At 42.4% G+C, this 564,165-nt stretch overlaps 17 protein-coding genes and 4 long non-coding RNA genes across 40 annotated transcripts; 12 read left to right on the top strand and 9 right to left on the bottom strand.

Annotated features, from left to right (window-relative positions):
• Nucleotides 1–81,493: 81,493 nt before the first annotated feature.
• cUnh8orf74 (chromosome Un C8orf74 homolog) lies at nt 81,494–84,068 on the bottom strand. Its single transcript, XM_079336432.1, has 5 exons — nt 83,959–84,068; nt 83,226–83,409; nt 82,323–82,546; nt 81,877–82,032; nt 81,494–81,788 (listed from the first exon to the last, which is right to left on the bottom strand). The coding sequence occupies exons 1-5, from the start codon at nt 84,034–84,036 to the stop codon at nt 81,603–81,605; spliced, it is 828 nt and encodes a 275-aa protein (XP_079192558.1). The 5' UTR covers nt 84,037–84,068; the 3' UTR covers nt 81,494–81,602.
• A 1,220-nt stretch (nt 84,069–85,288) lies between these two features.
• Nucleotides 85,289–100,828, top strand: rp1l1a (rp1 like 1a). 2 transcript variants are annotated; one of them, XM_079335849.1, is made up of 8 exons: nt 85,289–85,490; nt 90,792–91,053; nt 91,302–91,694; nt 91,813–92,077; nt 92,184–96,640; nt 96,827–97,798; nt 97,871–99,013; nt 99,980–100,828. In XM_079335849.1, exons 2-8 carry the CDS (start codon nt 90,811–90,813, stop codon nt 100,430–100,432), a joined length of 7,926 nt encoding a protein of 2,641 aa, XP_079191975.1. In that variant the 5' UTR covers nt 85,289–85,490; nt 90,792–90,810; the 3' UTR covers nt 100,433–100,828. The 2 variants fall into 2 exon arrangements, with proteins under 2 accessions (XP_079191975.1, XP_079191976.1); XM_079335850.1 differs by lacking the exon at nt 85,289–85,490 and adding an exon at nt 88,897–89,022.
• Nucleotides 100,829–105,528: 4,700 nt separating this feature from the next.
• Nucleotides 105,529–107,008, top strand: LOC306818504. Its single transcript, XR_013778264.1, has 3 exons — nt 105,529–105,713; nt 106,676–106,742; nt 106,923–107,008. It is a non-coding gene; the product is annotated as an uncharacterized lncRNA (long non-coding RNA).
• On the bottom strand, nt 105,732–114,736 carry gckr (glucokinase (hexokinase 4) regulator). Its single transcript, XM_079336119.1, has 18 exons — nt 114,669–114,736; nt 114,139–114,288; nt 113,821–113,889; nt 113,675–113,743; nt 113,407–113,480; nt 113,261–113,327; nt 111,860–111,913; nt 111,679–111,773; nt 111,471–111,576; nt 111,250–111,368; nt 109,454–109,552; nt 108,934–109,031; nt 108,686–108,762; nt 107,275–107,371; nt 106,911–107,179; nt 106,588–106,731; nt 106,256–106,390; nt 105,732–106,173 (listed from the first exon to the last, which is right to left on the bottom strand). Exons 1-18 carry the CDS (start codon nt 114,717–114,719, stop codon nt 106,051–106,053), a joined length of 1,896 nt encoding a protein of 631 aa, XP_079192245.1. The 5' UTR covers nt 114,720–114,736; the 3' UTR covers nt 105,732–106,050.
• Nucleotides 114,737–119,916: 5,180 nt separating this feature from the next.
• xkr6a (XK, Kell blood group complex subunit-related family, member 6a) lies at nt 119,917–132,308 on the top strand. Its single transcript, XM_079336112.1, has 4 exons — nt 119,917–121,118; nt 126,034–126,230; nt 126,936–127,353; nt 129,777–132,308. Exons 1-4 carry the CDS (start codon nt 120,532–120,534, stop codon nt 130,279–130,281), a joined length of 1,707 nt encoding a protein of 568 aa, XP_079192238.1. The 5' UTR covers nt 119,917–120,531; the 3' UTR covers nt 130,282–132,308.
• Nucleotides 132,309–139,177: 6,869 nt separating this feature from the next.
• clic5a (chloride intracellular channel 5a) lies at nt 139,178–159,825 on the top strand. Of its 4 annotated transcripts, none has more exons than XM_079335996.1 (7): nt 139,178–139,555; nt 150,773–151,274; nt 156,800–156,909; nt 157,711–157,836; nt 157,908–158,014; nt 159,192–159,370; nt 159,651–159,825. In XM_079335996.1, exons 2-7 carry the CDS (start codon nt 150,774–150,776, stop codon nt 159,813–159,815), a joined length of 1,188 nt encoding a protein of 395 aa, XP_079192122.1. In that variant the 5' UTR covers nt 139,178–139,555; nt 150,773; the 3' UTR covers nt 159,816–159,825. The 4 variants fall into 4 exon arrangements, with proteins under 4 accessions (XP_079192122.1, XP_079192120.1, XP_079192121.1 ...); XM_079335994.1 differs by lacking the exon at nt 139,178–139,555 and adding an exon at nt 147,803–147,913; XM_079335995.1 differs by lacking the exon at nt 139,178–139,555 and adding an exon at nt 147,825–147,913 and having other exon boundaries at nt 150,630–151,274.
• enpp4 (ectonucleotide pyrophosphatase/phosphodiesterase 4) lies at nt 144,672–147,282 on the bottom strand (the record flags this gene model as incomplete). The annotated part of the gene is made up of 5 exons (XM_079336539.1): nt 144,672–144,955; nt 145,987–146,154; nt 146,274–146,472; nt 146,773–146,877; nt 147,034–147,282. 5 exons carry the CDS (start codon nt 147,280–147,282, stop codon nt 144,672–144,674), a joined length of 1,005 nt encoding a protein of 334 aa, XP_079192665.1.
• Nucleotides 159,826–164,943: 5,118 nt separating the features above from the next.
• mgat5 (alpha-1,6-mannosylglycoprotein 6-beta-N-acetylglucosaminyltransferase) lies at nt 164,944–250,327 on the top strand. The gene is made up of 19 exons (XM_079336348.1): nt 164,944–165,136; nt 174,017–174,535; nt 179,133–179,297; nt 194,010–194,086; nt 195,641–195,730; nt 198,645–198,716; nt 202,138–202,302; nt 204,881–205,050; nt 207,502–207,636; nt 212,465–212,598; nt 220,056–220,189; nt 233,021–233,170; nt 239,641–239,787; nt 239,874–239,990; nt 240,781–240,855; nt 240,999–241,156; nt 242,018–246,538; nt 247,675–248,331; nt 250,252–250,327. Exons 2-17 carry the CDS (start codon nt 174,295–174,297, stop codon nt 242,214–242,216), a joined length of 2,229 nt encoding a protein of 742 aa, XP_079192474.1. The 5' UTR covers nt 164,944–165,136; nt 174,017–174,294; the 3' UTR covers nt 242,217–246,538; nt 247,675–248,331; nt 250,252–250,327.
• Nucleotides 249,040–250,236, bottom strand: LOC306818664. Its single transcript, XR_013778340.1, has 2 exons — nt 249,396–250,236; nt 249,040–249,126 (listed from the first exon to the last, which is right to left on the bottom strand). It is a non-coding gene; the product is annotated as an uncharacterized lncRNA (long non-coding RNA).
• LOC306818663 lies at nt 250,253–253,036 on the bottom strand. Its single transcript, XR_013778339.1, has 5 exons — nt 252,889–253,036; nt 252,114–252,184; nt 251,602–251,718; nt 250,602–251,274; nt 250,253–250,321 (listed from the first exon to the last, which is right to left on the bottom strand). It is a non-coding gene; the product is annotated as an uncharacterized lncRNA (long non-coding RNA).
• A 505-nt stretch (nt 253,037–253,541) lies between these two features.
• Nucleotides 253,542–254,469, bottom strand: LOC306819009. Its single transcript, XR_013778464.1, has 2 exons — nt 254,376–254,469; nt 253,542–253,756 (listed from the first exon to the last, which is right to left on the bottom strand). It is a non-coding gene; the product is annotated as an uncharacterized lncRNA (long non-coding RNA).
• Nucleotides 254,470–258,675: 4,206 nt separating this feature from the next.
• LOC306818493 (transmembrane protein 163a) lies at nt 258,676–283,561 on the bottom strand. Its single transcript, XM_079336108.1, has 9 exons — nt 283,443–283,561; nt 278,199–278,545; nt 276,413–276,532; nt 268,735–268,778; nt 268,555–268,646; nt 265,905–266,001; nt 261,358–261,469; nt 261,074–261,215; nt 258,676–260,355 (listed from the first exon to the last, which is right to left on the bottom strand). The coding sequence occupies exons 2-9, from the start codon at nt 278,401–278,403 to the stop codon at nt 260,295–260,297; spliced, it is 873 nt and encodes a 290-aa protein (XP_079192234.1). The 5' UTR covers nt 278,404–278,545; nt 283,443–283,561; the 3' UTR covers nt 258,676–260,294.
• On the top strand, nt 280,682–288,295 carry ccnt2b (cyclin T2b). Its single transcript, XM_079336107.1, has 9 exons — nt 280,682–280,944; nt 281,232–281,313; nt 281,441–281,569; nt 282,842–282,902; nt 283,007–283,069; nt 283,172–283,217; nt 284,990–285,153; nt 285,998–286,068; nt 286,158–288,295. Exons 1-9 carry the CDS (start codon nt 280,787–280,789, stop codon nt 287,211–287,213), a joined length of 1,830 nt encoding a protein of 609 aa, XP_079192233.1. The 5' UTR covers nt 280,682–280,786; the 3' UTR covers nt 287,214–288,295.
• zranb3 (zinc finger, RAN-binding domain containing 3) lies at nt 287,607–384,577 on the bottom strand. 5 transcript variants are annotated; one of them, XR_013778259.1, is made up of 24 exons: nt 384,295–384,577; nt 382,664–382,866; nt 372,609–372,627; nt 372,093–372,271; nt 369,272–369,503; nt 364,823–364,908; nt 363,258–363,429; nt 357,935–358,069; nt 353,420–353,539; nt 349,484–349,603; nt 348,360–348,539; nt 346,882–347,055; nt 345,809–346,241; nt 339,747–340,052; nt 331,147–331,289; nt 324,355–324,459; nt 321,395–321,537; nt 314,464–314,604; nt 309,378–309,536; nt 308,039–308,231; nt 305,028–305,159; nt 304,225–304,341; nt 288,798–288,874; nt 287,607–287,807 (listed from the first exon to the last, which is right to left on the bottom strand). XR_013778259.1 is itself a non-coding variant. In XM_079336106.1 (22 exons), the coding sequence occupies exons 2-22, from the start codon at nt 382,807–382,809 to the stop codon at nt 304,243–304,245; spliced, it is 3,417 nt and encodes a 1,138-aa protein (XP_079192232.1). In that variant the 5' UTR covers nt 382,810–382,866; nt 384,325–384,576; the 3' UTR covers nt 303,699–304,242. The 5 variants fall into 5 exon arrangements, 1 of the variants encoding a protein (XP_079192232.1); XR_013778260.1 differs by having other exon boundaries at nt 384,325–384,576; XR_013778261.1 differs by lacking the exon at nt 384,295–384,577 and adding an exon at nt 383,801–383,822.
• A 723-nt stretch (nt 384,578–385,300) lies between these two features.
• Nucleotides 385,301–427,861, top strand: LOC306818316 (R3H domain-containing protein 1-like). 7 transcript variants are annotated; one of them, XM_079335839.1, is made up of 27 exons: nt 385,301–385,451; nt 392,959–393,115; nt 398,630–398,816; nt 401,419–401,436; nt 401,888–401,977; nt 404,371–404,494; nt 405,467–405,545; nt 406,976–407,035; nt 407,443–407,583; nt 408,412–408,520; nt 408,700–408,795; nt 409,103–409,128; nt 409,403–409,456; nt 410,692–410,924; nt 412,281–412,550; nt 413,095–413,249; nt 414,361–414,489; nt 415,395–415,760; nt 415,971–416,109; nt 418,558–418,715; nt 418,898–419,031; nt 421,458–421,561; nt 423,805–423,986; nt 424,666–424,819; nt 425,217–425,314; nt 425,563–425,634; nt 426,614–426,750. In XM_079335839.1, the coding sequence occupies exons 3-27, from the start codon at nt 398,670–398,672 to the stop codon at nt 426,614–426,616; spliced, it is 3,141 nt and encodes a 1,046-aa protein (XP_079191965.1). In that variant the 5' UTR covers nt 385,301–385,451; nt 392,959–393,115; nt 398,630–398,669; the 3' UTR covers nt 426,617–426,750. The 7 variants fall into 7 exon arrangements, with proteins under 7 accessions (XP_079191965.1, XP_079191966.1, XP_079191960.1 ...); XM_079335834.1 differs by having other exon boundaries at nt 385,302–385,451; nt 425,563–425,647; nt 426,614–427,861; XM_079335835.1 differs by lacking the exon at nt 385,301–385,451 and adding an exon at nt 388,385–389,010 and having other exon boundaries at nt 425,563–425,647; nt 426,614–427,861.
• A 100-nt stretch (nt 427,862–427,961) lies between these two features.
• On the top strand, nt 427,962–434,512 carry rbm43 (RNA binding motif protein 43). Of its 2 annotated transcripts, XM_079335848.1 has the most exons (4): nt 427,962–428,329; nt 428,544–428,635; nt 429,972–430,066; nt 432,672–434,512. In XM_079335848.1, the coding sequence occupies exons 2-4, from the start codon at nt 428,596–428,598 to the stop codon at nt 433,821–433,823; spliced, it is 1,287 nt and encodes a 428-aa protein (XP_079191974.1). In that variant the 5' UTR covers nt 427,962–428,329; nt 428,544–428,595; the 3' UTR covers nt 433,824–434,512. The 2 variants fall into 2 exon arrangements, with proteins under 2 accessions (XP_079191974.1, XP_079191973.1); XM_079335847.1 differs by lacking the exon at nt 427,962–428,329 and having other exon boundaries at nt 428,378–428,635.
• Nucleotides 434,513–453,578: 19,066 nt separating this feature from the next.
• rnd3a (Rho family GTPase 3a) lies at nt 453,579–467,091 on the top strand. Its single transcript, XM_079336379.1, has 5 exons — nt 453,579–453,823; nt 454,008–454,095; nt 462,546–462,655; nt 463,854–463,988; nt 464,247–467,091. Exons 1-5 carry the CDS (start codon nt 453,674–453,676, stop codon nt 464,493–464,495), a joined length of 732 nt encoding a protein of 243 aa, XP_079192505.1. The 5' UTR covers nt 453,579–453,673; the 3' UTR covers nt 464,496–467,091.
• A 43,806-nt stretch (nt 467,092–510,897) lies between these two features.
• mmadhca (metabolism of cobalamin associated Da) lies at nt 510,898–514,819 on the top strand. Its single transcript, XM_079336377.1, has 8 exons — nt 510,898–511,104; nt 511,344–511,388; nt 511,927–512,068; nt 512,726–512,943; nt 513,021–513,126; nt 513,201–513,319; nt 513,406–513,492; nt 514,079–514,819. Exons 1-8 carry the CDS (start codon nt 511,072–511,074, stop codon nt 514,295–514,297), a joined length of 969 nt encoding a protein of 322 aa, XP_079192503.1. The 5' UTR covers nt 510,898–511,071; the 3' UTR covers nt 514,298–514,819.
• A 327-nt stretch (nt 514,820–515,146) lies between these two features.
• Nucleotides 515,147–528,876, bottom strand: lypd6 (LY6/PLAUR domain containing 6). Its single transcript, XM_079336378.1, has 5 exons — nt 528,802–528,876; nt 523,558–523,725; nt 516,330–516,428; nt 515,867–515,997; nt 515,147–515,777 (listed from the first exon to the last, which is right to left on the bottom strand). Exons 2-5 carry the CDS (start codon nt 523,676–523,678, stop codon nt 515,607–515,609), a joined length of 522 nt encoding a protein of 173 aa, XP_079192504.1. The 5' UTR covers nt 523,679–523,725; nt 528,802–528,876; the 3' UTR covers nt 515,147–515,606.
• A 1,847-nt stretch (nt 528,877–530,723) lies between these two features.
• pspc1 (paraspeckle component 1) lies at nt 530,724–538,584 on the top strand. Of its 4 annotated transcripts, XM_079335845.1 has the most exons (11): nt 530,725–531,252; nt 531,373–531,522; nt 531,629–531,780; nt 531,907–532,002; nt 532,100–532,296; nt 532,519–532,603; nt 533,126–533,231; nt 534,386–534,443; nt 537,166–537,302; nt 537,730–537,788; nt 537,819–538,584. In XM_079335845.1, the coding sequence occupies exons 1-11, from the start codon at nt 530,893–530,895 to the stop codon at nt 537,955–537,957; spliced, it is 1,539 nt and encodes a 512-aa protein (XP_079191971.1). In that variant the 5' UTR covers nt 530,725–530,892; the 3' UTR covers nt 537,958–538,584. The 4 variants fall into 4 exon arrangements, 3 of the variants coding, with proteins under 3 accessions (XP_079191970.1, XP_079191972.1, XP_079191971.1); XM_079335844.1 differs by having other exon boundaries at nt 530,724–531,252; nt 537,730–538,584; XM_079335846.1 differs by lacking the exons at nt 537,730–537,788; nt 537,819–538,584 and having other exon boundaries at nt 530,724–531,252; nt 534,386–534,493; nt 537,166–537,249.
• Nucleotides 538,585–544,291: 5,707 nt separating this feature from the next.
• LOC306819057 (rho GTPase-activating protein 20-like) lies at nt 544,292–560,875 on the top strand. Of its 2 annotated transcripts, XM_079336819.1 has the most exons (16): nt 544,292–544,627; nt 548,724–548,809; nt 553,365–553,538; nt 553,689–553,838; nt 554,391–554,432; nt 554,535–554,619; nt 554,748–554,825; nt 555,161–555,227; nt 555,438–555,626; nt 555,714–555,880; nt 556,449–556,613; nt 557,464–557,576; nt 557,654–557,846; nt 558,313–558,427; nt 558,620–559,440; nt 559,702–560,875. In XM_079336819.1, the coding sequence occupies exons 1-16, from the start codon at nt 544,571–544,573 to the stop codon at nt 560,488–560,490; spliced, it is 3,291 nt and encodes a 1,096-aa protein (XP_079192945.1). In that variant the 5' UTR covers nt 544,292–544,570; the 3' UTR covers nt 560,491–560,875. The 2 variants fall into 2 exon arrangements, with proteins under 2 accessions (XP_079192945.1, XP_079192946.1); XM_079336820.1 differs by lacking the exons at nt 544,292–544,627; nt 548,724–548,809 and adding an exon at nt 553,164–553,263.
• The last annotated feature ends 3,290 nt before the right edge of the window (nt 560,876–564,165 follow it).

The raw sequence follows: 564,165 nt of genomic DNA, 5'->3' as shown, positions 1-564,165 counted from the left end.
ACGACATTTGTGGACATTTTGGATAAAATGTCTCGACATTATTTTTTTTAAATTATTTTTGAGTGAATTACCTACAAAAGTATCAACGAATAAATCAAAAAATAATTCTGAGAACATTTGGAGCTTTTTCGTTTACTTTTCACAAACGCACCTGAAATCGGGTAAGTTGACCTTCAGCCGACAATTTGGAGAAATTTGTTTCCAAGTTGGACAATTGCACATTGATGTTGGAAACTTCGGCGCTTGCCCGACTTGGCAACTTCAAATTCAAAGTCATACTCATTGCGCACATCTTCTTCAAATGGGCTCTGGGACAGAAACGATGGACCTGAACAGGAAGTCAGACAAGGAAACGAAAAGAGCGTCCGGCCAATTTCAACACAAAACACATTGATACGGACTCGCAGTTGTATTCCTCATCGCTTCGTCACCATTACGTCAAACGGGTTAGTACCCCAACGCTAAGAAGACGCTTTACAATGCCGGCAACAACTAACCACTGCGAACCACCCCCATCCTGGAAAAAAGCTAATTCCAAACTGAAATCCAAATTGGGAATCCCTGCGTAAGTACCGCATATAGCCAGTGGCGATTCTAGAGTCTGTTGGGGTCCTTGGCAAAAATCCTTTGGGGGCCCCTCACTGTCATGTCTGCTAGTTTCCTGACCATCACTCGACGACGGATAATTCCTCCTCAGTTGGATTTGTTGACATTCACTGACCGACGTTGCTTTTCACAGCAACAATGCACGCAACTCGAAGCAGGGCAACAAGAGTGAGCGCAATCAGATGGGGCGCCCTGCGGGGGGTTACCGACTGTCATTGCAAAATGTGCACGTTTTGGGACGCTGCTTTGGTTGGAGTTTGTCAGTACTCAAGGGCCCCTCTACTGGCCTGGGGCCCCAGGCAGTTACCTCCCTTGCCTGGTGACAAGCAGCGTCTCTGATTGCAGCTGAAGAATTTCAAAAGTATTCGACTTATAGTATGTTAAATTACAATACTGACGGGGATTTTTGGGCCTAGTGGTTAGCTCGCCCACCCCATGTACAGAGACTAGAGTCCTCAAAGCAGGAAGTCCAGGTCCAGGTTTAAATCTGACCTGTGACACCCTTTGCTGGATCCCTCCACTATCTCTCCAGTTGATTTTCATTCTATCCACTGTCCAGTCTCTCTGATAAAGAAAACAGAATAGAAGAATCAGAATTGGGTTAGGAACTAGCTAATGAAATGCTCTTTGAGTGCTGTCGAGAGAGTAGGGACATTTTTGTTGAAACACCAATAAAAAGATCTTGAACCAAATAAAAAATAAAAAAGTTTGCAATGACCGTCCTTGGCGCGCACAACGCTAATGTAGCTGAAATATAAACGAGAGAAGTTAGATCCCTAACATTGTCCCACATCTGCAGAAGTCTACCTATTCACATTTGAAACCCCTCCCTGGCTGCAGCCTCCAGCTTTTATAGCCATGATGGATTTCCCATTTAGCTTGACCCTATATTCATTAAAAGAGGATTTAAGCCCGTTAGAAAGTGAGAGGAGAGGGGCCCCCTTGGGGACTGTGTTTGCTGTGCTAGGACCCCCCGCCTGCCACACACACTTTCTCTCTCTCTCTCTCTCTCACACACACACACTGGCTGCCCCCCGTGGCCTATAACTCTCTCTCAGACAGGGCTTGTTAGGTGTGGAGGGCTGGGGAGGAGGATCCAGGTTTTATTAGTGGCAGCAGCTGCACTCCTCACTGGCTCTATAAAAGGTAATTACTGCTGGTGGTAACAAGCTAATTGATTGCTAATTAGGTGAATCAGTTCTCTAAATGCTGTTCCATTTATTGACAGATGGCAGCAGTGTGTGTGTGTGTGTGTGTGTGTGTGTGTGAGAGTGTAGGCAGAAGAATGTTAGTAGTGAGGCGGATTTGCTGTGTGAATATCAGTTCATAAGGAGAATGTAAAGGTGCAGATGCACTCTCAGATCATTGGTCAGCGCAGGTCAAACCGTATTGGACGGCGCCATAGCAAAAACATGATTGATTTGGCGAGGGCTTGCTGTCGGGGAGGAAATGAGAGCTGAATGGGGGCGGCGCACGGTCTGTTGGCGCACTCTGGGGACAACAAGCCCCCCCCCCTCCCACCCCCTCCCCCCCTTATACACTTTCATATGGAAATGAGGGGCCACGGTGACACAGAAGGGGAGAGCGAGAGAGAGAGAGAGAGAGCAGAGGAGTGTATGCGAAGGAGAGAATGAAATGGGAGAGAGAGAGAGAGAAGAAGAGGGTCAGCTCATCAGCAGGCATGACAGCAGGAAAACAGACAGGAGGAGGGGGATGCTGCTTAGTGGAAGGTAAACAGAAAAGAAAAAGTACCCTGATGTTGGGGGGGAAACACTTGATATTTCTGCCGTTCTGCTAAAGCTAGATGGTCATAAAAATGCCTCCAATCTTTTGCAGTTTATATTTTAGATTGTACATTTTATAGACTGATTGACTGTCACTGTATTAGCCACGACAGCTCCTCATGCAGGCCCTGCTTCCTGTTCTTTAACATAGGGCCTCCTGCCTGTTATAACTAGAGCCTACAAAATCAGTGACATGTTAAAGCTTTCCAGTTAGAAGTCATATTTATTATATAATTCCTTAAATGTGTATTTTGTCTTGACATCATTGATCTTCGTGCGTTTGTCTGATTAAGTAACTGAAAAAAAATGCATGTTTTGACCTCTATTCTTAAAAAAAAAAAAAACTTGTATTCAGTGAATTATATTTTTATTATAATATATTTTAATATGAACATTTTAATGCTCTCAATATTTTATTATTAATAATTATTAATTAATTGTTTTTTTATATAAACTGTCATTAAATTTGAAATTATTTATAACACTGTTTATTATGTATGAATATGATTTGTTATTATTCAGATTCATGGATTTATTAAACATGCTGTTATTTTTAATAAAATGTATTTCAGAAAAAATAAAAAGTATTTTTTATTCAATTAAAAAAAGAATTATATAGATATTTAAATTGTATTATGAATAGCCGGTAATTGTCTGTTTAATTCATGTATTTTTCTTTTTCATTCACTCTACTTGACTTTGTCATTTTAATTTCAGAGTGGGTTTTATTCTCTTGAGAAACACTCTTGTGACTTTGTTGAACGCCATATTACTTATAAACTTTCACCTTTAACCCTCCTGTGACTGAAGACACATTACAATGCATTGGCAAGTCCAACAAAATGACCAATCAAGACTCTTTTGTCTCATGGCTTCTCGTGTTTGTTAGATGGGACAGCTGATGATTGAAATATAATGAGAGACATGCATCGAAAGGCAATTATGTAGCGAGGGCCGTTTATGGACAAGCGCTCTATACTGACTGAAATATCCAACAACCCAAGACTCAGCTTTGACACTGCAAAGCAGGTTCTAAAATGTGTCTCACATGCAGTGGTGTAGGTCAGGGTATATTGAGTATACATTTGGTAGATTCACTTCTACATCTCCTCTGATTCACACCATTAATTGATCAAGCAGGATGCTGTAATTCCTACGATGGTGAAGCGATGACCCTCACTACTCCGTCTCTAATTGGCTAACTAAACATTTATAGAGGAATCTTATGTCACTGTTATTAACAGAGTTAATCCTGTTTGTCCTCGGCTGGTTGGGATATTAAAATGTTATTTGGGGACAAATTAACAGCTAAATCTTGTTCCTGTAAGAAAGGGAACACAGCCGGCCGGTCGGCCTCTAGAGTTTCCTTTCTGATGGCATTTGACATGCCCGTTTTACACTGGCCCACTAGTGGGTCACAGTGGGTGGCAGGGCCAACCACGCCAGTTGTTCAGTGATTTACTGCTCCCTGGGTGAAAGGTTTATTGGGTTGCACTAGTTAGTACAGGGCTAAAATAAGGATATGAGGAAGGCTGGGGGGTCCCTTCAAATCCCCCTTGCACACATACAGTAAATAGACACACTCAGTGTACACTGCACTGTCTCATCCTGTTGGACTTTTATTCCCACCCTCTGTTTTTTTTTTTTTGTGCATAAAAGTGAACTTAAAGAATTTATACGAAACTTTCATGACAAATTTAGAAATTAATCACAGCAAACATTTGTATGTAAGTAAATACTGTAAGTTCATTATTTTGTCAATTATGACATCATCATATCTTGTGTTGCCATGAATCACTCAGAGTAGAGTAGTCAGTTAAACTTTTGGGGCTGTCTTACAAATAAATGTTGACTGGATGTTGCTTGGAGATGATAATAAAATTTGTTCCACTATAAAAAAAACAAACCCTCCAGTCAAATTTATTTTTTCATAGAATGAACTTGTATTTAAAGATTGTTTTGCCAACACAATGATCCTTCTTCATTCATGGCTGAACCACGATGTGAACTCGGGACCTTCAAGCCATGCAGCACCACCACTAACTTCCTTGACTACTTTAATATCCATGAAAATACATGCAGGTGCAGGACATGCAATGCACTGTAGAAAAGAAGGAAGGAAAAAAGTTATGCACACTGTCTAGCTCGTACTGGGCCAATGTATTTAACCATGCAGGGCAACGGTTCAACCGTCCCCAGGTCCTTAGATTAGGTCAACATTGGGAAATGGGAAATGTTGGGAAGAGAAAGTGGCGGATGACGTGCAGCAGAGGGCCCAGGTTGGATTCGAACCTACAACTGCTGCTATAGGGACTAAAGCCTCTGAATAAGGGGAGGCGTCAACAGCTAGGTTACCCAACTCCCCCTTAATTTAATTTAATCATTTTGTAGTAGAAAACCACATCAGCGAGGATGACATGAACTCCAAATATTGAGTTATCTCAACATTACAAGTCAATCTGACAATGGATTACAAGTTACCTTAACAAATTGTTTTTTTTAAGTGCATTATATTTGATTTGTAAATTGAGCTTGTTTTCATTACAGTGACACTGGCGATGCATGATGCTAACTTAAATCTGTAGTAAATGTTATTTTTTTTGTCTTGTATTAATTTGTTTTATTCTAATTATTATTTTACATTTCAAAAAGCATCATTTAAAAAGGACAGTTCAAACCAAAGGCACATAAATTTGCTTCCCTGCTGAGAGGATGAGCGTCGCTAGCTTAGCATAAAGGCTAGAAAAGTAGGAATGTAGCGAGAAAGTCTTTGACGACATATACTGTAAAATGGCAATTGATCCATATCTCAGGAATTACACATAAATTGCAACATAAAAAATTATGGAAGCCCAGAGAGGACATGCACGTTTTTGTTTTTTTTTCTCGCACATTTTCTCGAAATCTAAAATTGCTTATCGTGTTATCTAAATTAAATATCACTTTACGAATTATCATAGTAAATACTGCAGCGTTATCCTGATATGTGGAGGCCGACAAAGAAAACAACCATGAGTAAAGAGAGTCAAATAAAAAAAGAATGATGCATGTCCTCTTGGGGCTTCCGTAGAAAATGTTTGTGTTTTTGCTTTTGGTTGGTTGACTGAACTTTGCATTACTGCATTTTTTTTTTTTTTGCAAATTAGACATTTTTGACCTTGCTCTGATGTCTTCGTACCACCGGACAAGGCCGAACCCTCTCCCAACCCTCCTCTATCACATCCATTTCTTTTATCCCTTTCCTCCTGTCCCTTCTATTCCCGTCTATCTCATCCCTTCAGAGACCCCCGTGTGGAACATCACCGTCTAGACTCCGGGTGAAAGGAGAGGGCCGAGAGCGTTCGCTCTTCCTTTTGTCCGTTGCCCCCCTTGCAACCCCCAGCTCCATCCGTCTGCCCTCCACTGTGGGGGAACAATAGGGTGTCACTGCCTCTTCCTAAACATGTTGGGGTATTAAAATCACCCTCAATATGAGCCGCAGGGGTGTGAGAAGGGGGGGGGGGGGGGGCAAAGCCAGACCTGTCATGCCAACATACACATACACACATTATGACCTATAGGGGGGCTGTCCACAAACCATTTGTGTCAATCAGGGGGAGTTCAAAAGCCAGGAAATATTCCGTCACACATGCAGGCACACACACACACACACACACACACACACACACACACACAGAGGATACCTAAACTTGGCTGCACACAGAGTGTCAAAGATATGTCAGTCAAAACACATGGCAACCAGGGGCCTTTTCAGTGTGTGTGTGTGTGTGTGTGTGTGTGTGTGTGTGTGTGTGTGTGTGTGTGTGTGTGTGTGTGTTTGAGGGTCAAGTTCCTGTGAAAACACTGATTCCACCCAGGGACCCCCAACACGCCTGCCCCCCCCCCCCCCCCCCCCCCCCCCCCCCCCCCGCGACTTCTCCCACATATATCCCCAAAAGGGTCATTTGAGAACTTGCTTCGAAAAAAGGTTTACTCCGATTCAGTGTTGGGGGGGAGCTGTGGCTCAGTGGTCAAATCGGTTTTTCTCTCAACTGGAAGGTCAGGGGTTCGATCCCCAGTTCCTGCAGCCACACGTCCGACACCTGCTCTCACTGCTTTGTAAGTGGACAACTGACATTGAAAAAAAGGACCGACTGATTCTCTCCAACGATGTTATAAAGTTTGTGTTTGTGCATATTCGTAAAAAGAAGAAAACCTCCTCGTAATAAATCAAGATGTTAACCTACTTTTTGACCAGTCCTTGCAATCGCTGTTTTATGCTTCCCCTACCACTTCCTGATGCCGTCTCTAACCCTTGCAGGTCTCGGTTGCGTCGTGGCGCTCGGCACAAAAAAATGCCTGCACACAAAGACGCGCTCTCTCTCTCTCCGATGCGCATGCCTTTCTGCTTCTCGTTCTCCAAAGAGACACCCGCCCACCCCTCACACACACACACACACACACACACACACACACACACACACACACACACACACACACACACACACACACACACACACACACACACACACACACACACACACACACACACACACACACGCATGCAGGAGCGGTAATTTATTCATTCGCTCTCGAAGCCTCCTCTGCAGTGACCCGAGCAGACAATAAAGCATCTCCACAATGGAAATGTTAATTTCCTCATTATCGGCCCTCTTAATTATTTGTTGTGACAGATAATTGCATGCAGAGTGTTTGATATCAGCAATAACCTTCTGCCTGCATTGTCAAGGGGGCCTTGTCGCCTCTCCCGCCCCCGAGCATCACTTTTCATGGAGACAAAGAACGAGGAGCATGCACACATAACCTTTCCGAAGCTCTGTGCCTCCTCTCCCCTTGCCATAATAGGAATAAATATTATAGATTAATTAATCCAAGATGATTATAATTTAATCACTTTGCCTCCCGGGGTCACTGTATTATTATCCCACTTAGTGCGTGGCGTGTACACACACATACTTTAGACACGCAAATACAGAAAATCATGGCAATATTCCAAATCCTGTGTGATGTGTAGAGAGATGTGTTTTTTATTTTTACTGACTTATTAATTACTCGTAACATTGTTCTACAAGGCTCTGGGCATTATTTAGCAAACATACACGTTGACAGCTGCACAGTCGCATGACAATGAAATCACACCACGTGCTAAATCATCACGCTTTTACACTTGCAGAAAACTCCTCGTTGTCAACCAAAGGAGAGAGCAACGTGAGAGCTACATGAGAGTTACGTGACGTCAAAAAGACGAGTCCGGTGTGTTTCTTCTCTGCCATTGTTGGCGACAAAGATGATATCAGTAACCTCACTCCTTCTTGATTCTGATTGGCTGGTGAGAGACAAATGAAATTATTACAAAAACTCATGAGGAACTATTCTCCACTGGGGGATTTTTGGTGCCCAGAAAATTTAACGAAGTCAAAGATCAGAACTATGGAGAGAAAAATTTTGATACAAAAAAAGACAAATAAATTATAATCTGATTGGAGAGGCTATAGGGTTTCCTGATTTTTAATCTGCTCTCTTGGTTTAACTCCATTTCCCATGATGCCACTATAACGTTTAAAGTCCCTCCCTTCCTTTCCAACCGCTCATCCATTTTCTTGGTGCACGTTTAGCTTTCATCAAGCTCATTATTTGCCATTATTTTAAAAGCTGTCGAAGATATTATTTTTGTACATGGTCCCTGACAACTAAACCAATAAACTTAATTAAAAACAGCTATTTTTTTATTTTACAGGCGACTCACTAGACTGAACTTCAACTGTTTTGATCAGTGGTGTGTCCCTTTAAAACTTCGAGCGAAGATCCAACGCTCTTCATTATCATTTTAATTCTTCTCATTCAGAAACACAGAAGAGCCAAACCCTCTCCTCCGACATCCAATCTGGCTCTCCGCTAAGTGCATGTAGCACAGACTGAGCCTGCATGCATTTTAGAGCAGTGGACTTGGCAGAGTGATGCAACACTTATTCCAAGTTCTTTTTGGATGTCGGAAAAAAAAAACCTCCCTCAGTAAACAAATGTACAAAGCAGAAAACAGAAGCTGTTAGAAAACAGACTGAAGGGTGGCTCAAAGCTTTACTGTCATAGAAACGAGTTGCAAAAACACACATTTGGCCGACATAAGGAACTCCCCAGTCAAAACAGCAATTTCATGACTTGTCGAGTCTAATTTTCTGTGCACAAACTGTGGGGAAGAAAATGTATTCGGGAAAGAGATCAGGCCTGGAAAAGGAGACGAGTTTGCACAAGTATAGCACTTAGGTTTGTAAATGCAAAACTGCTGTTGTCTGCATTCTTTTGCCTTTTCACATCTGTCTGTGCCCTACAGTCTGTTATACAACACACACCTGGTTGGTAAACTTCTTATCTTTATGAATGAACTCTATAATGTACACCAAAAAAAATCATGTTAGGCCAACTGTGTGCATGTTTATAGGAGAATTTCATTGGATGGGTTGCTTTGGTTCCAGAAGTAAATTTCTCCATTCAAATCATCAATTGGAAGTGTAGAAAATCCTTACATCAAGAGGTTGGAAACATATATAGGAGAGGAGTAGGAGGACAGATGTTTAATTGAATAGACAGGAAGTATGTCTTGGCAATAAAAATGGCAGACCTGCTTTGCTCTAGACTGGGGGTGGAGTCCATGGGTGGAGATATCAGGGGAGGGGAGGGGATTTCTTACAAGAATCCGACATGTGATGTCACAAATTTAGAAAATCTCTGTGTGGTAAGACTTAAGTAGAACACAAACAAAGGACTGGATGGATTTTGTTTAAATTGTGTGGGTCTATAGGCACTCAGGTTAAGAAAAAAATGAATAAAAAATACTGTAAAAGTCAATTTTTCATAATATGTCCCCTTTAAGTAGTTTCCTTTAGAATATATTCATTTTCACTGTCAAGCTAGACAGGTCTGTTGACCTTGGATGGTTATAACATGATGTCTAATATTGTTTGCTTTTTTTTTTTTACTGTAATACGTTTTATCTCTTTATGTGTAGTAATTAGCGTTGTCAGCTTTATAGTTAAATGTTATCATTTAAGTCTAAAATGAATGTGTTCATTTTTTAAATCGCAATACATCTCATGCTGTTTTGTCCCTTCAGGTGCAATGTGGATACACCTCTGTCGTGTCTCCTGTAGTCACAGTCATCTTTGAACGTCTCATTGGTCTCTCACTTGGTCCTAGAAACGGGTTGTAAAGAACGTATCCACCTTGTAACCTCAAACATTTTTTTTTTCCATTGAGCTGTTTTTTTGACGCCACTTTTGGATCCGTGACAACTTCCTGTTCCGTGGTGAAGTTGAAAATGCATGTAGAACCAATAAAGTCAAACATATTGCATAGCTCAGTGGAATATAGACTTGTAACATTAACTTAATGAAACAGTATCCATCACTGCTCTTTAATAGACATTCATTGAAGTATTTGTTTCCTTATTTAATGCAGTAAATTGAGCCTTGCATACAGGTGCAACGTGCAAGGTGTAAATAAACACACACACACACACACACACACTGATTTGCCGCAGTCTAAAGTGATTTTAAAACGCTAACATTCTCCAGATGCCTTCCTTCTCTTTTTCTCCTTTTACCTTTACCACAGAAGTGCTGCTGCTGGTGTTCATCTCCACACACACACACACACACACACACACACACACACACACACACACACACATGCAGGCTGACAGCTTATCCTACCTCCCACATGTATGACAGGTGTCAGGCCCAGTGGGAGCATTTACAGCCCCTAAACCCTTGACATTTGACCCTTGACCTTCCTTACTCATTTAACCCTGAGACACCTGCGCCGGCCGACTGAGACTTTTTCACGGTAAAGTGGAACATTTCATCTTAATATGATCCGTGAGGCAAAGAAAAATACTTCCAGAAATGAAATTGTCAATCAAGCCACAAGACTTTGACTTCATACTTTCCACTAATCTCCTCTTAAAGAGTTCAACAAATGTGACCTGATATATATCAGCAAACGGAGCAGATGCAAAAAAGGACATATTCAAAATTATTATTTTAATTTTTTGCCATTTATATAATTTATTCTTCTTTGCATCTACACATATTGCTTATTACTAGACAATTAAAATGTGGCTTTTATTCTAAGGATTTGCTGATTAGCCGTTTAAATCTTGCGTCTTTGTAATCTGTGAACAGAAAAAAGAAAAACAAATTTCCACAGACAAAGTGAGGAAAAAGTACGAGCTGTGCTCATATTTGTTTTTTTGAAATCCCAGCGTGCCATAAGTATCTCTCCTGCTGAGCCGCTGACAGCGCTGTCAACCAAGGACTCAATCACAGAGGTCGGCGGTAACAGAGGCTGCAGGTACAGCTGCCTCGTTCAAAAGCTGGGAAGCGGATACTTCCCCGACAGTCTTCACCAAAAGGACGGTGTTGTGCTGTTCAGCATCATGCTGCCCGAGGTTTCTTGGTATAGTCACTGTCTCAGCCCTGTTCTGCCTCTCAGTACTTTTCCATTCAGACTGACTTCCTCTCACGGCTTTTATTTTGAAATTCCCCGGATGCTCTGTGCGCTTCCTTGTCTGACTTCCTGTCCGGGTTGTGACATTCTGCCTAGCCTGGCGTGTGTCTGCAGCGTACTCTATCGAAAAATAGACCTGCAGCGTAATTAAAACAGAGCTGCTGAGTGAACGAAAGGATTAACGAGAATGGCGGCTGACTACGGTGTAGTGCGTGGTGCTATAACGGGACGCGGCGCGCACGGAGTAGGCTTGCGTGTGAATGCGTCTTCACTCTACCTGTCAGCCACGCCCACCTGATCAGCTCACTCAGTGCACCTGCAGGTGATCAGTAATTAAGCCACTGCTTCAACTGCTGCTCTAAACGTTTTCATTGCCAGATCGTCATAGCGTTCATGCCCGTCTTTCCTTCTCCGTCAAAACCTCGAACATAACCTCCCTGACTGCGGCTGTTGCTTCAGCATTTCTTAGGTCTGTTTGCTGAGTTTGGATTACCAGTTTTGTCAGTTAAAAGTAAGTTTCTTTGTGTTCATATTTGATCTGAACGATCAGTGGACTGTTTTTCTGTGCGATCAGCGTGTGCAAACACCTGCATACCCTTAAACAACAACATTTAAATATCGTCACCTTGTTAAAAAAATTGCCAGTCATTTTTTTTTTTTTTTTTTTGCCTAAATCAACTCCTTATGATGCTGGCCACCTCTGGTAATTATTATTATTTTTGTATTTTTTTTATTTTGCCTAAGTCAAAAGACAATGTGACTTCGGAAAATAATACAAGTCACAGACACATGTTAAAAAAGTATTTTCTTTTTCTCATGTTACATAATGTCACCTGTTCGCCACGCGAGTGGCCGCACATTCAGTACTTGAATTTCCCTCTGGATCAATAAAGTATCTATCTATCTATCTATCTATCTATCCATCTATCCATCTATCCATCCATCCAGCTGAGTTTTTTGTGTTTCCTTTAAAACTTGAAAAAATTACTCAGGCGATTATTTGAACAAGGTGACGATATTTATATGTGAACACATTGTTATTGAGGAGTGAGAGACTCGGTTGATATTTATTTGAAGTTGTTAATTGAGCCATCTCCGAGGTATTGTTTATAAATGTCATGACAGTGGATAGATTAAAAAATCAGGGAGACAGAGAGAGAGAAAGAGAGAGAGAGAGTGGGGACTGACATGTGGAAAATAGCAACAGGTCGTTTTCAAACCCCGGCTGCATGTACAGTACCGCTAAGTTTGAGATTTTTTTTATTTTTTAGTCAAATTAATAAACCACTAAAAGGCCCAGAGTTGTTGTCGTTTTCCATCCTTGTGACTGCGTTCAGTTCAGTGGCTTAGCTACGGTGCGCCGAAAGGGACAAAACAGCACCTGATCAATGGAGTAAAAAGAAAAAACCTTTTTATTTTTTACTTGTATCGCATCACTATTAACACACAAACACTGACAGTCCTCATTTTGAAGTTAGTTCAATCATATCGCATGATATAGAGATTGCAGAGATCTCTCACTCTGCATGTAACACAGAGCTCCTTTTTTTGACATGTGACAGCAAATGTGTTTATGCAACGGAACAGACGATCCAAGGTCTTTATCAAGTAATCATACATTAACATGCGTACAGTAAATACGACCTTGTGAACATTAAAAAAAAAAAAAAAAAAACAGGCAGCGGCGTATTTTAATGAAAACATCTATCTCACACAGCTGCTCACTGTATGTAAAGAGGGACAATTACTGTATGTTTTCTATTTGATTGCAGAATGGGTAAAACTTAATTAAAATCACAATGATTAGCATATGCATTGTGTGTGTGTGTGTGTCATGGGGTATCACACACAGAGTAACTGCCCTACCCCCTACCCCTACTCGGGACTCCCCACTGTTTTGGCAGTGAAGTGATTTTAAAGAGGATAAACACCCCCTTTAACTCTCCCCTCATTTCCTCCTTTGCCTCCTTAAATTAATCTCCACACACACATGCGTATATGCACATGGCTGGCTGGAAGTCGACCCTTGACCCGGACAGATTTCACGGATTATCTCTCTCTTTTTTTTTTTTGTCAGAGCTTTGCCTTTCTGATCCACTACTTTGCCTTCATGTTTAAAAGATCCCCTCCCTCTTCTTCTTCTTCTTCTTCTTCTTCTTCTTCTCCCCTTATTTCTTTAGCTGGTAAAGCCGCTCAACCTTGATCTGGATTCCCAGGGTTTGTAACCAATACCACTGTTTCCCTAAGTCACACAAATGCTGTAGAAAGGGGGATTGAGAAGGGGGGAGAATGAGAGGTAGGAGGAGTTGGAAGAAGGAGTTGAAGGCAGACAGAGGTATAAATGTGTAAAGACATAGATATTAAGGAGGACCGGATAATGAATTATTTGAAAGATCTAAGTCTGCTTTGAGAAATATGAAAAAAGGGATAAGAGGAAAGGGAAATAAATAGAGATGGGAAGCTCCCTCATTGTATTCAGAGTGAGAGGAGAAACAAATGGAGAGAAAGAAACAAGGACAGAGGGAGAGAGGATGAAATGAGAAGAGCAATTCAGATGGGAGGGCGTGCAAGTTAAACGCAGCATTTTTCTCCCCCCCTTAACCTTTTGAAGTGAACAGATTGCTTCCAGGGCAAAAGGGAAAAGCCTTTTAGCCACCATATATTCATGTCCCCTGGTTAAACAGTGGACTTAAAGCAGAAGAAAAGAGATTAGCTGCACCCTCAGCATCTCATTACATCCTAAAGGAAGCCATTCAAGAGGGATTTAACATCTGTTTTGCACAATTTCCCTTTCACTGAAGAAAAGACGCACACACAAATCCTTGTTTTGTTGCCATCATAAAGCAATGAATAAAAACATTTAACTTCTTAGGGATATTTTAAGGACAGTTTAGCCACGACAGGCCGACAACAAAACACAACCTAGGGGAAATAAACAGCAGCAGTTTGAGTGGCAGAAAAGCTAATAGGAGCTTGTTACATGTCAATCAAATAAGAAACGGCATTCTGTCTGTCTTTGACCCTCCCCTCATACTGTGACTGACACTTTGATTGGACATGGCACCTACAATGTTACATCTAATAGGGACTTGTATCTTGTTCGTCACAGGAAAATAACCCATCTCTTCAGCTTTACAGCTGTCGGCTTACACAAAGACAGCAACATGTCCGATGTGTCCTTGGGCAAGACACTTTACCCCGAATTGCTCCCCGGAGGCTTTTCAACAGGCAAGGTAGGCAACTGCTTGGGTCCCCGACGGCAGACAAACTTTAAATCACAGCATTGCCTCAAAATGCACAAATTTTGCATTGACAGTCGGAAACCTCCCTAATGGGGCCCCACAAGACAGCGCTGACGCTCAATGCCCTGCTAATGCTGTGTGCGTTATTGCTGCGAAAATAATAATGGACGATGGCTGCAGGGTCCCCCAATGTATGTTTGCCTCAGGCCCCCAACAGATCCTAAATGCAATTTACTACTAAGGAGCTGGGAATGACGTCACACCTGAGTTGAGCGGGTTCCAGTTACAAAGGGACGTTCCAGTTGACACTTCCGACGTGGATCTTGGAATTGTCCCACTTCTCAGTTCAACTGGAACGCAGCATAAAGCTGACAAGCTAGCTAGCAGGAATTGTGTACCGTAAGATAACGCTACTTTGCTACCAAGTGTTACACTCTCAGTTTTCTCTGTTTATTTTCTAGCTGAACGATTTTTTGATTAACAGGATTCAGATTTTACGAAGTCTAAATCATGGTAATCAAAACATCTAATTCATGGTGATCAAAAAATCATTCATCACTCATGATTTTTTTTTTTACTTCCCATCCCATTTGTCAATCCCCTCTTCACACTATGTAAAGATGAATTAGTAGTTATTTTGTTCCAATGTTCACCCATCTCCCAGTAAAGGCAGTCTGTGCCTTAAAAGATTTAACAAATTCAGAAAAGGTGAATGTTTCTTTTTTGTGAGAGAAACATTTTTCAGTTATACTTTTTGGTATTATAACCTGCAGATAAAAAAACATGCATCTACAACATGCCAAACTTTAAGTGGACAAGTTTTTGATTGAAGAAAATCAAAAAAAGTAATGCGATCAAAAAGCTACAGACGTTTAGATGTTGGGAAAGTGTGTATGTATGTATGTAGAGGAGACAAAACAGATTGAAACACATCATCAAACTTCTAGCTGGTTCTAAAAAGAAGAGAATGTGTTCTTTGTTGCTTAATCCAAAGTGAACTCTATGTGCCAGTTAGAAGTGTGTGCGTCTGTGCACAGGCGTTTGTGTGCGTTTGAGTGGGTCAATGAACACTTGCAAAGTTCGCTGTGCTTTGACGAGAGGTTAGCAGAGCTAAAATAAACCTCAAGCGAACCGTTTGTCTGATTTTCCCATCAAAATAATGAAACATGATCAGGTTTCGCTGTGCTCTGCCAGGGAGCGTCCAGGGTCCACAACTGTCAAGGCAGACTTCAAAGACATGTGTCCCTGCTGCACTTTGCCTGGCCTGGCCCTGCTGACTGGCTGGCTGGCTGACATTCCTGGGTTGTATTTGCCGTTTTGTGTGTGTGTGTGTGTGTGTGTGTGTGTGTGTGTGTGGGTGTGGGTGTGTGTGTGTGTGGGTGTGCCCTGACATTCAGCTTGTAGCTCTCATAGCTAAATTACAACAGGTATTCAAAAATGGAAGTAAAAAGGAAGTCAGATGTATGCTGTATAAAGTACCCTGAAGATTTCCCCATTTTTACTAAAAACTGAGTTGATACATCAAAACGAGCAACTTTACCTCAACACGGCCGTCCTCATTAAGGCTAAACGGAAAACAAAATCAGACAACAGGTGGCATCTACTTTGCAGCAGGAGGAGAAGGAGGATTATTCAAAATGTGGGTTTGATTTTTCTGGAAAGTACCACTTTCCGCAGCACTGGTTAAAAGTTTAAGCTAGCAGTTGTCACAACAGTAGACTGGTTTGTTAACAGAAATGTCACTGAACATTTCTACCAACTCAGAATGTGGCAGCAGCTTGTCAAAACACGACAAAATGTATCTAGATGGTATTAGATGTGTCATGTTGCTACTTTTCACCAGCTGTTTGCGATCTAGGAACTTGGATTGTCCACTAGCTTCCCGACAAATTGCTTGGTTGGTCTCAACCATCTCTTTAAAAAAAAAAATGCTATTCGACACTGTATGACTAAAACACTGTTGCAAAAAAGGAGGCTGATCAATGAAGAATGACAAAGCAGAAAGATAATTCAGCTTTAGGCCAGCATTGCGGTGCTAATGTAATTGACAACTGTCATGGCCAAAGTGCCTTAACAACATTTGCTGTTGTTGGCAAGCAGCTGCTAACTGGCAGAAGTTGTGTACTGTATCAACGTTTCATAGCGAACTAGAAAACAGTTGATGAAAGCTGAAAGACTGAACCGCAACAGTAAAGCTGTATGATAGAATTAAAACATTTAGCAAAACTTAAAGCGTTTCTATTTCCTCAAGCTGTCATGGCAGAAGTTATACCTTCAATTCATGCAACTGTGAGGTAACATACGAACATAATTGTTAAAGGTTTAGTATATTAGAATATTTGAATCAGGAACATTGTACAATAAGAACATTAGTCTCAGAAGAAAAGACGTGTTTTGCAGCAGATTAAGCTAACTAGCTTATTTCCATCTGTTGTTCCTGGGTAGGGGTAGGGTTTAATGAAAAATAAATGGTGGCATGAACTGAGGTAAAAGTTACCATTAGATTACTGCAGACGACTAATGTCAACAAGGTGAAGGAATAAAAGTGAAAAATATGACGTCAATATATGAAATGGTAAATGGGCTTGAGCTTGTATACTGCTTTCTTTGTCTTTTGACTACTCAAAGCTCTGCCACACCCACCCATTTACAACCATTCACACACTGATGACAGAGGTTGCTATGTAAAGGGCCAATTAGAAGTAACTAATCCAATTCATGAACCGTGGATGAAGCAGTGGGACCCATTCAGGGTTAAGCGTCTTGCCCAAGGACACTCAGAACCCTCGACCTTCCGGTTGAGAGATGACGACTCTACCAACTAAGCCACAAACAAGCCCTATGTTGCATGTTTTAAAAAAGTGTAAGGTGACAATCTCCCAATCCTGCCAAACAAATCTAATGGTGTCACTCTGTTTAGTTTTAGCTTAAATGCCCCTCAGGCTTCATTTGCCAACTTTCCCATCTGAGATGAAAACACAATGTATTGTAGTAAAGTTTTCAGGATTTTCCATTTACATGTTTTTGTGTTTCAATAATACAAGGTGCAAAGAAGACATCGGAAGGAAAGACAGCCTAAGATCGACTGAAAAAACTATGAAAACAGACATAGGGCTGCTTCAAAAACATGTTGCACATCCGCTCTATTACAACATTCTGGCAAGGGAAAGAAAACATGTCCACCAAATGATTTAGATATGTTTGAACTGTCTCCATGTGGTGTATCCTTCTAACATGTGATGCTTCAAGAATCATTTGAACACAAAAGAGCTTAGACAGAGGAACAGGCACATACAAAACATACAGAGAAATAAATGATAGTTGGTGTGAGATTGGACTGACAGACTCAGCAGGATGTACTGAAGAGTATTCATTTGCAGTACTGGGTGGCCTGCGGCCTGTGGCATCACTACTGCCCCTTTCATTTGTAGATCCTGGAATGGCGTGGGTGGTTGTGTGTGCATCTCTTTATATCGTCTTGCACTTGTGTGTTGTGTATCGTGTTGGACTATGTGGAAAGCAGAATAAAAAGAGACCACTGTAATATAAGTTGATGCTGCAAAATGTATGCGCTGAGATTGTTCTGAAAATAAATGACAAAGATATAGGCCTGGAGCTTATTATCAGCTTCTTGTAATCACTGTCATACTTTTGAGACAAAGAGACAGAGCGACCAACCAACTGCATGACTGACACGAATACAAATAGCAGAAGACAAGATGTGTATTGAATGCAAGTGTGCTCTTTAAAGCCCTTCTCAAATCTGGTTGTGATATGAAGATGCATATCGCTTTACATTCTTTCGGCCATCAAATGCACAAGCCTGCAATCACTGCTGCGGGTTGCTGGCAGACCATCCAGGAATAGTGGAAAGAAAGATGGTAGGATGGTTCTGTGGTTAGAGAAATTGTCATTCAACCAGAGAATGAGAGTTTAAGCCCAATGTATTCAACTCAAACCCTGCTGAGATATCCTTGAGCAACACATCAAAACCAAAGAACAACAGTTTATGGAAAATGTTGAACTGCTATCTGCAATAACTTATTTCATAATTCAAATGGAGGTATTGATAATCCAATATTCTGTTACAACCTGAAATGTTACCTATACCTAAAGGCAGGGTCAGTAATTTTTGGAAACTAGCATGATTTTGAAGGTAGCGTTCCCTCAGTGCCCCATCTGCACCCACCCCCTCCCCTCTGAGCCCCCTCTAAAGCCACGCCCCCTCACATACATGCACGAGTGCCATTGGTCCAGAAGCAGACCTCAGCACATGCTTTTGAGTGTGGGCTTGTGCATGCATGGGGTAGAGAATGAGCAGGGAGGCGTGTGATTGGTTCAACAGATTGGTATTGGTATTGATATCTTTTTTTTTTTAACTATGTAGCATCAGCAAACAGCTGCTCAAAATGATGAAGACAGCAGAGGAGAAGATTACATTTTTTGTAATGGAAAAGCTGATAATTTAGCCCGCTAGCACAAGCTAATAGCCGATGTTTGGAATCTGCTTGTTCAACAGGAAGCAGGCCAACGCTGCGTCGACAGGTGAAAGCCAACCCAATGTCCACCCTTGTTTTGAAACAAGCTCTATCCGCTTGACGTGTCGGCACCCTATGATTCTTCGGTACACAGCATTCGCTGGTTTGAATGGCATCTGATTTTTTTGAATTGTAGCCACTCCCAAACTCACCTATGGGGTGTCATTGGTGATAACTCCCCACCCAAGAACGTCTCTAGTCAACCAGAACATACATAAAATACAGGCAGAGGACAGAACTCTGCAGACACTGTCACCACCACACATGTAAGCGGCCCATAAATTATCATTTAGCAACATTACTTTTTTCAAAGCTATATTTTATTTTTTAGGAAAAACTACTGACTCTATCTTTAAGCTAGGTATGTGAATTATAAGTCCACTCAACCATTTGTAGGCCTATGAGGGGATTTTAAAACATTTGCCTCATACATGAAAGGTCTAAGGTTAAAGAATGGTTTTAAAAGATGTGTAACTTAAGGCCATATAATATCGGTAAAGGGACATATTGTTACATCATACATTAAAAAACACTGTAAAATCTGCAGTCTGGCCATGATCCTGTTTCACAGCTCGTGGGAACCAGACAGTAACAGTCCCCCATGGAGGAGGACAGGGATCTTTTTGGGGCATTTTTGGAAAGTTGAGAGTAGACGATGAAGATTAGAGCAATGCTGAGTTCAACTTTTAGAGACCATAAAAAGTATACTGTACTGGTCAGGGTACAATGCATCATTCTTTTTTTTTTTGTTATGCTATTGAATGTACTTCAACTCCTGTTTAGGACAAATATAATAGACATACTGTATATGGCTATACTCTCTTGCTGAGAGTTCAAAGACAGTGAGATATATGCAGAGGTGCTTCTAGTGTCTGTTGGGGCCCTTGGCAAACATTCATTGGGGGCCCCTCGAGCCATCTGCCATTATTATTTTCACAGCAATAATGCACACAACACTTAAAAGGGCATTGAGAGTCAGTGCTGTCATATGGGGCCCCATAAGGGAGGTTTCCTACTGTCAATGCAAAATGTATACATTTTGAGGTAATGCTACTTGTGGGCCCCAAGTAGTTGCCTGTCTTGCCTGTTAAAAAACAGCGTGTCTGGATATATGATACATTTATTAGAAATATTTTTCCACTAAGTAAAACATGGCAGTTATTTAGCACACTGCCAGTGAAGTTAATAGTTTAGTAAATGTCCAGTTAGATGTTCGGCATCTCCCAAACTTGCAAGTGAAGTACCTTATATTATATATTTATGTGTTTTAAATGTTCTTGTCCTCAGGTTCTGCTCTTTGTTCCTTGTTTCCCTCCTGTCTGATGACCTGATGCGTCTCACCTGTGTCTTGTTAACTCCACCTCCCTTTTCTGTCAGGTCTGTTGGCTGAGTGTCCTTCTCCCCAGTGTCTCCTACTCTGCTGATTACTTGATGTGTCTCACCTGTGTCTTGTTAACTCCACCCCCTTTCAGTATATAAGTGTCAGTGTTTCTCCTCACTCATGGTCAGTTTGTCTTGTCTCTATGTAGCAGCATTACCAGCATTCTTCTGTTTAGTTTTCCTGATCTGACATTGTGTGTTTTCTGACCTTGATTTTCTGCCTGCCGTTCTTGTACTTCTGCCTGGATTAATGGACTACAGTGTACCGAACCCTCCATACAAATAAATGGATTGTGAAACTGCCTTTACCTCAGAGTCGTGCGTTTGGGTCTCCTCTGTTCGTAATGCTGTGCGTGATAAAATTGAGTACCGAAGCTGCTGCTGGTGTGAGTAGTATAGTGGTTAGTGCGCGCCCAATGTAAAGAGGCTCTAGCTCTCTAAGCAAGCATTCCTGGGTTCAATTCTGACCTGACTGTGGCTGCTTTCCTGCACATTATTCCCTACTCTCTCTTTCACTGATTTCTGAGGCAGTCCATTCTCTAAATAGATGCCAAAAAAGCCCAAAAATATACCACAAAAAGGAAAATGACTCCACCAATTTGACTAATTTAGGCCATAAACCTAGCTAGTTTTTTGGACTTAAAGTCACATATTATGCAAAAACACAATACAAATTTTAATACTAATGTGTGTCCCTCTATTTGTTTGTCTACAAACCCCCCAATTATGAGAAAAGTCCATCTTCTCCATCTCTTGTTTGCTCCACTTTTTAGGTAAATGTGTTTGACCACACAGGACATTGTAAAGTTTCCCTTCATGACATCACAAAGGGCAGTAACCCCTCCCCCAGGTGGGTGACACTCCCACGGCCAGGTGGGGTTTTTAAATAAACAAGCAGCTGATGGGCAAATGCAGCTTAAATTGTGTCACTATTTTAGACTACGTTACCTGACTGCCAACACAGCTCCATATTATGTATTTCACTGCGGTTCTGGTAAGTTACCATTAGGTCAGCCACAAGGGAAAGAACACGTTTGTTATGGTAAGTGTATTTAGTACACTGTCACGTCTGGGGATATGTTTTATTGACATGTTTTTCAGTGGGTGGATTTTTTGAATACCAGAAAAGGAAATAAACTCATCAAGTTTAGATGATAAAACTCATGTCACCATTGTGTCTCTTAATAAAAGCTTCAGTTGTACGTCTCTTTCCCTTTTCTCTTGGCTCTCTCTCTCATATACAGTATATTCACACACACACTGTCTAGCACAGAGTATGCTTCTGACCGCAAGAGCATCGAGATAAATAAAGCAATCTAAAGCTGGTCTCTGGGCTCAGTGCGGAGAGTTGTAGTGAGCGTGGAAGAATGCAGATGTCAACATCTCAAACAGGCCACAAATTGGCAGTTGTGACACTACTGAGGTTTCAACTGCCACAAGCCAACCCCCTGCACCCCCCCTCCTTTTACCTCCCTATCTTCTTCATCTCCCTCTTGGACCCCTCCCTGACTTGGTCCATTATGAGATTGAAAATAACAATATCAATAGCAATATCAATAGCTGCTGAAAACTTGCATTTTGCGGGCGTCTTGCTTAAAGTCGTCTGGATGATTGATGACTTTATAACACTTTATTATTTTAAGGGCAACATCATTTTTGATGTGATAAGGGGGTTTAACAAAGGCTTCGGGGCAGAGCTTCAGTCAGAAAAACAACTGCGGATCCCGTAACACAGATGACTCTGAGGTTCAAATGAGGCTACAACAGTGAAGTCTGTCAGCGGAGATGAGCAGCCCATCTCACTTTACTGTTTGCAACTGTCGTTAGTAAGAAAATATGCCCCTGGACAAATCCAGATGAAATTGGAACAACACTGCCATAGAGAAAAAAATGTTGGGGCAAAGAAAGGGGGGGATGAAAAAGGGAAGTGAAATGTCATGGGATGGAAAAAGACAGTGTGACCTGATTGGACACATTGCGTCAAACATGCTCGCGATCAGTGCAGCATGCTGAGGACTTTGATGATCTGGGCTTTGAGAGGCAGTGGAGACACAATAGAAGTGATGAAAAGTTAAAAAAAGAGGCTGTTGTGTGATACATTCATCTGGCCTATTTTAAATTCAGTCTTAATAACTGACAGAAATAAAAAACCCTGTTGTACTTTTCTGACATTGTGAATTGTGATGTCACCAATATGGAATTGCACATAAACTACTTACTACAAAAAAGACCCACATGTGTGTGTTACAAAACCCAAATTGAAATGTTTGCAGCCTGGCACATATCTTTTTTATTTTTGCTCTGAATAGTTCATGTCTTTATGGTACACATTGTATGGCAGTGGTAGAGCTACATTTTCTTGACCGGGCTGAGCGACTAAGGCAGGGGTAGCAGAAAGGTCAGTCCAGATACACACGGTGACAAGCATTATATACTCTTTTTTTTCGGCACTGATAATATCTAACTTATAATATAATCTTAAATACTTAACTCCTACATAAATAAATTTAGTGATTTTGAAAAAGTTACATAACATGGCAACATGTACATTTTCAAAGCTTAATTCTTTAATGGAACCAAAAGATGTATTTCTGAAAAATCAATTGTTGGTACCAGTGCTGCAGGCAGGATAAAATGTCATCGTACACACAAGAACATTTCCAGCACATACACACCTTTATCTTCTCAGAGTAACATTACCAAAACTCAAATTACCCAACCATTGTCCTGTTGTGTTTTATATCATAAAAAAAAATTACAGAGAAAAATGAATTAAAAGTACAGTAGGTATAGAACTTCAATCTTAGCCTGCAACATATTTAGTTCAACAAAGTCCATTTAAGTGGCCAACAATTCAAATGTATTTGCACGTGATGTTTGTGAGTGGACGCAACAAGACTGTACTAAAGAAAAATAGCAAAAGAGCAGTCAAGTCAACTTTATTTTTATAGCACATTTATAACAGCCAAGGCGGACCAAAGAGCTGTACATAATGTTTAGTAAAATACAATACATCCAAATATGAAATCATAATTTTTAAAAAAACGTAAAAGAAAATTTTGAAATACCGTAAGTTAAAATGCTAAACAATAGTAAAAGTTTTAGTGGCCAAATCAAGTAAATGGGTTTTTAAAAATGCAGATTTTTATATTAAAAGGAAAGAAAATAAATGAAAATGAATTTAACACACAATTTGCCATTTTAACAGTTTAACTTAACAGAAAAAAAACCATTATATGGCCTTAAAATGTATGCATCGTGTGAACAGGTGGCGGCGTCAGTACTAAGATAAGTAAATATTGTATGGAAATGCAAAGAAAGCCAATAACAAGCTCAGACACGGCCAAAATTGTTGGATTTGACGACGTCCTGTCTCTGGAAAAAGCAAAAAGCCAATCATAGTTGAAGATTTATGGGGTTGACCAATCAGATTTCAGATTGGGAGCATGGTCTCCCCTGGATCCACCCCTGCTGTATACGAGAGTTGAATAGTTTCCATGACTCATCAGATAAGATACTTTGAAGAATAAGCGTTGTAGTTAAATGCTAAATGACTAGCGTGCATTGTTGACCAAAAGTTTGGTTGAGACAGCATATTGAGTACGATGGCTGCCCACTGCCTGCTGTAAACAACGCACTTCTGAAACATGTGGGTGATGGCCATGAGATTACATCCTGTCTATCTTTAGTTTTGATCAAAAATGTGTTAGAAAATCAGCACAATTTACCTGATTAAAAGGTTAAAATCAATGATTTAAAAACCGTGGTATTTCATTTACACAACCAAAGACCCACAAATTACCAAAATAGTTTGTGCTTCTTCACCAGTGCAATCAGAAAACACACTGCTAGTTTAACAATGGAACCAGGAACCATAATGATGGAGAACTGCACTTAGCATTTTGAGTGCATTGGCAATTTCAGCTATCTTTGCTAAGCTAGAGGCTGACCTCTTCCCTTATGTGCAGTTTCTCTATGGAAATGCAAATTGGATCATTCTGGTTGGCACCGCTCCTCAACTCTTCCCGGAACTACTCGTGTCACTTAGTTCTTGCCATCGTGCCATCACACAACCCTTCCAAAAGATTAGCGTAGCTCCTGTTAAAGAACACTGCAGTGCTTACTGAACGTGTCGTTGGCTGAGGGATCAAGATGATTGCAACAGAACTGAGGGAGAGGTTTGCAATAAAGTTGACAATCTGGCAGCCAGCTGAAATTTATTGTTACATTTGTGGCTAATCACGCCATTTGGGGCTTTTGGAGCGGACAAAGCTGGCAACAACAATGGCATGTCCTAAAATGTTACGAGTTTAGTGGCAACAGGAGGACTGTTAACTGTGAAAATGAAAAGAGAAGTAGGAAAGCTTGGTGAATATGAATCTTCTGCTATTTTGCTTAACTTGGTTCTGTCACTTTCCACTTAACATGTGGCATTCCCCTGCCAAGCATGAGAGACGCTCAATTGAAACCAGGTGGCAGAGAGACAGAGAACAAGAAATAAAAACAGGAATGCATCACAGTTGGTCATTGTGGGAAAAAAAAAAAAAAAAAAAAGTTATCTAAGATGTATTTGGCAGGACACATCATTTGGAGTGAATCAACAAATATGTTTGGAGAGGAAAAAAAGACTGGTGTTACAGTTCTTTATGAGGTGAAATCAAGAAAATGAATGAAGGGGTCGAAACAGAAATGTCATTTTTATCATTTTACATAATTATTACTGTTATTACTCTCTAATTTATCACCTTTTCACCGGAGTTCAACAACTCAAATACGTTTGTATTTTAGAGTTATGACAGTACATTTACTTTAAAGTAAGCTAAATGTATAGCATAACCTTTTTTAGATAAACCCCATTTAATGTTAGAGGTAGATAATGGTACTTTGTGTGTAGGCATGAATAGTCTGGATTCACCCCTGCTCATTCAAGGTGTATTGTATAGTTTTGGTAGAGACGTGAAAGTTGGAGAAATCCAGATTCTGTGGTTCACATTCATAACTCCATACACAAATTATCCTCAGAGGAAAATGTGGCTCCTCAAACACAGTTTGAAGATAAAATGCTACGCGAGAACTTAAAGTAGAGGGTCCAAAACAGTGAAAGCGTGACTCTCCTGGTAGCCTTTTAGCGCCGAACAGTGTTCCGTGGAGCCATTTTTTCCTTTAAATGAAGTTTGTGTGTTCAGCTCAGAAAATATAGGAAAAAAAATGGTTTCACTTCTTCAACTTTCAAATTTCACTACCAAAGCTCAATAGTGCACCTTTAACGTGTTACTTTGGCCAGCGGCAGGACGACAGGTTCTAATGAGTGCTACAACTCAAGAATAAAAGCTCCTACATCTTTACCCAATCAATATAGTGACCTCAAGTAAACCAGCATTTTAATGTAAAGTCCATATACGTAGATGTAGACGTTGGGCGTCTGAACTAAACACAAGCTCATTGGTACCCTGGATTCACACATTTTAAAGTTCATATTTGAGTTAATTTTTTTTCCCTGGATTCACACATTTTAAATTTCATATTTGAGTTAATTTTTTTCCCCCGGATTCACACATTTTGAAATTTCATATTTGAGTTTAATTGTTTTCCAGTGGTGCTTTGCTGCTGAATGCAAATCAGAAAGGCTGACAGTCTCATAATGACACGGTAAAAGTTCATGCCGCGATTTTTCATCGGAAATCCTTAATCCATTGTTAATGTAAGTTTACAAGTCCTATGAAGTTGTGACGTATTTCTTTTTTTTATAATTCTTTATTTAGGATCATTGCATTTCCAACGCATTGTCATTGCAGGTTACATTCTTTCACAGTCTGATCCATTATTCTTTTTTTTTTTTTTTGTACATCGTATTGCAACATTAAACAGAACAAAACATGGGGTGTGATACAAGATTATAAAGAAGGGAGAAAGAGAAGAGGTAAAACCTAACCAAACAAAGAAGAACGGAAACACAGTTTAATAGGTTTCCACCTCCCTCCCCTCCCCCTCAAACAAGGGCCGGGCATCTCGGGGTAATATACATTTTCCACGAGTTGTGACGTATTTCAATGTGTTTACTTCCAGGAGTTGGTACACATCAGGGAAGCAGAGAAATACAACTTTCCCAACTCTTAACTATTGTAAGGAGTCATACTGTATTCATCACCTCAGTGAAGAACAGTTTAATATCATTATTTTTAGATTAAATCACATTGCTTCATTGCATGGCTGTAAAAAGCTTTCAGACAACTTATGTTAAATATTGCTGCTGAGGGACTCGGGGGGTCGCAGAACTCATCAAGTTTTAAATTCCTCTGGTGTTCGCTTAAATTAAAAGACATGTTCAGGTGGATATTTCTGTATGCAAGATGATATAACCTGCTGCATGACATTTTGTTATGAAAGGCATATGCAGGCATGGATACATATACATCAATCATAGCAAGGAAGACTTACTGTAAACTGTCTTATGCCGCCAGCCTGCCACTCGACACCGTGACAGTCAGACATGTTGGATAATAAAATAAAATGACTCGATTGCAGCCTGTGGTAAATCACTTCACTGTAAAATTAGAAATAGAAAAGCCTCTTGGGTAATGACGGACACTGGGTGATTTCATGGGTTCAAATGATGTTTGTGTCAGGCTTCTTTTTGGAGACTTAATACAAACCTGTCAGCATTAGCTACTTACCCTCAATTAATTAAATGTCTGAAATGATTGCCCTGTTGTTTACGGTGAGAAGGCAGACTCAGAGGGCTGAACAAACACCTAGCTGTGGGAGTGCCACCCACCTGGGGGAGGGGCTACTGCCCTTTGTGATGTCATAAAGCTAAATTCTTTCAACGGTTGTGTTAGAGCCCGAAACGTAACAACGTGAAAACTGGCTGATAATGTAACAAAATGCTGAGCCCAAAATGTAACAAATTTTAACATTTTGCCCAAAATGTAACATTTTTGCACAACAAGTTGTTACATTTTGGGCAAAAAGTTACTATTTTTTGGGCTAAACATTTCGTTAAATTATCAGCCAGTTATTACATTTTGGTTTTGTTTGGGTTTTTGGTTTTGTTTTTACATTTTTTTTATAACATTTCGGGGGTTGCTGTTCCATTTTGGCTAATTGTTAGATTTGGGGCTCTAACAAGCTGCTGTTGATTTCTGCCTGTTTCTTCTTGCCACACGATTACGGATTTAACTGGGTCCTTGTAATAAAGCAATAAGTGTCACATTCCCTGGTTTAGGGTTTAGTTGTTCCTGTTTCCTCATGTCTTGTGTTTTACTTTGTTCTTGTCCTCAGTTTCTGGTCTTGTGCTCTTTGTTCCTTGTTTCCCTCCTGTCTGATTACCTGATGTGTCTCACCTGTGTCTTGTTAACTCCACCCCCTGTTCAGTATATAAGTGTCTGTGTTTCCCCTCACTCCTTGCCAGTTCCTCTTCGTCGCAGCGTCCCAGCATTTTTCTGTATAGCCTTCTTGTTCTGACCTCGTGTGTTTTTTGCATTCTGATTTCTGCCTGCCGATTTTGTCTCCTTTTTTTTTGTCGTTTACCTGACCTCTCAAGTGTCTTGAGATAACACTTATGAACTGCTATACAGATAAATAAAGATAAAAGTGACAGCCACCTGGGGGAGGGGTTACTGCCCTTTGTGATGTCATAAAGGTAACTAAACAGCCGAAAAAAGTATTTTGTGTAATATGTTACCTTGAAAACAGCACACAAGTTCTAAACAATTTGTATTTTAAATTGCAAAGTAATGTTTTATTTTAATTTTAAACGAGCTATAAATGCAATTAAGTATTGACATTTTGAGACTGCTTTACTTACTTATATAGAAATCTCTTTGGTGCCTATATTTTTTAAAACACTCATGTTACTTAATCTGGTTCAACTGGCAGATATTTTAATATAACATATTGGACAGAAGCACAAATTACATGTCTCAACTGCAAACAGACACATGGCCACACATGCGTAACGTAAACTCTGAACAGTTGACTGATGACTAAATCAGTCTCAAAGTAGAGAGAACTTTATTTTTATATACAAGCAGGCATTAATTCTATCAATGTGCTCGGAGGAGTCTGACAAGCAGGGCTTTTACAAAAGAGATAGCTCGGCACGAACACACACATCAGGATTAACGAGGGAGACATGGGTTGGAGAGTGAGCGAGATGATGGTGTAATGTCAGAGACAGTCTGTCCCACATGGTTCTCATAACTGTGTGCATATGTGTGCACTGGAAGGGTATGACTTTAAATCATCAACATCTCCCAGAAAGGATAAAAGTTTGGGGGGTATAGAAGGAGCAAAAAGGGGTTGCCAGTGTCGTAGATATTTAGACGCTAACCCACATCCAATACTGCCAAATAGACACACACACACACACACACACCCAGCAGTCAAGTACATCTTGATCGCGCTGTCAGCGATCAGCTCCAGCACCCTCATCTCCTTGTTTGAGTCTATATTTCTCGCTCACCTTGTCCTACAGCACACACACATTTATTCCCAGAACATGCACACACACACATACACACACACACACACACACACACACACCTACACACACACACACACACAGCATGTATGTGAGGGTCACATGTTAAAGTGATCTGTCCTGCTGATGATCTGTCTGAATACATGGTGGATCAGAACGAACACACACGTCATTAATAAGGAGATAAACAGGAATGAAGTAAAGCTTAACATGGTGATGCTCGACATGGCTGACTGCCCTCTGGTTTTTCTTCATGTATGTAACTGATACTATTATATACCATTCAAGAAGCACTTATTAGATATTTTTTGATAGCAGTAGCTAGTAACTGCAACCATTAGCCCATCACATGCAGCAGCATCTGATTTATCTTCAGGTAGGAAACTTAACACCAAGTTCCTTTTTTAAAACGTGTACATAATGTATTGTTACTAAAGATTTTAGGATTTATTTATCCAGCACTTTTCCTTGCATGAACTCTGAAGCACTTTTCCACACAAAGAGGAGTGGGACTATTTGATTATATTTTTGATTTATTTATAATTGATCTATTTTATGAGGATGGACCGGCGTGCAGAGTGCACTCCTTTTAAACCACTCTTAAAACTGATAAATACAACTATTTGAGAAATGCCTTTAACCTTCTGGATGACATTTTATTGGACTCCCTTTTATTTTTAATTTTTTTATCTTTAAAATTAATTAAATAATCTTATACTTTTGATGAACTGAATTATAAATGTTTCAACAGGTATGAAGAAAAGTTTTACAAACGATTGACCCATGTGGTTTTTGTGGTTGTCCTGTTGGTTTTATTTTGACTTTAAACACTTTATTCATGTTTTATGTGTGTTGTAATTATTCATCATTTTAGCACTTATTCTTTTACTCTGTAGAAATATAATATATATATTATATATATTATTAAATATATATACTATATCAGGCCTTTTAACTCAATTCTGTGCACTTAGTAATAAGATCTTTAGTTTAGCTATCTATCAATATTTTATCTCTAACTTCTTTTTAGATCAATGACCGTCGTCTTAGCAGCGCTCCTCAGGTGTTTTTATCTGAGGTTCTGGGACGCAGGAGGATTTTACTAACGACAGAGCTCCGCCTGCCTCTCCTGCACAGTGCTCGAGTCACCTTTTTATCCAAACTGTAAGACTGTCTTGGAGGAATGAAAGTATGAAACACCTTGTGTGTCTTTTAAGGAGGTTTTTAACTATTTCTTAATACCAGCAGTTCAGGGTTAAGTGTCTTGCCCAAGGACACATTGGACATGGCAGGAACTGGGCAGGGGATTAAACCCTTCACCTTCTGATTGAGAGACAACAACTCTACCAAATGACATTGAACAGCCGCCATCTGTCTAGTCATATTAACTTAAATACAGTTTTTGAGATTGTTCCCCCATACTTGAAACATAGGTTGAAGTCGTTTTTTTCAACCATGCATAAACCCCGCCCCACAAGGGTGGCTGCTGTAGAAGACGTTGAACTCTGACCTTGCAGTGCACGAGAAATTTTTCCCAGCCAGTTAATTAGTAAGCTAACCTTTTTGCAGATGGGAGGAAATGTGTGTGCTCTTGTTCCAGGGAACCACACTCGCTTGGTGAGTACATTGAGCTCCATGTCAGTTTATGTTGACCTATTCCTGCTCTTGGCAAATTCCACCCCATAATGAAGTGAATAATCCTACCAAGGACAGATACATTCAAGTTAGCACACAGAAAGCGGTGCGCTTCTGAGGAAGCGGATCTGACAAAATGGCCTCTCTTTGCGTAGATAATGAGCCAAGGGCCTGACAGGTGGGCCGTGATTAGAGAGGAAGGTCCTGTGGCTGGCTTTAAGGTGGCGCACACACACACACACACACACACACACACACACACACACACACAGTTTGTCCCATACCAGTAAACACACTCATCAGAGCGGAGGCTGTCCTATGAGAGGGAGAGCATGTTTGACATCATTAATTGGCTTTTTCAGTGGAAGGAGTCAGGGAGATGAAAAGCTTTATCAAGCTGAAATAATTAATTTTGCCTTCGCCGCCCCAAATTCGCTGACACTTCACTTCTCTCAGAAAATGAAGTATGAAAGTAAAAAAAAAAAAAAAAAAGACTACTTTTTCGCTTCCTTCTCCCATTTCTTAATTCAATCCCTCTATTTGCTTTTTATTTTTCACTTCAGCTCGGGGAGACATATGAATGAAGCTAATGTAAGCTCTGAATGGAACACAATTAAAAAGGGAGATTTAATTAACTTGAACCTGTGTGACGGGGAAAGAGGTTAGCTTTATCTCATGCACTTACAAAGGCCATAGATTAGAGGGGCCAAAATATGTGCCCATTGCACCGTACATTTTAGTTTCAATTAATTCTGAATTACCGAGAAAATAAGAGGGGCTTAATAATAGACTATCAGACGCATTAAAACTTTAATCACTTTGCCTATCTGACATAACCCTGGTTGGATAATTAGTTTAATTAGGCTCTTTGAAAAGTGCCCACATGTTGAAGTTGAAGAAGTTGAAACTACACCTGATCTTGACAATGTAGCCAAGAAGTAAGTGAATTTAAAGAAGAACTAAAAGTTCAAAACAGCTAAAAGCTTTAAAACCAGTTAACTTGCTCTGAAGATGTCATTATCATAAAGTTGAAGTGGAGGTTGACTGTCCACCATTGGCTGTAGTTGATTTATTGGTGTGGCCACACCACAGATGTCAGCCCTGATGAAGACCTCTGTGGTCACTCTGTGAGTGGTGCCTCTTTAAACAACTTAGACATCATAATAAAACTTTTAAGTATTCCTTTACTCACTTTTACATGCCCCCTCCCAAGGCAAACAGGTTCTAGGTGATGGGTCAGACCAAAAGCAGTTCAATAACCCCTATGAAGAAAACAGCAAAAAGGATCATGGCGCCACCCGGCATGGCACAGCCGGGGCACCACCCTGGAGCCAGACCTGCGGTTGGGGCTTGTAGGAAAGCGCCTATTGTCCAGGCTTTTGCCCGTCAGGCTCAGCCTGTACGGATCATGCGGGCTCAGCCTCCTCCTGTGGACACACCACCTATAGAGAAGACCGTAGGGGTTGGATGCAATGTAGATCGACATGGAATGTCACCTCACTGGGCGGGGGGGGGGGGGGAGCCTGACCTGACCTGACCTGACCGGGAGGCTAGACATAGTCGGGATCACCTCAATGCACAGCTTGGGCTCTTCACTTCTCTGGAGTTGCCCGCGGTGAGAGGCGGCGGACTGGTGTGGGCTTGCTCATAGCCCCCCAGCTCAGCTCAGAAGCCATGTGTTGTAGTTTACCCTAGTGAACGAGAGGGTCGTGTCTCCACTCCTTCAGGCAGGGACAAGTCTCTGACTGTTGTCTCGGCCGACAGACCGAACAGCACTGCGGAGTACCCAGCCTTCTTGGAGTCCCTGGGAGGGGTGCAGGATAGTGCTTCGACTGGGGACTCCATTGTTCGACCTCCATTGTGGAAGCAGAGGCTGAGTCCTTAGAAGTGGACTCGTCCATCACCCAAGCCAAAGTCCAAACCAAGGTGGTTGGCGAGCTCCTCAGTGGTAAGGCACTGGGGGTGCATGAGATTAGCCCTGAAGTCTCTGGATATGCAGGGGCTGTCATGGTTGACACGTCTCTGTAACATCGCGTGGAGGTCGGGGACGCACTGTCTCTGGACGGGCTGACCAGGGTTGTGGTGCCTCTTTTCAAGAAGGGTGTGTTCCAACTACCAGGTAATCACACTCCTCAGCCTCCCTGGGAAAGTCTATTCCAGGATACTGGAGAGGAGGTTCCGGCTGTTAGTCGAACCTCGGATCCAAGAGGAGATATGCGGTTTTCGTCCTGGCCGCGGAACACTGGACCAGCTCTACACTCTCCATCGGGTGCTCGAGGGTTCATGGGAGTTCGCCCAACCAGTCCACATGTGCTTTGTGGATCTGGAGAAGGCGTTCGACCGTGTCCCCCGTGGCGTCCTGTGGGGTGTGCTCGAAGAGTATGGTGTTTGGGGCCCTTTGCTATGGGCAGTCCGGTCCCTGGATAACCGGAGCAAAACCCTGTCAAAACCGCTAATTAGCTCGATGAAAAGCTCGATAGACACTTTTCCAGTTTATACGGCCCTGGTCTAGCCAATGAACATCAAGTGGGTTGGAATCACCAATAATAATACTGAGACAGATACCCTGAATGGCCTTGGTCACTGGAAAAGCAAAGGAAGAAATCTGATAAGTTGAGTCAGCATTAGGTGTGGATTGGTTAGGATTAACTGATAAATCAAACAAGCAGGATCTTCATCCAGGACCTCAGGGTTTGTTTTGTTGTTGTTGTTTTTCTAAATTAAACCTGATCATGGTGTTCTTTCAATTCCTGACGGAGTGGCTTCTGTGACTCAAATCAAATCAGTCAAAGTCCTTTCAAAAGATTATCACGTTAGTCTTCATTTGCATAATGACGAAGGTCTGACAACAAAGGCCTAAGCAATATAAAACGTTTTTTGTGGCTTCTGCTTCCATACAGAATCGTTTGACATTCACCTGTTCGCCTATTTCTCCTCTTACCATCTGTCCCTTGTCACCTTTTTACCTTCTCTTTCCCTCTTTTTGGCAAACTCAACAAAAAAAAAACACTTGCATAACAACATAGCTGAGTGTGCTTTGGAATGCAGAATTAATTTTATTTAAAGGAGAAATTTTACATGACATTTTTATTTCACAAATTGGTATTTTTTATGTCCTGCTTTATGCATAAGTTGACATGTTGCAGCGAGCTGAAAATACATTGGCCTGTGAGTCAATTAAAATTGCACATTTGGATTTGACTTTGAACTGACATTTAAATTTAAATAAATTGGGATAAATTTTGTGTATAGCCATTCAGCTAAAAATTATCAAGGCATAATTTGTTGGTCAACATCCTCTAGGCCTTACCTGATTCTGCAGATAATGCTGCAGACAAATAAGCAGGGTGCAATGATTATGCACCCTGTGAGATTCTGGAAAATGAAGCACTATTTTGGTATCTGAAGACAAGCTGCTTCAATGTCTGAAGAGGTGACGTTTTGTTGGATTAAAAAAAAAAAATGGAAAGAAATGACAGAGATTGCTTTTTTTTCGTGAATGAATCTCTCAGAAAAACATTGATCTTAAAAAAACAGAACATTTTTAAAATCTCCCTTATCTTCTCTAATCTCTAAAAACAATAAAAATCATAAAGCGGACCCTCATAGTTCTCCAGGGCCCTTTGTGTATTTTCCCTCCAGAAGCAATTTGAAGAATATGAAGAGACTGAATAATAGAGTCAAATGTTGGCATACACACACACAGTGTTCTCCGATGTCTCTGGTGGGAGAACAGCGAGGGTTCTGCTTCACTTCCCATGTGGAGAAGCTACATATTAAACCAAATTCATGTGTGTTTACTGTGTGTGTGGGGGTGTGTGTGTGTGTGTGTGTGTGCGTGTGTGTCCCTCTCCTGTTCAGCACAATTTTAGGCTACTGCTTCGCCTCAGCAGCTCTCAGACACACACAATATTTCCCCTTCTCATTTGTCACATGCCTGCACTGTTATTGTGTTTGCTGCTATGCGGCCTCAGTCTCCCACATTGTGCAGGAAAAAAAAGAAAAAAAAGTGTATATATTCTTTGCAATAAAAAAAATGAATTATTGACACAGTTTTTTTTTGCTATAGCAAGTTCTGCACAAGCTAAGACACAATATATATGAACACATAATGAACATTTAGAGCACAGGTTGTCGGGGGTGAGGCAATAAAAGCAGCACTAGCAATGCAGCATAATGTGACAAACAACAATGAATTTAAATACACTGAGCTAAACCATTGTTTAATTGTATTTTGGCTGTTGATTTATTTAAATAAAGTATATAAGTTAATTGTTCTAAAACACAATTGGGATATATATGAAGTGCTTGTTTGATGTTTTTTCATTAGAGAACGCAAAGCTACTGCTCAATGTAATGACTCTGTATTTATTCATGCTCAGTATGTGTGCTGTGGTTTATTACTTTGAAACCACACAGCGGCATGCAGTGATTTTAATTAAGACTAATTGTTTTCTTTATAGCCACACAAGGAAAGCTAATTAAATACAATGCAGGCAACATTTCCCACAAGAGAGCAGACACAATTTGATTCACAGTGGGATTGTATGTTAAAGTTATGGTTCATCGTGCATTTAAGTTTTCTACAACTCCTGACTTAAGTGCCTGAATATACTTCACTTGCATTTGTGTAAGGATGGCATCTTAAAGGTCACATATTCTCCTCCTTTTCAAACCAGTTTAAATTAGTCTCAGAGTGCCACAAAACATGTCTGTGAAGTTTCTTACTATGAATCCACTCTGATCCTATTTTTGATCATCCGTCTATTCCCTCATCTAAACCGGCTGTTTCTGTGTCTGTAGCTTTCTGGAGGGAGGACGCTTGGGCTTTATTGTGCCATGCCCTGTTGTTTACAGAAGAAGAAGAAGGGAGACTCAGAAGGCAGAACAAACACCAAGCTTTGGGAGCGTCCTGGGGGAGGGGTTACTGCCCTTTGTGATGTCATAAAGGGATCATCTCAAACAGGGCTTGTCTGAGCACACATTTACTGAAAAGTAGAGCAGGCAAAAGGCGGAGAGGATCTACTTTTCTCTTAATTTGGGGGGGGAAGGGGTTCATCAAATTGAGGGAGCAGAAATTTTGCAAGGCATGCTTTTGCACCCTCATTTAAAAAAAAAAAAAAGAACAAAAGAGCCAAACAAATAAGGCTCCACTTTCTAATAAATGCCTTGAGAAAAGGAGACCGGAAAGCATAGATTAAAGGGGAGATCCTAGAAAAACCTGCAAAAACAAAGGTCAACAAGCCCGTGTACACAACAACAAAAAGGCTGATAAGAATCTGCACTTTTCGAGCTACTGGAAATGGTCAGCAAACGCACCAGAAGAAAGTCAAAAAAGCGGTGCATATACGAAAAGACACAAGACAGAACCTCTCGCTATCTTCGATGGTGAGACAATGAGTCAGGACAGAGTGATGCAACTCAAGGGAATATTTAAGCTTAACACACCTGGACCAAATCAGGGCCAATCAGTCACACACACACACACACACACACACATCTGACACTGTACTGAGATGATTAACTCCCCACACTCAGTATGTAAATGATACATTGTTTATTTTGACTCTTTCATTTTCTACCAATTCATTAAAATATCTTATTTTTGCACATTTAGACATTTTATCCAGAGGTATGACCGCACAAAAAAAAAAAAAATGTAGCTCCACGTGGAGCCTCTGGGGGGGGGATTAAATGCATTGTTGGTTCAACCTTGACAGGAACTGTTAAAGAGCGGGGAAAGAGGAGTCTCCAGTGGTCTGCAGAGAAGTCCTCAAACTTTGCAGATCTTGCCATCCCATTTGAATTGAAATGTGCTACAGTCCCATTTGCTCTGAAGCACACAAGGCTGCTTTGACTCGGTTTTCTATTCTTTTCATCTCTGAACTCGTTACTAAACTCCTCTTGACATATGCTCGACATTTGCTCCAGAAGGATTTGAATTTGCAAATGTGGAGATTATTGAGTCAGGGAAGCAGATTTTTTTTTTTTTAGAAGAAGAAATTGAGCCATAGCTCCTTCCCAAAAGTGGTAACGTCGAACTAAAAGAAAAATCATGCAGAACTGAAAGACTGAAAGCTCTATGCCATAGTTTTGCACATGTTTCAGATTCTCTTTGTAGTCGATGTAGTAGAGTGTTTAGACTCTGTATTCAAATGCAAATCATGTGGTTTCTACTGCATCGATTGCAGCTGGACGCAAACTGCTGACTTAAGCTCAACCTCTCAACACAAACTGAAATGTTGTTTTTTTATTTTTAATTATTCAGAAACTACAAAAGATAAAAGAACTAATTACTTTTATGTTTGGAAAACCCATTGTTTGGGTTCACCCTCCAGGATATCATTCGTCCTTGTCGCCGTGTTTGTGATTGATTTAGTCGCCGTTCTATAACATTTATTTTTCACATTAATCCAAGTGAGCTGGAACAAAATGAATGATTTAGCCGTAACAATCCAGATGGCAAATGTTAGAACAGCAAATGTTGGTGTGAATTTCCAACAACTGGAAGATGAAAACTTGTTTGCTTGCATGCGGACAGTTTCACAGACAAGAAGAGTTGATCATGCGGAAGCTACAACAGCTAGCCTGAGATTGGACTCATTGTTTAAGTACCGTATATTTCTATCCTCCCGTAATATATTTACTTTTCCATCTTGACCAAGAGAGTTAGATAAGAAGTTTGATACTTCTCACAACTGTACAAATGTGTCAAAGCTTTGTTCAAGAACTGGAAAGAAGAGAAAGAGAAACAGTGGAAACAGTTAGCTTTACTAGCTTCAGTAGTACAACTTTTTTTAAAGGCGTCAACCAGACATGATCATGATTTTATTTCCGTTGTTTATTTAAATTGTGGCTCAGTGGTAGAGTGGGTCGTCTCTTTACCGGTTGGTCGTGGGTTTAATCCTACGTCTGATGTGTCCTTTGGCAAGACACCTTTACCCCGAGTGGCTCCTGGTGCTTCATCGTCAGCGTATGAATGTGATTAGCTAATACTGATGGACACTTTGTGGGGTGGCAGTATCTCAGTCCGTAGGGACTTGGGTTGGGAACCCAAGAGTTGCCGGTTTAAATCCCAATGTGGCCCATAATATGGATGTTGGTCAGAGAGTAAAATCTGAATGTTCCTCTTGAATTAATAAAGTATATCAAATTCTAAAATTAAATGTGTGTTCTCAAAAACTAAAATTAGCCAGTGCTTTATTACGGTATCATTCAGAGTAAAAGGATGCATTAAGGTTTCCAGTTGCAAAAAATGGGCTCCATGGGTGACAGCTGCTAATTGAAAACGAAGAAATAATTACTGTCTTAAGAGTGATGAAGGAGGCACGGGGGACTGTGGGATATATGGGGCCTCCTCTGGGGAAGAGCAGTCTCAGTGAGAGTCTATGGGCCCCCTGGGAATTCTTTTGTCATCAAGTCAGCACCCAATGGTATCACCACACACGCACATACATGCACATTTTTCGTTTAATTTCACCAGCGGTTCCAACTTCCGAGCAAAAACTCGCCGACACATTTTGTGCACTGCTAATATATTCAGACTTTAGCTTACTGCTCAAATAATAATAACAAACCAACACAGACGCAGCAGTCCTGTGGGAGCAGGATATAATCCCAGCAGGTTTGGTTGCATGTGTATGTATAAGTGGCGATAACAAATGGTGATGGATTTGTTGCTCTGTGGTGTTGTCTGAGGAGCAGTTGGTGCTTCGACCGTCCTCGTCAGCAGATTTCAATTGGCATGGCACACCAACACGTATACCCTAATCTCCTTGCAGACCGGTATTTACATTTATTACCCTGCGATCGAAGCACCCAGCATGTTAAAGAGACACATACAGTCCTGCAACTCAAACCTTGTTCCTTGTACTCCTAAAAAAAAGACAACGCTGATCGTACTGTCTCGTAAAGCAAGTTCAAATGAGTCATATTTAATTACTTCTTTTTTTTTTATCAGCGATGTCCTAACTGTCTTCACTGTTAAAAGTTCTTTCTGGCGCAAATAAAAAACCTGGGCAAAGTAGAAGAAATGATTCTTTGAATTATTTTGAATTACTTCAAAGTAAAAAAAAACTTAACTAGACAACTCATTTTTGTCTATTTTAGCATTTATTGTAGGGATGGGACAGTGGATGGAGTCGAGAGAGAGAGAGAGCAAGAGAGAGAGTGGGGAACGACATGCAAGGAAAGCAGCCACAGGTCGGATTTGAACCCAGGCCATCCCCCCCTTGAGGACTCTGTACGTAAACGGACGTGCCCACTTTTCACTATATTCTTGAGCCCAAAATGTAACAGCATCCCGAAATGTTATAGACAATTTTTTTTTAACAAAATGTAATAACTGGTCGACAATGTAACAAAATGCTGAGACAAAAACGTAGTAACTTTTTGCCCTTTGCCTTTTGTTACAATGTGTTACATTGTAAAAAATGTAACAAATTGTTACATTATGTAACAAATGTAACAAGTTGTTACATGTTGTAGAAAGTTGTAACAAAATGTAATATGTTGTTACATTTTAGGTCACTTATTACATTGTGGATCAGGCAAAATATTTTTCTCCTAATAATCAAACAACCTGTCACATACATTTTTTTTGATATTACAGGAATTCTTTATTCAAGTTGTTTAAATAATTACAGATAATTTAAGTTTTTTGGCCTGTAAACACAAAATCATGTGCAGTTCTTGGTCATTAAAAGATGTGATTTCAGGTTGGTTGGATGCAGAAGTTTCGAGTTCATGCTCGGTGAGAAGATGAGAGGAGTCTGCTCGGCATGGGAATGTGTGTGATGAACAGAAGTATCATCCATGATCGGGTGAGGAGTGTATAATCTGCAGAAGAGCACGTTCTAGTGGTGTGTTCAGAGCACAGCAGTGCAGGCTCAGTGGGAGCAGACTGTTTCTCAGTCTGCTGTCTGTCGCTGCTTCACCCCGAGCAGCCGGCCTTTTCTCACACTCTTAACACACGCACACGCACACACACACACACACACAGAAACACAAACGTCTCTGTGAGCAGACTGTCTTTTCACAGCAACAACAAACACTCTACTCGTGACATGCCGCTACATGGGAGACGCCACAAATAGTTTGCCTGGTGCTGAAGAAAACATGTTTTGATTTGGGGGAAAGTTTCATGGCAGCGCTGTGCGATTGTGTGAGGTTTTAATATAAAAATACAACCTTAGCTGACTTAGGCAACTTTGTTTTAAAATATTAGAATGACAATAAAACATTTTTTTTTTAAAAGGCCTGCAGTTTTAATCTGTTGGAGACGCCATCTTCATTCGTCATTCGATGCAAAACGTAGCAGGAAGCTCCCGACCTCTTTAAAGAGTCGTTTAGTATCCATTACAACGTCATCAAACCTCATTGACCTCAGCCAGAGAGGCAGGGTCACTCTTCACAATAGCCCCCTCTTAACAATGTCTAACAATAGGACCAAATGGCCTGTCTGTTTGGATCCACAACAACAAGACCACCAGCATCCACCACCCGTCAGAGACGAGTCACTCCCTGTGTTCTGGATGATTTGTATGACACAGAATTCTATTTCGAGCTCCAAGTTTTTGCCACTCTATTTCATAGTCAAGTGTGTTGTACTGCTGTTTCTGACTATGTCGTTTTGGGGGCGTGAGTAAATAATTTTCTGCCTCATCTTTTAAGACCTATTGCACTTTCATGAGCATCACAACAGCTCGAGGGTCTTTGTGTTTAATAAAAATGAAGAGACAAAATGACATTTTTGTTGGGACTTTTTTTTTTTCAACATGAATTTCCACAGAAAGAAAGAAAGCTCTTGCCACTATAACTAAATGTTGCGAAGTGCTCATGATGGATTAATCGTAAAGTGTCTTGAGACAGCATCCGTTATGAATGTGCATGTGTGTATGTTGCCCATCAAAAATATGTTTTAGATTAATTCTATAGCTGTTAATATAAAGAATTATATTGAGCATAGATTTCCACAGAGGGACACACAAAGCCTTTTCTTTCCTCTGTATCCTTGCGGTGCAGCAGTCCAGGCCGGAGCCAATCTGTAGGTCTGCCGGACCCGAGGGACCCACCAGCCACCAGCTGACTGACCAAGCAGCCTGCTCAAAGGCGCAATTAGAGGGCCTTTGTTTCACCCGGAGTGTCCCTTTGTGTCGTGATGTTGCGTGGTGCCGGAGGGGAACGTCATCAGTCACTGACTGAATGGTCTCAGTGAAAGAAGAGATACACACACACACACATACAGGTTAGAGTTTTGAGTCCTTGTTCGAGCGAGAGATCTGACGGCACCCTGTGGTGCTTCAATAGGCTGCTCTTCTCTCCTTCTGTGTGAGTGGGTGCAAACGGCCAGTGGAAACGGACTCATCAATTGATTTTTGATGTCACTTTTTACTTCTGTAATTTCATAGATTTTCCTCAAACCTTAACAATTGAAAAATAATGAAGCACCAAAGCCACCCTAATCCCACCTGATCCTCCGTCACTGATGTGCTACAAGGATCTTAGAAGGTTCAATAATTTGTTCTGCTTCTCTTATGTGTACTATGTGCATTTCATCCTTATGTCGATATGACCCTTCACAATAAATGCGTCTGAATTCATATCAATAAATTAAAGCTGTGAGTCCCCCCCCCCCCCCCCAATGCTAACATTGCTAATTAAAAAGTGATTGATCGAATTTACGGTCAAAGCAGATCACAGTGTTTTGGTTACGGGAATGTACAAGTATGCGGCTGTCAGTGAAAACCTGAGGGAGCGAAATGAGAGAGCAAGACATCAGACATGGATTTGTAACAGGGAGACAGAGATAACAATATCTTTGTTTTAAAGGCTGGAGGAATTTAATTGAAGGAAAACTTGTTGAAACACTGTCACTTATTTGCTTGGCTTCAGCAACAAGTAATAGCAGTGTATCTTCGCGGAGGATTAAAAGATCACATTTTATGCTAAATACACTGAACCATGGTTTAAGTATGCTAATATGTCTCCAAGTCTGTCTGCTAACCCTCAAATTAAGAGAAAAGTTCATCCTCTCCATCTTATGTCTGCTTTGGTTTTTTTAAGAAAACGTGTGTTCAAACAGGCTGTTTTGAGATTTTCCCTTTATGACATCACAAAGGGCGGTCGCCCCTCACCCCAGGTGGGGGACACTCCCACAGCTAGGTGTTTGTTCTGCCCTCTGTGTCTACCTTCTCAAAGTAAACAACAGGGCATGGAGCGAGAAAACCAAAACCAAAAGAGCTCCTTCCAGACGAGGGGGCGTGGTCAGAAGCAGCTCGCTTTCATTTAAAGCTACAGACGCAGAAACAGCCTGTTCTGAGCAGCGCTGAAATAGAAGGATTCATAGGCATCATTAAATACAGGATTTTCAGGAAGAAACTTCACAGATATGTTTTAAGGGAGCTCAGAGACAAATTTGAGTGGATTTGGTGTAAAACATTTGGTGATCATTTTATTCATGTAGTAAAACTTTATCAGTAAGCCCAGACAGGCTAATGGTCAGACTGTCAGATTACAGTGATCCCTCCAGTCATGTACATCACATGTTACAGATGTCAGATCAGAGAAGTCATCAGAAGTCTGTGCCCAGCCTCCCTACCAATCCAAGCCCTTCCCCCTCTTAAAAATGGCAGGGGGGGGGGGTTCTTACACAGAGCCAGGCCTGGATTGTGACACGGTTGACAACGTTTGATTCCCCATCCCAGGAGTTCTGAAAGTGCTCCATTAGAGTTATTGCTGGTGGGGCGGCATGCCAGTGCTAGCAGCCTGTCCCTGTTACTCATAGACTCACCTGCTGGGTGTAATCTGTCCCGTTAAGTTTAAGCCAAGTTGAAATGTACACATACTTTGGAGGCTTTGCACCTCAAAAAGAGTGTTTCAAAAAACTCGATACTTTCATACATATGGAAAGTCTGACTGGACAGTTTTTTTTTTGTTTACTTGTCAACGACTATTTTAAACTGATTGAACACCAAGGGAGGATTATCCCACTTGATTAATAACCTCAAACTCACCTCCTTGTAAGGGAGTTATATTTTTCTTGTTTGAACAGTCAGTGCTGGATCATGATTGGTTAACAGATGGAAGAGATACCAAAGGGCTCTTAACTCAGGTGTCTTATCTTGTAATATACTGCTGTGTGGATTATGGCTAGACACATAACAGCATATCTGATGAAGACACACAAAACCTACATGTGAGTTAACAGAAAGCTAAATGAATTGATGCCAAAGCCAATTAAGTTATTTGCCAAGGCATGAATTTAATACCAAGCTTAGAATACAAGAGTGTTGGAAATCAGCTTGTGTCCTGATATTTTCCTTCTAGTTCTGTCCCTGATATCTTACTGAGGCTTGTTGTTTTCTCAGGATTAGAGCGCAGAAAATTGGAAAGAAGAAGAAGAGGGAGGACTGTGTGTGTGTGTGTGTGTGTGTGCTTGAAAGAAGGCAGGGGGTTGATTGTGGGGAAAAAAGAGAGATGGAGGGCAGGCGGGCAAGCAGGACAGTGACATTCACGCGTTACGACGTGGCGACACTGACAAGGTGTCTTCCCCGCCGCTCGGCCAAGCTGTTATCACAGTCGGCCCCCGTTTCCAGGTCGCAACCCTCAGCGGCACCGGCATTATTGGGTCGCGGCTTGGTGCCACAACACAACCCCGGTGTGGGCCGGCTGATGCCATTGTCCGACGGTGAAGCGTGGCTTTGAGATACCGAACACACACACGGGCGCACACACAGGCCCACTGATCCACCCTGGCAACCTCCCTAGCAACCATCTGTCCTGCTTTGCCATGCTCGGGTTTGGGCACAGCTAGCAATGGGCATGCCTTGACACGTCTGAGTTAATGGGACAAAACAGAGGCGCACAAGAGGACAAAGGACTCACAACTAAAAGAGTGTAGCCAACAGAGAGACACAGCAGAGACAGTAGAGGAAGAAGAGGAGAAGAACGAATGAACTAAAACTCTCCGAGGACAGAACTACTAAATTGCTGAAAGTGGCTCAACAGTTTAAAGTAAGATTTACAAGATTTTGGCCTTTTCTTTTATTGCTTTTAAGCTTTGCAAAAAAAAAACAAGAGCTCAACTAATTTTCAAGGTAACTAATAATGAAACAAATGTTTTTTTAGAGAAGAGAAATGGTCCAAAATAGAAAAGTGTTTCTTTCTTTTCTTTTTTTTCTTTATTTTAAAGATTTTTCTAATTCAACTGAAATTGGAGGACTTCCTGTTTGGATTCTTAAGATTTTTTGAAGATTTATTTTTTAAGGTGGTCAATATGGATACCGAATTTCATGCATGGAGGTGAAAAATCAATCTCTGGGGAGGCCATTTTGAAACATTCAAGGGGGCGCTGTTCAGCCTTTTTGTGAAGTTCATTTCAGGAACCACCAAAATATTTAAAAAAAATCCAAAACTGGTGCAAATGTTGGTCCACACATTCAGGCCCCCCAAAAAATTCTTTATAAAGTGGTAGAAGAATTTTACCCAATGGGCTAGCTTGTCAAAACCGTTACCAGCCATTAAAATTGCGCCCTTCAAACGAGTGACACGACAATACGACAAGAGTTGACAAAGACCTCTTGTTCGAATGCATGTGGTTTTTCTCAAGAAGCACAATGGGATCATTTGAATGAGCGTTGTGTTAACAGAACATTGGTCGACCCTGCGAGTTATGAAAAGAAATGAGTAATTCCGGATGTGGAACCTGTGACCGCCCTGATTTTGCCATTGAACTCACTTTTGTTGGAGCTTTGTCGTCGGGACACGTCGACTTGGGGCGGTTAAGAACGTTGACGCCCTTGAGGGTCATCCTCTTGATTGGTGAGGAGTTAAGAGATTGACAGTTTGCCATGAATGTGAGGTAGGTGGTGCGTTGGGAGTAGAAGCAGTTCAGGGCGGAGCTGGGTGTGACGCTATATTACAAGCAGATACATCTTCCGCTGTCGGACGCCGCAGCTTCGGCTGCCTTATCAGTGCTGCGGCAAAAGGCTCGGAAACTGTGAAAACAGTGACCTCACATCGTTCCCCGTCGCCTAAAGTCTTCTTTAACATGCAAAAACGCTGCCTTTGTCCTGCTGTACACACTGATCAATGCCCCGCCCCCTCTGGTGCCCGAAACACAGGGCCTATCCAAGAAGCAAAGGGGGAGCCTCAGACACCTCATGATGGAGCCTCTTTTGATTTCAACTGAATTTTCGCCCCATTCGTTGTTGTCCATCTTTCTCTGCCAGATGTGTCTACAGGCAAGCTTGAACAACATTTTTTTTTTTTTAAAGTGTGAGGATGCATGAAAGTGTAAATTAAAAGGAGGATAAGTAGACATACAACAGGACATTTCTGCAGAAATAAATGTGGATGATAAAGATGGTGTTGGCCTCCACACTTAGCATTGAACCATTTCCCCCCCTTTTTACACCATTCGCTATGAGTTATCGTGAGGAGATCAGAGACGTTACCAGTCCTCTGGTTTGTCCGGGCGGACGAGATCAAGCACTCCTCATTCTTCAAATTTCTTCCCATCTTTTCATGCTTCCTCTGAGACGTTTTTTTTTTTTTTTTTTTTTTTTTGGCGGAGAAGTCGGTTAAAATCAGAAGAAGCGATGAACTCGAGGATATAAAAGCGTGTAGCAGATGAAAATGAAAGGGAATTTTGTGCCATGCCAACCCTCTAATACCCTTCCACCCTCCCCTCCCTCCCCCCCTTTTTCCTCCTCGCTTTCTTTCACCATCTTGCATTTTCAAAGGGCCGAGAGGCCATAGGGAAAGTGAATGAACCATGACCACAGGCAGATGCTTCCCACATCTCTCTTGTGGTGCCCTTCCCACTTTACACCCTCCACTTCCCACAACTAACGTAACAATGCTGTTTTCCACTTGGGACACATACTTTTTGTTTTTATCTTGTTGCACCTTAATTTCATTTTAAACAGACACCAAATTAAAAACAAAAAAAGCATAATTCATCTCCTGTAACGATTAAACTGATATTTCTTTGTTGTCTGTTGCACTTTTGCCTTCCTCATACTTACTTTTTTCTTTTAATGCAAAACTTTATTGAAACTTACAGTGTTAATAAGGTATAATACATATTTGAGGAAATGCCATTTGTTAATTTCTCTCTATTCCCTCTGGGCACTCAGAAGCCAAATGAGCACAGATGGACCATTTTCTGTCTTTGGAACACTTCATTTGACTGATTTGGATTCAAAAGTATGATTTCACACTCTACATATCACACTTCATCAACTCTCACAAAGTCGTGTGCTAACCCATAAATATGGGTTTAAAGGCAGCGCACCTGCAACTTTCCGGGAAAAAGAATCCCTTTTTTTTTTTTTTGTTTTTTTTTTTGTTGGGGGGGAGCCATTAAAAGCAACACACGTAAAAACATGTCCTAGTGCATGCACTGACCACGAGAGTATATGTGCACACACACGTCTGTTTGTTTTCAAGTGTATTAACTTCATTTATCCTTACTGGTATTTACACACCAAGTTCTGATCACACTCTCTTCACAGTTCCCTCTGTTTCAGAGGAAGTGGGTGTTGCGCTCGTTCTGATTGGAATAAGTTACCTTTAAATCTTTGAGGGGTTTTTTTTCCATCATTTCACTTATTTGAAAATACTTTGTTTTCTTATCTTCAAAATGATTGTGTATGCTTCCAGTAACGTCACTGTTTGTTAATTTCTCCGTGTATGAACTGATCTGTTCTCCGTTGCATATATTACTTTTCTTTGCCTGTCGTGTGTTAGGTGCTGTCCTTATATTACGATGTTGTACTTGTGTCTTTCAAGATGTCTTCAGGGACCGCCGTGAAAGCAAAGTAATATACCTCAAGGCTTTATATAATGTATATGTGTAGTGTATGCAAACTTGGTGCCACTCTACATTAACTCCAGAACCTCCTCATCATGTGCAGCTATTTGCTCTTTTAGTGTCACGTGCAGAACTTGAGACGATCTCACCTGCCTTTGTCTCATCCCATTTCGACTTTTGTCACGCTCACCTCACTCGGCATACACGCCTGAATTAGTCTCCGGTCGATCCAGAATGTTTCTGCTCGAGTACTCGCCAGGTCAAACAAACGCTCCCAAACTGAAATCTCTGCCCTGGCTCCCTGTGGCTCACTGGATGAAGTACTCACCGACCCGTTCGCTGAGGTCCAACACCTCACACCGTGCTGTCTGTCCAACAGACACACTTAAAGACTCGTGGTGATGGTGCGTTTAAGGCCAGTTCTACTTACACTGCTGAATCCTTCAAAGAGCAGCTTGTTTAGACAGAACTATGGGTAATGCAAAGGACCCTGTTGTATCCCTTACTATTATTAATCTCCTTTTTTTTTATGCTTTTCTTTTTCAGTCCGCCTCTTTGCAGCCATTTTTGACGGCTTGAACGTGAATGAAAACTCACCAAAATTTCCAAGGTCATCAGGTCTGGCGAAAAATTTATATTTTAGTAGTTTCGTCAAACTTTTTTTTCGCAAAATGGCTCAGTGGCGCCCCCTTGTAATTTCCTTTTTCACAGGTTACCTATTTGAACGAACTCCTACATAAGCGTTTATATGTCTCGAGATAACACCTGTTATGAATTGACGCAATAAAAATAAAGATTGATTGATTGATTGATTAAAGTCTACCTATTATTCTAAATGTATTATCGTTCCTGGTCATAGCAGGATTTCATAATGTCAGTCAGTAAACATTCATTTTATATGTGACATAAGACATTTAAAAAATAATATTTTGAGGATAGAGTGTCAGATAGGCTGCAATGACATTTCTGCACAATGGATACTTACAGTATGTTAGCATCCTAATAATCAATATTTTTTTTCATTGATCAATTCATAACAGATGACTCTGTGTGTTCAGGTTGGGAAAGCCTGGTTTAATGTGCACGCACACCTCCACTGATGTATTTTCTATTCTGTTGACATTGGTTAGATTGCCTTAAATTTTAACTATGCATTAAAACGTAGGATTTTTTTCTCCTTATAGTATCACATGTTTTTGTGCTTAAGTGCAAAAGCTTGATTGATGTTGATTTCATGCAAAAACAATAAAGACACATTTTCATCAAAGCACTCTCCCTGGTGACTGATTTTCTTTTTCATTTATGACAAAATGAGAAACTCTTGTTCACTTTAGCAATATCTTTAAAGTTGATCTGTTTGGAAACGTTTTGATTTTCAACAATGTACACAAAAAAAGAAAAAAAAACAATAATGCACCATTTTTATGATTAATGAATTAAATGATTTAAAATGTTTTGGACACCTAAAGCACAGCCAAACATTTCTTGCTTCTGCAATAATTCACATATGCTTTGATGCAACACATAGCATCACTCTTACAATCAAGTTAGAGATTATTTTTTGTCATTGTGAGAAACACAATTTGCTGTCATGTACTTTACAGTAGCAATTGTGTTTCCCAAACTTTCTTGGCTGATGACTTCAAAACACTCTGGCAACCCTCGAGACTCAAAACACATATTAATTTAAAATTAAATTTCTCTGTTCAATTATCTTCTTCTTTTTTTTTGTACTACTGTGATGCAAGCACACACTCATTTTAGACGACATTACGTATGACATTGCGGGCGGAGGAAGAAAGTGTGTGTGCATGGAGGAGAGAAAGAGAGATTGGGAAAAGAAATCAGCATAATTGCCGAATTTCTATTTGGACAATAAAGTCCACGCTGAACTAGCTTAATCAATACAGAATGTTTTATTTCCATTGTTCAAAATTAAAATTTTCAAGCGACCGCCATTTGAATTCCATTGCACCAAAAGTTGATCCAATGGAAACTGATAAGTAATACAAGAAAATATGAACTTTACATTTCCAAGTGAGAGCCGCCATGTTCACGCGTCTCTTCGCCTTTCACGCAGATAATCAGAAACACTGTGGAATGCAGCGCGAGCACTTTTGGAGTTGAGATGGTAACACGCGGAAGTTTCTTCAATGGAAATCTCCTCCCAATGTGTGTGGTTGAACTCTGCTGAAGAGCTTGATTGATGTGGATGTAGTTTATTCTTATTTACTTTCAAGGTCTCTATCGTAAAGTGTGTCAATATTTTGTCAGCAGTACAACACTCCCTAAGAATAAGTTGCATTTGTTAAGTTTGTCCCTGTGTGTGTGTGTGTGTGTGTGTGTGTGTGTGAGTGCGTGTGTGTGTGTGTGTGTGTGTGTGTGTGTGTCGACCATGACCGCGTTTAAAAGCAGGGAATCCATCCAATCATTGGCAAGCAGCAGGGCAGTGAAGCGGCCCAAAATTCACGCTCCTGACTCTCAATAGGCTTTCAAGCGCCGAGCCAACAGCACTGCCTCATCAACCCTGTTCTGCCAAAAACAATGTTTGAGTGTTTGTCTGAAGAATTCCTATTCCAGGGCGCTGTTCGGAGTGAGGAGCACCGAGTGAGCTGATAAAAATATCAGCCTTCTGGCAAGCAAAGACTCAAATTACTCAAGATCCATTCAAGCAAAGCACGAAATGTTGTGTTTCATTTCAGAAATCAGGAAGTGTTCCTTTGACTTGTTTTTAAAGCGCCCAATCTTTTCCAGTTTAATTCCATTTACACGTACGCTTTGTTGATTTTGCATCAATGTGTCAAATGCTGTTTTGTGTCCTGCGTCATTTAAAGATCTTTATTTACATTTTCCATGAAAACTGGCTCTATAATACACCAACCAAGAAAGGACCAACCAGTTTTTTATTATTAGGAAATTATGGTGAATATTATATTGATCATCATCATTTGATACTTTCTTTATTGTCATTCAAATTTGAACTTTACAGGGCAGAATTCTTGCTCTGCTTCCTCGCTGTCTTTGTGTTTTTATCACGCTGAAAAGTCACCGGACTCTGTTCTTAACCTTATCTTTGTTATCTCAACAGGACCGACTAAATAAATAAAGGTTAAAGAAAAAAGAAATCTGTAAAACAAAACAACAAGAAAAAACATTCCATTTGTTGATGTTGGCAAAGTTGGCATTGTTGTTAAAGCTGATGAACAACAAAATGTTGGGTCATCAGATCACACAGCGTCCGCTGGAGACTGTAAAAGATTCGATTTCTATCCCATCAAAACCGAAACAGCCGATTCATCCGTATAGTCATCTTCTTATCTCATAATCCGACCTCTTAATTCTTCACTTTTAAGTCTCATTTTTGGATGTAGCATCACTCCAGTAGAGGAGCATTTGATCTCTCTGCGTACTTTATCCAGCAACTTGTGTGGTTAAAAAAGTTGCCAAAAAAATCTCTCTGTCATATCAATAAGTCCTTCAATCTACATTAAAACAACCTCGGTTGGCCAAATTGCAAAGTACAAGCAAAAAAATATTTTTTTTCGGTCACACTGGTTTAAATAAGTCGGACAGCTTTTATTTTTTAGCAAAGAAGAAAGGAACTCTTTGGCTTCAGCCACTCCTCACATGGAGGTCTGTGCTCAAAGACGTTCAAAATATAAATCAGGGAACTCTCTCTTGTAGTGGCCATAGAAACCATTGGAGTTAAGACTCTCAAGCACAACAATACACTCAGGCTAAAGCTGAAGGAAAACTATCTTTACTTTAGATCAGCAGACGAACTCCACAGGGAGCAGCAGACGAGACTCAAAGGACAAAGACGAATCGGCGCAGAAGGGAGGGAAGCCAGGACTAAATCCGAAGGTGACTGGGAGACAATGAGACGCAGCTGGAGGCGATCAGGGCAGAGTGGACGATCACACAGGCAGGAGGTGAGAGGTGCGCAAAAACAAAAATCAAACAGGAAATAGTCCACGGAGAAAATGAAAAGATAACTTCAGATGCAGAGCTGGACGTGACGCTTCTCTCAGATTGGATCCAAAGGAAAACCCAGGAGCACGGGGGAAAGTTCACGATATGGAAACGTTTCGATGCCAACAAAGTTTTTTTTTCTTTTTTTCCCAACCCCAACTAGGGCTGAGCGATATGACCAAAAATCACCATTTATTGACCATTTTACCTCAGATACGATTTATGAAAGATTATTTTATTTATAATTTTTTGCCCTCATTGTTCACTGACATGGTCTCTACTTTAAAATATGCTCAACTATTAAAACTGGGATCCTGTGAAAAGAGTGCATAGCTGAAGATCTATTTTGTGGTTATTTGTTGTATATTGTGAAATTGAAATCAATCCATGGCTTGTGATGAAAATGACACACGTCAGTTTTACAGTAGAAACTCACTTCTCTAAAACGGTAGAAAACAAATAACTTTACAATTTCTTGCAAGTAGTTTTCCAGCGGCGTTTACGTTTGATTTCTTTTTGTTTAAGTGAGGTAACCCGAACCCTAAACGACGGGCATCGCTTCCATAATCGTCATCGGCAAAGATTTCTTCAATCGGAGGTTCGATCATTTTCGATTAATTTCACAGTCCTTACCTGAAACGGCTTTTAAACGATCACTGACAATGAAAATGCTAAATCACACTTTTTGTTCTGATAAACAAATACAACATGTTGGAAAGGAAAAGGGAAAAACCCCACTATGCATTAACCATGTGTCATTTTTCCTGATCTGCAACCTTAGACACCAATATGAGACCCCCCCCCACACACACACACACACACACACACACACACACACACACACACACACACACAGAGTAATGCAAAGACATGATATGGTTTAATCCCTCCTCTAACAAAAAAAATAAAATAATCCATCCTCTACCAAATACTTCTTTAAATTGAAACTACTCTATTGCTGTGTGTATCAGCCTCAATATGTTTGGCATGTTATTGCTCCAGACAACTTCTCTGTTTGGAGATGGGGAGGATGTTCCCTCCTTTTCTCACTGACTAAAAGGATGTCCCGATAAAAGTGTAGCGAAGAAAGGAGGGGGGCTGGGTAGAGAGAGGTGATATGGTGGCATGGAGAAATTTCATTTCCTGTCTTGTACTCAGAAAATAGTATCAGCTGGGAAAGCCTGGCCGTGAGATGGGAGATTTTCCCTCAACACATTGATAACTATTCGTTCATTTCCTGACAACAACAGGAAAAAAAAAAAAAAACACGATTCTCCTCCGAAATGGAATGGGCTCAGTTTTCCCCCTCTTCTGGTTTTGTTCTGCTCAGGACGGGAGTCTATTTTCATCACCAACATGCCGCAGTCCTAATCACAGAATCAGTTATTATTATGGGGGGGGGGGGGAGCATTTGGCGCACCGGCTTGCATAGCTGAGAGGCGAAAAAGAAGGGGTCTGCGGTCAAATTCTCCCACTTTTGTGTCGCTTAGCTTCCCTCCGCCAGGTCGGATTTGCATTTTAATGGAAGGCTTTTATAGACTTCTCGGTGGCGTTCGTGGCACCACAAGTGGCATCATTAAGTGAACTAAGCCGGATTAAGGGAGATGCTGAGGTCAGATACCCATACGCCGTAACAGAACCGAAGCTTTCTCCTCCAGGATTAGACAGACACCGAGAGATGGCGGGAGAGGGGGGGGGAATGATGAGGGGTCTGGAGGGGAGAGTGGGAGGATTTATGCGGAGAGGAAAAGAGGAGAACAACTAGAGTGAGGAGGAGGAGGGGGGGGAGAGAAGTGGAAAAGAGGGAGTGGGAGAGAGACATAAGGGGAAAGAGGAGAGACATGCCGCAGCAAGGTGATGAATTGCTTGTAAAGAGGCTCCACTTCAGCTCGAGGGCCTCTCGGCGAGCCTGTTTTGGCTCCACTTTCAGTTTCACACAAAGTGACAATAAAAGAAAAAGAACCAACCTGGATGGGACAGTGTTTGCAAACAATCCAGCGTTCACAGAGAGGTGATTGGACCATTCAGCGAGTGCCAGGTAAACTGTCAGTCACAAAAACACGGTCTGGTTGTGTTCGAGTTTTCACCTATCTCTTCTTCCCTGACTTAAAACCACATGAAGGCCCTTTCCCCTCAACATAAATGCATCATCTTAAAAGCAATATTGACTTTGGTCATTCAGATGGTCCACCAATTAAAGGAATATTAAGCACAGCAGTCAAGCTAGTGTTTAGTGACCCAGGTTTGTGTTTTGTTTTCGGCTTTTTGGCCGATTCGTCCTGTAAATTCTGCGGCCACCAGTCGGAAGAGAAATCCCTCTGATTGGCTCTCAGCCGGCGAAGTCTCATCTCACTTTCTCGCGTCTTGCCGATGACAACGCCACTACCACTTTCATGTCTTCGGCCATGTTCTCGGGTCGATGTAATTCTCATGAGTTGTCATAAGTCTGCAGATGTTTTTTGTTTGTCTTGATCTTCTGGTTTCCTGCTCTCTCTCTCTCTCTCTGTGACTGCTGCCCCCTGCTGGTGTGGCCGTGATGCAATTTATCAGTAAGATGGATCACAATGCAGTTTGTAGAGTCTTTCTGGTAAACACATTCAATCGACAAACTTTTAGCTTAGCATGACTGGAAGTCTCGAAATGTTCTGCTGTCTTGTTTCCAATTAACCTTTCCATGGTTCAACCTTTGTATGGGAAGACATGGATCAATGCCCACAATGATAATCATCTGCAAAGCACCTATTACTGACTGGAAAAAGTGGCTTTGTGAATGCTGTGTAAATATTAACTTTGGCGTATTTGCCGGTCGGTCCACAGGTCTGATGCATGGCAGGTTGTGATATGAAGAGGAAGTTGGCGAAGCGTGCGTTGCGAAAGTGCCGTGAAAGTCAGAGCAGCAGGAAAAAAAACTGCAAGCGCCCCAAGTTTGTCCGCTTTGTGTTACTTCATGAGGTAGCCATAGTTTAAGAAACCACACAGTGTTGGAGTCAAGACCACATTAACCGAGACCAGAGTGCTCAGAGGACAAGACAAGACCAAGACCGAGGCAGGGCTAGACCGATACAAGACCAAGACATTTTAGAGACCATAAGTAGTAATAGGAAAAATCATCTCATGTGACGCTTCGACGTAGCACCAGGAAGGCTGTCACCGGTGGATACAAGTCAAATTATGAATTAATTGAACGTATTTGTTCTCCCCTCGAGAAAGCTGCGTTTTCCTTCCAATCACAGTAATGACATGGAAATATGGCCAATCAGTGGACCGGTCTTGATCGAGTCTGCGCAGTCTGAGACGAAGCTTTCCATTCCGAGACAAAACGTAGAACTTCAAGAAGTGGCCTCGAGACCAAGACCTAACTGGAGTATTACTGGACAACTCCAGAACCACACACAGCTACCAGCATTAGCTTTGAGTGAACAAATCCTTAAGATTGGAGATGTAAACTTAAACAAGCTTGTGATAAGCTTTAAGAGACCGGGACGTTTTTGTGGTTTGTTTGACGGTAAAAAATGGAACAAGATGGGGTTTTTTCAGGACTGCTTCTGGGGTTTGTTAGAGCCCCTATAGGCAAACATTAATTAGGGGGGGGCCTCACCAGCCATCGTCCTTTATTATTTTAACAGCAATAATGCCATGCGACACTTAGCTGGGCATTGAGAGTAAGTGCTGTTATATCGGGCCCCATTAGGGAGGTTTCCCACTGTCATTGCAAAATGTGTACATTTTTAGGCAATACTGTTGGGGGGGCCCCCTACGTGCCTGGGGCCCCAAGCAGTTGCCTAGTCTGCCTGTTGATTCAATTCGGAAAACATTTGAAAGGGCAAGATTGATAAGAAAGATAAAGGAGGTCCACAAGTGGGGCCAGTATTGATGAAGCTCCTAACAATAAGTTGGAAATGAAAAACATGAATTGCAGGTGAACTTCTGTTGCGCTAGCTTCCAGTTTCGATGTCGTTTTGAAAAACTATTCTGCAATTGTGATGTAACAAAGTAAGCGCTTCCAAGAGGTGCAGACGAGGAAATGCTGTTCCATCTGTGTCCAAAGTGACTTCAGATGTGTTGCCTCTGAATGTGTAATACGTATGCTTGTGTGTTGTATTCCTAATACAGCGTGTATGCAGAGATGAGCGGCCTGTCACTCAGCAGGCATCAGGCCGTGGAGGTCACACCCCGACAGTTGCAGGAAGAAGAGATTATACGTGTGCGTGTGTGTGTGTGTGTGTGTTTTATAGAAGCAGAGATTATGCATTGTGATATCAAACTGGGTTAACATGGCAGACTTTGTTTGCATACAGGGGTGCCACAGCCTCGCTGGTTTCAGCTTTAATCCTCACACATACTGAATCCTCACCGGCTGATTTGGCACTTTTTCAGAGTATTAGGCCACCAGGCGAGGAAGCTTTGTTTACCTGACAGACAAATCATCATGTCTGATAAAATCCCTACCACCCTCCATGTTTTCTACTTCTGCTGTTCTCCCACACACAATTATTCCTTCACTCCTGTCATGGTTTTGTTTCTGTATTTCATCTTGTTTTACTTTTCATTCTTTCCCTCGTGTTCTGTGTATGTATGATTCCTAGCCTTGTGTTTACTTTAGTCCTTAGTGTGTTTCCCTGTGTCCTCCTATGTTGTCTTTAAGCTTGTTTCCTGTTGCTTGTGTTTTCAGGTTCTCAGTTTGGTGTTTAACGTTTCCTAGTCTTGTTTTAAGTGTTTCCTGTTTTATTTGGTAATATCTTGTTTTAGTCTCTTCAGTGTCAGGTTTTACTTTGTACTTGTCCTCAGTTTTCTGGTCTTGTGCTCTTTGTTCCTTGTGTTTCCCTCCTGTCTGATTGTCCTCACCTGTCTGATTAGTCTCACCTGTGTCTGATTACCCCATGTCTATTTAGTCTGTGTTTTCCTCAGTCTCTCGTCGGTTCATTGTCTGTTGTACTTCAGTCTGTCATGAGTGTCTGTCTTGGCATTTTAATGTCGTTTTGTCTCCCTGCTTCCTTGGATTGACTTTGTTCTTCTCCTCATGGTTTTTTTTTGGTTTTCTGGATTTATTATTTGAGTCAGTTTTGGTTTTTGCCTTTTGTTTAATAAACCTTTTTCTTTTACCTGCGACTGGGTCCTCCTCCCCTGTTTTCGTACATCTGAGCGTGAAACTGCACCCTGAACTCTGAAGAGCTGTGCTTTTCAGACAAGTATTAGAATAGAGTTGCACAGCAGTGGGATTACACAGGGGCCTTTGGAAACTTGTAAGATGTATGTGCACGGTTTAATGGATTGGGAAGTATATTGGTATTAGAGTCCAAAACAATCAGATAAGATTGTGTTGATGGTTTTGTTACGAAACAGGTCAACAGAATGTGTCTTGGCTATATGTAACATGAAATAAGAAAATGATGCACTACAATGGAAAACATGGGAATATGACTTGACAGACGTTGGCGCTTGGACTCTTTGTGTTGGTCGATGTGTTTGGAGAACGACAGTTCTGAGCGTCGACAGAATAAATCCCCTCTGAGGAGTCCAGACCCTGGTGCTGGTTTAGCTCGATGAGACTGGATGGATGATGCAGATCAGGGGGGAACTAAGGCAGAGGAAAAAAAAACATTATTTAAAAAGGGAGCAGGACGATGATGTGCTGACAATGAGGAAGGGACGCCATGTAATTGATGACAGCTGATTATTCAATGACAGCCCCAGAAAATCAGTTGAAATTGTGTCATCTTCCTGACTGAACTTACAGTAGAGCTTCATTTTAGTGTAAACATTCCACATAGATAGATAGATACTTTATTGATCCCGAGGGAAATTCAAGGCATCCAGTAGCAGTATACAGACAGGCAGGACACTAGACATTAGTTACAATATATTTATAAAGACATTGTACACCGTGAAGTCGTCTTGGCTTCATTCTATAGTACTCTGAAAAACAATATGTGTGTATGAAGGAACAACTTACAGTAAAAAATAAATAAAGGCAAAATCCAGCAACCACCTAACTATCAACGTTTCGGTTCCCAAACTGACATTTTCTCTCGTTAAATGGATGGACGTTTTGTTTTTTTTACAATCTAAAAAAAAAAATACAAAGAAAAAAAAAAAGTTTGAAAACATAAGCGGACAAGACAAACACTCTGTCATATTTTAATATTCTGTGGTGGCCAATCAGAATTCAAGGGGGGCTTATGCCACCCTTTGGACACGCCTTTGGTCGTTGAATTTCTACAAATAACTGAAATGCCTGCTGCAAATGTTGCTTCCTTTGTCCACTTTTATACTCAGGCTTATTGCACACATTTTACATCGGTGTGCTGCAAAAAGAAACGGGCGTACAAATATCACTTCCTACCAGCCGTTCACAAAAACAATCCTGAAAATGCTTGTTGCAAAAATTAACTAAAAGAATTAAGAATAGATTAAAATCAATACAGAACACTTCCCTTCACAGTTCTTCTGATTAATGGTCTCTCCTGGAATGATAAATTAAAAATGAAAACTTTCTAAACACATTATGAACCCCCCCACACACTTTCTAACTCGTTTGGAAAGCTGCAGGCTTATATCCCATTATGCTCTTAATACGGCGATGTTTTTTACAAAACTCTTTGTGCTAATTGTGTGTTGCTTCAAAAAGCCATTTTCTCTTAGAGTGCACAAATCCATTATGGCGTCCTCCTTAGCCCGGATAATGGGGATTGAATTAATGCTGGGACTAAAAACATGTGGCCCGGGACTCCTAAAGATATGATTGATCATCTTATTGCAGGGTATTCAACCGGCTTGGTTTTGTTAATCGATGCAATTGCCTCCTCTGGAAGTAACAGCAGTTTGTTAACAAGCTCAAATCAAAAGGAAAAAAAGCATGTCAATGTTTCTCTCAATCCCTTTCTGGTTAGCATGCATTTTTATTTACACCAAAGTTAACCTTAAAAAAAAGACCCATATCTCTTCCATACTACAGTTAGCCATTAACACAAGTGGTGCATTTGACTTTGCGCAATTTAAACATGATCTCTAAATCCGTCAATGAAAGTCAGGAAAATGAAAATGAAGAAGACTCATCTGTCTCAGAATCAAAAAAAAAAAAAAAAAGGAAATGGTTGAAATAATGTTGGTTTGAGGGGCCCCAATGAATTTACCCTCGGGCCCCAACATACTCCAGAATCGCCCCTGGCTCAGCTGACACTGACGTTGCCCAGATTATTTTCCCCTCAAACATGCATGTGTTAATCAAATTTAAAATGAATGTATCTGCATGCATTCATTGAGAAAGATACATATCATGCTTGCATCAAGAGGATCAGGAGAATTCGCTCCTGATACGAAGCTGTTTAGTTCAGCTGGATAATCTATACAGATGAACACCGTTTATATGAAGTTTGAAGTGTTAATGCAGCCGAGAGAAGTAAAATGCTAATGTCATGCTACAAGCTAACTTCACTGCGGTCGGTTGATTTTGACACAACCGTTATGCTTCATCGATCTATTCTGCGGTTTTGACAAGCTAGCTTAGTAAGTTGTTTATTAACCTAATATTTGCAAGAGCACTGAAAAGCATGACTAGAAGCTGTAAGGCAGATTATTGATTGAGTTCCTGGCGTGATGACGTTTAACGTCTCCGACAACCACTGCACTCATTTAGCCACTTGTTAGCATACGCTGTTTTAAATTTGCGTAAAAGCTTTAAAATTCACAAGTGGGGGTCTTAGCTTTATCTCGTCTCACAAAATGTCAACAATTCTTAAGCTTGTGTTAACCGCAGACCTTATTTCATGCGTCGAACCACACATTTTTATTATGATTGTTTTGCGAGAATATGGTCCACTGCCTGTAAAACATTGAAAATATGTTAACCTTCTTTAGAAAAAGGGGTGAAAAATCATCCTACTGAATGAATGTATCACTCCAAGTGTATAGCTTCTTAGCTAAATCGATTTTAAAAGGAGAGCTTGTATTTTAGGAGACAAATGTGTATTGGGGTTTGACAGCAGCGCACGTCAGACCAGGAGCGGTGAGAGGTGTCTGCTAATCTGTTACAGGATGATACCGATAAACAGTGACGCCTCCCAGAGAGGCAGATGTTGTTAACCCAGATGGATACAGGGCAATCTGTGGCGACAAGAGAACGAGGGAGGGAGATAAGATAAACAGGGAGGAAGCTCGAATCAGTGAAAACATTAGCATTTTTTTTTCTCCTTCTGATTTCAACAGTATATTTAAATTTGCAAATGTGATCGTTTTTGGAGAATATTTTTGCCCGAACCACTCGGCTTTACTCCCGACACGTCCGAGCTACTCACCCCATCTCCAAGGCTAGGCTAACGGAAAAAGAAAAAAAAAACGTGTAAAGATGATATTCGAGAATAATAACGACTCAGAGTAAAGGACAGTTGTGTTTAGCTCTGCATCAAAGCAGAGACATCAGTTCACCTGCCCTCCGCTCCTCGAATCTCTCCTCTCACATTACGAGATTTGAATATCTCGTTATTTTGTCCTTTTCCTTCCCCCTCTCCTCTTTGGTTGCACCATCCTCCCTCTGTGTCCCGTCTCCGTCTCATTAGACCTTATCTGAGGCCTCCACATTCACTGTTGCTTTTTTATCTTGCTAATTATGTCACCACTCACCTTTGGAGGGAATAAGGGAAGCCCTATGGCATGCTGGGAAGACGATACATCCTCGGCGTTCTCTTGTCTCCTGCCCTCTTGACTTCAACACACACATCGGGTCTCTGCCTCTCCCGCACACACACACACACACACACACACACACACACACACACACACACACAGAAAGACAAGCAGAATTTCCCTACCCTCTATTCAATTCAGTCACCTTTTCAAAATCATGGGGGCCCTTTGAGTCAGGCCTCAGGCCCCCCCTAAGTCCCCAGAACAGCTCGGCGCAGAGATAAAACTCCCCAGACACTCGTCCATTATGAAGCAATGATAGGAGGCGCTGTCTGGAGAAATGCACCAAAAAAGAAAAGGCGCACATTTAGACACCAGGGCAGATGTTCGGATTCACACTCATAGGAGAAAAAAGGAAAACTTGCAGGCGCTTAAATGAATCCACACACTCCTCCCCTGCTTCCTTATCAACGTTTTATTTCCCCCTTTCCACTGCATGAGCCGCATTTTCTCTTTCATGCTCATAATCCTGCAAGTTTCCAACTGTTATTAAAGGAGGTTGTTAAATTATTGGTTTCTCATATCACCTCGGGAAATGGGATTGCACTTGTTTATTTACCATATGCATTTCTTGTAGACTTTGAAAGCAAAATTGTTGCAGTGATAAAACCTATGGCATTATAAAGAACTGGTTTCCCCGTCTGTGTTCGCTGTGTACAACAGGTGGAAGCTATAGCACAAAGTGAAGTCCATGATCGCACAGTGTAGCTCATGTTTTATGACACCTATGGGGAGTCATGCAAGCGTTGGTAGATGCAGGTTTGGAGAGACGTTCGGGTCCTTTGTGTTTCGCTGAAGTCAGTCCTTTCTCTTTGCGCCACGATATTTCAGAAGGAGTTGTAAACTTTCCACTCCACACCAATGTCTGAAAAATAATTCATTTAAAAATAATTAAATAATTATTATAATAATTAATTTTAAAGAAAAACGTAAGCGTGCTCCTGTATATGCATTACACAACGTGCACGAATCACCCTGCAGCAGCAGTTTCAACATTCAAAATAACTACTACAGAGAAATGGACAATCGTGCGGCTAACGTTGTGGTGCACTTTTTACACATCGTAAAGAGGCATCAGAATTCATTGAAGTCTGGTTCAGAACCAGTGTAAAATTCCTGACAGGGGCTTTAAACAGTCACGAGGGGAAGCAGTATACAGTATGTATAACTAAAGAGATTAACATGCATTAGGGAGAACAGGAATAAGAAGATGAAGGAGGACAACCCCAACTAAGTTAAGAAGAAACAACTTGAATTTTTCTGCTGAACTCGGAGGGTTTCACTTTTTTTTTTCACTGGGACAGAAGTCAATCCTGTCAGGGTCAAAATGCAGCAAATGGACCTTACCTATCTGCTCTCACCCTTGCCTATCTTCTCTCCCGATCCCTGTACACACACACACACACACACACACACACACACACACACACACACACACACACACACACAGCAGTGCGTACAATATGTGATTTTAATGAACCTAATCTCCAGGATCACCAGGTCTCTGAGCCGGGAAATTAACGAGAGCAGGTTAAACACACACACACACGGTAGGTTCAGTAAAACCGCTTTCAAATGATGTGTGTGTGTGCGTGTGTGTGTTTGTGTGTGTATAGGGGTGAAATTGGTTTTCTTCAGGATTAAAGGATTAAAAAGGCTGTTAGTTCCTCAAAGTACTCCAAATGCCCCCCCCTCCTCAGTATTCATTACAGCAGATACAAAAGGCAGAGAGGAGCTCATAATGGCGCCGACCTTCTAATCATTTCAAGCAGGGACGCTCTTGATCTCTCACACCACAGCACACACACACACACACACACACACACACACACACACACATCTACAAACACACACACTCTCTTTTATTATCATTAGCCACACTATTAGCATGAGATAACCGCTGTCTGAAAATCACAACAGGGGGAATGTTGATGTTATGAGGAGATTATTGAGGAAACTGTGGCTGAAAAAGGTTTTTTTTATTTATTTTTTTATTTGAAGACATTTTGTCTCCTGCTGCTTCCAGAGTCAACGCCACACACTCCTTCGTTAATGATTCCCTGATGCTAACAGGCCTGGTGTGAGCTCTGGTAGCACTGAATGTTGTTGAAGAAGATAATAAATCAATATCTGTGTGCCATCGCCGCCAGAGTGCCTCCTTCAAATACACCCCATGGAAAAACTGTCCCTTTAAACTAGCAGAAGGGGGGGGGGGTAATTGAAAGTGATTGAGAGCATTTCTCACCGTGCCCTTTTTTCACCCAGCGGGTGGCCACTTGTTCGCTGACAGCAATGGAGGGATTGGTTTACATTGGCTGCTGTGTGTGTGTGTGTGAGTGTGTGTGTGTGTTAAGCCAGGAGGCCTAACAAGGGTAAAATTGATGCTGTTTTAGGTACAGACTCTTTTATGATGGGCGCTGACATTCGGCTCCACAAATTATAGCTTTGGATGTGGAAAAGGTCAAAGCCGAGAACGTGCAATTGGAAGCCAAAAAAGAAAAAAAAGTAGGGAAAAAAAAATACAGGTTTAGAATTGAAAATATTAATTAAAAAAAAAAAATTTAAAAGGGAGATTTACTCAAACAGACAGCTAAAAGATTCATCTTGGACAATGCAAAATTCTTAGATAGAAGACAACTGGAGCAAATCAGGGTTTAGTGTCTTGCCCAAGGACACATCGGACATATTGCTGCAGGAGCTGGGGATCGAACCCATGACATTGCGGTTGCGGGACGATTAATTCCACCAATTATATGACTCGTCTTTTGAGTATGCAAATCCAATATAATACAAGATAAAACACTCAACAAAACAAGTTGGCTGGTTATAGAAAATGTTCAAATCTTCACCCATGTGACCGTGACGCCTGACGTTTCCAGTAACTATTCCACCGACCTGTGATCTCATACAAACTCACGTGATCAAACGTGACTTCAGTAGGAAAAAAAAAAAAAAAAAGAATTGGAGGAAATTAAGTCATCAACTGCGTGAGACGTTATTAAAGCTATCATGTTGTTGCTATAATCCCACAAGCTGGAGTTCTTCTTTTTTTCCCCATCATTTCACTTGGCTTGGGCACAGTTGTGTTTATGTTGGCAGCCATGTTTGTGAGCTGTTATCCGGTTGGTGACAGAATCAAAATTAGACTCAGAAATACTTCAGAAAATTACGCTTCCTAGTCTTCCAGCTCTCATTGGCTAATCCGTCAGACCTGCCTCTGAATCCTGAACAAACCAAAAAAAAAAACCTTTTGACACAACACACTTTTTAGGATTTTTTTTTTAACAAGTAAATGTTTTAGACAAACGTAATTTGAGGAGAAGGAAACGGGTAAACATTGGTAAAGACCCTATTGTACATGTTCTCTTCACTGTGCAGATCATCTTTCACCACTCAATGGTTTTATTGTCCAGTAAATGAAAACCCTAAACTCTACAGCAGGAGGAGGGAAGCTTTAACGTGCACATAATTTTTCTTCACTGTTGGCACACTGCAGTAATCAGAACCCTGACAAAAAAAAAAAAAAACCTGCTTCCTCCTGTATCTTTTTCCTACATTGCGGAAAAGAATCTGACAATATAAATGCTTCATCCGAAAGCTCCCTGACTCTGGTTTCTTACACAGCTCTTTTTTAATTCCCATCATCTTTTCAGGAACACACAAATATGTGTCATATCTATTGTCTGCATCCATAATGGCTGCTTGGAATTTTGATAGCCAAGGTTTTTTTTTTTTTTTTCCCCCCACTATCACTCATTTAACATTTTGTCATGATAAGAGCGCCAGCTAAACATAAACCGCATTCGCATTCGTCAGCGTTTCTCCAAGTCAGGTCCCAAGGTCTGTTTCATTGCTATTTTGCAAATAAGAGTTTTCCTTGACTTTTTTTTTTTTTTTTTTTTCCAACAGTGCCAGGGGTGATGCAACATAGGATAAAATCAAATATAAAAAGAAAATGTGCAGTTTGTGCCGAAATTCAGTTACTAATAGGAGCTTTTCCACCATCTTTTAAATGAATCCTCTTGGCCTGTTTCAGCGATTCTGATAATGCCATCATGGTCACGTCCGCTTTGACGTTACTGGAGATGTTATTGAGTTGCATCATGGGCCATGCAGATGCCAACATTTTAAAGATTGACCATTTCTGAAGATATTAGTCAGAGCTGGGCACATCTGTTAACCATCATGTATTTTTTTAAATTATTTTTGTATTGAGGATGTTAACATGAAAGTGATTATTGAAACCTTTCACTTCAGGTCAGTTCAGTTTACCTGAAAGTCCAAACCCTGGGCAGGAGATTACCGCCTTTCTCTGCTCTGTGCACTGTTATTGTGAGATGCTGCTTGACCTACATGAAGGTAGTTCAGAGCACGCAATGTAACTGTGATAGTACTGGTGTTACACTTTAAAAAATGACCAAGTGAACTGCCGACTTTAGGCTGAATGCATCTGTGGTTGTCGTGGTAACAACAGAAACTAAAAGCATCCGAATGAGTGTTGCTTTTTTAGTGTGTTTTATTGCAATGTCTCAAATACCAGTCATGTATTTTTTTTAAAGGAGCAGTAGGTAACTGTGACACCTAGTGTTGAAAATGGGTATCACAGTCCAAATTGAAACCATTGTATAGCGCTGTCTTCCCCCATCCCCTCCTCCTTTATAGATGATGTGCACACGAGTTGCTTCAACTGCAACTCGACATTGGTCTTGAAACCTCTTCTCCATTTTTACGTTGTGCTTTTGTGCCTTGTTCATAGCTAGCTTCTTTTAACGGTGCAACATGAAGCTGCTCATGGTGATAAACCGTTATAATGGTAATGTCTGCATACCATGATCATGGTGTGTGACAAAAGGCTGAAATTAGTGTATTCTTTTTTTTTTTTTTTTTTATCGCTTGCCATTTTGTCCCTTTTGGCACACAGTAGTATCTTTATTGATGGAAAGGCCAAACTTTGCCTTTGAATGGCCCGTTTAGTTAATTTAAAAAATATTTTTAAAAAAAGGTCTGCTAAATTTTCATCCACCTTGTGCAATCAAACAATTCACTTTAGCTGTTTTAATTTAATGAATAACCTGTTGCAAGTTTTTTTTTTTTCTGTGATTACATTCCTTTCATTTCAGTCAAACTACTGGAAGTTTCAAAATAAAATTCTAAATTCAAAAGACGAATTAAAGTTTCAGAAGTTTAAGATGGTATAAAAAAAAGCATGATAAGGATTTTTAAATTTCAAAATCAATTTAATATCACTTAAAATATAAAAGTGATTAATAACAATTAACTATTGATATTCAGCGATAGTTTTGATCATTTTGATAATTATAAAAAAAAATTCAAATCTTCCTCAATAATTACGTTTTTTAATTAATAACAAAAGCAGAATTAAAAAAAGAAGCTTTTAAAGTTTGTTTACTTGCACTTAGTTGCTTGATTGTGTTTTTGTAACAAAGAGAAACACACCAATGACAGAGGCGATGAGTTGCTGGATGTCTTCCATCGTTGGTTTTGTTTGTGTCGCGTTTTTCCCCTTTGTTGAATTTGTTAGCGGTGTAGCTTTTATCTAATAGCTGCTAGGATGTTATGTTATTATGTAGCTAACGCAGCTAACGCAGCTATCGGCTTACAAAATATGGTACAGTTAGCTGTGGAAAAGCAGAATCAGGCTTTAGCAAACCAAACTGTACTTACCCGAACCAAACCGATTGATAGAAACAGGCTTTAGTGTGTTCCCTCCCTCTTGTTATACTGCATTTGGGTCCAGTTCCCTGTTTGACAAAAAGATCTGCAGTGTTGTTGCAGCACCCACAGCACCCTCACTTCCCACAGCTACGATTAAAGGTGTGATATTGTTGTGCTATGATAATGATAGTGTTCACACATTATACACAACAATAATACGCGGGCATCTAAGGAAAAAAACAAAACATCATGGTGCTTTAAAAATGACTCTGAAAAGTGAATTTCTCCAACAAACTGAAAAGTCTGATGGTCTTACTACTCTTTCAGATAATACCTACACCCGTCTTTATTCTCACCATTGTGTTAGTCACCTCCATTTTCCTTCCTTCTTTCTTTCTTTCTGCCAAACTTGGCTTCATTAAAACACTAATGACTTCCATTAATGGACCCAGAGATCGATCCTTTGGGCCTCTGATGGACCCTCAGCTAATAAGGTGTGATTAGTGTTCGTTTTATTCACTGAACCTCTTAGCATGTTTGTATGCGTGATCTCTATTGATTTCCTGCTCGGCTTTAAGGTGCCCAGGTGGAGTTTCTCCGAGGATCTCTGCCTCTCATGCAGACTATTTTCGAATCACAGCAGCCTCAATGATGATTACAGCCGAGTGCAATCAAATGAAAAGTTCTAAACATTTTTACTGCACAAGGAAACGAGAACACAAAAAAATACTCCACCCCACACTCTCTTTTTCTGCATTTCTCGTTCTCAATCTTCCCATCTGTCTCTATGTTTTGCATTATCTCCACTAGGCCTGTGTGTGTTTTTGAAGGGTCGGGGGGGGAATGGTATCCCAGACCTCCATGGCTGAAGCATCCCAGAGGTTATAAGGATGTCGACACAGCAAATCACAGTTTGATGGCATTCCCATCTGCTCCCAGCTGACAGACACGTCATCCCTCAGTTTAAACAAGTTCACCGACAGTGTCTCTTATAACTACCAGGTTCATTTATACCTTTTCTATAAGGACCGATCGAAAGCTTTTACGATAACTGAATAAAGCTGGGATTTTTTTTTTTTTATATTGTGAAAATAGAAAAACAAACATGTATATGCGCCATGAAGCAGAAACGTTGGATTATGAACGGACAACATGGTTGTTTTTGTCTTGTTGTGTTCGGTCCCATCAGAAATATACAAAAATAAGTTCTCCCAGTTTTATCATGCATTTGTTTTTTTAATGTTTTAAACCATGTCTGTTCATATTCTGAATAAGAGGTGATGTAGGATGATGTCATAACTGCAGGAAGGTGTACATTTGTTGTAAGATTGTGTACTTCCTCATTTTATGTAAATACAAAACAAATTTCCTTTTGTGGAGACAATTAAGTAAATCTACATTTCCTCATTACGCTTTTGACATGCTTTGAGAATGCGTAGCTATTGGACCTATTTCATTAGATTATGGATGTGATACAGGAGGGGGCGTTGACCAAAGTTTAAGAGTCGGACCAAAATACATAATAGATTCTTCGTACTGTGTAAATTATATGTAATATGCACTTACTTGGTTAAAAGTTGGGTTTTATTTCTAAAGCAACATGCTTGTTTCAAAGCAAAGGGTAAAAGTTATCAGCAGCAATTTCATGTAAATTTACAGTAGACACTTTATTTTACAATGCTGGGATCCTTATTTTGTCGTGTTGTCATACACCAAAGAAAACGCAGTTTCTGTGCACGCCAACGTTCCCACTGTCTTTGTTTGATCTTATCTCTGCTCCTCTTGCAGACGGGCCTCTGAGGAGTTCCCTCTGAAGGCTGCCGATGATATTGTTCTCCGCGGTTTGCATCTGCCGGCTTGATAATCCAGGGAATTTTCGCCGTCAGAGGGGGATTCGCGAGGGCGCAAACACGCAACAACACACAAACTCGTGGACTGTGACGGCAGCCATTGTTCCTCCCAAACAATGTCTTCACTTTGATGTCTGTGATGCTTGGCCGGTCGAGGGAAGTTTTGTCAATCTGTGCTTTAGCACCCAATTCCCTCTCTCATCCCTCTGTTCTCCCCCCTTTTTAGCTTTTCCTGCAGAGAAACCAGTGTACTAAAATATGTGTCACTCTGCACGTTTGTTGTTTATGAACTTAAAAGGCGAATTTAAATAGATTCTTAAGCTTCATAAGTTGAATAATGGGCAGAATATTTAACCAAATTGAAAATAAAATAAACAAAAAATTAAAAAAAAAAAAAAAAGTATGAAGTTATTGTGAGTTACTGATTGTTTTTTTTTTAATTATAAAAAATGACTTTAAGCATGTTAAGACTCCAGCTTTATGAGCGGATAACGTCAAAACTTTTTTTTTTTTTTTTTTTTTTTAAAGTGATTTTTAGAGGAAAAGAAAAATTAGAAACACACAGCGAAAAAAATAAAAAAAACAAATGTAAAAATTCAGAAGGTGCAAAAACGAGGACGAGCTGAGGTTTATTTGACGTGCTGATATGATGGCTTCTGCTGTAATCAAACAGCTGTATGACATGGCATGTTGTGCGAGTGCAGTGTCAGTTTTTTTAAAAAAGCCACTAAAAAGGCCCTTCAAAGGCTTAAGCCTGAAAAGGAGGGAAGGCGAAGGGGGGGGCGGGGAGGTTTGTCATTGTCTTGCTGCTGGGGCAACATGCTGGTTTGAGCCATGATTGACAGGTTCAGTCCTCCAATGGGCTTTGGCACAAAAGGTGACACGCAGAAAGGAAATTGGCTTTTGTTCTTGCCTGTGCGCTACTTAACCTGTGTCTGATTTCTCATTTATTAAAGCTGAAACAAGACTGACCAAAAAAAGAAAAAAAATTATGCATTCTCAAAACAAATACCGACAGGTGTTTAAAGCATCTAATTTTCTCTGTTTTTACAGTTAATTTCAAGTTAATTCATCAAATTTCCACATTTTTGTTTTTTGGTTATTTTTACCGCAGACATTTTCTCGAGTCATGCTCCTGGAACTTGATACTGATACGACACGTCACTGTAATGTTTTTCTTACCTTTATCATTATTTAAATATTCATCCATGTTATAGATTACCCAGCATGTTTTTTTTGTTTTTAATTGCTCCTACATTTATTAAAATTATTTAGAGGTGACGGGAAATTCAGGGGAGAGCTCAAGATGAACCTCCAGGTTGCTGTGTATTCTTATCATATATGTGTTTTACATATACCCTCTTTATTAATCATTTGAATCTCTTTCATAGTCGAAATGAAAACAATGATCCTACCAGTGTTTTAGGTGACTAAAATGCAAATGTAACTTCTGTCCTCGTGAAGGATAGAAATCCCCTCCAGTCGGCCAGAGGTGAAGGCCTGAAGCACGACTCTGTTTGGCCTGGAGTAACACTAAGTCAGGACCTTTGCGCCCCCTTCTGGCGGTTTTAGGTGAAAGCTGACCAGAGGGTTTATTTCTGACGGACAGAAGGAGAAATGCAAAATCATTTTTCTGTCCTGTGTTTTTTTTTTTTTTTTTTGTAAGATGCTACTGGAGGCTTTGAATTTCGCTCATGATAAAACAATTATATCTATAGGGTTAGGGTGCACAACGAGACACAATATCATGTTTTCGACGCAACTGATTGATCAAATGGGAATTTCTTGGAACAATCCTAAAAGATTTTTCCCCATGAAGCTGAATTGAACCAAAAGCTGAAAGAAACCATGCAGAGTGAAAACAAACATCCGGCACAGCATCATAATCAGAAACAAATAAGCCATTTCCCTTTTGTCACCTATATGTACTCTGGATATAAACAAAGAAACAGACCCTCCACCCCTCTCTTATCCTCCCTCTCCCTCTCTCTGTCTTGACTCCACAACTTGTCACATTCATTTCCATGACAGATGCTGACTTTGCCTCTCCTCCTCTCTGCGCCTACATTCGCCATATTTCCCAATTTCTCCAATTTATCTTCCACATTTTTACCTCTTTTTTTGGGGGGGGGGGTATTTCACTCTTACATGCTTCTTCCTCCCCCCCTTCTCATCCCTCATTCTCGCCTTTCTGTTTTTCATTCTGCACATTTGCCTTCCTCTCTCGTCATCTCTGCTTTTATTCTTTTATTCTCAGTCCTTTCATTGCTTCTCCCCGTCCACGTTTGACCTCCACATCTCGTCACACTCCCCATTAAGTGTTCAGAAAGATGCTGACTTTGCATTCATTTTGCGTTGGAGCCGAGGGTGGGTCGGAATGGGATACGTTTATGAGACCGTACTACATATATGTGTGATGGAGAGGGAGGGAATTGTCACTATTAAAACAGGCTTTAACTGGTGGCAGTGATGAGGAGAGTTACAGTAGTGGGCTAAACTTTTATTGTGATTGATGGCTTCCTTTCAAGGCAACACTCTAGCATCATGATGGAAGAAGATGAAAGAGCGCAGAGGAGGAAAAGATAGCAGACCAAGAGAACAGAGAAGGGGGGGGAAACCAAAAGAAAGAGGAATTGGAACGAACACAGGAAGCCACTAATCAGATCAGGATAATGAGATAGAAAATATGGGGAAATGGTGACCCAAAAAAAGGGCATGAGATGAAGAAATGAGAGAAACAGTGTGAAAGGTTAACGCCTGAAAAAAAACCCCCCACATATAAGTAAAGATTGATAGACAAAAAGAAGAAGATCGTGGCCCTTTGGGGCCCTTCAAACCAGCGTTCATCACCTGTGTCCCGATGCTCCATTGTTTCCACTTCCATTGTTTTCACTCCCAGACTCATTGACACACTTTGTTTTCTCACCGAAATAAAACATGCAACACTTAGCAGAACAGTGAGAGGGAGTGCTGTCAGATTTGAGACAAGGGGGGTTTCCGACTGTCATTGCAAAATTTGCACATTTTAATCCACAGCTGTCGTTCAAAGTTGGAAAGCCCTGAAGGATCCCCCTGCTGGCCTGGGGCCCCCCAAAGAAGTCCCCTGCCTTGCCTACTGACCAGCAGCACTGAAAAAAGTATCCCAGCGTTTAAGCCCCGCCCCCTCCTTACCATCAACCTGTAGGCACCTGCTAGCTAGGGGCATCAAGATATCTGATAATCCTCGATAGACGAATCTGAGAGGAGCCTGCAAGCGAGAAAAGCTATGATCCACTGCTGCAACAAACATTTCTCACTGAACTGTAGTTTCAGGAAGTTCTGTTCTTCCATCAACGATTTCCCCCTGCAAGGTGCACAAGTAGTGAGTCGTTTTTTTTACTTTGGGAGATTTTTGGATCACGCTTTTGATTTTCATCCAGCTCCAGAGCTGAAACACAATTAAACTTCAGAATTTTTTTTTTCCCAATTTACCCATTTTCGTCCCACGTTACAATTAACTTTGAGTGCGTACTCATGCTGTCTTCTGGGTTCAGCTATCAGATTGTATTATAACTACTAACTATGATTCGGCCCTGACATTCATCCAAGCAGATTGCATTATTCTTAACCCAACACACACCACAGGAAAATATAGCTGGATAACATTTAGAACCATAAAAAAGCCTATGTGGTAATGTCACACACCACATGTACGGAGGCTGCAGTCCAAGGTTTGAGTCCAACCTTGGCCATTTGCTCATCCGCTCCACCTTCCCAACATTTCCTGTCTCTCTTCAGCTTTCCTTTCTAAGACTGGTCGAAAATATCTTAAAAAAAAAAAAAAAAAGACTTCGCTGTTTTTAGTCGAAACAGCTAATCAAGCCAAAAATCACAGCTCTTATCTTTGAGTGCGTACGCCTCTTAGTTTTTAATGAACCTGTTTTGATTGACTTCCTCACAAAATGTTCTGTTTAAAATGAGTTTCAGTTTTGCATTTCAAATGGATCCCTAACCTCTCGCTCGCTGCGCTCGCCAGGTTTTTCTCGTGGTCGGCGGATTGGCCTCGTGCTGGACAGGTCACATTGTTTGTGTTGTCGCCTTTCGCGCGCAGGAGGGTAAACAAATCCAGTTTTAATAAGGGCTTGTAGCTCCTAATCCTCAGCCACCAGCAGGTGAGGGGCTAACATATGGGGCGAGCCCCGCGAAGAACGGCGGCGGCAACGACACACACACACACACACACACACACACACACACACAGTCGCGAGCGTGCGCACACACAGCAGCTGTCGCTTGTTTTTCGAGGCAAGACCGTTCCAACGAGAACACCTTGGGTCTTGGGGAGCCACGCCAAGAGAGGGGAGGAAGGGAAAGGTAGGAAAGAGGGAGGAAGGGGAGGGAGAGATATCATCATGCAAATGACAGAAGGTGAAGACAGGCATGAAGGAAGTTGGGATTCTTTCTTTCCAAACTGTTTTTTTTTTTTTTTTTCTTGCAAACATCCCTGATATTTTTACTCCATTCTTATTGAGCATGAAAGGATGTAACAGCACAATATTTCCCTGTGTGGAACTTTTAGCTCGACTAATTTACCACTTTGCTGTTTTGTAAACATAATATGTTTGACTAGTGGGACTTGTTCATGGTTACTTTGCCCTTGTGTGCTTTATAGCGATAAAATGCTTTCAGCGAGGATAGAGGGAGGAAAAAAAAAAAATCAATTTCCCAACTGAGTGATTTGGTTACACACCACATACACACACAACTAAGCTCTGTGCTGTCTTTTTATAAGCCAACAAACTTGCTTTTTTTTTTTTCGTGTGGGTAATTCGATAGAGAGGTATTGATGAATCAAAAGCCTGTGGAGGTTTTATTAAAACACAACTGAGACTAAATGTTTCTGTCCTCTTCACCCTAACACAGGGCAACAAGGAGCCACTCAGTCTGGTCACTTTTTTTTTTTTTTTTTTTTCCTCCTTCCTGTTCATCCTTTCTCACACCGTCTGTCATGACTCTCCTTTCCTCCTCCTCTTTCAATTCTCTCCCCCCCATATTCTTAATTTCTTCCCATTTGGTTAACTCTCTCTCTCTCTCGATCTCCCCCTTCTCTTTTATCTGCCCCTCCCACCCCCCCTCTCCTCCCTCTCAACCCATTTCTGCTTCTTATGAGGTGTGAAAAATGATCGTCTGCAGGATGAAGTGGACAGAATTCGCCCGGCGTAATAGCCTGACAAAACGAATCGCGGCCTTCCTCGCCATCCATCACTGATCCGAGGCAAACCGCGGTTAAGATCTGTGAAGGTGCTGGCTTATTGATTGCTGGTTGTAGCTACAAAGTGTCTGATTCAGTGTTCGTGGCAGTGCGTGTTGGAGGAGGGGTTGGAGAGGGTGGTTGTTGGTGGGTGAAAGGGAACGCAGGGAGCGGTAGCACCATCAGAAAAAACCCTCCTCTGCTGATAGATTTTAAATGGTTAAAGTATTGATTTATGTCAGTCCAAGGCCTGGCCGAGCAGGCTGCAGCCATTTGTTGAAAGTATATTGCCGGACACCCAGTCCTGCTGGCCACCATCAGTCATTTTGACAAAATTGAAGAGGAAGGACGAAAGAGAGGTAGGAAAAGAAGAACAGAAAGAAATCATGATGTTTCTTCTACAGTATGTTAAATATCTCACATGGTCCTGCTCAAAACATAAGCTCAATTTTCCTACGTAGGATCAGAGGACGCCTCCCACCGACGAGCCACAAGGAGAAAGACATACCTTCTTTCAATAATTTTTTTTTCTTTAATAAAGCCTAGACATCCAACCTGAGACGAAACGATTTTCAGAGATGCTCGTGAAGCTCTTTTTTTATTTTTATTATTATTGAATATGACGACTACGACTTAGAGACAGGGGCGCTTCTAGCGTCTTATAGGACCCGAAGCAAACATTCATTGGGTGGCCCTCCAACTAGCGTCCATTATTGATTTCACTGCAAAAATGCACGCCACACTTAGCAAGGCGTTGAGAGTGAGTGCTGTCAGATGGGGCCACATTAGGGAGGTTTCCGACTGTCGTTGCAAAATTTGCACATTTTGAGGCAGTTGGTCTACTGTCCTGGGGGGGGCGCCAAGCAGTGTCCTGTCCTGCCTATTTGACAAGCAGCAAGGAAGGACGAAAGAGAGGTAGGTCTGAGAAAGTGTTTTCTTGGTTGACGCCGTCGAAGGGTGATTCTCCGGAAACATTTGTCAGAGTTCGTTTTTTTTTCACGTGCATGATGAAAATATGAATTGAAAGGACGCACAAAACCTTACAAAGAGAACCGTCGATTTATGGATGCATTCCTCATGAAAAGTGGATTGTTCGTGAGATAAAGGTAACAGCAGCTGAAATAACTAATATTAACCACGCTGAGCATCACTCAGACTCGTACAGGTCTGCAGACTGTGACTCCGCTCAATTTTCACAGGAAAGAAAATACCTGTGGTTGTACAAATAAGGGAATTTGAACATTATATAAAAAACTCTGCATCTGATGTTTTCACCTGGGTCACCCTAATTGACTCTGAGTGCAAGTTGTAAACTTTCACATCCTCTTCAATAGGATCAATAGGACTGATGCACCCACGCACACAAAAGGCGATCAAAGATAACAAACCCTCATCGTAACAACACAATATATGAATCAATTTAGGATTCTACTTCTTCCCAAATTGTAGGGATATAATCGACAACCCACCCCCAAGATTTTTTGAAAATGCTTTGTTGACTGGAGAGTATATTAAGTGAAATAGATGTTTGTTTTTTTAATTGAAATCATCGCTATGCTAATTCTCTTAGCAACAAGCTAACTAACTAAGAATCACATTTTCTCCATCTATGAGAAAATGCTTCAGTCACCGCTGCTTAGAATGAAAATCTCGTAAATGATTTTAAAGTACTAACTGGTGATTTTCAGTGCTTGCCCACAAACAACCTTCCTTGTTGTTTCACGTTTAGTTTGGCTTCTGGGCCTGGGGCCCATTCGGTTGTTTATAATGACCTACAAAGAGAGCGGACCATGAAAAGGTGATTATGGCTCTTAATTACTGTCTACAGAGGCAGCAAAAAGCAGGAAGGTAGCATTAATCTACATTAGAGACACTGGAGTGCATAATGCTTTTTCTGCTGATTCACCCTCGTTTAGAAGCACCGTGTTGTTACACTGATAAGCTTATAGTAGTGTTTAATTCAGGAGGGAGGTCTGCAATTAACCTCATGTGGTATCAGCCTCACAAATACAAATATTATGAGTACCACAGCGTGGAATATTACAGGTTTTGATGAGAAAACAAAAGCAACAGCGACATATTCGGACTCCAGTAGAATTACAAAGACACAAAGTTATCTCTACATTTTTCTGTTTGTTTCCCTCAACCTCCTCGGATAGTCCATCTTGTTTTTCCAAGAGGCATTTAGAACATCTATTCGATTCGATTCTGGAATCAGTTTGCTGCAGCACATCTGTGTCTCAGATGTATTTACAGCACAACAATAAGAGAGGTAACTGCGCTGTAGTTACAGTGAACAAAAGTCCATTCCAATTTTTCTAAACTCGGCAGTGTTCTGAACGTCTATTTCAGCCGTCACACACAATTGGTGCTGAAAATGCATTTTTGCAAAGTTTGGTTTCGAACACTGCAGTGTGCTAGAAATATTTCACTCTTAAGGAAAAGGTTGTTGTTGTTTTTTTTAAATTTCAAGAGCAGGTGGAGACTGCCACCCACGTGCCCTCCACATGTAATCTGCATACACACACTAGCACATGCACGAAAACACACTTGCAGCAGAGAGGAAGCTCCGGCCTGGTGGGAGGTCTGGCCCACCACATTCCACAGACAAGTGTCTAGCACCTGCTAGGCCTCAGTCAGCCTTTACTGGACAACAGATTAGGAGTGGTGGACACACTCCAAATCCGTTGACTTTACAGTCTGTGTGTTTGCACGAGTGCGAGTGTCTGTGTGTTGTGTGTCAGAAAGGGCTGGAAAGTGGGACACGAATCTGACTCCACATCCTGAGGGATTTTATTGTGCCACAAACTGAAAATATTTGCTCACACATTAAGTCAAATATCACATTTCAGTCAGTGTAATAGTGATTGAAATGAACAATAAAATCAAAAGGACAAGCATGGATTTTATATAAGTATAGATTGTAAATAAAGGACACACACACACACGTACTGGAGTACTCTCCAGCACTGTGCACACTAAACTGTATGTACAAAGAAATGCAAACATACCTTCAGCAGCCCATGTCTGACAGGTGCACATGTCAGTGGTTAGTTCAACCTGGATCAGAGCATTTGGTCTCGCTCTGTAGCTGCCAGGCCCCGAGGGTGTGTGTGTGCATGTGTGAGTGTGTGTGTGTGTGTAACCAAAGGACATGATGCTTAGTACCCAGACACTACCCATATTGTTTTCTTCAGTGAAGCTAAAAAAAGGGGAAGCTGATTTACAGAGCTGTCTGGCACTGGAGCATACGGATGCATGACTGCCTCAGCCTAATGGAGTTTTCAGCTTTGGATTTACACTTCTCGCTCTCTGCGAGGAGCGAAGCCGCACATAAGCACAAGCTGGCTGCTGCTTCACGTCTTTGTGGTAGCTGTGTTAGCGCCTTGGTTTGGGTGTTGTGACTGTTTGCTTCTCTGCGAACGCAGCCTTAATCTCCCTCATGCCGGGTTGTGAGTGGATCAGATGTTATGGTTCCCCAAATTTGAACTTAACTGGACTTTTTTGTTTTGTGTTGTTGGGACTGTCTTTTTTCCATCCATGATTTCCAAAAGTGAAATGCAGAATATATCCATTGTAAATGCATGTTTGAAATTCTATAATTTTTGCCTTAGGCTAGTGGTACTTTACTTCCTGTTTAGACACAAACCTACTTTTATTTTGATAAAAAAAAAATTAAATTCCAGTCCAGTCGAAGATTTCAATATTAACCTCAGAAGAAGTGACGAATTAAGGTTTGAAAAGTAAATGAAAACAGATAAAGAGAATATTTTTGATGTCATGAGCTGGATATATTTTTTTTAACTGAGCAGTCTGAGAGTTTTTTCTCTTTTTAAGCCATTTAAAAAGGGGCTGTGTTGTAAGTTTTTTTTTTTTTTTTTTTTTTTCAGCCTGTTTCAATATATTACAGAAAAGCTTAGTGCAAGATTAAGTCAGTATGCAGACAACACTGCAGGGTAGCACAAAGCATGTTTGCTGCAACACATTTCTATATAAACATGTTTTTTCATTTTAAATTTGGTATCTCAACAATGTTGTCCATTTAGACGGTGCGATTCATACTGTTTAAAAATCAATGCATTCTTGTTTTCGATTATATACAATTAGGCTCTTTCTCACCTATAGTATATCGTATATAAGTCCTGAGCTTCCTTGTGACAAAAAACAGACAGATTATGGACACATGAGTGTAAGGAAAACATAGTGAAGTGTATTTTACCTTCAAAGAAAGGGCCTGTTTGGGACACTTTGGAGCAAAGACAATAAAAAAAACAGTCTACAACCCCAAAATTATGAGGAAAGTCAATCCTATCCATCTTTTCTCTGCTCCATTTTTCAGAAAATGTGTGCTCAAACAGGCCGTTTAAACATGTTCCCTTCATGACATCACAAAGGGCAGTAGCCCCTCCCCCAGGTGGGTGACACTCCCACAGCTTGTTCTGCCCTCTGAGTCGGCCTTCTCACCGTAAACAATTGTGCAAGTAAGCCCAAGCCACATACCCGTCCGGGGGGGCGTGGTCAGACACCGCTCATTTACATATTTAAAGCTACAGACACAGAAACAGCCTGTTCTGAGCAGGGCTGAAATAGAAAGATAAAAAAGGCAAATAGATTGTGTTTTTTGACAAGAAACCTCACAGACAGAACTTATGGACCAATGAGACTTCTTTGGTCCAAACTTGTTAAAATATGTGGCCTTTAAAGGAACTGTCATTAAATTATTACCCAGAGAACCAGAGCTGATTATGCTGGGAATCCAACATGAGCGTGTTAACTGGACCTAAATCAGTTTTCTGTGTGTCGGATTGCTGGACTGCCATCAGGGCAGCACTGTGTAACTGCATGCAGCTGCCCACAAATACTGGCTCCAACATATGACCCATTTTCACAGCTCGCAGAGCATTTAGCCGCCAAACTATGTGAATGAATCCGTTCCTGGGCTTTTTGGAAGGACACACTCTCATGTGAATGTTACACAAATATCAGTCGGCTTGGTGTCAAGCTCTTCAATCAGTCGAACCTTTGAAATGACTGATTCCATCTCATTCCATGTTAGTCTGTATACTCACAGTGAAAACAGTAGATTTTTTTTGCTGCAAATAATTGTTGATTATGAACCTTTCTGGAAAAAAAAAATTTCTAATAACTTCTTCTGAATTGTCACTTTTTATTTTGCAATAGAGACTGTGTTTCAGAAACATTTAAATACTCATCACATGTTCAAATTAACAACTAGCAACAGGTATTTCTCTAAATGTACATTTTGATTTATTTTTTTTTACATTTTATAAAACAAAATTACAAAACTGAAAAAGCTTTTAGGATGTAACATATTTATAAAATGTGAAACAAAAGCACAGAGACGGGTTTGAGAATTTGTTTGAACTGCTAAAAGTGCTGTGCCACTTGTAAATTTCTCTTAATGCTTGTAAAAACGTTTCATGTTTTGTGTATTTGTTTTATAAAATGTGCTTTGTCCTTGATTAAAGTGTTTTGGTTTTGTAATTTTGTTTTAAAGAAAGCAAAACTGTTTTCTTAAAAAGTAAATCTGTGTTCGTAGCCTCTGGTTACTCATACTGTTTTACACTCTAATTTGGCTTTGCACTTCCAAGCCACCGTACATTTCTGCCAATTTTGATAGATACAACAAAGACAACCTGAAAACAGCAATCCAATGCGATGTTTGTAGTGAATGGATTATGTGGAAGTAAAAGATTAAACTTAAAAAAGGACAAAGACAGAGAAAATGGCCAACGTTTGTTATAAGCTAAAACCAGTTTTAGACTTTTTTCCCGCTGGATCAAAAAGAAATTCAGTAGCCCTAATCCTCTTCCGCAAGAAGGTTTATTTATGTCGAACTAAGACGGAAAAAAATGTTGAAAAATGCTTTTTGTAACAGGACCTGAGCTTCAAAAGCTCCTGAGTTTGTATAAGAGTAAAGGTTACGCAGCCTGTCTGAGAAGGGGAGGGGGGGGGAGTACTGGAGTACTTGCTGGATCTATTCAAGATCCAGCAAGCAAACCATGGGCACCGACTCGGATCCAGTTATCCTTTAATATTTCCTCATTTTTGGCGGGATTGTCAGGGGACATTGGAGCATGTAAAAAAAATAAGGGTGTAATAGCCCCCGTAGTTGAAGCTTTGGTCCGACATCGACTGTTACAGTAGCGGAGGCTAATGAAAGCTATCGAACCCTGAAAACATGATTTCCTTAATCTACTTACATTTCTTTAGATTCTATGGCATGGTAAGCCTATTAGGCCACAGAGCTGTGGCGAATCGTGCAATAAGTGTTGAAAAGTAACAGCGGAGGGGAAGACTTAAGGGGGAAAGAACAACTGTGGTGCGCATGTGTCTGAAGGCGACACCTTGTGTTACGAGCATGTAGTAATTATGCAACCTATGAGTAAAGAATAAATGATTTCTTCATTGCTGATATATAAAGCAATAAGCTTTGGTTTGTCTCTGGGGTTCTTTCTGCAGTATTTATTGAAGGGAGAAAAGAGACTAAAGGAGAGAGAAAAAGACAGAAGGATGAAGGTCTCTTCCTATAATTACAAAGATAGCACAGTTGCCTTCCGTCCCCAGTGGAGGCTCTGAGGCGTCGCTCCCTATCCCTTCATATTGTATAAAGACTGGTCTATCAGCCCGGGAACGGCATCATTGCTTGTAAATTAATTTGGGGTTCCTGTCAGTCGGGGCCTTCTCCTCTCTTATCTGGCAGTGTAATACGGGAAGCTGAGAGGCTGGGGAGATACTGTTGAGAGCGCTGGAGGAGAGGAGGTGAGGCGAGGGGAGGGAGACGGGTTGTAGGTGGGGGATGGAAGTGAGTATTAAAGAGGAGAAAGATAGATAAAAGAGAAGAGAGATGCAAGGACAAAACAAGAGAGGCGCGTGAGAGAAGCCAATGGGATCCCGCTGGATGTCATAAGCGGATTCAGGGAAGGGCCTGACTCAGTGATAAGTGAATACGGTTTGCCGTCCTATTTTCCACACAGGCTATTTGTCATCCAGGCTGGACTCTACGCCAAGAGGCCTTCACCTATCAGCACTATTTGTCCCTGTGTCACAGCCAGCAGATAAATCTTCCCCTTGTTTAAATCCACCCTCTATTACCAGAGGTCCAGCCCTCTTATGGCCATATGTGCTCGACACACACAGACATATACACACCTCTGACCCCTTCACTTGTTTCTAATTAACCCCTCACCCGCTGTATGTAGCCTCAATTCCCTAATGGCAATAAATAGGCCTGACTAAAATCCCATTAGTGGCTTGAGTCATGATGGCATATTAGTAGAGCATTGACTAAATGCTGTCATGGCACTGAGGCTCAGCTCATTCACTACAATTACATTTGTTACTCATTTGTATTAACTTCTAATTATACCAGAGTATTGAGACACTGGTTCTCAATGTCAAGACACAACAACAGAAGCAATTATTTAAAAAAATGCTATTGTTATTACAGCATTTATTTTTAATGAGTGTATCATACTTAATACTTAGGACTAGATATGCTAATACCAAGTAATTAACAGGTCTTTCCATAAAAAATGTCCAATTGCATTTGTGACATTAAAGCTCCAGTGAGGATTTTTTAGCAGTTATAAAACACAGATATCTATACAGATTTATACAGATATCTCTCTATGAGCTGCAAAAGCAAACAAGACCATCAGCATAAAGATAGACAATTATACACGTTTATTTTAAGGTCAACAACCCCCTTGCCAGGGGTAGGTATCCAATAGGGTATTTACCTGCATTTTACACTTTTTATGGCAAAAACTCTTCATAGACTCTTAACAGAAAGCAGGATGAGTAAAAAAAAAGGAAAAAAATGTAAACATTAAATATTCATCAATAAGTCAAGATCTGTAAAGAAATAAGGTGCCCCACTTGATCCACAGGGAGGCGCCAAAATCAACTCAAACGTAAAGTTCTTCATAGGAGCTTTAAAATATTGTACAAAAAAAATGTATTTTAAAGATACACTTCCTCAAATGTTTACGTGGAATATTAGAAAACCTTGAATTAATGAAAGGGAAGAAGAACCTTAAGAAACTGAACAAAAATATTATGTAAAATATTAAACTTTGTTTGATGTCAAAAAAACCCAAAAACAAATAAAAGGAACATTTACACGTACAGTGGCATAAAGTAAATGGCTTTAGGGTACATAATGTATTCACTTGTCAAATAAAAGAATAACAATACTCAATATTAAACTAAATACGTAAAATATGATCTATAATTGGAACGTGAATATGCTGCTTACAAATACAATAATTGTATTTTACAATATTCTACACTGAGTGGAGATACTTTTCTTTTATCCTTTTACATCACGTACAATATGGATTGCAGGACTTTGACTTGTTATGGAGGTTTTTAACTCCATAGTTTGGGTAATTTAAAATTTTGTCAATTTTAAAACGTATTTTCCTGAAACAGGCTTTCCCAACCCAGGGTTCCCAGCACAACATGGGATCTCATGGAATTTAAATGGGGTCACCTGAAATTTGTATTTATTGATCAATAAAGAATATATTGTATTTTCAGAAATATTAAACACAGGATTCTGTGGGCCAATGCCAAAACAATAAACGTCCATCTATCCTATCATCCATTGGGCAGAAATGTGAAGCCTTTCTTCTGTCCACAAAATGTGTATTGAAATCTTAATGTGGTCTAAAATGAATGTTTACTTGCAACTTAGTAGGAAACAGTAGAGCCATTACATGATACAAAACTTTGTTTCGGATGTTTGGGGTCGCCAGAGTTTCATAAAGTCAAAGCTGGGTCACACGCCAAAAAGGTTGGAAACCAGTAGGTGTAACACCCACAACAACAACAATGCCAAATTGTTCAATACATACAATTAAATACAGTAAAAAAAAAAAACTATGTTCCTCCGTATTTATTCTTACTTTCACAATAATGGATAAAATATGCAATTTTGAATAATTTTACATTTTTATTTGTGTTTGGAAGGCATCTCACGACCCCCACTTTGAGAACCACCGCTCTGATAAATTAGACATCGACACAACAACTACATCAAGCTCTGTCTGCTTTGTCCAAATATTTGCCCACTGTAGGCTATTTAATGCTAAGAAAACCAACACTATGATCTGCAAGATCAGAAAAGTATATGAATTGTAAAGACGAAGTAAAAGTTCACACTAAATGGTGTTTTGAATTGTATGGAATAATTCTATAGACTTTCCTTCATTGTGAAATTGTTAGTGTGAAGCCTGTGGTAATGACAAGGTGGTACGAGCAGGCTAATTACATCCATGTGTTTGTGTGCAAACAATAATTATTTATACTCTGCATTTCCACATGAAACAAAGAAGAGCTTCTTTTCTTTCATGTGGACAACCAAGACTGTCACAGCAGGAGAAAACCTCCTATTATTTCAAGCTCACGAGCAACAATGCAGCAAAACAAGCCTGGAATTTTGGTGTACACATATTTGGCAGACCTCCAACACGGCTACAACACCAGAGGCTATTTAAGCAAATGAACAATAAGACATGCATCATCCAGGGTGGCCTTCTTTGAACGGTTTGGAATGGAAAACACAACATGGTTCACATCCAAAAGCGTTCAAAAAGGAGGACAAAAGGATGGGCTATACATATTCAGAAGCCGTGTTGTATTTTTGGCTTTTTTTTCTTTTTTTTTTTACGCAACAACTTTTGCAGTCATCATTCAGAAGTTAATGTCAGCGCAGAAGATCAATTGACCTAATCTTTATGACTTTGAAAATGCTTTCAAAAATATATAGATCACCCTGGAAATGTCAGTGTCAGGTCTTTAAAAAAAAACAAAAAAACAGTAAAATCACAGCAAACCATTTTTTATCAGATTTATAGAAGTATAGATACACATGCAAACTGACTGTTTCTTTTTTTGTCATTTGTCATGCTGGTAATGCTGGGAACAGAGAGGCAAGTGGTCTGATTTTTTTTAGATTTCTTGTCATCTAGCACCCCCTAGTGGCCTCCTGTGAGCAAAGGCATGACAACGCTCACAATCCATTCACAAAAATCTTTATAAAAGGAGAGATTTCTTTTTTTGGGGGGGGGCTTTAGCCTTTATTTAAGAGAGGACAGTGGATAGGACTAAAGACGACAAATGCTGCTTCCTGTCCTCGCAGAATCTTATGACTCTCTCAGTTCCATTTTAAGGCCTTTAGTGATGCACATTGATTTGACCTGTGTTGCAAAGAACAGGATTATGGAGCCCCCTAGTGGCCAATGCTGCCAGCTGCAGTTTGACTTGCTGGATGTCACTGAGCAGGGAGGCCTCTTGAGTCAGACTCTGCAGCGTCTGCTCTTTTGTGGCCCTCACCGCTGTACGAATCAACGCCAAAACCCCCTAAAGGTGAAAGCAGACACAATGTTATTCAGATCATTTAAGTTACTCCTAAATGTTTTTACTCTTTCTAAGACTTCATGAGTCTTACCTGTTCATCCAAATCCTCATCCTCAGGAACGCTGACCTCCCCTAGGGAGACCCGTGACCCGTCTCGGAGCGCCCTCAGCTCCTCCACCTTCTGTTGTAACACTGAGGTAAGCTCAGCATGTCGACGCTGATGCTCCCACTCGTGCAGATCTGTTCCCTGAAGCACAAGCGAGCACACAAAACAGCAGAGGGTGCACTTTTAACTTTCTGAAAAAGACAACGCAGGAAAATGATTACAGTTAATTGCACCCCCACATATTGGTATTCTCAAGCCCCATCCAATAGACACCGTTACAACCAGGGCTCACATTTTAAACATGAACGCTGCATGGAAAGGAACTCATGCCTGGAATTTGCTTAAAGCTACCCACTGGCGTCACTGAGAAATTTGAATCCATTCAAATGTGCTCTAAGATTCCTTGTTGATGAGTGTAATGGTTTCATTACCTGTGTCAGAGCACATGGTGTTGGTGGCAACTGCACCTCCAAGTGTAGCTGAGTTATGGACATGCTTACTGCTCCACCCACCACCGCCTGGAGGAGCCTCTGACGGGTGACGCAGGTGTTTGTGAGGAAGTCGGCGAACTCGCGCCGCTGCACAGAGGTCGTGTTCAGCGAACACTCACACAGTGCAACTCCCAACAAGGACAGTAGGTCAGGTGTGTTGAGACCTAAAGGATGGAGGGTCAATTTAAAGGGGACATATTGTGAAAAATCCACTTCTACAGTGTTTTCGAATATTTATTTGTGTAACCTGAGTGTCTATGGATCCACAAAACTTGAAATAAATCCATCCAGTCCTTTGTTTGTGGTCTACATAAGTTGTAACAAACAGAGACAAATGCTCCGTTTTAAATTTTCTCAGTTTGTGACATCACAAGTTGTATTCTGGTAAAAAAAAACTCCTGTCCCCTCCCCTTGTATCTCCACCCATGGACTCCACCTCCAGCCTGTAGTAAAACGTTTGCACAGGTCTGCCATTTTTATTGTCTCTACAGAGGAACGATGTCTACTGATAAAACTCAGGGGGCAGGGTCATTGTATTTAAAGAGACACACACCAAAACGGAGCGTTCAGAGAGAGCTGGTTTATGCAGCGTCACAAACCTCCTCTGCTGCTTGATTTATGTTATATTTGGACCAAAGCACAGAACAGATGTTTCATTTAGAGCACAGAAGACTGATTGAAAAGGTAAAAAAGGGGGATGATATGTCCCCTTTAAAAATCACTGTCATGTCAGGCCTCTGCTGGACACCATGCTCCCTCTGATAGTCATTAAGCATGACCTCTAGGCAAATCTCTGCGTCACCATGCAAGGCCTCTGTATGTTATGATGCAGTAAGTTCTGACCTTCCAGCTTTGGAAAGATGTCTTTGGCCATCACAGCCGCTCGGATAACGTCAGGCCAGGGGAAGCCACAAGCGGCGGCGAACATGGTGACATCATACACAAACTCCTGATGAAAGCAGCGCCTCTCATCGCAGAATTCGGACCAAGAGAAGTGACAGCTGAGCCTCTGCAAACCCTCCTCTCTCTGTAACGGTCAGTCACACCGACACAAGAGCACACGTCATGAAGTTGCAATAGAATCAATATCATAATTACACATTAAAAAAACATATGCATGATATTTAAAAAATAAAGGAACCCATCGTGCAGTGAGGTCAATTTGTAAGTGTTATTAATGGATTACTTTTTAATAAAATAAACAACCTTTTTAAAGTGTAGGCTACACCATTATATTTTCTGCATATATTATGTGTAAATACAATGCATTGTTCATTCACTTACACTGCGATTTTAAAGTTATTTAAAAGTATCAAGTATACCTTAGCTGTGAAGTTTATAACTTTATCAGAATCTAACTATGTTGCCATATAAAGTCGAGCAATGTACATCATAAACTCAAGTACAAATAACCTAAAATTGTAGGCATTCTCAGGTATAGTATTTAAAAAGCCCACATTTTGTTTTGGTCGGCTCTGTTGGAATTTTCCTTTTAATGTATTGGATTATTTGTTCTCACTCTTATAAAGTACCTTTCCCTTTACATATAAATAACGATGTAATGGTTGTTTCCTACCTGCTGCCTCGATATCTTGGATATTTCACCCTCCGTAAGGGAATCCATGGCCCTCCTAGAGAAACATCTCGTTGCCATTGGAAACGGGTTTTGTTGTAGCGTGCGGCGCTGTCAACGCGATTACGTCACTCCGATGTCGCGTGTCAGTTTTCATGTTTTCATGGCGATTTCTTTTTCATAGTTTTTTGTTGTTGTTGTTGTTTGTTTATTTCAATGTGACTGTGATGAAACTCAGAGTAAACATTATAGCAGGGAACACTCGGGTTACATGTCTTTTTCGTGTAGACCTAATTAGGTTTATCTGTCCGGGTTCACAGATGGCTCAGGAAGGTAATCCTCTTTAACAATCCCACTCCTCCGCTTTATATTGTGACGGTGTGTCTCGAAGGTGATTTTAATCACAAGTTAAACCCTTGTTGTCTGCCTGCACTACATACACTCAAAACTGAACAATAACACCGATAGCCTACATCACTTCACTTATCTTTAATCAATATCACTCAGCAAACAGTAACCATGGTAACTAAGTACGGCTCCGTCACTGAGTGCGGGCGCACACACCAACACACGCTGACACGTACACGGACACACACGCGCACACACACACACGCGCGCGCACCAAACTTTTCCCTCTGCCAATGCTCCCAATCACGCTATTAAACACATCATCTTCCCCTTCTTATTCCGTAGCGCGACCAAGGGTGTAAGCTCTATTTGTTTTGATTTTCATACATTTATATCAACTCTCAGCGCACTTAGCATTTAGGGCGTTGGAGATGCGCTCCGCAGCATCCCGTTCTGAGCCAAACAGAGGCGGTCCATATCCGCCAGGTAACAACTTCAGGAGAAATTTCTTTGTTTGCTCCATACTCATGTGGGAGTTTTGTTTTTGTAAATATTTCTCGTAAATATTTTTTTTGTTTTGTTTTGGGTTTTTCCCTTTTTTTTGTAAATATTGTGCACTTATAAATAAAAAATAAATAAATACACCAATCACTTTTGGGGTGTTTAAGAGGAGAACCCTGCCACAGTTACCTTAAAGGCAAAGTGCATCGTATCAAACATTATACCCTTGCATACGTACAGTATGAAAAGTATAGGCTACAGAATGCAAACAAAACGAACTTACAATTAATTTAAACCTCTGTGAATTATCTCAACCTGGGAAACATAAAGTTCTAGATTAGGCTTTTTTCTTTTCTTTTTCTTTTTTTTGGGGGGGGGGGATATTTCAATAATGCATTGAGTAAATGATAAGAGGATGAATATATTAGCCACAAACGGAAATACAAAAGTGACGCATTAATTTGAAAGTCTAAATCAGGCTACTTCCGTATTTTAAGCCGCAGACTTCACTTCACGCACGTCATGTCTCCGATCTGAAACGTAGCAGCACGCGCAGTGCTCTTGCTGATGTCTCGGTCCTCTGCAGGTCTACAGGTGGTCTGACTTAAGCAACTCAATTTTCTTCTGATGATCTGATTGGAATTATAACCGGCCGATTATCTTTTATCCAGCATGGATCCATCTCGGTAAGACTGATCTTATTTGAAGTCCGAAACCTCATATTATTTATTTACCTGTAATGTTTATGTTTAGTATCACCTGTACAAACTGTATTGTAGAACTATGTGCATGTGCATATTCAAACAGTATGCCTCCCGTTGTAATTCACACACCAGTTTATGTGATGAGAGCCAGCTTATAGAGAGGATTTAGCAGGCAGGCACAAAGGGGAGTAAGTAGACCACTAGAATTAGGTGACACATAATAGGTCTTCTTCTTTTATTTTGAACAGAACAAATAATTCTTCAGCGCTGAAGGAAACGAAGTTCTATTTCATTTTTAGGGCAAGATACCTAAAAACCATCATTTGATATCACAAAGCCATTCTGAAAGCTGCTCCTTAAACCTACTGCAAGCCTCTGAAATGGTTTTAATAACTAAAATAAAGCACAGTGATTTATTCGCCCTGCTCTCACATTTTTCAGAAACCTGTTGTCTGATGCTCCTGTCAGCACAGGAAGTACTCATCCCTGACTAACTGAAATCTCTCAGGCCCCTCTGCCTCCAGTAAATCACACTCAGATTGATGTCATACAGAATTACATAAAGCTAAAGTATGCGCTCTTTTGCTTTTTAAGGATATGTAGATTCTGTGAATGTAATTGCATTTGTACATTTTGTGAATATAGCCCCTTGAAATGAATCATCTCATATTCACAGAACATACAAGTGACAGACACGAGTGCGTCGTATGAGATGTTGTCATAAGTGAGGTTTTTTTTTAAAAGATGTACAGTAGCATCACGGTGAGCGGAAAGCAGTTCAGAGCAGCATAAATGAAACAGTGATGTGAAGGAAGTCATTGTGTGGATTGTCCTTGATTTTCACAAATGCTCGACTTGTTTTGTATGAAAACAGTGTGTCCCTGAAGAGCAGAAAAGGCACAGTTGTGATAAAGAAAGTTTACAAGTGACAGTCAAATACAAGCGCTTCTTATGACAGAGAAGTCCATTTCCACAAGAGTTTACACTCATGTACTTTAAACCATTCTGACCATATCAACAAAGGAATATAAGCCAGGATCATGCAATATATTGCCAGTACATTTCAACTATCCATCAGATAGATAGATAGATAGATAGATAGATAGATAGATAGATAGATAGATAGATAGATAGATAGATAGATAGATAGATTAAGTTCCAAGCAGTGCATTCAACCTATACTATTAATATTCCAAGTTACATGAGACAAAACCTTTTGATTGAAAACAACCAAATGAAAAGCAGCTGAGCCAGTCTTTTCTGGTTTAAAACTGTGTATTATTTCAAGTCTGTTCACTTCAGTTGCACTGAGTTTCATTTTTCTCATCTGCCACCAAGGGGCAGTAATGACCTCAGCTGAGCTTAAACAAGACACATTTTCTGTATTTGAACAACTTCCAAACAGTATAGTTATGCGACTTTAAATGATGACCACTTATTGGTGGGGCTGCCAGTAGCAGATGTTATTTCAACTCTTCTGCAAAGTGTAGGTCCACAGGTTCGTCCTGAAAGCTTCTACCTCAACAGGGTCTTCCTTAGTTATGGGATAGAAGAGGAAGAGAGTGAGTGCCATCAGATGGTGACACCTGAGGGGGGGGGGGGGGGGGGGGTTTCTACTGTCGTTGCAAAAAAAAAAAAAAAGCTCATTTTGGGCTACTGCTTTGTAAGCCCTCAGGGGCCTCCGACCGTTCTGAGGCCCCAAGCAGTCGCCTGCCTGGCCTGTTGACAAGCAGCACTTCAGTTTCAAAAATGCTGTGTCATCTTACTTTGAGAAAGTGGCACAGAAAGAAAAGCAAAGATGAAGTGTAGAGTGTGTAGGGCCTTGGATAAACGATTGGTTGTTTATTTTATTTTTCAAACCCATAGCTAAGAATCTAGTCCTCATTTTTTCGTCACAAGACAATTTTTCAAGCCAAATAGACGGAAATTCAACCTTTTAAACATTTCAGTCCTTCAAACGCACAATAAGAATAAATCAACCGAACACCAGCTGTTTGTAGGAGCATTTCCACAGTGGCAGTCATGTGATCAAACAAATATGGAGGAAAATTGACGCCATCTGCTTGCTGTGATGGAAACAAAAAATGAATATGGGTGAAATCCTGGCTGGCTTAATACGCGTTTGCTTGCTCTTGAGTCGGATCAATCCAGTTTGGTATTTACAATTCAAGATCATAAATCAAGATCATGAATCCCTGCTGAAACACCAAGATTTTAAGTGTTAAGTCTGATCAAAGAGAATCCAACAAACTCTTCCTCCACTCCAAGACTGATTCTTTTGTTTGATGGATGGATCTTGGGGAAAAGGACAGTAGGAAACCTCCCTTAGGATTCACCATCTGATGGCACTCACTCTCTTCCTCTGCATCATTGCACTATCGACAAAATGTTGTCAATGAAGTCAACCATTGAAGATGAAGAATTATCGTTCTATAGGAGGGAGAAAAAAACAAAACGAGGAAGTGGAGTGATTGTCGGACCATTTGAGACATGATGGGGATGAAAGCTGGTTGGAGGGCCCCCAGGTTGATTTTTGCCGAGGGCCCCAAGAGAGACTCAAGAATTGCCACTCACTACAAAGTTGGGTTTTAACATTAAAATCAATATCACAAAAATAATTTTTTTTATCATATGTTGGGTCTTCATGGGGTCACATAAGTGAAAAAGCAGTGACAACAATGTGGTGAAAGTATTTCTAAAGTGGTCATGACTTTCCTCGCCACTCTTCTTACAAACCAGTTTGACTCAACATAGTTAATAAAACAGGTAGTTAGTGTTTTCTGTTGAGGAGGCAACCTGCTGTCACACAATCTGTCTTTAATTACAATCTTGTGCGCGCACGACTGTGTGTGTGTGTGTGTGCGCACGTCTGTGTGTGTGTGTGTGTATGTGTGAGTGAGAGAGAGAAAAGAGAGACCATAGAAAAATACATAGAAAAAAGTAGCATATTATAACAGATGGCTTTACACTGCATATAATGTCATTGTTTGGCCTAATTGTATTTATTTTGTGTGATTTTAATCCAGTAACCATCCATTTACACCTTCCTTTGCCCTCGCTCTTTTCACTCAAACTTCAAAACACCCGATTAGCAACATTAGCATGTGGCTCCAGGTCAGGTGTGTTGTGCATACGAACAACACTTGTCTTGCCACCATCTTGGCCTCACCATAGCAACCCCCTCCTCCCCCTTCCACACCCACAGGTTCTTAAGCAGGCTTTTAGTTCTATCCTTAGCCTCCCCGCCCCTCATGTCCTCTCCTCGCTCCTTATTTCCCCCTCTCTCAATCCACCCCCCCCCTCCCTTCCCCATGTGCCTGATTACTGACTGCCATTTTCCTCGAGGCTCCCATGTAGTGTGTGACTCAAGCTTCAGAGAACGGTGCTACACACTCGACAAGCATTTATACGTAAATTATTACTAACTCCTGGTCTGACTTTGAACGGTCAGACCCCATCCGGAATATTCCCTTCCAGCTTTTTTCAATCTCTTTGGACCATGTTTCCTGAATATGTGAGTAATGTACTTAATAGATGAGGTAAACTGGCATACAAGTGGAATTAACAGTTATAATAGATAGAAGTGTTTAGGGAAGGACAGAAGAAGTCTTATGATGGTCCATCTGTTGGCATTGCAATTGGTATTGATTGTTCTGCACCTTATGTGCCATCAGTGGTTTATAGATGAACTCATTGACAGTGTTATGCTGGAAAAGTTGAAGGTTCATGTTAAAAGTGGCTTCTCGTCAATAACTATTACGCTATTTTCTGAATCTATAAGTATATCATTGCTTGTTCGGCCCTTTTTTTTTTTGTGAAGCCTTTAACTGGAAAAGTTCCCAAATCGGTTGCCATTAAACTTAAAGGACGTGTATTGGGCTTATGATATGTCTTGGCATGTATTGTGTTTCTTGTCATCTATTGCCTCAAACTTGGGATGTAAACAGACTTATTTACAATGGTCTTAAAATAGCATTCTTGAAAGTGACCAACCTTAAACTGTGTGGTGTTCAGGGCTGTATTGGGGGAAATAACTCTGCCTCTAAATGTTTCCTTTATATAACAAGTCTTTTCTAGTGATTTGAAAAGAAAAGGCTTTGTGTCCTCTTTAACCAGCTACTTAAGCAGCCACGTCACTCAGTTCAGTTTATTTAAAGCCAGCCAGAATGAGCTTCAAGAACTATTTCTTTGCGCTACTTCGCCTTGGAAGGGCCATTTTAGGGAAACCATTTGATATTGTGTTATGAAACCTTTGGTTTAAAAAGAAAACTGCAAATTCTTCTTCAAATTGTATTAAATGGAGAGGTGAGAAGTTGTGAGGAGAGACAGAGCTAAAGGGATTAAAAGGCACAGCGTCACATTGGGAGAGTGTGCAGCTAACAGCAGTGATTTGGCCTCTAGTCTAGTCTGAGGGCTTAAAAGCCTTCTAAAAGCTTAGAACAACAACATTCGCCTTTGTATAACTTATTAAAAGTGTTTCGATTTAACAGGAATGATTCACTTTGTTGTTGTTTTGCTGCTGAGTCAGGCTAGTTTGGTCATTTTTATTGTTATGTTGTAGCAAAACAATCTCAAACCTAAATAAAAAACCTCAAAGTGTATCCTTGGAAGTGAATTTTGTGTTTTACAAAAAAAGAAAAATATGAATTGGGTATCTTTTAATACATGGGCTGTTTAGGCTTTGTTAGTCCTTCTTAAGTTCATGCTTGGCTGCTCCACTTAATACAGCCAACTGCTGTGTGTGAAATGTCCGGAGGGCACAAACCCTAAGTCTCAAAATCTCAAAAACTGTTGCCTCAAAAGCAACTAAAAAGTCTTCCGGTAAAACTCCCATCGATGTTTTTGGTATCACTTTGAGAGCAAAAACAAATATAAATATAAAGTCCTTTAAATATCAAGGACCTGAGAGATCATTTTATCCTGGAGTCTTCCATTTATAATTGTCAGATACCAATAAAACACCAATATCTGGAAATGTATTTGTGCAGAATGCTGCTCCTGCTGTTGCAGAGTGACATTTGTAACACCCTTGCGTGTAACGTAGTCTTGTTAGTGGATGTCCTGTCCTGAATCCTCAGTGAAACACCCTGATTAGGAGTGATGACCCTGGGAGTGTGATTAGCGAGTGCTTGGAAAGAAAAGCAAAAGGAAATTCGACCCATAAAAGAGATAATGAATTTGGGCTTTTTTGTTCATTTATTTGATGGCAAATGCATCATTCTTACACTGTGTCCCATACTATACACATTATTAATTCTGTGTTGCACTGTGTGTGTCCCACAGGTGTGTGTGAGGTTGCAGTATGCATTCGGTGCAGGAAGGGATGTGGGACCCCCAGCCCCCGTCTAAACATGCCTCGCCCTTCCCCCCACCACCACCACAACCCTCCTCCTACCTACACCGCCCCCATGTGATCACAGACACCCCGGCAAAGCGGATCACCTTTTACAAAAGCGGGGACAGCCAGTTTGGGGGCGTCAGGATGGCAGTGCACAAGCGGAGCTTCAAATGCTTTGATGCTCTGCTGGATGACCTTTCGCAAAAGGTCAGTCTTGACGGGGTCCATGAGTTGTGATGTAGACTTGTTTTAAGTTGAAAGCTAATGCAAAAGAATAAGCTCTTCTTCTGGCTACTTAATTTTACCGACTGAAAACATTCATCCTATAGGTGTATTAGAAGTTTGGATAGGTAATTTTCCTGTCATGAAATGTTATCAGGCAACACTATTGGTATGAATAAAGATACAGATATGTACTGTTAATAGTCTAAATGCATGCTTGTGTTCATTTCCAGGTACCCTTGCCATTTGGTGTGCGAACAGTTACAACTCCACGCGGCACTCACACTATCAAACACCTAGAGCAGCTCCAGGATGGGGGCTGCTACCTCTGCTCTGACCGACGCCAGGCTAAGCCGATCAATATGGAACTAGCCAGAAAAAATCCGGGTATCTGGTACAGTGATACCCGTAAGCCACATCGTCCAGAAACCTCATCCTCAACAGCAACCGCACATTTTCCTTACAGGCAGCGTCGGATCTTACTGGTTAAGAATAGCGAACCGGGGATAAGAAGGAGTGTGGTGTTGAGCAGGAGGTCAACGAGGAGCCTGAGGGCTTTTCTCGATGAGGTTTCAGAGGTGATGCAGTTTCATGTCCGAAAGCTCTACAATGCCGATGGACGCAGGGTTAGTAATGGATACACAATTAATGTATAATCATAATAATCCAGAGTCCGTTTTGTATTTTTGACAATGTTCATCGTTGCTAAACATCTGGACATTGTTTTTTTTTTTTTTTTTATAGATAGAGAACGTGCAAAGCCTGATGACTTGTTCTGGAGTGTTGGTGTGTGTTGGACGTGAAGCTTTCAGCCCAATGCTCGTCAACTTTATCAGGAAGAGCTCAGATGAAAGACTGCCTGGTTTGAACAGCAGGTCCCCCGGCCTTGGCCCCAGGACGCCTGGGAATGGGGCCCGATCTCCTGGTACTCAAGGAATAAGATCCCCACCTCATGGAGCTCAGTCCAGAGCCAGCGAGTACAGTGAAGTGCATGAAAGCAGGAAAAATGGTTAGTTTCACAAGCATGTATGCAGGCGTAGTTTTTAAAGTTTACAAAGACAATCTCCATTTGAAAACCTTGAAATTGATTTATTTATTTATTTTTGTCTTCTCAGTTAACTTTGGTCTGGAAACGAAAAAAAGCATCATCCACCCTCGTTCAGATTCTTCAAACCGCTCTGCACGTTTCTCCCTGTCTTCAGAGAAGTCATACGGCAATGGTGTTAGTGGGTACTCCCAGGCTAAACCAGCTATCATGAATGAAGACATTGAAAAGCGTGTTCTGGTCAATAAAGATGGCAGCCTCTCAGTGGAAATGAGAGTGCGATTTCGCCTACACAGTGATGAAACCCTCCAGTGGTCAACTCAAATAAAAAAATCCCCATCTCTGACCAATGATTGTTGCCCACAGAGCCAGGCCCAGCCTCATTACCTGCAGCAGGGTCAATCAGAAAGCTGCTCTGACCCTGATTCCACATCTTACGACCAAGAGGGTATGCATTGTTCCAGTCAAACTCTGCAGCATGCAACAAATGGAAATAGCTGCCCTTGCTGCTACCAGAAACTGGAACAGCAGTATGATTTCTGGGAAAACCCTGCACACAGCTGCAAGCCTCCTGTCCCTCCCCAGCATGCACACAGACATACTCACACTATGATGAGACATACACATTCTTCTAGCTCTTCCTCGTCATGTAATTCAAGGAGGGTTGTGCGCTGCCGAGCACGACTTTCCAACTGCTCAGGTTCAGAGCAAAAACAACTGGTCCAGGAGGAAATGTGTGTAACAGAGCAGGTTGAGCGCAGAGTAGAGGTTGAGCAGGATGGAGAAACCCATGTAGAGGTGTGCAGGGTAAGCCGATGCTCTAGCCGCAGTGAAGTGGTTGCCACAGATAGCAACCTACAACCATGTAGCGGAAAGTCCTTAGAGGAGGATGTCCTGATGGAGGTAGATGGGGAGCGTCCACTATCTGCAGTGAGCAGCTCGTCACATGTCTTGCAATTGCTGAAAGAGGACCAGGATGATGTCCAACCCACTGGGCATGAGGATGGGGAACAGAATAGAAGCCGGGGAGTATCTGCAGCCTCATCTTGTCACTGTGGAGAAGCCACAGTCGAGGAGATGGATCGAGCTCCCAGTTCCAAGTCCAAAATGAGCACAGCCTCTTGCAGATCCAGCAAAGCCAAGATCCAAAATTCAGAGGACGATGGAACTGCAGATGATGAATATGAAGACGTGAAGAGAGTTGGGAGTAGTTTGTCTTGTCAGTCACAGGCTTCCAGTGTATGTTCAAATTGTGGTGGATGCAAACAGGGGAGCAACTATGTCTCTCCGAAGCCTGCTACACCCCAATCCAACCGAGTTATTGCCAATAATGTCAGTGAAAATGATGGCTCAGACGTCTCAACACAATCCAACAAGACCAATCTCAGCAACAATGGGCGCATCTCTGCAATATCCAATATTCCAGAGGACAGAGCATCTAGTGCCATGTCCAGAATGTCCAATCCTGAGGCAGCAGGAAAAGAGGAAGAAAGGGCTTCAGGAGCTGGGTCAGCTGCAAGCCACAGGTCAGAAAGATCAGACAAGTCAAGTTGTAAAGGTAGCACTGGTGTTCCAGCAGAAGGGCATCGGAGCCCTAGTGCAAGATCTGCAAAATCCAGTAAGTCTCTGAAGTCAAATTGCAGCTGTACAGCTAAGTCATCAGATATCAGGACAAGAGAAGCAGCTGAGGGAGAGAATGCTGGAGAAAGAGCACTTAGCGCCTTGTCAGCCAAATCTTGTGTGTCTTTAGAGACCAGCGCTTCAGTCAAGGTAAGCCTTCAGGCTGCTTCGCCAACGAGTAATTCAGCTGTTGAAGAGGATGAAACCAACAATAGAACTTCAAGCGCCCTATCTGTTAAGACCAATGCTTCTGCCAATTCTGGCAAGGTATATAGAAATGATAGTGTCCTGTCTGCTAAATCAAATGTGTCAGTAAAGTCTGGCACATCTCATAGATCCAAATGCAGCCGCTGTTCAGGAGCAGTATCTAAGGCAGAGAGACCTGACAGTACGGTACAACAAAAAGAAGAAATGGAGGCTGAGGAGAGAGCAGGGAGTGCCATTTCAGCCAAGTCCCATCTGACTGCCAAATCTAACAAATCCCACAAGTCCAAAGCTTCTGAAAGGTCACATTCTCCCAGATCTGAAACTGGAGGAGATGAAGAAAAAAGGTCTGCAAGTCAAATGTCTGGCAAATCTGGGAAATCTAACATCTCAGTAAAGTCTTCAAAGTCTTACAAGTCCAACAATGATGCCAGGGAAATAGCAGCACCTCCAAAGGACGAAGAAGAGAAAGAAAATGAGTTGGTGGAGGAGGAATCACAGCATAGGTCAGAGAGCGCAATGACTGGAAAATTGGAAAATGATGAGAGGTCAGCCAGTGCAACATCCTTTAAATCTCATAAATCTAAGTGTAATGAGGATACAGGAAATGGTTCCGAAAAAGGGGATGATGAAAAAGATATGGACAGGGTAGCCAGTGCTTTGTCAGGGAAATCCCACACGTCTGCAAAGTCCTCCAAGTCAGGGTCTCTAAATCGAAATGAAGTCGAAGGTCCTTCTATACAGATCGATGAAAATGAGAGGCAAAATGAAACTGAAGAGCGGGTGGCTAGTGCTATGTCCGGTAGGTCAAAATCTTCAGTGAGGACCAGTAAATCTCACAAGTCAAATTCAAGCAAGAATCCAAAATTAGTGTCACCAAGTCTAAATGTGGTCACAATTCAAACACCAGAAAGGCCTGATGGAGAAGGAAATGAGACAATAGAAAGAGCGCAAAGTGTTGCATCTGCTAAATCTGTAAAATCCAGTGTTACATCATCTTCATTGCATAAGTCCTGCGCTGCCGATATTGCTGTTGTTGAAACTGTTGAAGCTGCTGAAGAGGAAAAAATTGTGATCCACTCGCCCAAACCTCCAGCTAAATCCCCTATCAGTACTCAGTCTTCTGCGCAGCAGTTGTTGCCTTGTCTGGAGACACGAGGGCCGAGTGCCTTGTCCGTTCATTCCAAGACTTCTGCTAAATCTGGCCGATCCAGATGTCGATGTGGTGCAGCATCAGCACTTGAAAAAGTAAAGAAAGAAAAAGATAATGAGGAGTTGAAAAGTGAAGATGCTTCTGAAGTGGATGGTAGCATACTGTCAACCAAAAGACAGAGGAGGGAATCGGGAGATACTGAGCAACCACTGAGTCAAAACTCAGGATCCGTCTCTCTTGGCTTACCAGAAGACACAGAAACAGCTGACTCAGACAGTGGCAAGTCCACTGTTTCTTTTCATGTTAACACTGAGAGTAAAGGCAGAGTGAAGACAACAACGCCTGCCAAAAACACAGAAAAGTCAGCCAATGTGGAAGAAAGAGAGTCCATCAGGTCTAGAAAATCCAATAGCAATCGCAATAAAAGCAGTACACCTCACAATACTCCAGCAGTAGATATACCCACCATTGAAACATCAAAAGGGTTTGAGGATAAAGATGAAGATGACCTTGAAAAAGGAAGTGTAAAGTCTGCTTCAACAGCCAAAGCTAGCAATGCAGATGTCCCTAACCATAGAACCTCAACTGCAATGACATCAGCAAGTGCTAAAGTTGTTGGCAAAACTAAAAGTAAAAATCAAGCAGCCAGTAGACCGGCTAGCAAGACTGAAGGGGAAGAAGATAACAAAGTTGCCAGTGTCCACTCCAAGAGTCAATGTTGTCTAATGCCAAGGTCGGCAGCTTCGACTCACTCAGGGTCAAAGGTAAAGGAATTAATTGAGAGGATAGACGCGAAAGCAGACCCAGTGGATGCCGTTAAAAGTCCAGAAGCCGAATCGACTGGTGGCGTCAAAAGAAAGCCTCAAAACAATGTCGCACCGATCAATTCCTCAAGCCCCTGTCCATTGCACAACTCCAGACAATGCAGCAAAGACGAAGATTGTAGTGAGTGCACTTTGTCTCACTCACTCTCAGCTGCTGACCTCTTAAAGGAAGTCATAGCTGCACGTCCACACAGTCGTCAGTCCAAGGCCAGCAAAACTAGTAAAAAGACAAGAAGCGAGAAATGTCAGAGAAGCAGGAACCAGAAGGATCATGTGGAGACTCCTGTTTTGACACCCTCTTGTTTGCCTAATGCCTCCCCGAACGAGGTTGTCAGTGAATGGCTGCGAAGCATTCCCACTGATAATACCATGCCCACACTTGGAGACGAGATGAATGAGGATGAGGATTTGCTCGAGAAGGCGATAGATGAGAAACTTGGAGAAGAGGAATCAAAGGAGGAGGAGAGTCCTGACGATGGGAAAGTGGAAACGGAGGAGAATGTAGAAGCAAAAGAGGACGAAGAAGAAAAAGAGGAGGAAGATGAATCTAATGCATTAGTGGAGAAGTGTTTGGATCAACCTCCAGGTGATAAAGTGGCAAATTTGTCTTCCCACACCCATCTATTATCGAGTGAAGAGTCTCTGCCAAAGAACTGGCATTCTTCAGCTGCAGTGATGAAAGTTCTTCTGAACTCTTCTCTTGGACGATGTCGGAGCATGCCAGAGGTACGCCAATGACTTAATATTAACAACTGTTAGTAGAAGTGCTTACAGGCCCTTAATTTGCCTTTCTTATAGGTTGGTTATGGACTGGTCAAACACAAATAATTATAGCTAAGGCTTAGTTTAGTAAAACATCTGAACAATTTTACAATTACATAACGTAATCTGCATCTCAACTGTCTTCTGTAGGTGTCACCAGTTTATGGTCGCCGTCTGAGCACATCAGCCAGGGGGCTCTTGGACTGTTTGGCCCAGCTTCAGCTCATTGAGCCTGCAGTGTGCCCTGAACACGACCGACAAAAGCACAACAACCAGCAATATCAGGACATCATGACAATCCTTCAATCTCTTTGGCTAGCTGAACCAGAAAATATCCAGACAAAGGACTCGGGTGGAGATCAGATCAGCCCACCAAGGTCTTCGTCCGGGGTTGGTATGAGCAGTGGTTCTGGCGGATCAGGGAAGGAGAATGGAAATCAGGGTGCAGATGAAGCAAATAAAATTGAAACTAAAGAGACAGAATCTTTACATGAAGATGAGGAAGTGGATAAGGTTGTAGATGTGGAAAATGAAGAAAGTGAGGAACCCAAGGAGGCTGAGGCAGAACCAGAGGAGACACCAACAGAGCAATTCAAGACAAGTATAGCAGAAGAACCAGTAACAAGTGAAGAGCAAAACGCAGTCCCTCCAAGTCCAGACAACACAAAAGCCAATGAGAATCCTTCATCATCAGAAAAGAGCTCCGCTAACAGCAGCTCTAAATCCCGCACTGATAATGAACAAGAGACACCGGAGGACTCCAGCTCAGGCACGCCCCCGACTCTCCTGAGGGCACCACTCGCTAAAAAACTATCCCAAGACCCTGATCCAGTGTGGATTCTACATCTTCTGAAAAAGCTGGAGAAACAGTTCATGAACCACTATATCACTGCAATGGCGGAGTTCAAAGTTCGTTGGGACCTTGACGACAGCCTCATCTTGGACACAATGATCTCTGAACTGAAGGACGAGGTGAGTCGACGCATCCAGAGCAGCATTGAGCGTGAGATGCAGAAGATCCAGAGTCGGGCTGGCAAAGGGGGAAGGTCGCCTAGGCCGCCAGCGGGTGGAAATCTCTCCAGGGAGTCCACCATGACAGAGAAAAGACGCCGAATGTTGAAGGTAATTGCACTGAAAATGTAAGTCATGAAACGGGTGTTTTTGGCCGATATGTAATGTTCGATTTATTTTTAGGTCATGAAGAACCAATCAGTGAAGACCGCTGACTCGCTCAGTGATGAAGAAAATACGGCTGACTTCAGTGACCAGCGAAGTGATGATGAGTACTGCCCCTGTGATGCTTGTGTCCGCAAGAAAATGGCTGCCCTCGCTCTTAAAACCAACCCAATGGCAGCTGAAGCACCGGTGATGATGGAGTTTGACCTCCTCAAGATACTGCAGCTTAAAAAAAGCCCATTTCCAGCACCTGCGGCTGTGCCACACGTTGAAGTGGTTGAAGAGGAGAAGGACGAGAGTAATTTAGAGGTAGTGGAGGAGGAAGAGGAGGAGGAAACCAAAGAAGATATCATCGCTGATGTTGTTTTAGAGGAGACAATACCAGAGGAAGATGAGGAAATGGAAGAGGAAGAAGATGGGGCTGAGGAGGAGGGAGAGGCTGAAAAGGAGGAAAATAGCGTCACTGAGGAGGTGCAGGAAGACGGGGAAACAAATGGTGAGGAAGCTAGGCAAGAGGAGAATTCAGAAAATGTTGATGAGGAGGAAGAGGAGGCCGAATGTCAGTGCCAGTCTGCAATAGATGAGGAGAGTGATAAAGAGGAGGGAGAGACGGAAGCAGAAGGGGAGGAGGAGGAAACTAGCAACAACACAGGTGAAGAGGAGACAGTAGATGATAATGAAAAAGCAGGGGAGGAAGACGGGGGCAGTGCAGGGGAGGAAGAGGAGACAGCAGGTAATGAGGAAGAGACCGAAGACGAGGAAGAGAAGGAGGACAGTGATAGAGAGACTGTTAAAGAGGAAACAGCAGGCGAAGAAGAGACCACTGAAAACGGCGAAGGTGAGGAGGAGGAAGGGGCCGAGGAGGAGGAGTGTGAGACGTCCGACTCTAAGCCTGAGGAAGAGGAAGGTGAAACAACTGGAAAGGAAAGTGAAGAAGAAGAGCCAGCTGGAGAATCAGAGGGTGGAAGTGATGCAAAAGGGGAATCAAAGCAGGAAGAAGAGATTGTGGACGAAAGCGGCAGTCCTTCAGGAGAGGCAGAGGATGAAGATGACGGGGAGGATGCTGGCACAGGAGAAGAGGAGTCACATGAAGAAGAAAATGAAGGCGAGAGTGGAGAGCAGGAAGTAGAGGCCTCAGAGGAAGAAAGAACATCCCCACAGGTAAATATTCTAAGGCTGATCATTCACTGGGATTTCATCACAGTTGGTATTTCAGCCTCATCGTACGCCTTTCGCCAGGTGTGAACAGGGGTGTTATGAGAGCTGATCTACTGCCTCGGAAATTTTGGTCATACAATTGCATTCTCTTGCACTGTGGGTGCAGAGCCCACAGTGTTTTTGCCTGATTGCGCTTTTGAAGAATGCCAATGTCTTCAACTTCAAACAGAAATATTTGCAGGATATAGATGTCAGATGGATTTTTTGTTATGATCTAGCTTGCTAGCTAGCTTTTGTTTGAACTTGCAGCTCTGCATGTCTTAAATCGCTTTAATTACTTGTATTTTTAATTCTTTACACATATATTATTCTCTCTCTATATATATACTCATATTAATGTGCTGTAACTATTAATGAATAACCACCAAAACCAATGTTTTCTTTCCGCGGCTTAGGCTTCATTACAGGGAAGTCAGGGAATTTTTCTTCATAGTCTTTTAAGCAACTCTCTATTTTTCTAAGCCATAGCTGAAATGAAATGTGCTCCATCATGAAACATCTTTCACTTCAGCTGGTCCATGTATGAATACTAGTTTGAGCACCAACTATTTTTAAACGCCGCTAAGTTCCTGAACATAAAAGCAGGGTTGAAGTCTGCGGCCTTATTGGTGGCCACTAATTCTAAGCCTATGGGAAAAGATAATCCGACTATCCAATTAGACAGACTGAATAAATGTTCTGTTTTGTTTAGCAGCAACACAGAGTGCATTAACATGTACCAGTTCGAAACTGGTGGATACTCTATTTTCTTTTTACCTATTTTAAAGGTCTCACCACGTACTCTTTACCACTTTCTTGCTAAGTAACTAGCATTTAGCTTTAACTGCTGATGCTAAGTCCCCCGAGAAGAAACCCATTTAGCTAACTATAACATCTCAGAGATAATTTACTATGTTGTTTAACCCTCAGGGTCAAGGGGTGACTGAGGGAGAGGAGGCTGACGCAGAAGATTCAGACACTGACGCCAAACGTCCAAGTGACACAAGTATGGACGATTCAGGACAGGATGGGGCAGGAGCCACCGCAGAAGAAGAGGAGAATGAGAGTGGAGGAGGCGGAGATGGAGAAGATGATGTAGAAGAGTTCAAGCCAGAGGAAGAAGAGGAGGGAGATGTGGATGGAAACAAAAAGGAGGACGGGGCTCTGCTCCAGCAGTTCACCAGGACCTCTGTGGAATCCCAGCCCGGTTCCTTGGAAGACATTGATACAGATACTCCGACAAACCACGTACACTCCATAGAAGTGCCCAAAATAGCTGTTGAAGTTTCTACTGGTGGCTCAGGCAACAGGAGGAGCCGCTCTCCTGCGAGAGTGAAACGCCGCCAACCCAAGATAAGCGATGTTGAACTGGGTGACATTTAAATGTCACAAAAACAAAACCTGTTTGAACAAAAACAAAGACTTAAACACTTTAAAGCACTTTATCATTCAAGATCGGGTTAAAGAGAGATCACATTTAATCACATGTAGAATATTGAATCTACCAACTTACCCTATTTTATTCTATAACTTATATTTATATTTATGCTATAAATATTTTGTAATGTTATGCTTGAATGATATATACATTTCTGCACTGTGTACGAATAAGGTATATTTTTAAAACCAAAAAACACCCATGGGTGTATGTTGTGAACTCAGTTTTATTTTCAGTCTACCACATGATTATGTATTGACTCATAGCCATGTATACAAAAGTATATTTTCAGATGTGATACATTTTGTTTCTGGAATAATTTAATTATTTTATTTTTTCCCCAGATATGGTGTCTTTGAGTCTGTGCTGTATTCTCAGGGGTTTGGACAGCCAGTACGTTTCTAATAGGTAATCTCCTAGGTGTTACTTAACAACCTGCTTAAAGCTATAGTTGGTAGAAATGACCCTGATTAAATCTACTCAAGCTCTATGATGTAACCTGATAACCTTACAGAAAAAAAAGTCACATTTATGGAAACGTTATTTGTCTGCTTGGTACTCATATCTGCTTGGTAAATATGAAGCTAACTGGTTATCTGAGTTTTTATCACAAAAACATTGGACCAGGGTGAAGTAGTCAATAGCAAAGGCAAAACTTCCAAAGAAAAAATACCCTCATAGTTATTAATATATTATATTTAATCTCAATGACATCTCCGATTGGTTTCTGAAGCCCATTGATCGTGGTCACCATATTGGTCGGTCAACCGAGCAACGGGCAAAGAGTTGGAGTTGAGGTGGCTGTCCATAAACTTTTTGGCAAATAGTTAAAACACACCCACCCGTTAATCAGGTTAGCCACGCCCCTTATTGTGCATTACTTTGGCTTTTGTATTATCAAAACTGATTTAAGAAAATGAAATGCGTGCAAACCTATAAAGGAATATGCTTTCAGACGGATTTCTTTTTTTTACCACGCTTTAAACCTTTTTATTTCCTGTAAAAAAATTAGTATTTTCTGGTGCGTTCTGTTTACCTTTGAACTCTAGTTCACCAGTTGTGAGTTGGCAACAATGCGCACAAGCAACATGGACGCCTCCAGGTGTACTTTGTTTTGTTAATGGAAATCTAGTAACAACACACTATGTGATAGTTTGCGCACGAAAATAACACAACAGTATGTCAACAGATAGAAGTTGCACGATACCTTTGGTGTGATTGTTTAACTACACAAAAATAAGACTAAATTGCTGATGAACACAGTCGTGTACAGCTTAGATGTGACTGTTGCTGCAAGTAGCTGCCATGTTGGATTTTAGCTCGAGCTACTTGAGGTTCTCTGAGAATTCCTGACGACGTATCAGAGCGTCAACTCCAAATTTTTCAACCTCCAAAATTAAATGGAACACACAATTAAAGTGAATGTTGAAGGGGCTCTTCCCCTAGTGGACACTTGAGGAACTTCGTGTTATTGCACATCCACATTGGCTTCACTTTTTTACACCTATTATTCCGATGTTTAGAGTAAAGCTAAACAAAGCTAGCTGCTTCACTCTGCCTCCAAAGTTTATGTTGCAGAAATAAGTGGCTTCATATCTAGCATGCAGACCTGATCCAATCTTTATTTCTAACTCCTGTCAAGACAGCAAATGATGCTTTCCTATTTTAAATTACTCTGGGAGAATATTCCAATCCAAAGTTATAAGGGGGTAATTCAAATAAGCTCTATTTTGCTGTTTTACGGTATACAGTTTGAAATATATTTAGATGTACGATGTCTTACTGTATGTTGACAGAATTCTGTTCACTTTCACTGTTCATACATTTCTGTTGTCTGTTAAATGTGCAAGCAAAATGTGACCCTGAGCGTAAAGATCCCTGAAGATATTGACAGTGAATGCTCGGAGGCAAAGTCCGAATTCAGAGGCTCTTTCTGGATGTGTGCGTCATGCTGTAGATTCAGGTGGGGTTTGCAGAGCCAGTCATATGGAACACCGGCATGAAGTTAGTTACAGATGCCTTCCATGGTATCCATGGTAACATGAGGGGTAGACTGACAGAAACAGAGGGGAGATCGTGTTTGAGAGGCTATGTTTGGTGTAATGACACCATCTCTCTCTGTAAGAGGCTCTCCAGCTGAATCAGGGAGCCTGTTGAAGACGCCAGTATGATCTTTAAAATGTGAAAAGACACTTTTTCAGACCAACAGGAACAGTCATCCATCATATAACCCAAATCCAGGCTTACTCTTGTCTGTTTTCTAAATGGCCAGTGTGATAAAGGCAGTGTGAATGATACATAACCTGTATTGGATATTGTTAAGCTCAACAAGAGCCCCCTGTTTGTGGTACCAACAGAGTGGTTTGTGTGTGTGCGTGTGCCTATGCTGCTATTGGTCTGTTCAGTCTGGGACATCACAAAGTGAACGTCATGTATCTGTAAGGAAATATATGTATGAATGTAATGATGTTGTCAATAAAATAAAAGGCACAGGATGGCGTTTTATTTGATCCTACATCTTAAGTGTTTGCTATCTGAAATATAGCTTGACTTGCTAATCTACTAATCCACCATGTGTCCTTTGAAAATCGCTTTTTGAATAGATTCAACAAACCAGAAACAGTGACGACACCAGGGGAATTCTCTTTATTGGTGCTTCCACACTCGAAAAAAAGCTCTCGATAAATTCGAGGTGAGCCTCAAGCGTGAACACTAACAGGCACATTTTCTCGAAGACTTCATCAGGAGTTTCTATCACCAGCCACTCTAGTATTTTTTTGAGCTGGTGCTAGAATGTAGCAGGATATTACCAGAAATGTTCATTTCGAGCAACAATTAGTGCACAACCATGGAACTAATTAAACTGCTATATTATTTTTTCTGTTTGCGGGTGTGATTTCCTGCAATCTTTTGTTGATTTTGTCAAAATGTACCTAAAGCACTGATTTGAAGTAAATACATATATACATTATAGTGTCATTTACCAGACTTGTAAGCATGCACACAAGATTGATATTGATCAATTCAAAAAACTCTTTAGTGAATAAGTTCAATTTACATACAATCTATTTTGAAACGTTTTTTTAAAATAAAAGGTTAAAAGAAACAGACCTATACAGAAGGTGTGAATAGAATATCTTGTAGTTACAACAACGTTAATGGAGAAGCAGAAATCACAAATCCAAAAAAAGCCAAAATGGACATCTTAAGCATCAAAAAAAGCATCAGAGTGAATAAGATAGCAAATATTTTGTATTAAATGGTTTTGCAGAGTGATTAGGCCTATTTGATGAAAAAAATACTGTTAAAAGTGGCAGATCTTACATTAGTAAGTGGTATATTTTGAAGCGCCACTTCAGACATGTTCATGGAGTATCAGAAAAATGAAATGCGACTGCTCTCTGATCCAGATTCGATGACGCTTCATCTTCTTTCGCTCCCTGCGCTCTGTGCCTCCCTGCTGTGTTTGGCTCTGCTCCAAAGGTATCCCAAAGCTGCTCAATTGCCCTCAAGATACACACACATGTCACGCTAATCCAGAACCTGTGTGTGTGTGTGTGTGTGTGTGTGTGTTGAGCTGCAGAAGGATTGAGGTTGATTTACATCACGCGGCCCAATGTGTTCTTCCAGATACAGTTACAGAACACGGGGAGCAGAAACATCAAACACCATATGTGTGGATTAAGTTTTCAAACTAAACCTGAAAAAGCTGGGAACGTTTTTTTTTTCTGCTTTCCATTTAAGTGTCAACAAAAAGATAATTTCATTACTCTATTTGTCAGATCATATTGGATAGAATGTATTCTAATGCTTTCTGTGGACCTATTTAAGACTTTTCTTTTCTTTAAAGCTTTAACTTTTACCTATAATGGGACACGCAGTACTAGTATTATTTAAACTGTGAATACATGACTCATCAGTAACCTTTTGGCTGTGATCCTGACACCTACCCTCCTGCAGCAGTGTGAGGCATTAATACGCTCAACGTTGTCTGTGATAGTCTTGTTTGCTTTTGTAGATCATAAAGCTGCATTAATTAATTAATCAATACCAGTGAATTTCATAACCACTTCAAAATCACCTCACAGCAGCTTTAAGGTAAAAACTGTTGCCTATAAAGAACACAATTCAAATATATTTTTTTAAATATTACAGCACCTCATAACCAAAGCAATTACTAAAACGTTTATCTATCTGTGATTCCACTGTAATGACTTCCCGAGAAAAAAACGTAAATGACTTCACGTAAGACTGAAATTCAGGCCAACTCGTTTCCTCCACAAAGAAAGAAGGGAAAAAAAAGTGTGCATTTCATTTAGAGCTCCATAAAATACTATAACTTCCAGTGTACAAATACCAGAAACAGCCATAACAAGCCTATCAGGTATCCATTATTTTCGGGATAACCCTGCTCAAGAAACTGAGTTGATCTGTTGAAACTGAAGAACATCACAAAATATTTTTTTTAGTTTAGTCGTAGTTTTTTGCCAATATTTTTTGAAGACAATTTCAGAATCCAAACTGCACTTTGAGCTCTTGCGTGCATCTTTTGATACGTCCGTCAGGGTTAGTCATGTATTCTTTAAAAAACTGTGTTTCATGCCTTTGTTATTTACACTCATTAGTGTGGCCTCATATTAGTGGTGGTTTTGTATGTGTTATATTTCAGAGTTTTGAGTTCCGTTTTATTTATTTACTGGTGTTGTTACTTTGTGTCCTCATGTCCGTCTCTGTTGTCTGTAATATTGTTTCCTGTTTTACTTGTGTGAATGATTCCTGGTGTTTACTTGTTTAGTCTTTAAGTGTTTCCAGTTTTATCTTGTAACGTCTTCTCCCCATGCTTCTCTGTTTTCTTACATCCTTTAGTTCCTTGTGTTCCATGTTTTACCTTGTAGTTCTCAGTATTGTCCGGTTTCCTGCCTCTCTCTGTTTCCCTCCTGTCTTGATGACCCTGATTGTCCTTACCTGTCTCATTAGTCTCACCTGTGTCTGATTACCCCTGTCTATTTAATCTCCGTGTTCATTGTCTTTTGGAGTCTCTTTAGTTGGTGTGGTTCGTCATGTGTTCCCTGCTTCCCTGGATTTGTGTTGTTTTTCTCCGCCTGCTCTTTTGGACGTTTTGGATTTATTAATTAAGCAAATTTTTGTTTTATCTTTTATTTAATAATTTTTAGTTTTTCTGCACATGGGTCCTCCTCCTTGTTTTCTGCCCGGCAGTCGTGACAGGTACAGTAACAAATGTGGAGTTTATCGGAAAAGCAACCTTGATGAAGTCGTTTCTATCTAATGTGTTTGCAATGTGTAAATGGAACTGCTTCATTTCTTCTTCTTATGTTGAGTTCTCGCATGAATCAGGAAGATTTGTTGCCGCTGGAAGCTGCAGAGAAAGATCTTTCTGAAACATTGTCTCAGGGTTGAACTTTTCTCTCACTGAATACAACCTTTAAAGTCGGTAAACAACATAAATGTTTGTCCCTGGCTTTAGCCTTAATTTTTTTTTTTTTTTTTTTTTAAACTATACATATGAAACTTGAGATAATAGAGTAGCTTTGTAGGGATTATATCACTTTAGATTTGACAGGCAAGTCTCCACAGCCTCCCTGACGATTGGCTGTTTCTCCAAATGACACTCTGCCTCCACAACGCTACAACCGGTTAGCAAACAGACCAGAGCAAGAGGCACCACCTACACAAAAAGGGAAAATAAACATCCAGCCAAGACGCAATAATTCTCCCATGACTTTATGTACCTTTCACTGCATCCTCACCTTGGTCCTGTTTCTGGCCGTGCGTGTGTGTGCGGTGACGTCAGAGGATTTCATGTCGATTGTGAGTTTGTCCACTTGGTAGAGGGACTTCAGAAGAGCTTCTTCACATTTGGACTCAGGATAACCAGACAGTTTCTAGAAGGAAAGAAAATGCAATTCATTCAAAATAAAGTGTACAGATGCATGTTTTAAAGGTTTATTTTGGGGGCTTTTTCTACCTTTATTTTTAAGAAGACAGGACAGTGGATAGAGCTGGAAAATGCTGAGAGAGAGAGTACAGGAAAGAAGCCGTAAAGTTTTGTTTTTTTTCTATTGAGTCATCAGTCATGTACCTGGAGTAACCGTGTGGCTCTACCATAGAGTTTGCTGTTGGTGACCTGCACGTCGATCATGTAATTCTGGTAAATCTTCCCCTTTAAGATGTGCGCTCCGGTGCTCATGGCGTTCAGCACCAGCTTAGTGGACAGCTCCCACTGCTGAGAGAAAGGTGGGATTGATTTTCTTTTCTTGTGCTTGTACATGAGCCAGACTGAGAGCAAACATGAAAACAGAAACTGTCATGGCAAACACTCTATCCAGTTTATTTCTATTTTTATAGCTGCAAAAATGATCTTTTCAGGAAGAGTGGAATTAATGTGCGTGTGTTCGTTGTCACCATGTGGAGCAGGCGTCCAGCAGCTGGTGATGATGGCCAAGTGATTTGAAGTGAGGATGAACACAACTTATCGATAACGTCCTGCAAAAGAAGGCAATGCAAACTGTGAGAGAGTCCACAGCTTGCCAAGCAAACAGACTGACAGAGTAAGACTTGTACTTGTTGTTCAGCAGCTGCAGCGTCTCCATCAGCCTGATGATAAACAGCACGGATGTTTGATGTCTTTTCTCTCACTCGCTGTGCCAGCTTTGCCACATCGCTGACGTTGTCTGCGGGGAGAAGAAGTCAAAGTCACATCCTGATGAGGTTTGGATGGCACTCAAGTGTGTGTGTGTGTGTGGGGGGGGGGGGGGGGTTGTCTCACCAGTGCATGTGTATAGAAGAAGAACTGTGTCCTGGTCATTGAGAGAGGGAAGAACTAGGTGCAAAAAATCCTCATGTGTAATGCAAAAGTCAGGGCCCTGCAGTAAAAAAATTTTTTTTAAAAATGGTTTTTTTTACAACATGTGGAGAAAATGTGTTTTTTACACTCTTATGATTCATGCCAGCACTAAAAGTAACAAAACAAATGACCGGTCATTTTGTATGATCTGAACTTATGATGATGCATTGGCCGAACTGTATTTGCATATGTGAAGTTACTTTGCACCTTAATAGCTCTATAGACCAAGTTAAGACCACCCGGCAGCATAATGGAAATACTGAAACAGATTAATTGTGGAATTGACATCACTGGGCAGGTAAAGTGGGATGTATTTCATTTTAATCCTGGACTGGGTCAAGCTACAACTCAGCAGAGGGGGATGTGTCATAACAGTACATGGTGCAAAATACGAGCTGGGCTTCATTTTAATTGGATTTACTGGATTTCAAGGTTTTTTTTAATACGCTGTAAGGCTTTGGACGGATGTTCAGACTTAGTAGAGACCCATAGACAAGCCAGAACAGAAATGAGCATGTTCAGAGTCAGCTGTAATGATAGCATGGCGACTGAAGAAATCCAGGGGAATGTTAAATCCCATGTAGAGTCTTAGCTTTTTCATAGTTTTAGGCCCATGAATAGTGCTTTGTGTCAGGATAGAGCTATTGTTCTCTATTGTCAATTGTTCAATTACACGATTGGCTCTTACATCGTGTTACAGAGACGCAAATTATTACTTGGATTTAAAGCTTGGTTATTTTTGTATTTAATTTTGACACTTTACTTTTTGTCAACTTTATTTTTTGTGTAATTTTAGTATACCTGAAATGTCGTTCATTCAACTCAATTCAATTAAAAAAAACTTTGGTAATGGTAGTACGATCTGCCGTGAGTTAATACTTTGGTGTTTCCCATTTTAAATTTTTTTTTTGTTTAAAAGTCCAAACTATCTTACTTGTAATGGACTTACTTGCCGATAAGTTACACAGTCCACGAGGGTTTGCATGCAATTTTCTAAGTGCTTTAAATTGAGTTTTTGTTTTCGACTCCCTAAGAATCAAGCTATGTCGCTAAATTGTTGTTAATGACAAGCAATACGTCAAACCACTCCTGCATAACACAGTACTCAGGGTGGGCCACCCCAGTTGAATATGTCTGACACACCCCTGTGCAGATGATACTTAACTATACGTCTTAATAAAGCCTACCAACACCAATTGGTGAAATGAAATAACAGTAAGGTAATTTACCAGCTTATTGTAAAGTGTCTTGAAATAGCATTTGTTAAATGTCAAATACCGATTGGCTGAATTGTGTTTAAAAAGATGGAAATGAATTGTTTCCCTTTACATACCAGTGCAGACAAGGATCCCTCATTGTTTTCCATCTCTCTGTATCCTCCGCTGATGAATCCTCGAACGTCTTCAAAGTCTGACACACGCCCACATATGGGCACACACACACAAAGATCACACATCAACACACAGAGTATTTATTAAGTACTGAATCTCTTGTGTGTAATTTAAAACAATTGTGATCACACTCAGCTGCAGATGAAATTTGTGCTAATGCTAACGAGCGCACCACACGCACTCCTCTCACCTGCTCCAAATGTGGGGTTACACTCGCTGGCGTCAATGAGGCCCAAAATAGCCACAGATCCCCACCCTAAATAACACACACGCCTGCCACGTCGCAAACTGAAACACACAATATAAACGGGTTTTTACCGGGAAAAAAACACATCTGACATTTGTATGATGTCTGCAATAGTGAAAGGATTGGCTCATACTGTATCTGTGTGGGCTGCCAGTTTAGTAGATTATAGTTCTACTGCTGTGGGGCTTTAGGAGCAGCTAATCCACCTTGACAAATGCCATTATCGTTGGTTTCAGTGGAGAGTTTGAGATGCATTTCCACTCGAAACACAATTTCTGCTGCTTTTCTGTCATTTCTTGTCATTTTTTTTTTTTTTTTTTGTCACATGTTTTTAAGAACAAAGGGACGTGGAAGCTGAAAAGCCAGGATACCGCTCGGAATCCAAATCCACTTTGAGAATATTTCTTTTGTTGACTTAAAAATCAAGGCTCATGGTGAAGGCATGTAAAACAGGATGTTCCACCTTTGTCCAGCTGCCTCCAACAAAGCAGTTATCTCCTCGTTCTGGGCGTAGGTGATATCCAGAGTTTGCTTGTATGCTTCCATGTGCTGCAGGATGCCCCTTAAGAAAAGAAACACACACAGAAAGGCACAAAACTGTCCATCAGTGTATTTTGTTTTGTTTGGTTAAACAAATCAGGTAATATTCACAACACAGAGAATAGACAAGCAATTCTCTCTTTTCTGCTTTGCCCTCTAGAGGTCAGCAGAGCACAATGAAAACACTCGCAGTATCTGCTCTATGACTTAAGTTCCCATGAGGTGTGTGTGTGTGTGTGTGTGTGTATTTCCTTTCAGTATTTTTGTGTGACTCCTCCTCTGTGTTCATTGGGTTTTTGGGTTTCTTTCTCCCCCTCAACCTACAAGAACCCTTCATCAACACTCACACAGTCTCTGGATCTTCTTCTGCCTCCCTCGAGTGGACGTATTTAACCTCGATCCAGTGAATGTGTGTTCGTGATCGAATGACGTTTGACCCCTAAGACAAGTCCAAGCTAGCTAACTTTTTTCCTCAAAAGAATAGTGAACTACCACTTATCTTGGTAAGCAAGCAGGGTGACGATTCACTGTTATTTCTCCGTTCGCCAGTAGCTGCGCTAATTTAGGAAAATTTAGGAAACGCTCCTATGGGTCGTATTACGTGACAGACGACCTCTATGGTCGTATAGGTTGGAGGACTTGTTGGATCCCTGCCATCCTACTTTTTTGGTACCAATCCAACACGGAAGGTTCCCTTTCTTCTTCTTTGTCTAACTTAATTAATTTCAGGCTGCACTGTGTTGGGTTGCGATGTCACACCACTACATAGCTGACGAAGACATCTCCATCTGGCTTGCACTCCACTTACCAAAAAAAAGGATACGATCAGCTGTGGAAATGCGAGCAAGTTCAGGGTTGTTGACATTTCTAAGTGCCCTGATCACTTGTAATGTGAAAAGCATGTTCAGCAGACTTTATAGGTGACTGTTGGAGTGAACCGTCTGCAGGCTCGTGGCTGTGTCAACACAAAGATGCACTTAAGAACTGCATGTCGTCCCTCCGGGTGCAGATTCTACGGGAAACTTCAGGTCAGGAGAGAGGAGCGTATTCCTTAAAGATGAATGTATCTTCTCTTGGGAAGTCTTGGAAAAGTCTTTTCTGAGACATTTTCTCTTAAGTTTTCCGCCGTTTCCATAAAAGGTGAATTGTACTTAAAGGTAGGGCAACATTTTGAGAAATACTTCCGAAGCATTCTCTTCTCCCGTCGTCAAATAAAAATACCTTCGCCCATCCCTTTGACCGTCAGACCTCCACACAAAATACAGCAACTGTGACGTGATGTGCAAAAACTGAAGTCCCAGTGAAAAAAAGGTGAATGGACTTCAGCTTGTAGAGCACTTTTCTTCGTCTTCTGACGACTCAAAGCACGTTTTGACTCTTCTTTTTGCTACTCGCCTCGATGATAATATTCACGTGACCGCAGGCGCTGCAGGGATCAAACCCTCAACCGTGCAGTTGATAGAAGACTGACTTTCTCACAACTATTCACACACAATCAATCCAGCTCAACCCTCAGGTTCCTCAGGACTGTTGGTAAGGATGGCCTGCCCAAACAACCAATCTCTCTCTCCATCACTCGCCACCAAGGAAGCGGCGAGAAGTTGAGGTTTAGTGTCTTGCGGCACGGACATGGCGAACTTGTGGCTGCAGGAGCTGAGGTCTGAAAGCAATCGAAGATGTTATAGCAGTAGATGTTCTGCTGAGTTTCAGCATGCTTACTTGTATGTTATGGGCGTCTTCGCGAAGGCGGCAGCATGAGCAGCAGACAGGACAACCTCCAGAAGGATTTTAGTCGAACTGCCTCCCTTCATCCTCGAAGAGCCACTGATGGCTTCTGGCTAAACACACACGCGGACACTTTTACACTAAAAGTCAGCAAAGAGTTCAAACAAAATGGCTCTCTTGACATGTACGAGTGTGTAACAAGACATTTTTATTACCCCAACTGCTGGATTGATGAGGAACGCCTTTCGACTTTTGGAAAGCTCCTGCATCCTTTGAACCACACTGCGAAAGGTGAACGTGCAGCCGGGCATGGGGTCGTCTCTAACAGGTTGTTATTTTTTGGATGTTAAAAAAACTGACAATTCATACCAAATAACCAAGCTCTTATTCCATAAGGAGTAACGTCTATTTGCACTGACTTACCTGGCCTGATGTGTGGGATTGAAGCCAACCAGTACTGGAGTGTAGACCTCAGGATGCTGCATGCAGAAGTCAAGCTGTCCTGCCACAAAAGGAGCCTACAAACAATTTGCATTGTCTTCATTAATATGTGAGTAGCCTGTCCAACACATGTTTAAGATTCTGACCAATTAGAGTGACTTACAGACAATCCACAAGAAATACCGATGAACAGGACATGCTTCTTTCCCTCACAGACCTGCAAGCGCCCCAAAAAAAAACATCAAACGGTCAAGAAGCTGGGTTAACCAAAACGCTCACACTGATTTGTACTCTTTATAAAAATGTTCACATACTGTAGACAGACACACATTCTACACCAATGGTTCTTAACTAGTCTAAGGACCAACCACTTAAGCCTAGTTTATACTTCTGCGTCACGTCAAAGCCGTAGCTATGCGTTCAACGTGGACCCCTACGCAGTGGTCCTACACGCACCTCCAAAAAATGACGCAAACCGTAAGGACTGTGATTGGTCTGCTCAGAACGTCATTTCCGGCAGTTACTTTTCCGGTCACAATGGAAATATTAAAAGGCGAAGAAAATCGGCCCGTTGACATTTGAAAGTAGAGAAAATGCATTTCTTCATCCAGGTTCCTCAGTTGGCTAACGAGTGTGTTAAATTCAGCCGTTTTCAGCCTCGATTGGTTCGTCGGAGAGACCACCTCCGCAAAGGTCTCCTTCGCCGCCACTGCCCCCTAGCAGCTTGGCTGTGAATTGCAGTGCAACGCGTTCTCTCGACGCAGAACTACGAATGCTCAACGACGGCCACTATGATTAATTTGATGAGAAACTGTACAACTTATGTAAAAGAACAGAGCACCAGGACCAAATCAATTGTGTTAAAAAGGTTCTTCAGTGGTTGGTGCGTGTGCCCCATGTACAAAGGCCAGTTCTTCAATTTGACCTGTGGTTCCTTTCCAACATGATCTCTCTCTCTCTCTCTCTCTCTCTCTCTCTCTCTCTCTCTCTCTCTCTCTCTCTCTCTCCCCAATTTCTGACCCAAAATGTGCAGATTTTGCATCGACAGACGAGAACCTCCCTAAGGGGGCCCCACCGATGACAACAACTCTATATGTGATGTTTGATCAGAGGTGCTGTTTGTCAACAGGCAAGGCAGGCAACAGAGGGTTGATTAACTTAAACTAAAGCAGTGTCCTAAAACATGCAAGTTTTGCAATGACAGTCGGAAACCTCACAAAGGGCGCCCCATCTGAAAGCACTCCCTCTCGTTGCCCTGCTTTGAGTTGCATGCATAATTGCTGTGAAAACCAAAGTTTGTGAGTAAAAGTCAACAAATCAAGAGGAATTATCAGACATGACGGTGATGAACGCTGGTTGGACCGGCCCCCATAGGATTTTTGCCTCGGGCCCCAACAGACTCTAGAATCGCCACTGTCCCATCTTTAAATAAAGGCCTAAAAATAAACCTTAAAAAAAGACTTCTTCTTCTCCCTTTTCCTTTGTTTCCCACGCACATGCTCCACCTGTCACTTTTAGGTCCTGAGCCGCCAGTTCAGAACCGCTGCTATATGCTATGTCAGACCTTTTTAAGAATGAGCATGCCCTGTTTGGGGTCATCTTCTGGAGCTTCTTGGGACGACAGCAGCGCTCTGATGAAACAAGAAAAAAGACTAAATGAACAGTAGGCTTCGTATAACAGCCTTGTTTGTGTCTGTTAGCTTGTCATACTTGTCTCCTCCTGCTATGATGTATGAATAGACGGAAGACTGGTTCAACTCCCTCAATGCTTTGTTGAAACCTGTCTAACAACAAACACACACAAGCAAAACAAAACAACAAGATGAATCTCTACATGAAGAAAATAAAACAAATCAGATTTGACAAAGAAATCTGATAAAGTGCCATTATCCTGGCATGGCCTTGCTCATCCTGACTTGCCCTATAACATTGTTATCTATTCTTGGGCTCACTCTGAGCATTTCAGGACAACGTTTACCGTAATGAGAAAAGCCAGTCGTCCAGAAGTCCCACAACCACTCAGTACAACGAGGCTGTCCTGAGGGTCCTTTTGGAGAAACAGAGGGCTTTAAATTGACAGATCTGCAGAGATATAGACTGACAGATAAATCTGAGAAAAGTTACCTTGAGTATGAGCTCCACCCTTTTAGCGACCTCCATTATTGTTTCCACCACTTGTTCACTTAAAAGCCTCTAAAAATAATCATATGATCAAATGGATTCATTGATATAAAGGGTAGCACTTTAAAATACAGTTCTACTGATGAGCATGTATTACTGGTGAATACATAATCATGAGTTAATGAATGACTAATGAAGAACTAAGGCACGCATTAATCAGTAACTATGTGATTTACAGAGAGAATTCTTAAGTGTTCCCTCATGAAGATTAGTCAAAGCTGGAGGCTGCCTGTTGTTTCTTAGTTATCTGTAGGCCTATACCTGGTAGGTGTCTTCTGAGTTCTCTTGAAAAATCTGGGTGTCACAGGCCTGTAACATCCTTACAATGCTATTGGCTGAAGCACTGTCGATGTCACGCGTCAGGGGATTGGATTTCTCTGACACAGGAAGTGAGGGCTCATAGTCGGGGAACTGAGGAACAGAAAAAACCTTTTAAAAACACTGCTTTTCTTTTTTTTTGTTTGAATCCGATAATACATTCTTAGGGTCAATACATTCATAAAAACAGAAACAGGGTGCTGGGTGATGTGTAATTGCAGCCACGACTCTGGACGACTTGACTGTTTAGGACAATTCTGGATGAACCCATAACACCTACTTTTAAAGCAGTTCTTGATGTTCCAACAACAGTTAAGCTAACAGCATCTACGTGTAGTGCAATAACTGCTCTATGCTAGCAGGCTGATTAGCCCCTGGCTGTACAGAATGGGAGCATTCAGTACTCAGATATTTGCTAAGCACATGCATTTTCCAACATAACAAACTAATCTACAGTACTTCCTTTAAGTTACCTCCCATGCATGCGTTGTAGCATGACTAAACGTCCAGTCTGTTCCTGCCATTCTGAGAGAGTCCTTTTCTGCAAACAACAGTTTGTCACAAGATTTTTTTTTCCTTGCAGACAGTTTCCTTTTCCTGGTTACGGGGATTTAAAATGATACTACAAACTGCTCCGCTCTATCTGGTGGGACAAAGTTCACTTAAAGACCTTTGAGACTGTGTAGAAAGAGGAAGTAGAGATTTTCAGCCAGTCTCTTTTTTTTTTTAATGGGAAGCAACAGAGACATAAATTGCAATTGCTTTTAGTGAAGACATAACTTCTTCAAAAGGACAAGTTAAGTCATCTATTATTTGAGAAAATACCTAAATCACAAAATGTAGCTACAGCAGCAAAATAATTTGAGACATGACGATCAAAGAGAAAAACTCAGCGTTAGACTGATCCAAAAACCTCCTCATTGATTTCAGGTTTAAAGAGTGATAACTCACAGTCAATTATGAAAAAGCTCCAACTGTGAATTCCTTTTCATCATTTTAAACAAGCTTTTCACACACTGTGTTAGGATACAGCTGACTCACAGCAGTGCTGGTACTTACACCCAGTAGTTTGTGGAGTCTGATACATTTCATCACGTTGTGTGGACTCCAACAAACTGGTTGCTGCAGATTGCCTCACTCCTCCAAACTCCCACTGGTGTCTCTCAAAACTGCTGTCTAATTGCTGTCAGTGACACAGCAGAAAGGATATTTTTCACATATTCCTCCAAAAACAAAGAAGCGACGACTATTTCTCCTCACTCTTATAATTGATGTCCCTTTTTTTTAACACTAAATGAGTTGTGTACTTTTACACTCCACTAAAAGGCCTGAGCATTTCTGTTGATTTTTTTGTAGTACTTGTTACTCGCTCACATTGATTATCAATTATATCAGAGTTGTGACAAACAGTTTGGCGTGACCTCTGACTCATTCCAACAACAAGGCTTAAAGCTGTGTAATAAATCAGCACCGTAGCAGGAACTCGTAAATGTCAAAACTGGATGCCTCAAAAGCAAAGAGGATGACAATGCTAAAGTATAAAGGTAATACCAGCCAATAATTTAACCATTATTGGCCAATATAAAATATGGACGTCATCTCAAAGACGTCACCCATGGTTTCAGAACCAGAGTTTTGAAGCCTAAGAATGGTGGTCGCCATATTGGTAATGTTGTCTCATACTCATTTTTGATCAACCCAACAGGCGAGGGGGCGGGTCTTTAACCTCCTGGACAGCAGCAACAACATGCCTACGTGTCAGTCCAATCAGTGAAGCCACTAAAAACTTAAAACTCTAAATGTTTATATAAGCGAAATGTATTATCATTTCCAAAAAATATCAGTGTACCATAATATAAGACAAAATTGATTTTAAAAAATGTAATTCATTCGACATCCCGTGTGTAGCATTTAAGCCATAAACTATTCAGACCAAGACTGCTTTGATTTTTTTTTTTTTGCTTATTTCTACTTTTGAAACAGATATTTTAACAGGTGTTCATGGGACTTTTAGTTGTTGCAACTTTATTGGAGCCCAATTGACTTATTAAAGGGATATACTGCTAATGCTATGGCTAACCTGTTAGCATATTTGCCAAAAGACAGACTTAGTAGTGTATTGCTTTGCGAGCACTGTACCAATCACAGAAGCAAACTCCCTTTGCCCAAATATTATTATGTTTTTTTTAATCAAACTTCAGATTAAACTAATTAGTTTAAAGGTCTTAATATTATCAAAAAAGTTTTGGTTCAACTTCATTGATTCTTTTTAAATACATCCCCATGTGAGTATATATATTTTTTGGCTTGAACATACATATCTCTCCATTTTTTTAAAGTACCACATCATTTTGAATGTAATGAATTACCAACATTCAGGGGAAGTGATTTGAAACTGTAATTTCTTCCTTTAGTTACGATAGGGTGCGAGCTACTCTGTAGGTCTCTTTATTCAGTTTTCTCACTAAACCCAAGAGTGATACTGGCTGAAACTGTTTCAGGTAGTCCGGTCTTGCCACCAGCAGACATGGAGGGTCAGATCTCATTTGGAGTCATGCTGTGTGCTTACAGATGCAAAACAGCAGCTTCAGAGAGCCGCGGAGCTGGGTGATTATTTTCTTTGGGTTTTAAGTGAAACTTTTCACATCACAATACTGATTAAAGCAGCACTGTGTTAGATCCTTCTTTTAAGATCCCCCCCCCCCTCCGCTTAACCATTGTCTGTGATGACTCAGAGGGGCTCAAGTTAAAAGACGTTTTATTCCCCTTATGACTAATCTGGTAGGGTGATCTTTGACGCACAAACAGAGCTGGCCGATAGTTGTCGTTTTTTTTTCAAGCGAAATGACAAATGAGGCATTTGATGGAGCAGTTGGTTCGTTCTTTGTACAGCTGTAGCTACTGACAGACGCTGCAGTGGCTCACCTGCAGTGTGCCCAGAAGGACAAACGTAATGCATTTATTTCAGATATTTAGTCATCACAATTAGCATGTTACCCTTATAAAGAAATGCTCTCTGCTTTTACAGAGAGGTCCCTCTTTTCGTGGTTGTCAAATTCACTGACAGCACACAGCTAATAGCATAAAAGTATATTTCTTGGACTGCCAAAAGCAATAAAACGGTAACACATCAATTTCCATTTGAAAAAGGAGTCACTGTGAGTCTGTGAGCTGAATAAAATGAACATGAAAAGACATGACAAGTCTGTGAAATCACATTTCTATAGCTCCTTAAAATTGGCTTCACTAGGTTTTGGAACACACGTTCATATATTCTGATGCCCTTAATGTTTATATTCTCTTATTAACATTTACAGCTCTTTAGCTGTTGCAGTCAGGATGTCACGTCTCAAAACCACAGAATAATTTGTAGCTAGGGGCTTGTTTAAATGTGATTGGCCACCCCTGGTTCAACCCCAAAATCTTTACCTATGATTGGCTTTCTGCCTGATCAGTTGCCGGATTTACGCTTTCTGTGTCGCAGAAGGTGGCAAGTCGCTGCCATTGCAAATCTTGCTATGACAGTAGAAAAAACCCCTAAGGGGGGCCCCATCTGACAGCAATTAATCTCAATTCCAGGTAGTTGTCTCGTGCATTATGGATTTAAAAGCAACATTTTGTCAAAGAAAGTCACAGAAGGAAAATAAAGAGAAATTATCTGTATGGCAATGAAAAAATGAAAGGTTGTTTGGTGGGGCCCCCCATCAAATTTTTTTTTTGCCCAGAGCCCCAATAAACTCTTGAATCGCCACTGCTACAGTGTCACCAAGATCAACACAAACAGGAAGTTCCTCCCAGTAGTTTTGAATATTTTTTATGTTCTAAATTATAGCACTATTACTATGTACACCACTGTTGGACTTTATTTGGGAGTTTGAAGTAGCCAGCTCCCTTCTGCGTTCACTTTATCTTCAACTGTGTCATCTCTTTTAGGAGGCCAAATGATTTACTTCCCCACGTTTTCAATTGTTGTGCTTCTGTTTGATGGAAGATTATTCTAAGATGCAGCTGGTTCTGTTAATTAACTGAAATGCCGCATTCGTCCAGCTCATTGGATGGCTTTTGTTATCATATCTTGCAGCGTTTTTTTTTTGTGAGTATTTTCATAAGTCCCTTGAAGCAATCGCACAAATCAAGGTGTTCTTCCCTTCACAGCCAAATTAAAACTCTCTTTTCATGGCATCCTGGTTCCCATCAACTCAGCGCAAGGTAAGTGTTTTGATCTATTGAGTTTTACTGCCAGTCCAGGAGCTGCTGCCGTCTTTTGTCCTGAAAAAGGACAACCCATCATAAGCCTCTGATCTTGAGTCCTCAGGCATTTCTGCTAATTCCTTTAGATAGACACTGCATGGAGGGTTGGTCTGTGGCTGTAACCTATGATGCATTTATGAGATTTAGTTTTAACTCTATAAGTGTCCTGTTTATATATTGTGCAGGGGCACTTCTATGGTCTGTCGGGGCCCTAGGCAAACATTCATTGGGGGCCCCCTTTATTATTTTCAAAACTCCGGTGTTTCTGTCACTAACACTCATTGTCTCGTGCGTACGCACAAACAGGCAGAGCTGCACACCCATCGACTCCCTCTCTCCCTGTCCTTCAGCTGCTGTTGTCATGACAACAGAGAGGCTAATCTCCAGTGGACAGAGAGAGAGAGAGAGAGAGAGAGAGAGAGAGAGAGAGAGAGAGAGAGAGAGAGAGAGAGAGAGAGAGAGAACAGAAACGTGCTCCTGAGAACGAGGAGCAAGAGTGTGCGCGCGCGTGTGTAAAGTGCTTGTGAAAGGGCAGGTGAGCAGGCACGTGTTTGTGTAGCCTGTGCGTCTTTACATTCCACCTCAGGTTTTACACACACAGCCTACTCACAACATCTCCAAAAGAGGAATCATTATTTATCTGTTTTTTCTCTCTTTCACTCCAACCCTTTTCAGACTTGCATATCAATCAATTTCCCTTCTTTCTCATCCTCCTGACCTTCATCATCCTCCGAAATCCCTTATCTAGCTGCCCTTTATGACTTCACTCTAACAGCCTTTAAATCTATAAATTTTTTCTTCCTTCTTTAAAACCATTTTTCCTTTATGTGCCTTCATCCCTCACGCTGCGTCCTTTTCTCCAACAATCCTTAAATCATCCAGTCAGTGCGTTCTTCTTTGTAACCTCTTCATCCTTTGAAACAGCCCTAGCGTGAGTCATTTTTTTTCTCCGTCTCTCTTTCTGTCACACGTACACACGCTCCTTTCATCCCTCCTCTAATTCCTTCATCCATCCCTCTATTATCGAGCTCTCGGCTTCCCAGCTCCCTTAGCTTCAACCCCTCTCTCACACGCTGTCCATCCCATTTTCTCACATTCTTCAATCCTAAATGCTTGCCTGGCATGGAGCATAAACACACACACACACACACACACACACACACACACAGTGTTTGTTATGGTTGATTAGGCTGGCAGAGCCACGGGTCAGTCCACACATGGGAAGGAGAGAGAGTGAAATGCACAGGAGAAGAAAATAATGATGAGTGGTGGAGAGATGAATCAGAAGTTGTACCTGTGATTCTTCACTTTTAGCAAGAGAAAATTGTTATTTTTTTTATTTTTTTTAATATAAAAACCTATCATCCATGGTTCAAGAGAGAATAGTGGGCTTTTGCACGAACAGTGCGCAAGAACGCGCGCGCGTCCGCGTGCAGATGTGAATTCGGGGTTGAAGTTGTTATCCAGTAGAGGGCGGAGTGAAAGAGAAAGTGAGGAGTGGGGGAAGCTGGAGCTGCAGAGGGCTGGAGCTGCGGAAAGGAGCGTTGCGGAGCGGAGCGGAGCGGACATGGGCAGGAGTGGATGCCAGGTGCATTCTGAGTATGGGCGGGTGAGAGGCAGAAGTCAGAGTCCCTCCGGTTGACTGAAGAGAAATGTGTTTTTGCAAACGTCGTTACTTGAGAGAATTGGATTTTTGTTCACCCACAGACAAACAATCAAACACTCAAACGTCTTAAGAGCAGCGGGATATGCATTACGTCATAGCCTCCCATCGCCCTAGATGACCGCGCGAACAGGACGGGATGATGCAGGGCTGTTGGACTAAACCCGCTGCTGCAGCCTCTCGAAAGCGCCCGGTGGCGGTCTCTCCTGCGCACGAGAAAGAAGGGGAGCCGCCGTCGCGCGGCCGCAGGCTCTGATGGCTCCTCGCGCCCCGGGCGGAAAAGAGACGCAGCAGTCGCCGCTGAGCGAAAGGGAAGGGGACAGCAGGTATCTGGGAAGTGACGTGGTATCCGCGCCCCACCAGCAAGCAAAACGGTGCGGTTGTCGTGCTTTTCGCAGGAGGGCAGGAGTGGGAAGGGGAACATGGCCGCGCAGTCGGACGGCGGCAAAGCCGGGGTCGGGTACGGCGGCGGCGGTTTCGCCCAGCTGTACGATGTTGACGCTGAGGAGCCGCTGGACTCTGCCGCGATCCACATCTGTCAGTGCTGCCGCACCTCCGCTTGCTACTGGGGCTGCCGCTCCGCTTGCCTCGGCTCTTTGCTCGGCGGTGGTCAGCCGGTCGGAGGGGTCGGCATACGGGAGACTCACTGCCCGCCTCGGGAGCAGCTGTGGCTGGACTGCCTCTGGATCATCCTCGCCCTCCTTGTCTTCTTCTGGGATGTTGGGACGGACTTGTGCCTGGCCATGGACTACTATCAGAGGCAGGACTTCCTCTGGTTTGGCCTCACTCTGTTCTTTGTGTTGGTGCCGTCGGTGCTGGTCCAGATCCTGAGTTTTCGCTGGTTCGTTCAGGACTATACTGGCGGGGGGCTCGGGGAGGTGGAGGGGCTCACCAAGCGGGGAACAGTCGCTCTGGGGTGCCTGTATCCCGGTAGAGACCGTCTACAGCTGGCTACCATCTGGTTGTGGCAGGCCACCATACACATTCTCCAGCTGGGACAAGTGTGGAGGTAGGGAGGGGAGGGTGGGGACACAAACAAGAACACACACCTGATCCCAACCTGTCACGACGACGCTCGTCTCCCTCTCTCCACTCACATTGAATGTCGCTAATGGGTAGAGTGGGATGTCTTCTCGATGAAGCTCCTCGAGAGAGAAAAGCGTGTTCCTCGCTGACAGGCAGGGGAGGAAGAAGCGTGGAGTGAGGACAGGAAAAGGCTCTCTGTGTGACCTCGTCATGCGCTTCAGCGGGATTAAAAGGCAGATTTATCCAGAGAGACAGACGAGAAAGACAAAGAGGGAGACACAGGGCAAAAAAAAAGAAGAAACTCTTACACTGATTAACTGTAACATCTTAGAGTTTCTTTTCTTCTTTTTTTAGGTCAATTTGTACAAAGTTAATCCTTCAACACTGACTAGTATTGTCTCTTCAGAATGTATGGTAGCAGAAGGGTCACCTTACGTCAAGTTTAAGTTTTGGAAAAGTTACTCACAACAAATGTAAACTTAAGATAATTCAGGCGATATGATCGAGCGCTGTCCGTGGTGCTGAAGTGACTTTCAGCACGATGGAGAGCGTCTTTAACGTTTTTCCTCACTTTAAAGCAGGATTTTGGGGCTGTGTGTGTGTGTGTGTGTGTGTGTGTGTGTGTGTGTGTGTGTGTGTGTGTGTGTGTGCGCGTGCGAGCGAGCGTGGTCACGCGTGGCTCTGCGTGTGTGACCAGTGGAAAAAACGGTGTCATGGCTCTTCCCGTGAGTGTCAGCATGCATGGAGAGTACAAAGAGGAATAGCATCTGTGCTTCTGGCAACACACCTCTCTCGTACTCACTCACACATGCACGCACGCACACACACACGCACACACACATAGTTGGACATCGGTAGGTGCTAAATGTAGTGCTAAAAGCACTGGTGGGAAAAAACACACGTGCACTCTTTAAGTCTTACACACGTCTGGCTATTGCAACTGTTTATTCCTTCCTTTTTCTTCGTTCAGTACTTCGTTCATTTAGGTTCAGTTTTTTTTACATGTGTGGATTTGATAGCAGTAGTAATTTGCTTATCAGCCTCTGAGCCCTCCCACCCTCTCTCATAGAAGACTCCTCCTTCACGTTGTCCACTTGCCTCTGGGCAGGCAGCAGAGAGAGTAAAGCAAGGAGTGTCTGTGTATGTGTGTGTACACCCTGCTGTGTTCAGCACATCTGTTTTGCTCTTAACCCCCTAATACACAAATCCCAGATCTATACCACCATTCACCCCACCCCGTATCCCCCCCCCCCCCCCCTCCCACCCTCCCCGGCCTGCAGAATGGACTCTCCCACCTGGAGGAAGTCGGAGAAGGAGGAAGAAGGAGGGGAAGATGGAGAGGGAGTGGCGGCGCTGGGAGCGAAGGAATCGGTAGCGCCTGATTGAGACAGATTGCCTTCGAGATGGAGAGGCTGCCGGGGGAAGGAGGGGGTGAGGTCGTAGAAGGAGGAGGGAGGAAAGGTTGCACATTCACAAAGAGAGAGTGTAAGGGGGGGATGGGAGTGGAGAGAGAAAGAGCAAGGGAAAAGAGGGAAACGTAGGAGTGAGAGTGGTGGGGGTTGGGTTGAGGCGTGGAAGATGTACTGTATTCGGCACATATGGTTGCAAAGCACATCCTTCCATGTAAAGGCATTAATTGCCTGCCAGGGTCGCCTGCCATGCTGCACAGTAAATCCTCAATCCTTTACCTGAACAGATACACAGGGACTTCCTGTTTACAGTTTTTAAGAAAGCCAAACAAATGATGCAGCTTATTTATCCTTCACTGTTCTTGAGTCAAGGGCAAATGGCAGTTTGGTGTGTTTATCCTATTTTAAGCTACATAATATAACATTAAAGCAGTGTGAACATACAGTTTATGAAGAAACTGTTTGGTGATGAGGAATGGCCCTTCCATGCGTTGTCGGTTGTTAGTAATAGTGTTAATATTTGTTGAAACACAATAACAGTCAGTCAATCTTCCAACCTGAAGGTCGAGGGTTCCATCCCTAGCTTGACGAAGTGTCCTCAAGCAAGACACCAAATTGCTCGGGCTACTAAGCCAGAGGCGTGTGAAGGGTAGCCTCTGCCCATCACTGTGTGAATGTGGAGTGAATGGGTAAATGTCACGTGTAAAATGTTTTTTAAAAAAGCCGCTTTGAGTTGGAAGATGGCTAGAAAAGTCCATTAACATTCAGCCTTTACTGAATGCCAAAAAAAAAAGGAACCCGAGGCCTTTAAGAGAAGCACATATCACACTGTCGACACTAACCTTCACAGAGGACGCTGCTTTGTCTAATCCCAAATCTATTGACGATTTATCACCTTTGGTAATAGGTAGCAGGTTATAAGCATCAGAACGAAAGTTTAAAAAAAACAAAACATTGCATGTTTGGAGCATGTTTACTAACTGGTTGATTTATTGTGAGAATCAAGTGCTTTTAACTTTTTTGCTCACTAGCCACTGTGGCTCGTGGTTCCCAGATTTACGAGCCACTCAGAATTTTCACAAGCCACAATTATCACCTTGGTATAGGTAGCAGGTTATAAGCATCAGAAAGAAAAAAAACATTGCATGTATGACGCCTATACAGTATGTTTGTTAATTGGTTAATTATTATTGCGAAAAATCAAGGGCTTTTGACTCTCTTGCTTACCAGCCTCTGTGGCTCGTGGTTTCCAGAGTTACGAGTCACTCGGAATTTTCACAAGCCACAATTTTGTAATTGGGAAATGACGTTTTACCTGAACTAGATTTGCAACCAGCAAAATGTACCACTCCTTCTAAGTACATACCCACTCTCTACCTGACGTCCACTTTCGTTGAACAGTCTTTTTCTTCCGTGTTCTGTTCGTCGTCGGTCACGAGCCGTGCAAGCTCAAAGGCAGCAGGCTTCACAAACAGATCTGGTGGGTCGGCGCTGTGTGCCGGTAGTTCTCATTGGAGTCGTCGTGTTTTAGTCTCACGTTAGATGAGTTTATCATTTCGGATTCCTTTTGAGAGGACCACAATTATATTAATAACTCAACCTGCCAAAGTGGCTATTAGGAGTGTTACATGCTACTGCTGATATCCACCAGCATTTGGCAAATGTGGCCGTGGTTTTTCTGGTGAGCGGGAACCATTATAGCTACCGGCGTCCTGCCTATTTACCTTTCCTCACATTACCCTCATTCATGTTTTTACCAACACCATGAGGAGTCATGAATTAGAGATGCTGTGAGACAAATTGTATACTGTACGTCATATTTCCCGAATACTGAAACATCAAATGTCATTAAAACCCACATGGTGGAGTGTTTCATGCCACGTGTGGGAAAAGAGGAAGCAATCAACACTCTGAGTTTTTCAGCCGTCTCTCATCTTTGTGTCGCTACATCATTAATTAGCCAGAAGTGCTCCTGTGATTGGCAGCCTGAGTGCCTTCGCATGCCCAGCCTCTGCATCAAGCCAGAGATTATGTGTGAATATGAGCGGCGTGCGTGCACATGGACGCGCTTCCTGTGGCTTCCAGTGTATTATTTATGTGTTATGAATTAAGCTTGTATGTTCTGAACCAGTTGGCTGTAATTTTTTGTACATGCATGCAAAGTCATACATAATTCAAAAGAGCACACACACACACTCAATGACATCACTGAACATAGAGTACAGTGTTATTGCGCACACGGGGAGGCAGGATCAATAGAATACATTTGCCCACATGAACATATGGACATACACACTTCTTCTCCGCGCACACATACTCACAAACTCGTGAGTGCTTGAGGCCATTTTAATTGAGATCTCTGCCTACATCCCACCCACATGTGCTGTAGTTTCCCAGAGAGAAAAATCTCCCAGTTAATATAGATCAAATCTTCTCTACACGATAAGACAATGATCAAAGCTTGGGCTATTAATAGAGCAAGATCAGAAGTGCAAGGAAGAAGAGCAGCGTGAGATATTTGTTGTTTGGCGTGTTTTTTAGGTGCAGATCAGCAGGGAGAACACGGTGTCTCCTTCAACTGTTCATTTTGGCTGTTTATTTCTGGATGGAAAGATTTGCCAGCCAGGACTTTGAATTATCTTTGCCATCGGTGTTGCATTCATATATGCATAAAAACATTTTTGCTTTCAGCTTGGGCGTGGAGAAAACTTGTGAGGGGAGGGAATTTTGGTCCAGAATCCAACTTGTGATGTCACAAGTTGAGAACAGTTTAAACAGAGTGTCTTTCTCTGTGTTGTTAGACTTAAGGCAGAACCCAAACAAAGGACTGGGTGGATTTATTGCACGTCTTGTGGGTTGGTAGCCACTCAGGCTACCCAAATAATTCTTCAATCATTGTTCCCTTTAATTTGGAAAAACACAGTAACACTGAAAAGGAAATGGATATGTTTGACTATAATTGTGTTACTTGATTAACACCTATGAGGTGTTGATTGATTGACACAACCAAAAAAGAAGGTGTTAGAAGCCTGTATGTGTAAAAAACAAAATAATCAAAACCAAGTAAATTTCAGACACAGGGTTCTGTCGGGGCCTTAGGCAAACATCTATTGGGGGCCCCTCCAACCAGAATTCCTCATTATTTTCACAGCAATAATGCATGCAACACTTAACAGGGCATTGAGAGTGAGTGCTGTAAGATGGGGCCCCATTAGGGAGGTTCACTGTCATTGCAAAATTTGTACATTTTGAGGCAATGCTGTGGCCCTGGGCATGACATTCATTTACAATGAGGCCAAGACACATTAACCATGTCAGATTTAAAGATTCTATTACATCAGATCTTAGTTTTGCTGAAATTTTAAAGCAAAGTTACAAAATACAGAATTCATCAAAAGTGACAAAATAAGTTGAAGATTTACTGAGTCCAAACATTTAGATTTGAAGGTTGTGAATGTATTAATTAGATTGACTAATGATCCCCTTCAGGTACATCAGGACGCTGTACCTGGGCCTCATGTCACGTCGGCAGAAGGAGCACCAGCGGCGCTGGTACTGGGCCATGATGTTCGAGTATGCAGACGTCAACATGCTGCGACTGCTGGAGACTTTCCTGGAGTCGGCGCCACAGCTGGTCCTGCAGCTCTGCATCATGATCCAGGAGAACCGAGCCGAGACTCTGCAGTGTACGTGGAGTTAAGAGATCGTCACACTTTGGTTGTTCGGAGAAAACTCAACTTCTAACTTCCTGCCAGTTTTGCTAACTTAACACCGTGTTTTCATGATGCCCACAATGCACAAACAGTAATGAGCCATTTTGCACACATCACACTCAGGGATTTGTGGCTGCAGATGGTGCTGCTTTTGGATTTTCACTCTGGTTTTTTTTTTTTTTTTTTCAAGGTAGTCCTAAAAAATCTGCACAATCATAGGTGATTTGGGGGATGTGCCAGCCACAATCCTCCAGCCGCCTGCTTCTTATTCATCAAGGAAATGTATCATCTTGGCGGCCACCAACTGCTGTTATTCATCCCTTTCTATCACTCTGGAGTTTTGAGACACCTTTTACTTAAATGCAAATATATGACTACCGTAAGGGGGTGGATACACACGGCAGCTGGGCCATTAAAAATAACTTTTAATTCGAGTTTCATACCGATGAGCGTCATCGCTTATGATTCTGAGGTGTCACACTCTACAGTATTTCTTTTTTAAGAACAAACACGCATTGCTACACAAAAAAGCTCAGATGAGTCATAGAATGTGGTGATGCACTTCTCGCTTCATAAGCGTTGATTACACTTTTACCCAAGAAACTAAAGAAGCATCCAAATAACCCATCGCTTTTATTGTGTTTCCTCTGTCTTTGTGACCTTCCGATATCTCCGCAGGTATCTCTTCGCTGGGCTCGCTCTTGTCTCTCGCCTGGGTTCTGGCCTCCTACCACAAACTGCTGCGAGATTCTCGTGACGACCAGCGCAGCATGAGCTACCGCGGGGCACTGCTGCACCTCTTCTGGCGCCTGTTCACCATCTCGTCCCGCGTCCTCTCGCTTGCCCTCTTCGCCTCCCTCTTCCACATCTACTTCGGCATCTTTGTGGTCATGCACTGGTGCGCCATGGCTTTCTGGGTAGTGCATGGAGGTACAGACTTCTGCATGTCCAAGTGGGAGGAGGTGCTCTTCAATATGGTGGTTGGCATTGTGTACATCTTCTGCTGGTTTAACGTGAAGGAAGGGCAGACACGCTATCGGATGGTGGCGTACTACATCGTGGTGCTGGCAGAGAACACCATCCTCACCGGGCTGTGGTGAGTCATAGTAGCAACATGTCATTTTTTTATATCACTATTCGCTCTTCCTTTAATCTCTTAAATTGATGCATGTTATTTAACATCAGTAAAGAAATAGAGAAGAAGGCGGAATTGGTAGATTTTTATGTCTTGAGTCCGAAGACATGCTTGTTAGGTTAAATTGTGATTCTAAATTAATAAATAAATCTGTAGGTGTTACTGGTTGTCTGTCTCTAAAGCCCCATTTCCACGAGTTTGGTTTGTCCCGGTTCGGAACGCATTTTGCAGTGTTTCCATAGATTAAAGTCGGGAAAGATCCCCAAATTACCGACCCGTTCTGTCCTACTCTTTGGTACACTTCTGTTGGGGTGCCAAGTATATCAATCCGATCCAAAAAGGTGGAGCTAAACATTGAAGTCCATTGATTGGTCAAAAGAATCGTTGCTTTCGCCACATGCCAATGACAGAGTCGATGAATTATAGGATGTCTTCCATCGTTGGTTTTGTTGATTGAGTCGTATTTTTCTCCTTTTTTGAATTTATTGGCGGGGTAGCGCTTAGCGCTTAGCTGTTACGATCTGACGCAGCTATCGGCATCCTGCTTACACGCCGTTTACCAAATATGGCACGGTTGGCTGTGGAAACGCAATCAGGATCAAGCTTTACCATACCAAACTGTACTGATCCATAGCGGACCGCTTGGTGGAAACGGGGCTTATATGTCAGCCCTGTGGTCAACTGGCAAAAAGTCCAAGCCTCTCGCCCAATAACAGCTGGGATCGGCTCCGGGTCTGGATAGGTGTCTCATCCGAGGCACATTTTACCAATCTAGTTTGAAAGCTCAAAGTGAAGATTTCTTTTTTAGAAATAAGTCTTGCTTTACTTTAACATAAGAGTAAGCTACATTTCTTACGTTATCCTCGTCCACTTTTATGAACACTTATTTCAGCGTATCACGCATCTCTTCACTTTAAAAACCAAAATCCCTCACTCACCACTGCATGGCTTTGGAAAAATGACAAACAGACCTTAAATTGATGTGTTAGTGCAAGGCTATTTGTTTTTTTGCTACCAATGTCCTATTACCCTTCTCTAGAAATGAATGAAACTCTGACACAGATGTAAAAACTCCCTTTTTTAATATAGTTCTGGTGACGCTGTTTATTTGTCTTCTTGTACACAAAAGCATTGCATGTCCAAATCCGGATAGTTTTTATTCCACTGTGCCATAGAGCTTAAATGTTGTTCATCACATATTAAAAACACACCAGTGAGCAACATTATTGCACTGGGTGATGACTCGAACACACACACTGCAGTTTGTTTGACTTAATCCCACATAAACCGTCCTGCTGCCCCAAGCGCATACAAAAGCTGCAAATGTGGATGGATGTGCTGCTGGAAATAGTCCCCAGCAGATTTGCCATTTCTTCTGTTTGAGCACATTTTGTTGGAATCAAACAATATCCAGTTGCTTTAGAAAAGTATTTCACCTTATAAGCAAAAGGAAGTACATGTTTGTGACCTGCTTTTTAAAGATTGTTTACACTGGGAAGATCCAATTGGGTGGAGCTGCTAATGATGGAGGACATTGATGTTAACAAACTGCATAAGTGTGGTACATAAGGATGTGGTGATACCTCGCAAGACAATTCAAAATCATTGTCACGAAGTGAAGATTTCAGGTTTTTATTGTGATGCAATGTGAGTTGAAAACAGTCAAGGCATAAAGAGGGTGTGCAAATATTGAAAGAGGCTGACAAACTACACAAATAGCACAACCTACATAATGCAGCATGTAAAACCGCACCTCAAGACTCCAAAACATATCCTTGAACAAGGAGAGACTCACCAAGAATATTACACAGATTGGTGTTTAAAGGATTGGCATGTTAGAGCCCGTTGAAATGACATATTTTCAGCCAAATCATTTTAATATTTCTTACTTTTGATGGTCAACTTAGCTAAAAATTTGAGTTTAGCTAAAAGGGCATCGCTTGTTAGACAGGCAACTGCTTTGGGCCCCAGACCAGTATTGGGGCCCCAAAGAGCTGACAAACTTTGCACCAAAGAAGTAACCGAAAATGTGTAAATTTTGCAATGACAGTACAGAACCTCCCTAAGGGGGCCCCATCGACGACAGTTCTATATGTGATCAGAGGTGCTGCTTGTCAACAGGCACGACAGGCAACTACTTGGGGCCCCAGGCCAGTAGGGGGCCCCCCAACCACTGACAACCTTAAACCACAGCATTGCTTCAAAATGTACAAATTTTGCAATGACAGTGAACCTCCCTAATGGGGCCCCATCTGATCACATTCACACAATGTACTTGAAACAATGCTGCAAAAACTTACAAATAACCTCTGTAATCTTGGTGACTTACTGTATATCAGTAGCAATCCTCAAATCTGTTGATTAACATCGACTCTGTGCTGCAGGTACGCCTACAGGGACCCAGTGTTGACCGACTCCTACGCTGTCCCAGCACTGTGCAGTGTCTACCTGACATTCGCCTGTGGCGTCCTGGTCATGTTGCTGTACTACGGCTTCCTGCACCCCGCCACGGCCCACCTCCAGCCAAGCCCCGCCTCTTCCTGCTGCGCCCAGCTGCTCTGGGGACTCCCCCTCCCACCATCTGCTCCGCCCACTGCCCCACCCACGCCTGCCCACATGGCCAAGTCCCAGACAGAAGAGGATGTGGCCGAGACGTGTCTCCCCGTCTTCCAGGTGAGGTCGGCTCCTCCCACCTCCAAACCAGAGGGTCCACTTATAAAGATCGACATGCCCAGGAAGCGTTACCCAGCCTGGGACGCCCATTATGTTGACAGGCGTCTGCGGAGGACTATAAACATCCTGCAGTACATTACGCCAGCTGCTGTGGGCATCCGTTACCGTGATGGACCTCTGCTCTATGAACTGTTGCAGTATGAGTCCTCACTCTGACACACAAACAAGTTGGCACATACACATGAGCACATATGCACCACAAAGATGTGTTTGTATACATGTTTAGAGGAGATTTAGAAACACATTCTCACAAGCTCAAATTGGCACGTGATGCAAGCACACAGGCACTAAAGCAATCTGTCACACTTATACAAGCACACTGAGAAAACACACACACACAAACACACACACAAACACAGTCCTTGTGGGTCCCTCTGACCTGCAAGTCCCATGGCCATGACTCAACAAGCTGCTTCAGCGCGAGTCCTTCTTTTTCCTCCTCTCATCCATCTGTACTTCTCTCTTTTCAACATTTCTGGTCACCGTTCATCTAGTCTCAGTGATTCTCAGTGATTTCATCCAATACCTCCGGTGTTAGCTGTGAGGAAGGTACAGGACAAAAAAAAAAAAATGAAACGTGAGCGCCAATTGTGACACAGGAGTCTTTGACCACTGCATGCCATTTACATTGCATCGCTCACACTCTCACAGGTCCCAGTATCAGAATCAGAAATATTTTATTAATCCCTGGAGGAAATTCGGAGAAGAATAAAAAAGAAAAGTGCGACACAGAGCAAGAAAAAGCAAGAAACAACAATTGTAATAAAATGAGTTTGTGAACTTGTTGTTAGTGTAGTCAAATGTCGGGAGTGTATATGTTTTCACCAAATAACTCTTAAAAACAAAACGTCCCAGCGTGATAATTCTAACTTTCACCACAGAATCTAGATTTGAGGAAAAAAAATGTCTGACACATATTTGAATATTCCAGTTAGACCCAGCCTCCATCTGCTAACATGGTGGAGGCGGGGTTTATGACCTATATTGCAGCGAGTCAGCAGGGGGAGCTCTCAATGTTTTGGCTTCAACTCCATGAGGCTGTTGATATGTCCATCTTCATATACAGTCAATGGATCAATCAGATTCTGTTATCTTGAGACTTGCTAGAGCAATTAAATGATTAGCTCATGTAAGTTTCGTGTGAAATTGAAAGCTGGGGTATCAACTTGCCTTGGAGTGTTAACAGTTAAAGAAATCACCCAGAGAACTGCTTCAATAACATGGCGTGCGTAGCTTATTTGCTAAGTATGTACACCAACAGGAATGTAAAAATGACAAGCCAAGATTATAAAGTGACTTTCCTGCTAAATCTTTTCCTTGGCAGCGCACAGGGAGTCTTACAAAGTCAAAAAAAAAAAAGTTGCTAATAATCAAGAAGTGCCGGTGGATGGATTTCAAAACTTTGGCTGGATGAAAAAAAACTATCTACGGGTATTTATGATGATGCTAATCAGGCCTGTCTAGCCAGAGAGACAAAAGATTGGCCCCATTCCTGTCAGACAGAAAGCAAATCAGTTTACCAAAATGTCTATTTCGTTATAAATACAAAATCTAAGCATGTATGCGTGACAGTTAGAAGCTAATGGAAATGGAGATCAAAGTGGAAGCAGCTTAGAAGAAGATGGATAACTGTTGCTTGATATGTTGTTAAATCACTTTGTTAAGATCTTTAATACTGACTCATCTTACCAAACCGATGTGGCCAATTCCATGTTTATTCTAAACTTCAAGCCTTCCATGAAAAAAAATGAAAAGCATGTCCTTCTTTACGGAGGAAATAACAAACACACAAGACTAATTAATTCAGATTTTTGTCTAGCAGCTCCCACCAGTGTGTGATGTCTTAATTATGTTGTTCCCACGCTAGCAGGGTGCTGCCACTGAAGCTGGTTTAAAACAGTTTTGGACTTCAATCGTCACCTCCATCTCGATGACTTGTCTTCCCCTGAAAAGCGTCCAATATCAAGTCCTCAGAAGCCACCCACGGCTGAGCTGTGATGTATGGCTCATTATTTATTTTTTTGGGTTTGTTTATCCCTGTAATCCAAGCTGTTACACTGGCAGCAACAACTGAGCTGAGTTATCAGTCATCAGCCTGTTGACAGGAACACTGCTCCTGAAATCACTCGCTGTCAGGCGGCTTGCCTTAACACTTACATGGCGGCCGGTGAAAACGCGGTTTTTGGAAGAAACACAAATCTACATATGCTTGTTATACTGCTGTTCAAGAGGGTAGACCAGTTGAAAGAGCATTGAAAGGGATACTTCAACATTGTTTGGGAAATATAAACCTTCGATTTTCTACCCAGGTGTATCAAAGTTTTAAAAAAAAATCGAACTCAAGTGGTGTCCACCTGTGATTGTCAATGTTTCTGGCTCGTTTCTCAATCGTTAGACTCACAACAAAAACACCAGAAAGATTTTAACTCTGCCCTAAATCGCATACTTTCATACTATTCCGACAAAATGTCGAGTATGTAGAAAAATCCGCAATCATATTATGCAATCTCGTGGATGCCATCTTGTTATGCAAGATGTTATGCCAGATCTGCCTGAATTTTTAAGTATGAAACGTGAGCGCCCACGTCATATTAAACTGCCCCACAATGCTTTGCAGCTCTCATACGATCCAAAAGCAAGCTAGCCAGTCAATTAGCGGTATCAACATTTAAGTGACTGTAATGTAGTGCATAGTCAAATATTGTTTAAAAAGCAAATTAGCTGCATTAGTAATACATGGATGTACATTATTGATGAATTCCTTTCAGCTTGATAAAAGCTTTTTTTCATTTAGCTCGGATCCAAAGTGCGTCACGTGATCAGACTGTTAGCATGTTGCTAATTGTGTCCTAACAGTCGAGTGAGTGTGGAGTAGGAAACAGGCGATTATGGGCTTTCAGGACACTTCGATATGAGGCAATTGGTCTAAATTACCCACTCAACCATGAGCTGTTAAGTCTGAGGAATTGAGTTGGTTAACTCATTTCTTTTTACCTTAACAACCATCAGATTTTTTTTTCTGTATTTTCAAATCTTTGAAACACCGACTTACGCTACATAACTTGATCTCGTATTAACTGAAAAGTTTTAGCAGATCAGAAGCTATATGAGCCGGTTCAAGACCTTATGACCCCCTCAGAGTTGTGTTACAACCCTCATTGGAAACACCTGCGAAAGACTGAGTGATCAATCTGAATTAATATTAACAGAATGCTGCAGTCTTAAAAAAAAAAAAAAGGAAACTAACCCAAAAAAATGTTGAGGTATCCCTTTCAGTTTGAGGAACAGGATAGGTTGAGCTTACATTTCTTTTCTGTGGTGCTAGCAGATAAAATCAGACAGAATAGTGAATTTGCTGCAAAGTATTCAGTAGTTTCACAAGGTGTGAACACGCAACAGAAGCAGCAACACTGGTGTTCATATGGTGCAACATGCTCAAGCGACAGAGTCAATTGGCTGCTAATCCCACTTCATATGGTGCAAATATGAAACACACATGTACTTATGGTGCAATAAGGGCAGATTGTCCCTTTGTATTCTATGGTGCAACTTGAGTACTGCCTTCAGTTATCGGCCAAGGCTGTGCCAAAGGCTCCGTCCAAACGGGCAATTGCTCTTCATGTCCCGCTGAAGCTATGCAAGTCTCCGACGCAAGGAGATGTGCTTAGTGTACACGCTCACATAATCACAAACACAAATGCATGCACACAGGGTCCTACCCCACAGCAGGGAGACATAACTAGTACACACACACACACACACACACACACACACACCTACACACACATAGTGGAAAGTATTGTTACAACAAAGGGATGTATCCCTACCTCACCACAAACACACACACTCACACTAACGTCCAATAATCCCTTACCCCTTTATAATTTGGGAACAATGTTCATATGGTGCTATTGAGTAAAGCTGGATGGTTTTTTGTAAAGTTGTGGTCACAGTGGTATGAAAGATTTAGCCAAATAGATCAAGTGTTTCACATTCGGATTGACTGAATCATGTAATTCAGTCAATCTGTCCAGGAGTGTACTAAAAAACAACAACACCGTCTGTCTCTGCCAAACTTGGTGACACACAAAAGCTACAATGCCTTATCAGCTACACAATTGAAGTTGGGTTTTTTTTTGGTTTTTTAAATATTGTAATCTCACCCTGGTCGTTCGCACACCCCATATATGGAAGCTGTAGTCCATGAAGCAGGGCACATGGGTTGGAATCTAATCCACTGTCCTGTCTCTCTTATAAAGGCCCACAAAACAAAATCTTAAAACAGAGTGAACTGTAAAAGATGAAGATAAGGAGGGTGGTGTTACTTTTTATTACACTCTGATCTGGACACACTGTACACGAAGCATGTGTTCAGTGTTTCAGAGCACAGGAATAAAAGGAAAACAGAATACTGTGTTAGCACGTTTTCCTCTAAAAATAAACAAAACAAAAAAAAAACAAATATGTGACCTGTAGAGAACACAGCTAGACATTTTCTGTTTGTTTAACAAACTGTGCTCGTGAATTTCTTGCATGAATGTTCTAGATTCGAGGGCCACGTGTGCTCTTAGAAAATAAGTGGCTACTGCAGAGGTCTTCTGTGATTCTGGGTTCTTCAAGGGTGATTTACGTTTGTCCCCACTAGCTTTCCCCCATGCACTGAGCTCTGACATTTTGACCCAAACCATGGTCCCTTTTTGCACCCAAGTTCCAGCCAATCAGAGTCAGGTTTAACAAATCCAAATCAGGTCGAACACAACCAAAAACTACAGTACCGTCTTACAGGATTATTCATGTGTAGCACTTCGATTCAGCTGTAGCTTCATCATTAAACTGCAGGTATCTTATCATCGCTGTTTATTTTTAACTCAGATTACCCTTCATATCACCCATAGTCAAAACCTCATGTATCGCCAATTAGTCTACAGCTGAGTCTGCTTGCTACAAATGAAAAGAAACCCATAGCCTTAGCCAGGCCCACTCTGTAAGGAATACAAATACAGTCGGTTTCATTGTATGGCAACACATCAAAAGCTATGCAAGGTTTCACACAGAAAGGTTCTGGGCTTGGATGACCTTAATAAACTTACCACATCACTGTTCACAAGTATTCTTTTTGTTGTATGTCATATTTTGCCTTTTGTCTTCATTTGCATAGCGAGTGTGAAAGGAGCAAAACCCAGGAATGCAAATATGTGTGTATTTCTTTTTTTCTTTAATTTTTTCTATTTAGTTTGGTTATATTTTTTCTATCAAGTTTGTACGAGAAGATTAGGGCTACTATGTTTGTTTGTTTCTGAAAGTCGGATTTCTGAGATTTAAATTAGAAGAAAATTATTCGATAAAAGTCAGAATTTTGATTTCGAAATATGTCAAAATTCTGTCTTTAATCTCAGAAATTAGATTTTAATGTCAGAATACGGATGCAAAAAGTCTGTATTATGAGAAAAAAAAGTCAGAACTCGGAGGAAAAAGTCATAAAGAAAAATTCAGTGGCCCTAATACTCTTCCATAAATCTGCCTGTTTTTTTTCAGTTGATATTTGTTGGGAGTGGGAATTTGTTTCCCAGGATAAACACATAAATGTTCCACTATCAGGGTCTGCCAAGCATATAAGGCCTGTTGGGGAGCTTGTATGTATGTGCGGCATGAGTATGAGTGTGCAGATTACTGCATGTGGCAGTAACGCTTCATATGATTTTTTTTTTTAGCCAAAGTTTGAACTGCTTGGTCCAGAGCTATTGTCATTACTCATCATGGTTTTGTAGAAGTTGAGGCCAAATGCTAAGATGTTTCTGATCTGAGACCAGTTCTATCAGATCTGAGACCAGTTCTATCAGATCTGAGGCCAACCACAATTTTTTTTTTTTAAGTACAAAACTCAATCACAGAAAACGCATTGCGAGGCTTTCAGTGGTTTGACTCAGGTGTGGATACTAAAAGCACAGTGCAGGGTCATATTAGACTTTAATGTGGATGTATCTAAAAAGACGTACCATGAGCGTTTATTTTGTTTGACTCATTATTTTATACTGTGTTCTTCAGCTTGGAAAATAAGTAGCTTTAGAGATTTCAATGTGCAAAGTATATTTTATTTCTCGTGGTGGGCATTTTGATTGTAAATACCTTTTTCTGGTAATCCTCGGTTGGATCTATGTTCGATGACTTTGCTTAGATGGATCTTTCAAATGTAATGATAGTAAATGTTCTTTATAAATATCCAGAATGTAAGACGAGAGAAGAAAAATCAGCTTAACTGGAAACTGTGTTTTTGTAGGAGTCTGTGCCATCGTGTTGTCTTGAGTATAAGCACACTTATACTAGATCTGTAGGCAGGATGAGGTTACAGAGGTGATTGGCCAGACAGCCCGCAACGTTTTGGTGCTTATTCGGACACATTTTCAGCACCACCCAAACTGTAGGCTACATTAAACCTGAGCTGACAGCCGATTAGCTTAGCTTAGCTTAGCTTAGCTTAGCTTGAAAGTGGAACAAGGGAGAAAACGACTCGCAAGCTAACACAAACTAGCTTTGTTAAAAGATTAACTCTGAATTCTAACTTTTGAACCAAATATAGTCAAATATAAATTAAATAGGGATCGATTCAGAGTTGGAAATTATATCCACAAAATAGTGCCTCCAGAAATTAGATGATGGAACTGCTGAATCTAAAGGCTTTTCCAGGGAATTTAAGCGAGGGGATTGGTGTCGGACACAGTCTGTTTGTAGTTTTTCCAGCAAATATAAAATGTAAGTTTGAATCATTAAGAGTTGCTAATAGTTGCTGTTTTCTCCCAATTTCCAGTCTTTATGCTAAGCTAAGCTTTATACTTCTTTGGCTATACTGTAGCTAGCATACAGACATGAGAGCGATATCTTTAGCCTCAGAATCATCTGGTGGTGATTAAGAAACAAAGTTGTTTTTCTGAAAATGTAAATTTCCTAAAAACAAGTCATAGCAATGAATTAAGATGCGGATTTAAGAGGTTTCTTTCTCAGCATTTTGGAGGAACAACCCCTTTCGTACAATAGTCAAATAAATGCAATTTGAGGAGTCCATTTGTGTGGGATTAACAAGCCTGAGAAAATGATTGTGTTTGCAGAGTACAATGATACGATTAACAGGTCAAACAGAGCACAAACACTTGTCTTGCTAATTGTACTGAAAGCCAGGGCTGTCTGACTAACACCTCTTAACTCCACTGTACAAGTGATGGCGTCTGTCATCGGCTCATAAAAACACCATTCAGGACTCTTCTAGTCTATGGGGGGGGGATTCCCAAATCCACTTCGAATGTTTCTGACCATCCACAAAGGAATCAGGAGAGAAACGAGAAAGCACATTGGTGTAACTCTTGTTTTGTCCGTGTACTCTGTGTCTAAGATAGTGAAGTATTCTGGCAAAGAGTTGAATGATATTTTCAATGGCTCCAGGTGGCCAGCATTAGGAAATGTGTTATTTTTGTTACAATACCTCCGGAAAATAAAGTCTATTTATCTGTAAAGAGACAAAGATTTACAATAAAACAGATGACGACATAGAAATGATGACAGAGTTCAAATATTGTAGAGCAGATATAAATGAAAACATGTACAGTTCATTTTGTTTGAACAAAAAAAGAAAAATGTTTATGCGTCAGTAATTACTTTGATTTTATATCTTTACCATTTATTACATTGTATTGTTGTGACTGCAATGGAGAAAAAAAAATATAAAGGAATATAAATTCATTTTTTCCAAATGTGTGTCGCTCGTGTGTTGCTTTTCCTTTTCTGTGTTTCTTTTTCCACTGGATATGATTTTGTTTCAATTGAAACACGGAAGTCCAATGTTCAATCCATTTACTCATTTTCAAAATTTTATTGAACTCCAGGAAAACTCTTAAATACCTTCCATGACGTTTTTTTACACTTTTCAAAAGAAAAAAAGACAAAACAGTAACATTGATGATCAAACAAATTAAAAGTGGCTATGACATGATGTACTGTACCTTTAAAACACTGGTTTTCAACCTTGGGTCCAGTTGTCAAAATTAGATGCACACAAACAGCATTTACACATATTAAAGCCAGGGTTGTTAATTTTCTCCAGATACACTTTTCAAGATTTTGGTTGAAATTGTCTTTAGGTCCTGACAGATATTAATAACACATGTTCTCTGAAAAGGGAAACAAAGAAAATATGTCACATGTTGCAGTTTAGGGAGCCCTCTTAAATCTGCCTTTCTTCCTTTTACAATAGGAGACAGAGCCAGAAACCCCTGAAGCCACCCAAGCCCTTCTTGAGGGGCGTGGTCAGCTTTTAAAGCTACAGACACAGACTGTTTTGAACAGGGCTGAAATAGAGAGGTTTAAAGGCATGATAAGACATGATCAGATAAAATCTAAATGGAGGAGGGTGCAAATTAAGAGGCATAACAAATACATTATTTTATAAATCATCCTGTTCGAGAAACTAGAAACATGTGTACAACCACATGAAATTGCTTGAAACACACAGCCTAAATCGCAGCAAATATTGTAGAATAATTCAGACATTCATTGTTTCATTGTAAGAATAATTTAAACTGTCCATTGTATGGCTGTTCCACTTGTATATTTAACATAGTACAATGAATGCAAACATCGAGGCACATAGATGTGGTTTTGAAGGATGGAGGAATATCGTCTCATAATCGACATGTGATTATGAGACAAACTGGTTTTGTTTTGTTTTTTATGACCCTATTTGTAGGAGGAAGCTGCATATTGATTTTGCCAGATTACAAACCATTCACTGAACTTAATCATCTATCATTTTCTTAAGTAAATGAAATCTCGTCTCAAGCTGTTCTGCAAGATCCTTTAAATAACCATCACAAGGTTCATTTTACATGGCTAGTGAAACGAAATGTTATTTTCTCATCGTAAATATCACCTTGTTCCACTGGTATGACGTCTAACTTAGACTTTTGTTGGAAATTATTTTCATCTAAATGCTTTTATGGATAGAAATCAGCCTCTTCAGAATAACCATTTACAGTGTACAGTGTAGCTTTAAGAGTAATTATTGCCTTTAAACAATACAGTGATTTATTGGTAACATATCACCTTAAAATGCAGTGTGACGGCCTCAGAGTCGGCCTCTTCCTGGTTTTTTTCTTTGCTGGCTATGTTCTCCTTGTTGCAGGTATGTGGGTGGAGTCGAGGAGGACTCTCATGCAGCACACCTGAGCAGGCTACTCACCAACACTCACACACACACACACACACACACACACACACTCCTCACTGCATAAACACTGACCTTTCTCACAACCATAACACTTTGTAAATGAATAATTGTACTTAAATAATACTTTGAATAATGGTACAGACTATGTGTGGTCTCCGTATTTTGTCACCTACTGTTGAGCCACGATGTGACAAAATGGAGGCTCGTCCAGCTCAGGTAAGTTTCTTTTGTTAAGAAGCTTGTATGTTCTGCTGTTGGTTTGTCACCTCTGTTTTTTGCATTTCGCTGCACTTGTAAAGGTTTAGGGCTCGCCTTTAGGAGATAGAGGGTGAAACAGTGTCAGTATTTGACTTTGAGCATTGAACTTGCTAAGTACTAGTTTTGGGAGGCCTTATAGTCTCGTTGACTAGTTACAGATTTGATTGACGTATTTTGTCTAGTTCATCAATTTGTTTAGTCTAGAGCATTTGTCCTGTCTGTTAAAGGTTAGGAGACAGTTTTGCGATAATTTGAGCCATTTGACAGTGTTAATTGTTTCATGTGCAAACGCTCAAATTAAAGCTTTCCCTTGTAGGATGAAGGAACGTTTCTCCTTTGGGATTGGTTTATTGGTTGGGTTAGTGTTGCAGTGAAAGCGGTTAGAGCAGTTGTCTCGGGGTCACCTCCCTGTAATCAAAGGGGTCGCTGCATAGTCCTTAAGTACCCACCACCAGTAGCTGCATGAAGACTACGGGGTAGTTAGTCAGATTTGGGGTAGGTAGATAGCGGCGAAGCTTTAAGTTTCATTGCACCACAGGGATTAATACTGTCCGATGATGGCTTCTATTTCTTGTTTTGTCGACTCTCCCTCTGAGGAGCTGTTGAACTGTTTGAATAAAGAGCAGCTTTTAGAGCTCGCTAAGCAGTATGACGTTGATCTTGAAGACAAATGGTTAAAAATAGACATTAAAGAGCATCTAAGGGCTACTTAAATTGAAAATGCTGTTTCGTCAGTTACTAGTGAGAGTAATTGAGTCTGTGGTTCCTCCTTCGGTGGCTTTGTCATTTGAGCAGCAAAAGGAGCTATTGCACTTGAAAATGGAAAGAGATACATTAGGCATTGAAAGAGAGAGGCTTCAGCAGTCTTTAGAAAAGGAGAAGTTAGAATTGCAGCAGTACCGGTTAGATCTCATCAAGGCTGGTAGGTTGTCCGGGTTTTCAGGTGATCCTGTAGCAGCAGTTGACCAAAGTCCAAGAATGTTTGACTCGGTTGGTAACTTGCGTCTTGTTCCAAAGTTTGATGAGAGAGACCCAGACACTTTCTCTTCTCTTTTTGAGCGTGTTGCCAGTGGAAGAGGATGGCCTGAAGCTGACCAGGTAGTTATGTTGCAGTCTGTTAGTCACAGGAAAGGCCCAGGAAGCATATTCAGCACTCAGTGCAGTTGACAGTCAGAATTATTCTACTGCTAAAGATCAGTGTTGAAGGCTTATGAGTTGGTACCAGAGGCTTATCGGCAACGTTTTAGGTCCTGGAGATAATCTGATAAACAATCACATGTTGAGTTTTCAAGGGATCTAAATAAACATTTCCACAGATGGTGCTCTTCTTTGGATGTGCACACTTTTAAAGACCTGTGTAATCTTATGGTGTTGGAGCAATTTAAAAATTGCATTCCACCTGAAGTTGCTACTCATGTTGCTGAGAGAGGTGTAAAAACTGCTTCTGAAGCTGCCATTCTGGCAGATGACTGTGTGCTGGCTCACTCAGGTAAATTTGGGAAACAACATTTTTTGGATAATGCTAAAGCTAATGGTAATCTGTCAAAGACATCTTGGTCGGAGTCTGCAAAGATGAACCGTGGCAAAGGATCGGTTGGTTTTGATTGTGATTACTGCCATGAAAGGGGACATTGGAAGGCTGATTTGTCCTCTCCTAAAAAGCAGAAGTCGCACTGGTGGTAAATATGTCAAACCTGCTGCTCTCAGTGCTCCTGTTCGAAATGTTGCAGTTGTCTTGGGAAACAGTTGAACATGATACTGAGAAGTATTCTGGTTTTGAAGCTTTTGTGTCTGACGGGTTTGTAGCACTCCAGGATAGTGACCGTATGGTGCCTGTTAAAATCCTGCGTGATACAGGAGCAAAAGATTCATTTATTCTTGCTTCTGTGCTGCCTTTTTCTCAGGAGACGGGGATTGTGTTCTGGTACGGAGAATGGGTTTGATTCCTCTCTGTGTGCCTTTACACAAAGCTAATCTGTCATGTGGCCTGGAGGATGGCGATGTCCAAATTGGTGTTTGGCCTGCTTTGCCTACAGATGGAATAAAAGTTATTCTTGGTGATGATTTGGTTGCCAACTGTGTTTGGGCTGATGGTTGCCTACCTACTGAGTTGAGACCTGTGAAAAATGAAACTGATGATTGTGAAAAGGAGTTTCCTGAAGTATTTGTGGCTTCAGGAAGCTAAATGCACTTCTTCAGAGGAGAAGGAAGAGTGTGATGTGGAATTAGATGTACATCATTTCTGCTCATCACTGAGCAGAAAGCTGATGAATCTTTAAATGATGTTTGCCTCAGTAGAACCTAGCAGTGAAGCTGAAAGTGGAGCCTCTGGCTACTTTCTGTGGAGTGGTGTATTGGTATGCAAGTGGGCTTCCCAGGGTCCCAACAGTGTTGGTGTTCCAGTCGTCCAAATAGTGGTTCCTACTAAGTTACGAAATGAAGTGTTGAAGTGTTCTCATGACCAGACCGGTCAGAGGTTGGGAGTTGATAAAACGCACCATCACATTTTGCGCTATTTTTTCTGGCCCCGCCTCAAGCGTGATGTGACGGCTTACATTAAGACGTGCCATACATGTCAAGTGACGGGTAAACCTAACCAGTGTATTAAGCCTGCACCTCTCTATCCAATCCCAGTGATTGATAATCCATTTGAACATTTGATCATAGATTGTGTTGGACCTTTGCCTAGATCAAAATCTGGTTCTGAGTATCTGTTGACTGTTATGTGTCAGGTTACACGCTATCCTGCCGCATATCCGTTGCGTACTATCACAGACAAATCAGTCGTTAAAGCATTGACTCAGTTCAATGTGATTTTTGGTATACCGAAAATCATCCGGAGTGACCAGGGGTAAAATTTCTCATTGCACTTGTTTTCACAAGTTCTGAAGCAGTTAAAAGTCAAACATCTGCTTATCACGCACAAAGCCAAGGTGCTTTGGAGCGTTTTCACCAAACTCTCAAGTCTTTGTTGCGCTCATATTGCACTGAGCTGAGTAGGGATTGGGAGGAAGGATTGCCATGGTTGCTTTTGGCTGCAAGGGAAGTGTGTCAGGAGAGCACTGGGTTCAGTCCTAATGACCTTGTCTTTGGCCATAAGGTACGTGGACCTTTGACTGTGCTTCGAGATGAGTGGATGGTGAATTTGATTGAGTATGTAAATGGTTTTCGACACACTTTGCCAGTCAATTGGCAAAACAAAAACTAGTGAAATCTCAGGCTAAGATGAAGCATCTGTATGACCAACAATCTGAGATGCGTCAGTTCAGTGAGGGTGATCGAGTGCTGGCTTTGTTGCCGATACTTGGGTCACCATTTCAAGCCAAGTTTGTCGGTCCTTGTACTGTAGTGAGCACAACTAGCAAATGGCAAAAAGGAAGCGTTGGCATTGATTTTGGCTTTACAACATTTCCATGTCTACCTTGACCCCGGAGTATTTACTGATCATAATCCGTTGACATTTTTTAACTCTTTACAAAATCCAAATCAGAGACTCATGAGATGAGCTGTTTTTGCAACCATATAACTTGAACATACAGCACCTTAAAGGAAAAGGTAATATAATGGCTGATGCTCTGTCACGTGCACCTTTTGTAACTCTCTAACATGCCACATATCCTCTTCACTTCTTGTTACACTCCTCTGCAGTCTCTTCCCTTCTTCCTCTTAAATTGCTCCTAGGCGCCGAGGCTGCTGATGCTGAGTCCGACAGGGGAGGTGTGTGATTGGCGTTATTGTGAGTATTAGGACATTTAAACTTAAAAATCTGCATTATAAAGTTCAATTTGTCGGATGTGTTAAAAAAAAGAAGAATTGTAATTAAATAATACTTTGAATAATGTTACAGACTGTGTGGTCTCCCTATTTTGTCACCTACTGTTGCGCCACGATGTGACCTGATTATTCCAGACAAAAGGATACTTTTTTTTAAAAAAGCAAGATGCCAACATTCACTTTAAGTTTTTTTTTCTTTTTAGTGAAAAAAGGATCCCATTTAAATACAACATATATTGAAAAATGATCTGCCGGCTCCCTCTGCTGGCAAAAGGTAACATTACAAAAAAAAGAGGTAAAATGTCAATATTTCCCTTCAATAAGATACATTCCAGTAAAAAAAAATGCTGCTCACTTCCAGCACATTATATATGTTTTGGGGGTTTTTTCCTCAGAAAAAAATCCCATTTCTGAAAAAAATTCAGTGGCCCTAATACTCCTCCATAAATCCATTGTAATAGGTTTTGAAGAAAAGGCACATTTTGAACGGTCGGTACCAGTCAGCCGTCCCTGCAGCTGTAATGTTCAGTGTCATTTTAAAAGTTTCCTCCACTTATTGCTCACCAGGCTTTCGTTGTACTTGACACTTGCGTGAAGAGAGTGCTGGTTGTTGGTTTTAGTGATGCTGCCCATCACCCTTTTCCATACAGTGTTTCCCCGTTGAAATGAAGACATGTCATATACTGCCATGATCTGACTCAGTGCTGTTCAGTAAGATCAGGCGGTCCGACCCACCTTTGCGGCACACCAACCTAAACAAAACTAAAGAGAGAAGACCCGTCACTCTGATGGTCAGTCACAGACAAAGAGTGCAGTGACAAAACATTTTTCATAAATGTACAGCACAGAAAAGGAGTCTCATGTATAAATGGTGCGTGGGCACTAAAATGTTGAGTACGCTGTGTATCACTCATTATCTAAAGGTCCAAAACAAAAACAAAAAAAAGTTTCTCCACTATTTCCTTTCATTTTAGATATTTCTGTAAACATGCAATACTGTAAGTTCATGTTTTTTGTTCATGCGTTTTTTCGTTTCATTCCAGTTCAAAATGTTTGATTTGTATTTTTATCAATATTTTTAATTTTTTTTAATTTTTTTTAATGAAATAACCCCTCATCAGGCCACCCGAAGTCGGTGCCCCAGTTGGGTCGTTCCAATTTTTAAAAAAAAAGTCTAGCTCCGCCACTGCTTGCAAAATTTTTTGATCTTTTTACAGGTCTACCGCGTTTTGCTTTTCCACTAAACGTGCACAAAACTGCGTCTTTCCACTGCAGAGACGCTCCACACACATCGTTGTCGTTATTCCGACTTACTTGCAACTGTGATGATTAGCAGGAGGAGGCCCACTAACAGCAGGATCATCACACCGACATCCAGGCAGGACTCAGCAGCCAGGAGGCACCGGGCTCGGGTCAAGCTGCCATTATTGGGCCGCGGAGGCACTGACAGCAGACTGCACATGAGCGGGTAAATGTCCACGCTCTGCAAACTGCTGATTCGATAACCATGGCGAAAACTCGGCCCCGTCGCTGCCAAGAAGGGGTGCATGCTAGGGAAGGCGTTGTCGTAGCCATGTTCACCCACTAGTGGTAAGAAACAGAGAGAGTTGATAAGTGGAAGGCCTGTGAGCTGCTTATAAATAAAATGAACGTTGTGTACGTGATGTCATCCGTTGCTTTTTGAGGTAGAGTTTAAAAGCCCAGTGGTGGTGTGTGACATATTGAAAATACTGTCTTAATCTATTTTTTTAGTTCGTTACTAACAAACAGCTACAACACACCCAGGTGTTAGTTAAAATCAGCCATGCTCATAATTATGCACATGTAAGCATAACTCCAAGCTTTGATATCAGCAATTATTTTTAAAAAAAATAAAAAATCATACCTTGTACATTGTTTGGGGGTAAACGAGAGCTGGAGTCCAGAGCCGTTTTTTTTAAAAACGGTCTGTAACAGCTTTCTTTCTGCTGTAAATAGGGACATTTTAAACTGGACCTCATGGAGATTCTTGGCTTTTGAGGTCTGCCTCAAGTGGACACCAGATGAACTGCAGTTTTTTGCACTTGTACAATAGCTTCATGTTTGCTGCACGGTCTCATGGTGTTCATTTGAAATCTTGAACATTTGTATGGAGGACCACTTTTGTATCTCAGCTTGATGTAAACAACATTTTAAAGGAACAGTCCCACATTTTGCAAGGCACGCTGTTTTTTACATTATGTAATAATATTGATTGAATGATTGGGTCTGCTAGCTTAAATACAACAAGTTCAGGAAGAACACATCTGTCATTTTTTTAAACATTTTTAGACTTCTTTATATATATAAATATACATATATATATATGTGTATATTGTTATGCCTTTAAATGCAGCGATAGGACAGGGGATAGAATCTGAAATGTAAAGGTAAGAAGTTACACGTTGGATTCCAACCTGGGCCGCCCACTTGAAGGACTACTGCCTCCATACATGGGGCAACTTTTTTGAAAAGTCTTCGAAAGTGGTCACAATGGACATAACCTTAGTGGATAACAAGTGACATTAAAAATGTCCTTGGCCAAAGCTCTGTATTAAGACAAACATTGTTGAAAAAAGCTAAATACGCACAACGACCAAGCTTGTTCCCTCGCTGCACGATGGTCCAGCCCTCGTCAGCAACCACTATGATTGGCTGTATTCGTATGCTGTGGCTGTAATGTAACCTATCGGGGATGTCCTCTTTCAAATACGCTTTTATATGAGTATGGCACTTATTCAGCAGGTCCACCATGGCCTCTGGATCTGCAAAACACACGCATTGAAATGGGAACTTTAGTGAACGATGCCACAGAAGAAAAGAGAGGCAAATTTGGACTTTCTATACTACAACCAAAACAATCTTCTCGTTGTTTTATGGTTACCTTCATGGGGGAGAATGGCTGCCACAGGGGTGAAGTCCACCAGCGTGTAGCTCTCTGGTTTGAGGCAGTCGTCCAGCCGTATGAGGCGCTCCGTCGAGCACTGAGCCATGCCGTGGTCGCTGGCTATCAGGACATTGATGTGACCCCAGAGACCAGTCCGCTTCAGCTCTGAAACCAGTACGCCGACGTTGTCGTCAACCTGAACTCAAAAAGCGCATGCATAATTGCTGGGAACAGCAGTTTGAATTAAATGTGCTTCTTTTAACATCAGATCGACAAGTAAAGTTGTGCATCTAAAGCCCCGTTTCCACCAACTTCAGTACGTCTCGGTGCGGCACGCATTTTGCAGCGTTTCCATAGACTAAAGCCCAGGACGATTCCCAAAATCATTTTAAAAACAATTGTATATACCATTGAAGGATATTGATTTTTCACTTTTGGGGGGGGGGGGGGGGGGGGGGTTGACGAGCTTGATTAATTCTTTTGCAGATTGCTGTACCTCCTTCAAAGCTTTAGCCATCTCTGTAGTGTTGTCAGGGCCATAAAGGTGACCTGATCTGTCTGGCTCCTCCCAGTAGAGAGCTGCAAACTTCACTCCTTCCTCCTGTTGGAATATGGAGAAGGTGTCAGACAATGTCTGCTGATTTTTAACTGATGATCAGTAGTAGTAGTTTGTGGTGCGATAGAGCGAATGGAAATCCGATCTTGTAAGGCTCAAAAAGAAAATAAGGAGTGGAAATACGCCGTTTAACTCCTCAACCTTTCCATCTCCAAGAATCCAGTTTGTCACGTTCCCCAAACGCTGCCGAAACGTCACGTGAGAGTTGTAGGGCAAGAAGTGCGATGGCGTGCGGTTTCTTATGGCCACATCTGACCCGGGCCACATCATCCCTGCCGTCTTGTAGCCAGAGTCCAGGGCTGTGACCCAGAGGGGCTCCGCCTCGCTCCACCACCATGGTTCATTTTGTCCGCCAGCGTGGAAGAGCTTGCGGCTGACAGGGTCGTACATGTTATTGGCGATTATGCCATGAGATTCTGGGTACAGCCCTGTAACCTGAATGGGGAAAACAAAGACCTACAATGTGAGGTTTAATTTGTAAAGTTTTCTTACCCCAAAGCACATTTAAAGGGTGTTTTATAGTGCCCACACCCTATACACATTATTAAAGGGGACATATTACACAATTTTTTCCCCTTTTCAAATAGTCCCCCTGTGTGCTAAATGAAACATCTGTGCTGTGCTTTGGTTCAAATATAACATGAATCAAGCAGCAGAGGAGGTTTGTGACCCTGTAGAAACCAGCTCTCTCTGAACGCTCCGTTTTGGTGTGTGCGTCTCTTTAAATGATAGATAGATAGATACTTTATTGATCCCGAGGGAAATTCAGGTCCACTGGAGGTGGAGTCAATGGGAGGAGATGCCAGGAGAGGGGAGGAGATTTTCTTACCAAAATCCAACTTGTGATGTCACAGACTGAGAAAATAAGTGATTAAATCAGATAAACAGCTGTGGAGAACAGCAGGGTTACCAGGCTGTAGTGGTTTGGAAACGTCTTGGTGATGAAGACGTTGGTGAGCTCCTCCACCAGAACCCCCTGGTTGTACAGGAGCTTCAGGTTCACCATTGGGAACCTCTGCAGGTAATCTGCTCTGAAGCCATCGAACGATACCAGCAGCAAAGGTGGAGGAGCTTGTTGAGCTGTTACGCCACACAGGAAAGCCAGAAGTAATTTCCGTAACATCCTAAGAGGAAGTGAAATAAAACTGTAATCTATTATTACATGTTAGTTTAGTTCAGACATGGCAAAGCTGAAGGGTCTGTTCAACACAGATAAGATTTTCAATATAAAAACAGCACCTGTTCAAAAGATATGATTAGTACCATGTCCATTTCTTAGTTAGGGATGTTCATATGGAAACATTTGTTTTAATAAATTAAAATTACAAGTCATGTTGGTTAAATTTTTTTTACAACTAATGTCACAATATCAGAATCAGTTAAAAAATATATGTGATACCTACCATAGCACCAAAAAGAGAAGTCCAATGCATCCGATAATTGTGTAATTTCTTGTTTCTAAATACAAAAACTTTAGACAAACTTCTGTACACTGTGTACATTTTAGACGTTGTTTTTTGAAGTGCATTAATCCATTTGAACGCGTCCTGTTCTTATTGTATGCAGTGGTTGTACCGTCACTCTGTTTTGTTTTTTTAGAAAAAAACATTTAGGCACAAAATATGACGGACGTAGGTCAACCTGCGCGAGCGTTATTATTTCCAGTGTCGTAACCGGCACCCACCTGAAGTAGTCTGCATTCTTCAGCGACACTACAGGCTACCTAAGCCAGGAAGTCACTGTACTTACTGTCAACTACTAAAATTAACACAAATTTATCATTTTTAATTTAAATTTGAAATAAAAAAAAATCTTTCAAACATAGGCTACTTTTTTTTTTACATCATAAAGTTGGTAAATGTTTAAGTTAAACGTGTAATGGGTTAGAAAAAAAAAGCATTAACCTAGTTGCGTTTTGAGGTTTAAATAAACATATTACAGACAGTCCGTCCAATAACGTTACCTGTTAATAAATGACATCCTCCAGGTAATTCAGCTGAATTACTTTTCCATTCACTCTATTCAATGTGCGCCATCATTCTTCTACTTCCTCGAAATTAACCAAAACTATTGTTGTTGATGTTGTCAAGCCAGCAGTTTCGTAACCAGTAGTCCTTGTATGGCCTTTCAAAATAAATTCCCCTTCTTAAACGAAACAATGTCACACGAGACGAAGTTCTGTGCTTCGTTTTCGTTCTCAGTATGAAGGCAGGAGACAGTATGAGGCGGGACAACAGGTCCGACCTGTTTCTTGCTGAAGTACTGTTAAAGAGTTTGTTTAAGCATGGGTGTGGTTGAATTAAACTTACATCTTCTATTTTTTCGTTAAAGTCTTAAGAGTTGCTCAGTTTTATTTGTCAAATAACTTTTATTTTTTAAAACCCTTATATGAGATAGTGTCGTAGTAAATAGTAGAGATTAGAAAAGCATGACAAATAACTACACAGTGTACTAACACACTGCATTACAATGCAACATTGTACTCCAGACTGGCAAATATTCTGGGGTTTTTTCCCCCACAGGAAATTCTGCAAACAGCTAGTCAGGCAGCATCGAAACCAGATATTTACATACACTTCTTTATTGTTAAGCATCAAATCAGAGTAAACCTTTTTTTGTTTTAAATCAATAAATATTAACATGTGTTTTGTATTTGTGAAATGTCAGAATAAAGAGACAGAGAATTGTTGTGTATTTCTTCATTACTTTCATCAAAGTCAGAAGTATACATGCGTACATACATGAAGCCTCAGAACATCTTCCCAACTGTAAAGTATCGGGGTGGCAGCATCATGTTGTGGGGCTGTTTGCAGAAGGGACTGGTGCACTTCACAAAATAGATGAGAAAAGAAAATGATGTGGACATATTGAAGCAATATCTAAAGATATCAGCCAGGAAGTTGAGGCCGCAAATGGGTCTTCCAAATGGACGATGACCCCAAGCATCCCTCCAAATTAGTTACAAAGTGGCTTAAGGACAACAAAGTCGAGGGATTGGCGTGGCCTATCACAAAGCCCTGATCTCAGTTCCATAGAAATTTTGTGGGCGGCACTGAAAAGGTGAGTACGAGCAAGAAGGCATTCAACGCTGTTTTTGCCTCTTTAATTATGTTTTTAACTAGAAACTGACTGTATTCGCCAACCATATAGCACTTTGTTTTTAAATTCTTCAAACATCCTTCATATATATATATATATATATATATATATATATATACATATATGTACAGAGCAAGAAGCAGGTACTGTTTTCTACACATGGGGGCGCCAAAATGAACACAAACCAAAAGTTTTTCACAGATGCTTCTCGCAATACGCTTGAAAGAAATCTCCTCCTGCTTTATTTTTAACAGTCAAACACATCGCTCGTCGTTGACTGTTTGCGTCGGAAACTGTAAAACAAGCTCGCGTCAAATCACTTTGCATGACACCTACCCTGTGACAGCAGATTCACGCATCGACATCTTTTTTAATAGAAACACTCAGTTTTGTCCATAATGGTTCAGCGTGCTTTTAAAGCTGATATAGAGGGATACTTGTTGTTTTCACAGTATTTTATAAACAGCTAAAAAATCCTGACAGGAGCTTTAAATCAAAAGCAGTTAATTAAACTTAAAAGAAAGTATTAAAGAAACAGGGCTTCTTTTAGAATTGTTTTTTTTTTCTTTAAAAGACGCACCTTGTGCTCATGCAATCTGACTTCTTAATCTTTGTGTCATGTTGCATTCTCCTTTAAGGATCATTGCTGTTGGCGATGACTCCCTGCCTGCCCTGTCCAAAGTCCGATGTTGTGTTTGATAAGACCGGCCCTGTTGGCATCAAAGTCACTCTGCTGCACACCTTGATAGCTTCACCAACTTGGCACGACCTCTCCTTTCAGAATGGATCCCACTGAGAACGTGTACGAGAACCCTGACCTCACCTACCAGAACCAATCCTCAGCGATATACGACGTGGCCTACGAGGCGCCCGACGTCTCAGAGTTGGCAGCTCACTACGAAAACATCGAGGAAGCTGCCGGAGAAATACCCGCTCCTCCTTCTCTCCCTCCACCTCGCCCACCAACAGAGGAGAGGCGAGGGAGTGCCTCCTCGTCCTCCTCGTCTTCCTCGTCCTCCTCATCCTCCTCATCGTCCTCACATGCTGGAGATGAAGAGGAACAGAAGACGGAGGACGGGCATAGTGGAGAGGAAAAGACAGATGTGGAGAAGCGCATCGAAGAGCTGAATTTGGGGAGGGGTTCTCCAGAGCCTGTGTTGGTAAGGAAAGACTCCTCCCGCAGGTCCTCCTCTTCCTCGTCCTCTTCCTCGTCCTCTTCATCGGCCTCTGAGAAGGATGTACCTAAGGAAGAAGACAAGCATCAAGTCACACTTTATGTTAAGGTAGACGACCCTTGAGTTGACTTTTTGATATTTAAAGGTGTGTGTGTTTGTATCGGCCAAAAAGAACTCGCAATGTGCATGAGCAAACCAAGAAGTTGCATGCCTTGTAAAGCCATGAGCATACTCATATCAGTTGCTTATGAACAAGTGTGCAAGGTCAGTAACAATCTCCAAATGTGTGTGTGTGTGTGTGTGTGTGTGTGTGCATGTGATAGTGTGATTGTGTGTCTCTTACTTTACCATGGCACATCCAGAGTTGGACTTAATGTTCGGGCCTGGACGTGCAAACCTCACCTCTCGCACAAGCGCCTATTTATAGGTCTTAACATCATGTCGTGTGTGTGTGTGTGTGTGTGTGTGTGTGTGTGTGTGTGTGTGTGTGTGTGTGTGTGTGTGTGTGTGTGTGTGTGTGTGTGTGTGTGTGTGTGTGTGTGTGTGTGTGTGTGTGTGTGTGTGTGTGTGTGTGTGTGTGTGTGTGTGTGTGTGTGTGTGTGTGTGTGTGTGCGTGCGTGCGTGCGTGCGTGCGTGCGTGCGTGCGTGCGTGCGTGCGTGCGTGTGTGTGTCTCGTTCCTAATATAACCTCAGTTGGACTGACAAGAATGTTCTGACTCAGTGCTGGGATGGTTCCTGTCGCATGGCCATGTGAATTCCTGTGTATGTGACTTATACTTACTTATTGTGTTGGGCGGTCAGCTTCCTGGAAAACCTTTCTCTAGTCTCGACTCTTCTGTTCATTCAGTAAATATGAATCGCTACAACATGTTTCCTTTATCACACTCACTTCATTTATCACATCATCCACAAATGTCATGCTAAAGTCCATTTGCTGAATGAAGATCATAAATCTGAACCTTTGAAACTTTGGTTTTATAAAGTAGCAATATAACCCTGAGTCATTTCAGTAGATTATTAATTATTGAGGTCTACTATTGCCCATAACTATACTTCCAATCATTGTGTTGTCAATGGACTTAGTTTAAAGGTACCACATTATCCTAATTCTGACCTTTCATGTTGTCAGTCTGTGAAACCTATCAAGGAGCTCTGACTGATTTGCAACTTAAAGAAATGTCAATATTGGGGGCGCTGGTGGTGCAGTGGTTAGTGCACACGTCCCCATGTATGGAGGTTATAGTCCATAACGTGGGCACGGCCCGGGTTTGAGTCCAGCCTGTGGCTCTACTCTCACTCTTTCTGTCCTTGCTCTCCAATAAAGGGGGAAAAAAGCCCAGAAATAAATATTTTTCTAATAAAAAAAAGGGTCAATATTTATTGTAGATGTTAGAATTGTCTTGAGAAATTGCAATTTCTTACTTGCAATAGCTTACAAGTCAGCTCTGACGATGCAGTTCAACAAAAGTCCACTCCAGAAACGTCGCTGTAAAAAAGGAAAATCTCTGTTTTATTACTCGGATTCAAAGTTATAATTCCACTGATTTTCATGTGAACGTGGCTGAGTAATTCACTTGTTGTAACTAATAACTGATCACTGAGAGGCAAGCTCTACGTAAACAAAATCAACAGAGTATCGAGTGCACATACACGTTCTTAAAGGGACAGTACACCTTTTTATCAACATGTACCAAATCACCCAAAAACATTAATGTTGTATGCTTTAAACATTTGTAACTATATATATCATTATGAATTTCTTTTTCCTTTACATTTATTCTCTACTGGTGTCAACAGAAGCCCTTGTATTCACCTCTGCTTTAAATGGTTTGTGCTGTCTCTTTAAGACCCCCCCCCCCCCGCCCCCCCTTCCCAGTGTGCCCACTGTTCTTTGATTGGCCAGCTGTCTAGAAGCCTTGGCAGGGCAGAATGCTGCAAGGCTGCTAAGGGGAGGGCTGCGTTGCATTGCTGAGAGATGTCAAACAAAAATGAAGTATATGTATAGCACCACCTATTGGCTAATCCCGGTAAGACCTGTATGACATGCATCAGTCCAAAAACACAAAGCTACCTGGTGTGCTTCATATTTCAAACCCCCAAGGCCCCGTTCAGCGTTGCTTGCTTGCAGCTATACTGTGTTCGTAAGCGCCGTTTCGTCAGCGTGTTGTACATTGTACCCTCTGACACCTACCCTGCGACAGCAATCCTAGTCATGTAAAAATACAATATAGAACTTGTCAGTCCTGTCCGTAATGCTCAAATAGTCATTACGATGAACTGTAATGTGTTTCATAGACAGTCAAAAATTCCTTACAGGAGCTTTAAGCATTAAGAGGGTTTTTAATTAAAAAAATGTTTTAAATAATACACAGTTTAAAGTGAAGGCTTTTTGAGAAATTAGGAAGAAATGAAGTCTTAGCTTTACTGAAAGAGAGCACATGTTCAAGCTTAAACACTTAACTGGTCAAATGATGTAAATCTTTCAAAACGGGTCACACATGTTGAGTTAGAATTCTGAATTGAAATGGTCAAAGTGTTCATTTGTTGAGGACTTTTTGGTGCTCCTGTGTTCCTTGTGTTGGGCCGGTTGGGTGAGGCAGTGACGCAACTTGAGAATTCACAACATGAGACCCAAGGGTGCTGATGAGTCTGAGTTGGAAAGGATGACTCCTAATGATTCAAAGTCACCCGGTTATGTTCCCAATCAGAGCTGGAAACGATGGGAGGAGTAGGGCACCCTTCGGTGACTTGTCCTGCCCTTTCCCTCCTGACTACATTAATGCCTTTAGTGACACCCCCCTCCCCTCCCCTCCCCTCCCCACCCAAGGGGGTTATTTTTTGCCCAGCACCATCACGCCTCACTGCTGAGGCCTGGGGTACAAATTCATCCCCTCACGCACACACACACACACACACACACACACACACACACACACACACACACACACACTCTCTCTCTCTTCTGTTTCCACACACACGTTGGCTTTCGTCCTCAGCTGACACTCCGACACAGCTGCTATGGGACCAAGCGCACTTCAACGCATGGACCAGGAGTAGACTCTGCTGTAAAACAAAACTGCTCACAAACATACACACGAACACACATCTTCACACTTGTGGAAACAAAACTCACAGGACAGGAGTGGATTTTTTGTGGGGTTTTTTTACTTGACCATGACGGATTCTGCAGCTGAGGACGACAAGGACCCTGATATTGAGCTATTTGTCAAGGTGGGAACTGTTATGTGTATTAGCTTTAGTGATGGTATAGATTCATTTTGTTTAAACTAGGATCGAACGATTCCTGGACAAATGCCACACACCGTTCTGCCTGAAATAGTAAAGTTAAAGCTGCATGTAGTACGCACACAAAGCCTCTGAAGACTGTTGAGTGTGTTGGGTTGGCTCCTTTAAGCGTGTGCATGCCATGTTGTTGTTGTTGTTGTGTGCTGATTTTCCGTGTGTGTGTTAACCTGACACCCACGTGCATAGACAATCTCTCTTTTTCTCTCTCCTCATGAATTATTACCGCGCTCCTTTCAGTCTTCAGAGCAGCAACTTTGAATGGTCTGAAATTGATAAAGGTTATGCACAGTATGGTATGGTACCAGTGTGAAGTTTAACAGTATGCATAGCATGTGCATGTGTGTTAGTTTGGGAGTGGGAGTTGGATTATTATTATTTTTTGTTTTTTACATTACCTGAAAAAATTATTTGTGAAATATGAAAATATCGCTTCACCTCTGGAAATGACTTTTACAAGGAGAAGATAGTTACAGGTGTTTGTTGAACTTTAAAAAAAAAGTGAGTGCATGCGCTTCATGTTTGGACAAGCGGGCGACACAGGTTAGAATCCGACCTGTGGCTCCTTTCCTGCATATCATTCCTCGCTCTCTCTCTTTCTCTAATTTAAGACTTTATCCACTGTCCTATCTTTCCAATACAGGCAAGAAAAGAGCAAAAAGAAATCTTTAAAAAAACAAAAAAGTGGACGTATCAGCGCACAGATAGCTATATACAGAGGATACAATCCTTCAGATGGGCGGTGCAGGTTCAAGTCCGACTCGGGGCTCTTTTCCTGCATGTCATTTACCCTCTCTCTCTCTCTCTCTCTCTCTCTCTCTCTCACTCTCTTTCTGGTTTCCTACTCTATCCTCTGTCCAATCAAATAATGGCAAAAAGTAAAAAAAAAATTTAAAAAAAAGACAATGGACGAATTAAATTTTTAAAGGGAGTTAAATAACAAAAAAAAAGTCTTAATGTGTATGCAACGTATGAAGCTATAGCAGCCTTAACTTAAAATCTGGAAAGGGCACTTAGACCAGTGGTTCCCAAAGCGAACCCCTAGAGGGTCACGAAACACTGTTAGGTAGGTCGCGAGATTCCTCCCAAAAACTTTTACTTTTTTTTTTTTTTTTTAAACAATTGTATAGGTCACCCATTAATTTGAAAATATTCACAGAAATATGATGGTGTTTGGACTATTGCATAGTGTCCTCATGCAAGTATATGTGGAGAGGCCTGTGCGCAATGTCGAATATTTGAACCACCTCCAGGGACAATGGGAGTCCCCGGTCTCTTGCATCGTCATATTAGGGGCCACGGGCTGAAAAGTTTGGGAACCCCTGACATTGACTTTTAGTCTGTTTTCACAGTAACTGTGTCAATGCAAGTTTAAGCTCTTGCAACATATCACATGTTTGCAGGCGTATGTGAATTGCATCGCACCGTTGTGTATAAAATGGCAAATAAGATGACACAACACTAACTGCATTGCATATAAGAGAATCCACATGGACGACATAATTGCGTGGTAAAGGAGCATTGCTTATTTTCAACCACAACAAAAAGCTCTTATGTATTACATGTATGTATTACAGTTTGGCTAGTATTTGTAATGAAATGTGATTTACCTACCTATGAAATCTGGCAAATCTGTGAATTGCGTGTTGTGTCGTGTACAGACAGTAGCTATATCGTTTCTGTGGCTGATTCACTGTGAAAGTATTTTGGGAACAAGAAGTCCAAACAGGCAGTGAAGCGGCTAATGGAAGCAGTGTGGATTATTCATGTTGGACGAGGCATCTCATTACAGTGTCCTGTTGCACTTCTACACACCAGCATTCAGACACATACACAATAAATCTACTGGATCTTATTATAGTGAGCAATTTTAACAAATCCACGATTGTTTAAAAAAACAGTCTCCTGAGGAATGAATGTGGACGCTGTTTTCGGACGCCTGCTCAGCTCTAAGAAATTAAACCAGTCCGTTGAAGTTATTTGGATATTTTCATCCATTTATTTTTAAATAAATTATCTAAAAAAATAAAATTAACATAAGCAGAACCACTACATCTATAAAAAAAAAAACTTCATTTGTCCCCGGAGGGCAGTTTAAAAAAAAATAAATCCACTTTTTGGTTTGTCACAAACTGACAAGGTGGAAAAGCTGTTTGCTCAGGCTCCACATAGTGCCCAGTAGAGGGACTGTAACCAGCTATTAATGTTTATGTAAGTGAATTTGTAAAGTGGAGTGAGTCAGAACGAAGACTTACACTCCAGTGTGCTCAACCTGATCCATGCTTTAGTTTACCATGTATATATGTGAATGTGTGTTTCTGCTTGTACAGGCTGGAATCGATGGGGAGAGCATTGGAAACTGCCCCTTCTCTCAGCGTCTTTTTATGATCCTGTGGCTGAAAGGTGTCGTCTTCAATGTCACCACTGTGGACCTCAAAAGGTAAGGAGATATATTTCCTATCTGAAACACCACAATGCTTCAATAAATCAAAGGAACAAAAATAGATGGATGCAAATAGATATCACTTCAACATAATTCAATTCTATTTCTAATTCTAATGTCCAATCCCATGTTCAGCCTTAAAGTCTTATTACAGAGTTCGTATATGAGAAACATCTAATTTTACTTTACATTTAAATCCAGTGAAAAATGTTAAATATTCTCTGAAAGCTAAAACTCTGTGCAGAGGCGTAACAACAGGCAAGGTTGGCAACTCTTTGCAGCTCCAGGCCAGTAGAGGGCCTCAGAGGGCTGACAGCCTTTCAACCACAGCAGTGGATTATAATCTGTGAAATTTGCATTGCCAGTGGGAAACCTGCTGATGTAAACTAGCTCCAAGCTAACTCTGGTACAATACATCACATTGCAACATTTATGGTTAATATTGTACATAGTCCCTTTACAAATAAAAGTCCTCAACTAATTCAGTTTTAAACCCTCAGCAAGTATTCATGTGAAACTGAAAATAGATATCAACATTACCTTGCATTAACATAGCTCTCAAAGCCATTCTTATTTCATTTAAAATGCTTTCAAATTCTGTCATTCTCATTTTTGATGTTACAATGAAAGAATTTTCTTTTGGTTATTCTCATCATGAAATAGGGCTCTGGTTAGAAAGCGAGAAGTGCAGCTGATTACACACAAAGAATTAGAATATTTGTTGCCTTGAACTTGAAATGTTATGAAATCGTTCCTAAAATGTCAACTTCGAGATAAAACAGGATTCAATCTGATTAGGAAACCTGCTGACCTTCACAACCTGGCTCCAGGGACCCATCCACCTTTCCTCACCTTCCAAGGGGAAGTTCTCACTGATGTCAACAAAATAGAGGAGTATTTGGAGGACAGGCTGGCCCCACCAAAGTACGTCTCACACACAGGAACAAACAAAGCAAACAGTGTGAAAATAATAACCTTGGGTTTTCCCCTCTTAGATACCCCAAACTTGCAGCAAAGAACCGTGAATCCAACACAGCTGGAATAGACATATTTGCCAGATTCTCAGCTTACGTCAAAAACACAAGACCGGATCAAAATCATGGTAAGCACTGTGTATCATGGCTAGGGATGGGAATTGATAAGAATATAGTGATACCGATTCCTTATCGATTCTCAATTGGTGAAGGAATAAAAAAATTCAAATGGGTTTAGTTGCTTTAACTCTTTCACGTCTTATCTTTGTCTCTTTATACTGTACATTTTTTTACTGGACAAGTTTCCCAATATATAAAACTTTGTCTACTAACATTTGGGAATATTTACAGTGCTCCTTTTGTATTTAACTTGATCCAAATGCCATAAAACATAGAGCTCTTCTGTAAAAAAAAACAACAACAACAACATATTAACCAAAAGTACAGCTGCACTTATCAACTTTGGTAGATTCACAATTTTTCTACACAAAAATGAGAACCTTTGCCTTGGCAGGAAGGATGCGAGATAGTTCTGGACTTAAGGTGTCTCCAGTTGTGAAGAACACCCTCTCAGTTGGTGTGGAGGACGCTTAGTCCCAGAGATACTTCTCAGCTGAGGCTGACGCCATTGGGAATGTGTCCCTCTTCATCCACCACCAGAGGGGAGCGCTGTCTTTTATTGGGATGGGAGGAAGGCTTCTATGTACTGTAGTTGGATCTACTCTTTGGGCTTTGGAAACATGGGGCTGCTGCTGCATGGACAGAAGCTTACTGTCCTCTTCTCCAAATTGTTCCTATAGGGCTGTCTTCTTTTGCAGTTTTATGGGTGGAGTCTGAAATCATGGACATAAGCACAAGTCTTGGATTAAATATTTCATGCCATCTATCATCATTCAGCACAATAAGCAAAACTTCCGTAGTCATCTTCTTCTGTCTCCTCCCACTCTGACAGCTGGAAAATAAATTCACTGTGTAAAACACAGAGCAAGAACAAAAGTCCTACAATCAAAGGCATTTTAAAATTTGAATACATCTGCTGCTGCTGCTGGTGTGTTTGCTGCCACTGCTGCTGCACTGACTCTGTCCCAGATTTCATTGTTGTCCATTTTGGATTTGAATCTGGGGTCTAACACAGCGGCCTTCTCCAGGAATGCTGGGATATCAGCATCCTGAAGTTTAAAATAGAGGACAACCAATACAAATTTAGAGTAAATCGGATTCAATGAGAATAAACGTTTGTGTATATGATTCCTTACTGATGAACTGTGATAACTTCTGGATCTGTTTTTGTTCTGTGTGTTTCAGCTCTGGAAAGGAGTCTAGAAAAATCCTTGGCAAAGTTGGATGACTATTTAAACAGTCCGCTTCCTGACGAGGTTCAGGATGGACACAGAGGTGATGGAGTATCCAACCGCAAATACCTGGACGGAGACGAACTGACGCTGGCTGACTGCAATCTCCTGCCCAAACTTCACGTTGTCAAGGTAACCTGCTCTGGGTTTGTGTATATTTAACATACCACGTTTTTAGCCATGTGGCACCAATGAGTTTGGTTCCTCTGGAGTTAGTAGGAATGTTGATAATGTTAAGAAGTGTTTACTCATTGTGGCTAACGTTTGGTCTCTTTATAAAAGTGTCTAGCGTAATATCTAGACTTCTATTTTAAATGTCATTGGATAACATTTCTTGGGATTTCATGCTTTAAAGAAAAAAAAAAGTTTGAATGATCAATTCATTAATATCACAACTGCTTTTATTTGCCAGGTGGTTGCAAAGAAATACAGAAACTATGACCTCCCGTCTGAATTCAGAGGGCTGTGGCGTTACCTTGGCAACGCCTACAGCCGTGACGAGTTCACCAACACGTGCGCAGCTGACGTGGAAATTGAGCAAGCCTATAATGACGTAGCAAAGAGGTTGGGAAAATGAAGCCCTCACATTAACAGTCACTATTGTACCTAATCTCCTTTTAATTCTAATGTACTGAATGTGTTTAAATAGACCATCATATCAAAGATCGTATCAGGGCATGTTAAAGAACTCGTAGTCATGTTCTGCACTAATAAGATTGGAGGTCGGTGTCACGTTTTTTAACAGTTTACCATTAACACAGGAGGTTAATTCAAAAGATTATTGGATTTAAATGTGTTTTTTTTCTGCTTTAATCAGATTGCAATGATGTGATTGTCTGGCTAACTCGCTACCTACTTCACAACCTTGTGGCCATGAAGCAAATTGGTAATGATCTGTTTTTGGATGAGGGCAAATTAGCATGTTCAACCTAGAGTTTACAGTATAATGGCTCAGTTCTGATTCTTAACTGATATTCAGGAGTTCACTATTCAGCAACAACAACCAATATTACCCAAATCCGCTATTTGTATGCCAAGTAGATCAGTTAGCCCTCACCTTAAAATCCTTTCCTTTCCCAGTGTTATAAATCAAATGTATTTTTGGCAATTTGAAGTAGTACAGGACATAAGCTATACTGCCACGGGGGTGTGCTTGAATGAATGGACTGACATTACATTTTTCCACATCATACTTTAACACTGGGACAAGCTAGCTAGCCCGGGGACATGCAGAATTATCCTGTTTCTTATGGAAGTATATTCCGTAGTTTCTTGTCAATTGAATGTTTAAGATCCCTTTGTGTTGTAGAGGAGTTGACTAAAAACATTAAAGTCAGCTAGAGAAATCTTTTTCAAGAGATATGCGAGCTGGCTAAAGATAAAATTAGCAGCTAACTAGCCAAATCTGCCTTTTAAAGGAAGGATATGTAACTTTTCCAGCTTGAATAGTACGACAACTTTAAACAGGAGGACTGGAGTTTATCTCATGTCCACAGATCGCCCCCGCATACCCGCTTATAACACTTTGTAAGTTTGGCCGTGGTCTACCATTCTCTCACGATACATGCATACTGCGTTTAGGTACTAGCATGTTAGCTTGTCTGGATATTGTTTCACACAGTGGCTGAGGCTAAGAGACGGAAGATGATGGTGAGGGATGAAGCTAAGAAGCGAAAAAGACAGTGACTGAGCAAGGAGCAGAGTGTACATGCCGTTCAAAAGTTGTTCACACTAGATTTGGATGTAACATAAGGCTGTATTGTTTAGGTGCATAAAGTCATCTATCCTAACACCAACAAGTTGTCTCTTTCCTTGCCAATCTTCTAGTTAGCTTTATACTTTTGGAACCTTAAAAAGCAAACAATAAATCACCGTCTCCAATGAAGCCACTAATCCACAGCCAATATATCATGATAACAGTTTCATATACAAACACTTATTCCATATGCAAACAGTTCACAAACCACAGGATTAAGTTGTTTGCAATGTCATGTTTGCGCAAAATCCAATAACTTGTTGTTTGGCTTCTTGAAATGTTTTTGCCGGCGTTTCACCCACTGCTTGTCAATAAATGCGGGTTGTTTTGGAGTGGTAGGTGCAACAGCACAATGTCTGTCCTACGACCGTGCTGTTGCACTTGGAGACCCGCCAAAGCTAACCAAAGCTACATCTTGTTGCTTTAAGCATGCACAGTCAATGGGAGACGATTAGAAATGGGAGTCCTGCATTTTTCATTGATTGTCTGAAACCAGGAACACATTTTTCAAAAACAAACAGAAATTTTAAGTTGGAATTAATTTTCTACTCATACCATTATGTCCTTCATTTGTGCTGTGTAGGAATTAATTTATAAACAGTCCTTTCATAGTGAGACAATGAGAGACTATTTCAATTTGAGGTCATTCATCTGATTTACTGTGTGATGCAGAAATGAGTTTTCTTTCTTTTTCTGAACGCTGAACTTTTCCTACAAAAAAAAAAAAAAGCCTTCCTTTTGCTTTCACATTAAAGTTTGTCATATCTGAGATAAACACTGTCGCATTGTTTTGGCTTAAAAAAAAAAACAAGTTTACACCCGCTGTGTTTTTGTCATGTTATTACGAGTAAACTGAGAATATGTGTAATCATGAGTGCCTTAGAGGAAATCAACTCTGCTCTGCCTTTTGCTTTCAATGTCTGAATAGGATACGAATTTTATAATTGATGTCATCAAAGTGCGTCTTCCTCATGGAGTATTGCTGAAATCGATTGTGGCTCAGCTATATTCATATTTCTTTCTGATAATTAGAACCATGAACCCACTGTGTATATGTCACTTGTTTGAATAATAAATCTATTTTCTCAGACACTGAGTTTGAGATGTGTATTGTTTCCCAATGGACGCTGTCTAATGGATGTATGAGTATTTTACACAGGGATAAAATTAGACACTGACGGTTTGTGTCATCATAAGAGAAGTTAAGATAGGGTTGGTCATTTTTCAAAAACTAGCATGATTTTGAAATGAGCAGAAATGGAAGGTATTAAGGGAAAACTCTTAGTTAAGGGCCTTTTAGCTATCAGCTCTGATCATGTAGAATAAGATACTAATACACTCAATAATGACTCTCAAGCAGCCAGTATGCAAATAATTAACATGTTAATAAGCAATTAGTTAGTGTTGCATAACACAACCTTTATTTAAAGTGTTACCACTGGCTCCTTATTATATCCGTCTAGCCTCAGGACATACCACCATCGGCTCCCTGAAAAATGGTGCCCAAATTTTTCTTTTCAACAAATTAAATATATTTAATGAAAAGGTATGCATTTTTATTTTGTTTGCAGTTTCCATCAACTGTTTTTTTTTTTTTTAAACCACAGACGGTGCAAAACGTCTGATGGAAGAAAGACACTGAACAAAACAACTCAACAACACCTCTAAAAAAAGAATAATTCAGTTTAAGACCAGGTTTTTTTTTTCTAGACACAAGCTTGGGACCCACTACAATTAGAGCCAAGACACACATTTGGGTCCCGACCCACCAGTTGAGAACACCTGGTCTCAATCAATCAATCAATCAGTCTTTATTTATATAGCGTCAATTCATAACAGGCGTTATCTCAAGACACTTTACAAAAGCAGGTAAAGGACCTTACTGTTTGTCTGTTAACATTAACAAAAGAGCAGGTAACAAGACCATGCTCATTGTTATGTTTACAAAAAGCAGGTAAAGGACCTTACTGATGGTTATATTACAAGAGCCCAGCTTAATCCGTCATAGCGTGGCAAGAAAAAACTTCCTTTTAACAGGCAGAAATCTTCAGCAGACCTGGGCTCATGACGGAACAGCCATCTGCTAAACTGTGCTGGTCTTGAAAATGGGATGGGGGAGATGGGACAAGATGCAGAAAGAAGAATAGGATGGGATGGGGGGGGGGTTGTCTGGGCAGGCCATCCTCACCAACAGTCCCAAGGAACCTAAGAGAGCTCAAGGAACCTAAGAGAGCTCAAAAGGAGAGGTTAGAATACAAAGATAGTGACAAGCTACTGCTTGTCACTATAGACATATCTTATTACTATAAGATAAGAAAGCTGGGAGAGAGAGAGGGAGAGAGAGATAAGAGATCCTGGTGCCAGTTCCCCCGGTAGTCTAGGCCTATAGCAGCATAACTATGAGCTGGTCCTAAGCCAGCCCTAACTATAAGATTTATCAAAAAGAAAAGTCTTAAGTCTATTCTTAAAAGTACCTAGTGTGTCTGCCTCCCGGACCCCGACTGGTGGTCTGTGGTATTGTCAGATGCTTTGACTGTATATCAGCTTTTCCCCCCCCAGGATATGAACATTTTTGACTTACTTGAAAATCTTTGTTTTATAAATCACTTTATTTCTTCCTTTTTATCAAGAAATCTAATAAAGCCAATGACAATTGTAGAATGTTTAATTTGAAATGTTCCAGTACAAATTGAGCTGTACTTTTATTCTTTTATTTTCAAGGGATCAGGGAAAACATATATTTAAATAAAGTAACATTATCTAACGTCAGCTACTATAATAATAAAAAAAAACCCCAAACAACAACAACTGGATACATTGTACATAATGACCTACATGGATAAAGAATGTGTTACCTACAAGAAGCTATTGTGTACACAGCTCCCTTTCAGTGTTTGTTTTCCCCTCACAGCAGGCCCACCTCTCCCTTTCAGCCATTTCTTTAGCCTCTTATCCAAGAGACTTTATTGTATTTCCAACAAACACTCTTTAAAAAATGTAATTAATATAATTGCCCTAAGTCTGGATCTTTATGCAATTACTGGGTGTGGTAGAGAAAAAGAGAAACATGAATAGCACACCAGGACTGGCAACATAGTCATAACTAGACAAAAAAGTCCATCAATTATGGAGTAATGTTTTACCTTTTAGCACTTTAAGCAAAACCTAATTTGTCCTTTGAATGATTTAGTAACTCAGTTTGCTTTCAGGCTCAGAATTACTGCATAAATATACAAAAAGCATATTACTGTGACTCTCTGTGCTCTGTGAGTGTCTGATAGCCAGCAGATGGCAGTAAACACAAAGCTTGTATTGCTCTGTGGTTGTGCATCATAGAGTTAGGGACCGTCCTATTTTGTTGAACTAACTTCAAGTGGCAAATGCTGCTATTACTTAATGCTAAAATCTACCAGATTCATAATATGGGAAGTAATTATATGAACTAAAATATCCTTTAATGATATATATACAGCTTTGTCAGAGCAAAGAATCCAATCAAAATCCTCCCACATTATGTCCTGCCTTCTATCTTGCGTTTGGTTATCCCGCAGTTAGATAGTCTCGAAGTTTGTTTTTGGGATTCTTAATTGTTTCATTATTAATTAGCTTTCAGATTAAGTTAAATTAAAATGAGTTTTATTGTGACTTTGTTTTATATATGAGTGGGATACGCATTCAGGTACTTTATAGATCATAGAAATCTTAACAACAATGCATAAAATGTGGATCTTCAATGAAGACGCTAAATTATTACTTTTCAGTAGCTTATGGTTGTCAAGTAAATGTAGTAGGAATAACTTTAATTAAGTAGGTGAGTCAACACATTTGTGACATGTTTGCTCATGATTTGTGCAGAACTTTGACGCATTTACATCCAACAGTGCTCGATATCAACGCAGTTTGTGCGTTTTCGTTTTCTCCAATAAGTGAACATTCCGACGGTCCCTAAAGTGTCACTCGCGTCCCTGCAAGTGGGCAGAGCGAACACAGACGCTCGTGCTCCGTGGCCGGAGTCTCTCCCTTTTTAACGGTCACATTTACAAACGGCGTCAACGTCTCCTCACTGCCCAGTCGCTGGATTTTATGTCTCACCCAAACCTCAGAAGAACACCCTGGGCTACCGTCAAAAACCCTATAGTGAGGTAAGATCCATTCTGTTAGCGGCAGCGGGTTTCGTGGCTCCATTGTGCTCGGAAGAAGAGGCGCAGTGTCGAGCTGTGTTTGTGTGAGAGAGTGTGTGTGTGTGTGTGTGTGTTCGGGAGTGGGCGACTTGTCATTGCGGCGCCTTCGTGTGTTGTTGTTGTGGAAGTGTGTGTCGGTGGCTAGCCCACCTAAACATCCTGGAAATTGATGATAGCTTAATGTAGCCACGGATGGCGATAGCTTGCAGCTCGCTGTGTTGAAGCGGAGGTTCCCATTGTTATTAAACAGCAGGTTTAGCTAGCTTGTACTACAATGATATTATCCCAGTGTGTCCCAGCAGACATGTACTGTATACCTGCATGCATGAATGAATACTGTGTCGAACAGGTTGTTAATAAATAGCCCACTCTGCTTCATTATCAGCCTTTAATGGTTACTGTAATGTGGAGGATACTGTGTGAATTGTGCTTGTATGTTTGGACCCGAGCTTATTAATTCACTGAGAACAGGTACGATTTTTGCTGCACTCTCCAGTGTGACAGTGAAGGACGACGCACACAAACACAGGCAGAGTTGCTCTTACTTCAAAGCGATGTAGTGTCGTGCGGTGAAAAAAACAACCGCACAAAGTTAATGCACTTCAGTTCACACCGTCTTACATTGAAATGCGTAGTTGGAAAATGTTGTCGTTTGAAGAAAAAAAAACCTCAACTACCTAGCATATTGGTGACGATCAATTGTTTTGTTTAATTGTGTCGAGTTGCACGTGAAGGTCACGCGCTGCCTATTTTAAAGGGGACCCCTTTTTTCACCTTTTACAAACAGTCCCACCTTTGCTCTACATCAGGGGTGCTCACACTTTTTCGGCATGGGAGCTACTTATAAAATGACCAAGTCAAAATGATCTACCTAATATAAACGTGCAAAACATATATTTATTTAGAATTTAGCTCTATATCTGTATATTAAGTGTTTGGTATAGGTTGTGTGTGTGTGTGTGGGAGGGGGGGAGAGAGAGAGAGAAAGAATGAGTCTGGCCTTTGTATGTAACTGGGTCCTGGTCTTCATGTCTCTCTCCTGTCTCATCCTGTTGAATTTTTTAAAATTAAAAGTCCAAGTATACTACTGAGTCATAATTACTTTAACTGTAATGCCATGGTTAGTCACATTATTACTTATCCATCCAAATAATATTATTGATGGAAAATACGGAGGCGCGGAGGGCTGAGCCGTTTTTTTTTTTTCATAGTGAGGACGAACGATAGGCTGACGTCTACTTTATAATGCTTTGCGATCTACCCACACTGCCTTCGCGATCGACTGGTAGATCGCGATCGACGTATTGAGCACCCCTGCTCTACATGAAACGTGTGTTGTGTTTTAGTCCGAATATAATATGAATCAAGCAGCAGAGGAGGTTTCTGACCCTGTAGAAACCAGCTCTCTCAGAACGCTCCGTTTTGGTGTATGTCTCTTTAAATGAAATGACCCCACCTGAGTTTTTGTAGACATAACTCCTCTGTAGAGAGAATAAAAATGGCAGACCTGTGCAAAAGTTTTACTCTTGGTATGAGGTGGATGGGTGGCGAAACCAGGGGAGGGGGGGGATTTTCTTACCAGAATCCCACTTGTGATGTCACAAACTTTTTTTTTTTTTTTTTTTTTTTTTTTTTTTTTTTACAATAAGTCCCCTTTAAACAAGTAGGCTACATCTTTTAATGTATTAGCTTGTGACAAGTTAATATAGCAACAGTGAGAAGTGATTTTCTGCGTGTGCGCGTTAGGTCACTCTGGCTCTCCGCAGAAGCACTTAGCTCACCATGCAGTCGAGTAATTTTCAGGAGCAGCTCCACGTAATCAGGTTATGACATGCTAATTTAATTACACGAGATGTATATCGTGTCATTATCATGCAGGCTGCACGTGCCATTGTGTGCACTTTCAACAAGGCGCCATTAAAAGATGATTTTCGACGCAGAGGTCAGGTACATATTCTCTTTGGCAAACGTGACCCAGATGAACACTAACCCCCGTATGTTGAGAGCGAACGCTGACCATCCCAAGGTCTTTTTATAAAGAGCTCTTTCAGCCATTTTTTTCCCTACTTCTTCATCTAGAGCCCTTTGGGATTATAAATCCAGAGGAAAAGGAGCTTTGCTTTGGTGGCATGCTTCACTGGAAGAAGTCGTTGGAGTGTGTGTGTGTGTGTGTGTGTGTGTGTGTGTGTGTGTGTGTGTGTGTGTGTGTGTGTGTGTGTGTGTGTGTGTGTGTGTGTGTGTGTGTGTGTGTGTGTGTGTGTGTGTGTGTGTGTGTGTGTGTGTGTGTGTGTGTGTGTTTACGGGAGGTGGGGTGCATTGGGAGGCTTGGAGTGGAGGGATGAAGAGGGAGGATTGAATGTGGAGGCATCGGGGCTGTGGCGACGGATGCCAGGCAGGGAAGTGGAACACTTGGCCTTTCTGTGATTTAAAGGCCTCCTGTTCTCTCAGGACACACACACACACACACACACACACACACACACACACACACACACACACACACACACACACACACACACACACACACACTCTTCTTCCTTTCTAGCAGGTCAAACTCAGGTTTAAAACCAGCTTCATTTTTTTAAATTTTTATCGTCACGTCATTCTTAAGAGCTCCTTTTCACACACGTCATTCAAATGCACATTTGCTCACAGGGTGGAGCTTGTGATAAACTCCGTAAAAGGATAGAGAAAAGAAAAAAAAAAGCGAGGACATTTTGCCACTCCTGACTTCTTGAACGGGTTTTGAAGGGATTTGGATTGCATTAGGAGCCCAAATCTGAATTAGGATTAGGTTTATGTTGGGGGGGGGGGGAAGTGTTATGTGTTTGGCTTGGGGGTTTGGAAGTTGTCACTGAAAGCCCCCCCCCCCCCCCCCCCCCCCTTCCAGGCACGGTATGATGTGTGTGTGTTTTGATAAATGTCATGCATTGCAGCGAGCTTTTTTAAAGATTGCCACTTTAGAAGGTTAAGTTTGGCCTTCAGGAGTTCACTGCGACAGGAAACGCTTGTGTTACCATGAAGCCGGCGCTTGCATGTGGTCGCGATGACAGGAAAGAGGAAGCGCCTCATCTCCAATTCTAAGCCACACTTGCTGTCAGCTGGTTTGTCTTTCGTCGTCTCGCAGGTCGTGTTCAGGATGCTCTCGTCTGCCCGCAGTTCACGCGCGACAGTTTGAACATGTCATGGCGAGTCCGAGGAAAGTGATACTTCGAAGTCTGTGTCGAAGCTTCTGATTGGATTCGGTTGTGATTGCCTCTCAGAAATATCTTTTTTTTTTTCTTCCAAAAACGCCTTTTCTTAAGTGTGACACTGCAGGTTTCCATGACAACGCTGCCCTCCCTATCAACCTAAAAAAAAAGTGCTGAGGCGATTTTTTTCCTTTTGCGAGGTTCACTGATTCTCACCAGGTGTTGAAGCTTCCCGGGGATTCTGCTCGAGCCACATCAACCTGTTCCTGAACCGTCTCACGTCGTCGCACTTTGGTTGGATTTGGACTCGAGCGCCGGAGCTGGACTTCTTCCCCATGGAGGTCAAGGATGGCCATGTGATATATATATATATATATATATATTTTTTTTTTTTAAATCAGGTGCGCACAGCAGGTTGTATTGAGTGTAGGGAGGAAGTGTTGGGGCCGTTTCACACGTGTTCTTCACCTCTTCACATGTCAGGTCATGTCACAGAGGTGCGATTGTACATGTGAACTTCACATCGTGTGTGTGTGTGTGTGTGTGTGTGTGTGTGTGTGTGTGTGTGTGTGTGTGTGTGTGTGTGTGTGTGTGTGTGTGTGTGTGTGTGTGTGTGTGTGTGTGTGTGTGTGTGTGTGTGTGTGTGTGTGTGTGTGTGTGTGTGTGTGTGTGTGTGTGTGTGTGTGACTGAGTGTAACTGAAGGAATATTTCAATACGCTGTATTCAGTCCGTTCAGTTGGCAGTAAATACAGGAAGTTTTTCCAGCCTAACTAATACACTCATCCTTTTATTGTTGTAGACTTTGATCAGCCATGCTTTTTAAAGCATGTGTGTCAAATAAACGAGTCGTCTCATGCAGGTCAGAAATTAGCAGAGTCGGCCGTCTCCCAACCGGAATGTCGGGTTTTCCGTCCCAAGCTCCTGCAGCAACACGTCCGGCAAATCCTAGGGCGTCACACGTAACCCCGAGCTGTGATGGAAAAGCGCTGTGAGGAGTCAGAACAGTCGTTTTTTAATAGACAAATACAGAAGGGATGGTTTAGTATTTTTGAAGTGGCGGGAAGTTTGTTAGCCACAGGAGAAGCTGGCTGGATCCATGACCAGAGCCGTATGATCCACCTGATGAATAATTGAGAGGCGGGGCTTATGCGAAGAAGCTCATTAAGATGCAGAGTCACACTGATCTCCATGGAAGCAGGGCGGTCTTATCAGGATCAACTTGGCCCGTGAGTGTTAGTCTGGGAGAGTCTATGTGGACTGGGAGGAGATGAGGTTTTACTCCAGTTCTTACAAATACTTCAAAGACTCGTATTGACTGAGCCAGATGGAAGGTTCTTTCAGCATCAGGTTAGCGATTAGCGATTAGCTTAGTTAGCTTAGTGTGTCTTCATGTATGAAATGTCTCGGTGGTTTTATACCGATGATAAAGAGTTTATTATGCAATCATTTTGTGATTTTTAAAGCTAATGCGAGGAGTTTTTAGCTGGTTATGAAACCGACTGAAACTATCAGTGAGGCCACAAAATGTCAAGACGAGCGTCAGCAGAAAGATGAAATATTTCTATACAGTTATTTTTGATGTTTTAAAGGGGCTGTGATAGTACGAATTTCTGTGAATACGTTCAGTTTGGTTACACTTTGTAGAGGTGACTTTACTGTTAGCAGACTACGATCTACTCTGAGAAGCTATAACCATATTTGAAGAGAAGAGTGTCATTAGAGGTATTCCAAAGGAATTAATGTATGGCCTCAGTTGACAGTGGAATGAGGAATTGTTCTTCAAATAGAGGTTTGACATTGAAAGGGTAAAGGTGATGTGATTCTCTAGACCATGTATAGAAATATCCAAAGTGGGAAGGAATTTATGACATCTGTTAAACGGTATATAATGGCTCCACACTGACCATTAAATGGTCTATCTTTCAGCCTGCACAGAGTCTCAGTGTTGTCTGTTAGATCAGAACCACGGTTGTGATATGCTGCGTTAATATTATCCAGTCTGTTGATAGATTCAGTTTTAGGGACATTTATATTATTCAACCCATCAGGCTGCTGGGAATAACAGAATAAGCCTTTAGGCAAAGTGATGCGTTGTACTGTTTTGTCCACGGGGGGGCCAAATTCAACACAAACTTCCTCGCCGGAGCTTTAAGCTTTAAAAGTCGAACCCTGGTTTGGTTTACTGAACTGAACAGGAGGCCGATGATTAAACTTGAAACATGGACCAGTGTCTCTTGAGAAATCCCCCCCACCCCCCCATAATCCGGGAAGCCCGGGTGAATCCTTTGGGCCCTGCAGCCTCGACGTCTTTCCCCCCTGTGTTTGAAATCCCTGCAGTCTGAATATCGTCTTCTTCTTTAAAAAAGTATCTCTGCCTCCTGTCGTCCCCAGAAAAGCTTCAAAATGAACCTGATTGTTCGACGTCAGGCTCTATTTATATTCAGGGGGGGGGGAAAAATGGATCCTTTTCCTGTGTTGATCCATTATTGATGTCCGAGGCTACATCTAGAGAATATTTCAGTGCTTTATTGGGTTACGCAACCAGCTCTGAGTGTATGTTATTTCAGTTCAGTTTGAATGCTCTCTCTCTTTTAGAGCGGGAGTAACGCGGTGGAATGAGTGTAGACCTCGCGTCAGCCGGCTTCACCTTCCCAAAATATCCGCCAAACAACACGGCGAGAGGAGGTCGTTTGTAGCTCTCCGGCCTTCCCCTCGCCCCGGACGTCTGGCCCTTAATGCAGCCTGTGACGGAGCAGGGGCAAAGGTCGAGTGATTAGAACCCACGGGAACGACGACCAAGCCTGATGATGACGACGCGATATCATTGTTTCTCTTAATCCCCTTGTCTTTACGATCACACACCGGCGTCCTCATTCGAACCGTCAGACAGTTCCCTTCTCATTTAACGACGTCTTCATCTATGTGCTCTGCTTTAGTCGCCGGCGCATTGGCTCGTTGTAGCAAGCCACCAGAGTCTGCGTTCCCAATATGGTAAAAAGGGGCGGGACAATCTCGGAAACCCGACTTCTCCGACGTCCTCCTGTTTGCCGTAGTTTGTGACATCACACTGCGATGACGTCACTGATCCGAGCCCATTGACTCGTTCGAGTCTGCAATCCCAATATGGTAAAAAGGGGCTGGGCTTCTCAGAGAACCATGCAGAACAACTGAGCAATTACATTAGCGATAAATAACGTACTTTATTAGACTTCTAAATGAGATATATGAAGCCGATAAAGGGTGTAATATGGGATCTTTAAACCTACTGTACTCAGTTCTATGGTTTAAAATATGTTGTGTAATGTTAGCCTCCACTGTTCCACTGAGCCGTTTACGACACATGACCATTTCTCATCAATTCTGTCCTCACACTGGACGAGTAAAATCGAGGCAGGGCATTTATCATTTTTCAGTCAAGTTTCCTTTGAAAACTCCCACACACACACACACACACACACACACACACACACACACACACTCACACACACACTCACACTCACACTCGTCACGCCTGCTGGTGCTCTCAGTCTGCCTGCATGCATGCGTAGCCACTATCAGGTCAAAAAGCTTTGACCTCACTCTGGGAGTGTCCGCGAGTCAGAAAACCACGGAGAGAGCAGTGAGGAGCAGCTGATCTGACTTTTAAATGAATCGGCTGACTCAAAAAAAATCTGCGCTGAAGTCGTGCAGTGAATGACGCGGCGTGACGAAGCTGAAAAATGTTTGGATGTCCGTGGAAAATGTAATGATTTTTTTTTGGGTGCAACAAATTTGTATTTTAGTTCTTAAAAAAAAAAAAGCTAAATTGAACCTCAACTGTAACCACAAATGCAGCTTATCAGCTCTGTGGCCCCTCAAAGAGAACGCTCTTGTCCCGCAGATTTGGCGGGACGCTAACTTCTTCCAGGCTCGTGTGATTTTAATCGTTTCTGTCTTCACCTTCCTCGAACCCGCTGTGGATTTTTTTTTCTTTTCTTCCAGCAATGAAAAAAAACAAAACATCAGCGAGTTTGTTACGTTCTCATCCCAAGTCGACTGGGATCATATATTCTGCAACTTCAGCCGGCTGTCAACACAAAGACTTCCACTGGCTTGTTGCTGCTGAGAGCCAGAGGGCAAGCTGCCAGACAAATTAAGATCCCGAATTAGAAACCAGAAGGTAACTGAGAGGAGAGAGATGCATCCCCCCTACAGATAACAGAAACCCGTTCTGTGATTGGACAGCTTCCCAACAAAGACTGACTGGATGGATGGATGTTAGGGGAATCAGGGAGCCAGCTCCGGCTGAGTCTGTGTATTCAGAAGCGGTTCAGTCAATTTTTCCTCGTCGGTTTTGGCTCGTGATGCACCCCACACGGGGGGGGGGGGGGGGGGAGCACCCTGAGCGCGCGCCTCCTCTCTGATCAAACAGCCCCGAGAAGTCTCCCCATCCTTGTATGGCTTCCAACCGGCGGAAAAAAAAAAAAGGGCTTGAAAAAAAAGATTGCCCTCCGAGCAGCGACAGACATCCGACGTTATCAGCCCTGCAACGGCCAAGGGGGCTTGTATCATGAACTCCCAGCGTGAGTGTTGCTCTACACATCACAAATCCGACCCCCCCCCCCCCCCCCCCCCCAAAAACAATAAATAAACGCCGGGCTGCGAACGCACCGTCGGACCGTCTAAAACCATATCTGTGAGTCTGTGTCTGGAATGAGTGAGGCGTTCTGGCGTGCGAGAGAAGCCCGCTCGCAGCTGTCTCTGACCTATTTGCCGAGCCGATGGACGGAAGGTGAAAAGAGTCTTTTTGTGCGGCTGCCTTTTGTGTTTCTCCGGAAGGGCGCCGTCTGAACCCTCGCCACAAAACCTCTGACGTTCACCGATGCATGTAAAAAGAAGATCAGACAGGTGAAAGAATTAGAGCTGCGTTTTGTGATATTCATGTATATATATATATATATATATATATATATATATATACATATTTTATTTTTTTCTCGCCGTGCTGCATCCATGGCGACGGATGCGATCTTGACCTGATTAAACCCGCTTAGAAAGATTCCTTTTTTAAGAGTCGCAGTTCAAAAAGGCTGCAGAATTTAACTTCCCCACATTTACTGTTCGAGCGACACATCGCTGATAAGATAACATCCAACTTCTACTTCTTCTTCTTCGGTTCTTCTTCTTCTTTGATTCTTCTGTGATTGTTTTTCTTGTGCAGGCTGAAAGCCTCACGCGGCAGAGAAGCGATTCAACAGCTTCATAAGAGGCGTTTCATGTCACGTAAACGGGCAGAACTTGGATGCTTTGGTTAAATGTGGAGTCACGTGATCCCTTTCCTTTTTACTGCATTGTACAGTCGATTTTAAAAAGTTTTGTTTTTTTTCTCCCCCCAAAAAACCTCAAACGCGTCGAATCCCTCCACTCTTACATGGAAAGTTTCTCCCCTGGATTCAAACGAATGTGGACCCATTTGAATAGTTGCTCCTGCTGTAAAGGTTGCACAGTCATGCTCAAAGAAACACACACGATCATTTTTGAAAACCTTTAGATACTCCAGCTACCTTTTCGATGCATTGCAGCCTCATTTGCAGACCCACTCAGAAAGATTTAAATATATATATATATAGCAGATGAGTGGACTAACCAGCCGTGTCTTTTCTGTGGCAGGATGCAGCAGTTTGGACGTCTGAGATGCTGCTAGACGACGAGGATGGGTCAGAGAAAGAAATCCCGCTGGTGAGGCAAACGAGCGGTCAGCCAACCCTAAAACCCAGCCGCTGCTCCATCGACTGAACCGGCCATGCCCCTCCTCCCCTCCTGATCCTCCCCAACACCCCCCCCCCTCTCTGCCCTGCCCCGCCCCCGCCCGCACCTACCCTCGGTTCAACCAAAAGCAGCCTCCTCCCCCTCTCCCCCCCACCCAAACAACTCCTGGTCAAGTCGGCATGGCGACGCCGTTCCTGTGGAAGCTGTCGTCCCAGAAGCTGGGCTTCTTCCTGGTCAGCTTCGGGTTCATCTGGGGCATGATGCTGCTGCACTTTACCATCCAGCAGCGAGCCAGCCATGAGAACAGCGCCGTGCTGCGGCAGCAGATCCTGGACCTCAGCAAGCGCTACATCAAGGCCCTGGCCGAGGAGAACCAGAGTGTCATGGACGGGCCTTATGTGGGTACCATGACGGCTTACGGTGAGTAGAAAGTTCACCTTTGTCATGTGATGGAAATATGAGGCAATGATACGACTGTGTACGTACCAATGATATGTTCATGTGTATTACTTGTATTGTATGACTCCATCCAGTCCAGTCCACTTAACCCTCCAAGTTCCTCCAGCTGCTCTGCTCCTGTGAATGGGATTTTAAAGGACACACAGCGGAGATCATCGGATCGGCCGACGCTCCGACTTGGGTCGCCGTCCTTGTTTTGGCGGCGCGCCCAGCTCGGCTCCCTTTTCCTGCCGATTCGATTCGAGTGGCTCACTCCGATTGGCTGTTTTGGAGATTTCTTTTTTATCTCCGGCTCTCACTTTGTTCGGGAACGCCCGTCGAGCCCGCCGCTGTAGAGTCCATGTTTGTGAGAATCCCAGGAAACGCCGAAGACGTTCCTTTTTAAATGTCGACCTGTTTGATCTGCCTCCAATTCATTTTTTTCAACAGCTCTTTAAATCAACAAAGATGAGACGTCGGAGGACTCCCTCCTCTTTCAACAGCTTCTTTTAAAGCGGCTCAAAGAGTTTGACTTGTTGGATTCTTCAGCAGACTTCGATGCCGTGGACATAAACGGGGAACGAGATTAAAAACTGAAACTGCTGCACTGGAGCACGCCAGCGGTTCAATAAGTTATTCATGCCGTTAATAGACCTGTACGGCTCGATGGGCGGCTTCATTAGAAACCCCAGATTGGAATTGATTGTTCCTCTAATTCCCAGAGAAACAGCAGGATACAGTAAAGCTCCTGGAGATTAAACGGAAAGAAAACAAGGAGAAGAAGAACCAAGCGAGCAGGGTTTTAAAACCTGAACACGGCAGGTTTATCTTTTCCAAGAGCATTAAACTGCTTGTTGGCTAACGATTTATAAACATGTTCAAGCTGCCACAATGTGAATTCCCATTTTTCTCCCAGAGATTCAAAGAAAAGAAAAAAAAAAGAAGACGTTTCTGTTTTTTTTTCTTGGTTTTTTTTTTCTCCAACTTTTAAATAAAAACTGCGTCTTGGGGTCTCTGCACGAACATTTCCAGCACCAGATATTTCTTTTCCCCGCTTTTTTTTTTTGCACCAATTTGTGCCTTACTCTTTACGTATTATCCCATTTCTGATACAGAAGCATTCCCAAGAATCTACAGATCTGAAAAAGAAGAAGGCGCCAAATGCAAAAAAATGTGTTTCTCTCACGTTCTTCCGTTTAACAAAAGAAAAGGAGCAGAAGTTTCCATCCAGCAAATCAAACAAGTTCAGGTTCATTTTCAAACAAACCGAATGTGAATGTTTGAACGTGAAAAGAAGAGAAGAAGAATCGCCTTCTCGGAAAGGTCTCCAATAATTTGTGTGCATGTTTTACCAGCACAAACACCAAGTCAGCTTTACATGAAAATGATCGTCATCGTTGATGATTCGGATTTCGCAGATCCACGATCTTGTGTTTCCAGGGAGCCGTGTCCTGAGATGCCGACCTCCGTTTCCAGTATCGCATGAAAATCCATTTCATGCCGTTGATTAGATCGGGTTGGCAGCAGGATACTCTGGCCTTCCTTTATTTACTCAACTTGGCCAATGATTGGCCCTGATAAGATTCTTAATGAGTTTAAGGGGAGAGGTTTTCCTCCTCTGCTGCCCATCAATGACTCATCAAATCTTCATCCAATGACTTGAAGATAAAGTCCCGATGGTGCACTTGGAAGTTTTTACGCACTTTTTTGGATTTAGTTTTTGGACACACTAAATGTCTTTAGATGCATCCAGATTTATCCTCAAGATTTCACATCCGTGTTTAGTCCTTTGCTGATTAGCAATAGCTTTTACTTACCAATGATATGCTAATGGCTGCCATTATTGATTGACTTTAGCATTAAACACCCAACATGAAGCACACACATAATCTTTGTGCTGCTTGTTTTGTGTGAGCTCCAGTCCCAAAACGGATTCTTCAGGACAGGAAAGAGCAGCACGTCCTCAGACTTCTAAAAGGATTAAAAGTTTGAAATATTTGGGTTTTTTTTAGTTATTGTATTTTTCACTGAAAATTAAATTTATCTTTCTGGGATTTATTTATTTATTTATTTTATTTTTTTGATTGATTGATTTATTTTCCTCCTATTCCAGTTTTCACGATTGTTGATCCAACGTTTTGTCCAAACACACCTCTCAACCCCCGGAGCCCGTCTCCAGGCGCCGTCCCACCCTCTGTCTCTTGTGCACTCGCGGCACAGTCAGGCGAGGATGCGATCGTCTTCCCCCCCCGTCCCTCGCCCCTTCCTGAAACCGAGCACTTGCAGCGCTCCACCTGACACCGCGCCTTGTTCCTGCACAGCACAGCAGCTATTGTCGATTTCTTTTGTGTCATGACGACGGACACGTATCACGCCTCCGTAGGGCAAATATCAGAAATCAGGGGAATACAGCTGGCTTTAGAGCGGACTGGGTGTGGTGTAATCTTATATGGCGGTGCTAATCCTATCTGTCCTCTCTTGGGTGGAAGGTCAGTGATTCTTTTGCTTCTGTCCGCTATCCATATCCAACTTCATATTACAGAGACTCACCGGCTGAGAACGCTGACAAACGCCTCGGGCTTCTGTTCCCCTTTAATCACCTCTCTTTAATCAAGAGCTTAATAAAGAATCCCTGGCCGCCCTGCCTTCAGATCCTTCTCTTATATGACACTATTATTAAGAGCAGAGTCAAGTTTAGTGCTTTAACCGCTCCAGGATTTGTTTTGCAGTTGCATCGCCTTGGAGAGAAATATTGCGACAGGCTAAAATGTGTCCCTAAGTGAGCTTTGACTCATCTGGTTACCTGGCAGTGCTGCTCATGTATACAGGGGAAGTGTACTAACAGCGCCATGGATAATGAGGGTCAATTATTTTTTGTGATACCGAAGAGCGTTATTCGTCTCATTGGTTCCTCTTGTGTTGGCTGAAACAGGAAGGACTTCTTAAAGAGGACATATTATGCATCATTATAACCTTTTCAAACAGTCTTCCTGTTGTCTAAATGAAACATCTGTGCTGTGCTTTGGTCCAAATATAACATGAATCAACAACCAGAGGAGGTTTGTGACAACCAGCTCTCTGAACGCTCCATTTTGTTGTAGGTCTCTTTAAATGAAATGACCCCGCCCCCTGAGTTTTCCCCCGTAGACATCACTCTTCTGTCGTGAGAATAAAAATGGCAGATCTATGCAAAAGTTTTACTCTCGGCTGGAGGTGGGAGTCCATGGGAGGAGATACCAGGGGAGGGGGAGGGGAGTTTCTTACTGGGAATCCAACTTGTGATGTCACAAAAGGAGAACATTTGAAACGGAGCATTTTTCTCTGAGTGATAAGATTTCTGCAGACCAAGAACAAACAAACTGGATGGATTTATTTCACATTTTGTGGGTTGGTAGACACTCAGGTTACCCACATAAATGTTCACAAACCTTGTAAAGGGTGATTTGTCCTAATATGTCCCCTTTAATTCAATAGAGACGAACGAGAAGGACAAGATACCCCACCATAAAGGATTTTAATAACTGGTTTAAATCAATTCTTAACGCATTGAGGTTGCTTCGTTGTTTTTATTTGGGCGCCTGTTTTGACTTATTGTTGATAAAGTGACAGAAAAATACCATCCCGTGTTCCCATCTTGAAAATCCACCAGATTCTTTGTTCTGCATCTTTGTCCCGTCCATATCAGACAAACGCTCTGGCAGCTCGCCTTCACACAAATCAGACCCGGCGTTCTCCCTGCCAAGCCTCGTCGCCAGTCTTTCCTGACGTGATCAAAACCGCCGTGTCAGAGGGGAAGGGGGGGGGAATGTGGCGTCTGCATGTGATAGACAAGCTGCAATTATCATCACCCGAGGAGAAGCGAGAGCATGATTTGCCCCGCATCGCTCCTGTGCACTCCTAAGCCAACGCATTCATAGAATCACATGAGTCTGGGATGATTACAGAGCTGTGTGCTGTACGTAAAGGTTTCTGACGGCGAATGGTGAGTATCTGTTGTACAGTTCGTTTTTTCCAGGGCGGTTCAACTGATTTCTCTTTAAATGTCATCGCTCTAGCTGCAGGTTACAGATCCACAGAAATACCCAAAATGCCATGCAGTAACATTTGAAACGTTTGCCTCATGCTTCCATCGATGGCTGTTCAACATTTAGCAGCAATCCAATGCACATGGATGAGATTCCTACAAACATGCAATGACCCGTACGAAACCATAAGTCCATTTTTGTCCTCCTGCTTTACGTTCCAATAAGCCTCGATCTTCCAAGTTGTACTGGGAGATTAAAAGCCACTGGTTTACACAGATGCATATTAAAGGATGTTTAAAAGGGTGACATTTGACATCTTCATATTCAGAATCGAACGCTGTTATGAAGGCATCAATGGTTCAGTTTTTTTGTTTTTTGTCACAGAATTATTGATTTTTTTTTCTCCTCTAAATGTCATGAAGCTGTTTTCGATAACGCTGATGTCTGAACCCTGCTTCAACCCCTGATGCTGCTTCATTTTAAAAAACGTTTCATCCTGTGCGCGTGCACTCAAACAGTCTGCTCCCCCCCCCCCTCCTCCTTCTGCCTTCCAGACTTGAAGAAGACGCTGGCAGTGCTGCTGGATAACATCATGCTGAGGCTGGGCAAGCTGGAGTCCAAGGTGGAAAACATCTACAACGGCACAGGGGGCAATCTGACCAACGGCACCAGCACGGTCACACCCAGCGCCACCAACCCTGAAAAAGTCAACGTTGCAGGTAACGTGCTGGCAAATCTTCGTGTCCGCTTCCTGAGAAGCCTCCCGAGTTTGCGTGCATTCATCTGGATTTGTGGACTCCTTCGATAAAGGCTTCAGAGCGTCTTTATAGTTCGAACTTGGTGTCATGTATGGGCGAAGTTTTGCAGTGTCTCTTCCCTCCAGAACCCCCTACGCTTTTACGAGGTCGTTAAAGTGCACAGCAGTAGTAGCCGAGACCAATTAGAGGCGAGGAAAAGACGACGGTGGTTTTTTCACGACTCGCGTTGTATTTAAAAGAAATTTCCATAAAACAAAAAAACATTCCCGAGGCGTACAAACAACTAAAAGCTGGCTGTAATGCACAGCTCACACGAGGCACCTCCATAGCGCCAGACCACATCCTTGGACATAATTCAAATAAGGCCTCGTTCACGCTGCATGACCCTTTTATTAGTTTTCATTGATTTTCCTGCCAGCTTTCGGATGATGAATTCAGGCCAGTTGAGAGAGAGAGAGAGAGCGAGGTGTTGGTTTTTCTGGGATCCTGGGGCTCGCTCTCAGAGTTTCTGTGCAGCATTAAACAGAAGGAATGTAAGGTGAAGAGCTCAGCAGAATTGTAGAAATGGATTAGACGGATTGTGGCCACAAAGTTACATTTCAAATGGTTTGGCTTTTCATCAGAGCCGCGTCATTTTCCTCTCAAGCCGAGATTGAACTTTTGAGCTGAAAAGTTACAGATTAACACGAGCCAATAAACGTCACATGCGTCCTTGCCGCCTTCTTGATGAATCATTATAAACACCTGGACTTCCTGTTTTTGTTTAAAGCCGGTTTCTGTGAACAGCGGACCACCAATTTCACATCTTCAACACCTGGTGTTGTGTTTATCCTCTTTCCGCCGCTTGACGCATGAATAGCGGTGAACTATTTTTATGTTGAGTTGTCCTTTTTGCTTCTTTCTTATTTTTTTAAAATGTTATTGCTTGAGATAAATGGTGTTCATTTCCTTTTTAACAGAAGCAGTTATTGTGAAAAAAAAGTTGATTGTTTACAGGGCTGAGATGCAAAGTCGATTTTGTTAAAGGGGACATATCCCCCTTTTTTACCTCTTCAATCAGTCTCCTGTGCTCTCAATGAAACATCTGTGCTGTGCTTTAGTCAAAATATAACACGACTCAACAGCAGAGGAGGTTTGTGACCCTGTAGAAACCAGCTCTCTCTGAACGCTCCGTTTTGGTGTATGTCTCTTTAAATGAAATGACCCCCGTAGACGTCACTCCTCTGCAGTGAGAATAAAAATAGCTGACCTGTGCAAAAGTTTTGCTCTAGGCTGGAGGTGGAGTCCATGGGTGGAAATACCAGAGGAGGGGAGTTTCATACCGGGAATCTGACTTGTGATGTCACAAACTGAGAAAATTTGAAACGGAGCATTTTTCTCTGAGTGATAAAACTTCTGCAGACCACGAACAAACAAAGAGGATGGATTTCTTTCACATTTTGTGGGTTGATAGAAACTCAGGTTACCCACATAAATGTTAAAAAACCTAGAAAAAACCTGTTTTTTTTAATACTATGTCCCCTTTAAAATGTGTTGGCAGAACTTCTTTCAAGATGTCAGACTTTTTTAATTTCTTCATATTTTTGATTTTGACATTTGTTCGACTATTTGTCAGGGAAATCCCATTTCTTTTACTGGTGGAAACTGATCTGCGTTTCCCCTTCATACACACTATGAAAGACACACACATGGAGCTCTCATGATTAGAACATCATGTGCGGGATGTAGAGCTCACTGCGAGCATGAGTCGGTCCTCTGTTCGGTTTCAATCGGGCCATTGTCGACACTATTCTAATATCCCTTTGTTAAAGCCATCTCTCCTATGTTTTAGAGGGAGGATACATGAACCCGCGTCACGTCATTAAACTTGTCCCTGCTGGCTTGAAACTTTCAGCAGTACCCTTGAGATCCATCATTCAGATCCCGAGTGCAGGTCAAGCCGACAAAGTGGCGACCGCGTCCCTCTTGGCAATGGAACTGAAGGGCTTCAACACTCCAGAGTCTCCACTGGAGCATGTCTCCTGTCTTTGAGTGCGTGGTAGGCAGTGCTGTTGCCAACTCCACTTGTGCTCCTCCCTGACTGGAAGGCAATTACTAAGATACGGATCTGGACAGTGAGGAGGAGGAGGGGGGGGGGGAACACGCCTGTGCTTTCAGAGATTCTGCTATCAAGATGGAGCTGAGCAGCAGCCCTGGGACCGCACTGTTCCCACCTCCATTGTGTCCACTTTATCTCAGCCGAGGACTCTGGCATGTTCGGGACAATATCTGCGTCTTTTGAGTCGTCAAAGTTGATTTCTAGCTCTTTTTTGTTGTTGTTGTTGTTTATTCCTTCAGGGGTTGTAGTCCAAATTTTCTCTTCCATTTCCTACATGTTTTTGAGATCAGGTCGAATCCAAGTGAAATGAGCTCTTTGCACACAACTCATAGCAGATTAGCGCCACACATCTAGACTTATTTGAGTTATCCAGATTCTTATATTTGCTAGTTTCTACAGGCTGATTCCCGTAGGTTTTGGCCTGTCCCTGCTAAATGACAGCTGACACTTCACTGTGCTTATCTGGACACCTTCTGCTGACTGCTGTAACAAGGCCATGGAAGGAATGCAGTTCACCTTGTGATTTCCCATAACAAGCGTTCTCCCATAAAACATCTTCCCGCAAAAAACTTGACTCGTCTACGGTTAGAATTTGTGGGCCTGATGGCCGCCCTTACCAAAGTGAAGCACAAATACATTTAACCTGCAAGTGGCAACGAGGCGGGTGGTGCTAGCACCGCCGACATTAGCCACAATCCACAAAGCGATCTGCCACACGGACGAGTGGAAGGTTGGAAGTTCGATCCCCAAATACTTCATCTACGTGTCTAATGGGCGCTCGGGCAAGACGCTTAACCCCAAGTTTTGCTTCACCGTTTCATCATCCGCTCCACAACAAAAGCCTCTGTTCTCTGCCTCATGTTTGACCGCTTTCATTCTCACTTCCCCCCTCCTGCTGTTTACAGCTACTACTCTGTGCTGTCCAACAATCTCTCTTCTCATTTGCAATCTCACAAAAATGTGGCCGCACTTTTGCTATGTCTATGACAGATGCGGCTTTCGGCCTTGTGCAGCCTGTGTGCATTACCCAAAGAACAGCGGGCACAGAAGCCCCTTTTCATCGGATCAAAACAAGTCGATCTGGTCTTGGTCGGCGCTCAGCAGGAAGCGGATTGGGACTCGCTCCAACGGCAGTCTGTGACGCTTCGCTTGTGCCACGTTTGGCTGTTCTGGCTAATCAACCTCTCCAGCAGCGTCTCGTCTGTGGGCTGAGCCATGGCATAGAAATGCAATTATTTCCTCCACACACACACACACACACACAGTCTGAGATGCCGATGAAACAAACGGTCATGCAGCGATTCGCAGCCATCGAAGTCACCCTTGCTTCCTCCTTCCTCCTAAAGACGTGTCCCTTACATCTCAGCTGTGTTCCTAAAAAGAGACCCGCTCTGGTCATCTTCACTGCTTTATCTCCTTCAGCGATCGGCATACACCTCTGTTTTTCACACTGAAAGACGAGATCCAAGGTCTCAGTGTCAACGAAGGAAACCGACACGGACACCTGCTGGGTGTTGCCACTAACCGCTAAAGGAGGATAAAAGGTCAACGTTGAGGTTTCTTTTTCTGCCAAAAAAACCCCTCTATATAATGTAATCAGCATATTTTCATTTCAATCCTGAAATGTTCCTGTGAGATGCTCGGATTTAAAGCGGAGCCTGTGCTCTGCATTATGTCCTGTAAAGCCTGTCTACTCCTTCAGTGTACAGATCAATACAAATAAAATGGAAACGCACACACCAGCGCCTCTGTGCTAATGAGCTGCTGAGAGATGCTGTCTGCTCCCACACACTTTGAAACCCTCGCGTGAATCCTGAAATTCGTCACCCTGCAGCCTTAATGTAAACGGCTCAGAGGAGAATTTGAGTTTCCACTGAAGCTCGGATGGTGACTTATTCTCTAAACGCACGTGTAGTGCAGGGCAGGTGCTGCAGAAATGATTGCAAATGGACAAAAACCAATGAAAAATGTTGAGTGATTGATCACATTTTCTCTTATACTAACTCAAGCGGTAAATTTAGATAAAAATTAAATCTCTCCGATTTTTCTATAAGGCAGATATTCCGGGGATCGTTTACAACTAAAGCCACTTGTTTTGCATGAAGAACAAACTTTCTAATGAAGAAGGCAGCATTTGGAAATTAGTGTGATAAACTGCTCAATAACTGTACAGTTTGCTACCGTTAAAAGTTCAGAGCATGAGTGTGTCATCTGCCAAAATCGAGACCCGAATCTCCGCCCTCTGATGTCGAGATCCGGAGAGGAAGTGTTCCTAAGTCACAGCTCGTCCTCACCTGCCTGCTTTAGACCTTAAATGTGAAATAAATCCATCCAGTCCTTTGTTTGTGGTCTGCTTAAATCTCACCACACAGAGGAAAATGCTCCCTTTGTGACATCACAAGTTGGATTCTGGTAAGGAAATCTCCTCCCCTTCCCCTGGTATCTCCACCCATGGACTCCACCTCCAGCCTAGAAAAAAACTTTTGCACAGATCTGCCATTTTTATTCTCACTACAGAGGAGTGATGTCTACGGGGAAAACTCAGGGGGCGGGGTCATTTCATTTAAAAAGACATACACACCAAAACGGAGCGTTCAGAGAGAGCTGGTTTCTACAGGGTCACAAACCTCCTCTGCTGCTTGATTCATGTTATATTTTGATCACAGCACAGCACAGATGTTTCATTTAGATCACAGGGGGAGTGCTTGAAAAGGTGAAAAAAGAGTGCGAATATGTCGCCTTTAACATGAATCACTGAAGAGCACCGAGCCTCTCCAGGACTTTCCCTCTCTCAGACCGAGCAGCAACAAGCACAAACAGGTTCTGCACAACTGCAGAATTGTGTTTTTCTATAATGCAGAAAGCAAACTGTGAAATAAGTGTTTTCCAATATGTTGTTGCAGTTTGTCGTAGAGAGCCCTCCCGTATGGAATGCATGATTAGATTTTTCCGATAGCTGTGTTGTAAACAATACGTCTTCTGACATTTCCTGAGGTGTTGATGGTCAGACTCACGGGATCATCACACATGCCAGTCCTTAGATCACATTGATTCCAACACTTGTGAATGCATAATCCCCCTAGGCTATCTTATATCCTAGAGACTGGAAGTTACACTAAGAGGAACATGAAATCAAGCAGCAGCCTGCTTCTGATCCATTCTTTTCATACCAAAGACACCAGCTCATGACATCAAATTACAGCTACTGTCGGACTCTCTGAGATTTCATGTGTTTAGGCAGGCAAAGAAATGCTCATACATGCATTTGCTGAGAAGATTATTATTATTATTATTTTTTTTTTAAGACTTTAATTCAGTCCCAAACGTGCAGACGAATGTGTTTGGAGATCGCACCATAAAAAGTTCTCTCTGTTCAATAATCGCCGTCACGTTAAATCAAACTGAATGTGTCTGAATAGCAGAAGCAGCTCCCTCTCACCCGGCGTGTCGGGGATGCAGCAGCGACTTCTAATATACGCCACGTCGAGCAGCTGAACCAAAAAATGGAAGTACACAAAACCATATTTCTCAGCACAGTAACCCTCTCTCTCACGCACACGCACACACACACGCACACACTCTCACACTCTTCGATGAATGCTCCCTTCAGCCGGGGGTAAAATTGAATTTGCTTCTCATTAAATCGCATGAACTCTGGCATTACATTTTCGACCAATGGACGACGTTGTGCCCATTGATGCGTGTAAGCTAAATAAAGCTTGAATTATTAGCTGGTACATTAAAAACTGAAAATGTATTGGTAATGCGACGTGTTCCAGCTCGTGAAAGGTCAGTATTTACTGTCTGAGAGGAAACTGAATACTTTTGAGGTTTGGACTGTACATTTGTCTAAAGTGTCGAGTAAGTAATCCTCAAACAATGAGATCCTTCTGCGGGTGTGTGTTCGGTGTATCACCGACTGGATTCTTCATTTTGTCCATCGGCGAACGACGTGAAAAAATCCCAGCGTTGACACTGTCGCGCTTTTCCGCTGAGTGAAAAGAGTTGGCAGCAGCGCAACGAGAATTACGCAAAATGAAGCGATTAGCTCCTCGTCTTTAAATCGATTCGAATCGGCTAAATCCCGAGTGACAGGAAGACACAGTTTCTCCTCTCCTACAGACCTAAGACTCCTCTTATGATGACGTTTCAGAAATACTTTCATATTTCAAGGTGTGGGAAGTCAAACCGAAATGAACGGGTGCTTACATTTTTATACGGACACAAACACCATTTTGCTGAAACAAGCGAATACGGATATGAATCCAATTATTTCCTTTTTGCACTCCCTACTCTTTGAAATCCGCTGTAACACTCAGCTTCTCCCTCTGCATCTTCTTTCCCTCCGTCATCTCGCTCTTTTTTTGTTGTTGTCAGTGTTGTGCTGGTTCGAGTGTGCGGCCCAGAGCCCTATAGGGACATAATCAGAATTGCCTCCTTCTACCAAATACAATTTACAACCAGTCAGTGTACACACAAACGCTCCCATGTGTTCTCAGTAATACACACACGCATGCATCCACAGCACCTCCACTTTCCACTTGCTGCAGATCAATTTTCTCCAGGCAAGATGGGCAGGCTCCGAGGACGGGGTAGCAGATGCACACACTTCAACTGACATACATAATCTCTCGCACTTAAAGGCTCCAACACGGAGCGAAAAGTCTGTTTTTTTTTTTTTTCCCCCCTCCCCTTTTTTGTTCTGCATTATGCAGCTCTGTGGCGTTCATGCGGCTTGACTTATGAAAACACATAATATCTTCAGCTCCACTGCAATGCCTGCGAGTTACTCTCCAGCAGGCCGAGCATTTTACATATCCAACTTTTTTTTTTAAAAGCAATTGCATATGTCTGGCAGGTGTCTGATCTTGACCTTTCTGTGGTTACACACGTCCATATGGAGCCAGGGGGGGTTTTCGATTCAGAAACACTGTTTGTAATTCTCAGTCAAAACTTACAATCCCCTTTTCATCACAACAACAAGTTCTCTGGCTCGATTTTTGAGCTCGCCGCGGCTTCCTGGCCGTCTTCCTTTTCCTTTTGCCTCTCTTGGTGTAAAAATTCAAATGATATTTTCAGAGATCAGTGGGCCGCTCAGATTTCTGGAGCACAAAGAACGGATTGATTAGAGCCAGACGTTGCGCTTTTATGCAGGAGAAGGGGTCAGAAAGAGGAAACTCAGTGTGGGCTGGGGTACAGCGATACATACATGGGGGAATTTGGATTTTGTTTTTGCTTTTTTTTGCCTCCAGGGGTTTACTTTGGAATACTTGAGTGGACCAGAAGCAATGGAAGACATGTGTTTTTAAGGGGCTTCCAACACGTGCCCATAACACTGGGAAGCCCCTCTGCTCGGTTTCCAGTGGTTTTTAAGTTCTGGAGATGACATCTTCCCACACACTTCTGAAGTACTGTTGTTCCCAAAGTTGTCACATTCCAGGTCTTAATCTAGGATACCACCATTGTCCAATATCTCCTCCCATCTCAGACCTAACACGATCTCTCCTCTCATTATTTTCCTCTTTATTACCCTTGGATGAGTTCAAAAAAATGTAACAGAGAAGTTGTCAACGTTACAAATATGATCTCATCTAATTGTTTAGAAGATTCTGGATCGATTCAAAAAGTCCAAAAAGCTGACACACAGACTATCTTACTCTTTCATCAGCTGCCATTTTGAGCTCGGCAGACCTGCTGGTTAAATGTAATCATATGACAGCCCTACTTTATTTTTATTTCTTGCTTTTTACCATTACAGAATCACCATGGAGACACCTTCAAGCTATCATTCAATCATATGTGTAGCACCAATTCATAACAAGTGTTATCTGAGGACCCTTTACATTAGAGCAGATGGGATAATGTGCAGGGAGGATTTCTCCGTTGTACTCCTGTTGTGCATACTTAGCTTGCCACTAAGGGTTGAGTTTGGAGCAAGCCGTGCAGGAGGGAAACAGTCCGATGGTGGAGGCTGGGCGTCAGGTGTTGGTTGGAGGGAAACGGTCCGATGGTGGAGGCTGGGCGTCAGGTGTTGGTTGGAGGGAAACGGTCCGATGGTGGAGGCTGGGCGTCAGGTGTTGGTTGGAGGGAAACGGTCCGATGGTGGAGGCTGGGCGTCAGGTGTTGGTTGGAGGGAAACGGTCCGATGGTGGAGGCTGGGCGTCAGGTGTTGGTTGGAGGGAAACGGTCCGATGGTGGAGGCTGGGCATCAGGTGTTGGTTGGGGGGAAACAGTCCAATGGTGGAGGCTGGGCGTCAGGTGTTGGTTGGAGGGAAACGGTCTGATGGTGGAGGCTGGGCATCAGGTGTTTGTTGGGGGGAAACAGTCCGATGGTGTTGGCTGGGCATCAGGTGTTGGTTGGGGGGAAACAGTCCGATGGTGGAGGCTGGGCATCAGGTGTTGGTTGGGGGGAAACAGTCCGATGGTGGAGGCTGGGCATCAGGTGTTGGTTGGGGGGAAACAGTCCGATGGTGTTGGCTGGGCGTCAGGTGTTGGTTGGAGGGAAACGGTCCGATGGTGGAGGCTGGGCATCAGGTGTTGGTTGGGGGGAAACAGTCCGATGGTGGAGGCTGGGCGTCAGGTGTTGGTTGGGGGGAAACAGTCCGATGGTGGTGGCTGGGCGTCAGGTGTTGGTTGGGGGGAAACAGTCCAATGGTGGAGGCTGGGCGTCAGGTGTTGGTTGGGGGGAAACAGTCCGATGGTGGTGGCTGGGCGTCAGGTGTTGGTTGGGGGGAAACAGTCCGATGGTGGTGGCTGAGCGTCAGGTGTTGGTTGGGGGGAAACAGTCCGATGGTGGAGGCTGGGCATCAGGTGTTGGTTGGGGGGAAACAGTCCAATGGTGGAGGCTGGGCATCAGGTGTTGGTTGGGGGGAAACAGTCCGATGGTGGTGGCTGGGCGTCAGGTGTTGGTTGGGGGGAAACAGTCCGATGGTGGTGGCTGAGCGTCAGGTGTTGGTTGGGGGGAAACAGTCCGATGGTGGAGGCTGGGCATCAGGTGTTGGTTGGGGGGAAACAGTCCGATGGTGGAGGCTGGGCGTCAGGTGTTGGTTGGGGGGAAACAGTCCAATGGTGGTGGCTGAGCGTCAGGTGTTGGTTAGGACAAGACAATCCGATGGTGGTGGCTGGGCGTCAGGGACGTCGGGTGGTAGTAGCGCCAGATCACCTGGCTGAAGGTTGAGGGAGCTCTGTCTACTTGAGAGCCTGGCTTCTGCTGCAGGAATAAGAACTACTCCGCCTCTGTCACGAAAGGCGTCCATCAGGCCGTCCTCACCAACAATCCCAAGACCTGAGAGCTCAGGAGCTTACTCTTACAGATTTCCCTTTATTCTTAAGTGTTTTCGAAAAATGGAATCAACAGGAGAAACAGAAAAAACAAGAGAGCAAGACAAAGACGAACACAAACCAGATGTCTTCAATCATAATTCCCGAGTGGTCGAATGTCAGATGACCTCATGTTCTTGGACGAATGCACAAAAAGAATGAAGGAAAACAACTGGTGTGTGCAGTATCACTTTATGCTCAAAGACGATGCTATTTAAAGGCTGTCAGGTGGACACAGTTTGCTTAGAGCTGGCTAATAGTGCTGTGAGACGTCTTATTGAACTCTGGCTTTATGTACCTTCACGATCGTTTGTCCTTTTTAAGCGCCATTGCGTCTCGTTGTTTTTCTTTGATTTCTAGCTCAACTTAAAGCGCATTGCAAACAGTTTGAAGACGGTTTGTCCTTTCCCCCCCCCCCTCATGTAACATTTGTCTTTGTCTCTTTGTTCAAGGGTTATCCAGGCAGGGGTGTGGTTTGATGCTTGGCTTATCTCCTATTGATTCAGCGAGTCTCTTGCACACCTCATGCCAACCCTGTTCATCATCGGTAAGCCCGATAAGATGACTGATTGCAAATGTTTGCTACCTTTGCTCTGCTAATGTCATCTGCGAGGGTGTGTTCGCTGAGAGAAGTCCTGCTCGGCTTTGATGGAAAAGAGATCAAACAAGTCCTCGAACGGGAAAAGGTGGGGAAGGTTTTGACATCCGTCCACGTTGCAATGAATGTGACCGGCGTTGAATTGGCTCGCCTTGGAACAGCACCACCTCTGCTGCGTTTGATTATAAAGGGAGCTATATTTAGCAGCTCTTTAGCAGCAGCTTCTTCTGCTTGATTAAAGCGAGGAGAAGATTTGCCTGGTGAGCTTCGGCGCTCGCCGGCTCACTGGCTGAGCGACCGTGTGAATGGCCACATGTGCGTTCGGCATGTTCACAGACCCAACGGGAAGGGTGAGCTGACGGCAACTCACTCGGGGATTGAGGCTCCTGCGTGCTGCTAAAGAGACCGCCACGATTCCAAGCAACACATCGCAATCCAATTCCTTAAAGAAGAGCTTTCAATAAACACCACAGTAGAAAACAGTAGCACTAGAAAAACTGCGCTAAACAATCTACGTCTTGGATGTAAAGGATCGGCCTGAGACATCTCTTCGAAAAAGAATTTTAATCCTCTTATTTGTTGCTTGACTCCTGCCGCCCTTGGAAACAATAATGAGCCCTTGCTGTGTCTTGTGACCGGCCGACTCCGAAAGGCGTGACTCGATGGTCTCCCACTTCTTCCATATCTCACATTAGGAGTGCTGGGTCTGCTACTGTGAAACGTACACAACAGTACAGCGCTGTGTGTGACGGGGACTCTCAATCCAATGCGAGGGGGAATCATGGGAGTGATTCTCTCACATTTTCTCTTCTTTGTGCTTCAGTCATATTCATCGGTGCGAATCGCGCCCAGTCGCTGGAATTGGATCCACTCCCTAAAAAACCTCACCTAAACACACACCTCGCCAGTGTGTTTGGCTTCCCCTCTCCTTCCCTAAAAGGCGTCCGAAGCAGTGGCTTTCCGTCTTACTTGACATGTTTAGTTGCAGGACTCCAAAACATGTCATCGCCTCTCTTTAATCTTGTCCTTCCCCCCGTTACACACTGCTGAGGGAGCGTGCCAGAAAGTGTCGGAGAAATATGTATTTTTCACACTGATCTCGGAGATAAAGCAGAACACAGAGCGAGAGGGAGAGAGAGAGGAACAAAAATGTACCAGTAGAATATCTGTTCACTTTAGCAGCTTGTTTGTACAAATAAATGGGGGGGGAAAACCCACCGTCCAATCCCACCCACCCTGAGAGAAGTCTGACGATAACGCTCACTCTACCTCGGAAACCCCCCCCCCCCACACACACACACACACACACACAAATACATCAGCCTGGTGTCTGCCTTTAAGCTTTTATCTATTTGCTGCACAACCCCCTCTTAATGCATGATTTATATTCCAGCTGTAAAGGTCAGCGGTGATGACGTTGACATCTCAGAATGGCGATGTATAAAAGGTGATTATATGGGAGGGGGAAGACTGCATGCCAGCTGTGCGTGTTAATCCGACACTGACATATCTCTTCCTATGATATTGAAGCATTGTGGGAAAGTGGTTCGAGTCACTGCAGTTTTGTTTCTCGCTGAATTACAATCACCTGTGTGTGCATCATTGTGGATGTGACTGGCTCGGCTCTATTGTGGTTTCAGTTTTCGGTAACGGCTCTGTCGTGCATCACCTCCGCACAGGTGTTCGTTGATGTGTTACTGCTCTCAACATGCTAACAAAGTCACAATGACGACGCATGATGTTTTGCATGGACCCCTTTCAGATGAGAATTTTTTTTCCAAGGACCCCCTCATTACCGTAATGGTGATTCACATATTAATACATTGTATTCCACTTTCGTGGCTCGTGTTCAAACCATTGTTTTCATCACTACGCCATAAATTATGGTAAATAAGTTGCATGAATACTTTGTGGATTGAAAGAAATTGTCTCATCGTGAAAACAGTTTCAATTGCTTAGCCTAGTTTGGCTAACATTAGCAGTGTTATCGTTACGTCCCCACTTGTGCGTCCCCAAACTTCCTCAGTTCTGCCGCACACTCAGTTTCCTCTTCCGTCCTTTTGTGTGCTGCTTTTTTTTTTATGTGGTTGTTCTGCTGCTGCTTATTTCACAAGAAGATCACATGATGAGGAAGTTCATGATTGAAAACAGCAATTGTAAAGAAATAACTGACTCATCAAGCAGACGCTAGAACTTCTCTTTTTATACAAAACACTTTAAAATGCTGTTTGATTTCCTCTCTGTCGGTCTACATATACAGTTAAATGAGAAATTATGTTTGGGTTCATTTTACACCTTGAAACCCAATGAGCTGTGAATTTTAGAAGGTTTTGTTAAACCCAACCTCAATAGAGAATTGCTGTTTAGTCCAAAAGATGCCCGATATCAGGCTCTTTAAATCCTCATTTGGGGGTCTTAATCTAGGTCCCTTTGGTGGCTCCTTTTTGTTCCAATACCTTCTACAATTTTAAAACATATTAGAAATGGTTATTTACATGCATTTATCAGTGGCACACATGCTCAGTTAACAGTCTATACATGTAAACACAGCGTCACCAGCAGCTGGATTCGATGCTGCTTATAGAGGGAGTTCACTCAAATCTGTGGTTGAGCTCCAGGCCGTGGTATCTGTGATGGCAGCTGCCTACAGCCCATAGCCTGTTTATTTTGTACGTGCGGCGAAGCTTCCTGTGGGAAATTACCTAGACTCTCAGGAGACATCTCTGAACAGAGGTGTCAGAGAGCCACAGGAGGGCCTCCTCTTTCGCAGACAGTACCATACGAATGTAAATGTTATTTGATTATCACAGAGTCACTGTCTCCAGACAGACAGAATACACTAAACTTTAAGATCACCATTTGTTAAGTGTAAGGTCACCTCCCCATATCTCTCTGTATTGTATAAAAGGACTTGTAATGTAAAGATTCGGGAGAAGATGCTCTGGCCTCTCCTCCGTGCTGCACGTATTAAAGGAGATCTGATTCAAGCGCCGCCGTGAAGTTCTTCTTTTGAGAATTAGCAACTCTCCACCTCGTAAAAGGAGAATTTTCCACGACATTCCACACAGACAACAGACATGCATGCACAGCGGTCAGTTCCCCATCTACCGATATGGATTTTTACAAACTATCAATCTATCAATTGTATAAACCGTGCAAACGAGAAAAGCACATATAAATGGCCACGTTCAGTTCTGGTGTGTTCCCTATGACACAATAAAATCCTTCCAATGTAACACCAGTTGAATATTTTTCAAATGAAGCAGCGGACATTTTGACTTTGTGGCAGTAATTGAATACCTCTCTGATACAGTATTTATCATCAGACATGTCAAAGTATAACATGGGCTTTAAGAGGATTTCCAACATGCATATAGAGCCAATTTAAACCACATGATGCAGTGGTGAACTATTGAGTGGAAAAATGCGATCAAAATATATATTTACTTCATATTGAATCAGTCAAATTTCTTCTTACAACATTGGCTGATTGAATACAGTCTGTGTCAACACAGACTTTATATGAAACTATGAAATATTACAAAAATGAAGATGATACAATCCAAATATGGGCATTCATAAAAAAGAAAAGGGGATGAAAAATCTTGGGCATAGACCAAATTAAGAGAAAAATGTGTACGGCCTTAGACCAGTGGTTCTAAAGTGGTGGGTCGAGACCCAAAAGGGGTATTTGAAATATTACAAGTAGAGAAGAACTCAATGTCCTAGAATCCTTGAACTTTTTAAAAGTGTCACCCTGAAAACCGTATCACCTTTGGGTTTAAGCAGTGAGTTAGGGGCAGAGGTGTTGTTGTCATGATGATCTTAGTAACCAGATAAGTAGATTATCGTGGAGCTAATCCGTTTAAGCCCTTAACAACAAATATGAAGAAATGAGTTCTGTGTTTGACTGGTAACCATTGAAACCAAGCCAGCAGAGGGAACAGGAGATTTCAAATAGAAAAGCAGGGATTAGACAAAAGCATGGACAGCCAATAGGTTCTTGTGACAGTGGCAAATATGTCATTTTTATTTTTATTATTATTTGATTTTTCTTTATTCTGAAAAAGGTTATTAAGATGGCATGCGTCGTCAGGTAAAACAGGGTGTCATCTGCATAACGGTAAAAAGAAAATGTACTTTTTTTTAAAGTCGGAGCACGGGTAAGGAGAGGAAAAAACACCAGAAAATGAGTCGATGAAAGACATCTGGAAATATGGTCCGAGCTCAGAGGATCAATGTGGGATGCAGCTGCACTGGCCGAACTTCACTCATGTTGTGCATGATTCTTTAACAGTGTTCTGTTGCTCGACTCTTAATGGGCGAAACTGATGAGGATTTTTTTTGTGTGTAGGAGACGGAATGAATAAAAGTAGGGATGCAAAACATTAGATGCAGTATCAGCCAACATTATTGTTCCCCCCCTTTACAACTTTAACGCACAGATTCCCTATCCTCCAACAAGTCGAACTAAACAAACAAGCAGGCCTTTGTGAGCTGTGGAGTAGATTTGTGTTCTTGAAATGTTGAAGTGTTCTTCCCCCTCCCCCTTCACTCCTGCGAGCGTCATACTGTTCAACTACAAACACTCTGAGCCGATCGACTCGACCTCATTGATTTTCTCTATCTCTCTCTCTCTCTCTCTCTCTCCCTCCAGACCTCCTAAACGGAGCCCAGGAGAAGTGCGAGCTGCCGCCTATGGATGGATTTCCTCACTGCGAGGGCAAGGTCAAGGTGAATCACACAAACTGAAAGAAAAGGGGAATAAAAAAAAAAACACGCACACAAAAAGCCTCTCCATTGCACTCTCTGTGTGACACTGTGTTCACATCTCTGAAAACATCCTTCAGAAATGTGTAAAATAAAAAAAGGTCATTTGTGTGAGCGAGAAAAACATTTCCAGTTAATAAGATTCGAGCAACATAAACAGGAAGGAGCCGAGCAGAAACAAGACAAGTACAAACAATGATCCAACGCAATTACAATATTTAAACATAAACTAGATAAGACGTTGCATCACTCATGAGATTAAGATTTACCAACAGAATGTTGGCTGCGTGACTATCGGGACACCGTGTTAGAAAAACACAAAGTTTATTTTGCATAATACTGAATGTGACCGTTTAATGCTTTTGTCATTTACTCTACAGTTTAATTTGATCAATATGAAACTGAGTATTTAAAAATCAGTCGCAGGAGGTCGGTTGATTTCATTTTTTGGAATACAACATTTAATAATGCAAACAACAAATGCACTCACTGTAAGCACAGCTTCAGTTTTTTTTTTGTTTCTGTGTGTTTGGCTGATATAGTGCTATCATACAGACCATCTGCTTGGCCGGTCCCAAACCTCCACTGATACTGTCAGCAATTCCAACTGGGTGCAGGCGCTGCCAAAGCTTGCTCTGTGCATGAACACAGAGCACACTAGTACAAGACTACATTCATTTATATTCACAAAACTGGTTTTCCAAAGCAGTTAAAATCATTAAAAATCTATTTTCTCCTTTTGTTAAGGCATGCAAACAGTTTGCATGCCTTAACCATCCCCATTCAAATTTCTCTGATTCAAGCCCATCTGCCAGCGCTCGTCTCTCTGCACAGCTTTGAAAACGTCTATTTCCTGTCTACTGCCCCCTTAGGTCACTTTATGTCAGCATGCATGATGTACTCCATCCTGTCAGTCCACATCTCAGCTCAGTGGCTCCTCCACTTTACATGAATTCCAGCCCGTCATCCATGAGAGTGTCGCACAAATCTGCCCGTTAAGAGATCAAATCAGAAGAGGAGGACGAGGGGAAACATTATCGAGGATTCCATCGTAGTCGAGGATGCTGATTTCACATTGATTCGTTTCCACACGTTCTCACGAGAGCAGCGCAGAACGACCTCGCTCTTCTCCTGTTGGCGACTGAGAAGCTCCTCTGAATGACTTGCACGTGTGTTTGATTAAAGGGAACATGTCTATTTATTTCTCAAGTTCACAAATTTCCATTTGGAAACCAGGGACTTAAAGCCAAAAGACTCCTCACTCACATAAACAGCTTGAGATGTTCCCATAAGGATAGTAAAAAGTTTTTTTTTTAATGCTGGTGTTCCCTCAGCATCCCATCCTGCAATCCTCATTCTACAGCAGCTGCTAAATGACATCAACTTGCATTTATCAGAAACAGACTGAAAAGACAGTTTGACACAAGGCTATGTGTCTATCAATATGGCCGCTAAAACTCCGAGGTACGGCATGCCGGGCGGTGATTTCACCTTTCCTTCTTTCTTCTTCTTTGCCAGTGGATGAAGGAGATGTGGCGCTCAGACTCCTGCTATGGCAACTACGGCGTTGACGGTTCCACCTGCTCTTTCTTCATCTACCTCAGCGAGGTAAGTCCTGTCTGTGTGGGGGGCACACATGAGATTTGAGGAGGGCCAACCAATTACATCTGCTCCTGCTATCCAAGCGAAAAAAATAAACTAGCCACAAAATCCCATATTGGTCGCGCAGCACTTTCAGGTCTCATATACATGACGACGGGGCCGGCTGGCTGGATCAAGATACCGAATTCAAAGAATGGATCGTCAACAGAGGAGTTTTAAATATTGCATCAGAGGAACGGGGGAGAAGTCAAATGAAGCGTACAATGAAAACAAATTCGTCTGAAGGTGATGCAAATCAAAGCGCCAACACTGCAGGCAGGTGAAACAGGAAGCAGGTTCAAAACCAGATTACCTCCAGGAAGTATTTCCCACAATGGGAATGGATGCAAATAAGAAATTGAGTTTAGTTGACACTGTGTTTGATCCCACATGAGGGGATATTTGTCCTTTTCTTTTCTGTGGGGGGGGGGGGGGGGGGGGGGGGGGGGGGGATAGAGTAAAAGGACAGCTGCTTCATACCAGCACAGACAACCTAAATAATGAAAGGTTTCTCCAACATTCCTTCTACCTGAGAACGATCACAGACGAATGAAGCGCTAAAAATAAAAGTAGAGAGGTAGCGGGGAGGGGGGTTGTTCATATTTAATGAGAGCAAATGAGAGCGTGCTGCGTAGGCGGGTGTGGGAGAAAGTGGAGATGATTCAGTCGGGGAGGGAGAGGAGCGAGCGGCGGGTGTGAGATGAGTTTTTCAGCCGCTGAGGGAGGACTTTTAATGACTCTTCCACCCTGCCGTAGTCTGTTTGGTCTTTAGCAAACAGGTGAAAAAAAAGCAGCGTTAGAGCAAGGAAAACATTCACTGATTGTGTTTGAAGAGTTAGTAAAGCAGAAAAACATGACCAGATTTCACTGCTGCTTATTTAAATGAAGTCTGAGGGGAAAAAAAATTATCAAGCACGTCCAGAAGTATTGTATTATTTTCTGTGTAACAAAGATAGACTGCATCTTCTTTGCTAAAAACATAACGTCTGAGTCTGTAAACTTTGGTAGCCCGTGGATGGCGGCGGCGGCGGCCATGCTGGAAACGCTGTTTCAACCTGAACTTTCAGTCGACTAACAATCGGCAGAGAGCTGAAGCCTTCTGACGGCTAGCGACACACCGCGCCCAACGCATCACTCAGGCGTAAAGATTCATCATAACATCAAGACGGATGACTTAAAAAGATTTTTTTTTAAAAATCAGCATTGGCTCTTTTTTTTTTTTTAACGCCGAAAAATTGCCTCTTGATTGAATTCCATATTTCCAATATGTTGCATGCAATCATTTGGCTTCATAAAGCCTTTTTCGCAAACCAATAGCTGATGTCACTGTGACAATGTCCATATTTTATACAGTCTGTAATTTAAACCCAATAATGTGCTGCTTACTCATATCAAGTTAGAACATCATTTTACATGGATTGTATTTTAGAGTTGGCCAGATGTGGTGGGTGCTCCAGCACGGCCCACTTGATAGAAAGTGCTTCCGGAAACTTCTAAAAGAAGAGCTCATCTTTCTCTGAGAGAGTTTCTAATGGAGGAGAAAAAAAAAAAAAAGTACAACTTCTATGAATGGCTTCGTCTCTGCAGAGGTCATCTCCCTGTTATGAATATTGTATACAAGCTAAGAGCGTTTCACGGAACTAATATAGAACACAGAAAGCCTTGGCCCGCTCCGTGTAGAAAGAGAAGAGCGATGGACGACGGCGGATCCATTAGGATGAGAGAAACCCTTTTCTTTCTTCTCGTCTGTCGACTTTTCCCTGAAACGGGAACAAACGCATCTCCTCTCCGCAGGTTTCCATCCCGCTGATCCAACAGCTCTCCCGGTCGTGTGGTTTCACGGTTGCCGTGGATATGTTTGCGATCAGTCTCTTCGTCCATTGTGGGCCCCGTCGAACGCACAGCCTCCCACTGTTTATTATTCATACTTGTCCGCCACAGCGTTAACCTTGCAAAGGGGTCGAACTGCAGAGGGCAACCTATCATGCTAGATGTTAACCCGCTGTGCGTCCATGACGTGTGTGTGTGTGTGTGTTGTGGTTTTAAGAGTAAAAAAAAAACACACCTTGTTGCTTAGAGAGGCAGAACACACACACGGCTCTGCGATCAAAACACCAATCAGAATCGATGTCGAAGAGGAAGGAAGTGCTGGAAGAGGGAAGTAGAAAATGAGGATGCCTTTCATTCACAACAGATTTAGTGGGCCGGTTATTTTCAACGTGAACATAAAAATGTCTCGTGAGAAGATTTCCTTTTTCAGAAATAATTTGCTCGTCCACATTTTAGACACAATGCAATGGGGGGGGGGGGGGTCTGTCAGTGGATGGCAAACGGCAGAAAATCAAGCTGTGTGGAAACAGTGAGTGACAGACGGAGAGTCAGACCAACGAAGTGCCGGAGCGACGGCACGGCGAATTAAAAGATGAATCACAAATGGAGTAACAGTCCGCTCTCTGTTCAGCGCCGAAATATCTCCACGCATCAAGCCTCTCTCTCTCTCTCTCTCTCGCTCTCGCTCGCTCTCCACTCCATTGTTTTGTCTTTGACCCAAATTCCAAGTTCATTTGCAGAACTCGCTCGGCATTTCACTGCTCCCCAAACATACGCCGCACATGTCAAACAGCCTGCAATCCAAACTTGAAACGCACTTTATACAAATCACATGGACTGCAAATATTTTCGCCCTCGGCTCTTTGGCAGTGTTAACATTTCCCTGTTTGGTTCTCCAACAATGCCTCACTGTAATAGCGGTTATGAAAACAGGCATTCGCAGATTGCCGTGGATTTCAACTCACCTGAACGTCTGTGTGAATGTGCATGTGTTCGATCAACCACGTTTCAACCGAGTTGTCTAAAAAAGTTTTGTTTGCTTGTTTCGTAGGTGGAGAACTGGTGTCCTCGTCTGCCCTGGAGGACAAAGACCATAGCCCAAGAAATCGACAGGCGAGGACAGGTGAGCAACAAACACTGTTGATGCTCTTAACGTGTTACCCCTCTGCAGCCGAGCATGCTCAGGTAGGTGTTCCTGCATCGAACCCCCTGCAGGTGATCCAAACGCATCAGCTCACTTCCCTCCCTTACTGCTCGTCTTGCAAAATCTCCCGCACAGCTCCTCCTTCCCGAAACTCTATCATCCAGGTCTACGCTCTCTCCCTCCAGCTATACGCTCGGCCAATGACAGGCGTCAGGTCCGATCTTCACAACAGAGCCCAAAGTCTCCTCTGTCGCCCCCCGGTAGTGGAAGGAACTACCAAATCTCCAAAGTCCCATTTTTTTTTTTTTTTTTCTGCACCTTTAGGAAAAACCTAAAGGCACAGCTCTTATATTCTAAAGACTCGTTTCCACCAAGCGGTCCCGTATGGATCAGTACGGTTTGGGTCAGTAAAGCCTGAGTTGTAAATGATGTCACGGTCGCTCTTGTCTAATTACAAGATATTCCCTGTGGTTTTTCTTTTGTTGTCTCCCGACGGATCGTGCCGTGTGCTCACATCCTCCTTCTGATGCTCATAATGAATGGAAAGAAAGAATCTGAAATATAACGCGCGCATTGAATCGCTTCGGAGCGACGTCGGCCATACGGCTACCTTTTTAAGAGACCTGTTGCCATGGAGACGACACAACTGCTTCATGCTAGCGCTCCGAAGCACAGCCAGCGCTTGCTCCTGCTCATCGCCATGCTGTGGATTATTTCATCCTTAACTCTTTATCTCTTTCTTGTTTCTTGATTAAACATCAGGAGTGTGCAGGAGATTTTTTTTTAAAATTTTTCTTGCCCCTTGCAATGTTCAAAAAATGAGCAAGCAGGCTGAAGCGGATCCGCGTAGTCAGCGGCATATTAAGGAGTCGATCTCTCATAGACCGAAGCCAGAGTGACGGGACCTCGGGACAAATCTGGAATAATTATCTTCTATCCCTGCCAATGCGGCGGCTCACTCAAATCCCACTTGGAGCGCTTCTCCGGGCGTGCAAGCGAGCGACTGCACCGTCCACAGTATCAGCCCGTTCCCTCTGCTGCGGGTGAATCAATATTAAGCACTCTTCATCCCCTCTCTGGATGCATCAACAGCGCTGAGCCGGCCGCGGTGGGGGGATGCCATTTGACAGGCTTTGGAGATTTTAATTCAGGGCCCAGATTTTAATAGGTTGAGTCTGCGGGAGTGATTTCCTGTCGTGATGAGGGATGCTAATGCCTTGCTACGGCCCTTTTCCTGCCACCTTTAGCAGCTGCTAATGGCACTAGGGTTTCTCCTTTGCTTCATTTGTCGTTCTCTCGCTGACATCGGCCAATTCACGGCTTCACATTCGTATGTTCAGGCTTACCATGAGTCCTTAAAGTTTAACATCAGTAATAATGAATGTAAGGTTTTAGTATTTCACCTTCTAATCCTCTTTAATGTTCATGTGTTTAATTTCCTCTCCTCTCTTATTCTTTCCTCCTCTTCTCTCCTTTCCTCCTCCCCTCTCCTCTTCTTTCCTCCTCTTCTCTCCTTTCCTCCTCTCCTCTCTTATTCTTTCCTCCTCTTCTCTTCTCTCCTTTCCTCCTCCCCTCTCCTCTTCTTTCCTCCTCTTCTCTCCTTTCCTCCTCCCCTCTCCTCTTCTTTCCTCCTCTTCTCTCCTTTCCTCCTCCCCTCTCCTCTTCTTTCCTCCTCTTCTCTCCTTTCCTCCTCCCCTCTCCTCTTCTTTCCTCCTCTTCTCTCCTTTCCTCCTCTCCTCTCCTCTCCTTTCCTCCTCTTCTCTCCTTTCCTCCTCCCCTCTCCTCTTCTTTCCTCCTCTTCTCTCCTTTCCTCCTCTCCTCTCTTATTCTTTCCTCCTCTTCTCTTCTCTCCTTTCCTCCTCCCCTCTCCTCTTCTTTCCTCCTCTTCTCTCCTTTCCTCCTCTCCTCTCTTATTCTTTCCTCCTCTTCTCTTCTCTCCTTTCCTCCTCCCCTCTCCTCTTCTTTCCTCCTCTTCTCTCCTTTCCTCCTCCCCTCTCCTCTTCTTTCCTCCTCTTCTCTCCTTTCCTCCTCCCCTCTCCTCTTCTTTCCTCCTCTTCTCTCCTTTCCTCATCTCCTCTCCTCTCCTTTCCTCCTCTTCTCTCCTTTCCTCCTCCCCTCTCCTCTTCTTTCCTCCTCTTCTCTCCTTTCCTCCTCTCCTCTCTTATTCTTTCCTCCTCTTCTCTTCTCTCCTTTCCTCCTCCCCTCTCCTCTTCTTTCCTCCTCTTCTCTCCTTTCCTCCTCTCCTCTCTTATTCTTTCCTCCTCTTCTCTTCTCTCCTTTCCTCCTCCCCTCTCCTCTTCTTTCCTCCTCTTCTCTCCTTTCCTCCTCCCCTCTCCTCTTCTTTCCTCCTCTTCTCTCCTTTCCTCCTCCCCTCTCCTCTTCTTTCCTCCTCTTCTCTCCTTTCCTCATCTCCTCTCCTCTTCTTTCCTCCTCTCCTCTCCTTTCCTCATCTCCTCTCCTCTTCTTTCCTCCTCTCCTCTTCTTTCCTCCCCTCCTTCTCTCCTCTCCTCTCCTCCTTTCCTCTCCTCTCCTGTCTGTCCTCTCCTCCTCCTCTCCTCCCCTCTTTAATAATCTGTTCTCATAAATGAGCTTTCACCCGACACCCAGAGCTCACAATTGCACTTTAAAATCTCCACCTTTCTGAGTTCAGTCTTATTTTCTTTACAGTTTTAACTCTGGTAAGATTTACTCCTCCGTGTCTTTCTCGAAGGAGAGCTCTCAAACACACGCTGTCAGTACAAAAGCTCATTTTTAGCTTCCCATGATGTATCGTTTTCTTTTCAGATTTATGTGACGCTTTATCGTGGTCGTTATCCGTTCAGGAGAATCCCTTTTACTCCAAGCTCGTAGGATTATTGAGAGCTTTCCCTGAAAAAATAGAACACAGAGAAGTTGTAAAAAAACCATCCAGCTGTTATCTTTAACTCGTCCCTTTTCTGTCTCTATCCATTGAGTTTATCTGCAAATCTACAGCGGTGAATGGAGAAATCCTTCTCCTGGAGTAAGCAGTGACTTTAACTTTTACCAGGGGCATTTAGTTTTATCATTTCAGCTCTTCTTCCAAGAATAGAACCTGAGGCCATTTGGAAAGTTAAGATTAAGATTTTAAATACGATAGGATTCATTAATTAATGGCAGAAGCAGAAAGGATCAAATCAGTTGGATGACAATCTTATTTTTTTTCGAGGTAAAAGAAGCGAACGACGTGAGAACAAATCAGATAAAGTTTGTGTGTATTCAGATTCTTCTTGGTTTAAAGCTTTGACATAGATGTCCTCGTCCTAACATGTTGAGTTGAAGCGTATTCACTGTGACTGCATGAATGGAGATGAAATCTTCCTACTGGCTGTATCACTGCGGTGTCTCATCTTGTTTGTGTCGTGCGTGTCTGTGCGTGCAGGCGGAGATTCGCACCAGCTTCGACGAGCTCTACCGCGTGATGTCACAGCGTGAGGAGTTCCGCTGGATGATGCTGAGGATCAAGCGCATGGCTGAGCCGTGGGTCGGCGCCATCCGCTCGCTGGCTGCAAAGCAGAACCTGGCCAGGCGACGGAGGAAGAAGAAGGTGGGAATAGCGTGCAGTACATCCCAGTACATCCCCCCACCCCCCCCGTCTGGCTTGTTTGTTTTAACACAGCAACACAGTTTTTTTTTTTTTTTAAGAAAGTCTGTCCTGAAAGATTCAGTCTGCCATTTCCACTAATTCTAGAGCATTTTTTAAGAAATAATTACTACACACCAAACTGTATCATGAAAACGTAAAGCTACTGTAAGAATTTTTTTAGCTGTACATGAAACAGACTAAGACAGATTAATATTGAAGCCTATACATGATCTAAAAAGCCAACACAACCATAATTAACAAGATTAACTATTCCTATGAAGTTATTATTTAATGCATGAATCTACTGGCGGGGGGTAGGCGTTAGTAAAAGTGAGTTACAGTATGCTAACCTGAACATCTTTTTTTTTATTTTCTTTGGATTAGACTATTCACAAGTGTTACCTTTTTATAAGCAGCACGTTCTGTCCACAGGCGGCGCCAAAATCAACGTAAACCAAAAGTCCCTCACAGGTGCTTTAAAGGAAGAACGTTTTTTCACATCTGTGCAGCAGAAATGAAGTCTGTCATATGTAAAGGTCTCTCTGAGTCATGACTGTCGACATTGAGTGAGAAGCGCGAGTTCCGATGGCTGCGTTGTCGGAGGTGTGTTTACATGCTCCTCCTTTAGCTAGCTTCAGTGTGCTAACGTTAGCCTGCTAACACACCAATGGGGAGGCTACAGGCAATTGCAGCTGGAGCCAGGGACACATATGTCCACCCCTTCCTGCGAACGCGAGCGGAGAGGGGTTGGACGTGTGTTGTGGGAGGAGAGTGGAGGCCAAACAACAGTTTGTTTTGGTTTCATGCTAGTGCTGAAGGACATGGGAAAAAGTCACACATTCTTCCTTTTAGTGACAGGATAGCCTGTTGATGCTTATCGCCATAGCAGATTTTAAAGCAGCTATAACCCTAACGTTAATATTTGAAATTGTCTGGTATTATTACTAAACCAGCTATGAGACACTCTCCACTTTAGAAGTGTAGCTCCCTTTTTTTGGAAGTTCGACCAAAATATCACACCTGAATATAAATAGAGCTTGAATCTTATTGCTTATGTTCCCAGAGAGGGAGAAAAGCAACCCTGTCAAAAACTTTCTTAAAAACAGCTCACCCTTAGCCTGCAGAACTTCACGCCCAAGGTAGACGCACTCAAACACACACTTATTCACACTCGTTCAGCGACCCCACTTTTGCTCAGGGGAGAGATGGCAGTGGCAGAGTTCTGACATGGATATTCAATTGTGTCCCAAGCTGGCAGCAGCTCCCAGCACTGAATAATGTACTCCACACTTTCCAAGCGGCCTTGTGAATAATTCACTGCACATTCCCATGATACCTTGGTGCTGATGCAAAGCAGCATCTCCAGTGGCAACGCGGAGGATGCAAGAAGAAACCAGAAGCTGCATCCAGCCATCTGTTTATCTATCTTCAGCATCTTGTCTATCCTGTTCTGTTTCTGTTTAATCTATTCAGCATATAATTAAACACAGTTTTATTTTTTCCTGTTCTCAGTCCAGATACTTTTAAAGCCAGGTTTTTATTTCAGCCGTTAATCTCTTTTGGTTATTAATCCGCACATATTAATCCTTCACTGGGGTGTTCCGGGACTGAGGCTGTCAACAATGAAAAATGCGGCGGTCACTTCAAACAAAGCCGTCTATTACTTCCTACACTTGCTGAGGAACACTGTGTTCCTCTCAGCAACTGACAATCCACTGTGTTGTGTGTGTGCGTGTGTGTATTTGCACCGTGCACCTAATAGAGTGCAGGGGAAAAGTTGAACTGCTTTCACAGGCCTTCGCAAGGATCAAGATGTTTTTTTAACATCCCCCATTTAGATCTTAAAAAATGGAAACCTGGAGTTGCCTTTGAATTATTTGTCCATTTTTCTTGGCGCATTTCTTTCATAACATATTGGAGAGTTAAAGGGGACATGTTATGAAAAATCCACTTTAACATTGTTTTTGAACATTTATTAGGTAACCTGAGTGTCTATTGACCCACAAAAGTTGAAATGAATCCATCCAGTCCTTTGTTTGTGGTCTGCTTTAGTCTTACCACGCAGAGAAAAATGCTCCGTTTCAAATTTTCTCAGTTTGTGACATTACAAGTTGGAATCCCCCCTCCCCTCCCCTGGTATTTCCACCCATGGACTCCACCTCCAGCCTTGAGTAATACTTTTGTGCAGGTCTGCCATTTTTATTCTCACTGCAGAAGAGTGATGTCTACGGGGAAAACTCAGGGGGGCGGAGTCATTTCATTTAAAGAGACGCACACCAAAACGGAGCGTTTAGAGAGAGCTGGTTTCTACAGGGTCACAAACCTCCTCTGCTTCTTTATTCATGTTATATTTTCACCAAAGCACAGCATAGGTGTTTCTTTTACAGCACAGGGGACTATTAGAAAAATTGAAAAAGGGGCATAATATGTCCCCTTTAAAATTCCCTTCCTTTACATACAGACTGATTGTAAGTGTTGCCATACTATCAAGACAGAAATGGAGATTTATGTTTTGTTCTTTCTTTTTTCCATCCATCAGGTCCTGGTGCATTTGGGCCTGCTAACCAAGGAGTCAGGCTTTAAAATAGCAGAGAACGCCTTCAGCGGTGGCCCATTGGGAGAGCTGGTCCAATGGAGTGATCTCATAACGACGCTGTACCTGCTGGGCCACGATGTTCGCATCTCAGCCTCCCTGGCCGAGCTCAAAGAGTCAGTACCAGTGACGATACGCTCCTGAGTGGTTAGCTGATTGTGACATGGAATGAAATGAATATAGTTTCCTCTCTGACCTAGAAAAACGAATAAGACTATCAGCAACATGATAGTAGCCTAGTGATTCTTGCATGCACCTCATGTACAGGGGTTACAGACCTCCAAGTGGGCGGCGGCCTGTTTTTGAATCTGATTCTTCTTTCTGGCTTATCTCTAAACAAAGGCGATTCATGTTTTTCTCCCTTTTTAGGCGTTCTTTAATAAGACTGAGTAGGATGGATTGAGTAGGAAAATGGGAGAATGCGACATGCAGGAAAAGTAGCCACATGTCGTACTTGAACCCGTACCCACCCCCCCTGCAGTCAAACAGAATGTGTTGAAAGATTCAAACATAGACTGTTAGAGAGGAGGATGAGATTCAGAAGTCAAGGATGCATGGCATGATCAGCAAACAGATGAAAGCTTGTCCACAGGGGGCCCTGTTGGACGTCCACAGGCGCCAATATCAACTTCTCAAAGGAGTTCTAATGAAGGATGGTGAACGTTCTGTTTACTTTAATGTTTTGCTTGTCAAGGTTAACGAAACTTAAAATGTTGTTTGTAATGCAGACAATGAATTATTCACCAGAGGCAGATAGGGATGAAATCCGGAGGGTGTAGCAGGAAGTAAACTTACCAGACCTCTGTAGTAGCCCTGTTCTCAATTTCTGCTTCAGGCTAGCAACTTCATGAAACATGAGCTGCCACAAGACAACAAAGCTTAAGGTTTGCAGTGCAAAATAATGCAGTGGATTGAAAAAAACAAAAAAGATTGGATATCTGACTCTGTTGCATTTCTTACCACGTTGTGTAAGTACACCTGCAGGCCAAACGACAACCAGAGTTAACACTGATTGTTGTCTATACATATGCAGATGTGCTTCTGCACAGCAACAGACTTAGGTCAGATATTGAACATGCATTTGGTGAAAGAACTGCAGGTTTCCATAGAAACTGTTTGGCACTGTTGGTTTTGTAGGCAAATGCAATCGAGCCTGGAGTCAAAGCAGCCCCTATTTTTTATTTATTTTTTCCCATTTGGATAAAAAAACAACCTCGCAGTATCCGGTTATTTGACTAAGGATAACCAAATGAAGCTGCTGTGTGTTGGTGTTCGGCACACTGACTTAGACAATGTCACTGGAGGTGTAGGCTGTTTACTGACTCAGTACTGTATCCACATCAGGGTTGACATTTAGTTGAGTTTCCTTGTAGTACCCTCACTACGTCAGGGATGATTTGCTGCCTTTTAATGCACATACATGTTTAGAGCAGTAAGAAACAACGTGCTAAATGTTGACTGTCCACAGCAGTAATTAATATCAATAAATGTTCCGCCTTGTTTGGACTAAATTTGTGTCCACTGCTGCTACACAGCAGAGTACGCTGAGAACAGGAGCAGACTTTCAATCAATCAATCAAACTTAATGTTGGTCATTTAAGTGTGGCATTCATTTGTAATGATATTGAGTCAATTATAAAGCAGTTAGAGGACAGAACAAAAAAGAAACCAGAGGACAGGGTTATAGAAGGTCGTTTCAATCAGTTTAAAACTGGGGATTAGGAAGTGAAATGCTCTGAGGTTTATCAGAGAAACCCTAAAAAAAATGACATGAAAATAAATGATTGAAATGGTGAGAATACATTAATAAAAGTCTGCAACAATAAGGCGCTTCAAGGTTTCCAAATACATTTCTAAACTACCCAAAAACTCAAATTGAATTGACCTCAAGGTTATGTTGTATCTTGTGCGCCATTTCTGACCTAACCTGTGGAAAATACACTCTCTGAACATGCACCATAAAAGGGTTAATGGGATCATGTCCAATAAAATCCGCCAGAATAATGTACAAGTTAGCTAACCTGCCAACTTGCTAATTTTTCTTAAAGGTCACATATAATGGAATGTACCATTTACAATGGTTTTCTAACTAGTCCCAAGTTCATCTACAAACCCGCCAATTAAGTCCACCCCCCTCGTCTTTTTTTCGTCTCCACTTTTCAGAAAATGTGTGCTAAAACAGGCTGTTTAGAGCTTAGTGACATCACAAAGGGCAGTAGCCCCTCCCCCAGGTGGATGACACTCCCACAGATAAGTGTTTGTTCTGCCCTTCGAGTCCGCCTTCTCAGCGTAAGCGCAGGACATGGAGCGAGAATACCTGAGCCACATCCCTCTTCCAGAGAGGGGGCGTGGTCAGACAGCTCATTTGCATTTAAAGCGACAGACACAGAAACAGGCTGTTCTAGGCAGAGCTGAAATAGAGGGGTTTAAAAGATCCTTCAATTAAAACAACCCTTGTCATACCAGATACAATGATGTGTACAATCGGTGTTAGTGGTGATCCAGTTTTTAAACAAACTCACATTTTGAATTTTTAATCTTATCTCAAAACTTTTCTCCGCCCTTAGAATCATGCGCAAGGTCATGGGAAACAAGTCCAGCTGCCCGACCCAGGGGGACAAAATCGTGGAGCTCATCTACATCGACATCGTAGGACTCACCCAGTTTAAGAAGACCCTGGGACCTGCCTGGGTCCACTACCAGTAAGTGCATTCTGCTTCTGTTTGTTTGAGCAAGGGCCTTCCTCTTTTACTGTCTTCACATCAATCTGTCAACCGGATCATTCCGTCATTTGTACAGTTCTTTCGAAGCATATTCGCCGCGCTGCCAACTATTTCACAGCTTCTCCCTCGTGTGAAAAAGGGGTTTCGAGGTCCAGGCTTGTCTGGTGCTTAGTCTATTTTCTGCTGGTACATTACCGCTGGTACTCCCAAAAGGCCGCAGGTAACGCCTGTTGGTAGCGATATTTTCAGCTGCCAAGTCGATTCCGTCTCCGATCGCTCCGCCGAGGACTCCACATGAGACGTTCCTGGATTGTTTTTGAAATGAAAGCTCTCATCCCTTCCCCTTTCGACTGACAGGAAAAGAGAAGGAACAATAAGTCTGGGGGGCACTAATGGCCCCGCTGGTTCCTCCTGCTTGTCACCAGGCTTTGTTCGCCTGCGACATAACACCTTATACTGCATCCGCTCTCTTTGTGCCTTGAGGAAATTGATTCAGCCTCAGAGCGTAATGTAAGCCCCAGATGCTGTTTCCCGTATTATTTCTCCGACTATTTCAGATCACTTATGTCAGAGCTCTGACTTGGAGCTTTGTTAAAAAAAAAAAAAAGCACCATGACTGCAGTTTGAGCCTGTACAGTTACTAATTATAACGCCGTCAGGTCCCCTGCTTGGCTGCTCTGCCCACTTGACTTCTCCTCTCCTGTAAGTTATTTGGACATCTTGCCTTTAAGGGCCGAAGAATCCTTCTAGTGAAAGCTTTCAGTCTTCCCTTTGTCGGGGAGAAATACATCCGATGGGCTTAACATGCCGGATTTGTTTGCACATTTGCTTGTGAAACAATAAACTGTGTCATTGTTGTCCCTGTTTTTCTAGGTTGTGGTTTTTTTTTTTTTTATGCGTTAAGTGACAAAGCAACCACGCCTGTCAGGCCCATTTGTGAGTAATGCGTTTTGTTATTTCCCCAGTCTTCTGGCAAACTCTCTTCCAGCTCTGTATCGCTGTGTTTCATACTTCTCCAGAGGAGTGGGAATACTCTCAGCTATTGTTTTTCTGGGTATAAACTTGAGCCAATGATTCCCTGTTGTTCTATTTCATTTAATCCTTTCATCCAATAACCTAATCTCGGCAGTGCAATGTCATCGGCATCAGAAAGGCAGCAGAGAGTCTGTCAGTATGAAGCACTTCTGCACTTTGTGGTGATGACTGATACTCAGAAATGAAACCAGACAGGCTTCTCTCTATTTCACGTCGTTGCCAAGAACTTTGTTTTGCCTCCACACTTCAGGTATGCAAAGCTTCTACGGGTGTGTACTTCTCGTATGTGATGTTTATTTATCTGCACAGACACTCTATTGTTGAGGTGTTCGTGGTAATATCAACAGTCGCAGCGATCACGTGATGTTTTTTTGACCTTGCTTACATTAGTTACTCTTCCCTTCATTCCAAAATAAAACGTTTCCAAAGGCGTCTTTGACTGAATCTATCAGGCTAAATTATACTCGTCATTTCCACCAGGGGCGGCTGTGGCTCAGTCGGTTGACCATCTCTCACCTGGAAGGTCAGCGGTTCGAGCCCCAGCTCCTTTAACAACATGTCCGACGTGTCCTGCGGGCAAGACACTAAACCCCAAGTTGCAACCGCTGCTTTGGCGGCATCTGAACATGTATTAATAGGAATAGTTGTCCGTTGACGACTAGCAGACAAGATGCTTTAGCGCCCCCCTTTTTTCCAGTGTTTGGATTGCGTCATTACAGTTTTAAATCTGTCAAACTTTTCTGGAAATTTTCTTATCTATAATTACAAAAGAAAAAAATCCCTTTAATTATCATGTCACTGAATCACCCAGGCCTATTTGAGTTATTAAACACACTTCAAAGTATGTTACTTTAGCTCGCTAGTAAGCTATGCTAATATTTCTCCTTAGGGATGCTTCTGGTGTCCCATTGGCTGTACAACAAGGGTTTAATCCAACCAATCAATCAGACAAAAAAAGTGAACCATCATTTGATCAAATGCCCATGAACAAGTCGAAGTACAAGGAAGTTTATGAGCCGATGAACCATTTTATCATTGCTAATTTATTGCTATTTAATTCTTGTGAAATACGGCCAGAGTTCTTAAAAGCGCATCACCGATAAAATCCTTTATTAGATGGTTGACTAATCCTAATAAAACAATCAATGACATCTCACAGAGTATTCCTCCCTGCGGTGTCCTCGGGAAGTAATTCAGCCTAATGTTTTAATAAGACAGCTCGTCTACTCACCATGCAGCTGTTGTGTTTCCCCTCAGGGACCCCCCCCCCCCCCAATAGATTCATGTATAACAGCAATTCCCCACATGAAGCCGATGATTCTCAATGACCTATGTGGATCCGTTTTGTTAGTCGCTAATGTCTCCTGGGAGAAGAGGACCTTTGTTCAACATTATATACTGTATACGTGGACTCACTTCAGATGGATTTCGTGAAATTACACTTTTACTCGGGGACTACTTCCCCACTCGGCATCGACTCGATTGTTATTCTGCAGCAAGTGTCACTAAGTGCACACTTGTTGAGCTGGAAAGCGTCAGCTCTCCTGCCACATTAGGGCTCCCACGTTCAACTCACTCGGAGTTGGAGTATCCGCTGAAAGCCTCACTGCGGCCGCATCTACATCATGTTATGACTCCAGCAGCACTTCGCCATCTGTTGAGGCTAGATCTACTGGGGACAGGCGAGGGGCGGTTTTTTTCTCCACAGCGAGTGGAGATGGCATGCGGCCTTGTTGTTGTTGTTGTTCTGCTTTTCTGTCTAAAGTTTCCTCATGGTGAATGTGTTTCACAGCTCTCCGCTCTCTCCCCCCGGGCCTTTTACCGTTCACACAGCCAGCTGTGGCCTGCGCAGCATCTGCACCGGTTACTAAGAGGGAGGGATCGTTTCGTGATGCCGATGTTTGTGTGTGGGGAAATGTGAGGCTCCCTCCCGTTACTGTACGAGTATTCTACCGTGAACCCAAAGTGGGAGTTGCTTACATTTTATTTAATTTTCCCAACAAAAAAAAAATTATGTTTTTGGGCTCAGGTTTGTAACAAGAGAAAGCATTTTAAGATTAGAACTGCTTGGAATTAAGAGAGATTTAATAATTTGGAGCCAAGTCACCAAATACATTTATTTTATTGTAATAAATAAAAATCGACAAAAATGGAGAGGGTGTATTAAACATGATCAAAGCAGGAACTTAAAAGGAGAAGTGAGCGAATGCAGTGCGGGGAGTTCGTTGAGTTTGGGCTTAATTAATTTTATGCAGTGACCTATGAGTCAGCTAGGATGTCCATTTACAGTCTCACACCTCCACAGGAGAGGATAATGTGATCTCTCATTCTCTAAGGCCATTGTCAAAGACTTGTATATACATATGGACAGTGCGCCTCAACCTCCCCAAGTTGTATAAATGTGAAGCTGGGGGGGGGGGAACGCTGATGTATGGAGATAGAGTTTGCACAGTCAGGGTCGGCTGAAAAAGCCTCGTATCAACGTCAATCCACTTCTTTAAAAAAATAAATATGAAATACATTCAAGAGAAATACATTCTGAAACAATGAGGAAGCAGCTCAAGGTGAATTTCAAAGGTATTTCTAATCACTGCCAAAACTGTTGGAGGTTTTCTGCCCAATAACTGTCAAAGTCTTAAGACATTTCCCCTTCTTCCTTTTCTTTTTTTCCCCAACATCTGAGTTTTCAGACAAAGCCGCAGCCTTCCTCGTTGTCACTTGTGTCTTTGTCCTTCAGCGTCTCTTGAATTGATGTTCTGTTTTTTCTCTTCTTCTTTTCTTTCGTTTTTTTTAATAACAGACCAAGAGACATTTTTCCGTAACAAGACTGACTTTAAAATAACTTTTGTTTTTCTGGAAATTGAAATTATTGGGCAAGAATGAAAACCAGATCTGCTTCCAGTAACCTGCTATTCAAAAACTACAGTCTAGGACCCGACCGATATGGGATATTAGATGTCAATACCCATATTGGGGAGAAAAAGTGTTGCTAGTGTAATTCAACTCAACTGAGATGAAGGAATCTAGTAATATCTGTGATGGAATTAGCCGATACTGATAGCTCCTGGATATGCTAATATCCGCCGGTATTATGACCGATTTAACCGGTCGGGGTCAACTACAGAACATTAAATTCACACCATAAACATGTAATAAGCAAAAATATAATGTGTTCTGCTGCAGTAAAACTCAGTATAAGCTATTTAAGAATTCCAAAGATTAAAAAAAAGACCTTGAATGTTTCTTATTTTGAGATAAAAGTTCAAAGCTAAGCTACTTTCCAACTACTGTAGTAACAACCAGTTTCCAAATGAGGTCTTCAGAGTCATAAGTATGTGTGAGGACTGAGTCTTTTGGTCATGTCTTGGTCTTTTTTTCCCTTGTACAATAGTTTATATTCTGTTCTGTATCTTTTATTCTTGTGCTTGTTAGGTTTGTTTCTGTATCCGTTGTTGAGTTTTGTGTGTTTTAAAAGCCCATTTAGGGACAGTGATTGCAACTTAGCTTTGGCTTTAAATGCTGTAATGTATGGCATCAGTTTACTTGCTCCATGTGTAATTTCCCTATACAAATAAACAAAAAAATGTACAGTATAGTTCAATGGAATGTATGTAGGCTTGTTTGTTGGACTGCCATGTGTTTCACTCTAACTCTCCTTCTCTGTGGAAATGATTCACTGTTTCTTTTGCCAGCTAGAAGCAAACGTCATTAAAGTACACTCCATGGCGTTTATTTTCCAGCCACTCATGTTTGTTTTTGTGTGACGTCGTAGGTGCATGTTGCGGGTGCTGGATTCTTTCGGAACGGAGCCAGAGTTCAACCATGCCCATTACGCTCAGTCCAAGGGTCACAAGACACCCTGGGGGAAGTGGAACCTCAACCCGCAGCAGTTCAACACCATGTTCCGTAAGTCGGCCAGATGCACACACACACTCACACACTCTTACATCTTACCAAGAAAGGCTTCGTTGACCTTCACTGAAAGCTTCAGCTCTGAAGTTTTGGAGTGAAGAAAGTGTGGGCTCATAATGGTCCGTACGAACTGTTTATGACAGTTTATGCGTTCAAAACCAGCACCGAAGAATTTGATGGTTGATTTATCCTCTTGAGTCAACAAGCTGTCGGCGCAAAACAATCCCTGATGTCCCAAAAAAACAGAATACAACCTCAATTCCCACAGTAAAAGTTGGGTCATTGTATAAAATGTAATTAAAAACAGAATGTAATAGGGTGCTGGTTGCCTGTCCTTGCTGCATGTCATACCCTGCTCTCGCCAACCAACATTTACTGTCTCTCTTCTTAGCGGTCCAATAAAGGCAAAAATGACCCAAAAAGATCTTTAAAAAAAAATATGATTTTCAACTGAAACTCCATATTTATTTGAAAACAAAACAACAACATATCAAATGTTTCAAATTAAAAATGGATTTGCTTTTGTAAAAAAAAAAAAAAAGTACCCATTTTAAATTGGATGCCAGCAGCCAGTTTCAAAGAAGTTGGGTCTGAGGAGACCAGTTTCTGTCTTTTGAGAAAAGAATGTTGTCCTATTATTGCTTGATGAAGGATTTCAAATGTTCAGAAGTTTGAGTTATCCCTTTGAGGTAGTTTGCTAGAAAATGTCATCGTTCATACATTTTAAAGGTGCAAAATATACTTTCCCCTGTTTTTGTAATCACTAATGTGTCCTAGTCTGTTTACAACCCCCCAGTAATGAGAAAAGTCCATCCTCTCCCTCTTTTTCCTGCTTCAATTTTTTAGAAAATATCTGTTCAAAGGGGCCGTTTGGAGATTTTCCCTTAGTGACATCACAAAGGGCAATAGACCCTGCCCCACATGGGTTGCACTCACACGTCTAGGTGTTTGTTCTGCCCTCCTGAGTCTGCCTTCCCAACATATACAACATGGCATGGGGTGAGAAAATCCAAGCCACATCCTGGCAAAAGATGGGCGTGGTCAAACACAGCTCATTTACATATTTAAAGCTACATACACATAAACAGCCAGTTCTGAGCCGGGCTGAAATAGAGGGCCCTCTGAGACTTAATTACAGTTGTTGGAAAGGAAGCTAATATGTGGCAATGAATAATTTGGACCAATACCTACCACATCCCAACTGTTTTAAGAATTATTGTTGAAGTATGTTTAGATCAATAAGGACTCCTCCTTTAATGACACCCCGAGACTACATAACCACTCAGTCTGTTGTCTCATATTCCCTCATTCTACTTAGATTTTCTCCTTTGACTGAGATATTTTGGTTATAAAAGAAATATAGAATACACGTTTTCCACTTAAAACAAACAGCACTCTGTTTGGCTAATGGAATATCATCAAGCAGATTAAAGGGAAGTGAGGTCAGACACTCAACCCTCCATTTTACTGTGATTATAAATGGGACGTAGGGGGTTTATTACTCCGTGTGCGCACCACTCCCGCTGCGAGATCACTCTGTAACTGGAGGCAACCACATTAGCTTGGGTGGATGAGCGGTGGTGGTTCCGTAGAAGGCAGAGAGGGGAGTCAGCCCCCCTTGGGTATTAACCTTTTCCCCGTGCCTAAGAGAGAGTGAAATGTTACCCCTGCAGTCCCCGTTTGTGTGGTGAGGCCCGGAGTTATCCAGAATACAATTGCACCTGAATAGGGCTTTTGTCCGCTGATAGGGTATGTCTTTCTCACAACACACTGGGGGCTTTACACAAAATCCAGTTAAGAGTCGTGAGGTTAGATGATATCGCTGGTGAAACAAGTGCACAGCGCTTAGGACGAGTGTTTCAACCACAGAACGGCAACAGTTCCAGGCACAGGAGATGGCAAAACCTTTTTTCTTTTTTTCTTTTTTCTCTCCACTCTCAACATCTCAACTTCTAGTTAAATGGAAGCATGCATCATGCACAAGGATAATCATTTAGGATCCCTACCAACCAAATGATGATTTTCAAAAGTTCAAAATGTCTAATTGCAGATGTTGTTGCACCCAGTGTTACTACAACTTGAGTTTTTCAATTTCCTAAAAGAAATGGTATGAATAAATAAAGTGACTTGACAAAAAGATGGTACTCTTTATTATGTCTTTATGGTGACCCAGCATTAGTCTATCATAAGCAAAACCAAGGGCCACGTGGTCCACAACAATGACCTACTGGAACCTTCGAGACGAGGATTACACATTAATCCCCAGCAGTTTTAGCACATGTGTATGTGGACCTGTTTCCTGGTTGCAGACGGAACAAAAGGATTGTTTGCTTAGCTAGAATTCTCAATTCAATGAACTGGTAGGAAAGGTAAATTAGACATTTTAGTGTGTATTTCTGTATTTAATCTTCTTTGGCTGTTGGGGCCCTTGGCAAACATTCATTGGGGGGGCCACTCCAACCAGCGTCCGTGATTAATTTCACAGCAATAATGCATGCGACACTTAGCAGGGCATTAAAAGTAAGTGCTGTCAGATGGGGCCCCATTAGGGAGGTTTCCTACTTTGTTGCAAAATTTGCACATTTTCGAAGAATGCTGTGGTTTAAAATTTGTCATCCGTTAGGGGGGGGGGCCCTCCTGCTGGCGTGGGACCCCAAGCAGTTGCCTGCCTTGCATTTTAACAAGCAGCACCTCTGTTGCCAACACCCTGTACTTTGAGTTAGAAAGCAAAGACAATGGACTCATCTTTACTTTCGCAAACCTTTTATATGAAATGTCACGTTGAGATTCCCAAGTTATTAAATAGTATTACATCTCACCTATTGAATAGAGATGTAACATGGATAAATCAGGCGCTGGTAGGTAATTTATCCAACAATAGGATTGGCCCATTTGTTACTATTAGGCAGAGCGCCATAAATCATTGGTCGGGAGGAATTGGAAGCATGTGGCCTCAAGCCAATAAGACAAGATAAGGCCAAATTGACCCCATTAATCTATTTCAGACTCAGGATAGAGGACAGTGTTTTCTTGTGTGTTATGTGTTTGAATGGGCTGAGAGTGTTATTCAAGTTGGCTCTGTTTCCCGGTGCAAGTCATTAATAATCAGGGGAACTGCAGGATTAGAAATATAATATAATTAACCTTTCCTGTAGGGTAGAAATCCATGTAAGGGTTCAAGTCCTGTTGAATTTGATCCATTATCTATACACAGTATTGCTTTAAAAACACATTTATTACAAAAGACTTTTTTCGGAGGATATAAACCTGGAGTGAAGTACTCGGAGCATCCAGACTTTTTATCTTACTATTGTAGACAGAAGAATGGCCATGAGTAACGATCCATTCTTCAATCCTCGGTTACAGAGATACCTCTCTGTCTGCCAGCTCTGTCCTGGACATTCATCCTCTTAAAAGAAACTCAGAAACTAACTGCAAAAAAACACCCTCAAAACCACTCAAGTATCTATTAAAGTTAACTTCATCAGCTAATTTTGCATCTACATATATTATCAACACAGCAAATTGGTAGATTTTTTTTTCTTTTTCGTTCGAAATTTAGACACTTGCTTAATTTTCCTACATCTTATGGCATACATACTAACCCTTCTGCTGATTGCTTTAAAGTCCAAGAAGTTCAGAGTTATTCTGTTCAGAGGTTGAACATAGCAGCCGGTAGTATTTTATCACTGCAGCACAGCCATCTACGTGATAGACCCTAAGGTCTTCCAGTCTGACAGTCGCTGTAAAGCTCTGATTGATGATGTGGCTGGCACACCCTCTCAGTAAAGGTTACCTTTATTTTTCTTCCATCTGTGCAATCAATAGGCACTTCTATGTTCTCTTGACTGTGCCTCTTCACATGCATCACGCTCGGTTCAAAACAGAAATATGCTTTCGACCACCAATTATGTGGGAATTAGAAAAACATAATTTGGTATTTAAAGTGAATTTAAGCACACTGATGGCTCTCAACATGTTGGCCCACTTAATCTTGCATAAACTCTGATGATACAGTGTGTGGCTAGATAAACTCAGCTGACCTTTAAACCTCCAAGCTACAACGTGTGTACAATGGGAACCCTCCTATGTAGTGGCATTATACTGTCTATATAACACACCCCTTAAAGATAACAGTAACGTGACTTTCAGACTAGATTTCCTGTAAATGTCACTCTTTAAGAGACCAATCTCACAAAGCTTTACTTCAGCCGTACCTCCACTGTCCCTCAGCACACCTAGCTCCCCCTTGTGCCATGTTCCTGCCACTTCTGAACCTGATATCTATTCAGATACGAGTTCTATTTTACACCAAATAAAGTATTTTCCCCAATTGGGAGAGTCCATTGGCTCTCCTTGAATTGTACACTTGGGATGAAACTTGGCAGGAAAATACTGCACCATGGACTTTAGTCCATTGGTTGTTTTAGCCAACAGCAATATTAGCCTTCTGTCGACAGATGATAACAATGTGACCAAAATGGACCAAATCTCATTTTTATACACCAAAACACCAATGGGTTCAAAGAAAAGAGCAAGTCATGGCCCCATGCAGGCGTGGAGATAACAGGCTCGGGGGGGAACTGGTGGAATGCTTGGTAGGCCCAATGCTAGCTAAACGGATTCAACCCTCGACATGTTCGATTAGATGTATTCATTTTTCCTCTCCTGGCCCGTTCAGAGAAAAAGTCTTTGATGTGGACTTTTCAAAGGGCTGAAATTGGGTTGACGGTGCATCTTTACAGTTAGTTTTTGCCTGGCCAGCAGTATATTCATTTATGTCTTGTATCAAGCTTTCTTTCAAGTGTTGGACCATCAGAAATGATTTGATCATTAATCTGTAACTTTGGGTTACATTTACCTGATTTGACTTCTTTATTGGTCCCTTTTTGTGATGAAGTATCGTTCGGCTCTTTACTGCTCCTCAGAAGCTCCTTCTTACCCGACCAGAGTGATACTAAACTCAACCTGACAGGTTATGACCTACATGGACTGAAAAATCGAACGGATAATTCAGCATTCTGTACCAAAAAACCCCCCCCAACTTATTCCCTCACTTGACTAAGCATCTGCTTCTGCTGCACTGCCGACTTCCCAGGCTGTTTTGTTAGTTAATAGCAAGACGCTGTGGCAAAGACGAGCGTCTCTTTGAGTGGCAGCTCAAGTGGGAGAGGAGGCATCTGTTGCCAAATGCATCAAGAGGCCTCAACCTTAATTAACAGCCTGTCCTGTTTACACAGTTAGCCTGGTACAGAAGTGTTAGCGCTACATCTTCCCAGCGCTTAGGACGATATCTGCCTCTCTGCCATCAGAAATCCATCACATCTCAGATTTTAGTAACCGTCTAGCCAAACAGTCTTCCCCCTTATATTCCATGAATCCAATTACCATGATCTCAGAACAGTCATACTGAAACTTGTAGTCCAGTTAAAGATGTCTTTAAAACAGTAGACATCATGTTACGCTAGTCTGACAATAAAATCCAGTAATGATGCTAAACAATATACAGTATGTATTTAAGAGGATTTCTTTGTTTCTGTTGAATAAACAAGAGAGTAGCTCATACTTGGTGGTAGAACAAGTTCTCCGTTGAGAGTTGGGAAAATCTCGTCTTACTTTTGCTCTGTTAGGGCCGGATTAGTGTATCGATGATCTACAGTGTCGCTGTGGTGAGTCGTAAAGTTCTCAAATCGCCGGGGCCAAATGCTGATATTTACCTCAGGACCACCATATTGCCCAAAGACGAAGACGGGGGGTTGAAAAGAAGAGGATGTAATGCAGTAAATAACAGTCAACAGTTTTCTGTTTTATGGACGTTTTAGTTCATCGGATATCAAATTCCTTGTCTTGTTCCGAATCCAATCAAGACAATTCTCTGTTTAATTTAACTACTACAGAAGACGTTATGAGAGTATTGGCCAGGAGCAGTCGTAGCAGTCGACGTGACCTCCGTAACGCTTGTTTAAAGGCAAAGTAATCATTGTTCTGTTTTCTGCTGTTGTCACAAGTGTCGTCGTTGTATCAACCGGCTTTAGAAAGCAGGTCATTTTGGAACGGTTGTCGAATTCAGCCCACGGACTTGAATCCTCCGCAGATCTTCATAACAAGTACTCCCACGTCCCCCGACTCACTCTTACTCTACTCGGAGGATTTAGAGAAGAAGAAAGGGAAAAAAAGCGCTGAGAACATTCAACTCGAGTCCACGCCGCCGGCTTGCTACCTCGTGTGTGCGTGTCTGACTCGTTCCAATCTTGCGTGACATGTTTGGGAATGAAGAGGAACGAGTGTCGAACGACTGCGTGAAGCATCCCAATAAATAGTTCCCTCATGTGATTGATTAATACCTGAAACGACTTATGAGTAGTGCAAAGTTGAATCGAATCTGTATCAAAAAAAGTTTAGTGGGTAAAAAAAAAAAAAAACCCACAACAATAATAAATAATTCCATGTACTGGCACTGTGCTCATTTTCTCTGCACAAACGCATTTCCCTCTCTCTTTGCTCTTTTTTGTTTGCCAATAGAAATTGACTGAGCTAATGTGCGAGCTGTCTGGAGAGTTAGAATGAACAAACACTGGAAAAGTCACATTCCAGCCAACACCCAGATTAATAAATAAATAAAACTCGGGCTTTGTCAGGAAGATGCCTGCAATAGTTGAAGAGCTCGACGGCAGTTTAGATGTTGAATTTGCAGCTGCGTCCTCTCCGAACCTGTCTTAATAGATTCTTTGGGTTTATCTCCTCATGACAAGCTGACCGTAATTTGCCTCTGTGGCGTTCACTTTAAAAAGAGCTCTGACCGCAGAAGCTTCCCTGGAGCACTTAAACAAACCACAACACCTCCCAGCGCTGCCTGTTTGATTCACTCCGAGGGGAAATGAGGTCTTCATTCCTGTCTTACTCTGCTGCTGCTGTTGTTGTTTTGTTTTTTTTGTAATTGCACAGACAGTATGAAGTGTAATGAATTGACTGCATCTTTTCCTCCAAGCCCTTGTCTTCACATTTGCTCTACGAGGCAGATGGCAGCGAGGTAGACCGCTGCCCTCGCATGACTTGCTCACACGTTGGTTCCCATAGTGACAAGTCATCACCAGGCAATGAGGAACAGAGCGAACGCAAAATCCCAGCTCGCTGGTCTTGATGGTTTGTCTTATAATCACTCTGGAATTGTGATCTGTGCAGAACAATTGACTTGAACGATATGATTGTTTTAGACATTCTTGCCTTTGTGACATACATTAAGGCAAGAAAATCTTTTTATCTTAATCCCAAAGCATCCTCCTCCCTCTTTCCTTTTTTTTTTTTCATCATCTGGAGTGTGAAATTAAGCCTTTGACAGCATGTAACTCAGTTTCTGTAATCCCTTTGACACAAGTGATGATATTTCTTTCACTTTTGTGCGTTTTCATGGATTAAAATGTCTTTCTTTTTTTCTTTTTCTTTTGCCACAGCTCACACCCCAGACAACAGTTTCCTGGGCTTTGTGGTGGAGCAGCACCTCAACGCCAGCGACATCAGGCACATCGACGACATCAAGAGGCAGAACCAGTCACTAGTCTACGGGAAGGTCGACAACTTCTGGAAGGTACCATCTTTTACGCAGTCGAGCATTTTCAATCGTAAACATTTCAATTTAAAGAGTAAAAACTCACTGACTTTGACTTAAGGGAAGTTTAGCAAGTTTTAGGTTCACTGCACTTCTTTTCTGGATGGGACGCATGCGTACCTCCATAAAGCATGTTTGGACATACACAGCAGTACAAAGAGATAAACACACATCTTTCTTCTGAAGATGAAAGTGAAACACGATAAGAAAGGAGCCCAGTCAGGCTGAGGATATCCCTGTTTCAAGACCTCTGAGAGCGTCAGGAGAAGTCTTTGAACAACCTTGCGTCAAACTTTCACAGAGAAACTTAATAACAGCCTGGTTTAGGAGCTCAAAATTCAGCTTATCGGCCTCTCCGTGGAGTTTTTTTTTAATATATTCAAATGCATGTGCACAGTGCGGCATGGAGACCAAAGGATTACTGTATCCGAGACAAAAAAACGACTCAGAGTGTTGGAGAGATTTGCACATTGTTTGGCATGCCATGGATGGTTGGATTAGTGCCAATGCCTTGATGAGCTTTTTTTGCCGACACCATGTTTGAGACCGGGTCGCTCCAGATTCGGCTGACTCCTTTTGATGTCTGACGGAGCAACTCGATTGAATGTCAATAGAAGCCATGAGAGAGAAAATCTGGATTGTAAGAGGCCTTTTGTGAAGTCGAAAAGAACGAAGGCTAAAATTACTGATCAGTGGTCTTATATGACAAACTCTGTTACGTCAGCCATTCATGGCATGTCCCACTTGGCTCAATCTAACCTTACAAACTCTTGTATTCATTCCTAGCAATCCTATTCTATCTGTTTTACACCATCAGTCAACCATTTATGCTAAGATAATCCTGCTGCGATGCTATGCTAATCTTGCAGGCAGTGTTTCTTTCAATTACATCCCCTGTATCATTTACATGTGGATGTCTTCTCTGAACATTTATACATAACTATGCTTACTCTTTTAGCGATTCACCACCTTTCAGGGCCAGTTAGCTAGCCTTACTCTCCGCTAGCTTGGTTTTTATTTTCTTCATCCTTAACCCTTTTCTCTCATATTTTCTTATAAATCTTTAAAACTTTAAGCTAACTCTGCCATTTTTTTTTGGATTACTCTTTTTTTTAAAGCTAAATCTATTCCAGCTTGCTTTAAAGCTCCTGTAAGAAACCTTTGGTCTGTGCTGGTTTTGGCGACCCCTGTGGGCAAAATGTTGTCCTGTGCATGTAGTGTCTTCAAGCACAATTCTCATCTTGCTCCCATTCAACTGCCAAATACATCAAGACACTCTGCAGTGAAAAATGCTAAATCTAAATGCGTCCGGTGACACCTACCCCCGGCAGCACCTTCATCCATTAAAAATAACTGTATTAAAGTCATTAATCTTGTGGCTAATGGTCTGTGTTGCTTGTGCGGATCATAAAGAGATATTAATGTTACTTTCAGTCTGTTTCACAAACTCTAAAATCTCCTCATGGTAGCTTTAAGTTTATTCAGTTTTTGCTTTTAGCTGTTTTACCTCCAACTCTTACATCCACTTTATCCAGATTTACGTTACATTAAATAGCTTACAACGTTATCCACACTATGGACACTGCATTTTAATTAAATCATAAATACTTTGTTTTGCCCAGACAATGAACCACAAGTCTTCAGCGTCCTTTTCTTCCTCCTTTTGTCCCCCTTTTCTTTACTTTATTGCATCCCGTGTAGTGAAACAGTTGAGGTTATATAAACTTATATTCCTCAGTCCTCACATTCATGCTCAGTTAAAAACAGCTAACAGTCAGATGTGCTCATGTTTCGAGCCTCCCACTGGGTTGTTCTGCTGAAGCAGATGGGAGTTAAGTATTTAATCAAGGGTACTTAAAGATTATGTTTTCGAGAGTTCGACGAGCACTCATACAGGTAACCATGTCAGCCTGCCTCTTTCGAACACATACCACCAAAGTGCTTAACATGCCGAACCCTAACACCTTTAATCCAACATGGATGAGAGAAAAGGTAGAAAATGTGCTATACATGGCCTAAATACAGCTCTTGAATTAGGAATATTGATTTGTCCAGAGAGAATAATGCGATCAAGAATCCAACAACCAACCCAGCACCAGCAAGTTTTCCTTTCTTTAAAAAATCAAAATGTATTTGCAAACACCACAGTTAGAGTTCTATTTCCAGAGCCATGTGGTGAAGGATCCCAAATTTCTTTTTTTTTTTAAATGTTTATTGTTTTTTACATGAAAAAAAGAATACAGAACAAATAGAAAGAAAGAAGAAAGAAAGGAATCCCCCCACCCCAAAACATAAAAAATAAAACAGCTCATCTGGTACCAAATGTCTTTTAATCCAAATGTAGCTGGCGTGATTTGTGTTTTCTCGTACTGAGTCAGAACCATTCAGTCGAGCCATAAAAGGGAGAGCCTATCAGCTCACAGCAAGCGGCATTAGCTACTAATCAGACTCCCAAGCGTGTTCATTACCTCCTGCTTTTAATTAAAAGGCCATTTTGGAGCCGACTGATAACGAGCTGACTGCCTTACTCCATTTCCCTCTTGTGTTTAAATCATGCTGTCCTTCCCTGCACACGAGAGGTTTTATATCCAAATTATTCATTATATATTTAGAATAGTAAGCGGGACCCACTGGAAGTAATCTGTGTCTAGCATTCAGCCTAAATTAATATTTGTTCTATGAATGACGCTAGTGTCACACACTCTTAGAAGTTAAGAGTCAGTTTTACTGACATGTAGATATTGAAGTAAATACTTTCAGCCCCAGATTACATCGCCAAAATCCAGGCTTTACTTTTTTTTTTTTGATTGGCAAATCCTCCATCTCTTGATCTATTTTTTTTTTTTATCCACCATTACTCTTCCTACACCCCTTGTCCTGTATTTTCCATTTATCCAGGGATCAAAAGATTTCCCTTTTTAATGTAACTTCTGGCGTATGCAGGAAGTCTTTTTCTTTTTTCCAAACTGCCCCCTTGCTCGGCTTCTTATATAACGTCCCATTGATGACGGTTGTGAGTCCAGAAGTAGGCGCTATTTTTATTTATTTATTTTTTAATGATGTTTTGCTTCACATCCGTCTTAAATATTTAAAACTTTGTTTAAGCGTCTGTGTTCATGACGTGTTTTGGAATTCCAAGTAAATCTTGTTTAGCTTTAAAACAAACAAAAAAAAAAGAAAAAGAAAAGCTGGACCCAAAACTGAAAATGTGTGACGCACAACAGGAAACATTAGAGTCCGTTTTACAACCAGTGTCGTCCGGTGCAGGATGACGTCTCCTTCCCGGGGGATTCATTCGCAGCAGAGGGTTAATGTGGGTTAAGCAAGTAATAGTCTTCAGGTAAAATACGGCCTTTTGAAAGCTCCTCTCTCCGCCTGATCAGTATGCAGAGGTGCGCAGGTCACACTCATCCCACAGGTGTACCCAGTGAACTGTCGTGTGAGGCAGACTGAGAAATCAGCCAGACACACACACACACACACACACACACACACACACACACACACACACACACACACACACACACACACACACACACACACACACACACACACACACACACACACTCTACACTCTTCTACTTTCATGCTCACATTATTTTGCACCTTTTTATAGACCCTAGTCATAGTCAAAACTTTATACGGTATAATTTGTACAGCCTGGTCGATTTATAATCCGACCAATAATATCGGCTAATGTTAGCATATCACGGGAGTATCGGTATCAGCCGAGTGTATCCCTGATATTTGCCGATATAACTGTTTATTCTATTTAAGTATTTATTTTTTTTTTGCAAAGTTGTAATGTGTGCTCGTGTGTCCTAAAAGGCGTAAGATGTTTTATTATTATTTATAAAGATTTTTGTTCAACTGTAAAAAAAAAAAAAAAAAAAAAAAAACACGCCAATAAACCCCTTTAACATGAGTAACATTTAAAAAGAAGTGTTAGAAAATACATGTGTGTGCATCTATATATTTAGTTTTAAAGTTCGAAGCTAGATCCAATAAAGATATCGGCCGATATATCGCTCACAAAAATCCCACATCGGTCTGGCCCGAATCATTTGAGACGCCAACCAGATTTTTTTTTTAACGACACTTCACTTAACTGACATGTACCTTAAAAAAATAATACAACAAAAGCACTGATTGAACCTTCAGCCTTTTAGCACTGAAGCATCATTAGCTGAGACGTTTGTAAATGTCCAGGCTTTTTCTCCCCTGCTGACTTCAACTTCCCTCAGGGAGGATGATGTCTGACACTCATTCTAACTTACCCAGAGTCATGCTGGTCAGCATCATGAAAGATGGATGCCTGATGAGGTCAGTCGAGCTGAAGTGTTTGAACTGACTATGAGCTGATTATCAGTGTGCAGGGGACTTTTCACTCAAGGCTCCGGGGTCGCATCTGTACTTTGGGCTCAGTCCAACTGAAGTAAGTTTGCAAACTAAACGCTTTTTTTATTTGAGAGGCTGCATTATTAAAAAAAAAAAAAAAAAAAAAAAAAAAAGCCAAATTATGCTATACCCAAAATAAAAAATAAATAAATAATATTATGAGTCAGAATAGTAAAACACAGAAATATTTTATGGCAGAAAACTTGTGATGTTTTTTTTTTTTAACTGGTTTAGTTGGTAAGATGATAAGTGAAACACTTCCTTTCTTTTTTTTAATCCTTTAGTGTAGCACAGGAAAGAAAGGCCTTTTGTTTACATTTTCACACCTTTTAGATTCTGGATTTAAAATTTGATACAATTAAGAGACGGAAAAAGTGGTATGTGCATCAAATGCGTTATTTTGTGTGAATCGGTTTGTGTTGGACTTTCTGTGACCTCCGAAGAGCGAACAGGACTGCATGTAAGAAACAGTAAGATATATCATTTTTATTTTTATTTTTTTTGAAGGAGCAAAGAAAATGTATGGTTAGTTGTGAGATCTGAATGAAAATATCCAGACCACCTCTGAGCGAGGAGTTTCCATAGCAACCCAGTTAAGAGAACGACAAAGAGGGGGAGTGACTTGCTGTTGATTTTGTCTCTGAAGTGAATTTTCAGTGTTAAACATTTGGCATCTGCTCCCTACCCCACATTGTTGACACATATTCAGATCTTAATCTGCAATACCTTCCAAACCAACACATGAAACCAAATGGAGCTTGCCTCATTTGCACACCTAAATTGCTCGGCGTCACAGTTTTGAAGCATTTAATGAGTGAAAAGGGGAACATGGAGAGAGGTCAGATTGGATGGGATGTACAGAGAGGGAAAGCTGCAGGGCTCTGGCAGCAGATCAAAGCACATTGGAGAAGAAAGGGAAATCATACTCGGCTGACAGGGACACACAAAACCACGCAACACACCTTTGTACATACAGCGGTGGCATACGTAGAAATAAAACCAAGCCAACAGCTTCAGCCCTCTTTAAAATGGATAACCAGGTCGAGTTGATCATTAAACCTTTTGTAGTTTATCTCTCTATTTGAGGAGCTGGTGAAGCACTTCCTTGTACAGTTAAACCCTCCATATTCAGAGGGTTCTTTTTATCAGGGCTGTACAGTCCAAGAGCGTTCATCCTTGCAGGAGGAGTGTTGGATTTGGGAGAAGCAAAGAAGGGCTCTGATGTCTTTGAAAGTTTGGAGATCTGGGCCTGGAAAGTGAACACAGGACTAACTCAGCTCATTTAGTGATTTACTTGTGACTGCTGAGTTTGAAGTCTACAGGCAGAAATGAGGACCAAACCCTGAGCAGTCAGAAAGTGTTGGTGAAAACGTACAGGGGGCTCTCCAACTTGATGTTATAAATAATAGTAACTATCATTAAGGCTTTGCAGAGGGCACTTTATCCTTCACTTCTGGTTGTCAGAAACTGTTTTTATAACTCCCAGATGAATAACTCACCTCAGTGATTCAGACTACCTTCGGTTAGGATAATGCATGAAATGCAATATGACAGCGAGTGCTGACCCATATGTAGCACTCTTCGAGAGTTTTCCTCATGTCATTGCAAAATTAAACCTCGGCTGTGATATAAACTGTGGCATGCCTCGACGGCCCCTGGACGTAATAAAATATATTTATCAATGAAAAAGGCTCAAATAGAGCATTATGAAAGATAACAAGCCCAACTACTTTCCCTTTGACTGATCACTACAAATTTATTGCTAATTACTCTTGAATTAATACCTCCCTCTCCCAATGGCACCTGTTTTCTTCACAACATGCTTCAACAGATAGTCATTTCAATGCATGGAGAGTATCCTAAAACACCCCTTGGTTCCATTTGGTACAATGCTTTTAATTGCGTCCAATGAAGCACGCAACACTACAGCTGTTTCCATTGCTGCAGGGTATACAGTAAGATTTTAGCTGTCGCATGTGTTTGATGTTTCCTCCTCAATATGAGCTCAGTTGGTTCCACTTGGTTGTGCAGCTCATATATACGTACCAGAGGCTCATTTTTTCAGTGATCAAACAGCTCCTCCTTGGCTGTCTGTTGTTGAAAAATATTGCCAGCCAACAAAATCCAATAGGTTACACTGTTATGTTTAATGGGGCGTGGCACTGAAGTAAATAACACCTCCTTAGTGCACTCCGAGCACCTGTGGTTACACTTAAACGCCTGTGCACCTGTGGGGGTTTGGAAAGTGTTATTTACGCAGCTCCTCCGTCAAGCTTTTTATGTACAAGTCTTTCTGTGATGGTGTTATGAAATGGCACAAATCCTAAACGTGATCAAATGCAGGATCAGAGTGGATTTATAATGAGAAACTTCACAGACATGTCATTTGAGAAGCTGTGAGATTTATTTAAACTTGTTTAAAGGAAACGTACTATATGATCTTTAATAAGTGTACGTACAATAATTGAATGTCCAACACTGAGCATGAAGTATTATTGTCCAAAAATCAAAGGTTCCACCATGTACAACATCTAAGACGTCGCCCAAAGTTATCTTTAAGGGTTTGTTTTTATGATCTAAATAATTCAAAGTATAACCTTGAGCAAAAACAGACACAGCTTCCATCCACAGGGTATTCCACAACTTATTTCCTCCCCTGCATTAAAATTGTACGAGTTAATGCACAAACCAAGAGGCTTTGAAAAAAGTTTGCCCTTTGAATCAAATATGCGTGCAAAAATGTTGTGCATAAACGTATCCATGTATGAGTATAAGAAAGAGTAAGTGCTTCTGCAGAGCAATCGCACAAGTTCAGTTTCAGGGCTACATCAAATTCAAAAGAAAGTACCTGTTTTTTTATGTGTAAATATTTAAAGGGACCCACAAACTGCCCCGATGAAAGCTCTGCCCCTTAAGCTGGAGCATATCAATTCTTAGCATGACATCATCATTAAATTTAAAGAGACAGGCACCAAAACGGAGCGTTCGCGAGAGCTGGTTTCTACAGGGTCCCAAACGTCCTCTGCTGCTTGATTCATGTTATATTTTGACCAATGCTCAGCACAGATGTTTCATTAAGAGCACAGAGGGACTGTTTGAAAAGGGGGAAAAGGGAGGTAATAAGTAAGTGGGGGGGGGGACTAATGATCAGACATTGATGGTGACTTCCACCTTGCCATTCAGATATTCAGGGAAGACATTATTTCTCTCAAACGTAGTGAGAAAGAGGTCAACTCATTGGTTAAAGAAGTCTCACTAATTGCACAAACCAGTGGTGGTGATATCTTCCTGACTCAACATGATGACATCACTGCAGAGGTGTGTATAATGAGCGCTGAATGGTTCAGAGAGTCATGTGGGAGATAATTCCTCTCTTCTTTCTCTGAAAGAGTTGGTGAAGGGATTTTTTTTTTGTTTTAGTCTTGACTGACAAGCTTCCAGATCTCAAGCCCCAAAGAGAGCGGCAGCTGGAAATGATATCAAATGGGAAGATGATCCCAGGTGCGTTTGATGTTTTAATGTGGAAGGCATTTTGACGGATGAGTAAGCTGAACCAAGAGCACCTGCCTGCATTCTGATGAGGCAAACACTCTCCGTCGCTCCTTGATGACACTGCGGTATACGCTCACAAACTATTACACGCGATGCTTCACTGAGTAGAGAAAAAAAACTATCTTAACGGATAAAGTAAACCATCAGAACATATAATTTAAGACAGAACATGATCTCAAACCAAAAGGAATCTACTCAGGTGGAGAGTGAGCTTAATCTGCTCTCTCCTTTGTGTCCTGACACTACTCCCTGTCAAGATAAAACACTGAAACATCACAAACTGCACCCAGCCCTGCTGCTCTACAAAGATAAAAGGCAAAAACAGGACTTTACACTCATATCTAGTTCGCTGGTATCATGACAAATCAAAAATCGGACGGATGATACTGTTTCCTCATAAGCTATAGTTTTGATGCTACTGTCTCAAAGGGACACTTACTGTACATGGACTTACAGTATTAAATTGCTGATGTTGTTTTGAGTCGCTGCAGGTAAATGGGTGCTAAAGTAATCCTTAATCAGGTGACAAAAAATCAACAAATATTTCTACTCAAGTTAGATTTATTTATAAAGCACATTTCAAAACAGCAACAGCTGACCAAAGTGCTGTACACTGCATTAAAAAATAGTTTACAGGGGATCATAATATCCACAAAAACACAAAAGGACACAAGGATAGGATAAATAGAAGTGCTAAGCGTGTCAGCGCTAGTTTTTCAACGGTTTGTGTTTTGGCTAATGTTAGCATACTCGCTCGTGAAAGTCTGATTGTCAACGTGGTATATTTCATTTGTTTGCATTAAGCATTGTACCTTAAGACTAGCAGAAGCATGTATCGGGTAAAAAAAAATGTCCCTCTTGACGCTCGTTTACATGCAGGCAATAGAGAAGGAAGAGCAGGCCCATTAACAGGAGCTACAGCCCCAACTAGTGGCGGGTGGCGTCATTACAGCTTAGAAATGACAATAAACCGGCATTGTGTCTTGAATTAATAAAAATCTGAGTAGTTAAACCAACCAGTTCTTCTCTTCCTGATTAGGGAAGGTGGCGATGATTAATCATTTCATCGAATGATGGCGCTCATCCTAGTTTTAGCTCGAAGCTAGCGCTTAGCTCAAAGCAGTTCTGCGTCATTTCAACAGATTTGAAATGCACTCGTGTGGAGCTGCTGCGCCTTATTTCATGCATTGCAAAGCAGTCATATCAGCAGCAAGCTAGCTGTGCATCCACTTCCACGCTGTGACTCTCAGAGGTTGTGTGTCTCGGCCTCGTAAAGCTTTGCTCTCTGGACACTCATCCCTCAACTCTTCCCTCTGCTGACAGAAAGCAGCCGCCGCCTCTCCTGTTTCCTCTCCGAGCCCGGCTTTACAAATTCCCTCTGATTTACAAGGTCATAAAACTCACGTCCTCCTCCTCCTCCTCCTCCTCCGTCTCTCCTGCTTCTATCGGCCTCTCCGGCTAAAACAGTTATTTTACAACTCCCTAAGCGCATGCTCCTGTACAAGGCTGCTGCAATTGATCTGCTTCCTAGTTTCAAATTGCATGTGCAGGGAGATGTTTGCATCCAGGAAGAGTACAGACAGACGAATACACAGATCCAGTGTATCCAACATGGGCATGAAATATAAACACTCTCGCCTGTAGAGTCGACTTTATGATGTGCTGACAGCCGAGACAGGACCGTGAAATGAACTTGACGCAGCATCGCTAACTTCTGTGTAAACGTTCAGTGCCCAAACCACGCCCACTTATGAGCAAGACACGCCTCTCTCATCTGTCAACAATTAGAATTCAAATTTGTGCATCCAAAGAAGATGCACTTTGCTGTGTGTGTGTGTGTGTGTGTGTGTGTGTGTGTGTGTGTGTGTGTGTGTGTGTGTGTGTGGGTGTGGGTGTGTGTGTGTGTGTGTGAGACAGAAGACAGAATCCAGCCACGCTTCAGAGAGCATCTGGCAAGTGATGTCCCCTGACCGTAAAGCTTTGTGTGGCACTTGCCTCGAAGGGTCATGGCAATCTATGTTCCCCCGCTGCAAACACACGCGCACACACACACACACACACACACACACACACACAGCTACTCAAGCAGTGAAAACAACCACACATCCCGCTGCCTTAAGAGACTTTATGACATCTTTCCATTTAGCACTGTTATGTCTTCCTTCTTCCCACAGTCATGTGACTTGTGCAGTTGCTAGTGCAACACATATTACAGTGCGGCAACCAGAAACTCATTTATAAATCCCTTCATACACATGCGTAACAAATCCTCGCTCTCCTGAGTGAAAAGATTACAGGAGAGATCTCGCCTTCTAATTGGGACTTTTATCTGGTTCCTTCTCTCTCTCTCACACACACACACACACTCACACAGACACACACACTCTCACAGACACACACAAACAAGCACAGCAGGCTGCTTTAGTTACAGCAGACTGGCTGGAGGCATCAGATAGCCGCGCCTCCAGGGACTCTGACGAGCGGCTACCTGAAATTTAAACCTGCAAAGGAAGCACTGAAGTGGACACAAGCATGCAAACGCATCCACAACAGTAACACACACACACACACACACACACACTGAACATCGCAAGTGAGAACAGCAAAATGTCCTGGAGGCAAGACTAGTTCAAAGGGGGGCTTGTTTGTAGGAGTTGTGTGTAAATTTGAACAATAATGAGGTGTTCCTTCCTGACGAATGCTGAAACGATCGATAATCAATCTTTTTGTTTTTTGTTTTTTGGTGTGTAACAGTGTGTGTGAACATAGTGCTGAAGGCAGCTTTGAGGCATCCTGTCATTAAGGAGAAAACAGCCGACTTTCATCTATGCTGCCACCTTGAAGGCCCCGGCTCTTAAGAGCTTTCAACTGTGTGAGTGTGAGTCACATTTGACTCTGATATTCGAGCAGGGAGACACGGGGGGAATGTTTAGCGTGCAGAGTGGCCTGGGTTACGCGGCAGTCGCGTCCTCGTCTTTAAAAAAAATCAAAAACCTGCCGTGACTATCTCAGTGAGGGGACGATCAAGGGACTTTTATTATAAACACTTGACTCCATCCAAACTGATTAACATGAATTATTATTATTTTTTAACACACTCACGGCTCTTCTATGAGCATCTTCATTGTGGTATTTCTTATTCCGCTTCAATGGACGCTGGACTTTTATCAGCTTGATCCAAAGTCAGAGCCCTCCATAAAAGAATGCAGAGGCAAAGTGCAATCACTGCAGTAAATTGAAGGAACATTCAAAGTGGCCTTGAAGATGAAAGCACACTTGAAAGGAGAGAAAAGGGAGTATTAAAAACATTTCTATTGAAGGCTGCAAATAAATAGTCTCCGAAGGCTCTTTGCCAAGGTGGAAGTAATTCAAACTAATAAATTAGACTGTATAGCAAATATGGGAAAGTAGACGTAATTCTTTCACATTATGAACTGACTCTAATATAGTATTTAAATCTACAGGGGCTCACATTTCTAAGGAGAATTCAAGGTGTTTTGTCACCATTGGAATTATCCACAACCTTTAAAGCTTAATCCGAAAGAAGAACATGTTCAGGATTGTGTTGAAAGCTGCTTTTTTCCTGCTTTTTTTTTTCTTTTTGGGCAAAAAAAACCATCAGAAGAGCTGAATCCTACACTCCCCATTTTGCAAATGTTATGGACTCACACGTACTGCATACTACCTATTACATACTCAAAATGTTCATACTCACACTTAACCGTTAATATGCTTTTAGCAAAATACCAAAATTTGTGGCGTGTACTTCCGGTCTGAGATCCATTTGATGAGCTAGCATCAAGCTAGCGCCACCGTTGGTCCGTAAATAGAATTCAACAACATGCCAACATTCGTTACTCAGACAACGACGTCGTCGATTTAACGTTATTTACCAACATGTGGCTGACAAGGACAGTTTGAGAGCCGCAGTGCATTGTGGGTATGTTTAGTATGACCAGCATGCTCCCGTTTCGTACCTCGATGGAGGCGAAGAAGCCATGTTGGCGCGTAAACATTGCTAAGTATCGTATCATTTATGCAAATAGATTAAAAGAGCATGTGATTGGACGTGATGCTGATTTCACCGGCAGGTCTGAAAATGTTCACCGGCTCATTTAATCGTGGTTAAAATGTTTGGTGGCTAAACGTGGCGGTGTGATTGTTTGGTGGCTAACGGGGGCGGGACGCGGGAGTAGTACGAAACAATGACTTCAGATCAACCTCCTTTTTTTCTTTTTCTTTTACATCATTTTTTACATCGAGTATGAGTTGTGTGAAAGTGTGCTCATGGAACCGCCCTGTACACACACATCATCTGTCCAGCGTGTTGTTTGCAAATTCATTAAAAAAATCAATTTTTCAAGCTGATGTGACCCCAGTGACATCACTATGACATCATCAGTAGGCTGGACCGGACTGAGCTTTATAAGCTTGCTTCTAATGCTTTGTCTCTGAGCAAGGACATCAAGGAACAGGTGGAGTTCACAAACAATAGCAGGTTTTGTTTGCGCTGATGCTCCTCATACAGAGTTATTTTTAGCTCGGCTTGCTTTTGTGGACAGATGGTCAGTCAGGTAGCTTCGCACAAAAGTTCACCGGGCCACAGAAGAAAAAATGATAATGATACTGATCCACTTGAAAAATGTTTTTCAGGTTGGTTGATTTATCGGTTACACAAGCTTAATCTAATCGAAATGCTTTTCTTAATACAAAGTAAATCCAACATCCTGCGAGGGGGTTTTGCAGCAGTGACTTTTTTTTTTTTTTAGTGGTGTAACTCGATGACCTTCAAATCTCTGGTTTCCATCAGATTCTTGGAACTTGCTTAGTGAATTAAAAGTACCTCCCTGTTTGTTCCAGGACAAAAAGAAATACCTGGACATCATCCACAGCTACATGGAGGTCCACGGCACCGTTCACGGCACCAGCACCGTGCACCTCCCGAGCTACGTCAAGAACCACGGCATCCTGAGTGGCCGAGACCTGCAGTTCCTCCTCCGAGAAACCAAGGTGAGTCGACGCAGATGGAAAGAGTCTCCCATTAAATTTTTTTTTTTTTAAAAAAAGACCGTAAAAGAAAATGCTGGAGTGATAGGACTGTAATGGTCACATAACAAGTCAGTGGTTCCAAGTGGCTGTAGTCTGACGTCAGTCTTGTCCCCTCTTCTCTCAACTTAAACTCCTCTCATTCACAAAGACACAGAAGCCATAGAAAGTACAGAACAATCATACTGTACTTTGTGTGACTTACTCTTTAACACACATCACATGTTCACAGGATGCGTACGGAGCCGTTAAACACAACAGAAAGCTTTGTTTTGTCACACTGCTGAAAGCTGTGTCTATAAGAGCATCGACTTCAGACTACGAGTTAAAAATCCTTAACTTCAATCTCGATGCATTATATAAAAAACACTGCCGCCATGCTGCAAACCTAACTGTCAGTCAACCTAATGACAGGCGGAGAGATGGAGCTGAGGCGGGTTTTAAAGCTTCCTGTCAGTCATGTCAGCTACACGCCTAATTACAGGTAACGCGTATCCTAAAATCAAAACGGAGAGGTTTTAAAAACATCTACTCCCAACACATTGTGTTTCCATGACGATAATAACTAATCAGACCTTTTTAGTCTGTTGTGTGTATGTGACTCACAGCGATCCTGGAGCCAGCCTCAAGTGGACACTCGAAGAACTGCAGGATTTTTTACTTCCTCATTATCGTCATATTTGTAAGTCCAGAGGTTGCCACTTGGTTTTCACATTTAATGGATTTGACGTTGAGGAAGAAGAATTAAGCGACAGTTAGATGGAAATCAACAAAATCCAAAAACAAGCAGGACCGTAGAACTGCTAGCTTCAGCGAAAACGCTAATAGCATCCAAGACCTGCTTACAAACGTGAAAATGTACTGGATAGGAACTTAGCTTTTATTCAACATGAACCTGTCAATACTCATATGTATTATTATTATAATATACCAAACGGCCTTTGAAGAAACACTGGGTTATTTCTGAATGTAGCCTGACATGCTAACATTCACAGCTGCTGGAGGGACAAACATTTTCATTTAATTTACACACTTCACATTAGTTATTCATGAATCCCAGTAATGGCGGCCCTTAAACTCTTCACCTGCTGAGCCTCATGCCCAGATCTTTAACATTTAGGAAGAAGATCAAAGTTTGAGAGAGCTGCTGAGCCTCGGTACTAATGCTAAGCTATGATGGCTATCACAGTTGTTTACTTCTTGAATTTCCCTCGGATCAATAAAGTATCTATCTCTCTACCTTTCTTGAATGATTTAAACATAGTGGAGAGCATTAACTTGTCTGACATAGATCACTGGAGCCTCAAAAACCTGACAACAAAAGGGGAAAACAATCATTAGTGATGTCTTTGAAAGATTGACCGTTTTTTGTTTTTTTTGGCTCCAGTCGTCATCCTTTTCAAAAGAACAAGGTGGAGGTAGCTTCGATTTCTTAACCTTTGAAACCTCATACTTTCCCATCAGACCAAGAGAGGGAGGAGAAGCAGACGGAGAGACATCAGACTGCAACATTGATACAAAATGCAAGACAGGGCACAGATCATGATTCAGGCTGCTTTAGAAAAAGATGGGTTGAGGTTTCAACCTCTTTTGTTGCTGCAAAGATTTCGAACAGCGATCCGGCTAAATATGATTGTCGGCTGGAAGAGGACAGTTTTGTTTTGAGCACATGAACCCGTTAATGTGGAGGCATTGATGGAGGAGACAAAAGGAGGAATCAGCTGGTTCAGATGTATAACAGATTCGACGACCGTAGTCAGCGTTTCTCGAAGAAAACTCCTGGAAAATAAACGTGCTAAATGATCATGTTGCTGGTGCTCTGTAGTATGTAACTAACATGGACATTTTCTAGCCTTTGTTTGTTATTTTATTCTTTTTGTTTGTCAGTTGTGGTTTTGTTTAGTTTTTTTCTCTCTCCTTCTATTTTAATTGGCTTTTCCTTTTAAAAGCCGCCTGTGGGCAAGTTAGCACATTAGCAAAAACACTCGAATTAATTCATCTAGTTTGTCCAATGTAATTGCTATGTCCACGTCAAATGAACTTTAAATAAAATAAAAAATAAATCTGGGATGTATATCGGCGATGCTTTTGAAAAATAGAGAGGTTTTAAGAGCTGGCTAAACACTGAAGCTTCTTTGTCCTCCAGATAGAGACTCTAAGGGAAGTGGCGGCGGGAGGGAGACAGCGCAGTTAGGTTTTTTTACATTTTTGAACTGCAGTACCCATTTTAAACACTAGGTGTCAGAGTTACATAGTGCTCCTTTAAAGGGGCAAACAGTCTTGTTGTGAAGGTAAGATCAGATGCCTTTCATTGGCGGAGGCGTAGTGGGCGGTATGGAATAAAGTCCTGCCCATAGACTGAGCTTATTGGCCTTCTGGGGTTCAACTATGGAGAGTAAGTCAAGATACTCCTGTTCCTTGATTTGTTTTTATAAGGAAGAATATTGCCAGTGATGTCTGACATTTGATTTTCTCTCCAAGAAAATGTTCCTAAAATAAACTCTTGACGTTGCTGAGCCTCACCTGGTGGGGGAGGGGGGAAGTGTCAGTGATCAAACCAAAGCTGTCCTGCGTCATGTTGAAGGCTGACACAATCAAAAGGTTGCAGATACTTCTTTGTATCTGTTTGTTTTCCTCTTTCTGTCTGCCTCGCGTTTCTCTCACATGTGCTTCTCATTTTCTCTCTCTTCCTGCTCGGCCACACCCACTGCTTACACACGAACACATTAAGATTTGTTTATAAGACTTTCTGAAATCGTATCACCATTTTCAACTCGTGCCTTTTTGTTTTTCCACATCCATGTTGTCATCCTATTTCGCAAAGTAGAACACAAAAACATCCCATGGCAGGTGCTGGAAATAGACATCCAAAGCGCTAACAGCCTAATTAGCCCTGCAGCTCATTAAATCATCAAGTGTACTGAATGTTTTTCATGATGTGGCATGGGCTTACAGGGCCAGGAGACTTCCTACGCTGAGGTTTAAATCGGACCCGAGTTGGTGGCGGCTCTTTATGATCTCACATGAGCCAAAAGTTTCAACAGCTGAGGTCATCTTTCTCGGCTAAAAAGGTTGTGGACAGTTGTAGGTCGGATTATCTTTCGCTGCGTTTTTCTAGTTTTAAACTTGATACAGCTTCTTTTAATTGGAGCTTTATTTTGTGACTCATTCCCACTGAAGTGGAACTCTCACTGGATCATTGATGCAAAAGCTTTTGTGAGCTACTTCAGATCCAAGACTTGAAACACCGTCAATATGTGAAGAAAGAAAAATCATTTGATGTTAAGTACCAGATATTTCAGTCTCTGCTGGACACTGTATTCTTTTTAGACCTTTAATGCTAATAGAAGATGTAAGTGTAGCCTTTCAAATTTAAACGAGCTTCCTTAAAAAGGAATCATATTCTTTAACGTAATGGCCACTTTACATTTTACACCAATATTGTACTTTTGACTCAATGACAAGCTAAGTAGCTATTGCTACACATCGGTATGTGACTGTTTAGTCAACTTAACGGTTAAATGTCATTGCCCTCGCTAGTTGGCGCCACAGTTACTCGTCGCTTAAATGCCGGTCGGCTGTGCTCAAACTGCAATGCAGGCATTGGCCACAAGGTGGGGCAGTAGCTATAGACGGAATGCGGGTAGTAATCCTCTGTATTACCTGGATGTAAACGAGCAAAGTGAATGGGTAGCATCTAGCAACACTGGGCTGACCAAATCCTTTGGTTGACTGTTTTCAGTGTTTTCTTACCTTTAGACTAGTAAGATCCACGGTTATGAATTAAAGCCTCTGCAGACCAGTGAACAAAACACAAGAGGATGATCTGTGGCAATGTGGGAAAACATTATTTTTTTTTGACATTTGTCCTTTGTAGCCTGTGACTTCTGATTGCTGTTCTGTGACGTCACCCTGCATTCTGGGTGTTACAGCACTTGCATGTGTGATGGACGAGGATCGGGGATTTAAATGCACGCCAAGGCAGGCATTTCATATGGGAAGAAAAAAATCAATAGAACAGCTCAGATGTGTAACATTGCACTCTTTATTCAGAGTGTCCTTGACGTGCTGCACTAAGCCGCGCGGCGTGCATGGACATGAATACACAACAGAGCTGAAGAGCCTTTAGGTGAATGTCACAATTTTTAGTGATTCGTCATTTTAAATCTATAACTGTCACACAGAAGATGCAGGCGTCATTCATACGTTTCTACATTTTCATCACTACAGATCGGCTCCTCGTCTTCTCAGCAATGGCAGCTCTCTCTCTCTCTCTCTCTCTCTCTCTCTCTCTCTCTGTCTCTCTCTCTCTCTCTGTCTCTCTCTCTCTCTCTCTCTCATCTCTCTCTCTCCTCTCTCTCTCTTCTCTCTCCTCTCTCTCTCTCTCTCTCTCTCTCTCTCTCTCTCTCTCTCTCTCTCTCTCTCTCATCTCTCTCTCTCTCTCCCCTCCTCACTCCCTATAAATAGTGGGTGACTGTTTCCTAGCATTGAAGTGCTTTTATGCATGCATGCGTGACATACAGACACATGAAGAGGGAGGGGAAAAAAAGGTGTTCTTTGCTGCCCCCTGTTGGCAGTAAAGCATACTGCTAACAAAGCTGATATGTTCACACATAAACCTGGAGAGCAAAATCCACTTGTTCGGTGTGATTGTTTAAAAAAAACAGACTGTTCACTGTACTGTGCTGCTCTGTTTGTGAGAGCAACACTGTGCCATGTCGAAGCAAACTGTGTGCTGCAGTGTTATGGTCACTTAATGCAAACAGACACACACACACAGACGCACACAGTCTGGCCATTGTAGCCAGCCAACTCTCGCCCTCCAGTAAATGAGCCACTCGCCTATTGTCCCAACCTGACAAAGAGCCTTTCCTCCATGCCTGCCTCGTCTCTCTGTTTCATGAGAACTGTCTCTCTCATGTTGACAAGCTGCTTATAGTTAGAAGCACGCTACCGCTTGTTGCGACGAGTGACAACATGTAGAGGAACCGTTTGGTTAACATGACTGACCATTGAGCTCACATTTGGTTTTCTTTGCATTTAGTGGAAGCATACCTTTTTTTTCTTTACATTATGAATCATTTATTTTAGTAACTTTTTAAAAAAATCTGTATCCATCCAAGCGTCTTTATTTATGTACATCAACATACGTCATTACGCGAAATATACATTAAAGAGGTTTGTAGAGTTACATTAAAGATCATGTTTGGAGACTCTTGAACAACAGCAGTGGAAATAAATACACCACAGGTACAAATATATGCATTGCAGTACTTATTACATGCTTGCACATATAGGGGCAGCACTCGCAGCCACAGAGTTATTATCTATGTAGTTGAATATTTAAAGCTCCTGTGTGGAAATTCTCAGTGTCATTTTTAGCGATCTTCTCTCTTACGGCTGATTTTGTCCTGTTCATGTTTTTAATCCACATTTCCATTTAGTTCTTTCTCCATATGAATCACTCATCAATAATCTACTCAATTAGTTTGACGCCTACCCCCCGGCAGCGATCTCAATCATGAACAATTGCTAAACAAAATGTTCAGTCTCGTTGCTGATGGTCCCTTTTGCTTTTGTAGGTCGAAGAGAAACATCCATATAAATGTCAGTGTGTTTCTCAATGTGATCACATGTCCTCACTGTAGCTTTAATGTGGTTTGAAATCCCTGATCTGAGTCCTTGGAAGGCGTACAGGAAGTGTAGCTGATATCGAAGATGGACATTTAGCTAAAATGCTAATGTGTTTGAAGATGGACATTTAGCTAAAATGCTAATGTGTTCGAAGATGGACATTTAGCTAAAATGCTAATGTGTTCGAAGATGGACATTTAGCTAAAATGCTAATGTGTTGAACTCAAAATGCTTGAAATAAGTCCTGAGTTATCAAACTGTGTCAGATTTATAAAGTGCTTTTATTGGACTATTGAGGGGTTGTAACTTTGCAGCAGCCTTTAAATGAGACTGTTGTGTCTATAAAGCACTGCTTGTTTTTTTTCCTCCCCTGTTTTACAAAGAAAAAGTGCTGTCCCTGCTGTTTTGTTTCTTTTAATGCTGATAACACGGGGAGGTTTCTTGCATCAACAAGCTAACTGCTGCTATCAGCAAACAGCAGAAACTCCTCAACACAGCCGGTGAACTTCTCAACCCTCCGTACAGACCGGCTGCTTTTTGTTTTTGTTTTTCTGGCTGTTTCTGAAGCTCCCACGCGCCAACTCCTTCCTGCCTTCAGCGGTGAACATCCGCCCTGACGAGCTGGCATCCTGGGTTTGATTCCCACCTGATTCAGACTTAATCTCTGTCTTCATCTCGAGTGTGAACGCGGGATAAGTCGGGGTTGAAATGTCTCCTGACTCGGCTCCTTCAGCAGCGAAAGTTGTGCTCGACTCCAGCTAATGATTTAGCCTGTTCTGTGTTTTTTCCATCCACTTCAGTTGTTTGTGGGCCTTTCCTTCCCCTACGAGGGTCCCGCCCCTCTCGAGGCCATCGCCAACGGCTGCGCTTTCCTCAACCCCAAATTCAACCCGCCCAAAAGCAGCAAGAACACCGACTTCTTCAAGGGCAAACCCACGCTGAGAGAGGTGAGAAGACCCGCACACGCACGCGTCCGTGTCTGAGGATTTAAATCGTCTTCTTTTCGAATTCACAACCTCTGCTCTCTCTGCAGCTGACCTCTCAACATCCGTACGCTGAGGTGTACATCGGTCGACCCCATGTGTGGACGGTGGACATCGAGAACTCTGCAGAAGTGGAGAAGGCCATCCGCTCCATCCTCAGCCAGAAGGTGAGAGCAGGAAACGATTAAGAGTGTCCAGAATTGTCTCTTTAGGTGTCTAAGGTCATTTTTTAAACTAGTGTTAAATTTTCTAATAATCACTGTAACATCATTTGATTACGTGGGTTCAACCTGTGACGAGAGTCTTAAAAGTTCTGTCACAAGCTTCTATTGTACCCTAATTATGAGGGGAAGCTACCGTTTCAATCAAAAGAAGAAGAAATGAATCCTTTCCCTCTCTGGAACGTTGAATCTTTAAAGCCGGGGCCCCGTGTTGTGTTGCACTCCGCCGGGCGAGCCGGAACAATGGCTTTGTTCACCGGAACGAGCCTGCAGAGTCTCATATGCTTTGTGATCCGTGGCAGAGCTGCAGCCTACCAGGCTCCAGCTTGGCTCCTCGTCACACACACACACACACACACACACACACACACACACACACACACACACACACACACACACACACACACACACACACACACACAGATCACAGCGAGCGACTCGCTGCTGCAACAAAGGCTTCAGTTGTTGCTGCTCACTGCTTGAATTTTCCTCCGCTAATGAGAGTCTGTGGACGTCGACGGGACTCGAGGGAAAGTACAAAGAGCGGACGGCAGACTGGGCTCTTTGTGTACCTTCATGTACACACTGAAGAATACAGGGGAATAAAATACCTCTCTATTGTCAGACACGTCGCTGATTTGTTCGTCAGCTCAATCAGTCCATCTTTATTTGGTCCCATCTGGACTCTTGAGTGTCACTTGTCTGACGTGTTTGTGTGTTGTGTTTGTGTGCTCAGATTGAGCCCTACCTGCCTTATGAGTTCACCTGTGAGGGGATGCTGCAGAGAGTCAACGCCTTCATCGAGAACCAGGTACTGCCCGCACATGAATCATCCCCTCCTGCACTTCATTAAAGGAGCAGTATGTCCCAATTCAAAACCCAAAAAGTGACGCCTCAGTTGCGGTCAGATGCACTTCCTGTTTGTGTGACATCACGTCCTCCTTTGCGGTTCAGGACTTCTGCCACGGTCAGGTGATGTGGCCTCCGCTCAGCGCGCTGCAGGTGAAGCTGGCCGACCCGGGACGCTCCTGTAAGCAGGTGTGTCAGGAGGAGCAGCTCATCTGTGAGCCGTCCTTCTTCCAGCACCTCAACAAGGACAAGGACCTGGCCAGGTGGGACCACACACGCACACACACGCACGCGCATACACACACACACACACACACACACACACACACACACACACACACACACACACAGAATGTGTATTTACATTGACAGGAAAACAGATACTATATGAAAGGAAGTCTCATTTGAAGTTCTAATGAGGTGGCAGCATATTTAAATAAAAGTGCAGTGCCATGTTCTTACCACTAGATGGCACTGTGTGCTCATATGAGTTCATGCCTGATGCAGAGGAACATGACTGGACTTGAGAGCGGTCAGCCTTTCTCTCCTCTTCCACATCTTTTTATGCTCCTGTTCCTGCTGGTGCTGGAAACTTCTGGGAATTTTCAAAGGGAATAAACGGGAATTGACAAAGTTGGAGGTCGGATGTGGAAAATGGAAAATGTATTTTAGGATGATCTTGATTAAACAACCAGATTTCCTCAATTCTAGTCCACTTCAATGCTATTACTCAATCACATGCACAGAGCACGCTGCTTACTGAGGCCACGCCCCCTCCAGCTGTCATGTTAGCCTGTTTATGTTAGCCAAGTTTGGGAATATATTATATGAATGTTTTTTTCATTGTTATTGTAGTGGATGGATGTCTGCTCAGGACAAAACAAATTGTTTTTATCCATGCTTGGATATGACACATATGACCCTCAATTTCCAATTTATTCCCATGAATTCCCATTAATTTACATCAATCCTTATAATTCCCATTGAAAGTTTCCGATTTGGAATATTTCCAAAATTCCCAAACTGAACTTCCCCTGGTGAAGTTTCCAGAAGCTTTTCACCCCTTTGCAACCCTAGTTCCTACTTACACATGAACAAGCTGTGTGTGTGTGTGTGTGTGTCAGGTTCGGCGTGGACTGTCAGACGGTGGAGTCCAGCTCAGACACGGTGGTCCCGGCCTACAGCGAGACTCGCCGCCACTGCATCTTCCAGTCGGACCTGCTGCTGTTCAGCTGCGCTGGCGCCCACCAGTCGCTGCAGCGCGTCTGCCCGTGCCGCGACTACATGAAGGGTCAGGTGGCTCTGTGCAAAGACTGCCTATAGCAGGGGTGCACACGCTGCAGGGAGGGGAGCGGGCCGAGCATCATTTCACAGAGTTAAAAGGAGCGAGTGTGTTTGGGAGACGCGGACACACACTTCCATGTGTGGAGAGAGAGAAACCTTCACATGACTGCAGCTGTTTGTCATATTTATTGTTTTCGTGAAACAGTCCTGCAGCCAAACTTCAAGCACCCCCCCCTCCCCCCCCCCCTCTGATTCACCAGCAGGGGGGGCGGCCTTTACTTGAATCAACAAAGGGATTCACCTCAGACGATTAAAGCGCAGCTCTCTGCTGCCATCTTGGTAGACCGCACACATCAGAGACTGCCCGCCTGTTAGTGTGTCAGCAGTCAGTGGCCCCGCCCCCTTCACTCCTCCCTCGCCATCCCTCCCCTGCTCTAATCTCAGACTGTTTATTCTTTAGGTAGGTTTGCACTGGACTGGTCATGCCTGAAGGCTCAGACCCCCCCCCCCCCCCAAAAAAAAAAAAAACACACACACACAGAGGTGCTGACCTCGGGCTAATGAAGAACCCAGTTTTACACTGTAACCATCCTGCTCCCCTTCACTGTAGTGATGAGAGCAGACATTTAATGTAGGTGTTTTCTTCTGATCACTTCCTGACACGCACGCCAGACAGCAGCTGTGGATCAGACACACACACACACACACACACACACACACACACACACACAGTCTCTTGAATATTTCATGTCTTCAGTTCAACATATTTCAGTGATTGATTAACTGTTAGATTAACTGAAAGCTTTGAAAAGAACAGTGTGTGTGTTTGTCTACGAAGGGCCTCTGTAGCTAGAGCTGTTGAGTGTAGAGCGGCCATGTTGAACAATGTGATGTTTGGTCATAGATGATAAATAGTCTAAAGCAGCGTTAACATCTAGATGCAGAACAGCAGGGAAACACTGACACACACACACACACACACATCCAGCTGTCAATCACTTCATGTAAACGCGACGACACAACGCCAACTAAAGAGTTCCTCTCGTCTCCTCGTTTTATTTGATTCATCGATTTTTTTTTTTTAAATTAGAGAACAAAAAGTGAGCTGAAGTGGTCGAAGAGTCGAACGGGGAAGAAATGCACTATCTGTCCGCCGAGGTTTAACATTAGTAACACTGTATATTGTTCATATGGGTTTGAAAGTTTTCCTTTTTTTATTTATTTTGTATACAGATCTTTATCTCTGTGTCTTGCTGGAAATCTTTTTGTTTTTATTTATAGGAGCGGGCGTCTTTTTTTTTTTATAGATTTTTATTTATGGATACTATAGTGATTATAAGAAAATGATAATAAACAAAAAATACTAATCTTTAATGTATGACTATGTGGGAGAGGGAGGGGCTTATCTTTGTGTGCTGTTGTTCCAGCTTGATGATGGTGATGTGATGAGGAAGACTCCTCGCTGTAAATCTCTTTTTAGCAAAATCTGGAACAAGATTTTTTTTTTGCTGCGCCTTTAAAGGTCTAATTTCACTTTAAAAAAAAAAAAAAAAACTGATGGCTCAGTCGACTCATTTAAAGTCAAATCCACCACGACGTCAAACTTTTGTTTTTTACTGCTTTTTTTAAGACAGTAAAACATTTCAAAATAAAAGCTTAAGAAAAAGTGTTTTGAATTGCAGAATAATTTAATACATACAAACGATCAAAAATATTCATCATCGCGCTAAAATATTAAAATTAATGAGTTGATTTATTTTTTTTAATCGTTGAATGAACTATTTGACAGCCGTAGTTTTAGACTGAAATATTTTACAGTGTTCGCCACGTGTTCGTTCTTCCTCCTCTCATCACTGTCTCCAAAGGTGAACATCAGTAAACAAACGGGCCTCATTTCATTGTGAAAGCCAGCAGGAGCCTCGTCCACTTTGTGCTTTGATTTCTTCCTTTTGTTTTGCACACGTTCAGCATGAAGCTACGCTGCGTCTCACGCGTCACTCTGTCAGCTCGGCCTGTTTTTAACTTTTCCTTTTGTTTGTTTTTAAAGCTGCTCAATGATCTGCCGCCAAGTTTTTATTTTTCGTTTTTAAACAACATGATGTGCCTTTTCACGCTTTACGTTTGATCCTGCTTTCTGTTTGACTTCTCGGCGAGTTGTTGGTCTCGTCTGACAGTCTGTGTCGGTGCGTCGCTGATTGGAGCTCAGGTCCGAGTTTGTTTGAAACGCGATCATGCAAAAAGAATCACGCAAGCTAACGTCAGAGATCAGATAGAGAAAGACTTCTTTACCTTCTAGAAATCAGTTTTAATGTTCCAATAAAGCTCCTGTGAGGAACCGTTGTGGGTTTGTTTTGAGTTTGGCGACCCCCTGTGGACAAAGCAGTACTTCTTTACTGATTTTCTTCTTGGTGCATCTCCTCCTGTAAATCACTTCTTTGGTAAACAGTCTGTATCCACTCTTTATTCTTCTGACGTCTTCTGCCTTCGTAGGTCGTTTAGATTCATTAGTATCAAAAAAAAAAGTAACATTTGTATTTAATACAATTTAAATCCTTTGATTGACCCACACGTTGTGTTTTGATTGGTTTAGAGAAAGTATTCTGACACAGGGCGTTGGACACTGAACCTGTCTGAATGGCATGACATGTTTCACACTCGTATGATTTTCCATTTCAGGACAGTTTTTCAGAACAAACACAAAAAGGTAATAGAATAACTTACAGGTAATAAATGGAGAAAACTAAGTGTACACTGTTTTTTGGAGTATTTAAATTAATTCATCGCACGTCGGTTTTTCTTTTTATTGCCTTAAACTGGATTACTTGCAGCAACTTTTTTTTTTCCTGCACTTCCTGCCTTTGGCGCTCTGGTTCTCCTAAAAACTGTACAATGTGCTTCTGTAAGAAAGAAATGATCATTTCATTTAAAAGATAAGGTTTGATTTTCTGACATCGACTACGTGCCGTCCAAACACTTTTGAACTCCAGGACTTTAAGAATTGACTCTGATTCTCAACCTAAAGTTGATCACTCGTAGAAGTTAGTTGTATCAGATTGTTTTCAAGGTATTTGTTGACCGTAAGAAATCCGAACGGTGTAACTTGAATAGTTATTTTAAATGAATGGGCTGGGGTTTTTTTCCAACATATTTTGTTTTCAGAAGATGCGTCTTAAAAAAAACAAAAACAAAAAAAACCCTTCAACTTGCTTGAGTAAGTTTGTCTCTTCCTCTGTTAGCAGCTCAGTTGATGTAAAGCCTTATTTTCTTTCTGGTCGTCGGGTTCATCTCGAAGCTTCTGTCACATTATCAGCTGTTTCATTTCAAGAGGAATCAGCGTCTGAAACACGGAGACGCCTGAGACTCTTGTGTTGCTTTCATCATCATATCTGTCTTTGTTAAACCTCAGCATCGAATGTCTGCATTAGAACAACAAGAACACTCGACAGGTAGAAAAACAAGACGCATCAACCTTGATCCAAGCCGTCAGTGGGCGTTCAGTGTCTGAAACACAGGAGCGCTGATGATTGTGATCCAAGCTGCAAAAGATGAATAACACAACGACAACATAGTTTTCTGTTCTCACAGTCCGCGATGAGTAAGAGGGATATAACTTTATTTTTAAATAAACCCTTTTTTCTGTGACAAAAGGCTCTGACTCTGGATTCATGTTTCTTTACATCACTTCACTGCTTCAGTAAAACAACACAAACACTGGAAGGACCTGATCCATGGATTGCAATAGCAACTTGTGGTTTGCTTTAAAATTGTGTTTTGTAAAATTGAAACTGATGGATGAGAGGTTAGACTTCATGAAATCACTTCATACAAAATAATTATTAAAATGGGGTTCTGATAATTAAACTGAATTGAATTGAAAGAAGTTGTTTCAGACTGACATAATTCATGTCGGAATCAAACTTTGGAAAAACAGCGCCTAAAACACCTCCGACTTCCCTGTCACTCTGTCAACAACCTTATTACCCTCAACGTGTGCCAGAAAACACAAAACCCACAACTACATCCTCTCCGCTCCAATTTAAAAATGGTCATTCACAGTTCTGAATGAAATAAATGAACCGGAAGAGCGTCAGAGTGACGTCAGTCAGGTTAATGTTAAGGCGTGCTAATACGTGTGCTAAGGCTAACGGTAAACAGTTTGTACTTTGGTTTTGAATAATGTGAGAAGATGAAGAAGTGAACACGGTGTTGTTGTTGAGTGAAAGTGTTAAAAATAGGAAAGTGACGGAAAGAAGAGGTGTGAGTGTTTGGAGGCGCTGTGTGTGATTGTGATGGGATACAGGTGTGAGCTGTGAGCAGGTATCTGCAGATGGACTCTGAGTGGACTGTGGAGGATTGTTGAGGTGAGTCCACCAGTTTGTTTGTTCCTCTGGTTTATTCCGCTAAACATTTACCCGTAAACACGTTTCTGTAGTGTTGATTGATTTTTGTATTTATTGATTTATGTGCAGAGTAAGAAGAGAAAACAAAGAAAAGAAGCGTGTCTCAGAAATATCCTGATTGTTTGTGCACGTCGAGAAGAAGGATCGTTGAAGTGACGATGGAGTCTCTGCTGAAGATTTAAGATAAGAACATTTGATTAACATGATAAAGACTGAAGAGTTTGTGTACACCGAATTAGTTAATTAAAATGGGAAATTACGCTATGTGGTTGTTACTAGTATGAATTTCCTTGTAGAATTTCCAAATATCCACCAGAGGGCGCTGTTTATATGTAAAATGATGTATAAGCCATAAAATACACTTGTCTGAATGCAGCATGTCCTCGTAAACAAATAAAGTGATACGTAAGCAGTTGAATGAACTCCTTATAAACAGTTCATATTGTAAGTCTAAAAAAGCTATTATATATTGGACTTTAAACTGCTGTATCATAAATTATGTTATACAGTTTTACCTTAAACCTGTATTTAATTGAGTCTTCAAAGTTTTTTTTGTTTTTTTATTCAACTTTTAACCCCCTGATATGTTTCAAAGTTTCTTTTGGTGTCTTTGACATTTTTAATCAACATACATTTTAGTGCTAGTTATTAATATATTTTTATTTTATTTAAAAACTGCTTAATTCAATGAATAATAAAGTAAGAATTCAAATAAGTCCTTCCTGTTTAATCTTAAATGATGATTTAAACATATGATGTACATCTTCAAGTTTAGATTGAATGGAAAAATGTACAATTTAAATATTTTATTCCAGCAACAAGTTTTTGAATTAACGCTTCTTAACCTTCAGTATATACACTTAATCTTTAATGATACGATAATCAAATGATTGTATCAAACTCTAAATATATTAAAGTATAAATCGGTAAATAGTCACAGTTTTGAATTATCTTATGTCCTTTATTAAAACAGGTTTCTCTCTGTAGTCTTCTTGTTAATCCTCAGTATTTATCAAATATATTCTTTATTGTATTTGACGTCAGGAACTAAAATGTGTTTCTCTTCCTCTATAGGAAGTCCAGCGACGTCGGTGTAGATCTGCGGCCTGATTGGACGACACGTTGAGAAGAAGGAAGTGATGGAGTCTCTAAGATAAGAACATTTTATCAACATGATGAAGACTGTGAAGAGTTTGTGCAGTTGTGGACTAGAGATCAGTTTTAAAAGCAGCCTGGTGAGATGAACAAAGTGACCACTACAGGGTGCCTTTTAATCACAATAACGATATTTCTGACATGATTAGAGCTCTAGTGTGAAATAGAGAGTATGTAGATAAACAGCATGATTTATTTCCTCTTTGTTAAATCAATGTAAACGAGCTAATCATTTATCAGCTGCACTCTTATTTTGGTCTTAACAAGTTTCAGTTAAGAACATCAAATCAAGCTTTGTGCTCAATGATAAATTGATTTCCGTGCCAGTGATCTAATGTTTAGGGACAGGTTGTGGATCAGAAGCTAAGTTTAACGGGAGGATGAGAAGGGACTAACATGGGTTCACTGAATCGAACAGTGTCTTTAAATGTGCAGCTGACTCTTCAAATAGACTTGATGTTGACGTCACATCCTCGTGTTTCTGATGTCTGTTAGTCATGTGGGATAAAGTGAAGTAAACGCTGAGTGTGTTGAAGATGAACTCGCATCCTGACCTCTGTGTTTGTCCTGTGTTTCAGGTGAGCTGCTGAACCTCTGTGGTAAGATGATTTGTCTCTGTTAGAAAGTGTTTAGTGTTGAATTAGAATAAAGTCATGTTTACATGAAATATCTAAACGTGCTCTCTGACTCATTCCATATTCAATGATAGCCTGGAGGGCAACATGTATTTGAAATGTAAATAAAGGTATCAATGCAGAGGTTCAGGCTGTAGATCATTTACACCACATGTCATCAGTTTGTTCTTCAGCAGAGGTAAAAGTGTGCAGCTTCACTCTTCATTGATCAGACAAGTGTTAATGATGGCGAGATGCAGAAAAGCACAGAATGAGTCAGTAAGTTTATCTTATCATTGACTCTTTAATCAGTGGGGATGAGATCAGGTTTTATTTCTGCCTCCAGCTGTTTGGACTGTCAGCATGCTGTAAGTATTAAACCTTTATTTCAAACAGTCTGAAACGTGCTCACTCTAACCACACTGCTCTTCTTTTTACAGACGTGTGCTGCTTTGGAAACAGAGGACTGCGACTACTTCCAAGTTCTCAACCTCTGTGTTCAGTAAACTGTTCAAAGCAACTTAAACCCACTCAGATTAATATGAAAGTCAAGTTATTCCACGGTGAAATCTCAGTATGTATTAATGAGCTTTGTAGCTTTCTTTTTATTCTGAGGCCCTTTACTGAAGAACAGGTAGTAATCTGACTTCCTTCCCTTATGTCCTGGGAGGAGCTGTTATTGAACCATCAAACGTTTTTAGATGTGTTTTATTGATAGAAGTAAATGTTTGTGCTTTGAGAAATGACTGCAGTCCTCTGTTTCCAAAGCGGCACACAGACCTGTAAAAGAAAGAAAAGCAGTGTGAGTATGCTTCAGACTGAATGTTTAATACTTAGTGCAGAATTCTGACAGTCAAGGCCCCACTCATCTGAGATCCAGGATCAGTGTTACTTGTTCTTTTGCTTAACATTTCCTGCTGTGAATGTGTCTTCAGGTTTTTAAAGTCTCCTATTGATGTAAGTATGGTGAAGTCATTTATCTAATTAAGTGAGTGTATGTTTACTTAAACGTTAGCAGTGTGATGCTAAACTGTCAGGTTTTTTTTAACTTTGAAATTTTTTTAATCTGGACATGTCAGAAGTCCTCAATAGATCTGTAAAAGAAACAAGAGCAGCATAGTTAGACACAATAAAGTAATCTGTCCGTGTAACAGTAAATGAGTAAAGCACATGCTAAGCTAGCATCAGCCTAAACAAGAGACTAAGTATTCAGAAAACACTCACGGTTCTGGGGTGAATCGGGCAGCATAACTGGCCGGGGCCGGCTTACGTGTGCTCGGCTAAGTGGCGCAGGACAAGTGGCCTTTCCCCTGCTTTTGCCCTGCCGCGTGCCGCTGCCGCGCCAAGACACGACTGACTCTTTGTACTCTGCTCCCGCAGGTGCTCAGCTCGGACTCGGAGCAGGTGAAGTCCATCGTCCTGATTGCTCCTCTCCCAAGCAGCCAATCACAGGGCCTCTACAGCGCGAGGGCTAACGCGCATGCGTCGGCTCGATTAGGACAATGTCGGTCAGCTGCGTCAAGTCGGATGGCGTGTGGGGGCGTGCATCAATCGGGACTTCTTCCTCTGTGATTGGCTTCTTGGCCGAGGAGCAATCAAGACGATGGACTTCACCTGCTCCGAGTCCGAGCTGAACACCTGCGGGGCAGAGTACAAAGAGTCAGTCGTGTCTTGGCGCGGCAGCGGCACGCGGCAGGGCAAAAGCAGGGGAAAGGCCACTTGTCCTGCGCCACTTAGCCGAGCACAAGTAAGCCGGCCCCGGCCAGTTATGCTGCCCGATTCACCCCAGAACCGTGAGTACTTTTCAAAACACTTAGTCTCTTACTTAGCATGTGCTTTACCTATTTACTGTTAGACAGACAGATTACTTGGTTCTAACCACGCTGCTCTTGTTTCTTTTTACAGATCTGTGTGCTGCTTTGGAAACTGAGGACATCGACTACTTCTGACATGTGCAGATTAAAAATCTTTCAACCTCTTGTGTAGTATTTTTCAAAGTTATTGACAGTTTAGATTTAGCATCAGACTGCTAACGTTTAAGTAAACATACACTTAATTAGATAAACACCATACTTACATCAACAGGAGAGACTTCTAATGCAGAGTCACTTTTAAAACCTGAAGACACTTTCACAGCAGGAAATGTTAAATATTCAGCATGCTCAACCTAACCACACTATTCTTTGTTTTACACCTGTGTGCTGCTTTGCAAACTTGACTACTTTCAACATGTTTTGATTAAAAAATGTTTCAACCACTTGTAGAGTATCTTTCAAAGTGAAAAACACCTGTCAGTTTAGCTTTAGCATCACACTGCTAAAATTTAACACAACATACACTCACAGAGTTCACCATACTTACATCAACAGTCACTTTAAAAAACCTGAAGACATCCACAGCAGGAAATGTTAAATATTCAGCAAAAAACAAGAAACTGTAAAACATTCAGTCAAACTTTAGGGCTCTTGTCTTTGTTTAAACTCCTCAAAGGAAAATGACAGAATATGTAAACCTTCTCTGTAAGACAAATAAATGGACTATTGGTAACAGATGAGTAGGACTGTTCTGTCAAACAAAAAGACACCATTTAAAGAGTACACAGTCAGGTTCACTTACTTTGCTGACCCAACATTAAAGGCAGGTTGCAAAACTGGCATGACTTTTTTTTTTTTTTAAAGTAGAGAGGCATGATTGGTTTATAGAAAAACTGACAGTGGCTTAAGTTTTTTCAGAGGATATGAAGACAATTTCAACCAAAAACTTAAAAAGTGGATCTGGAGGAAATTACCTGCCTTTAACAGCATATCAGACTTCTAAATGAGAGAATAGTTACTTTTAACATCACTTTTGTTACCATACAGTTGATATATTCTCAGAGATGGCCCAGACGCCTCTTCCTCCTCCTGCAGGATGTGCTGAGAAGGATTTCTGGAAAAAAGGAGGCAGACAGCTTGTGTAAAACATTCTGTACAGAATACAGTCACCTCCTTTTAGATAACATTTTGTGTTGTCATGTGACCCTACAGATGAACTTAATAAAAGTGTGTTCACACAAAGAGAAATTTACATACTGTGTGTTTGTGTCTACATTTAACATTATGTAAAAGTTGTTCTGCTAACAATAACAGAGCATGTGAGATCTCAACTTTCATAATTGATATGAATGCAGCTTATATGCATCCAACACTTAACTGACTCTTTTGAAATCAATCATGGGAGCTGTGAACAGGGTCAGGGAGGAAGTAGTGAACTTACGAGTGTAGATGCCGGTGAACCCAGACTGGATCAGGCTCCTCACCGTCCTGTGTGACTCTCAGCGGAACATTTCATGTCCATCAGTGTGCTGGTTAAAAGGAAGAGGAACCCACAGACCTGTGAAGAGACAAGGGGGGGGGGGGGGGGGGGGGTCATGCATAATACGGTCAATTTGATGTTCAGAAAACAACTGAAGTGACTCAGTGAAATCTAATAAATATATTACACAATGGTAGTCTCATACAAGCTGCACAAACAAACCTCTAGCAGCTAATGTTGACAGTTTATCTGTATGTGTGTTAGTGGAGAGGAGATGCTCAAAAAGATGCATTTGAAAGGAAAAGTGATGTTTACTGAAGAATAATTCATGATTGATATTCTGCATGTTGTATGATGAGTCTTCCACAGCTGTGTAGGTGATTGGATAATGAAAAACATAAATGTAAGAGATGGTTTAAACTAGCACAGACTACATTATATATTTGACTGTAACTGTTGTGTAAAGCACTTACCTGTTGACAAGAAGCCCCTCTGACAGGGGGCGTCGGCCCTCCAGGCATCCGGTGAGGAGGCGACCCCCATACTGAGACAAAGAAGACATCACAGATTAGATTACTCCTTCCATAATAAAAGTCATTCATCACACTGCTCTGTCTCCTCATATATGGACAGGTATTGGAATTTATCCAGGCCTTATATACCTGTACATGTTCTCATACCAATTACTTTTATTGTTAGACTCACAAAATGCTAATACCATCTCTCCTATGAACATATGAACACATAGTCTCTGAATCAGCAGTTTAGTGGACGAGATGGAAGAATTAACTTCATACAAAGGATAAACATCAGCTAATAAAATCTGTTCGTGTCTGTCAACATATCGTCTGATGAATATGAGCAGACAACATTCAGGGATCACTGTAACTTTGTAAATGTAGGGAACTTATCAATGTACCTATAAGAAAAACATGTAGGGCCATTATGTTTGTATTTCTGTAGCTGATGTGGTCTAAAGGATAAACAATAAGGTCAGTCCATTGTTTAGTTAATTCATTAACGTGACACTTTACACAAAACACATTTGCATCTAATTGTATGAAACATAAACCTGATTTGTACTTGTTTTTTTGTAATTGTTTAAGAGTCATGTATTCTTTCCGCTTGACAAATAAATCACAGCTGGTCACAAATTACCGGAAATTCACCGACACGCTTCAGTCTAAATTCAAGAGTCCACTTTCTCACTTCAAACTCAATACAAACTACAAAGAATAAATCACTCACCCCGCCGTGTCCTGGATAAGACATTTGGTGAGGAAACCCCAGTGAAGTTTCACAGGTTTCACACGCGTTCAACGCTGTTTACAGATTCTCTCTGCTCGACTGCTTTTACTTCCGCTTCGTCGCGACACTTCTACGTCATATCCGGGACTGAACATGTTCCGAGTGATTTCTGAAACAACAGGTGACTGTTGCTTGGAGAAGTAGAGAAAGTCACAGAAATCACAGGCTGAGCAGGAAGTGCAAACAATCTGTAATCACTTTCTAGAATAATTTTTACGTATTCACTGACACAAAAGTAGTGTTTGTCCTAATGTAAGCGTTTATTCATTCAACCTGAAAAAGCTGTGACAAGAGCTACATACATCGATTTTGAATAAAACACATTAAGTCCATTTACTTTGTTAATTAAGTACACACTGTTGTATTTGTGCATATTAATAGAGTCAAATGCAGGGATCTTTTCTATGATTGATACACATTGATTTGCACATTTCCCAGGTTTTAATAGACCTTGAAGCAGAGTAGATGCTATGAGTCTTCATTACCTAGCAACCGGGATGACCAAGTTCAACATCATCACCACAAAGAGAAAAGAGGAAGAAAAAAACAAGAGACTGAGTGGGACAGTCATGGTGCAGACAGGGGGCCGTTCGTCACTCTGACTTGTACATTTCTTTTTATTCTCAGTCGTTGTTAAATAGACAATTTCCAGTAAAACACATTCACCCAGGGTGGGACGCGTCCGCTAACTCTTCATTTCTTCCTCGAGAGCAGCACCAAGCGTCTCCACAAAACGATGCAAGTCCATGATAGTGTTGTATAGCGGCACAGGGGCCACTCGCAGCACGCTCGGCTCCCTCATGTCACACTGAAACACACCAAACACAATGTAATGCAGGATAATAATATTTATTTTTTGATCATTTCCTACAACATTTACACAGGCAAAAAACACAACCTAATAATCTAATATTTTATTTAGATTCAGCATCAAACACTTCCTGCATATACTCCCAGTAGATTAGCAATTACTCACACCTGATCCGCTCCAAACAAAACATGACAACAACCTCACATAGCAGAGCACACAGACCAATCCAGACTTTTTTAGCAAACTTTATTACTGCAATTATGCTTCATTTCAATAAGTATTTCAAAAAGCGACGCCCCCTCCTCTCCAGCTATGCAAACACCTTCCTGAGACCTTTTTTACACTAATCGAGATTGAACACAAGAGAAGGTGTGAGGTCGGATCGTGAAAAAACATAACTGTCCATGGGTAATAGTAAAAACTTTGAGTCTAGTTTCTGTCCCGCAGCAGTAAGGGAAACGTGTCTGGATACTGGACAGGGGTATCAGCAAAGAAGGAGTGGCATGGGGCACTAGTCCACAAACTATGCAGCTTTCATTAGTCATTTTTCTGGCCGCCACTTGAGCAGTCTGCCACCAGATGTTATCTGAGACGGAGTGATGTTTCGTGTTTTCACCTTTGGGCGCATTGACAGGGTCTCCCCAAAGGGACAACCACCACAAGGAGAGCAAACAGCTGCAAGCTCTCTGAACACCTTGTAGCCATTATGTGGCGTTAGGGACAGCTACTTCTCCAGTGAAGAGGCGGCAGTGGCTGGCGTGAATCAAAGTGGCCCTCTCAGTGACCTTCACAGCGCTGTGGGTGGTCAGCAGGGACGGCGCTCGGGGGCTTCCCAACAACCCGCTGTCCTGGCCGGAAGGTGTGGAGCGGTCCAGGGCTGGAAGTGCAGCTTTAACAGCCTGATGGGAGACAGAAAGGGACCATGACATATACATACATAACTGGTGATATGATGATTATATACACAGTCCCTGACAACAGCTTATAACCTGACTTTTAATTAATCAGGTAGTTTTAGAAATAATTCACATGAAAGCTAAAACACTCCCAAATCATGTTTAATGTGCTCAAATAAATGTGCTTCACTGAAGAAAGATGAATGAATGAACACAGGAAGGTCAGACAGTAGTTGTAGTGGAGCTGTGAGATCTAATATCTTGTATGACCAGTGCCCTCCCTGCACAAACTGTAATTTCTCAGTTTGCGAGATGAGCTGCATTATTGATTATTGATTGATGAGCTGCATCTATTCATCGAGTCCTGAGTCACCGGAAATGGACCGCAACACAGCCCTCAGGCTAGATTCATGAGTCCACTATATCACTTTAAATTGAACACAAACTACAACAACTAATCATTCACTCACCCCGCCGTATCCTGGAGAAGACATTTGGTGAAACAATCCGTCAACTTTCACAGGTCTTCAATGTTTCTAAAATGATTAACGCTACTTACAGCTTTACGCTGCTCTACTGTTATTACTTCCGGTCAAACAGACCACTTCCTACATCTAATCCGGAAGTGCGTTGAGTGATTAGCAGTGATTCGTTAAATCGCAGTGTGTTATGGCTCTTTGCGATGTTATTTAAATGATTCTAAACTAAGTCTTTGGAGTTTTATATATATATATATATATATATATATATATATATATATACATATATATGTTTCTAATATATATATATATTGGAGCGCAGCAAGTGGAAGTGACACGCTGACTTATTTCCGCTTAGCGTGTCATTCTCAGGTAAACGGCTCATTGGGACAAATCAATACATACAATACATTTCAATAAGGATGTACGAATAGTGAATTAACTGACAAACACCTTTTACATCAGTCTTTTTTCCCTCCTGAACTTTGTTTCTCAGACGTGTCGCCTGTAGTGTCACCAGCGCCCCCTGCTGTCCAACAATAAAAACATCATTTCCACTGAAGAAACTAAATGTCCCTTTCGACTTTACACTGTCAATATTTAAACTGGCCCCACATTGTCTACATGTTCTGATTCTATGTTCTCAAACTGAGGTTTGTCACAGTGGTCACACTCAAAACCCTGAACACGCCTGACCTCAGACCCTGACCCAGGGTCAGGCCTGGATGACCTTTAGCACTTCTATTCACAGACAGCAGAGGGCGCTGACAACCTGTAAATAATGCAAATAATCCAAACTCAACTGAGCAAAATAACAAAGGTAATTTATTCAATTACAATCACAGGAAGACTATGTCCTTCAAATTAAATATACTTCATGTCTTTTTTCATTTTTTAGAGCTATGGACAGTTGTTAATGTGAAGCAATGGCTAAAACGTGCACAACTGGCAGCTACATCAACTTCAGTATTAGAATGAAATGTAGTGTTAACGAACAAAAGCATTCCTGTGTGTTTGTGTCGGCATGAGGAAACTTAAAGACTTACCAACTCACTGCATTTTGTCTGTTGTCGTCCTCACGTCCTCTGTGTCTCTTTTTTTAGACTGCATTTCATTCATCTGTTTTCAAGGATTGTAATCTTGGTGTATACTGAAGCTCAGGTGCGTCAGTATATTTCTCACTCCACCCTTCGGACTAAAACAGCATACAAAACACACAACAAACATCATAAACAATATCCATTTATTTTGATATTCCAGAAATCTTCAGATATATACTGCACTTTTATTCTGATTCACACGCAAAAGATATTCTCAGATTATTTGACACGCAGTGAACGTAAAGGGAACTCATGGTTAAACAGTTTAACGGCCCTCTGACTGAAAGCATCTGCAAACACGGATGATGACGTTTAAATATCGTGTGTTTAACAGATCTCAACTTATAAATGTTAAAAACATCGCTGATAGAAATCCGAATGACAACAATCCCTCACAGTGCATTGGCGTGGACTATGGCACATATTTGATCAAGCTATTCTTAATGATTCATGACATTTGCATTGTTTACACACAAATATAAACAACGTTCAATACATCAGGATATCCACTTCTACGTCTCGACACCTATATGAGAGAGGTTATGAGGTTTTCAGCAGACAGATCAAACATCATAATAAATGTTTTTATATACCGGCGCGTTGATGTTTCTCTGTTAAGGCATGAAATGAACCACGAGGTCTACTGCAACAAAAGAAGTGTGCGAGCGTCACGCCGACGTCACAAAGACACACAAGTCACAGGACATCATCTGCTCCATCGTGTTTGTGAAGAAGAAGAAGAAGAGCGATATTAGACACTCATGTAGGGGGGCTTCTAAATCTGGTTTCAGGTTTATTATATACTGAAGGGAGGGATCCCAGCACTGCCTCCAGATGTTGTACCTTTACATAGAGGAGAATAGTAAACACCAATGAAGTATTAATATGAAAATATCAATGAACGAATGCATATATTTTACAATATGTAACAAGGGGGAGCCCCTGTAAACCTGTCGCAAATGTTAAATGATAATGTTGCTCCACGCCAAACATTTATCGCTCCAAATTTCATTGACGTCGACACTTCAGATCATTTTACAACTAATTCCACTTTGACTTCAACCAGTTGATCGTTTTTATCCTTAATAGCATAAATTACATTTTGCATTTCTCGTATGAATGTTCCTACTCTGTCATGATTTCTCTGCTTTGATAACATATTACACTTTGTTTGCTGTCGTGCGTCACTGATGAATCAAACGTCTCTACAGCAACATCCGCAGGTCAACTATGTGTTTCAGTCATCTTTGTTTATTAATCAAAATAACGTCGCTCTTAAAATCTACCAACTTATTAAAGTGCAAAAACAGCAATCACATGGCTGTCATTTCAAATATTGATTGCACTCCTTACACTACATGTTGTTCTGATTTGGACGATTCTGGCGCCATCGTGTGGATAAACCTTAAACTGCATATAAGAAAAAACGCTACCGTTTGTATCGTGGATGGTCTTGTTATTTTCCTGTACCTGCACTCACTCTTGCGCTCAATTCAGTTCAATCCAATAAGCTTTGTTACCATGGAAAACATACATTAACATTGCTAAAGCTTAGTAAAAATAAAACAACACAAATACACATAATATAAGAATAAACAAAGATTCAATATTTAACGAACAGAGCTGTGTCGGTGTAACTTGTTTTTTTTTTAAATACAAGAAAGAAAATACAAAAAAAATCATTATTATATTTATAATAATTATAATTTAATTTCAATTTTTTTAATGTAAATACAGATGAATTATTTATCAAACAGAGGTGTGCAGGTTTACGAAAAAAAAATCCCAAAAATATATAACAAATGATTATCATTTACTTTTTACTTTGTTTTATATATATATATATCTACTAAAGTAAAAGTGTGTGTAAAGGTGTATGTACAGCTGTGTGTGTGTGTGTGTGTTTGTTTTTACATCAGTAAAGGAAGAAAAATGTCACACATTCTTCCTTTAAGTTGACATGGAGATGAGTTTAGTCTCTATAGAAAGTACCGGTACACTTAAAGCATGAGGGGGTAACTTCATCACTTCTCTTACAAACATCTTAAAATGTGCATCAAATAGAAAATGTCTCATTTCAAACACATTGTAGGCACTAATACACTACAGTATACTGTTGAATCCCATGACCTCAAAAAAAGTCCACGTTTGTACTAAAATTGTGACTTATACTATTCACGCTATTGTGCGCCATAGTTCGCCAACACAGTGTGTACATTCATTTTAGTCAACACACACGAGAAGATTGTTGTTTGCCTTTAAAATCACAAAACAAGCAGTAGATCCAGACTGAGGAGGACACAAATATTAAACTTGCCCATTGTTCAGGGATGTGTTTGTAAAGTCTAGAGAATTTCAGGGCTAAAAAAAACTGTTCTATAGTGATTAAAGTGGACGTGATCCAGCTTCAGAGTAAAGACGGGGACCGCTCAGTCTCCATTACCAAACTATTAGACCAGAAATTGCTGGAATCCTTCACAGTATTATAAAGAAGTATTTTATAAATTGCACATTTCTACGTCACAGCTTGTGGACAGATGTGGAATAAAATAAAAGTGGGTGTAAAAAAAAAAAAAGAAAGCTGTCAGCTCTGAATGACAGCTCTCACTTATGGTCCTTTGTCGGGCATCAACAATAGAGAGAAGATAGAAGATGATTTCAAACGCTGCCGCCCCTGCAGCCTTAAAAAAACAAGTACATGAGGAGGTACATTTTGTAACAAAGCACTAAAATAATAACATGACCATCATGTTTGCCTTCGAGTCACGAGTATTTAAAGTCACCATGTTCACACAAACAAATAAAATGTCGCACACACACACACTTTCAAATTTGATGTCGCAGATGTTCACAATTGTGTGCAACGGCTGATTTGTTTAACTAAGCCGAACTTATAATTCAATTTGAAAATGGGAAACATCAGCAACGAATTGAAGGTGTTGATTTGTGTCTTTTGGCTGTGGAAGTGTCGGACGGCGAAGGAGGAAAAACAAAGAGAGGCCGACTTCTTGAATCTGGAAGGTGACCCAGATACACATTGGGTTGTGTTTTTTTTTTTTTATGCTCAACAAGTCTCGACTCTACACTTCCTCTCAAATGAGGGAGAAAAATAATAGCCAGAGCATGTTGCTACCTTATTATGACACATGACCGAGTCAGTGCTGACAGGGAGCAAGAAATCAGCATTCATATTTATCTGATCTAATTAAAATGTTGACTTTTAAATACTAGTCACAAAGGTGTGCTGTGTTCATAGACTCAGGGAATAGATTTCAATAAACTCCAGTGTGTGTAGTACCTCTCATGGGCAGCAGGGGGCGTAAACTGTGAATGAATATATCAAAGGGTTTCATTTAGAGAGGTAGCAGCTTTCTCGTCACACTTACATATTTTTCATCACTGCAAACAGGATGTTACTAACTCGGAGTGTGAGACGTGTATGAATACATCCTCACGAGTCATAAAAAAGGTAGACTACCTTCTACATCCATCAGTTAGAGCTGACACAGCTGAGCAGAAGGCCTCGAGGAACCATGGGAAAATAAACGGTGTTGTTTTGACAGGGCGATGAGGGATAACTGAGGTGTGATACATCAACTGGCTGTACAAAAATGGCTTCCCTTCTCTGGAGTTATGAACTCTCTTGGTCCATTTAAATTCTGCAGTCCGAGCTCGTCTATGTTCTCTGTCTTCTTTGGACGTTTCTGCCTCGTCTGCGGCTGACTCGACAACTTTTTATAGGAACTTTCACGGTTTTTCTACGATGTTTTCAACCACCTTGTTTACACGAGGAGACAGCCATATTCACTTTTAAAAGACAATTAAAGATATATTTATGTACATCAAACACTTAAAAAGGTCCCAATCTTTTTACCAGGCTACACCGTCCGGATCCTCTTAAATCTTTGAATCGGAGGACTCTTTCGACGCTGAGCTGAGAGCACTGACTCCAGGTGATTGTCTTTGCAGGGACTGTAGGGACTATCCTCCCGTCCCGTTAGCTCCGACACATTCCCCCCTATGCCCTCCTTTTCTCCCTATTTTTCCTGTTGGTGAACCGTCACTCAAAACGCTCGTAGTTCCTGGTTTGTCGGATCCGTGGGACCATGTCCACCAGCAGCCTGTGGAAGGAGAGACGGTCAGATCTTTGTTTCGATATCGTGTGTAATGGATGGGCCTGATTTTTGGAGAAAGTTCTATTTTTAGCACAGACTTTAAATATTAATGGACGAAGGCTGAGTGACGTCATCCATCTGTGACTGCAGGGGGCGCTGAAGGCTCACGCTGTCTCACCCTCCTGTTCAGTCAACCAGAGCTTCATAGTGTCTTTACTGTACATACAGATGTGTCAACATCTGTGCACAGTTGAGATAAATGTTTTGGTTTTTCAATTTCAGCCCAAAAATCCATCAAAGTCACTCTGAAGCTAACAGCTAACGATATATATATTATATTCATATTTACATAACTACAGTATACATGACTTCACCTATTAGAGACAGGAAGAGTGAGCTCTGTGTTCATGCAGGACTGGATGGTGTTCATGTTTCATTTAGAGGCTCCAACATGTTAAATTGAACCTCTCCTTGTCCAACCATTATCCCACCAACATGTTGGTGAAAACAGTTTTTTTATTGCGAGTATAACTCAAGTAACCAACATGCTTCCCAATCTGAAGAAAATATATATGTTTTTGTTTGGTATAAAAATTTTAAAAAAAAAAGACTCCAAATCAGCTTCGGGCCAAAGCTGAGTCGTAGAAATCGCTGAAAGTGACAAAATGCCTGAGACTTCTCTCCGCGAGTCATTTGGTAAATATAACTTCTGGCGGTCACTCACTTGACTCCGTAGGCGAGGATGATGAGACCAATCAGGACGCCTGTTGTCCCATCCAAGTACCACACTTTGGGTTCGTGCTTGAACACTTCAGCACTTATCAGGATGGAGAAGCCCATGATTGCACCCACCAGGGAGTTAAAGCCTGGAAAATAAATAAATAAATAAAAGATTACTTTTAGGCGCCGAAAGTTCGAATTCAGTCGTTGAAACTTCCCCTCGACGACTTCTATAGCCGGTTTGTTAAAGTGACGATGGGTCACACCAATGTTTGTGTGTGCGCCTACCGTCAGTGACGAGGGCTCGACTCGTGAGCACTTTGCCGAGCATGAACTTGATGACGGCGAGGATGAGACACAGCAAGCCGCTGATGATGGACACGCTGAACAGGAATCCATCCTGAGCGAGACACAGAGAGACAGACCGGTCAAGGGTTTTTTTTTTATCTCACTCTGGCGTTACCGGCGTCCCTCAGGGTACGACGCTCGGTCCTCGCTCAAAGGTCACACGCCTCGTCCATTTTTCACAGACTCCACGCAGAGAAGACGGTTGACTCACAGCTCAGTCAGAGATTGATTCATAAAACCCCCTTCTCATGACCGTTCCATCGAACTGCAGTGCTTTGCTCTCCATGTCATTGATTAGCGTGTGAAGTATTTTCATTCTCTCTCTCTTTGATTCTAATAATAAAAGTTCGACCGGCTGTGAGTCTCACTGGAAAGCACGTCAGCTAAATGAAATGTTCATTCAAAATAAATGAACTGAGGAGAGAAAATGAGCTGTGCCTTTGAGCCAACATGAATATTACACCGCGGCCTTGGAGCCATGAAAATAGCTACTTTGGCGAGCTCGCAGACATCAAAGAGGAGAGACTGCGAGAGAGCGTCAGCGTGCTGAATAAAACCCGAGTCAGTAAGTGAAATCTAAACAGCACATCATCCTGTAAAGACTGAAATCGTTCCTCAGCTAAGCAGCGTACTAACAACAAATACAAAGAGGAAGGGTTAGCAAAGCCGTCTGCACATGCTCCCCAGCTCATTGTGAGTCCAACAACAGACACGCACGGCAGAGAAGAAGTCGCCTTGTGCTCTGCGTTTGGAGATCATAAAGCAAAGCGTACAGAGCGGTCAAGTTGTCACCGTTCACTTTGCTGCTTGCACGCTGCAGAAGAAGCTCCAGTGTTAACCAGCGGTAAGGGGACATATCGTTACCTCCTGTGGTGGGTTGAAGTGGTGGAATATGTTAAGTGTGTGCTCGTTGTGCAGCTCAACGTTCTGGTTGAGAGTTGTCTTTGGGTTATTATTTTTGTTTTTGCAGTTCTCCTTCCGTTCAGCATGAGTCGAATATTATTATGAGGAAAAACCCCAGTGAGCTTCTTTATCTACATTTAATGTATCTGAGCTGGCATTTCACACACACACACACACACACACACACACACACACACACACACACACACTCACACACAGATGAGTAAGAGGTATTGCTCATGCCTAGAATATGAACCCGGTGCTTGACATTTACATTTGACAAGCAGAGATCGTTGAGCGGCATATCAACATGGTACGGACGGTTGTCTTGAGTTTGGGGGGATGGGAGGAGTCAGCAGGTTCATTGTTTATCACGACTTGACTATAACGAGGTGCAGATAACCAAATGGAAACAAGGCTCCGTAGAGCACATTAAAAAAATAATCCTTGAAGGACAAACTGAGAATTTAATTAAGAACCAAACCGGTTTGTTTACTTGTGAATTGAGTTCAAGTTTTTATTGAGCTTTTACCTTGTCATTAGCTTTGACTGAGACTAACAATAACTGGGCTTACAGGACCAGCAGGAGTAATTACCTGCAGAAACCAAACATCCTCCTCTACATGTCCTTATTTCCATATCGTTCCTCTTGCTCCTTCTCACCGCTGCATACCTTAGCAGCTGCTGGTAACATTTCAAAGCAAGGAGGAGGAGATGTAGACGACAATAAAAAAAACCACCTTGTGTGCAGCATTATCATTCAAAGAGGGGCTGTGACACATAAACAAACGATGGGAAACCAGTCCAGTAGAACCGAAGCGTGTGAGAAAAAAGGAGAACGAAATGTTTCCTGCTGCCTTTTGTTTATTCTGTGCAGCTCAGCAGGCAGGTCTCTCACCCTCACTGCAGCCAAAGATGACTGAAAGGGAAAGCCCTGTTAGTCCAATGAATCAATAAAGGATTTGAAAACTTATTACATTTTGAGCCTAAGTGAGTTGCAAAAGGTTATTTGAAACTCCTAATGCCTTGTCATGGCATATTTTTGTTCTGCAGCTAATCCAAGAAAATGAAAAATAGGATTTAGATTCTTACAGAAATGAATTTGGCTTTTAGTTTTTTACCCCATACAAAATAATTTCATAACATTTTTTTCATAAGCATTTAAAAAAAAAAAAACTCAACTAAAAAGTAAGTGAATGAAGGAGCCTCTGATTATACACAAACGTTCATTTTGCGTAATCAGAGGCTCCTCTTTAGAAAAGACAAAGCTTAATGCAAATAGGTGAAGTATTCCTTTAAGGGTTAGCCCATCCTTAATTGGTATCAATTACAATAATGTTCAAAACGGATCCATGTTAAAGCTCCTGTGAGCAAGTTTTTTCTTTGTGTTGATTTTGGCGCCCCCTGTGGACAAAGTGAGAGCTCCTATTGCTTTACTGTTTGTTTTTTTTCTCTACATGCTTAAGTAGTAGCTTTTTCTGCAACCGAGTCAACTCATTGAGAATCTTTGGGGTGGAAAAAGTAAACAAAGGCTGTTTCTCTTTGTCCGCAGCAGCAGTTTCAGGCATTGAAAACAACTTAATAGAAATAGTCACTGTTTATGCATCATCAGTATTAATTCCAGTCAGTTTCATAACCAGCTAAAACATTCTCACAGGAGCTTTAAGTTCCTTTAAGATGCTGTATTGTCATGTAGTTTAGACAAAGTTTTAAATAGCGTTTAAGGAAATAGCTGCCTTTAGAAATGTATAGATGAGCTGTCATTCAATGACTCATTAATACATCAAATTATATCACTTAGCCAACAAGGATTGCAACTTAACCACTCTTCACAGTAATTCAAAAAAATTAAAGTACAATGTTCCCATTTCTAGCAGCAGGGTGCTGAAGCTATTTCAGGAAGTGTGAAAGCTTAAAGTCTTCACACGTGAGATTTGTGACATTCTTGCTGGTAATAAGACTGTTAGCTAGAGGCGTGACGCTTCACAAACGTTTTGGTTTTAAAGTTCATGCTGTACTTTGATTACATAATTTAATACTGAAATTCATGTTCATTCAGAAATTGCAGCAAAAACCTCAAGAACAAGATATTCTGTCTTTTTTAAAGGTCACCATGTTTTTCTAACACTTTGTCTCTCGTCTCTCTACAAACCCCTAAATGATGAGAGAAGACCGTCCTCTCCGTCTTCTGCCTGCTCAAACAGGCTGTTTGGAGATTTCCCCTTCATGACATCACAAAGGGCAGTAACCCCTCCCCCAGGTGGGTGACACTCCCACAGCGAGGTGTTGTCTATGTCACCTTTAAAAAACGTTTTTTCTAGTCTGTCAAATCCCAGTGTGGTCCTTGTTTAACACGAATGATGTCAGTGTTTTTAAAAAGTGGCGGAGATAAGTTGGAAAATGCGTGGTAAAAGATTTCTGTTGACCAATCACGATTAAGCCGTTTGTGTATGTTGTTTGCTTGCTTGTCAATCAAACTGTGCCCACTCGCTCTTCATGTGGCAGGCTGTCATTTGTGCTTTCATTTTTTTGAATTTGGTTGCTGCAAATTCAGACAAAAAAGATAAAAAATTAAATTGAAGCTCACTCTAATAAGACTTATCTGGGGAAATAAAGCGGGGATTTGCCCTTGTGAATATTTTCCCCGCTCTTTTTAAATAACATTTTTATAAGCGCAGAATGGAAGATAGAAATGATGATAACTCCAGTACCTGAATCGAGCAGAGCTGCATGACCCCCCCACATCACACAGATAAAGGATAACAAAGCGTCAATGATAGGCAGAATACAGAAGACAATATACTCTCATACACCAACGCAGCTCGCTGATTTATAAATGAACTTAAAGCTTCCAGACTGTGTTTTTTGTCTCAAGGGAAAGTAAAGAGTGAAAATCTTAAACGTTTCAATACAAACAGACTGGTCACTATCCTCTTTAAACCTGGCCTTGGTCTCGCCTGACCCACTAACCTTTTCCCGTACCAGCTCGGCGAGACAGCCAAACTGTGGAACATGCTGACCTATTAGATCTGCTGTCTGTTTCGACGGAGTGACAGGGACACGTTTGAGTTGAATTTCAAGGTAAACAGGGCTTTTTTAAGCTGTTTCAGGCTTTTTAGTGATATCCGAGTCTCTGGCAGTGGGGGTGCTGTCACAGAGGGAGGGGAGGATAAGTCCCTGGCTGGACAAAGTGTTTGTTCTATCTGGCAGAGCTTGAAAAACACCCACAAAATCCACCAAAAATCCCACCATATACCTTTTTTTTTGTGGGGCTTAATTTTTAGCACTTTGAGGGCAGAACCTGCTTTGACCCTTTTTGACAGTGAAGCATCATGTGCCGCAGAATGTTAATGTGTTTGGGTTTGTAGCCTAAGTGCTTAATGGGTAACTTAATCTAGCCCATATGGTGGCTGCTTTAATCCAAAATATTCCCCATATCCGTTTGAAATCACATTTTGTCCCCTGTCCATTTAGACGGAGACAAATGTGATGCTAAACAAAGTGCACTCCATTCTTCTATGACACACACGTTAACGTCACGTAAACTGAATGGCAGGTGTCGTGATAAAACATGATATTCTTACCACTTCTGGTAGCAGCTTGGTCGCGAGGTCGTGGATGGCTTTACCCATAATGCACAGGGAGGACAAGATAAAAACCACGCCCAGAATCACACAGGCTCTGCAGAGGGAAAGAAAAAAACGTTTGTATGTACATACACATGTTTTTGCTTCAGTACTCGATTTAAAAGGAGCGTCTTATCCACTCACTTTATCAGGGTTGTATTATCGTCAGAGGGAAGTGCAACTCATTTGACTGAATACATACAATACACATTCCCTGCTGAGAAGGAACAGCAGACACTTTTTCTTTTTTTCTTAAACACGCCGACACATCGCAGACACAAGCTTGTTTACATCCTGTTTCTGAGATCTTTAATTCATTTGTCTGGCCCTCTTTTAGAAAATCATTGACCAATCAGGGTCCAGGAGGAATACGCTCTCTGCTCGAAATCTTTCCGGGAAACTTGATACAGCTTGTTATTATTTTATGACGTGTACTTCAACAACGACGAAAAAATGCTTCCAATTGGCCGACAACCTGTCCAGGGTTTACCTCGCCTCTCAGCCAATGACAGCTCATCTCTGCCGACCCGAACTGGATAAGCAGCATGGATAATGGATGAATGGCTGGCTGATTGGTTGCTTACATTTACCTCAAAGCACAACCCTTGAATTATCCCCGACGAAATATAACTGAGGTAGAGGATGAAGACGTCCTTAAACCACCTTAACAAAGTCCAGAGGGAGACACAACACAACAGGAGCATATGCCCCGGCCTTGCATGGCTACCAGTCTGTGTTCACTTCTGAAGGCTGCTCACGAAACCACAGTTGGTGTCATGGGTTTTGACCAGATGAGGTAACCAAGGCAACCCCCCCCCCCCTCAGCAACCACTTCAGGATTTTGCAGCCGGACACACGCGCACAACATGGAAGCCCTCGATCCACTCGTACCTCGCACGCCAAGAACACACAACATCGAACCAGCAAGCTGAAATACAGAATCAGTTTCATTCTTCATCCGAGACGACGAGTGCGGCGTCTGATTCTCACCTCTGAGCAAAGACGCTTGTTTTTTGTTGGTTTGTTTCTCAAGGCTCCACATTTTAATATCGGGACACAACTTCCTAATTCTTCATCTTTTGACTTATGTTCAGGGAGTTACCATGGCAACCAGTCTGTACTGTGCAGCCACTTCTTCTCTAATAGACACAGACAGCTACGATAAATGATGAATAGCAGTGGTTTTCTTGTGTCAGTAGTTTTTTCTTATTAAGCTGCTGGTTGTCAAACAAACAATAAAAAGGATGAAAGAAAGGTCGTATAGAGGATGTGTATATATCTTCACACACATAGTATGTGTGTGTGTGTGTGTGTGTGTGTGTGTGTGTGTGTGTGTGTGTTTTATGTGCTTGTAGTTGACGCTCCCCTTTCTCTGCACGTTTGTGTGTCTGTGTTTGGGAAACCTGACCTCTTGGTGAAGCCAATTACAGACTGCGAGAGCTTCCTGAACTTTTTTCTGAATTCGCCAATTAGCTGCTGAAGTGACATTACGAGCGCGGCTTTAAAAAAAACCAAAAAAAAAACCCGACTAATTGTGGAAGTTTTATTAGAAGATTCAATGCGTGTAAAGCTTTTAATTACCTGGCCCTGCTGAAAAGGGAGAGAGAGATGTGCTGTAGGGCTCAAGATGGAGAGTATCACTGTCAGACGGGGGAGGGGGGGGACGAAACAACAGAGGCCGCCATACGACCCTATGATGAAAATCTGTCCTTTAGATGAATGCTACGAGAAGTCCAACGGAGTGGCAACATCCACAGAAGAGTGGAGAAGAAAGAACGTACTGGCGAACGGAAAACATGAAGTTTAATGACGTGCACGGAGATCGTAGTGCCGCATTTACAGCTCCAGCTTTTCAGGAGACTTCTGCAAGTGTGAACGCAAATCAGTTCATTCGCTTCAGAGGTTCGACCGGCTGACGTTTACTCGTGAACAAAAATGTAATGTGTCCTGAAGGTTTTGGGCAACACAGATACTGATGGATACATTTGACTTCCTGTGCCTGCTCTGCTTATTTGAAATAAACAGAAACAAGGTGCCTCACAGATGCTTCACACTGGGTTTCCTTTTTACTCTCTTTCTTTAGCCTGCTTGCCGCCAACACTCTGAGCATTCAGCGGGCTCTGAAAAGCCACACACACACACACACACACACACACACACACACACACACACACACACACACACAGCATTGTCAGCCAGGTACAGATAAGACGTGAGGCAGCCGGCTGTGATCGGTCCCAGTGGGCTGAGGTTGACAGAGCTGAAGAGACCTTCTGTTTGACACACTCCTCCAAGGGACAAAGAGCAAACACAGCTGCTTGAACACAAATGAGGAAATACACAGAAAGCACTGATTACACTATGTCAGCATTTACTGAATCAATAAACACCAAAATTATTAAAGGTCTTTTTTTTGGGACTGATTTTTAACCAAACCTTTTCTTTTAATCATTTTCAGTTTGTTGCTAGACTTGTAGGTGTTTAACTAATTTAGAAGATTTTAATGTGCAACATGCAGACGTCCTGTAAAATGTTCTCTCACTCATGACTGCCCACAGTGAGTTCGGGTGAGGGGGTTAAGCTGAGTTTACGCCATGATTGTACTTACATGTATTCCCGGTGTGCAGAGTGAACCGCTGCGGCGTTGCTGTATCGCCACACTACGATGACAGAGGACAACACGTCCAGCATGGCATCAAACTGTAGAAAAAAAGAAACGGACAGTTTAGACTCTTCGTCAGACGTCAGCCTGTGGAGAGTTAAAGTAGAAGCTTTACAGTCGACTTACAGCGAATCCAAAAGCTGAAGCACTGTGACGCATGAAGGAAACAGCTGGAAAGAAAAACAGAGACAGAGAGACGATGAATAACAAGAACGATACACGATGCCACTTCAACACATCGACTGAGTATCCAGACGGATCGGACATCAGCTGCCCTCCCCGCCAGGAGTTTGTCCAAAATCCCACATTGTGATTGGCCCTTAGTGTTTAACTACACACTTTTTTTTTTTTTGCAGATTACTAACAGCAGGTGGAGGATTTTCCGATTCTGCCTCTCTGTAGAAACAAATAAAGGTTGACTGCAGCCGAATGAAAATGCCAGTCAGGAATTCTGTTATTCAGATGAGAGATTCCTGAGTGCTGTCGGGTAATTTAACCGCAGTGATGGATCATTATCATTCACACCCAGAGGTGCAATTCTATTCTTTTTGTCGCTTGTTCAGCACACCTGATAGACAGGAACAGATAGATTTTGTTGACTTAAGTAACGTAGTTATCACGATATTGTCTGATGATATGAGCTGATTGGTTCATAACAAGCTCTGAGCCACAGCTGCTAGGAGCGTTTTCTTGGTGCACACGTTCACCTGCATTGAGACGGGGCGAGGGAGGAGAGGGAGAGAGACAAAGGAGAGAAAGATGCGGAGAGATAAGAGGGGAGGAATCCTCTCCACTCCTCGCTGGTTTATTTTTAGCGTGAATCACTGGGGGCCGGCTTCTCGCCTCAACGCCGCATGCAGAAAACACATCTCTTTCTCCGCGTTCCCCCCTCAAGTTGGCTCCTTTTCTCTCTGCTGCACGGATCATCTACAGTGACAGCTCCTCTTTTGCTTCCATGTTTTATTGACGTTCAGAACTCTCTCTCGGTTTATGATATTAAAACGGGAAGAAAAACAAAAACAAAAACGAATCCGCCTCCTTTACTTACTGCAAACCTTTACACACGGCCACCCCAGAATACAAATGAGAAGGTGGGATCGTTTTATGATGTGAAGACTCAGCAGAGGTGCAGCAAGGCAAAAAAGTCAAGAGACAATCAGTTACTCCAAAAGATGCCTGTCTGATATACAAATACACACAAATGGTCTTTTTTAGTCCAATCACATCAGTGGACTGATTGTGTCTCCAAAATGAAGTTCTGTCAACAGATACATTTTTTAAATTGCAGTAATCGTAATTAATCACGTTTTTTCATTTTCAGATTGAATTATTCTCATTCAAAAACCATTTTTGAAATACTTTTAGTTTGATAGGAACTTAAGAAATTTACAACATCAGGCGTTTTTTTGCACCGTAGGAACTTTCTCCTAGTTTTTGGAAGTGTTGGATCCCTCCCTCCCCTTTTTTTATTGATTCTGCACCGCAGGAACTAGATGTGTTTTAGTTCCTAGAGAGGAACCTTGTAGCTCCTGCTTCAGAGTTGGTACCATGGCGGTGCGAATGCAGACAGAAAAAAAAAAAGCCCACGGTGTGTTGTTCTCAGGATAGTTCCTCTTCGAAAAGTCCCCTGATAGGCTTGGTGCGAAAACACCTATTAACCTAACTGAGGAAAAAAGGAACTTCTTTAGAACCTGAAAGTAAATAAAACAGAGGAAGTTAAAAAGTGAAATGTCTGATGTCACAGGTTGGATACTTTTGACTTGTCAACTGATTTCTTTTAATTTTCTTTTTAGTGAAATTGGCCATTTAAAGACGTAGACGAGTTGTTCTTTTCCATCGATGTGCCTACAGGGAGACGTTGTTGGTTGCGTAGCAACAGCGAGACAAAAGGGACCAAAAGTGAATGCATTCAAATCGGACCTTAATCCCATTGTGATCAACACGTGATGTAGCTTGAATCCCTTTTCTCATCTGTGTTTCTGAGCAAATGATATTAGCTTGAACACTTATCGCCAATAAAAACGTAATCCTAATCCACTCCTCATTTCTTAACAACCAAAGCTCCTATAATGAAGGTTTTTATTCTTGTCGATGAACCCTGTGGACAAAGCAATGTGTCTCATCTCTTTGCTGATTTTGTCCCGTACATGAAGTGATTTTTTTCCCCCATCTTGCTTTCTTCAACAGACGAATATTTGAAAATAATATTTGTAGTTAGAAATGATAAATCAAAAGGCTGTTTGCAGCTAAACTCTTAATCTGACTTAATCTTCACTTACAGACCTTAAGAATGACCTTATAGACAGAATCAGTCTCGTGGATGACGGTCTCTGTTGTAGCTCCTAAAGAGACATCAGCGTTTCCTGTCAGTACTGTTGGAAAGATTACTGATAGTTTGAACAAGTCATGGCGTGGTGGTGACTGGAGAAGGAGCTGTGATCCGCTTATCATGTTTTCACTGTGGCAGATTTTGCCGTGAGTGTTCAGTGTGAAGCTGAGCAGTGAAGCTCAGTGTGAAGCTGAGCAGACGGTGTAACATTCAACACCTGTGTGGGGAGAGAGGAGGGCAGCTTTTAGTCCTTAAAGAAAAGTTGTTGAATTTTTTTTTGGGTACTTTCTCCAACTCCTAGAATCCCCTCCTAAAGTAATAAGTATACATAACATATTACTGAATGTTACTAACTGTAGATATCCATGTCCTATTTAACTTAATACACCCTTGTCTCATTGTTGAGCTCGAAGTTACAGGTGTCCTCGAGGCATACTTCCTGTGTAGTCTTAATATGATAGCAGATAAACTTACTGTCATCATCAACTTTTTAACACGCACACTGATGGCCTCCTGAGGCTCTGCACTGTAGATGTGCAGACACAGGACCATTTCTTTTTTGTAAAACACCTCGTTTCCACTTTACTGAGGCAAGTCAGCCAGAAGTCTGTGATATCCCGTGTGTCTGCAAACCCCCCCCCCCCCCCCCCCCCCCCCCCGTGAAATACTGGTCCAGAACAGGCCTCGTGTACCTTCAGACGTATTCATTCTCGCGGTGGATTTCAGAAACCGTATAAACGTGGCTAAAAGGCTGCTAACTAGCGAACAGCCACAAAAAAACAAAAAAGGTTATTGTCATCGCTGGCACACGATTCAGTTGGTGATGTTGATTGTAAATCCAGTTTGTGTGATTAAAAGTAACTTTTATATCTGTGTGATTCTGAGCAGTGTGCTTAAATGCGGTTATACTTTATCTACAGTCTTCATTTGTTTGATGTTTAACACACTCCAGCTTCATTTTTATTAAGGAATCTGTCGCAACTGTGTGAAGCATGACAGCTCCTTAAGTCGTCCCTGCTCGAGTTAAATTAACTTGATCACATAATTCGTCTTTACATCACCTGTAGTAGACCATCATTTACACAGTGACCGTCACGGCTGATCTCTTCTTTTAAGATCCAGGGAGGAGGCTTCGCTCATGTAGGCACATACGGTGCAGTTTTAAGTCGTGTAACAGAAAGCAAATAGAAACTGACAGCTGTTCAAATGAAAGTAAATATAAGAGGGAGGGACTGTGTCGACACCAAAGTGGCACGCACCTGCTACAGTTGACATAACAAGAAGTACGAGGCAGTACATGTGTGCATGTGGAGGATTTAGAAACTCTTAGATGAGCCGGTATTTGACATGACAGGATTTATCTAACACACTCCACACTCGTCTCCTGGATCTTCAACGAAGCAGGTGCAACAAAAGCACAACTCTTCAGATTCTTGATAGAAGTGTATTCTAGCCTTAATGCTATTTGAAATTGTTCGTATCTAGTAAAGATCTACGTTTTTCAGCAAGATCATTAATTGGTCAAATCAAGACATTCTGCTTCCCCACCCTCGTCCCCTCTCTCCTTCCCTTTTCTCCTCCTCTCATTAAGAGCAGAGGGAGAGAAAGTGAGTGTAAATGAATCTGCTGCGGCTCTGCGGTTGTCAAAGCCGAGCCTGGCGATGGCTAATTGGCTCCCAGGAAAGCTGGTCGGGTGTCAGTGGGGACGGAGCAGCAACATCACAAGGCACACACACACACGCACACACACACACACACACATGAGGTCTCGTTTCCCCGTCTCTCCCATCCTCCATCCTTGTCACATCTGACAAGAGAAAAGAAGATGAAACACCATCTCAGCGCTGCGTTGTTTCTGGAGCAGCATTATGCACATCAGTGAAACACTTTGTTGTAAAGGTTGTTTTCCCATTCAGTGGACTGTTGGTGTTTGTTTCTCCGTTCAACGTACGCCTTGTTGTTAAAGAAACAGAAAGGGTCTCGATTAAATATTCATCCATTCTTTCAACTCAAAATCTACTCGACATATTTCAGCAAATCTGTCTCACAACCGACCAAACAGGCCGGACAAAATGAAATTCTCGTCCTTATGTTAAGCTGTAGGCCTGTAAACTACATTCAAGAGTGTCCATTCAAGAGTTATAATATATAGTCTGCAATGTAAACAACTGTCATGTCTGGAAGCTAGCATGTGGCTACAGCTTGCAGAAAATGTATGCTACGCCAAGTGAAAAATGATTAGCATAGTTGAGACACGCTAGCGAGCTAAAACTGTCCAAACTGAAAAATTCTGCCAAATAACGGAAGTGGAAATACGACTGTTTTTCTGCTAAAGCTATTTGTGTAATAGCTAACTTCCTGTTTGCTCTTGCTTACTTTTTTTTTAACTTCCAGCTCTCTGCTACACAGCAGGATACGAAAGTTTCTTTAAGAGTCTATTTAACAGGAAAATACTGTTAATAGCCACTTTGGACTTTTGGTTAACATCACAACTTTACCATGTAACCATCTACCATCAATGTTTTATTTTTAATGTTTAAGTAACGGTGAGTTAGATTGGACCAAGCACTAAAATGTAACTCTTTTGTTTTTTTAAGCTTTTCCAAAAGTGTCCAAATCTGCTGATTTTACATTTCATTTTGCCTTGACAAGTTACGAACGCTTCTCATCCGTGACGTCTCCCATAAACATGATATTAAATACCACACATACTTCCTGTATGCATGCAGGAGTCATGCTAATGTTTTACAGGCTATGTTACCCAGCAGCTATCATTCTGTCAACATAAAGAGCTGACAGGTGGTAGTGACTGGACTGGCACCTCGCAGGCCCCTGATAGGGCAACCATGCATACGCTTCATTGTAAAGGCACTGCCACACGCTTATGCTTTCCAACCATTTACATCTCTGTATAAAACTTAACTGCACCACTCAAACTCTAGTTTCAGGAATATCTTAAATACTTATCCAAAAAAGAAATTCCCAAAGATTTGGCCTGGCAAGCTAATAGGCTAAAAGGCATTAGCAAAAACCCTGCTGTGTCATTTCTAAATTGTTGTGCTATTAAGGCAAATATCATAAGGGAATACATTTATCTCATTCCCTACATAATAAGATTCCTCCATTAAGTCTTTATAATTCAACACACTAAACAAGACTGATGTTATCTTTTCTGTTTTGTTCCTTCTTTTCTCTCTTCAAAGTCCCTTCCCTCCTTCCTTCCTTCCTTCCTTCCTTCCTTCCTTCCTACCTTTGAATATGTTTCATTTGAAGTGCTTTAATTCCTAATGTGAGCTGGGAGCTCAATATAATAACACATGTCATGTTACTGACAGCACAAAGCTAACAAACGAGGAGGATGGAGTTTGATGCAAACAGGTTAATAACAGGATTCCTTCACGGCCTTTACACATAATTATGTTTCTTATTTACAATGTGGCTCATGCTTCACATGCATTGTCCTTTATATACATATATGAGCCAGTGACACATTTACAGAGCGTTTAATGAGGCTACTGAGTGTTTTATTAGCAAACAGTCAACTGCTGCAGTTGACTGTTTGCTAAGTCAAATCCATCAGTGTCACTTAGAGAGGCTGTGCACAGCGAGGATCTGTTTTATGTTGCTGTTGACTCTTTCATAACCGATTCTGTTTTCTGCAGAAATTTACCTTCTTGTCAAGACAGCAAAGAAGGTACGTTGGGGTGCAGTGCTGGCAAGTGGAGCATTTGGCCCAACGGGCGCCCATTACGCCATTCATGGACGACCTCACCATTATAGTAAAAATCAATCTGGCCTAGTACTATGGAAGTACCGAGGAAGGGGCGTGTCCAAAAAAAGGTTGTGATAAACCCTTATCATATTTTGCATACTTGCCGATTACTATAAAATAATCCCAGATGTAAAATTCAGGAATTGCAGCATTGTGTATTAGATAGTATAAGGATATAAATGCAATCAGTGTGCAGTTTATCTGCTATTTAAGACCTTATTTTAACCACACAAAGCAACCGCAGAAGTTCACCGACTTGAAATGAATAGAGATGTTTCAGAATGGAATGATTGGCTTCAGTAATTTAACACACACACACACACACACACACACACACACACACACACACACACACACACACACACACACACACACACACACACACACACACACACACACACACAACAAAGGAAGTTGTAAGACAGGCCGGTCCTGTCTCCTTCCTTATCAGAACAGGAAGTGGGCAAAATGTCTGAAACAACACCGACTGAACTAAGGCTGTGTTTTGGAGAACAAAATGTTTCCTTTCTTTCCTTCACTAATTAGTCAACTTGGTCAACTTGTGCAGAATTCCAATTTCTCTATTGCAGATAAACAAGACTCATCAAATATTGACCCTCTGGATTTATGTGAGTGCGTCAAAATCGTGCGAATGCGAAAGTGTTAATAGGTGATTGTTTACTGGAAACACTGCTGCAACCTCAGCCTCCTTCTTGTGCTCATTTCAGCAGTCGATTTGCAAACAGGACCATGTTTCATTTATGAGTAGGAGTGGGCACGATGTGACAAGCTCGGGGTACCACAGAGATGTGATAAAAATCCTAATGAAGACGTTTGAATGGAAAGATGCTCAGTGATAAGAAAACAGTCAGTTATTCTGAATAACTTTTAAAAATGGAGGAATAAAAACTATCTTTCTTACTGACATTAGTTCTAGTCTTCTGTATAACAGGAAACGTTCATATCTAGTGCACGTCTGCAAAACCACAGCTGAGATGATCGGCCACACTGCAGCAAAGAGTGTTCTCTTTACTCGTGCTCGTGTCAAGAGCTAATCTGCTTTTACCGCAGAGGAGGAAGAAGCATCGGTTGAATATTGCAGCGAAAACGACAATCAACCTGGTCAGCAATGCACGCCAAATTGGACTTCGCACACATTTTTATCTCCTGCTTGCCAAATAGTAAAAATAACTAAAGGATTTTCTGAATGGGTCTTCCAATTAAACACTAAAAACCACGATAAAACTTTGACTGTAAAAGATCTGCAAAGTGAATCACTGACATCCTAAATTAGATTCAAAGTGGGAAAGTCTGAGAGAGACAAATCCCTCCTGCTTGTTCTCAGTCTCAAGCTCTGGAGTGAGTCACCACAGCAACTCCGGGGGTCTCATCCTTGACGAGAAGAGAACGTTTACGACAAAGGCAGGTGCTCAAAATTGTTTTGCCTCTGAGAGAAAGAAGGAAAACTTCAATAACTGATACAAGATTCAAGGCTGACTTCCCGCTCGCGTAGGCTATCAAAGAAGTTTGCTGACGTCAATTGCTTGTCCTTCATGTTGTCAGGTGTTGTGGTTTCATCGTGCTGTTGGATGCCGAAGTAATGAAGCAACTGTCCTCGAGACTAAAGGGTTAAACAGCAGGTTACTCGTTGTTGTTTCCTGCACTCAGGCCGCACATAAAGAGCTGAAGGAGGGGGTACTCACTGAAAGCAACGATCGCCAGGACGATGGTGATCACTATGGACACCCACGACACCCACAGAGCTTTCTTGCGGAAACTTTGCGCTTCATGAGGCTTCAGGCGCATGCTGCTTTCCAGGAGACCTGCAGACAGCGACACAGTGAACACACATGACTCAGAGAGAGAGAAGGGAATAAAATGTTTTAGTTTTAAGGGAAAATCTTGAAGACGACCTCAGCATACATCCTTCTTCTAACACACTGATAAAGTAGAAATGAATGGTGTGTCTACTGGAACAGAGGGGCCATGCAAATACTTGTATACTTGCAAATACTAATAATTGTGGTGCTTTAAAACATAATGTCATTTCCACCCAACACCCTTATTCAGAATTAGCAATGCTAACATAATACTTGGCATTGTATTCATCAGTCTGTAAGACTCTTAAAGCTCCTGTGAGGAGTTTTAAACTGGTTATTAAAGATGCTTCAATAAATACTGATGTCTTTATTTGGCATAAAAAGCAATAAGAATGACCTTTACTATAATTTTTTTTAAATGCATCAAACTTTTGCTGGGGGGTAGGTGTCAGGTAAAGAGATTAACTTTAACTGCTGCAGAAAGTGTCTTTGTTTACTTGTGTGACTGTCGTTTAAAAAAAACATCACTAACACATGTATAGGAAAAGCAGAATAGGAGGTACAGCTTTGTCCACAGGGGGCGCCAAAATCAACATAAACCACACGTTCCTCACAGGAGCTTTAACCTCGAATGTTCAAATGTTATCTTTCAGAAACTACACATTAGTACCAGTTTTAAACATTTTTTGTAAATTTATAATGTAACCATTTGTCAAGTTTGACTAAAATGAAAAATATCAAGCTCACACAGCGTTGGTAAAATGTCTAGAGAGTCTTAAAATCTCCTGTTAGGGGTTTTAAGCTTATGAAACAGACTAAAATTAATATTTATGGAGACTATTTTTAAATTTTTTAAATGAATCTATTTTTGCATTCATACATTTCAGGTACAGCCTTTGCAGAACTCTCTATTGATATAGTCCCATTCAGTTGTGTTCAATTAAACATGAGTTAATTTTCTTTTTCCAGAAACGAGGGGAAATTGTGTTTGAAATAATAAATGAAATAATAAACACAATTTAGAGTTTTTTTCTTTTTTTCTTTCACAAAAGTTTGCGCAACCAGGAACTTGCAAAGGTTTTAAGTTGTCCATTCAGAGGAACTTTGTGTCTGTCAACTCATCAGAACTCACCAAACAGCCCTGTAATTAAACCCACTGTCCATCAAATCAATCAAAAAGATTGAAATTCAAAGCTTACGTGATTACATGCAAGTCCAGGAGAGCAAACTAATAACTGCAGTGCAATATCCGATATGTAAGTTATGAAACACTTGTCACTGTTTCAATGGCTGCCTTGGTTTTTCGCTCTTTCCCCAAAGCAGCTGCACATTTATTCTCAAAAACAGTAATAGCAGCACAGTGCTTCAGTCTGAATGCTATATGCATACCCTGTATTCCACTCCCCCCAGCAGCTCAGTTAATAATTTAACATATCGACCACAGCGTTAAGGAGTCATACATCAACATACCTCTTTAAAAGTCGATTTGGTTGCATTTTTAAACATTAAGGGACAAAAACAGGTAATGAACTCACGGCACTTTTCAGATCATAATACTAAACAGATAACATGAGTACACAAATAATGTTAAACTGCTCTCCATGGTATTACGCATACTGTGCGCCCTGGAGACGCATCTTCAACTTTCAGCCTATTTTACTGCGCCTACCTCCGTCCTCTAAGCTGTCTGTGATCTTCATCTCCTGGTCCATCTTTAAAGCCTCTCCTTGACTTTCTGTGTTAGGCTGCTGCTGCTGCTGCTGATGGTGATCCCGGGGTTCCGTCTGTTCACACTGCCCGTTCACCGCCTTGGCTTCCACCTCTGTTACCGGGTCCGGGGCGGCGGTGGCGTCTGGCGGTGAGGAGTCTGTCATTATCTCGGCGGGTTGCGGTTCTGATGAGGAACTCCAAAAATGTCACACCTGGACGACAAGCGTGGGTCGTTAAACTGGGGAGAGACCCAGAGACGGGAAGGGAGGGAGGGAGAATCCTCTCCGTGCAGGGCTGCGGGTCCAGCTGCGCAAAAAAACACACACTGTAAGGTGGAGCAGTGTCGGAAATGAGGAGATGTGGTCTTGAAAATAAAAGTCTATTCGTTAGTTAAACTATTGCATTAAGCCAATTGTTTATTATTTTATTTTAAACACACATTGAATTGAGCCATTTTAATGTCTTTTTCTTCTATTGTTTGCAATTGAAAACAGACTACTATCTTTCCAAAAATGGTACAAACTCAAATTGTGACACTTAACACAGTTCCTGTTTAAAGTTGTAGTATCTTGAATTTAGCCTACATGTAGGCTACTTCTTTACACATTAACCTAAATTTAAGATAAAAAATAAAAAAATAAAATAACAGGTAACTTACGTTTTACTGAACGGAAATTAGCAGAAAATGTGCGTTTAATGGTTATGAATTGATGCAATAAGTCAAAGTTTATTGAACTCAAATATGAACTAAACACTAGATTTATTTTGAAGGTGAAAACCGGTAGTCTAGCAGTAAGCCTGTGTGTACATACCGCAAACCTGATCCCAACTCTTGACAAGCGATGGGGGGAAAAAAACACAACAGGTTGCTATTCGCGACGTTGTGTAATACCAACACCTGGACTCTAATTACGGATCCTGGAAAAGTTCACGAGACCTGCGCTCGCGCTGGGTTTGTTTGAATGTTTAAACCTAAGCTGCAACCCCGCGCGCTCAGAATTCCGCGTCCGCGAGGTCAATCCCGTGGGAATTGAACCAGCAGGGGGGGGGGGGGGGGGAATGGGGACATACTGGGTGCGTTCTTCAGGTGCTTCACCTGTCACATACAACATACAAGAAAATAAGTTGGCCAAATGATCAGATGTATGTTTACTAAGAATATTTCCAAACTCATACATTTCATGGGAGTAAGTGGCCCATTGTGTTTTTGCTTGGAATAATTATTAGCGTATTTTTTATATTCCTGAAATAGGTTGCTTGGATACAAGCTCGACGACAAATTGGACATTATGCTTTTCTATTTTCAACAGTTAGACGGGTGGTTTTCATGTTTAACCTAATTTATTTATAAATTAAAAAATGTGAAATCAGAAAGGCACATTTAAAGTCAATAAAAGGAAATAAATGGGAAATAACAATAATGCCATAGTAGCCTACATAGAAACCCCAAACACTGAAAAAACTAGGTTGAATAAACGTGAACGTTACCGATCTGGTAAAGCCCTTTAAATTCAGGACTATTTCACTCGATAAACTGTAGGTTAATTCTTGATCGCTGCTTCCATCTAGTGGTCGATTCGAGAAATACAGGCCATAAATTGTTCATCATGTTGCATCATCAATTCATCTTGTTAATTTAATTATAAAACATAAAATGTTCTTTTTTCTCCTTCATCTCAACATCCATTCTTACCTTTTCTAAGTGTAGTTTCATCTTGTTTCAGTTTGTTGTCCTACTACTTAAAAAACCCCAAAACAACCTTGCCACTATCTGGTACAGTTTAGATTTGGTGCAATATTTTATGTTACACTTCTGCAATAATTTACATTTCGTACTGTACGAATATTTATTTGATATTTCTGCTACATCTATTCAAATGAATTATGCTGCTACCTGTAAACAAGTCCTATCATTCATAGCCCACTTTACCTTAACTAGAGTGACTTTTTTATATTCTGTGTGCACTTAAAGGTGAAGCCAAATAATTTCGTTGTATAATGACAACAAAGGCATTCTTATTCTATTCAATTCAATATATAACAATAGATTATTTTTTTTTAAAAAGAGTCAAATAGCAGTCTGTCTTGAAATTACAAATTACAAAATCCCCAAATAACCAAACAGTTTCTTATTATTTACAGTCAATGTGTTTTTGTTTTACAGAACAAAACAGGTAGTAGTAATAATAATAGTCATGGGTTCACAGTGCAAGTGTGACCCCTTGTGGCCAATATAATTGTTTCAACTCAAATTGACGTAGCAATTCCTTCCCATATAAACTATAAAATATAAAGCTTAACACTGTGTGAGCCTGATGTTTAACAGTGGCCAGTATGTAAGAGATTAAATGCATCTCTCCGGTGAAAGAAGAAAAAACAGGTAAAAAAAAAATGTCGGGAGATGAAGGGCTGTTTGCACATCCGACCACTGGTGGCGCTGTTCAGAAACAATCTCCTCCTGTTGAATCCGTCCTTCCGGTGCCCCCCTTCCCCCCCTCGCTCCCTCCCCGACGCTAACGCCGTCGGCCTCGGCTTGTGGGAGGCGTAATGGCGGCGCACCGGGGACCCTCCGCGAAATGGCTCTTCTCCCGGGAGCAGCTGGAAAACACGCCGTCTCGACGCTGCGGGATCGAGGCCGACAGGGAGCTCTCGTACCGGCAGCAGGCGGCCAACTTGATCCAGGACATAGGCCAGAGACTCAACGTGTATCCTCTCTGAACCCGGCCCACAGACGGGTTAGCTCCGAGGAGCGTTAGCCGACAAAAGCCGGAATGAAATAGCTTGTTATGGATAAAATCTTTAAACTTAAAGTCACCTCAAAAAGCCTCATTAATCCTTCTAGAGTCTCCTCACGAGTGATTTCATATTTAAATCCACTAACAAGCTGCTTTAGGCTCCATGAGGCCTACCTGCTATCTCAGCTATTGTTTGTCCTATTGTTAGCTGCATGCAAGCAATCTTTTTGTTTTTGTGCCTTAACTGTAAACTCCAGCTCACAACTTATTATTAACACTGCTATAGTTTATATGCACAGATTTTATATGATCCACTCCTTCACCAAGTTCCATAGAAATGTAAGTGCGTCTTCTTTGTTGGCTCTCTCATTGTACACACATTGTGTGCTGGTGTTTCCTGGGAGTGGAAACTTACAGAGTTTTGTCCCCCCCTTTCTCTTTCTCTCTCTCTCCATTTCTCTTGAAGATAATTTCCCAGACTACGTTGTTCCTGGCAGCTAAAGTTGAGGAGCAGCCCAGGAAGCTGGAACATGTCATTAAAATAGCCCATGCCTGCGTTAACCCACAAGAGCCTGCACTAGACACCAAGAGCAACGTAAGTATGAGACCAGATCAGGATGCCATTCTCTCCACATTTGTTTCACTAAAGGAGACTGACCGAAACACAAACCGACTCCTCTTGATTTTTCTCTCTCAACGAGACGAGCTGATTGGAGCTTTATATCGAACGCTGCATCATGCTGGTTGTTTCTATTCGTTTAGTTTGCTCCCCCGTCTTCTTGCCATATTTGCACGCAGTTTTTCTCTCGCCTCCTTTTCTTTATAGAAGCCCAAAAAATGCTTCCACACCTAAAAAAAAAGACTGATGCGTCCTCAATTTTTCCAAATCGTGCAGCTGCTGATGCTCGCCATGTGATTGCGGTTTCATTTTTTTTTGCACACGATCAAAATGAATCACAATCGATCGAGTCTCGTTAGAAAGAGAGCAGGAAACATGTTTGTTTCTCTCGCTTGTGCAACAATGAATGCAGATTTTAAAGAAGAAATAAAAAGCCAGGGAGGCACAGATTCTAAGACGGTATAAAGTCTCCAAAGGCGGGAAATCTGTCTCCAAATTGTGTCTTTTAAAAGAAGCAGTAAAACATTGCAAACACACTGAACAGTGATCCCCTCTGAATCGAAAAATTGAAGTTACTCACACCTGTTTTCGTTTAGTTTTGACTCATCTCAATTCCTATCAACCATGTCGCTCATTTTACTCGTCTATCTCCCCCCCTCGTGGTTAGACACTCCTCATGCTGACTAATGTCGCCCTGTGAGGCTTCGGTTAGCAAGAGCAAAGTCAGAAAATGACTAAGGCAGGCGAGGCTCTTAGTGGAAGTCTGTACCCAGACACAACCTAGAGAACACCTCTTAGCATTAGGCTAAGAGGTGCGTGCTGTGTTCTGATTGGACGGGCAGATTGCTCAGGTTTTGGACTGATGGCAAATCTTAAAAATATATATATTTTTAAAAATGGCGCATGCCACCACCATGTCACAACTGACGGACACAGCTGGTATTTCCTCGTCTCTCCTCCAAGTTATGGAAACATTTCGGCTGCTACTCCCGCGCAGGCGCTCGGGTCGGACTTTTTCCTGCCGTCTTTTGTGAGCAAAAAGAAGTTTCCTCAAAATCCGTGCAAGGGGCTTCTCCCGCTTTCTGAAACCAGAGTACGATCTCTACCGTAATAAAAAAAAAACCAGGAAACTTAAACCATGAAGTCTGAGGAATGTTTTCCATCTCCTACACCGCTCACAGAATGCTGATAAGAAGTTGAATCAGCTGGAAGCAGATGAAGTTGCTCATTGATTTCTTTTTTTTTCAGGCATTCCAGCAGCAGGCTCAAGAGCTCGTAGCACTGGAAACAATCGTGCTGCAGACGCTGGGTGAGTCCAAGTTCCTGCCAGACTCTCTCTCCTCGTACGCCACGAGGTCACGCTGGAGCCTGACGCTCTCTGTCCTCTCTCTGTCCTCTCTCTCCTTCTTGCAGGCTTTGAAATCACAGTCGATCATCCACACACAGTTGTTGTGAGGTGTTCCCAGCTAGTGCGAGGTAAAAAAAAACAAACCTCCCCCTCCTATATTTAGCTCGTTGAGCGCTGTTCCGTTTTGCGCCGTTCCTTCTCTAACGTGAAATTTTCTCCTTCTTTTGCAGCAAGCAAGGATTTGGCACAGACTTCCTATTTCATGGCTACCAACAGGTTATTATCCTGTTCCCATTATTGCACTGTAATGGCACACTATAGCTTCCTGTCCTGCAGGGCCCCCCTTCCTGTGTCCAACGCCCTGTTTGCGCCGGGCTTCTGGGAACCCCCCGGAGCGGGGAAGTACCAGCCCGGCTGCTCTGTGCGGTGTATAGTACACAGGCTCTGTGTTGGCACATAAGGGGTTGAATGCACAATGTGGAGTGTAGTGGTGCTGTTTACCTCTCAAGGTTGTTTGGTACCGAGTGCATATGTCTGAAAGAAAGAGAAAAAAACAAACGAAAACTCAAACGGTAGCCTGAATATAGATTGCCACTAAAGATAAAACTTTTAGAGTCCTTTGGTAAGTATAGTTCAAATTCTCTTTTAATTCTTAATAATTTTACTTTTCACCCCCGAGAAGACCTAACCAATCAAACGCCAAACTATACTGCAAACTGAGTCTCTAATGTCCTGTTAAAAAAACAAAAAAACGTGGCAGAAATATTTGATTCTACTTTTTCACCGCTGGTGTTTGTTGCCTTTACTCGTTTGGCAGAGATTGCTCGTTTGGTCAAACGCAGGAGGTCAATGATCCTGAAAGATGCCCGTTCCTACGTTTCTCCTTCAATGTGATTGGATTGTGACGCGGCGTTACCTTCAGTACGAGTCCTCTTAGGCTGCTGTTTTACGTCCTTTAGTGCAGCAGACGTTTTCTCACGTTGTTTTGCTCCAACAAAAACAGAAAAAAAGCAGATTGTCCTGCTTTCCCAACCTCGGCCAATCACATCCCTCAAAATATTCAAGCGACTATGAATGTTATGGTTTTGCACCGCTAAGAAGTAGAACGCACGAGCAGCAGCTTTACAACAGTATCCGTCTTCGGTCAACATTTTTCACTGCTAAAAGGCGTTGCCAGGCCTGAAACGTATGACATCACTTCCTGCCTAGATGTTCCCAAAGACCACCGAGCTCCTGCGGCTCCGAGTATTTGTCGGCCCAAACTCTGCTGGAGTAAACCCACGACCTCTGCGTTGGACAGACGTGTCAAAACTCTTTGCAGGTCTCAATTTATAAAAAAAAAAAAAAAAAAACTCGCACAGCGTCGAAGTCGACCTCCACCAACCGTGCAAAAGTGCACGGAGCACTCGTCAAACACGAGTTAGTTAAGCTAGCTTTATCGATCCATTCCCCACGTCGAAACCTCTCACCGTGATCTTCTCCGTTTGCTGTCTTAGTCCACATTTTACTGAAGCGTTTCTCCGAGGCGGACGATACAGACTGGAGCCAGCGTGCAGTGTAGTTTGGCACTTATAAGAGCGCAAGACGAACTTAACCTTGGCACCAGTGAAGCCTGATCCTTTTTGTTTGGCATCAAACAATCGGTGTTTCTCCGTCTGTGATGGTGTGAAGCTTTTAGTGACGACTCAGCAGTCTTCACTCTTTGATTCAACGTGACGCTTCACGCCGATAAAGAGTTTCAGAAAGATTGAGAAACACTGCCTTTCACTGTTCAGAAGTCCCTTTTTTGGTGTCAACATTGAAACAATAATAAAGCCTCGATCAGCTGATCCATCCTTTAAATTGATTCTATAATAGTTAAATCAAACACGTAGGAACATGTCCTAACAATGTAGGTTGTCTTAAATGTTCCAGTTCATGAAGGTAAGGCTGTTTGTAGAGTAAACGATGGTCAGTGTTGAGCTGTTGTTCTTGTTGTATATGAGGTGAAGAAGGCCTTCAGATGACAAAGGGGTTTTGTTTCTTCTGCTTCCTGTCTCCTCCTGCAGTTTGCACCTCACCACCTTCTGCCTGCAGTACCGACCCACGGTGGTCGCGTGCGTCTGCATCCATCTGGCCTGCAAGTGGTCCAACTGGGAGATCCCAGTGTCCACAGACGGCAAACACTGGTGGGTGTACGTGGACCCCACCGTGACGTTACAGCTGCTGGACGGTAAATCGCACACTTTAACTATCTGTTGGTGAATTATGGTGGCGTGTGGACGATTGAGAAGAGTTATCAAACGTTTGCCTCAAAGACGGTCACTAGGGGTTGTTTTTTTTGCGTGGAAGGTGATCATCGGCTGTCACGGATCTGATCACGTCTTAAAGAAAACGAAGCGGTCAGATCCTTACCCGACCACGAATCGTGGGTGAAACCCAAGTTCCACGCTAATATCACAAAGTTCAACGGTAACGTTCGGAGGATCTGCCGCCGTTTTGTGCGAAAAGTGATAGTGAGCGATTTATGCGTGAGGAATAACCCCAGATTATACAGAGGTTTTAAAGGGGACATGTAATTAAAAATCAACTTTCAGTGTTTTTGAACATTTGGGTAACCCGAGTGTCCACTGATCCACACAATTTTAAATAACTCCATCCAGTCCTTTGTTTGTGGTCTGCTTAAGTCTCACCACACAGAGCAAAATGCTCCGTTTTAAATTCTCTGTTTGTGACATCACAAGTTGGATTCTGTTAAATAAGCCCCTCCCCTCCCCTGGTATCTCCACCCATGGACTCCACCTCCAGCCTCGAGTAAAACTTTTGCATAGATCTGCCATTTCATGTCTACTGGGAAAATTCAGGGGGCGGGGTCATTTCATTTAAAGAGACACACACCAAAACGGAGCGTTTAGAGAGAGCTGGTTTCTACAGCGTCACAAACCTCCTCTGCTGCTTGATTCATGTTATATTTTGATCGAAGCACAACACAGATGTTTCCTTTAGAGCACAGGTGACTGTTTAAAAAGGGGGATGTCCTCTTTAAGTGACTTTTTTTGTTTTGCCTGTGTTTTCAGAACTCACTCACGAGTTCCTTCAGATTTTGGAGAAGACGCCCAGCAGGCTGAAGAGGATACGAAACTGGAGGGTATGTCATGAATACTGTAAAACAGTGAGGGAGTCGGAGGACGAGTAGCGCGACAGTTCCTCATGTTGTTGTGTTTTCGTGTTTCACAGGCTATTCAAGCTGCTAAGAAGCCAAAGACGGACGGCCAATCGGGGGATAGTGCCTACCAGGGGACGTCACTAGACGGCCTTCCAGGCGTCAACAACTCCTTCTTCCCTTCCACCTCTGGATCAGACTCTTCAGACATCCCCTCCCTGAACAGCATCACAGCCTCCTACAACTCCTACCAGCCGCTTAGTGACCACTCGAAGTCCTGTGGTTACGACCAGTTTTCCGAGCCCCACCCCTCAGACTTCACGCTGATAAAACACGAACACAAATCCGCAAGCGGGTCAAGTAGTAAACACCAGCAGCTCGGGGCGAACGCTGCGACTTTTTCACGGCCGCAGAAAGTCTTGACTCTTGAAAAGTACAGAGAGAAACACTTGTCGTCGGAGCCGTCTTTGCAGAACGGCCTAAAAGAGGAGCTGAGCGCCGACGTGTACGCCCCGCCTTCGAACGCCTCGACGCACCACCACAAGAAACGCTCCCAGCAGCAGCAGGGCGGCCAGCCGGGCGACGGCCGGCGGGAAAAGTCCAGTTCGAAAAAGAGTCGGCTGCCCCCGGCGTACGCCGAGAACGGCTCCGCCACTAGCGAGGAGCTAAAGATGCGGATCAAAGTTTCATCGGAGCGTCACGGAGGCTCAGAGCAGGGCGGGGCCGGGAGAGACAAGCACAGAGAGCACAGCAGCCACCGTCACCACTCGAAACACGGCCACTCGCACGCTTACTCGATCAGCGGAAACGGCAGAGGGACAATAGACAATGCCTCCTTATCCCTCCGAGCTAGCGGCAGCCACAGCAACGACGTCGGCTCGTCCCGGAAGAGGCCTCACTCTGACACAGGGAACCACAACCACCACCACCACTCGTCCAAGAGCAGCAGGAGCTCCAAAGGAAGCCTCGGCTCGTCCCACTACGCGTCAGAAAGCGGTGCGAGGATGATGGAGCACCACGGCCACGACGTCGCCAACGGCATGCTGACCTCCAACGGCCAACACACCGACTACAAAGACACTTTCGACATGCTGGACTCTTTACTAAGTGCCCAAGGAATGAACTTGTAACCCTCAGAGTCCGGCGTGGTCTAGAATAAGGTATTACCATGTCTGATAGAATTTTAAAAAATGAATTTATTTGTCTTAAGTTATGTTTTTTTTTTGTTTTTTTTCATCGCCCTCAGTCGTGTCTCCACACTGATCATTGAGGATTCTTGTGAAGCTGTCGAAAAATGTACAAATATTATATGCATAGAGCTGTGTACAACTAGCCTGCAACCGACCCCCCCCCCCCCCCCCCCAATGAGTTTAACGAATGTGGCTGGAAAAAAGCGAAACGAGATTTTAAAGATTCTTTTAACACAAGGTGACGTGATTTTAACCTGCATGTTTTCAGTCACAAGAAGGGAAGACGTAGCGAGTGTTTCGCAGCCGTTGACAGTTTACAAGTATTTCTTTGCCTCCTTTTTTTTTCTTTTTGTGTATGTATGTTTAAAAACATCATGTTCCACTTAAAAAAAAACAAAAAAAAAAACTCAGGTCTTGAAACTTTTTTGATATGAGAATGAATCTTCCTCTGTTTGGGTTAATTTACCCGTATCCGTGGAGATGTTATCACCTCGTGCGTTTGCTGACGAAGATGGCGTCGCAGGGAAACGTCGTCTGCTTCGTGCATCGATGGTTCCAGGAAGAAGAAAAAAAAACACAAAAAAATTCAAATTTAAAGTGAGATCGGCTCCATTTGCTGTCTACTTGCTGTCTATCGGGACTTCCAAGGCCGAACCTGAATTTTAATGTGCACTCATTTAGAACTACGAAAATGAACTTTACGTAACATCTGCTGTGAAAGTGCATATACGATATACCGGCTAAATTATTGAGGAAAAAAAAAAAAAGGCCTTGTGATCGTACCTTGTCAAGCGCTATTCAGTATGATTAATGTTCTTACTATCAGAAAATACAGATCTTTTAAAATAAGATTGTGTATATATAGGATTGTAGTTCAGGTTTTAAAAATGTTGGGTTTATTGCATCGGTCCAAACCTTCCTCCATTCAGTGTATAATGAGATCTTCAGCAGACTGTATTGATGAACATATCCTCGATTTGTGTATTGGAGCCCAAATAAAGGTGTAAAAGTGATCAATATCAGGATTTTCCCATGATTGTATGATGTGAACACATTGATGTACTTATTTGAAGCTTTGTCAGAGGTTAAAGTCGAGTTGTTGTACTTGAAATCCAGAACCACGGAACCAGCGGGACTCGCGCTTCTCAATCACTGTAGACAGTCACGACTCAGAGATACATGAACACAGGATATACTTGATTTTGCTGATTTGATCAGAGCACATTTCTACTAAGATGAATGTGTCCTCTGGAATCTTAAAGGTTTTCGTTGGAGAGAATCAAAACGAATCTTTTTACTTCGAGTGCAAATGAAGCGAACAGTGTTACACCACGTGATTCTGTACTGGGAGCAATATTTGATCAGTCTATTGAGATACTACGGAAGTGCATTGCATTCACCAAAAACAATCAATGCAATGCACTGCTGATGAAAATGGTCAAAGAAGCAGAGAGAAACGGATGTCAGCAAAGTCAGGACCAGAGATGGTTCAAAGATCAGCGGCCACGCTGGTTCTAATCTGACCTGCGTCTCCTTCGCCACACAGTCGTTTCCCCACTCTCGCTCTCTCCTTGATTTCAGACTATCCACTGTCCTCGTCTCTGCAGGGGAAAAAAGCACAAGAAGCCCACAAAAAAAAACTCAGCATTACTCTGAAGTATAATCAGAATGGTGTTTAATCATCAAGTGTGCACAGATCTTCACTCTTCTTTCCAGTCTTACCAGCCTAAAGGGGAGAGGAGTAACCCCCCCCCCCACACACACACACACTATTAGACTTATGATTCAATTTAAAAAACTTTATTTGTCCCTGAGAGGCGATTCAAAGGCACACAGAGCGGTGAGTGAATGACAGTGCAGCTACTATAAAAAGTGTAGAAAGATGTCAGCACAAAGTTAAAATACAACATTAAAAAGTTCGATACAAAAGAAGGTTTGTTACCCAGTTAAACAACAGATCTGTTTGTTCTTTCTTTGTGCGGACAATAGTCCATCGGATACGAAAGGTAAGTACATCCAGGATGAAAGAAAACAACGGTTGAAGACACTGCTGAGTCTTCATAAAGCTGTCGATAACTGTGCCCAGGTACTTAAACTCCTGTACAATTTAAAAATGTTTCCCAGAGGAAAGAGGTGAATGTTTTTTTTTTATCATTCATCTTCTCCTTCAGTTTTCTTTATGTGTAGAAATCCGTGTTAAACACCCGTCGTAACAGTACTCAACCCAGCACTACAACTGGTCTTACACCTATCAGAGATGCATCACCTGCTTTCATTTAACTCAACTTTATTTACAATAATCTTGTGACAATAAATAAGAATAAGAAAGGTGACCTTGGTGACCCCAGTGTGAGTGCAGGTTAATGAAGACTGTACATTAACCGACAGGTGGTTACACAAGACAAAGAAATCTTGGAAAAAAAACCCCTCTTTACTCAGATGTGCTTTTCTGTGTCATCATGAAGGAAGGAGAGGACATACCGTTCAAAGCTCCTGAGCAGAAAAAAACAAAAACAAAAAAACGATTAGACCTTGAGCTCGCTCAGAAAACGCTGACGTTTTTTTATATTTTTGGTCTGACATCTATTCACTCTCCGCTTCCTGTAATAATCTTACCTATTAAATTTCAAGGAGAACCAACAAAGAGGAACACTGAGAAATAAAAAAAATATCTAAATTAATATAAAGACCCCCCCCCCAAAAAAATAAAATAATCTTAAGCCCTTAATTTTGGCCAGGAAAGCACTTACAGCGAGCAAAAATGAAAGAAGAAGAAAAAACTGCCAAATCATGCAGATGGTTAATCCCAGCCTCATAACATTGGATTTACTCGCTATTGAATTTAAGCTCTTGCTGCATTTGAAGATAAAACAGTCAATTGTCGTCCCCTGCGAGAAGATCATCCTCATCCAAACTGAGTGGTCATTTCCTTCCTTCTGCCTGCATACAAACGGGAGATTTGAGTAATTGATTATGTTAAAGGCTATAATCTTGCTGATTGCATTAAGAGGACCATATCGGCTTTCACTTCGGGTTATGTTTTAAAAAGCTGTACGTAGTTGTGTTGCTATGCAATTAGAGTAAAAAGGCATGATTGGAATTAGATGTTGAGCGACTGCATGCAAGCAGGATTTTGCTCCTTAAGAATTGTGGAAACTGTGGGAGAAAAATGTCTTCTTCTTCTTTCTGCTGCTAAATTACCTTGGAGGCATTTCCCCTTTTGTTCTTCCCAGAGGAACAAGCAGGAAAGACTGTTTGACAGCGAAACCTGTCATTTGTTCCCATCAGCAATCCTCAGGGGGGTTTCAAGTTTCAGGGTTTTTTTTACACTCTCACACGTACAAGCGCTGATGGTTCATTTGTGGGTGGAACATAAATCCAGTTCCTGATAATTAACTAGCACCTCCAGAGCAGACGCAGCGTTTTCACCAAGTATTACCTTCTAATTTTAGCGTGGAAGACAATGGGGAAATTCAGCAGGAGGACGTCAGTGAAAATTCAACCATCTGGACTTTCTCGCATACTGGTGGGAGGGTGATGATTTATTTTCAGCAACCTCTCGAGCTGAATAAGAGACGCCCACTGCTCGAAAAAATCCGCAGAGAGGAAGGGATATGAGAGCGGCTTTTGTGAGCAACAAATCCCAGAATTAAGAGCCATCTGAAAGGACAACATGGTCCAGCTCTAATTACATCTCAAAAGACAGGAACATATTTAGCTCAGCGCAGGCAAAGGGTCAAAGCACAAACACTATTATTAAGGTTATGATTCTTTCAGTGGAACAGGTAGGTAATTCAAACTTAATGGATATTCGTTGAAGACATTTTCTCACTAAATTACTGTTTTTTAATGACATAAAACCCCAAAAAGGACAGCTTCATGTTAATGTATTTTCTCAGGGAGGATAATCACAGCAGCGTAAAGTAGCCTGTTTTTAAAAAGGTAATGATGTACAGCAAAATACTCTCTCCTTGTCTTTATGCGTCTCTGATTCATACCGGCCATACTGCCGTTTTACCACTAGATGGCAGTATTACCTTTGTCCTTTTGGCGCCAGCAGCAACACTAACGTCCAGCATCTTTTTTCTACCTTCAGAGGAATGTTTTTTATTTATTTATTTATTTTTAAAGCAAACAATACGCAGTGTTGGAATAACCTTGAAAAAAAAAAAGGACGCCGTTTCTCATGCCACGAATTCAAGGTGCCTCTCAGCACACTTTGTGATCCTGCAACCATCACACACACACACACACACACACACACACACACACACACGTGTCAGCTCGCACAGCCACAAACTTTGGACTTGATCCATCTAATTAACAGATTCAGATAACTGTCAGAGGACGGAGGCTCACAGGCATTCCAGGAAATGTCATGGCACTCTGTAATTTCGGCGGTGGAGCTGATCAAAAGGACTTCGCAGAGCAGCATACGGTGCACTTACACTCGTATCAGCCTTAATGCAAATGATGCCCAGGATATTGTGCAGGAAAGTGGCATAATTATAAGCCATTGAAAGTCCATTGTCATTCAATGCTGAGAGATCTCTCTTGAAAAATCAGGAGCTGATGCAAACCCCTCTAAGTACCTGAGATAGGGCCTGAGGGGGAAAATGGCTGAGCCTTGGCTGCCATTATGCCATGGTAGAGCAATTATATCCAGTGATTGGCAGGAGCATGAATTAGCCTCTGTCTTCATGATTTGGCTTACCTTTTCTTTCCAACCAATGCTAAGGTTTTATCATGTAGCTGTAGCTACAGACCAAAAAATACAAGACTTTATTTTACAATTTCCTCTGTAATGATTTTCATTTACTAGCCCTGTTTATTTCTCCATCTGATGCAAATGCACCTCCTGCGGCCGAACCACCAGATATTCATGTTTGTGGTGGGAACCACAGAGCACCAGCTGTCCTTTAAAAAGAAACAGCAAAAAAAAAAAAAAAAAAAAAACAGGGTTGATGTGAAATGTCTTCCTCCCTATTCGTCCCCAATCATCAATAATTCACCGCCTTCGACATTTGAACTAATTATGGTGCACCAATGGCCTATTTGAGCAGGGTCCTGACACATGAAAGCTGCATGGTCCTTCCTGTCAGCCGTTAGAGGCAGCAGAATGAAGGGACAGCAGTGGAGGCTGAAGCCATTAAAATGAATGGAAAGCACCTCTAACAATCATACAACTCTGACATACACACACAAACAGGAACTGCAGGATGCACAGACGCACACTTCCTACCGCCTCACACACACACTCACAGATGTACCACACTGGCACAAGCACACACAAATAAAGAGGAAAAAACATGAATTGCTGCCACATAGACACCCACACTCATACAAATACATACAGAGATGCATAAACATGATGTGCTACAGTAGCTAGCACACACATAAACACACACACACACACGTTGACGTGCCCACCTGTGTGGGTTGTTTGGCCTCCTCATCCAGACCTCTCTGGTTTTAATTAGCCTGCTGCTGAAGTGTTTTCCTTTTTATATTCTCTGAAGGGCGACGATAACGGCTACAGCCGAGATGGAGGCTCTCCGCTGGTTTGTTTCATTAGGGAGAGCATAATGACCCTGCAATCACAACACCAAGAAAATACCTACCCTAATAATTATTTTCCTCCTAATGGTTCAGTTTATACTCTCCTATGGCTTTTGTGAATGAACAGCTGAAGGGATTTATAATTAACAAAGAGCATTAGCCATCTTTAAGTCTTTATAGCAAATATAAGCTAAGCTAAAGCCAGGAAATGGTAGCATAAAGAAGTCAAGATGTCACATAGCTAGCGGTATATGTCATAAATCCAATCAGTACCTCCTTAGGTTTTTGCTGACATTTAATTCCTTCAAAACAATTATAATTGTTTCCCCTTAATTGTAACTTTCAGCTCAGCAAAGCTAGGCAATGCCTATTGATTACTTAGCATACAGTTTCGTAAGAAGCGGTAATAACCTATCCAACCCCGCAAAAACAAAGCAAACAAAATAGCACAAACATAGACTACTTTTGAATTGTCCCTACAAATCCTTGCAAGTTCTGACTCAAGATAAAATGAAAGGCAAATTGAATGCATCGTCTACGCTGTGCGTCGGTGCGTCTTGTATCTCCGTAGCACTCCACCCAAAAATGTATGCTGCTTTGCTGATGACACCCTGCTGTATCTTACACAGAAACTTTTTTTCTGCCGTTACGTACAAGATCTCACACAACTTCTATCAGTTTGATTGAAACAAGATCTTTTATTTCTGGCATCATAATCTAACTAGGAAATCAAGTAACAAGATCGAGAAGGGTCAGGAAAATAGATTTAACTCAGATGAACACTCAACGTTAAAATTTCTGTTTTGTAGAGTGATACTGTATTTCAAGGCTTGTAAGGAGGCTTTACGCTAGTCTCATAGCCTGCAACTTTACTGTCATGTTTTAGTAGCATAGTTCTCATTATCCTCATTAAATGCAGCATTATGCAGCTGGTTTCACTCTTAAAATCTTTAATAAACAGAGAACATTAGCTGTTAGCTACTAGTTAGAAAGAAAGCGAGCTAGCAACTAGAAAACAAGCTAACAACATTATGAAAGACGAGCAGTTAAGAGGCCCATTATATCTTTTTATAGAAAGTTGTTGGAGCAAATTGGAGCAATTTTAGAGGAATGACGTTGGACACTTGTAAGCTAGGAACCAACACGAATACGTCCTTCATATATTCTTACATTTATACTTTTATACTTTAAAAATCCCTCGAGGGGAAATTCAGTTTACACTTTAATGGACATGATCACGCATGGCCGAAATACACACTCCTGCACAAACAGGACCTGAGTGATATGCGTTAATGGAGAGGTCTCAGAGTGAGGGGGCTGCCCACAGCGAGCACTCCAGAGCAGCTTTGGGTTCGGTGCCTTGTTCAAGAGCACCTCGGCAGTGCTCAGGAAGTGGACTGGCACCTCTCCAGCTACCAAACCAACTACCGGACTTGGTCCGTGCCGAGGTTCGAGCCGGCGACCCTCCAGTTCCCAACCCAAGTCCCTACAGACTGAGCTACTGCCGCCCAAAAAAGAGCTTGCTACTTAAACCCTCTCAATGAGAAAATACATTCAAACAGGTTTCCAAATGTAGCATCAGCTAACGCTACAAAGTCAGAAACAGAAACCCTTCTCGACCTTGGACTGGATTGATTGCCTAGCTAGGCTAAGATGTTTTTTTTGTGATAAGTTGCCGGATAAAAATAACTTGTTTCCAAGCTGATAGAAGTTGCATGACATATTGTACTCAACATGACAGCAGAAGCTACTTGGCTCATCGGGTTTCCGTGGGAGATACAGCAGGGTGTCATCAGCAAAGCAGCAAAACAAAACGTTATGGATTATGCGGTCGAGTGGGAGTGTGTGGAGGAGGATGAGTTGGTTATTGAGAAAGCTGAATTGGAAAGGTAGGAGTTGAGGCTTTCCAAAGCTGGATTTGGGTCGACAGAGCATAAAAATCTGGTGTTCTGTGTTCACAGCAGCAGGGTGAAGCAATGGGGGTGCTGCCAAGGGTTTATTGACATTTTAAGGTAAAGCAGCATGGATAAAAATAGTGACTCTTGTTTCAGTTGGAGTTGTGATAATGGGAGCTTGCTTTTATAACTACACACGAGTACAGAAAAATCTAAAGCACTATCAACCTGCTAAAAAGGGGTCGTGTTCAAAATTAATCAGTTCGGTTTTTCACCTCTCGTGCCTTAATGTCATGTCAAGTATTATAGCACTGACGTCAAGATAACGTCGTCAGAGATTGAGGCGTTTCTGTAATCTTCTATTAATAAGTCTTCAAAAGCAAAGGTGCCCGAGTGTGAGGCAGCGATTCTCGCTGTTGTGTGGGTGTAACAAAGCTAATCCTGTGTGTGTGTGTGAAGATGCACCTGCTGCTGGGTAATTCCTCCCGTGTGCGTTTGTGCTCTCTCGCCTTATTGCCTTTTTCCTCGCTTTGAATTAGCTTCTCATTTGTGTCACAAAAACTCAATTCGTAATCACTTCGAAACACACTACAGTACATGGAACAATAGGAAGAGCTTATGAAGCATGTTTTCTGGTTATTCATTTACGTTGATACGTTAATACCAAACCCTCATTTGAAGCCACTAGACTTGTAATTAAGATCTCGATCTTTGAATAGGTTTGATTGCTGTGTGTAAATGTGTCCTCTCATTACACTGGTCCATTTCTCCCCACACGTGATTCACCCTGTATCAATTAAGAAACCCCCAACCACGATGCCGTTTGTTATGTGGGGAAACGTATCGCCGTCAAAATGAATGGCTTGCTGACTCGGTTGATTGACAGCGCTGTTCTACGAGTGATGTGGGGAATATCAGACATCTCCAGTAAGTGAGACTAATTAAACGAGCGAACCTTTGATACACATTTACATTTATTTAATAAAGACTGGAAGAGGCAAAAGAAAAGCTAGATGAAAAGACAGATGAGAACTCTTTAAGGATTCGGTGTTATTGCAGGATTATATTTAAGTTGATAACGTATTAAAGGTGCACTATATAGTTTTGGTAGAAAAATGTAAAAGTTTGTGTTCATGACTCTTTACACAAAGTGTCCTCAGATGAAAATGTTTGTAGCTTTGTGTATTCTGTTCAGAAAATTTAGCATTGAATTGTTTCACTTGTCCAAATTTCACAACCAAATCTACATCGTGTACCTTTAATGTAAGCAGTGTTGTAGTCCAGACCGCACTAAGACGAGACCCGTGACCTAAAACATCCCACAAAAGCCATCATCTTGTGTGCAGCAGGCGTGTCCCTCACTTAGACCTTAACACAGCGAAGATTGCAGTCGTAACCGGGGGATATAAATCCAATTATGAATGAATTTCACTTATTTGTTCTTTTACAAAAAAAAGGTGTTTTCCTTCTAATCCAATCTAATGAAAGAGAGTAAAAAGCCAGTCAGTGGTGGTCTTGATCTAAAATCCGGAGTCCACTCATTCTCAGACGGCGACAAGGCCGAGTAAAAACGCCTTCGATTCCCAGATAAGACCTTCGAAGAGGAGTCTAATAAGCAGTTATAGATAGACATGCCTTCAGGAGGCTGAAAGGGTAAATAGATGCTAGTGTGTGTGTGTGTGTGTGTGTGTGTGTGTGTGTGTGTGTGTGTGGGCACTTCACACTTCAGGCAAACCTCTTGCGTAAGTCGATGCCCCAGTTAGGCCACACCATTCAAAAAAAGAAGTCTGGCTCCGCCATGGCACCTGCTGCCATTACAGCACGATTAAGAAGCCATTCAGAATGATGAGTCAGAATTCATGGAGCACAGTTAATATCATATCTTATGTAATGTTCATCCTATTTGAATGAGATTTATGAATCTGCCAGGTGATGGGACATTTGTGCATCTCGACTGGACATGAAGATGCTCCTGTCTTTTATCCTTTTATTAGATGTCGTATCTGTGAGTCGACTGCCACAGTCTGTAACCTGTTCAGGTTTATATCTGTTATTAAAATAGGAAATGTGTTCAAAGCTACATAAAGAAAAAGTTGAGGTATCCAACGGTGCAGACTTATATAAACACTGGCACAGTGCGCAGTGCTTCTCTCAGGTATATCCGAACACCTCGCTCCTTTCATCACGGCTGGCAAAACCTGCGCGCTCACACATAATTAAATAAGATTTATATCATCACATAGAATAATTCTGTGTGGGCTGATGGCGACTGCTGCTGCGGCCAACTTTCCCCCCCCCCCCTTTTTTCTTTTTTTTAACACCAGCCCACTCACACAGTAATTGAGATACTGGCATAACTGAGTATACAAAGAAAAAAAAAAAAAGAAGTGGTGTGGGTGTGAAGATGTCCACGGCTGAGTGGCCAAATGCAACCCACTCAAACAGCCAATTGTGAGAGTACTTATCGATAAATTTGAATGGACATTTGTGACAGGTATAATTGACTTAGAATGAAGTCAGATGGGCATTTATGATGAAAGACTGATGACACACAGGATGCATTTCAATCTGAACACTTGTATATTTAGAACTTGTTTTTGGCAAGGACTAAATCTTCTTTTCAAGTATTCCCTTGCCACAATACAGTCATGCAACTAAAAAGAAAACATTTAAATGACACTTCCTCACGCAGTGGCAGTTAAAACAGCACTTTTCAGCGTATAAATAGACCTGTGTGATGGAGGAAAGGACTCCCAGTAACTCCCTTTCATAAAACCATGGGTTCAGTTAAATATAAATACATCTTTGCAGAAAGTGAAGAAATGTGATTGCTGCTCAGAAAAGGTGTTTCCTTCCTTTCTGGTTCGATTGGACTAATTAGGCAACAATAGCAGCCTTGGAGAAAAGAAAAGAAAAAAGCTTCCGCCAACGCTGAGTAACTCTCCAACTTACACCCAAAGAAATCACTCCTAACACCTCAGACTCCACTTAAAACTTGCGACTGGCCTTTTTAAACTTATTCCAAACTTTTGGAAACATTCTGTTGTGTTTTATAATTTCGGCTACGCAGTGATAGTCATCGAGTGGCAGAAATCCCAGATCTGGATCTTTACCAAAGGCGACTCAATTGTTGGGGAGTCCAAAGCCAATCTGTCCACAAATATCCACTGAAGGTTGTTCAGTGGAAAACAATTAAAAGACATACCTTTTCAGTATGAATACAGTGGCTCATTTTGATGTGTCTTACACAAGCTGCAAACTTGTGGCTCTTTCGTTCATGTATAATGACTCGCAACGGGGTGAGCTGGAGTGCAAGCGCGGCGAGCTGAGGTTCACTTCGGGCATAACTCTTACCTTTCATTTGAAAGGCAAAGAGATCAGAAGCAAAATGGAAGTTATCAGGAGATTTTTTTTAAAACATTTTTACAAGCCAGAAATTCACAAAAATGTTGGACTGGGAACTTAGAAAGTCTGCTTTAGTAGAAATCCAAAAATGTTTTGCCAGTTGGAAACCAGCGACCACATTGGGAACATGGTGCTAAAATATCCAGCTACGACTGAAAGGCGCTGGGATTATTTAACGAGTCGATCCGTGATTTTGTTTGACTGCGTCGAATTACTTCAAGGATCCTGCGTTTTGAGCTCCGAGGACATTTCGGCAGATTCCTTGCTGACTGTGTAGCGCTGACGCGTGACAAGCTCTCCACCGCTGTTCGGTCGTTCATGCCGTGTGTTCAAGGCATTATGGGATGTTGTTCAGACGGAGCAGAGAGCTGATGGAAGACAGTCGCAATCGCCCTCTTCTCATTAAACTCGTTGCTGTGTGTGCTCATTAGGCCGGCAGCAGCGCAATGGGGATCTATTCTCCTGAGGTGACCAAAGGTGCTTACACAGGCCTTCCAAGTCTCGGTAATGATGCCCCAGACCTGTCACTCTTGTCACACGACTGACATGACCTTTTTCTGGCTCATGCACTGAAAAGGAGGGGGAAAAAACCTAGATGAGGCAAAGGATTATCTATCCCCCCCCAAAAAAAATTTTAGAATTTGCCCAGTTTTGCATCAGAAACTGTCCAAGTTGATCATCCACTTTCACAAAAGTTCAAAAAAAAAACAAAAAAAAAAACTTAATTTCTTGTGAATTTAAGCGGTTGTAGTCCAGGTTTTTCATATGCGATACAAAAGCAAGACCTTGCCATTAAGACCTATGAAACGCAGTCATGCTGAGCGGCGACAGAGCAAGTGAATAGATGTCTGGAAGCAATCTGCGAGAGATGGCTGATCAATGTGCCGCAGAATGAAATGGGAGATGAAAAGATGTCTTTCAAGGCTCATGAAAAGGGGAAACTTTTTCGGAGGTCGGTTTGTTCCGCGCTCTTCATTTTTTTTAACCTCAGTCGTCTGAACACAGCATACATGAAAAGGAGAAAACAGTAATGCTGTAGCCTACCGTGGCTGTCTTCCTCTGAAGGACTATACCATCAATGTGTTACTAATGCACCTGTTCAAGTTACTGCATCCGTTTTTGTCAGGTGCATTCAGGGGAGCGTTTTTTTCTCTGAATCCTGCACATGCTGAAGCAGCCTGCTATAAAGAAATGTACCGCTTATAAAAGTTAGATGAGATGACATCAGTCCTTAATTGCATTAGGTACAGATGCCTTGTAAAACGATGTGGTCAGATCCAGTCCTCACAGGAGCCCTTCCAAACAAAGCTTGATTGTAATGGGCCACATGAAGCGCCAATTTAGCCCCACACGAGCTCTGACATACAAACGAGAGTGAGCTACACTGAAGACATACATAAATCCTCGCCAGATTGGGGACTGTATGAATTATGCTAAGAACCTTATCTGTTATTTCCCCTGATCTCCTGCTGGGTGAATTGATTGCGTTTTTGGTCTTAATCCGCAGCATGCCATGCATCTTGGGAGACAACCAGGGAGCCATCTTGAATAAATAGAATTTGGACTCGACAAAAGCCACCTCCAGCTGAGCAATGAGAAAGCATCCTTTTACCGCCGCACATCCCCTACCGCGCTGGATGACATTAGAAAATAGCCAGCCTCGGTTAACATGGAATTGTTGTATTGATTTTCTGTTACTCGCTTCAGCTGCAGTTCCTCTTGGAATATCATTTGCTTGTATGACACTCATCAGGATGGATAAACTCATTTTGGAAAACTGCTTCTCCAGCGTTGGTCCCAAAGAAACCCCTCAGAGCAACCAGAGACTCCGTTTTAATGAGATTAATTTGATGGTTTATGAGTAATGGTCCTCCACCAATTACCTGGGCCATAATACCGTTTCCCTCCACCCAGGGCGCCGCGCTCCGTCGAGCAGTGCCAGCGATCCGCAAGCACGAGTCTGCAGCAGGAAATGATTAATCATCTCATCACCATCCTGAGAGATAATATGACAATAAAGACAAAAGCCTCTCATCAGCTGTGACGGTATGAAGCCAAGAATTGCTGCCTAAACGCCAACTCCAGAGTTCAATCAGACGACGGGCGCAGCCTTTTAGAAGACAAGCTTTCTGGGTGTTGTTACACAAAACCACAGAAGTCTAACCAGAGGTCCATTCATTTTCTATAATGAGGTTCTTCAGTTCACATTCCAGGCAGTGACAGAATATCAGAGGGGCTCTGGCATGACAGAGACTGTGCCGTTCCTGTCTTGTCCCTCCTGAAGGAGAGCAGTGGGGTACGGCCTCCCTCGTGTCTATTTCCTTTTCCTTACTGAAGGGCAGGGAGGGTCACAGACACAGAGGGATCACAGCGGAGAGTGTGGCAGCTAGGAATCAAACCACAGCAGGATTCAGCAATGGATTGGAGAGCCGGCGGCTGCATGCGGTGCACTGTGCAGGCTTTTATTGGCCCTTTTCCATCACACCTGTCACACAAGATTGGGTTTGTAGAAGCGCTTCCTTCAGCTGAAAAGGCCAAAGTAGATTATAGGGGCAGGCGAGGTTGAAATGGAATAACCAGTGGAATGGCGCCAAATATAACGCCTTGCTGTCTGAATGCAAATCATCATTGAATTATGAATGATTTGTATACTTTACTGTCTGGTTGGAACAATGCTTTTCCCAACACTACATGTCACAGACCCCAAAAGAGACATATTTTGTCACCAGATTCTGTGGGGAGATGCTGACAATGACACCAACAGTCACCTATACAATTCTCTTACAGTGTCTGTAATTAGAGAAATTCCTATGGAATTGAGTCGCAAGGATATTAATCTATTTCTCAATTTTCTGTGCGAACCCCATGAGCCCGGTGACGGGCCCCATGGAGGTCCCCTGACCCACTTTGAGAAACGCAGTTGCAGCTATGCGGTGATGCTTTGTGCTCAGACTTTCTACCTTTCAGTGTTTGTGATGACATCGAACAAAAGAACACAGATCGTGTGTTGAAGTTTACGACTTATCTCTACGAGTAGCATTAATATGTACTTTTATTTAAAAAGTAATCCCCTCAAAAGACATGCAGTGTTAGGTGGAGAAATTATGCGTTTGTTAAGGACTATATTATAACTTCAGCTGTTCTATTCCTTTAAAGATGATCAAATTATCTCTGCAAATGTTTTAAGTTAGTTCTTGATTATTAGTTTTGTAGCCTGCTATCAGAAATATGATATAGAGGTGTACTTGTTTGGATGTCAGTTGTCAAAGATGAAAATGTATTGATTCATTCAGTTATTTATACACATTATATATTTATATACTCCTTAGTTCCCTACATGACTTGTGACAGCTATAGGCACCATGTGCTACTTAATGCTAGCCTTGCTAGCTTATCTACGTTTACTGTAGCAGATGACCACAGTAAATAACCAAATAACTGTCCCTTTAAAATTTCCTATACTCATTAAAACTATTAAAGTAAAATTTAAGTAAAGCGTTTTGATAAACTCACATATTCTCAACTTGAAACTTATTTGTCCGGGCGATTGTGTGGCAAGACACATTTGATTCTTAGGATTTGCACATTGTCGAAAATGTTAGCTTGACAAAAATGATAAAAAAAATTAGACTGACTCAAACATGATTGTCATGTTTTGTTCATCAACAGATGTCCATTGCTTTCCATAATGTGCTGGTCTTTATGACATCTGGGACTGTAAAGGCACAACGCCAATAAAAATATGCTAGTCGATAAGCGTCCTTATTGTAGGGCTAGCATCACGTTGCTGATCGCAGTGTTTCTAGAATATCTCTTTGAGCAAACAAACTTTTTTTTTTGTGGATAAAATACAAATATTCTCTTTAAAAGTTACATAAGGCACGAAAAGTAATCAGAATCTGAAATACATTATGAATCCCTGAGGGAAATCTGGCAACATTATGGGAGCAGTGTGCTGTTCAGAGGGCAAAAAATAACACTATGAAAAGGAAATAACATAAATTGGGCATTTTGGAACATATTTGTTTTCTACTTTAAAACATAAATACAACATTACAAAATGTTTGCCTTTAATAAAAAGATGTATATTGTTTAACAGGATTCACTGTTGTGCTGTCCTGTGCTGCAATACACATGAATTCCACTTGGATTTTCTTCAGATGGTGCCATTTTCCTTTCCCTACTTCATTGACTTTTATTTGTTGCCATGCTGGGACTTTCTAACTATATGCCATTATATCCGCCAGTTATTTGCCCAGCTAATTTTGGCCATGAGACGTTCAGAGTGTGCTGTGTTGCTAAGGAACCTGTTGATGCGTCTCTGCAGCAGTGGCAACGCGGCGAAGACGTCGATTGATCTTGATGGGGAAAGCTGGTGGCTGGTTGGTCAGGTTTGACGCTGAGTTTAAAGACAGAGCGCAGGGAGGTCGTCTGTGAGAGAGCAAACACGCAAACCTCAGCGGCTGCCCGTCTGTGTTTGAGTCCATCTTTATTACTGTCGTCACCTGTGGTGGTAATGTGTTTCCTCTGGGCTGATAGGTTGTCCAGCGCAAACAGTGTCACAAGGCTGCATGCGCTGCTCTTTACCCAGCAGCCTTTTGGGAAGAAGGTGAGACGTCTTTATCTGGGCGCCGCCTCATTATGGCTCCATTTGACAAACACACACCACTTCCTCTGTCGTCCTCTCTGCCAAACACACTTTATTGGTGTAACACGGGAAAACACTCAGTTACACTAGTTTCCTTCCTCTATCACTGCTCCTCTTCTGCACACACACACATGCGCATACACCTTTTGGGTGTAATAAAACAGCAGATCAGAGTCATTGGCTGCTGACAGGGACTGACACTGAAACCTGCTGTTGTTGGAAGGCTGCCTGGGAGATGTTCATTACTCACAAAGCTTGTCGGTTTGGACAGGAGAGGAACAACGGTCTTATTAAGTGGAGACCTGGAGCAGCCGTAGGGGAAATACACACACACCCACGCTCGCACCCACACGGGCTCCGAGAAAGTTTTAACTGTGGCTTCGACGGTGCGCTCCGATAGGCTGAGAGTAAGTCGGGGCTGCCAGAAAAATTGTAAACTTTGCAGGGATGGCGAAATTCGCTGAGTTCAGAGTTTGACAAGGCCGACAGACAAATCGTGACATGACGACATCCCGGCGCAGAGAGAGGAGGTAAAACTCTGCTGCTGAGGAGGAATGTGACGGCCTCGTTTTCACAGGAGCCTGCTGGTATTGATTGGAGTTTCTGATGTCTGTCTGGCTCATTGTATAACTCTCAAAAGAACAGATTCAATATTCCCGACATTGCTGAACCTGGAGCCTTGTTTCCATAGTAACTCTGCTCTCAGGCTCTCTAAACATAGCCCTCCTGACTGACTTTAGCCCTGTTCAGATCATCAAGCACAGCTGAAGAGGAGGTATGTGCGTGGATGTGGACAATAATGTTCCTGACTCGAGGCGATGAAACGATTTGCTGGCTTGTCAGAACAACCAACGTCTTGGTGTATTTACAGTCCAAGCTGTGTTTAGAGCAGGAGAGGAAAAAGAAGACAACATGAAACAAGATGAAAATAGGTTTTTATTTCACAGTGGAGCGTTCATCCATCTTCCAGGAAGGAAGATTTACAATTCGCCGCGTGTCGAGGGCCCAAATGAGGACACACAGTTGTGTTTCTTCTTCCGAGGAGTTCAATCACAAAGCCCCTAATTCGTCTCTCACCTGCAACGTTTTGCTAAGTTTGCAGAATCTTAAAATAGCCGCGACTCTCTAAACAACCTGCTCCATTTCAGCCTCCAGCGAAAGGGGGGCGTAATAAATCATAACCACCACACTCGTGACGTTTCGGGGACGAGCGAAGGCTGAATTTGCATGTGACGCTGTTTTGAAAAAAAAGTGAATCTGCAACAGGACGATGCAGGTTTCCCATGATGTCATCGGAGGGCGCGATGGAGAAAAGTAAGGAACTGAGATTTTTGTATACCTGAGCCCTTTTGTTCAGATTGAACGGCATTTCTAATGTGTGAATAATCATGATGCTTCTTGTTCGAAAAACACGCCAACACTTTGATTCAAGAATTTAACATACCCTTACTAAACCTCTGTCTCATTTCCTGATGAAGAACCTGCTGATGTCTGACGCAACTTTGGAGGCTGCAACACTCTTCCTCATCTTGCTCCGCTCTTTGGCTTGCTGCGCCGTCCTCTGTGGGGGTAAAAAAAAAAGAAAAAAAAAGAGCATGATGTAAGAGTTAAATCTGCAGCCTGCGTGGCAGAGAAAAGCGAGATCAATATATTGAGCATTTCAAGATTAAAGCGTCTGAGCGGTGGCATAAAACAAGCGTGAGGATCCCCCCCTTATCAGAACGCACAGTTCCTCACATCTCGTCAAGGTAGCGTCAAGGCGCTTCCTTCTGAACTGACACCGGCGCCGACACAAACGCTGCATTTGGCGTGAGAGTCGAGCACATGACGACGCTGTGTTTTATTTTGAAAACTCACTTAAAATCAGGTGGAAGAGTTGTCTTTGATTGTGAAAAAGTGCCTGAAGAGGCTCAAAGTGAAAGTTGATGTATCGCTTTTTGCTAACAAATGCATCAACATGTCATACGGCACACTCACTGTGATGCTATTAGAGTCAATATACAGCGTCGTGAGGGATGGTATGACTTTTGATCAATGTGTTTGACCATGTATCACATTACTGACACTCCATGTGATCCTCAACATGAGTGATGAGGTTTTTCTTTTTATGTGAGGATAAAGGAGAGGTCCGTCCACCGTGCGCCCTTAAATGTTAGACAAATTGCTTTTGCCCCCTTTAAGCCCTTTCGGCTCTAAAAGCTGGTGTTGTGGTTGTAATGGGTGCAGCGATGCGGAGTGTGCCCGTACGGATTTGTGGCAGACGGTGCACAGCGTCTGCAGGTTGTCCAGAGAGCACTGTCCTCCTCCGCTGTAGACCGGGCGGATGTGGTCCACCTGCCAGAAATCCCCTTCGACCGGCGCGCGGATCATCTCGTTCAGCTGGAAACACACACACGCACACACACACAAGGTAAAAGTTAGCGTCTTAGCACACGAGCTATGACGACCTTCTGTTTCCTTCTTTATTTTCCAAAAAACAAACCATCCATCTACGCTCAGGTTTCTTATCTTTCTCTCAACTAAATTCACTTAACCTTTTTTTTTTTTTCCAACAGCAAAAACATTCACATCAACAATATCATTCATATTAAAACACCTGTGTGCAGAAGGGGCCCTTCTGCAATGTGCTTCAAAACAAAATAAAAGGAAAACAAATATCTCTCATGAGTACAAATGACAGCGAAGGCGAATAAAAGGGAGGAATCTAGAAGTGGAAGTAATGACAAAAAAAAAAAAGCACACCCTCTGATAGAGGTTTTAAAATGCTGAATTAATGAAAGCCTCCTGTTATCTGAAAACACCTAAATATTGTCGGCAAATCTAGGAAAAAGTCCTCCCTTAGTACCTGAAAGTCGGTCTTACCAAGAGTTTTGTGAAGTCAAAACATCAAAAAGTTTGGGATCCACTGCCCTCATGAGACCGCTTTTATTTACTTGACTTAGTTGACCTCTTTAAACCCAGGAAAAAAAGAGAACAGTCAGGTATAGCCAGAAGTTTTGGCCTGAAGTGAGTTTAGATTCAGATGGTTAATCGTGATTGCTTCGGGACAAATGAATCCCATGGAGGAAATAGAGAACAATGTGTGTATGTTTCAAGAACAGGGAGCACTGTGTTCAACCTCACTTTAAGTGTCGGCATGCCCGCTGTTTTGTTTCTCTGCTAACTCCACAGTTAGCAGAGAGAATCACTCCCGCGATTCCCCGCCAGCCATCTTTTTATGCTTTTGTTTAATTTAGAGTCCTCGTGGTTGAATTTCCATAATTTCCGTTTAATATGACCAATCAGTGACGAGCATCTTTTTGTTCTAAAGGCAGTGTTTAATCTACAGAAACGTGTGCAAAAATATCAAGCATTATGATTCGCTGAACATCTGCTGGCGATACATCACAGCTGTGGCGTTGGGAGGATTACACTCATTTAACGACACTCTTTTGAGAGACAGTTGTCATGGAATATTAAAGCGCCAAACAGCCTGTAAATCCCTCTGCTCCTCCTCCTCCTCTAAGTCATCACACCTTTCTGAACGATCGCTATGACGACCATAATTTACAGGGGATGTGACACCGACACAGCTACGTGTATGATCTCATCTGGTGGGGGGTGGTGCATCGCAGAGCATCTGGAAACTTGTGTCTACACAAAAGGTTTCAGTTTGGTCTGAAAAGAAACAGAAAGATGAAGAAGAAAAGAAAAGACTAAAAGAGAGCAAACACTGATTGAATGAATTAGAACCAAGAGAAAGAGAGAGAGAGAGAGGCCCTGATGGGAAGAGTTCAGGGATCAAAATCCATTTCGCTGCTTTGAGAACTTCTCCGTCGACATCACGGCAGCGGGCTAGAATTGAGTTCACCCTCTCTCTCTCTTACACACACACACACACACACACTCCAGTCAATTTAACCTGCTTTTGTGCCAAATTCATGCACCTTGCTTGCACACTAAAAACACACTAGCATAATGCTCACAGGCACAAAAATTCACACACATACCAGAATTCTGCTCGAAGACCCCAAGGTACACATTAAGACCCTTGTACACATGTACACACACCAGAAAACACACGCACACACACATACACACACACACACACACACCAGAACCCCCAGTATGAACCAGAGAATGAGCCTATAATCTCGAGGCTCCTCCACCGCTGCGGCGTCTTATCATGTGGCTGAGTTTGTTTCCTCTAAAGCTGGGCGCATCGATCGGTGCTGATGCTGCTGCCGGCGGCGCTGGTAAAAGGAGGGTGGAGGGGGTGATGTGTGTGTATGTGTGTGTGTGTGTGTGTGAGTGTTAGAGAAAGGAGGGGCTGGCTTTGCAGGATAACAGCCAACCAAATCAAACAGGCTTACTGGTTGAGGCCTGGCACTGGGAGAAAAAGAAAAATCAATGGGCCCAGCAATCCATTTACTGGGAGCTGGCCCCCTGGTGTGCAGATCAACCTGTGTGTGTGTGTGTGTGTGTGTGTGTGTGTGTGTGTGTGTGTGGGAGAGTGTACAGGGTGCCTTTATATTTGCACTAACTCAAAACACACACAGAGTAAAAATAAAGCTTTTGTCAGTGATTTAGCTCACATCAGGAGTCGGATGTTCTGATGTTTTATGAAAGTCTAGATTTATCAAAGTCACTGGCTGCTATGTCATTAGAATGTAATAGGTGACCGCAAGCTTATTTTAATAACACTCAGCTGCTTCATAATCAATATTCATGTGTATGGGGAACATTACGTCTACCAAACAAAGGTCTAACTGTTCACAAAGACCACGGTTCGATTCTTCCCTTGATATTATTTAAAGCTACCTGTGAGTGTTCGTAGAGAATGTAGACTTACCTGCCTTAGTCTGTCTACGAACCCCCAGATTACGAGAAAAACCCATCCGCTCTTTCAGAAAATGTGTGCTCAAACAGGCCGTTTGGAGATTTTCCCGTTGTGACATCACAAAGGGCAGTAGCCCCTCCCCCAGGTGGGTGACACTCCCACAGCTAGGTGTCCGATCGTCCCTCTGAGCCTTTCAACCCCAAACAATCAGGCATGGTGTCAAAAAACCTGAGTCACTCGAGCCCTTCCAGAGAGGGGGCGTGGTCAAATACAGCTCATTTGAATTTAAAGCTACAGACACAGAAACAGCCTGTTCTGGGCAGGGCGGATATAGAGGGGTTTATACACCCTCACTGTCCACTTGTTTAAAGGTGGCTAATAATAACTGCGTGCTCTGATCTTCGTCACCTAAGAATTTCTTCTTGTTTTGACGGCTGACCTGTTTGAGTGACAGCTGGGAGAGCCAAGTGTTCTCCAGCATCTCCTTGCGCTGGGGGGGCGGGGCGTCGCGGATCTTCAGGAACAGGTCGTGGACGTGGAGGCCGCAGTGCTGACAGACGCCCTGCTCGGCCTCGAGCACCCTCGCACGCATGTAGGTCTGGCTGGAGCGCAACTGGAACTCATCTTGGCACCTGTGGGGTGGGGACACACACAAAACATACGTTCCCTCACATCTACAACATCTACAGCAGAAATGCTTTTTTTTCACGACCAGGAGAAAGTGAATTAATCTGGGTTTGTTTTTTTTTTACGCACAATATTTATAATTCTGCTGAAAGGTCGAAGACTTTAAAAGAGGAGGAAGTGCATTGTGTTGAATTTGTGCTCACATCCAAACATTCAGGCATAGAGAAGTGTCTCACCTTGACTGAATGACCTGAGTTTGGCACTTCAAAGCCTCTTGAGGGAATTGAATTTCTGCTTTAAGTGGGTAGAAATACTAAAGGGAAGCACGGTTTTGAGACATTTTTCCGGTGAAAAGAATGAAGCAATGGTCTTATTTAGAGAGTGAGTGTGGGTGAGAAGAAAAGGGTGCAGCATGTTTGTCAGGGACAGGAGGGCTTTGCAGTGACTGAATCAGCTGCATTGGCCCACTTTTCCATCGAAACACTTCTTCATACTCGAGTCAAAATACAGTGATCATAATTTAATCGTGAAAAAAAAAAAAAGAAAAAAAAAGAAACCATGAAAGAAACAGAGCAGAGGCATTATAACTACGAGAATTTAACTCCCCTAAGGGAGTAGTTATCCATTAATGTCATAACAGTATTCTTTCTGCAATCCCCAGCCAGTCAAGCAACAAGGTGAAGTCATCATTATACTGCTGCGTTTATTTGAGTTGTTTTGCACACACACAAAAAAACAAAAAAAAAACTTGGAGTTTATTGAATTTTTAAGGTGCCAGATGGGTGGGCTTTGCCAGAGAAAACAATCAGAACTGTAGAGTTGAAGTAATCCCAGACACAAATTATTTGAAAGTTCATCTAATATGATTTTTTTTTGGTTATTGTCGTCTAATCAACGGAGGCACGGATTGTCCGATTGCAGACACCGCTCTGAGGCTCGTAGCTGGGAGTTCTAAGGTTTACGTGCGCCTGGACAAGAACAGAGACTTCACAGTGACCGCCCACTTCTTCTTCGGTGGCTCTGGTTCCGGTTGTTTGGTCCACACCGCGGTTTGATGACAGCTTTCACAACAGCGCAAATGAACCGCACCAACTTGGCAACAAAAACAAAATTCGCAGCTTCCTTACTGTTTGCATTCAGAGTCATTTTACCTGTGGCTGCAGAATCGAGTGTCCCAAGCACCGCCGGTGGTAGAGCAGGCCTTCTGGCAGGACAGACACAGAGGGACACCCTCACTGTCCACTGCCTGCAGGAAGCCGGACTCTGATGACGGTCGCTCCTCCACTGCCGCGCTCGTCTCCTTGTCCTGCCTGCAGAGTCACAGATGCAGAGACTGATTCTTTATCTGCTCTCATATTTGCTCTTATTTCAACAATCTTGAACAAATGGATGTTACTGTGAAGGCGTTTTTTTTTTTTTTTTATTGTTTCCATTAAGACCCAATATAACCAGGGCCGATATCGTACGAATAAAACTTTGTTTGCTGAGAGATGAGATACCGGAGGTTGAAGTTGAGGTTGAAGTACTTCAAGTAGTTTAAGTGTCAGCTACAGTTGAAGCACATCAAGGGCTTGAAGTGTCTTTTGAATTACATACAATTATATAAAATGATAGAATATGTTAAAGGGGCCCTTCACAGTTTACAAGGAGTACTAAAGAGCTTATGGGAACTGTTATGTAATCTCTGATGGGGCTCTGCATACGATGAGAAAATAACCGTCATCATGGTCGCTTTGAAAGATGTGGGAAACAAACAGGAAGATGAATGTAGGATGGTGTTGAGTTGCATTATGGGGAATGGAGGATCTATATGTAGCTTTATCTGGGACCCTGCTGCTGCCTTCTGCAGGTTGCCACATGTAGCTTGTATGTAAGTTGGGGGTGTTTCTTCTGGGATTGTTCAATGACGGATTCAAGAGATGGACTGTGGATTATCTCAGATTCATTCGGCCGAGGTCAGACAACATCAACAGATCAAAAGAAGCTGACAAACTTTTTCATGCTAACAGTCTCTAAGCAGGTACAGCCCATGCATTCGCTTCTATTCGGGTACAACTCTCAACGGCGAGGATTCTCAGTGAAGTCATTCTTTGGTTTCTAAAACGGAAATTTTAAGCCGACTGATGGCGGTCGCTTTATTGGAAATATGGCCTAAAACAAACTTTCTGTCAGCCTAGTAACAGGCGTAGAGGTGGAGCTGAGGCTCCTGACAAACAGCTACCTGTCAAGCAGATAAGCCACGCCCCTCACGGTGAATCGCTCTAATCCTTAAAGGTAGGGTTGATCATTTTCAAAAAAACTAGCATGGTTTTGAAAGTAGCATTCCCTCAGTGCTTCCTCTGCACTCGCCTAATCCCCTCTGTGCTCCCTCAAAAGCCACGCCCCCTCATTACATGCACAAGCGCCATTGAGCTATTCAGACCAAAATGGGTGTGAATGTGTTTTCTGGCGCTTTTGACCAGTCAGCCTCAAGGGGACTCTTGAGGAACTGCAGTTTTGTTTGCACTTCCACATTAGCTTCCTTTTTACCCACCAGAGGTTCAAACTTGGTCCGTCCTCACAGCCATCTTGAAAGTAGTGAAAATGATGTAACTGAAATATCCTTGTGAAGGAAAACCAACGTGGACACTTTCTAATGTGAGCTTGTTCATACATATAGTGTACTGGCTAACGCTGTCAAACAATGCAACATATGGATAACCAACATGACTCCTGACATAAATGTAATGAAATGCGTATGGTTTAGTAGTTAGTAATTTAGTAATTTATTTTTTTTATATATATATATATTTTTTTATATATACTTTTTTAATCGAGGGGAAATTCAGTTTTCACTCTGCATTAATGGAGAGGTCTCAGAGTGAGGTTGCTGCCCACAGCGGGCGCTCCAGAGCAGTTTTTGGGGTTCGGTGCCTTGCTCAGGGGCACCTCGGCAGTGCTCAGGAAATTGACTGGCACCTCTCCAGCTACCAGCCCAGTTTCTGGACTTGGTCCGTGCCGGGACTTGAACCAGCGACCCTCCGGTTCCCAACCCAAGTCCCTACAGACTGAGCTACTGCCACCCTATTGAATGTGAAGCCATGAATGACAGAATGCTGTATTCAGAAATGAGTTTAATGCTGAAGGATGAGGCACAAAAAGCTGCTAACGATGTTGAATAAATGTGTTTCATCTGTCTATTTTGTGTATTTGAGGCAGCGTGGCTGCGACAGAATTTTCGCCCTTTATGCACTCAGCTTCAAAAAGAAGCTACCTTGACCAAATGGATGTGAGCCAACAGCTGCATTCAATGAAGAGCTCAGTTCTTTTACCATCAGCAGAATGCCTCAACACACTTCAGTACATACTCACGCTATAGAAAAATCTCTTGCCTGCACATTCAGAATGGATGGACATATGGCTGGTGTGTGTGTGAAAAGTGTGAATACTGTGTGTATATATATGGCGGTGATGTATCGACAGATCGTTTCAAGCATGCCTGTCCTTTTGGCAGAGGACTGTGAATCTTGGTCTTTTGCCATGTTGTCCCAGCAGGGTGCTCGAGCCACAGTGGAGGGGACAGATGGACTACTTTTTTTTTTTCTTTCCCCCATGGTTTACAATTCAGACAGATAGAGAGAGGAACAAAGAGCCAACGAGATATAACACTACAGAGAAAGATTTAATCATTGAAATGGAGAAGAGAAAAAAAAGAAAACCTCTAAAAAAAATTAAAAAAAAGGAACTTCACTGCTTCAAAGTTGAGCAGATACCAAAAAATAGAAGTACCAAGGGATGACTGCTGTGCCAGCAACATCTAGTGCATGAAAGAGACACAGAAATAGACTTTTTGCTGGTGTGCCTAAAATGAACATGCTGAAAACATGGAGAAAAAAATTAACCTAGAAATAAATTGTTGACTGTAGCTGCAACTGTAAATACATTAGCACGAGATGCTAACAAAAAATGAATCCGAAAATTTACAGAATGTATATTTGTAGTTTTTACCATGACTTAAACTGAATTGTTACTTGTATAATACATCGACCTTTGAAGTGTTTTAATTTCATTTAGGCCCAAAGCAAATAAGCATGTTGGCAGCTTAACATTGCAGCATGAGGTATTGTCTAAAAAAAATCACATGAAATCGCACAACATGGCTTCAGCAAACGGCACGCAGCCTGCTACTGTTTACCGCCGAGCTGATCTCTGATGCTTTATACCAAAGAAAAACCAAAGGCACAAGACGGGGAGAAAGATCTGACGCTGGTGAGTCCAGCTGTCGGTTCATGCGGCGTTTGTTCTAGTTCGCCGACTTAATCAGGGAGTTGATTCTTTGTCATATATATTCCTTTTCCATTTCTTTTTTTTTTTTAAATCGACAGCACGCCTGACTGCTTTTGGGGAAATTTTGATAAAATAAAGGAACAAAGTCAACAAAGCTATTTATTCCACTTTGTTTTCAATTCCTGCATTGTTTCTAGGTGACATTTGTCTCACTTTTTTCCCCAACATTTCGGCAAAGTTCTTGTAGGAATGCAGGTTTTTGTTTTTTTCTCCATAAAGAGGCAGCATAGCCACCGTCCCATCACACATTGGCTACGTCATCTTTACTTCTTTGGAGAGATGTGATCATACTTGTAGCTAGAGACAAGCAGGGAGTTTGAGTTACCAAATGTTATACAGTCTAGGTCCAAATTAGCTTGCTAATAAGATCTTTTAAAACAGTGTTTCCTATCGACACTCCTAGAGACTAATCTTCTAGCCAATCAAACAGAAATTTGAATTAAGACTTACCAATCATTCCAAAGGAAAGAACACCTTTAAAAATACTGTCAAAATTGGGCACATTTAGTAAAAAATGTTTGTGGGTAAATTATGAGGTAGTAGAGCAAGAGGAGAAGGCCAATTAACAACGGCCAGTCTATGACTACAGACCGGCAAAGTGACAACCACACATAACAAGCTAGCTTTTACTTTAATTTTCATATTGATGCATTCTTAAATATTGATGTTAGCAAGAATGCTTTTTTTTGTTGGTATTTTTGAACAATTCCCCCTTCTCCATTCTTTTTGAAATTGTCACAGATAACTTGGTAATTCCTCCTGTTATAAAAAGCTTTTTGGCATACAAACGCACAACTCCCTTTAAGACACTTTATCAGGCATTCTGTCACACCTGTTGCTTTGTACCAGTGTGACAAACGCTGTGTGTTTGCCTCATGTTTCCATGGTGATACTCCCTCCTGGGGTGAAGCTGGTCGTTGCATCTCACCAAGTCGATTGTATTATGGTCTATATTTACTGTACTAACACACTCAGCGGGCCTTTGTGCCTCTCCCACAAGGCAAATCCAGGTCTCCATGGAGACTGCTAAGGGACGGGGAAAGAAAATGCGCCAAATCCCAAAGAGGAAAGAGTGTGATGACAAAAATGACCTAGATGTACGAGAACAAGAACATGTCTGAAAATGATCCAAGAATGACCAATTACACCTCCGTAGTTTCACACTTATTTTTAAATAGAACCAATAAACAAACATGATTTATATATAGTTTTATACATATTTAAAGTGCATGTGCAAAGTATGTATTTGTATTTTAAAGGTCTAACAAAGAATGATGTGCTAACACATCATTTTTTCCAATTTCTGCCTCTGACAGGGCAATAGGAAACCAAACTTTTAGCAACATTTTATAGTGGTATCTTTTAAAGGGGACATATTATCCACTTTTTTAACCTTTTTAAACAGTCCCCCTGTGCTCTAAAGGAAACACCTGTGCTGTGCTTTGGTCCAAATATAACATGAATCAAGCAGCAGACGAGGTTTGTGACCCTGTAGAAACCAGCTCTCTCTGAACGCTCTGTTTTGGTGTGTGTCTCTTTAAATGAAATGACCCCGCCCCCTGAGTTTTGTTAGACATCACTCCTCTGTAGAGAGAATAAAAATGGCAGACCTGTGCAAAAGTTTTGCTCTCAGCTGGAGGTGGAGTCCATGGGTAAGGATACAAGGGGAGGAGATTTTCTTACCAGAATCCAACTTGTGACGTCACAAACTGACTTCTCTGTGTGGTATATTTTTCATAATATGTATGAATTTCCCTCAGGATCAATAAAGTATCTATCTATCTATCTATCTATCTATTTATCGTTATTATTTCAAGGGGTGGGGCATAACACCGATGGCCAACCCTCCCTATGCCCCTTCTCAAGATAGCTTGACCTTGACTGTCCTAAACGTCCAGCCACATAGCTTACCTCTCTGAAGCGGGAGGTGTCACAGACGCAACAGATCTCCTCTTTGCAAAGAAGTTTTCCTTGGTGACCAATCGCACGCTGCCCCCCTCCTGCTGGGCCTTGTCCAAAGAGGCCTCAGCCACCTCGTCCTTACTCAGGTACCTGTAAAAAACGAGATAAATACGGCTGTGAGGGTATTGTAGATGTTATATAACCAGAGAGGTCCATGAAGACATCTCTCCACATGTAGAGCACGGGGGAGTAGGTGCAAGAAGATAGACTCTCTCTGGGTGACATTAGCACCGGGTATCATGGGAAATTTGTTGTTGCTCAGGCAGAACTGTAATCTTAGTCATCTGGTTGAGACTGCTGAAGTCCTGGGACAGAAATGTAACACACCAACACCCACAGAACTGGCAACGCTTTTAAAACTGCCTCAGTGGAAAGCCATTTGGGATTTTCAGATTTCTTTGGAACCACATTGTGTTTAAATGCAAAAAATGTGACTTTTGGGGCTTATTTTTGATTCTTCTTGTGTTTGTATCATCTGTTTGTCCTCCTCCCCTGTTGAATCGTGTTACTATTGCTGCTGCACAAATCTAATTTCCCCACAGGAATCGTCAATCATCTGATCTAATCCACCTAACCCGCAGTCGTTTTTTATGGCCCTCGTAATTCGCATGCTAGGTCTGCAAGTCGAAAATTGCATTAGACACTACATGTCAATCTGGTCAGGATTAAAATGACCCCAGCATGTCCGAGTTGACAGGAAATGCAGGAGAGAAATACAGGATGCGTGACAAAAAAAAAAAAAAAAAGAAGAAATCTTTGACTTGTTTGTTCTGGTCAGAAGAAAATTGCTGTGGTCTTCGGAGAAAAGTGACCAATCACCAAACGTCCCCAGGTTACATCGAGGCTTTCCACAGAGAGATGTGAAACGCTCTAATGGTCCCAACAGAGCAATTATCCTATCTTTTTCCTTTTCTATTGGAGGTCAGAGGCCAAGCTTGGCGACTAAACACCGGACCTGCTGCTGCAGGAAGGAACTCACCGTCTCATATTTTTGTGACCTTTCTTGCCACTTGTGTCACGTATCATGGTTTAATGCTTTCTGTGATTACCCTTCTGAAGGTGAAGCATTGATCTCACTCTCATTTGGAAACAATCAAATCTAAAACGGCTTGTAGCTGTATTACTGAACCTATCACCAGCTTACTACTAGTACTGCTGCCATTACTACTGATAAAAATGTCACTTAAAGAGGACATATTATCCCTCTTTTTCACCTTTGTATTGGTTTGAGGGACTGGTACTAAAGCATGACATTTAATGGATATTTTCTCTGAGAGTGGTGTATAATACCTTTAAAGAGGACAAATTATCCCCCTTTTCACCTTTTCAAACAGTCACCTGTGCTCTAAAGGAAACATCTGTGCTGTGTTTTGGTCCAAATATAACATGAATCAAGCAGCAGAGGAGGTTTGTGACGCTGTAGAAACCAGCTCTCTCAGAACGCTCCGTTTTGGTGTGTGTCTCTTTAAATGAAATGACCCCGCCCCCTGAGTTTTCCCTGTAGACATCACTCCTCTTGTAGAGACAATACAAATGGCAGACCTATGCAAAAGTTTTACTCTTGGCTGGAGGTGGAGTCCATGGGAGGGGATTTTCTTACCAGAATGTCACAAACTGAGAACATTTGAAACGGAGCATTTTTCTCTGTGTGGTAAGACAGACCACAAACAAAGGACCGGATGGATTTATTTCAAATGTTGTGGGTCGGTAGACACTCAGGTTACCTACATACATGTTCAAAAACACAGAAAAAGTGGATTTTTCATAATATTTTCCCTTCAAGATTAATCAGTGAAGCAAATAACAATATGCTGCTTGGATAAAGTCTACTCCATCCCGTTGTAGGCCGCGTGGTTCCAGGGAATTACAAAGGGATTGGAAAGGTTTTTAATGGAATAAAAAGCCAAACAGCTGCTTCAAAAAAAAAAAAAAAGATGTGAGTGAGGAAAAAATGAACGGTGGGAGGTAAAAGGCAGCCATCAGGGGGGCATGGCTGCTTCACATGCAATCGACTCAGGTGATGAAGCTGTTCACAAATTGTTATGTAGATCGATAATTAATGTTGCATTTTACAAACATTTGCTCTGACAGCTTTGTCGATTCTTGAACTTAGTTTGATGAAAGTTTATTGCTGGCAGACAAACAGGAGCACTGCCAGCGTTGAAATAAAATCAATAAGTGGAACAGCTCCTGGACTTATAAGACATACTTATAGGAAATACATTTAATTCTATTTAACTACACAGTTAAAAACTTGCCTGTGGTTACCCTATTTTACATGTTCCTGAAAGGTTGTTTTTGCCACTCTGACAATACACAGGTACAAAATTGGGCGCTGCAGACATAATAAGCGTATTTACATATCTGTGATGCTCACAAGGGAATTTGCCGCCTATATTCTCTGAATGGATATAGAAAGTGACATTTGAATATGAATCAGTGATTTATTTCTACTTATGCATTTCCGTCTTGAATACGCTGATTTTTTATTATTAAGGAAATAGTAGCCTGCATGAAACACTTTGCTATTTAAACTGGAAGGTGTTGCCACTATTAAACTGTGCATTTAGTATTTATACTTGGCCCTGCAGGCTGTGCAGGGACATTTTTATTCATTTCCACCACCTCCATCTGGACAGAATAGATTCTTTGGAAGGGAGATGGAAGGAAGGCATAGGTAGGAGGAGGGGAAAAAATGAAGGAAAGATGGATGACAGGAGGCAGAAAGTGGAGGAGGAAGACACATCAAAGAGCTGAAGTTTGTGTGGAGGCTGAGGGGAGATGAGGAAGAAGGTAAGTCTCCATCAAACATATGAGCTTCCTTTGCTTCAAACAGTCCCAGCGCAGAGGCAGGATGAAACAAGATACCTTAAACTAAACCTCGAGTCCAACTGCGCTTCTGGGAGACTGTGGATGTGAGTGTCTGTGTTTACATGTTTGTTAGGTTTTTTTATAGCGCTATACTTGGACAGTCATTATGTACACTAAGGTGACTGCTGTTCTGTCCTTATGCATGCACTTCTTAGGTTAAAACCTTTTTGACTACGAGTACTTTTATTGAGCAACATTTACAAAGGTGGGTCTCTTTATTATCATTGACAAGTCATGGAGGTAAGAGGCCGAAAGGTGAAGCTAAGGTGGTGAAAAACTAGCGAGAAAAAAGAATGAAGATTTCAAATCCGTTTTGCCCATTAAGAAGCTAAAGCTCGCTGACCGCTAACTTAGCTTAGCATAAAACAAAGAGCTTTGGGAAACAGCTGGATCCATCCACAATAACAATCCCCTCCAACCAGGTCCATTTAAACTCAATAGTCAGCATTTTAACTTGTCTATCTAACTGCCTGGTTGCTGTTGTAGCTTTACATGTAAACAGGATTTTCTCATCAGTTTCTCTTTATCTGAACTATGACTTTATCGCAGTACAGTACACTTTTTAAAAGCTCAATATTTAAAAAATCCTCCACAGTTGTTGGAGAAAATGTTTTTTTTTTCTTCTTCTTTTGTTTGGGAGGTAACACGTGGACACTGTTTTCCTGCTGGTAGCCATTGAAACGCAGCTGTAGGAGTGCTGTTTCAGGTCTTTATGGCAGCGGGTTGCTGACAGAGTACCTCCAGACAGCAGGGTCTGCCTCTGCCCAGACCGGCCCGCGGTTCAGCTCCGGGGCTGGACCCCGCTCAGCTGTGTGAAATACAACTAACGAGCTTATGCTGCAGTCTGGCCCGGCTGAAGCTACTGTGATTGATCGCTGCTATTCTCCAGCCTTCCTCTGTGAGATACGGCTGATACCGATACAGTCCAGTAAATGTCAGATGGTCAAAATTCCCAGCTGGTTCATGCAATGGGAAGCATGGTCATTAAATTGTTACGTGTTAGCGTGCATATTGGTAGCGCCTGGTTCTTAATTAGTAATGATCACATAGTTATTTAAGCCTTTTCTGCCTGGCAGTAGTCTAAAGCTACGAGGCCTTTAAGTTATAGTTGTCCTCAATAATCTCTTCAGTAGTGTTGATTGTTCGCCAATAAGTTTGTGCATAAAACAACCTTTATCTTGCACAATGCCTGTCGTAGGAAAATATGCTATATAGGTACTTGTTAACCCACTCAGCGCACCATAAGATGTGCAGACGTTCATTTGTCTGTGCCTTCCTACAGCATGATTAAAAAGGAACCCATAAAAGGGCAGACAAAATGAAATACTTTCTATATAGTGTCAAAATGGGCTCTGATGTAATGATGAAATCTAATGGATAGTTCCTTTCAAGTGGCATTCACCTTTTTTTAAACGTCACAGAACTCAAGTAAATACAGTAAATGAATGCGTGGTGGATCTTTAGCTTTTCTAAGTTTGGGCTCAAATATAAAAAGATACCCAAGTTGCTCCTGCTACGTGTCTGTGTGAGCGCGTATGAATGGGAAGAGTTACTTCTGACAGACACTTTACAAAGCAGCCTCTGCCATCAGCGTGTAAATGCGTCGGGGGGGACGTGTGGTGTGAAAGCCCTTCGAGTAGTCTGAAGACGAGGGACGTGCTAGCCACGCTCAAGTCCATTTAGCATGGACCATTTACCATATATGGGCGATAATGAACCTTTGCCTGGACATCTGATAAGAAAAACATTGACTCTTTCTTGATGTTCTCATAAAGACCAAATGTTTAAGCTACTTATATCTAGATAAAGAGAAAGCCAAGTCGCTTATCTCCATTTTTTTTATGACAATGATTGCGGAGTTATAGAAGCGATAGACTGTTCATAGGTCTACGTGTGAGTGTTTGCAGTAATTAAAGCAATGAAGGGTACTTTGGGAGGATGCAAACTGGATTAAAACCGCACTCAAATCACTGTAAATCACTGTGAGTGGCTCGGGAAGGAAATATCCAAAGTGTTGGAAACCCAGGCAAAGTGCTCCAAGTTTGAAGTACTTGAAAACTGAGCGCCTCAGAGCTGGAAAGGTGAGCCGTGATCGCCCCGCTGAGCCCGATGCTGGAGCTTGATTGGTTCTGATTAGTGAATAAATCAAACAGGTATCAAATCAAGCCGGGCCAATTGCCTCCTACTCACACCTTGATTAGGTTCATGCACCCAAACACGTTCCCCGGTTGAGAAACACTCTCACTTAGACACTCACACACACACACACACATGCACGCATGCACACGAGTCTACCCTGTAATTGGCAAACTCTCCCTGCCTCTATACACGCCAGCTGTAATTAGTGTGCCAGCAACAATGCTTGTTTGTCAAAAAACACACATGTACACACACAGCGCACATCACATCCTCTCTTATGCTTCAGCTGACACCCTTTGATACACCCACACACACACACACACACACACACACACACACACACACACACACACACACACACACACACACACACACACACACACACACACAGACAAACGCTAGTCAGCCTTCCATGGCGCCTGGGGCAGTTAGTATTTACAAATCTGCTTGTTTTTTCTGTGAAATCTCCCACATTGCCTCTCAGTTTCTGACATAATGTTGGGAACTTATTTCTCTCCACATTTCCGGCTTGTAAATGTACACTAACTGGCACAACAGGGGGCGCTGGGTCAAATTATTTTCTTCTCTTCAGAGGGAGAAACACGTTGGCTGGATCAGGATTTCTCCACGATGAAAATGAAGGCAGATTTAAACAACATAAACACACAGTTCATTTGAAATAGAAAGAGGGGGGGTGAAAAAAAGGCGCGCTTCTCTTTTTAGCTAACGAGCTTATTCTGTCTGCTAGCTTAGACACTCATTTGTGCTGTTTTTTTTGTTTTTGTTTTTAATCAAGCAGCAGGTCGGGGAAAAAAAGCCTTTTTCAGATGAGCACTTGTGAAGATCCTTCATATGTAGCCAAACACTGCGTCCTTCTTTCACCTGCCAGCGAAGGATCCATCCAGTGCATCCTTCCAGGCTCAACATATCCTGAGATTTATTACGTGCTGTTGTGTTGTAAGCTGTCCCCCCCCCCCCCCCCGCCAGCTAGCCATATTGTGTACATGTTTACTCATGGTCTGTTTTCTGTCCCTCAGGTGGATGTGGTCGGGGCGATTACAGCATGTCAACAAAAGGAGGCAGAAACTGGTTTTAGGGCAGACGGTGAGTTCCTGATCCGACAGGAGTTGTGAGAATGTTTGACTGACTTTCCTTACCTTGTTTTTTTTGTTTAGTCAGCCAGAACATCCGCCTGTATTTCCCTTGTTTCCTTTATGAGAATTATAAATCAGTGCAGAGGCTTAGTCATGTGGATATGTTGCGGCACATGTAAGCCAGGGACTTCAGTTCTAGTCTGACCTGTGGCCCTTTCATGTCACTCGCCACTTTCCTTCTCTTTCCACGATCACATTTTATTCTATTTTATTTCAATAATTGGATTTTACTCACTTGAATAGCTACCAAAGAAATATCTTAAGATACACCTCTGAAGGTATTTCTGGGTTCCCATACACTGTATACATATGGACGTAGTCTCAGAAGTGGATTTTTGAAGCGCAACGATGGCAGTCACCATATTGGAAATGTTGTCTCAAGCTAATTTCTGTTCTTTATTTTTGTAACCCAGTGAACTCAGTTTACTTAACTCTCTTTTTAGGAATAAATGACTGCTAATTTTTTCACATGTAGGGTATTTGCTATGTTCATATTCACACTGCAGCATACTATGTCTTTAAAACTTTGTAAAATGGGTTCAGGGGTTTGTGAGTATCAGTAAGACTGACGCACAGCTCTACAACATGTGAGTAGCTTGACTACCTGCCCTGATGTTGAACGGTCAATGACTGCCAAAATAATTAATCACAGTTAAGCTTTTGAAAGTCAAAGCGGCACATATCCTTTAAGAACACATTTCCAGCCAGAATCTGACCTCTTGGTGCTCGAGTGAGGGCGCTGGGCGGCGGCCAGCTGCTGCAGGCCGAGAGTTGGGCTGTGGAAGACGAGGCTGCTGCGTCGGAGCAGTTTCTGCTTCATGGCTGCCAGGCTGCTCCACTCCTGAACGAACCTCAGGACCTGCAGCGAGAATGGAGGGGGGGGGGGGGGGGGAGACAAGACACCTCACTTCATATTCAATTTCGAGATGAAATTTGAAACCACTGAATCCTTCATCTTCAGCACAAATTGACAGTTTGGCTGCTGGAGTCTCTTTAAGAGCAGAAATGTGTTTTTAAGTTTTTCAAATGCGAGAAGAAAACAAAACTATCCAGACCTGCCGAACACACAAATACACACACAAATACACACACAGGGAGACACTTTTCCTGATAGCTGAATAAAACCATCAAACCATGAGAGAGAGCCTTGTACGCTTTCAGCCAAGTCAGGGATTCAAAGAAAATCCGCTGGCAAAATAACAAACAGCACACCAAGCACCAAGGCCTAATGGGCAATATAGCTGCCTATATTACACCTGCCCCCCCAAAGATGATACCTCAGATTATATTTCTGAATATAAAACTCAATGTGCATTATACGAATGAGATTTCACTACCCAGGCTTGCATTGCTGTTACTCGAGGAGTTGAATTTTACATATTATAAAACAATAACACATTTTTTACGAAATCTGAATACATTTAAGTAAATGAGGAAAACTTGAATTGTTTCTGTACTGGGTAGTCTTCAGTCTGAATGATTTGTTGTAACCCTCCTGAATATTCAATGAATCTCCTATGGGATAGAGTCTGACCGATTAATCGGCTGAACTTAGCATATCAAGTGACTGTTGGTATCGGCTTATTTAATCGGAGATTTGCGGCGACATTTCTAGATATAAATTATTGTTATTATTATATTGTAACGCTCCAGAGTGTGAAGTTGTGATGCATGCACATGCGTTACTTTTCAGCCGAGCAGCCATCTTGTCTTCCTTATACTGCGTATCTTTTCCACGAGTGATTGATAACTGCTTTTGAGGGTTCATTGCATTAATTTGTGTCTCTATCTTTCTGTACAGATCGCACACAGATCTAAAAAAGAAATCGGCCCATATATCAGTATCAGCCCATGTCGGTCGAGCTCTAATTACAATGCTAACTTCCAAACCGAAAGAAATAGATTGTATTGTAAAAGCAAACAGAACAGAAATTGTAGCCTGATGATAAAACTTTATGAATGATAGTCGTTTATTTTCATACAGATATTCGCTATGTGGGTTACTCCTCCCGCAGAAGCACTTGAGCCGAGGTCTGCATTCAGCCCAGAGGAAGCTCAAAGGTCATGATCCGCACTCAGGATGCATCTGAAATCACAACGCATCAAGGAAACCCGGCTCAACGTAGGCAGGAATGTCAGACAAGCTTTAGGGGGTCACTGCTCCGTGAGGTCGTCAAAGGTTACTGCAAGGTCAAGAAGTCAATTCGGACATCAGAAGTCTGGGACTGAAGGCTGTGAGAGTGGGAGGGCGACTCCAACATTTCCATAGGTTAGACGGGTTAATATGTGACATTCAGATATTGTGTAGGCGGGGCCTGGAAGCGCTTCAAACACCGCACTGTGTGTTCAGCGGAGTTTTTAAAAGTGAAAGTCTCCTGGTGGGCTATGAAAGGTACTGCAGGTGGAGCACGCGTTGTCATAGTAACAGTTGAATTTCCATTCTTGTTTTGACGCTTTTACATATTTCTTCGTCTTTGTGAAGAAACGGGAAACACTGGAGCGCCTCAAAACACAATGCACCTCCCACAGCATCGTTCCAATAATGTGCTCCTGAGAATGGTTGTCGATCGAGGGCGAACGATATTGCTCTTAATATTTATAACTCACAAAAAATACTCTTTAAATTATACGACCGCGCTCCGGCTTGAAAAAAAAAAAAGGTAAGCTGCAATTACCACACCCACTGGTATGAAATCTGAATAAATAAAACATTTGAAAATTGCTAGTTTGAGCAGCTTCTATCTGTCGTACTGACCGCCTCAGCTCCCGAGCCGCGCTGCAGCGCACATTAAACTGCTTGTTTAGGATCGATTTTGATGGACAATTGCTGTGTAACAGGGCGTGAATGATGGGTCAGAGGACGGATGCGAATCGCGCCTGCCTTTTACACACCGACATAAACAAGGTGACAGGTGGGGCGTTCTGTCAGCCGCTCGCTTGCTGCCACGGCAGATTGCAGGATTTAATATTAGCTGCTCGGCGCGCGGGGTCGTTTGAGGCGATGATCCGTCTCCTTTAATGGCGCTCGTAAAACGGCACTTTCTCTTTCGCCGGTCTCGTCGGCTGCACACCGTCTCCCCACAGAAGCGGCACATCTCCGCCTTCAGGCCCCGTCTGCAGCCACACGCCCATCTCTTTTCGCCTCCGACGCCCTCGCTGCTCTCGGGCTTCCTCGTGATCAGCTGTGTCATTACTTTCATATGGCAATAACACACACACACGATCCTGTTTAATAACCACACACAGCAGCACGGCTCATCATCACTGGGTCAGTGGAAATGAAAAGAGAGCCCTACTGACTGTCATACCAATCTAAATGATCTAAGTAGAAAACTACGCTCACATTTACAGCAGCCAATGGGCCAACTCACTGAGATGCTTTCAATGAAACTCTTGAGTACATGTTGGAGTCATCTTTGAAATCATGCAAAGCCATATGGTTGAATCTTATCAATCAAAAGAGGAGATATTGGCACATTTTACGAGCTAAAATAGCTCCAGTGGAATTCCCCTTTAAGCTGTTTTTTTTTGTTGCAATAATGAATCATTAGGTGGGTACGTCTCCCTGGTGGAAGCACTCCCATCCACATGTGTGCACACACACACACATATTCCCAGATATCAAAGCCCATGCAGGAGACACACACACACACACAGCCTCGCGGGAAGGGCAGACCTGGATTCGATTTTCCCGGCGCTGGCTGAAGGCCTCCGGCAGGTCGTCCCAGTTGTTTAGTTTGACGTCCAGAGGGACGAAGCTCAAGTTCAGCGGCGTGGCGTCCTAACAGATGAGGAGACAGGGAGAGAGGTAAGACTACGGCTGCAGTTACTGATACAACTCATCACTCTTTTCCGGAGCGTTCCGGATGTCGCAACATGTTCAAACATGGAGTCAAAGACTGTGCAAAAAAAGATGGACAGCAAAACGGCTCCCAGAAAGTGAAGCCAAAGTCATTAAGGCTCCGCCCACTGAGTGACGTACGGCTAATATGTTCTCAGAATTTTTTTCCTAAGGGACCGTTTCTAGATTATTCCACAGAGGGGGGAAAAAAAACACAACAACCCACATTGTCTTCTTGATTGTCTTGAAATGCACATTTATACCCAAGACAATGTCAGAAAAACGACCCGTGAGGTTAATGACTTTAAGAGTTGTTCTAGGAGTTCACAGATCATCACACGGGGAGAAGAGATCGCACAGTGTAATTGAGGAAGACGCAACGATAATAGGTCAAATATCTGCTCTTTAAAAGATTTAAAAGACACGTTCGGGTTTTCGTCGGGAGGCTTTCTAAAGGTGGCGGAAGAGAAATGGAGAATTTTTTTTTTTTTGACCGTCTCTCACAAGGCAGAAGGAGAGAGATTTATAAACACACTCAGTGGCTCTTTGAAGCAGTAAATGGAGCTCACTGGGGAGCACAGTGGCAGCACAACACTACACAACAGTCCCTTCATGGTTCTTCGGAGGCTCCTGACTGGCTCCTCGTGTTTTCCCTGCCCAAACAGTTGGTGAGACGTGGGATTTGCTGCTGAGTCACTGGTGTAACCAAAGCAAACAAATTCAACCACGCTCAGTTTACTCGCTCAGTTTACTTCCAAGTGAATGACGACGCAGCCCAGTTATTGTTTCGCTTTCCCTGACGAGAATAAATGTCAGGTTAATATTGTTATGTAACGAAGACAGGAGGGCTGGATGGCAAACAAGCCTCACTGATGCTATCAAATGAATGTTACCTTTATGTGTCGGAGAAGGTTGGCGTCTCTCTGTTTCCTCTTTTTTTTTTTTGCAACAGAAGAATTCCTTGTAAGGCTTATATTACTTTCTCAGATATTGGAAGGTTCTGCCTTGATACTGTGAACTCACAGGATGAGGGCAAACGAGTGGAGAATACTTGATGGTTTTTGTGGGGGGAAATCAGATTTCTGATAGCTTGATTTGACAGTGCAATAAGGGCCATGGATAAAATAGAAAATGTGACAAACAAAAAAAAGGGACACATTCTTTCGATCGGGTGGCATCACATTACAGGAATTTGCAGGAATTGCGGACAAACACGTGTCTGAAAAAGTGTCAGCCGGTAGCAACGCAGACCAAAACATTGGTGTAAATTTAAGTCCTGCCCCTTACCGAGCTGATAGCCAATCATGTGCTGTGTTTGGAGTCGTTGGTAGCATCATTTTAAAGGACGCAGCATGCAAAGGAGCCCGCCTCAGCTGCACGTGTAAGGTGCTCAGTTAGCATCATCAGCCCTCACCCTGTTGTTTTTAAGCTCCACCCCTATCGCCTAGCAACCAGATTAGCTGATGTCAAGTTCCCTCATTATCGCCAAACAATTCTTTCACAAATGTAGATGAATGAATATAAGAATAACGTTTTCAAGCTTTCTGAATTATGGCTAATTTTTTTGATATGTTGGCATTATACCTCCCACAGAGACACAATCAGGTAAAAGGCGCAGCAGAGGATGTACTTCCTGCGTCTGTTCAGGAAGTTCAACCATCACTGTCTGACACAACTGGACTGACACAGACTGCAATGGACACAGTGTCAACTTGCCCCCCCCCCATCCAGGACTTACACCGGTCCAGGGTCAGGAAACGTCACTGCAGGCTCCTCCCACCCCGGGCACAAACTTTTTAAACTCCACCCTTCGTTACAGATGGCTGAATGCCAAAACAAGCCGTCATAAGAACAGTCTCTTCCCCCAGTAAACAGTCAGTGTCAGAGCTGCAGCTGGAACTGAACTGTCACTGTGAATGAACATATACGTATAGATTACTTTATTTAAATGATCATCTACGCACACTCTTTAATATAAAAACTACCTAGCATCTTTCGCACAACACCATTATCTGATTTAGTCTTGTACATATTAGTCTTTGCTAATTTGTTCATTTTTGTGTTTATCGTTGATATTTACACCTTTGTACAATGAGAGCACAGTTTTACTAAAGTTAAACGTGAAGCATACCTGGCCAGTAAAGCTTCATTACTAAACGTAAATGTTAAACATAAAGCATCTTTTCGAGCTTCATGAAGACTCCAGCATGTAGCACAAAGCACGAAGTAGAGACGAAACTATGTCTATTGTTTTGAGCGTGGATCTGGTGCATATGCATAATAAAATGACATTTGTGTCAAAGACAGATAACAAGATGCTGTCACTATTATCGAACGTGTTTTGGAAGCCGTGGATTTTACATGTAATTCGTACCGACAGAACACATGGTGCAATGGGTTATGTATGCTAATTTATGGTAATATAATAATGGGTTTGTAGTAGCACTTGTCATTGTTGTAATAAACCTCTTTGTTGTAGATGAAGGATGGAACCATGTGGTCTGTATGGAACATGTACAGTATGACAATAAAAAAGCTGCAGCACCCAAAACTGTCTATAATTAGCAGCTAGTTTAATAGCATTTATGTGCAATTAGTTCCATTGTGTGCTGCAGCACAGTGTATTAAACTACAGGTACTTTAGCCTTGCAATCAGATTTTTAATGACTAACTTTCAGAACTTCAGCCTAATTACACCTTTCTCCTGTAGTCTGGTTATACGTTTCATCTTTATTGGTTGCCATGGGGATTTTTTGTGGTAACCAAGGAGCTTGTTAATGATCTCTGTTGTTTTCCCTCTTTTATTGCAATATATGTACACCACTTGAAGCTAATGCTTCTCATGTGACAGTAGGCATGCATGAGTAGCAAAAAATAATGAGGGACATAGAAGTGTAAAAAAAAGAAGGAGCTGTATCTTGCAGCTCACTGTGATTATGGGTAATCATACTGCTGCAGCTTGGAGGTAACTGCACAATCATTGTAAATATCTCCAATAAAGCACAATGTCCCAGTTATTACTACTTCACTAGCACTAACGTCTGTCCATTTGATGAATGGGAAGCCACCCACACTTATTGTTGACCTCACTCACAAGACGGTGGTTGTGCCAAATGTCAGGAAAATATGACCAAAAACGTTGGCTTACATTGAAATCAGCGAAAATATTTGATGTGATTTCATTAGCCTGAGCCACTTTAGCCAAAATGGCGAGATGGAAAGGACAGACTGGTAGTGCATGGTATGGTATTGATGTGCAGTTAATGGTACTGTATTGTAGTGTATGGTATGGCATTGTAGGATATGGTAACGTACTGTAATGGTATTGTATTGTGGTGTATAGGGTTTGGTATCATCTCATATTGTATGGGGTTTAGGGTATGGTATGGTTTGCTATCTTAACATATTGTCACATATGGGATGGAATATTTTCATTAGTTAAAACCAATAAAAATCCTCAATAAAAGACTTTTTCGAGTTAATTTAAAAAAACGTTGAAACCTTGTATGCCTCTTTAAAGTTAGGTTTCAGCTTTAAACAATGTTTGCCATGGTAGGAGGCCAATATCTATTCAGGTGAAATATCTCAGAAAGTTCTCGCTCTTTCTTCCTTTTTATTTATCACCGTGTGATCGTCACAGTAAACCTTTCATATGGTAGCATAACCAACAAGCGACCGAGGAGTGTTGTGAGGTGAGACTGTCCACTATTTGACTTCTCCGTCGTGGCGCAAACTGGCTGTGTGCAGTTCCTCTTAAAACAGAGACGTTTGGCACCGGAGCATTTAGCGTCCAGTTATTTGCAATGCCACAGTAGATGGACAACAACCACCATGGCAGATATCACACTGTTTGATTTGGCACGTCTCCCGATGGACACGTTCATGCAGACGTGGCCGAACCCCTGAAGCTGTCATGAAAGAACAACCAGCCACCCACCGTAGAGCAGGAACAGTGAAGTGTAGAAAAAGGACATAACATTTCTAATACTCTCAATATTTCTCATTTAAACCCCGGCGACAAATCTACCCCTGATTGTGCACGGAGAAGGCCCCCCCCACTTGTGTGAATTCTACGCCTGGTCCAGGATTATCCCGATGTGACAGTGTTCAAGCCAAATTCCTACAGTTTATCATTTAAACTACAGCGGGGGACATTTATCTCCACGGCTTATCGTCTCAGCCACGCGGACGCGACACTTGTCTGTTGCCGTCAGGGTAATATTCCATTGGTGATTCAGTTCAGCGCTTCGGACCCCTCTGTGTAAAACCCTCTTGTCTCTTATCTGCGTTATCTGGGAGGGAATCTGATCCCTCATGAATGAAACAAAAGGCCGTCGAGTGTCACGATCTGATCAATACGGAGGTCTGTTGGCAAGTGGCCCTCAAGAGGAGTGCTATGAATGCACAGGAGTGTAATCAGAGTCAGACTGTGCTTCAACGCTGCTTTATCTCAGTCGGGAGGAAACACAAAGTTCAATGACAAATCCCGCTCGGAGACAATTTGACTTGATTTTCTGACTGAAATACTTCAAGTTTAAACGCTAAATCCGCCTGAGGAGCGACGGCCTTACAGTTTTATTGAAGATGCAACATGCTTCGTTGCTTGTTTTCAATGTCTGGGTCAGCTTGTTCGAGGATATGGAGTTAATGTATGACTGATCTAACGCTCCCTCCTCCACCTGAGCGCTCCGGCTCTGCAGGCAGTGTTGTTGTTCATCACTGTTTTAAAAGAGCAACAAGATGTTCCATTGACTTATGTTTTGTGCAAACCAAGCGACTCTTTATTTTACTGTTTGACCAAATATGGGAAAATGAGAGGAAGCAGAGATCTGAAATATTTCGGTGTCCAGACCACCCGTCCAGTTTTGTCTTCACAGTCAACTTCCGCCGTAACTGCGACATAATCATCAAGATTTGAAATCCGAAACGTCGAACATGTTTGATATTAACCGGGATGCAGATTGTGAAAGCGAACATGGGATCGACAAAATAATCTGGGCGGATAAATCGGTTCCAAGTCGCTTCTTTTCAGGAGAACCGCGATAGTCGGAAAGGGATTCAAATCCCCGTTTAACAAACTTGCATGACGTGAGTTAGTTCCAATCATATCATAACAGAGGTAGCTTTTATAGTTAGGAGGCATAGGTACTTTAAGCTTTATGTGAGCTTTACAGGAGTTGATAACAGTGTAATGTGGACGAAGACTTCCAGGCTCCAGCTCCGTCCTAGCGGCCATTATTCAGCGGAAAAAGTCGTAGGAGATGTGCATCAGGTTTTGTGTGTCTTGTTTTCTCTTGCTGCTTCATCTGGTCGTCGGTCGTTGGTCGTGTTCTTTATCGCCGGTGAAAAGTTGGAAGGATTTGAACATCGCTGGACACGTGTAGAATGGTAGCGGCAATTCCCAAACCTTTCATTTCTGTTGAACCGAAAGAGTACGAATGGATCTGAAGAGCTTTTCTTTTTCCCCAAGCAGCTTCGATCAATCGCAGAGGAAGGGGGAAGAAAACGAGGAGTCTTCCAAGCTCTTTTGTCTTTCTACGGGATGAGAAAGAATCAGGGTCGGCGTTGAGACTCACTCGGGTTTTTTTGTTCGCCTTTCGATTCTGCTAAATCCAGAATGACGCATTATAGCACGTCTAATTGAATCACCGTTAGAGTACGTCGTCTTGAAACTGAGACTGGAGTCGTTTGTATCCCTTTCAATCATGATTAGTCCAGAAAACGCTTCTGTCTTCGTCTTTGTCTCTCTTAATGCCGGCTGCGACTGCCTCTTCACGTCTCTTGCGTCTGCTAATTGGCTCCACGTGAACAAGCTGCAGGACTCTTCATTTGTTCCATGAATTGTTTGCAGCTTCATCTCGACAAAGACGTCTTGATCTTGTTTAGACTTCCAGTTAAGAGAAAAAAAGAATTAATTAACCCCCCCCCCACACACACACACACTTTCCACCCCCCGTTCAGTTGAACGAGACAAGACAGGTGGCGAGGAACACAACATCAAGTGGAGATAAAAACTCTCAATGACCTTTCTGTGTTGCAGAGAGAACTCAAATTAAAAAAAAAAAATCGAGAAGAGCTGCTGTTTTCAAACACTTAATTAAATGACCCTATTATGAGGAAGATGCAGGAACAAGTGTGTGAAATATGAGCCCATGGTACACTAACATGTCACTCAGCCGATGTTTGACACTAACGAAGGAAGTCATGTACATCAAGATTAACTGGTCCAACTTTTTTTCTGATTGGAATGATTAAAAAAACAGCTGAAGCTTTGGATCTGAAACTATTTCAGCAATCGGTAAATTGACTTCGGTGGATCTGTGTCAGATTAGGTGACCTGTGTGAATCAGTTTTAACTGTTATGTTTGTGTAGGAATGTTTGTCGACGGTCCATAGTCGACTTGTTTGGGCAAGGATCATCTTCGAATGTTTTCTCTACGACGAGCGTTAAACTTTTTTTTTTTACAACGCAGAAGATGAAAAACTTCCCCACACTAAAAGGCATTTACCGAAATGCTTTCAAAACCCTGAGAGAGGGGGAAATTTTTTTTATTAGAAAACGCTTTTCCCTGGCAGATTGAGCCGAATCTAAGAATGATCCAATATGCGCTCACACGGGCGGCGTACCTTTGAGTACAGATATATCCGGTCTGTGTACTGGCTGGGGCAGAACCGCAGGCTCGGGTAAACGGGATGGGCGGCGCTGATGTCGTCTCCATCATTGCCCTCATCATCATCGTCGTCGTCATTTGCATCTGCTGCTCTCCGGTCTGCAGGGAGAGAGGAAGAGGCTGGCTGATATCTCACTCAGTGTACATTATTGACTCGTTATTGGCTTTCGCAGCTTTATTTGTAGCGCTGTTTTGCTCCTCCGGTGATGCAAAACACTGGCGGAGACATTCCACTCGAGCGACATTTGAGCCTCATTATACAGAGCAGGTTATTGAGAAGATGTGAGATTTGTCATTTTTATGTTGATTCATGAACTCTACATATTTGAAAATCATCCACGTACGGAGGATTATTACTTTCAAGACTTGGTTACAGAATCTTTCATAGAATTATCTTTGATATTTTCTTGTGAATGAAAGTGAAAGTCAGTGTTTTCTTGCGTCGCCACAAATAAAAACAAGCCAACACTTCATGTCGTTGTCGTTTTTCATATGTCTATAAAGACACCACAGATTGGTTTGCAGCAGAATCTTTGAAATTAAAAAAAGAGGTGGAATTTTCCAGAACTGTCAAACGTGAATTTCTCACCTTGAAATATAAAAATAAAGTATGAAAATAGCAAATATCTTCAATTATGCTTATAAGCAAATTTAGAATTTGTGTAAGAAGTTTTTTGTGGCAATTTCAAACCCATCACAAAATCAAAAGTGATTGATAGGTTCGATGGTGATTTTTTTTTCTCCATTGGGTGGGGTGCCAGATGGCCGAGCGGGTATGTCACATGCCCCATGTACAGAAGCTGTAGTTTCTATCCGTCCTCGGCCCTTCTTTGCTGCATGTTATATTCTCTCTTCTTCGGCTGCCTTATCTTATAAAAGCACCTGGAGCCAACAAGTCATACTTTTAAAATCGCTTTCCACTGCAGCTTGATATTTGTCCACACATAAGTTTTCTGTTATATTAATTGTGAACAAAAAGTTCGAGTGAATTCTTCCCACCTGACTGCTCTCCTGTAAAAAGGACTAACATCTGCAGCATGTGTGGCTTAAAGCTAAAGCAGGCATCATAACTACATGAGAATGTTGGTGGATTTAACCCTTTTTTTCCAACATTAAACAATAAGGCGAGTCTTCTTTTTAATAAATGTGCTTCTAAATAGAGTCTATGAGTAAAGACTTGACTTTTTCCATCTCCGAAACATGGCCTGCCTCCGCCCATGCCTCTCATATTCAGCTGCTCAGACGCTCACCCGCGCATTCATTCAACAGTCTCCTCTCTGGATCACCATCGAATTCACTCGAGAAACTTCCACACATCCGGAACTTACAAAACCTGGCTACCCCCTACCTGTCTGAGCGCCCCCTGCAGGACAAACTATTGGCCCGGGAGCATAGATTTAGGTAGCCTACCGCGAAACCGCTTTTTGCACGGCCTATTTAAAAAAAACACGGCCTTGAAATTATTGCACGGCTTGACCTAGGCCGTGCAAATATCTACATTTAATAGACGTGCTTACTACACGGGTGCGCTAAATATCTGATTAGGCTACATTCTAATTCTGGCAAAGAATATGTTTGCCGAATACCGGTACTGAAAAGCTTAAACCTGATCCTGTTTACGTTTCTACAGCCACCTGTGCCCTATTTGGTAGACGGCGTGTCAGCCGGATGACGATAGCCGCTATGTAAATAGCGTCATATGATAGCAGCTAACCGCTAACAGCTAACCGCTAACTAATGAATTCAACAAAGGAGAAAAACGCAACATAAACAAAACCAACGCTGGAAGACATCCAGCAGTTCATCTTCTCTGTCACTGACATGTGACTCTTTATTACAAGAACTCAATCAAGCTTTGTTTCAGAGAAGGCTGTGTGCGGCGAGGAGAAATACAGACGTCAACAATCAGCTGTGTTACACTCAATGGTTTAAACACGGCGGAGTTTTGTTTACCGACGTAACACGGGAAGTGACGATTTTTTCAACCAATCAACGGACTGCAGGGTTTAGCTCCACCTTTTCGGGTCAGCGCCACATTCGAAAATGCTGACAGATGATTGACTTATCAAGGTCTAGGGATCTATTATTACTGGATGACACATGTAATATTATGAATTTATGTGTTTGTTTGTTTTTTAAAGAAAGTGCAGAGAGAAGCAGTGGGCCAACAAAGGGGTTAGACAACATGAACCAAGTGAGTTGCAGTCAAATGACAAAGGGGTGTGTCAGGGCAGGGGCTGTACAGTAAATCAACATTATCAAGCTTGGGAAAACTAAAATGTGTAACAATGCATCTTATTGAACAGAATGCACCATTTAGAGACTTATTCAAAACCAGTGTGTTAGGGAGCACATAACCTCCGCTCCGGCGTGCCGCGCCGCCGTTAGTGACACTGAAAAAAATTTGCACCCCCTGTATTTTTTTTTGCACCCCCTGTTTTCCCATTTCTGCCTAAATCACTGCCCGGGAGGGACAGGACCTCTGGAAGTTGGACATTTTTAAAGCAATTATATTCTACATTAAATGCTCAAGTAAAGTATGAGAAGATACCCCGCCTCTTCAGCTAAATCGACCATCTAAAAACTAGTAAGGCAACGGAGAAATGCATCGTCTTAAAGTTGGGAAAAACAAGCAGTTTTCCTGACTGCTAGTGAGATTGCTGCAGTTTTAAAAGGCTAATTAGTGCGGTACTGTAGCTTACAGGGCAAAAACCTTAACAATGTATTCAAAAAGCGATGTTTGTTCCATCAACTCGAGTTACATAACTTCCTGCAAACAGCTCTTCTCTGGAGTTTTACACTCTTGACAGGAGTCGGAAAGAATTGGATTGTGCTTCACAGCTAATAAGCCATGATAGGTTTTTCTGTTTTGATTTTTTTTTTATTTCTTTTTTTTATGACAGCTTGGTTTTGTTTATCCAAGTTCACCAAAGTTCAATCCATCAATTACGCTGATTCCACTGAGGTGAACTGATCTCATACGAAATGTTGTTGTTTTAGATGCTAATGTGACACGGCTATTAACTGTGTCATGATCTGCTCGTAACACAATGTCTTTATGAATATTATTTCAGTCTACCGGGGAAAATGCATCTTAATCATGTCTTAATAACATTCGCAGTCTCGCTCCGTAGTCACAGGAATTCAAACACGGGATTGATATTCAGCTCATCTAACAGGAATAAGAATATTTCCCCTCAGACTGAATATTCCTTTCATGTTCATGGAGAGCGCAGAGAAAAAAAAAAAAAAAAACTACAATTTTACTCGAGAATTTGCAGAACAACGAGAAGAAAATGAGGTAGAGGAGAAGAAAGAGGCACGGGGGATAAAATGACAATCGCCGATGGAGAGAAACAGAGGATAAGAAGAGATGGAGCAGGTCATTAATGTCGGGAATGTAGCTCGCTCATCCTGCCAGCATCCAGCAAGAAAAGGTCAGCCGGTGGAAATGAGACCGCCGCTGCTCGACCACGCTTCATTTAGACACTGACCTATAACACTCTGATAATACTCGCCTTAAATCACTCCGCGTGGCCAGTTGTCTGCCTCGTCTTTGTGTGTGCGTGTTCCTGAGAATGCTTGTGTGTGTGTGTGTGTGTGCTTCGTTTCCAGCTTGTTAATGGGAGAAAATACTGACAGAGGCTGATGTCTGTGACAAGAGTGTTTCCATCTAACAAGTGCAGGCCGTGACCCTGCAGCAGGTCTCTTCTGGTTGTGGGTCAGAAACGGCTTTCGTACTGATGCGTTTAAGGAGGCTGGGTGGCAGAGGAGCACACTGGAAGAAAGACGTCCCTCCCATCATGCTTTGAAGTCAGACAAGAATCCTGTTTCACCAGCAAAATCTTGTCTGACATGATAAAAAAAGTCATTCTTAAAAGTATTGTAAAATCATATCAGAAAGGTATAAGAGGCTCTTCGACATCTTATTGAGTTTATTTTTTTTTAATCTATATTTTTTTCAATCCTGCTTATCAATCTTATATGTATACTGTATATATAGATCCAACCCTGCTGTGCTCTTATCTTTTGTTTGTAAATTAAAAATCTGTTGTTCCCATTTAGCATAGGTAACCGCCCACTAATGCCCATAAAAGGGCATAAGAGCAAAAAACAAGGTTGTGGAGATCTTTATTGGAGGGCTGGATCCCAGAATCCAATTGGTAAAAATTGGTAAGTAGAATTTAAGAACACGTCGGTTTACTCCGAACGGGTGGTGAATGATCGCCACACATATAGCAGAGTCACAGCGGAGAGGACAAAGTGCCTTTTTAAGAGAACCAGTGTCATGTTGAACAGCCATGTGTTGGGGTCGTGAGGGGACGGAGGGAGTCTAATATTAACATTAGTAATCGTAATGATGATGAAACAGTGAGGACTGATTATATGGTGAGCATGTTGATTTCTTCTTTAAAGGGATACGTCAGTGTTTTTCCAGTGGGGTTACATGAGGTACTTGTCCACAGTGAGTATATTAGTCAAAGCTTACGTTGCTCAGCTCCACCTCTCTATTGAGAGAACAGCGATTCCTACCTGAACAGATTGTGTGTACTTTTTTTGGTAAAACAAACGTCTGAATGGTTTTTTTTTTTTGTTTCAAGGTGACATCACCCTGATAAGTCAATTCCTCTCGTTGACCTATCCTGTTCGACATCCGTATCTTTCATTTTTATGTTGGCGTCCCTCAGAGGGCAATTTCCCCGCCTCTGTTTCACACTCATCCGGGCTTCAGCGAGAAAGGGCCAATTCCTGTCTGAAAATACCGAAAAACAACCAGACAGAAGTATTTCGCAGCCGTACAAACTGTGCAACCAAAACATTTTTAGGACACTAGCATTTCACAAAATCCCATCTATCTGTCCTTCTTCCTCTGTAATGAAACCGAGCAGCTCTGCAATGTGCACCCTATATTTGTTGTAAGCAGTTTCCCCCCCCCCCCCTTACCCTGTTTGCAGTGGCGTAACGCACCAGCTGCATTAAGTGGGCCATTTATACGATGGGGGCAATTCATCTTACAAAGCCGTCTTATTAGACTGTCACTTACACAGTATGAACAGTGCCTTCAAAACACCCCGAGGGATTTATCTGTTATTTTACTGCAGGAGAAAGAAAACAACGCCTAATTGGACTGAGTCATCTCATCTTCTTCAGGAGTGAAACAAAAGATAAAGATATTAAAAAAAAAAAAAAAATGTTTCAAGCTAAGCACAGTGAGTGTGAGAAGGTTTGGTGCAGCTGATTCTGCTGCAGCGTTTGAACCAGCATGCAAAAGAATGCGTTTCCATGTTTAAATGTTTTGGGTCATGCAGATAGATGAGGCAACAGACAGTAGGGGGAGAGAGAAAGAGAGCGAGAGGAGGAGTGATTGCCTGTCTGTGCTGTGAGGAAAGTAATCTCAGAGCAATCAAGAAGTGTGGGCGTCCGACAGCTCTGCGGTTTGCCTTCTAAAACCACGGGCAGGTAGAGGAAAATCATTAGGCATCGCTCCTGACCCCATAGGTCACTTTTATTGGACAACCGCGGTGTTTCATACTAAACCCACGCTGACAGAGACAGACAGCAAAGGTATGTAACTAACAAACTGACTAACAACCGAGGGGATTGATAGAAGAAAAGAGACAGAGAGGGGGGCAGGAAGGTGGACAAACAGACTACAGATCAGTGACAGAAGGTCAGACGGCTTCATAGCAACAGACAGATTACAGAGACAGCTGCACCACCTGGCAGACTGAGAGAAAGACATGGATTTACATAAAGACAAACATATCGATACATAGAGGTACTATATTGACCCCAAACTGGGAATAAACACAAATATTCACAACAAACGGCAAAATAGACAGAAGATGCGTCAGCCTCCGATGTTGAAAAATGAGGCCAATGAAGAAGGCAAAAAGGTGCAGTTCCTCTTGTGTCCACTTGAGGCTGGCTGCAAAAGCGAAGGAACCTTGAGTGCTGCAGAAATGCTTTTGTAACCTTGGCCAGATCTGAGCCTTGCCACACGTCTGTCTCTGAGCTCCTTGGGCAGATCCTTCGGATTCCCATTTGCTCTGACATGCACTGTGAGCTGTAAGGTCTGATGTAGACAGGTGTGTGCCTTTCCTCATCAAGTCCAAGCAGTTTAATTAAACACAGCTGGATGAAGGAGCAGAACCATCCCAAGAAGGATCAGAATAAAAGGATGGCATATGAGTGAAAGGAGTGTCACAGCAAAGGGTCTGAATACTTGTGACCATGTGATATTTCAGTTTTTCTTTTTTAATACATTTAATTTAAAAATGTCTACATTTCTGTTTTTTTCTGTCAAGATGGGGTGCTGCGAGTAAATAAATAAAATGAACTTTTTGGATTTTTGCAAATGGTTGCAATGGATCAAAGAGTGAGAAACTTAAAGGGGTCTGAATACTTTCCGTACCCACTGTATACTGCATTGGCAACATTTTTGAATGGTAGCACACTGGTCATACTACAGCGTCCCACAATGCATTGCGGCTCTGAGACTATCCAACTGCAGAGCTCGCAGCCAGCCAATTAAGTGGCATACGAATGAATATAACTGTACTGATGAAGTTTTTCTAAAAAAAGGTTTCTTGTTAAATTGTATTTATGTATCAACAGTAACGCTAGATTGATGCTAGCTTATTCATCGTTTCTCGTCATTCTACCAGTAGTGAGCAATATGCAGTACTGTTTGAGTGTGTAGTTTGCAAAAACAGCTTATGTCGATAATTTAAAAGTCTATAACACTGATTATGGCCAGCAAGCTCGAAAGATAGCTCGATAAATAGACAAACAGAGAGATGGCTAAAAGGCTGTATGCTTGCTGTCTAGCTCGCGATAATAAGTGACACAAAGGTAGATAGGTATGAAAGAAGTCAAAAATGCGCCACCTCAAACAGACACTAAAAACAGTCAGCTACAAAGATAGCTTGTTAAGGCAAGAAATAAAAAATGAGATATAGCTTTAAATGTGAGTAATCTTTATGCTTACAAGCTAGCTAGCTATGTAGAAAAATAGAGGAAAAGCTAGCGGGTGGAAAAATAGACAATAAAGCAAGCTAACTGATGGAAAGAGAGAGAAGTAGACAGCGACAAAAAGATTGTTGTCAAAGATAGATAGTAGGTAGGTAACCAAATAGACAACAGAAAAATCAAAAAGAAATCAGAAATACAGCTCCATAGCTTAATCTTCTAGCGAGTTGGCGACATGAACAGAAAAAAATAGTGCGAAAAAAATAGCCTGATAGCATTGAATTTACATAAGTTGATAAATAGAGAAGAAACAGATGGGCAGACACATTTTGAGGCAGATATTTTTAAGTTGCTTCTGGGGAGAAGTCCAGAGAGAAGGTGGGGGGGCCAAGCTAGTATCCAACAGCGTCTCTTCAGTGCTGCCATTTCAAATCGACAGTGAGGCTTTTATTCCTCCCCAAGAGCCGGTCTAAATAGAGCACGCTTTTCTTTTTTCTTTTTTTTTAAAGCAAGTCTTTTAAAGAGTATTTTTGTGCTTAAGAGTATAGGTTTTGAATCAGAGTGCGTAAGGCCCTGCAGGGTAAGCGGGAGTGGGGGGCAAAAGTAGCAACAGAGACGAGAAATTAACCACTTGAAAATCTCTGGCCATTAATAGACGTCAAAGCTTGAGTATATGGGGGTGGCTCTGAAAGAAAAGGATGCCGCCAAGTTGTTTCACACTGCTCTTTGGATGTTAAAGGCTAATAGGGGTTCATAGCTTCCCTGTTACAACCTAAATGGCTTATGTTCCTTCTCAACGTTAAGCACTTGCCTTTAAATCAGCGCTGAATTTGCCGCCAGTTCAGTTTCCTTCAATAACTCTGCCCCCAAAATAGCTGCTCGATTTCAGAGGCAACACCCAGGTCACAGGCTTTTTTTTTTTCTGACTCTGCTAGTCCAGCAATTTTTATAGAGCTCTTCATATTGCACACGGTGTAATTAGTTCTTTGTAATTAGCGCAATTTATTGCTTTAGCATATCCCTTTGAGACATGAGTACTTTAACACAGAGGTCTTAATTTGCAATATTACGCACTGTGTAATTGGGAAGTTGTTTTTTCCCATCCCTCAGAGACTTGCAGACATGTACACATAACCAGAGAGGACAGGGGGGAAGCAGGTAAAGCAGGTAGTGTTTTCAAGGATGAGCTGGTGTCGCGAGGGAACTTGTGCCTTTTTACGTAATTAGATCTCACACTATTTTATTAAGGAAAAAAAACAATCAGAAGCTCAGCAGTTTTTTTTCTGGGTGATGAGTGGACCTCAAATTTTGTGTGTATTTTTGGTGCTCAGAGAAAGCTGCACTCTGGAGATTAGTGGGTTTAAATCAATATGGTCTGTAGCTTCATGTGTGCAGACATAGGCAATATACCCAACTAGATGCCAATAATAGTAAGAATAATAATGCCAAGCCACATATGGAATGAGATACAGTCCCTTATTAGTTTGAAGTGATGATATTAAACAGCATTATATGGGCAGGTGACAATGTGGCACCAGCCAATTTCCCTAGATATGAAAAGGAGAAGATTGCAGGTGGGATTACCCTGTGTGTGGTCAGGGGGGAGGCAGCCGCCAGCACCGGCGCCATTGTCGCCTCGCTCTCCTGCTGATTGTTTGCCTTTGAGCTGCTGCTCGTCCTCCTCCTCCTCTGCTTCTCCTAGTTTCTGTTTGTCTTTCCGCAGCTCATCCTCCTCCCTCTCCTCCTCCTCCTCGCTCTGTTTGTCTTTCCTCGACTTCGGAGGCTGGGCTTTTCCCCGGCTGAGCTCTGGCTCGCTGTCGGAGCTGGAGAGGACGACGCATGCCCGGTCCGGCTCGGATGAAGAGGGGGGTCGCTGAGGCCTGGGTGGCTCTAGGCCAGCAGAGAAAGAGGGAGGGAGAGAGAGAGAGAGGAAGATTACTTTATTGGCCGAGATGCACAGTGTAATCAGTCTTTGAAGAGTTTCATTCCCTGGCGAGATATCCATCATCTGAAGAGTGTGACAGTGTGACAAAATGACTCCTGACATGAAAGTAAAACTCAATATGGCTCATTAGTGCTGTTATAAGCTATCATAAGCCTTTTACTGACAACTTTTGACGGAGTGATTGCCTATAATGGGGAGACATAAGCAGGGATGTTTAAACAACAAACCTTTAAAAGGGAAGACTTGCATAATTTGAAATCCTTATTGCATCTATTATTGGTTGCTTATTGCCACATTTTGTCTTTAAAGCCTATAGATATATATAGACATATAGATTTTTTACTCAACAGCACATCTGTATTGAAAGCTGCACATTCAACACCTGGGAATCCCCCCCTCCCTCCCATATCACCAGTTCAGTGATCAAACAGCCAATGGTAAAATGCAAGCGGGGATGAATGAATAATGTTCACGTCACGTAGTTTTGCTAATTGCCTGCCTGCATCATGTGCAATCAAACCTAAACAAAATAATTGCCTGCGATTGCAGCATCTGTGCGGGGCTCCGGCAGGGCGCAGGGAGCGCTATTCAAAAACGCTGTTAACGGAGGACATCCAATCACGTTTCTTGTTTTAAAGCACCCGTGTGAGGAGTTTTGTTTTTGGATTTAAAACAGAACCCAAATGAATACTGATGCTCCGATATGACCTGATTAAGCAAACAAAGACCATCAGTAAAACGATCGGTTGTCAGTATGTTGTCACGACTAATAACTGAAGCTGCTGCTGAAGGGTTGGAGTCGGACACGGCGAAGAAACAGCCTTTATTTGGACGTTTTCCACGGCAAAGAAAATCTAATTAACTAATTCATTGACGATTTAAAAGAAAAGCAGCAAGAGGTAAACATTTAGAGGGAGGGGAGCGAAGAGTTAAGATGTCTATAGAGGGTGCCAAATCAACAGACTGTAATTTCCTCCTAGCTTCTAAGTTAGTAGCATTTTCCTAATGCATACAAATCTAAACGTCTGCAAAAGTATTGTCCTCACTTATGCAGAGACTCTGTCCTCTGTCTCTTCACATTTCATGTTCCAGGTTGACTTCTGGGTGGAGTGGATGCGTCTCCCCCCAGCCAATGACGGCGCACAGATGAGTTAAGGCGCGGAAACAAGTCCAGCAAATATGGCGCACGTAGCAGCAAAGAAGATGAAATAAATATAAACATAGTGAGGTGAAATGCCACGCAGATGTTCGCTTTCGAGTGACTTGGGCTGAAGAGCAAGGCAGCGTTGGCGGTAAATAAATTAGCATCTTTTTCCAGTACGACAAATGTAATATTCTCAGTTAGCTTGACGGCACGAGGGCTACGTGATGCTGCGAGTGGTCGCCGGGGTGGGCGGGGTCTCAGAGCTGCCGTCAGAGGAGGAGGGGCCAAATTTGAAAGTTGGTTTACACGCTGCGATTACGGTCTCTACCTTAAAAGAGTCAGCGTCACTGCACCGTGAAGCTTGTTCTGCAGTTTCACTCATGTGACTTTTTATTCCGATCGAACGCTGTAATTTTAAGAAGGTCAAGAAGGAATCTAAGCCCCCAAAAATGTTAATGGATGCAAAGACTACGCTTCAGCAGTTCCACATGATTTGAAATGGTTGTTCTCCGTTTGGATTCTGAGCCACTGAACTGATGTTTATTTTTGTAGGTTAACAGAGAGATAAGCAGGAAGACAGTTATTAATAACTGAATGTAAATGTCACTTTCAGTCCGAAGCGAACTTCTTCAAGAGAAGTGTTTTCTCTGCCGACTTTCCAAGTTAAATTTAAATCATATCCTTTCACATTATTTGTTGAACTTGAGGTGTGAAATCGAACAAGACAGTAAGTTGTGAGATTCCGGGACGCAGAGGGCTAATTAGTGATCCCGCCTCTCCGCGGCTTGTTTCTTTCAAAAGGCCAGCCTCTATAAGGCTCCCTTAAATGTCACCCGAGTCTCTGGGCTCCTGGCCCCGCCGCCCCCTCCTCCCCCCTCGGCTAACAAGCCGAGCGAGACCGCGGAGAGACGGCTCAATTTGTGTTAAGCTGTCCCCGCCCGAGGAAGATGTTAACGGGAAAAATCCTGCAGGGGCCGTTGCGTCGCCACTCTCCCCCTCGTGTTTTCTCTCCAATCAGGGCCCCATTATGTCTGTAGTGGGCTTGATAAGTTTCCAAAATTGAGTCTGGAATCCCGACATCCGAAGACATTCAGAGAGCACGTGATCCTTTCCGCAAGAGCTTTTGGAGATTCACACGAGAAAACCAACACACTTCGGTGCTTCAATTAAAGAGGAACGTTTTGACTGCGGCCTGCAGGGAGCGAACCAGCTGCAGAGTCAAAGAAGAGGGAAGCGCCGGATCCTCTAATACCGCCTGATAGGAAACGGTTAAAGACCAAACTCGATTTTATTTTTTTATTTTTTGGAAGGACTAAAAATCTGGAAGAAAGAATAAAGGAAACAAGGGATACGAATAGAGCTGGCTGAGAAGTGCAGAGAGCCAGGAGACAAACAAATTGCCCTCTTCCAGTGTACTTCTTTCACAGTAGGTGCTGAGAGACAAATTGGTGGTCGACCACTGAAAGAGCAGAAGAAGTGAACCGTGCCCACGCTCGTGGCCTTACATGGAGAAAAAAAAAAAAAAAAAAAAAAGCTGCCAACATGGGAACTCACCACCACTGATCCCAGCCGTTGCACAGAAGCCGTCTGGTTGTTCACTGGTGCTAAATCAACTCCAGGAAAGTGTTCAGACTAATCCACACGAGATGCCAAACGCCGTCTTCTGGAGGTTATAGTCCGTGACAGTTTGATTAAAAAACAGCGCTCCGTAACTTCTTATAACGCCGTGATTAAACTGTTGTCCAATTAAAGGGAGCTGTTGTTGTTTTAATATGTATAAAATGGGGAATGATGGCCACCAAAGCTAAACGGTACAAGCAAACTGGAAGATGATGAAGATAAGTAAAGTCGACTATCTGTATAAGACAATCCAAAAACTCTAGACTAATACAGATCTGTCAACTTCTTTAGTTGTAAATATGTTGTGTATATTTCTCTAAAAGTTGCTAATTGTTGTCTGGAGAATGGTCATGTCTCTTAAAATAAAAGGAGCAAACGTTCCAAAAAAACACGTTTGATAAGTTACGTTAGAAGTTAGCTAACTTACGCGCCTTGTCCGCCTAGCGTTTTTTCAGCTACATGTCCTTTCAGTTGACTTTTTTTTTTTTTTTTTTTTTTACTTGAGTCTAAAATATAAGACAAACATGTAAGAATGTGAAGTGGTATCCCAGGTGTCCTTTCACTGAAAACATTTGCAGTTTAAAGGTGGAGAGCTTCACAATAGTAGCAGCGGTAGTGAAGGAAAATGTGAAAAAGTGAACGGGCTATTTGTGAATTTGACATTTGGTCGCCAGCGTTTAACCTGCCATTTCTGGTTTTCACCTCCAGGTTCCATCAAGCTTTCAATTTAAAAAAATAAAATAAAAAAATCATATTTTGGGCATTTTATTCCTATGAATTCTGGTGCAACAGACTAATCTCCTTTTTTTGCATGATGACTGTTCTTCCTCTACAGCTGCCGTCTTATTTTTGCCATGCTGCTCAAATCCACAGACAGCGAAAGCCAACTGCCAGTGAAACTTCTGCTGTCCCTTTACTTTGAGTATGAAGCCCTTCTGTCCATTGCATCATGCGTTGGTATGCTGAGAAATCTTTGCGGCATTTCTTAAATCCACCGACACAACTCGTGATTGTGTCATATCTTTTATGGCTGCTGTGAAAAGTCTGTTTTTCTTTTTTTTGTTGTTGAAGGAATAGCATCTCTCGTGTCACACTTAAAAAGGTCTCACCTGATTACTTTTTTCTCATATTTCCACAAGCTGGGGATTGCAGCGCCAAGTAGTGAGACAATCTCCATGAACACGCTCGCTATTTAACAGCACAGTCTGTCATTTACAAATTTAGCAGGTTGTTAAATCCCCCCCCCCCCCATCTAGCGCGCTGACACAGCCCGCTGCTGTGAATGCAGAGTGCCGCTTGTGACAAAGAAGAGAGTGTGATTGCTGAATAGTTATCAAGCATCTGCTGCGGCATGAAATGGGAAAGGGGGGGTTCTTTTTTTTCTTTTTTGTTGTTGTTGCGCTGCTCGAAAGGCTGAAGTATTGAGTGTGTTTAAAAACGCACCTTTATCCCTTCACATGTACCGAGCTGCAAACAAACCTGCAGCGTAGCCGACATCGTCCTCTGTACTTACACGACATCATCGTTCATTTACTAACTCGCAAAGAATGGCGTCATTAATGCAGACAGGTTTGACTTTCGTTCGCAAATTTGATTTTCACTGCTGGATTTTTTCGCAGTGTTTCTCATCGTGTTCTGTAAATGTATTCAGATGTATGAGCGACACCTCGTTTTTTTTTGTTTTTTTTTAATTCACACCGCGAGGAAAGGAAGTTGGCGAAGGAAAAGCAAGAAACATCACACATCACTTAAAAAAGGTTTTTCCTGTCAACGAGCAACAGTGGGAAAAGATGAGCTCAATGTAAATCTCCAAACATGGCATGGTTCCACATGCTTTAAAAAAAAGTGGTTAGTTGGTGTCTCCACCATTTGGTTACCACTTTAGTCTTCTTTTTTTTGACGACTTGTTAAACAACTATTCGGACGACTATCCTGACAACTTTTCGATGGAGTTGCATTGCTCTGAAGTTGTGATGCAATTTTTTGGACAGAAAGTGAACAACAGGTGTGTATTCAAAGTGTTTCATCGTTCTTCATTCGTTCTTTCTCGATGACAGAATCATCATTGCCGCGTGCTGATCTCGATTTTTTTATTTTTTTATTTTAGGGGGGGGGGTTGATTTGCAGCAGGAGGCAGATGAGAAGTTTGACCCAAAGTGTGTCGACCTATCTGATTGTCTCCATTAAAACCCACTAAAATCTCACAGTGGGGGGGAACAAAAAAAAATGCTGGCAAAATATACCTTCTGCTGCTGAAGCGTCAAATTTGGGGATATTTTCGTGAATTCGCTTCGACGCCAATCTTGCTGCATCTCAGACATTTAAAGAGCGCGGACCTGCAAGCCTGCCAGGTCATAACGACTTCCCTCCTCTCTCTTCAGGGAGATACAATCACAGGTTGTCAGAGATATCAGCCAGAGCTGGCTCAACTTTTTTTCCTCCCTCCACCCTAACTTTGTGCGAGGCGTTTGCAGCTCTCTCTCTCTCTCTCTCTCTCTCTCTCTCTCTCTCTCTCTGAGTCTGACAGGTGAGAATTATACTGTGTCCTTGTCATCTGCAGAGAGAGAGAGAGAGAGAGAGAGAGAGAGAAGCCAGACAATATTCTCCGAGCTATTTCCGACTCTGGCGCGCCTGCCTCCATCTTTCGCTTATCACGCGTCTCCATCTGGTGAAATCTGTAATGCTGTTCAAAAGTATTATGTCAACAGACTGCTCCGATTGGTATTGACGGGGAGGAAAATAAAGCAATGAATGGATTTCAGCTTCAGGTGCTTCATTTCCAGCAACAGATGATGGATTTATTGTCTTTTTCTAAGTGGAATCCCGTTTGTTTTGTTCGGCGAAATAAAGTTTGAAGACTAGTGGAAAATGAAGGTAGACACACACCAGAGCGAGGTGGATGAGTTGGGGGTTTTTTGGCTCGTGTCTTAATCCTACCTGAGATGACAGCGGAGGGAGAGCGCGGGAATTCGCACATCTCGCAGTAAGGCAACAGGCTGCTGTTGGAGTAGGTGCAGGCCCCGCAGTTCCACGGCTCAGTAGGTCGGTCGGGCTTGGAGAGCTTCCTCTGGGCCGTGTTTGACTCTGCGCTGGAGCCGATCGACCTCCTCTTCCCCGCGAACGCAAGCGCAGACCCGCGGCTCGGGCTCGGCCGTGGCGTCCGAAGCTTCTTCACCTGAGGGGAGAAGTCGACATCGACCGTTTCTGGTTTTTCCCGCCCTCTTTCGGAGCTGCTTCCGGCGCGGCTCGTCTCTGAGGGGAACGAGGGAGATGTTTCCTCTTCTTCTTCTTCTGTTCTCTTCCTCTTCTTCTCCTTGCTGGCGCTCGGGGAGAAGAAGACGCGAATGTCGTGCTGCTTCTCCTTCTCGAACTGAGGGGGAAAAAAGAAAAAGAAAAAGAAAAAAGATGAAAGTTGAAGTCAGTTCTCTCTACTACAGCACGTGGTTAGCATTCAAAACAAATAAAAAATCACGACAGATCCGTAAATCAAAATTACACAAATATCCCTTTTGTAATATGACATCATCATTCTCCACCTCCTGTGTTTGTGTGTGACTGGATTCAACTGATTTTTCTCCCTCATTCTAGTGAAATTGAAGCGACACAGTTTCAGTTTCTTTCATTCTTGACACTTAACTTAAAAACTGTTCTAGGAAATGTTTGAAAAAAAAAATGGAAAAAAAACCCCCTGCAAGAACTAAAACACCGTTTTATCTCAGAAACATCAGACGGAGTTGTTTTTTGTTTTTTTTGGCTTTATGAGCTCTTATGTTCCTTCATTTTACTGGATAAAACCAGCGACACAGAAGTGATCCAAAACTAAGAAAACCTTTATAACCAAATATATTTGATTGTTATTTAACCATCTGGCTCTCCTGTCTTTGTATGATTTTATAACGCTCCACTTTAAGGACAGCAGTCACTCATGGAGATGTTTTGAATGCGGGTTGAAGAATTAGACGAGATGAAACGCGGGACTCTCTCTCTCTCTCTCTCCCCGTGTGACTCACGTGAGTGAAGAACAAGCCCTCGTTGGCGTTTCCCGACTTCCCCTCCAGCGGCAGAACCCTCTCGCTCGGCGTCCACGCGTCCGCAAAGTTCAGGAACTCCCACTTGTCCTTGTCGCCCTCGTCGGCCTTCAGGTATTCCTTCCTGCCGTTCAGGGTGCTGCCTGTCACCGTTTCCTGAAAAAGTACATTCACACATATAAGGAACTTGTCTTGGTGCAAAAACAGTTAACACAGAAATAAAGGCAAAATTGTTTTTCCATCTTGACGCTTTATCTTTTTGGTTACATTTTTAGTATAGCTGCACTGTCATTCATTTACTGCTCTGTGTGCCTTTGAGGGAACCAATAAAGTTTTTTGAATTGAAAAATAGCAAAAACCTATATAAATTAGAAGCAATTACCAATCTATAAAATAGAATTAATTTTTTTTTAATTATAAACAAAATTTGAAAAAAAACAAAAAAAAAAACATTTACTGCTGTAAGAAAATAAATGAATTGCCCCCTGGGGACAAATAAAGTTTTTTTTAATTTGATTTTGAAAGTCCAGTGAGTATTAATGTAATGCATAAATAAAGTTTTGGGGGACTGCTGAGAGTCTGTGTTATGTGGGAGGAGGGGGAAGGGCAGGGACGGTGTTTATGAGGCCGACAGCTGAGGGGAAGAAAGAGTTCGTGTGGCGGGAGGTTTTGGTCCTGATGGAGCGCAGCCTCTTCAGAGCCTGAAGCTCTCGGTTGTTGTTGTTGTTGTTGTCGCTGAAATCCACAAACAGGATCCGGACGTAGGTTCCTGCTGAGTCCAGATGCTTGAGGATGGAGTGGAGGGCCGGGTTGACAGCGTGTAGACCTCCTCCTGTAGGTGGACCAGCAGGGGGTCTGTGACGTCTTTAAGGTGGGAAAGAACAAGTTGCTCAAAGACTTCATCATCTTCACAGACGTCAGGGCGACAGGTGTGAAGTCATTAACTCCTGTGCTTCTTGGTTTTTTTTCTTTTTCTTTTTGAATGGGGATGATGGTGGAGGACTTGGAGCTGTTTGGGGTTCAGTGCCTTGCTCAAGGGCATCTTGGCAGTACCCTGGAAGTGACCTGGCACCTCTCCAGCTAAGAGAGACAGGATATGTAGTGAGGCACGAGTGGGGGGAAAACATGCAGCAAAGGGCCATGGTCGGATTTGAACCCACGGCCACTGCGAAGACGAATGTAACGAATAAATGTAACGAATGTAACCTCTATAAAGACTATCTACACGCTGTCAACCCGGCCCTCCACTCCATCCTCAAGCATCTGGACTCAGCAGGAACCTACGTCCGGATCCTGTTTGTGGATTTCAGCGACAACAACAACAACAACAACGACATAACCGCTCGGCTATCTGGCGTCCCATCGTAACGGTATCTTAATAAAGTCAAACTTCCATCACTGTTTTGATACACAAACATGAGGACATCAGTGGGAATGGTTGATGATGTCACCCACTATACCTTCCTGTTGAGCATGGACCACATGACGGTGTCGAAGGTGCCCTTGGCGATGAGGTAGTGCACGTTGACCGAGGACGTTTGGCCGATGCGGTGGGCTCGATCTTCGGCCTGCTTAATGTGGCCCGGGTTCCAGTAGAGCTCTGCAAACACCACGTGACTGGCGGCGGTCAAGGTCAAACCCTGGAGAGGACACGGACACACACACACACACACACATGTATAATAGCCTACTCCTGTTCACATGTGATACAGATGAAGCTAATGAAGCTCTTTTTAATGACAGAATATGAGCCGCTAATTGCAACACAAGAGCTTCGAGCACCCACTTTCTTTAATTGGAATGAATAACGTTTGTGCATATTTTCACTCACACAGACTAAACTATGTCAATGACTTCATGAAGCTTTTTCTATTAGGGATATAAAAAAATAAAATAAAAAAAACTCACTTTCAGCTTTTATTTCCACTTTATAAAACTCACTTATCAGTGCTAAGATAAGTGTGTTCATATGACTTCTCATTTTTATAATCGTTCATCAAGGTCACTTGAAAGCAGAATCATTTGAGTGATTGCAACGGTTAAAAAAAGAAAAGAAAAAAAAGCATCATTTTTGATTATTATCGTCTCAAGCGCCTTTCAGCTGTCTAGCCCATAAACATTCATTGAGCTGAGCGCAGTCCTGCTTGCCGTTCTTTAAACTTGGGCGCAGCGCTATCCGACGTCAACCTCGGCACCTCCGATAGAACGGAAGATCAGATCACAACAAAACGGTGCCTTACTTTCCTGAGCTCTAGCTTACAGACCTGCCGGCACATCGGAGAGAAATATCTGGTTGGAAAAGATATGGCCGACAATTTGAGCGTAGTAGTAGGACATCGGAGTGTGTCATTCTCGGGAAGCGGTCGGTCTAGAGCTGCAGCTCCCGAACGAGCCCAAACTTTCCCAAAATCCTCTTGTGCCCTAAAGGATTTAATGAACACCCTCTTGTCTCCTCCTCTTCAGCACTAGAGAGATCTGAGTTTTCTACATATTAGTGGACTGAAGCAAATCCTTGATCCCTAAATCAAAATGAAAGGATTGTGAGTGATTGAGTGTCTGTAAATTATTTGTTGTGTGTGTGTACCTGACCGGCTGCCTGGATGCTGAGGATGGCCACGCGTGTCTCCGGGTCACTCTGGAATTTGTTGACCAATTGGATTCGTTCAGATGACGGGACACTTCCGTCTATTCGGATATAACCGGCCTGAAACAACAGAATATTCACAATTTAGATAAAAAATAAAATACTTCCACATTTGGTTGAGGAGAGTGAAAAAATCCAATATAAACTACACCTATAAACCCCTCTATTTCAGCCCTGCTCAGAACAGGCTGTTTCTGTGTCTGTAGCTTTAAATATGTAAATGAGCTGTGTCTGACCACGCCCCCTCTCTGGAACTCGACTCGAACTGGACTCGATTGGCTCGGGGTTTCTCGCTCCATGCCGCATTCTTTATGCTGAGATTGCAGACTCAGACGGCCGAACAAAGACCTAGCTGTGGGAGTGTCACCCCCTGGTGGAGGGGCTACTGCCCTTTGTGATGTCAAAGGGGCGGCGGCCTGTTTTAGCACAGATTTTCAAAAAAATGTGGAGCAGTCAAAAAGACGGAGAATGGACTTTTCTCATAACTGGAAAGGTGGTTTGTAGACAGACTGGAGACACGGATTACTGTGATACATGATAAAGTCACATATATGTGACCTTCACAAATATAAGTCTCCACAGTCAAAAAGAAGAAGCAGTGATTCAAACGCTCCACATCCTCAGTTTGAAATTCAACATTTGTACAGCGTTTAAAGCCAGACAAACAAAGTCTTTTGTGCCTCACAGAGCGGTTACGTTATTCATCAGAGGTGTATGAGCCGAGAAGTGTAGCTCTGCTTTCATCCGGGTGGCACCTGCAAAAAACCTGAGGAGATAATGTAAGAGCTGTTGTTTGCAAATTCCACTGAACCGACAACGGAGTTCACACAATTTGCGTGGGACAGCATTGTCCGACTCTTAAAAAGCGGGGGCAGGATTGAGCAGGAACATTAAAGGCAGGGAGCATTTCATTAACCTGGATTCTACATGTGAATGAAAACAGCACAGAGCGCACGAGCGAAAGGAGCCGCGATGAGTTTGAGTAGATGAAATTGCTTCTTTGAGAGACAATGAGAGAGAGGGAAAAATATAGTTTTATCACAGCAAATAAAGACAGAAGCAGCTGCAGGTTCATCAGACCTCAACTTGAACTTGACATTCAAAGAGCTGCTAATGCACTACAGCGGCTGCACTCTTTTGATTTGGCTCTATTGGTCCTGTGGAGCGGCTCAGTGGCCGACAGTTAGGAGAGTGCGAGCGTACTGTGAAGCTCCCACATGTGAATGTAACTGTAACTACATGAATATGAAGTAGGGGCTTGCTGAGAAATGGCCACAGAGGTCTGTTTGACTTTTCATAGAAAAGTAAAGGTCAGAAAGAAATGTGCTCACAGAGACACAAGTATCCGCCATGTGTGAATAAACAACTCTGGAAAAAAAAAAATCAACCCAGAATTGTGTGAGACATGTAGTTCAAAACTTTTACAACTTTAATAAACACCAGATTCATCTATTCCAACAGCAGGTACGAAACAGGGAAGTGTCGGTGAATTAAATCAGTGATAACGTCATGTGATTGGACCGCCATCACTCATCTCCGCTGAGCTTTTCATCACAGCGTGCCTCCTGCCTGCCGTGCCTTTTTTTAGCCTAATCTCTGTTAATTGGTGAGTGCGAAACACACCAGAACGCGAGCGTCACACCCAGGAATGTGTTATCACACGTCTCACCGCTGCATTCCGATCAGCCGACACCTCCGCGACCCCTGCGTCACACACAAACACGCACTTGAAGTTTCCGAGATGTCGGTTTTTATTGCGATGACGCAAGATATACGCCTTGACACATTTGTTGAGGAAGAAAAGTTTGCTTCGCGAGAGAATATACAGTGGCTTTTTCTCCAAGAAAAATGAAAACAATGAGACCATCACAATGATACCTAAAGCTTTTTAAACCCTTTATGAAAGTGAAACTAGAAGAAAACTGTGTTTTAATTTGTATGCGTCATTTTTAATCTAGATATCGTATTTGCACCTCACTTTTGTTTAGGTGAGCGAATAAGGTAAATAACTCCTGACTTACCTCTTCTGAAAAGCCGTCACTGAATTACAAGCCCAACTTGTGGGCCCAGAACTCAGTTTTTTTTCTCTAAGTTGATCTAAAATACAACAAGGATGTGACTCAAACACAGTGGGACGGTGGATGAAGGTATGAAACTAAGTTTTGGGACCAATTACCCGGCTCCTTTTGTGCTTCGAGGTAACCATTAATGGGCAGCTTTCTGCAGCTGGAAAAAAAATTTTTTAAATCCTTTGTGCTAAAATGAAACATCAAACAATATAAAAACAGCTCTCAGTCAAAGTGACGGATAGTGCCAGAATAAGACTGATACTGAATCTGATTGTCTGATTTATTGAAGCTGAAAGCAGCTCTGGAATTGTGATCTGAAATGGAAAATTAATCATTGTCAGGTGACACTATGTTCAAGTCACACTAATTTGTTCGCTTACCTTTTAATAATACCATGTGCAAGCCCTTTAAAACTTCAAATTTACTGATTTATTGAGAAAGCTACAGAGATAAACGAGCTAGCTAGCGTTCCAGCTAGTAAGATAGCTAGAGACTTATATAGCTAGCTCCCGAGCTAACAAGACAGGCTTATGCTTCAGTGGTTATATTTAACTGATTCTATTCAAGATGTATTTGCACAGTTCCTTCATATATTTAAAAAAAAAAGGCCTGGAGTGTTAGCTATTAAGCAAGATAGTTTGGGGGATGGCTAGCTTGACATCCAGCTACCAATCTGGCTGTCTAACTATCAGGCATTATAGAGTTGTACTTCCATGAGGGCTATAAACTGAGGCGCCCAAAACAGCAGACACTGATACTACGATGACATTTTTTCCTTTACCATATTATATTATATTTATTTAGGTAACCGGAGGGTCTATTGACCCACACAATGTAAAATAAATCCATAGAGTACTTTGTTTGTGGTCTACATGAATCTTACCACACAGAGAAAAATGCTCCATTTCAAATTGTTCTCAGTTTGTGACATCACAAGTTGGATTCTGGTAAGAAAATCCCCTCCCCTCCCCTGGTATCTCCACCCATGGACTCCACCTTCAGCCTAGAGTAAAACTTTTGCACAGGTCAGCCATTTTTATTCTCACTACAGAGGAGTGATGTCTCCTGATAAAACTCAGTGGGGTCTCATTGCATTTAAAGAGACACACACCAAAACGGAGCGTTTAGAGAGAGCTGGTTTCTACACCATCACAAACCTCCTCTGGTGCTTTAATCATGTTATTTGGCCTTTATTAGATAGAGATTTACAGAGAACAAAGTTGGAAAATCAGGGAGAGAGAGAGAGAGAGAGAGAGAGAGAGAGAGAGAGAGAGAGGGGGGACTGACATGCGGGAGAGAGGCCACAGGCCGGAGTTGAACCTGGGCAGCCCATGTTGAGGACTATAGACTCTGTACATGCACTAACCACTGAACCACCAGCACCAAAGCACGGTCCAGATGTTTCCTTTAGACCACAGGGGACTGTTTGAAAAGGTGAAAAAGGGGGATAATATGTCTTCTTTAAGTCAGTGCTACGTGTAGTTTGACATATTAAATCAAATCTTCAGAAAGCAGCAAATATACTGGAAAACTGAAATGAAGCATTTTCATTATGCTCTTAAGGATCACACTGATTTGTTCCTTGACAAAAACATGGGTCAGGTTTGTATTATTAGCAGTACAGCTTCTATAATAACCTGGCTATAATAATGTTTATACTCAAGCATTAAAAGCTGAAATGAAAGTCGGTACTTGTTTTAATTTTCTAAATATTCCCAGAAGTTTTGTGCCATTATTTGCAGATGTTGACTTCCTGTTTTTTTTTTTTTTTTTAAACGTTTCAGAAGCGTCAGTTGCCCCGGGTTACCTTGGCCTCAATGGCGGCCTCCGTGCAGGCCTGCAGCATGGTGAGGTGGTGGGCGAACACCAGGAACTTCAGTTGCTCTGCCTCCAGCATCATCTTAATGTAGTCCTTCACTGCTCCTGCCTGGCCACACACACACACACACACACAGAAATAGACACAGATGAAAGGAAGCTACTAAATCCATCACTTCACTGCTCGACCACACACAGAGGAATCGGCTAGATCGGTGAAGAAGTCAATTAATCACTGCGGCATCCTTTCTGTGTGATCGATTCTCTATTGAATGCCAGGCATCCAGACTTTAAAGGGGAGAGCACACAGAGCGACTGGGGCACATTTGTCAGCTCGCAGATAGTGAGAGCAAATCAATAACTCGCAACTAGGAGATATGATTGGTGTGTGCTGTTTGGATTTGGACGACACGAGATGAAATAGCCCTCCGCCTTGGATCCACAAACAAGCAGGAAAATCCTAAATCTACTTAATACTCTGGGTTTATTAAAGGGGCTATACGTACCTTCCAAGAATATCGCGTTTATAGTGACACCGCAGGCTGCTAGGCTAACTGCACCGGCATACTGTTTATCATCCAAAAATCCAAAAACCATCTGAATGAATGAAATGCTCTCCTGTGTTCACTCTAGTTTTAGCCCGAGGTCTCCCAGTTAACTGTTCTCTCACTAACGGGTGATAAAACATGATTTAATGAAGTGACAAAGTTACATATAGCCCCTTTAAAGCGTTCAAGTTAAAGGGTGTAAATATGAAATCTTCTGTCTGTCTGTTTGACTGGGCGAACAGTACTTTATGTTCAGCATCTCCATTTTTATATTTCAGGCTTCACAATGACCCCTTAAGTGGAATTTGAGGGCTGCTTACCAAGTGGCAGCTGCAGTCCAAATGTACTGCAGTAAGTAGAAGTTCAACTCTTAGCTATTTAATTCGCTTGGTTTTATTCTTATGTAAGCATGTTTGGAATCGTCCTCACCTCTTAGTCTTGATTTATTGATGAAGTAGGTAACAATGCTTTAAAAACGTCAGAGGCTAAATTGAACAGCGCTTGTCCTTTTTTTTTTTCCCCCCTTCCAGGAAGAATTTGACCTGATTGACAGTGTGAAGCTAACGATCGAGAAAAAAGGAAGCGGTGAGAGAGCGAGTGAGTTAACTGTAGCCCGCAGGTATCCGTATCTATCATTTCAGCGTGCGCTGCTGCCCGGCGATCACACTGTGAAGGCTACCTTCAGCAAAGCCGGAGCGGATGAGCTGTACGAGTGTGTCATTGAGCATCCGGGCCTCGGCTCATTTTCGGAGCCGCGGGGCCCAAGAAAGCAGCTGAGAATAGCAGCAACTAGTGAGAAATAGTGAGGTTTGATTCGAGTCAGACAGAACCCTTACTGGACAGTTTTGGAGACAGGTCTTCCCTCCGTTGGTGTGAATCTCCACACCTCCTGCAACATGACAACCCGCGCAGCCATCACACCTGCTCTGGCGGGAGAACCTCTGCTTTGCCTTGCTGATAATTAGCCGATGCGCCTGATAATGAATCTCACCGCCAGGCCTGCCGACCCTGTTCTGATCTGGGGGGTCCTCATTACTGACGGCTTGGCTTCGCCGGCTTCCTTCCGCTGAGTTTAATTAGTGCACAAACTTCTCGGCTGTCTGAAGCGGCCCGTTAGCTCGCTTTAAAGTCCAGCATCAGAGCTGTCCTCTCTGGGTAATTGGGAGCAGATGCTTGGCGGGTAAAGCAATAAAAATACCCCAAAGGCGTTTGGCAGCTCCGTCGCCAGGCGGACTGGCAGGCAGGCAGGGGCCGCGATGCTCGTCAGAGTGACATAGATGCGTGAATCTATCACCCCATTTCCACCCCTCCTCATGATCCAAAAAAAATAAGAAAGAAAGTTGTGGGGGGTTTTTTTGGGGGGGGGAAGTAGAGAAAGTGTGTCTGGCTTTTAAAAAGAAAAACCAATAGAAGAGGAAATGAGACCGGGCGTCAGTATCGGCTTTGAGGAGGGGGAGTGGGCGAGGGGGGCTTCTGTAATGAAAGGAGGTCCAGTGTTAGGCTAAACTGAGCACAAATCCAATCACCAAACAACACCAAGCGCAAAGAAGATCCAAGCTGAGAGGCAGGCTGAATGAGCAGCGCGTCCATGATTGCACTGGGTGGTTATCTCCGGTCGTCGTTAACCTCGGGGGCGGCTGCGCTCCTCATGCCTGAGGGCGTCGGGCTAATTGAGAGGAATTTGGGAACTTCGGAGAGGACAGGTGACGCTTTCTTTGTGGGAATGTTTTACTCAGACCGGCTGCCTTCTTCCCACGGCGTTAAGATTATAAACTTACCGTCGTACCGATGTCAACGCTGAGGAACAGGAAATGTAAACCATTTTTGTATTCTCGCCGCAACTTCCTCTGACCCCAACCCTCCTCCCACAACATGCACCCAGCCACCTTTCCCATACTGCTTATTTCTCTCTCATTAAAAGGAAACGTCACTTCAAACCGAGAGCCCGCCGTGTCTCCATAGCAACAACATCACAGAGATGCTATTTTGGTGCGGTGTGTAACTTTGAGATAAGGTGTAATCATGCCAGGCTGGACGCAACTAAATAATACCTCCGTTATAACTCCCTACTTTGTCTAAGTGCTTTCACTGGGCGACCATTAGGCTCTGTTACCATGGCAATGCTTTCCCATGAGATCTCACTGAGTGGTCGGCCAAGCGCTCTGAAAATGATGCTGTGCCGTCAATTCACCCTTCCCTGAAACACCAAAAAGGATTAAAAATTGCCATCTTAAGAGGAATTTCCTTTTTTTTTTTAAAGCTGTTTAAACAGCGATTTGATTATCTGTCAGCGGTTTAAAACCTTCGGTGGTGACATCACAAAGATGTGTTTTTGGGGCATCTTTCACTGAACCCTGTCTTTAAATATCTCCCTGCTGGTTTTATCTTGTACATGTGTACATATGTTGTTGTTTTTTTCTCAGCCTGCTTTCTTCAAACAGTCAGAAGAAGAACCATCGTTGAGAATCGTATTCATAGAAAATGTCAAAAAAAAAACCGAAAAAAAAAACCGCCTCTTTCCTGTTAACCCCCCCTCCCCACACACATTCTGACAGGCATTATCAACAACAATAAAGACAGTCAATCTTAAAAGTGACGGCTTTGTTCGCTTTTGTACGTCATGAAGCGGCATCAAAATTCATCTCAGTCTGATTTATAAACAAGGCTGTCGTGTTGAAGGTTCCTGGGTGAATGCCGAGAGGGGGAGGAGCCTCTCTGTGTGGAGTTTAACGTCCTCCCCAATGCACGTGTGGGTACTCCGGCACATGCAGACTCTAAATTACCCAAAAGGTTTGACTGGCGCGTACCCCGCCTCTCATCCAATGACAGCTGGGATGGGCTGCTAGCGTCCTATCACGTGACGCAGCTTCGCCAGGTGCAGAAAGTCGTCAAACCTAAAGCTGCTTTGTCGTGTTTGCGTTCAGAATAAATCCAGCGAAAGTTGTCTTTTCCAGCGTCAGCCTGCAAGTTAGCTTCATTTACACCAGCGCCTCACTCTCTGAGGAATTGCATGCTGGGTACGACAGTGCAGTTGCATTCAGAGACCTTCGGTGGGCGCCAAAGCACACCAAACCTAAATCTTACATGTCGTAGCTTGTGGAAAAAAATGACTTTTGAAATAAACAGAGAACGCTACCTTTAATTTAGGCGGCCTGTTTAACCTTAGAGAGAAGCCAGGCTAGCTGTTTCCTTTTTAAATGCTACATTAAGCTAACGTGAGTACACGTATAAACACAGATGGTATTTTTTAAACGTATCTTAATTCGTTGTTTAACTTCTTCACAGCCGAGCCAAATCTAACCATGAAGTCTTTTCACACACAAAGGACACAAGTCTTTGCAACGAGACTGTACGCACACAGTGGTTCAACTTCAGAGAAAACCAAGGCTGCTTTTTTTTAAACATTTGTTCCTGCTGTTTTAAAAGTTTGAGAGCAGCTAATATTACGATGTTGACAAAGATGTTTGAGGATTTAAAAAAAATAAAAAAATCGATATTTGCATCTTAAGGGAAACTTAAAGGACCATGAGAGAAACAACCAACAAAGTGCTCCGTGGTCTTCCTGACACGAATCCCTATATATAGTTAGAATCTAAAAATTGCAGCTACATGTACCGAGACAGCTTGACCGTGCAATTTTCTGCAAATGTTACAACAACAGAAGGAAATGTATATTTGCCAGGGACTACTTTCAGCTGCGTATAAACACACATTTGGTGTTCTAGTGCGTATTTACGGCAGCAGGAGAGTGTTTGTGGAATTGAGACAAAAGCAAACTGTAGTGTGTGTGTGTTCATGCTAATGAAGTAACATGCTACACTGTGGCTTATTGGTGTGTTTTTTTTAGGACAACAAAGAAGCTCACAGGCGCAGACGAGTTCGGCTTTTGTGGATACACTCGCAAACGTGTTAGCAGGATAGGGAAAGATCTCCAGCACCACCTGGTCTCCCGTTACCTTGGCGATGGCTGTTTGCTTGTACATCTTCGTGATCACGCTCATGACCTGAGTGAAGGGGTTATCCGTGGCGAGGGCCTCCGACCCCAGTCCCTTCATCAGCCTCTCCCACTCGGCGAAGCTGGCTGCGGCCTCCTGCAAAGCAAGGAGAGCGCAAAGACAGTGAGGCTGCGTCCTTTACCTCTTTTTCCCTTTCTTGTTCTTGGCTGGGTTTTTTTTTTTTTAGATTTAAAGGGCAAAACAATTAATGGTGCTGCTGGGTGTCCTACTTTCCCTGGAAGAGAAAAAAAAAAAAAAAAAAGAGGGAGAAAGATGGAGAATTCCCAAGGAGGCCTCCCCCTCCGACCGGGCTGCTGTGTTAGGTGGGTCATGAGCATCTCCCAATTATAGCCGCCTGGTGACAAGCCGGGGTCGAAGATGGAGAAGCAGCACGGCTGGTACAATAAATCAAAAAGGCGCTTCGCGTGCTCTCAAGGTGATTGGCCGAGGAGTATTTAAGGGCGGGAGAGGAAGAGCGGGGAGAGCAGCGCAGTGGGAGCGGCCTGCCGGCGAGGAGCAGCATATGCTTCCACCTGCTCATAAACAAGACAACGCAGGGAGGCGCTGCATTCGTCGTCCACATGTAGGTTAGCCCTGTTTATCATGAAAGTGGACTCGTGCATCTAAGCACTTTAACAGCAGGCCTCCCTCCCCATATCTTCACAAAAAGCAGCATGCTGTGTTAAATAATTGCGGAACCTGTGCTTAATGAAACTCCCATCGATAACCTGTGTGTGCTTTCAATTTTAAGTGCTGGACCTCCTTGACTGCTGAATCATTTTCAAACTTTAAACCACTTTATCATTGCAGGTTATTTGTAGCGTTTAGTTAACAACGCGCCCGATCCGTCTGAGTTCAGGCGGCGGCTCCACAAAATGTGTCAAAAGAAAAAAAAAAAAAAGTAAAAATCCGACAAGGAGCGAACACTTTTTTAACACGCTGCATATCAAACGGTGCAAAACTGTGAACCATATGGCAAGCTGGAGGAAGAGGTGCCTAGTGCGCGATGTAAGCGTGCGTGCGCGCACACACACACACACACACACACACACACACACGTGTATAATGATACGTGAGCGAGGAGGGCGTCAGATAGAAAGGAAGGAGGGAGGGAAAAAAAAGTGAGAAATAAAGAGAAGCCTTATTAATGCAGACGCACAAACATTTTCAGAAAGCTTTTTTTTTTTTTTTTTTTTTTACAGCTGCATTTTGTTCTTGCACCGCTCGTTCTGGGATTGTACAACAAGAAAGATTTCTTCGGAAAACATGAAAGCTTTGCACCGTTTAGCGAAATCATTTGCATTTCAGTGGATTCAGACGGCATCAAAAAAGTCAAGGACGGCTGAATGAATAAACAGCGTCACATTCCAGGAGAGCGAAGCTTCTCCCCTCTCAGATGTTGCATAAACACTGTCGCTCAGTGTTTATTTCTAATTAGACATTTTACATTCCACCATTTCTTTATGAATGTGCAGTGTGGGAAGGAAGGAAGGAAGGAAGGAAGGAAGGAAGGAAGGAAGGGCGGGAGGGAGGGAGGACAGAAGGAAGAAAGAAAGGAAGGAAGGAAGAAAGAAATGAAGAAAGGAAGGAAGGAAGGGAGGGAGGAAGGAATTAAGAAAGGAGGGACGGAAGGAGGAAAAAAATGAGGAAAGGAAAAAGAAATGAAGAAAGAAAGGAAGAAAGAAAGAAATTAAGGAAGGAAGGAAGGAAGGAAGGAAGAAAGGAAGAAAGGAAAGAAAGAAAGAAAGAAAGAAAGAAAGAAAGAAAGAAAGAAAGAAAGAAACCCTGAGTGGCTAAACACTCCACCCTCGATGGTATTCACTCGGCTAACACCGACGAAAGGCCACGGCTGAAAACGTAAAGGGCAGGAGGGGCATAAAAAGTGTCTGGCTGTGGAAGATAAAAGCCATCATTAGGGAGAAAATGAGATAGGAGGGATGAGGGTGAGTGGTCCTGGTGTACAGAATGAAACGCTAAAACACGCTTCAAAAGATTGTTTGGAGAAAATAATGCCCGCCCGCTCTTCTCTGTTTTTATATTGTTCATATATTTCGAGCATAATGGCGTCCGCTTTGGATGACTGGCCACTTCACACCTCCCCTTTTCCTTTTTTTTTTTTTTTTTTAGCTCTTAAAACCAGTCCATTTAGCTGGGAGCTTTCATTCATCTCAGAGGACGAACACACACACACACACCTCGCGAAAAGATACATAAAAAAAGAGGAAGAAAACACTCCAGCTGCGTCCAGAGGTGTGTTTTTTTTTTTTTCCCGTGGAAGATAAATGACCTCCGAGCTTATTCAGCGCATCAGAGCTGCTGTTTCAGCTGCGCTCAGATAAGAGAGCGACGCGAGGAACGGCATCAAAACGTGACTTGAACTTTTCCCCCAACACGTTCACGCCCATGTTCGGTGGCCTAATTGGCATCGCCGTGTCGAAACACGGACCATATTTAGCCCCTAATTACAGCGTCCCTTAACATTTAGAGATTGGAGTAAAAACCCTGCATCATCACATTTCCCGGCAACTTCCTCATTGTTGTGTCATTCACTCGCTGCGTAATTAGCCTTGAAAGGCTTCCGCGGCGTTTTTTTCCATTCCTGCGGATATGAAGCATAATATAAGAAAAGGACTCTCAGTGGATGCTTGGAAATGTGTATTGTTGTCCATGCTGGTTGTTCCATGTGGGAAAATACTGCCTCAAAGCCTTGACACGAGTGACCTAATGCTGAGAGTGGTGCACGCTGACTAGCAGCTAGCGCAGGCCCGGGTCAAATCAACATTAGCATTCACACGCACACTAGCGCTCGTGCAGTTTGGCGTGGGAGGCAGAAACCACGAGCGCAACTTTGGGGATACTAAAAGAGATGCAGACACCTACACACACAACATGACATTTACTCTACAAATACCCTGGTATCTTCTCTCTGAGGGTGGAGAGGGAACACACACACACACACACACACACACACAGACCGAAGACTATCTCTGCTAAGGCTGCAGGAGATCCGAGAGCAGAAAAAAAAGAAAGGAAAAAAAAGCAGTTTTCATATTTTTACAAAAGAGCATCGTCCATCATATCTGAATACAAGGAGGAAGTGTTAGCATCACACAGAGACTGGTCGTGTTGCTGCAGAGAAGCGCTCGTTTTGTATTGTGGGGTTTTCTGTTTTTCTGTTTGCTCGTTAACTCGAGTCTATCAGAAGGTTTCAGATCCCAAGGTTGAGGTCTAAAAGGCAACTGTCCAATCATAGCTTTGGCGAACGTAGCTTGGCACAGCTGCCCACTTGGCGAAGCTGTGTGTGTGTGTGTGTGTGTGTGTATGGGAGTCCAAGAAAAAAAAAAAGAAAATCAGCATTAAGCGTAGCGCTCTCAGCATTAACTAGTGAATGGCAATTTATGAAGGAGTCAAATAATGCATTTCTCTGGATGAATCTGAACAGTTGGCTAAAAATGACTGTGGATGAAATCATGGAGCTATTTCTTGTTTTTACGACACAAATGACATATTTTAGTTGTTTAATCTACCAAGCTATGATTCTACTGTTACGTTATCGAGACAATTCAAAGTGTGATGGATGAAGGAGGCGCTCATTTTTTTGGTTTCGTGCTAAAAATCTGTTTGTTTGTTTTTTGTTTGTTTTTAGCAACAAATGAAACGTATGAAAATTAGACTGTTTTTAATTAGCTTAGCATTAAACTCTGAATGCTATTTCATGATTGCGTGTGACGCATTTAACTTGATATGGACAAAAAAAAGGAGAGACTGGGGCTGCATGTAGGAACTTTCTCTCACTCTTCAACTACATTTCTCCTCTCTGTGTTTCAGTGAATTTCGCTCATCCAAGTATTCCAAGTTCCAAACTCTTTAAACTGCACAAAGCTGTCCATATGAAACCATCTGTTCCGCTCTGTTTGTGAGCAAGTTTCATTCATTAAGTTACCCGAGGGGGGGGGGGGACTGGACTTCAGCGCAGAGTTTGAAGTGTTGCTGTCAGAAGTCGGCAGACAACGGGGGAAAAAAACAAACAAACAAAAAAACATTTTTCAGTGTCAAGTATTCGGAACAATTAAAAAAAATATGAATTCATCAGCGAGCGATGAGTCATGAGAGCAGCGCCGCACTGTCACAGAAATGAAGATAGGGAATGCTTCGATTTGAAGTGAGCTCCTTGAGAAGAAGACAATCCCGGGGAGGGGGAGGCGGCAGGGAAGGGTGAGAAGAAAGAACGATGGGAAGTTTATCACACCGTCCCCGAGGCAGCTGCTACAAGGAGAGGATCTACAAAGCAACACAAGTTGATAAAAGTCGGCATGCCTGAACATAAAGTCATTCAATATTACCCTAAAAGAATCACAAACCTCTCAGGATTTTCATCAACTCATGAAGCCTAATGAACGAGATGGACCGCATCAATAAATCAAATCGACCCCTTCAGGAAGAACTCTGTTGTTGTTGTTGGTTCTTAGGTCAGGACTCATATTTTGCTTCATTAATGACGCCGGGTCATCAATCCTGAGAGTAAACAGAGACTGAATATCAAACAGTGATGAGGAGGGGACGCTTGATTTTTCAATTATTCACTCCCAGTGAGCTGAAATATCTTCTTATCTGGAGGCAGCGAAATGTCATTTTACTTAACAGCGTGCGTTTGTTGGATCTCCATTAATCCAGATGGGACGCCTGACTGAATATTGAAGACTTAGTGCTTTTGGATTGTGCTGCGCTGAGCGTCGAGCAACAGATGCCGTTATCTTTTTTTCGGGAAACTGTTTTGATCATATTTCCAAGTCATTCACGAGTCGTGTTCAGAAAATATGTGAAGGTCCCTGCAAGAGGGAAAAAAAAAAAAAAAAAAAAAGTGACGAATGACTGCTTACTGAATATCTTCGGGGTTTAGAGATCTGTTAGACAAAGCGTGGCATTTTAAGGACATCACCTTGGGCATTTGGAAAATGACTAAATAAAAGCTTGTGTCCACAGACAGCGCTGTCTGTTGCTAGGTAACGGTAGTTAACTTCTGGGTTTCTCGATAATGTCCGACAGGTGTGTTTAATATTTGCTTCAATTCAAGGAAGCATAATCAAGAGGAGTCGCGTCCCGGCATCAGCTCTACACATCGGAAAAGTTGAACGACTTCAACTCAGAGAGCCGAGGGCGACTTGTGTGCTCAGGGCGCTGAAAGTGAAAGTGCTGACTACATTGGTTTTGTATTGAAATGAGCGCTGCAATGCCGTCTGTGGACACAGGCCCTAAAGGGATGCAATCTAGTCCAAACATGTACCCTTGCAGCCTCCTTCGGCAGGTCAAAGGGGATTCGCTGGCGGATTTTGGGTGGCAGCTGACTCAGCACCTCGGCCTTGAGGCGCCGGATCATGATCTCACTCAGCCGCTGGTGCAGCTCCTCCAAGTTGGACGCTCCGCGACAGTCCCACTGCCTGCGAGTGCCGAAGTACCTGCGAGAGGAAGAACGAGAGCTCAAGCTGGTGCATTTCTTTAGACGTCTCTAGAAAGAAAAAGAAAAGAAAAAAAGAGAAAAAAAGAAAAACATACTTATTTACAGCAGAACCCTGAAGGAATAGTTAAACACATTTAAAGACTCTCTCCTGGGAGCTGCCCGGCACTACAACAGCCTTCCATCGTTTACCGCTGAGCAGCTCTGCTGGAGCAGTCGGGGGACCCATTTTTTTGCTTAAGGGCACTTTGCAGAGTAGGAAACTATTTTGTCTAATGGCCACGGCAGCAGCTTTATCCCAAAACTCGCAGGCAACTTTTCACAATTCATCAGCCAAGTGGATTTTTAGAATAGAACTGGCCCTCCACACAAAGGCTGGTTTATCTGCCATATTGGCTGGAAGTGATGACAAACTTAATAAGCTACTGCCAAAAATGTGCGGTTTCACACTTCAGGATTTAAATTTGTTGTCGCTGAAGGACGAAAAACTGGTTCACCCACTCCTCCTAAAATAACGTGTTTTTTATTCTGGTGTGGAGATTTGATGCAGCGACTTTTTCTGCACTGAGGTTGCTTTTATTATCTCCTCGAGGGCTGAGAATTTCCTTATATTAAGAGAAGACACGAGGAACATGACAACGCCTCGTGTCCCCTCAGTGTGTGTGATCTTTTTGTCTAAATGTGGCGCGCGTGTGTGTGTGTGTGTGCCTCAGAGCGGCATTCCCCAGCCACTCTAAGTGCTATTATACACAAAGCGTTATCAGTAATGGCGCCAGGCCCATCACCGACCAAGCTGCTGACTGTGATGGACATCCAAAACAATGCATTTGATGTGTTTGTTCACACATGTAACTGATCGTCACGAGCTCCTGGCAGACGCTTGGCATTTAACGCTTGGCATCAGTTGTGGTCTGGCTCTGACAACAAACTCAACCAAGAATCGCCGCCACTCCAGACTCAGGTACAGCTCGCTGTACTCCAAAAAAAATATATATTATTATTCAAACTGTGCTAATTCACAAGAGCTAAGAGTACGTCAATCAAAACACACCCGGATGATCCGTAACACCTAAACGTGATTTGACATTTCCAGGAACTCTTTGGTTAACTCTTCTTGTTTGAGAAGATCAATTCCGTTCTCTTGAATGTTATCAAGGAAAAGTTTCCAGGAAGTGGCGAGGTTTTGTTGGGGGAGATTGATCTGTGTTTTTTAGCAGCTAAAAAACAACCTTTGTTTCAGGCGGGGATTGACATGTTCGGTGCGGCAAAGTGCTTTGCGTTGCAGAGCAGGGGAGAGACAGCGAGAAAGAGAGAGATAGAAAAAGAGAGTGAGAGAAGTCCGCTGACCTCTGTAAAAGTAGGTCGTTAGCTTGTGTACGTGCACGCGCACTGACCTGAAATGGGCATTACAGTATTTCTTGGCGTAGTCAGACCAGGTTCCAAACATCTTGGGGTAGAGGGCATCAATCTGCATGAAAAGCTGTGAAACACACAGACAGGAAACACAACTTTCCATCTGTCGATGAATTTATCTACTGTGATATTCTTCTCTATTTCCACCCCCTTTAAAAAGAGTTTCATATTTATCATCTAACCCATAAAGAACTGACACTACATCACCTCTCTCTTGTATTTGAAAAGCAGAAAAAATAGGCTATAAAAAAAAGAAGGTAAGTAAGTAAAGCAGCTATTGGGGCCTCATTATGTTAGCTAACATTAGCTTAGAGCGCGTATGACAGTCTTACTTTTAATGAAGAGATAACATATTCCTCTGTGAAAAAGTTCCAGAAGTTGGATTGATACAATAAAAAAAAACCTACCCTCGCTTTATTTAGTACACCTGTATTTTGCTTCTGCTAAACAACTTACTTGCATGCTAATGACCAGCGGCTTTCTTTGTGTAGCTAGTACTTACTATGGCGCACCTTAGTAAGCGACCACTGTGTCTCCCTGTCGTCACAGTGAAGGAAAAAAATTGACAAAATTGAAGCTAATTAAAAAGTAATATCGACCTTGTGACATCACACATCTCAGTTTACCCTTTTTAACCCTTTCTTTTCTATCAATGATATTATAAATGTTGAAACCTTTGATCTATAGGAAGTGCGTTACTTTCTTTCAAAATAAAAGCAGAATAGGAAGTGAAGTACCCTCAAATTAAGACAATAGTTCAAAATTAAAGAATGACAAAAACAGTTTTAAAAGGCAAAATGATGGAACTTCAAACATGCAATTAAATGTGTGTAATCACAATTAATGAATAAAATCATGTGATTAATCGCAATTTGAATATTCTGATTGTTTGATAACTCTAAAACAGATTTTTATTATTTGCATTCCCCCCCCCCATTTCCTACATAATGCTGAAAGACTTTTAACATTTTACCCCTTTGCCTTTAGCTTTCAAAAGCTGTTTGCAATAACTCAAAGCAGCAGGAGCTCTTTTTGGCAATAAACAGACCTTACCTGCGCTCACGATTACTTTACTGTCATGCCGAGCGTCTTGTGAGCTATTTATTCAAGGTCTCGTTGTCCTTCGCCTAGTTTACCACTCCTGTGTTGTGCATCTGCGAGGAAATTTGTGTCAGCGCCAATTAACCTCGTCAAAACCTCTCCGCAGTCAGACTCGGCACAAAAAAAAAAAAAGAAAGAAAGAAACTGATTTGAAAATTAAATAGAATACAAATAAAGTAAATCCACCTAAACCTGCTGCTGACACGGAAAAAAAATTGCATCGCTATAGTTTAAAGCTCCCTATTCATTACAAGTTTCTGCGCTGTTGCTTAAGTGGAAGTCTAGTATTTGGAGATGAGGCTTCTTATACAGTAACACTGTAAGCCTTGTGAATGCATCACACTTCCCCACTAAGAATGTGTGTGTGTGCAAACGTCAACTTGCCTGTGTCTACACCGAACATCCCTGTCAATTTTCAGGATTTGCAGCAATTTCTGAAGTAATGACAGGTAATCATCAGCAAGGGGATCTGAATAAGCAGCCACAGTGAGAGCACTATTCTAGATTCGACGCTTGTTCAAACTGGAGCTTTGCATTTTCCCCCTCACACTGTTGATATAATGGGTGGGTGGAATGAGGGCACATCATGAACGGTGCAGCATGCCCTGAGCTGTGTGCTAACTCGATGTCAGAGCCACAGTGAGTAATGATGGCAGCGAGGAGACTGGCACAGAGGCAGGGACAGGGCTTATCAGGTTTATGCTGCGGATGATAAAATGTTATATTCAGTTTCAGATTCTAACAGCAGTGAGAGGGTGAGAGAGATGATATCTAAAAACTAACCTCACCGCAGTAGGCAGGCAGGCAGGCAGGCGATGGCAGGGTATCACACATACACGGTGTGTGTTTGATAACACACACTTTCTCCATGACACACCTTCTCCAGATTTTTTACAAGTACCAACTTCACTCTATTTTGGAATTAATTAGCTGCCTGAATTTCATCAGTTAATTATCACAATCGGGCGAGGCCATAATTAAGTTTTCCTCACAGCAACGTGGCGCTGAGAAGAAGAAGTGCTATCAGAATTCTGTCTCAAACATAGATACTTGAACTTCCCCACATGATAACCATGATGTCATTACAAGGTAAGTTGCTCTTAAAGTTAGTTCACACTCATTCACTTTTATGGCATCGCTTTGTTGATTACTTGATCCCAATTGGTCGAAAAGCAGGACCAGGAAGTTTAAGCTGTAAGGCAGCATGCTACTATTAATAACAGTTGCTACCGCGCCAGTTCTGATCTGACCTTAAATCAAGGCCGTGTCATCATCATCGTCATCATCATGTTAATACGCAGAGGAAAAGTAAAAACACTTCGGCAAAAAAAAAAAAAGGAAGACGAGGAGATGAACCATGGAAACGCAATTTTATGTATTTATATCTCAAAGTACGAATGATACAACTCTTGTGACTTTCAGTGGTAATGTACTGATTCACATCCTTTTTCTTATCACCGCAAAATACAAATTACACCTGACAAGAGAGGATCCAAAAGTCTGGAACAAGGATGACAAGCATCAGCAAGTATTTAGGGACCGTCCAAAAATGAGACGGTCCCTAGATATGAACAAATGTTTGTCATCTAATGTTTCTGTAAAAAAAAAAAAAAAAAAAAGAGTTGATCACAATCAATCGCATGTTTGAAATGATATTATTTTCCATTTTGAAACTGTTTCTCTTATGCTTTTATTTTGGATTTTGGTAATGTTTTGCAAACCTGATTTTGTTTGAAAAGAAAAAAAAAACCCTCTCAATAAATGGATGGAAAAAAATAATAATAATTTCTTTCATCCATTCAGTGAGAGGTTTCTTGGTGCTGGTGAGCAAAAAAAAAAATCTGAATTTTTACACTAGGATTAATCAATTGATTTTAATAGATTGTGATTAATCACATTTTTAACTGCATGTTTGAAGTTGCATTATTTTGACTTTTAACACATTATTTTTTATTATTTTATTTTGAATTGTTGTACTGTCTTAAGTTGAAAGTTTTTTTCCTGTTTGGCTCCATATAAGCTTTGAAAAAAAAATAATGAATTTCCTGTAAGTTGATGGTTTCAACACTAAACAGAAAAATGAAGCAGATACGGATTAAAAAGAAAACGAGGTAAAAAGTGAAATAATTATTGAAACAAGGTGGATATCACTTCTGACTGGCTTTATGACACTAACAGAAGCCAATCAAAGCTCTGGGGGGGCGGGGGGACTGCGGAGAGATGAAGCAGAGACCTTTTCTCCCTTCACTTGACTTCATTCATCGTTTTTATGCTTTTTACAGAGCTCTGCAACACGGCTAAGAAACTGTTTGTACATCATTAATGTCTTACATTAAAAATAAAAATAAAAAAAGACCCTGCAGGATATGAGTGTGTGTGTGTGTTTGTCTGCTGGTGAATCTTTACTCTTCACAAACAGGATGTTTGTCAAAGTCTGCTGAAAATCTATAATTAAACCGAGTTCCAACATTTGACTTTGCAAACAAACTCATTATACACAATTATTCATTAAGCCGTAATCATGTTCATGTGAGCAACACAAACAGGAGATTACAGAAGTGAGCTGCTTCTGAGCGGTGACGGGGGGGGGCAATTAGAGATGGTGTAAATGCCAAAGCAACATGCTACATCAGTGCCCTATCATTAAGCTACGGCTAACTTACAGTAGGTCTTATTGATTAAGTACAGTGAGACGGTGACAAAGACTTTCTATTCCCTGAGTCCCCTTCATCTACGCCGGCTGCCGTGATGGAACGCGGCTGCAATCTACTGCTTCAATATATGCTATATAAGAATGAAATCATAAATCATTATGGAGAGGGGGACGACTCCGCCGCTCTCCAAACACCGTTGTCCTGCGAACAGCCATTCTTATTGTCTCTAAATTCAATAGCCCCCCCCCCCACATGTGCTTCTTTTTATTACTAGTCTCATTTCTTGTACTGTCTGTTCATATCAGGCTTCTTTTTTTCTTTTTTTTTGCAACAAAGGTTATTGAAATAAGCCCACGGCGTCCTCCAGGATAAGTGATGCCGCAGAGACTTAATTGGGTTTTTTTTTCTTTTTTTTCCCAGCGTTGGATCTGAGTGTGACCTGCTCTGGAGCATGTTACCATGGCGATCTACCTGCACATTAGATCTAAACACCCTTTGTGAGAAGCCAGAGTTAGCGCTGTGGCCAGCTTATCTTTCCTTATGAGTGTGAGCTCAGAATCCTTTAAGACAAAAAAAAAAAAAGACGTTTTAAATCTGTGGTTTCTATGATTGGCCCTTAATTATTACCTTTTTTGGAACTCAAAAGAAAGCTCGAGTTGGCCGAGAGTTTATTACCTCCTCGGGGCGTCCGAGAGCAGGCGTGCCGGTGAGCAGGATGGCCCTCTTGGCGCTCTGAATGAGCGGCACCAGAATCTTGGTCCGTGCAGCGTTCCTGGATTTGAAGTAATGGGACTCGTCCACCACCACCACGGCGAACCGCTGCCGGCTCAGAGCCTCCACCAGGGGGCGCGCGTCTGTGGTGAGCAGGCCGTAACCCAGAACTGTCACCTTGCTGCTGCTGATGCCCCTGGAGGGACAAGGACACACACACAGAAAAACATTTCAAGCATTTTAGGGATCTCATTTGGACCACTTTCTGTGATCATATTTATCTTGACTCCAGTTGTAAGTGGCTTATGTGTACACCAATCTCCCCCCCCCTCTTTCCTATCCTTCTTTCTGCATCTTGTCCCATCTCCTCCTAACCCATTTTCAAGCCCATGTGCAGCTTTAGCAGACGGCTGCTCCATCATAAACCCGGGTCTGATGAAGATCTCTGCCTGTTAAAGTGAAGTTAAATTGACACTACAAGGATAAAGAATTTCACGATTGCAAAAAGATTTCACCAGCACCAAAAAACCTCTCACTAAATGGATGAAAAAAAAAAACAGAATTCTGCAGAAATATTCTTTTTTTTTTTTTTTTTTTTCTTTCATCCATTTAGTGAGAGGTTTTTTGGTGCTGGTGAACAGCAACAAAAAAAAAAAGCCTTTTTTTTCTTTTAAAGATACGTTTATAGATTTTGAATTTCGGAGAGAGAGTGAGGGGAATTACATACGAGAAAAAAGCCACAGGTCACCCGCTTACAGCCTCGGTACATTGCGGCGTGCAAACCACGACAGTCGGCTTTTGGCGCCCCCCATCACACATTCTTTAAAGCTTCTTTTTGCATTTGAGATTCATGAAATATTTTTGCATACCTGCAGGTGTCTGTTTTTTTTCCGCAATCATGAAGTATTTTGTGCAGTCGACCCTTCAGGGCCACCATAAAAAAATATTCCCCTAATTTCCCTCTCTAACTAAGAAATATTGAAAGAAATAAGTGATTCCTGTGAGATCTTTCATAAGAAGAATGAAGTGTGTAACCTGCCTCCTCCTTCTAACTGCAGCTGAAGCGCTTTAACGCTAACCTTTCAACCGACAAATGTGTGTCAGCAGCTCGAGCTAAAAACAAACCAAACATCTGTTTAAATGCGCCACTGTTTATTGACTTTGCAACTGAGCCCTTAAGGTAAACCAGACTATTTAAAAAAAGTGTGTGGATTGGATAAATGTTTAAGTACACAGTGGCAGATTCACACGCAGACACACGGCCAGGCATAAAATAAGGCCACAGGGTTTTTTGGGGTTTTTTTCCCCTTCCTGCTCTTCTTTTCTCCTCTCGCTCTTAAGAAATCCATTCCTGGGCTGGATTGCAATTTCTGAGTTAGTCCTCACACAAACACGGATAAACAAACAAACACAGCGGCGACATTCAGCCGAATGAAACTCAATAAGAATCTCGGAGAAAATCCAAAACATTTCCAGCATCTGGCGGCGTAGTCGTCCTCCACCTCCGCCACACGCACGCACGCACGCACACACACACACAGCGAGCTGAAATAAACCAAAGGTGCTGTTCATGTTCTATAAAAGAACGTGAGACAAAATGCTGGGAGGAGCTGCTGCACATTTTTTTCCCACCTCTCTCTCTCTCTCTCCGCTCAGTCATTAACACATCCAGTTCAAGGACACGTTTTCTCCCCCTGAAGGCTTTCACAACCCCGTGTGAGACGCGAGGTGGAGAGGTTTCATTCCCCCCTCTGAGTCACAGATGGAGAAAGTTTGATTCATTCAAAAAAAAAAAAAAATCTAACTTTGGGGGAAAGTTGAGGTGATTATATAAAAAGTAGCTGCTTTTAAAAGCTTGTATGCAACATGAGTCCGCCGTGCACGAGCAATCAAAACAAACAGCTGTGAAAATGAGGCACATTTGTCTGCGATGGCGTTTTGTTTTTTTCCCCCACTCCCTGCGCTGGAACTTTTTATTTATTTATATATATTTTTTGAAGATCTTGTTCAATATTGCAGACGGTGCTTTGACATGATTTGTCTGTCAGCGCTGTCAAACATCGGAGGGCCCATGCCGGCTCCTTGACACAGAGGGACAGTCTGAGATGAAATTGTCATCAGCAACTCACACCGCCGCTGCTGCCGCCGCCGCCTCGCTTTCATGCTCCAAAGCAAGTGAGGTTCATATTATATTCCATCTCTTTAGGCGTATTATCACCAACTGGTAGGCGAGATGGAGCAATAACAAAAGGGCATTAGACTCCGCCTCCCAGCTTGTTCAAACGTTTCTCTTGGTTCACATAGAGGCAGTAACCTCTCACTTACATAATCCTGTGTACCTTCAACATAATCCACAGGATTAAGTACTTTGAGGTTGATATCCTAAACACATCCGGAGACCTTTAACACACTTCCACACACGCAGAGGGAGTAAATGTGTCCCTGCATGCAGGGCGGCATGGACAACATGTGGACTCCACCAACCGAGCCAAAGTCCTTATGAAGTGCGCACGCACATAAAGTGAAGGGGGTGATGAATATTGCAGGTCAAACTCACAAGCTGGTGGAGACCAAAACGGAGCTAAAATAAAAGGAGATCTCTGATTGGTCGAGTCAGGAGGTGGCATGTACTTGGGAGTGTTCTGATTATAGCTACGTTCGAACGAAAGCAACTTGAAGAAAAGTGGATACCTTCATGTCTTTCAATGAACCGAATAATGACATGTGGCTTTCTGTGCTTCTGTTGGGTAAAGGAATCAGATGCGGATGCGGTGAGACGACCTACATGGTGTGACTCTTGTTCTCCACCAGGTTGATGTCGCCGGGCTGCAGTTCGGGGATCCACCTCTCCAGCTCCTCGATCCAGGGGTACTTGAGGGACGAGGGCACCACCACCAGGAGGGGCCACTCCTCCCTGAAGGCGTACGCCGCCGCGATGGCCTGCACCGTCTTCCCGAGACCCATCTGGACCGACCCAAAAGCACCACACCGGGGTGGGGGGAGGGGCAAGAAAAACAAGTCAGTCGTGCGAGGAGTCTGCGGTAAATTGCATATGACGGCCGAGCTGATGTGAGGCCCGAGAGTAATAAGGTCTCAGAATGATTCGTGTGTCAAAACCGATTAGACACGTGGGAGTGCTGCACGGGGCTGACAAATTAATTTGGAAGGCATGCTGCGAACTCCCAGGTTCTTTTTTTTTTTTTTGGGGGGGGGGGGGGGGGGGCGTGTGGGGTGGAAATACATTTCCTGAGCCAGCGTTGTGTGTGTGTGTGTGTGTGTGTGTGTGTGTGTGTGTGCTTACCTCATCAGCAATCATACATCTGTAAAACAAAAGAAGAGAGAAAACTTTATCAGATGAGCTCCGAGACTGGGAAATTGTTTTGCGGAGAACACCAGCAGGCAATAAAAAGCTGCTTGCTATAAAAAGACTGAATTTGTAGTTTGCATATAGAGACGGCAGCTCCTGCAGCATAAGGTTGTTATCAAGGGCAGCGCAGCAGGATTCAGTGGAGAGGCATTTATTCTGTTTCCTTTGTCCAGACAGTTAGTCTCACGCTTCAACCAAGAAAAAAGCTCCCATCGCAACACCAACCCCCGAACCTTTCTTGTAATTGATGTCTTCTAGTCTGGAGGGAACAAGAAAGAAAGAAAGAGGGCCAACAAGGAAATAAGAGGAACTAGAAGTGAAAAAATAAACAAATCAGCAGGTTATAATCCGAGCTGTAAATCGGTCTAGACTTTTAAGTTGGTCAAATTTGAACTTAAAGGATAAGGTCTGTTTCTAAGGTCCACTGTGAGAACAATGCTACTTCCTGTTGATTCAAACTAAAGCCCCGTTTCCACCAAGCGCTTCACTACGGTTCGTCTCGGCACGACATGCATTTTATGGCGTTTCCATCGACTAAAGCCGGGAAAGATCCCCTAACTGCCGACCTGTACCGTCCTACTTTCTGGTAACTTTCTCTTTGGGTGCCAAGTAGATCGATCTGACCCTAAAAGGTGGAGCTAAACATTGCAGTCCGATGATTGGTCGAAAGAATCGTCACTTCCCGTGCGACAGAGGCAAACAACCAGTCGATTGTTTATGCGGCTGGGTTTCAGCCTTCTCTGCAACAAAGTTGATGAATTGCTGGATGTCTTCCATGGTTGGTTTTGTTGAATTTGTTAGCGGGCTAGCTGTTAGCGATTAGCTGCTATGATGTGATGCTGATACGTAGCTGACACGGCATTCGGCAATCGGCTTTTACGCCACATACCAAATATGGCACAGTTGGATCAGGCTTTACTGAACTGAACCAAACTGTACTGATCCATTCCGTACCGCTTGGTAAAAACGGGGCTAATGATGCAGTTAGCCTTTTCGAACATTCAGCCTCTTATTTGCGTGCAGCCGGGAGGTGAACTCTAATCTCAAAGTGCTAAATTTGAACGCCTTTACTCGAGTGCTATCCATTTTTTCAATCTGATCACCCAAGACAGACATTAATGCAAGAGGTGAACAGCCCTTTAAATGACTGTATAATCCAAAATATATGTTGCACGAGTATATAAGACGCAGTCTGTTTTTAGAAGGTTTAAACTGTCTCCTTCTGTGCGATGATTTCCTCCTTGCTCAGGAAAGCCTCCAGAGCAGTACCGTCTGTTTTTGCGTTGAGTAGTTTGCACTCCTTCTAGCGACACTGCGGACGCTGAACTCTCCTGAAGCCGACACTGAAAAGCTCAGAGGCCCTCGAGATGAGCTGCCGACCTTCGCTGGCCACTCATTGACTTTAACTTCGAACACTTTCCACCATTCCAGCACGCCACAAGGTTCCTTTAACGAACGTTTTCTTTCAACGCAGGAGTTTGAGCTAATGAGGGCGAAAAGATGCTAGCCCGGTCTACAATGTCATTATGTAACGGGCAGGCTGATTTTCTCACATTTGGTGGGTCCTTATCTTCCTGACCCCGAATGTTTTGTTTTCTCTTTAAAATAATACGAGTAAAGTCGATGTTAGGAGATGCGTAATGAGATAATTCGAGTCATCGCCCCCGAATTGGTGGTTTCCAATTGCTGTTGGACGATGAGCAGTTTTACCATCTGATATCACAAATTCACAGTCTAAAAAAATCTGTTATCAAAACATTGAGCTTGTTCTATAGCTCATGTGAAGAGTACTTTACAAGCTGGCTACTGTAGTCTGCGTCGTGTCCACGTTCTGCTCCTTTCGTTTTTGTTTTCCTGTCAAACAGAGGCGCAAAAATGAACTCTTTATTTTATTTCAAGTAAAAAACATTTGAAAACCTGTTTGTCTCACAAGAAGAAGCTATATCAATTCAAGTAAAAAAAACAACTTTATTTGTCCCAGGGGGGCAATTTAGAAAACTATTGGCGTTGTAGGTGGACTAAATGGAGACGCGTCGTTGACATTTTTGAACACAAGCATGTAAATTGTTTGGAAATGCAAACTACTGTATTAGATCTACTTTAAAAGAACGACAATCATCCATGTTTATCTCTATTAAAACAAATAGTGGCGGCCTGGCAGTATTTCCGTGATGCTGGTTCCAGTGAGTCTATTTTTTACTTAGAGACTGTTTGACTGAAGCCATCTTTGTTCACCCTGTTTCTCCTTAAAGTCTTTAAAGAGAGGCCGTCTTGCAACTTTTACAAAAGGACAGAAGGAACTGCTCCCTTCTCGCTGCTGTCTCTTAATGCGATGCATTTGAAACCAGCCGACTAGTTCCACCTTTTAATCGTGCAGTACGAGGGAACAATGAGTGCGACACATGCCTTGGCGGAAGTCGTCCCCGCGGGGGGGGGGGACTTACAGAAAGATCAAGTGCTGCGTCTTCGCTGCCCGCTGGGTTTGGGCCTATTGTCGTGACCTTGCTTATTCATAAAAGCTTCCAACATGGTGTCAGAGCAAACAGTGCAACAGAGCAGCTCTGAATACCTCAGACACACTCTCTCATTATTCTTTCTCCTCCTCCCCCCCCCACCCCACCCCCCCTCCGCTCCCCATCTACGCCCCATTTCTCTCTTTCAGCTGAGGAACATGATTAATGTGCACCTTGCCACTGGTGGTTTTTCTAATTGCCAGCACACCGGCCCAGTCAGCGCAATGCACACACACACACATACACACACTCACATACACACACTCACACACACACACACACATGCCAGTGTGAAAAAAAAGAATACAAAAGAAAAGATGTGCAAAAATGCAAAAAAAAAAAAATACACGTTATATATTTGAGAAGCGCATGAGCAAAAAATATGTTACACGTACACACACATGCACGTTTGTTAGCACACCCACCTACTCACACACACACACACACACACACACACACACTCGCACACTCGCACACAGGGGAGGGAGTGCGGCTGGGGCAGGTGCTTGCCATTTCTCAACACATTAATCATCCTCCTTTAAATAACCCGAGTGTCGTCTTGACGGTTTGAGACTGCGAGGATGCTGCGGTTGCTGTTGCCTGACAACGGCACGCTCGCCGTCGCCGCGTCGCTCTAATGTTATCTCTGGAACCCACGAGCCCCCCGGAGTGTCAGGAAGCGGGCTGGGCTGCCTCCCGGGCTGGCTGCGATGATTTGATGGCTTTGACCTGTGCATTGGTGATGTGTTGTGTGTAACCTCAATCTTCCAGCAGCGGTGAGGTGTGAGCCGGTGGTCAGTGGTGAAGCCGCTCAGAGGACGGACGCTGCACGAAAAGGACGACTTGAAAGAAGCTTCAGTCGGATCTCGCTCACAGTTACGGGTTCAGAGGGCAGCTTTATGTCATGAATGAACTGAAAGCCAAAACAAAGTAGCTTTTAGAAGACGACTTTTAGCCTCTTTTTTCCCTCCTCGTAGGATACGAAGGAGGATGTTAAAGGTAAAGTTTTCACTCTCGCTATTTAGAGCAATCGCTCACGGTTGGCTCAAAGTTACTGCACTGATTTTTTCTGAGACCTAAATCTATCACAGGACCATTTCAGTGTTGCTTTAAATAAAAGTTAATACAACGTATTCGTTGGGCTCTCTGGGCCTTTCCTTGACGATATTTAAACACACAGAATCTACTTTTCCCTCAATTATTATTATTTTTTTTTTAAATAACCACTTTGAAATGAGGGGTGTTTTTTTTTTTTTTTTAAATACCACTGCAGATAAAAGTAAATAATGGTGGCTATCTGATTGCACTCTGACGTCACACGTCGCTGATCCTTAGGGTCGCAAAGGGGCGGATAGTTTCCGGTAAATTTCTGGAAACGTTCCATGGGAAGTTTGGCTGGGGAATTTTGGAAATTTTCCAAATTTTAATGGGAATTAACTGGAAATTGATTTGAAAAAACTATACTGTTATATCATCAAATGCCAAAATATTTTTCCAAAGTATGTTTTGATGGGCTAAAATGGTCCAATTACTCCTAAACAGCTCATTAGCTAACTGTTAAATAAGACCGAGTTCTTTACACTCCAGGTGCACAAGAAAGACAGACAAAAGAATTTAAATAAAGTAACCACAGATGATGCTTTTTTTTCTACATCTTAGTTTGTTGGTATCTGCAAAACAGGACGTGCATTAAGATGTATGGATGTTCGCCGTGTTTGGCTCTAATGATGCGTTTGCTTTGAAAGCTTAAAGAAGAAGAAAAAAGAGAGAGAAAAAAACAAATACAGTAAAGTGTAAAAACACAATAAAGTGAAAATTTGCTTTAATGTTAAAATACTCGTTAAAATGTTTCCTGCTGGCAATTTGTCTCCCTTTAATAGACACTGAAACCAGCAGGACACAAAGTTGATTCGCCATGTGTAGCCACCCTTGGCTTCTCTAAAAACAGACCCTCTTACAGGCTGAATGGATGCTATCCAAATAATAAAAAGTCAGCGTTATGAGTTACTAATAGAGACATCTGTAATGACGTACAAACAGACCCCTGCTGGTTTTATTCTAAAAAGTGGAATTCACCCATCTATCAGAAGCTTTATTCACTTCATGCTTAACAATCAGAAAATGGAATAAAAAGCGCATTCGAGAGGGAGGACTGTAACGACCCTTTAAAAAAAAAAAAGGGTTGATTTCTGTAAAATGTCTTAATCAAGGGTCCATTGTCCAAGTCCACCGAGCTCAGCAGTACTTCATTTATCCTACATCAAATGCAGAATCCTGCAGCTCTTACCTCATGACGTTACAGCCTCGGGGAGTGAACGACAACTTTCCAAGGGTATCCAACCCGTTGGAAAAAAGGCTTTAGCAATAACATATATGTTAAAAGACTTTGTGTCCATGCATTGCAATTGTTTATAGTCCAAAGAGCAACTTAAAGGGGACATCTTATACCCTTTTCAAACAGTCACCTGTGCTCTAAATGAAACATCTGTTCTGTGTTTTGGTCCAAATATAACATGAATCAAGCAGCAGAGGAGGTTTGTGACCCTGTAGAAACCAGCTCTCTCTGAACGCTCCGTTTTGGTGTGTATGTCTCTTTAAATGAAATGACCCCACCCCCTGAGTTTTCCCCGCAGACATCACTCCTCTGTCGTGAGAATAAAAATGGCAGACCCGTGCAAAAGTTTAGCTCTAGGCTGGAGGTGGAGTCCATGGGTGGAGATACCAGGGGAGGGGGAGGAGATTTCCTTACCAGAATCCAACTTGTGATGTCACAAAGGGAGCATTTCTCTCTGTGTGGTGAGATTTAAGCAGACCACAAACAAAGGACTGGATGGATTTATTTCACATTATATGGGTTGATAGACAATCCGGTTACCCAAATAAAATGTTCATAAACACTGTAAAAGTGGATTTTTCATAATAAGTCCCCTTTAAGTGACTAGAAAGAATCACTGGCTTCACTTGTATGCAGGTATTTGTTCACACGCTCAATCGCTGTTCTGTGCTTGAGCAGGCTTGTAACGGGCTAGCTTTTCTAGCTTTTACACCGCGCGTCACACCTACAGTCATTCACACTGTAATGGTAGATTACATTAGACATTCATAAGCAACAGGAGCAACTTGGGGTTAAGTGTCTTGCCCGAAGACATCAGACATGTGAATGCAGGAGCCGGGGAAGCAAACCCCTGACCATCCAGTCGAGAGATTAGCAACTGCCGACACAGCCAGAAACAAGAACACTTCTGGTCCGACACCTTCAGACTCGACTGAGATTTATCTTACAAACACGGACCTTCAAGGCACTCTGAAAACCTGCTTTGCTCCCGAACAGTAAAGCAACTTCCTGTTAAGCACAAAAGATTCCCCTCGCATGTTCTCTGCAAACCACAACCGATACTTACAGTATGGATCGGTTCACAAAGAGGGTAAATACGTCATCTTGTACGTGCGAGAGGAGCATCTCGACTTCTCGCAGTGATTTCAAACATACAGAGAAAACATTGATCTTCTCCTGCATCAGCAGAGCAGCTTTTATTCAATAACAGCACAGGCAGTCACATACAATAATATTTTGGACGAATCAGAGCGCGGCAGACGTACGATGCATCACACTTGCAACTTAATGGAAGTGACCAAGAGGTCTTAATAGATGTACTTTCAGTCCAAATTGATGTTTTTTCAATACCTGGTGGGTCTGCTCCGAGTACATGATCGTACATGTATAACCCAGGTACATATCTGTTTAATATATACAGACATCAGCACTCAAATGGTACACTCATGCCTAACCTTCAAAACAATACTATCAACCACATCTCATGGCTTTTTATTGTCGCACTGTACCACAACATTCCCCCATTATCCCTCGTCTAACTCCATAAATTCACTCCCCCTCCTACACAGGCCGATACAGCCGGGTACATAAGCATTTGAATTGCGACAACATTTGATGTTTTGGTTCGGCGCTCTCTCTCTCTCTCTGTTTCTGTCTCCATGCTCCTGGATGTGCAAAGACACAATGACTGTGAGATTTAAAAGGAAAAAAAAAAAAAAAAAAAAAAAAAAAAAATCCACCCACGGATCCTCCCACACCGTTAGATATCTGACATCAATCTGTTCTGTTCAGTGCATTTCAGGGAGTTATGTTATAATGAAGGGCTGCCATTTATTTAGCTTCCTGTCTCGTCTGGTTCGACTTCAGGTTGTGATATCCCACATATCCAGGAATTGTAGGAACCTGCACCTGCAATGCATTGTGGTGTGTTCCAGCCCTTGTAGTTGAAGATAATGATAGTTCTGCCTCTTTTACTTACATTGAGTCTCTGTAACGGATCATAAAAAAAGGAGACGGCTGCTTTAATGCAAGCCTCCTCAAGGCTATTGACCGAGCAAATAAAGAACAGCAGGGTGCCTCAAACCATAGAAAGATCCAGATTACTGTCAATAAAACATTTTTAGCTTCTGATCATCTTTGCCGTCTGTCTGTGTGTGAATGCAAAGACTTGTGAGAGGGTGTGAGTGAGAGGGGCTTAAAGTGCTGCCAAACTTAGCAACGCAACGTGAGCTGGTCTTCACTTCACGCAACCACTCCAGCAGAGTGCCACAGAGGGTTTTAATGCCAGATGTTTGCATGTTCGGCTAAAAATGTAAATTGCATGTAGAAAACATGGACGTCGTCTCTGTGATGTCACCCAGTGGTTACAGAAGTTTCGACAATGAAAGCAACATTAGCTGACATAGCATCAATTAGCAAATCCATCCAAGTTAGTCCTCAACAGAACATCTTGTTTCACTAGTTTCTATTTTAAAACTTTTTTTTTTTTTTACCTTTAATAATAATTTTGGAAGCCTAGCATCCTGTAAAACAAAACAGAATCCTACAGTGCTCATCGGGGGTGGGCGCTTATAAGTTCTGCTTCGGCCCACTCCTTTTGAGCAGAATTACAACTGCTCAAATAAACTAATAAACTAATTATAATGCTACGTTAGCATAACAATACAAGAACACTTTAAAATCTTTACTTTTTATCAAATTTCACCAGAAATGTTCTTCTTAAGTTTGGTCATTTTTGAAAACTAGCATGATTTTTGAAAGTAGCATTCCCTCCGTGCTCCTTCATCCACTCCCCTCTGTGCTTCCTCTAAAGCCACGCCCCCTCACTTAAATGCACAAGCGTCATTGGTTCAGAAGCGGACCTCAGCTCATGCTTTGAGTGTGATCAGATTGGTTGAAGTTTTTACACGCTAACAGCTGCTACAGATGATGGATTTTCTTTGTTTCCTTTTTCAGAGCACATGAATTATTAACGTCAGTCAGGATATAAGACAATTTCAAACCAAAATCTTAAAAAAGTGAGAGAATGATCAACCCTGCCTTTAAACTCCGCGACACTACGCTTACTGATCGTTACATTTTAGTAGCAAGAGCCGAGCAAGTCACGTCTACTTCCAGGAAGAGTCCCCAAGAGTTTTCAGAGAAACAAAATACCTGTGTCGGTAAAACTATTAAGACTGTGATAATAGCTTTTTTTTTATAGTTTCAGGCCTTTCCTCTCATGTCGTGTGGCTATATTTAGTAATAATGTTAGCATAGAATAGCATAGCATATCAAAGTTTAAGCAGGATCTTGAGCTATTCTTTATTCCCTACTAGAGCACACCAAGAAATATGACTTCATGTCCCCTCTTTTTTAATTTCTATTGTCTTTTTTAATTGCTGATCAAATGGGAAGAGGTTATATAATGGCACTTTGTGGAGATTATTACATGGTAGTGTGATACTAAGCTAAAACAACAGTACAGTAAATGGTAAATGACCAACGACTGGTGAATTTGATCAGAGTATGGAGTTTGGCTCTCTCTAAAAAACTAATAAAAACTTCTGTACCTATATTGACTTAACACATTTATATGGAGGTGACGATGCCACCTGTGCAGCATCTGTGCTAGCGTACAGAATATTGTGATTTAGAGGTAACTACACAGTCTAACAATCCTCAACGTCTAACATCATGTCAGTCCTGATTCTATTTTTGGCCACCTTGCACCTGTAATGCCTCTTCTGCTCGTCGTCTCCAGAGAGAAGCACCGCCCGCGCTGCTCTTACTGTCACGCTGATGCCAATTGACTGAGGTAACTGTCCACACAGTGCAGCCAGAGCCAATTGACTTCTGACCCGCCCGTGTAACAAAGCAGTGCCTTCCCAGTGTTCTGAATCAATATGGCCGCTCCGCATCACAACAGCAGCGCTCAGATTGGCTCCCCCTGTGCTGACCTTCCCTGAGAACAGGAGCAAACATCGACTGGTCTGGGCGGAGGAAATGGGCAAGAGCCGGCCGGTCCTGCAGCTAATGCTCAACACTGACAAACATGAAGGCAACTAAGAAATGACCCATGGGCTTCTAATTATTTTAAAGCTACATTCTGATGTCAGTCGGACATTTTCACATTTACAATCTTGAAGGAAAACACTTGTTGTTTTTTATGCTTCTTTAACCATCATAACATATTTTAGCTTGGTAACATTCCTAACAACATACTTTAAATGATCTTTATAATTATGCCATCTATAAATACAAACAGATGTAGCAATAGAAAGAAATATGTGTCATACTTTAGATTTTCTCTGTCTGCCTTTTTTTTTTTTAAGTGTTAGACACAAAATCATCATTTTGATCATTGTCATCGGGGTATTTTGTTCAAATTTAACAACCTAAAAAAAAAAAAGAGTTAAAGGTCACATTATGCACAACACACACACACACAATGTTTCTCTCCACTAACATGTGTCCGTAGCCCGTTCACAAACCCAGCAATTAAGAGAAAAGTCCTGCCTCTCCATCTTTTGCCTGTTCAGAAATTGTGTGCTCAAACAGGCCGTTTGGAGACTTCCCCTTTGTGACATCACACGAGCTGTGTCTGACCTGGTGTCTATGTCTACTACCTACTTGAATTTCCCTCGGGATCAATAAAGTATCTATCTATCTATCTATCTATCTATCTATCTATCTATCTATCTATCTATCTATCTATCTATCTATCTATCGCTCCAGCTGTGCCCCTATTCCGCAATGCGAACTCACAGACTGTGGCTCAAATATGACGGCTAAACTTAGTTACGGCACTGTTGCAGGGAGAAAAATTTGTGGAGGATTGTTCTGTGAAATGTCAGCACAACTGACTTAAGTTGAAAGCACCTTCATAGCCATAAATCAATACTTACGCTCTGCAGAAGTGGAGTGGAGGGAAAGGCTACTAGCACAAAACGGTGTAAACACAGAAGAGGGCCACAATATTCTTAACGTTTGAAGAGTAGGTTAACATTAATCGTGCAGGTCTTTAACTCCTAGTCATACTGATTAGTTTGAAAGTGTACTTTAAAATGTTGTCCTTTAAAAGAGTGTTTTTGGAAGAGACATGAAAAACGCATATAAGTATCAATCTAGACTGACTGACTGTGTGCTGTTTAAGCACTTACCGTCCATCCTTAGACAAAGCAAACTCCACTCCCTCACGTTGGAAAGGCATCAGGCGCTGCAGGAGCTTGTGTGGAAGGCCCGACATTTGCTGTGACCATCTTGTAGCACAGCAAGACGTCTGTGGGCCATTATCATCCATTTCCATTAGTAAGTCCTCGTCAGTTTCTCACCCTTGGCTCACTCAGCCAGCTCTGGTTTTCAACTGGGGGGGAAAAAACACACATAAACCTAGATTTACATGTGTTTTCCCTGATGCAAGCATTCTGAAATGTTGTCTATATGCTGAAGAATCCCATATGCATGAAAATGCATTGTTGTATGTTGATCTCTGATTTAAACATCCTGAATTATAATGTTGGGAATCTTTATTTTGTTGCCTACTTGGACTGTCAGCAATACAATTATTTGACATTGTATGACATTTGTATAGGAGACACAGAAAAAAGTCAGACTTTAAGATGAGATGGTTAACGTTGCATGCCTTAGCCGCCCTCAGATGAAGCAGCCACTTTTTTTTTTTTGCAATGTGCGGTTCTGGAAAACACGTCTTTTTTAATTTTTGATTAACCCCTGAGGGAAGCTCTTGTTTACGCAACGCTGTTATTGAGAGACATGCTTCTCCTACACGTGCCAAAATACAGGTATGCACAAACAGGACCAGCAGACATGCATTAATGCAAAGAGTGGGGAGCTGTTAGGGCTGTTAGGTGCCTTGCTCAAGGGCAGGTCAGCAGTACCCTGGAAGTGATATAGGACCTCTCCAGCTACCAGACCAACTTCCATATTTTGGTCCGCACCAGGCCGGGAACAAGCGACACTGCGTTTCCCAACCAAAGTCCCTACAGAGTAACTACTGCTGACCTAAGGGAGATGTGTCTGTGTCTACATATTATTACACTTTCTTGGGGACATATTATCCACCTTTTTTTTTTTTCATCTTTTCAAACAGTCCCCTGTGGTCTAAATTAAACATGTGCTGTGGTCCAAATATAACATAAATCAAGCACCAGAGGAGGTTCGTGACCCTGTAGAAACCAGCTCTCTCAGAACGCTCTGTTTTGGTGTGTGTCTCTTTAAATGCAATGAGTTTTCCCTGTAGACATCACTCCTCTGTCGTGAGAATAAAACTGACTGACCTGTGCAAAAGTTTTACTCTGTGGAGTCCATGGGTGGAGAGACCAGGGGAGGGGAGGAGAATTTCTAAACAAAATCCAACTTGTGATGTCACAAACTGAGAAAAATTTAAACCGTGCATATTTCTCTATGTGGTAAGACTTAAGTAGACCACAAACAAAGTAATGGGTGGATTTATTTCATATTTTGTGGGTCGATAGACACTCAAATTGCCCACATAAATGTTCAAAAGCACTGTAAAAGTGGATTTTTTTTAATAATATGTCTCCTTTAACAGGACCCGCCATAAGGTGTTAAAAAAGAAACTTTACTCTATAAAATATGAAATGCATTCCCTTTAACACTATTAAAAACTAGTATCTTATCTTCTCTATAATGGTCATTTTTGCATCCAAACAATGAGGCTACAAACTAGCTAAAGTGATGTTATTTAGCCGTTTTTTACGTGTCGAGCTGCAGGTGGTTCAGCAATAAGTAGTCGTGATAAAGTACCTACACACACAAAATGAACAGGAGAGACACTGACCCATAGACGAGATATGTTCAGGATAAACTGTGAAGTCTCCCAAAAGAAGTTCTTCTTTAGCGGCTAGCGATGTTAACCGGAAGTACCGAAACGTGCCCACACAAATAAAAGCCTCGTACGTACGGTGGCAGAACACGCTGCACACACGACGAATTTGTCTTCAGTAATTGTGCAATATAAACATAAAAAGCAAAGAATAAAGTATAAAAGGCTAAATAAAACTATAGAAACCTAATACTGTGTATGGTAGAAACGATAATAATGTACAACAATATTTTTCATCGTGACACAGGATATCTTGAATTGCCCCCCGGGGGAAAAAAAAGTTTTTTGAATTTAATTGAATTTAATTGGATATGTCGTACCTAGATATCCAATCCATCTTAGTGGGTTTACAACAAGCTACATTGCATTGTTGTCTCACAATCTAGTCAAAAAAAGGCGTTGCTAAGATACCGTAACTAGGAAGTAGTACTCGATAACATGCGTTAGCAACGCGGAATAAAAGCAGACAGAATTAACAGGAAATCCTTTGCACATTTTTTTAATTATTATTGTGCGAATCTCGGTATAGACAAGAAACAACACATACCTATAGACATTCGTACATGCAACCTTAAAACAAAACAAAATAAAGCAATACGTACTTATAGACACTCAAGGGGTACAGTGTACAGCAAACAACGAGGAACAAGAAAATGACTTTACACATCACTTCCACTAAATGTCTACCACGATAATTTATGTTTTTGCAGCTTTGTTATTCTTCATTTGATTTGTATTAATTTGTATTTGATTGTGGCAGCATAACGGAGTATTTCTTTCTCTTATTTTTTTATGTTTGTTTATTTGTTTTTATGGATATGGAATTAACCCCAAATCAACTAACACATTTTTCTACAATGTGATTTCCAAAATGTATTAATATGTCCTTAAAAAGCCAAAAAAAAAAAAAAAAAGACAAGACGTGACATATTTTCAACACCCTACGTGACTAACGTAAGAAGCTGACGCACTCTCCCCAGCCTGCTGCCGGACCGCACCGCTTCTCCTTCACTCTGCCGCCGACACTTAGCTACTTCACCTCGGTTGAGACTACGGCTGTTCACCGATTGTAAACCAGAGCGGTAAGGCTACACAAGAAACATGCTGTATCATCACATCACATTTTTCTGTCAACCGGACGACCGTAAACACGTAACACGTCGCACGTTAGCAGAGAAATGTGTGCCAGCAGCAGCGCACAGTGTCGGTGTTTTTGTTTTTTTTACCATCCCGATAGCAAAGCCACCGAGCCAGGTAATCATCGTTAGCTTAGCCCATAAACCACCCAGAGCAAAAAAAAGAAAGGAAAAAAAGAAACGCTTTGCTCTTTCTGCAGAAAGTACGCACCTCGCTTGCAAACCCCGAGTCCAAATTATAAGCGGACACACATGCATTCGGCTCTTATCCGGAAAAAAAATGTAGTTATTCAAAATGCATTATAATGCAATAACTTTTAGGCCTGGTGCAAATCTCCGTCTCCCCCGTAATATGCCGCAATGACTCGTGTTAGCTGTATCAATACACCGAGCGCTAATGACATGTTTGGTAATTGTTATACCCGCCGAATTTGAGTGACATGTTTTATTTATCTGCCTGAAATGTCACAGTTTGTCCGGGACGTGCAAATATGATAGAAAACCTTAAAGTTGCCATTTTTAAAAGGGAGTCCGGCGGCGAAGGTCCGCTGCGGATATAGCGTTCGAAACCTGGCGTTTTCCATTTACATTGCACTACATTTCTCATTCAAAAAACGGATGCTTTTTACTCTGTATTGATAGTTAACATCCTCCCTGACCCCTGAGTGTTTAAAAAGCGGATGAATTATTGCCATTTCTCCTCATGGTGGATGCATTGTGAGCACACATTTCCTCAGCACAGACAAGTCACAGGCTGATTAATCAAGCTCACATATGAGTAGATGGCATTACCTGGAAAGTAGCTGTAGTGACAAATACGTGTTTAAATGCAAGTAACCTTCACAGTTGTCATCCACATCTATAGGAAACATGGGATTAAATGCATGAATGAGACTTTGTAGTTTTGTGCAAAGATTGTCATTTTTTTCGTGATCAAATCTATTTTTGTGTTTGGGAGATTTTTTTTTTCTTTGTTTTAGTCACTTAAAAAGTGCAATCATTACATTATAATTGTGAAAGGCTGGTGGTTAATAGTGTATCTAATTCACCTGTACCCACTCACATACCAATGCACCAACCCCCCCTCGTCTCGCACACTTCTGGTAGAGATGGACAGAGAGAACCAATGGAAAGCTCACGAGCTGCCAACCGCGAAGACTGAGCATCATCATGATGATGGTGTCGTTTTCATTAAGGTACCAGCGGAGCCTGGTGGGCGGAGAGCTGACGCTGGATCAGTTCCTCTGGCGGCTGCTGCTGCTGCTGTAGTGGAGAGCGGAGGGGGATGTGTTCACCACACACGGCTGGAAAGCGTTGACGTGCGACACTTCTTACGAGTATGTTCAAACTTTGGGGGGGGGGGGGGGATGCGACCGCCCTCTTCCACCGGAGCGCTTTTGCTTTTGCAGATAATTAAAAAAAAAAATCAGTTTCCACCTGCTGCCTGAGGTGTGTAGAGGCTTTCGTCTCCGCTCCCTCCAAGGCTTTAAAATAAATCCGAGTGATTGTTTGCTTAAACTGTTTCACCCGCCAACGCCGCCGCCGCCACTGCTGCTCTCTTGACCATCAATTACGCAGGTTACGGTGTATTCGAAGCCGATGACATTACCCGATACCCAGGCGGAGGATGCTGTTGTAATAGCCTCCACCAAAAGATGACTAAATAATTCACCACCTTCCGCGGGAGGAAGGGGGGGGGGGGGGGGGGGGTCGATCTCTTTCCTATAATATTTGGTCTGCGCCATTAAATAATTCATCGGCCTTGCCCGTAAATTGTTTGTCCAATCGATGACCTTTTCACGGGATTAAAGAAGCACAATCATAGATTCTTCAGAGACCTGGCATAACGAATGGTACAATTATGAGGCCCGATTGGATCGGTTGTCGCAGCCTAGTGTTGGTTGCTAAGTGACAGCAGGAACTTTTTTTTTTTTTTTTCTTTTTTCCCGCCCACTGTGTTTGCTGTTGAAGTCTGGAGTGACTGAAAGGACAAAAACAATCACATTATGGTCGTCTAGACTTGGGCTGCATGTCGGATCTGTTTGTGACTCGACTTCCTGTCAGTCACTCAGCGATGAAAGCGCCTCATGACGTTTCTCTTTTCTTTTTTTCTTTTTTTCTTTTTTTTTTTCTTCAACTCAATTATCACTTCTCTCTGTGCTGCATGCCCCGCAAGAAGAAGAAAAAAACAGATCTTTAATGAAGTAAACAAGCTAAGTGAATACTGACGGCGGCTGTGATCTTTTTCTTGTTTTCACATGAAATCACCGAGGCAGATTTCGATGAAGCAGGCGAGGTGATGGGGTGCGGTTTGATCATGTACAAGCAGCTGCTCTCCGCGCAGTGAGTGCATTGTTTTCCCCGCTGATCCACCCGCTAAGCTCGTCTTAGCGTTGCCTCCCAGCGAAAAAACGCTTTATTGCAGCGTTCGCTTCTCGCTCGCGCAGTGATGGGTGGTATCTTTTTCTTTTTTTTTTTTTTACATGGTCTCTCTCTCTCTCTCTCTCTCTCTCTCTCTCTCTCTCTCTCTCTCTCTCTCTCTCTCTCTCTCTCTCTCTCTCTCTCTCTCTCTCTCTCTCTCTCTCTGAGTCAGTGGGATTAGCTGTTAGCCTCGTCTTCTTTTGTGAAAGAAGAAGGAAAAGAAAAAAAAAAGCAGGGTGCCAGCTTTAATGGGAAGGTAGCCCAGTGAACAGCTCGGCCTCGCAGCGAGCGGCGAGCGCCTCCCCATCGACACTCCACCTGGTCTTTGAGCACCTAGCTGGCTGCAGACATGTCGATCCTGTCCCTCCTCTCCTCTCCTCTCCTCTCCTCTCCTCGTCCTCCCCGCCTTGGCGTCTCGCCTCATCCTCCTCTTTGCTTTCTTTCTTTCTTTTTTTTTTTTTTTTTTCCCCCTGCGTTCCCTTTCCTCTCCTCTCCTCCCTCCTGTTTCCTCGTCTTTCTCCCAGTCTCCTCTCCATCCATCCCATGTCCCTGCTTGCCCTTTCCTCCTCTCTCTCTCTCCCCCCCCCCCTCCTTTCCCGCCTCCCTCCTAGAGCAGAGTAGCTAATGAAGAGCCCCATTTAGCCGGTGACTTTGGTTCAGTCGGGCGCTCTGTAGCGCCGGCCGTCCTCGGCTGCCGTGACTGGCTGCTGAGGCTCTGACATCACACGGGGGCCAGCTGTTGATTTGGCGCTGTCTCCAAGGCTGGCTGGCTTGATGGGTTGTGGCAGGTAGACTTGTGCTCGCACAGCACTCTCCCTCCGCTTCCTCCCTCCCCTCCCCTCTCTCTCTCTCTCTCTCTCTCTTTGTGACACCCACTCTCCCTCGCCCTATCTCTTTGCGCTCCCCTCGTCCCCCGTCTTCCACTCTCACTCAGTCGAGCGGGCGCACAGGAAGGCAGCAGGCAGCTGCCGAGGAGCGAGCTGGGAGGCGACTCCAGCCTCCTCTCCAGCAGATTGTGCCTCCTGTACAATGGAAACTAAACGCTCGAGTAGCAGAAGGGATGGAGGGCAGAGCTGCCGGACAGGTAGGACGAGCCGCTTCAGCACCAAGCTTCCTTTTCTTTCTTTCCTTCTTTCTTTCTGTCTTTTCACGTGCCGTTCTACTTCATGCGTTCTCTTGTCCGCGCTGTCACATACGAGTGTAACAACTTGTCTTCTGCATCGTCTCTTTTCTCCCCGAAAACAAGCGTGTCCCGTCTCTTTTCTTTTCTCTCGCCGTGTTAAGCAGATATTCACTCGCTCCTCCGGTGCCAAATCCTCCTCTCCCCCCCCCTCCCCCCCCAACAAAAAAGAAAAAATCTCCTTCTCTCGCTCGCCAGCGCTGCTTCTGCTTTTTTTCATTACGGGGATAATTAAGCAAGATCAGCCAATAAGAGGCTTGGCTCTGCATTGTTCTCTCTCTCTCTCTCGTGTTTGTTCTGCAGGTTGTCTGCAAATGGACTTTTAACGACTCTGGCCGAGTTCTTCTCCTCTCGCACGCTGAAAACCCGCTCGACTTTGCGCGTCACTTTCTCTCTCCTCATTGTTCCTCCTCTAATTGCCTCGATTGATATTCCCTGGTAGCTTTGCCTGCGGGAGAGGTAATGGATTACCTACATGCTCTGCTGTGGATTTAATTTATTAACGCCGGGGCCCGACTGCTGCACGCCGCCCTGACGCGACCCGGAGGCAGAGCAGGCGGCGCAATTACAGCCTCATTTGTTGCCTGTTTACCTTCTTTTCCTCCCTCCCCCCCAACGGCTGTTAATTCCGTCAAAGCAACTTCCTCAAACCGCCACCCGCCTCACTCGCCCCCTGAAATTGAGGAGTAACGAAGGCGATATCATTTCAGAAGCTTGCACGCTCATAATCGTTTCCCCGGCCCCAATTATATCGCTCCCCTGACGCTTTTTTTTTTCTGTTTTTTTTTTTTTTTGCAATTAGCAGAAATGGCAAAAGAAAATGGGAGATTAGTTACTCAGTTTAGCAAAACGCCAAAATCAATTTTTACTGCAGCAAGCGTACGTGCGGAGCGGCGTTAGCAACCTAATTAGCCGTTTATTTGATGTCTGCTTTTATTAGCGAGCGTGCAACGTCCTGCGTCAGGAAGCGGGTGAAACCTCCACTTGTACTCGCTGGGTTCAACACAGAGTAGCTAGTTTCTTTTTTTTTTTGAACGGAGGTACAGCACGCAGGTGATAGAAGCTGTAGCCCTCCTCTGATGTGGCGTTAGCTTTTTTTGTATCTGTGCGTCTGCTTTTCTGCTCACGCTGTTGCTGTTTGTCAGCGCTCCCTTTTTTTTTTTTTTTTTTTTTTTTTTTTGTCCGATGCTCATCAGCAGCAGGAAAGCATGAACGATCATCCGGCGTTTCATGTGCCACTCAAACATGCTGCCTCTTCTTCTTTGGCGTGGGGGGGTTGTTGTTGTACTCGTGTTTTTATAAATCACCGGATGACACCAAAAAAAACAGCAGAAGCTCGCAAAGGTGACGGTTGTTTGTTGTCCTCGTTCTCCGCCGAGATGAGAGCGGCAGATCGAGGGAGGGTCCAGAGGTGTGGGAGGGACAGGTCAGGCTTCAGAGAGAGAGAGAGAGGTGTGTGTGTGTGTGTGAAGGGGGGAAAGAGAATAAGTGCAGTGGAGTGTGCTCTCTCTCGCGTCATCACCAGAAGGCTCTCATCCTGCGCCTCCGCCGTGATTGACGTTTTTTTTTTTTCCTCATTAGCTTTTCCATCCGACGTAATTGTCCACGAGAGCTCAGCTGACGGCCCCCCTCTTCACGACCCCACTGTGGGTTTGTCGGGAATTAATTTCCATCAAGAATATATTTGTGCAACGTGTGTGTGTAGATTCGTTCATTGTGTTTCTCCTTTTGAAGGATGCATTTTGTGTTTATGTGTAGACGTGCAGGTTCAGTGTGTGTGTGTGTGTGTGCGCACGCGCAAGTCAGGTAAGCGTAATTGCCGTCGGCACGGCGATAAAGATAGTGTTGAACGGGCGGCGTGACACTGAACGTCGCCTGAGGGAGCCTCTTAGAGGTGGCAGCGCTCTGCGGCGTCTGTCATACCAGTGAACCACTCCCTGTGTGTGTGTGTGTGTGTGTGGAACATTTACGCACAGTTTTCGATGTAAAGGTACGTTGGAAGCGACAGCGTTCCCCGTGTCCTCGTCTGTCAGAACATTTCTTTTTTTCCCTCTTCTTTTCGTTAGCTTTCTTCGCGCTATTAGCATTCAGAGGACCACAGCGCTACACACACACACACACACCTGTGCATACACACACTCAGGGCTCAGCGTGATCCTGACGCCCCCCCCTCTCCCACCCCTTTCGCTCTGCAACTCCAGTCATAGAACCCGGAGCCACTCTGCAGTCAGAGCGCCTGTGCGAGCAGAGCTGCACATTTTGACATCGCCGACCACTTTCTACCTGCAGCTCTGAAGGAGCGAGGCAAAATGTAGAGCAGCCAGCCCGGATACGCCACCCGTGTCAGAGCAGGATAAGCATGTTAGAAATTGCTGGGTGCACTTACAAAGAGATAAAAGGTAAAAAAAAAAATTAAAAAAAAAGAGGGGGGAGGCGGGGTTATCGATGTAAGAGCATCTTTCAGGCGAGCAGAGGAGAGGTGTATTTGTCTTCTAAAGACCACCACACAGTGATAGATTACCTGGCTGTGCACTCTGCAGGTGTGAGTTTAAAGAACAGCAGCAGTGATGGATGGTTGCAGCCTCGGGGCTCGCACACTCGAATGTTTTGCCCGGCGTGACGGTGAAACGGAAGAGAGGCTGCAGGCGGGCGTTTTTCCGCGAGAAAGTTCGTACTTTTAAGACGTGACGCAAGAATTTTTTATTTTTTCATTTTCCCCCCCCCCCCCCGATTTTCTGCGGTTAACTTCCTCCTCCTCCTCGACCGCATCCGTCTACCGTCTGTGTGTGTGTGGCGTCAGGCTGCAAGGCTGAGGTGTCAAGAGCAGCGTGCGTGAGTTCTACTTGACCTTTTTTTTTTTTTGGCTGGCACGGGAGGTCTCCGCTAAGACGGCGTCGGGAGCAGCAGCCAGGCCTCCAGACCGTTGGGCTCCTGCCAGAGACGCCGTGGCACCTCAGCCCGCTCGCTGGGAAGGGAGAGAAGCCTCCGCGATGTTTGCACGTTTTGCGCTTGCTGCACAGGAATGTGCAGCATCCTGGTTGCTTAGCAACAAACAAACCACTGACGTTATCGATTTTTAGTAAAGGCGGTTTGGAGGATTGATCTTTAACATCAGATTCATCAGAGCCGTTTCAAGTTGCTCATTTGGCAGCTTCAGCCGACAGCAGCTGATGAGGAGAAACGATGATGTCATGATGTGATGCTGTCGAGGGGACAGGTAGACCAAGTGATGCTTCATGGGGGGGGGGGAGATACAGATTGAGTTCCAGCAGCTTAAACGTCTCGTTTACATTAACTCTCTCGAAGGGTTTGTCAGTGTCTTCGCTGGCCTGCAGTTGTTGGTGATTCCAGCTCGGTGCCCTGCCCGCCCACTGCCAACCTGCAAGGAATTTGCCAGAAAATAGAGATTGCACACGAGATGTGAAATGTATTTGCCACCGAATGGCAGAGGATTTTCAGCTGAGAAATCCTTTTTTTTTTTTTCCTTCTCCCCCCCCTGCTGCTTTCCGAATTCCAAATGTTCAATTATTTTTTTTAAAAATTTTTTTTAACCAGGTTGGCAGGGGTGCTTTACTGTTGCCTCCGCCGCACTCCCATCTCTGTGCTCATCCATTATTTATGGCGCATCGGCACGCACAGGCCCAGAAATACACAACACTTTTTTTTTTCTTTTTTTTTTACTTTTTGCCCTCACACACAAATACTTCAGATGTGCTGACGTCCTGACTACTGTCAGTCTGCGTGACCCCTTCGATGTCAGTGCCGCTCCAGACCCCTGACCCCTCTTAACCCCCCCTCCCCGTCCACCACAGAGCTAACCCCCCCCCCCCCCCCCCTCCCTCTCGGTTGCAGGTCAGCAGGGGTCATGAGGGTGTTGGAGGCCCCGGTCGCCGCTCAGAGCAGCTGAAGCAGACATGGCCAAAGACGTTTCGAATGGCAGCGGTGTGCTCGGCTCCATCGACTTCACCAGCCACGTCCTCCTTCGCCACGACCGCCACTGGCCACGCAAGTACGTCTCGCTTTTTCATTTCATGAAAAATCTTTTACAAATGGGCAAATGAAAAGTAAAGTGAAGTGGGCTCTGTCCGCTGGGTACAAGTCAATCTTAAGAGCGTTTCATTTTTGGAGCTTGAGGTTGAAAGTTGAAGTGGAAGTGGGAAAAGCTGCAGTACCTTGAGTGAGCACTAGAGGCTGATTCCAAAAGCTAAGGAAACGCCATTATATCAATGTAAAAATGTGATAAAAGGTTTTAACTTTTTCAAACTCAACATTTTCAAACGAAAACAAAAGTCTGTGTGAAATCTGATGAACGGAAACACTGGAGCACAACATGTATCCCACTAATGATCTAATGCTGTTATGATGCATTATGCAAAACCCTGTGGTGAAAATGTCTCCCACCATGACGGATCACTTTGCGTCTGATTTCGATATCAAATATTATAACTTGTGATTCATGTCGCCGTGAAAACTCGAAAGCCACAATCTGAATACAAAACGTTGTGTTAGCGGAGATGACAAACGATAATAGCTCGAGTTACAAATGAGTCACTTCACAAGAATGTATGAGGAACACTGACGTTATTTATCACTCGGCTCACACAGCCAGCCTTTAAAAATGGATTGCACTTTATTGAGTTGTTAGTGCAACTTTAAAGGCAAAACACAGAACAAGGACCCTTAAGGACATGCTCGAAGTGAGACATTCATCAAACATGTGCATTTGAATTTTTTTTATGAAAAGAAGCTGGAGAAAATGCAAGAAAAAAAACGTGTGCTTCATATCCAAGTAAATTTGTATTAAAATCTACAGCTTGCTTTCATTTAGCTGCTCATCAAGACACATTTATAGCCTTCTGTTTTCAATATTGAACACTTGATAAATAATCCACTTCAACATACCTTTTTTTTTTAACATTTATGCGGGTAACCTGAGTGTCTACCAACCCTCAGAATTGAAAATAAATCCATCCAGTCCTTTTGTTTGTGGTCTGCTTAAATCTTACCAAACAGATAAAATGCTTCGTTTCAAATGTTCTCAGTTTGTGACATCACAAGGTGGATTCTGGTATAGGAAAAAAAAATCCCCTCACCCTCCATCTCCAACCATGGACTCCACCTCCAGCCTAGAGTGAAACTTTTGTGCAGGTCTGCCATTTTTATTCTCACTACAGAGGAGTGAAATCTACGGGGAAAACTCAGGGGCCGGGGTCATCGCATTTAAAGAGACGCACACCAAAACGGGTCACAAACCTCTGCTGCTTGATTCATGTTATATTTGGTCCAAAGCACAGCGCATATTTTTCATTTGGACCACAGGGGGATTGTTTGATAGTATAATTTGTCCCCTTTAATAATAATAATAATAATTTAAAAAAGGCCAGATGCAATTTTCTTGTATTCTGACATGATACCAAATGGACCTTAAACTCTTTTCACACAGGTCAAACAATCCTGATGCCGTTCTTTAGCACTCTTTTATCTCGTAATAAAGCCCTCTGCATGACGGACAGAAATGAATTCACAACCAGCGCTACATTTCTACTGCAATGCACATGACTTATTGTGGTGAGAGTGTAAAATCTGCCTGCTGAGACGGTCTACTGATGAAAGCAAATCGCTGAGTATACCTGATATGACTCCACAACATTGAAGAAGCCATACATATATATGTCTGTGTGGAGAAAACATGCTGATGTTGATTTTCAGCCTCACTCATGAGAGACCAATTTGCTACCCCCTAACTTCCCCGACATTTCCTTAATGCAACACTGAGGATCTAATGATGAGCCACATTACTTATGCAGTCATAACATCAGGGATTCCAAACAGGCGCGCTGTGCAATTACCTCCGCCGTGAGAGACGACTCGCTGAAATTTGAACGCGTCAAAGTCTGCAGCCAAATTTAGTCCAACGCTCCAGTTCCGCGAGAAAAATGTGTTTGGAAGAATGAATGATTCGGTGAGGGACAAAAAAGCTATCCATCAAAAAAAAAAAAAAAAAAGCCCTGCTCTTGAAAATATCTGCCCGATATTGCAAATCTTCAACAGGGCGACTCAAGAGACTTCACTCATCAAAATGTCAGCAACAGACGCTAAATATTCAGAGGCGCGCGCAAGCACTCTGGAGTATTAAACTGTTTTCCTTCAGAATGTAAAAATAATGTAAAGCAGCAGCCGGCGTTGCCTTTTTGTCAAACCTTTCTGACAGGTCATTGATATTCAACATCTGGCTCTCCAGTGCCCTGCTAAATTCAAGCTAACCTCTAAGCTCTGCGCAGCATTGGGTTAGCAGAACATTTCCCAGGCAGGAATAACAGACGGACCGCGCTAGAAGTCAATTACTGTCACATAGAGGAATTGGATTCCACCTTCTTCTCTCTTTTTTTTTTTTTTTTTTTTTTTTTTTTTTTTTTTCCCCTTAAAGAGCTCCACATCGGCTCGCTTTCTCCACTCTTCTGGGACGGAGATAAACGATCAAGCCTGGACCGGCCGGCGATCAGATATGAAAATGGCTCTGATCACTGCCGGGCAAATGGGGCCGAAGCCCCCCCCCCATGCTGATTTGGAACACACACGCAGCCAGTCACGTACACACTTCGAGAACAGAGCGAGCGCCGTCGTGTGTGGATCCAGTTCTGAGGCGCAAAGTGAATTTGACGTTCCCCGCTTCTAATTAACCTATTAATCACGGCTCTCATGTACCAGATGTCTGCCCTCCCCTCTCGTGCACGCGTGTGTGTGTGTCCCGCTGCATGGGGGCCGGCTGCATAATTAGGGCAGATCAGCAGGATGAACTCACACTTCAACAAAGAGGGGGTCGTGGCATAACAGAGACAAACCCTGCAACAGATCATAGGTGCAAAGCAATTAAAGTTCCAATATTCACAATATGATGAATTTATCTGCCGAGCGGACGGCAACCCACAAAGTGTTTTAAACCGAATGTTTGAGTCATCCCAGCGATCAAATCTTTAATCTCCTCGAGTTGGATCAAAATCGGTTTTCTGATGAGGTAGTGAACTGAAGGCAGTGAGCGTGGGATGATGGTCTTTGTAGTTCCCACTTCCAGCTCTCGGCTCCACTGCGGCTGAAACTAAATTCTACCTCTTTTGCCCCCCAAAGACCGATGGTTTCATCGCATCCACATCGCAGGTGCACGGCGGTACGAGACCCTCTTGATCTTGGTTGCACAACTAACTGCAAGACAGTCATGTAATAAAACGTTAATATGAGATTACCGGAGAATGGATTCAATTAATCATGATTAATAACAGTCGAGGCTGTGATTAATCGCGATTAATCCCGTTTTGTTTTGTTTTTTTTCATTTCAAAATACTCTAAGTGTGCCACGTTGAACTGCAAAGAAAGCGACCAAGCTGCCTGTTGCAATGCAGCTCAAAATACTCCATGTTGGATTTTGGGGCGTGGCACCTGTGACGGCCAATCAGATTCAAGTAGGACCCAGCTCCCCCGTGCCACCTCCTCGAGCCAAAGTTCCCTGTCAACGCAACATCATGGACTCAAACTGAAGAGCACTCCCAACAATTTCTTTCTTTGGAAGGAGTGACCCAACAAATGATTTATCGTCCCACTCAGTATTTGCAACACTCAATTCATGAAGTCACGTTGAGCATCCGACGTCATGCTTCGAGTGAGTCAAAGCTTCGGACACCTGACCGAACATGCCTCATTCTAATAGAGTTCAGCGATGTCAAGATTTTTCTACATGTTTACCGCCGCAGTGAAGACGGATGCTTCTGGTCTCTGTGGAGCAAGCTGCCCTCCCGCTGTGATTTTGTCCAATCACAGCCAGCCGTTCTCCCTGGAACAGCTGCAGAGCTACGAGATGGACAGGAGTGACTGATGACCACACGTCCCCCTCCTCCTCCTCCTTCTTGAGAAACCTCTCTCACCGTGGACTTTGGGTGTGCTTGGACTTCACACAGATGTAACAAAAGCAGCAATCGGTTTGGCGATATCTGCCGCTCCAAATAAAAACGGTTCTTCTGTAGTTTCTTTGAACATGAGTGTTGTTACTGCTGCAGAAGTGGAGCTTTCTCTATCCAAATAAAATTCAGAACAAAAGATGCAGATGCTTTACCCAGGGTGTGAATTTATGATCCAGAGTAAACAAGTAAGTTTTTCTTTTCTATTTAAATTTAAATGCACTTTGCAGTACAGTTCTCTTTTTTTTTTTTTTACTTACAGCATTACTGTTGATAACTCAGTGGAGTAAGAGATAATACACAGTAGGCAGGTTTTAATTTCATAATTGAAGAACGTCAAGGTGAACAGGAACCTGCTGGGATTGCTGTAACTGACAAAATTGCATATTAAAAACACAGCTGTGTAATAACAGTGTTAATCCTACACAGTCTAGAGCAGTGATTCTCAAAGTGGTTCACCATAGCTCGGGGGTTTTCGACGAATAATTAAAAAAAAAAACATTGTAAAAATGTTCTGTATCATTGAAAAAGCATCTCGACAAACTGAGATCTCGTGCACCAATAAATTCAGCTATTTCGTCCTATAGTCCCGCCCACTTTAGTTTCGTGCCGAATGCCGATAGATCAACTGACATTTCTGTCACTTCATAGTCACACAAAAAACACCTGAGCCAATGAAGCCTGATTCTCACAGTACATGAATATATCATATTGATACATCCTTATCAATATCATGAGTTGGTCCATCCATGGTATGAAAAAGTTTAAAGAACCACGGGCCTCGAGACGCACAAATGGAGACCTCCATCTTTAAACACATGGTGACTGTTTATACTCCTGACTGTATGTTGCATCCCACGTTACGGCTGTTTGATTCTGAATTAAAAAATAATGTCAAAATTAAAGAGAATCTCTTAACTGGTAAAAGATAAGATCATGAGATCAGCTAAAAATATCCTTTCATGTGAGCATTTCAGGACTGTAAATAGTGCATTAAAGGTACAGTATGTAGAATCGCATGCTAATGCTAACATTAAAATATCAAACGTTAAAAACTGACTGAACCCATGTTATGTATATATTTTTAGTTGAGTCACCTCAAATATATTCTAAAAGTGATCAAAGCCTGGTTGCCAAGGAAACGCACGGATGTTACGTTTTAAAGACGGCCGCTAGCAAAACCGGAGCGAACCGAACCAGACCGCCTGGTGGGAACGGGTCTGCAGCAGCCTCTGCCATCGTGGTGTGAATGGTTAGGTGTGTCAAAGACCATTCACCAAAATCTCACTGTAGTACGTCTGTGTTTATATAAAAACTAGAATGTTCTTTTAAGAGCATCTCTGGACACTGGGGAAGTTAGATTTGGTTATTCCAGTTGCCTTCAACATTCACGACATCCCCCAATGAAATAACATGAACAATACTGACACTATGTGGGTTATAGTTTTTTGAACGCCTGTCAAACTTGAATAAAGATAATTTATAAGAAAGAACTCGTGCAGCCTCTTGTTCCTCTTCCGATACTTTCATGAACTCTCCAAAGAAAATGACGCTCACCTAAATGTCTCCTGCAGGTTCTCTGTATTTGCCCGACTCTCCCAGTAAGACTTTGCAATGAGAATGTCGGACACGGTCGACACTGAAACGATGAAGGCGTCGGAGGCCGCCAGCACGGCGTCCCCTCCGAAAGACGTCGCCGCCGCAGAGCAGAGCCAGGGCGGCCGGGAAGAACACGGCAGTGACAATAAGAGGGACACACAGGTGAGGAGCGCCGGCGTCGCCAGTCGAATCATCGGGAGGCTTAAAAAAACCTTCTTTTTTTTTCTTTTTTTTCTTTTTCTGTTTTTTCACTTCTTTTCCAAACTTGTCGCCACAAGAATTCAGTAACGATCAGCGTCAAACACGAACCGCCCCCGGGGATCTCCTGTCACCTGCGGCGTTTAAGAAGACTCTCCAGCCAAATAATTCCTGAAATGTAAAATCTGAACAGGATGAAATAATAATGAGAGGGGTTTTTTGGTTTTTTTTTAAAGATTGAGAATCCTCACTTCTGTCGTCTGCACAGTTGTTGAGAATCTCGTGAATCCACCCCGGGAGACATTAAAGCCCGGGATCTAGTGGGGATTTAGAGCAGATGAGATCACTTTCAAATGAACGGCTAATTAATTAGCTCTCCGTGTCGCTGCAGCCAATGTGCTCGGGGACTGCAGGAAATTTGCACTCGGCAATTTTGGCTTTGAAAACCAAACCTGGTGCTCAATCACTTTCCTTTCGCTCTCTCGTTCTCGCTCTCTCTCTCTCCGAGGAACGGGTGCTCGAAAGTGAAAATTGGCCATAACGGGGGTGAGACCTCTTCCAGCGTGGTTTAAGGAAAAACCGAAATCCGAGGGAATGGGAAGGATTGTGTCTTTGGCTGCAGCCTCCCAAATAGGATTCAGGGCAATCTGGCCTCGACGGGCGAGCGAGTCAGGCAGGCAGATAATCTGGAGCTCAAATCCTGGCTTATCGACCCACTTCCTGTGTCTCTGTTACCACGAGGAACAGAACGACAGCGGCATGGCGTGAGGAGGGTTAAGAGTCAGGGGAATCGTTTCTCCTCCGTTTTAAAATTTAAAAAAAAAAATGATAGAGTAAATAACTTGACTTTATGGCTGCTCCTGGTCTAGCTCGTGTCCCCGTTCTCCTCGAATGTTCTCGCGACCTCGCCAGCAGTTATGTTTCTATCGTTCCGCTGCTTTTCTTAAACTCGGCGCCACGGTTTTTTTGGGGGGTTTTTCCACACCGCCGTTGAGGGAATCCACCGGGATCACCAAAACAGCCGACCTCTCTGTCGGTCATTTTCAGGTGTGTCCTTCCGTGTGCGAGGGTGAGGGGGGGGAGGTAGGAAGCGAGGATAAGTCGTAGGAAGTAGGTAACACAGGAGGAGGGAACAAAAAAAAAGGCATTCCAACAGAGGAAGAAGAGGGTGACTTTGCCACCATCTGCCTCCAGCTCTCCGTCCTCTGCGGCAGGACAGGTGGCTGGCGGCCGCCCTACTTCTTGCTGACTCCAACCCTTTTTCCCCCCTCGTCCCCCCGCCTTTCCCGTTCCTTTTTATCTCCTGCCGGCATTGTTCATTCCCCACCGGCCCGCACGCCGACGCTCAATTAGCTGGTGTAGCGGTGCGCTAACAGTCCCAGCTCTCTCCCCCCCCCCTCCTCCTCCTTTATCCTCCACCCACACCCCCTCGTTCTCTCACCTGATAGAGCGAGGGGGAGTGCGGCAGGTCACAGAGCGTCGGAGACAGGGCGAACAGCGGTCCATTTCAATTTTTTAGAGGTGTTATTTGGCCTGGAGCTCAGCAAGGGAGGGGGGGGTTGTCCTTTTGATTTTTAGAGGACAGGTGGGAAGGACTGACTGTGTGTGTGTGTGTGTGTGTGTGTGTGTGTGTGTGTGTGTGTGTGTGTGTGTGTGTGTGTGTGTGTGTGTGTGTGTGTGTGTGTGTGTGTGTTGGGATTAGGAAGCAGAGGTCTGGGCTCTGTTACAATTCCAACAGAAATGGCTCCTGCCAGGTCTCACCCCCCCCCCCCCCCCCCCCCCCCCCCCCCATCCTCCGCTCTTCTACACATGCTACTGAGAGGCCGTCTGTTTACACACACACACACAGCCACTAGTGCGTGAAGCGCGGAGGCACCGAGCTGTCTCACACACTGTTGGGCATCCGGACTCACTCTCACTCTCTCACTCTCTCTCTCACACTCTCTCTCTCTCTCTCTCTCTATCTCTCTCCTGCCTTCCAGCGCCCGGCTCTGACTCACATGACAGCTAAATGGCACGCATAAAACTGACCCCAAACGCCCGCAGCCAAACGTCTACTACCTTCAGTTTTCTGTCGCGTGTGTGCGTGTTGGTGTGCCCCTCGACATGCAGCCACTTCAGCAGCATATGCTCTGCAAAAAAAAAAAAAAAAAAGAATCCCGGCTCCCTAGAAACACGTCGCGCTCTGATATTTCACGCCGCACAGGGAATGCATCATTTTCTTTTCATATATCAATGCCACTTAAATGTTGCAACTGTGCTGTTAAATATTTCAGATCTAATAACACGAGCGTTACAGGAGGTTATTTGTCTTTTTTTTTTTTTTCTCCTCTGCCGTCTCGCTAGGAACACTTTAGCTCTCGCACGCACAAAATATAGGCCAGTCATATTTAATTCAAACTTCTCCACTTTTTCCATGCAGTGTTGCACACACACACACACACACACACACACACACACACACACACACACACCTCCCCCCTTCCAAAGTTTTGTGCTTTATTTGATTTTTTTTTTCCCTCCTCGACCCCCCCCCCCCCCCCCCCCCCCCCTCACCTGTGGACAGACCGGGAAGTACTCTAAGGTACGGTGCGCTCGACTTGCATGCCCCGTTGCAAGACGGATGCTCGACCCTGTGTGACATGTGCACTTTGGACTGCATCGTTTGCTTGGGTTCAGTTGGACGTTGTACTTGTGTTTGCGGTGTTTTAAAAAAAAAAAAAAAAAAAAAAGCTGGAATGCCGTTAGTTGAATGAAGAGGAATTTCCTGGTTGCTTGCTGCATTTCTGTTGATGTGGGAAAACTAAGAGTCTGCTTTCTTCATTTCCGTTTTTGATGTCATAATGCTGCAACTGGATCTAAAACTCGCCGTCACTCAAAAACAGACTTCAAATCTTCTTACGATGTGATGTGCTTGCAATCATCCGCCATGCTCGCCAGATGTTTGTTTTTTTCTCGCGCTGTGACGTTGATGCAGTTGTGTGCGTGGTTTTAACTCTCCCCCCCCTTTCACCTCACGCGACCCTCCTCCGTAGTCCAACACCAGGCTAAAGCTGGTGCGGAGCCTGGCGGTGTGCGAAGAGTCCTTCCCTTGCCCAATCCCTGAGCCTTCAGCAGCACCTCAGGTAAAAAAAGAAAAGAAAAAAAAAAGAAAAAACTTCTCTCTGAGTCAAGCTGAGTTTATCGGCGCCGGCTTGAAATGTTCAGCAAGAATGAGAAGCCCGATGTAGCTAATATCTGTGATGGAGAACAACGCCTTCGGTCCCACGCTGTTGTGTCGGAACGTTTTGACTTCAACACATTTAAGGAACGCCCAAAAACTTCAAGCTCCCCCGCGGACCAATCAGAGAGCAGCTTAAATATTCGACTTTGATCGCATGCTAGGACAACTAGCCGCACAAAATCTGAGTGGCTCCTTCCTGTCACCGCTGGACGACTCTGCTCGAACGAGGTCACGCCGTCAAGCACAAACACTGCCCCCAACCCCCCAAACGCACGCACGCTCGCTTAAAGTGCTGACCGAGGAGCGCGTTCTCCACTCGAGCTCATTACAGCCACGCAGGTAGACCTCGGCTCGATTAGCGACCTTCGTCTGACAGCTGTGATTAAATACGGGGCCTCAAGCCGCTCCGATAAAAAAGAAGAAAAGAAAAAAACGTCACATCATCGAAACAGGGACAGGCGCACGGCGCTCCAACAAGCGCGTTGGATCGCTTCTTCTTTTCGCACCGTATCTCCAGGCGAAGCCCCCCCCCGATCAAACGTCCTCCATTACATGCCGCTGTGCACAGCTGCTGGCGTGCCACACACACACACACACACACGTATATATGTATATGCACAGGTGTATTTTTTTTTTCAGCCCGTCAGCACCGCGCCCCATAACCAGAGGCCGGTGTTATTCCCACAACAGTCTCGCATCGCCTGCACTCACACGACGTCCTGTATTACCGCCATCAATCATGTCGAGGAAATTACAATTTCCACACGTCAGCGACAGAGAGCTGCGGAGCGCTCTAATTGGATACTTTTCCCGCTACTGATATTGGGGGGGCAGGGGGGCAAAGTCAACACTCCTTCTGCGCCAAACGAACCCAGAGGGGAGAGGTAACGTGATAAAGAAGCGGGAGAGGAGGGGGGCTGGGGGGGGGAACATGATGGTTATTGGATCCTAACATCTCCCACCATTTTTCGTTTATCTCCACTGTGAGGTGTAAAGAATGAACAAAGAAGCGTACGCATCTATAGGCCCCTCACTTCCCTTCATCCTGGAGAGAAACATCTGCCCTCACACTGTACGCCCGGCTGTCAATTCCAATCAATGGCCGATAGTCACGGCGTCTGAATACACGCTGTACTTTCATTGTTTCCCACTGACAGCACGTTCATTACATATGCAGACGACCATCATTTCCACACTCTTTTTTTTTTTTTTTTTTTTTTTTTTTTTCCTTCTCCCCCCCCCTCCCTCCCTTTTATCTCCGAGTAAATGGATGTCAGGAAACAAATGAGGCAGCTCGCAACAGCTGCGCATCAACCGGGGCGGCTTCCACGTGACGCCGAGGGTGGCATCAAGCGGCGAACATCACCGTTTCATGCCAAGACGAGGAGGAGGGGGGGGTTCTCTTTGACACACAAACGCACACACACACACAGGCGTGGATGTCGCTGTCACTTACTTTTTTATTTTTTTCCCCCCCTCTCTCACCGTCCCGCTCGTGCAAATTAGTCAGTCACGTTTCTCATTAGCATTTTAGCATCTCACATATATTCAGAACGCGTTGAAACGGCGAGGAACGCAGCGGCTCATTATCGGGCTCCGCTACAGGGGATCAAACTCAGGAGCTGCTCTCCCACCATGAAGTCACCCGCTTTCCTTCACTCTCTCACACACACACACACACACACACACACACTTTCTGTAAAGCTGGTCAGATCCTGTCTGAGTCGAGTGCTGATTGGTTTTTTTTTAAGCGTGTGTGTGTGTGTTTGTGATGTTAATGTGATAAGACAGTTTAATCATAAGATCTGTACAGGTGAGGTTGATGACGGTTGACTTTTTACTGAACTTCGTTTAATTCAAAACTCAAATTCACTCAAATTTTTTTTTTTTTTTTTTTAAATACGTAGATGCAACCGAGCTCATCCCTCCGATTACTTCCCATTTGTGGAACGAATGACCCGAAGGGGCGTGATTCCCAGATATGAAAGCGGGTTTCAAAGATAAACCAGGAAGAGCGTACTAAGTGGGGCCCTCTTTCGCCCCGCGCCACTCGCTAATTAACCCACAACCTCGGGCAAGAGCACGGAAAATTAAAACTCCTCATATTTCTAAGTCGTGTGTTCATCGATCAGAGCGCACCAAGGTCACGCTTAGGATCGGTCGCTCGTGTGAAATGCTGACAATGGCGCTCTCTGTGCGAGGAGGGAAAAGTTACATTTCAGCTATGAAAAAAAAAAAACGCCATTTAATCAAGACACACACTTGGCTTCATTTCCCTCTCTTCCCCTTGAACAGGATGGATTTCTTCTCAAGCCCTTTGAAAAGGAAGACCGAGCCACACGGGAGCAAGCGGAGAAAGAGGAATGCTGCAATAAGGCGGACAAACCGGAGAAAACGACCAGGAAGATGCTGTCCAGAGGTGAGAAAAACCAACCCAGAAAGCAAACGGCGAGCGACTCCCGTCAAGAAGGTTATTCCGTCTGATTCAATACAATCACCCCCGAAACCACAAAAATTCATCTCTATGTATAAAACTTGGAAGGTAATGTATGCACATGTATAATTAGGGATATTATAGATCCATACGGACGTCTCCAACCTCCTTTTGATGACACAGAAGGAGAAGTATTGAAAAGGAAGCCGAACACCGTAATGATACTTATCACACAATCCATGTCACTCAGCTAAATTACAGCCTTCTAATAATTATATCCTTTACTATGTCACCGGTTCATCCAATCCTAAACATTTCCTCTGCCCTCCGGTTCGTCCAAAAGCACTCCTCCGTTCTAAATGATATCTCATTATGTGCCGATAATTGGCGTGATTCAGTTAATTGCGACAAGCTCAAGGTGTTAAGCAATTATACGGATTCCCACAGGCGCGTGAAGGTGTCTGCTTCCCCTCTGTGGAGCAACACCACTGATGAGGCAGCCTCCAATTATAGAAACCAGACACCCTCCGAGAGAAAAGGGGGGAGGCGGGCCGGTGGGTCCTACCAACGTCCCCTGACTCCCGCTGATGGGTCCCATCCTTTTGTTGACGCTCTTGAACGTGTTTTTCTTTGGCGTCAACTTCTTCCCCCTCCACCCGACCACTCCTTCAGTTCTTAAGTGGCTCAGCCGGCTCACTGCTCCGAGCTGCCACATCCTTCGACAACCACCGAGAGTTTCAGAACAACGTCGAGAGTTTCTCTTTGGTTTACTTTTTCTTTCAGTTTTAATTTCCTTCCCCCGCGGCGTGATAGTTCAGCGACGAAGGTTCCATGCAGCTCATGTCACTGGTGGTTGGACACATTTCAGCTCGTGCAAAATTCATGTCCAACGCCTCGGTTTCCACGGTTACCGCTCTGATCTGTAAGACGCTATGTTTGGTTGTCCCTCTTGGTTAGATTCCAGTCAAGACTACACGGATTCAACCGGGATCGACCTCCATGAGTTCCTGGTCAACACATTGAAGGGCAACCCCAGGTATGCTGAGCACACACCTGACTCTTTATTACGGATGTACAGATTAATCTGGAGGCAGTTAAAAATCGATTTCAAAGGTGTCAGGGTTCGAATTGCTACGCTGAAAATCAGAAGGGCCGGACAGTTCATCGAAAAATCAATCAACATCCAGTTTTAAGTATTTTCAGGGCAGTCGCATGACGACACGTCCAATCCACAACACTGAAGCAGCGTCTGTCGTTTGGACACATTTTGTCCTCAGTGAAGACGACAAGGAACCAGAACTTATTTCTACTTAAAAACTAAGATGTGTCGTTTTTATTTAAAGCAATTATTTAAATTTCACTTCAATATTCAATAACCAAGAAATAGTTGAACAAAATGATCGTTCATTAGTCTTAATCGGGTTCAAATGTTCAATTAATCGTAGCATAGATTTGTGGTCAAATGTCCCAGCACTTGGTCTTTGGAGGTTAGGGTTCTCCGGTTTGGATCCCACTTGGTTTCAGACTCTATTCACTGTCCTGTCTCTCCAATAGAGGCAGAAATAAAAACCCAAAAATGTAAATAATCAGCGGTACAAATGCATCCATCCTGTCAGCTAACTGTGTGAACTGATTGTAGCATTTACGGCGGCATTGCTAGCTCGTTAGCAAGCTCTGTTTGACTGGCGACCAGTTGCCTCAGCTTGTTCCTCTTGTGCTACCATACCATCGGACTTGCTTATTTTCAGTTCTGATCCGATGTGTACCATCACTAATACTGATTGTGATCTTCATTTTAATCATCAATAGCGTTGTCCTTGCTGTTGATGTGCTAGGCTGCACAAAAGTATCTTTTGAAAATGCGACAAAATCCATCAATAAATGAAAATTAGTTAAAAACCAATCCTGTGAACGTGTCGCTGGCTTCACGTGCAAACAGGAAGCAGCTACAGCCGTGCGGTTTTTCAAATTAAATCTTTTGAACAGAGTCATACTTTTTGTTCCATCTCGTCCGAGAGACTGCCCGATCTGTCTCGATGAATCGGCGCCATCAGTCTCTCTATCCGATACATTAACTGCGTCAACATCAGACCTGATGAGGATGTTAAAGGTCTCCCATGTTCTCAATAAAAACACACACAGCTCTCTTCTCAGACGAAATCTCAGAAGGTTGTCGAAACAACGCTGGTCACCAGCTGCACCGAACGTTTAAGCGGTTTCGGATTGTTCTCCCTGATCCAAACAAAGACGAGGAGATGAGCACTGCTCCTGTTTGTCAAACATGCATTCAGCTTTCCCTTTGCATTAATAGTATCACTACTACTGGTTCCCTGCAGGATAATGTGTTAGCGGTTAGTGTTGACCAACTAGCTTTTAGGATTAGTGTCCAAACTAAATACCGCCACGCCACACGTCTTCTGAATATGATGACTGATCGAGGGTGTTTCTCCCTGCTTTCCTTTTCAGGGATCGAATCATGCTGCTGAAGTTGGAACAAGACATCTTGGACTTCATCAGCAATAATGAGTAAGAAATATTCATCTGAAAATGATAATGCCGCTTCTTCATTTCACTGTAGATCCTCAAACAAACAGCGGAGCACCTGTTTGAGCATATGTGTATCCCGAATTCAAAGGAGGAAAAAAATTTTAATTGGTAAACTGTGCTGAATGCTTCCATCAAGTTACGGCTTTCAGCAAATATTGTCTTTGAGCTGACGGTGTTTAGCTTGTATGTTGATGTGCACATCCTTCACATGGGCTGTGATTGATGTCGCACAATTAAGAGTGCCAGCTGTTAGAGCTTCTGTTTGGATGTAACACATCATGTACTCGAAAGAAGCAGCTCAGAGTTGCTGTTGGTCAACAAATTCTGCTTTTTGTGCCTTTTTGGAGATGTTTTTGTTAACAGCACGTCTGCGTCTCCCTTTCTAGAAGCCAAGAGCGAAAGTTCCCACCCATGACGTCCTACCACAGGATGCTGTTACACCGAGTGGCTGCCTACTTCGGCATGGACCACAATGTGGACCCCAGTGGAAAGTCAGTGGTGATCAACAAAACCACCAACACTAGAATGTGAGCTCCAGACCTTCTCTCTTTATCTTCTCATGCACAACGAAAACATTCAGCAAAATCAATAAAGTCATTCACACCTCACAGCAAACATACACACACATTTAGTAATGGGACATACAAGAAAAAACTTTTCAAAAGGTGGCAGCTCAGTGCGCAGCCCCCTAAAATAATGAAAAGGCACCTTGTTGTTGTTATTAAATAGCTTTAGTCAGTATTTTTATTGATCAGATCTGAGATTATTTTGATTTATTACTTCACAACTAATCTGATGTAATTTGCAGCAGCTCAGCTTGCAGCCTCTCTTTGACATCCTGTCCATTAAGGAGAGCTACAGAGAAAGCTTTTTCCTTTTTCTTTTTTAAATTTTCACTTTCAAAATGAGGTTCGTTGTTTGTTTGTTTTTTAATTCGATGTAGAACTCTGTAGATTTTATTGAAAACATCTTGGATAATTAACACAGAAAACGCTAACCTAGCCTAAAAACGGTGCTAATTGAATTAGTGGCAGCTCGGCTCACAGCCCCCCATGGATGGCCGGTTTCAAAAGGAGAACTACGAGCTGCTTTGTTGTTCACATTTACACATCTAAACCATAAAATAAATATACAACGTGCAGCAGACAACTTCAGTGCATGTTGAGGAAGCGAACCGAACAAACTCCTGACACCACACGACCATTTATTGTTAATTTGTGCTGCAATCAGTCGAATACAGATAAGTTGCTTTCCCACCCTGCTAGTCGTTTAACATATGTTGCTGTCAGCATCAGCCTGAAATTAAGCTGCCAGAAAACAGAAAAAAACGCTTCTGTGAATTCCCCCACCAACAGACCCGATCAGAAATTCTCCGAGCACATCAAGGATGACAGGGCGGACGACTTTCAGAAGCGCTACATTCTCAAACGTGACAACTCCAGCTTTGATCGTGATGACAGCACGGTTGGTGTTTTTTTTTTTCTCTCTCTCTCGCTCTCTCTCTCTCTCTCTCTCTCGCTCTCTCGCTCTCTCTCTCTCTATACCAAGCTGTCACTTTCATTCTTGACATGTTGGTAAGAGTGGGACAATCTGGCGTCCCTGACATTGCTGTTAAAGAAGTGTGCGTGGTGTGTCCTTGCCAGATTCGAATGCGTTTGAAAGCTGACAAGAGGAGCAAATCGATGGAGGAGAGGGAGGAGGAGTACCAGCGAGCCAGAGAAAGGATATTTGCACATGATGTGAGCGCTGTTTGTGTGGGCGGCATGGAGGGGGGGAGTGGGGGCCGTGTTGCACAAATCTTTGTGTCGTTCCTATTCATGTGCAAATTCAGTGGATTTTCTTGCTACCAATTACCACTGTTGGATTTATGAATTTTTCTCCCATTTGGAGCCTTTTCTTAAAATGCACATGGGTATAGCAAAGTCTTACTAAGAACTTAAACACATTAATGATTGAATCTTAATGGTAAGCAATGGATTTAAATGCACTGGGTGAATTAAAATGATAAGAAACACAACTGACTGTAACTTTAATTTCCCCCCACAGGGAGATCGCTTCATCCTCGACAGAAGGTAAGTCATACATGTACATTCATCACATGACCAGCGACTGTGCTTCACCCCTCATTGTTTAATTATTCAGTTCCAAAAAGCAGTAGACATGATGAATTGTCTGTAAATTGGTTGAAGTCTGACCCTCTTTTTGTCCTCGTCAGATAAAATGATGTTCTTTTATAGTTTTCCTCTCAGAGCAGCAATTAGAGTCCTCTCTGCTCCTGTCTTAAAATGTCGGATATCTCAATTTGTTAGCGCCTGCCTGTTCTGTAACACCTCTCCCTCCCCTCAGTGCTCAGGATGAAGACGCATGCATGAGCACCCAACAGAGGCGGCAAATGTTCAGGTAGGTCCAACCTCCCCCTTCTTCCTCCTCTCCTCCTCTGCTCCCCGTCACACATCATTCAGCTCTTTCAGGGGCCGAGAAAACCGCAGGCAGAGGAAACCCTTTGAATCGCCGTCTGCCTTAATCGGCTCGCTCAGGAGCGGGGAGTGCTGATCTGAGGATTTGGGGGTTTTTTTGTTTGTTTTTTTTTTTCCCCTGCTGCTGCTCAGGAAAGCTCGTGTTAAATAGGATTTTCTGCCCAGGCGTCCTCGTGTGGGACGGCCTAGTCGGACCAAAGCCTGCCAATTAAGCATGAAAGCATTTTTCTTCTTTATTTAATTTGTTAAATGTCATCTTTTATTGATCAAGTGCGGAAGAATGCGTGAGCATACAGTTCGCTCTTACAGGATGACTCGAGGCCACGATTACCATGTCAACATTTGAGTAATCTGAAGGCTGTGAAATATGCAAATACATCCATATTTTTTAATGCAGGCATCTGCTTTTTTGTGTTCCTCCTGATTAACCACTCTATGGCCACATAATGATGTGAGGAAAATGTTGCTCTTTTTGCGTCAGCGCTTGCAAAATTGAAGAATTAAAAAGAAAGTCACAGGGAAAAATGTCAGTGTTGCGATCACTGAGGAGTCGTTGATGACACCATTAAAGCTAAATTACTGAACTAATCCATCCAGATTTAACGAGCACTTTAATTAATTGTATTTTCAGGGTTTGTCTTACTCCAAATATTAAAAAAAAAAAACCACTACATTGAGAATTCCTCTTCAATGTTTCAACATGTTATAAATTTGCTGTTTAACTCCTTGTCTGGCATTAAATCACCTGTCGTGTCACCATCACAGTCGAGGTATTTAAGTAAAACCAGTAAGTTCCAGTAACAGGAAATCTGGAAGGACCAGCTCAGTGCGCAGCCCCAAAACACGACAGACAAAGCACAGGAGACAGATTGACTTAAAAGTGATTTTATTTCTTATTTTTTACCATCGTTTATCACCAGATCTGTGGATAATTTGACATACTACCTTTAAAAGAACCTAGCTAACGGCTTTAGCAGCAGCTCAGCTAGCAGCCCCTTCTGACAACTTGTACATTTAAGAGCTTTGGAGAATCACAAAGTTGTAATTTTTTAATGCAAGTAAAAAAACAAGATTGTTTCAAAGAAGAGGAGACTTCTGCGGATACTTTGTAGAAACCTGATTTTAATGACGATAAGTGACGACTCTCCTCCTGCTCAGGTTACGGGCCGGTCGGTCAGGCGCCAGCCGGCAGAGCAGCTCCGAGACTGAAACGTTGCCTCGGCACAGCGAGCCTCGGCCGTGGAGCAGCACCGACAGCTCGGACAGCTCCAACCGACTCGCCCCGCGGCCCGCCATGACGAAGGCCAGCAGCTTCAGCGGCATCTCCCCCGGCCTGGTCCGAGGGGACAGCACGGCCAGCAGCAAGAGCACCGGAAGGCTCTCCAAAACCGGTACGACGGAGTGCACCTCTGTATAATAATGTTTACTCATTTAAGGCAAGACAAGTTTATTTATATAGCACACTTCAACAACAACATTTTAACATGTTTAATGAAGAGTTCTTGCATTAAGTTGAATCATATTCGGCTCTTTCTGTGACTGATGGCTCTAAACGAGGCAGATCAAATTATACAGGTGAACTGTGGATGCAGACAGAGGAGTTTCTTTCCCTCGGATCTGAGCAGGTAATTTATTCAGCCGCACGAGGTAGACGAAACTGTCACAACATGAGGTGGAAAAGATCCACTAATTAGATGGTACACCGGCTATAATGGGAACAAAAATAGACATTTTTTTATACACGGCTTCAAATAAAATCCTCAGGCATCCGAGACACCTCAAGTCGTATCAAAACAAATCCTCTTCTGGTCGTGTGGCGGTCACAAAGTCAGTGTGCTGTCCTGAAGCCGGAAAGCTGTCCGAACAAATCACCGTGAACCATCAAAGCTCAACAGCAGGAGTGTAAAAAATAAATAAATAAAGTTCTTGTGTAAGATTTGAGTGGAAGCACCATGCAGATGAAGTCAGATCTGCTCCCACACTGCAGGTGCTTCTGCCACATTTGCATTTTGCAGCTCGACTGGCCGAGAGGAGGTGAAATTTGTTCTCCTTCGGGTTTGTCGTCTTTATCTCGGCGAGAAACCCTCGGTCGGCCTCTGCTCTCCGTTTCATTCTCTGCCACTGTTTCCACTTCTGTTTGGTCTGTCTCCTGTTTGTTCTTTTCTCACAGAAGCAGCAGGCGCAGCGTTCTCGCCTGAGCAGTTTTCTTGCTCCTTTTTTTTTTTTTTTTTTTTTTGAAGATGTTTTCAAGGTGGCCGGCTGCCCTCACTTTGTGTTTTTTTGTGTATAAGTCGAGAAGACATCTCGCCTGTGCCGCCTTCCTGCATTCGCTCTTCTCCTTAAGCCCCCCCAAATAACCTTTCCTTGTTAGAGGCTGCACGCCATTTCTACCTGAGGGGAAAAAAAACCAGGAGCTTAGTGTAGCTGTGATGGGGCCTGAATCCCTCCTAATCATCTGAAGTGAAATGTTTTTCTCTGCCTTGAAAATGTCAAAAACACATTTAAAAAGATTACACTCTGCTCACTAAAACCTTTCACACCAGTTCGTCTTCCAATACCAAGGGTGTTTTTGAGATTCCATCTTTTTGCCGTTCAGATATTTGTTAATTCGAGGAGGAGTTATTCATCAAAGATGTGGCAGAGACACCAGGTCCTCAACAATTCCCTTAAAAAAAAAACCAGAATGCAACGCAGCCAGAAGCGTCTTTGTTGGAAGTGAACAACAACATCCTTGTTTGTGTCCTCAGGTTCCGAGTCGTGCAGCAGCGTCGGCTCCTCGTCCAGCTCACTCTCCCGTCCCCAGCTGCCCCTCCCACCTTCAGGCTCGTCCTGGTCCAACATACCCACCGCACCTTTAATCCACCCGACGAGCGACGCCCGAGGCCACGGACACCCTGAGATGATCAAGAGCGTCCCTTCCCAGCCACCGTCAGGCGCCGATGCAACCAACTATTACGTGTTGCCGCTGGAAGCCTCAGGGATACCACCTGGCAGCGTTCTGGTCAACCCACACACGGGTAAAAAAAACAGTTTTAAAAAAAAAAGGAAAGACAAGTTTCTATTTGGAAACGATTATTTTCTGAATCAGAAGGCTCAAGATTTGTCTTTGCAAAGGGTGGTGACCCGATCTCAACCAACCAAATTAAATCAAAGCAATTCTCTCCCAGAAGAAATCTTCCCGTCTTGTAATTATCCTTTTTTTTTTTTTTTTCCCCTGATGAATATTCATGACTTGGGTAAAGAATTACAGGCTGGATTAGGGCCGCACTCGGTTTGTCCGTGAAATTAGTAGTCAGACCAAAGCCTGTTGATCAAAATGCATCGAACAGATGGGAAGAATCTGTAAATATTCATCAACGGCTGAACTCACAGTTTTGCACTTTTGGGTTGCTAACCGAACTTCAAATGCTGCCAAGGTTGTTAATTTGTTGCTGACTCTCCTCTCATGGACCATGTTTAGCTGTATTAGAGTGCTTCCTTTTGTTCAATTCTGAATTATTAGTATGACTCCACATCACTCTGTTTTTTTTTGTCTCTCTCATTCTTTTACAAATTCAACAGGAAAGCCTTTTATCCACCCCGATGGCAGCGCTGTTGTTTATAACCCGGCTGCTGTCACCTCTGCAGCTGGCAGGAACCCACAGCAGGGCAAAGCCCCACAGCAGCCAATCCCTGCCCCCACCCAGCAACAGCAAACCAATCACCTCCACTCCCAGGTCAGTGGGCGTGGCTTTCATTTGTCCACAAAAACCCTTTTCCCCACTTAATAAGTTAACGCCTTCTAACCTTACTAACCTGTAGTTTTAAAATGGGAGCTGATTGGAGGGAAAAGGGAGGAGCTTCAAGAAGCTGACCATTTGATAAACCCCTCCCACCGTCAGTTGTTGACATGTGTTTCCAGGTTGAGCAACAATAACACAAACTGGACAACCTGTCTCTCTGCTGCTTATTGTAGACATTTAATGAAATGGTTTAAGACTTGCCCAATAAGGTCGATTTTTTTATTTTTTTTTATTTTTTTGGGGGGGGGGGGTATTTTTCCGACACAAATGGCAAACCAACAGGCTACACACTGAAGCTTCGTGTCTACAACATGGCAACCGGCCTACGCATAAAATCTAGTGAGAAGCAGGCGGGTGAGAGAGCTCCCAAGTGTAGTTTGTATTTGGACTGCACTAGGTGTCATTTACCTATTGCTCCTTTAAATAAACTGTACTTCTATTGGGAGCTGAAAACGTTAGCTTCAAGGCTAACTAGCACAAAGAAGTAGCCTGTTGTCGAGAGTCCTTCTTTCTTCCACCTCTTTCGAAAACATTGTTACTAAATATTTCAACTGTCAAATAAATGTGATATTACTGTTGACTTCCATGTTTGAAAAGGTGCAAGTTATCACTTTGTATGTAGGCGGGTCACAGAAAGTACTTTATGACAGTGTAGGCGACGTTAGCATTAGCATGTAGCTTTGGCCTCAGCTTGTCTCTGAGTTTTAGATGCTTTTTATTTTTTATTTTTTTTACATTGAAAAAAAAGAAATGCAGTCAAAGTCAACTAACCAATGTAGCTAATGTTAGCTTAATAGCTTGTTAGCTGTTTATGATAAACTTTGCCCGAATCGATTATCCTTTAGCCGCTACGAATAAAAGGCCTTCTGAAATGTACATGACTTGAAACTCAGAGTAGCTGAGTAATTCTGAAATAACTCAGGACGGTGGGGGTTTTACAAATGGTCAACCGAGGCGTCAACCTTTTTTCCAAGCATCCTTCCGTTCCTCCAGTCTCACCTCCTTTCTCCCTTCTGTCCATTTTCTTCTTCCTTTCCCTCCTCAGCCGTTCTGTCCTCCTCTCCAGCTGTCCTCTGAGCCCGTCCACAACCCAACGGTCTCGTATCACCATCTTCCTCCTCCTCTTCCTCCTTCTCAGTTCCTGCCCGTCTGTCCTAACCAACAGTACACTGTGGTACAAAACTACTGTCTTGCATTTTAATGATTTGATGATCACTCCCTCTGCTCCTTCTCCTGTCCGAACTGGCTCATTAAGAGTTTATTGCAGACTTTCTTTTATTAGCACCGAGAAAGATGTCCAGATAGTGTCAAACTAAAATCCTTTTCTCCGCCCCATTTTGCTCAGAATCTTTAAGATCACTACATTTAAAGGTTTATCCACACCTAAAAAAAGTTGAGCTTCACTTTTCTCTGGTTAGTTTAAAATGTGGCATCCATTCAGTTAAAATTGGAGGTTTGGCCACACAGAAACGATATCTTAACGAGCACAGCATCGTTAAAAAAAACATTCAAGCTGACCTTTTTATTCCCTCAATATGGACCATTTTTCCTCCTGACTGAAAGGTGGATCTAAATCCAGCCAGAGCCGTCCCCCTCATATATAGATCATGCATTCACTTAACCTCATTTCTGACCTGGTTTCAGTGAAATACATGCCTCTGTGACTAATTATGCCTGTGGAAAGTTCCATTAATATTTAATTCATCACCAGATGTTAGCGCTGAATAATCCATGACTAAAAACACTACTTTTCCAACAACATGTCAGGAATGACCTGAACTGGCGTGCAGTGATGCTGCAGAGGAATAGTTCACTTTCTGCTCTGCTGCTCTCTGCAGGTCTGGGTCCAGTTTTACCCCCTCCCCTTACGTTTCTTTAAAACCCTCCAAGTGAAAGTCAATGAAGTCTTTGATTTCGCACTTAGCTTAGAAATCAGCTCCCCTGTGGATGAACTGTATCGAGCAGATTTTATTGATTAAAATGCAGCATCAGTCATTGCCCTTGCGCTCCTTAACTTGTGCATCATGTCTGCTTCGTTTACCTTTCATACAAATGGAACGCTCGCTCTCTCCCCTTCAGCCTGACGCCCTAAACGCCCAGTTCAGTCACATGACTCTGGCGCAGCAGCCACCTTCTGACAGTGGCGCTCCAGCTCCGGACGCCCGCCACTTTGCCGCCTACCACCACCACCACCACCCTTCCAGTATGGTGCTGCAGGGTGCTCCTCCTCCTCCACAGCAGCAGCAGCAGGTCGCTAGCTACATGATGGCAGGGCCATCAGGAGGACACCCGGGGGTTCTTCAAGGTCAGCACGTGTCTCTCCAGCCCCCTGGCCATGCTCATGCATATCCCAGCTCAACCCCAGGTCCCGCTGCGTTCCCCGGGCAAACGCTGAACCAACAGCTCATCCAGCAGCACACGTACATCCAGCAGCCGGTCCAACAGGTGGGAACTACATTAAAGAAAATATGCTAACTGTTTCTGCGAGTTGAAAACATGGAGATGTGTGTGCAGGTCTCAGCCGTGAGTCAGTCCTGCAGTGGAAACCAGCTCCATGACGAATGCTTTATTCCTCCTGTTGCTGGGAAGTATATTCAAAATGGGACCTGCAGTGCGTCACACGGTCGCTGAGCTTGCGTTGCGCCTCTCTTCCAGATGTCCACGTGTTACTGCTCTTCAGCCCATCACCCTCACTGCTCCAACCAGCAGCAGCAGCAGCAGCAGCACTACAGGCCCCCAGTCAACCCGCTGTCCTTCAACTGCCCTCAGAGCCAAAACCTGCCCCAGCAGCAAGGTACGACCACTTACTTAAGTCTTTAGGTGTTTGAAATCTAAATAAACTTGTTAGCGTATGAAAGCCGTCTTTTTAATCTCAGAATGAAGAGATGACAGGGAAAAAAACAAAAACCAACAGACTGTTTTTCAGTAATTAAGTCAGGAGATACCCAGATATGAACGCCGAGTTCCCTCCAGACATCCGCGACAAACTGAAGCAGCTTCTTCGGGCAGCGCTTTGAAAAAGACAAACAGGAACATGGTGTTTTTTTCATTTCTCTTCCAAGTGAGGTTTCACATCATCAAGAGAACAGCTCAGCCTCAGTACTGAACCAATAAACTGTGCAAACGTCCCACGTTCAGCCCTCGGAAGGTGTTTGATGGCGAATGTTTGCGTGCGTCGACACGAGGGAGCCACGCCGGCTGCAGCCCGACGGCTCCGCTGAAGGACAAACATTTCTCCCTTTTCTTTCCTCGGTTTGTTTTTTCACAACTTTAGGAGTCATGGATTATTCTACACACACACACACACACACACACACACACACACACACACACACACACACACACACACACACACACACACACACACACACACACACACACACACACATACACAGTGGTAAACCCACATATCTCGGTGCTGTTCTGTCACCTATAGGCTGCAGCTGTAGCCACCCTGCTGGGGGATCCAGGGAATAGACGGCGGACAAATGAAGCTGACCTACAAAGGCAAAAGGACGGCCATTATTTATCTTTAAAAAAAAAAATTTAAAAAACAGCTGCGTTTGCTTGAAATGAAAACAAACAAAAAACACATGACGCCAAGTAAAGGTGAAGATTTCCTAGCAAATAAACAAGTCAAAGGTGGAACTTCGGCGATGGCGCCGAGGGTTTCACCTCGCTTGCATCAGGCAGTCACCTCTCCGTCACAGAGCTGTGAGGCGCACGAGACGAGGGATCTCGCCCTCCACCGCTGCGTACGCCGCGGCACACCCCTGAGTCCACTCGTTTTTTCTTCTCAGGTTTGAGCTTATGCAATTATTTTTAGTAAAAAAACACTGAATTAAATATCTCCGACGTTCTTTCTGATGAAACAAAAAAGACACCCGGAGGATTTTAAAATCCATTTTTCATCGTTTTGTGACATATCGAAGATTAAACGAGAAATTAATTAGCCAGTTAAGTCGATAATTAGAGCTATCAGTTGCAACCCCTAATAGCCGTCGAGCTAAGACGAAATATGTGAAGTCATTGCAAAAAGGCGTTTTCCAACTTTACATGAAACAAACACTCCAGTGCTGATGAGGCGCACGTGTTGTCAGCTGCAAACGAGCCTGAGAGGCGGGATACGGGGCCGGGACGCTGTCTGAGAGGCCTCTACGAATCTCACAGTGAACCGGTCTCTTTTTCCGCCCCCTCACTCCTCACCACGCCGGACGCTGAGTCATCCCAAAGAACGCTCGAAAGCAAAGTCCCTGCAGGCGTTTTCCTCACAACCGACGGCCCGTAAGCGTCATCCTCTAAAACCAGGAAAGTCGACGCTGCTCGTATGACGGGGGGGTCATCATCTGCCTTTTAAGAGTCATTTCTGATTAAAAGCTGAAATCTGCCTGCTGGGATGGAATAAAATGGGTGCGTTTGATATCATGGTCATTTCATGCTTGGCTTGTAAGTGAAGGTGGGAGGCGAGGGTGGATAAAAATAGTCGGTCCAGCTCTCCCGTTTCCTCGTGGAGCACTTTCATTGTCTAGGTGTACGTTCGTCTCCCGGGGCGACCGACTCTAAAGACACCTTCACAAAAAGGCCGCGCTCTCCTCTTTGTCGCCGGCATTACTGCGCGCGTCACGAGGGACGGTATTTTTCAAATGTCTCTTTTTGTCACCTTGACATTTAAGGACCTGATCCCGCTCCCCCCGCCCTCCCCTCTGGCGTGGACTAAGTGCTGTCATTTGAGATCTTTCATAAAATGGACGGAACACCTTTCCTCTCCTTCGGGTGCTTTAAATGTGGTTTGAAACGAGAACTGTAAAAGTGTTTGTTTCTACCGCTCATTGAATAAAGTTTTTTTTTTTTTTTTTTAAGGTTCTTTTGCAGGCTCGCCCACTTAGACTGCAGGTTCAGGCCACCGCAGGCGAAATCAAATTTATTGACTTTCTCATTTAATTCCAAGAGCTTCAAACCTGCTAAGCTGTAACAGCTCAAGTCAGCGAGCGGAGCCCCGACTCTCCAAATCTTTCAATCTGCTGCACGCTCCATTGTTCTCCTTCTAATGACGAGAACATTTCCCTTTCAAATCAATGACATCTTGAGCTTTTTTTTTTTTTTTTTTAATATTGGCTGACACTCAAAGCCCTCATGAATATTAATCGCTGGGTTTTTAATATTAGCACCATGTTCCTATCAGAAGTCGCTTTTCAGTCGGTCACAGCCTTGTGCATTTTTTTTCTTTTTTTTTTCGCCTCAGTGCACCAAGCCGTGATGCCAAACCCAGCGTCCAACTACCAAACCGTGGTGGGCGTGCAGCCAACAGCCAACCTCGCTCTCACTGGCAACCAGCAAAGCAATATGGGCAACCAGATGCAAGGCATGATGGTCCAGTACCCTCCAATGCAGTCTTATCAGGTATTCAGATATCGCCGATTCATATCATCAGTCTTGAGCTCAGTTTGCTTTGTTAGGAATGAAACGCTTAAAGATTACATTTTGTGTTTCTTCTCTGAACTTTAAAGAGTTCTCTATTCGTGCTTCTGTGTTTCTTTTTATCATTTGGTTCTATTGTGACCTGCTCCTTTGGTCCCACGCAGCAGGTTTCCATGCCACAGCAGACCTACCAGCAGCCAGTGTTTGTATCCTGTCAACCAGGACAGGGGGCGGTGGCGGTCGCCGGCATGCAGCCCTGCTACAGCCTCCTCCCGCCGAACCAACACACCACCATGAGGTAGACTTTTTTTTTTTTTTTTTTTTGGAGTTTTCACTACCAATCCGTCCAGTGTGTCGTAATAAAAAGTAACTAATTGAATTCATGGTGACACTTTGAATTAAACAATATTCACCATGAAAGGCAGGGTTGGTCATTTTTCGAAAACCAACGTGATTTTAGCGAGTAGCATTCCCTCAGCGCTCCATCTTCCCCTCTGTGCTCCCTCTAAAGCCACGCCCCCCTCACTTACACGCACAAGTGCCATTGGTCCAGAAGCAGACCTCAGCTCATTCCCTGAGTGTGGGCTCGTGCATGCATGAGGTAGAGAGCGAGCAGGGAGACGTGTGATTGGTAGACGTTGGTCGAAACTGTTACAGATGACGGATTTCCTTTGTTCCTTTTTCAGAGCACCTGAGTTATTAATGTTTGTCAGGACCTAAAGACAGTTCCAACCAAAATCTTAAAAAGCATTTCTGGAGCAACCCGGCCTTTAACTAGCTCCCTATTAGCATGCGGATTAGTAGCATACTTGCTGCTTCAGAGTCCTACATGACCACAGTCTACAGCCCTCTCATTCAGAGAAAAGGAGCTTGTGTTGATATTAGCTGTATGACATATTGTGTTTATTTAAAGTGGACGTCTCTTTGAGTTATGTACTCATCTGTGCCGCACGGGAACAAAAACCTTTTACTTTATGATTTGATCATATCTATATAACAGACGAGCCTGTCACGTTGATCCACATATCAGCAGTAAGCATCATTGTCTTTAGCAAGAATTAGCACAGTTGCTAAATTGCATACAACACTACACCCGGTGAAGTCCATTTACCATACAATACCACCTTCATTAAGCCTCACAGAGAATAATAGGCTTTTGTATATAATTTAAAGGGAGCATTATTTTTGTTTACAGAAATCTAATTGCGTACAAGACGGCTCTCAGAGATGAGTAATCCAGCCAGACTCGCAAATATGTGAAACAATTAAATCAATACTTTTGATGAATGGGGGCAATTAGCGATGTAGCACTTTTTTTTTTTTTTTTTTTTTTGTTTGGTTCAAACATGATTAATGTCATAACCGGGTTGGACATTGATCCATTTAATGGCCATTGTAAAGGTCCAGGTTATCATGTTAGAAAGTGTTTGGTTGACTAACCTTTTCCCTAATTGAACTTAAAGCTGTCGTGAGTGATATTGTTGCTGTGTGTAAAGGAGGCTGAAATGAATTCTGGTGCCTCTGTATGAGCGGTGAAAGCAAACGAGACATCCGTGACGAAATGGATTTTTTTTCCGTTTCGCTACTTTTAATGCCTGCTGTCGGCGAGGTGTCTCAAAGTCAGCTACAGTTTGACTGTTTAAACACAGCAGCTACGTGAGGGGTGCCGCTTTGTCCACAAGGGGGGCGCCAAAATCGCCACGCGCTGAAAGTGATCGCGTAGAAGCTTTCAAACATTCGATGGACTCACTCAGGTCGACGCTCCTTCTCTGACAGTGACGGCTGAAGCTGCTTTGACTAAGATCAAATAAACCGCGTCCCATACGCCGACGCTTCTCCTCACTCGTCTATCGGCCCAACGTGCTGATGAGCGACTCCTTGTGTCCGCTGTGAGGAGGGGGAGTGAAGTTGTCGCCTGGGTGTAGCTGACGAACATCTCCTCTTGACACCCTCTCCCCCAGCTTGAGTCATTTCCCTGCATTGCTCCCTCTGCAGCGGAGGAGTGTGGCGCACCATACTCCCTCATTATAAGCTGATTGATAGAACTAGTTCAGGGAAAGCAGAACATGTAATTAGTTTCTACCTCCACGGACCCAATCAATCTGGATACTGGTGAGAGGAGCCCTACTGGGACCTGCTGTGCGCACTCGCATGCACACAACAACCAGCAGCCCAGTCACCTGCATAAGAACAATGCGCACGCACACGCGAACTTTACGAGGAGAGGTCACCCTCTCACCGTCCCAGCTGTAAAATGAGGCTGCGTTAGTAGGCCAGTCTGCGGGGGAGGGGGGGGAGTGATTTACGCGGCGAGTGTTGGAGCGGCTCAGTCGTCTCCCACGAGGGCCGACCGTCCACCTGCAGCCTGCTTTTCCACCAGCTGTACACGAGTCCCCGCAGGCAGGTAGCTTACGGAGCCGAGCGGAATCATCCCGCAGATGGATTTAAAGTTTAAATTTCAAATTTAAGACCCCCGACTGCAGCGCTGAGATCTCAGAGCTGCTGGAGATTACATCTGTGCAGGTTTCAGAGTGATTATTGAGACCTACTTCGGAAATGTTCACACTTTTTTAAGGTCCGAGATTGGCTTAAAGATTCATTGAAAGATTTTTATTTTTTTTTTACTGGGGATTCAGTCGTTTAAAATCGTCCCCGGATTTAACCCGACCCCCTCCTTCAAAATAAATCTGTGTTAGCTTGGGTAACTCTGCGTTTCATTCACAGTTCGACGGTGAGTTTTCTGCCCGCCACCATGATGGAGCAACTCCAGTTTCAACAGACCTCATCCCAGTGCGTCTCCCAGCAGCACCCAGGCCAACAGTATACAGGTACGTCGTCCTCTCTTTTCACGCACACACACCGCAGGATTCACTCTCCGCTCTCTGACAGGAGCCGCCCTGGAGATTCCCCCGTCAGTTCCAGCGCTCCCACATTCCTTGATTCCCCCTCCTCCCCACCATCTCTCAGTGTCAATAACCGCAGAATGTATTCCTACGCAGCGTCTTAATGAAATAATCTTCCCCGGGTTTACTCCGCCATTGTACGCGTGTGATTAGATTTGCACTGCGGATTTTCAAAATGAAAAAAGAGGGAGGGCGCGGTGATGACGGCTCCCCGGAGTTTGGATAAGTGAAAGTGATTTGCACGTCCACCCTTTTTTTCCCCCCGCAGAGCTGCACGCAGATTAAACAGCTCGTGGGTCCAGCACTGCATGAACACTCTGATGAAGTGGAGACGCTCTCTGAAGCTTCCTTGATCTGTATCCGCGTTTTATTTTACTGATCACCAATCAAATGACCTCAGTAGGAAAGTGTGCGACTTGTGGATCAGCTGCAGGAGTGTTTTCACTCGCCACATGCCCCGCCCACAACACCATCCGATTGGCTTATTGTATCCTCTTTGAATTTAAAATGTGCAGCCTGAAATTTAAAGAGACAGTAACCTTTTTTTTTTTTATGTGAATTTTCATTGTGAGACACCAGATCTTAACTGAGGGAAAATGTTGATGATGTGCAATGTGTCATGTTCTTACTGCCAGTGCTTTTAATGTCAGGTGTCTTAGAGAGGTGACTGTTTTCATATGGAGGCGTTGTTACCTAATTTGGGCTCCCCGAAGATCTCAGCGGGCCAGCGAATCAGAAGTTGTCAAACGTTTCCCCAGATTAAATAATCTGTGCAGGAAATGTGTTGTCATGATTTTAGTCAAAGGGCTGCAGACACGGCTTCAAACTCACTTGATTTGATCACCTGGCCAACATGGCTCGCAGGTGTTTTAAAGTCACCAGCCAACCAGATTTTCCACCAGCCAAAATGTTCAATCCTTTTTTCCCCCTTAATTTCAGCTCATCTGGTTTGTTTCGCACCGATTGCGTTCGTCTTCTCCGATACCAAAACATAACAAACGCGCTAACGTAGGCAAGTCGCCGATTGTTGTCGTGACATTTCACGACATGGTGTTCATGGGAAATGTAGGATTAGTAAAACGAGCACAATAAAAAAATTTTAAAAAGTTAGCTTGCTTAATCAGCTAATTCCTTTCTGTACAAGTTCACAACGTTCAATAATAGTAAGAAACAAACGCACAAATCAGGGCGTTTCACAAATAAGAAGTGAACTTAAAATGGACTGTTGTGCTTCCCTGATGTCTGTGAATGCGCTGATATATCCAGTGAGGCAGTGAGGGAATCAATAAAGATCTTTAAAAACAATCACATCCCTGTAATTACTCTTCTTTCCTCGTGTTCATTTTTCCGCTCTGGCCTTTCGAGGTCTCTCTGAATCCGTCCAGCGGCCCGGGCGCGGGGGGGGGGGGGCTCCTTACTAACGACCTTTATTATTCAAGTCTGATTATTATGAGAGCGCAGCGGAGGGCGCCGTCATTTCTAGCACATCAGTAATGAGGTCAGATGAAGGTCTCGCCACGGCCTCACCTACAGCGTCACCAGTAAACATTTTTTAATTTGCCGAGGCCGGGGCCTGAAATAATCTGCCGATTAAAAGCCCGAATATCAATCGTCCTTTGCTGCAGTTGTTTGGGAATAATTTATGAATCAACAGCGTCGTCGGCTGTGCAAAGTTATTAAAATGATGAATGTGAATTTAATATAAACAGAAATAAATTAGATGCACATAAGTGCTTTTTTTTTTTCTTTTTCTTTTTTTTCTTTCCTCTTCTTCTCTTCCTCCAAGTTCATTCACTGGTCAGCCTCTGTTTGTTTGTTTTTAAGTCCAATCAGTCACGTTCATGCGTCACAAACTAATAAGATAATTGGATCTCCGGGATCATGCAGAGGATTTAGCAGCGAATGGGAGTGGACTGTTATTGCCATCACGGATGTGCCCTCATAATTAAGGCACTTACGACTTAATTGTTTGGCGGCTCATAGTACGAGAGGTGTGCAGGTGAACGGAAGTGCTGGGAGGAGCTTTTGGGTGAACACACATTCAGCCTGACAAACACGTCTGGTGCATCAATAATGATGAGTGTAAATCCTTTAACTGTCTGCGTTTTATTTCTCCTGTCGACATTGTTTCTTCTTTTCTTGTTTTAAATGTGTGTGTGTGTTTGCAGGGTTGTTGCCCCCGGCCCCAGGCGGCGGCATGGTGATGCTGCAGATGACAGGCCCCCCCTGCCAGCAGCCCCGGGCCCCCTCCCCCTGCCAGCGCAAACAGCCCAACCACAAGCACCCGGGCCCCGAGCACCCACGAAGCCGCAGGCCCGCTGAGCTCCCCCTGCCTCCAGACAGCACGCAGGTACAAACGCTGCCCAAGTGTGCGACCAATCAAATCGATCCAACTTTTCCAACTATACGAAAAACAAAGTGAAGTTCTGAGGCTGCGAAGTGAAAAGATTGCACGTGTAACCTTTGAAAACAAAAATATACCTTATTAAGCTTGACTTATGGATCGGAAAAACATTTAATTAGCTCAGTGGCCCGGAGGTTTTGCCCTGACGACGACAATTCCCACATTTCAAATTAAATTATGCGTCAGCTCAGGTTGTGTTTGCCATACAAGACAATACAGTGTGTGTCAGAAAGTTTGGATAGTCACAAGAAAGCAATTTGAAAGCCAATTATGTTTGGTTGTCTGAGTCTGACAGTGACGCCAGAATTGCCCCCTTGTGCCAAACGCGGCCTCTCCGGCGCTCCGGGCGGGTTGAATGTCGTAGTAAATAGACTCTGCAAATGAAGTCAACGCTGGCGCAAACTGAAAACGAGGAGAAAATAGTCCTTAGCGTGAGGGTGTAACGGGACATTAGAGGGGCTAATGTGGATGAAATGGGACATTAAAGCAACAACTTGAACGACAGAATGACTTTGCCAAAAGAGAGAGAGAGGTTGTTTTTTTTTTTTGTTTTTTTTTTTTGAATGAAAGTGTTTGTGTTCCCTCCCTGTCATTTCTCACCACATCGCCGGTGTGTTGTGTGTAGAGCAGCTTGCCCTCGTCTCCGGCGCTCACTCCCTCGCAAGGCCAGCCGCCCAGCGCCAAGGGCCTCCCATCAGGCATCTCGTCCATCCCTGTCATGGCCCACCACCACCACCACCACCCGCAGCTCCCTACAGCTTTCTGCCACAGTGGACAAGGTCAGACACGCATCTGTTTTACTCTTTAAATCAAAGTCTTACTTGTGCCTTAAACCTTTTTTGACGTTGAATATTCAAACCACTTGATGCTTCTCGGATAACGAAGAATAAATAACTCCCTCTGAGCAGACGAGCCTCGCCTGCACGCTCACTGAAGCTATCGCAGCGTAGCATTGTGTCAACATTACAGCCAGTTGGAGAACTGGCTGAGCTGATGACTAATGGGCTGTTTTAGCTCACAGTCTGATTTCTACTTAGGTTATATGTCACTAGAGGAGGCGGTAGGAAAGTAGTGGGAGAAAAGAGAACAGGCACTCAAGTTGTTTATGAAATTTGGTTGCGTGTTTAGCTGATCTTACAGTCCTAAGATTTTTTTATTTTTTTTGCTTCCACTCAGGTGAAGCGCACTTCTCCCTCCTGGGCCAACCTCTGCAGTACAAACCCTCAATCAGACCTCCGCTGATCCATGCTGCACACATGGTGGCCAAACACCAGGTCAGACATAGCACGCTTGATTCACACTCAAACCAATTTCTATAAAACCTTTTTTTTTTTTTTTTTTTTTTTGCGGTTAATTCAGTGGAGGAGGCGACAGAATATTTTTCAGATGCTTCTATGTTGTTTTCCAGAGTTTTGGACATACTCGATTGTTTTTAGGTTTATCATTAATTCAACGTTTCAGTTCTTGACACACTTCTCCTCGCCCGCTCAAAGTAACCTCACTGCTCCCTCTGTTTCCTCAGGGTCCACTGGGGGTTTGGCGTAGCGGCCATGGGAGGAAGGCCAGCAGAAAACCTCTGTCTTCAGATCTCAGTGTAGGTCAAGCAGGTAATAGGAAGTCCAGAGGGAGGCTTGAGTTAACAGCAGTTCTATTTTTTTTTTTGTGTGTCGTTGGCCGTAGTTCTGACCGAGTGGTGACCATCCCCTCTCTGTCAGGATCGTGCTGTAGTAAAAGATGAAGCAAGTTCTTCGCAGGTAGTTTTGCACAGAAATCCAAGCGTGCCAGTTTTCAAGCCCCGGGACAAACACCAAGCTTTAGATGTCAATCAAGAAGGGAAAAAAAATCGTGTTCAGATTCAATCCGATAAAGTCAGCTGCTGTGTAGCCTATTTAGCAGATTAACTAAAATAACATTGCGTTACCTTTTTTTTTTTTTTTTTTTTTTTATTGTGTCAAAATTTGCTTGCTGCGCTCCATAGCTCTGCAGAAAGCGCCTGTTTGTGATTGTAAGCAGAATAAATCACAGAGCGGGCAGAATTCACACCTGGCAGTGGAACCTGCAGCCCCGGCGGTATTGTGCAGAAAGAAATGTGCTGATTATTTCAAATATGGCCGACGTACTTTTTGCACTCGCCGAGATATTTTTTCTTTTTTTTTTTCTTCTTTTTCTTTCTGCATTATTCAGGCGCTCCTGTCAACAATCCCTCTCGTACAATCAACGAGGAGGGGGGAAGTGGAGCCGGATGTGTTGTGCACAAAGTGTCAGGGAAAAGTTCAACAATGCATCGCTGCTTCCTAAAATGTCACTCCGTCACGAAACAACAAAAGCCTTTTTTCTTCGGAGTGACGGTTGCGCCGTTTCTTAAAAGTAACCAATAAAAAACTAAAATTGAGAGCTATTATACTCTAATTTTACTTGAGCACCTTGCGACAAGTTTTCCCGCCCTTCTGCCAAAAGCACGACAGCTGGCAGCAGTAGATTATTGAAGCCTCCCGATGGCGCAGGTCTGATTTGTCTCTTCACCTCTTACAGTTATATTTACTCCGATGTTCACTGTCTGTGTGTGTCTGCAGTGAGCAGCCAGATTCTGCAAGTGACAGATCCTCCGCAGGGGATCAGCTGTACAGACTCCCACCCTCTTCTGCCAGAGCTGTGCAAAGGGGGCGAATTGATCCAGCGGCTGTCGGACCATCAGCCCGGGCTGTGCAAGACAGCCAGAGACGCTCCCAGCGGACACCTGGCCCCATCATACTCCATCTTTGCCATCCTTCCCTCCAGATACAACAACCCCCATGCCAACTTTAAACCCCGAACTAGTACCAGACACAAAGGGGAGCTGTGTGACTCGGACAAGGCCGGCTCATAGCTGCTAGGATCACGGCGCACCCAAGGAGCGCCACATGAACGCACATCCAACCACCTGCCTCTGCTGCCTCAGTCTGGACTGCCTTCGGTTCAAGTCCCAGACTCTGTCCACATCAAAAACAGTATCCAATGTTTGAAGAATGAATGTTTACTTTTTATTTAGTTTTACTTAATTTTATCCTTTTTTGTTTTTTTTGTTTTCCTGGCCAACCGGTCTGTGCAGGATGGGAAATTGAGTTTCGTTTGTGAAATGTCTGCGCTAGAGCTCAACTCTAGGCCCGTCTCTATTCTAAAACTAAGTTTGCCGTTTAAACTGAACGTGTTTGGAGAGCTTTGGGATTCATTTGCCAGCTTTAAGTGACACACTGTGGCTCTTTTTTTTCTTTCTTTTTAAGCAGGTGTATGAACGTGAGACCGACACATCGACAAAACAAAAACCTTCATACGTTTCTGGTTGGAAAACTTTTTTGTTTTGTTTTTTTGCCCACTTTTGAAAAATCAATCAGGGCTCGGATTCATATCATTGCATTTAAACTGAGCATTCACATCAAAGCAGTGGCTCTGTCTTATTTAACATCAATACTTCCATCATGTGTGTCCCTGCTTGATCTCAGTCACCGACTCATGAATCGGATTAGCATTTATCTCCCGTTAGTTACACAACGATGGGTTTCTCTATTCATCATGGTCCCAACAATCACGCAGCTGCACTTGTACAATGTGAGCCCATACAATAATAAACACTGAATAATAGATATACTACCTGAATTATTTAAAGTCACTTTTATACACAGTGAATGTTGGATTTGCACTGAGTGATGAAGGAGATGGAGGTGTGTTTGGAATCATACAGGGCCTGGATTTTTCTTTTATTAACCCCATTGTACCCGTTTGTTGCACTCAGCCAGGCCACTTTCTTTTATATTTAATTAAAATGTTTATATGCACAAGAAAAATGCAGTTGCGTTTGTTTCTTAGAGTAGTTTCCTTGTCAATTCGCCTCCTTTTGTTTATTTAAAGTTTGACTCAAACAAATATTTGCACATCACATGTTTTAAGTTTATCAAAGCACAATAATATAGTTCACACACTGAGGGTATTAAAGTGTTTCCTAAATGCAAGATGTTGCTGAAGTGTGTGTGTGTGTGTGGGGGGGGGGGGAGCAACGGATGAGGCAACTCCTTGGAAAATGTTGCCTTGAAGTTTTTAAATCTGCCTTCTGGGTATTGCAGAGATTCGGACTTTGCTTAAGAGCTTTGTTTCCTGCTGCATGAATTAGCCTTTCAAAATAAACCCTCTTAATTGTGAGTAAAATATAGAGAAACGGAGACACCTAGTGGACAAAAGAGCTCACTACAGCACGTTGTAAGCGTAAGCGTACGTCTCCAGGAAGAGAGAAAGTGAAACTATAAACAGTCGTTAAGGTGAGTTGTGCGTTTTAATGGTAAAAGCCGGCGCGTGTGGCATGGTTGATAAACGCGCGTGCCGCACAATAATAGGTAACTAGGTGTACCTCTCGCGCTCGAGCGTTATGGAGATGGACGCGTTGGAGAAAAGCAGGACGGTGGTTGTGTCCGGTGTGCCCAAAGTGTTGCATGTCGGTAGGATGATTGACAAGCTGACTATACATTTCCAAAGGTATCGGAGGAGTCACGGAGGTGACGTGGAGGTGGTTCAATACCCGACCAACATGGACGGAGTCGCGTTTGTCACTTTTGACAAATCTGCAGGTAAATTAACCAGAAGACAGGGGCTGCTTTCTAGACAGCAATGAAGTGGAGAGAGAGAGAGAGAGAGAGAGGTTGTGTGTGGTAGGGGTGAGTTAATTTTGCAGCAGCAGATGTTTATTGTAAAGACGCCAAACTTCACACTTACATTCCAAGTTACAAAGTTAAGCATGAATTTATACACAGCCATCTTTGAAAATCACACTACTGCCAGTCTGTAGTTTCAATTCCCCTTTAAAATAAAATGTAGGGCTGGGTAAAAAAAAAACAACCACACCTCAATATTTGAGTTACATGCTATATATGTTCACAGCCACATAAGTGGCACACCAACACTTGAGTTGTATAAACCGCCTATTGCACTATGTCAACATACATGAAAAGTAAAAACTACGAACTAGGTGTTTGGGAAATATGAAATGTTAGATAAAAATTATCCTTGGATAATTAAAATAAAATCAAGGGTTCGTGCTTCAGCTGTGTGTTTTGATGGTTGTTTTTTTTAAGTTTTGCACATGGATTAAATCTACAGTTTATTTTAAAGCAACGTAATTATGTTGATGGAAACAATACTTTCCTACCCTATATGTCACTTTAAAACAATATGGATTCATGTCCCAGCCCTAGAACGTACAATAATTAAATCAAAACAAAGATAACACTTCACCCACATTTTACAATGTTAAAAATAATTATCTAACTTCATACTGGTGTTCCTCTCCTAAATATTCTTTCAAGTGTTCATTATGAACAACCACGGTGTGCATGTGTCTGCAAATTAAGTCCTAAAATTGAGAAATGTGCTTCTTAAATTGTAAAAAAAAACAACAATTGTGCAACAGACGGAGCATCCTCCCATCCAGATGGTCTGAAGAGTCCTTCTGGAGATGCATCAAAAAAGAACTAAGTGTTGTTAAAGGATCCACAGGGTTTTCCGATAGATCGCAGTGATTTTAAAAAAAAAAAGGAATATCAGATGCTTCTTCACCGTGTGACTCAGACGTAATACTTGAGGGGCTCAGACTTTAGCAGTGATATAAAAACACACAGGTATTATGAATCATATCTCTTTTTTCAGCTGTAATTGGTTCCTATGGGAATACATTGTTGCTTCTATGATGGTAATTTAGAGAGGGGAAATATAAATCAAAGATTTATTTACATGAGGCGCTGCTTGAATGTGTGTTTCCCCTACTTGCCGATGCTATTTGTCGACATCAGATCTGGTTTATAATGAGCAGAGCTCGGCTCCATTCGCTCTCCGTGACAGGAGAATAACAAGCGTCATGATAATGATGACATGTGAGACCACAGCCAAACTGTACAGTGTTCTTGGCAGATGCAGACAGGGCGGTGAGGAAGGAGGAGCAGATCATGATGGACGATGAGTTTCCCACTGACTACCTTCTCACCGTGTTTCCTTTCACCGCAGACGTAAGTATTCATTCACGCCGCTGGATTTACTCTGCAAAGTCTGTCGCCTTCTATCGCGCTTTCTCGGCCTATCCGCTTGGGGCAGATGGCGTCTGGCTCTGCTCAAGGTTTCTGAATGACTCGTCGGCCGTCGGTCCAACTGCGCTGTGTCCATCTCTATCCGTCGGCACATTTTTGCTGCCTTTTTTTCGGTAGTGTTGATTGGCGTTGACGCCGTTGGTCTCTGATTGGCTGTTCAAAGCTTTCATTTACTTGCTGCCGGAGTATCCATGCTTTTCACCTTATTTGTCGCCTCCGCCTTTTTTTACTTTCTCCACTCAAAGACCAAAACATGACAACACAAGTGACATTTTACACTGTTACTATTCCTATATCGTGTCAAAGGATGGAAGGAAGGATGGAAGGAAGGATGGATGGATGGAAGGAAGGAAGGAAGGAAGGATGGAAGAATGGATGGATGGAAGGATGGATGGAAGGAAGGAAGGAAGGATGGAAGAATGGATGGATGGATGGATGGAAGGAAGGAAGGAAGGAAGGATGGAAGGAAGGATGGATGGATGGATGGATGGATGGAAGGAAGGAAGGAAGGATGGAAGAATGGATGGATGGAAGGATGGATGGAAGGATGGAAGGATGGATGGAAGGAAGGATGGAAGAATGGATGGAAGGTTGGATGGATGGATGGATGAAAGGATGGATGGATGGAAGGATGGATGGGTGGATGAAAGGATGGATGGATGGAAGGAAGGATGGATGGATGGATGGATGGATGGAAGGAAGGAAGGAAGGATGGAAGAATGGATGGATGGATGGATGGAAGGATGGATGGAAGGTTGGATGGGTGGATGAAAGGATGGATGGATGGAAGGAAGGATGGATGGATGGATGGATGGATGGATGGAAGGAAGGAAGGAAGGAAGGATGGAAGAATGGATGGATGGAAGGATGGATGGAAGGATGGATGGAAGGATGGAAGGAAGGAAGGAAGGATGGAAGAATGGATGGATGGATGGATGGATGGAAGGAAGGAAGGAAGGATGGAAGGAAGGATGGATGGATGGATGGATGGATGGAAGGAAGGAAGGAAGGATGGAAGAATGGATGGATGGATGGATGGAAGGATGGATGAAAGGATGGATGGATGGAAGGATGGATGGATGGATGGAAGGATGGATGGAAGGTTGGATGGATGGATGGATGAAAGGATGGATGGATGGAAGGATGGATGGATGGATGGAAGGATGGATGGAAGGTTGGATGGATGGATGAAAGGATGGATGGATGGAAGGATGGATGGATGGATGGAAGGATGGATGGAAGGTTGGATGGATGGATGGATGGAAGGTTGGATGGAAGGTTGGATGGATGGATGGATGGAAGGTTGGATGGATGGATGGATGGAAGGATGGATGGATGGATGGAAGGATGGATGGAAGGTTGGATGGATGATGGATGGATGGATGGATGGATGGATGGAAGGAAGGAAGGATGGAAGAATGGATGGATGGAAGGATGGAGGGAGGGAAGGAAGAAAGAATGGAAGGAAGGAAGGATGGATGGAAGGTTGGATGGATGGATGGATGGAAGGTTGGATGGATGGATGGATGGAAGGATGGATGGAAGGTTGGATGGATGATGGATGGATGGATGGATGGATGGATGGAAGGAAGGATGGAAGAATGGATGGATGGAAGGATGGAGGGAGGGAAGGAAGAATGGATGGAAGGATGGATGGAAGGATGGATGGATGGAAGGATGGATGGATGGAAGGATGGATGGAAGGTTGGAAGGAAGGTTGGAAGGAAGGTTGGAAGGAAGGTTGGATGGATGGAAGGAAGGATGGAAGGAAGGATGGATGGATGGAAGGATGGATGGAAGGTTGGATGGATGGAAGGAAGGATGGATGGAAGGATGGATGGATGGATGGAAGGATGGAAGGATGGATGGAAGGAAGGATGGAGGGAGGGAGGGAAGGAAGAATGGAAGGATGGATGGAAGGAAGGATGGAGGGAGGGAAGGAAGAATGGATGGATACAAGGAAGGAAGGATGGAAGACAGGATGGATGGATGGAAGGAAGGAGGGAGGGAGGGAGGGAGGATGGAAGGATGGATGGAAGGAAGGATGGAGGGATGGATGGAAGGAAGGATGGAGGGAGGGAGGGAAGGAAGAATGGAAGGATGGATGGAAGGAAGGATGGAGGGAGGGAGGGAGGATGGAAGGAAGGATGGAAGGATGGATGGAAGGAAGGATGGAGGGAGGGAGGGAAGGAAGAATGGAAGGATGGATGGAAGGAAGGATGGAGGGAGGGAGGATGGAAGGAAGGATGGATGGATGGATGGATGGATGGATGGATGGATGGATGGATGGATGGATGGATGGATAGATAGATAGATAGATAGATAGATAGATAGATAGATAGATAGATAGAAACCTTGAGTAGAACTCGACTCATTGGGGATGAACAAAGATGATTACAAAGAGTACGCTCTAAACTGTTCTGTATGCAAAGTCTCATTGTTGCCATCTGCAGAATCCAGTTAGCGATCTAAATTAGCATTGGTTGACTAACGGATCTACTGATGGGGGTTCCTTCCTGTGCTGCAGGTGTTCTCGTACGTCTCCAGAGCCGTGGTCGATCTGTCGGCGTTCGGCAGCGATCAAGCATCCCTTATTCAGAGTCTGCGCTCAGCTCACAGGTCGCTACGTTTCCTGCCTTTGCTTAAGCAGAGAAAAGCCACCGTCGAGGGGCCTTTTAGCGCCGTCCAGGCCCTGAGAGATGACCTCATCCGCAGGGCCGACCGGCTTAAATCCATCGATTCATCCCAAACTGCTGCCGTTAAAATACCACACACTCCTCCTAATCCAGAGGTTGTAAGATACCACGGTTCTAAAGCTAAGCCAGAGCCAGCAGAAAGCTTATCAACAGGGCTGCAGAGCACAGGTGAAGTCAAAAGCCTGCTCTCAAATGCTAAAACTCCAAACGATTCCTCGAGGCGAAAAGTTCAGGAGAGGGGCTCGGCTGAAGGAAGCTTCCGCGACACAGACGTCAACGGAGAAGAGGAGAATTCTCAAACCAGGGTCGAAATGCCCGCCAGGTCTAGAAGCCAGAAAGTGTTCAAGCAACGTGCAGAAGAACTATCAGCAAAAGAAGAGAAGATTTTAGAGAAACACACTTTGGCAAAAAGGACGCAGAAAGAGAATCATTTGGACAAAAACACAGGCTATGAAAAAGAATCCGATCGGAGCAGCTTGACCACTGCTGCCGGATTTAAAGATGATTCAAACTCATCCAGGAGAAATACTGAGGAGCAACGGAAAGAAACGAGTGTCTGGGTCGACTCAAACACGCTTGAATACATAAAAAAATTCGACAAAGAGAAACTGGACAAATGCTTAAGAGGTGTCGCTGCGTCTGTTAAACATATTGAAGGTTCTGACCTTGTGAGCGTGACCTTGTCTGAGGAGCGAACCTCCAAGGTGACCACAGTCATCCAGCAGGCTTTGGAGGAGCTTCAGACTTTGGTGGAGTCGTGGGTGACGACCTTAAGAGTTCACGAGATCGACTTGGAGGAGGAGGAGGAGCAGCGCCGAAAACAGGAAGTGGTTCAGATCTGCGACGATGTGAATGACCTGCTTGATGACGTTCTATACATGTTTGAGGGTTCTCGTATTAAAGTCATCGGTCCTTCATTGTCGAGTTACCTTTTCAGCAGATTGGCAAAGAGCAGAATCTCCAACTTCAAGACGAATACATGAAGAATTTAAAGTTGGAGCAAAAATAAGTTTGTGCACTTTTACCTGCGGCCACAAGATGGTGCAGTTGTTCCGTGTGTTGCCTTCTCAAAGTATGCATCAGTTTTTGTGACAAATGCAAGTTTTTTTAGGACATAATTACTAAATGGACTGTTTTATTTTTTGTTACACTCCAACAGTTATTTTTTTATCTTCTTGATTAGATCATCAACGAAAGTAACATCTTGATTTTTATCTGCCTCCATTACTTTAAAAAAACTCAGTTTGATGCAATTTTTAATTTAAAAAAAAGAAGCTTTTTCTCTCTGTTCCTTGTTGAGTTGTTGCTTTTGTTTATGCGTGACTCATAATTATGCTTTTACACAAACAGGCAGCTGTTAAATCAGTGATGTCACATGTTAATTCGACCTGTTTAACTCGATCACAAAAAGAAGCTGCTAGTTAGAAATCACACGCTGAACATGGGGAAAGTCTTGTCCACAGTCTCAGCTGTTGTGTGAGAAACTGCATTTTGAACACTGAAGTACAGAAACATATGTATGTAACATAAAGATGCTTCAAAAAGTAAATACTTGGTATCAAGCGTTTCGAGATATGTGAAAATCATCAGTGGTGACCATGTCGTTTCACGATTTGCGTCACCTTGAATGAGATTTTTCACCAACATGCATCAGAGAAAAGAGCGCCTCTTAACCAAAAATAATCCTTTTTCATTGCAACGAATAAAAAAATTCAGAATTGATTTAAAAACAACGTACTTTAATGTCCTCATGAGGAAATGTGTGTACTGTACCTCCAGATATCTTTTACAGGTTGTATTTCCTGTGACGAGCAACGACTTACAGTAAGTCCCTTTTTTTTTGTTTTTTGCTGTATTATGGATCTTGAACAGTAGGGGGCAGTATGACACTTTGGCCCGTGTGGTCTGCTGTTAAAAAGCAGAGAGTCTGTAGCTGCCACAGCCCTGCTCATCAACGTTATAATGGAGGATGGGTTTGGCAAGCAGGGTGCAGATTGGCAGACAAATGATGTCAGTTGGATGTCCCATTATACACCCTCTCCCCTGCACGCGCGCACACACACACACACACACACACACACACACACACATTCAGTGTGTTGCACCAGTTCCAAAGGAAATCTGTGCATGTGATGTGAGAAGACGCTCTGTAAATTGTTGTTTTTTTTTTTTTTTGTCTGTGATTATTTAAATGAGCTCGCTCCACAGACTCGATAATTGATTCATTATGTAAAAATAAGCCACACTTCCATAATGAACACACAAACAAAAGACAATCACAAATCTCTCTCACACACACACACACACACACACACACAGTCTCTGGTTTGTTACCATAGGAACATAGTGGAAGAGGTTGCTGAGCTGCAGTGCCGAGTATCGTTAGGGAAAGCTCTCGAACACAATGAAAACATCCAGGCGGAGAGTGGAATCACATTTTCAGGAGAAGAACCCTTCATCAAAGACACGCAGAGGAGAGAGCGTTGCCTTTTAACACCCGGACCCCTCTGCTGCCCCCGTGATAGCTCATCTGAACAATGACTTATTATCTGAGCCGAGGCTGGGGTTATTGTAGTAAAAAAAAAAGAAAGGTCAACAAGCAGAGAGCAGGGATTTTTTTTTCCTTCTGAAATGGTCCTGAAACTGCTCCTCCATAACATCTCTTCATTTTTTTTATATCCTCATTATGCATCAAGTATAATTAGGTAATTGTGCTCTTGAATATATTAAGCATGCATGACCTTCATGATGGAGGTCAATAACAGCAGCAGACCAGAGAAGGAGGACTGAGTGTCTTTCCCAAGGACATTTCATGGGGTTTGGGCCATGGAGGAATCTCTGAGCAGGCTTACAGGGTTCAGGGTCTAGAAAAGTCCATCAGGATAAAAAAAAAGTAAAAAAAAAATACACAAGCAACCAAAAAGAACGACGTAAAATGACTGTATTTGATTGATCATTTAATCCTTTATGGCCGCCAGCTGTTACGGTCGATGTGAGGGACACGCCCACTGCACATAAGATCAATATTTTTATGTCATATTTATGGTTTTGGTGTCGCCCTGTCTTGGTCTTGGTCTTGACTTGGTCTCGATCGCTAAATGTCCTGGTCTTGTCTCTGTATTGGAGCACTCTGGTCTCGATAAGTGTGGTCTTGACTACAACGCCACGAAGTGCAGGTGGCTGATTGACAACAAACTATGACAAAGATTTTATTTTTTTTAAAAGGCCACGTTTTACCAAAGTCCCACAAACACGTGCAAGACAACGAAAAGATGCAAAGCAATAAGAAGGACGTTTAAACGAACCACAGAGAAAATCACGTGGCCTGCATTGAGGTTGAATCGTTTCAAACACTGAAACACGAGAAGAAGACAGAAAGTTACTCCAAAGATGCTTAAATCCCGTTTCCACCGAGCAGTTCAGTTTTCATGACTAATGCCGGAAAGATCCCCAAATTACCGACCTGTACGTCCTACTTTTTGCTAACCTTCTGTTGGGGTGCCAAGTATATCGATCAGATCAAATGTGGAGCTAAACACAGCAGACTGCTGATTGGTCGAAAGAACCGTCTCTTCCTGTGCGACAGCGGCAAACACAACCCCACCTTGTTTAAACACCCAGTCGATTGTTTTTTCTGCTGAATTTATTAGCGGGGTAGCTGTTAGCTATTACCTGCTATTATGTGATGCTAATACGTAGCTGACGTGACTATCGGCATCCGGCTTAAACTCCGCCTACCAAATATAGGCACGCGTTGGCTGTGTAAACGCAAACGGGATCAGGCTTTTACCGGACCAAACTGAACTGATCCATACCGGACCGCTTGGTGGAAACGGGGCTTAAAATAACAGAGATCGCAAAAAAATTACTTTGAAGAGATTCCTAAAGAAGAAAAGATAGAAAGTGCAAACACGAGTAGACCACCAAACAACACGAAGGAATAAACTACAGGCTCAGGGTCATACGTCTATGTCCAGGGGTCCGTTACCATGAAATGCTACTATGGATTGATTGTTGACTTTCACTACAGACAATCTCGCCTGGTCATGTTCAGGCACATACATCTTGGCGGTCAGAGGTTAGTGAGCAGCAAGCAGCAAGCCTCTGCATTTTTTTTTTTTTTTTCCACAGTAAAGCACGGGGTAGCTGGTGATGAATTGTTTTCCCCAGGCGGTGTGCGCGCGCGTGTTGCAGTCACAAATTGCGTCTTAATGATTCTCTTTACAGATCATCACCCTGCCCACGAGGGGGAAAGTGGGAAAGGATATGAGCTTCACCCTCCCCCCCCACCCACCCACCCCCCACCCTGCTGCTCCGCCTGAATGTTGTATGGGTGTTAGGGAGACGTGATGGAAGAGCCTTGAAGAACAAATTGGGGGCAACAGACCCCAAAAAAAACATTAGCTGTATTAAAGAAGGAACGATTTTTAATCCGTCTCACTAAAAAGTTTGTTTGAAGATGATCTACTAATAGCAGAAGGTGGGGGTCAGACGACGCTTCATTAAAGGTAAGCTACAATCATTTAGCTTCTTTCTTTATACATCTGGAATTAAATCTAATGAAATACAGACCAGAGTGGCGAGATTTCTAGAAAACAAACAGCAGAGCAGAGTTTGTTTTATGTGTTTTTGTCATTTTGAGTTGAAATAGCTGAGTAAAAACAAACAGCTGAGCGAAAAAAACAAGGTGGCAGTCATTCAATGCTCCGAGGTCGTTGGCCCGGTCTCAAGACTCTTAAACCCCTTCAGTGGTCTTGTAGTAGGAGGTCTGCAGGATTAATTAATTTATGATATGCAATTCTCAACCAAACCTGCATGTCAGCTTAGGGCTTCTATATGTTGCATCAAAACATTGATTAAAACTGATGTAGATGTATCAGCTCCTATAAAAGCCTTTCTTGGGGTCGTGTAATATTTATGAGATCATGATTTATTCCTGAAAGCACACATTTCACCTGAGGGATAAAGTTATCTGCAGTACTTTATTCTTTATGGGAAATTTATTTTATTATCTCAACAACAGTCCTTCCTGATCTTCACCTCACCACACACCTGTCGTCACACCTGCCTCTAATCACCCAATTATCCCCTTCGTTAACGTTTATACCCGACAGGTGACTCCACTCCGTTCTCAATCAATTAATCCAAAAACGTTGCTAAAAACTCCTCCATTAGCAGCATAAACTCCATGTGTCACATTTTAAAAGTCAGTGACATTTGAGTTTTATTCGTCCAGCTTGTTTTTTAAAAAATTGGAAAAGACATTGTAGTTTTAATGATCAGAATTTGACCTTCACTTGTGGATCGGTGTTTTTATTTGTACGTCTGTATACTGTTATAACAAACAGGGAATTTTAGCCCACAATAATAGGGCATGGAATTATGCTTTCCTGACCTGCTGTCTACTGTTCTGTACATCGTCTTCACCTCCCTGTTTTCTCATATAACAGACCACCAACCGTACAGCCTCCTCTCACGAGCCATTTCAGGAAGTGTCAGTATAATTATCAGTCTCTCCTCTGATCGTTTCAAACAGCTCGAAGTCAGCGGGGTGTAAAGAAGAAATGTGATTGCCTGTTAAACTTCAACACCACAGGCCGCAGGACTCAACACACGGCCGCCACATGTGCCCCCCCCCCCCCCCCCCCTAAAGTCTGAGGGAACAGGAGGCTGAAGCTGGAAGTATACAATTTCAGACATGCTGAAATCAATGATTTGCTCTGGACACAAAAAAGAAAAGGCCTCTGGGGTTTAATGTGTAGTTGTCATTCAAACCACTAACTGTGTGAACTGGTAGAAACTTATCAGGCAGTGGGTGAAAGTCGATCACAGTCTACCACCATGTACAGAGCAAACGCAAACCATGGGAAGCTAACGTGACGGACGCAGGCTAACCAGTCCTGCTAGCTTGTTAGCTCAACATACTGTAGCTCTTCAAACTAAAATGTCCTTGTATTTATATTATACTTTTTTATATTTTAAAAAAGTTTTGGCAGATGGCTTTAAGGCACCAGCCTGGTACCTGTTAGGTAGTTATTCATTGACAAAAAAAAGTGCTGTGCTCATAGTGATTTTTGTCAAGTCTCTTGGGAGCATTTTTAATGAATTGGTTCCATACAGATTCTTCATTAATTTATTGATGATAATGATGAAGAAAGGTCAGAGAAGTTTAAAAGAATATTGGGCTCATTTTTGGTTGTCCAGTGGCCAACAAGGTATAATAGCTGGTCGTTTAACTGTTTTAGAAAATCTCAGACAGGAGCGTGATATCTGAGTGTTTCATTTTTTGGCAGCGATCATCTGCAGCTGGCCACCCCAAAAAAAAAATCATGATTTGTGTTGCTGCCTTGTGGGAGAGCTTCTCAATTTTCAGCCGTCGTTCTCTCAGGTCCATTAGCTGACAAAAGACCAGAGGCTGAAGAGGGAGACACATTTCTCAGGTGGCAGGGTATAGATGATTTGTGGGCGTCTGGACTACACTTTTTGAGGCACTCTGTCTTATTTGAAACTGTGTATGGATGTGTCAACATGGCAAAGACACTCCAAAAAAAGGCGCATGAAATCACGTGGATGAAGCCGCCACATTAATGCTATCAGTAGCAGCATCTTGTATTATGTCTGGCAGTACACATGCTGCACTGACGACAGGACGACAGGTTACTGATAAAATGTGCCACACTGTTTAGATTAAAATCATGTAATTGGCATGTGGAGTTCAATTACACGGCGCAGAGAACGGCAATGATATTGACACTTTTGTCAATTTAGTACCGATGATAGCTAACTAGTAAATCCCTATTCCCTTAATGGGAAAAGATTACTCAGAATAATTCCCTGTGTAATTCATTCTTCAAGGTTTGCTCTTTCAGCACCAATTTTATCTCACTTTTTTTTTTTTGGACAAAATGGTCAAATGAGAAGGGACAGATGGAGAGGAGAGAGACGACAGCGTGGAAGAGAAAGGTTGTGAATACATCAGTGGCCCACTGAGCCAACAGGATGTGGCAGCGTGGGTGTGTTTGCACATGCAGGTGTGTGTGTGTGTGCATGTGTGTGTGATGAATGCATGTGTATGCTGCCTGCATCTCAAATCAGTCATGTGGTGAAGATAAATAGCTCTGTTTTCATGCCAAGTGTTAATTCTTAGACAAAGGGGCGAAGATATACCCATCACTCCTTTTTAATGTGCAGACGGTCACACCGGGTCAGAAGGTCGAGGCTTACTAACTAAACTAAAAATTAAACTAAAAATGCATTTTTTTTTTAATTTCTTTTTTAAAAGCAATGTTTTAAAGTACTTAACATGAAAGTAAATCAGAAAGCAGGAAATAATTTCTTAAGCACATATCTTGAAAAGTGGATTTTATTCGTAGTATTTTATGCTTAAATAAAAAAAACTGAATATTTGCGCAAATTGTTAAAATGTGCATCTTCTTCTTCTGAAGATTCCTGCAGGACACCTTGTAGCCTATCTGCAAAGACTAAACATGAATTCAAAAAGGAGTTAGACACGTCTCCTCATCTCCAAGCCATAAAAAAAAAAAAAAAATGCTAGAAGAGGCTGGCTGCATACCTGCTACCTAACCCTGAAGAGAGAGAAAGCACACTGATTTAATTATCCTGAGTGGAGTCTTTAAAATCTCCTGGAAATGTCAGCAAAATCATCAAAGCAGCCGTCCCTTTCGTAAAGCCTTGATCAAAGGCATTCTCGGCATACTGCGCCCGCTATACTGTTAGCTCACGGCTAAAATGTCTACATCTGAACAACATTATTGGTTTTATGGGGACTTATATAAGTGGAGACAAACCAAAAACAGGGATAGACAAGTGACATTTCCCCCTTTCAGCTGCACCCTCTGCCCACCAGCTCTCTGCTTGTCCTGTCACATGTACTGTGTGTGAAGTTACCCTTATAAGAGAAGTCGTTTCTCTTTGTTTGCTGCCTCCATAACTTATGTCATCCATACACTTTCTCTGTGCATTTTCAAAATAAGATGCATTCCTGGCACATCAAGAGTTAAAAAAAATCACTGTAGTCGTTGTGTTGATAATCATCCACCAGAAAGATAAATAATGGTGTTTTTGTCACTTTGTCTTTTGAGAGGGCTTTTGGGCCTTCCATACAAACACTAACACTAAATATAATAATTACTTTTATCAAATTGTCTTTTAAATGTTCAGCTGCAGACAAACTCAGACCTGTTTGCGTTAAATGTTTCTCACCAAAACTTCCTGATAGCGGATCTGTATTTTCATGCGTTTTCTCATTGGCTTACACTTCATATCAAGGAGGCCAATGGGAGAGGGAGTCGCAAAAAAAAAAAAAAAAAAGGATCTAATCGCTCAACGACAAACAAAACATGGCTAATTGTAAATTAACTGAAGGTTGTGACTTGAGTAAAATGTTTGTTCGAGATTAAAAGCTGCTGGCTGCAACTGAGCAGGTGCAGAAAACATTTTCATTCATGCTGGCCGGCGATCGAAAACTCTAAATTAGATGGAAAAAAATAACCCCATGTACACAAACTGATGCACTGATAATATAATTGTTTCTCACACACACACTGCCCATTCAGAATCACTATTGTACTGTAAAGGTGTGTGCGAGTGTGATTAATGGCCTTTCATATAAATCTCTCCTGACGCACAATCTCATTAAAACAATTACTACCCAATACAAGGCGATGTATTGTAGATTTTTCATGTGCAACCTTGATTTCATGACTTGAATAATACACACCTCCACCCCTCATACTTACCCTCCACCAACCCGCCCAATTCACAGCAGGGGGCTCAGACCTCAGGCCACTTCAGCAGATCAAAGGATGCTGGTATGAAACCCCCACCTCCATAGAAAAACCCTCACAATCCCTGCAACGCTGCCCCAGTTGCTCAAAGTAAACCTAAAGCACACTTTTAGCTTAAACTCATCTTTTCCTGAAAGACCAAGCTATAAGCCTCCGCTTTTGTTTTTGTATCTAGGGATTTATTTTTCTGGGATCATTTTGTCAACTGCATCCCCACAGACATGACAACTCCACATATTCCAATATGCAAAATACCCATATAGTCTGCACTCACAGATGCTGAAACAATCCAACGTCCCCCTTCCACACCCACCCCTCCTCCCTCCTGCCCAAAGCTCCCTCCATCACTTTGGACGGCGTGATATTTTGGCTCAGCCCGCTGCATCCTCGCCATGTCTGCTGCTGATTTCCAGGCCACAGTGCCGTGGCTTGCCAGTAGGTAGGGGGTTGCAGGCTGAGCTGTGGACGAGCTCCAAAGAAAGCATGGACATCATCACAGTGAGCTGACAAAGAGAAGAGGACGATTAGGATTCAATGATGCTCTCATCTGACTGTGTGGCAACCCACAAGGAAGGAACGCAGTGACAGTGAGGCTCTGTTGTGGCTTTCGACTGTTTATGAATTGGCAGTGGTGTGGAAATGATCAGGGTATCGGAAATAAGTTGAATCATTTATTTCAACACAACATGCTTTAATAAAAATCAGCTTGACTATTTTAAAGAATTTAAAACAAATGGTAAATAATTAAAGTGACAAATATCTTTGTAAAATGTTATTTTTCTAAGCAAAAAAGCAAAATATAGCGTCCGAAAAATGTTTAAATCTCTGTATGTATTTAAAGCTCTTGTGAAACACTTTCAGTGTGTCTCTACTTTGGCGCCCCCTGTGGACAGAGCTGCTACTCATTCTTTTCCTATTTCAATCTGTAAATGTTAAAACAGTTTTGAACGAAAAATGTCAACGTGAATTAACGCGGTAATTGTATAATTCATCGAGAGTCTTGAAAAACACAACAAAGTCGATTTCAGCATTGTCTTATAAATCGTACCTCTCACAGCAACCCTGCGGCAGCAGTTTCAGCTTCATAAGGACCCATGAAGATCTAAATGAATAGGTTACTGACGGTTCTTGTTTGCTTTACTAGGTCATAATGAGGCATCAGTATTTGTTCCTTTTAATCTTGTAACCAATTAAAATCTCCTTACTGGAGCTTTAAAAATGTTTTGTCAAAAAGAACAAAAGATTTGTCGTGTCAACTTTCAGGACTTGGATTTTTTTTTTTTTTTTCTTCTTAATCTTCGCACATTACTCTGTTCATCTTAATAATGACTCAAACGTATGTTACCGTAAGAAAAATGATCAGTCCACACCAAAGTCACCATTTTTCTTAAGTTACAACAAAAAATAATGGACTATTTTTATTTTGTCATTATAAGACATTTTGAATAAGAAACAACATTGTGACAGAGAGCTGCATAACTTAAGTCAACATTCATAAATTCAGAGTCTGTCCATGTAAAGAAGTGCAGCGACATGTCAGGCAGTTCACAGTTAACACACAGTGTACTTTTAACACATTATTGCCCTGCAAAAGCTCTCGATCTCCCAGCAGCCATGTCTGGCACTTCCATATGGGTCTGTTGGAGAGTTAGCACATATAGTATATGGGCCACAGTGATGGCCTGGTTGTCGGCTATTTTTGGTCAGGACGTGATTTTTTCTGAGGCTACTTTAGTGGAGATTTATTTACAGTAATGAAAAGGATGATTTGTGACCTCCTTTTCCCTCAATGTGACACTCAGTACTATTAACAATTAAAACATGATCAAATAAGAACAAAATAAAAGACTGCAGTTCTTTTAAAAGAATTTAAAAAAAAATACTTTTTGTGCAAATTTTTAAGATTTTATTTTTGGAGCTTCAGAGATGTTTGTTTTGGGGTTTTTTAACAAAAACTTTAGATAGACTAGGAAGTTGTTTACCACTTCTGATTTGTCTTTACAAGATACGTTTCTCTAATCTAACTAATTTAAGATTTATAGAGCAACCTTGCTTGACACCCGCAAAAACTAGCGTAACAACCGTTCACCGACGGAGCGGCGGTCTCCTTAGTGTGTCAGGGCCTTAAGCCCATCCATTTTTGCTTTGCAACTTTCAAACGCTCATTTGAAGGTGTGGCTCAGAACAAACCAGATTTGGTGGCCATGACCATAGCTAGCACACATGTACTGACCTGACTAGCTAGCTCCAGTGACATCATTGTATGCTAGGCTTGTGTCATCGTATGTTCAGTTAATGACCTTTACTGCAGTCAGTCAGTAGGGGGAGCTTCAAATAGATAGATAGATAGATAGATAGATAGATAGATAGATAGATAGATAGATAGATAGATAGATACTTTATTGATCCCGAGGGAAATTCAAGATATGTTTTGGATATGCAAGCTGATGTAGGCCTCGTCCATGTTTGTAGAAATCTTTCGCTCTCACAATCTAGTTTTCATCAACCAATGGGGATTAATGTTTAATTGCTGCCCTTTACTAACAGATGACAGCGGAGGTGTGCCTGTCGTTCTTTTTGCCTTTTGTGTATTGGAGATCTGAGGGCAGATCGCTCCTGACATTAAAGTAATCTCAACACATACGGACCTTTTCATTTGTCATTACTATGATAAAGACCTCGATGACACCGGAGGCTGTTTCCTGGCTGTCACCCTCATCTCCGCCTCACACATCAATTTCACCAACACACACAGCGTCAGATGTGTAGCGCCCCGTAATGTGATTTTGACTCATCAGGGTGACTGTGGTGGGTCTGTGCAGGGGTTGTTATAAATAAAAAAAAAGAGAGAGAAACCACATCCTCGCACAGCTGCCGCACATTTCCGAGGATCATAAGGAATCAAGGCAGGCGCTGGTTTTGGACCTCAGGCGTCATGACCGCGAGGTACAAACAGAACGGCATCGAACTGCAGTGTAGATTTGGTTAAAAAAAAAAGCATCCATAAACAGCTTCTCTCCTGAAGCAAGAGAACAACAAAACAGAGACAAATTTACTACCATTTCTACCAAAGATATTCACTAAACTGGTCTTTCATTTTGGACAATTAAAATAGTAAGTTGTTTGATCTGTTGCTCTAAAAAGCGTCTTACTTAAGCAACCAATGTCCTCCCACTGTGAGGTGCATGTGTGAACAACGAATCCAGGAAGATTTCAGGGAAATTCTTTCTGAATATTTCTTGAATTTCACAGAAGCTCTGATATGAGAATATAATAATTAAAAGACAGAGTGCCTTTAAATTGACTCATAGGAACAGGATTAACTTCTGTATAAATGTCACTTCCAGTAATGGCAGCTAACGTTGCGTTGCGTTCACAATTGCTCAATGAATAATGGATTGTGTGATTAAAAGAAAATACAAGTTTAAATCATTTTTTTGTCATTTAATGGTTAGATACAAGTATCCTCTGTTTCTGCCGTGTTACTGACAGATATTATTATTGCCCCATCATGTGATTTTGTCTTAGTGAGATGCTAATGAAGACGTAATTTCACGCGCCATTAACCCCCCCAAACATGCACACACACACACACACACACACTCACATTGCTCAAACTTCCCTGAAGAATCAGGTCAACCTTGGAATGATTCATCCTTCAATCTATTAAACACACAAAGACTGAACACATTCACCGTGCCTCATTACATCAGTGTGTATCCATGCCTGAACCGACCTAATGACTGACGGGAGACACTCGACAGACTTACTGTACACTGTCTAACGCATCATTGGCTTTCTCCTCTGTCTGAGCACGTCCGTGTGTGTGTGGTCCCGTCACAGTGTGTGTGTGCAGTGCCCTCGCTGCCTTACAGTACATTCAGTCCACAGCTCAGCTAATGGTTTATCAGTAGAAAATGTCATGTGTTAGTTTGCCAGGGGGGGGACCAAAGCTTACTAGGATTCATTTGGGGGTTCCAGTCAGTTAACACTGTTTCATGCACTAGAAACCTCAGAATGCTTCAACCATTTTCACATCTAAGCACCTGAAAAATTCTGGATAATTTCAGGAAGACTGCCTCCAAAATCCTGCACATCTACAGTATTTGTTCCCACGTGCACCTCACAGTGGGAGGCTATCCCTTTCAGATCTCCTGAGGCAAGACTTGATTTGCAGTGATGAAGGAAGCAACAGAGTCTGCTATACTCAGGGTTCCCAAACTTTTCAGCCCATGATCCCCAAAGTAACGTAGCTAAGAACTGGGGACCGCCATTGTCCCTGGAGGTGGTTAAAAAATAAGTAATGTTGCGCACACTATGAGGCCCATCCATAAATAGTGACATTATAACAGCACAACAGGCCAAACAGAAATGTTAGAAACACAGAGTCGCAGTATCAACAAAAGAGCGAAGAAAAACATGCTGGAGAACAGGAAACATAATGAATGCAGTTTAAAGCTCTCTCCTTTCAATTATCAGACATTAAGGCTGTGGCGCTTTGTTTTAGCTGCTGTAATGTTGAGTAATAGCAGGTGAATCATGCTGTGTTTGGGGAAACTGTACTGACCAAATATGGATTCACTTTACTCATGTTTATCGGCAATAGAGATTAAAGGCTCATCAGTCGTTTCAACATAGAAAACCCGGAACATCAGCCACAACAAGGTGTGTACTTTGGGAAAGCATTTGATATTTTGACCTCTTTGGTGCCTCTGATATGCTCGACAAATGCTTATGCATATGTTAAAGTTAGCATGGGTCGTTTTTGGCTAAAATCAGCTTTTTAAAAAAAAAAAAATTATACTCAAACACCAGCAAAAGTGTAGAAATTTAGCATTTAACATTAACATCTAAAGCTAACTCGCATGCGTCTTCCTTCATCCTGCCAAGCCTTGAGTTAGCACTAGCTAGCTAAATGTATCTTTTTGTGTTAATGGTAAGGCTGATGAAAGCTCTGTTCAATGCTAACCAACGAGTCGGCAGCTCCTGGATGCTAGGATATCGTTAGTATTTTGTTCCTACATATATTATAATACTTTTCGTTCACAAAAGGTTTGATGTGCATAGCAGTTTCTTTTCCTTCTGCAGTTGTTTGTAGGGTCAAGATGGTTCCCTTGACTTTCTTGCCTTTATACATCTAAATAGCGGAAAAATCAGATTCATATTCTACAAAACGTTTGTGTGTCCATGTTGTTCTCTTGCATTTAAACTGCCAAGATAACTCATCTGAAGTCAGCCCTGGAAACTATATGTTTGACCCCATTGAACATACGGTGACCAGATGCTCCGGTTTGTCAGGGAATGTCCCAGTGAGTCACAGACAGGCTTCACAGACTATGACACTTGCAGCTCGTACTGAAAGAAGCTGTCAGTTAGCTGTCATGCCAAGGTGAAAACATTTCCTCTCTAAAAAGGCTCCAGGAGAAGCACCTAGCATAGAAAGAAGAGCCCCACCCTAATTAAAAAACATGTGATCATCTTTTCAGTGTAAGAGATTAAAGGAGTAGTATGACCTATTTCCATTTCCTGCAGTCTTTCCCTGGTGGTCAACTACAAAATCACAGCGATTGGCTGATTCACTGGCACGTCTCGATTATTTGTTTCGGTCAAACGTTGGAACCCAGACTGAATGGTTCAAAGAGATAAGGTTATCTTTTTTAAAGTGTTTGTCTGAGCATTGTGAATTCTCAGCGCCTTAGCCATATTCTAACTAGGAAAAACATAAACAAGTTAGCATGAGAAAAGGCACGTAAGGGTAAGGGTGTGTGAATGTGTCAAATGGGTGAGTTGATTTGAACACATGGAACAAAATGATGTCACTTTTATTAAAGCTCTGTGAGAAACTTTAAGTGGCGAGGATTTGGAGACCCCTACGGACCAAACAGGATGATATACAGTATATCCTTGCTCACCTTGTCCTATACATTTATAAGTGTTGTTAGAGACTGAAAAAAAAACCCTCCTCATATATGCAGCTCAGTAAATGTTAGGCGTGGAAATAAAAACACATTTTTACAAGCGTGCTCGACATTGTCTTGTCTCTCACCTATCTGCAGTTTCATGCAATAATTATGACACTGGAGTAAAGTCAGTTTTGTCATTGATGTTTTTTTTGCATTTGTTGGTTGTGTAGGTGCATCAGTTTCATTACACGTACAAAAATTCCACATTAGAAGCTTTAAAAATGGCCCCTGCAGAAACTGCTGCGATCACATCCAAACAAATTAAAAGCATCTTTTTTCGGGAGACATTTAGACGTGCGGGTTTCCACACGAACGCTCTCACAGATGTCATCAGGGGTCACTCACTAGCACAGCAGGTGTGAAATAACTCCGCTCCTTGTTCTGAAACCGGAGTACTTTCCAGACCTCAGCTCCCTGCTGTGTGCGGCCAAAGATCAAGGCGGAGAGCTGGGAGCCAGAGTGAGGCTGTAAAACGTGCAGTAAAAAGATGATTTAAAGAGGATGTCGTTTAAAAGAAAATTAAGGGGTCTATTATTCCTTAATACAAGTAAGATCTTTCTACTTGATAATTCTGACTGATATCTTGTACTTGGGCACCAATGGGATGTGCGTATAACTACCTCCTTTTTCTCCGTACGCCAACAACATTACATCCTGCGCCTGCTTTATTTTCTTCATAAAGAACAGAAGAGACGTTGCCTTTTATCCCTGAACTGATTTGAAGCTGCCCTTAATTTCCCAGTCATGGTGACTAACCGTTGAGGAAATCCCTCTCAAACCGAAGCCAGCTAGTGTGTGCCGCGTTTGCCCCCACAGTAAATGTCATTGCCCCGCTGATTGAATGCACGTCGACAGAGATAACTGTGGGGTAGCATGCTGTCAGTGCAGAGGACCCAGTGACCTAGACTCGCCACACACCTCCAGCACTGCGAGCCCACTGGCTAAAACCAAACCACTTTAGACCTGTGTTAAACTCTGTTATCTGTTACTCATTCTTAATCACATCGGGACCTGTTTGGAAAATGAGAAACAGACTTTTTGATAATAAATTTCCGAACAATTATGTGCTGTTGCTTAACATTTCGGGAACTCGTTGCAGTAATACAGTAAATCCCTTTGATTCGTCGCTCCAAGAGGCTTTCACACACAGGAAGAGTTATGTGCAGTGGTGCGTAACCCAGACCTAACTGTGCTGAATATCACAGATAGCAAAGGGTGCTTGCCTCACAAAACACACACACACACACACAGATGGGAGTATGTCAGTGGAAACTACAGCATTGCTGCTCTAAGGTATTTTCAGTATGAATAATTCAAATAATTTATAGTTCCAAAGATGTTTGTGGTTTAACGTCTGAAGTAATCGTTTTCCCCCCAATTGTGCTCGCCAACTCATTGAACGACACTGAACTGCTTTAAAAATCCTGCAAGGTAAATGTGTGCTGACCTAGTTGTGTAATAAAGCATTATGGGATGGTCATTCAGTTTAATCATTTACTGTACAGAACCAAAACTCTTCTTTTTTTTAATGTTGTGGCTTAATGCAGTGTGTAATTAAGGCGTACCATCGTACGTCATTATTCTTTAAAAAAATAATTAAAGTTCAAACATCTGAGGCTTAAATCATATTTTTAACTTCGACGTTCATTTGATTCATACATGTGATGAAGAGATACTGGAAGGTTTGCTAATATTATTGAATACAAATGTAATGTACCGTAAATTCCGTACTATTGAGCGCACCTGGATATAAGCCGCACCGGCTAAAAATAAGTAAATAAATGTATTTGTACATATATAAGCCGCACTTGATTATAAGCCGCAGGTGTCCACGCTATAACAAGAGCTATTTACACAGACGTAGGCTACCGGTAACATCCGCAAATACTGTAGCGTCCGTACGGACGTTAAAGGACGACGAGAGCGTTCAAATAATAACTTTTAATAACCCGATCACTGTCGGCTGTGACCACGCCGTTTACAGCAGAGAGCAACACATAACTTGCCGTAACAATCCAACTCTCTCCCCCAGCGTTCTCTCATACAGCCACTCAACACGTTCTCGCTGGTGCATTCACTGACTCTCCACATAATCGGAATTATGAACACATGATCAACTACTGACTTTACGACATGAACCGTTACAATACGAAGCCTAGCCGACGGTGTCTGTAACACGGCTGATGAAAAAGATGACCGTAATATATTTCACAAGAAAAAGTCCATCCATTCACTGCCTCAGAATGACTTCATTACTCACTTCCTCAGTCTCTGTTGTCGCTGTCAGTGTCATCTTAACGTGCAGCAGCTCTGTTAGCTTCTTTGACAGCCAGGTGGATCGCCTTTAACTTGAAAGCTGCATCATATGTATTTCTCCGTGTGTTTTCCATCATGAGGGTGCGTGCATGAAGCGCAAAATGACTGATATTAAGATCCGACGTGACGAAGTCAAATGTTTTTGCGGCACAAGCTCATAAAAAATCCATGCATTAGCCGCACCGGAGTAGAAGCCGCAGTGCTCGAAGTGTGAGAAAAAAGTAGCGGCTTATAGTCCGGAATTTACGGTATTTATGTCATGATTGATTGTTTGAGATTGAACATGTGAAATATTGGCCTGAATCCTAACATGCAAACATTTATAATGGGCAATTTTGCAATTTTTTAAAGGGGCGATGTACATTTAGAGATTTGTGAAACTAATCCAATTTCCATTTTCAATGCTCTACTTATGCTACGATTTTCAATATTTAGTGTAATTTTGCAATTTTGTCAAGGGCTTGAATTTTACAAGCCTTAAAAGTCTTTTGTTGTGTGCTTACAGGGACGACGAAGAGTTTGGAGAAGGTCTTTACAGTTTTCAGTTATCCTTTAATTTCTCTTCTAAGATCAGCACATTCGTGTTTCAGTCAAGAGCTCAACTTCTATATCTCGTTGACTTCCATCGTATTAACACAGTTGTAATGAAGCATTTATGAATAAGTTCTGCAGTGTCTGATTTCATACAGTCTCCTTTAATGTTTTATGTTGTCATGTGTAGATTAAACTAGAGGGCTCAACATGCCTTCAGTTGTTCTATAAATTCACCTAGCAACTAGAAAAACCTCCCTTTCCAAGGACATCTCTGTGTTTTTTTTATTGAACGTGACAGGCAGTGAGCTACATACGTGGTGAAGGGGCTCCCAAAGGACACACTCAGTATTTGAGCTTATTGACGTTTGAGTCAAGGATACCTCAAGATCATCTCGGAAACACAGCTGATGCCCAGCTCCATGCTTGCTAAACCTCCATTGTGTCCAGTTTAAAGATCCTGAGAGGATTAGCAATGTATTTTTAAGGAAAATATCAACACACACACACAGACACACACACACACACACACACACACACACACACACAGACACACACATGCATATATTTAAAAAGCTTGTGAGAAAATCTGCTCATAGTTAGAGCTCTGATGGAAATTTACAAGATGTACAGGATGTTGACAGCGCCATACCAGAAACAGGTGGCACCCTCATTTCTATTCTGGGAATCATGTACAGTGTTTAGGACCACACTTGCCTACTGTTTCTGTTAACACACAGACCTAGTTTACTGTGTGTTCATCAGAACAGCTCAAGAATCACCACATGTTAAGATATTACAGGTAGTTTTTCTGTCTCTGTGTCTCACTTTGGCTCAAATGTGTGGCTGCAAAGAGGTGGGATTGGCAACGCTGCCGGCTGTAGCACAGTGCAACACATGCACATGCACGCGAAGGCAGTCATCCTGATGAAAACAGGAGAAGGGCACAGGGGCACTGTGTGTAAACACCTCAGTTAATGTGGTTTTGCTCAGTGTCTCTTTTGCTGTTGCCCTTATGATCTCTGCAGGCTGGATTTGTGTAGACATAAAGGAGTAGCAGATAAGACGGAGGATAACAGATTAGCTCGGGAGCATAAAATCACAGGAATATAGTTTAAAAAAAATACTGTTCTGCCAACCCATTCAGGTGAATCTCCATAATCTTCAGACAGAATCGAATGAGGTCAAACACAAGGAGAGGCAGAGCAACAGCAAAGTGTGTAAATTCCCCCCCGTCCCTTCTCTCCTGGCTGTGTTGTGTCCTGGAGGCAGAGCTCCCACACAACAGACGGGACTCCCATCACACAGCCTGCAGGGTGGAGCTGTCTCACTGTAAAAAAAAAAAAAAAAAAAGGCCCGCCAGCAATACCGAGAGTCCAATAACTCTGTCGCAGAGGAGCGAGCCGGTGCAGAACGCTGCTGTTTTCCCATTTTGTAAAAATTAGCGGAGATGCCGTGTTGAGGAAGTAGCCTGGAGGCTGAGAGATGAGGCCTTGAGAACAGAAGGGTGCCTCACACGCTGAAAAAGAGGGAAAGTAGTGACTGTGGTGCATTATCGAGCCCGCAGGGAAACGTAGTCTTCATTTCATCCATTTCAATGTGTCTTCTCATAAGGATCTGGATGAAAGCTAATGCGTTTCTTTCTGGCCTTGTGTGTCACAATAAGTGTGGGTTTTATTCACAGATAATGAGGGAACCCTCAGCGGGAAGAAGCTGGATAGAAGCAGCACCTGATACTGGGTTCACTGGGTTTATTAGTTTTCCACTTTTGCAGGCAGTCAAACAACTGACTCAATCAATACCTGCAAACAGTCTTCCGCTGAAAGACGCTGAGGGCAAATACTCTGTAAAAACTGACTGAAATGTGTCCAAAAAATAAAGAAGGATGACTGTAAAGTGTCTTGCTGCAGAATTTAAAAGCATCAAATTTCACTCCATGTCATTTTCAGGAGCTTTGATTGGCACTTTATAGAAACTGCCACTATAAGCATTTCCTCCAAAGAAGGGAGAGTAGGAAATATGTTACAAAGTGACTTGATTTTTTTCACTATATGAGCATGTGAAATATGTTTGAATGTAAGCTAATCCAGATAATGAAGAAGTTATATAAAATAAACCTCCAGATCAGGAGTTATTTTAATATTACATATTAGTCAGGATTTTGTCACCATTTAGTCTTCAATAAAGGAAAAAAAATATGTTTTTATTAGTGTTGTCCTGTTCACTGCGTAAAGAAGCTTTTGGCCCTTTTCCCTGTCTTTTTGTGGGATGTCTTGATTTTTGGGTCATTTTGCCCTAAAGCTGAGGAGCCTTGTCCCAGTTTTGAAAATTGTCCACATATTTTGTAGCTAGGCTATAAGAAAACAGATGGACAAAAATAAGAAAGGCTGCTCTTTGCTGCATAATGGCAACACATTTATTCACATTTGTTGGGCACAACGAATCAATTTGTGAGTCTTGCCTAATAGATTTTTTTCTAAACATTTGTTATAACAGTTGTAATGGGATTCTACGGTGGCCCTGAAGTGCAAAGCACAATAACCAATAAGAAAACACAAAAAAAGAAGAAAACACAACAACATTAACTTAATGGAAACATTACACTGCCTTTCTTTTTAACTGGAAGGATATCCTGCTTTCATTAACGGCACCAAAGCATGAAGATTTTACTTCCTGTCAGCGACAATTACCGTTAAAAGTTAATTTAGTTATGTTTTATTTTTTCTTGTGTGTTTACATTGTCATTGTGTTTTCTTATTTCTTGTGTGTATTCTGATTTGTGATTGTGCTTTGCACTTCAGGGCCACCGTAGTTTTCAGTATTCCACACATACATGAACATTTCGGCTATAAAAGGAAAAACAGTTGTAATTGTATTCTTCTTCTTCTTAATGTCGTGCTTTGTGTAATTATAATAAAGGTTGTGTTCGTTGTAGTCCTAACGGGGGCGCCATCATGGAGGCAGGTCCAGCTGGCTGCTGAGTGGGGGCTCGCGGGAGGGACAAGCCTCGTGCAGACTGCTGCCATTGGCTCCTGCGACGTTATAAATACAGGCAAATGGCATTTACCGGCTCAGAACAGGCGGAGACACCGGGGGAGGCAGTCAGGCACGTTTGGGGAACCACCGCGATCTACCGCATCTGTCTCTTTTTACATCTCGACGGTTCCCACGCGCGCAGGATTGTATTTTTTTCACTCTTAATCCCGACTGAAATCAATGAAGGACAGACGCTCGTGTCAGAAATTATCTCTGAAATCCGGCATGGATCCCAGTCAGAGTGTGAAGTGTAAGATAGTGGTGGTAGGAGACAGCCAGTGCGGGAAGACTGCTCTGCTTCACGTGTTCGCCAAGGACTGTTTCCCAGAGGTGAGACCCTGCAGACCCCCCGCACACACACACACATACTAAACGTGAAATAGGAGAGATGTGTTACGTTGATGCATGCACTAATACCTGTTTTATGTAAATGACAATGGCCTATGTCCTACCTGATGTGATTTACACAGTCATCCAAGTTTCAAACACTTCCTCTCTTTTGCATGTCCTGCAGAGCTACGTCCCCACCGTGTTTGAGAACTACACCGCCAGTTTTGAAATCGACACGCAGAGGATTGAGCTCAGTTTGTGGGACACCTCAGGTAAATATGCCCCTTTTTTTTTTGGTCTGCAAATATGCTCTGGTGAAATGTAAGGACATGTCCACACATGCAGGCCACTTGCACAAAACCCACTGTGGCCCCTCTGGACATGCAATCTGCTACCTTACTGATAAGAGGTCAGATTTGACCAGATCTCCCCAGACTTGCTTTATTTTGAATAATGAAAATTAATCTGCGACCCATTTTGATCAATAAAGCTGGGTTAATCCTTTCTGTGTCCCCCCCCCCCCTCAAAAGTCTGACATGTTTCCCCTCAGAAATTGCTCACCTTTTTCCTTCTAAAAAACATTTAGAATTGTTTCTACCCTGTTCTGAGAGACTGAATTCTTTCCAGATGAGCAAAGGCAATGAAGAAACAGGAAAGGGAAGAAAATGAGAGCGAGTGGTCACACATCTGGCAAACACACTTTTGAAATACTTCCAAATGCGTCTTTTAGGGGAAGTTTTGTTGTGCAACATGTAACTCCAGTTTTTTTTTATCACTTAAACATTCAGGGTTCAAACCATTTGCTTTGACGCTGTGTGTGTGTGTGCGTGTGAGCCCAACGTGAGGTTGTGTGTGTAAACAAACCCAACTTTCCCATCCATCAGTGCCCGACTAGTGAATAGCACAGCAGTCAGGCGTGAGCAAGGGCGTATGTTGAGTGTGTGCGAGCATGTGGTGGTGGGCGGGGACAAGTCGACAGCCAGCTGTTGCGGGTCTCTGGCCTTGGAATTCCAAAGAAATGGTTGGGAAACTTTTTCCCGAAAGTGGAAATCGGTGTGAAACATTTGGTCTTTCTTGAAATAGAACAAAAAAACGTGACTATAGTGATCTGGATTTCGAATAGCAACATTAGCTAGAAAATGAAAATGTAAGATCATTCTCGCTTCCAAGCAGAGGAATACTAAAGACAGGCAAAACGAGGAGCTCAAATTTCAAATTCTTCCACCCCTACAGTGTGTGTGTGTTTTTAAGAAGTGGAAAGGCGAAGAAATGAAAGCCAGGGTGAGAATTTTGTTTTATTGCACTGTGTTGGCCGGCCGCCTGGAGCCATATTTCTTTTTGTCTGCGCTTCATAAAACAGCGAGGGGGGAGACGCGGTCCCTATTAGATCAGTGGGTCTGAGATGCAGCCAATCCCCCCCTCTCCCCTTTTTTTTTTTTTTAAATCCTCAACCCCCACCCAACACACTGCCAAGCATGCACACACCCTTGGTTGACTGATTGATACAGCTTTCGGCTCGACGGCTTTCTTTGTAGAGACACCCATTGGCCATAACCAATCCAATCGATCTCTTATCTCCTGAGGTGTGTGAAATCCCAGCATGCACCCTGACAAAACCCAGGACGCTGAGTTGAAGGCAACATAACCCCCACCCCACCCCACCCCCCCATCAAAACACACACCTCCTCTCACCGTGGTGGTCTTTGTTCTGCAGTGACGACTGGTCTAATGAGCAGCCTGGTGTGTATTTAAAACAGAGGGTGATGGGTGTAATTCAGGTCATTAAGGTAAATGCCTGCCTGCTCCATTGCTTTCCATTTGTCCCCCACCCTGCTTGTCTGTGCTAGCTCTGCTTCCCAGGACTCAGGGCGGGGCCCGTCGGGGGCCGAGGCGCAGCCTTTGATGCGCCCTTATTCCTTTCTCCGGCAGAGGAAGTGGTTTACGTTGTCTGTCTGTCTCTGTCTGTCTGCCTGTCTAAATGAGGTACAAAGGTGTTTGCCAAGGAGTCAAACAGGAGAATAGGAAGACGGAGAAGGTAAACAGAACAACCCCTGTGGCTCAGCACCTGTGTGCCTGAGGCAGCTTCTCATTACATGAGTTGAAAGGAGCAAAAAGTGAGAGGGGGGAATCGTAGGCCAGGCGAGAACTCTCGACATTTTCTACAATGTCGTTTGGATTTTCTTGTTTATTGCTTGTCAAATAAGTTTTTAAAAACACAATAAATAACTTCAAACCATGTCAGACGCGATGCCCGTCTTTAAACCAATGGAAAAAGTAATTAACAAACCTTTAAAACAGAGCTTATTAAAGAAGATTTAACCTGTCATTTTTTGGAATTTAAGGGTTTTTGATTCCTTTTACTCCTAAAAACAGAAACTTTCTCCGACATGAAGCTACACTTTTCGAGACCGTGACGATCAACCTAAACAGTACAGTTTAATAAACCAAAACACTGAGCTGAAAAACCATAAAAAATGATGAATTGGGTGGAATTGCAAAGTTGAGATTAGCTACCCATTTTCACATTCTTATAACTGTCTACGTACCATCTCTCAAAAGCCAAGAGGACTATCAGGTATTGTCTCGGGACTCCCCAACATACTCATTCATTCAACTATCAGGGATCTCATTTGATAAAATCCCTGGGAAATTAATGACAAGGTTCCGGTTGTCTTTTTGTTGTCTACGGATTTGAACAGCTGCCGTCTCAGCAGAGACGAAGTTGACTCACTTTGAAAATCAGGAAAGAGTGTAAGTTAGAGATGGAAGTTCTGGAGGAAGACGCTTGGGAGACTTCGGTTTTCTAGACCCACGTTTCATGAGCTGGTTTCCATGTAATGCCGGACAACCCTGGAACTTTTTCATGCTCTTTGTGAGCCCCTCTGCTGCTCAGACACATTTTTGCCCCCTCTTTCCCCTCGCTCGGCAGCCATTGTTGCATTGGATCACATTTCTGGGCTCAGCGAATTGGAGCCGCATGTCTGGCATTCCTCAGACTAAAGGTTTTTACTTCCTCCTCCACAAAGACCCCCATTGTACCCACGGCAGGCCCAGATCCTTGACGGCGTGAAAGAGAAGTTGCGTGCTTCGCTAAAGCCTTACCTCGTATCAAAGGGAGGAGGGGGGGGGGATCGAATCATGCTGGAATTTGCCGACATGTGAGGAAGCCTTGAGCGGACTGTGTTGATACATCATGTAAACTTGAGGACAGTGGAATCCTCTGAGAGATTAATAGACTTCCTGTCGGCTAAAGTCATGGAAGGACTCTGCGTGATGTCACACCTCGCGTATAATGTGTCGTGGCCTTTAAATTAACTTTGATGATTGTTTCCCCCATTTATAATTAATGTGGCATTGGGTGTCATTAACACCCTCTAACAGCGAGTACTTTAACCACCAAGATCAAGCAATACCATTCCCACATTTGGAGACACTCGGTACTACACACTCACATGACCTTGTGAAATCAGAGGCCTATAATTGTAACCTGATTTGGGCTGATATGGAGATATTGAAGTTGTTTGTACTTGTTGGTAATAATTGGGAGACTGAATTTCTGCCAGTGTCTGTCGGTTGGGTCAATTCAGGCAAAAGTGGCCTGTAGCATCAGCACCTACCTCGACCACATTACAACAACAAGTCATGGGATGTCTCATAAGACAGACAACTGATGAATATCACTCAGACTTACGTAAAATCTTAACAGGACATGCTGGATCTTTTTTTGAAGGAAAAAAAAAAGAGGAAAGCGAGGAGTAGTTGTCGAGTGGGCTGACTTTTTGTTGGATGTCAGCTGATGGTTATGTAGCTGCTGCTGGCTGATAATCGATTTTAAACAGTTTGCAAGCCCTTCAAGTTACATGCTGAACAGTCCATTAGCCAACTGAAATATGGAAGGACCGATTTTAAAGTTATGTTGTTTAACACAGAACATCTGTAAGTCCAATTTAAAGAGGACATATTATACCACTTTTTCACCTTTTCAAACAGTCCCTCCTGTGCTCTGAATGAAACATCTGTGCTCTGCTTTGGTCCAAATACAACATGAATCAAGCAGCAGAGGAGGTTTGTAGAAACTAGCTCTCTCAGGATGCTCCGTTTTGGTGTGTGTCTCTTTAAATACAATGTCTATAATAATAATATGTCCCCTTTAAAACCACCTATTTATGTAAACCAGTAACTCCTGAAGTCTTCCTGAAGTGAGCTGCATCTGTCTTTAAATTAGTTTGAAAATGGACATGTGTGATTGCGTGGTATTAAGTTGCATCATACTGGGATCTTGACATATAATCCATTTTTGATGAATGTAGTCAATTGGAACTGCCAATTCCTCGAACTTGCTTATTTGAACCAAAATGGATTAAACTCTCCTCCTCTTTGATCCATCGCTGAGGCTCAAACGGTGCCTACATGGACCATAATGCACTTGCAGCCTCTGATCTTTTGCCATTTACTCGACTTGGTATCTGAGTCCAGCTGCCTTCATATTTTGGGATCCAACATGCAGAAATATGAAAGTCTTTGTAGCTAACTGCGGGGGTTAAGAGTGAGGTTAAAAGTCAGTTTTAGCTTTCTTAGCATATTGTTGAACAGTTGTGTTACCATGAGCGACATGACATGAACAGGATAATATAGTGTTGCATATCATATTGTGTCATCTCTTCAGGCTTAGTGGCTTTTGAAATGGTAACTGTCAGTGTTTGCAGAGACAACACATATCTTGGTAACCACAGCAACAACAGCAGATGTACTGTTTAAGGTTACTGCAGTTAGAAGTGCTCTTTGTCGTCTCTGTTTGTGTTCAGAGTGTCTGTCTGCTGACGGGTTAGAGATTCAAGCTCGATGGTGTGGAATGGCTGGACGTGCCTGTCGCGGTTTGTTGTTTCCACAGGTGTTCCCGAGGGCTCAGTGCACACACACACACACACACACACACACACACACACACACACACACACACACACACACACACTCACACTCACACTCACACCAGCCCCAAGCTCAGCTATGCTAGCAATGCAGTAAATCAGCAGGCCTGCAGACCTGTTGCTGTACCTCCAGACTGTTGGGCGCAGCTGGCTTACCTCAGGACTGTGTGTGAGCCGAAGCACATTTCCATGTCAGTGAAGCGTTTGTGCGATATCTTGGAACATCATGAAAAACTTAGCCTGGTATTCCAGATGGGGGGGGGGGGGACTTTTTCTTTGCTGTAATGGAACATCTGGACATTTGAATAATGAGTCACATTTCAGAAATAGAGCAGTATGCATTTCCCTGCTTGTTTCATGTATATTTATAGCATTAAGTGGTGTTTTTCCACTCCAGCTGTAGGGGAAAACAGTCTTAATAACACACCGGTAAACCAGGAAGGAAGAGCTTTTTTTTTTTTTTTTTTTTTTTCAACCTTAGAAGAGTTCCTTCTTACTCGTGGAAAAATCGGTTTAAGGTTGGTATTGTGTTCTCGCATGTCATTGTGCTGAGGAGTATTCATTTGCCGTGAGCGACGCACAAGGGCGGATGTGTTTTAAGAGAAGGCGAGAGGGCTGCAGATTGTGTGTCAGTGTGTGTTTAAAGGACAAAGAGGGTGGACAGGGTGTGCGTCTTCCTTCCAGATTTAGAGATCCTGTGGGGGAACAATGACAGGAGCTAATTAGATGACGGTCACCAGGTCTTTGTGTGTGTGTGTGTCTATGTGTGTTTGTGTATTGGCTGCTAGATTTCCTCTTATCTTTTCCGCTTGGCAAGAAGACGACCTCGATGCAGAATTCAGCCTAACGCAGTTACGACTCCGCTGTAAATGCCAGACGAGAAAAGCAACGTCTCCGATTAAAAACCCTCCTGAAAACCATTTACAGCCCCCCCACACACGCACTTTAACATGCACTGCACAATTTGATCCTCTTTGAAACTTACGGCTCTTCATTTTCCTGTTTATGCAGCACAGCTTGAAATAGTTTTGCAGGGATGCACTCGGAGGGTACGCTGCTAAAAATACTTTGAATCTCCAGGTAAATTCGCAGGAACACGTGCTCACGCTCGAGACACTTTGAGAACGAGACCTCACACACTGCAAGCAGAAACACACACATGCGTGTCCTCACATCGAGTCGGTAAAAACAATCAATTCTTTGTAAAATGAATCTACAGCCTACCCTTTCAGTCACCGCGTCTTATTTTTCCTGTGATTCGCTCCAGGCAGTGAAGGTTGAAAAAACCTCCAAACAATACAATGTGGCTGTGAAAGATTTTGACACAGCTGTGAAAAATTGGAAAAGAATTCTTGTGGGGGGGGGGAGGGTTGTGGGGGATCCCATGTTCCTCCTCGGCCTTGTGTCCCATAGCTGCTCAGTGTCGGGCCTTTTTGGTTTCGTTGGTGTCACCTTATCAGGCTCAAAAGACCCTCTAGGGGTGAGAGTGGAAAAGCAGGAAGTTGTTGGGAAATATCATCCGAAACCCATTATGGTCAGATCAAGACATCAAAAATAATCGAAACTATTTGTTGTCCTTGGCGTCTAGGCGTCATTATTTCCCTGCTTTGAAAACAGTGAAGACTGTTAAGATAAGCTAAATCCTCAATGGCTTTTGTGAATCAACATTTGGGAACATGATACTGTTGGATTCAGGGTTTACGACAGAGCCAGCCATTGTGTCAAAGACCCTGCTGAATTATAATTAAAAAAAAGATATCTTATCTCTTTAACTTCTGGGAAGCTAAATTGCTCTCTTCAGTGCCGTCAACATCCTTTGGTTTTAAGAAATGAGAAGCTGTTACTGCATTAGCCAGACTACAGGACGGACAGGTCTGTGTTAGCCTAATAGCAGCTCAAAGAACGCTAACAGAAAGCTAAATGCTAATTCTTTTGTGGCTCATTGTTAGAGTCAACTGGAAGGTCTGGGGTTTTAATCCCCAGCTTGTGTAGCCAGATGTTCGATGTATCCCTGGGCAAGACACTTTGCCCCAATATGCTTCCAACGCTTAGTCAGCAATTTCTCAATGTGTACGGATGGGATTAGTTAATGCTAATGTGCACTTTACATAGCAACTGCTGCCATCAGCGTGTGAATGGGTAGCTGTGACCTGTTAAAGAGCTAGTCAGAAGACCAGAGAAGGCGCTGCACAGGCTGAAGTCCATTTACCATGACCACTTTGTCCATTGCTAACTGCTAGCTTATCTGCTAGCTTAAACCCGTTTGCTTGTTCACGACTAGTATCAAATGATACCTCACATTTTCGGTTCTCTGCAATCAAATGTTTTTACTCAAATGAATTTTTTTTCTTCCTAACAGTCCTGATGAAGCTGATTTTAGTCAATATTCAACAATGCTTTATGGCTCATTAGGGAAGAATTTTAACTTTTGAGTGCCTACAAGTTCCAGGAGGCAATTGGTGTAAGCAGTTGTACCCTCTCCCTTAAGTGGTAAAACCTACAGCTGAGTTTGTCTCATGAATCGTGTCCTGTCGGTCTGTTTCACAATATATGCTCACATGAGAAGTCCATGAATAAAGCTTAGATGGGTGTGTAGTTTTTTATGTCCTGTTCGATGATGCAGAGATTTTTACATCAGCCCAAATCAGCCCCTTGGAAAGTCCTGGCTCAAACACTGGGAAAGTATGAAAACGGACACAGACGCGTCTCAGATTTCTACATTTATTGTGCACACATCAGTTGGTGTCACGCTTTGTTGTGCAAGCTCATTGCCTGAAGGGTAGAGAGGATTGTTTAAACAGTGCTGTCTACGATTCAGACTGTTTAGATTAGGTAAACCAGATCCCTTGGTGTGTGTGTGTGTGTGTGTGTGTGTGCGCGCACATGTGCGAGTGTGACATTCACATTCCTGCCTTTTCTCCGCATCAATGTTTAGAGAAAGGACCTCCCAGGGGAACCTTCAGTTCCCAAAAACAAAATTCTCCAGATTTTTTGGCAGCCGATTGTGTGTGGTCAACTCTTGAAATGTGATCTTGACTCACCTTGACATGACGCCACCCTCCCCTCCCCTCCCCTCCCCTCCCCGTTTGGTCCCCCTTCCTCTCCGGAGATGCTTCAGTCTGGCGGTGAGATGGGGCGTCTCCCTCACACATGGTTTCAATTTTGTGGAGCGCAGTCATTTCCCTCTCTCTGAAGTTTCTCCGTTTCTCCAGCCAGGATTTTCTTCAACATGTGAACTTGTTATAGTCAGCACATTTTTTGCACTGATCCTGCATTATTTGTTTTTCTCGTTTGGTTGCCATGGATTACGGTCGAGCTGCAATCATGCCATGAGAGAATAACTGTCAGAAACGCTTTGGAGTTTAACGTGATGATATGGCCGTGTTAGCACATCCAAGCAAATATGTTTGAGGTTTTCTGTCGGCCTGTTTGCAGACTCTCGTGTTTCCTTCCAACGACACTACAAAAAGGCACCAGAAAAGGTTGTACAGTTGAAATCTTAATCTAGAGTTGGATCACCTTTTCTAATAATACCAAGTAATTGCAGTTGTCTTGTTTTCTCTTCCAAATCACTGATGCAAGGTTTCTCCCTGGGTCCCTTTTTTTTTTTTTTAAAGATAATCCAGAGAATGTGAATTAAATATGAGACTGCTTTCAGGGATTTCTCAAGGCCAGTCACAATTTTTATTTTTTATTTTTTTAAGGATGAACTGAAGCATAAACCTGCGTATCCTCTCCTCTCTAACAACCCTGAAGAATCTGCACAGTGTATGAATTCTCTATTTTTGTTTCAGGATCTCCATACTATGACAATGTGAGGCCGCTCTCCTATCCAGACTCCGACGCCGTCCTCATCTGTTTCGACATCAGCCGCCCTGAAACGCTGGACAGCGTACTCAAGAAGGTTTGCAGCACTTTTTCCACTCATTGATCCACGAGGTTCGCCTTTGATGAACTCCTGTAGACGTCTTTTAATTTGAATTCTTGCTATTGTTTGAACCAGCTTACAAAGGCCACTTTGAATTCAAGCGGATCAAAAAGTCTACAGTGCTTTGTAGTCTTGTGACGGAGCTGTGGTGTGACTGGAAGGTCGCCGGGTTAAATCCCAAAAGCAACCCAGAAAAAGGAAGTCCGTCACACTAAGGACCTTTAAACTCTTGTGGCCACCGTTCTCGCATGGAGCGGCTGGTGGTTTGTGTCGAATGACTGTGGTGGAACTGAGTGACTTCCACATGTCGGAGTGTCGACTGATCATAAAGCAAGACATGCAGCATCAGTCATCTGACTGCTGGAAGGCTTTGATGGGATTATGTATGTACAACCATTGTTTGCTGCTGCTTGAACGAGCCTAGCTTGGGCTCTTGTTATTTCAGGACCTTCCTGTTTTTTACAGAAAAGTTACAACAACACCAAGTGTGTTGCTTAAAGCTAGTCATATTTGCCCTCAACGTGAGGTGATGAGTAGTTCTAGTTGTGTTTGGTAAAGCCTGGTGCTCCACCTGCATGTTCCCTTAATGTTCTGTTGGTCAGAGGCCATATATCAAACCATGAACATCTTGGTTAGCATTAGCAATGGTCTAGGCTTTAGGTCAAGTGGTGATGTTGAAACTGTACCAAACAACTTCCTCTTGAAATTTCAATGAACTCGATCGCCTGACCAGTCAACCCCGAGGCACATTAGCAGCTAGATGAAAATCCCCAGGAGGAACGCCATCGATCACAGAGCATTTATTGTTGTCACGACGGAAACATGGGGATTATTTGTAGTTCCTTTCCAGGGTTCAAAGCGCGAGGGGCTCCAGGAAGTTGCAGCTGTAACCTTTGTACTTAAAGGGCAAGGAGACCGGGGGGTTGAAACTCATTGGATGTTGCGCCAGGTTGATCCAGCCAATGCGCATATTTTTACATAGATTTGACCATTTTATTCACATGTAATCCCATGGGAAATGGAATTAAACATTGATCCTCTGCTCATAATTTACCTTTTGCCAGCTGCGTTTGGAAGAAAATTTCCCAATTTTTCTCACTTCTGTTGAAAGATTAAGCTCCTTCTCTCTCTGAAGTTGGCATGACTGAGCTTTTCTCTCTCTCTCTCTCTGCAGTGGAAAGGAGAGATCCAAGAGTTTTGTCCCAACACGAAGATGCTGCTGGTTGGATGCAAGTCGGACCTGCGCACTGACCTTAGCACGCTGGTGGAGCTGTCCAACCACAGACAAACACCGGTATCTTATGACCAGGTAGGCTGCATGTTGAACATTTAAAAACAGCACAATTGAATTGAATTAAAGAAGCAATTAGTAAAGTATTTAGCAAAGGAAATCATGAATAATCCGTCATTGTACTCAACTGTAAGCATGCTTTACTGATCCTTAAGATCGGAAATCCTCTAGTCTGTATTGACGTGAGTACCAAAGAAATGCGTTAACTGCTTGCTAACCAGACTCGCCTAAGCCTCTTCATCCGATTGTGACTGTATTTGACCTCCTCCTCATCAGGGTTCCAGCATGGCCAAGCAGATATCGGCGCCCTACATCGAGTGCTCGGCCCAGCAGTCGGAGAACAGCGTCAGAGACATTTTCCACGTGGCCACGCTGGCCTGCATCAACAAAAACAACAAAAATGTCAAGCGCAGTAAGACCACCCGCGGCAACAAAAGGATTTCACACATGCCCAGCAGGCCCGACTTGGCAGCGGTGGCTTCGGACCTCCGGAAGGACAAAGCCAAAAGTTGCTCAGTCATGTGACTGACCAGACTGAGGTGGATTAAACTGAGGATGAAGACTGAGCACAGTGCAAGCAGGAAGCTGTTGAGCAAGGCTCTCTCCTGCATGCCAAAGACCCCTTATTCGTCTGGAACTGGGGTTTATAAGCTTAAATTCGTGTACATGTTACTGGAATACTCTACACCAATGAAAACTCAAAGCATAGTAGCATCCCAATCCATGTGGCCCCCCCCTCAACCCCACCAGGCGAGGAAGCTATCTGTCAGCGGGCTACCTGCAAGGAAAAGGAAGTGACCTGCTTCCTGTGGGAGGACAATGCGGATGCAATCGAGGCTTTCCACGCCAACAGGAAGTGAGCGGGAGGAGTGATGTCATTGGCAGATGCTCGTTTGTGAAGGAAGGGTTAAAAACATGTGATCTTCTGAATGAGAGCCAAAAGGTGGCGATGGGCGTTCACTGCCTGGGAAAAGAAAGAATAAGGTTCTTTTGTTTGTGCTGGATCAAAGACTTTTTTGCTCGGAGGCCTTCATCACTCGAGTTTGGACGTGATTCACTCTCGCCTCTGCTCCTCTTACCGTTAGTCTGTTTGCAGAGATTACAAGAGGAATCTGTTAGTCCTGCACAAAGTAAACCTGATGCTCTTTGTCCCCCCCCCATGTCTCTGATATGTTGTCGGTATAATGTGAAGTCATTGGTGTGTTCCTGCATCATTGTTTTATTTTCGCTTCATCCTGTTGACTTGCAGCCAAGAGCACGCCGGAGTTGGGAGTTTAAAACCGCACGTTTGTACCAGTCAGACAGCCATTGTGTGCCCACTTGTTGTACCTCAACAGCTATGAAAACATGAAGAATCTCAAAAGACAGATTATCCTAACTGCTCCCCACACTGACGGGTTTATGGCCTCCTCTCTATTATATTTGGGAGCCATCCGTAAACTGCCTCCAGGGTTTGAAAATCAGTCCCTGACACTATTGTGAAAATGAAAGATTATAACAACATTCATAATAGGTGCTAAAACCCTTCAATGTCCCCCTTAATGGGGCAAAAAACTGAAATTGTCGATCATTGGAGACGCATAAAATGTACTATTTGTGTGAAATGAGAAGCCTAACAGAAGGAGACAGTTTGAGCCATGACTCATTCTTTACTGCACCTTAGGGAGAAGGGGAAACTGCGAACAAATATTAGAATTTGTTTATCAGGCTCTAAAAAAACATCACAGTTGCATCACATCTGCTCTGCATATCCCAGAAGTGTTAAAAATCTGCGGTTGGGTATAATAATCTCAAGGCCTGGTCGCACCAGCATTTGAAGAGCAAAAACTGACGAAGAATCTGTGAATTCCAGTTTGACGTATTTGCTCATGTCAACAAAGTTTATCTGCAAGGAAATGAAAAATCGCAAAGGTTATCGCAGCCTTCTAGTTGTGTTGTTTGTTTAACCTGCATTAAAAGATCTTCAATAGTTCAGCAAAGAGTAGTGCTTTTTGGACGGTTACTAGACAGGAGTAGATTATCGTTTGAAATTACTGTTAGCAACCATGCTAACAAGCATGCTAAATGACACTTGGTAATCTTTATGGCTCTCTCAGCTACTCAATGACTACATCGTAGAAATGCAACGTTAAGTCAGTTGGTTGGTCGGTTAGTTTTACAAGAATCTTTTAGGCTGACTTTACACGAAAACGCTCCCTGGGGAAACCGACAAAATATTTAATCAGATGTGCCTTTCGTTTGGACGGCGACGGCGTTTTCAGGACTTAAAAACCCTACAGAGGATTCATCGTGGGCACAGATTTCCACCCATAGACGCTCTTCTAAACGCAGAATAAAAAGTGGGAACGTAACGCCACTTTTGCGGTTTTTGTTCAGATCGTTGTCGTGTAAAGCTGGACTCTATCGTTGGGTGGTTTTTCTCGTGCAAAAAGACTATACATTTATGTTTCCCATTTCAGGTTCAGTTTGCTGCCATTGAACAATAAAAGGCATTTGTTTGGTCGTACATTTAAGATGAGGTGTGCAGAAGTGGACTAAAACGATAGAATGGGCCGAACAACTTTGGAAGCACGAGCTAGCTTGTTGGCGTGTTAGCACTTAGCTCACTAGCTACAGCAGCCTCACCTTCAAGCACATAATTTGTAAGACAGGGAAAACCAATTCTCTACTTTGTGGCGTGACCAGGCCTTTAATCACATTGTACAAATTTGTTCTTTCTAAATGGTTTGAATTGTAAGTTGGCCTTATCAGTGTTATATTGTCATCATGGAAACAACAAATGGGTGTCAAAGTCAATCTGAAAATGATTTTTCTTTCGTGTTGTTTTCCCTCCAACAACAGTGCAATGACAGAGCTGTTTGAATTTCAAAGGTATTGATGCACTTTTAATGTTAATTTGAAACTCTCGTGAGCTTTTTTCAAATGCCACCGCTGTCGTGTTTGGCAGCTCTGTGCGTCCAAACTCTTATCTTCATTCTCTAATCTGTTGTTCCCCCTGTGTACCTTGTCATGTTTTTTCTTGAATGTTGATGTCACCTTCAAATGTCTTTGCCAATGTTGTTGCCACAATATTTATTGAATTCTCTATTTTCCCTTTAGAATAAATGCAAATGGAATCAAAGAGATTGGGGTTTTTTTTGGTTATTGAATTTAAGCATGATATAAAGAATACCTTGTGAGTCTTCAGTTTGTAACCACTTCAGCAAATAGATGTGTTAATGGTTATTGCCAACCAGAAGGTCGGGGTTCGATCCCCAACTCCTGCAGCGACATGTCCGATGTGTCCTCAACCCCAAGTTGCTCCTACAGCTTCATTGGCGGTGTGGGAATATGTATGAAAAGGTAGAGTTAATACTGACGGACCATTTCCATGGCAACCTCTGCAATCGGCATTTGAATGGGTAGGTGTGACCTGCAGTGTATAAAGGGCTCCGGGTAGTCGGAAGACTAGGAAGCGCAAGTCCACTTTCCATTTAGTACCAAATTCTTCTGACAGAGATGTATTGGATCATATTTTTCTGACTATTATCACCAGTATAAACATTATCCTCCAAGCTGAGGGAAAGCAATCATGTTTGCACACTTCAGGCTGCCAAGAATAATATTCACAAAATGAAATGAAAGAAATAAACAACTCGAACAAGTATTTCTTAATGGTAATTTCACTGAATGGTAAAGCTTGTCATTTTGACACCACAGCACTCAAAGGTTGTTTCTAAGGTAAAATAAATAGAACGTGCAAACAAAGGAATCAGATATGGGTCAAAGCAGGTTGTACTTGGCAAAAATCAGATATGGACTTTCGAACTCGTCGTGCAAACAACTTAACTCCAGGCACATTTTTGTATGTGTTAAAAGGTTTGTAATCGAAGCAATGTTAAACAAGTTTCTGCCTTCTGAGAACCAAGTTGGACAGAAAATACTACTGGAGAGGCACAGGGATCAAATCATAAACTTATTTTAGTGTTTAGTAAAAGTACTATCACCTTAAAAAAGAATCCTACTTCCTTTACATGCACATTATTTGAATGTGACCATGAGAGTAGTATGGATATACAATTTAAATGAATGTGTCGTTTTTATTTCATCTTTCAATTTGGTCCATAAAAGCTTGAGCCTCACCTGTGATCTATTGTCATGATTGCACAGGTGTGGCCTTCATTAAGCTTGTCTGCCTCCTGGTCTGTAACACTCAGACAAAGCCATGCAGCTGACATGTAATGTTGTCTGCCCTGTCTAACAGAAAGCCTTTTTAAATGAGCAGGACAAAGACAGATCTGGAAGAACCACAAATACAGTCAGCTTAAAAAGGCTTATTCATATGAACTCACCCTCTTATGGGTGGTTTATATTATTATAAATGACCCAGTTTCACAGAGTTGACATGAGCCAGTGACAGGAACATCTACTGATGCCCAGATTGGGTAAATTTAGGTTGGGTTTGAGTATGTAAATAATGGCTTGAAATCACTGCTGGGACTTGTTCTTTTAATTTACTCATTGTGGACTTTTGCTAAATTGGATGTTGTGAATAGGTGTGCTCAATACATACCGAACTCAACACACAGAACCAATTTGCTAGGTGAAGACTTAACGACAAACATTAGCTTGCTAACGTTACGTTAGCTTGAAGAATGGGGCTGAGTTTTGCCGCAGTGTAACAGCAAGTTTATGTGCAGCAGAATACACAAGAAATAGATATTGTGCTCTCTGAGCTTTCCGGGAATGACATTTACTGTAGCTGTTACACTAAATGAGTTAGAGAAGTTTAAACTTTACACAACAGTGGAAACATTCACCTCTTCAGCTCAGCAGTACAACAGTGTTTCCTTTCAGAACAAGTTGGACTCAAGTCCTTGACTTTCTTGACATCTCAGTAAAAAGTAGGTACTGTAGCAGCTGAATGGAACAAAAAGCTCTCTGTGAGTCACACTACATCGTCTTGCCTGCTTGAAAAGCTAGAGTATCACTGGAAGCAGACAATGTCGTACAGGCTGTGGTAAATTCCCCGGGGCTGCCAAGCATGCAAAATGCTTTTCCTCACACAGCAAGGCCTATATATCATGCAATGACTTCATCACATACATGCAGCCCAAGATGTATGAGGTTGTCAGGGGGCTGGAAAACAGGGCTGTCAGGTGAAAGATAAATGTCAAAGATTAAAGACACACAAACGTTCTCCTTATGCCTGAATTGATGGACACACAATAAGAATCAATTGAAGTCTCAATTGTTATGTCTAGCACTCATTTGTTGCATTTCTAGGTTAAGCATAAGGCATGTACAAATGTAGATGTAGTTGGTGTAGAGTATACCTAAAATAAAATTTAGCTTAGCATCACTCTTGCTAGCCTTGCTATTCTTTAAGCTAACTCACTGATTTAATCATTCAGGGAGGGATTAAAAACACATTCCTTTAAAAGCCTCGACTTTTCCTTTCAGCTTTGATTAATTTCCTTTCACCCGCACGTGTTTTCATATTAACTCCTGAAAAGACGTATGGGACCAACTTTTTGGCAAGACAACAGCTGTATCCTTGTCACTGTACAGTATTAAAACAGCAAGGGGTTCCTTTAAGAGTCTGGATTGCTTTTTATAATCATGAGACACACATGGGAGTAGTCTCTTGTGTAAGATGTCGATCATCTAACACGCTCTCCACCCAGAGTTTAGCCCCATAAACCAGAATGTCTGACATGTTGTGCATTTGAAGGAGGGATCCAAACATTAGCTTTTCTCTCTTGACTGGAAGAGCTGCTTTCATGCCTTTATTGTTTTCACTGTTTCTGCACACTGCTCTTACAGTCTCATTTAGTTAAACAGTGATGTCCTATCTCTCTCTCTCTCTCTCTCTCTCTCTCTCTCTCTCTCTCTCTCTCTCTAGTTCTCTGAAACATGTTGAAATGGATTTTGGGAAATGTGGAAGCTTACTCAGCAAACGTGGTGAGGCAGGGTGGAGAAGAGAGAAACCACACAAACTAATTGCGACACCGCTGCAGTAACACTTATACAACACCAAACAGTACTATTTTTTTTTCTGATTAAAGAAACATAGAAATGATATGCTGCATAGAAGCAGAGCACTTGCAGCTGTTCTCTCATGTGTACACACCTTGAAACATTTCACTGCAGATTCATTATGTTAGCGGTCGTAGGCCGACACTGACCCTTGCAAAGAACACGCCATCTCTGAAGCTATTTAACCTTAATTTGCAGACTGTAATGGTATTAGCTTGACCCAGATTCTGTAATAAGTAAGGAATCTGACAAAAGCAGAACAGCTCTGGTCTAAAACACTCCCTATGGGTGGGTTAAACTATCAGAAAATCAGTGTTTAGCAATTTACAGTCCAGCCTGTCCTGTACTGTATATGTCCCTCAACACCCCATTTTCCTGAGACATGTTGTTTAAGTATAGGCAGTGAAATGACCTAATCAATTGATTGCACATGTACTGTGGGTGATTTCCGCTGATTTCCCAAGGTAGGGTTCGGATGACTTGCAGCTGGTAAGGCAGACTGAGATTTTCTCCCATTGTGGATGAGAATACGGCAATGTTGGTTGGCTGGTAAACTTCTAAACATGAGCCTGCTAGCGTTGCCACACATTGCCACTGAATGCATGTTAACTTGAAGCCCCATTTTTTGCATCCCACATGCTAAGAATGCAAGTGTGGCTGAATTAAACAAAAACTCCCTGTTACACCCACTGAATTAGACAGACATGACTCACGCGCTGTATTTGCGGTGGCATTTATGAGAGAAATTTGACAAGCAGCCCCTCCTATCTTCTCATGTGAAAAGGTTGAGCTCCATTGTAGCCTTTGGCAGCTTAGTCCCAAAAGGCAATAATTGTATAAAGAGAAAAAAGGATAGAAGAACCTCATTGTCGTATTCTTTTGTTTACGCCTATACCCTCCAGTCCAGCGTTCTGAAAGGTGACAGACGGTGTGCTTTGCAATGGAGCCGGGAGCTGTTGCCATTTTTCTCAATTTTACTCAATTTCATAGGAGATAACAGCTTAAAAAGGTGGCGCTTTTGTGAATTGCATCGCTCACTCTTTTGTGATCTGTAAAGGGCAAATCTGTTTGACGTCCTGCAACCATTTTAAACTCTGTGGATTTCAGTCCATTGGCTCAGTTTTGATTCATAGTTTTAATATACAGCCAACGATCCTCCTCCAACTCTCCAGTGCAAAACAGAATAAATATCGTAATATGTCTGCAGAAAAAAGGCTCAGAGAGAAGGACATTATTCATCACAATCTGCAGAGCAAAGAAGATTTTATTTTTATTTTTTTCATTTTAATTAAGAAAAAAGACTTGGAGGAACTGTTATGGCAGACGCAAAACAACTCAATTGAGAAAGAATCATCATCTATCACCCACATATTGTTCTTTACGTGCAATCGAAGGTCGGATATTGAACCGAGCAGAGTCAAGGCTGAGGTAGAAGCAAGCTGCGGTGTTTAATGTAACAGCCTAATAAATCAGAAGTCAGCCTGCCCGTCTGAATGTAGACCTACAGGCTTCCCCAAGTTGTTGCTGTGTGTGAGAGCAGCCGCTAACCTCAACCTCCCCCCACCACACACACACACATTTCTTTACTATTTTCTTGCAGGACCAGCTGGGACGGACACAGACTGAGAGCGTGTAGATCAATAGGTCTTAACTGGGTGTGCATTGTCTCGCCCAAATCCTCCTGCCTCAAACAATCAGTCATGCACAGCTGTAAAATAGAGACGGGCCGTAAGCGAAACAATGCTCGTTTTTTTTGTTTTTTCTTCATAAAAAGCTCGTGCTGGACTTGGATGAAGGTTTTGAGAAAAGAGGATGAAGAGAAGAACGTGTTCCCTGTGGTTTGGGGCCAGCAAACAGCTTGGGGCTTAATGACAAGCCTTTAGTTCATTGTGATGGAGGGGTGCAGCTTAATCGAAAACATTGACACAAGTAGGCAAAGTTTAAGTGTGGCCATGCAAGAGATGTTCTGTTCAGAACATGCTCGAGTTAAAACGTTCAAAGCAAAAATGAAGACTTTTACACAATAAAAAATCTCTGTATTTCATTTTTGTTAAATTAGTGTTTTTTTATACGGAGGGCAAAAAAGGGAACATGTTGGGCTGCAAATACAAAAACAACGTTTAGTCCCCCTCCCCCTCATCAGCCTCAACTATGACAACAATGATGTTGCACAAGAAGTGCGCAGCTTATGCAACGCAAGGGGAGGATCAATAATGGCGGTAAATAACAGCATGGATTTCACTGATAACCAATGCTCACGTGTCTCTCATCATCATTGGGGAAACTGGAGCTCTTTTGTGTTTCTGGGTCTCCGTGTCGACGCTCCTCTTGTCTGCCTGAGAGCGCTCAGAAGCCACTAACAAATCTCTCATTAAAAGCTGTGAACCGCACTGCATGATGGGTTATATTGCTTGGACCATGGGTGACCATTTGTTGGACACTGCTTTTCACAAGGTTTGTACGTTTTTCACCGTGTCTCTTTTATGCTTGTTTGCTGCGAAGGAATTTTGCGTTGCCGCGCCCTATACATTTTCTTCAACCAAAATCAATTCTGTTTTTTTTCAGTCTGAAACATTTCAGAATCTATTAAAGGCATTTTATTTCACCCTTCATTTCTCCACCAATCAGCTTCTTTTCCAATGGAACAGACTTTTTTTTTATTTTTTAAATTGGCTCAATGCTGCCCTCCATGGGGGATTTGATTGGAGAGGACTGTGGGAACATCAAGAAATATGTTGAATGTTTCTTGGTGGAATAACACTCACAGAGGACTCCACATAACCAGAAAAGTGCATGACTCATGTTTAACTGGAGCAACAGTTAGCCGGTACACTCGTTGTGCCAGATTTTTCAGTGGAATTTGGCAAACATTATAGAAATGTCACTGTGTTGCAATACTTGACTCTCTGCAAGTAGATTTTAAATTTCCTCTAAACGGGGTATTTTTCCTCTCCTCTCTGGACCGCTTCGCCATATGTCTGATGCTCACTGTGAGTTTCATCGAGACCACTGACCTCCTGCATCGCTCCTCTCCTTGCCATCTGCTCCCCGGCTTGGCCTTCTTGGTCAGAGGCCAAATGTTGCCTGACTCAACACATGTCTGAGCATGTTGTCAGGAGAGTCCTCCTCGCCTGCTTTAGCTCTGGATGTATAGTGAGAAACAAATATAGTACATGGTAGTATGTCAACATAATGTCTCCTGCTGTTGACAGGAGCTACACATCATGCTAACCCTTATTTGTGTCTCCTTTTTTAATCTGCAGGACAATCCCTGAACACAGCAACTACAGTTTGTTCCTGTATATTTAGATTTTGCCTCTCGTTGTGTGCATAATGTAAGTCCATTTTACAGCCTGTTCAAGGCGGATTGTTACACCTCTCTTATGTTTTATCCACATTTCTAAAGCAGACTTTTACCTTTTGGAAGCTGTCGATCTATCAATGTGAGTGCAAAATTTGAAAGCACTAAGCGTAACCGAATTGTTTTTCAACTTCAGCTTTAACCGCTTCTAATTCTATTTAGCATTAGCATCTGTGTGTGTTTGTGTAGTTAGTAGTTAATTTACAGCATCTCCATCAGCCAAAGACCATCTAAAGAAAAGAGAAAACAGCATCATCAAATGTGTGTGTGTGTGTGTGTGTGTGTGTGTGAAAGAGACAGAGAGAGGGTGACTCCCCCCCCTCCGGCTGAGTGTGTTTACTTCACAATTACAAAAAAAAAAAAAAAAGCATCCACGACTCCCACCTGCTCTGATTAGCATGAATCATCCGGATGGGTCCCTGGCATGCCCGACACCCATAAACCCACCCACACCCACCCAAAAAAAAAACACAAACACAAACACACGCCTGCCCACCCTAACCCCCCCGTTGTCCTACTTATTCAGCGCAGAGCAAAAGACGCTTATCAGTTGTCAGCCACTCCTGGGGTGAAAACCCCGTCGTGTGTTTGTTTCGCTGTGCTGGAACTCGACTTATTTGAGAATCTTATTTTTGCTCATGGGCTTTGTTTCCTCCTGATGAGCGGTGAAGGCCTTCAGATCTTATTTGGTCGGATTAAATAGAAGCAATGACAACTTCCTATTGTCACAGAGGGAATTTTTAGCCTTAACGTCCCCCATTCAAACAAGCTAATCTGTGGTGCAAACTGTGTGTCATGTACAGAAATAAACGCGCAGAGTAAGAGAATCACAGAAGAATTCAGGCGTGTAAATAACTACAGATGAAGCTAAATGTCACCTTCACATTTTATTTATGGAACATTTCAAAGACGGTTCACACGTAATGATGCGTTTATTCAAACTTGTCTCTTCCAATTGGCGCTTCCTCCGTCCCAGGCTATTAAATCACAATTACATCCCTGCTGCGGCTCTTTGTTAATGGGCCGTTATGTACTCAGATGCATTAGCTCAGTGGAGAACCTCTTAAATTGTTTTTGAAAGAGGGAGTGGAGACAGTAGTATCACAATGAAGAGCTGACACAGCAGCAAAAAAAAAAGGAGAAATTTGAAGCCGCTTATGTTCCTCTTTAAGTCTAAATTCAGCAAAGTCCTGCATGCACTGCAAACAGACACATGCAAATAATCTTTTTTGGTTGATCCAGTTAAAAATGCAAATTCAGGTGGGAGCATCTCCACACCCCCGCTAATCTGTGGACGCCTCATGCCTCAGCACGGAGGAGTCAGGGGTGTAGATTTCCTCCGGGATGCGTCGTGTGCTGATGTAGCAGTGGGTGGAAAAATGCAGCATCATTAGCATAAACTCTTTATAAAGCTGATCAACCTCCCGCCAAGGTCACACGCGGGCCAATCAGGTGTCAGATCTGAACTGATTTCGTTTCATTATCACGGAAACACTTTGTGTGGGCTCAGCAGTGTGCTCATCTGGAATTTTAATCAACAGCGTTTCCCAATTCACATCGGTGACTTTGAGTAATTTTGGTGCAACAATCTTACAAAAGAGTTTTTTTTTGGTTATTCTTTGACTGAGTTATCAAGGAACCAACATTTGGAGTTATTTTGTGGTGCTTCTGATCCGGATGCTTCCTATGGCGCCTTCATTTTGAGGTTTTACCTTGGCACCATTGCAAATGAGGGTTCTCCCTCCCGAGGATTGAAATCAAATAAATGGTGATGGTTGATGTGCCAGAACTGTCCGAAGGGAGGTTTCCGACTGTTGTTGCAAAATTTGCCCATTTTGGGCAAAGTGCTTTGGTTTAAGTTTGTCAGCCCTCAGGGGCCCCCTAATGGTCAGGGGCCCCAAGCAGTTGCCTGTTGACAAGCGGCGCCTTTGGAGGTCTCTTGGGAGTGTTGGTAGAGACGGCATGCTTTGCCCAGACTCCAAACCTTCAGCGAGGTGATCTTACACGTCTACCAGCGGACGTACCTGACGCCCAGCCACGACCATCTGACTGTGTCACCGCCGTCCTCGTTCATGCGCGGCCCGCTCCGAGCCCCTCCTCAGCGGCGAGGAACTGTGGACAACCGGAACGCGAGGAATACAAAGGAGAAGTCCCTCCTGCGTACCTTCCCATGTGTTCGTCTGTGAAGCGTCTTGTTATGAATCCATATAATGATTGGTTGATTGATTGACTTCATGAAGCTGAAACAATCCAAAAGAACATTTAAAATGAAACAATCACCAGCTCGGCCATGTGCTCCAAACAAACTGAACTCAATTGATTATGGTTAATATGATTCCATCACACCTGCTTAAAAGCAACATGTTTGAATGCGTTCTGCTGGCATGACTGTAAGTCATAACTTCCAACTGGTAATCATCTGTTACCCGTCTGATTTCTGCTCCTGCTGAGGCTCGGCCCTCTGGGTGCACTAAAAGCTCCATTAGCATTCACCGTCTGAGACAGGTATCGTTTTTCTTCCCTCTGAAAGCTATTGCGACTTTAAACGCGCGCGCTTGCATGTTAAAACCATCGAGGAGAATTTATGGTTGCAATTTTTTTCCGATGCAATGAGAGCGAGCTACAGTTCACGGAATAATATAGACCGCTTAATAAACAATAAAAAGCACTAAAATCTCCCATTAAAGGGGCAACCAGTGACTTGCTCTGAAGATTTCCTCTGCAGCGTTTCGCGGGTCAAAGTGTACACACAGTAGCTCAGTCTGAACTCTCTTTACACTTTAAACCAGCCTGATGATATCTTCTCAGCCTGGAAAAAAAAACACTAAACTGTCAAGGTTAGGAGGTCCACTACCGCATACACAAACACACACCTTTGGAATCAAACTGTGTGGAGATTAGAGGTGAGTCCATAGAGTGGCACAGACTCGGCTTATCAGCTGTGTGCAGGCGACTGACTCTCCACCTATCAGTCATCTCTGTGCAAAGCCAAAGATTGAGGATGGATCACAGATGGAAGAAGTCATAGCAACTCCTATTATTAGAAACCTTATTAGAAACGTTGCACGCATGCTAGCAGCCAGCAGCTTGGTGAGCCAAGCTGAGAGGAAAGCGGAGTGCATCTTTGCTTCTTTTTTTTCCTTCACGGAAGACGCAGGAAAAACTTTCTTCTTTTTTTTCCCTTTTTTTTTTTCGGTAAACGTTCAAAGAGAGGTGAAATATGAAAACGGCAGCAGTCCTTTGTGTATTCCAGGAGATACCTTTGGTGTTGGAAACGAGTTGGGTCGCCATTGAAAAATAGAATCAAGGCTTTTCTTTTAACACTCGCACACAAAGGAGTGCAGCAGCCAGTCCGCAGAGAAGAAACTGAATATTTGAGCAAGACGACATTTGTTCATCGTCACAGTTTATCTATGTATTGGTTGGATTTGTGTGAGTTGATGTCATGTACTTGTCTAGATTATTTGTCATTGCATAAGGAGAACAAAGATTGAGGGTGTGGTTTGACTGCACTGTGAAAAGGTTTTAACAAACACACAGTTATCACTGTTGGGATTGGCGTATGCACGGTGTTATTAATTTGAAATGCTTGATGAGTGTAAAAAATCCTTTTCGTCCCGTGGAAGTGTTTTTTGAGTACCTCCTGACGCAGGAATTCTGCAGAGCTGCCAGTTTCCTCCCGAAGGTACTTTACAGCCACAAGCAATTAAACCTCGGCGAGGTTATGGATGACTCGAAGTCCCTGCTTGAGGTGGGGGCCCAAAAAACTGAAACTCATTTAAACAAGGGGGATACTGTACCTCTGCTGTCATTCCGCATACTTTAAAGGAACACTTGGGATTTCCCCGCCATCTGGAAAATTAAGAAATAACCCCCCCCCCCCAAAAAAAAGCCCAGAGGCAATTACAGCTTCCCTCATCGCCCAATCAGGTATCTTTAAAAATCTCAAGAACACCTGTAGGGTTTTTTTTTTTTGTTGTTGTTGTTTTTTTTTCAGAGTACTTGATTTGTATGTTTGTTGTTCAAATGAAATGACACGATATGGACACTGATGGGAAATGATTTCCACCCAGAAGAACTTCCAAAGGTTGAACACACTGAAAAAGGAAAAAAAAAAGACAGTTCCAGCTGCAAAACAACCTGGCATCTTCACTCCCTCAGGCCACAGAGAAGAAAATTGGGTGTTGAATACAAGATTGCTGACTTAATATTGCATGATGTTCGGGTAATGAAGCTCCAGATATTCAAATTGTTTCTCCTGGCAGTGTGAGATTGTCTAAATAGCACTGTGAATGTTTGAAAAACACACAAATCTCTTTGATGAATGTTGAATGGTGCCTTCAGGAATTTTGGATATTTCCGTGCAGGGACAGCTGGACCAGCATCAGACCTTTTTTTATTTATAAGTTTATTCCTCATGTATTCTTCGGTACAGTAGACCTACTGCTTATCATGAACACACCAAGTCTTATTCTTTCATTTCTGGCCACCAAACTCATTACATTTCATACACTTATCTGTTACTTCCATTTGCAGCTGCCCGTATGTGAGATTGCCTTGTGCTACTTTAATGTAAGACATTCAAAGAGGCCCCTGAAGGGATCCCTTAATGGTCCCTTTAAACGATTTTGTGTGTGTGTGTGTGTGTGTGTGTGTGTGTGTGTGTGTGTGTGTGCTTCTACCTTGTGTTATCCATTCTGTAACAAACATGACCATTTGTATAAATGATGAGTCCCTGCTGGACATGAGAAACAGACCTCGTATATCTCCATGGCTTCACCAACAGTGACTCTACAGTAAGACGATTTATGTTCATTTCCAGACATATGATCACTGTTTACATGGAGTCACTGGTTAGAATATGTTCACCTATATCAATAGCTTTACAAGCTAACTTGCAATAGTTTTATTTGGTTGGATTAAATAGCAATTTTATTTTATTTTATTTATTTTTTTTGCAGTGCATCTTTATCATTTGATCTGTTTTCCTGGGAACTATATGAATTAATGACGCGTTTCCAGGATTGGCATTTTTGACATTAAAGGTGCACAATATTTTCTTCAATGACTGATTTGATTTGTATTTTGATGTTTAAGATGGTGATAAAGCGTACATTCAATTTTCTTCTTTTGTCTTTTTGATTTATTCGTGGCAAACGGCGTGACTCTTTTTTTCTTCACCATATCTTCTGGTTTTAGTTCCTAACTCCGTTGAATCATTACTGGTGGTAGAATTAAATTAAATGATAGTTTTTGCTTTAAAATGTTCGTCTGATTGTTGTAGCGTATCAGCTTTTCATTGGTACCTTTAAGCTACAGTATAAGGACCTTATGTCATGCTTTAGTTCTGTATTTTATCTTGTTTCAGTCTGTTTATGTTTCCTCGTGTTGATTGTTTTCCTTGTGTGTTTTTTAATGTTTCATAGCCGATAGTGTTCACTTGTTTAGTCTTCTCCCCGTGCTTCTGTGTTTTCTTACATTCTTCAGTGTTCCATGTTTTACTTTGTAGTTTTTAGTGTTTTCCTGCCTCTCTGTGTGTTTCCCTCCCGTCTTGATTACCCTGATTGTCCTCACCTGTCTCATTAGTCTCACCTGTGTCATTAGTCTCACCTGTGTCTATTTAGTCTCTGTGTCAGTTCTGGATTTATTTTGTTTGTCTGAATGGCTTTCTGAATGTTTTGGGTTTATCAGAGTAGGTTTTTGTTTTTGCCTTTTGTTTAAATAAAGCTTTGTTTTACATGTGATTGGGTCCTCCTTCCCTGTTTTTCTACCTGTCAGTAATCAGTCATCTGCAGGCACAGAACTAATCCTACTGTTTACTGATTCGCTTGCTTGTTTTTACCTGCTTCAAACAGAAGGATAAACTAGTCCAGGGTTTTTTTGTCTTTAAAATATTAAGGAGTCATACGTGTGTTTTTAATAGGAATGTAGTGAATGTAAGAAGTGTTTTAAGTCGATTTCAGCATTATAAGCTTTCACCTTAAAAAAGATAATTTGCTTAAACAAAGATAAGGTTTTTGCTAAATAGCTGGCTGCTGATATAAAAGACCATAATGACACAAAAGGATTTTTTTTTTTTAATTGCAGCACCCGCTTCAAGAGGAGAAACATGAAGACAACATTGATGACGACTTTAATAGCTGCAACGTTACAACAAGCTGAAATGATGACACTTAAAACTTTCCATCTGGGAAATTTGCCAAGGATCATTTTTCTTACAGCCAGAAAACGACTTTATGCTGAATGCAAAAAAAAAAAAAAAAAATCCTCTCAGGAATTTCTCGCTTGAAACACACCAAAAGCAATACCTCAGAGTTATTAATAATGGATCAAAGGAGAGCATGTAAGCCAGCAGTCATCCATGTTGGCTTTGCATTGATCCACGTTAAGCGTTTGGTACATGCGAAGGCACTGAAACATGACCTTGTGGTTTGGATTTAAAAGACATGTGTCCAGTCTGAAATTGGCCTGATTGTCAGGACTGACGTGCGTTATAAAACCAAGACTTTTAGATGGTGCTGTTTGTTTTTTAAAGCCTTACATGGACAAACCCCAAACATTCACATGTGACCTGTGAACACGAGCCGGCCCATTAAATGACACTCCTGCGAAATGGAAAGTTATTGTATGTATGAAATAAATCCTTGTTTACCTGAAATGTATGGAAGGACCTGATGATCAGAATTAAAAACCATATATGAATGGGCGCATTATTCTACATGACTTTGTACATTTATTCATCACATATGTTCATATTTTGCATTTCTTAAAGAAAATTACATTTTCCTTTTTAGTCATTTTTTCAAATTCCCCGCTTAGTAGTTTGAATCCAAATAAAAAAGCTAATTCGACGACTCAAAAATAAAATAAAAATTCAGTAATTGAATATATATTCATCCCTTAATAAAAACGTATCGAAGAGGTTTTCAATACAGAAGACGAACTATTTATATTATTTAATGTCAAAAATACACCTGTGTTTTATAAACCAGTCTGGTATAAACGTTAAGTGTTGTGTTGTAGGACGACACATAAACACAAAACTCCCATACGCACACAGGAATCAATACAGCTCCTTCCTCCTCAGTTTCAGGTGGCAGCACTTTGACCACATCCTGCCTCGGCTCAATTTATCTTTTACCGGAGCGGATCGTCAATATTAGTTCACAAGAGAGAGCCAACACACCGTTTATCTCATGACAGAAGATAGCTGCAACAAAGATGAAGGACATGAACTATTCAGCATCTAATAGTGATCTCAAATGAATTGAAAAGCTGTTAAACAGGAGCTAGTTCACAAAACGCAACTAAGTGGTTCCCCATGTTCACACTACATTATTTATGTCGTCAGATTTACAATAAAAATGTTTTTTAGGGACATTTTTTTAAACATTAATTGAGATCTACTTTATTGAAAAGGTCGAACTCAGTGTGGGTGAATATAAGCGAACTTATCTTTGTGCCATATCAAGCATTTAAAAACTCAATCACAACATGATGTCAGGACTCAACCATTTGGATTTGATAGATTTAGAGGAGAGGCCAGTTTCCGCTCACACTCGACCTTAAGGACTCAAACGTGGACTTAGACTCAGGTGACTGGTCTGGACTCAGATCCTTCTTTGATAATAACCCAACTCAGGCTCACACTTTTCATCAATCCGTCACCCTCAGTTTGCACAGTGTCAGTCAAGCCCACTATGGAGTAAATTCATGGGATTTTTTTTAGATCTGGAATCAGACTGATAATCTGTGTATTGCAATCGATGGGCTTCAAATATCCGCTCCAGAAACCAGTGGGTGACGTCACTGAGACTACGTCCATGTTAATATGAAGTCTAGGTTGATGCACATTATCAGGCTGGAAAACACATAAATCTGTTGGTACCAACACAAGAACATTTTAAAAGACATTACCTTCCAACACTTGACTGTCGCACTTTATCAAACAACGACTCATTCTACTGATGATACAGCAAATAGCTACTGCAGATAAATGTTAATATGACCTTATTGGTTTCAGTGACCCCCCCCCGCCATTTTCTCCTCACTGTGCAGATCTCATACCTACAGGGTGTACATCTTTAAGACCTTGTGGGACAGAAGGAAGGACTGTGTAGCTGCACACTTTGACCTTCAGTGTAATTGGACTCTGACGCAGCGTGTTTGTGTCTGCTGGGTGAAGGACCTCATCTTGTCTTCTTTCCTTAAACGCTTAAAGGTTTTCACAGGAAGTCACCCCCCCCCCCCCTCCCTCCCTCCCCCCCACTGACACAGTTCCTCCCATCCTCCCTCTAGCTCTCCCCTTTCGACTCCCCTCATCTTTCCTTCCTCTCAGCTGGGACTGAAACGGCTGAGTTAAAAGGGGAAACAGAGAGGAGATGGAGGGCTGGTCTCTCTAAACATCCTGATAGCTGACTTCCCTCTTTAATAAAGAAAATCTGCCTCAAGAGTCCCCTGATATAAATACTCCCGTACAGACTCAATTAAATACCTTTTGATTTGCTGAAGCGCTCCTCTATATTTCGCTCTTAAACATTTTCACCACTGTAGTCTTTGTTGATGTTTTACCTGCCAAATGGCTGTAATTTCAAAGATGTTTTGTGCACAAGGGACGAAGTTATCTCCTCTGCTGCTGATTCTGTTTGAAGGGAGCCGTTTTTGCTTCAACTGATAGAAGAACTGTTGATTTTTACTCGACACGCTGACTGAAAGGAAAAAGCCTCAGCCAATCAAACTATTACTAGCTGCCTTGTTTGTCAACAGGAAAGGTATAGGCAACCATTTAGATACCTATAGGTCAGTGTAGGGGGCCTCTGAGGGCTCGCAAACTTGAAACCCCTGATTTTATTGTTGGGGTGGGAGGACAGATGACGGTGGGCGAGGCTGAATATGTCATAGACAAACGTTATGGTTATATATTAAATTGTTTATTAATTTTCTTTTCTTTTGTTTTGTCTGTTGTAAACTATATTTCTTCACACACACACACACACACACACACACACACTTTTTCTGTCTTGTCCTGTAATTGTCTTTTGTCTTGTTTTGCAATGAATGAAAAAAATTTGCAAATTTCGCAACGACAGGAAACCTCCCTAAAGAGGCCCCGTCTGTCAGCACTACCAAGCATTGTGTTTGTGAATTCTGCAAAAAAAAAACATCAAAGAAGTAAAATGATGAGAAATTATACGACTATCTAGAACATAATGGTCAGGGCGCAGATGGCCTAGTGGTTAGCTCGCATCCATACAGGCTGTCATCCTTGTGTTTTCCTTCCCTATTCCCCCCTGATATCAAATAAAGGCCTGCGATGAACTCCAATAAACCCAACATCCAGATAATATAATTATTGTGCTTAAAAAGTAAAACCAAAGGCCCACTGGTGAACACACAGATAAGGACTGCAGGCTTCTGCCAGCTATAAAACAGTCACTACATTTTTGAAATTCACTGAAAGAACAGTGTCTTACATTAATGAAAGAAATTTAAAGTAAACAATGTCATTCAAATGCTGATGTATTTCACTGGCAGGTTTTGAGGTTCTCTGGTGGAAGAACTTGTAGGAGGGCACATGAGGATGAAACTTTTTCTGTCGTCAAGGGTAAGCTTGAAACTGTCAAAGAAAAACTTTACTCAGAAGTGGGATTGATGTGATGTGTGCCAATGTGAGGGGGGGGGGGGGAATCTGGCGTGCTGGCTGTCATTCCTCTTTCCCTTTGCGATTTTTTATTTTTTTTTTACTCTTTATTGTCCTCACATTCCTCGGTATGAACCCATGTGGGAGTGAGGCGCTCACATCAAGAGACTCCAGCATCTCTCCATAGATTAGTCTCTTTAATAGTGCCTCAGAAAAATGACTAATTAAAAAACGCTGCAGGTGCGCCTGGCTCCTCTCTCGCTTCTGACAAAAACACAATTAGTCCACAGTTAGCAGAGAAAAAAAAAACACAAAACACTAAAAAGCATTTAATTGCAGTGAGGGAGCCTTTTGAATGACCATGGACCAAACTCTCGCTAACCAGGCAGCTAACGTGAGACTCAGTGTTTGTTGATTTATCCCATGGAAAACTGTTTAGGTTGTTGAGTTCAATCTGAGGCTAAGTTAATGTTTCATCGAGATCCTTTAGGGATGTTTTGCGTGTTAATACGACAGCCAACACATTGCATAACATGTGAATCCCCCCCCCCCCCCCCCCCCACACACACACACAAACACACCTTTGACTTCTGGTGTTTCTTGTCAGCCGTCTGCTTTGATCTTGTTCCAGGTTTGACACTTCAGTTATTATCTCCTGTGTCTTTTCCACAGGCTTCCTACACACTGTTCAGGCAAAGGGGGGGGGGGGGGGGGCTCTCTCGTTTACTGTGTAGATGTGAAAGCCAGAGAATGGCAGTGGGTGTCTATCCAGAGGCTCAGCGAGCAAAGTCGCAGTCAGACGCTCCTTTCAAGTAACTCTCGCTAGAGCGCAGAAAGCTCGCTGACATTTCAGGAAAGTGTGCGCGAGCAGAGTTGGATAAGCAGAAGGACGAAGAGGGGGGAAAGCACAGTTTGAGGGAAAGTGTTTCAAATTCAGTTTAGTGGTGGGTGTTCAAACACAGCCAGGCTTTGTTTGCTCACATGCTTTTCTTTTGTGGGATCTGAGCAGTTTGTTTTAGAAAAACAGAACAGAATTTAAAAAGGAAAAAAACAAAACAATGTTTAGTTCAGAGAAAATGTTCTTGGTAATTCAGGAAACGGAGCAGAATTACATTTTATTTCAAAAAAATTTTAACTCCAAATTCTCAAATATTAGACTGACCACCAAGTTCGTTAACATTTCCAATATGGTGACTGGCATCGTTTGGCTGCCATAAACACATTGTCAGTGGGTGTTGTCAATAAGACTTTAAATTAAGGTTTTCTGCTGACTACAACCAAACACTAAGATGCAAATACAAACCACAACTCCAAGGAAAATGAGCTGTTGTGAAAAACAGATTACAAATGTTTTTCAACCTATATTCAACTGAATTCACGATGATAAACTTTATTGGGTTTTTTTTGTTGCAAATATTCATTCATTTTGAATGTGAAGTCTGCAACACGTTCCACAATAGCTGGGACGGCGGCAACAAAAAGACTGGTAAAGTTGACGAGCGCTCAAACAGCACCCCAGGTGAACGTGTTAATTGGAAACGGGTGCGTTTCATAATTGGGGATAAATGGAGCGTTCCCAAAAAGGCACAGTCACTCACAGGCAAGGATGGTGCGAGGTTCACCAATTTGTGAACAACTACGTGAGCAAAAGCAAAAGTGTAAGAGCGGTTATCAACGTACAATTGTAAGTTATTTAGGGATTCCATCATCGACAGTGAAGTCCATAATATCATCAAAAGATTCAGAGGATATGGAGGAATCTCTGCAAAGGCCGAAAACCAACATCGAGTACACGAGACCATCAGTCCCTCAGGCGGCACTGCATTAAAAACCGACATCTTTCTGTGAAAGGTATCACCACGCGGGCTCAGGAACACTTTGGAAAACCACGGTCAGTACTGAGGTTTGTAGAGCACACTTCATGGTAAATGAGTCTGCGAGATGGAGTCAGCTTGCAAACACAACAGTCAAACTGGGCCCCTCCTCCTCGGTTCAGCGCGCACACCCACTGAAGGACTTCAGCATTATCGTTTACTTCCTGTAGCAACACTTCAAGCTATCCGAGAAAAAGGCCAATTACATTTGCTGTCGTGCAAAACAACCGATCACACAAGCTTACTGCCGCACCTGCCCGTCCAACACATACCAGGCCAACTCTGTGCCCAGGAGCTGACACTGCTTGGCCTTTATCGTCACTATAATGATGCTTTTGTGTATTTTTGAGGCTACAACTGTGTACGTAGCTTAGCATTCGCTGTCATTGTCTGGGGGGAAATGCTCCAGCTCCCCACCCACAAACAACCAAAACGAAACAAAACATTAAAATACAAACAGACGACAGTTTTTTTCCGGTCAAGTCGGGAAAAACTTTGACTTTTGTTCATACTAAAAAATAAACAAATATGTTGCTTGTTTCCAGCTTTGACTGTGAACCCAAATTCAGACCAAGATAACCCAAATACGGCAACATTTTAATGAGTTTACTCTCCTTGTGAGGACTTTCACTCCACTTACACTTACACCCTGTTGTTGGATGCCAGTCGTGCTTAAGCATGACCCTGTTGTTGTATATTTGTGTTTTCCCTATAGTCACAATTTTTTGCCATTTTAGAATCATTGAGCTTTAGAAAAAAAGGTAATCAGATGAAGTCAGTGTTCACAGTTAAGCTAAACCTGCAGAAAGTGAAGTATTCTGTAAAATGTGCAGAGTGGATGCGAATGTCTCGAAGTAGTCATAATGTGTGTTTTTAAAAATCATTCGACATCCCAGCAGCAGCTTGACTAATTTAAACCTGAAATCCCGAATACAACTGACTCACTTCTCGAGTCACGGAGCAGAAATATGACAGCGAGTTGTGTGACTTCATTCGTAGGAATCGGAGACAATTTTTCCACGCTGGTGGAGACCCAGAAATGTCATATCTGCGATGTGTTTTATGGAAGACTTATCTTTTCAAATTCCAAAGCTGCAGACTTTTACTCCAGTGGTTGAGCCATCTCTCTCTCTCTCCCCCCCCCTCCATAGATTTGCTTGTCAGATTGTGTAAACATGACGTCCCTCTCTCCTCACACACAGACGCACAGTTACGTGCGTTTGTGAACACTGTGCACATGTGGATACACAAAACAACTTTGCCCTGAGGTTACTGTTGACAATGTCATTGGAAGGACCTGAGATGTCTGTGACTTCACATTCTGTTAGTGAGAAGATTAAGTTGTTTTTATGGTTTTTTTCCGTGTACGATTTTGTTGTTCCAAGTTTGTCTTGGGGGGGGGGAGAGGGGGATTGTTATTGTCAATCTTTTTAGCGATAAGAGTTTACTGCTTGCAATTTAGCAGTGACAGCTGGTTTCATTTCTCTCTTGGTAGAACGATGGATAATTCTGATCCTATTTTGAGCACTCGTCACCTTTTGTTTGCTGATATCTCTATGGTAACTTTCTTGAAAGGAAGTGTAGAGGAATGCAGTTAGTATAAAGGAAGTCCTATACTTTGTATTGTTAGCGAAAGCAATAAAAAGACTACTGATGACTTTTTATTGACCATGTTGCCATCAAGTGGAATACCTCATCCCTCTCTATCATCTGATCTGTGTTCATGTATTTACAATTTCAACATTAATGAAACAATTTGCTGCATAAAATACGGACTACAACCATAGATGTGTCCACCTGCTGTGGATAGTAGTCCAAAACAAATGCATGATTTCCACCTGTTAAAATAATGTTCAATAAGTTCTTCTCACCAACAACATTTTTACATTCCGACTTCTTTGCGCATCAATGTTTTTAAAAATGTTTTATTTGTGTTGGGCGGGCTCTGCATAGCTTAACGTAGCCTGTTGGAGCAGCTGAAGGGTCTCTCTTTTTGTGTGACGTTCACGTGTGCAGTGCGGTGCAGTATAAGTAGTGGATAATAGTTGCGGCCCTTTTTGCTGTCCATGTAACCGGATGCTTTGCTGTAGTATTTCTACTCCATTTTATTGAACTGTGTATTTTCAGTGTTTTTAATACAGATTCTAAATTGTACTTTGAAAAGCCGCATTCTGTGGTCATTAGGTGGCTCTGACTTTGCGGCAGTCATTTCCTGCTCGTATCTTTTGGTACCCAACATTCATAACAGTACTGTAGCTGTTTCAGTAATTAACGGATGTCTATATTTTTGTTGAATTATATTTACGGACAACCGGTCGTGCTAGCTTGATGCAAGCTTATCCAGTGTAGCTCACACCTAAAGTTCAGTATGATGCCAACAGCATGCTAAAGGTTGGGTTAGTATGCAGAATATACTGTAGCAGGCAGTATGTTATATGTGTTTTTGGACACAGCCAAAGAAGAAACTCTCAGAATAAAAGCCACCATTAGAAACTGTCTTTAAAGATAATGGGTTTTTTTCTTGCACAGAATCCCATTATATATAAACAGAGAAAATGTTGAAGTTTAATGTTTTATATCAGTAGCTCTTTTTGATGATGCAGATCCAGTAATAGGAATAAGGCTTGGCTAATCGTTTGGTACCATTTTCGCTTTCTTAAATAGACCAAATTTATTGAACAATATCTTGTGTCAAAGATTGACGTTAAGGGGTAACTTCCCTCAAACTGGAGATGGCTTCTGTCGTTCACATTAAAGAACTGGCACATAGCTCGTTTGTGTTCAACACACCGCTTGTGGTAATGATCGCTAATTCCTGATTCAAAGAATCTCCTATTAGTTATTGTTGGCAAACCTCCTGAAGAACCTTTTGTAACTATTGGAAGCAAATGGAACCATTTGGCCTCGAGCCATTACATATAGATGGCCTATATTTGGCTCTTACTCAAAAAAAACTATTCATGCCATTGGGTTTCTGATGCCATTAAACACTGAAGTTGGACAAAAGACCAGCGCTGACATCAATGGAAAACTGAAGCAGAAGTGATGGGATTATATTGCTCACTTGATGCCAGAAGGCTTGCATTGAAAGAACAGGAAAATAAATACAAGTCACTGCAACCTCCCTATTTCCATCCAACTAATGGAGGACATAGAGAGGCAGCACTGCTGTAAGGAAACCCACATAAAAGTACGCCTGACAGTAGAGTCGTCCACATTCATTTTAAATGTTAGAGTAGCGTACTTAATTTAGTTGTCCTTATTGTTTCCACCATGTTCAAACAGAAATGTGTCATTTTGTTCAAGTTTATTGGGTATCACTTAAAGTGCTAACATTATTTGTCCAAGTTTCATTATAATGACACAACATGATTTAGCGTTGGCTAACGTCAGTCGTCACAATTTCATTGAGATGTAATGGCGTAACTTAATGTTGGCTAACGTGGCTTTTTTTTTTTTTAAGTTTATTTAAATGAAATAACGTTAACTAAAGGTTCTCGTCATAATTTATTTAAAATGCTATTACTTATCATGACGCATTTTTACATTACCAAAACTTCCATTTACCAGTTCATGCCTGAGCACGATTTCTGTCTCATGTCAGAGATATTTATCAGCAATGATGTTGAAAATAAAGACTCTAACTCCCATGATCCCACCCAACTTTGTGATACCGTTGACATTAATTATCTCACATTGTTTCTGAAAGACCCCAAGCAGCAGAAATTACATACTTTGGGTTCAATTGAGGATTTAAGTTCCTGCGTCTACGATCGGTTTTAAGTCCTGTGTTTATCATGATAAATCAACCGAAACTGAAGCGTGTCTTTTTTTATGCTGTGTGGTTGTTTCAGGCTGTAATATCCTGACTCTTTCTGATCCACGCAGAGGAGGTTGTTTATTGAAAAGCAAGCTGCACATCTCTCCTGATTTTTCACAGTGGTGTGTTTTCTGACGAACAAATCAGGATGAAGCCAGGACTGTGGGTTCGCCATGCTCTCTGTGTTAAATGTTTGTGTGTGTGTGGCAGGCACAGATAACTTCAGGAGTCAGTAGGAGACGCACAGGGAAGATGTTTGTCTGTGTGACTGAGCCAGCAGATTGGCTGAGTCACAGACAGAACAGGTGCTGTGTGGGAGTTAAGCATCTTACAGATTTACATGTTTTGGGGCTTTTCACCTCCTGTCTTTTAGCATCTGGATTCTGTGTATTGACTTTATATGAGAAGGATTCTGATTCATTAAAAAACACTTTGAAAAGAATCGTAAATGAAAAGAAATAAATGAAAACACCTACTCGTAGAAGACCCTTTAACATTGTTCTCCTGAAATATTATGATGTTTTAGCTTTACCAAATTTTTTTTTATGATGTTCTGCTTTTAACTCTGGCTGCCGCCTCAAGCCCTGGTGACATGTCCATGCCATACCGACCTCTCTTTTGATATGTAAACTAACATTTAAAGAGCGGATGGGCCTCCACTGGGGAAAAACTCTGCTTCAGACCCAAAGAAGAGGAGATTTGTGGAGAAAAGGCAAAGTACTGCAGATCAGTGGCATCTGAGGAAGTCTCCCAAAAACAAAGCTGCTGTTGGCTGTCCAAAGGTTTATGTGAAAACTTATATTTAAAGTTATTTTTTTGCATATATATTTCAGGATAAATCAAACTTAAAAAAACATTGTTGAGGTATAAAGTATATAACTTGTTTGTATGTGTTTTCACAATAATGGGTGACATTTTAAATCCTATTTTGTTTATGGTAGGCATGTCGCAACCCCCGAGGTGGTCTTGACCCTTGACCTCCACTTTGGGAACCACTGGTTTAACAAACAGTAGGCAGTCAGCAGTATATACCTGTCACTTTAAGTGACCATTTCACTCAATAGAAATTAATTTATGCATAATTTAAATCTAAAATTACAAGAGTGAGTTGAGCGATGGAGAGTGAAATGGGTATCCTGAATGAATAAAAATGGGCTATAGTCTGAGAATGCAGTTGAACTTTAATTGAGTTTTTGAATGCGTTTAACTTTCCTCCAGCTTTGAATACAATTTGCTTCTGTGAAACTCCAATAGGAAATTTAATCTCCCTCTTTGGAACTGTATTTCTGCACATCTGGTACGGTTCCAGTTAATCTCTTCTGATCACCAGGGAGGGAAGCATTGTGAAGCAAATTACATTTGGAAATGGGGTTTTCATGAATTTATTTTTCACAAACGAGCAACGTGTGAAATTGCGGAATCTAAAATGTTGAATCCCTTGTTGCTGACTTTCTGTTCGTCCTGATATTGACTTCGGGTGCCGTCAGAAGCTCAAGCAGAATGAAACTTGGCAAGCAAATACAGTTTATTGATTGAAATGTGCCTTGGATTTGTGTGATACAACTGCCTGCTCTATACTCTAAATCCAACGAGGAAAAGTCTCGACAACAGCAACCACTTTAACAAATATGATGGAGATTTTCTCCATCACATTACCCGTTCTTTCCTGGTTAAGCTGCCACTAAAGCAGCTTGACCATGTGTTTGCACTAAAAATTCCTCGAAAGGGAAAATTTAAATGAAATACATTCTGACATGTTTTTGTTTCAGATTATATCACATCTGTAATGACAACGCCAGATATTAAAGGTATAAATATGTGACTTTTAGTCTTTGTGTTGCAAAAATACGATGGCAGAAACGCCGGCTGTCACTGTGAACTCCGAGATGAGACTAGCAAATCCAGACAAGACACAATTTGTCTTCACTCTGTTGTTAGAAAGTCGTTACTCAGTGATGTATTTAGTCACGGCTGGACACGAGACGATCGACTCCTCCTCCTCGTGCTCTTATGTTCTGGGGGAAAAAAACTGCAAAACTGCCCTTTTGAATACCTTGGTGTTCGCTAAAACATGATGAAATGTCCTCCAGACAATAATCCCCCCCCCCCCCCCCCCAACATCTTGAGTCCACCAGTGTATTTACTGAAGTTACATTTGATACCTGCAATAACAATGTTTTAAGTGTTGCATATATGCACCTAGTTCGTCTCATCTTTTGACATTCAACTTTAAAAAACTACTTTGAACCCATAACTTTATTCGTACGCACAAACGAAGGACGAGCGCGGCAGCTCAAGCTTTTATTCCAGCGACACAAAGTGTGCTCGGCTGCCGCTCCGTATGCCTCGATGAATACGGATGAATCCCTGCTGTAAACACTTCGCATCACTTTTGGCAGTTATTAACTTCGAGACAGGTTGGGAGATATTGTTGTTCTCAATGCTGAATCTAAAATCAAGACACGCTTCTTCACAGGTAGATTATAAATCTACAGGGACAAGATATCCAAGGCATGGTGGAATCTAAATTACAGCTTTGGATGTTGCTGTCTCCACGTCTGTTTTTGTCGTCTTCTGTTATTTCTGAACCGGTTAAACATGAAAGAATGCAGATAGATCTGACCTGTTAGATTCAGCACTTTGTCCCAGTTAATTTAATAGTGAGCCTGTGCATTTTGCGTCTGCTTCTCCTTGTTTGTGTCTGATCTCTCCGCAGTTAGATCAGTTTTCCTTTGTATGAATTTAATCTTCCGAGTAACGCAGACCCCCCCCCCTGCTGAGACGATTATAAAGATAAGTGCGGAAATATAATCATCATCATGCACTGCATTCCCCACACATAAACAAGAGGATTATCAGGCAGCACACAAGAGTTAAGCGATAGAGATTTATTGTCCCAGATGTTTGAGATTTTACTTGCTTTAATCAGACGTAAAGCAAAAACGCATCACAGGACAGAATTAAGATAACAGGTACACCTGTGAGTATGGTGAAAACAACAAGTGCAATAAATCAAAGCTCTTATCACGAACATTTCAGTTGCACAAGAAACAGACTGAGAGCCCCGTTAGATTTTTGTCTTTACCGACTTCTAAAAAATTGTTTTTTGCAATGTGAGTCTTCTGCAGCTGAGATTAATTCGACAATCCTGTTTTTATTGATAACTTGGCTACCTTTAGACAACAGTTAATGTTAGCATTCAACCACAGACTTCCACACAATACAAAGGGGAAGGCCTGTTTTTCTGGAAAAGTAAAAATGCTAATGCTAGCTGATGCTATAAATGTTGTTTAACCTCAAAATATGGCAACATTTCCCAGCCCGGCTTTGCTGTGAGATCATGTTACTGCACATCGCTATCTGTAAATCTCACTTACAGACCACATGTTGTGGTCCAATCCTGATCCCCCAATCCTGATCTGACACCTACAGTACCCCGCTGCAGTGTTTACTGTACAGGAATAATACATCTTTATGCAGTTTTTTTTTGTGTGTGTTTGCTTTTGTAGCTCATACAGAGACATCAGTATTATTATTAATGTTTTGTAACTAGCTGAAATCTTTAAATTGCCTTATTAAGTGAACATACAACATACACTGAGTAATTTTCCTTTGCCAGAAACATTATTCTGTAAATGCACGTGTACCAAAAGTGACCCTCTGCTCAGCTCTATCAGCCTGCAAGTACATTTTACCCAGCCATCAGAAAAATGACCAGCCATCATTTTGTGACCCATAAAAACAATGACTTGGTGGCTGCAGAGGCACCAGATGTGGGCAGGTGTTGCCATGGCTGCTTCATTTCCCCCCTGAGCAGGTGGTTAAACGCAGAACAGTGACAGGCCGCTGCGGGGAACGATGCTGCTGATGCGAGTGGACAGAGTGTCACTGCAGAGCACAGCCGTCTCCACGGCCTGCTGTCACATCCTGTGACACTCAGCCGACGCTGCAGAGAAGGGATGTTACTGTTACATCTCTTTGGATTCAAAAGAAAAGGATTCGATTGAATTTTTATTGCCTTAGGTTTGTGGAAGGGATTTTTTTTTTTTCCATTCCCCAAATAATATTTCACTTCCACTTTTCCCACAATAACAATCCAGCTCTCATATATTTTATTAGATTGAAGCTCCCACTTTGAAAACCTCTGATGTGTCATTATTTTATAATCATGTTCAGTTCCAGCCGAGAAAATATATTGATTAAGAAGCTGCTTCTTCACACTGCTGTGGATTTTAATCAAGAAGGAAATGTGTGTTTACAGTCTTCAAATGTCAAGAAATGGTTAAGTAATGATTAGCATTGACAGAATATTGATGAAAACGCACTTATGGATCGTTTTAAATGCACCTATAGCTGTCACTCACACAGAATAATAATAATAATAATAGGCTTTCAAATTACAACATCTCTTATCCTTCAATTTCTGAGTCAATGAATAAGAAAAGAGGGAATTCGTGTTCTGCATTAGTTGCTTTCTTTTTTTCTCTGATTCAATGAAATCAGAGTTGTGTTTGCCTTTCACTCCGCCTCCTTTGTTTTCCTATCTCTTTGAGGGGAAGTGTTGCAGGGAGCCACAGATTAGCCCCCCCCCCCCCCCCCCCCAGGAAGCTTGAAACGATATCTCACTGCGCCAACGTTCGGCAGACTCTGTAAAACTCCGATAACACCGTTAATTGCCTTTAAACGAGTTTGATTCATCAGTTTGGAGTGAATTTGTCGCATGTGGCGCTTTGATGCACCCGTTAAAAAACACTGTTTTCTCTTTGTAGTAAAGTAAATTGGTATTAGTTTGTTAATGATTCCAAATGTCAGGTTTGTTTTGAAAGTTAAGATTGTCTATTTGAACCTGCAATGCAAGAAAAGTGGGTTTCTAATCTCCGAATGACTTCATCGTCTTGTACCCGGGTGACACAGAGGCCTCAGGGTGTCAGTGCAGCACTGCTCAACACACAGCCACTGTGTCAAGAGTCAGCTCAGAGTCACTTCACTTTAGTCCCGAAGTGACGCACAACCAGCTGACAGATTAAATACGGAGCAGATCCACCGTACTTCATTAGACGGCACATGTCGCTGCTCATATCAGCGTGCGCGCGTGCACAGTGAGGTTTGCGTCGTGTGTTTTAATCATAGCTGCACTTTGACGACTGTCATCACTCATCCAGGGCTTGCAGTGTAATGGCGCCACAGCTTGAAGCTATTTGTCGTGCTGTAATGTGAGGAATATTAGGCGGTGATGAAGTGCGTCAAAGAGCAGTTCTGGGGTCTGACTGAGAAAACTCATTTAGCGAGACACTGCTGCTTCGAACGAAGATGTGATGAGCGAAATCTGAATTTTAGCACTTCGACAATCGTCCCTGTGAACAACTTGTATTCATAAGCATTTATGTATAGATGAGAAAGTCACATTATGTTGATTTAAGTATCTTTATGCAGAGTTTGCGGAGCAGCTGATGCCAGCGTTAGGTAGATCTATCTATCTATCTATCTATCCACCCATCCAGTGTATATTAATATGGACAGCAAGCCTCTGAATCCTTGCGTTGTGTAAAAGTGAAGTAAATACCACCGCCACATGTTATGAAATCTTGCGTTGGCATACAAAACTCTAGATATCTAGTCTTAATGCTAAGCTAAGCTAGGCGAGTGTTAGCTCTGGCTTTGTGCTCTCAGTACTTATATGATTGTGGCATCATTCTTCTCCCACTAATTTCTGCCAGGAAGTGTGAAGCTAAACTCATTTTTCTTACTTTGCCTTTAATCAGAGCCTCTACAGAATTTATATTTTTTACGAAAGTTTTAACGAGGATGTTCATTCGTAAAAACAATTACCGAAAAACCTTAAACTCCCATTCATTGTCTTTTTGTTGTGACACAAACCCTGTTCTTACATGTTAGGACGCATCACGGACAACCTGAGCAAAAGCTCACCGCCGAGAGAGCTTATTGAGTAAAGAGCCATAATGGCTGCTCCTACCCCGGGCGCTTTTATTGTGAAGTGCTGCTTGACCTACATAAAGGAACTTCCAGAGCGCTGCTACAGAGAAAACAGCCCAGATATATCAAATAGTGTTGATTATTTGCAGATTTTCATTACAGATGTGTGTAACTTTAAGATTTATGTAATTCACCAAACGCCTCTAAAGACGGCTGCTGCCGTGCCAAAGACCCCGATATAGCCTCGACCTCTGGTGGGGACCCCTCCAGCCAATTATCAAATATAAAATCACCACTTTCTTTTTATATTATTACTTTTCATCCACACAGTGTATGTTTGAATAAAACGTCTTTGATCAATTCTGCCAATCAGTCGTAAGAATAAGGTGTTTTTTTCTCCCTTGTTAACCCTCAGGCATCACTTTAAAATAATTTCACAACTTTACTTTGCCCGTGTCCACCTCTGATCATTTCCTGGTTCTTTATTAGATGAAGGTGGAATATGTGCCTTTGAATGCCCTTTTTATGTCTAACGTTCGTCCTAATTAATGATGTGATTCTATTTTGAAGCACAGGTGGTGGGAGTGTGACACCACAACTGTCTCAAAGTCAACCAATAATGAATAATAAAGCATCATTTCAGGTGCTACGACTGCAGAGTGTCTGATCCTGCACCTCGAGATGTTATATAAGCGTCCTCTCTTTCCTCTCTCGGATGCAGAATGTGAGGATGAACATGTGCCCGTTGTTTGTCGCAGCTTCAGATCGCAGATCCTTTGAACCCGTTGCACGCGTGCTCCCCGACTCCCCCACCGGTTCTTCTCCTCCACCAGCACGCACGCACGCACGCACGAGGCCGCACTCGTCATGATCAAGGACACGCGTGAAAGGTCAAGTCCCCCCCCTCCCTTTTCTGTCGGAGACGTTCAGTGAAAGCGGCGTAGTTTCTCCCCCTTTGAAGCGGGACGCGGTTTCATCTCAAACAGAGCAACAGCAGATTGTTTTAATGAGAAAACAATGAAATGCAGAAAATGTGATTTACTTTGCACGTTAGCTAATCTTATTACCGCTCGGAGCTTGTCAAGACATAATATTTGACTTCCTCTGTTGCCATAGCTCCGCTCTCAAGCAATGCTCTGAATGATAAGAGAATGTTTAGCAAGGTACCTTTTATGTGATGATACACAGTCAGCAGCAAAATATGATGAGCATAATGCGTCTAGTGTGCTTAGATGCATCCTAGCAACCATGTGCATATGATCCTTTTTTACTCTCTACTTCCAGTTCGACTGTGAAATTGGATCAAATGGGGTTTGCGTGATGGCACAGATTTAGCATGGACGCCTCTGTTGAAGTTGACGGATTGTTTCCAGGATGTTTTTTGACAGCTTTTAAAAAACGTTTTTTTATCATTATTATCCAACATCAGATTTTTTTTTTTTTTTAGATTCACAGTGAGAGCACACATAGTCTGTGTGTTGGGTTTCTAAATATTTAACAGGAAAAAATACCATTTGCTTCGAATTTAATCGATTCACCGCCGAAACAGAAAATGTGATTGAAATAGAGACTTGTGAATGGATTTTGCTGTCATCCTTGTCCAACATGAGGTCAGGCGTCGAAGGCATCAATCAGCTCGTGCTGTGATGGAGGACTAGCTGTCCCCTAGAAGAAGAAAGAAAAAGAGAAAAGGCAGAAAAAATGTAAAAAAAAAAAAAAAAAGAAGAGCTCGGCGGGACGGCGGGGTCATTACTATCTTGTGCAAGGTCACCAGAATGCCACTGGGTAATTGAGTGAAGCGCGGCTGGTTGCTGCGAATCGGAAAAAGGCGCTTCACCTCCATCTGTCTGTGGGGGGATGAATCCGAGCTGTTTTATATCAAGGCTGGTTTTGTGTTCGTCGGTGGTAAAAAAAAAAGCTGAACCTGAAATTACAAGTTTTATTTCCATTTTGGGTGCTCAGCGAGAAAAGAAAAAAAAATAAACATGCAACAGCAAGAAAGACAAAGGCGGAAGTTTATCTGCTGGGTGTGACCAGACGGGACTGCGTCTCCCAGCAAGCCTTGTTGCTTTGTGATGCGACAAAGGAAAGCACTCTCCCAGGAATCAAAGTGTCGTAGTGAGTGCATCAGCGAGGAAGCGAATTTGTGTTATTTGTCCATTACCTGCTGGCGCAGAACTGCTGATGGCAGGGCTTTTCTATATCCCATCACTACCTTGTCACAACCAATACAGCTGCTTGTACTGATAGCTTTCTTTCATTTACTGCTCTCTCTCTCTCCCTCCCGAGCGTCTGTGCTTGTTTTGGAGAGGCCGTCAACAATGTCTCTCCGAGGTCCCACCTGCCCTTGACCCTCATTCAGTGTGTTTGCTCGCCTGTGTGAGCGTATGAATAAGCAATAGAGGGTTACGTTTGTGTGTGTTTGTGTGTGTGTGTGTGTGTGCAGAGGTAAAGGGTATAGAGTATTTTTCCCTGGAAAGGAAAAAAAAGAAAAGAAGAAGCTGAATCCTGGTCTGTTCTGAGCGACTCTATTGAAGACGGAGGAGCAGCGTTCACACCGACAGTCGTTCAAGGCCCCTCGGAGCGGGACATAATAGATGGCACACATGCCTACACATCCAGACGGTTGACTTAATTTGCCCTGAGCAGCAGATGAGATCGGTGTGACCTTGATCAAGCAATAGTCTACAGAGTGAATGGGGAGAGGACAAACGTCTTTCATAGGTGTGTTGTACAGGTTTCAGCAAAATGGATGAATGTGGAAACTGTTGTAAAGACGAGCTGACTTGCTGGTTGAATATTTAGTAGCAGCATTTAACCCTTTACAGGGCACTCATTGAAATACTTCGAAATTCGAAATTCGACCTCGCAGTGTTATTCAGGGACATCACAGAACTTTATTTCTGTGAAAACATTTTTCAAAAATGTTTAGTGTAATAAACATATTGAACCATATTTGGTTCAAATAGCAGGTGATCAGTGACATAGTGTGATCTCTTCTGATTGGCTGAGTGAGGATCACATGCTTCTCCACCTTACTGAGGTGCAGCAGGGTGGCCATATGTAATGTTTGTTGAAATTACCAAAAAAATAGTCCCTTGCCTTATAAAGGGTTAATGTTGCGATAAAACACTTTTTTCGACAAATTAACTCAGTTTTATAATTTCTTCCAAAAAGTTACATGAGCAGTGTGACAACTGGCTGAGGACATCGGTTTCTCGCCTGGTTTTTATTGGGTGGAACGCTTCGCTTGAGGTTGTCACAAATTTATCTTCACAACTGAGAGCATGCTAACACACTGACTGGTGTGTATATGTGAGGACACACACACAGGGATAGTGAGAGGTTCTCCCTGCGGTGTCGCTTCTTATCTGTGTGTTCAGAAACAGTTCGGGTCCAGTGTGTGGATGTGGGAGTGTTAACGCCTCCTGGACAATTTAGTTTCGAGTCAATCTGCTTGTTCATCATTTTCGGGAGATTATTGAGGTCCCCCCCCCCCCCCTCCCTCTTCAATCACGTACAGTTTTTGTGGTTATCCTCCTTGGATAACTTTAGGAAACCCCTGGGTCTGCACCTGTCTCCCACTCCCCCCCCTATATCCTGACAATATAAAAATCATTTGGTAAGAAGAGTTGTGTTTCAGCCTTTTACTCTGGGGCGTTCAACAGAAGAGAATCACTTAATGATGCTAATCAAGAAAACTAATTAAATTGTTAATTTTTGACATAAGGTATCACTTTTTGTCTCGGCGGTTCTGGGGAGAGGCAGCTTTTCTTGGATACAAGAAGTGGCAAACTCAAATGGAAAAAGATGGGAAACCATTCGCTTAGAATAACACCAACACAAGCAGGTGTTTTAGATTTGATGTAGCGAGCTCAAAAACTTGAAATTGCTAACATGCAGGGTTTTAAAAAAAGAAGAAATAATCATGTTTTACTTTCACCTGTGTCTGCTTCTTGACTTGGGATGTGAATGTGTCAGTATGTGCGCTCCGTGTCCTTCACCATCCTTTCATACGTAGTGCTGCCACCCAGCCGAGGGGCTTTGTAATGTGCTGTCAAAACCTATTTACCTCCTTCATCCTGCCCAGCTGCCACATCGTGAGTGCACGTCGGGGGGGGTTTAGAGCATGCTACTCTCTGTCACGGGGTGGATTTCCACAAAATTATTGTTTTACTGTTTGTTTTACTGTCGTGAAAAAGGGTTATTGCTGTGGTGCTTCTGCTTCACAGAAGAACACTTACAAAATCCAATCACTGTATGATTTTTACGGCTAGTTTGCTCGTTCCCCAAACCGACCATGTTCTCTCTCTCTCTCTTTTTTTAAATTTTTTTTTTATTTTTATTTAAACAATCAAAATGCGATCGTTTTTGAAAACAGCACAAGATCCTTCACTTTCAGCTGTGGTTTTATAACAGGGTTCATTTAAGATAATATGCTCCATAATTCAGTCAGAAATGGTGGACTAGTCTGTACCCAACTGTTGACGTTTTATCTGCAAGTTAAATTCCTGCTTTGGTCAGCGGAAGGGGCGTGGCATCAATAACCCTTCTGCACGTGATTTGGGAAGTGGAATACATATGCGTCCTTTTCTGGGATATTTTGGCTTCACTTTTGTACAAAGCAGAAGGATCAGGCTTTACCGTACCAAACTGTACTGATCCATACCGGACCGCTTGGTGGGAACGGGGCTTTTAGTGCTCAAAAAGGACGACAACAATCACCATCTCCTGTTTTTCACAAATGTAGCTTCTGTCCTCTGAGGTATCGGTTTTTAAACTCCGCTTGAGGAGATCCTATAATTCATTTGAGCTGCGTTATGAGTTGTGGCTGCTGGTGAGATTGCAGTGTATAGATGCTGGGTTACATGTTGAGAGGAAGCTGTTGGAGGATTAGAGCAGGTAGGCTTATTGATTGGCACAGTGATTGCAGCGAGGTGGCAATTGATTGGGCAAACAGTCAATTTTTGACCTCAAGGTGCACTGTGTGAATCAATGGCCCGTAATCTAGTGGGAGAAGTGAGGGGATGGACTGGTCCCAAATGACGCTCCAGTTAGGGGGCATTGGTTGACCCCGTGTTTTTAAAGGAAACATTTTAAAAAATAAGGAATTTCTTGTTGCACAGTTGGTTTTTATTGGATAACATCCATCTTTCCACCAGTAAGCTAAATGCATGCACTTCTATTTATTCAAATTCATTCATTGTGACTCTTGGTGCAGATGGATTATTTTGACCTTTTGAAATGACCGGTCAATCAATAACAGAATACATCTCTTTTCATTCTTCATTAGCTGCCAAAGGAATGGAGCCCTTCATGAAGTCCCTGCATGGTATTACTGTACATTAACATAATGTAATGAATGCACATGTAATTTCACATATTGATTTTAGGAATTTTAAATTCACATTTTGACCTGATTGGTTTTTGTTTTACAATGATGACGACAAACGAAACATGTCTATGACATCAGTTACTGTAAGGGACCACGCAATCGAGCCAGAGGATAAAAGGTATAAAAGGATACGGTGCTTTGATTTGTTTGAATATATAATAACAAAGTGAATCAATTTAGAATAATCATCCGACGCCGTTTTGAAATGTCGAATCGGCAGAAAAATGACCACTCGCTGACAGTCCAACGAGGATGAATGGTCGACGATCTCCTCGGTGTGTCAGGGCCTTTAGAGGAAGCAGGAAGTTTTTTTGTTTTTTTTTAAATACTTTGCAGAACAGGATCTGCAAAGAGATAAAAAAAATTTTAAAAAGTAGCACCTGATTCTTAAGTAAATACAATCTGAAAGTTCCTTTGAGGAGCTTTAAGTAAAACACTCTTTGCTGTTATTGTGTTTATCCAACAACAAAGCGTTCTCCAAAGACTCCAAACAACCACCACCTGACGCACCGTCCTGGCCCCACCTACAACAGATTTCCCTGCACCTGTCATGACTCACAGCTGCAGGGAATTTAAACGGCGCGCAGGTTTGTTGACGGTAACGTGAGCGGATTGGAGATACCCCGCTAAAATTAGGTCAGCGCTCGTCGGATCATTGCAGCTGTCTGATTGAGAGAGGTCAGCGCCCTCACCTTAGCCTGGCACGCCACACACATACACATTCCTGCACTGTACACGGGCACAGAGCCAGGAGACGAAGCCAGCAATAGCTGTACGCAATATGGCCACGCTTCAACGCTCGGCACAATAACCCTCCCTGCAGACCGGAAAGCACAAAGAGCCAGTGAACTGTGGCGGGGTTCTGGTATACACACTGAGTCATTACAAGAGGAAAGGACATGTGCACACTTCGATATGTCACAAGGCTTTTATTTAATGATGCTGCAGAGCAAAGGTTAGAAGATTACAGGGCAGCAAACAGAGGAGTGCTCGGAGGGGATTGTTGCAACTACCAAGATTAAGGTTGGACCTCTTTGATTCAACTCCGACTGATGTTGGGGTGTTTTAAGCTTGCATCACAATTTATTATATTGAAGCTAATTATTACCCCCCTGATAAAAGTAAATGGTCACATTTACTTTTGGATAACTATAAAGCTAAACTGTACATACGCCCAAATCAGCATTAATCCTTATTCTAGGTAAGGACCTCTCTTTTCTGCTTCTAAATAAAAAAAGAGATAATAAAAGACTTTATCTCTTCTTCTGTCGAGTCCTGTTGTTGTTGTTGTTGTTGAAAATCAAGCCTCTTCTGCTCGGTTGGTGTCGTCTTGAGCGCCGTTACAGGTCCTCCGTTGCTAGCTCTGTGTTAGCATGTTGCCTCTGCAGGTGCAGGTGGAAAGACTAGCGCAACACATTCAAAGTAGTTTGCGTATGAGATGCAAACTACTTTATTTGATTTGAATCACTGCCATTTTTGATTTTCGCCGTAATTGAGTTAGCTTGAACGAGCATTGCGTGCGATTTTCTCTCCCCCTCCCTTTCATGCGGTTGAACTTGAAGTACTCTTGCTCGCCCTTTTACCTTCATTTGAACTACTATCACCAACATATTTAGTAAACTGTTGGGTGCCCGACCTTTTGGGAATGACGTCTTCCCCAATGTGCTCACTGTCTGTTTTCTCAGAGGTGCTTCGCCCCTCGGCGCAGTATCATGCTGGTTGTGTGTAACCCAACCGTGAAGAGTTAAATCAGCCCTGAGGTGCCTGGAGTGTGATGAACTCGTTGGAGCACCTCCAGCTGTCCGCTAACATTATCTGTCTTCCTGTTTAACGATGTCAGGCAGTTGTCTTTGGGCTGATTCACACGTTTAATTGTTTCTGCGCCGAGGCCTGGTTGGTGTGATTGTAAATGTGTGTCGCAGATACATTTCTGTTTAGCGGATACTGACATATCAGTGGCAGGGTTACCTTAAAGAACATGATGTTTTGCAGGCGTTTGTTCATCAAGCAAATATTTTATACATTTTCTCTATTGACTTAAAGCCCCGTGGGTTCTGAGCATGTGGCTCAGGTAGGTGGGATCAACATCGCAGGTCACAAAACCAAAGAGACAGCTGTCATGAACACATCAATACACATTAAGATCCACACTGTTCGCTTGTTTAACTCAGATGTGTATGAACCAACTGAATCTACCATAAAATCCACCATCCTGTAACGTCATTGTATTGATTCAGTCTATCAAGGATTTATTTTTCCATGAGGATTTTTATCCAAAAGCAGAATTGTTTACTGGGATTAGTTGACGCATTAGTTTTTTTTTTTTTTGTTGGGTGTGAAAACTCATCTCCTCTATCAAATTAAATCAGAGTCACAGGACCGCCTGTTTTTTTCCACACTCTGATGCCACTCTTCCAGACGTGACAAGGACCATGATCCTCTGCTGTTTTGGATTGAAACTGAAAGCACAGGTTATAAGGGCATTATTGGCTTTGGCGTTCCCAAGCCCCGTCCACACCCTCTGTACACAACGCAGTCATCACAATGCCGTTATGTGTCATTCAGCCTGAGGTGGGAGAGAGTTTCCTCACAGGGTCTTTGGTGGAGAAAATGGGAGCAGACTGTTGCAAGGAAACAATACATCCATGCGAACCAGTATAATCCAAAGGCTGATGAGCTTCAGCACACAAAACCCAAACTATTTTACTTGACATCAAGAAAGCAACATCTAATATTGAGAATAAGGCTTCAAATCAGATTTGGACTCATGCATGACTAATTTAATGTTTCTCTGCTGTGTCTTGTAAAAAATGCATTTTTAATCATTTTTCACATCGTTCCAGTACGGGAATACTGAGTTCATGCATTCCAGGCGTGTTCCTCGTAAATGAAGATGTGGGGGGGGGGGGGGGGGGGGGGGGGGGGGGGGACTCCAGTACATTTTTATTATTGGGCTATGGGACGATGCGAGAAGAGAGAGAGAAGAGGAGAGTAAAATATGTGAAGTTTATGACATAATAAAGCAGCACAGTGAGGATATAAGTGGTTTCCTTTTATAGAAGATGAGCAGATTCTCATGAGCCGTCTCTACCTGTATTTCTGTGCATACCCTGATGCTGTAAATGAGCAATAAGAGCCGACAAACAACTCCTTATCAGAGATAATTAATGGCAGCGCAATCGTGAGACAAAACGCTGCTAACACAAAGCAGCTAATTCAGCGAACTGCTGTGTGGTCATTTTGTTTTATAGATATGCAGAGCTGCGTGTTTCGGTCTGTTGTTTTTCTTTTTGCCCAGACGGGTTAGTTCAGGGTGGTGTCCAGTTTACACAGGAAGCTAATACAGGCCACGTGAACAAAGAAATGTGAACAGCCATGCAACAAACGAAAAAAGAATCGGATCTGAGCAAAACGTCGATTCAAGCAAAAAGGCTGGCGTTGTTAATTAAAGGGTATGTCATGATATCATCAGCATAAGGTCGACCTTTTACAGTTGTAAAAATCCCAAATGACCAATAAATAAAATAATAATACTTTTAAGAATAGTCATTCAATCAGGCAAATAAGAAACACATATTCTGAATGTCATATTTTTTTAAACATTTCACTGATATTTGTAATATTTGTTTTTGTTGGGTTTTGAGTAAAGTAGAAATTTTCATTTTCAAAAACTTTCTCTTCCTAAAAAAAAGGTGATAAAATCTGCCATGCATTAAGAACGTCATGACCCATTTTGACCACAAATTATCACGAAAAGAAAAACAAAATGTTGAAAAATAATTGTCTGTATTTAGAAAAAAGAAACATTATGACTTAATTTTATGACGTCTCAAAGATTAATGTCCCCTGAACAAACAGACAAACATGACATGACCTTACAAATATGTTGGCATCCACCAGTATTCATAAAAAATAAAGCCTCTGTCGCATTATCTGTTCGTCCATTGCTATTTTAGACTGCTTCAGAAGCTGTTAAGTATGAAGACATACCATCACTGTCAAATTGTTGATAATCTCTTCATTACTATTCAAGCTGTTTCCCTACATTTAAGGACCTTAATACACACACACACACACAATTTAACATGAGCTGGTACTCTTAATGCTAACTGAAGTCATGTTGTCTTTTTCCATTTTCCAGTGTATCAGACATGACAGAAGTTGGTTATTTTTACTCACATTCAGACAGCTCTCCCTGTCGGCAGCACACACGTCGCCTCTGTAATCTGAACAGACAGTGCTGTGAGACAGTGGCAAGGTTTTACGTGCCTTCAGAAATGTCACACAACCTCTGGTCCCTGAAAAATGATGAGCTGCGACACACACACACACACACAAACACACACAAACACATCCTACAGACGTACATGAGAGTAAAGTGAACGTTATACAAACATTTCTTACAAGCTTTGAATTTCCAGAGGCAAAAGTTGTGTCATTGGCTGAGTTTAATGTCAGTAGGCGGGACTTATTAACATCTTTTCCATGTAAAAATGTTACATCCAGTCCTGGTTAAAAGGCAAGAAAGATAAGAGAGAAGCCAGCTCTTGTAACCTCAAACCTTGAAGTAATTCAAAACAGACTGACTGTATATTTCGCCTCTTTTCCTGGCTGACCTTCAAAGTGTTAGCTCGCAGCTCTTCTGACCAAAGGCGTGAGCCGACCTTATAACCCATGACTGCTGTAAAGAAAAAAAAAATCTGTATTTCTTACATTCACATTGTGGTGTGAAGAAGCTCTGTAGAGTTTTCTCTTCAATAATTGTGGTCACCAGTTGTTGTTTTTTTTTCAGCTTTGATTTTACACCATATCATTTCTTCCTTGACACTGAATTGTAATCTGATTAGTTCCTTATATCATAAATATTTACTGTAATAACTCCATACGTGTTACATAATAGATTCATTCAGATATATTTAAAAACCTAACAAGGGACAACCAATTGAAGGGGAGTGCAAACAAAAGGCTTTCCCTGTCTGTATTTTATCTCCAAGCAGACGGGTCACAAATAGACAATCAGTCACATTTCTATTTTGAGCTGTTACTTCCATCTTCTGAAGCTGATCCAGTTCAGATATCCCTCTGAAATCCAGTTGAAACGTATCATTGAAGTCAGGATGCTGTTAGACCACTTAATGCATCTTTATCTCTGCAGGCATTCATGCTATGTAAAGATATGTAAAATGGCATAAATGATCACGTTGACACATGCTTGAATGGCCTCATATTGCTAAGTGTAGTCATTATCTTCCTCATAATTACTACTTGAATGTTAATGAATCCTTTTAGGCATAAACAAGTAGTTTCAGGTGTGACATTGGTGTGACCGAACAAAGTAAAACTGAGCACATAGTGATCAGGGTGTTGCAGAGATTGTTGTATTATAATAATCAGCCTAAACTACCACTAGTCACCAGACAAGGGTTGCTACTGGTGCAGCCAGACCTCCAGGCCCTCCATACATATACATCAGTATATGAGCCCGGTGCAACAGCAGACACACACACACACTGCTATCTCATTAGCGGCTGCAGCCCCCAGGCGCACAACTGGGAAAAGGCCTAATTGCACAGTTCAGGAGCACTGACATCGCTCTCAGCGTTTTTTGAGCAGACCTTGACAAATGAGCATCAGGTGCAGGTACCAAGATGGTTATATTCTGTTACACTTGAAGCTTCCTGTGTTTTGGAGGGCAAAGTTAAGCCAATAGTACATCAGTATAACTTCCTGGAGAGCTGAGGGGTGTGACAGGCTAAATGGAGTTCATTGAGAGTCAACTACTCAAGAAGTTGGACTGATCGGGTGTCAGTCACTTGTAGTATCGGAAGTAGAGAATACATGTTGTTAAAATACGACAAAAGTTATTAGAAATAGAGTATCTTAGGCGATGTTGAAGCCTGGGTATTAAGGATCACATGTTGGTGTAGTTGGTCTATCTGTTTATGTCACTCTTTGTACATAAGTGTAAGAGTGGCAATAATTTACATCATTTTCAATTTCATTTCACCTTAAAATGTATTGCACAGCGCAAACAAGCTAGCTATGCTAACATATCACATTGACCTCCTCTATTTTGCTTTATTAGCCAACCATGGAAAGCTAGCTTTAGGCTAACTTGTGTTTTGTTCCTGTCCAGATATTGAACAGTGACACTGTCCCTGTGCTAGCAAACCTCCTGTCCTTCATTTTTGCACCCACCACCATACAACCTAGAAGCAACTTAATTAGCATTGGTTCAAGCTAGTCGGTCCGCCTAAATTAAACTCTTATCTCAGATGTCGAACAACGTACCGACTAAATATCATGAGAGCGACAGAAAAATGCAACCAAATGTTAGAGGGCTGTCGGTACATATGAGGTGTTTTTAGATTTACAAATAATGCAAACACACACACACACGCAAAGAAGGAACAACTGTACATCCCAAACATATAAATGGGGTGTTTTCCTTCTTCCTGCTGTCTGCATGGCCTGTCTGAATCCATCTGAATGCAATGTGAGAATGCTTTGCCTAAAGCTTGCGATGATTGCCGAGCTTAATACTCTTTGTCATCATTGTAATGTTTCACAAATATTCATTAGCAGGCATTTTGTTGAAGCCAGCTTCTCAAGACTATTAAACCAAAGTTTATCTCTGCAGCTGTGTATTTGCAATTGCTTGAGCGTCTGTGCAAGTTTCTGGAAATATTACCCTAAAATGTTCCGTCCTCCACTTGCACCTGCCGCCTATTTGTCAAAATGCATTCCAAAATGCTCCGAGCGTTGTCAGTAGTGCTGAACTGTTCAATTAAATCCCATGTGCGAGCCTGGGGTTTACACTCGCTAATGATGAAGCGCCGTGTATGTGCTGTTATTCTGCGTTCACATCATTGTGCATGTTTGGAAGGGGCTGCTCATGCATTTTGCATTCATGCCCACTGCGACCACGTTCTCAAAGTCAGGTCAAGCAGGAAAGCAGGCACAGGTAAGAAAATTGGTGTCATGTTTCATATTTTATGGATCGACCTCGTTAATATAATCCATTCATAGGGTCAGAACCTGCAGAAATTACAGTCTTTCAAGGATTCACACTCTGGAGATGTGGTCTTGTCACAAATGATTCAGTGCAGTAGAGGATCGTTAATGACAGCAGAGATGTAATAGATTAAATGTTCTTGACAGAAAAGCCACAATAACAACCTCATGAGTCCATTTAATAGTAATTGAGAGCTGGAGACCTTGCGAGGTGACTATTAAAATGCTAAATTCTCTTCCTTGAACTAAAAGCTTCTGTATTTCGTGAAGGTTTCATCCATTTTGCCATAACTCAAAATCCACCTCTGATAGCATAACAAAAAGTTCAGTGTGTGTCATAGTTCTTGCAGTTTTAAGAATTTTTCTCTATCGTTCTTTCTCATTAATAAGTCTGACAGAAAATCTCGGGCTCCTGGGAAATACTCTGAACTGACAGTTTCTAGTCTTCTGAGGAAAACGACTTGTCCAAACTTTGCCTCGGAGTAGTTTCCTGTCAGTGGAAGAGCTCCAGTAGAGTTTCTTTTTTTTGTCCTAAAACATTAAACACATACCAAGAAACAGAATCATAATCAAACAAATAGTAAACAAACATGTTTTCTCTTTGTATATTACAGCTGTTTAAACTCATTTCAGGTCAGTAAATGAAAACACAAGGGAAACAAAATAATGCTGAATCCATCAATGTTGATCAAAATAGAGATCATTTATTCATGAAGACTTCCTGGAGGCGTTAACACTCAACATCTGGCTTGAGCTTAGCTTAGCTATAAACTGAAGGTAGGGGGACTGGTTTTATCCATCCAACACCCTTAAAATCTCACAAAATAACAAGTCGTATTTCGTGTTTTGACCTGAACGTTTGTCGTTCTGTATATAAAAGTTTGTTTTCAGCACTTACTTCAGATTTCAGAAAGTCCCTGCCCCCCCTTGCCAAGAACTAGTCCCACACAAACCAGGGTTATAAGTACCTTCAATTTTATTTTTTCAACCACACATAACCACACTGGCTGTTTACTATTTGCAATGCTAAGCTAATTCATGGCTCTTGATCTGTCGAATTGTGTCGCAGGCAGAAATCCGATTCAGCTAATTTTGCAAGCCTAGATTTCAGTTTTGTATAAAAATGTTCTCTGTCATAAAAAACTCTGTGCTGATGGGTGTTCGGTTAGAGCTACAACCTCAAAAGTAATCAAAGTAAGTAATCAAGTAATCGTCCACCAATTGCGTGTCGTTCTTTATATGCCGTGTCTGGCCCCGGTTCAAAAGGAATATCCTCCTGCTGTGAGAGGATGCTTGGAGATGGTGAAAAATGACCAAAGCCTCAAAGGTGTATCTTCTGCAACATGTTGAGGAAATGGGAAATTCTTTAGTGGTGCTTACAGTGCCATTACTCAGGGAGTGGGTGCAGTTAACACTGTGTTTTCACAGTCGGTAGCTCAAAATGTGTTCGATGGAAATGTAGTTTGGATGAATTGGCAATAGAAAAGTGCTGATTCCAGAGAAGAGCTGGCGTGACCTGACAGCAAAGCAATAAAAAAAAGACCTGGACTGACTCATGGCTTTGTTTGGAGGTCTCAAGGCCTCGCTGCACTTAACAAGTCCACTCACAAAAACCAGTGACTGGCGCTCAGGGAGAACTGTCACTGAAACAACTCAAGCCTGTTATTGTTATTTTACTCTGGATAATAGTATGTCCATGTTGGTTTCTTTCTGATCACAGTCACAAATGAACAGATAATTGCATCTTTTGTAAAAATAGATAAATTTACCCATTTGTTAAATTGTGGTTTATCATAAGTTAAAGCTCCTGTGAGGAGTTTGAAGCTTATTATGATACAGACTGATATGATACAAATGCCTCCATGTGACCTTAAAAAAGTAAACCAGATCATCAGCAACAACATTAAATATTTCTTTACAGTAGTTTTTAATGCTTGTAAACACTGCTGCAGGGTAGCCGTCTTTTATCAAAGATTTGCAGAGTTGATTATTGTGACTGAAGATAGTCAGACTGGTAAAAATGACCAGTGAGTAATTGAAGCCTAGGCTCAAAAATCCACTTTGAATAATTCAGATAACTGCTAGCTACACTGTAGGCTGATCAGTTCTGAGATTGCAACACATTTAAAGTAGCCATATATGACATATCCACTCAATTAAATCAAAATATAATGTTATCAGCTGCTTCAAATGAATTTGGGCTGCAGTACTAGTTTTAAACGCTAGGGGTCAGAGTAACATTGACAGAATTAAATATTGCATTTATAACTATTTCATTAACATATCTTATTAATTTTAACATATCTTAAAGATTAATAAATTATTAGCAAAGCAATTATGCTAAATATTTACAAGCTCCAGTCTTGAAAATTAACAGTCTTGAAAATTAACCTTTCGTTTCTGTTGTAAATCCTGTCAACTCTTATCTTTTGATTTGTAATGTTGTTTGGACAAAAATGAAATGTGAAGTCAGCACCTCGTGTTTACAAAACAGTGAAAGCTTGAAATGTGTGCATGTGTGCACATCTCACTACAAAACTGGGAGGACCGAATCACCACATAAGTTATCTTATCTTGATTCAGCCATTTCTTCAATTCTCTGCTCTTCACCTCCACACAACGACACCGAGGGAGCCTGAAGTGGTGGCTGCTTTCAGGTGCTGGTGCATGCATTTGTGTGTGTGTGCTTGTGCATCTGTGTGTTACATCACTTCTTTGTTGGATGCAGTGTTGCTGTTACAAATGATCCTGTGGGAGACGTACTAACAGCCAAGCTCCGTGCAGCTCCACATGCCTCATCACCACACATCTAAAAAACGATGCTGCAGCTGCCCACAGTGAGGGAGGCATGTTGTTCCCAGGGTAAACTCACCAGTGCATATCCTGTCAGCTCAGAAAAAGCGTCAATCATTTAGTCCAAGTCAGCTAAAGAGATGTGTCTATGCAAGCAAAATGTACTTCACAAGCTGTCCTTGTCCACCTCAACTTCTGACAGGAAATGAGATTTTTCTATAGAGGACAATTCCTCTATTAGTGTATAAACTTTATTGATCGAGGCAGGGGATTTTGCTGAGCATGTGTAGTATTTCTCCATAGTTTCCCCACTTGGGAAAATACCTCCTTCAAACACAGTGAGTCTTTTCATTCTTGATATTATTTAGAGGTTGGGCAAGCTAAAGTTAAAAAAGATAACAAGAGTTTTAAGGGCTTTAATGAAAGTTTTATTCATGCATTTTCCTTTATTGTCGTATTTACCCAAAGGGTCACCTTCTAGCTTAGTTTACATGACATTTGGAGACTTTTTCTGACTTTAATTGGGCCCCTAATTAATGCAACTGAGAAATCACCCACCAAACGTGGTATTAATTAGCTGTTGTTTTGAACCAACTTTTGACAGCCTTAAAACGGATGTGAGTTTTTTCTTAAATGTAAGTAAAAACACTTACCGCATGTAGCCTAAAATAATTGATCATCTTGCTGGTACTCACTTGTTAATAAGCAAGTTTTTACCCTTGAACATGTTCATTAAGAATTTCTTATATCTTTATTTTCTTTTTTTAAAAAACATTTTTATATATATATTACTTAACAGAATGAAGAAGACGACAAAGGCGACTTTATTTGTTTCTGACAGGCCAGTACATAATAAATAAGAAATAATATAGCATCTAAGTCAACATGATGATAATCAATAAGTTAAAGTTTAAAAGTAATAAAGTGTGTTCTGAGGCCAAGAAACAGTCAGATAGGGCCAGAACTGCAGGGCCACAGTCCTGTTTATAAATGCTGTTCTGCTGCCACCTTGTGGTTGAAAATGGAACAGCAGGGACAGGGATACTGATGTGCAGCACGTGCGGCATTGCCTCAAACGCTGCTGTGTTAAAACATCGTTGTGTCCCAATTGATGTAAAGCACAAATAAATCCACAGATAGAATTATAAAGTCTTGAAGTATCTTCATATTTTCAAAAAGTAGACCAATCGCTTGCTGACGTAACTGTAACTTAACTGCGCATGCTCAGTATGTCCCTCGTCACTTCCCGTCGATGTTAAAAGCTAGCGGACGTGCAAGTTGGCAGGTGAGAACAACATGTACTTTTCATAATGTCATCTCATAACATTTTATCCTGATAAAGATTATAGCCGAGTTCTTTTTTCACTCTGTTGTTTAATCTGTTTGAGGTCGTTTTTTCAAATAAAAAAGATTTCATAAGAGAACGTGTCATAACAAGATGTCAGCTGACCTTATAGGTTAGCTTGGATGTTTTGACATTGTTGTTTCCCTCTCGTGTTTCATTGTTTGTTTCGTATCCAACAGATTTTAGTGAGTAGAAGAAGAAGAAGAAGCACAATGTCCAGCAGTGTAAGTCTTAAAACACCTTAAAAACCTACCTGAACCTCGTGTGTTTGTAGATTAAAAACATGTGTCTCAGTTAATTTCATTTAAGAACTTCACATTTGTGGAACGAAAATGGATAAATGATGAGTTATAAAACTTGTTTTGGTGTTGTTGTTTTTTTTTATCACTTTTATCACTAATTCAACATCAGATTAAACTGCACGTTTCCCCATGAGGCACACTTTGACTAAAGCCCATTTTCAACCAAAAGCCCCCATAATTAAAAGGTTGTGCATTTCCAATCAGAGCCATTCAGCTTCAGTAGAGGCTTCATGCACTATTATCAAAAGTCCCTGGACCCTTAGTAAGCACATAAGCCCTCGCAGGGTCTTTTTTTCTTTTCTTCTTAGGGGTAAACTTCTACCCCTCCGGTGGAAATAGGGTGTTAAAGTCCCACACAGCTGCAGGTTTACTCTCCTCTGTGCCGAGGAGTAATCAAACGCTGGACCTGCTGGACTTAATGGAGTTGCTGGTTGTTGATAAATGCCTCTCTTGAATGCAGGTGCTGTGTGGTCGGGGCAGGATGGTCCTTTCTCAGACTGCTGGACACCAAGCATTAGTCGCTCTCCGCGTGGGGAGAACCAGAACCTTCTCCGCCGCGAGCTCAGATGAGCCGTACATAAGTGTTTCACACGCCGACTCAGGTGAGTCAAGGAGTAGATGGATGGATGGATGGATGGATGGATAGATAGATAGATAGATAGATAGATAGATAGATAGATAGATAGATAGATACTTTATTGATCCCGAGGGAAATTCAAGGCATCCAGTAGCAGTATACAGACAGGCAGGACACAAGACATTAGTTACAATACACACCCGCTGTCCCCCCTCCCCTCTGTATACAATAATCCCCCATACAAGATTTAGCAGCCCCTATGTGACTAAGAGTAAACATAATTACAGGTTAAACCTGCGCAGTTAGCATTAGCATTGGACTGAAACTTATTGAGCATAAAAGTAAATAACCCAGGAAAGGTGTCTTTGCAAACACAACATCCAATCGTCCTGCGCTCATAGCCCCGAGAAGCGCACACTGTGTTGACCTCATCTGCTTGTGTCTACACTGTGAGCGAGCACGAGCGAACCACCGGGTGTTTGTGACCCGACTGTCCTGGCTGTGACTTTCATCAATATCTGAAACCTTTCAAGTTGTGTCTTGCTTCCTGTATTTTTAGGCTTTCTTTTTCAAAAACACACCTAAAGACAATGTAATGCAGTAACCATGGCAACATACTGAATTGAAGGTAGTAAAAAAAAAAAAAAAAAAAAGCATCCTTGTCCAATTCCCCCTCCCTCAGGGCCGAGGACCGTGTGGCCCGATGAGAGCATGGGACCGTTCGGGCCTCAGGACCAGCGCTTTCAGTTGCCGGGCAACGCCGGCTTCGACTGTCACCTGGAGGGCGTGGCCGACCAAAAGAAGACGCCGGTCCACAGGACAGTGCCGGATGTGCTGACGGCCCCGTGCAGCGCGGAGAGACAGCAGTTCATACTCGCCCAGTTCGTTCATGAATTCCACGTATGTTTGAAATGTCCTGATTTATATCCCGGCACGCAGAGCTTCTCTCTTTGATCCGTTTGTTTCCTCGCTTTCAGGGAAAACTTGGTCCTATATCCACCAGGGTCCACAAGGCTGAACAGTATTTTAATCAAACGAGCACAAACTGCTCGATAAACTCCTGTCCCGAGCTGTTAAAGAAAGGTGAGTGAAGGCTGATCTCTGCTGTCGCGCGTCGGCGTTTCTGTCGTCTTCAGAGTCGGTGTTGGTCGTTTCAGATCTGGAGCAGATGTTCCCTTCGGCGCCCACGTCCTCCATCACGGTGGTGACGGTGACCCAAAAGAGCAGCCGGTGCGAGGAGGCCGAGGAGCAGGACCGAGACAAGCTACTAAACAAAGTGAGCCCCACACACATACACATTATTATTTTTTCCCCGTGTCGTTCAAACGGCTGCTCACTGACGGCGTCTCCTCCTTATGGCAGTTTGTGAACGGCGCAAAGGAAATGTGCTTCGCTCTGTGGACCGCGGGATACTGGGCCGACTTCATCGACCCGACGACAGGAGAAGCTGTGAGTCCCTCTTCTGTTTGTAGAAAGTCTCTGTAGCGTTGAAGACCGAGAAATATTCCCGTTCTTGACACCGACGGCTCCCGTTTATGAAACATCTAAAGGTGAAACCCATGAAGGATTAGAAATCTTTATTTAATGTGAAATAATGTGGAGGTTTATCTTCAGATGGACGATTTATGGTGTGCAAAGTCGTCTGGTATCCATTTTGTATTTCTCCCTCTTTTGGACTACAACAAATAGAAACCAGAACACTACAGTAGTAGAAATAAAATCTTACCCAGTGAATCTGCAGCTATGAGCGGATACATGTGAAGAAAGAATATTGAATACTACCCGAGCATCTCTCAGAAGCTACGTGCTAACTTTAGCATGCTAACACAACAACGCAGGCTGCTTTCGTTAAACCTCTTTTTCGAGAACATGAGGGCGGAAATTATTTATTTTTTTGCTCATTCTGGAGCTCAATGGCGACGTCTAACGGTTAAAAAAAAAAATAAGTTGCACATGCTTCCTTTTTTCGGTGCTTCCATCCGATCATAAAGTGATCTTTTTTCTTTTTTTTCTTTTTTTCTCCCTCCCTCTACAGTTCTTCGCCTCGCCATCAAATCAGAGCAGCCTGCAAACAGAAGAAGAGCTGAGACATTTAGGCTTCCACATCCAAGCGTCGGGCTCCTGCACGGTCATTCACCACATCCTGAGAGGAACGCCTTTGTTTGTGGGGACTGTTTTCACCAACGCACCGACTCACAGCGCTGCTATCGCAAGACTGCAAGGACTTTCTAATATACTTGACGATGAGGAATAGTTTTAATTTTTTAGATATATATATTCCACTAAACTTTATTCAAACCTAAAGCCTCTATTTATAGTTTGAAGACGCTTGGGGCTTGACGTGTGGCTGTCGCTGAAAAGGTTGTGTGACGTTTGTCTTACTGTAACACAGACTTGACTGACGCAGACCTCGGTTTTTGTGCCTGACTGACCGGAGGTCGAACGACAAGCAAGGCTGAACCTGCACCACAACGCAGGGAGGAACTCTCGCTCAAAAGACGTAATAAAAAAAAAATAGACATGCAAGAACGACAGGATACTGTCCATGACTACAAAGGGTGCAAAAATGAAAAACCTCAGGCAGCTCTCAGACGCTAATGTGAAAACCTCCTGAACTCACCACCTTGGGATTCTGTCAGGCCCCTGAACTCTCAAACAAACATGCACAGTATTGTTTTTTTTTTTCACTGTTTAAAAAAAGCTCAAGAAAACTGGACTCTGTTTCACTTGAGACGCTCAAAACGTCTGAACCAATAAAAACACTTGCCAGATCGCAGTGATGCTGTTTTTTACTGTCACATTGAGCGTTTGCTCCTGTTTTGCGCCTTTATTTTGAAAGACTTACACAAGCTTATAAATAATCAAATATACAGAAACATGCTTTACAGTTGGTAAAAAAACAGAAATAAACTCTGACATGTTTAAACAGTTATCAGCAGCACAATAATACTGACACTTAGCATGAAGACAGAACATACTAGAAAACGTAGACATAGTCCAACAGGAAGAAGTGTGTTTCCTGCCCTTTTTCTTAAAAATGAACATAACTTGTATTTATTTTGGTCAATCTGCTTACCCACTTGTTTTTGTTTTTTTTGATAAATTATGCTCCAGACTTACATACAGGGTCGTGTCATGAAAAACCAGTCGTAGAAAGTAACTAAATACTTTAACTTTAATACTGAATTTATACTGGCAGTATACATTTGGGGATATTTCACTTTACTAAAACGTTTCTGGTTTCAAGATTTATGAAATTGGCTCCATTTGAAAAGGGTAAATACTGTGTATAAAGATAATACACAAAAAAATCTAAATTCAGATTTTTCTTTTTTTCACCTCAGTTTGTTTTATACTCATCAGGTCAGCCTCCATTGACGCCAGAGCTGATTTCTTTTATTCGCCAAATTAAATTTGCAGCTGTATTTGGTGAGTTGCAGATGCTTACTTTGGACCCTGGTGATTAAAATATTCAAATATTTTTTAGAGAGAGAAAAAATTTGTTGAGTATTTTTTTTTGTTTTTGTTTGAATAATTAAACCAGAAAGTGTTTGATCAGGATTTTAGTGCAGAATTGCGAAAACGCTTCCGCTAACGATGACGTAGCTCAGCATTGTGGGTAAAAGTCGACGGCCGCTGCCGACCAGAGAAGAAGTGGAGGAGAAAACGGCGCTGCTCTGATTCCTCGGCACCAACACGTTACAGATGTTTCCCTCGCAGCAGGACGAACACACCTGACGGAGGAGGAGGAGGAGGATGTTGATGAGGAGGAAATGTCCTGATTGGATGAAAACAATCGAACACAGTGATGCTTTATATTTACCCGATTGCCGTTATCGGGAATGTCAGCGCAGCCGGTGTACAGACAGTCCTGAGACGTCACACACCTCTTGGTCACAGACACACTCTCGCTGTTTTTATCCATCATATGGAGAGTGTAGCAGTATTTAGCATCTGGAAGACAAATCAGTTGTTGAACATTTATCCTTCCCACTCGGTCTGTCAGCATTAGATTTTGTGCCTTTTGGTGCCTTGTGTGTAAGCCTCCTCAGTGTCTCCCTGTAGTCTGAGCTGACCAATCAAAAGTCAGATCCACTTTATGACTGTTTTTAATTTCATCTGTAACAATTTACTTTCTTTTTTGGTTCACTTAATGTCGTGACCGCAATTGACAGCAACTCATTTCATTTTCTTCCCATTGTGTTTTAACATTGGATTCGGTATATTCCACATTGTTATTAGCCGAAGCTAGCTGTACACAAGAAGTCACTGAAACGAAGATGTACCTTTGGGACAGTAAACATCTGGGGCCCACCGATTGCACTCGTAGTTATCTGCAGCATCTTCACATGTGAAGCACTTGAAGGCAGCAGGGTGAGGTGTAGCTGTGGAGGGTAAACACACAGTAAAGTTTCTTTGAGTTTGGGATTTTGATACACGTGTTTTATTGTCATGGTGCTTTAATGTCATGTCTGAAATTGGCATTTTTGTTGCATGGAAAGCTGCCTGCACTCGCTGCGTTCAAATTAGAAGAGCACGAGGAAGGAACAGGAGAACCCCAGACTTTAGATGTTGCGACAGATTGAATCTGCCTTTGCCAGCCGACTATCCTCAAAAGCCTGTCAAAACACAAATTCAGCCACTGCACCTCGGCGTTCCTTCTTCAGCTGTTGCATCTTTTAGCCTCTTTTTACCCCCCCCCCCCCACCACCAGCAGACACTCTCAAAGAGCAGAAAGTAATCATCATAGCAAATCGCTGTTTACCATTCTCATGACCCATGTACAGACGCGTTCAAGCTCTGAGACAAAATCTTTGTTTTGTTTCAGTTAAGTTTGAATAATCATCTGTGTGCTTCACTGCCCCCCCCCAACACACACACACACACACACACACACACACACACACACACACACACACACAGTGATCAAACAAGGAGCTGTTTGTTTTCATCCATTTGGCAGGGATCCTATCTGTACTGGGGATCAGGCTGCGTTTCAGCTGAGACAGCTCGAGGTCTCAGGGTCACTCACTTTTCAATCACAAAACAAAGGCTGAAAATCTCTAAAACACACACACACACACACACACACACACACACACACACACACACAGCAAAGAAGGAAGTTGTAAGACAGGCAAGTCATCTTCTTTGAGTCGTCTAATTAAAACAGCAACATGGATGATGGTCAAACTCAAAGGAAGCAAAACGACTGAATGTTTTGGATCCGTTTGGTTGTACGTGGTCTCTTTTTTACATATTTTAAATGCACTTTGTAAATTGAGTTTCTGTTCCATAAAAAAGCAAACATCACGTTGTTTACAGCGATGCTAGCTGCATGGTTCGCTGCAAGGCTCAGATGATGAGCTTTGAAAAGTTGACACTTAGTGTCTGTGTGTTATACTGATGTTATTGTGAAGTTCAGTGTCTCAACAATCAAAGCTGCAGACTCAGATTTGTTTTGAACTGGTGTGGCATTACTGGCTAACTGGGACACTGACTGATGCAGGGGTGAGCTGAAGAGTAATGTGCGAATGAAGTAGATGAACAAAGTTTTGTGCAAAAAAAAAAAAGAAAAATTCTGAAAAACAAATTTAACTTGATTGTTGGATTAAACATAAGTCCCGCCTCCGACAGGCAAATGACAAAACAAAGTTTAGATTTCTGGATACGACCATGCCCATCGTATTTGCAGCTCAGAAAATATACCATGAAGTTTCTCATTCAGTTAACACCCAGCTGTGTCACTTCATTAAAGAAAAGAAAACAGTCAACGTTTAAGTGTGATGAAGGCTCTCATCCTGCAGCACTGTCCCTGCTTCACATGCTTTACACTTATTCCAAATGTTGTCCACTTATTAGGTTTTTATAAATCACTATGAAACTAACAAGACTCTCTCAGGTCGTCATGGAAACCACATTTGAAGCTTTAAAACACCCTGACCAATCACATCAGAGAGAAAATGGTTTGTTTGTTTTTAAACACAAACAAAGAGTTTGGAGTCTTTTCTAGAACAGAATCCTCGATTGAGACGTCAAAGGAACGCTGAGGTCACAAAGCGCTCACAGTTCACTCCCAGCTTCATAACCACTTTGAGCAGCCTCTCGATCAGTTGCTGTTTTCACAGCCAGTCGGTACTTTTACAAACCTTTAAAAAACTTTCAGTTCCTCGTTCAGTAGTTTCGACCTCTGTACGAAGTTTAACTGCAGCGATGGATGAACGCTTTCACAACGAAGCTCAAAATCAGGAGGAAACCTGCAGCAGCATGGAAGACTTCCAATACCAGTTTGAGTCAGAATTCGAGGAGGACAAAATGTCCCGGCTGATGGAAATAAACACTCACTTAACAGCGCAACTCAAAGATGCCGAGTACCAGCACAAAAAATGTTACGATAAATATGTAGCTGCAGAGAAGAAAGCTACACAGCTGAAGACCAAGCTGAAGAAGACTCGCTCCGATCTGCTCCAAGCTGAGAATAAAGCTGCAGCTTTGGAGAGCCAACTTGAGATGGTCAAACAGAAAGAGGAGCAGCAAAGCACCAACGCCACTGCTGAGGTTTCTGCAGCCAATCAGTGCTCCAAGACTGACGACAAAGACGCCTCCGAGCTGAACCTGCAGCTGCAGACAGCTCATGAAGATCTGGACAAATTCACCCTCAAACATCAGTCCAGTAAAGACTTGAAGGAAGAGAAAGAGCACCAGCAGAAGGTCTGTGCTCTGAAGACGAGCATCCTGAGCTTCAGTGAGAAGCTGCAGCAGGATCAGACTGCTCTCATGAAGAAGGCCACACAAATGGATCCCTGCACCAGCCAGTCAGCTGAGGATGAAGAGGTGGAGAAGATGAACTTCCACCTGCAGAAGCTCCAAACTGATCTCCTGAACCAGGCCCTGAGTCTGAATACAGTCTGCAAGGAGAAGAAAGCTTCCAACCAATCCAAGTGGGTCAGAAGCCACCGGGAGCAGAGGCAGCAGGCTGACGAGCTGCACGAGACAGCAGCGAGTCAGACAGCTGCCGATGTGAAGAAAGACCTGCAGAGGATCAAAGAAGAGTCTCAGGCAGAGCTGGAAAGATCCCGCTCGTCCTTCACGGCCGACCTGGAGAGCCTCAAACTGGTCAACGCTCAGCTCGCTGCGGCCCAGAAAAATGCCAAAGATGAGCTGCAGCAGCGACAGAAGGAGTGGCAGGAAGAGAGGAGCTCCCTCTTAGACGCCATTCAGCTCCTCCACAAAAGCCTGAAGGAGAAGGAGGAGAAGTGGACGGAGAGGGAGAGCTACATGGCCTACAGGATGGAAGAGCTGGAGAGCAAGATGGAGGAGATGTCAGAGAAAAAAGCAAAGAAGAAGAGAGGCTGGCTGAGACGAATGTTCACCTGCTCCAGCTCCAACTAACACGGCTGGTCTCCTGCTGGCTGCACTGAAACATGTGCATGTGAAGAAATCAATAAAAAAAATTAAACTAAATTAATGAATGCATTCATGTTTCATGTCTGTAGAGAAGTGTAGGCCACATTTACAGTCAACACTCCAGTCATTTTAATTCAACCCTCTCTTTCCTAGACTCTGTGAACTTGACCCTTGACCCCGACACAGCCCACAGACGTCTGGTTCTCTCTGAAGGCGACAGAAGAGCTCCTCTTCAAGGGGCGGCGCAGCCTTACGTCGACACACCGCAGCGTTTCCACCTCTGGACCCAGGTGATGTGCCCGAGCCTGGTGTACGACCAGCGCTCTTACTGGGAGGTGGAGTGGTGGGAATGTTTGTTAGTGGGTCGACCGCTCATCTCCAGATTAAATTTAAATAAAAGGAAATATTGGGAAGATATGTTGTTTTTGTTGTTTTTTATCTTACAGGCATGAGTTGTCCCTAAAAATACTTGTTAGCAAAGTCGTGAAATCAATTTTAATTCGGTTAATTTCTCCAAAGAATTGTCGGCAACATTTTCACGTGTTACAATGAGCAAATGTAGCTAAAAGGCTCAGATTATGAGCTTTGAAAAGTTGACACTTAGCGTCTGTGTGTTAGCATACTGATGTTATTGTGAAGTTCAGTGTCTCAACAATCAAAGCTGTAGACTCAGATTTGTTTTGAACTGGTGTGGCATTACTGGCTAACTGGGACACTGACTGATGCAGGGGTGAGCTGAAGAGTAATGTGCGAATGAAGTAGATGAACAAAGTTTTGTGCAAAAAAAAAAAAAACTACCGAAAAACAAATTTAACTTGATTGTTGGATTAAACATAAGTCCCGCCTCCGACTGGGAAATGACAAAACAAAGTTTCAACCAATCAGATTTCTGGATACGACCATGCCCATCGTATTTGCAGCTCAGAAAATATACCATGAAGTTTCTCATTCAGTTAACACCCAGCTGTGTCACTTCATTAAAGAAAAGAAAACAGTCAACGTTTAAGTGTGATGAAGGCTCTCATCCTGCAGCACTGTCCCTGCTTCACATGCTTTACACTTATTCCAAATGTTGTCCACTTATTAGGTTTTTATAAATCACTATGAAACTAACAAGACTCTCTCAGGTCGTCATGGAAACCATATTTGAAGCTTTAAAACACCCTGACCAATCACATCAGAGGGAACATGGTTTGTTTGTTTTTAAACACAAACAAAGAGTTTGGAGTCTTTTCTAGAACAGAATCCTCGATTGAGACGTCAAAGGAACGCTGAGGTCACAAAGCGCTCACAGTTCACTCCCAGCTTCATAACCACTTTGAGCAGCCTCTCGATCAGTTGCTGTTTTCACAGCCAGTCGGTACTTTTACAAACCTTTAAAAAACTTTCAGTTCCTCGTTCAGTAGTTTCGACCTCTGTACGAAGTTTAACTGCAGCGATGGATGAACGCTTTTACAATGAAGCTCAAAATCAGGAGGAAACCTGCAGCAGCATGGAAGACTTCCAATACCAGTTTGAGTCAGAATTCGAGGAGGACAAAATGTCCCGGCTGATGGAAATAAACACTCACTTAACGGCGCAACTCAAAGATGCCGAGTACCAGCACAAAAAATGTTACGATAAATATGTAGCTGCAGAGAAGAAAGCTACACAGCTGAAGACCAAGCTGAAGAAGACTCGCTCCGATCTGCTCCAAGCTGAGAATAAAGCTGCAGCTTTGGAGAGCCAACTTGAGATGGTCAAACAGAAAGAGGAGCAGCAAAGCACCAACGCCACTGCTGAGGTTTCTGCAGCCAATCAGTGCTCCAAGACTGACGACAAAGACGCCTCCGAGCTGAACCTGCAGCTGCAGACAGCTCATGAAGATCTGAACAAATTCACCCTCAAACATCAGTCCAGTAAAGACTTGAAGGAAGAGAAAGAGCACCAGCAGAAGGTCTGTACTCTGAAGACGAGCATCCTGAGCTTCAGTGAGAAGCTGCAGCAGGATCAGACTGCTCTCATGAAGAAGGCCACACAAATGGATCCCTGCACCAGCCAGTCTGCTGAGGATGAAGAGGTGGAGAAGATGAACTTCCACCTGCAGAAGCTCCAAACTGATCTCCTGAACCAGGCCCTGAGTCTGAATACAGTCTGCAAGGAGAAGAAAGCTTCCAACCAATCCAAGTGGGTCAGAAGCCACCGGGAGCAGAGGCAGCAGGCTGACGAGCTGCACGAGACAGCAGCGAGTCAGACAGCTGCCGATGTGAAGAAAGACCTGCAGAGGATCAAAGAAGAGTCTCAGGCGGAGCTGGAAAGATCCCGCTCCTCCTTCACGGCCGATCTGGAGAGCCTCAAACTGGTCAACGCTCAGCTCGCTGCGGCCCAGAAAAATGCCAAAGATGAGCTGCAGCAGCGACAGAAGGAGTGGCAGGAAGAGAGGAGCTCCCTCTTAGACGCCATTCAGCTCCTCCACAAAAGCCTGAAGGAGAAGGAGGAGAAGTGGGCGGAGAGGGAGAGCTACATGGCCTACAGGATGGAAGAGCTGGAGAGCAAGATGGAGGAGATGTCAGAGAAAAAAGCAAAGAAGAAGAGAGGCTGGCTGAGACGAATGTTCACCTGCTCCAGCTCCAACTAACACGGCTGGCCTCCTGCTGGCTGCACTGAAACATGTGCATGTGAAGAAATCAATAAAAAACAGAAAACTAAATTAATGAATGCATTCATGTTTCATGTCTGTAGAGAAGTGTAGGCCACATTTACAGTCAACACTCCAGTCATTTTAATTCAACCCTCTCTTTCCTAGACTCTGTGAACTTGACCCTTGACCCCGACACAGCCCACAGACGTCTGGTTCTCTCTGAAGGCGACACAAAAGCTCCTCTTCAAGGGGCGGCGCAGCCTTACGTCGACACACCGCGGCGTTTCCACGGCTGGACCCAGGTGATGTGCCCGAGCCCGCTGTACGACCAGCGCTCTTACTGGGAGGTGGAGTGGTGGGAATGTTTGTCAGTGGGTCGACCGCTCAAGTCCAGATTAAATTAAAATAAAAGGAAATATTGGGAAGATATATATATATATATATATATATATATATATATATATATATATATATATATATATATAGGCAATATATATATATATATATATATATTTATTTTTATTTTTATTTTTTTTATTTTTTTTTACAGGCATGGGTTGTCCCTAAAAAATATTTGTTGGCAAAGTCGTGAAATCAATTTTAATTCGGTTAATTTCTCCAAAGAATTGTCTGCAACATTTTCACGTGTTACAATGAGCAAATGTAGCTAAAAGGCTCAGATTATGAGCTTTGAAAATTTGATTTTCTCTTGATGTTTTCAGCAGGCAGGTTTGAACAATTGTTTTCAGGGATCACTTTGCTGGTCTTCTGAATACTCTAAGCTCTTTTGCACAGCATGTCACATCTACACATTCACACACTGATGGTCGAGGCCGCTCTGTAAAGTGTCCATCAGCGTTAATTGATCGCATTCATACGCCAACCACCAAGCAGAGGGAGCCACTTGGGGTTAAGTATCTTGTACTGAGGGGCGTAGCTGCCAGCTAGCTTGAGCTGCATCCGCCTGTCAAAATAAAAGTAGTGAAAGCAGGGCCTTTATATCCAATGGGCAGAAATGCTGCTTGTCATAGGCAAGGCAGACTACTGGTTGGGGCCCGAGACTAATATGGGGCCCCTGAGGGCTGACCAAATTTAATGTGCAAATTTTGCAATGACAGTCGGAAACCTCCCTAAGGGAGGCCCTATCTGACAGCATTCACTTTGGATTGTTATTTTTGCCTTGGGCCTCAACGGACTCAGGAATGGACACTGCCGATAGGTGAAATGAAGCCATGCTGATTAAGAAAGCACTGCTTGCTTATGTTAAATAAAAAAACTATTTTTGGGAGGCATTTAGACCTTTCTGATTGGTTTATTGCCAAATAAACATACTGCAATAATGACAGACAAACTAAAAATGGTACTTTATTCTGAAACTGAAAGTCAAGTTAAGAGGCAGTATTTAAGGATCTGTAACATTGTCATGGAAATCAACAGTTATTGAATTGTTTAAATTCATTAAAAAAATAGAAATAGCATGTTCCTACTTGAGGGATGCAGCCGGATGATGTCCGTCATGGTGAAGTCTCTCGACTGGACAGTTTTCAGCCAGTCAGCAATGCTGGTCATTAGAAGGATCCAGGCCACTGCTGGCCAGGCCTCCATCATCGCTCCGACGTGTTTTCATGCAGTTTTCTGTTTGAGCAGGAAAAACCCTGAAGGAAAGAAAGAACCGTGACCGAATTAAATTAAACACACAACAGATTTAATTTAACAAAACTCCTCGGGAGAGCACCTATAAAGTGAATGAACCAAAAATAATCCAAATCATAGAATAGGCCAAGATATGATTCTGTCTGCTCCTGGTTTATGGCAGAAGAGAAATGCTGCTTTGGATTTTTGTCTTTTATCTACTTTTTCTTCACTTTGATAAACAGAAGGTTAATTAAAATCTATTCTAACACTTTCAAGGGGAGTGTCTTTATGTCATAATGTACTGACGCAAAGCAAAGCTTAGGTCTAAAAATAGAAGGAATTAGTCTTTTAGTAATGAGTGGCCGATGTGTGAACAGCACGTGCTGTGAGCTTCTTTCATTATTTAAACTGCAAATGGAGCCCTGCTAGTTTACTCACAGCTTTAACTCCAGGCCAGATTTGAATAATCACATGACAAAGAGGCTGGAGGACATCTGTTTGAACTATTTACATTGTCGCTTCTGACATAATCATGATTTATGTTTCAATTACTGGCCCTCTGGGAATTTGGCCATTAACCCTTGCTTACCATATGTTTTCTGATATCTTGCAATGTTCATCATTTCTAATGTCAATCATTCATTGGTTAAGCTGAGTCAGCATTGTCTTTTACTTCTACTCTTTTAAACTAGAGATTGCAGCAGCAGGTCTCCTAATGGAGGAAATGTGATTATTAGATTTTTTTTTTAAATCTCCAAGTCAGGCTCCTTAGCTAACAAGATTAGTTGCCCTTTAAAAACGTGCACACATTAAGAATAAAAAAAGATCACAATGCCTGCCTCGGTGGATTAGGAGCCATTTCTGCAAGTCAAAAGTAAAGTGGTAGAAGTATAATTTCAACAAAAATGTGGCAATGTTGATTTATGTATACATGTCATACAATGTTCTTTACGGGGCTTTGTTAAGGCGCTGATTTTAGAATAAAAACGAGGGTTGTTAGCTTCAGGTATAACGAACCGAAATGATCTGAAAAGGTACATTTTGTCGGTGAGTGTGGGGCGAGGTGAACAGCTGCTGCCTGAAATGAAAGGTGGTGGATGTGCGCCATCCAACAGGCCGACATGCTTTTCGCTGAGCCACACGGCTAGCTTAACGAGATAAAAGCCTTTTTAAAAACAAACGGCTTCAAGCGCTTACACAGTGAGAATAAAAAGCCTTGTGTTAACGCTGACACTGACTTTGATAAGGAATACAGCGATACCCTCTAAGCTGCCTGGATAATCTTTTAAAACATCTCTAAATCAGGTGCAGCTATGGACATATTTGCACGCCAGGAAATAATTTGTTTTCACTCCAGACTTCAAAGAAGGATTTGAAAGATCAGAGATGAACATTTGCTGTAAAGTAAAGCCCTAAAAAGACCGTCACCACATAGCCTAAAGGTTTAAGATAGCTATATCCCACAGCTTAGCTCTTCAAACAGGGTATGATGATGCTTGGACAAGAGGGGGCATTCTTGTTTTTAAAAATAGGGGTGCCTTGTCTTATTGGAAGAACTCACATTACTCACTATAATGATGACAGACAACACTTCAATGGCACTGTTATATGGAGATTCAATGCAGATTTTTTTAATGCATGTAAGTAAGTGGGGTTTTTTTGTTCTATTTTTATGAACACACTTCTATTTGCCATACATTTTTTGTCACTGTAAAAAGTATCTTATGTACAGCCTCACTTCCATTTCAATCTCCTTTACGACATCCCGTTATTTACATTTAAAAATGCAGTACAGTTAAAGTCAAGGCAGAGCACTAGTTTCTAGAAACCCTCTCCTCCGATTCACTGAGATGTCAGTCTATAAATGAAAAAAGATGACCTGGTTTCAGCTCCGACTTGACATCCATGTACGTGTCTAACATCAGCAATGAGTTCAAACGCCTCTGACTCTCCTTTGTGTTTCATCCTCAGGCATTGTGCAGGCTGTGTGCGAGTAAATGCTTGTTTTCTTTGCATTATGTATGCTCCAATAACTGATCTAAGCTTTGGCTGCAGACAGACAAACTGCAGCACTGCAGCACTGTACAATACAGCACATACCATATCTTAACTACTGTATCAAAAGCACTGAGAATTTAGTTAAAATTGTGACATGAAGAAGTCAACACAAAGATGAATGAAAGTCAAATCATTTTAAATCCCTATAAAAGATATTCAGAATAAAGTGAAGACAAAAAAATTCAAACAATCACATAAAATCTTACATCCCTGTTTTGAGTGATTGTTTCGACCAAACAGGACGGCTGATTCAGAGAATTTTTTTAATACTTTTCGCAAAATGTAAAATTTGTGGCTCACCGAACCGACTTCCAACTTTGGTCCTTTGTACTATTAAGTCTATGCTCGATTTTAGTTGTTCAGCGCTAGCTTTTTTGAATATCTTTTACTTTGTGTTTGGAAAATGTGAGCCTTTTCTCTATAATCATTCTGACTTTTAAATGCTAGCTAAGCATTAGCTTTGCCTTTTATCGTTTGCATCTTTTCTCATAAGCTTACACTGAAAGCACAGCTCATTTAGCACTGCTAAATTACAAAAAATTGTTTTCGTTTTTCAACTATATACTAATGTTTGAAAACCTAGTGCATAGGTTTGCATTCATTAACCTCAGTGGAGTACCAGCGCTACTGTATAGCTCATAATGATATGCTGTGCGCTGAAAGGAATACTTGAGATTAGCTCCCAAACTTTGAGCTGTCTGATAGATGCCGGGCCTCGGCTTGTATAAAATCTGGAGGGCAGGGATTAGGCACAATAGCTCCCTTTCACAAGTGGAGAGGGATGGAGAGGGTTTATATCACTCAGGGTTTAATCAGCGCCGACCAACTCCTGTCGGTAGCGTTAAAGGCCACGCAGCGCTGAAAGAATCTGAAGGGGAGCAGGTTTGAAATCTTCCTGTTGACCCTGACAACAGGGGATACAATTTGCAGATTTTCAGTGTGTCAATTGTGCAGTAACTGTTTGCTCTGTGCAGTCATGAAGAAAATATGTCAAGAAAAGACATGGTTTATAATCAGGTTTGGCTTGTGACCTCTTCATACCAGCGATATTGATATGAATAGAAATCTGAAAGTAAGTTTTTCAAGGTTGATATGATGTTCAGGGTGTCCAGTTTCCCCCGTGATAACGTGTACATTTCTGTTTTTTTCTGGAGAACTTGATTCTCTCAATATCATAACGACTACTACTACTAATAATAATAATACATTTTATTTGTAACGCACCTTACATTTAAAAGAAAATCTCAAAGTGCTACAAGTACAATAAAAACCATTAAAGCAGTAGCAAAAGTCAAACAAAAAATTACACTGATTTTTCCATGATCATTTGTTTATTTCTGTCATTTTCTCAAGATCTCACAACATTTACTTCTTACTACCATATTTAAAAAAAAAAAATCTTGAATTAAAAACAACAAAAATTAGTCGAAAAAAACTATCAGTGTTTAATCTTATGTGTGGATGTATGTCCACTTTGGGCTTCCATACTTTATAACATTTTGTCTAATTTTTAAACCGAAAACTAAAGTTTGTTTTCGCTTTGTAATTGTTCACATTTTAAAATGAAGCCATTTAAATGTGCACCAACATTTTGAAAAAGGATATCATGATTGAAATGCTAATATATATGTTGAGAGAATATTATGAGGAACACATGATGGCAGGATTACCAATGGACCAGAAAGAGAAACAGAGTGGTTGAAATACCCTGAGGCCTCTGCGGTTGTTCCTATTGGTCATTCTTGAATGCACCACATACTGGACAGTGGGGAAAAAAATGGCAACTAAAGAGGGGAATTTGAAGCCAAAGTCAATGTAGAAAAAAAAAAGGCATCATTAATCAAACAGTACCATTTTTTTTACTACTGTAGATGGAAGATAATTGCTCCACGTTGGTCATGTGTGTCAAAAAAAAATACTCAAGATCAAGATTTTAGACCACCAAGGTTTCCTTTCAAGTTCAGCCAACATCCAGCAGCTCAGTTCTTTGACCAGGCACATATGGCAGGAGATTAACTTCTGTCATACCACTGCCTATGTGTTTTGGTCGGAGATGCATGACTGCACCAGAGATATTATGGGTAAATGTTTCTGAATTCTTGTGTCTAAAGCTATTCAACGCTTCAGTGTTCAAGGAAAAACCTCGATACAGTGTACCATGACTTAGGTTTAAGTCTGAGCTCGTGAAGTTCAGCCTCCTATGCTACACCATCTGGGTTTACTGAGTCACTACATGATTGTTAGATTTTTACAAGGTCCTCTATGAGCTAGGCATCTCATAAAACGCTTAACATCTTGATAACACTGTTGAAGAAAAAGGTCACAACAGACCGCAGGCTCAACATGAAGTTAAGAACTAAAGTGTAAAAAAACAGGCTGATGTGACTGACAGGATCCTTAAATAAACATCATGCTGTAGTCTGTGAAATAATGTATACAACTTCTTTCTCGTTCAGTCATATGGAGTTAGATACTCTGCCAAGGTAAGAGTAGCAAAAAGGACAATGTAAAAACACCCTGTGACAAGTAAAAAACATGCATGCAGGCGTATTGCACTACTTTGTAGTAGTGTACACCAATGTGTTTAATTCACATTGGAAATGAACAGTGGACTCCTTATAAGCCAACATGTGACACATCTTCAAATCTCAGCTTCAAGACCTACACATTCAAAAACAATCTTTATGATAAAGAGAACTATTTTATGGACGACGCAGCGCAGAAACAATTGATTTAACCTATAAGCTAAATGATCAATCCTTTCTAATGTAATCATTGTTCCCAACCCTCCCATGAGATAATAATAATAATTATGTGGTTAAAAGTAAAACTAGTACACCATGAACTGTATTTGAAGTGTTCCCATTCTCTTTTATTCTGTTAATGACAAGTATAAAGTCCGACGTTTGTCGGTTTTAATCAGGTACTTTTTTTTGGGTTTCATTAATTTGCGCTCGTGCGGTTACATTTACGCTGCGCGTGCACGTAGGATAAATCCGCACTCAAACCAACTCTTAGTATTTTTGTAAGGAACTTACCGGCTTTATTCCCTTTTAAAAAATTAATAAATCCCGAAGCAGACTGACACCCTGCTCGTCCGAGGATGAAAATCAGAATAGACGCGCTCTGGAGCTCAGTGAAGCTGAGGGAGGAGGAGGAGGGTGCTGCAGCGTCATAGACACGTCATCTATCGCAGATGTTTATGTGTATATATATATATATATATATACACATAAAATATATATATATATATACATATACATATATACATACATACATACATATATATGTGTGTATATATATATATATACACACATATATACACACACATATATATATATATATATATATATATATATATATATATACATGCTCATTACAGAGCAATAAAAGTCCAATAAAAACTACAATATAAGGGATATATTAAACATTTGACAGAAAGTGAGTCAGTTTCTATATGGCTAAATATTAGCTATATATGAAGATAATTAAAGTCAGAGTCTTCACATATGTAAAGTAGATGCTTAAGGGCTTTGTTTATGGAGGAAAAAGATGAAATAGAAAACCTTCTCCCTGTAATGAGCATGGATTTCTTTGCTCTAGGCACACAACAGCAAGATTAAACAAAACAGGCCCTATACTGCTTGATTATTCACATTCCTTGAGTGTCACGTTTGGTATACTGCCATTACAGATTGACTCCCAAAAAGACTCCTCCGTCCTCTCACCTGGGCGGAGATGACTTCTTTGACAGGTAAGGAAAGACGACGATAGAAACCATGTCAAACAGAGGAATTTAGGCAGCATATGCACAAAGACGGGCCATGATATCTGGACAGATGGCCGGCTGAAACACACTGCTTGAATGACAAAACTAACAGCCACAGACACTTCATGTGTTGGACCAGTCAAAATATTTGCTCACCATAAGGGACTCAAGGCACCCTGGTTTATTTCAAATAAATTCTGGGCCAAAGGGTCCCAGTGTGAGAGTTTGTTTATTTGGGACCGTAGACTCTCAGGTCGTAAATGGCATCACAGACTGTAAATAAACATGGATAAAATCTCATTGACATCACCTATATTGGTTATTGAAGGAGACTTTGGAAGTGCATTAAAGGCAACTGCTATATGGAAATGCTGTCTAAATCTGACTTTTGGTTTAATACAAGGCAAAGAGCTGCAGCTGAGGTGGCCTTCAGTAAGGCCAGCAACATGTATTATGAATAACTTTAATCCATCGAGAGAAAAAAAAAAGAAACAGATGAGTTGTAAAATTATTCAACGCTTGTATAGTGTGTGCCAATAAACACATGAGCTATTCAAATCAAATTCATTTTATAAACCAGGTTATTTCTGCTCTAAAAACTGATTTTAATTTCTTGCTATTTTGGTGTTAACTCTTATTCTTCTCCAACACACCAAGACAAGTTCCTTGTATGTATTAATGTACTTGGCAACAAACCCCCACTCTGATTCGGATATTTTTGAATGTGACTTTGTGACTTTCACCCTGCCTCAAGTGGACACTCAATAAACTGCAGATTTTTTGCACTTCAGCATCAGCTTCATTCCCTGGAGGTTTTGGGTGATGCGAATGAAAAAACACTTAATTAAAGAGGTTTCCATGCAGCTTTTTTTTTGTTGGCTTTTTAAAATTTTGTTGCATATCAGCAGACACTTACATAAAATTATGTAAAATTTGCTTAAAAGGGGACAAATTAAGTGTTATATTTTTAAAGAAAAACTGCAAAACATTTGATTTTTTTATTGTACTTATCTTTATTTTCTTAATGAATCCCAAATTCAAATTAAATTGTTTATATAAGCAGTTATATTATTTAATAAATTCATCAAAAAATATTTAATATGATCAATTTCAGGCTTTATTTGAGTATGTTTGTTGGTATTCATTGTAAATTGATGATTGCCCTTTTGGCACCAAACCCGGATATTTCGTTTTTACGCGCCTGCTTCAAACCGGCAAGCTGCGCGCGCATGCATCGCCATCTTTGAAACTGAGGAGGTGTGCACCATCAACAACACTCCTCAAGCCTCTGCAGCAAAGTTAGTCCAAAATACATGTTTTTTAACTGAACTTCTTTGTTTAAAAGTGCACAAACCGAAACATGGAAGAAGCGCACATGCAGAACAGAAGCTCTCCTCAGCCGGAGAGTCAAGGGACCGACTCCCCGGCCCCGGAGGAGACCCAAGCAAACAAAGACAGCCCTGCACCCTCGCAGTCTCCAGCAGCTGAACAAGCAGAAGGAGCCGCTGAGGTACCAGAAGATGCCCGTGAAGAAATGATCCTGGACCTGACGAGTTTTCGGAAGCCCGGTGAAAAGACATTTACGCAACGCTCGCGTCTTTTTGTGGGAAACCTCCCGGTGGACGTCCCGGAGGAAGAGTTCAGGAAAATGTTTGCAAAGTATGGCAACATAAACGACGTGTTTATCAATAAAGAGCGGGGGTTCGGCTTTGTTTGCCTGGTAAGTAAGTGATTAAAACTTTGTGTCCTATCTGTGACGTTGCATTGCGCCGCTGATGGCCGTGAACGGTGCACAGGACTGATGCATGCTCATCATTTTCCCGTTCACTCTTCATTTCAGGAAACCAGGACTCTTGCAGAAATTGCAAAAGCCGAGCTGGATGGGACTATCTTGAAGAATCGATCCATCAGGATCCGCTTTGCTACACACAACTCAGCCCTCACAGTGCGCAACTTGTTACCTGTCGTGACCAATGAGCTACTGGAACAGGTAAACCAAGACGAGAGCTTTTAAAACCTCTTCAGAAGATATGTGAACATTTCGCTTCCTCAGTCTGTCGCTTTGACTTAAAACAACCTTCTTTTTCTTTTTTTAGGCCTTTTCTCAGTTTGGACCGGTTGAACGGGCGATTGTGGTGACGGATGACCGGGGTCGTCCCACCGGGAAAGGGATTGTGGAGTTCGCAAACAAACAAGCAGCACGAAAAGCCCTGGAGCGGTGCACAGAGGGCGCTCTGCTGCTGACCACGTAAGCATTGTGGGATGGGAGAACTGGCTAAGTTTGTAAGAGGTGATTCAGTAAGGAGCTGGCAGCTGGAGCGAGTTGTCGCTTTTTCTTGTGATCTCACAGCTGATTTGAACCCTTTGTGTTCAGCACACCTTGTCCAGCCATCGTGGAGCCCGCAGAGCACTTCGATGAGGAGGACGGCCTGCCTGAAAAAGTGATGGGGAGGAATCCAAAGTACCACAAGTGAGTGTTGCTTTCAAACTCAGTTTGGATTCTGGGGGATCTCGTCAGACTGCCAGCGAAATCACTGCATTCGTGTTTTTTTTTTTTTCCTCTTCAGGGAACGAGAGCAGCCGCCGCATTTTGCTCAGCCGGGGACGTTTGAGTTTGAATACTCGTCTCGTTGGAAGGCGCTTCACGAGATGGAGAGACAGCAGAAGGAGGTGGTGGACAAGAACATCCGAGAGGCCAAAGAGAAGCTGGAGGCCGAGCTGGAGTCGGCCAAACACGAGCATCAGCTCATGTTGATGAGACACGGTTGGTGCTGCCGCTTTTTTGTTTTGTTTTTTTCCCAGTATAACCTGTGTGTGTGTGTGTGTGTGTGTGTGTGTGTGTGTGTGTGTGTGTGTGTGTGTGTGTGTGTGTGTGTGTGTGTGTGTGTGTGTGTGTGTGTGTGTGTGTGTGTGTGTGTGTGTGTGTGTGTGTGTGTGTGTGTGTGTGTGTGTGTGTCTTTCCTCATGCTCTCCTCTCCTCTTCCAGATCTGATGAGACGGCAGGAGGAGCTGAGGAGACTGGAGGAGCTTCGCAATCAGGAGCTGCAGAGACGGAAGCAGATCGAGATGAGGTGCTCCTGAAGTGATTTTTTAACGTTATCTGCTAAACATGCTAATGCTCGTTCCTGCGTATCACAATCAGAAATACTTTATTAATCCCTTTGGGGGATTCGGTTGTTGCCGTTGCTCACCGTTACGTGGACGACATCATCGGTTGCCGGTTCAGCGCGGGCAGCTGATCCCGGCTGTAAACGATGTTGTGTGGGCTCGCTGCACGACGGTGGTGTGAATGAACGAACCGCTAACATGTTGTAGAACTATCCGAAAAACTCGCATCCAAAAGGCATGGACTTGAGAGGGCACGGCTTGGAAAAAAAAAAAGTCACAGACAAAAGTTGGACGTCAAGCTCCAAGAAGTCCGAAACCAACAGGAGCAACAGGCAGCCTGCACACTCACAGATCTATTTACATAGATGCATATTTCTGACATGTCGGCTAACGTGCACCGTCCTGATTCAATCCATTCAATTTAATAAATGTGCTCGGACTGTTTTCATTGGCTCATTTGGATGTTTCTCTCCGGCTGTCTGCAGACATGAAGAGGAGAGGCGGCGCAGGGAGGAGGAGATGATGAGACACAGAGAGCAGGAGGAGCTCAGACGCCACCCTGACGGCTTCAAGCCCAACTACATGGAAAACGTGAGTACAGCCTGAACACACACACACACACACACACACACACACACACACACACACACACACGCCAGCTTCTTCTCTGTATTTGCACTTCATGTATAATGACTGTATCACAGATGATCCAGTAGGACACCAGAGGATGACCTACCAACGCTACAATCTTATGCTGTGTGTTCATAGTTGCTGTCAGGCTGGTTCTCATTGTGGCGCTGTGGTCTCTGTCGTGTCAAACATACACAGGATTGAATGAAACACAAACCGTCTCACGTCTATTGTTTCTTCATCAGGCTATTTCCTTTTTCTTATCCTTTTTTTTTTTACCTCCATGCCTGTCCGGTCACACACCGTGAACTCCAGAATATGAGTCGCACTTTGCTTTTTAGGGGGTTTTTCCTAGAAAGAAGAACCCAGAAGAACCCAGCTAAGACGATTAGCCAAGCCACCAAAACCGTCTGAATAATCCAAAATAGAAAAAAGGCCCAGCGTCTATACCAATCAGAAATGTTTTGGTCAGTGCTGCGTTGATATCATCACATTGGCTGATGGTATTCAATTAGAATTAAATCAACGTAGTGGAAGATGGGCTGTAATGGTGGAAGAGAAGTGTGGTGCACGGCGCTGGCCTCCCATAGTACTGTGGCCTCTGCTGTTTTTTACTTAAGTAAACATTTTTGGGCAGACTGGCATGCCCCAAACAAGCCCGGCATGCCCCTGAAGCAGCATGCCTCGCGCAGGTGTTCGATCTCTGCGCTGCTGCTTTATTCAATCCAATTTTAAATGTGAGGTTTCTTATTCCTTGGTTGACTTGGTGCGTTAGGGCCCTGTGGAAATGGCTTCATGTCTACATTTTTTCACGTAACTTTTATTTGTTTTGTTCAGAATTGTTTGTTTAACTAATCCAATTCCATTAAGGCTGAATAAGACTGCACTTGTGGTTGCAATAAGGGAATTTATGGACAGCAACAAGGATGGCTGTTTCCATGCTGGTCGACAAACAGGTCCCATTTATGTTTATGACTATTTTTGGTGTGTGCGTGTGTGTTTGTGTGTGTGTTACAGGCTGTGCATAAGTGTGTGTCACTGTCCGCTGATTTGTTTTCAGCATATTTGTACTTGAGCGGAGTTTTATTCTGAAGGCTCTTCTTCACTTCTTCCAGAGAGAACAGGAAATGAGAGGGGGTGAGCTGGGCCCTCGTGGAGCCATTAATATGGGAGGTACGGGCATGACTATGTAAACACTGGTTGATACAAAAAACCAGACGACGGTGACTATGATGCGTACATTACAACTGCTTAACATGACAATTATTAGTTGTATTTGTCTTTCACACCAGGTGGTTTCACTTTTTTTCTACAAGATAGTTTGAAGAAATAACTGACCCTGTTTGGTTTAAATGAGCTCACTTGGGGTGCAAGACAAAAGAAAAATAATAAACCACATGAATGAATATGGTCCTTACTAACTTAAGTTAGACACTGTTTACTAAAGACTTATTTTAATGGCTTAAAAGAGTATTTGGTCCCTGAGCTCTCATCTTTTGTTATATGCAGATTCAATAAAGGGGCCGAGATGGCCTTTGAATTTGTTGCACTCATAAGTTAATATTATAGGGAATAATACTATGTGATAATAATAATAATGTGTCTTTAATGTCACATTACATTCTGTTGATCTGCTGAGCGAAGGATGAGGGTCCAGGGAGGTCTATATTGTGACGCTGATAGTCAAGGTTGGTGGTGGCTCAGAAACATAAACGGTGATTATTACCGAGGATTGCACATCATCTCATCTCAGTAATGTTCGGCTTCACTTGTCGAATTTGTTCCTCTCTGTTTTAATTGCCAGTGTGTAGCTTTAAAGGCAGGGGAGGTGATTTTTTGTAAAAACGAGCAGGGTTTTGAAAGTAGCATTCCCTCTGTGCTCCTTCTGCACTCAGCCCCTCCCCTCTGTGCTCCCTCTCAAGCCACGCCCCCTCACTTACATGCACAAGTGCCATTGGTCCAGAAGCGGACCTCAGCTCATGCTTTGAGTGTGGGCTCGTGCATGTGTGAGATAGACAACGAGCAGGGAGGCGTGTGATTGGTTCATCAGATTGGCACCTTGTGGCAGACAAAGTTTTTACAGGCTTACAAACAAACTGCTACAGATGATGGATTTTCATCGCTCCTTTTTCAGAGCACATGAGTTATTAATGTTTGTCAGGACCTAAAGACAATTTCCAACCAAATCTTAAAAAGTGTATCTGAAGAAAATGACCAACCGTGCCTTTAAGGTTGATATTTGAGGTGTCAGGGAGGCATAGCTTGAATTGCCCCCTGGGGACAAATAAAGTTCGATCGTCATCGATTTGTAATAGAGAACTTCGCAAAGACTACAGACAACGACCAACCTCAACGTACGCTCTGTGCATGCGTTAGAGGCAATAACTCTCTGTGCCAGCAGGTGGCGGCAGTCTCTAACCGTCATTCCAAAAAGGATGAGGACGAGGAAGAAACCATATTAAAAAAAAATTATAATACAAAAATATAATGTTCTCACCGCTGTCGCTCACAACTTGTGGTAGCCAACTTTTTGAAAATGTCTGTATGCTGATAAATTGCATCGTGATCACACCAGGCAAACAGCCTAAAGTAGGTTTTTTTCCCTTTTTGCCAGAAAGTTAACAACAAAGTGAAAGCGGATATAAGTTGTCTACCATCCCACAAGAGCACTGTCTCAATGTGGTTTTTTAAATTTGATGGCCAGCAATGGTGAATCTGAAACCGTCTCTTGCAATCAAGCTTGTTGACATGGCTGTCGTTCTTTTCACCGATGTGCCTGAAACTGCGGACGAATGTAAATTGTACAAATCGGAGGTGGACATGATCCATTCAGCCGGCTCGTGTTCACACAGGTCAGAGGTCGTTGACTCTAAGTTGAAGATGATGTGCAATCCGAGGTTTAGTCGGCAATATATGTTGAGATTGGCAGGGTTTGCAGCGGCATCATTGTATCCCATGTTATCACTATGAATATATCTGTGCATGAACTTTAGTTATTACAGTATCTGACTGGACACGATGGGTGTGTTGTAAAACAATAGAAAGCGTAATAGAACTGCAAAAAACAAATTAAGTTATCATGACGCTGTTTCGTAAAGTTGTAATTCAGAGTTTTGTTCAACTAAAAACATTGTTCTTTCTTCTTTCATTTAAACTGTGACAACTTAAAGGTGCACTTTGGAGATTTTTTTGGTGACGTTTGAAAGTTGGAGAAGAGCAAAAATTGTTTAGCTGAAGGAGAAAATGTGTCCCTGGACTCTGTTTGGAGCTTAAAAATGACCAGGAAGAGTTTCACTGCTGCCGACCCGCCCACCATAACTCCTCATGGGAGCATTTTTATCTTCAAACATTGTTCAGGGACCACATTTCCATTTCATATCACAGAATCTACATTTCTACAACTTTCACATTTCTTGACCCAAACTCCACAGTGAACCTTTGACTTAAATGTAATCTAAGAATTTATCATGGACACGTTGAGCTGGTTTTCACACCTCAGCCATCTCATACTTTTGCAGCTTTTTGTTGTTGCGTTTGGATACAAAGTTAAGGTTTTACAGTTGTAACGTCTACTACTTCTCCACCTGTCGCTCTTAATCTGTTGATAATTTAAGATTAACGTTGGTTTTCAGTGGGTATAATTAGGCTAAATGTTGCAAATATTTAATTTCAAACGGATGAATTGAGTTTTCTGATGAGATGGCGACGGGATTTACCAAAGTATTGAATATGCAAAAAAAAATAGAATCATATTAGCAGACTAAAAGTCAACGTGAGCTTAACTGTGAAGTCATTGGTATTGATGGTCGCGTTCAGCTGCAGTTTTTTTTTAGTCGGCTTGATCTTATAGCAACCACCGGAATGACAAACCAATGCTCCGTTGTTTTGCGTGTAGATGGCTTTAACCAGGCCTCTCCGGGGCCCAGTGCTAACCCGGGTCAAATGATGGGTGTGAGTGGAAGGGGAGGAGCCGTCGGCCCCGATGGGAACGCGAATATGGGGTCGCCGATGATGTCCGAGAATGCAGCCATGGTAACGTATCAAGAAAATTCAACTTGGCTTATCCCGACTTACTCGTAGAGGATTTCCTATAAACAGAACATAAACGTTTACTGTAGTTTAAAGAAACAATACAAATAAATCATCATGGAGGAATTCATAGATAACGCAGATAAGATAGAGTTTGAGGTGAGGGGAAAATAATTTTTTCAAAAGAATGTTTTGTCAAAATCTCAAAGTCAGATTTGATCTTACAATTGTCGGCACAACTAATAGTTTCTCTCTCTCTCTTTGTCTGCTGGCTTCATATCTCTATTTTCTTCTCTTGGTGGCCCAATTGGATCCTGTGTCACTCTCAAACATGCTACCATGCCAATGGTTCAACTTTTTTTTCTTCTTTTTTAAAAAAAAATCTACGCAACAACGCAATCGTCTTGTAACGCTGACCCCGATACCACAGCGAAATGATAGATACCCACAAGGTGGATTAAACGACAGCCGACAGGTCGAGTCCCCAAAGCAGCATCAGCAGCAGCAGCATCAGCAGCAACAGCAGCAGCAGCAGCAGCAGCAGCAGCAGCAGCAGCAGCAGCAGTCGCCATTGGGCCCTCAAGTTGGACAAGCTCCAGGATTTGGTCCAGTAGGGGGCGTCTTCGACGGGCCAAATAACAAGCGCCGCAGGTTCTAAGTTCTCACTAACAATCAAGATGCACTTCTTGTGAATCTGTTACTACGACAACCAGCTTTTTTCTTTTTTCTTTGAACAAATCCTCCTTCCTGTGACGTGCTGGACTATGCTTCAATGAATCCCAAAAAAAATGGGACAGATTTTTTTTTTTTGTATTGAATACAGGAATGCAAGCTGTGACTTTGTGGAAAGACTGTGTTCCCTGTGTCGAAATACATCTTCGGTGTTTCTACACAAAACCTTTTTACAGTTTTTTTTTTTTTTTTTTTTTTTTTAACGTTTCCTTTATTTGGACGGTTTGACTTTTGGTTAGGCGGCTTCGGCCTTGGATAAAGCTGATATAAGTGGTACAGTGTGTTTGGACAAACGAACAAGGATTGCTGACATGAACAAACTGTAAAAAATGAAATACCCTGCACTGTAAAACATAATGGGACTAAATCATGTCAGTAAATTCTGCATTAGGTCATACAGGACATGTGTCAGTTCAAGATGCTGTCCTCCCGTTTGAACATACTGTGACTTTGTGTGAGTAACATGATTGATCAAACAGTGAGTGAATGTTTTTTTAAGCTTGAATGCATTGTGTATTTGATGGTTGAGAGGAATAAAAGCTTTATAGAAAGATGCGTGCTTCTTTTTGTGGGTGTCTCATAGCAACATAAATATAAATGGTCACTGGTTGCTATAAATTCTTAACTTGTGTTTACTTAATGTTGATCATGGTACCCTATGATTTATCAATTCCCCCCCCCCATATAGTATCAGATAGATAGATATGGTGAAGTGAATGTTTTTAAATAACAGAATTTAATAATAGCCTAGCAAAATAAGCTAATTCAAATTGTTAGCTTGTAATTTTGCGGTACGAAGCTATGGCTATATGCTAACTTTAGATAGATACATATTTAGATGCTTTATTTATCCTGAGGCAAATTCAAGGACTGTTTTATAAAAGAGGTAAAGTAGATTTTAAATGTTTTAACCTAAAATCAGTCAAGAAGCGGTGAAGTTCAGCTTGAAACAACAAAACACAGCAGTACAACATTACAGGAGTATCTCCTTCACAACCCACGCAACAGAGGGTGAGAAAATACAGGCTGCTATTTCAATGAGTTGATGAGGAATGCAATTTCTGCCTATGCCCACAGGGTGGCGCCAACGAGCAAGATCACTTTAAACCACACAAGGTGGCAAAACATTTGTTTTACAGCTTTATCTCTTTGTAAATGATGGTTAGTAAAAGAAACTGATGTGTTTTTGTCATGAGAGCGTTACTTTCTGCTTCTTTTTTTGGGAACATTGGAATTAAAGGACAGTGTTGGACACAAATTGGGTTAATAATTTGTGACACCGTCAGTGGTGAAAATATTGTTTCGGCAAGAAGCAATTTAAACCAAACGTGTAACAAGTTCAACATCACGACTGGGTCGAGTCAGTGCAGATATGTGTTAACCCAAGCGTGAAGGACACATGGACTGTGGATGAGCGTTGAACCTGTGTGTCTGTCTGTGTGTGTGTGTGTGTGTGTGTGTGTGTGTGTGTGTGTGTGTGTGTGTCTTTGACCCATCCAAACAATAATCTCTTTAAGTCCCATCTTTTACGCTCTTTTAACCCCATAAAAACGGCTTCATTCACACAGCATGCCGTGCCTCTCAGATGACTTATCAATGTTTTGTTTATCTCATCTCTTTATATTATATTTCTCAGCCGAAACGGTTAATTTCAAACATATACACAGGATTAATTTCTACTTCTAGGTTAGTGAACAAACATACAGTACTTCTGTAAGCTCCTCCATTTAAGTATTAACTAATAATAAAAAAATGAAAATAAATAAATAAATCAAAGTTTCACTGTTTTTATTGACAATTAAATGGGAAAAGAGCTTGTTTTAAAATCCTTTTTTTGGTTCCAAAACAGGCTATACTTTTGCACCGTGTCTCTGCTGGATCACATCACATCATTGTAGATGCAGTTTATAGATTTCAGTCATTTTTTCTAGTCCTCTGATTAATGCAAGCCGCTCACATTCACACACACACCCGGCTGTGCCCTAATCCCATTGGTAGATTCACTCACCTCTAGCTTTGCCTCTCTGGAGAAATCTGGGGTTCAGTGCCTTGCCCAAGGACACTTCGACATGAGGCTGCAGCAGCTGGGGATCAAACCCTCCGTACTTTTAGTGGAGAGGTTACCGACTCTCTCTTTTCTGTCTGTGATATGAGTAGATACAGGAAGTTATTCCATAAAGAGGGGAAAGAAAAAGGGGGAATAACATCTGATGAAAATAAACATGTTAAATATCTCGTATTACGGTCAATGTGGCAAAACATACGTTTGAAATGTTGTTCTTTCTCATCTCTTGTAGGTTCTGTTTGTGTCCTGCCTGCAGTGAACCAACAGGTACATCCAACACACACACACACACACACACACACACACACACACACACACACACACACACACACACACACACACACATAAACAAACAAGTTAAATCCAACGCATCGATCACATTAGATGGTTCGGGCCTCCTCGTCATCCATTGACTGTTATTATCCCTTAACATAATATTAGCAACAGCAAACCATGAGACTAACTACACTATTATGTTTGAGTGAGCTCCATGCACCTGCTTATTATTAGAATTGAATTGTGTTTAAACGATGAATGCAACATCTTGCACTGTTTGGATGAGGTGAACACAGCGTTAATACACGTTTAGCCCACATGTGACCAAGTTCGTCCGCTCGGTGGCTCGCAGCAACAAAGCTCTCGCAGGTTTGTGTGGAATACAAAACGTTTCGTCGTGCAGAAGGGCAAACAGCGGGATGTGAAGTTTTCTTGGGCGTTCCTCTTGGTGCCGACTGATTCTATTAGACGCAGACGAAAACACGAGCGCTGCGGGGATTTGGACCTCTCAGCGTTGGAAACAAGACCGAGCAATTAAACTGTTTTTAAAGGGACCTTAATCAGTGTTTGTTTCCCAAGAGAAAACGCTGAATCCATTTTTTTTGGACTACTTTTGAATCAAATGTAGGAGGATGGTTCTTTAAAGTCAGCCTCTTAGAGATGTTAAAGGAAATAGATGTGAAGGAAATATCTTGTGAGCAAGAAGGTCAGTCAGATAGAGCCGATTAATCAGCTATAAGTTACCATATCCAGTTACTATCGGTATCGGCTAATTTAACGCAGATATGCGCCGATATTACGAGATTTATTCATCAGTCAAACAGCATTTAGTCTGAGTATCATTGTTTTACACTGGCAGGTCTCTATCTGGCTGTCAGCAGCCTACAGATGAAACTTAGATCTAAGAATCTATCGGCCCGACATTAGTATTGGCCTAAGAATCACTAATCGGTCGGGCCTTTGTCAGAACTATGAAAATGCTCCAACAATATATTTGGCTTCCTGTCACGGAAAAGTTAAGGACAGTCCTTTTTTCCCCCCTCTGCACATTTTTCAAACAGGAACCATAACAGTAAAAAATGAAGAATCCTCTGTCACAGTCTCGTGTTAACAGCAACATCAGCGTGACGAAGTTTATTGCATGTTGTTGCATGATTTGTTTTTATTATCTGACAACAACTAAGTTTTATATATGAATTAAAATGTGATGAGTCCAGATTTTCGGTGTTACAGATACATTTTCTTGTCCCAATTTACTGACAGTGTTAATCAGACGAGATTCAGTCACAGTCAAAACTCAAACAGTAAACAGTAGTGTTTTATTTTCAAACCTTGGTCCATTTTAAGGAAAAGAGACCAAAGAGGAATATTTTTTTTTTCAGTAAGGGTGTCAGCAGTAACTAGTGAATCCTGATGAATGCATTTATTTTATTTTATCACTGTCCCTCTGGACGCCCTGTCGATAAACCTCTCCAGGGTCTCCCTGTAGCCGTCGTGAGAGAAAAGAATGACACTGCTGCGTCTTTGAATGTCTCGTTTCACTTTTAAAAACTTGTGCTGAAGTTGATGTTAATGTAACTTTCCATCTACCAGACGGCCCTTACTTTATTTCAAAATAAAAGCAGGGTTCAATTTAAACTGCAAGTGAAGTACTCTGAGCTTTAGAGGGTTAACATTTTCAAAATGTTTTTTTTTAAATCTTAAAAAGCAAAATAATGGAATTTGAAGCCTGATTAAAAATGTGATTATTCCCCATTAACTACTGATGTTAAGTGATTAATCGTGGAAAAATGTAATTGTAATGTCAAACAAGATTTGAGAAACATCGTTTTCACATTACAGCCAAGGTTAGAGGAGGTCGTGGATCCACTCACATTCCTTTCATTGCATCGATCAAACTCACTTGGTTTTTAAATGTTCAAAACGAGACGAGTTGCGATGAACGACTAACTTTTTCCTCCCTCATTTGGACACAATCTCAGCCAACTGATTGATGCTTTAAGGGCGTGAAAAAAGTGTGTTTGTCGCATGAAAAGTTGGGCGCCGGCGAGGAGGGGCGAGCTGCTTTTCTTTGCCATGCCCAAGGCTGTTCATTATCAACAGAGGGCAGGTAATCATTGTGGAGTGATCCACTTTTAACGGGGCTGATTGTGGCCAATTTGGGGAATGAAGACTCGGTGTCTCTGTTTTTTTACTTCCTGGCCTGGTTCTTCTTTAGCCCAGTTTGTGGCCCACTTCTGGTTCTAGAGGAACAATCGATTTTGGGGCAATAGTTATTAATTAATTATTATTCCTATTGGAATTATTCACACCCTCCCTGCTTGTTTTGAATTGTACATAACATATAACTAGTACTTCATGGATCTCAGCTGTAGAACGTTAATATTTACTTTAGAAACAAAAAAAAATCTCCTTTGAGGGGTTAATTTAAGGAGAATATCTTGTAAGGTTTGAATGTGCCCTACATTACGACCTTATGGCCCAGATATCACTCAGTACTTTTCATAAGTTTCCCACAGACAGGAATCTATTAATGTGGCTTCAGACTGAAGGAGAGCCGAGAGCTATTTCACTGACTGAAAGCATCACACTGTCGTCTGATAACGTTATGTTTGACGGATCTGAATAACTGCTTTGAGTTTCTGAAAATGTAACTTGAGCGCTGTAGTTGTAGCCTTTTCTCTTTGACCACAAACTGGATTGTTGCTGCACATTTACTGAAGTCAAAGACACGACAATGAATCCAAATCTGTGGTTCAGGATCCGCCAAAGGGTCCAAAGATTGGGTGGCGGTGACGGCAGCTTGGTCTGTAGGCGACTTAGAACCCGGAGAGTTTCTGTTTTTAGTCTTGATTTTGGTCTGGTAGCTAAAGAGCAGTGCCGAAGTGCCCTTAAGCAAGCCGCTGAAGCCCTAACCAGCGACGGAGCGCTGGCTGTGGACAGCCACTTCACTCCAACGTCTCTCCATTTTGTCCATGTGTGTGTTAGTAGCGTCACTCTCTCCACAGTGTAAAATGACTTCCTCCCCACATGATATTCATAAAGAAAATCTAATAGACTTTGACCTGAAGGACTATGTTGGCTATTCAAGTAAAAAAAAACATATTTAGTTTGAACCTTGCTTAGACACCAACGAAACTGAAAAGAGGTCAAGATCTATATTGAATTGTTTTAAATTAAATCAGTCAAGGAGCAAATTGTCTGAACTTGTCAAACATTTTCCTTTTAAAGCTGAAGAGGGCACAAGTGAAGCCCTTTTATTGATTCATCAGCTTTTAGATAACATCAGATCATTTTTATTGATCATTTGAGGAGATTAAAGTTTAAAAGGAAAGAAAGGAAATACCGATGAGTACTTCTAAAAAGTAATGATATAATAGAAATAGGATTATTATTGCAAAGACAGTGAGTGCACAGAAGATACAGGAAGTGATGGCACCTGGTCCATTAAACACACAGACATTGTGAGAGTTCATGATCAGCTCTTTGGAAAGTATAAAGTTGAAGACGTCTGTGTTTGTTGTGATTAATTGTCCTTTAAATAGTTACAGTAGTTGTGAGCAGCTTAAAAATGTGAATCCCTTATTTAGTAACGTAGAGGAAGAGAAACTGGAACAGGTCATTTAGTCACTTGGTTGAAAGAGCATTTCACGTGTGTACAAATCAAATCAACTCGTAGATTAACATGTTGTAATCCTTCGATTTTTTTCTAATCTGAATTTTTGTCCCTCCCCCCAAAATCGAAACTTTCTCTTTGGTTTGTTTTGAGGTTAAATCCGTGTATCTACTGAATGAATGGAAGCAATGTGGTTAAAAATAGGTAGACCTATTTTTTGCCGCGCGCTGGCGCCGCCTCCTCTCTGTGCGTAAAGACGCATTAACAAAGTGGCACCGCAGCTGATAATCCAGACAGGAGTTGCTTTTGGTAACAGCACAGCCTGACACTGATAGTGTGGAAGAAGAGATCCTTTACCTCAGATGCGTTAGTTTACTTGTACTTTTAGTTTGACCACATTGTCCTCCTCCGCCCCTTCACGCGCCCTGATCGCTTGCTAAAAGTTTTCATCGACTACTTCTAACGATCTTGTGTTGGGATGGTTCATTCCTTCTGGAGACGGAAGCTATTGGTGGGATTTTTGTCTCCGTTGCATTACCTTAGAACCGCCGGACAGTGAGCCGTAGGGCGTCTGGAGCCTGGATGGATGTCATGTCTCCACAGCAGGACAGCCTCGGTGGACTGCAAGAAAACACACGGGTATGACTCTGAAAAGTCTCTGTTAGCGGTTTTTGCTGCAGTTAATAACAGTTGTGTCGTTGACGTGACATATTCATTTACTGACGTGATTCAATTTCACCGGAGTGCGTGGAGTCTCCACGCGCAGATTGTTAAAAGAAAAGATGTTCTCAGTTTGAGCGTCTTCGTTTCCATTTCCGCTAATTTAAAGGGACAGAAAGATGTCCGTCTCCTCCGGTGGGAGCTTACATATAAACTAGTGTACAGTGAGGAGGAGGCAGTGTTTTAGACAGCGGCGATTCTAGAGTCTGTTGGGACCTCAGGCAAACATTCACTGGACCAGATTTCATCCCCAAATATCATTTTACATTTAATTTTTGTGTTGGTGTCATATTATTTATAAATAAATATTATTATTATTATTATAAATAAGAATTATTCTTCATTCATTCTTATTATAAATAATATAACAATATTATTTATAAATAAATAATATGACAATATTATTTAATATTATTTTTGACATATTATTTATAAATAATATGACACCAACAAAAAAATTAAATTTTGTTATAAGTTTCCAAGTTTATATTAATATTTAAAAAATATATAACTATAAAGACCATCAACAATTTTCTACTTACAAAATAGAATTATGTAAAAAATACCATAATATGATGCTGACAGACATGATTTTCAAGTCTCTCCCCATTTTGAGAGCTACTCTCAAAACAGTCAGTCATTTACTTTAAGAGACTTCGATCAGATGGGGGTTCCTTTGGGAGGTTTCCAACAGTCATTGCATATTTTGCTAATTTGAAGCCACTTCTGGAGCAATTTGTCGGCCTTAGGGTCTGCTGGCTGGTTCAACTCAGCCTGCCCCTGTAGAGAAGGACAAAAAGGTGTGAAAGTTAGCTTTTAGCCGCCAAGCTAATTAAAACTCAAGCGTCTGCTGTCATATGTTGTTGTAATCGCCTGAGTAGGAAAGGTTAGAAAACGTTACTAATCAGGTTTCTTCAGTTTTTAGGAGAGGTGACATTTCTTCAAGGTCTTCAACCTTTGGATCAAGCTTTGGATTGAACAAGACCTGGATGTCGAAGAACCAACACAGACCTGTCTTGTTCTGAAAAGTAGTAATGCAGAGGTTCCAGTATGAACCTCGCCTTTGTCGTCATTAATGATTGATACCACATTCACTTCAGTGACCGTGGTGACTCGCAGCATCACCTGCAATCAACCCGATTATGATGGTCTGTGTGTGTCTGTCTGTGAGATTGAGTTGTTTCTGTCGCTGCTTTTTGATTCGTATTTCAGTGAATATTGTCAGAACTGGGTTAGTGGTGCTGACTACGTGGTTTCCCGGCATTAAAAACCCATATCTCCATGTTATATGCTGGTTTATTTATTTTAGGAATGAAAGGTAACATTGTCATGTTTGTCTTGAATGTGAGGAATGTTTCAGCACAGTGTGACCCTGTTAAATCACTGATGTTACACCGTGAAATGTCAAAAATGTGCAGACATACAGTCGTTGTCGGATAGAAGGGGGATTGATCTTTTCTCACTTTGGCAATGCTGATTGTGGCAGGAGCTTTGTGTTTTCATTATTTTACAATGCTGCTAACTAGACTAAAAAAAAAATCAGTGATCAAAGAGAGTGAGAAGGTAGATTAGCGACTTTAGTGTGTTAAGTCTTTACTGGAAGAAGCTAGTGAGATAGTTTGAGTACCTCAAGCCAGCTTACTGACGACGTTGTACTGTTTCTCAAACTCATTTGAGTCTTCGCCTTGGACTGTAAAAAATGAATGAAAACATGGACGTCCTCTCAGTGACCTGCTTTAAACCAGGCCATGTTTAAAGTCATGTCTCAACCTTACTTTCATTCTTCCAATAAACTGCAAAAGAAGGGACCCATGTCTCCTAACAAACAGCTGCTACGCTCCATCTTGCCAAATCAGTCACAATCCTAAGTATGAATCTCTCTTATCCTTCACTAAATCAAAATTGATGACTTTAAAAAAAACCTCAGCCCCTGTACATTGTGTCGATAAAGACATAAACTATAAAGACCATGGGTGTGTGACTCCCTGGATTTTTTTAAACCAGCTTCTAGTGGACACTGAAGGAACTGCATTTTATTTGCACTTCCACGTTAGCTTTATTTTTCATCTGGAGGCTGCTGCTTCATTCAGAAGACCTTTTATAGCCTTTTTTTGTTCTTAGTCTGGGTTTCAATTACAATCTGACATGCTAACCCCAGGCTGTTTGTTTATTTATTTATTTTATACAATTTTCCTGCTAAAAATAAGCACGCTAGTAACAGCATTGTGAGCCTGTTTGCATGCTACTCTTAGGTTTTGGCTCAAATAAAAAATAATTAATTCAAACTTTGCATGAATTAAAAAAACCCATAGTGATTGACAAAAATGTAAAAAAAAAAAAAAAATGAAGTAGCAGCTATTTAGCATTCCTAAATATTTATTTTATTGAGATGTGAAAGATGACAAAGCATCATTTTTTAAAGGCATTAAATGCAAAATTTAAATGATTAATATAACAGATGTTTATATGTCAGTGTATCCTAACTGACGATATTATTGAGTAATGACTTTCTAAATTAAGAGTGAAGTTAAACTGGGTTTGTTGTTCTTAGCTCTGTGTTCACACTGATAAGACGAAGCTTCGTGACGCTTGTTTATGTTTCACTTTGAGGTTCAAACATCAGTTTTTTTTTCCCTCCACTTGAACGTCTCCCTTTCCAAACTTTGGCCTGGCATCTAAACGAGGGGGAACAGAGACGGCCGCGCCAACTCGCAGAAGATGACTGTAGAGTCCTGAATGTGGAAGGATCTTGCAAGAGTGCCATCAGCAGGAGAACCATCAGACTCCAATAAACCAAAGAAAAGACTAAAATCGGAATCATGTGTGTGTTGCATATCCGAATTGAGATGAGCCCTACAAAAGGCTGTACCCTTCACCAAAGGGTCTGAGGGACTATGTTTTGATCTGGTGCCTCATCTACCACATTGAAAGTCGCATATTATACCCTTAAGAACCATCAGCGTATTATTCCAACATGTTTGTATCTTTCTTTTTCTGTTTAAACAGAGAACCAGACACTCATTGAGCTTTATCTCGTAAACAGAGACGATTGTCTTTCGACCCGCCTCCAGCCTGTTCGTCTGGCCAATAATAACCGTAATAAACATATAATGACTGAGAGGCGACAACATGTTTTAATCAGACAATTAACCGTGGTTATATAATGTTTGCTTGTCCCCTTGCTTCACACTCACAAATCCTTCTACGATTAGATCCAATAAAACTTTAATGATCCTCGTGGGGAAATTAGGATAATAGGATCTCAATATGGCTGCAAGCGGCAGCTGGAAGTACAATGGGAACAGCTGATTATTTTCATGTTACACCGCCGTTCCCTTTTCCTGTGTCCTTTCAGCATACTTAAGAGACGACTCAAATGCAAATTATGTATAAAAACTGCTAATTGAACCCTTCAGCATGATTTAAAATATATTAATGTTGTCACCTAGTTAACGTCCAAGCTCACACATTCCTATGTGTTTAAATTCTCCTGCTCTGACGCTCCGGTCCTTTTGAAGTGCCCATGATGTGATGAATGTGTTGAACATTAGGACGCTTATGTAACCGAGGCAGAAGGTGCACACGTTACGTATGTACATACGGTTCACTCTGTTCGCCTCTCTGAGGCTCTTTTGTCCGGCGTGAAAGGTGGAGTTATCTTGACAGACTTGTGATGTCATCGTGACTTTGAAAACTGCGCATCTTCACTTTGTGTCAACGCCTCGATGTCACCATGCGTCATGATGGGCTGCACTCTGCCACTTTTACATCAATGAAGACAGAGCAGTAACATGCAAATTCTGCAGGCAACGTCAAATACGCAAATAAGTGATTACAGTCAGTCGCTGCAGAGTCGCCCACGTCCGCGTCACAATGCATCGTAGAAACCCGTCATTTCCACCCTCCTGCTGGGTGAAGGAAGTTTAGTTGACTTGCTGTCACAGCCTGCACGCACAGATGAAAAGCACAAAATGCAGTTTTTGTTAATAACGACATTTTTTGTTTCTCTTTTTAGCGGATGAAGTCTTTGACATATCGACGGCAGTCCGCCCCGTCTCTCGTCTTCACCAAGGCTCTCACCAGGTCCAAGACTCTCTCCAGGTAATTTAAGAGACAATGAAGTACTCACTCGCCCGTAAGTGTGCAGTGACTTTGACTAAACAAGACACGTTTTATAAACGACTTTTTGACAATTCAGTGATTGAGACTGGCTTAATGATCACTTTGTGATGACTGAATGATGATGCACTGATTTTGAAACAATGACCCAGACTTTATAATAACACTGACAGCTATTTTAATCATCAACGCAGTGATCATATTTACAGCTGTGATCTTGACAAAATCCTGATTAAATGTTTTGTTACTATTTTGACCAAACGATGACGTGTTAGCCTTGACGAGATGATAAAACTGTGACCCTCTCGTGGTCTTGACCGACTGTCAACAGCTTGAGCTTGGCTTAATGACGACGCTGACTTTGACCACACTCACAGAGGCCAAGACAAACCTGAGACCGAAACAAGACCAAGACATGTCGGGATCATGGACAAGACCAAGACCGTAAATATTCCAGAAACATAATCTCTTGTGTGCAGGAGGCGTGTCACTCACTTAGAATGGTAATCCCCAGGTTTTAATCTGTTCGCCATAACTAGGGGATTAAAATCTGGAGTTATTGTTTTTTATAGAAAGGGGCGTTTTCGGTATGATAAAAAAAGAAATAGACGTTAAGAAAGAGCCAATCAGTGGTGGTTTTGACATAGTATTGAATTAAAATCCAGAGTCCGCCCAATCTGAGACAAAACAGAGAAAAAATGCTTTCGATTCGAGGACGAGTCTCCAGACCGGTCTTAAAACCAAGACTGATTTCCGAGTCAGGATAAGTAAATCATCACAGATACATGACCGGAGTGACAAACCGGCTGAAGGAGAAATTCGTCCTCTTAACTGAAGGGTGTTTAACCTTAAGGAACTGATCGTGTCCCAGTGATAACGAACAATTCTGACAATATAAAGACGGCCCAACGATTACTTCGCAATCATGACAAATCCAGTAATCACTGGATAACCTTATTTGTGATCAACGTAAATCACAATCTCTGCGACATTTAAACCTGCTTATTGAATGAAGCTTTCCCACACAGTTAGCATAACTTCATTAAACCGAGTGGAACACTAAGTCAACTCCTGTCAATACGTCCTGCAGGATTAAATACTTACAGTAGATACAGATGTTTCAGGAGGATCCTGAAGGCAACGGTGTCTAATGGACAGTTTGCTCAGTTTGTGTGGGACTAAATACAAACCGCAACTCAAGATGAAATGTCCCCACGTTGACTTGTTGCTAACAGTCAGCAGAGGGACATGAAGTAGTTTAAGCCTTCTCAGTGGCCAAAGTGTAACTACAGGTTTTACTTTGTGTTCAGGGTCACCACTAGTGCCAGCAGCGTTACACAAGGTCAGGGAGCTTCTTAGAAACAGTCATCCGCATTCCACTTCTCTTACATGGAGGTCACGAAGGTCAGGCAGCTCTAACAAAACCCTCGATCCACACACACACGAGCGCACACACACACACTCACTGCCTCATGCACAACCCCCCCCGACTGAGGTGTTGGATCCACTCGGATAGATAATCCTCCTGTAGCCAAGCTTTTCAGAGGATCAGGCACCTACTAATAGCTCTGCCTTTGAACATATGGACTGAGGTGGAGAAGACATAACCTCGTTAAAAAGAGCCCACAGAGGTGGGACCCACCTGGATGGCTGACTGTGCTTATTTCTGGGTTTTTTTTTTAAAGATAATTTTTTCAGGAATATGTGGCTTTTATTAATCAGGACAGATATAGAGAGATGAGAAATGTGTGAGGGAGAGAGAGAGTGTTGGATGCTCCGAACAGCATCAGGATTGGGAGTCAAACCAGCCTCTGTCCACGAGGCATCGAAATGTACTTTCCGCCTGTCCATTTGTAAAGGCTTTCTGGCCTAACGTCTATTAATGAGGATTTTTGGAATGGAAATTGCTTTTAAGTGGAACAAACGTCTCTTTGGTTTTCTCCACTAAACATCTGTGAATTATAAAAACAAAATACTCGTTTGGTATTCTGAGCGTAGCTGCTTAAAAAGTTTTATTTTATTCTCTTTTTAGTTGTTTTTTTTTTTACTATTTCAAAACACCCCGTGTTCTGTTCATGTTTGTATATTTAAAAAAAAAAGTGTAAAGATGAATCACTTTATATTTCTATCAAACTATGCAGAATGAGTGTTATAAAAAGCTATAAAAACTTTGTCCAAGTCTTTCGTTGAATTCTGATGACTAAGTCGCTTCTTTGAGATACCAATCGGCTACTCTGGTTTAAAAGCAAGTACCTTGATTTGTATTGTCCCTAAATACATGATATTGGATTCTACCATTTTTGAACCCATAAACTTGCATTTTCTTGCACCAATCCTTCCTCCAATGTCCTTTTACTTTTTTCCAAACCATTTTAAGAGCTCCAGTCTAAAACGTCGTCAGGGGAGGAGTCAGTTACTTCGTTGTAAAGTAATTAATTGGCAGTTTTATTTTGTGCCGTTCAAAGCGTAACAAAAGTTACCTCTGGACAAAGATACAAAGATCAGCTCATTTAAAGAAACCCAACAGCGGGATTAAAGTTCCCTTTCACTGGCAGAAAACTCGAGCAGACTGGGACAAATTGGCGATCAGCCATTCGCCGCAAACACGAGAGCCGACTTTCAAATAGTTTTCTCGAAACGTAAAGATTCCCTGACCCCATGCTGCACTCGTCTCTCAACCGAATCAGCTTCAAACCATTGCACAATTATATGATAATGCAGAGTGAAGGAGTCTCTTTGATGTTTGATCAGTCTCTATTGAATACCAACTCAGTGTTTGATTTATTTCCTTTGAAGCATAGAGGGAGTGTCATAGATCTGATCTTATAAACGAAGCATCGACCGGCCATCGTGAGAGGCTTACTAAGTCTGTTTCCAATTAGACGTCAGTGACAAACATGTCCTCTGAAAACCTCTGACATCTCCTTATAAGATTGAAAGGTTTCACCTGATGACTATAGCTGCTTTGGCAATACAAGACAGTCACGCTCGTTCAAAAGCAGGTCACTGTATTACATTGGTCAAAGGTTCAGTAATACAACGTGTGATACATCGTCCACTGTTTCAAAGAGGGTGTTTCAACGATCTGCTACAGGACTGGTAGCAGCGATAGTTTGTAAATGCATCTCGAGGAGTCGTGGATGTTAACATTGGAGTAGATGCACAATGGTTTCTGTATCTATCCCTCCTTGACCCCAGCGCAGTTTTGGCAGATTGGTTAAGCATGACTCTGTGACTTTCCTCATTGCTGCAGAAATGTTGCGGATCTACAAGTTTTAGAAAAACTCTTGGAGTCAAATCTTGGAGTGCAGATAGTTTAGCGGTTATGTTGTGCGACACGTTTAAAAGAAACTATAATTATTATATCAGCAGCCGGTAAGCGACCAAAGATCAGGTCTACAGAGGAGGAAACAAGCAGCATCAAGTCAGCTCGGGCACACAGGCGCTGACTGGCGCCTTTTCTTGAAATGAAAGTAAATACATCATCATCGATAACGTCATCGAAAGCTGCTCCTAATAGATCTAATCAGCATCAAAACCATCCTAAATATCCAAATATATCTCCGTCAACATAACCATCATCCTCTTTAATATCATGAAGGTCGTCGTGTGCATGGGAGAGCGGGGTCTTTAGCTTTTTCTTAAAGGTGCAAAACGACTCTCTTCCTCTTTTTCCGCCATTAGCTGTCCTTAAATAATGAAACATCAATTTAAAACTGTCAGATGAGGATTACAATCTTATATCAAGGCTGGTCCTTGGTATTTTTATACCCAGAGTCCGCACAGGTGTAGAAGATACCCGACTCCACTGGAGTCAAAGAATGAGAGTCTAGAGCTCGGCGTGATCAGAATCAGCCTCTTACAGTTACCTGTCATAAACTCACCAGTTGTTTTCATTGGATGATACATTCATTTACTTTATCTAAGTCCAATCTGTCTTATAATATATATCATATAATTGATTTCATCATTAGGAATTCTTGTTGTATTTTGGGAAGCCTTGGAAAATGATGAATATTCAGGACTAATTCAGGGTCAAACATTCATCTTTTATGAGTTTCTGGATATTTTCCTGCCTTGGATGGTACGATTGTAAAACTGGCATTACTTTGCATTCACTGGGAGATTCAAATAGTGTTTGGCAAGGCAAGTTTATTTATATAGCACTGTTCAGACAAGGCAATTCACAGTGCTTTACAGACATAAAAACATAAAAACAGGAGATAATGTTGATTCAAACATTGTAATATGTCAAGAGACTTGAGCGTGGGTGGTTTTTAAAGATGGCAGCAGATTGGAACAGAGGAGGGATTGACTTGTTGAATCATTATTTTTTTGTTACAATAAAACCAAGGAGGGAACGACTGACTGAGCTCTTTGTTCCAGGATTTATGGGAAATGTGGTTGGAGATGATAAATCCGAATTGTCTCTTGTGGCAAGGACTTTAAATTTTGGATATGTTTGCAATATAAAAGACCGGTATGTTCATTCTGCCTAAACGGGATGTTTGAACATTTTTTGTGTTTTTGAATCCAGAGACAACTTTGTGATTCCCGTGAACCCGGAGTCCTGCCCGCTGGTCCAGTCCTTCCTCGCCGGCTCGGATCGGTCTTTTCTTCTCCACGGACATGCTCAGTTGAAAACAGGGATGCAAACCCAGGAGAGACACCTCTTCCTGTTCAGCGACATACTTGTGATTGCCAAAGCCAAGTAAGCACAGTGCGTGTTTTGGTGTCCCTGTGTGGAGCAGTTTTGGCTGCTTCTCACATCCTTCACTGATCCAATCGCTTAATACCTTTGTCCATGGGTAAAATAAGGGCGTGTGTGTGTATCCACTGTGTTGCTTGTGTCTTTTGTCAGGTCAGCCAGCCACTTCAAGCAGAAGGCCCAGGTGTGTGTTTGCGATATGTGGACAGCGGGGTGCTTGGAGGAGGTGTGTGAGGGCAGCACGTTTCCGGAGAGGAGCTTCGTCATGGGCTGGCCGACCTGCAACTGTGCCGCTGTGTTTAGGTACCTGAGAATTTTATCGCAAAAACTCCACATATCTGATTTATTTTTAAAATTAGATTGATGCCAAAGCCTCAGGCGGTCTCATTTAGATATTATTGAATCCCATGTGATCCCTCGGAAGACGGTAGGATTCAAATATGGTTTATTCTAATGCTGCCTCTTGTTGGCGAGCATAAAAAGTCTGTTTTTAATACTAAATATGTAGGTGCTGCTGCCGACTTGACCTTAAACGCCACACGACGGACAGGATGTAGCGTAAGCTCTCGTATAGAGAGACTATTTGCAGTCATACTGAATTGTTTAATTGGTGAATACCAATTATCTAACCCGCTTAGCCTGAAATTAAAATCCTGCCAGAACCCAATAAAACGTTTTAATGCTGATAAACCCTTTAGAAGATTAGAAATCGCCAAAACCAAAAGGTTGCCCACAAGGTTGAGAAAAGTCCTATCTGAGGCAAAATTGTCATTTCTGACGTCGGCCTGCACATTTCGACATGTGACTTTACGGTGCGATGTTTGTTGTTGACATTCTCCTCCATGTTGCTCTCAGCTGTGCGGACCAGAAGGAGAGGTGGCTCTCCGTCCTCAAAAGGTAAACTACAGCCTGAACCACAGCAGCCGAACGTGTGTCCACGTCTTCGTCGAGAGACGGGAGAATGACTCGTGTTGTGTTTCGTCTCTGATTTCTCTTCAGTCGGATTAGAGAGGAGAAGGAGGAGGAAGAACCGAAAACTATTCCTCTGCGGGTGTACGGGAAGGGAATCAACACTTTTGCAGTTGTAAGTTTTCTCTGACTTTTCTTGTAAGTTAAAAAAAAAAATAATAAAATCTCCCAACCATTATGTAATTTCCTGTATAGTACGTTTAAATGTCCTCTTTGCTTCTTCTGCCTTTTCTCCGTTATAAGACCAAGACACTTCCTGTCAGCAACTCCGATTCAACCAATGAGGTGATCCGACTGGCCTTGCAGCAGTTTGGCATCATTGTAAGTAATGATGGGGGTTAATCTGGAACTTTTAGAGCGAAACATCTGGATAGCCTATCTCTCTTTATTTTATCTTTGAATCAGCCAAGACACTTAAAATGGACATTTTAAGAAGAAGGAAAGAAAAAACTACAGATTTGTAAAGGAGGTTTTATCGTTCATCTGAAGACACGCTTTTCTAGTTTCATAAACACTCCTCTGGGAACATTACAGATTACAGTATCATGTTCAGGTCTCGAGCTGGAGGATGAATGATTAGTTTGTGCCACGTTAGTCAGAAGTATCAAACGTTTGTAACCTTCCACAGAGAAATCTTTGTCTCTCTTTTTGTTCAGGGAAATGTGAAGGACTTCCAGATGTGGGTCATCTCCAAGAGGGACAACAACCTCTATCCTCTGATCGGTCAGTGAGGGAAACCTTGTTGCAGGGCTTTTTAAAGGGGTGGGGACGTGTTTGAAAAGATTCGCTCTGAGCTTTGAGGATGTTGTTTTTTTAGTGTGGACACAGTTGAACCATTGATTCCCAGAGCACAGACACGAGGGCTCGCAGAGTGTTTGATGGCTAAAAATGTGATTTATGATGTAACAAGCCTCCCCCATGTCGCTGTTTCAGGCCACGAGTTTCCTTTTAGCATCCAGATGAGTCATGTGAGACACAGCATGGCGATGGCAGGCGGCCGAGACACGCCCGCATCACCTGTGGACAGACAGCGAGCCATGCAGGTGGAGCAGATGCAGGTGTACAAACAGTGTCAGTTCATCCTGAAGCCCCGACCCACTGACCCCCAACACACATCTGCAGGTCGGCTCAGCCACACGTTATTGTCTTTGAATGTGAAAGCAGAGGATTACACGCTCGCACTGACGCACTCCTGCGTGCTCTTTTCAGAGATGTGTAAGAAGCCGTTTAAAAGGAGGCGCTCACTCATCACCTGGGCCTTTTGGCGCGGCTCCTCCTACAACCTTAACGAATTGTCCGAGGCCGCGCAAGGCCGCCTGTTCTGCCAGCCTCTCAACACCATTTGTTTAGACAACAAGCTGCCAAAGCCTATAATGGTAAGTGGACACACTGGGAGCAATGACTCCAAATTCAGAGATGCTAACTGATCTTAAATAGCATTGTTAGCTCCCCTTTGAGAAACAAGGCTGCAGACATGCTTGCAGCTGTATTAAAAGAACCCTGGTGCCTTTAGCTAAATGCTAACATCCACACAATGATACACCACGACAATGAGCCAGCTGAGCCAGGCAAAGTGACGTCATCATGATGACGTTTTCACTTCAATGCACAAATAATTAGTTGTCTTCTTCTAGCCTGGACCAATGTTTCCACCCACACGGCACACGGCTTTCTTCTTTGGATCAGTGCAATCGTCAAATTTGAATCGTGTCGAGCACAAAAGCCACAACATTAAACCTCTGCAAAACATTGTTGGTGCTCAAGTTTGCCTGATTTGCATACTCTTTATTGGCTCGGCTGGTTATTGATGAATCTGGTCCAGATCTTAATTATTAGCTTAATAACTAAATCTAAATTGATTTATAGAATCAAAGAGAATCTTCTCCTGCTCAGTTTCTGGGTTTTTCTGACCGGGAGGAGTAACGCCTTGTTTTCTTGTTTCAGGACATGTTGGTGTTTCTGTACCACGAGGGTTCAAGCACGAGGGGGATCTTCCGCCGCCCCGCTGGAGCTCGGGCTGTCAGGGAGCTTCGGGACTCTCTGGACCTGGGAGTTTTTCAACTTCCTCTTTCAAAAGATAACGTCTTCATCATTGCCGGAGTCTTTAAGGTGAGGCAGTATGACTAAACATCTCGCTGGTATTCTGGAAGACAGGATTTAAATGGATCATGATGGAGCTGTTTCGGGGCGTCCCTACCACTTTAGCTTCCTTATTAACCCACATCTGTAAATTAATCCACCTCCAGCCTACTCAGGCCTTGAGAGGCATGTTATGCAGCTATTTAAGCAGCACGGGCTCTTCAGATTGGTTTGTGAATGTAATCTGGATTATAATCCTTTATCTTAAAGGGATAACTGGGAGCTCTTGTGCATGACTGCTTAAATTAGGTCATGTGTTTACAAAGCAGCAACAGAGGAAATCTCTTTGTAATGAATAGTTATTTTTCACAGTAAAAGTCAGACTGTGTTTTTAGAGCCATTCAAAGAAATTTGTTATTGTTGGAATTAGACAAAGATTTAGGAAGTGAGCAGGATTATTCTACCAGCTGCTCAAAAGGGAAAAGAAGTTTTAGTTTTGACGACTAAGAGGTGTGTGATTCATTTATTTTTAAAGATTGTGTACTCCAGGGCCAATAGCCTAGTGCAGGGGCCCCCAAACTTTATAGCCCGCGACCCCGAATTTAACAATGCGAGAGACTAAGGACTGCCGTTGTATCTGGAGGTGGTTAAAACATTTGACATTGTGCACAACCCCGGCCTCTACAAACACTCGCATTAGAACACCACACAATAGCCCAAACACCATCATATGTTTTGTATATATATTTTATATTAATGGGTGAAATATTATTTTTCATTTTTTTGCAACCCCTCCAATGTGTATTGTTATAATAAAACGGTTTCGGACAAACGAGTGAATGAGCGAAGACACTGGGTTGACGTGCGCATGTTTTTTTAGGATTTCCTGCGCAACATCCCAGGCAGCTTGTTGTGTTGTGAGCTGCACGAGGAATGGATGGACGTGCTGGATGAAGATGACGATGAGGAAGAACAAGTGCAGGATGTGCAGAGGTAACACACACACACACACTGTGCTCTTCAAATGATCACATCACTTCCCCTCATTTTGTGGTTCTGTGTTTCTGCAGGATGATTTTTCGTTTGCCCAAAGAAAACACTCAACTGCTACGCTACCTGTTGGCCATGCTTCACGGCATCCAAGGGAACGCCCAGGAGAACCAGATGACCAGTTTCAACCTATCGGTGTGCATTGCGCCCAGCATGCTTTGGCCGCCGGGATTGCCTTGTAGCCCTGAGGTGGAAGGAGAAGGAACGAGGAAGGTCAGAGAAGGAAACAGCACCTTTTTTTCCCCACATTTGCAGAGTGTACAGATTAAAGCAAAAAGAAGCCGGTTTGATACATTCTCAGGGGATTTTCATACTTACTAACTTTTACAACTGCTAACGCTAAAGACGCTAAAGACACTGTAACTAACGCAGCTATAATTTGAACTGACAAGTGCAAATTTCCCCCTTCGATTTTGTTCAGATTCTTATTGCGTTTCGTACTGTGCTAATGAGTGAATTGTTACATCAAGCTGTTCTTTCAGAAAAGGCTTGAACTGCCTGTTTAGAAAGCAAATTAAAGCTCTGCTGTTCAGGAAAGTACCGACACTAAACAGGGATGTCAAGTCGCTGTCATGCAACCTTGAAAAGTTTAGAAAACGACTTTGGTCATAAACGTTGCACTGTTCCGTTGGTAAATGTGTAAATCATTTGTAACGCTACTTCCTTTTCCTGGTTGCAGGTTTGTGACCTGGTGAAGTTTATGATTGAACACTGTCAGCAGATTCTGGGAGAAAATCCGTCGACGCTGTTTGGAGGGCCACCGCGAAAGGTCAGCACGGAAGAGATGGGATCAGGTACGAGAAACATCTCAAGTAACGACTCAGACTGGAGAGGGATGAAATGCCTATACTCATTATATCAACATATTACGATCTGATAACCCGAGAGCATGTTGATACTCGAAGTAATCAGGGTGTATGTAAACTTCAAACTTCTAACATCTCTCCCTCTGCATCCTTTTTTCCATCTCTTCTCTGGACTGTCAGATTCCTGGCCGTCCTGTTTGACGGACTCTTCCTACGACAGTCTGGAGAACGATCTGGACAACAGCAGTGGTGGGTCTCCGGGCTTCTACGGCAGAGAGCACTTTAAACCCAAAGCGCTTCAAGGCAGCCTGGACTCCATCTTAACGTTTAGCGACTACGACCAAGACGTAGAACCAGACGCGCAGCGGAAGTGTCAACCACTGGGAAGAACCAAAACTCGGACAAACGAAGCAGAACTCTCCTGTCCCCTCCAGAACGTTCAGACTGTGAACACAACTTCCAACCTGGAGTGGCTGTCCCTTGATCCTCGGCACGGACAGCGGCGGCGGAGGTGCTCGGAGCCAGCTATAGCATACATGGCCAAGTTCCAGCCGAGCTCTGATGCCCTCACTGGTGATGATGAAGATGATGAAGAGGAGTTTCCCAATAAGCCAACTGTCCACATACTTGCTCCATCAAGGGATCTCGCCAATAGAGGTGGAGGTGAGTCAATGTTCAACCTGCATAGCCTGCAGTCAGCAGCTCTGAAGGAGAGCCCGCCAAACTCCCCTGAACCCGCCGGTTCCACCTCGGACTCCCTTTGTTTTGACAACACCTGGGCAACCAGACAGGGAGAGACAAAGACCCGATTGACCACAATCTCTGGCCTGAACTCTGCTGGACACAAAGACCTTGGGACTTGTCAAAAAGCACATTCGCCCAAAGAGACGCAAAACTGGGAGACCCTGAAAAGCTGCGGCAACCTGCACCCAAACTCTTGGCTGAAGAAAAGCCGGAGGCAGCAAGACAACTCGGAGAAGGAAGAAGAGGACACAGTTTGGGTGAGTAAAAGCCTGGCCATCAAAGGACTGGTATTTATTTTGTCACAATCAATAAAACTAACTTTCAGGAAAAGATCAGTGAAGAACAGGAAGCCAGAATTTGCCACAATCCATTAAACGCCACTGTTGCAGACAAAGACAGGAAGTGTAGATCTGATAGGGCGTAACATGTGTCAGTCTGGGAAACTCGGCAGATAACAGCAGATCAAAACTCAACAAGCCTTTGACGCTCAATACTGTGCATATATTTTCCATTTACAGAGAGGACCTACTGAGTCATTCACCCTTGGGAAAGTGTCCCGAGAGGAAAGAAAAGAAGCGAAAATGGAAGGAGGAAAACTGATCGATGGGAGTCATGCCGTGTCCAGAACTACCTGTGGAGCTTTAAAAGATGCAGGACGAAGGGGACATGGAGGAGGATGCCCGAGCAAGGAGAGCCACGATTGTCAGCTTAGACAGAACTCATCAAGTCCCCCTTCCCACCACCGCTCTACAGGTAGTCTACATCTTCCCGTATCCGCAAGGTTACAGGCCGCAGACTCCCAGGTAGAAGACAGACAGGCTAGCAACGTGCATACCGACTGGAACACAGCAGAGAGTGAAGGGAATGACCCGAAACAGCCGTCGCCATCTTTGTTTTACAAGAAGAGTACGCCATCTCTGTCCATGCTCAAGGAAAAGAAGTTTCAGTCTGTGGATGAGGAACCCAAAGCCAGGGTCCAACAGCGCCGCGTTTCAGAACCAGGCTGGCAGGTTGTGGAGCGAGCCTCCAGCCTCACGAGGGCGAGGCTACCCAGCGACCCCGGACTGAAGGTGACCGACGTGGACTGGCAGGGAGAGACATCGGAGGCCCGTTTCTGCCTCACCCCTTACGACACCAAAGCAGTGAAGGAGTACTTCTCCTCTCACCGACATAGCAACCCCAAGAGCAGCCAGCAGGTGGCGCTGGCCCTGGTGGAGAGTCGCAGGGAATGGCGTAAGAGATGCAGTGGCGCAACTGCAGAACCAGACTTTGAGCAGCTGCTGTTTGCTGAAGAATCCTTTGTCTAATCCTGACTGTGACCTGGAGCAAAGGCAGATTAACTTCCCTGCAACGGACATGATACCTAGCTAGCTACCTAGCTAAGAACGAATTTGGTTATTGTACTTGCCAACTGCTTTTTGTTGTGTTCTCAGACCCTTAAATTGTGCTTAATATTTGCCTTAGTCTGTGGACTTGATACTAATTGTTAATCTCATGTCGAAGAAGTAGTTTGAAAATTCATTTCTCACAGGGCAAAGGTCAATTTTTAGGTAGGAACGTAAATCAATTTTGCCTCGAGCTTACTGCCAATCAGGGAATGTACGTTTTTGCTTGAATGTCCTCGAGGCCGGATTTACACACAGAAGTAAAACTACTTTTTAACATGATTGAAATTGAAGAAAAAAAAAAGAATCCAAGTTTAAAGTGTTGGATTATGTTTCAAACTAGATCGGGCCAAACTTGAAACCTGCCAATTAAAACTACCGGATGTTGCCTTTCTAAAATCTTGGACACGTAGAATCTTTATCAATCCATCAATCTTTATTAGTATAGCGCCAATTCACAAACAAATGATAAGTTTAAGAGGCTTTAAATAAAGAGCAGGTCTAGACCGCACTCTTTGTTAAATGTCGAGGTTTCACTGGATCATGTCAGCCCTCAGCTAAATCGAATTTTAAACCAAATGTGCAAATTTTGCAACAACAGTAGGAAACCTCCCTAATGGGGCCCCATCTGACTGCTTTTACTCTCAATGCCCTGCAAAGTGGTGCGTGCATTATTGCTGTAAAAATAATAATGAAGGAGGGCAGACCGTAGAGGCGCCCCTGACTTCCTCTAAACTCTGCAAAGTTCTATTGGCCAGTTCCCAAAAACCAGCTGCTCCGTAAATGAAGACATAATCCGAAGCAGACACCTTAACCCAAATGAAATCTTGCTGTTGTTGTCCGGCTTGGACTGTAGCGTAAATGCAGCCCGAGTACACAACAGATTTGCCAAGAACTGCACTTTGCTTTTTGCACAGGTCATATTTGGAGTAGCAGGTTGTTCAGATGAGCTTAAAAGTCATTTGTGTTACTGTGAGCTTCATGGAAATGTATTCCAAATTAGCAGAAGTTTTATATATTTATGCTTCCTGTGCGTCCTTCTTTGTCTCTTTGAAAGTTTGACAAGCTTATTGCCAATTTTAGTGTCGTTGGAAGTTATATGACTGACTGGCTGTGCTGGGGCAGAAATGAAGTCTTTTCGTCTTTTACAAACAGTTTTAGTGTTCTTCCCACTTACACACGTTTCAAACTCTTCTCAGAGTGTAGGTATGCAGTGTAGGTGCCAACGATGTGGTTTTCCATGTAAGCCATCGCATGTCGTGTACCAGTGTTTGTAATATGTAAAGAAGATCCCATGTGGGGAATATTGGCACAGTCACGTTTCTAAAGCTTTATACTTTAGGCTGCTTGAACCTGCTTAAAAACACTACTGCTTTAATACATTGTCTGTACCTCCTTTCTTTTCACGTGTATTCAAAGCTAATGCGCCAACAAATCTGTGTTTGCAAATAAAATGACCTACCTGTGAAAATTTGTTTATGACTTCATTATCAGAAAAAGTTTTTTACATGTGTGTGTTCTACCTATGTACAATCACATGATGAAATTACACAGTTACAAAATGGATTAAAACAATGGACAGGAGAATACATGGGTAGAATAATAAAATATAGGTTTGGGGATGTCAGCATTAATGCAGGTTGCTTCTCAGAGAGCTTCATGTTGTGTTTACAGTTTGTCAGGTACGTAATGCGTGTGGAGGAGGACGGGTCCTCCCGTGTTTACTTCTTTGTCCTTCTCTGATTAACTGATCAGCTCTGACAAATCTCATTACATCCATGTAACTAACTCATCAGCATAATGCAGTGTGTGACATCACCTCCTTCAAATGTAGTGGACAACATTGTCTCGCCCGTTTGATGACAAATGAACACACTGAATGAGTATTTAGATAACGAGTTGTCTAATTTGACCATTTCTTCTTTGGCCCTGAAAAAGAACTCGACAAATATGGGAAGGATGTGCAGCCAAACATGTCTGCAGCCAGAGTCATCAGGATTAATGAAATGCATCTTTATTTATGAGGAAACGTGATAGGCCACGCCCACTTTTAATCAATCACACTTTAGATTTGGACTAATAATTATCCCCAGCACATGCACACACTTTATCTTCAATCTGTGCACACATTTCGGGGGTAGGCTCCACGTTTTTGGCGCCTCCTATGGGTCAGGATCAAAATGCATTTCTAGACACGCCCAGAACGAAAAGTTACGAGTTATTGCTCTGAAAAACTCCGCCCCTGTCGAGGTTTATCGGTCGATATCTTGAAAACAAAAAAGTCTAAATCGTGGGTGATCCATCATGGAGGACTTTGGCGGTCACACAATGAACTTGACCTGTGTGTCCAGCTTCAGGTATGAGGGGCTTTGTTTCCTTCAGTACAGCGCCACCATCTGGCTGATTGGGTTCATATTTTTAGGAAAGTTAAAAAAGCACCATTTGTGTTTATTGTGAGAGTTTTGATCGTGTGTTATTCCTTTTTAAATAACTATATCCACACAACAACAAGAGGTTTAATGGTCATCTGTAACTACAGGCCGGCTCCTGACTGACGCTGCCCTCTAGCGGCCATCACTTATCACTGCACACAGCTTAGCTGACAAAATACACTTTCAAAGTATGATGTCGTTAATTAAAGCTCTCTTCTCTATGAAACTCATTCACTTCTTCACCTTATCATAACATACAGTATTTTATAGTTGTCGTTCTTTTGTCTTCTGCCCCAATTTAATTCAAGACATTTAATTCAAGTAAACCAAAAATCACTCACTCTTTTGTTTGTACTTTTACAGAGGAGAACTGAGTACACATGACTTTTTCCTCTTATAATTTCATATCCTGGTTGTAGCTCAAGGTTTGTATTTTAATTTAAACGACTGTGCATACCATAGTTAGTATTAAATCATCCAGGCTGAATGTCTAAAATGTAAATAGGGCAGCAGAAACATATTACGATCCATATTTGTTAAAGTATGCATAAAAATAACTTAACTGCTTTACTGCTATTTGGAGAATAGTGCAGATGTATTAATGCAACATTTAAGTATTGTTCCTTTTTTCATTCATTCATTCATTCATATCTATTAATGTAATGACACACACACACACACACACACACACACACACACACACACACACACACACACACACACACACACACACACACACACACACACTTGATTTTAAATAAAACTATCTGTTATCACAATAACACGTCAATACAACCTTAGTGATGAACAGCAGTTTCCTCAGCTCCACTAGGTGGCAATAAAACATCAAGAGAAATAGATGGAGCTCTGCAAACCTCCACATCGACAACGTAAAGTGGGAACACTGTCGCAAATATGCCGACTATTGTATTAAGTATTCCAAGACATATTTAAAAACAGGTTTACGAATTTAAAATGATTTAAAAAAACACATCTCGTTCCTGCACATCAGTTTATGAGTAAATAAGTTGCTTGGTTGTTGGTATTGCGGTCGCAATGTCCGCAGTGTAGTGTGTATCCTGTTCGCTTACCAAATTAAAGGTTCGTTTTAATTAAATGGTTGACTCACATAATGCGGATTTGAGTATGGTTCATCAACTGTATT

This window comes from Symphodus melops (assembly GCF_947650265.1).
Source record: "Symphodus melops genome assembly, chromosome: 23".
NCBI classification, from domain to species: Eukaryota; Metazoa; Chordata; class Actinopteri; order Labriformes; family Labridae; genus Symphodus; species Symphodus melops.
Note: the sequence above shows the minus strand (reverse complement) of the source record. Positions and strands in the feature narration are given on the sequence as shown.

Excerpts from the sequence above, each read along its gene's own strand:
- cUnh8orf74 (XM_079336432.1), bottom strand. The coding sequence starts at position 84,036 with ATGGCAACGAGATGTTTCTCTAGGAGGGCCATGGATTCCCTTACGGAG. Across the intron at positions 83,410-83,958 it reads CCAAGATATCGAGGCAGCAG|AGAGAGGAGGGTTTGCAGAG; the intron begins GTAGGAAACAAC and ends TGACCGTTACAG. Across the intron at positions 81,789-81,876 it reads ATGAGGATTTGGATGAACAG|GGGGTTTTGGCGTTGATTCG; the intron begins GTAAGACTCATG and ends TTTCACCTTTAG.
- rp1l1a (XM_079335849.1), top strand. The coding sequence starts at position 90,811 with ATGCATTCGGTGCAGGAAGGGATGTGGGACCCCCAGCCCCCGTCTAAA. Across the intron at positions 91,054-91,301 it reads TGGATGACCTTTCGCAAAAG|GTACCCTTGCCATTTGGTGT; the intron begins GTCAGTCTTGAC and ends GTTCATTTCCAG. Across the intron at positions 92,078-92,183 it reads GCATGAAAGCAGGAAAAATG|TTAACTTTGGTCTGGAAACG; the intron begins GTTAGTTTCACA and ends TTGTCTTCTCAG.
- gckr (XM_079336119.1), bottom strand. The coding sequence starts at position 114,719 with ATGGCAGGAACAGACTGGACGTTTAGTCATGCTACAACGCATGCATGG. Across the intron at positions 111,369-111,470 it reads TCATCAATCCAGCAGTTGGG|CCAGAAGCCATCAGTGGCTC; the intron begins GTAATAAAAATG and ends GTGTGTGTTTAG. Across the intron at positions 109,553-111,249 it reads AAGACGCCCATAACATACAA|GGGCATCCTGCAGCACATGG; the intron begins GTAAGCATGCTG and ends TCTTTTCTTAAG.
- xkr6a (XM_079336112.1), top strand. The coding sequence starts at position 120,532 with ATGGCCGCGCAGTCGGACGGCGGCAAAGCCGGGGTCGGGTACGGCGGC. Across the intron at positions 121,119-126,033 it reads CAGCTGGGACAAGTGTGGAG|GTACATCAGGACGCTGTACC; the intron begins GTAGGGAGGGGA and ends GATCCCCTTCAG. Across the intron at positions 127,354-129,776 it reads ACCATCCTCACCGGGCTGTG|GTACGCCTACAGGGACCCAG; the intron begins GTGAGTCATAGT and ends TCTGTGCTGCAG.
- clic5a (XM_079335994.1), top strand. The coding sequence starts at position 147,834 with ATGAAGACGTTGGTGAGCTCCTCCACCAGAACCCCCTGGTTGTACAGG. Across the intron at positions 147,914-150,772 it reads ACCATTGGGAACCTCTGCAG|AATGGATCCCACTGAGAACG; the intron begins GTAATCTGCTCT and ends CTCTCCTTTCAG. Across the intron at positions 156,910-157,710 it reads ACCACTGTGGACCTCAAAAG|GAAACCTGCTGACCTTCACA; the intron begins GTAAGGAGATAT and ends CAATCTGATTAG.
- mgat5 (XM_079336348.1), top strand. The coding sequence starts at position 174,295 with ATGGCGACGCCGTTCCTGTGGAAGCTGTCGTCCCAGAAGCTGGGCTTC. Across the intron at positions 212,599-220,055 it reads GCAGTTCAACACCATGTTCC|CTCACACCCCAGACAACAGT; the intron begins GTAAGTCGGCCA and ends CTTTTGCCACAG. Across the intron at positions 239,788-239,873 it reads GCAAACCCACGCTGAGAGAG|CTGACCTCTCAACATCCGTA; the intron begins GTGAGAAGACCC and ends CTCTCTCTGCAG.
- LOC306818493 (XM_079336108.1), bottom strand. The coding sequence starts at position 278,403 with ATGACAGACTCCTCACCGCCAGACGCCACCGCCGCCCCGGACCCGGTA. Across the intron at positions 266,002-268,554 it reads TCTGCACACCGGGAATACAT|AGCCTGTGTGATTCTGGGCG; the intron begins GTAAGTACAATC and ends TTCCCTCTGCAG. Across the intron at positions 261,216-261,357 it reads TCGAGCCCTCGTCACTGACG|GCTTTAACTCCCTGGTGGGT; the intron begins GTAGGCGCACAC and ends TTTATTTTCCAG.
- ccnt2b (XM_079336107.1), top strand. The coding sequence starts at position 280,787 with ATGGCGGCGCACCGGGGACCCTCCGCGAAATGGCTCTTCTCCCGGGAG. Across the intron at positions 281,314-281,440 it reads TCACCAAGTTCCATAGAAAT|ATAATTTCCCAGACTACGTT; the intron begins GTAAGTGCGTCT and ends TTTCTCTTGAAG. Across the intron at positions 281,570-282,841 it reads CACTAGACACCAAGAGCAAC|GCATTCCAGCAGCAGGCTCA; the intron begins GTAAGTATGAGA and ends TTTTTTTTTCAG.
- zranb3 (XM_079336106.1), bottom strand. The coding sequence starts at position 382,809 with ATGGAAATGGATGATAATGGCCCACAGACGTCTTGCTGTGCTACAAGA. Across the intron at positions 347,056-348,359 it reads GGTCCATGCTCAACAGGAAG|GAAACGGTGACAGGCAGCAC; the intron begins GTATAGTGGGTG and ends GTACTTTTTCAG. Across the intron at positions 308,232-309,377 it reads ACTCGATTCTGCAGCCACAG|GTGCCAAGATGAGTTCCAGT; the intron begins GTAAAATGACTC and ends CCCACCCCACAG.
- LOC306818316 (XM_079335834.1), top strand. The coding sequence starts at position 398,670 with ATGAGAATGTCGGACACGGTCGACACTGAAACGATGAAGGCGTCGGAG. Across the intron at positions 401,978-404,370 it reads AGCCTTCAGCAGCACCTCAG|GATGGATTTCTTCTCAAGCC; the intron begins GTAAAAAAAGAA and ends CCCCTTGAACAG. Across the intron at positions 409,457-410,691 it reads CAGAGGCGGCAAATGTTCAG|GTTACGGGCCGGTCGGTCAG; the intron begins GTAGGTCCAACC and ends CCTCCTGCTCAG.
- rbm43 (XM_079335847.1), top strand. The coding sequence starts at position 428,437 with ATGGAGATGGACGCGTTGGAGAAAAGCAGGACGGTGGTTGTGTCCGGT. Across the intron at positions 428,636-429,971 it reads CACTTTTGACAAATCTGCAG|ATGCAGACAGGGCGGTGAGG; the intron begins GTAAATTAACCA and ends TGTTCTTGGCAG. Across the intron at positions 430,067-432,671 it reads TGTTTCCTTTCACCGCAGAC|GTGTTCTCGTACGTCTCCAG; the intron begins GTAAGTATTCAT and ends CCTGTGCTGCAG.
- rnd3a (XM_079336379.1), top strand. The coding sequence starts at position 453,674 with ATGAAGGACAGACGCTCGTGTCAGAAATTATCTCTGAAATCCGGCATG. Across the intron at positions 453,824-454,007 it reads CCAAGGACTGTTTCCCAGAG|AGCTACGTCCCCACCGTGTT; the intron begins GTGAGACCCTGC and ends CATGTCCTGCAG. Across the intron at positions 463,989-464,246 it reads CACCGGTATCTTATGACCAG|GGTTCCAGCATGGCCAAGCA; the intron begins GTAGGCTGCATG and ends CCTCCTCATCAG.
- mmadhca (XM_079336377.1), top strand. The coding sequence starts at position 511,072 with ATGTTAAAAGCTAGCGGACGTGCAAGTTGGCAG. Across the intron at positions 511,105-511,343 it reads GCGGACGTGCAAGTTGGCAG|ATTTTAGTGAGTAGAAGAAG; the intron begins GTGAGAACAACA and ends CGTATCCAACAG. Across the intron at positions 511,389-511,926 it reads GAAGCACAATGTCCAGCAGT|GTGCTGTGTGGTCGGGGCAG; the intron begins GTAAGTCTTAAA and ends TCTTGAATGCAG.
- lypd6 (XM_079336378.1), bottom strand. The coding sequence starts at position 523,678 with ATGATGGAGGCCTGGCCAGCAGTGGCCTGGATCCTTCTAATGACCAGC. Across the intron at positions 515,998-516,329 it reads AGATGTTTACTGTCCCAAAG|ATGCTAAATACTGCTACACT; the intron begins GTACATCTTCGT and ends TTTGTCTTCCAG. Across the intron at positions 515,778-515,866 it reads TTCCCGATAACGGCAATCGG|GTGTGTTCGTCCTGCTGCGA; the intron begins GTAAATATAAAG and ends CTCCTCCGTCAG.
- pspc1 (XM_079335844.1), top strand. The coding sequence starts at position 530,893 with ATGGAAGAAGCGCACATGCAGAACAGAAGCTCTCCTCAGCCGGAGAGT. Across the intron at positions 531,781-531,906 it reads GGCGCTCTGCTGCTGACCAC|CACACCTTGTCCAGCCATCG; the intron begins GTAAGCATTGTG and ends CTTTGTGTTCAG. Across the intron at positions 533,232-534,385 it reads AGCCCAACTACATGGAAAAC|AGAGAACAGGAAATGAGAGG; the intron begins GTGAGTACAGCC and ends CACTTCTTCCAG.
- LOC306819057 (XM_079336819.1), top strand. The coding sequence starts at position 544,571 with ATGGATGTCATGTCTCCACAGCAGGACAGCCTCGGTGGACTGCAAGAA. Across the intron at positions 553,839-554,390 it reads AACTGTGCCGCTGTGTTTAG|CTGTGCGGACCAGAAGGAGA; the intron begins GTACCTGAGAAT and ends TGTTGCTCTCAG. Across the intron at positions 559,441-559,701 it reads AAGAAGAGGACACAGTTTGG|AGAGGACCTACTGAGTCATT; the intron begins GTGAGTAAAAGC and ends TTCCATTTACAG.